Source organism: Equus asinus, chromosome 1 (genome assembly GCF_041296235.1).
Source record: "Equus asinus isolate D_3611 breed Donkey chromosome 1, EquAss-T2T_v2, whole genome shotgun sequence".
NCBI classification, from domain to species: Eukaryota; Metazoa; Chordata; class Mammalia; order Perissodactyla; family Equidae; genus Equus; species Equus asinus.
Window position 1 is genome coordinate 197849430 of NC_091790.1, and position 576716 is coordinate 198426145.

The 576716-nt window shown below is 36.4% G+C and overlaps 2 pseudogenes; one reads left to right on the forward strand and one right to left on the reverse strand.

Annotated features, from left to right (window-relative positions):
* Nucleotides 1-79446: 79446 nt before the first annotated feature.
* Nucleotides 79447-80103, reverse strand: LOC106841971 (peroxiredoxin-5, mitochondrial-like; annotated as a pseudogene).
* A 331121-nt stretch (nucleotides 80104-411224) lies between these two features.
* Nucleotides 411225-412981, forward strand: LOC139046187 (tigger transposable element-derived protein 1-like; annotated as a pseudogene).
* Nucleotides 412982-576716: the final 163735 nt, after the last annotated feature.

The following is a 576716-nucleotide window of genomic DNA, read 5'->3' on the forward strand; positions in this document are numbered from 1 at the left end:
GGCCCAGGAAAAGGCAGGGGAGGGTGGAGAAAGGAAAAATGCTTTAGCCAAATGAAAAGAATGGCACAATATTCAGAAGTGAAAATTACCTACGATGTTACTCCCTTACGTGCATACGAACGAAGACTGGAAGGTCTAAAATGAATAAACGGAGAAAGAAAATTAGCATGTTTAAAGTTCTGAGATCTTTTGCACATTGAAAACTCCATGTTAACTTGATTTAACCCAACACTTCTCAAATTTATTTCACTATAGCATCTTTATTGTTTTTAGTCAAATAACATTTAATATCCAATTGAAGAGCACGCTGCTGAAAATGCCGCTCTGGAAAGTAGACATTACATGATATTTCTCTATATGTCCAAATTCCAAGAAGAAATCCTCAAACTGTCAGGCGTTCAGTAATATTTCTTAACTTATAAACTTGCATATTCCTTTCAGCCTCAGACTGACTCCTAACCCTAAAGCAAGACACGGAACAGTTGTTCCCAGCAATAGCATTGCAGCTTTGGGGTTAAGAGCACAGCTTTAGCTACTTAACCTCTCTAAATTTTAGTCTCGGTCTCTGTAAAATGGGTATGATAGTACCTTGATTTAGTGTAGGTATTCAATAAAGTAATCTAGGTAATTCTCCTGACACAGGAAATTGTAAGTAAATAATAGCAATTATTATTAAGACATATATTTATTCTGTCTCCCTGGTTGTATTTTCAACAATTTCTTGGATGAGGCTTCAGGGAAAGTCACCGTCAGTAACTCCCTCTCTATGGCATCCATTTTAATGGTCAGGTTTACATTAAAGAGAATAAATTGAATAGCTGGGTTGGGAATCCCACTGTGATGGGATAATTAACAGTATTTTATTGATAACAATCTGTGGCAGAGACTGCTATTTACTGTCTAATATCTGTTATCCTCTTATCTGTAGTAAAATAATTCCAATCCTATTCTAGGTGGCAATGCACCCAGCTAAATGACCACACTGCCCAACTTCTCTTGCAGTATGTTGGCCTGGTAACTAAGTACAACTGTTGTGAGTGACTTTCTTAAGGCCACCTAAAGAGAGTGGGTTCATCTGGGAGAAACACTTCTCTTGCTTCCCCTCCTTATCTTTCTGGGTAACAGAAATGCTTATGCAATTGTGGACCTCCAATGATCATAGTATAACTATGAGATAATCTCACAAATAAAAGCCACCTGCTAGAATGATGTAACAGGATGGTTCAAGCACCCTGTGTTCTTTATTACAATAGAGCTGCTATACCAGCTCTGAGATGCCTATCTCTGGATATCTTTTACATGGGAGAGAAATAATCTATATTATCTGGGCCATTTGTATCTTGGGGTTCCTATCATATGCAAAACATACCTAACTAAACTGATATATTACCACTTCCTTAGGTCCTACAGTTTAAAGTCTTGTCAGAAATGAGAAAGAAAGTTAAAGAAATGGTATTTAAATTTGTCAGACATTTTCTGAGAAGAGTAAAATAAATTAAAAAAATTATGATATCAACCCAAACAACTCATGGCACAATTTTGATAAAATTTATGCCAAGGTTGTCAGTGTAGCAGGATCTGGATTAATTTTGTCACAAAATTCCCTAGAAATGTTTAATTTCAGATCAAGGCTCTCAAGGTAACTGCAAAGGTAAAGCAGCATAGATTAATACATAGGCAACTGTTTAGGCTTCAAGGATCGATATCATAACGTTACCTAAAGCTCCCAGGTCCACAGGAATCAGAAAGGGAAATTGAAAAGGATACAAGAAGGAATGTGGGAACCTGAGGGAAATCCTCAGATCAAGATGTCAGAGTAGGAAGATACTGAGCTACAACTACATATAGAGCAACTAGTGCTGAGAATGATCTGAAGACTAGCAGAACATATTTTCCATAACTAAGGACATAAAGAAAAAGCCACAGTGAGATGAATAGGAGAGGTGGAGACACTGTCTAGTCAGGGCCCCCACCCCCTGTGCAGTAACCTACAAGTATGAGGGATGTTACAACCATGGAGGTCCTCCTGGACAAGTGAGGGGTGCAAGGCCTACATCAGGCTTCCCAGCCCAGGGGACCTGCACTGGGAAGATGAGTCCCCCTAATGTCTGGCTTTGAAAATAAGCAAGGCTTACATCCAGGAGAGCTAGAGGGCAATAGGAAACCAGGACTCCACTCTTAAATGGTGTGTGCCCAAGCCCACTAGCTCTGAGTCACAGCACAGAGCCAGCAGTTTGAAAAATGCCTGGGTTATAAGTGAAGGGATTCAGTGACTAAATTTAGGGGGTGTGCTGGAGGAGCGTGGATGTGTTGGAACTTTCTCCAGGGATGGATGCACTGATAGGCAACATGTTTTTTCTCTCCTTCTGCCCAGTTTGTCCAGCTCTGGTGGGAACCATTTTTGACACTCTCCGCCTATCTTGCTAGTACCACTCACCCTGCCCAGCATTCCCCTGTGGACCTGCCCCAGCTGACACCCTTTAAAGTGGCTCCTGTCCTGCCCCATCTGGTGGGCAGCCCTGGCCAGCACTGGAGCCCTTCCAAAGCAGCTCCAGTCCTGGGGTGACAGCCCCACATGCCAGAACACCTGTAGCAATTGCAGCCCAGGCACAACAGGAGGATACATGCAGCCTACACAGGGGACATACTTGAAGTGCCTCGCTCTGGTGACCAGGGAAGACTGTGATACCAGGCTCCACAGGACATGTTTTACATAAAGCCAGCCATTCAAGATGAGGAGATCTAACCATAGAAACAAATACAGAGAGTTAGGGAAATGAGGAGATAGAGGAATATGTTCCAAAGAAAAGAATAAGACAAAATCTCACAAAAAGAACTAAATGAAATGTAGATAAGCAATCTACCAGATAAAAAGTCCAAATTAAAGGTCAAAGATGCTCACTGAACTCAGAAGAAGAGTGAATGAACACAGTGTGAACTTCAACAAAGAGGTTGAAAATATAAAAAGAATCAGAGCTGAAGAATACAATAACTTAAATGAAAAATATCCAAGAGGGAATCAACAGCAGATTAGACGATGCAGAAGAATGGATCAGTGATCTAGAAGATAGAGTATTGAAAAGTACCCAATGTGAAGAAAAAAAAGAATAAAAAGAATGAAGATAGCTTAAGAGACCTCTGGGATAACATTTTAGCTGTTTTCATAAAGTATTTTTAAGTACTTTGATCTCCATGGAGAACAGGCTGGGAGTAACACCATAGTTTTGTCTTTGCCATTCCTGAGGGCCCGGAGTGACTTTCACCACTCAGTGTTAACCCAAGCACAAAAATCCTCTCTTCAAATGTGAGCCATTTAATTTGCAAAATCAAACAGCAGATCAATGATATATTCACACATGATATTTTTAAAAATCTACGTTGACCATTAAACAATCCTTAGGGCTTTATAGACTAAGAGGAAAAACAATCATTGAGATTGAAGTTTCTATAGAGACAAATTCGTATATGCAGAATTCTCCTGTGTAATACATATGCTCAGAGCAGGCAGGGGCAGCCCCATGGCCGAGTGGTTAAGTTCACGCGTTCTGCTTCAGGGACCCAGGGTTTTGCTGGTTCAGAGCCGGGGTGCGGACATGGCACCTCTCATCAGGCCATGCTGAGGCGGCGTCCCACATAGCACAAGCAGAGGCTCTCACGACTAGAATATACAACTATGTACTGGGGGGCTTTGGGGAGAAGAAGAAGGAAAATAAAAAAGATTGGCAACAGATGTGAGCTCAGGTGCCAATGTTTAACAACAACAACAAAAGAGCAGACAGCAGGAGGTTACAAAACTATCAACTGATAGAAATTTGAGAAACAAAACACCATTCACATAAACATATTTTCTGTAGCTAGACAAATTAGAAATCACTAAATGAGAAACATACCATACATTTTAAAAACAAAGTTTTTTCATAATTCCTTATTTTATTTCCAGACATATGGATTTCTATTTACTACTACAGTTTAGAGAAACTTGCCTCTGGCATTTTAATCAAATATAGGTCTTTTCTTTGATTATGAGCCCTGAATTATTACTTTCAATTCGTAGTGCCAGTTTCTTACCTTGTTCTATTTATTTCATGCAATATTCTTCAAGTCAGAATCTTCAAAAAAGATCTTCACATGAATCAATTACAATATATTTTCTAATTTCTTTGCCCAAATTAAAACACGTAACATGATTTTACATTTAATATTAGACGATATTATTTTACGTAATTTTCAGAGGGGCTATATGGTGTTTGGTGACTATGAGAAATCACTGACAGTTTTACTGCAATGAAAATCAATGAGGTTAGTCTTTTTTTTCAGTTTTATTGAGATACAATTATCATATAACATTGTGTAAGTTTAAGGTGTACAACATAGTGATTTGATAGATGCATATATTGTGAAATGATTGCTACAACAAACTTAGTTAACACATCCATCATCTCAAAACAATATTTTTTGTGTGGTGACAATATTTAAGATCTACTCTCTTGGTAACATTCAAACATAGAAGACAGTATTGTTAGCTATAGTCATCATTCTGTACCTTAGATCTCAGAACTTATTCACCTTATAACTGGCAGGTTGTACACTTTGACCAACGTCTCCCCATTTCCTCCACCCTCCAGTCCCTGGTGACACCAATCTATTCTTTGTTTCTACGAGTTCAGCTTTTTTAGATTCCAAATACAAGTGAGATTGCACAGTATTTGTCTTATTTTACTTAGCATAATGCCCTCAAGTTTCATGTGTTGTCACAAATGGCGGGATTTCCTTCCTATTTATGGCTGAATAATATTCCATTATATATACATGTAAAATCTTTATTTCTGTATCTATTCATCTGTCTATGTACACTTAGGTTGTTTCCAAGTCTTGGCTGTTGTAAATAATGCTGCAATGAACATAAGGTGCAAGTCTCTCTTTGAAATACTGATTTAATTCCTTTGGATATATATCCAGAAGTGGAGTTGCTGGATCATACGGCAGTTCTAGTTTTTAACGTTTTTTTTGTGTGTGTGAGGAAGATTGGCCCTGAGCTAACATCTGCTGCCAATCTTCCTCTTTTGCTTGAGGAACATTGTTGCTGAGCTAACATCTGTGACAATCTTCATTTTATGTAGGACACCACCCCAGCATGGCTTGACAAGTGGTGCTAGGTCCATGCCAGGGATCCAAACCTGTGAGCCTTGGGCCACTGAAGTGGAGCATGTGAACCCAACCACTATGCTACCAGGTAGGCCCCCTCTTGTTAACTTTTTAAAGAACATCCATACTGTTTCTCACAGTGGCTACATGAACTTGCATTTCTGCCAATGGTGCACAGAGGTTCCCTTTTCTCCATATCCTTGCCAGCACTGGTTATCTCTCATCTTTTTGATAATAGCCATTCTAACAGGTGTGAGGTGATATCTCATTGTGGTTCTGATTTGCATTCCCCTGATAGTTAGTGATGTTGAGCATGTACTTTTCGTGTACTTGTTGGCCATCTATACATCTTCTTTGGAAAAATGTCTATTCAGCTCTTTTGCCCATTTTTCAATTGAATTGTTTTTCTGACTAAAGTTGTATGAGTCTTACATATTACAGATATTAACCCCTTATCAGATATATGGTTTGCAAATATTTTCTCCTAGTCTATAGGTTGCCTTTTTATTTTGTTGACTGTTTCTTTTGCTTCACAGAAGCTTTTGAATATAATGTACTCCCACTTGGCAATTTTTTCCTTTTGCTGCTTATGCTTTTGGTTTCACATCCAAAAAAATCATCACTGGCTAATGTCAAGGAGCTTTTTCCCTATGTTTTCTTCCCTTTATACCCACTTTGTTGAGAGTCTTTTTTTTTAGTGATAAGTGGATGTTGAATTTCGTCAAATGCTTCTTCTACATCTACTGAGATGATGGTATGATTTTTATCCTTCAGTCAATGTGGTGTATCACATAGAATCATTTGTGGATGTTGAGCCATCCTTGCCTCACTAGAATAAATCCCACTTGATCCTTTTATTGTCCTACTGAATTCAGTTTGCTAATATTTTGTTGAGGATTTTTGCATCTATGTTCATCAGGGATATTGGTCTGTAATTTTATTTTGTTGTAGCGTCCTTGTCTGGTTTTGGTATCAGGTTAATTTTGGTCTCACAAAATGAGTTTGGAAGTGTTCTCTCCAGATCTATTTTTTGAAGAGTTGAGAAGGATTGGCATTAGTTCTCGAAATGTTTGGTAGAATTCACCAATGAAGCCATCTAGTTCTGGATCTTTCTTTCTTGGGAGGTTTTTGATTACTCATTCAATCTCCTTACTAGTAATCAGTTTGTTCAGATTTTCTATTTTTTCATAATTCAGTCTTGGTAGGTTGGTGTTTTTAGAAATTTAGCCATTTCTTTTAGGTTGTCCAGATTGCTGGTGTAAAATTTTTCATAGTAGTGTCTTATAATTCTTTGTGATTCTGTGGTAGCAGCTGTAATGTCTCCCCTTTCATTTCTGATTTGATTTACTGGCGTCTTCTGTTGTTTCTCTTGGTTAGTCCTGTAAATATTTGTCAATTTTGTTTATCTTTTCAAAGAGTCAACTCTTCATTTTACCTAGTATTCTATTTTCTTTTTAGTCTCTATTTCATTTATTTCTGCTCTGATCTTTGTTATTTTTTTCCTTCTCCTAACTTTGGGCTTAGTTTGTTCTTCTTTTTCCAGTTCCTTGAGGTGTAAAATTAGGTTGTTTATTTGAGATCATTTTGTTTTTCTTAATGAAGGCATATACTGATACGAACTTCCTTGTTAGAACTGCTTTTGCTGCATCTGGTAAGTTTTGGTATGTTGTATTTCCATTTTAGCTGGGTGTTTATACCTTATGCTTTGTCCTCTTTTTAAGGTTTTATCCTGACATAGGAAAAGCAAAGAATTTTCTTCCTATTTCTTTGACCTCTTTATCTCTCTTTTTCTTACCCCTAAGTCATTCCCCTTACCCAATATTCAGGGATTGGAAAGGCTTTCTTTCTTCCTGTGGAATGGAAACTTGCCATAAATCATATTATAAGTTTCTTGCTTATCTATTGTTTACTCTATGGTTAATTTCCCAAGCTTTGATTCTTGTGATATAAAGCCCCAGCCATGTGAATCCCAGAAAAATCTTTTCTATCCCTAAAGTCTGACTTTCTAGATTATTGTCTCTCTCTGAAATTAAAAGAATTCAACTAAAACTGTGCTGTGATTTAATGCATCTGGTAATTCAGCCCTCCCCTTTCCCTATATCAATCTCATATCCTAGTTTTAATGATGGAGTAGCCACATGGGGAGGGAAAAAATTTGAGTTATGGAGAAGGAAGAATATATCATGTTGTAATTCAGAACATTAGTCTATTATTATAGTGTGTTATCTATATCCACTTATATTTATATATTTTTGAGTTCACAAAACATATATGTGACTATTTACATACACTCTCATAAGTATTATGATACATTTCCAAAACAGTTTATCATGGAAGTTTTCCAAGTTATTAAATATGCATCATCAATTTTATTTATGACATAGAATTCTACTTCATGAATATATCATTATTTAACTCACCTCCTATTGAGTTCGTTAGGTTGTATTTAGCTTTTCATTGTGATTTTTATATTATGAACAATGTGGCAACCATTTTAGTTTACTTGTCTTTCTTCCCCACTTGACAGTCGGAGCACTGCGTTCTTGATGTATCTACTTTTATATTCTTAAAAAAGTTAAACTGTACCTAGTATATAGTAGGACTTCAACTTACACATGTTTAGTAAATGAATGAATGAATTCCCTAATCTCACATATCTTGTAAACTGTATCAAGAATATGTAACTGAACGCTTAGTGAGATAGAGATTGATTTAATGAGATAGGGGAATAATTAGAGTCTAATATATGATATATTAATTTGAATATAAAGAGTCTATCCATAACAAAAAACCAGTTTTGGTACCACTAGGTAGACAAATATTTTTTGGTTATATGAGCACATAAAACTTTATGAAAAAGAGAAGTTCTTGAGCGACTTAGCAAATGCCTACGTGATTTACCTGCATATGTTGTATTAAAAGTGGAAGCAAGTAGCAGAGTACCAGGTTAATCTCAAGAATGGAATGATTTACTATGGCTTGCAAATGCAAAATCAAGAATGGTCTTCACATTGACAGAGTTGATGTTCACCTGGGTGATATAATTTTAAGGACTTGGCAGTATCCCCTCTTAAAAATATCCCTCCAAGAGCTTATCACTGATGCCAGACATTCTACAGCTGTCAGTTAATCCCTTTAGGTTACTAAAATGATTGTTTCATTTTGAAATGCATATACTCTTGAGAAACCATTTTAATAACTGCAAGACATTTTAAATAAGAGACATAAGGATTATAGCTACGGAAAATACAGGAAAGAGTAGAAGAAAGGTCATTTGTATTTGAGAATAAAGAATCAATGGCAATACCGTATGCTAGCAATTCAATAGCTCTATGGAGAGACCATGGGTCTACGAGTTACTTCACTAAATGTGACCTTTGATGCTTACCTGTAGTACTAATTATTCACACATTTTAAAGCATTTGGATTACAAAAGAGAAGTACTTGATGGTCACTTACCAAGCCACAGCTCCAATCTTTCTCCTAAACTCTGTACCTGCATTTCCACAGGTCTTCAGGATACCCCTACTGGGATGTTGTGCAGATATGTCAAACTAAAATTTCCTTCTACAAACTTTGCATTTCAAATGTCTGCTACAATACTTTTCCCATAATACTTGCTGAGTAAATATTTCTTGAATAAATTAATGTAGAAATTTTATTTAAATTAATCTGCTTATACTATAGGTTATTATTTAATGCTATGTAGACCTGGTTAATCATAGATTGTCAAATCTAGAGAAGACCGTAGCAATCATCTAATTTAATCCACTCTTTTTATTTGTGAAGAAACCATGTCCTGGGAGGGGAAACAAATTTCACCAGATGGCAGAGGCAGGAATACAATTCAGGTTTTTTGATTCTAAATCACATACACTTCATGTCTTAATTCTACATGGTAATTTGGATCATTCACTGCCTAATTACTTTCTGGTTTAATCCTTCCTTTATCCCCAAAAGCATTATTCAGCTTCACAGTTAATTTATATCAATATCAACTTATTAATCCCTTTGCTGATTTTAGATTCAATTTATGGCATGGTGTTTTATTTTTTATATTATTTCCCTCCTTTTCAGAAGACTCACAACTGAAATTATTCAAAATATCCCTTATTTAACATGATACAATTTTGAATGCGATGTAGTCAACAATCTCCCTAGGAAATATGCTCAGTTTGAATGGTACTGATTTCATCTCAATGCACAGAAGTCCTTGTCACTTTGTAAAATATCTTGTGCAGTGGGAATCACTTTTTAAAAAGGTCAAAAATCTGTAGGGTTTAGTGAATCAATACCATCTATTCAGGGATGAACTAGTGCTCGCTACTCATGACAGAAGATGGACATATTTATAAAAGCAATAGAAGATGGCTTTAGGAGAGTGGTGACACATTTTAATTTCATGTAGAATTGGATGCAGACGTGCTACACTTGAACAGACGAAGAGATAAAATGTCAGCCGAACAATTTGGAGAGCAGGAAGCTTGAGGCCGATAGCAGTAGAGGGGAAAGTGTTACAAAGGAAAGCAGATTAAAAACTCCCTTCTGAATCCGTGACCACATCTTCTCTTGCAGCAATCTCAAGTTCTAAACATATGCTGGTGCTAAACTTTGTAAACGCTAAGGTGGGTCACTGGTGAACTGTGAAATATGTATTGACGAAATAGACAATCAAGTTAAAATGTAAATAATTTATAACTAGTTCCTGTTTAACTCTCTGAACTCGTATAAGAAGATGTGAGTTCTAGCAGTTTGTTTCATGGGGTATGTTTAAATATTTTTTATTAAAAAACAAAATCTTAAACAATAGACAACACGTTGGAAGTAAAATGTTTGTCTTTCTTTTGCAGTCTATTGCACACATTGACTGTTACTTTAAAACTCAAAACAAAACCAAACCTTGCTTTTAATTCTTCATATGGTTATAACCAACAGTAGTGTCTTCCTCAGAGCTTAATTCATTATTCCACATGGCATCCTACACCTTCAGCCCATTAGACAGGGAGGAAATAGAATAAGACTCAGAGGCCAATGTCAAAATTTAGGGGTAGTTATTCGTTTCTGGTTTAACATTTTTACGGGATTGCCTTCTCAAATCACCTGATATTTTCTGAATGTCTCCTCTGTGCACATGAATTAAACTTTGTTTAAAGGACTTAGGCTGACTCTCATCAGGAAATGAATGAACTGCATTTGTGCTACACAGGCAGTAAACTAGAATTATAGACTAAAATAGAACTCAATGAACTTTATTTTGATTATTTTAGAAACATAGCGGGGCCAGCCCTGTGGCCGAGTGGTTAAGTTCACACATTCCGCTTTGGTGGCCCAGGGATTCACCGGTTCAGATCCTGGGCATGGACACAGCACTGCTCATCAGGCCATGCTGAGGCAGCATCCCACATAGCACAACTAGAAGGACCTGCAACTAGAATATACAACTATGTACTGGGGGCTTTGGAGAGAAGAAGAAGGAAAAAAGAGAAGATTGGCAACAGATGTTAGCTCAGGGCCAGTCTTTAAAAAGAAAAAATGAATCATTGAACACATGCACTGACAAGACCTCTGTGGTTTGCATTCTTTTTATAATCTTTCAGATTAGTTGTCCAGCTTCTGCTTGGACACATTTAGTGAAGGTGAACTGAGGATTTCCTAAAGCAGGCCCTTCCCTCCTTTGACAATTTGCATTTTAGAAATTTCTTTTTTGTATGGAGCAGAAATTTCTTCTTTTACTTTTCAAATCATTGACCAATTAGCTGTCTAACTGGGAGTTTGTGTAATCCCTGAGGCACATCAGAGGTCCATTTTTTTCCCTGGGGCCGAAACGAAATACAACAAAAAGAAATCTTGGACTTCTAGGTTAGGAGATACATATATATTCAACATTATATAGTATAAATAATGTTAAGAGATGGCCAACAGATTTGACCAAACACAGCTTCCTTCCCCCAAAATATACAGGCAGTTTGGACATTAGAACATAATTTACAAATAAATATCTGCTCCATTAAAGGACAATAGAATTGACTCAATTCAAAGACAGCTGCCAAAGACCAGGGCACCATTCACGCTTCCTGGAGGGCTTTTGGTCTCTCTTCCTACACACAGTACCTGCCACCTCTTCACTGGCAGCCGGAGGAGTTACTCGCATGTCTACTGGGCAGCCCAGTGGAGCTCTCTCATCTCAGCCCATGCAGCTCTCCATGGTTGAGTCTCCTCCTGCATTTTTGTTCTTGAGCAGAAAAAATGGAATAATGGATGTTCAAATATGCCTGAGCATTACCCTACTTTTAGGATTAACCTCCCCTTCAGGTTTTTGGTCTTCTTCATTTTGCACTTTCTAATTGTCCCCTTCTCTATCCTGGGACAGTAGAGAAGCTCACAGCTTTGACTCAGCAGGAACAGGTCTGCAGGAGCTGGGCCAGCAGGCTGCAACCTCTGGAGCACAGGCAGGGAACAGGCGATTAGCAAGCGGTGGCCCTGGCTGCAGAGCGGTGGGGTTCCAGAGGCTCAGTAGGAACACCCGGGGCATGAGACAAGCATAGAAGGTGGAGGGGCTGCAGAGGGAATGGGAGCTCCCTCCTTCTGCAGTGCTGGTGCTGGCGGGAAGCCTTCAAGGGGCATGGGTTTCTGTGCAAAGGTGATGCGAGGCAGAGGCTTCAAGGTGGCCAAGGCAGCGCTCTGGGTGGGTGTCTCTGGCACAGCTCTGTTCTGTGTTCTCCTGGAAGACCCCAAGCGGCTGCCAGAGACCACAGGAGAGCTCCTTCCTCCTGCAGTGTCCCTCTGGTGCCTTTGGAACACTGTGCTCCCGCTAAAGGAGAAATGCTCCAAGAGATCCCATCATTTATCACAGAGCAGATACTGAACGGAACATTTCGAGCTGAGCCAATGATGTAATAACTGGCAGGGACGATGAGTCAGAAATGGATGCAAGTCGACCTCTGGCACAGTGCAGTGTGACCTTGTACCGAGTCAGTTCTTTCTGCGAGAGGCCTTGCCTCCCGCTGAAGCTAGGAGGTCAGTGCGAGGCCAGAATTGGACAAAGCGTGAGCAAGAGTGGAGGAAATCTGAGAGTTAGACAGAGAACAGAATACGAGAAAATGAGAGACATTTTGCTTTGTTGTTTGAATACGTCTTAGTGATAAAACTGTACCTTTCTTTGATTTTTTGAAACAACATCAACAAAATGCCTTAATCATAGTGGAAGGTCCATGGCAGTGTGGTGGTGACACATCTACCTCGAGGTTTAAATCTGACTTTGTGGATTAATCTGCGAATCAACTATAAGTGACAGTGTTACTATGAGAAAATAAGTTTTATGGTTAAAAATCATCAATTTGTAACCAGAATATATTCAGTTTTTAGGCTAGGGAATACCTTCAGTTATCAATTAAATATATGGTTGATAGGGTTCAAGTTTAAATCAAAGCTACCAGAACACATTAACAACGTAATAAATATCAAGCTGTTATTCATTAAGATTTGATTTGGGGAATGCCCTGCGCTGTTTTCCAGCGCTGCAGGTTCAAACAATAATATAATTGTAATGATTGATAGGGGCATCATTAAAACATCAGACTGACTTTTCTTCATGAAATAAAGGTTCCAAACTTCTCCATAAAGTGTTGTTATTATGCTGAATGGCTGCTGCCACCTTTTCAACAGTCTCAGCCCAAAATAATAAGAAAACAATCTTTCAAGAAGTAGTAAAACTATATGACAAGCAATAAAGAAAAATGTGCAAAATTCTAAGATGGCATCTTATTAAGAACAGATATTCAAGTTTAAAGCCTTAAAAAACCCCACCATATCAGCAGGAAGAAAAGAAACCATGAAGAGGCACAAATTAGGACTTATCAAACTAAATTTCAAATTCAATATAATGCTGACAGTACATAGATTCTCAAATCGTATAAAGGAATGGCGCCATGTGAATAGGGAATGTGATGTAGTGAGATGAAAAATATTTGTTCCTATGTGGAATCTTGGAGTTTTGTTACCTCTCTTCATTTCTAGATACGACAGAACACAATTTGCCCACAACTGATGGAACATTTCAAAAGACTTTCAAACCTCTAAATTCCAGGTACTTAAGTTTTAATTACTAGAAGAAATTGATTTATTCTTTTTAAAAATATTTTTATTTTGAAATTATATAAAGTCATCAGAAATTACAAGGACAGTACAGAGCGTTCCTGGTACCCTTCACCCGGTTTCCCCAACAGTTCCGTCTTACATAATTATAGTACAATAGCAAAACCAGGCATTTGAAATTGGTACACTGTGAGTGTGTAGTTTCATGTCATTTTATCTCATATGTAGATTCATGTAAACACAACCGCAATCAGAATGTAAAACTATTCCATCACGACAAAGATCTCCCTCTTACTATCCCTTTATAGTCACACCCGCCTCCCTGTCCCCACCATCCCTAGCCTCTGACAATTACCCATTATTTTTCATCTCTATAATTTTCTCATTTTGGGACTGTTATATAAATGGAATCATACAGTATATGACCTTTTTGGTGTGGCTTTTTTCACTCAGCATAATGTCCTTGAGATCCATCTATGTTGCATGTATCAGTAATTTGCTCATTTTTATTGCTGAGTAGAGACTTATTCTCGCTTTTGACTGATCTAGATTTTAGTTCCTGGCGTGGTCTTTCTTGCTCTAACGAGGCGTAGAAAAATTTATCTAGGTATCACTAACACATTGTAGGAGTACAGTAGCCAGCAGACATGAAACGCTAGGGGAAGTGGAGACGTGCTTCAAAATCTTTCAGACTTAGGAGGTATTTGGAGGATAAAAAGTCATACGTAAATATTTAAAACCAATCTTGGTTTGAAATTTAGAATTCAAGAAGTGTTAGGAGTGTTCTATATAATGTAAGTATAAAGAACAGGGTTAGATTAAGGGGTTTTTGATAACAATCAAAGATTAGTGAGGACTTTCCCTTAGAAATTACTTTTCAAAGAAAAACCCTTACCTAATGTGAACTGTATTCCTTACCAAGACATTTAATATTTGGAATTTTTAAAAAACATTTCTTTTCATAAATAATATGAATAAAAACATTAGTGGATAAACCTTGATTCTCCTCCAAAACATGCAATTTATAGTTGAGACATCAGGAATGATGCCAAGATCTACCACCTGATGGCAGTATGTCCTGACTGCGTACTTCAAGTGGGTGGGTTTTGAGGGTAGGGTAGGAGGGAGTGTGCAGCTCTGTGAAATCTAAATCTGCTGAACTTAAAGTTTGGAGTTGTTACATGCTTCACACTAGTTGGTTGTGGTTGGCTAGGTTGTTTCTATCTGTGAGTAGACAAAAGATGTTGGAGACAGTGTACTTTCATACAGAAAAATTTTTGAAAACTAGGCTAGCCTATAATAGCTATCTAAATTCCAAACTTTTATATACTGGTGTAATTGATTAATTAAAGCAGAACTAACAACATAGCTCTTTTATACAGCATCTCTTAACATATGTTTATGGCTCCATGCCAAAGTATAACGAAGTAAAAGAACTTCTAAAGAGTGCAAAAATAATACAGCTTTCCCTACCCCAACAGAATATTAAAGGTTTATTTTCTTTAGTGTGTGAAATAGATGGTTTCTGAAATGGAGGACATCAGTTATAACTGAAAATGGAGACACTATACGGAACAAAGTTCAATTAAGTGAACAGAGGTGTATATGATACAGATAATCTCTAGCATTATTCTCTTATTTTGCTCCTGGAATTTAATATCCAATGTTTTTTTTCTATTCTCCTTTTTTTTCTTCTATTCTCCTTAGAACAGGAGAATAAAAGAATCTTCTCTGGAAAATCTGAGCAATCCAAGAGGAAAGCTCTAAAGGTATGGACATCACTGGTTGTCCAATGAAATGATGTAGTCTGCTCACCCTACAATAAAGTTAATGCTTGAGAGGCTTAACCCATATACTCAATGAGTCGACTCTTAATTTCTTACTCTTCAATAAGAAGAGACAACTGAGAGTTGCCAGATAACTGAGAAAACCCTCTTACATATGTTAAAAAAAAAATAGAGATTCAATGAAGAGGGGAAAAAAGAAACTTAGAGGAAACGGAGACTATACAGAGAGGAGATGATGAAAAAATACCATCATGAATATCCTCAGAGAGCTAAAGAAGATACTACAATCACGAAACAAGAACAGATGCAGTTAAAAACGGTCATGCAGCAGACAACTTCTCCAAAGTAAAAATGTAATAGCAAAAAAGAATAACTCAACAGAAAGTTTCAGAAAATAAAATTAAAGAAATTTCCCGGAAAGCAGAATTAAGAAAAGAAAAGGAAAATAGGAAAAATAAATAGAGGACCAGCACAGAAGATATATTATCTGAATAACAGAAGTTTCAGAAAGAGATAACACAGAAAATGGAGGGAAAGAAGAATTATCCAGGCAACGATTTAAAGAAATTTCCAGAACTGAGACACGGGAGTTGTCAAACAATCAGGCCTAATGAGTGTCTAGAAAAATGGGCAAAATTTGGCCCTCACCAAGGCAGATTTTCAAGTCCTATCAGAACACTGGAAGCAAAGAAAATATCCTAAATCTTTCTTGAATTTTCTTGAATTTACTTGAGTAGACACTGTCTAACAAGTAGCCACTGCCAACATGTGGCAGTTGAGCACTTGACATGTACCTAGTCCAAATTGAGACAGGCTATCAATGCAGATTTTGCAGATTTAGAAGACTTAGATTTAAAAAAAAAGATTGTGGAATACATTATTAAAATGTTGCATATTATTACTTGTTAAATAGTAATATACATTCTGGATATATTTAATTAAATAAAATACTAAAATTAATTTAACTTTTTAAAAATGTTTTAAATGCAGCTACTAAATATTTAAAATTACATGTGTGGCTAACATTTGTGGATCACATTAAGTTTCTTTTCTTTTAATTGAAGGAATATTGGTTTAAGACATTATATAGATTTCAAGTGCACATTATTATTTGACTTTTTTCTACACTACATCGTGTTCACCGCCAAAAGTCCAGTTTCCATCTGTCACCATACAAATACATTAAATTTCTATTGCACTGTGCTATCCTAGAAAAACTAAAAATAAAAATCACAGGGCCAGCCCGGTGGTGCAGCGGTTGGGTTCATAGGTTCTGCTTCTCATCGGCCCGGGATTCCCCAGTTGGGATCCCGGGTGCGGGCATGGCACAGCTTGGCAAAAGCCATGCTGTGGCAGGCATCCCACATATAAAGTAGAGGAAGATGGGCATGGATGTTAGCTCAGGGCCAGACTTCCTCAGCAAAAAGAGGAGGATTGGCAGCAGTTAGCTCAGGGCTAATCTCCCTCGAAAAAAACAAATCACAAAGGATCAGGAATCGTATGAGTTCTCTGTCATGCTGGAAGCTAGAAAACAAAATTCTTAAGGAAAACAATTTTCTGTTTATAATTCTATACTCAGGCAAATTACCAATTCAGTATAAAAACAAGTAAAGATACTCTTAGAGATGGAAGTTCTCAAATATTTGCTTCCGATGCGTCCTGTCTTGGAAGATTCTGGAAAACATCCTCTACCAAAATAAGGAAGTAACCCAAGAACGGGGAAGGTACAGGATAGAAAAAATTAGGAGAGGAGGAAAAAGGGAATCTCTAGGAAAGAATGAAGGCTCAGCAAGCAACCAGTCCATGTGGAAATAGCTCAGATGATTCCAGGATATAATTCTTAAAGAAGATGAAATTAATAGACTACCTGATGCATTTGGTATTTATCGAGGGGAGACATAAGATTGCAGAAAGTTTAGGGTTGAATTAGCGATAATTACCTAGAAAATTAAACAATTATACAATTATTAACTTCAGGAAAAGCAAAGAGTTACAAACTCAATCAGTCATAGTTTACTGCATAGCTCGGTTGAGAATAGTGTTTACATAGTGCTATAAACATAAATATTGATCTATTTTATATTATGATATAACTATATTGGGAGGATAGGGAGATAAAGAAGAGGCAAGTACAAAAGGGTAGGAGAGAAAACGGAGCTTCGTCCTTATCTTCTGTAATGGGTATGTTTTTAAAAAAACTAAAATTGAATAATCAAGAATTAGTAAGCACGTTATTTAATGACATACAAGTGATTTTTTTAAATGTCAGCCTTAAAAGAAGGGTAGGAGAGGAGAGCATAGGGCAAAGGGGAATTGGTCAGGGAAATTACTATTTCATATGACAACATTATGGAAATATTTATCTTTAAAACATAGGCATATATAATTTTGATAAAAATAAAAACATATTTAAACAAAAAAAGTAGAATTGGGGTTATTTGAGGGTTATTTGTCCAAAGTCAACGTGTGGTTCTAATGACCCCTAGGCCTGAGAAGGCCCCGTGTGCCATTTGTCAAGAAGAACGGTGGCATGTATTTGAGACAGATTGTATCATAAATTAATGAGTCTACAATTTTGGCTGAAGGAAGGAATGAGTTGCCCTTTTAAAACTTGGGCTAGATGACCCTATGCATCTAGGTAGCTGGAACCACGCCAACTGTGGATAACAAGAAATGACCAGCCAACAATCAAAGCCCGAGGTTCAAAGAACTCTTTGATCAGTTCTTGGGTTGGGAATCTTCCCCAGCTGTTTTTTTTTCAGGTTTTCAAATAAAATTTTATAAAATTAGAAAGCATTGCAGCAACTCACTTCTATAAAACTGAAAGAATATGCATTTGTCTCAGTTGTTCAGAAATATTCATGCATCATAAAATCGTCTCTCTTTGTAATGTGACAATTTCTTGGTAAATAATAAATTGCGATTTCCTTTAAAGTTAATTATTTAGGAAACATGATTCTTTTCAGTGATTTTGGTACTGTCTTAAATAAGTTAGTTACTGTGAATACAAGCGGAAGTTCTCTCAGGTCATTAGGAAACATTTTAATACATTTTGTCTTTAGAGGAAAAAACCAAGTTGGTTTGAAGCATTAGGCCAAAGAACTAGATTGAATTCATGTGTGGGTCACTTTGCATCTCTTTCTATGCCCAGCCAGTTATTTCAGGGGGAATGAAAAGGAAGAGTATCAATGAATCAGCATACATGGCAATACTGTTCATGGATTGGGGATGTTCTATTAGGGTGTGTGTTCCTATGGAAATGAGAGTAACTCTGAGGTCATTGTTATGGTTTTGAAAGATCAGTTTTATTAATTCAGCAGAATTCTGTGCTTATGTATAAACTACTATTTGTAGGAACTGGCCCACGGAATGTTTGCAAAACTACTTTTTCTGCATTCCAGTAAAGCTGAAGTTTATTTTCGTTTGGGTCAATATTCTAGCACACTGAGGGCTTTTTTTTATTCATTACATTATAAGCTATTTAAAAAACGAAGGGATTATTACTAATACTTGAGCCTGGTGTCTTCCCAATGGGAAATTGCCAAGGGATTTCTTGTTAAGAAGCAGCACTGTTATTACAGATTCCTGTCCCCGTTTTATAAGCTCCTAATCTGTAGTATGTTTCCTGTCTATTCAGTGAAATTTCTACAAAGGAAACTCTGCCCTTACTACTACTTATCGGAAATTAAAAAATATATATATAACAAAATGTTAAGAGAAGAAAAGTTAAACAAATGAGAGTATTTTATTAACTTTTATATTCCCATAGTATAGCAGAGTTGAGATCTAACAAGAAAGTTAAACATTAAAGCTAAGATCTAAAATTTCAGATAAAATAGGTTAAATTCATAATAAAGGCTAAAGCCAAATTCTAAAAACATTAGTATAGAAGCAGTAAAAATTTTCAGCAAAATGATAAAAACCAATGAGATGGAAACCTTAAACTGTTATTCTAGATGAAAAGGATAAGGAAGGATAAGGAAGAATCAAGAGCTAAAAATACAAAAGTAATAAATGAGAAACTTAAAGGGAAAAAAGATTGTGAAAATATGTAAAATATAATAGAAATTAAATCAGTTGGGCATGCTACCTCCAAGATTATTCTTCAAAATGGAGTAATTCTACAAGGAATTGCAAAATAATCAGCCTTTTAAAAATGTCACAGTTCAGTAACAGAAGGGTGATTTGCTCACAGATGGTGTGAGTCACTGGATTGTGAATGCAGGTCACAGATGTCATGGTGTCCCAAGCCAATCTGTGCAGTCAAGGTTGGGGGATCCATGTGGAGCCACACAGAGAATAGGGGGGACATCCTGGAGGCTAGCTGGAAAGGCAGACTTTGTGATAATTCTTGATTGGTTTTATGTTTTAGTGGGTCATTAAATTCTGATTTTAATGCAAATATATATTCCAGTCCATTTCTTCATATATTATATCTGCATTCCATTTCTTAGTTGATACCATGGAAATAAAAATGAAAATAATGTAAAGAACATATCCAGAACATATTTGGGCTCACTCATGCCTGTTTTTCTATTTTTGTGCCCTTTTGGAGTTGTTCTCTAAACTCCAGAGGTATCACTAAGACAGAGGAAGTCAATTCCAGTCACCATGTTTAACAGTTTTCTACGGAATAAGCTGAGTTTGAAGATGAGAGATGCAGACTAAGAAAGCCACAGTGAGACAGACAGAGACGGGAGGTCTTGAAACAGAGCTGAGGGGTTAAAAAATCTTCCTTAGGGAAAAAACTTTGAGGTCAGCTTTGCTAACTGCAGCTATGCATATTCAACATAGTCAACTATTGTTCAAAACTAACCAGCCATTCTGTCCCTCCTTAGGAAGTGAGTGAGCTGTCTTTCCCAGAAATTCAAGGTCCAGATGTCAAGACTGTCTTCAAGGCCAAAAGCGGGCTGATGGGAAGGTGCCAACCAACAAGGCCACATGCTCCCCCTCCCCTACCTAAAACCCTGGATAAAAACCCTTACCTTTTTCCCTTCAAGAAGGTGGATCTGAGTTCCTACTCCCATCTACTCATCTGGCTGCCTTTCCATAATAGTAAACCTCTTTCCTTGCCACAAGCCTGGTGTTTCAGGGGTTTTTTTTCTTTATATGCCCTCTTGCGTGATGAGTAAACGAACCCTGTGTTTGGGTTCAGTAACGGTCTGACGGAGATGTGGAAAGAGAGAGAAGCAAAGAGAGAGGTGAAGTGTTAGGAGGCAAGAGACGAGGAAAGAGAGAACAATAAGATCTGGAGACAGAGTTGGGTCAAGATTTTATAACCAAGTTCTTTGGGTGCATCTGACGTGTGCGAGCTGAGACGTCTGTTGAAGCAGAAAGACCAGAGGCCTCCCAGGAGTTTTATGTCCTTACTTTCTTGCTCTGCGTTTTGTCCTTAGAGCCTTCTGGCCCTTAGCAGCAGTTACTTACAAAGACAGGGACTGAGATTTGTTGAGAAGGTGGCTGAGAGGGAGGGAAGAAGCCCTGGTTTCTCAATTCAAACCAACAAATGGATGAATTTTCTGGTGGTACGACCAGGGAGTTAGGATTTTTCAGTTCATTAACACAACTTGTTGTAAAGAAGTGACCAAAATCTAAATATTTAGTCTGTATATGGAAATTTTAAAAAAATCCCTAAAACAATTTTTTCTGAGAACAGTGAATAGGGAAACAACTATATAACCATCGTATCAGGACAGTTCTGTGTAATAGGCAATTAGTAGAAAGCAAACACATTTCAGGAAAATTATTTAAATAAGGCTGTATTGTACAGTATTGTCTATTTCAGAGAAGTTACGTTTTCTAAATGGGCGAACAAAATTGTGAAATCCATGCAGTTGGTGTTCAGCAGCTCTGATCTTTCCTTTCTGTAGAGTTCCCTTGTCCTCTTGGGGATATTTCATCCTCCTCCACTGTGTTATGGCACCCGGGGCCCTCAAGATCTCAGTCCTTTGCAATTCTGCCCTCCCTCCAAGCAGGGAATTCATTTACAGCAGTCATTTACACTTTTGTATCAGAGTTAAAAAAAAATCACTCTGAACTCTGTATTTTAAGACATATGTTTTTGTGAATAAAATATTTGCTTCTGTTAAAGAGCTTTCACTCACCTGTGAGCAGAGTCTTTCAGAAGATGGAGGGCGCTTCCATTTGCACCTAAAACCACCTCAAAGAGAGCTTGTTCTGGCAACCATGAAGGCTGCAATGGGACTTTTTATTTCCTGAAAATAAAAGAAACAAGGAAATATCAGAGAATACTTTAATATATATATAACATATGTATATATGCGTGTATATGTATATATATGCATATTACATATATGTGTGCCTATATACACACATAGGTACACATATACATGCAATGAATAGCTGATCTTGTAGAGGGTTTGTACAGAAGATTAACTTTAATAAGTTATTTAGTTTCTTTGGGTCATAGAAGTCTATCCCGGTGGTCTACAGAGGCAAGAGGCTTAGATGAGGAACTGTCTGATGTTCATTTGGCACCAGATTTTGAGTGGTGTGTTCAATGTCAGCATATACTCCTGTAGATTAAACTGCTGAGTGTATTCTCAAGTTTGAAATGTGTCTTAAATCTCATGGTAGCAAAATGGTGCTTTGAGGAAGGCACTCTTGAAGCACTCAGTGCTTGGGGAACAGATCTCAAGTCCTTGCTGTATTACACAAGAAGCACTAGACTCTTTCAACTGTTTCTTCTCCGCAGCCCTTCAATGACTTCAGAACCCCCGCCATTGCCTGAGAGACGCCACGAGCCCCCTCCTGCCTGCGCGCTTTGGGACATGAGTTGGTTGAAAGGCTTGGAGTGAGGCTGAGCTGAGAGCAAGCAGCTAGAGTGCTGTTTACCAAACAGGACAAACTGTGTACAGTGCCTATGAAAATAGATTTAAAAAGGGAATAACATTCAATCTGCAAATAAAAATAACATGGGAGGACATGGAATTAAGAGAATTTTATCATAAGTGCATATCTTCGTTATGCGGAAGTTCGCATGAAATATCTCTGCCTGGGGCATATTTGCTCAGTTATGCTCTTCTCCATCAACCCATGCACATATTAACTTGGCTTCTTATTATATCGATAAATCAGTGAATTGGGCATTTATCTAAGGCTTATTACAAGGCCAGCACCGTGCTAGAGACTGTGAGGGCATTTTAGAAAGTTAAATGACGCATTTCGTTGCTAAGGAAATTACAAGCCTGTTGGGAGAAGAAAGAGCCATTACTAGCCTCAGGTTAGATCTTATTCTGCATATCAACCTTTGAAAACTTTGTGACAATTCAGCTGCTCCTGAAAGTCTATTTACACAATTGTTCCTTGCCCCAAAGAGGATGGGAAAAGGTCTATGTGAATTTCCCAGGCCCTCTGATCATCTGAGTTGAAGATCCCTTGAAGAGCTGTGACTGACTTCCTCTCAAAGGTACTTTGCCCTCTGTCCACTAGGACATGTGGCTGTTTGCATCATGAGTGAAAAGAATTCCTGGGAAATGAATCTCCTTTACTTGCACACTTGGGATTCTTAAAAAGTGTTGCTGCAATTTTTGATCATTATTCTGTGTGGTACTTGATAAAGATCACATTTTAGCTACTTCTACCCAGTGCCCCAGGCTTCATCAGCCATAAGACAGCAGTTCTTCAAGTGTGGTTTGTAGAACACTGGGGGTCTCTGGGGCCCTTTTACGGGTTCCCCACGTGCATACTATTTTCATAATAATGTAAGGTGTTATTTGCTTTTCTCACTCTGCTATTTGCACCAGTGATGCACAAACCGGTGGACTGCAACACTGCTGTTGCCTTAGCCCTAATCAAAGCGGTGGCACCAACCTGTATTTGTCACCATTGTATTCTTCACCGCCAGGCACTCAGAGGAAAAAAAAAAGTCTTGATGAAATAGTTTAAGGGCTTAAGAATGTCCTGCTGAAAGTAAGTGTGTTCATTTTTGATCTGGTAAAAGTGTCCCTCTTTCACCATGGTTTGAAAACATAGTTATTTTCCATAAGATGTTATTTGTGTTAATATTTGCTGAGTACTTTCAATATTCTGTGTGATAAAATGGGATGTATAAAGTACTTCTTCTGCCCCTCAAAGCATGAAGATTATCTCCAGGAGAAGGACCTGTGAGACAAGTGACTCTGGTCACTTTTCCATAGAGTATCATTTTTACTTAAAAGAACAACTGATAGATAAACTACGGTTATTCAGACTTGGGTATTGGGAGCCATTTTTGAAAATGAATGAAGTCAGCCTGTCACCTTAAGGAAAACAATGGACAGAATTTGTTGCCAATGACAAAATTCAAGGTTTTAAGATACAATTAGAATTCAGGAAAGCGTTTAACTGCACTGTGAGCTTGACAGCTTCTCAATACTTAAAGGCCTTTCTGAGGAGATTGGAGTTGATAGTAATGAATGTGATCTTTTAATATTGTATAACGGAGCGTGTCAGTATTTGGAAGATGTTATAAAATCAAGCATGGGTGAAAAGATCCATTCAAAGTGCAGGATAGACAAATGGATTTTTAAGTAACTAAGTATGAAAAGTTCATTAATTCTGAATTAATAAAATTCAGATTCCACATTGCAACTAACGTTTAAAAAGCTACTACTTGTGGAATTTTGGTGTAGTATCAAAGAATTACCTGAAACCACCAGAATTACCTGAAAAGGCTATAAAAATACTTCTGACTTTTCCAATTACATATCTGTGTGAAGCAGGATATTCTTTACTTCAACTAAAACAACACACTGCAGCAGACGAAGACAGAAGAAGAGAGGGTGCATGTCAGGCCCTGCCAGGGGCTCCTTTTTCCTTAATGGCTCTTACTTTACAGCCCTGGGCTTGGCCACATCCTAAGTATATCCATTCCATTTATATTCTGGGAGACTGGGGAATGGACCACAGAATAGATCTGCAGACTCATTGACCCACTGTTACACCTTCTTGGGCCAGGGTTTCATTTCTCCTCTGGCCTCCATATGTCCCTACTTTAATGGGCAGCATGATGGCCTTTGCGATTCCCAGGTGTTGTGTCAGATCAGATGTTGTGTCCAATAACTCTCAAAATGTTTGAGTATTCCTCTTCCTCAGGTTACACTGGGGGATTGCCAAAGGCACCTATGGGGGAAGGATTGGCGGCAATATTGATGTTACATGGTTTACATACCTCTAGGAACATTACAGGGTCTTTGCTTAAAGGAACATTGCCTCCTCATGGATTAATGAGCTCTGGGTCTGGGAACTTGCTTAGACTTAGAAACAGAACGAGAGATCACAACTTTTCTGTGTGGTAGCTGCCGTTAACGTTCTGCTGAACAACTCTCAGTTTCTTCTTATACAAGGCAAATAATTGGCTTCTCATCTTTTTAATCCCTAGGAACACCATGGCCTGTTACCCTTGATCTTTGTGGATCAAGGTACCCTGGTTGCTGCTTAAGTCTTGCCGCCCATCACAGTAATTACATTCTTATCTTTGTTGGTTAAGGACTTCCAGCTAGTCTCTGGCATTCCAAAATCCTATTACTCCCTGGTACTAGAGATCTCAGTTTTAGGACAGCCATAATCAAACCATTAAAATGGACAGGCCATCTGTGCCTGTGCATTCTTTACTGTGTTAGTGAAGGACTTGTTCTCTGGGCCCTCCCTCGAAAAGTGGTCAGATGGCAGGTTCTCCAACCTTGCATAATAAATCCATTTGAACATTCCCAAATCCCCGAGTTATTCCTTGGTACTCTGCTAAGGCAATTCTACAACATTTCTTGTAGCTGATGTTACATCCTAACTTCAAGGAGCCATCTCAGAGACATATTTGGGGTGGCACTAAGCATCCTTGCCATGACATTGAACTCTGAATCATGAGAATTTCCCATGTCGATACATTATTGCCTATCCAGATTTCAGTCCTTCCTGGTCTGATATCCTCAAGAGCCACTGCCGCCCTGTTCCTCTGTTAGCTGCTAGTACATATTTAGCCATGTCTTACAATTTGGGGGGATGTCGGCTCTTTTCTCTTCGAGTAAGCACTATATCTCCTTGTGCAGGCTCTGCTAGGATCCAGCCCCAATTATTGGTCTGGAGGCAATGGGGTCCCACCTGGGGAGCTCTAGAGAAGGACAAGTATTATGCAGCGGGACATCTGCCTCAGCTGAGGTATTTTCAGCATCCAGACAAGGGACACTTCCTCTCCTAGCAATCGGGAGACAATTTTTTTGGCCTGAAGAATTCAGAGAACCCTAGGGGGTTCACGAATCTTAAGTTCGTTTACCCAAAGGCCTCATCTCAGGGACCTACTACTGCCCTCTCAGCTGTTGAGTTTCCGCACACAGTCTTCTTTGTAGCTCTGCTACCCCTACAATTATGTCCTGGACCTGATTTTCAGGATAGTCTGTCTCATGACTCCACAAGATAAAGGTTTCTTTTTACACCACCACTGAAGTTTTCTGACTTTCACAGCATGCCTTGAGTTGTAAGTAGACTAACTTTGGGCCTATCATTTTTTTCAATGCTTCTGAAGTCAACAAAAGTCAACAAAAGCAGCCAACTCTACACTCTTAAAATTACCTTTGCCCCATATTGCTCACTGTCACAGCTACTGCATTCACTTTCCACTCAGACCTCATCCCAATTCACCACCTGTAAGAATCTTAGTACTTAGTACTGGCTACCATGTGCCAGGGGTTGTCACCACGCAGTTACTACCATCTGACCAGGTCCAGAATTCCACCTCAAGGGTCTGCTTTCTAGGGCCAATTTGATGTGAGTTTTCTTAGGGTTTCTGTCAGAAAGCATAAACTAAGACAAGGGCTTGAAGGCGCATAATTTACCTTGGGGGAAGTGTTTTCAGGGAACTGGAGTGGGTGACTGGGAAGAGCAAGCTAGAGAAGTAGAGAAAGCCAACACAGAGTATGTTTTGTGTGTGTCACCGCTGTGGGAAACTGAGGCTAGACTATCCTGGGATTTTCTAAGGAGCTGTGTATAATGGGCTTCAAGATTTCCACTTGAGGGACAGAACACAGAATCAGTCACCCTCAGCCACTCCCATGGATTAGACTTGCCCACTCCTGGAGCCATTTACCAGGCTTCATAAGCAGCAGGGTTCCAGACTCAGGAATAAGTGAGAGTTCAGTGCAGTTGAGACAGTGCTGTCCAATTACCTATCTTGAGAATGGGGGCAGTATTAGTGGCTGGAGCACATGGTAGAAGGAGAGGATGTGTGATGGGCACAGTGAGCGTCCAACACATGATCTCAACCTCACCCATCTTTGGTTTCTCCTCCATTTCCGTTTCTTGAGACCATGGCCGCAAACTGGGCATTGCCTTCATCTGTAACTGCCTTACTCTGAAATATTTAGCTCCCATTTCCTACTCTCTGATTATTGCAAAGTATTTTTAACCAGGATTGCACAGTACCTCTTGATAATAAAAAGAGAGCTAATAAAAATTAACATATACAAGTTGGCATCAGAAGCTCTTTAGGAAACATATTTAGAGCTCCCTTGTGCTATTATTTCCAAAGCTATAATTTAGTGAGCCTGACTTTATTCATTCATCACATTTTTATTGTGAACCTAATATAAGCCAGGCACTATGCCAGGTACATGAGAGAACAAAGACAAATATAATAAAAAGCGAGAAGTAGGCATGGAAATAAACTATTTCAGAACAGTGAGAGAAGTTCTATTATATAAATATGCACCGTACTCTGGGATTAGAGAGGAAAGAGGAACAAATATTGGGTAAAAACGTAGAAAGAAGGTTTCATGAAGGACTTAAAGTTTGAGGTGGATTTCGAAGGATGAGTTGAGCCCGGGTAGATGGAGAAGTACCAACAACATTTGCAAAAGCACAGAACAAAGTGTGCCATGTTCATGATGGAGGGACTGAAGCAGCATTTTTGGGGTGATGTCTAGTGAGGGGACAAATATGACATTTAAAATAAGTATGGCAAGGGAGGTTAGAAATTGATTGTGACAGATCTTGTATAGCATATTAAGAAGTTCTTTTCTTGTCAGGAAATGACAGACTTAAACTTTAGCTTTATGATTGAGAGGAAGATAAATTGGAGAAGAGGGTTGGAGCTAGGAGCTTGGTTAGAAGGTTATTATAATAAGCCAAGTCAAGAAGACATATGAACTGCAGCAGGAGCAGTGGGAATGGAGGATGATGGATGGAATTCTGAGATACATATGAAACAGAATCAACAGAATGTGTCTAGTTAATTGACTCTGACTCTACCGGCTCTCTTTTACAAGGACTCTTATCCTGATGTTGCCCCATCTCAATAATTCAATACTAAAGTAGGGGAGAGGGAAGAGTCAAAGTTTCTATTCTGATGACTGGTAGCAGTGCCATTAACTAAGACAAAGATGACAAAGGGAAAGCCATATTTGGAAGTGAGGAGAAAAAATGAGTCTTACTGGGAGATGTTGAGGTACAAGGGAGGCAACCCATATGATGATGCCCAGTAAGGGACTACCCTTTCTTTCTGGAAAAGCCCATCTACTTCCACAATTTCAGTTACCACCTATATGATTAAGACCACATATTTACATATCCAGGACAAATTGACCTTTTTAGTTCAAAACAGTGTCTCATAAGCATCTCAGATTCATCAAATCCAAGAGTAAACTTATTTTCCCCCAGATCTTCTCTTCATCCAATGTTATTTATATTAGAAAATGGCATTACCATTCAAGAGTTCATCCATTTTGTAAATTTATTCACAACTTATAAAGTACCATTTTCCCCATTAGATATTCACTGGTTTAGGGGATTAGAATGTAGACATCTTTCGGGGGGGCGTTCTTCTGTTTGCCACACACAATAATATGCATTCCGTGCAGTGGGAGAATACATGTCAAAGCTTTGAGTTAGGAGCATGCTTGGGGCTCATGTGAGGAACCTGGGTGTCTCACGTCTAATCAATCACTGTCTTTTCAATTAAAACTTCTAAACATTTCTTGATTCTGTCAATTTCTCTCCATCTTCACTTCCAGAACCTCTGATCAAAACACAACAATCTTTTATATGGAATACTATAACCATCTCTGAAACTGTCTCTTGTATCCATTCTTGACTGTTATAATGTATTAACTTCAGAGAAGTAAGGATCTTTTCAAAATGCGAATCGAATCATGTCTACTCTCTATTTAAAGTTCTTATGTGAATTTCTGGTTGTTCTTAGGTTAATTGGCTGTCTATATGCAAATTTCTTTGCCTATTATCCTAAGAACCATTTAAGTTAACAAGGAGCATACAAAAAGTCCACTGCATAAACAACAGAACTGGCATTGGAGCCACTGATGCCACTGCCAGCCTGTGTGCATGGACAGCACAGGAGGATGAGTTGAACAACTGCAAATAGAAGACTGGGGAGCTGAGGACACAGACTGAGCACAGTCAAAATCACCGCAGAAAAGGCCCAACACTAAGTGTTCCACTACTAGGCACAGCTCTGGCAACACGGAAGGGCCTCAAAGTATGTGGACATGAATCACTGCTTCAGAAAAGCAGTGCTTCTAGAGGAGAAGGTAAACAGAAAGCGGGAGGCATGCTTTATAAACACGTAGTGGAGAGAGAAATTTAAGGAGGAAATCAAGCATACCACAGAAATATAGAGAACCACAAGACAAAGCCGCTCGCCCTACCACTAACCATGTTATCTAAGAAGGAAGCTGCACTTCTCTCTAGTAGAAGAGGGCACGTCTGAACAAGGTGTTCTGTCCAGAAAAGGAACTGGAACAAGAAAAAGCAGATCACTTCCATACAAAGTTACCGTGAGAAGAAAAGAGAAAATGAAAATCAAAACCGCTACAGCTGTTGAAAATTTCCCCCACACAACCCAACCACAAAGCAGAAGGAAACAGTAATGCAACTCTCTAAGCTGATTAAATAGCATTAAATAAGCATCTCATGATTTTTACTGTAACTAAATATAAGTGAGGAACCAACTATATAACTAATTAGGAAGGAAAAGCTCTTCCTTTTAGTCGAATGCCAAATAATGGATATATATTGAATGATGAAGTTAGAAAATTGCAGTTTTGCAATCATCATAGTTATAATTCAGGCAAGAATTTTCAACAGGTGCTAAAACTGGTGGGTGGAATTTTGATGAGGATCAGTCTTTTTGCACAGAATCAAGATATTGCTATATAGAGGTGTATTTATTACAAAAGGAAAAGTAGTAACATTGTGGTGGAGAAACCCAGTGGGTACTACTTTAACCTCGTGATCAAAGTGAACATCCCTAACAACGGTTATGTTGACATCACATGTATCCTCATGTGATGCAATGGGAGGAACACAGTATCAGTTATTCAGTACTCCAGCCCTAAATGCATAACCTGACTCTAATCATGAGGAAAGATTAGATAAACTCAAATTGAAGAAGTGTCCTCTAAAAATGTCAATGTTGTGGAAAAAATGAAAGATGAAGGAATTATTTTAGACTAAATGAGATTAAAAAGATGTGATAAATAAGTACAATGCATGATGCTTGGATCCTAGAGAGGAAAAAATAAGGCTACCTAGGACATTCTCGGATGTCAAGTGGTCCAGCAGGCTCTAAGCAACAGCACAGTGGCGGCCAGCGTCAAAAGGATCCCTCCTGCATCTGTCGAGTTGACTTGCCATGTTTTCAAGGATTGGGTAAGTAAGGAGACAGCAAGCACAAATGGATTCAAGCAGTTCATTATTTACACAGCATAAACAAGGTCATTATGGTGTCAGCTCCCTATGTCCCTCATCTCACATGATGACACCAACTGGAGGGGCCAGGTGGCATAAGCGGTGGGTCCCTGAGGAGCTAACTGTAAGCTAGAACTAAGTAGTTCTATAGACTCAGAGGCCTGTGCTGTCTTGTAAGGAGGGTGGGGAGTAGAAAGTCTTGTGTTGAAACTAGGAAAAGGGATGAGAGACAGCTTCACGGCAGCTCCTCCCAAAGCCGCGTATCGCCCCTCCATGCAGGAGGAATCTAGTATGTCTGCCAGGAGACAGGTCAGACTGTGGTCAAGCCTTTCCTACATGGACTATGTGGAGACACGCAAGACGTTAGCGTGCCATGTGGCAGAACTATTGCTTTGTGTTGCAGAGAGAATGATGCCCCGCCCCCTAATGATGTCTACTTCCTAATCCCAAAAGCTAGAAATATATTACTTACGTGGCTAAGAGATTTTTCAGATGTGATTAAGGTTACAGATCTTGATGGAGGGAGATTATCCTAGATTATCTGAGTAGGCTCAACCCCATCAACTGAGTCTTTAAAAGCAGACGACCTTCCTGTGGTTAGATAGAGATGACAATTCTCGACCCACCATTGCTGGCCTTGAGGATGAAGGAAGAGGGCCACAGGCCAATAGATGTGGTCTCTAGAATCTGGGAATGGCTGTCATCCTACAGCCAGCAAGGAAACAGGGATCAAGGAACTGAATTCTGCCAACAACCTAAATGAGTGAGGTAGGAATTCCGTCCTAGAATCTCCAGAAGAGAGCTCAGTCTGCCAATGCCCTGACTGTGGTTTAGTGTGATTCATACCTGATTTACAATCTACAGAACTGTAAGAAATAAATTTGTATTGGTTTAAGCCACTAATTTGGTAACTTGTTACAGCAGTGAGAAAAAATGAATTTAGCCCACAATGAGTTAACTGGCTAAATTGGAACATGGGTGGTGATATTGTAACACTTACTAGTCCCAGAATTTGAGCCTGTACTCTGGTTGTGCAAGATACTCCTTTTGTTCTTAGGAAATGGTCAGAGGTACTTAGGAAATTGGGAATGAAATATGCAACTTACACTCACATGGTTCAGGGGGAAAATGACAAATGTGACTAAATGTTAATAATTGGTGAAATATGAGTAAAGGGTACTGTGGGGGCCTGCACGTGGCCACCCCAAGATATGTCTCTTTGGCATGAGGATTATTTGGGGCTGGTTACTTTTAATAAACTACAGACAGGAAAGCAACTGAAAAGCAGAATTTACTTACCCTTTGTTAAGAGAGATTTACATTGTAAAGGAAATCTCCATCTGTAAAGGTGTCTTCCTCTCTGTACCAGGAAGAATTCGGGCAGATGACCTTATCTCTAGAGACTCTTAATCAATGCCAAAGGCAAGGAGTTAAATCTGCATTTGTTTACTGTACTTGTCTGGTAATCTCCCATGATCAACTCCCCCTCAACCCCCAACATCCTCCTTTACCTTTAGCTGAAGATGATATTTAAGGTGGTGGCTTCAGCCATTTTGGCAAGTTGCTTAGGTTGCCAGGGCCTTTCCCATGTATACATGTTATAAAGCTTTGTTTAATTTTCTCCTGTTATTCTGTCTCATGTGAATTTAATTAGTTCTCCAGCCAGAAGAACCTACAGCACGTAGAGGAAATGTCTTCCTCCCCTACAGTACCATTCTTCGACTTTTCTTTGCCTGAAGTCATTTCCAAATAAAAAGCTTTTGAAAAGTACTAAGTGACATCCCCCTTGTTCCTCCTATAGAAGGCTTAACATGACCTGCTAGCTCTGTGGGATGTGGCTCTGGCTACCTCTTCCTGGCATCTGCTTTCCTCTTCCCCTTTCTCACCATGGTCCCAGCTGTGCTGCTCCTCCTCAGAGCCTTCACGCAGGCTGATCTCCCTGCCGGGGACACTCTTTGCCCCTTCTTGTTTGATGGCAGTGATACCAAAGAAAGATAAAACAGAAAAGAATACAACAAAACACTTTCAACCATTAATGCACTATACAAGACAAAAATTAATAATACATTAAAAGACTGAATAAAATTTTAAGTGCATTTAAAAAATTTAAATTCCTGACTTAGGAATAAATAACGAATATGAGGAACAGCTATTTTCCCAACTAAAGATTTGCATTTTTCTATATAGAATGTTTATGGTGAAAGCTTACTTTAATGATAAAAACAGAGAAGTGATTTTAGGAGAATACTGAAGATATTTTCTGCAGCACCAGACTTTGGATAATGCCAGGTCCACTCTTGGAATGGAGTGGGCTCTCTTTGGAAGTGCCTCCTCAGGGCTGTTCTAGCCACAAGTTTACTGGGAAGAACAGTGTCATGCAATGTTGCATTTCATTGCGCACAACGTTATATTGCATTGCATTACATACAACATTACATTGCATTGCATACATTACACTGCACACATTACATTATGTTACCCAAAACATTACGTTACATACAGCATTGCAACCTAATGTTCATTACATTACAATATACCTTACATTATACAGATTGCATTACATGCAGTATAACATTACGTTATCTAAGGTCATACAACATTATACTCATTTATAAAATTCAAGATCTAGTCTCAACACTTTTTGGAGCTCTCCTGCCACATCCAAACTGGGATAACAGTGGCTCGTTTCCTGGTTATCCTTATTCACTGAATACTTACGAACTGCTTTTTGCCCAGGACAAACACTTGCTTTCTCATATGTCCAACTCACTGCATATGAAGGAATAAAGTGTTAAGGAAGCAAGGACATGTCCACATGTAATGACCAGATCAGAAGACAGGTGGAAATTACCAGAAAATGTTCAAAAGTTGTTTTAACATATTTAATATTTGCTTTTACTAATTTTATCCTGAATTTGTACAAGAGGTGGTGTGGCTCAGAGATGGTAAATAACAAGTGCCCCCGCCTCCTGCTCAACACCTTACTCCTGGACCATGCAATGAAGGCCAATGGAAATTCTTCAAACACGGTTGACTGGGCACTCCGTGGGTGAGGAACAGAGGACAGTGAATTACCAATGGACTCTGAGACAGCCATTCCCCTCCCTCCTGAAAGGAGAGAAGAAAATTGTTCGTTTGAGAAGATATGGAAGGGATCCTGAATTCTCACCCCAAAGTTGTTTAAATGTACATATGTCTTTCCAAGGGCCAGAGAAACGCTGGGTATCTCTGACTTTTATGATCTAGAGATATCTCCAAGGTCTGGATTCCACACCTTTTGAAATGTCAGTGCCTAGGGAGATAGTACCTGAGTCTCCCTCACATCTTGGGAGCTTAATTTAGGGACCTAATCCAGGCTATAAGAGAAGTTTCATTCTCCTTTCCAGTGATCTCAGAATAATTAACTAAACCAGTGGATACAGACCTAATTCTCATGGCTCGTGAAGACTCTATGGAGGGTATGCTTTTCCAGGAGCATTGAGAAATCCAGGGAAATGAGAAAGTAATAAAGAAGCAATGAAGTTAAAGGAAAGAGGCATGATGAAGGATTAGGATGATATGATATGCAGGCGATATGCAAAATCTTCGTGAAAAAATTTCTTTCAACTGAGAGTTGAAAAGTGACTATCATTTCAATAAGTACAATTAGGAGAGGGTGGTAAGTTCTTATAATTTATGAATAATAAAAGTTCTTATGTATAAATTATGAGTTGCCATTAATAATTTATAAGGGTTCCCAGAAACAATGCAACGTCTACATGTGGTCCATTATTGGTTATTCTATACTTGAATAAACCTTGCAAAAATAAGAATCTTTGCAGTAACACATTGTCAACCTTGTATATAAAAGAAACAAAAATAAAATGATCATTGAATTTGAATTTATTTGATAAAAAAAACTTAGGTGAAAACATTTAAAACTTTACTTGCCTATGATGTCTTTTCTTGGTCAGCTCATCAAAGTGACTCTTGTCTTTTATTTAGTTTTCCATTTGAGATCAGATTGAAGAAAGGTAGACTTTTTTTTTTTTTTTTTTTTTGGTGAGGAAGATTGGCCCTGACCTAACATCTGTTGCTAATCTTCTCTTTTTGCTTGAAGAAGATTGTTGCTGAGCTCTGTGCCAATCTTCCTCCATTTTGTATGTGGGATCCGGCCACAGCATGGCTTGATGAGCAGTGTGTATGTCCATGTCCGGAATCTGAACCCATGAACCCTGGTCCACTGAAGTGCCATGCATGAACTTAACTACTATGCTACCAGGCTGGCCTCTAGACAATTTTTTATTTTCCTAAATTAAGTAGCTGGAATGAGTTGTCTTCTAGGTAATTGTGCTTTTCTTTCCTCACTTCCCTATTCTTTTGGATTACAGAGGGAATGAGAATATTGCTCTGGACTTACTGTTGCAAAATACTCAGGAAGACAAAGCATAATGAGAAAAGACACGGGAGGATGGTCAGTACAAAATTAAGATTTATTTCTCCCTAGAAATAGGTGAAACTATATCATCACCTAATATTTAAGAAATTTCTAGTAATTAAGTAATTATTCAATGCAAAGGATAGTTATTATTTTAAACAGGTCAAAAGAACAAATTCCATTGCTAATAATAGAAACGGAGGTTGAACACAATTTGAAATTGAGCATATCATGGAAAATGAAATATATGTTCTTAAAGGTGACCAAACTTATGTGTTCTATGAAAGACATTTTTAACACAGTATCATGAAGTACTCAGTGAGAAATTAAAAATCAGAAACACCCAGACACAGCTAAACTTCGTTCATACATTTTCCTTTTTCACTCCCTAAATATTTTATATATATATGTGTGTGTGTATACATATATGTAATATATTATTTAATTCAGCAAAGTAGTAAGAGATGCAAAAACAGTTGTATTGAGAAAGAACTTCTAAATTTAGGTTTTTTGCTTTTTTTTAAGGAAGATTAGCCCTGAGCTAACTGCTGCCAATCCTCCTCTTTTTTGCTGAGGAAGACTGGCCCTGAGCTAACACCCGTGCCCATCTTCCTCTACTTTACACGTGGGATGCCTACCACAGTATGGCTTTTGCTAAGCAGTGCCATGTCCGCATGCGGGATCTGAACTGGTGAACCCTGGGCTGCTGAGAAGTGGAACGTGCGGACTTAACCACTGCGCCACTGGGCCGGCCCCTAAATTTAGTTTTAATATTTAGGTCAAAACTATTTAAAAATAAAATTAATAATTTTGATTAAGTAATCTTATTTTTTTGGGTACCCTATAGAAGAATACTTTCTTCAGCCCATCAAAATTCTACTATTTTGTCCAAAATATTACTTAATGTTCTTTTAAAAATGGAACTTACATTGCATTGTGCATATACTGAAATAACATTGCTCTATTTTTTTAGACAAGGTATCATTTACCCATAAGCAGAAAAACAAATTTGAATATGAGCTTAAATTTCCCTCTTATTATAAGGTGCTTTCTATAAATGGAAAGCTTAATGTATAAAAGTTACAAGGAACACCCAAAATTCATGGAGAAATGAACAGTAAACACAAACAAGTACTACAGGGTTTTGAATGTTGTCTTCTGCTCACTATAAACCTGTGTTGAGCTTATGTGAATTATTCATCCCACAATCCATTGATAAAATATCAGCCCTCCTCCACAGGTTGTTTTTAAAACCTGAATGGGGACACAGTGCAATGACTACATTTCCTCACTGCTATGTGGGCTTTAAAAAAACGCACTAACAGGAAGGTAGAAATTGCCTGCTAAAATCTTTCCCAAAGATTGTTTGGTTTTAAATTGTATTTAATGCTGAATTGAAACATATTCCACGTCCAGGGAAATCATTCTGGTGATGAAACCCCTCGATGCTTAAAAGAGTGTTGAAAAAATCCTGCCTGCCTTCTAGAATTAGACTGTATGAAGGTAATTGAGCCAAATGGCAGTTTTATTCCCCAGTGAAATTACTTCCACTGCATAGAGTACGAGGCATCTGAAGATTTATCTGACATCCCTGATACCTCAGCAGTGACACTGATATTGGATGACACATTTGGCATAAGGGAAGGATCATTTCTCTTTAGAATCCTCTATATTTGTTAATTAAATGATCATTGCTGGATGCATCCTCTTCATGAATATAAATTACCAGCCCAGCGAACGACTTATATTTGTATGGCATCTTTTATTATGAAGCATTTCCCGGGTGCAATGAACCCATTTTATACTGCCACTTGACAAATATAGGGATTGCTGCATCCAGCACTGCAAGATTGTCCTTAAATAACTGTTACATTCAGGCTGTAGTTCAGTAAATACCACAGCTCTTATCCTGACTTGTGGAGGTTAATTTTTTTCCCCTAACTAGGCACTTACTGACAGCAGAATTTTGCACACTCAAACTCTTTGGTTATGGGCTACAATAATTATCCATATTTCTGTCAACATCCTATTGACAATTACTGACATGTCATATGCTTAAATTTGACTATCGTTGATTTCTATTTCCTGTTTGGCACTATTATTGAAACAGTGTGATTTCTGAATAACGGGCTATGCTCCAATGACTAGTTTCTCATGGAATATAAGCTCCTAGAGGGCAGAGATTATTGTCTATTTTATTCCCTATGGATCTCAATGCCTCAGAGAGAGCCAGGCACATAGTAAATGCTCCAAAAATGCTTTTGACTGACTGAATCAATGGTATAAATACAGTAGTTCCACCTTATCCATGGTTTCGCTTTCTGAGCTTTCAGTTATCTGCGGTCAACCACTGTTGGAAAATATTAAATGGAAAATTCCAGAAATAAACAATTCATAAGCTTTAAATTGCCCACCGTTCTGAGTAGCATGATGAAATCTTGCGCGGTACCACTCTAACCTACACAGGACTGAGTCATCCTTTGTCCAGCAGATCCACACTGTATATGCTACCCACTTCTTAGTTACTTAGTAACCCTCTCGACTGTCAGATCAACTGTTGCAGTATTGCAGTGCTTGTGTTCGAGTAGTCCTTATTTTACTTGATAATAGCCCCAAAGTACAAGAGTAGTGATGCTGGTGATTCGGATATGCCAAAGAGAAACTAAAGTGCTCCTTTAAGTGAAAAGGTGAAAGTTCTGGACTTAATAAGGAAAGAAAAAAATCACATGCTGAGGTTGCTAAGATCTGTGGTGACTTTTATTACAGTATATTTTTACAATTGTTCTATTTTACTATTAGTTATTGTTGTTAATCTCTTAGTGTGCCTAATTTATAACAAACTTTATCATAGCTATGTATGTATAGGAAAAAGATAGAGTATATGAGGTTTGGTACAATTTGAGGTTTCAGGCATCTAGGGGGTGTTGGACCATATTCCCTGTGGATAAAGGGGGACTACTGTAAATAAAAGAGAATAAATATATATTTACAGTAATATCTTTTAATTAATTAATTAATTTTTTGGTGAGGAAGATTCACCCTGAGCTAACATACATTGCCTATCTTCCTCTTTTTGCTTGAGGAAGATCGTTGCCAAGCTAACATCTGTGCTAATCTTCTTCTACTTTGTATGTGGGATGCTGTCACAGCATGGCTTGATGAGCAGTGTGTAGGTCCGCATCCAGGATCCAAACCTGCAAACCCTGGGCCACTGAAGTAGAGCATGTTAACTTAACCACTGCACCACTGGGCCGGCCCCTACAGTAGTATCTTTTTTGAAATAATATAGAATAATGGACTAATTCCAAACTATAGATTAGAAACAATATGACACCTAACATGGAATAAATTTTACAGAACTACAAATAACTGGAAAAATATCTAATAACTTCCCACTTTAATGGACATTTGTCATGCTTTTTGCTACTCAGTTTCTTTTCAACACCTCTCTTATGTTGGGAACATTCTCATGAGAATGTTCAAGACTCTCATTTCTGATTTTCTACAATTCAAATCCTATATTCCCCTCATTTTAGCCTCTTTTTCAGATATATTATCAGAGTCATGTTTTATAGGGTATCCATATTATTCATTACACCATTGACCTTATACGTAATATTCTGAAGTTTTTATAATAGTCGACAGGTTTTGATATTATGTTCCTCCCTCTTTTTAAAAATTTTCTGCAAAAGTTTGTGTAAAACTTTTCCTTGAATGTTTGATAGAACATATTTTAGTTGTGGGTCCTTCTAGTTGTGCTATGTGGGATGCCGCCTCAGTGTGGCTTGATGAGAGGTGGTAGGTCTGTGCCCAGGATCCGAACCGGCGAAATGCTGGGCCACCGAAGCAGAGAGTGCGACAAACATTACCTACCAGATAATGTTTTTTTTTTAAAGCCATACATATCATGAAGAGGGAAAAATAGTCTTTTATATTTAACTGTTGGTGACAAATTCTCTTGGTTTTCTTTCACTGGAAAATGTCTTTACTTTGCCTTTATTTCTAAGGAATATTTTTGCTGAATATAGAATTCTAGGTTGAGAATGTTTTCCTTTTCGTTTCCTTTTTTTCTTTCACCATTTTAAAAATGTTATTCCACTGTCTTCTGGCCTCCATGATTTCTGATGCGCAATCCACAATAATTCATATTGCCCCTTCCTGTAATCCCCATGTGTAATGTGTTATTTACTTGCCGCTTTCAATATTTAAAAAATTTTAATTTCAGCTGTTTGATTATGATGTCTTTAGGCATTTTGATTTTATCCTGATTAGGATTCCCTAAGTTTTTTGAATCTGTGAATAAAAGGTTTTCACCAAATTGTGGAAGTTTTCATCCATTATTTCTTCACATTTTGGGGGATACTAATCTCTTCCCTTCTTTTTCTGGAACTCCAATTACATGGATATGAGACCAGTGATATTGTCCTACAGCTCCCTCAGACTTTGTCCATTTATTTTCTTAATATATTTCCTTTCACTTCTTCCAAGTGAATACTTTTTCTTGTTTTATCTTCATGTTTACTGCTTATCTTTCCTGACATGTTCACTTTGTTAATGGGTACATACAGTAAGCTTTCAATTTCAGATTTTTTATGTTCTAAAATTTCCATTTGGTTCTCTTTTATATTTTCTATTTTCAACTTTTCATTTCCCTTCTTTTTATGGTGCACATTTACAGTAGCTTTATAAAAGTTTTTGCCTGATAATTCTAACATTTTGATCATTATGGGATTGCCATGTGTAGATTGTCTTTTTCCTTGAGAATGGTCTACATTTTCCTGATTACTTGCATGTTGAGTAATTTCAGATTTTATATTGGATGTTTTTAATGTTTTGTTGTATAGGCTCTGGGTTTACTTATATTGTTCTGGATGATATTGCTTTAGCAGTCAATCAAACACAGGTTTTACAGTGAGTTCTGCCTCTCCTTCTGTGGGTAGTATTCAAACCTCAGGTAAGCTTTTACTTTTCTTGTTTGGGTCTGTCTCATACATGTGTATTTCAAGAGTTAGGCTGATCCTTGTGCAAGTTTATGTATAAAACTAGGTGATGTTCTTCTCTGGCTCTATCTCCCTAGCTATTTCCTCTTCTCTGTCTGGCACTAGGAGGCTTTCCCTGATTTCACTGATGAGAATGGTGGTGGGGTCCTATTGGTGTCCTAGCTGACTGAGCAGCACTTCCCACAGCTCTCCCCTGCCCTGGAGGGAAAGCCACTTAAGGGTAACACCCTAGAAAAATTCATCCCCAGGCAATTTGCTTCTCCAAGTTTTGACTCCCTTGAACAACCTGACTACTTTCCTTTCCTTTTCAGAGTTTTCAGGTAGTTCATTTTGGATTTTCTCTAGAATTTATAGCTGAAATCAGGAGAATAAATGGACCATAGGAGGCATACACCACTACAGCAAAAGCAAAATTTCTGTCTTGTCTCCTTAACTTCTGCCATATCTGTAGTTTGGTCTACTTTTTAACTAGAGATTTTATGTATTTCTGATATTTTCTTAATGAAACGTGTAAGCTGTTTGCTATTTTATTAACTGTTTAAAAGAACTAAGTTTGACCTTATTTCTCAATTGAATCTTTATGTTTTATTTCTTTAATTTCTGAGCTTATATTTATTATTTAATCTGTTATATCATTTTTTATTGGTTTTCCCTAAATTGTAAAAATGTCTAAAATGAGAAGTTTAGCTAATTAATTTTAAGCCCTGTTTATCTAAAAATACAAGTGTTTAAACTATAAAGTTCTCTTTTTTAACAAAGCAGCTTTGTCGAGGTAGAATTGGTATACAAAGAACTGCAAGTATTTAATGTGTACACTTTGATAGGTGTGGGCATATGCAGACACCGTGAGACCATCACCACAATCAAAGCGAAAGATACATCCAGTGCCTCCTGAGTTTCCTTGTGTCCCCTGCTCCTTTTTTGCTGTAGGGACACTTAACCAGAGATCTACCCTCTTAACGAATTTTGAAGTGCACAATACTGTATTAACTATAGACACTATGTATACAGCAGATCTTTAGAGCTTATTCATCCAGCACAAATGAAGCTTTAGACACAGTGAACCACAGCTCCCTATTTCCTCCATCCCCAGCCCCTGGAAACTGCTATTGTATTCTCTGCTTCTATGAGTATGACTATTTTATATACCTCATATAAGTGGAATCATGTAGTAAGTCCTTCTATAGAGTTCTCCTTAAACACCAGCTTCATCGTACTCTATGAAATATAAGGCAGAGTATTTAAAAATATTATTTAGCTGTACTTTTAAATTAAATTTATATTAATTTCGTGGTTTAATGAGTTATTTAGAAATATGTTTAGAAATTTTGAAATAGAAGTTTTATCTACTTTGTGTTTTCATTATTATTTCTAGTTTAATTACCTTGGGGCAAATAATTTGCCTTATGACTTAGTGTATAGCCAATTATTACAAATATCTTACTAACATGAAGTATGATATATAGGTGATGGAATATCTAATTGACCTTGATACTTATGAATTTGAAGTGGAAAAAGGAAATACAGTTATTTTATTTCTCAATAAATTTTCTGATTTTTATTTAGAAGTCCAGAGAAAGAGATAATTATAAATAACCCATTTTTAAACAAATAAGTAACAAGAAGGGAAAGAAATAGAAACAAAATTTGAGAGTGTTTGCCAAGGGTAAGAATACGGTGATGGGCTGTTGAAGCATAGTGTCTAACCTGTGTTAAGAGGAAGGTGAGATTGTGGTGAGAGGCAGGGAGAATGGCTTTAGAGATCTGAGAGTGAGAACAAAGAATCTGAAATCTAGGAAGTATTGATCAAAGAACTGGATGCTTAAATTGAGGTTTCAGAGGGGATGGACTTACTGTGATTGTGACATATACTGGGAACAGATGGGGTGGAGGAAAACATTATTGGAGGTGAGATGGGCAAGGATCTGAGAGAAGCGAGGGTGGATGGGTCATGTGAGTGCAAATATAAAACACCAAGAATGGTTACAAGAATTGGGGAGGAGAGAAAGACAAGAAACATGGAGAGAAAATCATCTTTAAATGACAGAAACTGACTAAAATACAGCACATGATGGTTATGTACTGAATTATGTTCCCCCAAAATTCATACATTGAAACCCTAGTCCCCAGTGTGACTGCAATTGGAGATAGGGCCTTTACTGAGGTAATTAAGTTTCAATGAGGTCATAGGGTGGGGCCCTAATTCATGACTGGCGTCCTTATGAGAAGAGGAAGAGATACCAGGGATGGTGCTCACAGAGAAAAGGCCATGTGAGGACGCAGTGAGAAGCTTCCATCTGCAAGTCAAGGAGAGCAGCCTCAGGAGAGTCAACCCTGCCAACACCTTGATCTTGGCCTTCCAGTCTCCAGAAAAATAAAAGTCTGTTGTTTAAACCACCCAGTCTGTGATATTTTGTTATGGCAGACTAACACAATGACAAAAACTATGAGACTTGTCAAGGGATGTAGCTAGGCGGCATGAACTTTAGAAGAGTTTAGATTTTGAAGGAAAAGGGAACACAAGAAGCAAATAGTGAGCAATGAGGGATTCAGCATCGCTTCTTTGTGAGTGATTTGGAATGTAAGAGAAACTGTTTCAATTTGAGTGTTGCAGTTGAAGCTGTGCTCACGAGGAAGAGTGAGGTTTCAATTCATGGAATTGGTGAAGTGACCATTTAGAGATGACTAGTATTCAATGGACTGTGTTAACGACAAATAGGGAGTTCCAAAGTGCGCAATGAATGGGGGCCATGCCTCTCTTGACATGCCTGCCTTTGTCTCTTATCTCCGCAGTTCTTGCACGCACCTCTGAACATCTGTAACGCTTTCAACTCCCAAACTCCAGTGGTTTTTACTTGCACAGCTCTCTACATACTGTGGGATCCATGTTTTCTATAATATTTTTCCAAGTAATATAATTAACATCTATTGGTCTCTGCGGCATTTTTCTTTTCCTCTCATTTTAATCATTAATTTTTTAAATAGTGTTGATCTATCATTTTGAACGTGTGTAAACATGTCACCAATTAAGATCTAAGAACACTGATTTCTGACTTCAAAACGTATTACAAACTTACAATAATCAAAACAATGTGGTACTGGCATCCAGCCAGACATATAGACCAATGGAACAGAATAGAGAGTCCAGAAATAAACCCACACGTATATCGTCAATGACCTTTGACAAGTGTGTCAAGACCAAATAATAGGGAAAGGATAGTCTCTTTAACAAATATTGTTGGGGAAACTGGATATCAACATGCAAAAGAATAAAATTAGACCCTTTTCTTACACTGTACACAAAAATCAACTCAAAATAGATTAAATACTTAAACATAAGACCTGAAACTATAAAATCTCTGAAAAAACAGAGGGGAAACTTCATAACATTGGTCTTGGTGATGATTTCTTGGATGTGTCACCAAAAGTACAGGCAACAAAAGCAAAAATAGACAAGAGAGACTAGATGAAATTAAAAAGCTTCTGCTTAGCAAGGAAATAATTGACAGAGTGAAAAGGCGATCGATGGAATGGGAGAAAATATTTGCAAGGCATATATCTGATAAAGGGCTAATATCCAAAATTGATAAGTAACTGCTACAACTCAATAGCAAAAATAAATAAATAGGCTGATTAAACAATGTTCAAAGGATCTGAATAAACATTTTTCCAAAGAAAACATACTAATGGCCAACAGGTAGATGCAAAAATGTTCAACGTCACTAATCATCAGGGAAATACAAATCAAAAACAGAATGAGATATCACCTCACACTTGTTAGGATGGTCATTACAAAAAAAAAAAAAAAACAGAAAATAAGTACTGGGGAGGATGTGGAGAAATTAGAGCCCGTGTGCACTGTTGGTGGTTGTCTAAAATGGCCCAGCCACTATTGAAAACAATATTGAGGTTACTAGAATGATTGAAAACAGAACTACCATTTGATCAAGCAATCTCACTTTGAGAATTTATCCAAAAGAATTGAAGTCAGAACTTCAAGAGATATTTGTATTCCCATGTTCATTGCAGCATTATTCACAATAGCCAAGAGGTGGAAACAACCTAGATATCCATCAACATATGAATGAGTAAAGAAAATGTAGTATATACATACAACAGAATATTATTTAGCCTTAAAAAACATGGGAATCCTGTCATATGGTACAAAAACATGGACGCCTTGGCTAAATGAAATAAGCCAGTCACAGAAAGACAAATAGTGCATCATCCCACTTGTATGAGGTACATAAAGTAGTTCAACCCATGGAAGCAGAAAGGAGAATGGTGGTTGCCACTGGTTGAGGGAGGGGGAATGGGGAGTTGCTCTTCAGTGGGTATAGAGTTTCAGGCATGCAAGATGAAAACGTTCTAGAGATCTGCTGCACAGCACTGTGCATATAAAACAATACTGTATACTTCAAAATTTAAGGGGGTAGCTTTCATGTTGTGTATCTTTTACCACAAAAAACAAGATCTAAGAAGACTGAAAAAATACCATCATTATGTTTTCTTTTTATTTTCATAGCATGTTGGATACATTTAGGCATACGTTAGGTGCTACATGGATACTACAGAGTTCTTGGAGTTTCTACAACACTTTTCAATGCTCCCACATTTTACTGAAGCAGACATAGTTCCAGAGAGGCAAAGAAATTTACTCTAAGTCCTACAGGTAACTCTCAAATGCTAGGATCTTCCTCCAAGCTCAGTACTTTTCTACTTTCTTCTTTCTTGAATTACTTTAAATGAGGCAATCTAATTTCCAGCTGGTAAAATTAACGCATTCTGGTGCCACTTTCACCATCAATTACTATCTTGAGAAGTGACAAAGAAAAATAGAAATTATGATTATAGGCTTATAGGAAAGCCCCAACGTGGGGAAAAAACCTACTTAAATTCAGAGAAAATAAATGATTTTGTATGTCTATTTGTGGGGGGAAGGGGGTTGGCAGAAAGAATTTGAATATAGGAAATTAAAATACATGAGTGAATTAGGAAGGTATTTTCCTTGGTTCCCTTAGGACAGGGAAAGCATACAAAGCACTCAAGTTAAACATTATGAAAAATTTCTGATTTTAAAGTTGCAGATAATTAAAACTTATTCAGATGGGAAAGTGTGTTAGATAGCAAAGATGACTTTAGTTTGCGTGAAGTATGACCAATAGACTAAAAAACTACCTCTGGATGGATGTGGAGTATATTCAGTACTGTCTGGCAGTAGTGAGGATGTCATCTGATATGTCACTCTGATTTTTTATGTTTTGAGAAGAACGATTCAATGGTTCCAAGTCCTTTCACTCTCATATTTTCACATTTGCATCCACAAATGTGAGGCTAAGGAATGGCAAACTTTTCCGGAAGGGAGGAAACATCCAGGCAATCTTTTAGATTGATTTATTTTTCATATATAAGAACAGTAATTCTTGTGAGGCTTATGTCTACAGTCCTTTTTGCATTAAGAAAATCTTTTTTTAAGGCTGAAATATATATATACACAAATAGAAAAAGAAATAAATATGTAAATATGTATAATACTGCCGTTTGTGACAACATGGATGAACTTGGAGGACATTATGCTAAGACAAGTAAGCCAGACGGAAAGAAAAATACTCATGTTCTCACTTATATATGGAATCTAAAAGAGTCAAATTCACAGAAGCAGAGGGTGGAACGGTGGTTACCGGGGGCAGGAAGGTGGGGGAATTGGGGGGTGTTGGTCAAAGGGCACAAAGTGGCAGTTGTACAGGATGACTACGCTGTAGAATCTAATGCACAGCGTGCTGACTACAGTTACTAACACTGTGTCGCATCCTGGAAATTTGCTAAGAGTAAATTTCAGGTGCTCTCACCACACGTGCACACACAAAAGTAACTCTATGAGGAGATGGATATGTTAATGAGCTTGACTATAGTACCACCGTAATCATTTCATTATGTATATGTATATTAAAACATTGTGCACCTTAACAATTTTTATTAAAAAATAAATGAATAATAGGAAAAAGTCTTCTTAGATTTACGTTGAGGAGAGCCCCCGGTGTTCTGAATACCATGAACACTGACGAAGCCTTAACCACATGTGAAGCGGCCGAGTCAGGAAGAGAAGAGATGTTGTTCTGACCCTACTTTTCTGCCCACTTTTGTTTAAACAGCAGAGTGAAACCAAATGTCTGGGAGAATAGAATTTCTAAACTCTATATCAGCTGCCTGAACTATTAGCCTTAATAATACCCTGGTAAGAGTCTCTTTGGCTTCATGTAGCTGCTGTGCCCTCAGTAATCTGAGCTGCCTGACAGCATCAGCTTGACTTAAGTGAACAGGTTAGCATTGGCCCTCAGGGGACAGAATGTCATTGAACATACGTGCAGTTGGCAAGGCATGTTATCCAGGAAACAAATAACCCCTAAGATGGAAAGTTTGTGGGAACCAGAGTTAAACAATAAGTAGAGAATAAAAATATCGGGATTCACTGAAATATTAAATGAATATTTTTATGTATGCCTATATATCTATATCAATATCTACATTTATTTAGGAGACAAGAAAGAAGAAAAATAGTTTTTCTCTTTTCCTCCTGATGACAGGAAAGTGGCCCAGATGTGCGCATTCATCTCTAATCTGAATGAAAGATGTGAATGTATTTTCAGGGCTAGAGCATATTTTCCTCAAAGAGCACTGCCTTATCATCATACATTTATACTGAAGAAAATGAATCAAACTTCCACTTAAAATTCAGTATATGTGGTAGAAATTATAGAATTGATGATCGTTCAGAATTTTCTACAAATTGTAAATCTCTCGTTGGAATTGGTACATGCTATTTCTGATCATTATAGCCACTTTCACTTCTCTCTTTTTTTAAAACAGGAAAAAGATTTGTGAAGACGTATTGGACTGAATTACTCATTCTGAAAACGTGTCTACTGGACAGACTTCCTCTATTACGAGCATATCTTCTATAAGGTTACATTATACGGTAGAGACAAAACTCCCACAAGCAAGAATTTCTGTGATCAAGAATGTGAATATTTTTTAGACCTGATTGTATAAAAATATTGTTTTTCATTTATTGACAGGTCACATGGTATTGCTGACAATTTTGGCAATGGTCCAAGTGATGAAGAATCTGCATTGATTTGCCATCTCAACATAGAGCTCAGCACATAATAGATGTGCAACATAAAGTTGAATGAGCAAAATTCCTTTAAAACATTTTTTTAAATTGAGGTAACATTGGCTTATAACATTACATAAATGTCAAGTGTACATCATTATATTTTGATTTCTGTGTAGACTACATCATGTTCACCACCCAAAGACTAATTTGCCATCTGTCACCATACACATGCACCCTATCACCCCATTTGCCCTTCTCCCTCCCCAAGTCCCCTCTGGTAATCACCAATCCAACCTCTGTATCTATGTATTTGTTATTGTTGTTGTCTTCCACATATGAGTGAAATCATACAGTGTTTGTCTTTCTTTGTCTGACTTATTTCACCTAGCATAATACCCTCAAGGTCCATCCATGGTGTTGCAAATGGCAAAATTTCATCTTTTTATGGCTGAGTAGTATTCTATTGTGTATATATATCACCTCTTCTTTATCCATGCATCCACTGATGGGCACTTAGGTTGTTTTCAAGTCTTGGCCACCGTGAACAATGCTGCAATGAACATAGGGTTGCAAATATCTTTCCACATTAGTGTTTTCCTGTTCTTTGGATAAATACCCAGCAGTGGAATAGCTGGATCATATGGTAGATCTATTCTTAGTTCTTTGAGGAACCTCCATACTATTTTCCATAGTGGCTGCACCAATTTACATTCCCACCAACAGTGTACAAGGGTTCCCTTTTCTCCACATCCTCTCCAACACTTGTTATTTCTTGTCTTGTTGATTATAGCCATTCTGACGGGTGTGAGGTGACATCTCATTATAGTTTTGATTTGCGTTTCTCTAATAATTAGTGATGTTGAACATCTTTTCATGTGCCTGTTGACCATCAGTAAATCTTCTTTGGAAAAAAGTCTGTTCAGATCCTTTGACCTTTTTTTTTGTTTTTGTTTTTGTTTTGTTGAGGAAGATTCACCCTGAGCTAACATCTGTTGCCAATCTTCCTCTTTTTGCTTGAGGAGATTCACCCAGAACTAACATCTGTACCTCTATTGTACTAACAATCTTTCTCCGTTCTGTCGGTGGGACTCCACCACAGCATGGCGACTGAAGAGTGGTGTAGGTCAGTGCCCGAGAACCTGGGCCACCAAAGTGGAGCATGCTGAACTTAACCACTAGGCCGTGGAGCCAGACCCCACCTTTACCCACTTTTTAATTGGGTTGTTTGTTTTTTTGTTGTTGAGTTGTATGAGTTCTTTATATATTTTGGATATTAACCCCTTATCAGATATACGGTTTGCAAATATCTTCAAATGAGCAATATTCTCATAAGGAAACATTTGTTTTCATTAGTGTTAAGTATACAAAAATGAAGCTACATAAATTGTAGAAAAAAATCTCCAAACCAAAAAGAAAACCCACAGTAATTCCCAGTCTTCCTTGCATCTAGAAGTGCTGTATGGTATGCTTCTGTCCAACAAGATGCAAGTGGAAGTTGCCTGAGTGGATTTGCAGGAAAATTTTACTGTTGGGTAAAATGCACACATATGAGCGGTACTGTGCCTTTCGCCCTTCGTCACGCCTTGGAGACCTGTGGTGCCAGAAGTTAGGCCAACATCTTGCGACTCTGAAGAAAATGCTGAATAATTTCAGACAGCCAGCTCTGTCATCCTTGAGCTGCTGAGCCAAAGTGAGAGGCCCACTAACTTCGGACGGTCTGAAATGTGAGAAACATAAACCTTAAATCTTAACAGAGCTGTTCTATCTAATTTATAGTTTAATGCATTTCTGATTGATACAGTGACACATGGAGTGAACAAAAGTTGCCAGTTCAGTGGAATACACTGAAAATATATCAAAGAGGGAAGAAATTTTTGATAAAGCAGTCTCTTGTAAAGACAGAAAAGGATAGAACTAAACAACAGTTTTTTTTTTTTTTTTTAAAGAAAAGAATGACTTAAAGGATAATGAAATAGACACTCCTGGCTCTTCGGGCTTCTTGGCTTCAGGTGTGTTAACTGTAAAATGAAAGCACCTAGACAAAATGACCTCCAGAGTTCCCTCTATTTCTGCAAGCCTATGATTATAATACTAGTTCTATTCTTTCTCTGAGTCTGGAAGTTGTATAAATGTAGGGACATTGATTCTTGGATGTGAAGAAGAGAGGCTGTGTGGCCTGAGTTTTCTCTCTCAATCAATGAAAGTAGGGTAGCGGAATCACTGAGAGCCGGTGGAGGTCGGATTGAAGCTGCACAGCGTGAATTATTCACGGGTGGGACTGTAGTGTTCTGGTCTTCCTCCAAAAGTGCTGTTCAAGGAAGATCAAAAGTGGAGGGGTGAGCTGCGTGGGGGATTCTTGACAAACTCGGATATAAAAAAAAAATCAAAGTGCAGGATGGAAGGGTATGTACACAACAAAATGAATAACAAGTATCAGAAACATCTACGAGTAGGGTCCAAAGTTCAAAAAAAGCTAGTTATTTGACATGAGAACAATGTCAAAAGGAAAAAAGTTTATTATTACATATTTTATAGTTCTTTTTAATGCATTAAGATGAATGAGGAAAGGGTAGGTAGCATAGTGTTTATAGATTTATTTCATTTATTTAACACAAGTATATATAGTGCTTAACAAAAGCCCTGCGCTGTTGACAAAAAGAATGTGAAAGTAATCGATTCTGGTTTTGCTTCTCTTTTCCCCAGCAAAGAAGATGATTTAAAAAAAAAAAAAGTTTAAATTCCACATCAATAAAAAGTAATCAACTATCAAGATTACACAAAATATACGGAGTGTATTTAATCACTTTTAATCGGTCCTTTTTCTAAGCCTAAGTCCATTATATAGAAGGAGATCGGGATTTTAAACGCGTGTTCTCAGAAACCCTTGTACGGTTACTTCCAGAAGACCTTCCTCTCCGGGGGGGGAGGATACCCTTTCAACCAGCGGAGTGGACTGTGGGTTCACAGATGAACTGTTAAGCTGTCTGCCCTACGTTCTTTGCTTGTCTCTTACAGACACAGCCGCCTTAGCTCAGCACTATACTGTATTCATAAAACAAACCCAAACTCCAAAACTTTTTGCAGGTATCATGTCATAGCTTCAGGAGACAATTTGTTTTTTTCTACCTAGGGCACAGGTGAAGCCTGACAAGGTTCCTTGTCTTTCTTTGTGAACACACACACACACTTGAACACACATGCACACGTGTATACACACACATGTTTCTACCCTACCCATTCCCTAAGTGTGCAGCCTTGGCAGACTCCCTGCTCTTTGTGGAGTGTGAGGTCAAAGGCCCTGCTTGTGCAGGGGCAATTGAGCCCTTTCATGAATGAAACTGTCAAACACGCCAAGGTTGCAAATGCTGTCATTGCCTCCATTACAATTCTGGTTTTCATTTTCCTCTTCTGTTCTAGTTTTTCAAGATGCCCCTTATTTTCTTGTATTGCATTTATAAAGATATTTGTAATATTTACTTCTCACATTTTTAGCAGTTTTGTATTAGAAGGACCTTTTTTTTTTCAGAACAACTGATTCCAACACACTGTTGAAAGTGGCAATCTCTAATACATTATTTAAAATTTTTTATTGAAGTGTAATATACATATTACGTACATGCAGAAAAGTGGGTATCATAAGTGTGCCACTGAATGCAAATCAGAAAATGAACTTAATCATGTGACATCAGCCAGGTCAATAAATGGAACAGTATAGCCCCCAGAAACCCATTTCATGCACCCTCACAACCACAACCATCTCCCTCTACTCAAAGATCACTAGAATATTGATTTCTAATATTATTATTTTTTTGCGTGATTTTGAATGTAATCATATGGGATGAATTATATTGTGCTTGGCTTTTTTGTTCAATATTAAGTTTACCAGAATTATTCGTTGTGTTCCATGTAGCTGTGTTCACTAATTTTCAGTGCTGTTGTTTCTATTGTATGAATTTACCATAATACATTTATCAATTTTACTGCTAATGGGCATTTGGGTTACTTTAAGTTTTATTACTATAAATAATGCTGCTATGATCATTGTTGTACAGGAACTTTGGATGCCTTTGTGAATATATTTCTGTTAGGAATTACCCAAGAAGAAATGTGAAAATATTAGGTCATAAGGTATTCAGTTTTTGTGTTAGAAGACAATGCCAAACAGATTTCCTAAATGTTTATACAAATTTACCCTGTGTGATCAGCAGTAAGAGTTCCTTTGACTACATTTTTGTCAACATTAGTGATTCAATTAAAATATTTTTTAGCTATTTTGTTGGATATTGATATCATGCTGCATTTATAATTTGCATTTCCCTGATGAATAAAGAAATTAAACAATTTTCATTAGTTTATTGGACTTTGTGTGTGTGTGTGAGGAGGATTGGCCCTGAGCTAACATCTACTGCTAATCTTCCTCCTTTTGCTTGAGGTCCATGCCCTGTATCCAAAATTGTGAACCCCGGGTTGCTGAAGCCGAGCGTGCAAACTTAACCACTACGCCCCTTATTCGACGTTTAAATATAGTCTTTTGTGAATGTCTAATTTAAACAGTTTGACTGTTCTTCATTGTTTTTTTTTTCTCTTACTTATTGATTTGTGTATACTTGAATAGGAACGTTTGTTGGTTGTATGTCTTGCAAATATCTTCTACCCAGTGGTTATTTTTGTATTTTCTATTTGATGACTTTTAATGAGCATACGCTTTTCTTATTAACATGGTCTGATTTATCTAACTTTTTCTTTACAGTTAGTGCTTTTTGGTTTCAGGACTTGCCCTATCCCTGTGGCATGATAATATCTTATCATTTAGATCCTAGAAGTTTTATTATTTTACCTTTTGTAATTACATATAAAATTGGCCTGGAATTGGTTTCCAAATATGGAAATTTCCTTCTTTTATAGTTTGCTAAAAGTTTGTTCTTGTTTTTGACATAAACGGATGTTGAAATTTAGCAAATGCTTTTTTTGTACCTATTGAGATGGTCATATTTTTTTCTCCTTTATTCTCATAATGGGCAAATTACATTGAGTTTTTCGAACATTAAAATACCGTTGTGTTCTTGGAGTCACTCCAACCCTGGTTACCATGTATTATTCTTACATTGGTGGATTTTGTTTGCCAGTATTTTGCTTAATATTTCTGTCTATTTTCATGCCAGTTTTGATATCCAGACTATGCTGAATTTTTAAAATACATTGAGAAGTATTCTCTCCTTTTTTGCTTGTGAGAGTTTGTGCAGGAGTTGAATTGCTTCTCCCTAAATGTTAGTAGAATTCAGTGATGAAACCTGAGTATTCTTTGCGGAAGTTTTGTAATTATGGAATCAATGTCTTGAATAGATGTTCAAGATTTTCTATTTATTTTTGTGTTAGTCTTCATAAATTACGTTTTCTCGAAATTTTCTCCTTTTATCTAAATTTTTAATTTATTGGCAATATTTAATATTGCAATATCCTGTATTTTTTAATGTCTGTAGACTATGTGGTGATGTTTATGTCTCTGATTTTTGTCATTTCTCTTTTTTCTTTAAAGTCTTACCAGAAGTTTATCAATTTTAAAATTCTTTTTGAAGGACCAACTTTTGCCTTTGTCGATGGACTCTACCGTAACATTTCTTTATGATTTCATTGATGCTTTCTCTTTATTATTTTCTTCTTTCTTTTGGGTGAACTTATCTATTGAAGATTTTATAATTCTTAAGATGGATGATTGTCGTTTTTGGTTATCAATCGCTGTGTAACATATTATTCCAAAACTTAGTGGCTTGAAAAAACAATGTATTGTTATTTCTTGTGGTTCTGTGCGTCGTTAGGGCTTAGCTGGGGTCTCCAGTGCCATTTTTCTTACAGATGGTACCTGGGCTAGGAGTCACTGGAAAGCTTGTCTGAGAAGGTCACCTAGGATCTCTTCTTTACTCAAATGTCTGGTGCTTTGTATTGGGGTGGCTGGAACAGTTAGGGGCTGGTTGGACATCGCCCTCTCTCCACATCATCTCTTCATTGTAAATAGTTTGGTCTTATTTGCAGCAGGGGAGGCTCAAGATAGCTGAACTTTTTAAAAAAAGTAGTTGGCTTGCCCTCGAGTGAGCAAGCTAAAAGAGATAGATGGAAGAGTTCTAAGAAAACACGGAGGAACAATCTAAGGGAGCAAGGTGCAAGCTATAAACCCTTGACCTGGGCTCAGAATTATGCAGATTCACTTCTGTAGCATTCTGCTGGTGAAAAGCCAGTCAAAGGGCCAGTCTAAATTCAAGGGAGGGGACCACACAGGATGTGAATACCAAGAGGCAGGCCTCATTGGGGGGGCCATCTCTAGAGTCTAGCTAACACATTTTGTTTATTACATTTTCTAGAATGTTTATTAAAAGGTATACATTTCTTTATAAGCACAGATTTTTCTGCTTTCTTCAAGTTTGATATATTGTATTTGCATAAGCTTTCAGTTAAAAATACTTTCTAATTTCCATTGTGGTTTCTGCTACAACTCAGGGCTTGTTTAGAAATGTGCTTGTTAACTTCTAAATATATGGAAATTCTGCAGTTGCTTATTTATTCTTGATTTCTAACCTATTTCTCTGTGACCAGAGAACACAATCTATGTAATTTAAATTCTTTGTTTAATATCCCAGAATTTGTTGATTATGATTAATGTTCCATGTGTATTTGAAAAGAACGTGTATTTGGCAACTTGCAAACAGATCACTATATGTAATTTACTTGAATTTTGTTAATCATGCTATTTAAATCCTTTATATCCTTACTGAAATGTTGTTTCATTGAAAAATCTCCCAATATGACTGTTGATTTAACCATTTTTCCTCTTAACTTCTGTCAAGTTTTTGTTTATAATTTCCGAGTCTTATTAGGTAATGCAAATTTAGGACTATTTTCTCTTCCTGTTAACTAAAACTTCTATCTCTAGGAAGCGTCCTCTTTATCTCCAGGAATGCCTTTTGCATCACCTCCAGAGATCTCGCCCTGGGATTGGTTCATCCAGGTGTAGGGAGTGACTCAATCCATCTTCCAATCATCTGCCTCAATTTCCCCACTGTGCCTGTTTTCCCCACTTATTCTTGCCCGATCTTACCTACACCTGCTGATCAAACTCTTCTCAGTTCTCTTTCTGACTTTTGAAGGTATTTTAAAAAGAAGCCCTTCCTTCATACTTCAAAAATTACATCATGATCATGTATTTTATGTTTAAGTGATTGGAAACATTTTTATTTGCCTCTCAATAGACTAAATATTCACTTTCAAATTCTGTTTAAATGAGTTTTCCCTTGATATGTGGAAAAGGTAATCTTCTACCTGTTCTCTTTCCAAATAACCATACATTTTGAATTAAAGTATTTCAAATTAAGCCTAAGGCTTCCAGAGGAATTAACTCCAGCTGAAACTGTAGACCAATGACCCACGATCTGAAACTGCAATGAACCATGTTTACTTGGTGAGTTAAGTATTAAACTCCATTATTGCTTTTCCACAACTAAATTATGAATGGAATTACTATCTAAAATGAAAAATAAAACCAAATAAAACTGAAGAAACCAAATCCTAATGAATTACTGAATACTCCTGAGGAAGATGAGCTGAAGTTGTGAAGTTGCAATAAGGCAGACGCTACACTCCCAGTCACCATTCCAGGGCACATCAGACCTTGAATACATTAGGGCCCTAGTCTATTTTTTAATATTCCTAATTGTGTGGTAGGAGATGCTTCTTTAATTTGAAATATGTTTCTATAGCATCTTGGAGAACTTTTTATATTTTGAGGATTTGTGAGCTCACATATTTCAAATAGGCAATTGTACACCTTTAGCTTTATTTTCCTCTCCTCACCATAAATATCAGACGCTATAATTAAAGCAAGGCATGAAACTGGAGTACGAAATAGATGGTGTGTCTCCCAAAAGTACAACTTTGAAACAAAAAAATCCCTGTAAAGCAACGGGAACGTGCTCTGTGATTATGTGCTCTGGGGCAGTAACACAGTGAGCATGATGGGGATTACAAATTTGCTTGCTCTGGCAGCAAGGATATGCCTATTAACAGAAACCAGCTGTTCGGAAAAAATGCTATGCCCAAAGTAGTGAAAGGATGTCTTAATTTAGCTCTGGGCCACGTTTATTACTGCTGAAAAAAATTACAGAAACTATCAACTCTATTCAATTAATAACATTCTTGTGGATTTATGCAACACAAAGGAAATATTAAGAATAGTTCATCCAGAGTAAATCAATCTCTATGGTTTAACAACTCCTTTCTTTCACCGCACGACGTCTTGAGGATCTTTGACTTTCTATTTTTCATCCAGGCCTATGCAAGGAGGGAATCTAGTCAACTTAGTAGAAAATGTTTGCTCTCTCCCTTTCAGAGTGACCAAAGACTGGTCAGGTCCCCTAGAACCCTCCCCGAGCTGTGAGAAGGGAGGACAACTGTATTTGGGATTAACTGAGCATCAAATCTCTCTACTTTTCTCACTCTATGACTTTTGTACAAATATCCAGTCTCTTCCTAAATTTGAGTGAAATTATGTTGCAACTTTAACATATGTTTAACTTTAACACGGTTTATAGAAATATTTAAATATGTAAAATGCTCAAAGACAGAAAAAGGTCTAGGGGCCGGCCCAGTGGCACAGCGGTTAAGTTTGGACGTTTTACTTCAGCGGCCAGGGTTCGCTGGTTCGGATCCGGGCGTGGACACGGCACTGCTTGGTAAGCCATGCTGTGGTAGGCATCCCAAATATAAAGTAGAGGAAGATGGGCATGGATGTTAGCTCAGGGCCAGTCTTCCTCAGCAAAGCAGAGGAAGATTGGCAACAGATGTTAGCTCAGGGCTAATCTTCCTCAACAACAAAAAAAAAGGACTGATTGGAATATGTAGGATCCAGAATATAAAAGTCTTATTTGAAGCTCTGAAACATCTTCATTTCCAAAGTAACCTCTATGAATTTGGCATCTATTATAACGTAAGGATTTTTTTTTTTTTGCTTGAGGAAGATTGGCCCTGAGCTAACATCGGTGCCAGTCTTCCTCTATTTTGTATGTGGGACACTGTCACAGAGTGCCTTGACGAGCAGTGTGTAGGTCCGCACCTGGGATCTGAAGCCACAAACCCCAGGCTGCTGAAGTGAACAAACTTAACCACCATGCCACTGGGCTGGCCTCAGTTATAATGTAAGGATTTTTATTAAGAACCTAATACCGGCCAGATGAAGTAGTTAAGTGCTGTTTATACAACGTTCGATGCTGTAGATTTCCTCTTGCAACTTGGTTGAGGCAAAACAATCAACAATTACAAACCTAAGTGAAGATACTCAGAGGATTATAAGAGTTCAGAGAAAGAACACTAAAAAGAGGTGATTGACTAAGGCTGGGTGTGGTGCGTGAGTGTATGTTTGTGTGTGCGTGTGCACATATGCGCCCTTCCACAGAAAGGAGATATTGAAATAAAGAATTGAAATGTTGATTGGACTTCTTCAACTTAATTTGGTGGATAATACAGAGAAAGGCATTCCACACAAAGGGATCAGCATGGTCGAGCTTCTGAGGAGCTAAATAGGTTGTGTAGCTCCTTCAAAGAGTGTGAAAGGACTGAGGTATAACTGAGGCCAGGAGGTGTGCAGAAGGCAAGTCAAGAAGGGATGTTTGAGCCATACTAAGAGGTTTGCACTTTATCCTAAAACATCGGGAAAACCTTGAAGGATTTTAAGCAAAGGAGCGGCATTAACTTCAAGTTAGAAATTTCAACCCTGCCACTCTCTTCGGATATCCCTCAGTTTGGGTGGTCAGAGCAGAGGTGAAGCTTTGACCTCGTAAGATCCTTGATGTCAAGGACTAATCTGTGAGACATGATTAAATATCCAGAACTGAGGAGATTTTCGGGAGTGCTGGATGCCTTTGGTAAATATATTTGTTTTGAATGGCTGAATAGATAAATGAAAGAACCTGCAGGTGTCTATGCAATCACCGCTCTTCTCCAGACTTAAGATAGAGGTTGAGCCATTGCCTGCCCTCGCCTACAATATTTGATTTACCCCATGCTTTGGTACTGTGCCTGAACAAGCTCTCAAATGTCTCAACTGTTTGTTTTTATCAATCACAAATTTGTTTTATTACAACAACCATTGAAATTCACCGTGCGTATGTCAGCGTGCTAGGTTCAAGAGTAACATAAAGACAACAACGCCAGGTCTTTATCATCCAGGAATTTATCATTGCACCTCTCTTCTCCTATAAACATAGTTTTCCTAAATCTTTTATCTTATTTTTTATAAATCAACGGAATTTTCATTGCATGAGGGTAATTCAGGAACTATCATCTTTATTCAATATTTCATTGTATCAATTTCCTAACCACTCAAGTGACTTGATATTATTTTATTCTCATAAGTGTTTGCCAAATTTCGATTTCAATTAAAGAAATATTTCCCCTTAAGTTTACTTTATAAACCAATCAATCATTTAAAACTTGGTCATATTCTGCTATCCGGAGCATATTGCTGCACACTTATTATCAGTTCCATTATTCGTACCGTATGAAAATTTGATTTTAATGGATGGCAATTGACAGTTCTGCAATTGCAGGGAGAAAATTCTATTTATTTTTGCTATTTTAATATAAACAGACTTGCTTTGCTTTATACGTGAAAAAGCTGAAGTTCTCCATAATCATAAATTCTGTTTTGGTCATTTGGATTTCTTTACCACATACAATTTTCTTAACAGCCCTATAGACTCAAGTTTGAAAGTGACAGATCTTTATAACGGTCGTTTGGAGAGATTCTTTGATATACTTTTTTGGTACTGCTTCTGCAGCTTAATTGTATTGGCTAAGAGAAAATATACTGTTAAATGCATAGCTAGGGAGGTTGTGAAAAAAACCCAATTAAAGGTTAGAACAAAGAGGTCCTTATAACCAATTGCTCTGAATCTCTTCCATTTTGGATGCATGAGGTCAAGCAGCATTTAAATCTGTAGTTTTAGATATACCTTAAAAGCTATTTTTAATGCACAATACTCAGAAAATTCAAAATTTCTACTTTCTAGGTTGAAACCAAAAATTGTCTTTATTTTAACATGACTAAACCATATATCATAAGATTACTGCCCCATTACTGTAAATTTTTGAATGTTGGATGCTTCAGTTTTGCCCATTTCAGTAATTTTTTTGCATTCATTTTCTTTTCAAGTAAGAGGGAGAAAAGAAACATTTAAATATGGAAGAAAATTATATGGTGCATTCATAGTTTTCACTTTCTGGGCCAATTTGAAGTGTTTTACAGCTATGCCATTAAATAAACATTAAATACACTTTACGAATTGAAAAAAAGAGAGTGTAAAACTTCGCATGCTTGGATGAGGTCCAGAAGGCTGTTTTCTGGGTGGTAGATCCTGATGGGCTTCTCATGAGGATAAAAAGAGGACCACAGCGTTTAAGAGTCTGGGGTCAGCCATCCTTCTTGCTCTGAGCTACAGCTTGGGGCATTTCCCTATTACTGAGTAGTCTTTTGATGACCCTGGAGAGAGTACTGGAGAGGCCTCTGGGATATTGAAGGGGAGCCTCTCCTTTTGCTAGGGCTAAATCCTGCACCTCTGGGGACTGCTTCTCTGTTCCAGAACAAGGACAGTAACAGTGACAGCAAAAGCAATTTACATTAATTAATGGTTATGTGCCAATCTCTGAGCTAACTGCTTTATAAGCATCACTTCCTTCAGTCAGCTAGGTGAAGTCGGTTTACTGTCCACATTTTAGAGATGAAGAAACTGGAGTTTACAGGAATTAGGCAAAAGTCACAAAAGGAGGATATGGTGGATTTAACCCACAGTCCACACCTTCAATCACTGCCTTCACAGTTTTTCTCCTGATCCCGCCTGTGCTCCACTAGACCCTGTTCCAGAAGCAGGCACAGGCTCTCCGTTCTTCTCCTCCTAAGGATCCAAAGTTCTCATGGTTTTTTCCACTTCTCCCTATCATAATCTGCTGGTGGGAATTCCACAATATGGTCATTAATTATCTCAGTGTTAAAGAGTGAGATGCCACTATTCTTCCAGAGGCAATCTGCACCCCCAACTCTTGGGCAGTTTCAGCACATCTACCTGAAGTCTTTGGGTGGATTTCATGTGAATATCTATAGAGGGTGCCATATTAACCCCACTTCCCTGATTTCGAAAGGTTTGGGGGCTTTTCAAAGTCTATCTGCATGTCCTCTCTCCGAAATTTCTGACGCAATTCTCCATCTAGGGAGGAATCCCATCATGGAGAATCACTACGTGGCCAGTTGCTCTTGCTACGTGCATCCCTCAGGTATATTACACCTAAACGAGGAAATGAAAACTGTTTTTAAAAAACTCCAGCACTTTTTCCCACCTGGAAATGTTTGAATACTGGACAAGTATTCTTAACTCAGTTGCATTAAGAAGATCAAGCAACAGATAATGACATACCACACTTTGCTCAAATAACCAGATAGCTTCCTTATATGTAATATAATTCCTGGACATCTTCAGCCTTTAAAATGATTGACTGACCCTCTCACTCACAGCCATTGCTAAATTTCCTGCAGGGGCTGGGATGGAAAACCTTCCCTGTGTTTACTTCTCTGCTTACACTTCCCCTGTGGAAGTCAAGCATTGTAAGTCCCTTTTGTGATGCAGGAAAATATAAAATCAGAAACATGATTCTTCCATTAAAAAAAGAACCAGCCTCAATTAAAGGGAAGTTTGGCAATTTCCTGGGGTGGGGGCAGTATTTGTATATTCAGTTTCTGTCTTATAAATCCCTTCTGTATGGCTTATAAGAAAGCTGACATTTTGACCTAGTAAACTAGACAAAAAAGCATTGGTTGGGTAACTAACTAATCATGTTTGAAGTAAATTTCTCAAACAAGCTTAAGCTTGACTATGCTCTGCCCTTGGGATGGTGATAATTTCTCTGCGTGTTTACCTGCCAGTCTGTGTAAAGAGGTAAGGGCACATCCGTTGTCACTTTCCTCAGGTGAAATGTAGCATCTTAAATGTGGTTTGGTATTTGTGTTGCAAGTGTGTGAACTACATTTCAGATAATTGAGGAGAGTCTTAGAACATGACAGTGGGGAAGTAGGGATAGCTTACAATTTGCATTCCTGGTTAAAAAACACAGAATCAGGGGCTGGCCCGTGGCCGAGTGGTTAAGTTCACATGCTCCGCTTCAGCGACCCGGGATTTCACTGGTTCAGATCCTGGGTGCGGACATGGCACCACTCATTGGGCCATGCTGAGGCAGCGTCCCACATGCCACAACTAGAAGGATCCACAACTAAAAATATACAACTATGTACTTGGGGGCTTTGGGGAGAAAAAAGAAAAATAAAATCTTTAAAAAAAAAACAACCAAAAACCCCCAGGGAATCAACTTAGATGAGCTATTATTTTTAATTACTACCCCACTCCATAGCCAAGCTCTTTATTTTGAATACATACAAAGACCTTAGTAAAATTTCCAATATTTGGAAGCAGCCCGACTTCCTGTCTCCTGGCTGCAGATGTTTAGAATAAGCTTGAAATGCTTCTGACAGATTCAAATCCAAATCGTAACATACAACTTTATTCATATTTTCCCACATACCTCCAAACTCCAAAAGCATTGCACTTTGTGAAAATGTATTAATTTCAATTTCCTCCTGATCCTAGGCTAAATATGTACACCTCCGCTTATGTGTGTAGCTCACTTATTCCCCAGGACAAGCTGTTCCCACAACCTACATGTAATCTTGGATTTGGATGCTTTGTTAAGGAGATCTAACCTCCTCAAGTGGATGAGACAGAAACAGAGTATTTTATTTATATACGGGCCTCCTTGATAACTTTCGAAATCGTGCTACACCAATAGCTAATTTTTTCAGCAGTGTGAAGGAAATAATGATAATGCTCACATCAAAGCCTGCTTTTGAGCCATTATGTACTAGGCACTCTGCTGAGAGTTTTCTGCTTATTGTGTCACTTGAGAGTTACAAAAACCTTTTGAGTAAGTATAATTGCAAGGTCTAATTGGCCAAATTATAGGCTCCTAAGAGTAGGAGGCGTATCTGTTTTGTAGACTGTCCCTTCTCCAGTGTCTGACACACACCTATGCTCCATTAATATTTACTTAATTATTTAATGACTGCTGTCACCCCTACTTTACACATGTGGAGACGGAGCATCTGAGAGGTTACGTAACTTACCCAGAATTACATCCTTTGTAAGCGCTGGGCCAGGATATCTGATGTGGAAACCCAGGCTCACATCAGTACATTCTACTGCTTTGTAGCACTAAGGGGTGGATGTAATTCTGCTCCTATGTTAAAAGGATATAAAGTCAGAAGAGTGGGGACTCTTAGGGGTTTGTAATTTTGAGGCACAAAAACTCCATCTCAAGTATATAAGCCGATGCACAGCCTTCTCTCATAGAAGATAGTCTATGCTCGTTCTCACAGGACATAAAACACCATATTCTGACAGGATTTGGCTAATAATAATGGCCTGAATTCAGTGGGAAATGGACTTATTCAGCCTGTGTCAAGGGGATCCATCTATGCTGTTGCTGAAATTGGCTAAATCAGAGTGGTGGCTCTTCTTTATTAATCATTCAAGATCTTTGCCATGGAAAGCTTAAAACTATCTGTAGGACAAAAATGTTTTCTCAACCCCCAGTTTCACAATGCCTCTTCCATCCCTCCCCCAGACCAAAGGGTAGCAACAAAGTGTAAAATTCTATTCCAATGGTTTAGTTTGTCAGCTCTATACTCACCTTCTGCTTCCTTAGATTGCACTCTTGTCTGTGAGAATTTGAACTCCTAATTGCCCCCGAGGCTCTCTCTGACATCCCCCTGGCACCCACCCATCTCCCATTACAGAGATAGCAACTGTCTTTCAAGGCTATGCCTTCTCCTTGTTCTGGTGAACACAAAAATATTCTGGGAAAAATGTCTTTTCAAAGTTGTGTGCTTTCAACTGAGATCTAGATTGATTCTGGACCAAAAGACTTTAAAATATGTCCTTATTTAGAATTCAGTATCAATGTGAGATTTTTGAAAGTGTCCATAAGGGATCTTGATCTGGTTATATTCTGACTAAAATATGCTTCATAAATTAGAGGGAGAATAAAAAGATGCAAGTGCACTTGTTTGTTTCAAATCCCACTGTTTTTAAAGGAGAACTACCTCCCTCACTTGTTTTGTTGTTAGATGGTTAAAATGTGGAAATATGCTGCTATGAATTAAGCACTTCTCCCAAAACATTAAAAATAGATGAAATACCTGTAAAGGCTTTCTCTAAAAGATGAAAGACCAACTCTTTGTTGAATCTAGGTGCTGATGTTACAAACTGGGTGGGTTCCATGGATACTGAAAAGACATGACCAGCAGAGAAACACAGGCACCAAATCTTCTGTTTCCAGCCATGCTGCAAAGGAACCCTCTCCAAATCTGTAACGGAAGAAGGAAAGGTTCTGTCTGGCACAGATGCTCTCTGCAGGATCCCCTTTCCACACACTCAGGGGGGTATCTTTTAAACTGTTTTCTTATGTAGGCTGACAGGCCTACATATATAGGTCTTCTTAGCATTTGAAATATTCATGCAATTCATCAATTGGTTGGCAAGGGTGGACCCCAAATCAGCCTTGTGTAAGTTTTGCTGTCTTGGTTCATTTTGTCCAAGACCTGGTGAAACTAAGACAAGCTAATCGTTAGGGTACCAGGCCTAGAGAATTTAGCAAATGGACAGTGTACAGTGGCGTATAGAAAGATAACAGAAGCTTGAGAATTCCTGGACATTCATCTTTTGTTAAAAATCACAACAATAACATATTAAGATATAAAAATTCATTCCGAAGCATTTACTTTCTATTTGAAATGAGTATTTTACAAAATTTTAGGCAAATGCCAAAGCAGCTTAGCATTAGACAGAGGTGAGGAATAAGTATAGATTAATTGAAAATCTTGGGTATGATAACTATTTACAGTCATGCATCACTTAACGGCAGGGATATATTCTGAGAAATGCAGCCTTAGGTGATTTCATCATGAGGACATCACAGAGTGCACTTCCACAAACCCAGATGGCATAGTCCACTACACTCTTAGGCTCTATGGTACTAATCTTTTGGGACCACCACATTATATGTGATCTGTTGTTGACAGAAGCATGGTCATGTGATGCTGCATAACTGCGTTTTTCTTTTTCTTTTCTTTTTGTTTTAATTACTCCACTTCCCAGGCTCTAAATCCACTTTAGGTATTTCTGGCCAAAGATAAAATAAAGTATGTAGAGAATATGGGACTTTTAAATTAATTTTCTCAGTGTTTGTGGTTGAATCTCTCTATTGCCCCCCCACATCCCTTTTTCCCATCTTCCTTTTAATAATAGAAACCCTGAAGTTTTATCTGCAAAAGTGACTGAATGGCTAGAGACAGCACCTGAGAAGATAGCAGCTACAAAATGGAAGAAATCTGGTCTCTGAATGATCCTGAATGACCTCATGGAGCACTAATTTTTATTCTCTTTTGTTATAGTATTTTATCATCTTAGCCTGTACCCTAACTGATACAACGTTGGAGTAACACTTATATAGGAAATCATTTTGTTATCCATCTTTGATTCTTAGATTTTAACTTATTTCAATTCAATTTTTAGAGAAGATGATGACTTCCGCTTCCAGCTAAGATGGAATAACAGAGAGTGGATTTACCATCCCTCTAAAACAACCAAGAAAACCAGACATAATACATAATACAATGGTTTCTGAGACAATGGACATCAGGCAATGAACAGTGATCCCCGAGGGGTGGGAAACAAATGAGATGAGCCCTATGATTGTCCTAGTTTGCTGCTTGAAGGAATTTCCAGGTCCCGGTGCTAGGAAGGGAAGCCCGGCAGAGCCAGCTGGGGTCCCTGAGTTGAAGAGAACTATCTAATAAGAGTCCAGGCAGATCAAGGTGACTAGAGTCTATAAGAGGGAGTACCAAAGAGGAGACGGAGAGAGACCCACACATTTGCAGAGGGTCCCCTTTGAGTATTCTAGATGAGTGTCATCAGCGTATTCATATAAGGAAACTACCTAAGGCCAAAGGAAGAGCCCTCCAAAAGGATTAGAGGTAGTGCCCCGTGCTCAGAGTCGAGGATAGTGCCCATTTCCAGGTAACTTTCTGATTCACAAGGTACTGGATAGAGTGCTCAGATGTATCTTCCTGCCTCAGTAGTAGGGTATTTTGCCCCTTGCCTATAAGCACTGCTCTTGTTTCACCTAACAAATCTTAAAAGCAATACCTGGAAGGATCAAACTGTTTCCAACTAACGGAACGGTGCCTCAGAACAAAGCTCAAGAATATTTACAGGAATGAAAAAATATTCAGCACCCAATAAGGGAAAATTCAGTCTGGAATCCATTCAAACAGGCAGAGAAGTATGAATAAGGAAAAGAATCCATTGAAACTGATCCAAATGTTAGAATTAGCAGAAAAGGGCATTAAAAGTTATTATAAATACATTCCATGTGTTGAAAAAGTTGAATAAGGACAGAGGATATTAAAAAGAACCCATATTTAGTCAATTGCTGAATAAATGAATACCTGAATTGGATAGAAGTCTAGAGATGGGAGGAAAAAAACCAGGCTGGATATTTATTCAGGGCAGCCAGAGGCAGATTGTGTGAGGGAGAAACCAGAATTTTAATGTAGGGGAAACCAAGATCTTAACCTGGAACAGAGATTCTCAACTTGAGGTCATGAGACCCTCAGTGGATTCTTCCCACATTCACAGACCCTCAAGTTCTCCACTTTCTTTATATCTATCTCTCTTTATATACTTAATTATGTAATTTCTATTTAGATGACAATAAAAAAAGTTAAAAGCATGCTCTTAATAATCTTGATGACCAAGCTATAATCAGGGAGTGCCATAACTTTGGTGTCGTTAGTGCATATGTGCCTGTGACCACTTTGTCCTCAAGTAGCCCTCTAAAGTAATAGCTTTAACAGCAGTGCAGCATTTCTCAACTGGGATCTGATATCATGTGTGCTTTCAGATGCATTTTGGGTATCTTCAAGTTCTCTGGTTCTAAGTGGTCTAGAATGTTGAGCATCAGTCTTGGTTGAATGAATGAGTTTATGAATTATGGGGAAAATACCACACATGTGCTAGAAATTTAACATTGTAAAATAATAACTTTTATTATGTTTGTGATGTTAACAGAATATTGTGAGTTTTGTACAGCTTGTTGAAAACATTCAAGGAAGCAATAATTTTTGTTTTCACAACTGAAATGGGAAAGTTCAGAAAGAAACCACAAGAACATACTGAGAATTCAGATTTTTCAGAGTAGAAGAGGATTATTCTAATTAGATTATTAGACTTGCAAAGTGACAGTTATTTCAGCTGTAGAAGAAAGCATAAATAAAAGATGCTCAAAGCATAAATGGGACAAAACAAAGTATGTCTCCTTAAGACAAAAAGGGGGAAACCATATCTGACTTAGATAGTTGAAAGACAGCAACTGAGTTTAGAGGAAGAAGATAGATAATTTATATCTTCTATCTTATTTCATATAATTTCCTTTTATACTAGGCAAGTATAGTGAATCAGAACATTTGCGGCCATTATTTTAACTGTCTTCCTTCTATAACAGCAGTGATCATATTGTCTAGATCATATATTATACTTTGGATCTTGGTTCTCTGTGTGTAGAGATACTTCCTCTTGATCTGACTTGCCTGTTAGCCTATTAACAGTCATTACTACCTCTTGATAGTTGATGAAATTGCACACACACAGCTAGCAAGAAGTAATCGGCATTTCTAGGACTTATATAGAAAACAAATTTATGAAATCACAGTGGATGACATAGAGCTTCAAATTAAGATGCCCGTGAATATAGTAATTCCGTGTTCAATACAGAGAAAATGTTGAGTTTTAGTGGATTTTTTTCTTTTGCACCATATGTCTATCATCTTTAAGTTATTCATATTTGGAGAAATTTCCCAGGATTATTACAGTATCCAATTATTAAAACTATGGGAGAAATGAGTCATTACAAATATTTGATTCCAATTTTCAATTTTTATTTTTGCATTCAAACTAACCTCAGTTCTTAGGTTATAAGGTTTTAGGGATTTCTGGCTATGTTTGCCTTTAAAAGAAGTCTAAATCTAATATTCATTTTGTCTTCTTTGCTCAGTGCCTAGTAATTTTACATAAGAACAGAACTGAACATTTTTACAGCTTTGTGATATTCACTACCTCTTAAAATTTAGTCGATTCAAATCTTTAAAGCCTATAAATTTACATTTCACATCAGCACATCAAAGTGCTCATTTCATCATCTTGTTTCTTAGAAAGAATTAGAATAACCACGGAAAATCACCATTGAGTACTACCTGCAGAACAGAATCCTATGGGATGAATAAATAGCTTCTGCCAAGATTGCAGGGCAAGAACTCCGCTAAAGAGATGGCTTCAGACACTGGGAGTCATTAAGCACGTTATTTTTTCTTCTGTAAGCATTAATCCATGACTTTAATCTGGCAAGTATTCTGGGACAGATAATAATCAGTTCTAGTTTATCTGTATACCTCGTGATTTGTATTATACTGTTGTACCAACATACAGATCCTTGAACTTACATGGTATTACCCTTGCTATGTCAATGATTGAGCTTCAAATAACCACACTCAGGCATATATATATATATACATATATATATATATATATATATGATATATGCCTCATATATATATGATATATGATATATGATATATGACATATGATATATAATATTGGCTCATTGCAGTGGATGCTTAAGAGCTGCCTTCTTTCCCAGGGGAAATCAAATAGCTGTGAATGGAGAGATGTATTTATCCAAGATAGACCCAGAGATATAGGTTGGAGAGAGGAAATTACTTGGAGAAGAGAAAAAGCTTTCAGTTCTCAATAAACAGGAGACCAAAAGAGAAAGCTTCTGGAATAGTCAGGTTAGTTCAGATGGGACTGAGAAAAAGAACAAGCAAGAACAAGGGCTAGCCCTTGGATGGTAGCAGCCAAGCCAGACAGCCCGCTCAGCCACCCCAACTTACTGACTTGAATATTAACATTTTTCTGGCCTATGATTTCCTTTAATTCATCTCTCCCCTATCTTTGCTTCCATTGAGCAGGTCTCTAATATTGTCTTTTCTTCCAGAATTTCCTGTCTTCCTGTAATCTTGTACTTATATCATACAAAGACAGTTTTTTTCTAGGTTACAACAGGATGACTACTGTTTCAGAGAGAAGTGCTCATAATGGTGTCTTACAGCTCTAATGAGCTTTTAACTTTTCCAAACAGTTTCATATCTATTAGTTATTAGCACATTTCAATCTGACAACAACCCAGGGGCTGTGTTGGACAGTTATTAGGATTTCCATTAGATAAATAAGGAAAAAACAGTTGAAAACTATGGTGGAAATGGAGGAGAGAGAGGTGAAAATGCAGCTGATAGCAAATGAGTTTAGCTACCTAATAAGGCAAGATATTAGATTTGTAAGGGAAAAAATATGAAAAAAGGAATGTTTTCATGTAGGTTTTTTTGGTACATGGATGAGGCTCTATTCAAATTTCTAGAGAATTTCTGCTCATTGATTTTATATGCTGTTGAGCTGTGTTCTTTTACGTATTTTCTGTGGCTATTTTTTGATCTTACATTCTCAAACAATACTGTAAGATTCCTGGTGGCATATCTACTTTTGGGACAACTTGAGGTAGGGTTCTGAGGTGGTTAAAAAGGTAGTAAATTAGTAACTTTAGCCTCATTTAGCCAATCAGAAAGTAATAAGAATAATTTTATTAAGACAATATACTTGAGTTATGTTGTCTTCCGTCATTCATCTCTGTGAATTTTGGGGAGAGATTGATTCATATTAATGACTTTATCTGTAAAATCATGTTTTGGACTATATGATTGCTAATACTTCTTCCTAGACCTAATGGTCTACCACACTCTCTAAAATTGTTCTCAGAATTGTGGTGGATTATATTTGTAGGAAAAGCAAGCAAGGTAAAACTATATAATTTGAATATCCTTTTTAAATTGAAATACAGTTATAATACACTATTAAAGAGGCTCTTGATACTCAATTTTTAAAGAAGCAACTTCAAAAACTTTAGCCAAATTCAGGTGATGAACTCATATATAATAAATGTCTATACATTCTAAAATTAAGTTAAGGCAAAGCAGTAACCAATTTCCCAAACTTAAATTATGTAAATACTTTTTACAGGAGTGTTTCTCTGTGTTGGAGAACAACTTCTTGATGGGGCCAAATAGGAATTCTAGGATCCAGAGATTCCTGGGTATAGAAATTTATTTGAGATGCTAGTTTGCTTTGAATAGTAAAAAACATGGTATTAGTTGATACAGGAATTTGCTTTAAAAAAAAATCGTTTTCTTTCCTAAACAATGCAAATTTGCTGCCAGTAGATGGTAGTAGATAGAGGACAGCTGATGTCTCAATAAAAGCCAAGAAATTGAGGTTTGCTATGAAAATACATTTCTCTTTAATAATATCATTGTATATTTATTTCATTCATTTAACAAGTATTCACTGAGTGATTAGTATATGATTAGAGCTGTGTTTGCTCCAGGGAACACTAAAAAAACACCAGGTAGAGTTACTACCCTTCTGAAGCATTTTGAAAGTAATTTAGAAGAGATGACTTACTTACTCCAAATAATTATTTAGCCAGATACAATACTATTTTGTTCAAAGGTATGATATAAGCAATAATTCAATTAGCGATCAATTATTGTTGGGAAAGCAAAAGAATGTTGTTTTGGAGAAAATGAAAGGAGCTTCAATTGACTTGAAAGAAATGGATAGATTGGGGCTAAGGATGAAAAATGGCAACTAAAATGTAGGAAGCATCATAAGCAAATGTTTGCAGCCTATAATGAGTGTGATGTGTGCAGGAGATAATGATACCAGAGCGAGAGGTGTGGAGATTTGTGTTCAGATATGCTGGGAAATAACGGTAGGTAAAGTAAGGCCAGACAATAGACAGCTTTGAATGACAGGGAATTTGGGTTGTATTTTCAAATAAAGGAGAGCAACTGGCAGCTGTTGAGAAGTTGAAACTAGTGTTTGAAGAAGATAGATATGAAAGCTGAATAATATATAGGTTGGGTGTGAGAGGAAAGGTAGTGTATTGTCAGGGAGATTTCCTTGGTTATAATTTTCATTCTAGAACTTGCTAGCTATATAATGTTGGATAATTCACTCAACTTTTCTGGGCTTCAACAGCATCATCTGTAAGGTTGGTAAGAAAGTGGGTGGGTCTTTATTAGATAATTTTTGGGGGGGGTTGCTTCCAGCTTAGCTGGATCAGGAAGACCAAATATATAATTATACTATTTATCCAAGTGTGAGTTAGTAATGAGCTGGAGAAATCAATGAATATACAGGAAAAAGGAGATGTAAGGGCCAGAGGGGGCCTTGTTTCTGAACTGGTTGATTATTAAACCATGATTGGAAGTGGGTTAGTTAGAGGGTTAGGTGTGAAATGATTAGAGGAGAAATCTTTATCTCACACGTTGACGACAATGTGATGTTAGAACATCCAATTCTCTGTGACTTAATGTAGACAGTAGATAGTATTTTGTAAGCATTCCAACAATAGTATTCCTTTAGTTTATATTCTTTTCTGTTCACTCTACTTGTCCTCATCCCAATATCCAATCTATTCCCCAATCTTATTACTTATCCTATATGATGCTTGTACTCACCTAGTTCTCTCCACCCCATTTTGCCTCTAGCTGCTTGGATTACTGCTGCAGACTTTGTGAGAAATTGGCCAAGAAACTAGCTATATTAGGGATTATAGAAGCAATCTAAGAAAATTAAGCTAGTTTAAGTCAAGTTGTCTTCCTAAAGTACAAATCCCTCCATCAATCCTCGTATGACGCAGCTCTTGCTTACTGCTATAGCCTCAGTTCTTACCGTTTTCTACTTTGCTCTCGGTATCTTAGAACTAAACTTCTTAGAACCTTCAGATGTGGGATACAGCTCTTTTGCCTTCATGCACATTGTCTCCTCTGCTCACCACTTCCCTCCTGCCCTACTTTACCTCCACACTTCATTAGGCTCATTCCCAGTTCAGTCTTAGACTTCATTGCCTATGGGAGCCTTCATTAAAGCTCTAAAGAATTGGCACACTTCCATGGGCTCCTGTCATCCCATAAGTCTCCTGTCACATTAAAACACTGTTGCAATTTTCTTCTTCCTGACTCACCTTTAGCCTCTAAGCTCTGTTAGGACAGGGACTGTGTCTGTCCTGTTACCCTTGTTCTGCTCTTGCTTATGCAGTATTTGGTATGTGATAAGCAATAGATACATATTTAATCAATAAATGAATGAATAACACGATAGGTACTATCCTTCTTGGTTTACATACATAATTTCATTAATCTTCATATAAAATTTTTGATGTATATGTCTTGTCCCCATTTCCAGATAAATAAACTTAGATTTAGAGAGAAATTAACTCACTAGACCTTTCAAATTCCAATATCCATGTACTTTTCAATACATTAAACTTCTACAGAAAGCAGTTGAAGATGGGAGACTGAATTTCAAATGAATGTTTGTGGTTGTAGTCATATATTAAGGTCTCTTTACTTTAGGGTTGGTAATTGAAAATTTAAGACAGCACCATTTCTTTATGGAAAAGGGAATGGAAAGATTGTAGGACAGGGCTGAGAAGTGTACCCCTGACAGTTTTCATTGAACTGTGGAACTCCGCATTCTTAAAGTCTCTTACACATATATGATAATTCCTTGTACACCTTTCATTTCCTATAAGGCTCCCCAGAATGGTATAGTCACTTTTCCATAGATCCTATCATTTTTACATCATGAACCAATTCTTGTTTATGGTCAGCATTAACTCCAGATGAGCATCTTCCTTACTATTGCTGCTACTTCTGAGAGACAATATTTTCTTTTAGTATCAGCAAGTTGAAATAACCACAATTTCTGTGTTTAGATGAATATATGTCTAATCTGTTTATGTTCTAGCTTCTTCTCTAAACTGACTCCATCACCTTTCATGGAGATAGTATATATGCTTCATTGGAGGGGTTGCTTTAAGAACTGTGGGTGGATCTTCCGTTTTCTATGTCCATCTTCCCTAAAGTCTTATCTTGTTTTCTATTATTATGCATTGATGTCCATGAACCACTTCTAATAGTGCTCCGAATTTAGACTTTCTGCATTATTTTTAAAACAAGAATTTTGAGCTCCATTGGCACTGTCTGACGGGCAGCAGTGCTGTCTTGTCAGTGTTGCCAATTTGCACATGATGTTTCTTCATTATTTGAATATTTTATTGCATTTGGTCTTATTCATTTACCAAAAAAATGAAGTGATAAATAGAAAAAGTGATAATCTTAGGTCTCATAAACTTCATAAAATTGAGACAAAGATTGAATTAATTGGCTATTAAAAAATGGTGAATTTTCAGCTCCAGTTGAGTACTCCGTTAACTGTGGGCTCAATTATAAGGGAAAAGAATAAAATTAAAGAACATGTACAAAATGCTGGAAATAGATTGCCAAGATTGAGTCTTGGAATTCTATTATAATTTAAAAATTACATGAGAATAGAGCCTACTTATAAGACCTAAAACGTTCACTTTATTTTTGCCATTTGAAATTTTTTCTTGTGTGAGGAAGATTCGACCTGAGCTAACATCTGTTGCTAATCCTCCTCTTTTTTTTCTGCTTGAGGAAGATTAGCCCTGATATAACCTTAGCCCTGAGCTAACATCTGCACCAATCTTCCTCTACTTTGTATGTGGGATGCCTTCACAGCATGGCTGACGACAGGAGTAGGTCCCCACTGGGGATCCAAACCTGCAAAGCCCAGGCCACCGAAGCAGAGTGTGCAGAACCCTAACCACTCAGCCATGGGCTGGCCCCTGCCATTTGAATTTTTGTAGGAAGAAATCATGATTGAAAGTAGAGGGCTGCCTCTGTTGAGTTACTCCTTTACCCCGTTCACCTGTCAGCCTTGGTCAGAGTTTTTGTAATTAGGAAGGAATTAATACTCCTTCTAGATCACACAAACATTACACTCAGTAAACATTTTCTGTTCCTACACATTAGATATACATATATCCAGTATTCTGCAATATTCTCTTTTTGCTTGTTCATTTCCATATCTGTTTAATCTGTTGGTGTGGGGAGTTGTTCGAAGTTAACAAAATTCCAGTAACAGAACACAACACAACAAAACATCTTCCATTACGGAAATTCACTTATTTATTAGATTTTTGTTGTCAGCATGTCCCGTTGACCCTCACTTGATTTTCCTGAGTATAGTCTTGGCTGATTCCATTTGGTCCAGTGTAGTCCAACTGTTCTTCCCTCCCTCACAAATATTTTCTTATAATTCACTAATTTATGGGAAACTGAAAGGAGTCTCTTTAGTCTTCTTGGTCTAAGTCACTCTGTATACATTTGCTAGAAAAATATTCCTCGAAATTTCTTACGTCATGGTGTTGATTTACTCAAAATACTCCAACTCATTCCAAATCTCCATATCTGGATTTTAATACATCCTGTCAATTCCCCCCTCCTCATTCCCATCCTCACAAGCCTCATTTTTCATTATTCTTTTACTTTGATTCATTAGTGAAGCCAAATTCATCTTCTTGGGTTCGATTCCCTCCTTTCTTATTTTAGATTTACGTAGGCAGGTTCTTCAAATATATGATACGGTGTCTATCCACATACTGCTCTTTTTGCGTTCAGAGGGAGTATAGGGAAAGAAAAGGGATTGAGAATGGAGACAGGCAGGGCCAAAGTGGAGGGGGAAGGAAAGGCAGAGGGCAGAGGAAGAGAGGGGACTGGGACGGAAAGGGGAGAGGCCAGGCTAGGCTTCTGCTGTTACGTGTGGTATCTTGGCATGAATTTGAAGCCATCTTCTCCTTCCAACGGAGACAACCCTAAGCTGGGTACACAGCTTCATGAGCAGAGCATGGACTAGACTTCCCCCAACCACACACACACACACAGACATACACACAAATACATGCCGCTTTAGCTATGCAGGGAACTTTTTTTGCAGGTACAATTCTGTGTAGCTGCCCAGTTTATACATCCTGATGCTCTAGAAAGCAGATTGGTCTTCATGGTGCTAATTTCCCCTCCCCTCGGTAATGAGCCCATATTGCCTTCCTGCAAACCTAGAATCCCTGGAATTCCTCCCTTTCTCTCTCCCTCCCTCTACATGTGCCTAGACCTTATTGGCTCATCAGCCCCCACGGCATTTGTTCCTTCCTGTCTAAGAACTGTCAGCTCACCGTTAAACGCTAAGGCAAGATGTCCCTTCTCACTGAACTCTGTCAAAACACCAACTTTCTTTTCAGATGTGCAGATTGAGTATGTTTCACTTAATACTGCTGGTGGTGAGGAGCTAAGGTAAGGCTTGAAGAATATTTAATCTTGTAATACTTGTATTACTTGTAATCTTGTAATGCTTGTAATACTGCTATGGATCAGCTAGAATTAAGCTGGTGGCTTTTCCTCCTTGTTTTAAACTCATATGTCATCCCACATTTGTATAATTGAATTATAATTAAATAAAAACACTAAAACTTATATAAGGGATAAGTTAGAAATCACAACACTCTTCTAAATCTGTATCATAGAGCTGCAATTATGTGATCATTGTAAAATTCTAAAGTACCAAAAGAAAAAAAAAAAAGAGAATGAATTTTCTTACCATAGGGAAAATATAGTGGTATGTATAACCAAAGTTCTTGCTCCCCTCGTGAATCTTAAGGATTGACTTCTCATAGAGAACAGACAGGGTCTATTAAGGGAGAAATCCAGTCCTGTGATGTCAGGCTCACACTGAGTTTCCTAAGTCTCAAGAGAACATTTTTTACTGTCAGAATATGAACAACTAATAACCCAAAAGATTTTCCTCTGACAGCCCCTGTAGCTTAAAAATCTTGTCAGAGATATATCTCTAGCGCATCAGGAAGTCCGCTCCCATGACGTGACCCATTCTCACACAGGCATTGCCAGGAAAAATTGTTTCACAGCTGCCATGACTATATCAGAGTGGTACATATTAGCATTTGTATCTTTCTACATACATTTAATTGTCTCCAGTTGCAAGAGTTGGAAAGGACAATGAAATTATTCAGTACTATGTCCTCCTATAATCTATTTGAGTTTATTAAGGGAATACATTAAGAAGACAATTCAGCTGGTAGACTTCGTCTTAACACAAAACACATTTGGCAAATGCTATTTTCTTTTTCTTCTATTCAGGTGCACAATGTGTATGGGTTTTCTGGAGGATAAATTTAGATATTGCCACGATGGGAAAGATACATAACATCTCTCATTTTCAGAAGGAAGAAATATTCTCCTCCTTGTCATACAGAAGAATTTTGACATTGATGCAAAGAAAAAAGAAACAAAGATAAAAGAGGGAAATAATCAAGACAGGAATATAAGCACCAGGCTTTTGGGAGGTGGAGTAGATAGAATATGGATCTTAATGACGGGACTCTAAATAAATATACAGGGAATCTGAGAGTTTTAATAATTTATGTAACAGCGGCAGTGACCTGACAGATGGAGCAAAGCCAGTGTGGAACTCAGTCAAAAAGAAACACAAGTTGGAAGAGAAGAGGTTGCTTTAGAAGAGCCTATTAAGGAAGAAGGGCAAGACTGAAAATTCTAACTCTAGTCACACACGGCTCTCAGAGGGTTACCTGTCCCTACCGAGATGTTATCACGATTTTTAAACTAAAGTCCCCACTGTGTATACCCACAACTCAGTTCCAGGCAAAGAATACCTGTGTATAGTTTATCCAGAATGATGTTTGCTTTCCTCAATAATTTCATTTTCTCCAGGGTCTTATTGAAGAACTCAATCTCTCTATATTCCATCAGAAATACTAGATCCAGGTACATTCAGTGACCAACTAAGTGACTCGAGTCTATCATTTTATGCTTATTTAAAACAGAAAAGTGACTTTGCATTTCTGCTTTGGCCACGATGGTGCTACAACCAATACCAAGCTTACTCTCCTGCTTCAAACAACTATAAAAATAATGAGGCAACTGTTCTCAGTCATTGAACCTTAGGCATCCCAGGACTGTGATCCTTGTAAAAGGAAACACCTCAGGTGAGTTTTCTACTGCTCTGTGACAAATTACCGTAAACTGATTGGCTTAAAACAACACCCAGGGCTTGAAGTCCTGGAGGTCAGAACCTTCAGTTCTGTAGGTTCTAAAGTCTGGCACGACTTAAGGTGCCACAAGGATGAACTCAATCTCAGTGAAGCTAAGTTCTTGTCTGGAGGCTCTTGGGGAGAAGCCACTTCAAGGCTTACTCTTTTTTTTTTTTTTTGCTTTTTCTCCCCAAATCCCCCCAGTACATAGTTGTGTATTTTAGTTGTGGGTCCTTCTAGTTGTGGCATGTGGGATGCCACCTCAGTGTGACCTGATGAGCAGTGCCACGTCCGCGCCCAGGATCCGAACTGGTGAAACCCTGGGCCACCAAAGCGGAGCACGGGAACTAATCACTCGGCCACGGGGCTGGCCCCTCCAAGCTTATTCTTTTTGCTGGCAGAACTCAGTCCTTGCTGTTGTAAGAAAGATTCTGGTTACCTTGCTGGCTGTGAACCAGGGACTGATCTCAACTCCTAGGGACCACCTGTATTCCTTGCCACATGGCCCCATTCATCTTCAAGTCAGCAAAGTCACATCAAATCCTTCCTGTGCTTTAGACCGTTGACTTCCCCTTCTGCTACCGTCTCGAGAAAATTCTCTGCTTTTAAAGGGCTCATATGGTTAGGCAGGCCACTTGGAATAATCTCCCATCTTACAGTCAACATGCCATATAACATAACCTAATCACAGGAGTAAAATCCATCATATTTAATCCTGGGGATCATGCAGGGTGTATACACCAGGGGGGTAGGAAATTGTGGGGCCAACTTAGAATTCTGCCTACGTCACACCCTTTGGTTCTTGAGCCTATATAGTCTTCCTATCAAAGATATAGCAGCACATAAAAGTAGTTGGTTTAAAGTGAACCTTGCATTATAGAGAATGGACCTCATCCTTGCAAAATAGGGTCTCCAAATGGACACTTCAGCTATGCCTTTAACAGGCTGTCTCATTGCTGTCAGGTTGGAAGCTTCTGGATGGTATAGTATGTAATACAGTAAAGGGAATCTTATGGTCATATGTCCACACCTGACATCCCCTTTATATAATGTAGGTTATAATGTTGGACTTTGGAGAGTGATGCTGCTGAGGCCCCGTGGACAGAAAAAGAAAATAAACCTATACCCTCAAATATGTGTCTATTCCAGTCAAAAAAATCGCTACTCCTTCCAGGGTGGCACGGGTCCAGTGTGTAGCAAACTTGCCACAAGAGGCTGGTTGGTTGCCTTGAGGGATGATGTCATATAAGGGACTTATTTCAGTAAGGTCTCTATTGCTGGCAATTTGGACATTGGATGGCAGGAGTAGCTAGATCAATCCTAATATGTGAGGACCCATGCTGTTGGAACATATGTGACCTCCATGCCAGCCTCCATGGATGCTTTCTTCATGTGTGTCTTAAAAGTGCCAGGACTTGGTTATCTGATAACAAAAGCTGGCTGATGGCACGTGGTTGAAGTCATTTGGTCCAGCTCATTTAAAAAAAATTTAAGAAATTAAGACTTTATTTTTTTGAGCATTTTAAGATGCATAGCAAAATTGAGAGGAAGGTACAGAAATTTTCCATATATCCCCTGCCCCCACACATACGTAGCCTACGCCATTATCAACACTCCCCACCAAAGTGGCACAATTGTTACAACTGATGAGGCTACACTGGCACACGATCACCACCCAAAGCTGATAGTTCACTTTAGGTTCACTGTTGGTGCTGGACATTCTATAGGTTTGGGCGTATGTATAATGACATGTATCCATCATTATAGTATCATACGGAGTATTTTCTTTTTGTTTTTTTTGAGGAAGATCAGCCCTGAGCTAACATCTGCTGCCAATCCTCCTCTTTTTGCTGAGGAAGACTGGCCCTGAGCTAACATCTGTGCCCATCTTCCTTTACTTTATATGTGGGATGCCTACCACAGCGTGGTTTGAAAGCAGTGCGTATGTCCGCACCCGGGATCCGAACCGGTGAACCCCAGGCCGCCGAAGTAGAATGTGTGCACTTAACCACTGTGCCACTGGGTCGGCCCCCAGAGTATTTTCAGTGTCCTAAAAATCATCTGTGTTCTGCCTATTTATCCCTCTCCCAACCTCATTTTTTAGTGCCTTTTCTTTGATTGATGCTCTATATTAGTCCTTAATATGGGATCTAAAGGTCTTCATCTTTCCTGCTCACTTGCATTCATATATTCACATGCTTCTACCTTCGACCTGCTTGTCCCTAATCTTTCAATACTCCTCCTTCCATGCTCCATTTGCCACTGACCATGAATAAATACACACGCGTGCGCGCACGCACACACACACACACACACACACCCCGTTGGGTTACTCCTCTTTCCACACAAAGTGAATGACCAGTTACAACAAGCTCTGCCAATTTGGAGTATTTCCCTTACCACTGTCTCTCAAGGCCCTCCTTGAGAAAGTGTACATTACATACCTGGATGATGCATCTGTGACCCAAACTCAAGTGTTCTTCCTAATTTTAAATCCCTTATTTTATACAGGAAAGAAAGAGGCACAGGGAGGTCATATGTCCAGGGTCACACCAGAGGGGCACTGGCAGAGCTGAGAGGAGAGCTGGAACCTCAGACTCATCAGTCTGATGATCTTTCCCTTCTATTGGCTGTGTTTGTTTGATAATGCCAAAGACGAATGAAAAAAAATCTCTCCTGATTAGCTTACATTATGGTTTAACACCAGTTATTGGCCTTTTGACCAGGAGGGAAGGTGGGGATAAATCCTGAGGAGAGTCCAAGTCAGCTTGGGAGGAGAGCTTTTGGCATCTTCTTTGACCAAGGGCTAGTGCTCGCTTCCCCTTTAAAAGAGAAGAGTGGTGAGGAGTGGACCGCGTTTGCAGAGGGTTTAGAGGGTTTAGGAGTGTCTGAAGATTCAAGACTTTGGAGTCACCAACTCTGATGTGCCCAGCCCATGTGTGGGAGTCCAGGGCTCCCAACCAGAACTCTGACCTTGCCGTGGCAGACCTGCCTTGTTTGGGAGTTGAACCTTCTGTGGAGCTCGGCTACTCTTACAATTAAGCCCTTGGCCTGGACCTCAGCTTTCTTTGTGCTTTAGCTGCAGAAGATGGGAACTTCATTATATGCTACCCAGGAGGTGTCTGGCCTTCACATTTTACTTTTAATTACTGACCAATCCACTCAGCTTTGTGTTATCCTTCTCAAAATCATCAATCATACTTAGCAATAGCCGCTTAGTTCCATTGCCCTTAGAGTTACTATTCTCTTTATATTTCTCAAATGTTGATAACATATCAGCTAATACATTTCTTTCCAACAGAATGCCATCCCAGTTCACCACTGGAGAAAGTTTTAAGTGCACTGCTATCTTGTACCTGGAGATATCTGTGTTCCAGCTATCACTGATGGAATCCTTATTGCCATCCAGGTGGTGGGTGACCCAGCTCCAAAATCTCATCTCAATGTCTGCTTTCATGGACCATGCTCGGCACAAACTATCACAGGTTGGGTTCCTCGGGAAGCAGACTCTGAAACAGAGACTACCATGCAGGGCATTTATTAGGGAGGGCTCATGAGATCCATGGCTAGGGAAGGGAAGGAAAGAAAGAAGAAACAGGCAGAAGGAGTATTTGAGTAGTAATGCGATTCCAGCGAAGGTCTCAGCTAGTTTCATGGGAGTTTTGCAGTTGGGATGGCTGTTTAGAGTTGTCCAGAGTTGGGACTACAGGAATGGGCCTTCAGAAGAAACATTCATGCCCTCCTCTTGATCAGGCACTGGGTGTGGGCATAGCCACAAAGAGGGCTTGATCTTGGATAGGGCAGCTTTACTGAGCTGAGGCAGTCTCTGAAGGGGCTGACAGGCAGCGCTACCAGCGGGTTAGAGAATGGGCCCTTCGTGCCTGAAGGAGGATCTGGGCAGTACATCATAACATCTAATATGCACCTATTTTAATAGAGAAAATTCAGTAGAAAAGCATGAAAATTATTTCCCCCTCAACTATAGTTTCCTATATGGCTGTTACCAAGATACCGCCATATACTTGGGAACAATAACTTCTAATTTCAGATTCAGTATAACAGAAGAAATTAATAAATTCAGTACTGCTTGTCTTTCATAACCAAATCTATTATAAAAGGCCAATATTATGATTACATGGAGGAAAGACAATCCAGCAACTCTGAAGCATTCATTTAGAAATAGTTCAGAACATCATATTTATCTATAACACTAATAAGCCAAAACCAGCTGCTTATAACAGCCAACACAGAAAGATGGAATAACTGTCTATAAGGATATAAGGACAAACTACCCAGGTTTTTTTAAACTTTACACAGATCTCCCAGCAGAAATTTCTCAAAGCTCAGTAGCTTTCCTTCCTAGATTCATCTGTGTCTTCCTTGCCACTTCCTTGGAGTTTTAAATCACCCTCATCCAACCACACGTGCAATCTGCTTCAGTTTTTGCACAACTCCAGGACTCAGACCACTTTCCTTACATAGATTTTTAATTCTACCTGGATCAGCCTTCTCAGGGAGTCAGCAGTTGTTGGCTGATTCCAACAGCTGCTGCTAAAAGCACACTCACAATGGATCCGACTTGTTCCACACCAGTTTAATTTGCTGTTCCTCACTGTGGCTACCCAGGATGGAAATGTCACAGACTGGTAGCTCACATTTGTTTACTAGAAATCTAAGTGTTTATATTCAGATTAACAGAATTATTTTAAGGCACCCATAGGTGACATTTGCTCGTCTTTCCTCCCACTGAGCCACTGTTGGGGCACTGAGTCCATTGTAACCAGAGCTAAAAAGTTGTTTCCTCTCTTTTTTTGAACCAGAAGTGTTTATTGCAGAAATTTGGCCAAGGTTCCGATTGGGTATCCGCAGGTGAGGTGGGGTAGGGGCCCTCTGCCCAGAGCTGGGCAGGTGAAATAGGAGAAGGGAGAAGGAGCATTTCTGGGCCGAGCCTCAGAGCAGGCAGAGGATGCTGGAGACCAGGCTGCAGGTGAGGCCTGTGCCATCCAGCTCCCCATTCAGGGACTTCACTCTGCCATCCTCTATCACCATGCAGAACCTCTTGAGCCATCAGTTCCCAAAGAGGGACACCAAGGAATCATCTAGTAACAAATCTGTCTCCTTCCCAAATGCCCCCGTGGGGTCAGCTGAGAGCCGAGCCCTGCCTTCTACGTTATGGGCTGGTCCCCACTCTTCAGTCACAAGGACATCATTGACACTCCTAACTGCCGCCACTTGGATCACCCAGGCCTTCAGAGCCCCAGCCTGCTGCACAGACCTCCGCAGGTGGGTCCAGAAACAGTTGGGGATAGAGGCTCCAGGGACCCCAAACAGCCCTCCCTTGTTGTCCTTGAACTCTACCAGGGTCACCTTGTTACCGGGCTCCCCTTCAAACGCCAACACTGATAGGGTGGCATCTCCCTCCTCAATCAGGGGCAGCGCTTTTGAAACCCCCGAACTCACCAAGCATGTGTTCTCTGACTCCTCCTCTGTCTCCCTCCTGCTCTGCCACTCTAGCCGCCTGGGGAGTAACTCACCTGCTGGGTTGCCCAGGATGCCCCAGTGCAGGTCCACCTGTTGCACGCGGGCCCCAGGCCACAACTGCCCCATCCCCTATTTCCTCTTTGGCAGTGATTTTTTTTAAATTAAAAATTTAAGTTTTAAATTTAAAGAAAGGGCTGTGGTGAAGAGATAAGGCAGTTTGCAGTTTGTGGATGTTTTGGATCTGTGATGGATAAAATCATATTTGCTTGGAGAACCAGTATTGGCAGTGACATGAGGATGCTCAGCCCAAAAGAACATACTGCCTGGTATTTATCATTTTACTGTTTGTTTCTTACACAGGTGAATGGTTTTTGCCAGTTCTCTAATGCTTGATTAGTTTGTAGCCAGAATGGGCAAGGAGCTCAATTAGGCATTTTCCAAAATCAAAGAATACTTCCTTCTTTTTCGTCAAGCCTAATTTTTAGTATTTTTTAAATAAAAAGGGCAGGGAATTCATAAAGTCAAGAGACTTAAAAACACGTCTTCCCCTTTATTTTCTGCACAAAACAATAACACACACGTTCACGCCATTCTCGACTGGCTTCAGTCCTCTCGAGAGCTTTTCAATGGACTATCTTTTCCATACGTCTATGCAGACTGGATTCCGAATGTTTTCGGGGTGAACACAGAGGATTTTTCCCATCACCAGGGATCTGCCTCAAGGAGGAGAGGTTTGTGGCTCCTCTGATTACAGCAACCATAGGCAGGGTGAGGGCCAAGCATTACTCCGGTACTCCATCAGAGGCGGGTGTGAGAGGGCCTGTCTGTTCTTCAGTAGCAAAAATCAACAACGTCATAGAAACTCTGCAAGTAAATGCTCTTGCAATAACGTGCAACCCTTATAAGGTAAATATGTATGCTTTTATGTGGCAAAAATATAGTAGCACAATTTAACTTTCTGAGAAAGGTGCACCCAGATCTTAGCGTCACTTAATTGAGAATAATGGTTAACAGTCTTAAACTTCTCTTTTCAGTCTTTTTCTTCAGATGAGAGCAAAATATTACTATATTTGTAGTAGGTGTATGGGGGATGTTTGGCCTATACTGTGGCATTTTATGAAGTATCTACTGAAACAGAAATTATGAAAAATCAAGTGGGGAGTATTGTGATTTTTTTGACAAAAGTTCAGCTTCAGAGGTCTTGATGGTATATGTCTACATCTAAAATCTCATAGGACTTTGCTAAAAGAAAATGTGCATATTTACTGTAAAAAATTCATGTTTATTTATGTATTCATATGGTGAAACCAAGAAAATAATTATCTTAAGTAAAGAATAAGAAAGACTTCATACGTAAGCACCATTTAGTTTGAATAAGGTTTTTTTGGCAGTCTCAAATAGTGGTATTATTGAATGCTGCAAAGTAGTAATTAAAATCTTTTTCTGTTCCTGAACTGGGCAGGAATTACAGCTGAAATAGCACACTCTTGAGAACAAAGGCACTATGTTCATTACGGCAGAGTTATAGGAGGGTCTCATTCTAGGAGGGCAACTCTCTGCAATCTCCCAGGGATGAGAGAAGGTTGGTAGCCTTGACCATGCGAGACATAGGAGGGGATATGAGGCAGCCTGCAGGAATCAGGTTTTTGGAGATTTTAGTGTTCATAAAGAGAGACTATCCCAAGATAGACACTGATATCTACCAAGAATAACCTGACAGTTATGAAGGTTCAAATATGCTTGGGTTAGTTACTGCAGCATTTTGCAGTACTATCTTTAGATTTGGCTTTATTATAAGATACATCTGACAGTGATATTGTGGCAAAGGAGGCCTCTAGCTTTCCCCTGCCTCTATTGAATGCATGACGCTTGCTGGGAACCAGGCACTAAAGATGGCTATTGACTGGGGTTGTTTGGCAGAAGGGGAGACTGACTCCTGTTTTCAGTGGGTTGGTTCATGAGCCGTGGGCTCAAAAACTTGTCACTACCAGAGGCGGTTAATTAGCACTGGGGAGCAATAACAAGAGTCAGCTGGACCTGAAGTTGGATCATGTGATAGAATCTCCACGGGCATAGGCTGACCTGGAGCTCTGGGCCAAGAGCACTCCCTGCTGTGCGGAGGCAGCTGGGATCACCAGATTTTATCCTTCTGCATGTGGAAAGACAGAAGTCCCTGCTCACTGTTTGTAACCAACCCACTTTTCTTACAACACTAATTTCAAATGCTAGTTATGGAATCCACTACTGCTACTCAGATGGTGATGGCTGAAGTTTGTAGATGCCACCTCTGAAGCTTGGACTCCTAATTAGGGTCCTTTATATAATAATTAACATACTGCCCCCCGTACTTCCCTTGACAGTACTTCAAATGGTAACTTCCCTAAATATAGACCAAAACTTCTCAACCTATTAACATTCTGGACTAAGTAATTCTTGGTTGTGTGTGGGAGGCTGTCCTGTGTACTGTAACATGTTTAGAAGCGTCTCCAGCCTCTGCTAACTGTATGTCAGGAGCACCACACCCAACTGTGAAAACCAACAGTGTCTCCAGACATTACCAAATGTCCCATGGGAACAAAATCTCTCGGTTGAGAACTACTGGTGTAGACAAAATCAAACGTGCCCACACATATAGTGCACTGTTTAAGGTGTTTTAAAATATTTACAGACACATTGAGGCTGGCCTGGTTGCATAGTGCTTAAGCTCACATGCTCCACTTTGGTGGCCCGGGGTTTGCCAGTTTAGATCCTGGGCACAGACCTATGCACCACTTATCAAGCCATGCTGAAGCAGCATCCCACATATAAAATGGAGGAAGATGGGTACACATGCTAGCTCAGGGCCAGTCTTCCTCAAAAAAAAAATTTACAGACACTACCACAAAACCAAAAGAAAACTAGAGCAAATATAGAAAAACTAAAAGAAAATATCCACAAGCAGTTGTATACAGAGGTGTCTGCTTTCCTTCTTTCTCCTCCCGACCTCACCTCCAGAAGGATTAGCTTAAGGAAGGTTTTGCAGGCCTGAGAAGAAAGTCACTCTTGATTACGGAGGCTGTTGGCATTTGGCCCTCCATTAAATTTCCAGCTGAAGTGAGTGTTCTCTTGGTCTTGCCCTGGTCCCAGGCTCTGCATAGACAACCAAAATGACCCTCTGCTTTCACACCTGAGTTTCCATTGGCTTTTACTCCTCTCAGCTTGTTTTATCTTTCTGCAGCACATCAGCACTTCTGTGGCTCTTAGCAAAGCCATCCAATACCACTTCCTCTGTATGTTTCTAGTGCTTGGCCCATCCCACCTGCTAATGGACTCTCTCCCAGTAGTCCACTATCCCAATCCAGCAGCAGTGAAAATGTTAACAGTTGGACCACTCCCCTGTACCAGGGGCTGACTGGCTCCATTATCCCAGTGCCAGCTTGGCAGTAAGGATTCCTCTCCCAAACTCCACCACGCTTTCTCAGATTATTTCCAATACCAACGATTGCAGGTTGGGTTTTCTGGAAGCAGATGCTGAAATAGGATTTGGGATAAAAGAAGATGTTTATTAGGGATGGGCAGTAATGAAAGGAAGGTGAAGGAGCAGAGTTGGGCAGTGCGGGAAGCTGAACTTTGATGAAGGCTTCACAAAGCCTCAGGAAGCCCAGTGTTGCATCTAGAGTGAGCATTACTCTAGAGTTGGGTCTCACTGGGCCTAAAGTGCTAGGACATTTTATTCGCGCCTTGCGGAGTCTTCTGATGTGGGTTGTCCTGGGAAGGGTACCACCTTGAGTGAGGTGGCTCTCTATAGCTTAGGTGGACCCTGAAGGGGTTAAGAGTTGAAGGTTGTCTATTTTTTTTGACAAATAAAAACTGTATGTATTTAAGGTGTACAACTTGATGTTTTGATATACATATACACTGTGAAATAATGACTACAATCAAGCCAGGTACATGTCTTCATTCACATAGACACTGTAGGGAAAGGCAGCTGCTGCACGCCATCTTTCCAGTTTCACTTCTCTGAATAAGAACGGGCCTTGGGCCTGGAATCCTTCCTTACGAGAGACAAAGAGCCCACACAGCCTTGCCTGGCTTATCACCTGTGGTGGGAATATCTTTCCCTGTCCCGGCCTCAAAGAATGCTCTTTTGCCTTTGATCGAAGCGTGTATATCATGTTGCATCTGGTCAACTCCTGTTATATCTGTCTCCTAGGGGAGGGGATGGGGTCGTTCTACGGCACCTTGAGAAGGATATGAGTAGGCAAGCTGCCCTGCACTGGCCTCCGGAGAGAGAGCTGTTGGCCCTGGGGGACCAGCGTTCACTATTGAGCTGATATTGCTCTGTCTCTTTATGTAAGACGTTGTTCCATCAGCGCTTGACTGCGTTGTGTTCTTGGTGACTCCAATACCAAGATGCAGTGGGCAGAGGTCTTTAGAGTCCTCCCTTAGGATTGATAATAGGTGCATGATTATCTACTCGACAGTTACTATTTTCTTTTTTTTTTTGTAGTGAGAAGTAAGATCTACCCTCTTAACAAATTTTAAGTATACAATAAAGTATTTTGTTAGCTACCATCTTATTGCTGTACATTAGGTCTCCAGAACTTATTCATCTAATAGCTGCAACTTTGTACACTTTGACCAAAATCTCCTCATTTCCCCCTCCCCCCAGGCCCTGGTAACCACCATTCTACTGTCTGCTTCTAAGTGTTTGCTTATTTCAGATTTAACATATAAGTGAGATCATGCGGTATTTGTCTTTCAGTGTCTGGCTTATTTTGCTTAGCACAATGTCCTCCAGGTTCATCCACATTGTCACAAATGGCAAGGTTTCCTTCTTTTCTAAGGCTGAATATTATTCCATTGTGTGTGTGTGTATATATAGATATAGATATACCTATATCTATATATACATACTACATTTTCTTTTTCCAGTCATTCATCGACATTTACGTTGCTTCCGTATCTCAGCTAGTGTGAATGATGTTGGAATGAACGTGCGAGCGCAGGTTCCTCTTCGAGATCCTGATTTCATTTCCTTTGGAAATACATCCGGAAGTGAAATCCTGGGTCATGTGGTAATTCTATTTTTCATTTCTTGAGGAACGTCCATGCTGTTTTTTGTAGTGGCTGCACCAATTTATATCCCCACCAACAGTGTCCAAGGGATCCCTTTTCTCCGCATCCTTGCCATTGTTATCTTTTGTCTGTTTGAAGATCATCTATTGACTGTGTTCTCTACATGTAGTCAGAAAGTTCTTCCTTGAAGGCGGTTCTGAGTGGGCATCCCCTGTTTACTACTTTACAACCTGTTCCTTTTTCACACCTGCAAAACCTGAGACCGAGTGAGCAGAGACAGAGCTCTACTCTCTGCTTTACTCTGTTTTCAGAATCTATAGCGGTAATCTTAAAACTGAAAGTAGGAGTGGATTAGGATAAAGGACGACGGTGGCCATGCAACAACATCCTGCAGGATTCTCTTAGCAGGTGCACTCTTACCTGTGAAAGTCTATTCCTTAATCCTCTTTCATCTGTGTCCTTGCCTTTCAAATCCTTTTTTCTATTTTTGGTTCTCTACCTTGTGAATCACATTTGGCTAACTGTCTTCATGCTTATAACCCACCTTCAGGTTTATTTTCTCTCTTAAGTAAAATCAGATTATGGCCATTGATTCTTTTGACACACCTTGTCCCAAATCAGTCATCTGCTTGGACCCACCCTTTCCCTGGTCAAGCTCACTTAATGGATCTCTAGTTGCCTTGATGGCTCTGTTCTGGTCCACAGATTCTGGTTTAGACACACCATGGCTCACTTTCTCCCCTGGGATGTGACATTTTCTCTCTTCCCCCCTCATATTCTAGAAATAAGTTTGGAAAAGAAAAGGATTAGATGAGCCCATCTTGCACATATGCTTTTTTATTTATCCTTTCCTGTCAGTAGTTCTTCATCTGGCATCCAGGAAATCATATACTATAACAGTCCTGTTAGAAGATTATTCTTAGCCCATGGGAAGGACTTTCCATTTCTGGGAATTGAGGAATTATGGAAGGTTAGTGTGAGGGAGTCTTCCTGGATTTTCCATACATTATTCGTAATAACTTACTATATAGACTTACAAGGTGGACTCTGATCATATTATCTAAATGAAAAATGGGAATACAATCAGCTGAGGGAATAGAATTCTGATAAATTAGTTTAGGGCTTCTCTCAGATTATTTTGTATTCTCTCTCAGGAGGAGAGCTTCTTTATACATTCCGGCTCAGATTTTATTTTTTAGACAATCTCAGGCTAAGAGAACAGTAGCAAGGACACTACACAAAACACTTCTTTTTATCTTAAACCGTTTGAGAGTAAGCTGCTGGCCTGATGACCCATGATTCCTAAAAATTTTAGAGTATTTTCCCTACAAAGCAGGAAGTTCTCCTGCATAACCACAAACAAACATCACCAGGGCAAAGCTATAAAGAAGGCACTACCACTGCCTCCTCAGACCACGTTCTCTTTTGCCAATTGCCCCTGTGATGTCCTTGATAACAAAAGGATTTATAACAACAGTTCAGGATCTGTTGTAACGTTCCTTTGGTCTCCTTCAGTCTGAAAGCATTCCTCAGCCTTTCCTTAATTTTCATAATCTGATACTTTTGAAGATTATAGGGGAATTCTTTGATAGAATTTACCTCAATTTTGGCTTTTCTGATACTCCCTTCTGGTTAGATTTAGGTTATGGAGTTTAGGGAAGGATATCACAGAAGTGATACTGTGCTGCTCTCCTATTAAGTAACATACAATTTTCTTTGGCTCATTACTGATTATAAATTTGGTCACTTGATCAGGGTGCTGTCTGCCAAGCTTCTCTGTAAAAATATTCTCCTTTGTAGTGAAAGAATAATTTGTGGGAAGCTCCTTTGAGACTATGCAAATATCCCATTTCTATCAAACTTTCAATTTATTTATTTCTATCAGTATAGATTCATAGTTTCTGATTTCAGGAAGGGGATATAATCCATTATTATATTTATTTCTATGTTCAAATTCCCAAATTTGTCCGCTGAGAGCCTCTTCCAGCAGGCTTCTGTGTAATTCTGGCATGTCTCCATCTTTTTTTAGTACTTCCTTACTTTCTGCCACAGCAAGATGTGTTTAAGGCTCATCTTATACTTTCCCAGCACCGGCTGTGGAATCAGCTGTTTCTCCAGGGAGACCTGGTTCCTTTAAGTGGAGAATGATATTCAGAAACCTCAATCCAGGCACTAGGTGTGTCATCGCTATTGGGGTGTTTCTGGGTAGGGCTAAGGAACATATGGATGAGCATGTATGTATGCATGCACATATCCATTTACATCTATATCTCAAAAAGTATGCACTCATAGAAATACCTTCAATTTTAACCTAACACCACGTGGTTTTTTGAGTTTTTTCTCTTTCCATATGTGTTGTCCTCTCTCTGATGGTGAGAAAGCTGTCTCCCATTATACCGAATATATTTACCTACGTGGTCAAAATCTCTCTGCCTCCTCCTCGCCACATATCCAGCCCTCCGCTGCTGCTGCCTTCCCCATATGAATGCCCTCTCCACCCTGTTTGGGCTCTGACCCCCTGTGCTAGGCTGTCTCTGCTGTCTCCTCTCACGGGCACACTCTCCACTGAACCTGTGCTCAGATACTCAGTGCTGGACCACAACTTACTCGTGTGCATGCTATTCTCACCCTTCTCAGGTCACCCCAGCAGTATGGGAACCCTCCTCGCCTGGCTTGGGCTCTGACATTCTGCACTGACCTACCCTCTAAGAGTGGACACTGTCTTACACTAATTGGGCTTCCAATTAGTACCATGCCAGGATGCCCCTCCTGTGACACTTGCTCATTCCTGTAGGCCTCTGATGTTCCCTCTGGTCACTGTGACTCCCTCTCCATGGCCTCCCCGACTCCTGCACTAATGCCTGTCTTGCTCGGCCCCATCAGATGGCTTTTATTTTAGAGAGAAAAGGGAAGGGAAGGAAAGAGAAAGTGGAAAAAGAGGAGTAGTTCAGTGTTTAATCTTGTTTTACTGTACCTCACACGGTTTCTGGTAATTAGTATCTAATCTGAGTCCTTAGGCTTAATCTTTTATAAATGTTCTTTCGCTGTAATTTGACTTGAATATATGATACAAATGTCTAAATATGCTTTATTTACATTCATTCACTCAAATTATGTGAAAATGGGAAAAACTATGTGAAATAGAGCTTATTAATAGTTAAGTATGAGAACATATTTTTTGCAAAGATTTTGATTTTCATATAACTCCTTTTTCAAATCACTGTTTGTGTATATATAAACGTGTATGTATTTTGGAATGGGTAATGAGAATACATAAACTCTAGAAAATCATCTGATGGATCACTGAGGAATATTATGGATTTTATTTCTGCAGTAAAAACTATCTAACACACGATCTTACAAATATTTACTAAAACACCTAAAACCAGAGCAGTTTACTTAGGAATTTTACAACACATATTTTGCAATGTTAGACTCTCTGCACACGAGAAATCTCTTTAACTGAACTATTTTGCATCTGTTCAACAATAACTTTCAAACCAGCTCCACCTAAATGTCTTTGGAAAATAATGGTTTCAGTATTTGGTTAATTTTTTTAAAAAGAGATCTATTGCTTAATAGCAAACTGGCAGTCATTAAATGTCAGCTTAACTTTAAATATCAGGACTTTTGTCTTCTATGAGGACAGGTAGGGGGCAGTTTTCATTTCTGCTCACATAGAAATCGATTCTGAGCAACCTCACTGAAGGTCTGGAAAGAGTTGGCGTGGTTGTAAAGCAGAGCAACAAAAAAGATTGACTGCAGATTTGCTCTCTAAGAACTCACTTCTTATTCCCCTCATTTTCAAATTAAACACCATTGAGCGTTGCCGTGCAGCCGTAAAATCCTGCTTTTCCGTCAGGAAGACTCTTGCTCACCAGGTTTTGTCAGGGGGGTACTCGATAAACCCTCACGAAAGCAGCCTTCTCTTGCTCTTCACACTATTTTTATGTCCCTCCTGGGAACTTGTCATCTTCAGAGCTAGACACAACCTCCTTGCCATCACTACCAACTTGGAGTCAAGACTCGTCTTGGAAACCCTAGTTATTCATAATTTCATCATGATTTTCTCCCACCTGTTTTCTAATCAATTAACAGCTCACATATTGCTCACAATAGTGATGGGTACCATGAGAGAGAGAAGGGGAAGAAGGCATGGTCTCTGCCCTGTGATTCACCATTTAATGAGAAAGAGAGCCAACACACATGCCTCAAGGGGGGCAATAAGAGAGCTGGTAGTAGTGTTATATTTTAGTTTGGGTGGATGTTTTTATGGCCAGGTACAATCATTGCAAGTTTTGAGGCAGGAATTGCAAATGAATGTTTACTTATCATATGTTAAATTTTTTTAAATGATAGAAAAAGCTAACAAACTGTTAAACAAGATAATTGTTTTCTTCATTGACAAAAAGTTTTTTATAATGATGGAATAAAAATATTTATGTAAAGCGTTGGTTTTCATATGATTGCAAGTTGACAAAATACCAATTTTAGGTATTATTAAGAGTGCCTGTGTGTTCTGTTGATATTCTGGTTAATTTTTAGATGATAATAAAACATACGTATAATTCGTAATCCAGTACATACTTATTTCATAAGACTTACCTTTATTTCCTTCATTGCAGCTAAACCACTAAAAAACTACTAAAATTCATAGTTAATATTTTCACATAATTTTTTTCTTGTTATAATAATGATTTAAAACACTAATAAATATAATTGGATTAGAGTACACTGAATGTGAAAACAGTTTTATTGGCGTATAAATCAATTTTTTCAAAAAGTTATTTTATCCTAAAATATTCAAAATTATTCAAAATGATCTGTTATAATAGATAACTATAAATTTTATAATTTATAATTAATAAGTAAAAATATCAACATTTAAGTAAAGCTAAAATTTTAAGTTATTTTTAAAAAATTGAATGAAATCTTATTAAATATTTTTAATTTTAGTGTGTAGTGTCCACCTAGTTGCCCACGTAAGGAATGTTTTATATTTCATATATTCTATATCTATAAAAATGTAATTTTTATAAGTAAACAAATTTAAGAATATGAACTTTTTACCATTACAAAAATCTTCTAGTCACCCTTGGTAATTGTTGCAAACGTCATGCTAAATTATGAATATTTCCATGACTACAAATTAGATCAGCAAGTGAAGCAAGGAAATGGACACTTGGCAGTCCTGGAGAATGATACACTGTTATGCTGAACCCCATTGCAAGAGTGGGAACTGAGAGTGAGGTTGACAAGTTAACTTGTCTTGTCTTTTAGCAGAGCACGTCTTGCTCCCGCGCTCTAAAGCAGTGTTCAAATTCAACGTTTGCAGCATCAAAAACCCAATCCTTTATGGTATTCACCAACAGTCAAATGCACCAGGGGGAATCAAGGTGGAGAAGAAGCTCTCTAGGTCCTGAGCAGAGTCGGTCACAAAAGCAGATGTGTCGGTTCTGAGTTTCCCTCTGCCTGTGCTGACCACCGGACTCCGAGTGATAGCGATATTCGTGTGTTCTTTGGTGAGTGGAGTATGTGCGTGTTTGTGTGTGTGCGTTACACGGGGCATCTGAAGCTCAAGGTCTTCTAGACAAGGACCTTTCTTGCCTGTCTCTCAGGTACTCTAGCATTTTAGGAACTGGAAACATCAATTAAATTAGAATAGAACTTTGTAGACAAGATGGGAAATGAACCTAGCCTTGGGGAATATATAGGATTTAGAGAGGAAAAGTGAAGAGGGAAAGAGCATTCTGGGCAGAGGTAACAACATAAATACCAGAGTGCATTTATTGTGACAAATCTCCTATCTAGGACCTGCCAGGCTAGGCAGGAGAAGTCTTGCTGTGGGAAAGAAATGGTGGGGGCTGGCCTGGTGGCGCAGTGGTTAAGTGCACACGTTCCACTTCTCGGCAGGCCCGGGGTTCACGGGTTTGGATCCCGGGTGTGGACATGGCACCGCTTGGCAAGCCATGCTGTGGTAGGCGTCCCACATATAGAGTGGAGGAAGATGGGCATGGATGTTAGCTCAGGGCCAGTCTTCCTCAGCAAAAAGAGGAGGATTGGCAGTAGTTAGCTCAGGGCTAATCTTCCTCAAAAAAAACAAAAAGAAAAGAAATGGCATAAGCTCATGAAAATGGAGACTATGGGAAAGATAAAGGAATTTGATTTTATGTGTTTGGTAATTTTATGTTTTAGGTAATTGGTTCATGTCCTGGCAGTGACATGCTAATAGTGGTATTTGGAGATGATAATAGCTGGATGTGAAAAGATATTGACAAAACAAAAAAATTGAAGAAGAGAGAACAGTTAGAAATCTGCTGCAATCAATCTAGGCGGGATTGATAAAGGCTAGGCGAGGATGGTAGCCATGGGGCTGGAGACCCTAGGATAAATCTTATGAATGTCACAGGAAGGGAATAAACAGGGCTAGATCTGTTTTTATTTTCTTCCAAATTCTATTATTAAAATTTAAAAAAAATATTAAAGTTCCTTTAATTGAAGGCCTACTAATTTCCATGTTTAAGTTGAGTGAACAGGAGATGCAGATGTGGGTGGAGAGGGAAGGGTGTAAATGTTGCTCAAAGCCAGGGACAATGGAAGAAACTTCTTTTCCACATCTCTCAATGGATTTCACATCATATATTTAAGCAGTTCCACAGCCTCACTTGTTTGGCAGCCTTCCTAAATCTTTTGTTTGTGTTGTCATGTCCTTCGTGTTATTTGGCCTTCAAGACAAAGCTAAAAGTTACAGAAACCAAATTTGAAGAGGATAATTTAATAGGGTTGGGAATAAATGATATTATAAACCATTTTCTTGGCCAAAGGATGGAAGGAGAAAATGCTTCATTATTAATGTAAAATGATTAGACTTAGCTCAGTTTGCTATCTTTCTAATTTGTAACAAGCAGGTCAAGTTCTCCCCAAAGGCCTAAGACAGGCTACATGGCATCTCATGCCCTTTGATGGAGTATAGCATTGGCATTATTTTAGGAATAGTAGAATATTCTGTCAGCAGTGTGTCCTTAGTCTCTTTCATGCCATCTAAAGAGATTTCCTTTTCAGAGGTCCAAGGATTTTGTCTGTCCTCGGCTGTGAATGAGCATCTGTTTAGAGAGCTGTATCTCAAAGTTAGTGAGCGACTCCTACTCATATGCTCCCCTCTCCCCAACCTTACATTGCCTTTATCATTCCATAAATTGGCTAGATGTAGCGGAAGATTTATTTAAATTTATATCTAACTTGAAATTTACATATCTGTATTCTTGATATTTGAGCTTCAAAAGATACACTTTGCTTTGAAGTAAAAGGTGTTTCAGAATTACTGTTTGAAATCTTGGAAGACTTCTAGGGCATTAAAATAAATAATATGAATATGAATACAAAGTAAATTATTTAGAGGTAAATTATATAGATTAGTTTTGTATAAGGTAAGAAAAGTGATGTTTTATATATACATGTATACACACACACAAGAATGTCATATATATTTTATATGTATATATTTTGTATATATAAGTGTATGTACATATTTATGTGTGTGTGTGTGTGTGTGTATACACACACAAACATACAAATACAAAACACTTTGGAAGGAAGTTATATAATTCTTAAGCAATGTTATTTTCATGCTGTTATTTTCAATAATACATTATCTCCTCCAGAGGAGCTCAAATCAAATCTACACATATTTCTTCAGTGCTTTATGTGCAATGGCTCTATGCTAGGCATTAGAACACTTTATACACCCTGATATAATACAGAAATAACTGGGGACATCTACATTATGTTAGACCTCTTCATATTTGGAGAATAATGGTTACCAGGCTCCTAGTCATGACTCTTGTGTGGCAAGCTTGTGTTGTGAACTCATGCTGATGGGTTGTTTATGATTGTTAAATAGATCATTTTTGATGAGGCAATTTTTAACGGATAAACAAAGTATAACTTACTGATTTCTCTGAGAGACAAAATTTCTTTTTGTCTTAGGAAGTCACTGGTGAAAATGCTAACAACATGGCTCAGTGAAAGGCTGCCCAGAGCTTAAGAAAGAGTAGAGCGTGGGATTCATTAAAAGCCAAGGCCAAAGGAGATGTCCTTTGCTAGCCCCAGGAGAGTAATAGAGATTAGCAGTGGGATCCAGGAATGATACAGAAGCTAAGAGAGGACTCGTTCTGATTTGGGAAGCAGATTAGAATTGGAAAGCAAAAGAGTTTTTACTCATAATTGGTGAAAAGGAGAAGATCCAGAATAGGCTGATTAATATTGCAGGGGATTCCTGTCAGGTCTGTGGGATCATATTAAAGGGGGTATAGCAGGTTCTCCTCTCTTGCTGTCTTCCTGGATCGTGGCTCATCCCCCTCATGCCCTTTCTGGACTGTGCTGGGTATGCAGGAGGCAGCCCCAGCAACTGTGGTTGTCCTATGAAACTTGTCCCCTTGACCATTGCTTGCTGACCCAGGTGTGGATTCTTGACCTAGAGTGGGTCAACCAGATTCTAGGAATTTCTAGGAATTTGGAGATTGGACATGAGCGACACAGGGACAGAAGTCATCTACTTTATGGTAGTGCCTTGAAAAGTACTCTTCAGTAGTCTTGGGCTCAAATACTAGCTTTTTTATAAACTGGGAAACAGTATGAGTCTCACTTTTCCTATTTATAAATGGCAATAACAATATCTCCCTTATAATTTTCTCATAAGGAAATGAAATTCAATGTATAGAAATGCTTAGCTGAACAACCGACAGTGGTAGGTGCTCCATGAATGTTAGCTTTCTTTCAATCTATTCTCTTACTTTAAGAGTACTGGTTCCAGAGGTTTCCGAAGTCACTCTGGCATTTCAGATCTTGGTTAGATTCTCTTAAAGCCAACAAGAAACTTTTTTTTTATAATAGAAGGAAAGTAAGATACTGCAACAAGTTGTAGCAGCTGCATCAACTTTATTTTGCAATCGAAGATGAGACTTGAAAGAAAGGAGAAATAACTATCCTGAAAGATGAAAAATGTGATAGCCTCTGTTTGCAGAGTGCTTTATAATAGCACAACAATTGAAAGAGCCAGGTAAGGTCTAGGGAGTCCTTTGTATCAGTCTAAGAATCCAGTGGGAAATAATCATTTCTTTAATTTATTTCACTTAAACATAAAAATTTAAGCATCATGCCCTAGACTTCTGGGCCTTGAGACTATATGCCTGGATTAATAAGCTGTTGCTCTGACTTCTTTTCCTAGTAATTCCTGAAAGTGGAGCCAGCAGCACCTAAGAAAAATGTCATGCCTCAATATTTTAATATTCATCTTCCTGCATTAGCAGAAGGAGAACCTCCATTGTGTGTAAACCATACAAACTCAAATATATGGCAATCCTTCTATCTTTCTAATGACAATATCATCCCCCAAAGTTTTTTTGTTAACATAAGCATTGAGGAGAGAGAAAACTTTGGTCTCTGAGGTATGGTCTTGGGAACTTTGCCCCACTCTTTTTTTGTGATTGGACATCAAAGCCTATGGCTGATATTCCAACAATGAATGCACATTCTTTAGGGGGTCTCAGGAAGCAACCCAACCCTATTTCCTGGCCTGAAGATCCCTCATTATATTGCTTCACAGAAGACTAGATGTTTCCCTTCTCAGGCTAGCCTGTAGACATATGAGCCATATGGGGTCAGGGTCCCTCTATTGGAGGGCTCTTCATAGACACCAGCTCTATCCATGCAGCCACATCTCCTGTAATGGGCGTTGGGGAGATCTTGTGGCAATGGGATTCTGTGCTCTCTCCTATTTATTCACTTGTATGTTGTCATCAATATATCTCATTGCTAAACCATGTGACATTAGCACTGTGGGTCTTCATGTACCTTGCATGACAAATACGTAAAGTTTTAGTCTTGCAGATGATATAGTCAAATGTCTACTTATATTTAACTTTTAAATTTAATTATACATATTTAAGGTGCACGAGATATGTTAATATAGAAGTGTTGTACTTTTACACTTCTATTTGTAAAATATTTTTAATCAAACTCTGCACACGCATTTTTATATTAATTCCTTTGCTGTCGCTAAAACAACGTTTTGAACCATCTGACAGTTTTTTTTATACCACTTTATCTTGCTGTCTAGTGTGAGATATTGCAATTTTTATATCTGTGTATGGTGCTGTCACTGGAAATTTTATCTCAAGTCCCAGCTTTAGAACATTTGGTTTTTTATTCATCCTGAGTGTGCATATAGGTGATCTCTACTGCTTTTTCAATAGATCTTGAAAAGGCTTGTTTAAAATGACAACTGCAGCAGGCACAGCTTGGCGGACACCAAAAATCTGCGCTCTGCCTTGCACTGTTTACAATTATCACTACAAAGTAGCTTCCTAGCCCAACATTTTCCAAGCTCCTCCCAACTAGGTGGTGCCAAGTGACAAGTTCTTGCCAATGAAATAGCAGCAGCAGCAACAGGCATCACTTCTGGGATGGAAGTCATGGAGGAAAGCTCCTTTACCACACTCTCTTCCCTAAGTTGTGGACTGGTCACCCAACTTTTTATGTATGTAAAGGCCGGATCACATTATTTTAGGCTTTTTTGGCCGTGTGGTCTCTGTTGCAAGCACTCAGTTCTGCAATTGTGTTACGAAAGTAGACTTAGCGTATCAACCAAAGGACGTGGCTGTGGGCTGTGCTTGGCTTTACTCCTGCTCCAGAGGATCGTGGAGGCACCAAATGGAAGGAATCTGGATAGCTGAGTCACGGCTGGAGGAAGGTCTCTGGCTATCTGGGAACTACTCCATTTGCTGTTAATCTAGCAACAACTGAACTTTCATTGTGTTAAACAATGACAATTTGGGGAATTGGGAAGGTTTTGTTGCAGAATCTAGCATTGCCTTAGCTAATAGAAAATCCAACATGATATTTGGAGGCATCCCCACAGAAATGATTAAAAATATGCATTATATTTATTTGCTAGCTTTAAAAAAGTCACGCACACACAGATTCTACCAGACAGCCGTTATAAGCATTCAAACTAGAAGGTTGTTTCAGGCTAATATGCTTTCTCCAAACAGTATTCTACTGTTCAAACAATGTAAATGGCAGTGTACTCTGTAATGTAATAGATTTTGTTAAAACTCAAATATAAGGTGACTCTTTTTCTGGGGAGTAATTTTAGGGAAAAAATTCACTCTACATTTCAGTAGATGTGGCTCATTGCTTTTGCAGTTTTTGGTACGAGGTTCTGGAAACTAAAGAATGTAATGTCAGGGAGACTTTTATCAAAGTCTGGGTGAAATTAAATCATTTCTCTTTCTCAATGAGAATCTGTGTTTCATACCGGAAAAAACATAAACTTTGAATTTGGATAGACTTTGGTTAAATATTGAGTCCATCTCTAGACATCTTATTTAAGCTCTCTTAGCTCAAGATTTTACCTGGAAGTGGGTAACCTAGCCTCGTGGAAATGTTTTGAATATTAAGTGAGATATTATGCACATAGTGCTTAGTTAATTTTGTTTTGTTTCAAAATAGACCCGTTCTCTTCTTCCCCACCTGAGCTAGGTAAGACCTTGCTATATGCTGCTGTAGTAAGGCTGACAGAATCTAATTTTTTAAAAAACCTGCCCATCAAAGACAACATTAATAAAATTATAAGATGAGCTACAAAATGAGAGAAAATATTTTCAAAATGAAGCAGTGAGCCACAGACAGACAAAATATTCATAGTCCATATATCTAGCAAAGCCTTGTATCCAGAATATAAAAATAACTCTTACAATGAATGCTAAGAGGACAAACAAAACAGTTAAAAATAGGCAGAGATTTGCACAGACACTTTACAACACAAGACAAAGAAAATGCCAACAAGCACAGGTAAAGGAGCTCAGTGAGATGCCACTAAACCCCCATGAAAATGGCTAAAATTAAAAAGACCGGAATCACCGGGTGTTGTTGAGGCCGTGGCACAGTGCATACATCACTGGTGAGAAGGTAAAATGCTATGTGCTCTGGAAACTTAGCAAGAACAAGGAGCAAACTACCCATACACGCAACAACACAAAGAAATCACACAGACGTGCAAAAAACCAGGAACGAAGGCGTTCAAATGTGTGATTTAATTATATGAAGTTCTAGAACAGGCAAAACTAATTTATGGACGTAGAAACTAGAACAGTGGTTTCCTCTGGTGGGAGGGACTGAGTAGAAAAGGACCAAGGAAACATTTTTGGGTAATGGAAATGCTCCATTTCTTGATTGTGTGTTGATTACATAAGTACATAAATTCATCAAGACTCACCAAACTGAACTTGTAAGATCTGTGTTTTTTGTGTAAGTAAATATTCCTCAATAAAAGGTATAATGAAAAAAGGAAAATAAGTCAATGAATTCTGTCTGCTCTCTATGACCACTAATTTAACACATAGAAGAGATACAATATTGTTCAGAATATCATTTTCAAGTTTGATTCATTTGTGCTGTCCTAGATTTGCTCTTTTTTTCCAAAATGCATCTCATTGCCCATTCTTTTGCTACATGGCTACTTTCATTCATGGTTAGATTAACTGATTCCTAATAAAATCTAAAAACTGTATCTTTTTACTTTAAATCACATTAATCTCCATTATTTAAAATACCATATTAAAATATATATTAAATATATATTCAATGTTTTCATTATTTGTTTTTTTAAAAAAATCTCCATTTTTGAAGTGAAAAGTTTCCCAAATTGTTTAAAAATATAGAATGCATTTTACAGTTTTCTCCACCACTGCCCGATATGTAATCAAATAAGGTTTACAGAAGGAAAGTAGCTAAAGTGAGTGTAGTTAGTGAAGACCTACAACTTCCAAATCAAAGTGTCACAGACAAGATGAAGATGACTGAGAAAGAATCCCTGCTTTTAATTATTTTGAATAATTTCATATTGTTTATTTCATATGGCCAGGCATAATACCTAAAATTCATTTTTTTTAAACCAAAATTTCCTGTTTCTTTGATGGTAATAGCAAACATATTACAGACTAGAACTAGGTATACCCTCATTTTCAGGATTTTACCCCATGGGCTTTTGAACAGCATCTTGGTGCCAGTGATATAGTCTTATCTGTAAACCATACCTCACGCATAGAAGACACTGGTAAATGCATATTGAATGAACGAAGGAGTAAATACTTCTTCCGTTTCCTTGGCATCCTAACCCTCCTGGCACCACACTCTTCTTGGGCAGCGTTGCTTGTGGCGAGGTGATGAGCTTCCTCAAACCACCATTTAGATACGAGGCAGTGTAGGGGGAACGTAGCTCATTCACTTTGTCTCTATCTTATCTGGTTTTCATGATTGCACACCCTCTGCGGATAAAGGAAAATCATAATTTTTCATCTAATTGGGTTTAAAACAGCCTGATGCAACAATTTAGAAAGTACCTTTAGAAAAGAGATTCAAAATATTTAATGATTAGTATAGGACAGACATCACCTAATCAGAGGGGACCCCGTGAAGTAACAGAAGAGATGTCCTCAAAAGCCAGTGCCACCAAAAGAGGGGAGGGGGTGAGCTGAACACCCTTCCTGTCTTGAGAGGGTTTTCAATGTCTTTGGGGAAAATAATTAGGCTCTCACTTTTCTGTCACCATCCGTCTCCTCTCCAAGATGGCATTTTCTACAAGGGCAGTATGGAGAGGGCTGGAGAAGTAAATAGACACCACTGACCACGTGCTGGCCCTTGAGGATGAAAATCCATTCCTTGGGTTTCTGGTGGTGTCTTGGGGTTGGGCTCATTTTTCTGGGATGCTTCAGGAGCTAGTGGTCTTCTGATGCCTCAGCACAACCTCGGCTTTCATTGCGTTGGGGAGTTTCTCCGAGATCTGGCTACGTTTCCTCTTTGGCTCAGGCCTGGGTGGTATGGCAAATCTCTACAAGAGCCCACCCTGGCACTCAGTCACACTTGCACATACTTCTGGTTTTAGCCTCATGTTATGGTAACAAAGGACAATTTGGTTTCCCTTCGCATAAACAAAAGTTGTCAGCAGGATCCTTTGATGGGTGGTCCAGAGTAGGTCGGGGAGCAATAGCTCTCAACATCCGTGTGTTTGGAGCTCTCTAAATGGATCAAACCAAAAGCTGTCTGCATTTAAATTTCCCACAACTTATCTGAATGTTTCTAAAGCCACTCTTTACTTAAGCCCGGGAGAAGAGGAATAAAGAGAAAATGGCAACCTTGTATGTGCCTTTTTCTGTCTTCCCTCTTTTGTTTCCCTTTCTTCATTTTCCTAGAACCAAATGTATCTGGTTTATCTTTTGCTTCCATTTTGCAATGTTCCTCTTCTTTCTAACTGCACCGTCAGAGTTAATCAATCTTGAAGAGAACTCTACAAATTGTTTTGCCTGGCCCAGCCTTGATATATTAAATGGCAGCTCATGGAATTTACAAAATACTTTCTTTAACCAAAAGCCACCTCCTAATTCTTTTCTTTTATTTACTCTGGCATGCTGTCTGTTACAATATGCCAGTGCTTCTTACTCCTTTTTTTCATTGTTCTTCCCCAAAGAGCCATTTTAGACATTTGTTTCCTAATCTGGGCTCCTTCCTAAAGCCAATCTCTCCACTTCTACCCTAGACCCCATCCTTCTCACCTACTCGTGGATATGGCATTTTCTGGTCTCTCCTCTCTTTCTTACATCACTCATTTTTCTGTTTACTGGAACATTCAAATCAAAGTATAAAGATGAGGTTAGGGGCTGACCCCACGGCCGAGTGGTTAAGTTCGCATGCTCTGCTTCGGCCGCCCAGGGTTTCTCCGGTTCGGATCCTGGGCGGAGACATGGCACCACTGGTCAGGCCATACTGAGGTGGCGTCTCACATGCCACAACTAGAAGGACCCTCCACTAAAATATACCACTATGTACTGGGGGTATTTGGGGAGAGAAAGCAGGCAAAGTAAAAAAAAAGATTGGCAGCAGTTGTTAGCTCAGGTGCCAATCTTTAAAAAAAAAACAAAAAAGATGAGGTTAATTTCCTATCTTTAAAAATCCTTCTTTTTATCCTATTTTCGCCCTGCCAGTGCCCCATTCCTTTGTTTGCTACAATTTTCAGCCAAAATTCTCCAAAGAGTTCCTTATTTTGTGTTTCTAATTCCTCCCTCCTCCGTTCTCTTGTAACTCACATTAGCCTTTGGCCCCACATCTTCACTCAAAATTCTTTTCCTTTTCACTGAAAAGGCCTCCAATTGCTTTCTCGTTGCTCAATTCCATTGTCAGTGATCAGTTCCTGTCTTACCTGACTTATCAACAGCATTTGACACAGTTAATTACTCCTCTTCCTTGGTTTTTTTTTTCCCCCACTTTGTTTCCAGGATACCACATTCTCTTGATTTTCCTTCCACGTCACTCGTTGTTCCTTCTCGGGTTTTCTTGTTGCATCTTCCCTTTCTCCCTGATCTCTTGAGACTGAAGTGCTTTAGAGTTCTCTTCTCTATATTCCTCCCTCCGGTAATCTCATTGCTTAAATGCCATCTATGTGACAGTAACTCTCTAAATTATATTTTCAACCTAGCCCTCTATAATTAACTCAGTACTTATATATCCAAACTCCAATATCTAAGCTTCATGTTTCTATTAGGTGAAATCCAGAACCTGCCATTCACAATCTCATGTGATAGCAACTCTATCCTACCAGTGGCTCAAGCCTAAATCTTGGCATCAGCCCATGATTCCTGTCTTTCTCTTATGCAAAATGTCCTATCTGCTAGGAAATTCTGTTGGCTTTTTCTCCAACATATGTACAGAATCCCCATTGCTTACACAATACATCCTATTCTCAATACACCATACAGAGTGATTATTTAAAATGTAAATCATGTTACTCCTTTATTAAATATCCTGCAAAAGCTCCACATTTCAGAGTAAACACTAAAATTCTTAGACTGGACTACAAACCCCTCTGGAACCTGGCCTCCTTCCCCTCCCCCCTCACTCAGCCTGCTCTGGCCACAATGGCCTCCTTGGGCATTCAACAAACCAAATACATTCTTCTTATGACGTCTGCTTTGGCTATTCCCTTTGCCTAAAAATTTCTTCTCCCACATAGTTATATGGAGAATTCCCTCACTTTCACATCTTTTTTCCTAAGTCACCTGCTGATTGAGGCCTTTCCCAACCACCCAACTTAAAATTGCAACCTACTCACCACTCAGTGCCCCCACCCTCCTAAAGCCCCCTTTCCCTATTCCTCATTTTTTCATGGCATTTTTTACCTTCTGACATACTATGGCAGAGACCCTTAGTGCTCATCAAATATCTATGCTCTATTCTGGATTTCCCAGCTTCTACTGCAATTAGTGTAGCAATGTATGACCAAATTTGACCAATTAAGCATAAGCAGAAGTACTGTGTGCCACTGTTTTAATTAAGGCATTCTTTGCCTCTTCTATTTTTCTCTTCTTTTGCCTTTTAGTACAGTGACTTCAGATGTCACTTTTCCAGATGCGGTAGCCACAAGATGGATAAGGGCACCCAGCACGTAACACACTGTGTGGTATGAGGGAAAATAAGCCTTTTTTGGTTAGCTGTTGAGATATTGGGGTCTTTATTTTATAACAGCTAGTATTAATTACTTATATTAATACAATTCTATAATATATTTAAGATGTTTATTTTTTATTGTCTTTCCTCCTCCACTAGAATGTAAAGACCATTATGATGAGCATGTTTGTCTCTATCATTCATTGATTTATCCTAAGCGCCTAGATCAGTGCCTGGCAAATAGTAGACACTCAATAAGTATTTGCAGAATGAATGAATGAGCTGGAAAAAATGTGATTTTTGCATTTGTCCTCCTCTGAGTAAGCTCTAAGAATCTTTTTTCCTCCTGGTTCATGTAGCTCTATTTCATGTAGTCATTTGATTAAGTGGGGTCTTCTGGAGGTAATTAGGGATATTTGAAATGGAACTTAGGGGATAAGGGGAATCACAGGTAATTTTAGCTTTCTTCATCTCTTTCCACCATGAAATGTAAAACACTGTCATCACACCCTAGGCAGAATTGTTTAGAATGGGCCACAGACCTTGCACTTGTGAACTAACTATAGGTAAACATCCAAGAGAATTTTATACTCCAAATTAGATGCTCTCTTGCAGCAAACCCCAATTCCCAACTTGCAGTATTGTACACCGAGGTGAAATCCGGATATATGTACGAAATTCTACCAGAACAGCAGCACGAGAGTTTATTGGAAGGTTTGCCCTGCAGTCACTGTGAACATGTTGGCTCCTGGCAAGGGGCACTACCTGCAGCCTCAGCTTCACTTCCAGCAGAGACACAGCTGCACCTTCCACATTTTGGCATCTGTCAGCTTCAACGGTGGGAAGTTGACTTGAGTTTGAGACTTTTTCTGAATGTAGGCTCTAGTGAACTTTTCAACTCTAAAGATTCAGGTCCTTATGGTGCCATTACAGAACAAAATGTCCCTATCTTTCTGCCTCCTTAACAATACGAACTATACAGTGAAAGAACATGTACTCTCATGACGATTATTAGTAGTGTTAAAGTCACCAGATTACGTCCAAGATGGAGTCATTCCTGCTAAGCCGCATATTAGCAAACCAAAACGTAATTAAGCTTCTATGCTGGCCTCTCCCAGAAGGAAGGCCTAGGTCAACCAATCAGCACTTGCCAGCTCAGCATGCTACCTGACCAGCTCCAAGGCCTCCCTTTGCTCCATATGAGGGAAGTAACCCTCTCTAACCAAGCAGCAAATGCCCAGTGTAACTTCCTTGTTCCTGCTCACTTTGGCCCACGAAAATCTCTTGTCTTGTACAGCTCTTTGGAGCTCCTTTCTATCTGCTAGTTTGGATGCTATCCAATTCATGAATTGCTGAATAAAACGGATAAGATCTTTAAAATTTGTTCAGTTGAATTTTATTCCTTCACAGTAGTAACAATACTTTTTTTTTTATATTTTTAATAATACATTACAAAGCATTTTCCCATATATTATCACTTTTGATTCTTGAACCAGGGCTTAGAACAGTCCCTGCAACATAGTAAGTGCATAAAAATATTTGTTGAAGAGATGAATAAATAAACAAATAAGAAGCTTTTAAAGATAAACCTTAAACATAAACTACAGTGGGAAAAAAAGACAACTTTTGCCTTTGGAGCTTTCGTTTCATTATCTGGAATCATTCTTAACATTTTCTTTCTTAATAGGTATATGCATGCCCCCCCATCTTATTTATTATTTATCAATAGGACATCTTTAATATCTTTAATACTAGTGACCCTGTAGGGGAGGAAGACATTTCTTCTACCTTCTCTGGGTTCGTCTGGCTGGAGAACGAATTAAATTCACATGAGACAGAATAGCAGGAGAAAATTAAACAAAGCTTTATGAGGACCATGGCCCAGGGCCTTTCTTCCTAAAGGAAGAAAGGGCACTGAAGAAGTGGGGTGCACAGAGTAGTTATATACCCCCAAACAGGATATTTCACATATCATTGAAATGTCCCTCCCACAATAGTCACAAGATTGCCCTGTCGGCACAGTGCTTGATGGATACAGAGGTAGTGGGTCTGCTATCTTGGTGGGCACAGCAGGAGGCAAGTCTATTGTCTTGAGCTGGGTGGTCACAGGTGAGCGCAGCAATCAGTTCCTAGCCTAAGGAAAGATGCTTAATCCTTAAGGAAATGCCAACATTGGGAGAGGGAGGGAAGTTGCACCTTTATCTCAAGGGCCTTTGTTCTTGGCATAGGGAATATCTAAAGCAGATACACAATGCATGCTCAATGTTGGTGGTCAGGCCCCTTTGGAAAGACAAGGTCAGGCCAAATTAGGTTTACACCAAATGGCTTCCTCATGTACTCCAACACATCCCACTGCTTGCCATCTTTACCAGTCAATGCACACATGGGAGAGGCCCAGGCAAGTTGAGCAACCTGCCAAAATGGCCAAAACTACCACCCCAAATATCATATCCCTAAAGACAAAGGAGGATGTTGGGGGTGGGGGGAGTCAGTTACAGGAGGTTACTGGACAAACACAATAAACAAATGCAGATTTAAGTCCTTGCCTTCCCCATTGATTAAGAGTTTCTAGAGATAAGGTCATCTCCCCTTCTTCCTGGTAGAGAGGGAGATATCTTTACAGATGGACAGTTCCTTTGCAATGTAAATGTCTCTTACAAAGGGTAAGTAAATTCTACTTCTCAGTTGCTTCCCTGTCTGCAAAGTAATGAGCCAAAATAATCATCATGCCAAAGAGACACATCTTGGGGTGGCCAATTCCAGGCCCCCACAACCCCTAAGAAAACGATTAGGAAGGATTATGGGCATGCTCAGTGGGTTAGACAGAACTTAAATTCATTTTTGCTGTTGTTATTGCTGCTGCTGTTTGTTCTGTTGAAAGACACAAGTCACTTTGGAGTAGAATTTCTTTGTTCTTGGAAAAGTCCCTTGAATGGCCCCTTTAGTATATGTAGATGTCAGAAAAGAACAACCGATTGCTGTCAAGGAGTGAGCGATGTTACCTCTTTGTTTTGACTTGAAATTTACTGCCCTTCTCAAGAGCCTGATGTATTTAAAGTTTCTCCTTTGGGACAGAGTAAGCCAATTTGCTCTTAAAAGGTGGAGAATTGAGCCCTCCAGTCTTCCTTTTTTGAGGTTCACTGCATTTAACCACTGAAGAATAGATATTTTGGCCTGAGGCTGATTCTGAGGAAAGTACACCAAGACCCTCGAGAGGGATCTCGCTGGGAAGGGAGAGAGCGGCCTTCTGCACTGGTTACCAGAAGCTCAGCAGGAGGGCTTCCCCTGTCGGGAGAGCAGGAGGCTCCTCCAGACCACGCCTCCTGGGATGGAGAGAGGACTTTGGAAACCAAGTGAACTTAAACTAAACTGGTGTAACCTTGGGAATGACAGGTGTAAGATACCAGCAAGAGCAGCCGTCTGACACGTGGGCATCTGAAACCCTGATCCTTCTTACTCCAGTTAACAGAGGCTAATACCAGATCTGACTGGAATGTTGGGCTGAGTCTGCAGAGGAAATATCATCACACGTGAACAGAGGGAACCTGTCCAGCAAAGTGCTTGTCAGAGTGTCCAAGTGAAGAAAGTGGCATTTCATTCACAGGCATGGGCTGTGGGGAAGTCTTTGCGCCTTCTGGGTTATAAATGTTCAGTGTAGAAGAATTTATTGGAGACTTGTTTCAATTGTCTCGTACCATTCACTAGTGAGCATATATATGAGGCAATATTATACAATAAATAAATGACAAGCAATAGGATATTTTGGAGTATATGGGGAAGCCGGTTGGGTTAAAACTAATTTGGCGTGACCTTGTTTTTCTAAAAGGCCTGATGTGAGCTGTTGAGCGTGCATTGTATATCTGCTTTAAATATTTACTATGTCCCAAAGGCAAGAATGATGCCCTTAAAGATAGCGACGTAACTTCCCCCATATCAGCATTTCTATAAGGATAAGCATCTTTCCTTAAACTAAGGATTAATTGTTGACTTATGCTTACCTTGTGACCACCCCCTTGTGACCACCTACCTGCTTTGTTCACTGAATTGCTATGCCAGCAAAGCAATCTCGTGATTATCACAAAAGGGACATTCCTGTCATATGTGATTTTTGCTCTTTGATGGCATATAACCACTCTGTACACCCCTCTTCTTTGGAGTGCTCCCTTCTTTGTGAAAGCACTCTCCTGGGCCATATGGTCCTCAGGGTTGGCTCATAATAAACGCATCCTAATTTTGGTTTATAGATTGGTTAGGGGTTATTTGTGTTGACATATATTAAAGAATTTAATAATAATAATTGTACTAAATAGTAAGGGAGAAAAAAATGGCTTGTTGTGGAATCTAAACTGGTGCGTGAATCAATCAGGGAAAGTTTTCCTGAAGAAGTAAGGTTATGGAATTGGTTTGGTAAAAAGACATGAAAACAGCATTCCGTGCCAAAGGTCCAGAGAGTTTAAGAAAAGTCACAGATTTCTGGAGTAGGAAGAGGAAGTCTGTGAGATACAGCTGAAGAGCAGTGTTAAGGGTTTTTGGCTGTATCCAAAGAGAAATGGAAAGCCAGGGGAGGAGTGACCCTGGTTAATGTACATTTTAAAGAAATATTATTTTCATTAAAAATATCATTTGGCTATTGTGGGGCAAGGAATTGTGTGTGTGTGTGTGGTGGTGGTGGTGGGTGGTAGCTAGGCAAACAGGGGATGAATGAGTCCAATCAGGGGTCATTACTAAAATCTAGGCAGCAATCCCTGGTAGCTTGAACCAATAAGGAGGCTGTTGGAGAGAAGTGAATGAGTTAGAAATAAATATCTAGAAAGAACAATCTTCAGGGATGAGTGATTTGATGGAGGCTCGGGAGAGATTTTTAAAATGAATGCCCCCAAATCCTTCTTCCCTGGTCCTACCTACATGGAGATTGAATATTAAAACCGAAAATGACATCATGGCTGGTGCAAATTTCTCTTTCACTCTAGACACGTCGATATAGCCCAGAGTAGGAAAGGGAGTTGCCTGTCTCCATGTAGCTGCTTAGTTAATGACGGAACTTAAACTGGAACCAGTCAGCTGTGTTTTGCACTACATTTCCTTGACTCAATGGAGTAGCACCTCCCCTTTCTTACATACTAATATTCACTTATGGATACTAAATAATTTTCTAAACATACAAGCAAAAAACATACTGGGATATTTTTCAACAATGAAGTCCTAGCATATTTTTTTTTCTTTCTTTCTCCTGAAACTCTTGGGTATTTACCTAAATGATAATTCAGCTGGCCACTAGACCATTAGTTTACAATATCCAGGTTAATGGTATAAATGGATTAAATGCTCCACTTGAAAGCCAGCCCTCAGATCTAAAATCTAAGATCTAAAGAAGTCATACTTTGTGTTCATGCAATTTGACAAAGATATCACATAAATTTTTGGTTGGATGTGATGGTGCCTAACCAGAGTTTAGTCTAACCGATCCCGTGTTCCATCATTTGGGAACATCTGCAGCATCGCATAAACTCAGATGTCATTACCACAAAAACTTTAGTATTTCCATCCTGCTATGCTGAATAAATGCCAAGAACTTTAGAACTCTTTTTTGTATAATTCAGCCTCAATACAATCTACTACAAGTTTAATCAAGGGAAACCAAGGGAAAAATGAAATAGATGTTGCTCTTCAAATGGCAGCATTTAGATAAAGGGCTGCATAAACATGGACATTTAATTTTATGGAAATTTAAATGAGTTTACTACTCATTGGATATAAGGTCTGTTAATTAAGGCGTGAGTGCCTTGTAAATCCTGGATGAGTGCATATTTGCCGCATCCAGTTGTGGCTGACAACAATCCTTTGTACAAAATGAAGAATAAATCTAAACCAATTAAGATACTGTATGTGTAATTATGAATATTGTAAATGAAACGAGGTGACTATGGATTGCGCATTTTAACATGTGTTGGAAGGACCTACGTTGCATTAATTCTTGGTAACTCTTTGCTGATTATTACACTCCACTGGATAATGTGCTACTAACTAATCATCTTTTGGACAGGTTAGTATAGCCCCCAGTAAAGAGGTATGATTTAAAATCGTATGTAGATATGGTCTCTATTCACAATCAGTGATGATGATTTTAGGGAGTATCTTCTTCAGTTTAGTGTGCAAGAGGGGCTTTGGGACACTGAAGTTATCAAGATGTAATCTTTGTATCAGAGAACTCAGAATCTTGTGGGGAGACAGACACAGAAATGAGTTATGATAACTGTTGCTATAATAAAAAAATACAGAAAGCACAAAGGGGGTAGCAATTCATTCTAATATGAGGGGTTATTTGGATTCTTGAGCTGGGTTTTCAAAGATAGAAGGCACATCTCAGATGGCGAAGGACATTTAAATCACTCCTAGTTTCCTAAACCACCTTTTAAGAAAAGTAAAAGAGCATTTCTCAAGAGGAAACCCAAACTTTCTAGGTAACCTTGATGCTGTTAAGAAAAATTATCTAGAATTTGAAAATAAGGCAAAAAGATAACTGCTTGTTTTCTCAATGTTGTAACAGAACATTCTCTTATTTAATTATTGTTTAATTCTTTTGGGAATGTACTTTGGTTTTGATTTACTATTTACTATTTATTAGGGTCAAGCCTATATGAAATGACATGTTGTTCACACGCAGACTTTATCCTGTAGAGATAAAGTCTGTCTGTAGAAAGATGACTCTGAAACTTACAGCTGTATTGCCTGGCAGGACATTAACCAGTTTGGCATGTAACTTAGCATATGTATTCAGCACTTTTCTTTTTTCCTATATACACTCAGTCTTTCAAATTCTGCTTTGAAACAGCTTTACCATCTTGCTGGTTTTCTCATTAATGAGTTCAATACATCCTTGACATGTCTTTATTCTGTATTTGAGGGATAGTTACATTTTTAAGTTATTGGAAATTATAGTTTGATAAAGTATACATTGGAGTTCGTAATTTTGAAACCATTTCCCCATCCCGCATAGGAGTTGATCCCATCCTACCAAGCAGAGAGGAGGAAGGCATTCCTCTTCTGTGTTTCCTCTTGCCCTCGTTTTATTCCCTTGGAACTCTGGAGAAGCCTCAGAGAAATGATGAGCCCCTCACTAGACTAGCCCTTCACTAGCACTAGCTCCGTGTGTTAGCTCTAGACATCAGAATGGAGAATTATTTAAAAGGCACATCTTTGTTGCTTAAGCTCTATTTTCCCACGAAATATCTGGATCTGAGGCAAAAACATGGACTTTGAGACTCACTTTAAGATATCTTTGTGGATTAAGGTTACAATCTACTTTTTGGGGGAAGGTAGATGGTACTTGAAAGCCTCTTCTGAACTGACAAAGAACAAAAGTGCTGTTCCGACCCTCTTGTCTGAGACCTAGAAACTTCCCAGGCCTTGTTTACTGCTGCATTTTGTTCATATGGAAACAAAAACACAACAAACAAACAAAATGCACTGATTGAATGTTTACCTTGGGCCTGCTCCATATTAAACATTGCATTATATAATTATATATGTATAATAGAATATATACACACACACACACACACACATATACATATATATATATATTTCATTTTATCCTCAAACATAGCTTATGAGGTCCACATCAGTTTTTGGAAATGATATACTCCCTGTCTTGAATTTTAGGGTGATGCTCTTCTTCATGCAGTAGCTTTTCAGGAGCAAATATCAGTGGTCTTATTTAAGACTGAGCCCTATGGGGTGGTTCACAGCCAGAACAATGAAGTGGCCTCAGATGTGACCTAGCCAGTCTGAAATCTAGATATAAGCATAACTGTTCTCATTTTTTAAAAATCCTGAGCAAGGAAAATCCAATATTTTAATGGGAAAACCTGCAAAAAATATTTATTACATGATTTAGTGTACATTTAAATTCTCCCCACTGCTACTTTCCTTTTTTTCTCACGGACTTCATTTTGCTATTCAAAGCAACAGTTTGCTCTGGGCACATTTTCCTGGCATTTGGGTTGATAACATACAGTATGCAAATTGGATATGAGAGCCGCTGTTACAAAAAAAAAAAAAGAAGCCAATCTAATTTTGGAATCTGATTTCTATTTGCAGTTACTTACCCATGTCACTGCTGCCCAACATGCATCCTTGGGCAAGATGCATGCTGCCCTGCAGAGCATCATAACACTTGGTTGTTAATTTTATCATCCACCGTAGCATCAGAGGAGGGCAGAGGCAGCCCACAAGCAGAAGGGAGCCAGCTGTGAAGCAGTTAAATGTTTGCCTTCCCCTGTGAATGGTAAGAAAAGTCTTTCTGAGGCAACTACAGTGACTTCAGAACTTGAATATTTATGCTACAGAGAAAATCAGCCATAAATTTACATTTTTAACAGCTAGAATATAGTAGCAGTGGAAGGGAAGAATGATAATTTTTAAAAAGGCATTGGGCAATAAAATCAATCCTTTCTGAAATCTGGCCCAACTTTAATAGATAATTATTGAAAATAGAGGTCCCTTTGCTCTTAATTAAACCAAATGTTATTCTTAATACAAGCTGTTCTTAAATCCATCTCTAATCAAATTTGTTCAGGGCTTAACGCTATTACCACAGCAACACCTTATTTATCTGACTGTCAGGGCGGAGCTGTTGCATAGAAGTGAATTCCACAGATAACTGAAGCATATAACCTTGACGCGCAGAAACAAAAAAAATCAACCATTTTGATGAAAACACTCCTAAAATGTATTCTATAACACCTGCTGTCTTAAACAGCGTATGTCAAATAATTAACACTTTTTCTTAATGTAGTCAATATTTCCCCAGAATTACCAGATGGGACCAGGAATCAGGCAGGGACTAAAAATAAAGTTATAGTATTGGCAATAAGTACTTTCCTTGACTCTCACCTGCATTTGTTAATGCAGGGTTTTTCTCCCCTAATGATTTCTGAAAGTACCTGAAGGCTGTGTCCTATGTTCCAAGGGAAAAGGCAATTCTTTTCAAATACTCCAGGTATCTTTTTCTGCTCTGATCTCTTGGGCGATGAGGACAGATACAGTCTCCTCAATTATGCCACTGCTGCTGGTCCTGCTATCGCAGGTGTCTATATCTGCCCCCCAGGCATTGTCATCTAAAACCCTCACAGTGTCCAGCTGAGGGGAGTTAAGATGTCACTAAAGTGACTGTTACCCTTTGATGCTTCATGCCCTTTGATGCTTCATGGTCAGCCACTGCTTCTGCCACCCATGAAGAAGTGAAGGCCATCATACCAGTTCCCCATGGGTGACAGGCTGACTCCGGTGCCACTTCCTATGATTTCTGCAAGCCCCTTTGGTGGCAGAGTCACATCTCTGAAGCTTCTCTTTAGAAGTGGGGAGGACATCTTCCCTCACTTTGAGTTATTTTGCTCCTAAGAACTAACAGAGATCATTTGTGGAAACAGGTCTCTCATTTCTTACACGCAGTCTCGTTGTTCCTTGAGAATACACAAGTTCATGGCTATGTGGCTAAAGGATAATATAAGTAACAGACACATGGGGTGCCCTAAATAATCTTTTCTCTAGGGTGCACTAAGATTGTTCTTTAAAATAGGTAATCTGTGTGTACCTCACCAACTCTTCTGATATGCCCACATATGGCTGAATCTCAGTGGGAACACAACTTAGGCTCAAATCACTACAGAAACACCTGAGAGTTGCTATTATTATGACAAATTAGCTTTTTACTGGGTAGCTAAATAGTAGTTAGATGCCTGCTTCCTTATTACCAGGCTGTCAACTCTAAGTGTGGCTGCCCCTTTTAGTCCTCCCACCACGAATTGCCTGTTTTCAATCTATTATGATTTGACAACACCAAGGTTGGTGGTACTTTACGTGAAACATGAGTCTATACATGGTACTTTAAATGAAACATGAGTCTATAAAGTAAAATGAAAGATCTTACTGCGGTAGCTTTCAACATTTTTGAAATCATACAATTTTTAGCAGCATATGCGAAGTAATCAAAAGTCTCCCAAAACAGTTTTAAAGATTAGGTTTAATTACGACACAAATAGTACTTCAGTATAATGTCTTATAAATTATCGACAATTATCTTTCTGTTATCCTGGACCCATTTAACACATTGTCATTGTATTGTTTTCTTTAGAACCGTTCATTTCCTTTACCTCATCCTCTTTTCATATTCTGGTGAACATGAGACCTTACTTTGAAACGTGTAGCTTTATATAGCTCTAATTCATGGCACAGGACCCACTCAGCTCCGCCTACCGTATGACAGAGATCTCTGAAGCTGTATGCTTAAGACCCAGTAAGACCAAAGTACGATTGATTACCTTGAAGAGAGCCACAGCAGTGTGCCGTAGCACACTGATTGAGAACCGTGCTGCTGCTTCTGCCAGGCTGCCATCCAGCTCGTTGGGTATAAACATTAATGTTGTGCTTCTGATCCCATGGTTTCTATTCCTCAGAGGCCTGATCTACATACGTTCACTTTCTATGCATGCTGAAGTGTTGCCTTACATTGTGCCTCTGGGTAGATAGTGCCTCTAGACTACGCGATATCTAAGGTCTCTTTCAACTCAAACCGTTCATGTTATTGAGTCAGAGACTGCCTGCTCCCATTAGATCTTCAGGACTGCTCCTGGATCTCTAATGTCATTTCCAGACCACGCATTTATAATAAACTTGCTCCCTCACCTTCTTTCTAATCTCTCCTCCACCTTTCCTCTACTCATTCTATTTATTCCCTTAGTAATAATTAACAATAGTAATACTTTCTTGGTCAAGAGAAGGAAAACCTGATAGCTTTCTTTTGAAGCCATGTTTATATAGATCAATCGTTTGATACACCAGGCTTCAGTATGGATCTTGGAAAAACTGAGAAAATGTAAGTAGAATTTAAAAATTCATTTTAACTATACACCCTCTGCATTCCCAAACATTCAAAAAAAGAACAACAGAAGATATACAATTTCTACATGTCTCTCAATATTTTCCCCCACAATGGGGAGGATTGTATGAATGACTTACTGGATGGCTATGGTTGCTGTGTTACTTTCCCTAGGCAGTTCTAACAAATGACCACGAATGGTGTGAATAAAAATGATAGAATATATTCTCTCCCAGTTCTGGAGGCTAGAAGTCTGAAATCAAGGTGTCAGCAGGGCTGTGCTCCTTCTGAAGGCTCTAGGCTTCCTTGCATCTTCCTGGCTTCTGGTGGCTGCTTGCAAGCCTTGGTGGTTCCTTTGCTTGTGGTTACATCACTCCAATCTCCGACTCTGTGGTCAGATGGCCTTCTTTGTGCATGTGTTTGTGTGTCTTCTGTGTCTTGGTCTCTTTCAATCTAGGCTGGCAGTGTTTCTGCTGATTTAAGATTCTCACAAACCTTGTCAGTTTTTCATGCAATTAACAGAGTGTAAGCCATCAGATGAGAGGACCATCACAAATCTTTCCTGGATAAGCCTGTTTTAATTTCTGGCTTCTGCTGAGATGGTTGATTGGATCTATTAGTCACAAGCTTTTTCTTTCCAACAAAACATTGTCTAGCTACCCTCTGTGAGACTGGGAATTCAATTTGTGTCATAATTGAGCCACTTATAGGATGAGTCTCTGGATCTGGTTTTCAGAAATCTGAGGTCCTCAGCTACAGGAGTAAAGAATTTCTTTCAGGACAGACTTAGAACATTTCAGGTCATTTATGTTGCAGTTGAACTGGGAACTGAAAGCCCTGACCTCGTCCTTTACTTTCCCCACTTCCTCCAGTGCAGCTAAGAGCAATAAGTCACTTCCATTATTATATTTATTAGTTTGACAAAAATGTTCTCAGGTCTCAAATACACGGTCACCCAGAACCTTACCTTTTACAGACATTCGATTAGTGTGTGCAGTGGTGATATTTTGCCTCTCTCCATCCACACGTCATGCCATGGACTCTCAGCACCCTCCTTTAACCTTGGAAATAGAATCATTAGTGCCTTTAAAAGTAGTTTAGCGAACCAATTTCAGAATCCCCAGAACCAATTCAGAAAACTAATCTTTAAGATTCTGTTCCTTTAGAACCACTCCCAGCACCAAAATCTGTATCAGTCAGGGTCCGCCAGAGAAACAGATACAGCAGGATATACGTATTAAGAGGTTTGCTTCAACGAATTTGCTCACACAATTGTAGAGGATGGCAAGTCTGAATATTGTGGGGCAGGCTGGCAGGCTGGAAAGTCTTGGGTAGGAATTGGTGGTGCAATCTCGAGCAGAATATTTTCTTTCTCAGGGAAATCTCAGTTTTTGCCTTTGTGTCCCTCCAACTGATTGGATGAGGCCCACACACACTATTGAGGATAATCTCCTTTACTTGAAGTCAACAGGGCGTATGTGTTAACCACAGCTAGGTTAGTGTTTGATTGAATACCTAGGTACTTTGGCCTGGCCAAGCAGACACATAAGACTACCCACAGTTGCAGAAGAGAGAGTAGAGGTGTTGAGAGAAGAAAGGGCCCCGTCCACAGCAGGCCGGGCCTCCTGCTGTACATATAGGGTGTCATTGCTGTTCCTCGTAGGGCACAGCATAAAAAGGTACTGTGACAGCAGAGCACAGAGGTTAGCAAACCCTGTTGGGAAGAAGGGAAAGAGCGGCTGTGAGCATACATTGACTCTTTTCTTATAAATCACTTGGAATCTTTTCATATAATGACATTGCAGAGGATTTATGAAAAGAACAAGGAAAACAACAACGCCTCCCCGCCCTGCCATGTGTAGTTTCTCTAGCAAGCATACATGTAATCCCAGTTAAAATGCCTGCCAACTTTCCACTGATGCACCTCTCACCAGAAATTTTCATTTAACAAGCCCTACAAATGCTCCTTTTTAAAGCTCTGTCGTGCTAACACAACTATTTTGATAGTGGCCCACATTCTATTGATTTCTTCCGAGGGACTATGGGTGATCATTAGAAGACCTTTAATGTGTTGGCTCCAGGCTTCCAAGGAAATTCTCCCCTTAGTTCCTATTCCACCCCGTAAATTTGTACAGCACATTTACCTTTCAAAGAGCTTCACACGTTTCGCTCTTGATTATCGCTCTTCCTCTCAAGACTCTGCTTCTCTGTGTTTCTCCCCCTCCATCATTGTGCCTCTTACCCTCCCTCTTGGCTTCCAGTTCTTCTTCTTCACCTCTCAGCACTGTCACTCTGCCTCCTCATCTCTTTCTCTTTCCCTCTCATCACTTTTTAAACTGACCACAATGAGTTTTTTTGCTTTTTAGTAAAATTGGTTTAGGTTTCTTGATATATGTCTTTAAAGTGCCTGAGTCAATGTTTTATGTTTTATTTTTATTTGAAAATTAATAATATTTTATTGATTTTTCTTGCTTCCGTCTGCTACCTTCTCTTGTTATCGTGTAATAGCTTTCTACTTTATCTTGACAAAAATCTATTTTCTCCTGATAACAGGAGAGAAAACCAGGGCTGCCTTATGCATTGGCAGAGTGGGCACAGGGCTGAGAGTCCATGACAATTTTAGAAGCCTGTGAAGATGGTTTCATGCCAGAGGAAAAAAAGTGAATGTAATCCAGCCTGGATTACATCCACCTTTACGCCAACACAGTGATAAAATAAAACATATATATATGCTCTCTATATAAATAAAGTAAATATATATATATATAAAACAGAGGAAGGGGCCCAGAAAAGCACAGGTGCTACAGCCCTTGGAAGGTATAATGCAACCTCAGACAAAACAAACAAAGTTTTGCAAACATACAGACAGGACTGTGTTGCTCTGCTCTGTAAAAACTCTTCTATGACTTCTTGTTGCATTTAGGATAAAGACCAAAATCCTTCCACGTAATAGAAGCTTTTTACCCTGCAATCTTATTTTATACCTTTCTCCCTCAAAACACTATTTTATTAAATTTATACTTTCAGTTTCTGGACAAACCTAACCTTTTCCACCTCAGGGCCCTCTCTGCCTGGAACATTGTCTGCCTGTTAGTTTTTTGTTCTTCTGTCCCTTCTTTTGGCTTCAGTATAAATGTTACTGACAGGGGACCCTTTCCTGTCACTTAATCTAAATTAGAGGCTTTTTTGTAATCTATGAACCATCATTTGAATGGTGTACTATTGATCAGTTAGCTATTTGCTAATTATTAACCTAAAATTCACTCTTCCCTTCCACTGTATGTTTTATGAAGGAAAGGGGGTTGTCCGTTTGGATCACCGCTGTAATCTCAGAATCTCAGAGCCTAGAACACTGGCCAGCATGAGCATTCAGACAATGTTTGTGGAACAAATTAGTAGCCTTGAATTGATTAAGTTCACTAATACATTTGAGATTTTTTTAAGGAAAACTAAACTATAATGTTTCATCATATTTAAATTTTTGTGCCATAACCTCTAATTCCCTTTATTTTTACTAACTCTATTTTTAGAAATGGTATTAAACACTATCCAACTGTGAGCTAAAAGTTTAACGGTGGAATTGAGAACTCAAGGACTTGGAAACTCAAAATACATAAAAGTACATTTTAAAATCATATTAATTTTAATTGATTTTCTACTATAATTGAATTATACCTTTTCAGAGAAAAAAAGTCATTAGAGGCCAGTAGGGTCAGTCCTCTGAAACACATTCTTCAAAGGCATCTTCGACTCTATTAAAGATTTTCCAAATAAAATCTCTTACATAAGACTTCTCCTTGGAATTTATCTTCCACTGAAAGTGGCCATAACTTCAGATAGAGGCTAATTTGACCAACCAAAGGACTGTGACTTAATCTGGCTGATCTGTGTCAGGTAAGCGAACTCAGGTCATTCCAGGTAAACCAAATGCCTTTTATTTGGTTTTGGTTTAATTACTTAAGCAAGCGTCTCTCTTTAGGAAAAGGGTGGAATCTATTTTGTCATCCGGATTCCTGTTGGTGACTCTGTGGCCTTTCTTGATGAAGGGTGGACTGGACTTGGCAGATCTAAACAAATCACACCTGTTGGAGCTCTGATTTTAAGCAAGGCATTAGTGAGTACATCATGAGGAAAAAGTCTCAGCTGCCTAAAGGCATCTTGGGCCTTCTTCCCGGCTCTTGAGACAAAGATTTTCTAGCATGGAAGCTGGAGGGAAAGCTAGGAAGCAACTCAGTTTGCAATACACCAGAGAAAACTCCAGTAAAAGAATGTGACAGTCTGACTACAGTGATCTGAGAGAGTGGCTATTATAGGTAAAAGAGAAACTATATCTGTGGTAAATAGGTTAATTTTTGGCAAAGAGACTCAGATCTAGTCAAGTTAATGAGGCTTTTCTTGAATTAAACCAAGATGGTGAGCTTTGCTAAAGTTTTGGAGGCTGTCAGAATTCTGCCAACAATAGACACTTGAAGTATTTGAAAGGGGAGAATGAGCATCTCTTGGATAATCAGTCACTGCTTTGGAGAGAAGAAAAATACTAAAGGGTTTTCCTTTGGTGTAAGCTATTAACTTGTTGGAACCATTTCAAAGGATGTTTCTTTGTCCTTTTTTTAAAATTTTATTTTATTGTGGTAAGAACATGTCACTTGAGATCTACCCTCTTAACACATTTTTAAGTATACAATACGTTATTGTTGACTATAGGTACAGTGTTGTACAGCAGATCTCCAGAGCTTATTCACATCTTGCTTTTGATCATTTCTATGACTTTTTAAAAAATTTATTTCTCTGTCCTTGAAGAGGAAGTTTTATTTCTAAAACAAAAGCCAGGATTAATCTCAGCCTTGTTGTACTAATACCAGGTGGTAAAGTCTGCTTTATTTATAGAAAAACACACACCAAATCGTACCATATGATGAAGTTAAGTGCTGGGGATCTGAAACTTTTAGGAATAAGGCCAAATAATAAATGCCATGATAGTTCTCAAGGGCCATTCTCAGGGATCATAAAGCCTAAAGCTGCAGAAAGAAGCAGTTTGTTCAAGGCTGACACAGATATAACACTTCTTTTGCAAGGAGTGAGCTGGGAGTTAGGGTATTTCTCTTCTCAAAAAGAGGTAGGTCACTGCAAGCATGCTGGTCTGGCTTTGATTTGCCTCTGGGACTCAAGGTTGAAGGCTTATTTCCTCTTTGGTTGTGGGGACTCCTGCGTATTTCTGCCCATGTTGGATTTACATGAGAAAATGGTTCCATCTCGTGTCAATTACTCATTAAGAATCTATTCAGCAACACAAAAATCCAACCAATTCAATTAATAATAATTCAAAAGACATTGATGTCATTTTTATTATGAAGATCTATGAAGAACTCAATAATGTAAATGACTTCACTTATTGCCTATTTTATCTACAAAGAATGTTATAATCATTAAGACCTTAGCAAATAGTATTTCTTAAATGCTAGACATATGCTAAGTATTCTCATCTTTGACAGAGTTTGAAAATAAACTATGCTTTTCTAGCATCTAATCTAAGGCGATATACATTACTGGCTTCCTTAAAAAAATGAATTAAATTCTTTCCCATATTGATTAGCTCTGTGGAATTAAGAAATTCATTGGGACTCAGTTTCCTCATCTGTGAAACAATAAAATGAGGAGTCAGAATGAGCATTCGATTATATTTTCTCTAAATTGTCTTCCAGCTCAATCAGACTATGATTCTTAGTAATCCATCTTCATTTCAACTGAAATTTTTCTCATCAATAAAACATTTAACTGCTCATTTTATAAATATAGCTTAAGCTTTTTGAGCTTTTTAATTTAAGCTGCTAAAAAAGCAATGAGAACCCAATTTGGTGAAAGTATTCAAATTTGACATATTGCCTTTATAAACATTAATAAAGAATCAAATCTTATGCAATTCCCCACTCTTCAATGATTACAGAATAAGAAAGTACTGTTACTGTTTTCCATGTGTGCTACTTTTCTCTTTCCAATTACTATATGACTCAGTAGCAAAAAAAAAAAAAACCCTTTGAAAGAATGTTAGCCACTTCCCCTTCTGTTTTATTCAAATAGCGGTAACTATTCATTCTAAAGGAAAGACCTGAAAAAATATCACCGATAGAACTTTAGCATTAGTGCTAAGAGTGGAATTTTACAGATACATCATTTCTATAAAATCCATTAGAGTAAAAAGCTATATTATTATTAAGCATAGATTATAATTAAGAAAATATGTACATGGCCCTTTAAATGATCCCATTATTGTAAAATGCCAGATCATCCTATGAGCTGCAGGAGTCTTAGTCTTTGTGGGTGGAGAAAAAAGAATGTGACAGTCTGACTACAGTGATCTGAGAGAGTGGCTATTATAGGTAAAAGAGAAACTATATCTGTGGTAAATAGGTTAATTTTTGGCAAAGAGACTCTTTCAGATCTAGTCAAGTTAATGAGGCTTTTCTTGAATTAAACCAAGATGGTGAGCTTTGCTAAAGTTTTGGAGGCTGTCAGAATTCTGCCAACAATAGACACTTGAAGTATTTGAAAGGGGAGAATGAGCATCTCTTGGATAATCAGTCACTGCTTTAAGAAATACTAAATGTCTAAATGAGCAGAATTAAGAACTTCAATATATATTTTAATGGCTAGGCAAATAGATAAAATATTTCTCTTATTTTTTTCTTAAGCTTTTAATGATATTGATCCAAAAAAAAGTGTGAAGAAGAGAAAAAAAAAACCCTAGCAACTGCTGCGACAATTATATAAAACCTAAGAGGAAAGAAGGGAGTAGGGGCCACATTTGGCCTGTGCTTCTATCTAAGGTTTCTCTTTCCCAAATTTGTCTCTTGCTGAGGGATCATGCCCGTAAACCTATGCTCACAGATCGTTGTGTAATAAAAGGCCAGGTACACGTCTGTTTCTAAGCAAAATTTTGAGTCAGTCTTAGCCTTGGGCTCCCATTTCAGCTTCCCTTTCCAAATTCAAGTAAAGTACCCACCCCCCAACTTCACATAAACCAGCCCCCCCGCAGTCACCCGGTTCCCCAACCTGGCATCTCACCAGGATCTGCTGGCCTGTCATCTGTATTTCATAATTAACAGATTGTACTCATATTGGTAAGAGATCAAAGGGAATTAAGCCTCCAAAATAGCTCATTCCTTTCACATCCTGTTATTTTCATCAACTATTTCAATGGTTCTTATACTTGTGTATTTTATAGTCCAGTAAAATTTCAACACCAATAACAAAAATGAGAATGTGAGGGAAGGGCAGTAAAATAGAGCTATCAGTTTGGTGATGTTGGATTGAGAGGAAGAGAATATGAACACACACACACGCACACACACGCATGTGCTATGAGCCAATCTATTTGTCCAGTGGTACAGAAATTAATGGATATGAGGCAGCTATACAGAGCAGGAGCAGAGGCAGCATGCTTTAGTCCAGCTTTTCCCTTGCCTTTTGTTTCTCCATAAGAGCATCTATATCCATCTCTATAGAGTATTTAATGATACTTGCCAAACTGGTAGAAACCAGAATTGCCCAAAGTGAGAAAGAGGCCCAATTCTTGCTTCACCTAAGCCTTATGTGGCATTTTTATCACCATTCAAGAAGCAGTTATACTAACCATCTATGCACTTCCATTAAGGAGATGTCTACTTCAGGTGTACTCATGTCCAGATTTTGAAGCAGCCCAATAGGAGTGAAGACCTGTACTCACAATGAGGAGAGAAGACAGCAGGACATGGTGCCCAGGTGTCTCAGCACACCTTGCTTAGCCTTCTCCAGAGAAGTTGATCACCTGTCCCAATTTTTGTTCTTTTTGCCAAGTAGCATAATCAAAATACAATGATAAAATAAAGTACTACCACCTCTTTGCACCAATATTTTTTTCAAATATACTTTAACATCTTTATAAAAAAGTCATAATCTCAAAAGGAAGCACTTTACCAATCTCTGAAGGCCAGAGAGAGCGATATTAGTGGATGGAGATGCTCCCATATTTTATTTGCAACTCATTGAGCTACATCAAAGGTATTTGTTAACAAACCAATTAGCCACCAGCTTTGATCTTACATCGGTAAGTTGGTTGCGCCGTGTCCTTTCCCTTGCAATATATTAACATGCACCAGGTGGCGGCAAGGAAGCATAAAACACTGGTAGCTTTCATCTGAAATGCAAATTCATAAATTTTTAAAAACAGCCTCTTATGTCTCAAAATTCAATTAATTCCATTATTGAGAAAAATAATCGCTGTAATAAAATCAAGTCTACAGAGCAAAAACCAAAAGCACCATAACCCTTTAAAACAAAGATTTGTGAAATTTTTTCATTTAACTTTTTTTGATATATTTTTCCCTACTCTCCACGTTCTCTCTTCAATGGATTTCTTTAATGAGTAATTCACCCAAAAGTTAGTTTTTGTTATGTTAAACCCGAATCACAACGTTTAACTCCCTTTAGTCTCTTGAGTCTCTCTGTCACTGTTTTTGTCTGCTTGTGTGTATTCCAACGTCCCTCTGTCGTTTTTGTTCCACCTTTCCCAGTACTTATCTGTGTGATGAAACATGGTTGGAACTCCTACTCCTCCCTCACTTATGGCTATCAATTCTTCAAAATGACACACTACAAGCTATTTACCACCCTAGCCCTCAGAGTGAGTTGTGTAACTGATGGATAAGGATCAATAGTTTATAGAGTGACCCTTCTCAGATGACATTTGCACTCAGGAACTGTAAGGCACTTTAGCAGTGCCAACAGAGGAGATTTGGGATTTAAAGACATTCTTGCTTAAACTGCAATAGATAGCAGTTCTCAGATGGATTATGAACATGATAAGGGAGAAGAAGATTAACTGCTGTGAAGCTTAGGGGCGTGTCTTAGTCAGCTGGGGCTGCCACGGCAAAATACCATGGATTGGGTGGCTTAAGCAACAGAAATTTAATCTTCATAGTTCTGGAGGCTGGAAGTCTGATATCAGGCTGCCAGCATGGTTGGGTCTGCTGAGAGCTCTCTTCCTGGCTTGCAGATGGCCAACTTCTCAAGCTCTGGTCTCTTCCTCCTCTTATTAGGGCACCAATTCCATCATGGGACATGTACCTTCATAATTTCACCTAAATCTAATTACCTCCCGGCCACCGAATATCATCACACTGGAGGTTAGGGCTTCAAACATGTGAATTTTGGGGGAGACACAAACATTCGGTCCACAACAGGGAGGATTATAGGGCAAGGAATTAAGGGGAACGTTAAAGGGGCTGCCTTTGCTCTAGTTATTTTGTGTCATTGGACCTTACCGGATACCTGGAGGATGGTGACTTTTATGTTGTATCAACTGGACTAGTTGTTCTCAGCCATCACCTGAAGAGATTAAAAATATCAATGACTCAGTTATATTCTTATATTCTGAATTAATAGTTCTAGAATGGGGTCAGGAAACTGTTCTCCTTCTCCAAGCTATGTCCAGGTCAAGTCAGAGTCGAGAACAGTGTTTTAACCAAGTCACGAAGGGACATCACTTCGATTCTGGTGTGTCTTCCTCAGTCACGGGAGGAATACTTGGGATGTAATCCGTACTTGGCTCACTGAGAAAATGAAGACAGAAATCCAATTTCTTTTCCATTGGCTTGCATTATCATTAAATAAACTTTTTAATGTATGAATTATTAATTTATGAATTTGTAATATGATTCTATGCTATTTTATCAGAGTTGTCAGAGAACCTTAGGAAACCAAGAATTTATTTGTAAAAGTGATAATATACAGATAGGGAAAACACAAGAATATGCAAAAGAATTTTCATATTTATTCACTATCAGAGAGCCTTAGACCTGGAGCAGACCATAAAGATCATGTCTGTCAGTGTTTTTCAGATCGTGGCTATGATCTAGTGGAGTGTTGTGAAATCAATTTAGAGAGTTGCAACCAGCGTTTTTTTTAAAGAAAGAAATAACATAGAATAGAAGTGACTGGAAGATAAAATATCAGAATGCATCGCACGCAATAATGGTAAGTATTTTACGGAAGTTTTGTGAAACTCGTTTGCCATAGAAAACCTCTTTTTTTACAGTGGGTGGTCATCAAAATGTTTGAAAACCACTAACCTAAGTCAGTTCTTTCTCTTTACAGATGGGAAAAAGGATCCTAGAGAAGCTAAGAAAATTGCTTACATTCACACAGCTGGTTTGTGGAAAAGACTGGATTAAAACCAGGATTCCTGAGCAGCCTCATTTTTGGATTTCCTTCTGGGGAGTATCAGGTCATATGAAACAGGAGACTCTGGAAAATACGGGAGGTAGGTGAGTAGAGGACATGAGGCACATTTGTGGGGGTGGCAGTGTTTGTATTTTAGTATATAAGGAGAGGCAAATAAATAGGATTCTTTTGTAGGTCATATTAAGTAAAAGAGTTCAAGTTTGAGAAGGTTTAAATATAGAAATGATATAATTCAAATCTATAATTATAATATAAGCATACTAAGTTCTGCTACTTTTTTGTAGTCATTTCACTATTTTCCACACCATTTTTTTGTTTTCCTTCATTCCATTCTACTCTTCTGTCAGAATCATAGGCCACCTATATGAAACAGAAATCATTGTTTTGGGAAGATAGTATTAGATTGTCTGGGAAGTGGGAGAATTCCCCCCACCGCTTTTCCTTAAGGTTCTTATGGCTGGTCAAATAATCAAAGAGGCAGGTTAGCAAGAGAAAATCAAACAAAATTTAATAGCATGTATACATGGGAGAAACGCAGGGTAAACTGAGTAACTCAGCCATCTGGCTGAGTCCACCCATTTAAGTACCCTCAGCTACAGACAAGGAGGACATAATGATCTGGGACTTCAAAGGGGAGAAAGACAATCTACATAGAGATGGAATGCAAAAGTTTGATAAGCAGGACTTTGATTAGAGTGGACTTAGCAAGGATCCCCCCAAGGGTACTAGATAGTTGTCTATGGTGATGGCCTGTCCTGGAGACAACCTTTATTTTAAATTTCTTTAAGCAGTTTGGGGGAAGGTCAGATGCTCTTTCTGAGTCTTTTGAGGCTTCATTGTCTTCAGTTCGAAATAGTCCCCATACCAGAGTGGCACACCTTGGAGCGGCCTGCCCTCAGCCACCTCAGGATTAAAGTACGGGAAGGATTAGGATAGCGAGAGCTCGGAGCCAGAAGAAATGATATGCAGCTGTTGGAATCCAACAGATAGGTGATGAAGTCTAAATTAAGTCAGTGACAATGATAATGGAGGTCAGAGAGGGTCCATGAGGACCATGCAGATATGCAATAGACTGGACTGGGGAAGAGACTGACTATAAGTGGTATTTCTCAAAGTAAATTGCCTCGTTTGCATCTTAATCACTTGGAATCTTTGTTAAAATTCATATTCTTTTTTTTTTTTAAAGATTTTATTTTTTCCTTTTTCTCCCCAAAGCCCCCCGGTACATAGTTGTGTATTCTTCGTTGTGGGTTCCTCTAGTTGTGGCATGTGGGACGCTGCCTCAGCGTGGTCTGACGAGCAGTGCCATGTCCGCGCCCAGGATTCGAACCGACGAAACACTGGGCCACCTGCAGCGGAGCACGCGAACTTAACCACTCGGCCACGGGGCCAGCCCCAAAATTCATATTCTTTTAATTTTTAATTCTAGTTATGGTAAAATATACATAACATAAAATTTACCATCTTAATCACTTTTTAAATGTATAGTTCAGTAGTTACCCATACTTGCAGTGTTGTGCAACCAATTTACAGAACTTTTCCAGCTTGTGGAACTGAAACTCTATACCATTAAACAACAATTCCTAATTTCCCCCTCCTCCCAGACCCCGGCAACCACCATTTTACTTTCTCTGTCTATGAATTTGACTACTCTAGATACCTCTAATAAATGGACTCATAGAGTTTTTGTCATTTCATGACTGGCTTATGTCACTTAGCATAATGTCCTCTAGATTAATCTTTATTGTAGTTTACATCAGAATTTCCTTCCTTTTTAAGTCTAAATAATATCCTCTTGCATGTATATACCACATTTTGTTTAGCCATTAATCTATGGATAGACGTTTAAGTTTCTTCCACCTTTTGGCTGTTGTGAATAATGCTGCTATGGACACAGGTGTACAAATGTCTCTTCGAGACCCTGCTTTCAATTCTTTTGGATACACACTCAGAATTGGAATTGCCGGATCATATTAAAATTCACATTCTTTGGTTCTACATTGATTGTACTGAAATGGGCAAGATCTAGGAATTTGCATTTTAACATATAGGCCCAGGTGATTATTATGTTCTGTAAAGTTTGAGAAGCGCTGGATTCAGATGTGAAAAAATTCAGGTGTCAATAATAACCAAAATATTTCTAATCTAATATTGTTAACATGCCTGTTAGTGAAGCACAGTTCCAAAAGATATGGGAGTGCCGGGAGGAGTACGTTTGCGAGATGGTTGTGATTGATCTGGGAAATGGATTTCCTTACTACTTAAGAGAAGCCCCAAATTGCCTCCTGACTTTTTAATTGTTTTTATTCATTTAATCACTTGACATTGAATGTTCCCTATATGCCTGGTACTCTATAAAGCTCTGCAAATGAAAAGGTGAATGGAGGATTATATTAGATGCATAAGTCAATTTGCTGTCACACCCAACTTCTCTTCTAGCGTAACAGTCAGTGTCTCCCTCAGCCTTTGGAAACCACAGGTCTGGTGACACATTCTCATTCCTCAAGCCACAACTGAATGGATCAGGACTGGACACCTGCCCTGAGGCTAGTCAATCAACTGACCAGATGCTCTCTCTCTAGAATTTGAAGAAGGAGACATCCTTCTTGTTCACTATCCTCCAGACACACTGAATTGCTCCCAGGTCCTTGACCATACTGAGCTCATTTCTACTTTAGGGCTTTTTCTTTAGCTTTTATTTCTCCCTGGAAAGTTCTGTTTCCTCTTCCCATGGCTAGCTCCTTCTTGTTCACTCTCATTGCCACCTTCTCAGAGATGCCTTCCCTGACTATCCCATCTGAAAATCACCTAGGCACTGCTACGACACCAGTCTGTGTTAATTCTCTCCTTGTTCTTTTCACTATTTATTATTATTCTTGTTTCTTTAATGTTTTCATTGTTAGTCTCACTCTACTAGAAATTAAGCCATGTGAAAACAAGACCTTGGCTCTCAAATTCACTTCAGTATCCTTGAAGCCTAGAACATTCCTCTGGGGGCATGATGGGATTTCGATAAATACTTAGAGAAGGAACAAATTGTTGCATAAAGATATAGTAACTCTAACCAGAAACTCTGCCCCTGGCTGCAGACTGGAAATTGACCCAAGTGTACTTATTCTAATTGAGCAGAGAATATCACTAGGATGACATTTCCTTCTTTACCAATAAGTGTGTACATCTCCAGTCTTTTCTGATGTCCATTATGCAAAGGAAGAAAATTTGCATTTTCATTGTTACATTCATTTTCATTGTCAGCCAGGATAGCAACAGCTTCAGACAGAAGACTCTAGAATGGAGATCTTCTCCAATATCTCCTTGGAGGAAAGGATGAATCACTTAACCTGGGGGCACTCCGGCTCTGCCTTCAGGTTAATCATACTGATCTTTCTGGCAGTGATCGTCCAGTTAACTAATCAATGTCTATAAAGCATTTGGATAACGAAGAAGGCTATAGAAATAATGATGATAATAATCTGTCTTTTGCTGACACATGGTATGAGCGAGGAAAAAAAGCAAAAAAAAAAAAATTATGCTATGGAGACTTTTATGCTTATGTGCAATTATTTTCCAGCCTTTCCATTGTGCAGCCTATCTTCTATTCTTTGGGACTTAGACCTTCAAATTGCTGCTTTCTCTAAGACAGCCATCCTAATATTATTTTCAAAAAAACCTATCTGCCAAGGTGGAGTAGTATTCTACTTTTCACTTACCTGCAAGTGGCAAATTGTCACCTTTTTATTACAGTGCTCTTTTGTGTCAGAGAAGACACAAAAAGTGCACTTAAAGTACTATAGACTGAAACCCTCCATGTGGGTGTCCTGTTCAGATTTAATTTGTCTAAAAGGCTGGGAATGTTGGCCCTCTGTTTCTATCTCTAAACAAAGAGCCCATTTACGAGGTGCCCGATTGCCTTCTCCCATCTTCTATGGTTACACTAAGATTGTAGAATGGCAAGAATTCTAACCACTTTCTGTCTCGTGTAGGGCTGCCATTAAAGAAATGGATTTAGTGTGGTTTAACCGTCACTTTCCTGTACTTTAAGTATCCTTTCCTACCACTTCCTTCATATTCCCATGTTCTCATTACTGTAGTATCCAAAAGAAAAATGCTGAATAAACTCAGTCAAAAGAACCTATGTTTTACATATGTCCCCTTCCATAAATGTAGAAAATTGTAGGGATAGAGAAGCATTTAACCTGAAGGAGCGGGACATTTATGGAGCATCTGTGAAAGGTTAGTATTTTAAGCATGGAAGTTCCCAGCATCTTGTGGATCACGTCATATAATATTACCTTATCTCACCAACATTGCCATGGTTTAAAGCCAGCCCTGTTTCAACTTCAATAATTGGGTCAAGGTTGAATTCAAGGCCATATTTCTCCTCTTTGATAATGCCATTTTTATTTCCTCCAGAAACTTACTTCATCAGAGGCAAGAAAGAATGTTCTACCTGACAGCACTTGCTGTGAGATTTCCCTTGCCCTTTGTTTCTAGGAGGGTTGTAAATTATGAAGTGTTACTGTTGGACTGAAGTTAGATTGCATAGAGGGAGTATCAAGAGAGTAAAGAGAATAAGACCTACAATGACAGGACGAGAAAAAATCAAATTTCTAATACGGCCAATTTGAAAAGACGCTAGTAAACCTGAAACTCTTGCTAGCTTCACAGAAGCTATAACTAAGAAACAATTTTCTCCGAGGTATTTTGTGTCCTTTAGAACAACCAGAAAGTCATGTAACTTTGTGCTTCTATTTAAAATGCTGAGAAAATAAAGTTTTGCACAAATGAAACTATGAAGCCGGTCAGAATACCATTGTGTTATAGAAATTCTAAGGAGTTGTTACTCAGAAAAGAGCAAAATATGCTTTTTAACGAATCAAAACTATCAGAGAGGAGCTCATCACAGCTGTTTGATATCTTCGATCACGCTGTGGCCAGGTTCCCTTTCATAATTAGAAGTGCAAAAAGAAAGCTCAGCCTTCCCAAATTGCAGAGAATGTTTCATATAACAATAAAGGGCTACTCCCATATATCCTCAGTCGACAGACAATAAAAGAGAAAATTGGTCCACTAAAAAATGATAGTAGGGCTTAGGAGACAGGATGGCGGGGGTAGATTTGTTAAACAGTTATTCTGACTCTAATCTTTCTAGAGGACAAAGAGGATGGAGAGAAGCTTTTTTTCTTCTACTTCTTCCCAAAGACCTCCCGTTGCAAAAAATCATATCTAGCAAAACCAAAACTAAACAGAAACAAATTCTGTGTTAATAATGTAGACATTCATGTAAGAAAAATAGGGAGGCAGTCAAAATTCAAAGTTAGGAAAAGAAGGTTGTCTTCATTCTATTCTTGGGGACTTTGCATGTGTTATTCTTCCTGCTCTCTCCCCCCCACGCCCACGTAGCTCACTCCCTTACCACCTCGAGTCTGGTCCAAATGTCCCCTCACCACAGAAGCTATCTGTATAAAATAGTACCATATACAGCAAGACATCTCCCCCTCCGCTATCATCTACTTTCCTCCTTATTCTATTTTATATCTCTTTATAGCATTTATCACCACCAGATGTATGAATTTAACTGGGTTTATTTTCTTCCTCCCTCTACTAGGATTTAAACTCCATAATGGTAAGCCCTTTGTCACTTTTTTTGACTGTTATACCCCCTAGAGCCCACCACAGGGTATGGTACCTTGTAGGGGTTTATGAAATTGTGGAATGGAGTAGATGATTTGTTGAAAAATCACTGATGCTGTGCAATACCAATCACTCTATTGTTTACTGAATTTAGTTTTAACTCTTTTCCTTGAGACTTAGGACATAAAGTAGTCTTCCACACAATTTCCCCAGCATTATTTCTGGTTTATTTCCTGGATTTATTCTACAATTAGCCAAGCAAGACTACTGTATTTATTGTTTCCAAATATACCTTTAATAAAGTGGGAAAAACACTGGTTTTAGATTTAGACATATTTCTAGCCTACTTCGGGGTAGTTGAGCCTTGTTTTCTCTACATATAACCGATCAAGGCAAGTTATATAAAACTGCCTAAAGAATAGCGATCTGTATATATTAACGATTTTCCATTAGGTGTTTCTGTTGACAATGCTTGGTCCAGAGTATGGTGTACTTCTTTTAACAGAATAGGAAGGTCTCCGGCCTCCAAAGAAGGTACTGCCACAGATAACCTGCGATTTCAACTATGTGTATAAGGGGATGGGAAATAAAGAGGAAGTCTCCTTCTACTGTGGCTCCATGTCACTGTAGACCTGATTCTTAATACTATCAGTCTTCTTGGCACTACTCTTCAGTGGTGGCTCATATCCTGTGGGCTACCTGGAGAGCCAGATCAAAAAGGCTGTTGGAGTGAACAACTCCCTTCAAATGTAAGGAGGGTGGCTTCACATATGTTATTCTCATATCCAAAGGGCTATTCATCATCGCTCAACACATTTGCCTATGAGCCCAGGACTTTTAAATACACTATTTTGAGGTTTGAGGCTCTACCACCACTGCTGCTACCAGCTTGATGGTGCTGCTGGAGTTTTTAGCTTGCTTCCACATGTCCAGGGGCAGCTCACCCTCCACAGGAGAATCACACCCTGAATCTTCTCCAGTCCCCAGGGTTCTCAAAGCCTGCTTGAATTCTGCTTTAGCATGATTTGACAGCGAGAATAGTCTCTGGCTTCTCCACCATGTCTCCCTCCTCCCCATGGCTCATAACAGCTAGCACAAAACAATGGCCGCCAGGATCTTACATTTTCCCCTGATTTTGTGGTTCACGTTTGTCCAGGTTCCGCTACGACAAGTAGAATTACAGAATCTGGAGAAAGAGCCGGTCACGTTAGAAAGATGATGAATTTGGTCTGGAAACATTGAACATTAAGACCTTTTGTTATTCTGTCCATTCTTCCAGAGAGATCTCGTCCAGCTTGGGATTCCACCTATCACAGTGATTACCCTGGGCTCTTGCTGTCGGCTGTACGAGCATTACCAGAGTAGGGCTGGCAAAGGGCCTTTTCTAATGCTCCTGATTGATTCTGATGCGCAGTCAGTGTTGAGAAACATTGTCCAATGTGAAGGTGATTCTCGCATTTCTCTCTCTGGGCCATCCTTCTTTACTGAGCTTCGGCACCCATTTAAAACTACTTGGGTGACTCCAGTTGAATAAAAATAAAGACAATGAAGAATATTATTAAATATCATTTACATACTGGGCCCTGCCTTATGAACTTTTATACATTAACTCATTTGCCATTCACAATAACCCTACGGGACAAGCACTGTTATAATCCCCCTCTGTTATGAAAAGTCTGCTTTCTTAACCACTGTTCTTGGCTGTCCCTACTTTCTGAATGATCCAGAGGTGCGACCAAAGTTAGCACATTCAGATCTCATTAATTTTTTTTTCTCTCGTAATATACTAAATGTCCTCCTCCTCTCATACCCTTTATCCTGGTAAATGGCACCAAGATCCGCACAGTGCTCCAGACCAGAATCCTAGGAGACATAACTGGCTCTTCTATTCTCTCACTGTTTTCATAACCAATTTGATGTTTTATTTATTCTATCTCCACAATCTCTCTTATAATTTTTTTTCCTTCTATCTCCACTGCTTTAACTGAGGCCATCGTTGCTCTTTTCCTGAGTCACTGCAGCATCCTTCAATCGCCTTCAGTTCCATTTACACATTGTTGTTGAGGAGTTATTTTCAAAATCCCAATCAGTCCTGTTACTCCCCTAGTTAATAAGTTTCAACTATTTCTCATAGCCTTCTGATAAAATCCAGACTCTTCAACTTTGTTCAAAATTGTTCTGGGTCTGCTGCTCCAGCCTTTTACCATTCCTCCTCCACAACCCTATTCCCACTCTCACCATCTGCATACACTCTCCTCTTCAGCTGTTAAATTGCTTGAAAGCTTGAACTGAACTTTATTCTCTTGCATGCTTCAGTAACTTTGCACATGCTACACTTTTCCTCATCCTATTGTCCATCTAAACTAAGCACTGGAAGCTGCTACCTTTTCTTCCCTCTGAGGTCGATGGACCTTCTATGTACTCTCCCAGGATTTTGCACATGCTCCTGCAGAAAGTCTATTACGTTACGTTGATGTCCTGTATTCGATTGTAAGCTTTGTGAAGACAGGTCCACTGCTGTGATCTTACCTGCATCAAGTAGGTAGGTTATATAGCACACACTTAATAAATGCTGAGTTGAACAAGTACATCTGTCTTAGGAGCCTATTGTATGCCAAGCATTCACATAGGGATTGTAAAAGGATGTGTGATTAGATCTTAGAAGAGCTTGCTTTCAGAGACACCAGTCTGAGTGATCAGTTGTGTAAAAAATGTGTATGTGAATAACCAGCAAAGTTATTGAGTGTAGGCATGTTTAATGATGATCTAAATAATTCTTGACGGTCAAGAATGTTTAATTAAAATTGTCTAAAATTTAAAATTCTCTCTACAGGGGTATCTGAGTTAAACTCACTTTTGAGTTTAACCAAATCTTATGGATTTTATTAACTCTGTATTATTATATTTTATAAAACAGGCAATGAGGACTCAATCGTGAGCTTGTTCCACTGTCCTGAACTCCTTATATGTAGAAACAAAGAAATGGTCTAACCTTTTCTGTGTAACTCAAGAAGCCACCAACCACATGGTGGCAGTTACAGGCATTACAGGAGTGCCGTTTAGGAGGTGATAATGGGCCACCGGGTAGGCTGCAGGAGGAGCAGGAGGGTTTGGCTTCCCCCACCAGTCGCAAGGGGATGCTGCAGGACGCACTCAGTAAGGGACTGAAGGAGCTCAATTGACTCTCTAAAATTTATTCGACAGAGAAGAAATACATGTGAAGTGTCTGATTTAGCTAACTTTATTTATTTAGCACAAATGTTGGCTACAAGGAATGTAAAGCAAATAAAGTCCATATAATTTTACCCTTTCAGTTTATATAAACCTTATAAGCTAAAGAGTAGTGATAGCATAGTATTTTTAGTTAATATATTATGATTAGTTTTGTCTATTTTAAGTATGCGTAATTATATTCCACTGATTTGCCTCCCTCGGCATATTCTTAATCAAATTACTTAAATAATGGCCTTGCTAAAATTTTGCAAAATGATCCTAGCTCCTGTACAGTGATCTAAAATAACTGTTTAAGAATCAGAAATAATGTCTGAAATTGGACATTGTCCCTAAGATTCATTTGCTTTGGGGTATATGTCAGCATTCAGAACATATGTTAGAATAATCACCTTCATGTAAATGCCCTTGTGTGGATGTCTTTCACACACCAAAAGCACCTATGTTTACGGAGATATTCCCCGAATTCATTTAAAGCCACCTGGCCGGGTTCTGGCTGTAAACCTTTTATACAGTGCTACAGACTTCTTTGTGAATTGTTAATACATGCGTTCTGCATTTCCAAGCCTTTCTGTTTTTTAAGACAAAATTTCTCTTCCTTGTGAGTCTTTTCAGAAAGCTCAACTACATTTCATTTCTAGTGCCGTTACGTCCTAAGTCACTTCTAAATAATCTTCTCATCTTTGAATATCACTCTGATCCTGTTGAAGTTAAATTTAAGACAGAAGTATATCTTCTAGGAACTAATTTCTGACGGATACTTGGATGGCAGGGAAACCATTTCTCCTGTGCCTAATAGAAGGAAGGAGACTGCACAGGAGTCATTTGCATACAGGTTGTGAGGATTTTTATAGTGCTTCACTATACATCCACAAATTCATATAAAATAAGCTGACTATCTGAAAATTTCCCAAGAAATATAGCATGTACCATTGGAGTTTGAAATCTGATTGAAGTCGTTAGGAAATGTTCTCACTGTGGCATTATGACTAAGCACGTGCGCCCCACACCCAGACAATGTGGCTTTGAATCCTGGGGACACTACTTACTGGCTATGTGATTGTTGGTTCATAAACTGGGGAGTTGCCCGGGTGAAATGTGAAACAAGGTCCTGTACAGGAAGCGCAAGGAAAAATGGAAGAAAGAGACAGATCACTCCAGTCTGGTAGGTTGCTGGTTTAATAAGCAAAGGGACTGATACATGAGGCTTGACTTGGGAAACTGAAAATTGAGTAGATCTCTGCATTTACCTGCCGGAATCTCAAAAATTTATCTGGAGGCCTTAACAGAGTTCAGGCACTGTTCATTCCAGAGGGGCTCAACAGCACCTTACTCTCTCAAATTATATCCTTGAAAATGGCTCCCACAGTGGGAGTGCACATTCCAAAGACAGAAGAGGGGCTGAGGGGCCTCTAATGGCCTGGGTCCAGCTCTCAGGTCAACCAAGGGTCACATCCTCTTGATGACCTCCTCCAACAGTGATTTTAGGCAGTTTAGCTCTCTGAGCATCAGTTTCTTGATCTGTAAAATGAGCACTATTCCATTTTACAGATTTTATAGATAACTGTCTTATTGGCTCATTCTGAGGATTAAATAAACTAATATTTATAAAGTACTTAGAAGAGCACCTAGCACATAGCTAACACTTTGTAAACATTTAAAATAGAAAACTAAAATCCTGTTCATTGTGGTTGCAGTTTATATGCTTGAAAGTACTTTCATGCATGTTCCTATGTAAATATTTTTCTGATGAGTTCCCTTTACTTAGAGTAGAAGGAAACTAAAACTTCAAAGAAGGGAAAGGGAGACTGTAAGAGTCCAGGGCTTTGTTTGCATTTGTGTTTTTGAACATCTGTTGCCAATCTTCCTCTTTTTGCCTGAAGAAGATTGTCTCTAAGCTAACATCTGTGCCAGTCTTCCTCTATTTTGTATGTGGGACACTGCCACAGCATGGCTTGATGAGCAGTGTGTAGGTCTGCACTTGGGATCCAAGCCTGCCAACCCTGGGCTGCTGAATCGAGCAGATGAACTTAACCATTGCGCCACCAGGCTGGCCCCTGTGTTTTCGAATTTTTGCAGTTACTTGATGTGAAGTAGATCAATGTGGGTAACAAATCATTGGCTTTGTATATATGAAGGAAATTGGGTGTTATAAGCTAACAGAAAGCAGAATTTTTGGTAGTTCTCGAATTTACCACAAACCTTAACTCACAGGACTTCTGTTTAGATTGTTTCTTTCAAGCAAACAGAGTTAGATCAAAATGTGCACTGTTTATTGTTTTAATCTGAGTAAAAGTAAAAGAGTGTTTCTGGTTGGGTTGGAGTGTGTCCATATTAAACTAACTAAAGAAAATTCAACCAATCAGCAGGGTGAGAATTCACTTAGATCATCTCACTGATTTTAGCCTGGAAGTAAATTTCAAATTTAGAGAAGAATATATTGTTTAAATGTTAATTCTACTTTTACAAAATGAATTCATGAACTTATTCTCACCTGGACCAAACCTCACTCTCTATTTGGAGTGGGGCTTTGTTCACAGGGCCCTGCTATACTATACAGAAAGCAAAGCTATCTGACTTTTAACTTCCCACAGTCGCACTCTCCAGAGACATTAATTGGATGTAGGAATTGAGAATGGGAAGATTTAAAGATGACTTCCATGCTTGCAGATTGAGAAATTGGGTGAATGATGGTGACATTTAATAAGAATAGGAAACATAGAGAAGAAGTGGAATATTGGGGAAATGTGATGAATTCTGCTTGTAGCACATCTGATTGAAGGTATCAAGCAGGCAGCTGAACAGAAGGGGTCAGGCTCTGGAGATATATGAGCTGGAGAGGTTAATTAGCAGTCATCAATGTATAGATGGCCCTCGAAACCATGTGTGTGGATAAGACTATCCAGGAGGACAGTCTTGTACAGACTGGCTAGAAATTAAAATCTAGAGCAGAGCCCCAAGGAATACAGACATTTAGGGAGCTACATGAGGAGCCAGAAAAAGGGACTTCAAAAGGAGTGGTTAGAGATGTGGTACAATATGGTGGAAATCAAAGAAGAGCAAAAGGATGAAGTGTTCAACATTGTCAAATACATTCCCACACTATTAAAAAAAAGAGAGAGAATACAATGCAGGATCTAAATGAAATATCTTCAAGTAAGAAAAACATAAGATAATCATTAAGTTAATCACAACTCCAAACACTTCTCATTTTCGAGACAGGCATGTTAAACTTCGCAGGAAAGAACAAGTGGTTTGATATCACTGAAGGGATTTCATGGATTTAGAGATTGTTGTAATTGAAGTTTTACAACAGTCTATTCCTTTTATCCATGGGAAGCTAAGGCCCAGGAAGGGGAAGTGATTTGCCTGAAGCTGCAGGAACGGTAAATGGAAGAGCAGGTCAAGAGTTAAGAATCCCTGACTCTCGATATTTGAAAAAAATCATTAAAGCAAAAATAAAACAGTTTATAATGAGGAGGATGCATTAACATTACTCAGACAGTAATGATGACATGGAGTGCATAAGAAAAATCAATTGCCTATAAAGAGAAGTAATAAGCAACTCACAATATCCCTGCAGACATGGGGAAAGGAATTTGTTACCTGTCTGAGAATGATTAAAGGATTGTAAGGTCTGTCTAGAGGTAGAATGATGACCTTATGTTCTCCTTTTGTCATGTTGAGAGGTCCCTGTCATAGAAAATCACAGTCATCTAAGCCTGTGCTGATCATGTTTCTGAGCGTTGTTCTAAGTATTGTTTGCATTCAAGGTATGATAAACAGATGTGAGTTTCAGGTATGATGAATTCCTGTATTTTAAGATGGGCACACTGACACACAAGATCATGAAGGAAATACAATCAACTAAATACATATTGAACGGTGATTGGTTGATCATTAGCATTATATCTGAGGAAAAATTTCATTTGGAGGGTGGTGAGTTTGAGAAGGATCATAGAAACTGCATGTTTAGATTTGTGAAATTGAAGAGGAATCTTACTCCTTTTCTAAAGCAACAAGAAATTTCAGTCATCTCAAAGTTCACAAAAAAATTTCCATCTCGCTATAAATCAGGAAGCATTGAAATTTTGAGGAAATGTCTTAAAAGGGTGTTCCCCAGTGTTTAATAGAATAGTGTGCTTGTGTGCACTTTTGCATGCCCCACTCTGTATGAACAGTACACGTTAAAAATCTTAAGACAATACTCTGAACTGATACAGCATTAACTATTAAAAGGTGGTCAGTAAATTTTTGGTAGTATACTCCAGGAGTAAAACTTTTAGCTGAGACCGGAAGGCTGGCCTCTAAGCACTGCATTTCTTAGCCTGATCTTCAGTTGGCTGCACTGTCTCCCAGTGAAAGGGGTTGGTTAATTTAAACCTAGATCCTACAGTCAAAAAGCTTGGGAGGCTGGAACTTCCTGGCATGGTATAAAAGAGAGCTCAACAAACTATGGCCCCCAGGCCAAATATGGTGTGTTACCTATCAATAAATTTTCACTGAAACACAGCCATAGCCATTCACCACTTGTCTATGGCTGCTTCATGCTACAATGGCAGAGTTGAGTAGTTGCAAAAGAGCGTATGGTGCACAAATATAAAATATTTACTATCTGGCCTTTGGAAGAAAAAGTTTGCTGACCTGGGCCATAAAGGAAGATATTCAAAAGTTTAGTAAGATAGGGATGTTTAAGTAAATCTTTTATGCGCAATCTGCTTAGCCACACTAAAAGAGCTATCACTATTTGTGTCTCACTTTACACGGGATGTTTTGCCATGTTTTAGAAGACTGAACTCTAGCAATTTGATTGATTTAACAGGCCCCTGACTTTTCATGGAGTTTGTCTATCACCTGCCAACATACCTGTGTCTTCCTATGTCTTACCAGCAGAATACTACTTTTCCAGGTCTAATTAGCATAATGCAATCTTGTTAAATACTAGCATGATGTTCTCTGGGATACAAGCAGGTCTCTGCAGACTATTCTATCACAGAGCTGAGGAGAATATAAACAACCCTGAGGCAAGACAGAAAGGGTGTCCTGCTAGATCTGCCAGATAAAGGTCATCTTCTTCTGATTGTGTTTATTAATTAGGATTGAGAAAAAACATTCACGAGCTCAATAGGTGCATAAATGCATACCAGGTGCAAGGGGCTCCAATGATTTGCACCAGTAATGACACCATATTCACAATGGGAGCTGTGATTGATATCACTCTCTGATTAAGTTTATGATAATCTACTGTCACCCTTCAAGATCCATTAAGCCCCTGTATTAGCCAGAGTTGAGTTATTCAGGAATACGATAGGAATTAACATGCTTGCATCTTTCAGGTCTTTACTCTTGGCATTAAGTTTTGAAATTCACCTAGAAATGCATATTAACCTATAAAAATTTATTCTGGGAGAAGCAGTTATCTTTGATCTTTTCTACTATAATAACTCTCTCTCTCACACACACACACACACACAAAACTATGGAGATTTTGACAGCTGTGAAGTGTGATTTTCCAAAGTAAAAGAAACTCAGAGCGGTCCCTTAGGTCCACTAGACTCATTGTAAGATGGACTACTGACAAGACTCCAGATATATCTGATTTCCACAATTCCTCACTCTGACCGATGGATCAGTGTGGGCATTTTGAGTCTCTGGAGACTAGTGTCAACTCAGAGCCAACAGCTTATAACTCTTCATGGAAGCAACATGCATTATATATGAGTGTCCTGTTGTGACCCATCCACCAATATTAACCCATTAAGGTTTTGAATGTGGTCTGGAGAAATGGAAAGCTCTGTGGCACCAGGTGCAGGCTGCCCCTCTCTTTCCTCCTCCCATTTTTAAACTCATGTTCTTTCTACTTTGTCAAAACATACTATCTTGTTGATCTGTAAAGAATTTTGGAGGATCCGTGCAGAAATTCCCATTTGCGTGGCGGCTATTTCCCTTGAGCTTTCAGAAGTCCTCCAACATACTTTTATGAGTCACTATTTCTAAAATATAATACTTCTTTGTTTAAAAAATATCAATTATTCCCTAAAGCATAAAACCATGTCCACAATCCTTGTCCTGGCATTCTGTGTTCTCCATGGCTTTTTAAAGAAACTTTTACTTCATCCAAAGAAGTCTACCAGAAAAAAACTGTGTATTTTCTAGTTTTGTTCTAGAATAACCTAATTACTGATATTGCTAAGCCCAGCCCATCTTGTGGTTAACTTCCCCTTCATATATTTAGTTCCTAGCCCTTACTATAGACCAGTGCAGTTTCCACATTTTCTATAAAGTCTTCTCTTAGTTTCTGGGCATAGGACAGTCTAAGCTGTTTGTGTATAATCCATCTATCATCAATTTATACACCCACACACAGTACAATATGTTTCTCTTTAACTCTGTTCCTCTCTGTATGTATGTGTGTGTAAACATAAATATGTGCCTAATTATTAGTATATGCTAGTATGCTTATTTTTTCTGAACCCAGGCTGTCTGCCTCCTGACCCCGTGCTTTAAACTGTGATGCATATTGTCTATCCATGTAATGTCACTACTCTCTCCAATGCCAGTGGCAAGCTTCAATAAATAAAAATGGCTCCCTTTCCTGTAAAACTTTGGCGTTATATCAGATTCCTTTATAGCTCTCCAGGAAGCCATTATAAATTAATTGTAGCACTCATGATAAAGTCTCTCTCCTATCCCTGATTGCTAAATTTTAAGCTCAAGAAGGACAGGGTGCCTGTCTTAAATCTCTTTTTATCCTTGTGCTTAGAATAATGCTTGCACATAATAGGTGCTTCATTTACATCTGTTATCAGGATGTTCATAATGATTTAAATTTGCTCAAAGCTCAAAGTTATAATACAATTCCACCAAGATTCTTCCTGCAAATTATCCTGCAAACAATTCTTTTCTGAGTTTTAGCTCTTATTACATTCTACAGAAATGCGTTACATACTGACTGCTGCACTTCTTCCTATCTGCCTTTTCTAACGCAGTATCCCAAAGTAGAAATCACAGCTTTCTGTTCTTTAATTAGCACCTTGTCCGGGAATCATAACACATTGTTTGATTTCTGTTAAAAGAGCAATGTTTTCAGAGTAGATAGTTGCACGTAATGAATCATTATCTTCTTTGTAAATTGAGAAGAGATGTATTTTACAACTAATGTCTAGTGTAAGAAAAATGTGTGTTGTTTGACCTTGCTAGCCATCATATGAGAGGTTAACTCTATAAAAATCACCAAGTCACACAATTTTTTTAATAAAAAGATTTCAGGACAAGTTTCCTTGTTCTGTAACTGGTCAGTACTCTGCCTTTTCCGATGAATGCTACATGAATGGTTTTCACCATTGGAGGGAAATAAGAGTTTCTTCTTTGAATCTGAACAAAAAGGAAGAATGTTAAGTCTCTTTAGGGAACAGATAACCCAAAAACATTTACCTAGTTTCAATAACATACCCAGTATTCATAAGTCATTAATTATCTGGTCAGAAAACATTTAAAATTTTGTTTAGTATTTTTTGTCCTACGTTATCTTTTGGCCAAAAAAGAAAAAAAAAGTGCAACTCATATTTATGATATACATATAAAAATTAATTGTCCTGTTTCAATTTATTAAATTGAAACCAAAAATAGTAGCTGTAGTATATCTGTGTTCCCTTAATTCAGGACTCACAGGTATTACCCAAGGATTTGAAATAACACCGTAAATTATACGGCACAGGAAGGTCACGAGACAAGTGACTAACACATATTCTCAGGAATGATCTTTATGGCATCTTTATGGCAATCTGAGTTTTTCAAATAAATAGGATTAGGTATAAGATCCATTTGTTGAAATTTATTCCACAAAGATTGTTGCATTTTGAATTTGGTTTTCCTCAGTAAGTTTATCTAGATAGACTCTGGGGAGCAAATATATTATCATAGGAAATAAAATGTAAGCATTATTTTTCCGGATAAATGAATTCTGTAAAAAACCACGATGACATTCTCTCCGTTGAATGGTCTATCCGAAACCAGAAAGGTCTCTGTTCTTTAGAGGTGGAAGAAACTTGAGAAGTTATTGAGCTCAACAAACATTATGCAGCTGCTTTTAAAAATAATGTGCCATGGAAGAGAAGACTCCTCATATCCTGAGAGAGAGCACTCCTCTTTGGAAATTGGTGTAGTTGTTACAAAGTTCTTTCATAGACAAAACCAAAACGTGCTTCTTTCTAATTTTCTTTCCCCTTCTTTTCCGAGGCAGCAGAAAGCAAGCCTACTCTCTTTGGCAAAATAGCCCTTAGTGAGTGTGCTCTGTCTTTTGTCAGCCTTCATTTCTTAAGATTAAATAATTCTAGTCCCTTCATTTATTTTTCCTAGAGTACAGCTACTAGAGTATTCTAGCTGCTGTAATCTGGTAATTGCTAATGTATGTGTCTTTTTTGAGGTTTGATTGACTGTGGTGTTTTTAATGGTTTTTAATGTGATGCTCAGAGCGAATACAGTATTGTAGATGTGGTCTGACCAGGTCTGAATAGAGCTCGGTATTCTGCCTTTTATTTATCTGGACATTGTGTTTCTATTAACTCGGCATAAATTTGACTCAGAAAATCTTGATAACAACATTATGCTGTTAGATTTCCCATAATTGTATAATCAGCCCAATGCCAACCCAACAACTTGACCAGTTACGCTAAATACTGCAATTCCTTTTTTTTGAAAGTAAATCTAGCAGTTCTCATAAAATCTATTAAATTTTATCTTGTACTGGACAATCAAAAACATTTTAATCACTTTCGTGGATTCAGTCTATAGCAGAGGATCTGGTACATATTGGCTGCTCAATAAATGTTTTTTGAATAAATATTGCTGTATTAGATATCTTTGAGTTTTCTTTTAATGTCGAATTTATTAGCAGTTTTACTGGAACTTTTATAGCAGATTTTATAAGTATGATTGCAGACCTCATTCAATTCACTGATATAAATATCATATAAGACAAGGTCAAGGATAGGGCTTAATGACCATCCATCAGGGACTCCTGAGGGTTTCAATTAAATTCCACAAGCATTTATCAGTGCTAAATATGTGGCAGGCCTGTGCAGGCATTAACAATATGTTGTCCTCAAAAAATACACGGGCTGGTTTGACACAGCCCTATTAATCAACACTTATTGGGTACAGTGATTCAACTAGCTGTTAATTCATCTATCTATACCATCATTTATATCTCATTTCACTTTATACTTATAAAGCTATTATTCCAGATACTTTGATGCATCAAGATAAACTATGCCTTCAGCATTTAGTTAATCTGCCAACATGAAAACGCTATCAAAGAAAGATATTAGGTTTGATTTTAATGATTTATTCATGATAAAACCACCTCCAGGAAGCTATATAGTTCAGCATTATAAAGCCCAGTGTTCTATCAGCTCCTCTAACGATTGTCCTCGTCATCTTGGAGAAGTTAGTTAAAATTTCTAACCTCAGCTCTCTCTCTCCTCACTTGTAAAGCATAGATACTAACAGAACATACTTTAGAGAATTGTTTGACGATTCAATAAGATAATCAACTATCTCAGATTCCTTGGGAAATAGATTCTGAGGCTCTGATATTTGCATATAGGAGGGTAATTGGAGAAGTTCCTGCGAATCAACACTTGTAGGAGATTGAAGGATTGGGCAGAGGGAGAAGTGAATGGCTCTGCAGTTGCAACAGTAGAGTCATTTGATTCCACCGGGAGCTCTATAGTTGAAATGTCTGTAGATGTCTCTACCAAGGAAGGGGGTGGGTCTTTGCACTACTGCCTGGACCAGTCACTGGATGCAAGTTAGCCCTCAGGAAGGAGGCATAGCCTGAGTGGGCAGCTTCTTTTAACAGAGGGCGATACCAGAGAGAGATTCAATTGTGAATTGTTGTCAACAGCCAACATTGCTGCCGTGACAGCCTGCACTACATGTACCAAGCTAATTATTACAATGCGTATTACACATTAACTGAATAATGCACGTTAGCTATTATTAATATCGAAATTATTCTTTATTTCTTAATTCATTTATCTACTCACTTAGATCTTCCATTCTGGAATTTTTCTTTGATCTTCCATTCAGAATTTTTTTAAGATACTCTATTAAATTCTTTGTTTCTCACTTTTCCTCTCTGAGAACATCAAGTTATCTGTTTTTTAAAAAGTTGTACTGATTTATAATTAACCTACAATAGATCGCACATGTTTGAAGTGTGCAATTTAATATTTCCTCCCACAACCACATCCACCTGTGAAACCATCTCTACAATCAAGATGGTGAACCGTCCCATCACTTCCAAAAGATTTCTTATGTTGATTTGTAAACTATTTATCCCTCCATCCTACCCCTCAAATAGCAACTGATCTGTTTTCTGTCACTATAGATTAGTTGTAATTTTCTAAAATTTTATATAAATGAAATAATCCAGTATGAACTATTTTTCATCGTGGTTCTTTCACTCAGTATGATTATTTTGAGGTTAATCTACATTACAGTGTATATCAATAGTTCATTTCTTTTTATCGCTGAATGATATTGCATTGTATGGATAGACTACAATTTGTCTATCTATTCACCTGCCCATAGGCATTTAGGTAGTTTCAAGTTTTTGGCTGTTATATATATAGCTGCTATGAACATTCAGGTGCAAGCTTTGTATGGCTATATGCTTTGATTTCTCTTGGGAAGATATCTAGGAGTAGAATGGTTTGGTTAGATGTGATTTGCAAATACTTTCTCCAAGTCTGTGTTTTGTCTTTTCATTCTATTAATAATGTCTCTTGAGAACAGAAATTCTTAAAACATTGTTGATGAACTCTTGTCAACTTGTTCCTTTATGGATCATGTTTTTGCCACCCCAAGGTCAAAAAGATTTTCTTCTATGTGTTTGATTAGACGTTATAAATTTTAGGTTTTATATTTAGGTCTATGATCCATTTTGAATTATTTTTTTATGTGGTATAAAGTATGGATCAAATTTCATTTTTTGGCACATAGATATCCAATTGTTCTGGTACCATTTGTTAAAAACATCACCTTTTTGGGGGCCAGCCTGGTGGCGCAGTGGTTAAGTTCACATGTTCTGCTTTGGCGGCCCAGGGTTTGCCAGTTTGGATCCTAGGTGCGAACCTATGCACCACACAGACGTTAGCTCAGGGCCAGTCATCCTCAGCAAAAAAAGAGGAGGATTGGGAACAGATGTTAGCTCAGGGCTAGTCTTCCTCAAAAAAAAAAAGAATCACCTTTTCTTGACAGAATTTGCCATTACACTTTTGTCGAAAAACAATTCATCATATATGTGTAGGACTATTTATAGACTGTTTAGTTACATGGATTGAATTTTTTTCTACAAAATAGTTTTAAAAACAGCTATGTCATCATTCACGTTACATATTTCTTCTTGAATGAGCTTTGATTCTGCATATCTCTCAAGGGATTTTTCATTTCATCTAAGATGTCGATTATTGGCACAAAATTGTTCAAAATTATCATTTTAATACCATTACTATATATAGAATCTGTGGTGATGTCACCTCTCTCAGTTTTTTTTTTTAAAGATTTTATTTTTTTCCTTTTTCTCCCCAAAGCCCCCCAGTACATAGTTGTATATTCTTCGTTGTGGGTCCTTCTAGTTGTGGCTTGTGGGACGCTGCCTCAGCGTGGTTTGATGAGCAGTGCCATGTCCACACCCAAGATTCGAAGCAACGAATCACTGGGCAGCCTGCAGCAGAAAGTGCGAATTTAACCACTCGGCCACGGGGCCAGCCCCACCTCTCTCAGTTTTGATATTGATAATATGTGTCTTCTCTCTCTTTTTCCTGATCATGGTGGCTATAATTTATCTACTTTATTGATCTTCTCAAAGTAACAGCTTTTAGCTTCATTGATTTTCTTTATCATTTTTCTGTTTTCTATTTCATTATTTTCTGTTCTGATCTTTATTTTATTTCTTATATATTCTTTAGGATAAATTACTCTTCTGGCTTTTTATTGAGTGAACTTAACCATTATGCCACTGGGCAGGCCCCAGTTCACTGTATCTTTAAAGTGAGAAATAGTGTTGACTTCTATCAAAAGGTCTTTCTGCATGTATTCAAACAATTTTATGTTTTTTTCCCTTTTTTATCTCATAAATATGGCACATTATGTTGCTTTAATTTTAAGTATTATTGAAATCTTATGTTTCTGGGAAAAACTCCATTTATGTGTGACAAACTATCTTTTTTTATATAGCTGGATTCCATTTGTCCATGTTTGTTATAAATAACTGCCACTAAGTTCATGAGGGTTATTACTCTGGAATTTTCTTCTAATGTTTTGGTTTTGATAACATGGTAATGTTAAACTCAAAAAAGTGATTTGAAGTGTATTTCCTCCAGTTCAAGTTTTTAGAAAGGTTTGTGTAAAATTGACGTTTTTCTTTCTTAAATGTTTGGCAGAAATTACCAACAAAGCCATCTTGGCCCAGACTTAAAGGTTTTTTTTCTTAGTGAGATAAAATTGACATATAACATTGTATTAGTTTTAGGTTATACATCATAGTGATTTGATTTATGTGTATATTGAGAAAGATTACCACACAAATTTAGTTAAAATCCTTTACCACACAGTTACAATTTCTTTTCCTGTGATGAGAACTTTTAAGATTTACTTTCTTAACAACTTTCAAATATGCAAGGTAGTATTTTATTAATTATAGTCGCCATGTTATACATTTCCAGGCCTTATTTTGCTTATAACTGGAAGTTTGTACCTTTTGACTACCTTCACCCATTTTACCCACCCTCATTCCCCGCCTCTAGCAGCCACCTGTTTTATATTTCGAGCAGATTTTCTGGAGAGAGCATATATTTGGGTTTAATCTGACAACAGGCCTCCTATGCTGTGTGCCCAAGGATTGTTCCCCTGCTTCTTTCTGCCTTAGTAGATTCCTGCATGTGTTAATCCATGCTCAGCTGAAGATTCGAGGGGAAACATGTACTGATTTGCAGTGCTCTCTCTGTGCATCTCGCTCCTCTCCGCCACTCAGCCTTGTGAAATCTCGTCACTTTGGCTTCTTGAAAGATCAAACTCTGTCTCCTCCACTCAAGGAGAATTCCAAATCTGTTTAGGTTCTCCTCCTTACACTGCAGCCTGGCATGATGATAACTTCGGAAATCCTGGCATCTCTCCCATTTCCCAAATTGTTTAAGAAGATAACTTATAGTTATTTTCTGTTTTTAAGTGTTATCAGACACTAGGTAGTACCTTCCGGTCTCTCTCTAATCTAGAACATAATAAACTTGAGACCCTATCCTATAGCCTAATGAATTCCAAAGACCTCTTCAATATTCATGAGGATTCTGGAAATTAGGTGGATTTGCAAGATCAACTGTGGCTCCAGTCTCTTGCTTCCCCATATTGACTTTCTTTGCTCCATATGATGACAACAGAGATGATAGAGATAAGCGATTCAAACTGTCCCTCAGTTTACACACACTCACACACACACACTCACTCAACTCTATGCAACATTTATTAGAATCGTAGACTAATTATTTGTGAGACATTGACAAATCACACTTTAACCATTCTTCCTAATGGATTTTTGGGCAACTCTGATGATAGAATTTTCATTGACCTCTCTCTACGAATATTCTAGCTTTTCACTATATTACTAGAATCTCTCTCTTTCTCCTTTTTTTTTTTTGTTCTTTATTGTCTTCCCTGTAGGATTGCTCTTCAAATTTGAAATCTATTTCTCTCTAAGACATAGAGCAATTGAATTATGTCTTGGTCCTACTCAGAAGCTTGAGCACCCCGAGGGATCCCTGTCTTTGTTCCCAGGGTAGACTCTCATCTCAGCTGCATGTAACAGAACTCCAAATCCAACATGTTTAGTTAGGAAGAGGGTATATTTTCTCATGTAACTAACTCTGGGAAAGACAAGGATATATCCCAGTGATAACTAGAAGCAGAGACTTGAATCCCTCAGTCTTTTCCCCAACTCTGCTCTCTGCTGTGCCTGCGTGATAGTTTAATTCTCTTACATTGATTTCCTCTAAGATGCTGGATCCATGACTAAATCAACTCACAGGTGCACATCTTCCAGTTCACCACAGTGATAAGCCAGTGCCTTCCTTAGGGCCAGTTAGTGATATCCCATGGAAGGGCTGTATTTGGCTTAATATTTGCTTACACTTGTGCTGCAGGAGAAACCATAAGATTGGTAGTCCCCTACTCTTGCATGGCTAGAATAGATATTTCCCAAAAGAAGGGGACATATGTTTCTCAGAAAATAAGTAGGAGGAGAATTGCCAGACAGGTAAAATATTAGGTGTGCATTCTAGTTCCACAGACTGTTTTTCAAACACATTTTTGCCCTACTTATTAATAACAACTTCATTTGTTGAATGCTTACTATGTGCTTTATATAAATAATCTCATTGAATGCTCACAACAAATAATTGATTTAGGTATTGTCCCCATCCTGGAGATGAGGCATCTGAAGTGTAGTGAGGTTGAGTAACTCATACAAGGACACATGCCTACTAAGTAGCTGAGATTTGAGACCCAAATCTCTTTGTCTCCACATCTCTCTGGGCCCATGATCTTAACGGTCATACCAGAGTGCTTCTAAGAGATTTTAGAAGTGCATTCTGTGTGCTATTATAATTATTCCTTCTACTTTCAATATATTTTTTCATAAATGGAGTGTATAGAGCTATTATGTAAAATCTATGTGTTTTCAAATTATGAAATAAGCATTGTATATTTATCCATGCTTCAATCATGAAGTGAGATTAACTTTCTGATTTCTTTTGTTTTATGAACTCTATAACTTGCACCACTCACATAGACATGCTTCTTAAATGCAAAAGGGAAAAGAAAAATAACTTTTATCACGGGCTTACTATTTCCAGATATTTTATATATAATATTTCTTCATCTACCTTGTGATAGGCAGACACGTTTTAAAAATGAGAAAACTGACTGAGAGAGCTTAATGTCAAGGAGTCGTTCATTCATCCATTCAATTAATCATTAAACATCAAACATTCATTGCATGCGGATCACACTGGGACTATTGTTGCAAAGACAAATAGCACAGGAGTCCCTGCTTGACCACTTCAGTGCAGTGTTAGAAGGACCATGCTAGGCCTGAAGAGATGCTCACAGTGCATGTGGAGGAGACTTACATCCAGGACGTGCCAGGCCTCCTGGGGGAGAGGCAGTTGCTGAGTTTATGAAGCCAGAAGGTCTCTGAGAAGATAGCCAGGAGGAGACGTTGGGTGGGGGTGGATCGAGGGCATCTGCAGGGCGTGTTTTAGGCAGAATGGAGGCACACGATGAAAGAAAAAGAGGACAGAAGGCAATGGGAAAGGTTTAACACCTGCAAATATTTAAATCCCTGTTACAACCAAATGACCCAGGATGGCAGGTCAAGGACTTTTACATCTGCCTGTCCTTTCCTCTTTGTGACCTGACTAGAATTGCGAAGGATGACGAACTTTCCCTATGAACTAGCAGCCCTAGAATTTCACTTTGTTCCCCTGGTTAGGAGCTTTTATGATGGAAAATAACTCTCCAAAACATACATTTCTTTCTTACTTACCTTGAGGGGATTTGTTTATAGCTCTGATCATTTTGCTCATTTACAGGAAGGGACCCTTTTATCTACTGTTTATAGTTTATACAACTCAGGATTTGTGATGTAAGATGCCAGAACAGGGGGTAAGAACACACAAGGACTTAAGGAGGTGTTTGGGGACCTGGATGTCAGGGGTGGCCAGGGCTGCTGAGAGTCGATAGGCTTTAGATCAGAAAGTGTAGAGAGCTCCCACAGCTGATACAAAGACTTGAAAGGTGCCCCTTTAAAAGGAAATCCGAAAGCTTCCCATCGTGCCTCTCTTGATCATGATAGTGTTTATTATGGAAAGTGGATTGTTATAGTGTTAGGGGTGCTGAATGACAAGAAGGAGAGGTTATTATGACTTTCATGCTCAACTGCAAAATGTTTGCAGAGATTTCCAACCCAGAAATGGACTTATTACCAATTAGTTTCCAGACGATAAATAAAATCTCCCAAATTATCATGAGCTAAATTAATCTTTGCCTTCATAATGTTATTCAGGGGCCAGGTAGGTGATGTGTAGTGGATGTTAAGAAGTACGGTTGACTGAAGGGAATGAGAGGTGAGGCCAGAATGATTACAGATAATCTGATTTGAAGGACCTTAGATGCATGTTGAAGAACCGGGGCTATCTTTTTTTTTTTAATTTTTTTAATTGTTTTAATTTTTTTTTTAAAGATTTTATTTTTTTCCTTTTTCTCCCCAAAGCCCCCCAGTACATAGTTGTATATTCTTCGTTGTGGGTCCTTCTAGTTGTGGTCTGTGGGACGCTGCCTCAGCGTGGTTTGACGAGCCAGTGCCATGTCCGCGCCCTGGATTCGAACCAAGGAAACACTGGGCCGCCCGCAGAGGAGCGCGCGAACTTAACCACTCGGCCACGGGGCCAGCCCCTGGGACAATCTTTTGAAGATAGGTGTATGGCATTGTAAGCAGAATGACAGTCATGTAGGAATTTGAGACCAATCAATCTAGTACAGTGGTTCCCAATCTTTGCTGCATATTATAATCACCTGGGGAATTTTAAAAACTCAAAATGCCAAGTCACACCTCATATCAGTTAAATCAGGATGTCTCGCGGTGGGAGACAGGCATCAGTGCTTTACTTATGGAAAAAAAGGGGTCATAAGCCTACTGTACTTCTGCCAATACCTTTGTGCATAACGTTTTAACTTGTATCCAAATCTAATTTGGAGAAACATTTACTGCCTCGGCTGAAGTTAGGGGTCCCAGGAGCAAGACTACGAGAGGACCTATGATGTGAATTCTCTTATGTATGAGGAGCATTCATGTTTTACAAAAAGAACTTGGAGCACTGAGTCCTTAAAAATATTTCTGTATGCTTAATCAGCCATCAATTACAAATACATATTTGCTCCCACTGAAAGTCCTGTAAGGGGTTTGTGTTATTTTTTTTTTAACCAAGATTTCTGGAACATTTCAATCTTTTCAATCGGGCTCAGGAATGCTATAAACATGAGCAGAAAAGTAGATGTTTATGGCTCACATACAGAATCCTGCAATACGTGTGATGCTCCGACAAGCTTTTCACAGTTTCAGAGGAGGTGGCCTGTGGTTTCTCTTAACTACTTTGTGGTTATCTCTCTCTGGAATGTTTTGATACTTTTGCAACAAAGTGGGAATTTATCTGATGTGTATGAGCTTCCTACACTTCTGAGACCAAGTTTGAAAAACGTACATCATTCAGGGAACCATTGACTTATTGAGGGTGCATTACCCCTTCTCAAGCCTTGTAGATTGAATCTTCCAGAAGATATATATAGTGGCCTACATGGGGTAAAGTATTTTCTTGGGTTTACTACTGTTTTGTAATCTTAGTGGCAGCTATTTTAGTATTTACCAGGATCTATTTTAAAATGGCTTCCAGTTTCCCAGGTTAGCTCCGTCCAACTCAAAGTGATTTTTTTCTCCGTTCTTATTTCACTTCATATGGACCTGCTTTACCTTGTAAAACAGCAGTAATTTTAAATGGCGGCTGTGGTGCTGCCTTGACCCAATGAGATAAGTCTCTAGATTTGTTCCATTTATTGTGCTTTTCTGTTTATTGAATTAGCTCTCATGGAGAAGAATCATGATATGTTGGAAGAGGGGTTTTTGGCAATAAAATTTGCTTTTATGAAATGCAAGCAGTTTTTTGAAAAGCCCCATTGCACTCATGTCAAGCCATTGAACACTGAAATCACTTCGTCTTTTTATCCATCCATCAAATATTTTTTAACTGCAATATACTTCCTGAGCTGCCTGGCTACTTTATTTGAAGTCACAGAAAGGTTTACAGGGACTTTAGTGGACATAGGACAGGTCAATAGGAGTACCAGCAAGCATTGATGTAGCTTCTAATAATTTTTAACCTTGAAAATACTGGGAGAATTTGTTTGGGATTTCCTATACCCACTAGCTCTTCCACGTCTCTCTCCCCTCCTCACCACTAAAACAACAATCACCTCTACCGTAGTCACAACCACCCCTTCTTTCCGGTGCTAACAGCCCTATTTATAGAAATGATCACTACGAGACCCCTATCCAATGCTTAGACCCCATCCCCAGATATTTTTATCTAATTAGGTGTTTTTTCAAAAGCTCTCCAGGTGTTTCTAAAGTTAGGCTAGGGTTGAGAACTACTTGGTTGGTTGTAAACAGTGATTGAGACACTGCAGCAAAACTGGAGAAGTTTCCAGGGCAACAATACATTGTCATTGTGTGCTTGTTGCTCTGTGAGTTGCATAACATCCTGGGCTCAGACATGAGTCCTTATCTTTGCACGTTTGCTTTTTGGCTCCCATAATTCAGAACATCTTCCTGGGCCTCAAACCATATCAGTTCAAATTCTGTATATCCCATCTCCTGTTAGGGGATTCTGGGTAAATTACTTACATTCCTTGAATTTCCATTTACTGATGGGCAAAGTTGGAACAACGAAACATGTGTCTCTGAGTGCTTGTGCTGTTTAGATAAATGAGATTAGTATATGAAATCCTTAGGACCATCCATGGAAGAAAAAGCACTCAATCAATGGTAGCCTGTGCTGTCAAGCAGAGGCAGCAGCAGCAGCTGCAGTGGCAATAATACCAGCCAGATGTGACTTTTCCTTCCTGCAAGACAAAATTTGGGGGGCTGGCCTGGTGGCACAGCGGTTAAGTGCATACATTCTGCTTCTCAGAGGGCCTGAGGTTTGCTGGTTCGGATCCCGGGTGTGGACATGGCACTGCTTGGCATGCCATGCTGTGGTAGGCATCCCACATGTATAGCAGAGGAAGATGGGCATGGATGTTAGCTCAGGGCCAGTCTTCCTCAGCAAAAAGAGGGGGATTGGCAGTAGTTAGCTCAGGGCTAATCTTCCTCAAAAACAAAAACAAAAAACAAACAAAAAAAGAGATAAAATTTGGACAAAGAATTAGTCTTTCCAAGTTAGGTGAGATGTTCAAGTATTTTTGTTACTCAGAAAAAGCATCAGAAAGTAAAATGTTCTACAGGGCGCCAATTTCAAGTTTCATTAAGCTCTGAAAAAGCAGAATTTCAAAGTTAAGGCTCTTCACAAACAAAAATCCAAAACAGTTTAATGCTCTTTCCTGTCTACAAATGGCAGAAATCTTAAATCATCTGCCAAGATGATTAATGGGGAGAGATCTGATCTCTGAAGTCATCAGAAATCATCAACAAGGCCATGTTTCATCCAGTGGATAGCGCTGGGTCCCATTTACTTCCAAGTGCTCCAGATTAAGATAAATGCTCTGGGCTCCCAGGAAGCATGTATTCTAGAAACGCAGTGCAAGATGCAGCACACGAGCGCAGTGTCAGGCAGTGAACCTCAGCAGGTAAGCTCCAGAAACTCTACCAGCTGCTGTTCAAACATGGCCTTCGCCACAAATTTAAGTGAAGGACAGAGTTATTTGGTTTATAGATTTGTATGTGTCTCCTGAAATTCAAATCCATTGCTGGAATTTATGACAATTTACTTATTCATCAAATCTGTACTATAATCCAGATTTATGAAAGAGATGCCTTACAGATAATTATTCACTTTATAAAAAAGATCTACCATATAAAATAGCATGCACTAAAGATCACTTTAAATGATGAGAAATAATACAGTGTAGAAAGGAAGAAACGTTGAACTCAGACCGACTCAACTTGAGTCAAAACTCTATCGTTTATTAGCAAATTACTTAATTTCTCTGAAACTCAGTTTTTCCAGTAATAAAAGGGAGCTTTTAATACCTGCTTAAAAAATGTGTTGACAAAATTAGTCATCAAGTACTATTTGTCAAGTGCCTAGCATAATTCCAAGAACATAGCAAATTCTCACTGTAGATTTGTTTCCATCGCCATTTTACCCTTATTTCTTTGTTTGCTACAAAGTGCAACTACCCCCCTCCCCCGCCCCTCTTTTTATTTCAAGACTTATTTGGAAATAACTTTAGTACATAATATTTTAGGAAAGAGGGATAGTCCATGCAACTAATGATAAATATAGTTGCAAGTAATAAGTGCTGCCAGAAGGCCATAATAATGGGATGAAGAAAGAGTGGGAGGAAAAATAAAGAAAACTGAGGACAGCCTGTGTGCTGTGCAGGTGTCCCACAGGATCTGATCTTTGTAGACTCTATTTTGATGCAATACCCATTAGTCCTTGTTTGCATGGGGCACCTGCCAGGGACACTAATGTCTGGGAGGGAGGTCTGGACGCTGTGGGGTCACATGAACATAGTGAGTTCATTAGTCTAAGTGGGCTGAGAGGGGCTGGTGCAGAGGTGTGAGATGCTCCAAAATCAAGGGAAGTGAAAGAGAAGGTGAGGTGGCATTGGCAGCTTCTGGACAATTTTTCCCAAGCCTCAATCCCACCATATATTGGTGGCCCTTTTACAGACAAAATCATTTTCTATAGATAGTTCCATACTGTCTCCTAATCTTTTATAATGATGGGTTATTGTTAGGGAGCAGAAACTTTTCTTAAAGAAAAATTTAGGTACCATGGAAACTGCACATGGCCATTACAATCAAGACAAAGAGTTGAGTAGTCTTCCCCTGAGCATAAAATGATTGAGGATTAGAGTATTATCAAATCTGGAAGACAGATTTAGCTTCTGCACGGCTTCACACAGGACCAAGCCTTTGGGGCAGGAAACAAAGGAATTTCAGTTAAAGTTTGGCTGCTGGCTCATGGGCATGGGATATTCAGATTTGTTTATGTGTCTGATATACTAGGTAGAAAATATGCATAAAATTTCAAAACACGTATAATTTTTAAAGTTAATATACATTGTCTGAAGTGAATTATATACTTAGGTCGCCGTCATGCCTATAAAGCATTGGGTCTTTATACCTTTAGTTAATTTGTCACCTCTCATTTGAAATTTGAGGGTGGGGGTCCCTTTGCATGTATTTCACAAGTTACAAGAATAGTAATCTTAATGAAAATAACAATGATAAAAACAATGAACATTTTTTGAGGGCTTACCAAGCATGAATCATTGGGTGAGTGTTTTATATACATGCTTTCATTTAATCCTCACAAAACTCTGTAAGATCAGTACTGTTACAATTCCAACTTTATGAATTCAAAAGAACACTTACAGGAATTAAGTCTAATTTCTGGCACGGTCAGGATTCAAATTCTAGTATGTTGATCTGCAGAGCCCAAGCTACAAATTCCCTATGAGATCCATCTTCTAGAGCGGGGGCTGGCAAATGTTTTCTGCAAAGGGCTAGATAGCAAATATTTTAGATTTTGTAAGGCACACGGTTTCTGTTGCAACTGTCCAAGGCTGCTGTGACAGCACAAATGCAGCCGTAGACAATGCATAACAGAATGAGTGTGGCTGTGTTTCAATAAAACTTTATTTACAAAAACACATAGAAGGCTGGCTTCGGCCCACAGGCCACAGTTTTCTGACACTTACTTGAGAGCAGCCCTGTCCCATAAAACCTTCCACAATGATGGATGTGTTCTATATCTGCCCTACCAAATATAGTAGCCATTAGCCATATGTGGCTAGTGAGCACTTGATATGGGGTAGTATGACCGAGAAACCAAATTTTTCATTTTAATACAATTTTAACTTAATTCATTTAAAAAGCCACATCTGCCTGGTGGCTACAGCATTGGACAGATTAGATTATAGATATTGGCACCTAAGCCAGTTGTAGGCATCATGGAATAGATTAGAAAGTATTAAACTGACACACTTTCTAAAATATAACTTCAAAGAACAAGTGGTCAGTTATAAAGCATACAAAGCAAAGAAAAAAATCAGAATAAAATAATTTAAATTGTTCAGAATTATCAAAAATCATTCTCAGATTAACGTAAAAATGTTTTTTTTCTTAATTTGTTCTTTCTCTCTGGGCATACAGACAGCAAGGGGAGTGCTCTCTGCTCTCTTTCCCTTGGAAGCTCAGCAGACTGGGGTTCAGTTCTGAGCTCCACAACCATCAGCTATGTGAATGTTGGGCAACTTATTTCTCCATCTGTGAAGCTAGGCTAATATTACTTCTATCTTTCTTTGAAAAGTTTTGAAAATTAATTAAACAATCTGTTTAAAATGCTCAAAACTTGGGTATGGGACATGGTAGGTGACTTATAAGTATTAGTTCATTTGCTCTTTTTCCTTGACCCTAAATTTCATGTTACAATCTTAACTTGATTTTACCCCATTGTAAACTATTGTCCTAACCAAATTCACAACCCGCAATTTCGTTGCTCTTATAGTTGCTGACACTTCTTTTAAGAAAAAGCTATTGACATTTATCTTTTTTCTTTTAATTTTTAACCCTCTAGGACATCAAATGTGTAAAAGCCAGCATTCAGAAATTAGTAATGGCAATAATAGAAAAATTCACATAACTTGTTTGCTCCTCATTTTTGCTGTTTAAATGATTTACAAAAACTGACAAATCTGCTAAAAATGGGTAAAGACGTTAGGTGCTGCTATTGTCTGAATTTTGTCTCTCCTAATTTCTTATGTTGAAGCCCCAATCCCCAAGGTGGTGGAGTTTGGAGGTGAGGGTATTTGGGAGGTAATTAAGTTCGGAAGAGGTCCTGAGGGTGGGGTCCCTGAGATGGAACAGTGTCCTTATAAGAAGAGGGAGACAGAGAGAGGCATCTCTGCCATGTGAGAAGGGTGACATCTGCAAGCCGGGAAAAGCTTTCTTACTGGCAACCAACGCTTCTGGCACCTTGACCTTGCACTTCCCAACCTCTGGAACTGTGAGGAATAAATGTTTAAGCCACCTCATCTATGGTGTATTGTTAGAGCTGCTTAGCAGCCCCAGCTGTACTACAGGTCCTCAAATGTCTGACTCTGTTTGAGAGTGCACGCTTAAGCCATTTCTCATGCCCACCTGTACCGTCATCAGAAAAGAACAAATTATGTATGATTGCAAACTAATTTGAGATCCTATAAAAGTTATCTTCATAAGCACCATGGCATCATTTACATGTCAGGGAAAATTGTGTCCACTTAAAATTAAATATTGACCAAACTGATTATAGGTGTTAAATAAGCTACTAAATGTAGCATCATAATATTTATGTGTATGGAAATATTTTGAAGGCACAGAGGAAACACATTTGCTATTTTCAAAGTAATGTTTCCATGCTCACCAGTTTTTCACTGCTCAGTATTTGGTCTCTGAAACATACTCCTTGAATTAATATTTACCTTAAATATATTCCTAGAGATTCACATGTCACAATACACACGGATCTAAAGGTGTTCCCATCACACATGATGTGAATATGTACATTTGCACCAGCTTTTCTGATTTGCTGTGCTAAAGACGATGCCAGTCATTCAACTGCTAATATTGAATTTATGTAATACAAAAGCTTCCATGAAGTTTTGAGGCTATGAAGAGGCAGCATCATTTCCCATAGACCTAGCCTCAACCTCCTCCTGCTGCTTTCATGAACATATTTCTCTGCATATTTAAAGTTTATAGCAGAGCGCAAGGTTCAGAGTTTCTTTTCATATTCAAACTTTATAGCAAAGCCACAACTACATATTAATGTAGCAGCTGTAATGTATTTCTAGTTAAGCTGTCATAAAGTCGAGGGCTTTTCACATCATCACTTTTGAAGGTCGGCGCCGCAGAGAAAAAAGCCATTTGTACTATATCGCCACGCTGGTTTGTAATATACATGGTAATAAATATCACAATATATTTCATTTTTATATGTTTTTGATGAAGAGGTAAAAGTGCATCTTCTACAGTTGCTTTTCAGAAATTGCTCATCTGTTTGGAACTAGGGTGAAAGAGAGTGAAGCTAAACATTATTTATCGAGACGTTACCACTCTTCACTCACACCACAGCTGAAATGAGAAGAGGATGCCAATGATATTTCATTCACAGTATTGATTTCCAGAGCCTGCCCTATGAAAGTACTGCATGTGTATTCAAGATAAATGTGAGAAAATGGAGATATTCTGACAAGCACGGTTTCCTTTGTTTTTTATTTTTATCATTCTGGTAATTTATATCCTTTTGAAATGTAATTGGAAATGTCTTTCAGATGTCACTTCCCTGGTTTCATGTGGTGCCTGCTATTTGTGAGTGCATTAGAAATGTGTAAATGCTCATGGATATTAGTGTGTATATATATATACACATAAGCATATTTGTGTGTGAGTATATATAGTATGTACGGTTTACATAAGTATAGTTTCTTATGGTAATAAAAGATTTCGAAGAACAATGCTGATGCGTTTCCTTATGAAGGATGACCTGGGAGAGGCGTAAACATGCATTTCCTCCCTCACTCTCTCAGTTCTGCTCCCATTTGGTTTTCCTCTTTCAATAGGTGGTTGACTGCACTCATCCCTCTGCTGTGAGCTAAGCTAATTTTCTTCCTTTGTTCCTTTTAAGTTCTGCTCCTGACAGCTTTTTATGCAAAGTCACCCCTGATATCCTGCTTTATACTTCATTGCTGTGAACATCTCCTAGGACGAGAAGAACGATCTTCTTCAGAAACAAGCCAGCGATGAACATGCAAATCCAATCAGAGCTCCAGGAGCGCAAGAAGGAGGGGAGGGAGGGACATTCGGGGCTTTTGTGTGCTTCACTCCTTCTCCGAGCCAAATCAAACCGGTCCCAAAGCCCCGCTTCCTCTGCTCTCCTCTTATACCCCAAAGTCTGAAGGTCTCAATGAGCAGGAACCTTAGCTAGGTCTGGGAACGGAGGCAGCCATTCTGATCTCTTCCCTCTTTCCCTTCTGACTTCTCAATTCCCAAATCCGGTGCCAGCATAAGAAATAGCTCACATTTCTTATTTCTAAGTTTTAAGGGTTTCTTTCTTTTATTAAGAATGATCAACAGTGAGCAGCAAGGGTCGTACCTTAAAAACAGTACCAAGATGTCCAAACATACTTACAGATAGTTTCAACAGTTATCAAAACATTGTCTCAGAACGGAAATGAGTATTGCCTACAGATTAAGGCATGTCACCACTGATTGCAGCAACTTCTGTGGGAGCTTGGAATATTCATTTAGGTTTTGTTTAGCACAATCCATTCATGCATCACTTTGGATAAATACTAATACAAAAACAAGGGGGAAATAAAAGATACCACTATACTTCCTACCTACAATTTTAGAAATAATGTGATGTTTTCAACTAAGTACAAGAAGTTCATCACATAAGAATATATACTTTTAATAATAGGATTTCAGAAATATAGAATTGAATTACATATTTCTGGTTTGTGAAATGAGAGTTTCAGTGAAATTTGTCTATGCTTATGTATATATACATATGTGTGTAAGCATTTATGTGTTGAGAAAGAATATGTAATGGATATACCCTCACCTTTACCATACATAAGCTTTATAATTGTTATTTTCAAAGGTGGAATTCTCATTGTTATTTCTGAGTGCATCATCAGGAAGATGCACAATGAATACAACTAAGCTCAGTTTCTGAAGAGCAAGGCAGGACCTACTCCAGAGGTGAAAATTAATGGAATGGAAAATCACATCTCTTTCAGTTCATTGATGTGATTAGCTTTGTGATGTATGTAGTTGTTCAATATAATTTTGAACACTGAGATTACATATAGTAGAATTCTGTTTTTAGAAAAGCATTAAAAATGCACTTCAGAAAAAGCTCCAGAGGCAATCCACAAGAGATAATCCGCCTGCTGAATTAGTACAGATCGTCTCTTTCTTTATCAGATGAATACACAGTTGGACAGCTAAAACGGATGCCACAAGAACAGCCAGAGATTCTTCAGAAACTTCCCTACAAGTCGTTAGCTGATTGATTAGTTGATTAGTACTTAGAACAGTAGTTAGTTGATTGATTAGTTGATTAGTATTGTCTGTTCAACCATCACTGATATGTTTCAATTACAGTGTCTTCCTTATGCTATGATCAGAAGGCATGATTTAGCCACATACTAAACAAAACAAAGTGAATCAAAACAAAAACCCTAGGGGTTTTAGTTTAGTGCAGCCTGGATAGGGGTCAGTTAGGGTCCTCCCTCCCTCACAATGCAATGTAATGACACTGGGCTCTTCTGGTAGACTTATAAATAGGCTGGTATCACCCAGTTCACACTTCTACCTATTGCTGTAGCTAGAACTTCCAGTACTAAGTTGAATAGAAGTAGAGAGAGTAGGCACCCTTGTTTTGCTCCTATATCCTTTTTTTTATAAATTTTATTTTTCCTTTTTCTCCCCAAAGCCCTCAGGTACATAGTTGTGTATTTTTAGTTGTGGGTCCTTCTAATTGTGGCATGTGGGATGCCACCTCAGCACGGCTTGATGAGTGGTACCATGTCCACACCCAGGATTCAAACCAGCAATAACCCTGGGCCACAGAAGAGGAGCGCAGGAACTTAACCACTAGGCCATGGGGCCGGCCCCACTCCTATTTCTAAGCAGAAAGCATTTACTCTCTTGCTATTACATATGATGTAAACTGTAGGCTTTCCATAGGTCCCCTTTTTCAATTTGAGGAAGTTCCTTCTGTTCCTACTTTGCAGAGAGTTTTTATCATGATGATTGTGAAATTTTGTCCAATTTTTCTTTCATCTATTATGGTGGTTGATAATTTTTAATTTTAATATCACAATATGGTGAATCATGTTGATTGTTCAAATGTTAAACTAATTTTGCATTCTAGACGTAAATCCTAATTGGTCGTGATGTTGATTTTATTTTTTAGAACGTATTTCTGGATTTAACTTGCTAAAATATTTAAAGGATTTTTGTGACCATTTTCATTATAGATAGTAGCCTGAAATTTTCTTTAGTGTTTTTTGTTTGGTTTGGATATGAGGTTAATTCCGTCCTCATAAAATGAATTGGGAAGTGATTCGTCCTATTTCAGTTCCTGGATAAGTTTGTGTGGAATTGGAATTATTTCTTTCATAAATGTTTGGTAGAATTCAACAGTGAAGCCCTTTGAGCTTAGAATTTTCTTTGTGGGAAGACTTTTAACTACAAGTTCATTTAAAACAATAAATATTGTGCTATTCAGGTTACCTATTTCATCTCAAGTGAGCTTTGGTAGCCTGTGTCTTTCAATGAATTTGTTTATTTCATCAAAGTTTTCCAATTTATTAGCATAAAGTTGTGCATGATATTTATTATCTTTTTAATATCTATACAGTCTGAAATGATGTCCCCACTTTTGTTTGTGATGTTAGAATAACACATTAGTTCCTTCTTCTTTTTTTTCCAGGTACGACTTACTAGAAGATTCTCAATTTTTTTTTTTAAAGATTTTATTTTTTCCTTTTTCTCCCCAAAGCCCCCCGGTACATAGTTGTGTATTCTTCGTTGTGGGTCCTTCTAGTTGTGGCATGTGGGACGCTGCCTCAGCGTGGTTTGATGAGCAGTGCCATGTCTGCGCCCAGGATTCGAACCAACGAAACACTGGGCCACCTGCAGTGGAGCGCGCGAACTTAACCACTCGGCCACGGGGCCAGCCCCTAGAAGATTCTCAATTTTAATGATTTTTTTCTTCAAAGAAACAATTTTAGGTTTCGTTGATTTTTCCTTATAGCTTTTCTATTTTTTATTTCTTTGATTTCTATCCCTATATTTTGTATTTCCTTTCTTCTGCTTGCTTTGGTTTTAATATGCTTTTGGTTTCTTAGTTCCTAGGGTAGGAGCTTAGGTGATTGATTTGAGATCTTTCCTATTTTTGTGGTAAGCATTTATTGCTATGATTTTTCCCTGTGCGCACTCTTTAATTGCATCCAACAAATTTTACTGTATTGCGGTTTCTTTTTTTTTCAGTTCAAGATATATTCTAATTTTCTTGGATTTCTGCTTTAATCCATCTGTAATTTAGAAACACACTTATTTTCCTCGTATTTGAGGATTGTTCCTATATCTTTCTGTCATTGATTTCCAGTTTCATTTCATTGTGAGTGAAGAACATCCTTTGTTTTCAATCTTGAATTTATTGAGACTAGTTTTATGACCCAGTATATACTCTACTTTGGTGAATGTTTTGAAAGCCATGTGTGCTGGTATTTTTGAGTAGAGTTAGCCAAAAATACCGATTGGGTTAAGTTGGTTGATAGAGTTGCTCAGGTCTTTTATATTCTTACTGATTACTTCTCTACTCTTGTTAGTTACTGAGAAAAGAGTGTTGAAATCTCCAACTGAAATTGTTGACTTGTCTATTTCTCTTTTCGGCTTCCCCAGTTATTTTTGGGTCATTTATTTTGAAGTTACGTTTTTTGGATACACATACATTTGTGATTTTTATCTCCTCATGATGAAGCGATCTCTTTATCATTATGAAATTTCCTTCTTTATCCCTAGTAATATTCCTTTTAAAAATCTACTTTATCTTATGTTGATTTTGTCATGTTCTTTTACTTTTGTCTTCCCTATGTGGTTGTATTTAAATTTCTTATTTCTTGTAGACAACAGATAGTTTTTAACTTTTTAAATCTATCAAATTCTCTGATTTTTTATTCATTTCTGATTTTTATTTCAATGTTTAGAAAATTTATATTTAATGTTAATTTATTCAATTATACAGTTTGATTTAAAACTACAAGCATATTATTTATTTATATATGCCCCAGATAATCTTTATTCCAATTTTTCTCTTCTCTTGTCTTCTCTTGTGTTGTTTTTCTGATTTCATTTTATTTCCACTTTATGTCTTATTAGTTATACTTCATTGTTTTCTTTTATTATAGTGGTTTCTTTAGAAGTTGTAGTATCATCTTTAACTTATGAGTCTACCTCCGAATAACATTGTATCACTTCACAGTAGCTTAAGAAACCTACACAAAACTACTGCCATTTCCTCCCTCCCATCTTTTATGCTATTATTGTCATACATTTTACTTCTAAATGTGCTAAAATGCCCACTATATATTGTGATAATTTTTGCTTTAATTGCAATGATTTTATGATTTGCTTATAACTTTTTGAAGTTGGTCTACTTTTCCTTTTCTGAAGTCACACCAGATAGCCTCTCAGTAACTGGCTTTATAGTCACTGGTCAGTAAGTATCCAGAGATCCAATTTTCTCCAATCTGTTCCATTTATTTCCAATTTCTAATTTCTTTTTTGATATTAAACCATCACTCAGATAATTGAATCTCTGGCTTGACCACTATCTACATAGACATTTGTTTCAATATATGCCCTTTGTTCTTCTGAAGGTTACTCTAGAATCACTTTTTTCCTACATATTTCATAAATGTTTCCTTAGTTATAACATAGTTAATTTCATATGATTATAATTATAATTTTATAACATGGTTAATTTTATTATATTTTGCATAAGTTTAATTATAAACTAAGGCATAATCAAACAATGTCTACACATTTTTTCTAAACTGTCACAACACCTAGCTTGACCTATTAGATTAAGTTGTTGAAATGTTTTAACAATTACCATTTTTGAGCAGTTTTGTTTTTGTTGTTATAAGAGCATAACCAGAATGTTCACATAATTGAATTAGAACTAAAATACTAATGCACTGCTATCAGGTAAGGATGATGCAATAGATATTTTTAGGAATTTAATGCTTGAGTATAAATTTATACGATTTTAGCTCTATGAAAAGTGAATTAGTTTCTCCAAAAGCGCTGAGCACATTGATTTGAAAATTTGTGCCTTATCCACCAGCAGCTGCAGTAAAACACTTCATTGTATAAAAGTCAAGAAAAACATTACCTGAAACTATGTTTAAATTAGGTAATTTTTCATTCAAACGATAGCCTGACCATAAAAATCCAGGGGTCACATTTACAATAGGACTCTAGATCAGGATTTAGTTCAAATAAAAATCGTAGTTATATCTGGGCATCTTGCTCAAACTGCCCATGATTAATGTAAGCCTCTTTTATTTTTGATAGTTAATATTTTTAAGGAAAATTTTTTTCAGGGCATCCTGAGATAGTATGGCAGCAGGAATATCAACATTTCATGGAATATAATACAAAGATTAATTCTCTGACATCTGAATCTGATTCTCCTAGGGACATGAAAATCACGTAGGGATGGCTGTATATTTTCAGGTTCATAAAATTGCTATAAGGGGCCATAAATTGGCTCCGTGAAGTTTACTTTGCTCCCAGGAGAAACCAGGAAGAGCAACATGACTAGAACTATGTTGTGTGTGGTAGAAAGAATTAATGCAGTAAGGACAAATTTCACTGTAAGTCCGTATTTAGCTGTAGCAAAGAGTACAGTGCATGAACAGGAATTAGCCATTCATGGTGACTCAAAATATGACTATTAGTCCCTCCAAAGATAACTAGCACCTAAGAAGCAATTAAAAATGTAAAGGAAGAGTAGTATTTACATAAAAATGTAAATATAATATTTGAAAATCTTTAGGGACCAAGATGGAGGAGAAAACCCCTCCCACCTGCTCTCCTTGCTTGTATTTGACTCATTCCTCATGAGGATATTTTTCTTCCTCTGGGGACCTAACGTCGGTAGGCGGGACCCAAGGGATAGCATTTCTGGCCTTTTCATGCTCTAATAAATAGGAAGGACAGAGAATGCAGTAATTTTTCCCTAAAGGGATGATTGAATTTTGTTATTGTTAAGACAACTGTAGGTGTGGTTCAATTTACGTGCCATCGTGGGAGGTTCCTTTGATGCTCTCAAAAGCTGTCAGATTTCCTTTATATTTTATTCTATGGTTCAGAAATATGTAATTATTCAGGCTTCTCTTTAAACTAAATACAGTTTGAGGATATAGTTCCTAAAACATATCTCTTTTTCGATTTCCTGCAAAAACTCTTTGAAGGGACTCATTCTGCCACAAATTATGCGCATTCCCTTTGTCTGACTTTAAAGGTCTCTGTGTTGTGTTATTTCCATTTCTCCAGTCTTATTTTTAACTACTTTCCTTTCTGTGTCCCATGTTCCAGCAAAGGTGAATCATTTTCACTGTGCTTCTCTCTCTGAAGCCATTCTTTTTTTGTATTTCTGCCTTTAAACTCCTCTCTGCTCTGTTCAGAGTCCTTCGTGGAGTCCTTCCTAATATCTCCAAGCATGAGGCAAAGGGGAAAATTCTGGCCCATCATTCTTCAAGGCACAATTTTGTGACATTCTATTATAATCCTGATTTCATTCTAATAGAAACTCTGTTTTTCTATCTACCACGGTGTTTAACACAGTATGAACTCAACAAATATATTTTGAGTGAATGCTAAATAAATTGGCAATTAAAATAACATGAACAATCATAGCCTTCGGACTACATGGGCAGAAAGTATTCTTACAGTTTCTCAGTTGCTTTTTGAACTAGTATTAAAATTTGTCTTCAATGCAAACCATGATATCATAAAACCTAGACAAAAATATAAGTGTTATGGCTCATTTCTGAAAGGCAATTGTCTAAGGTCATTTGGATGGCTGTACAAAAGACCGTAGACTCGGTAGCTTATAAACAGCAAAATGTCTCATAGTTCTGGAGGCTGGAAATCTGAGATCAAGGTTCCAGCATGGTCACATTCTGGTGAGGGTCCTCTTGTTGGTTCCTGGCCTGTGCCTTCTTGCTGTGTCTTCATGTGGTGGAAGGGGTGAGGGAGCTCCCTGAGTTCTCTCTTTTAGGGCACCGATACCATTTATAAAGGCTCTGCCTTCGTGAGTTAATCACTTGTCAAAGGCCCCACCTCCTACTACCGTCATCTTTAGGGGTTAGGATTTTAACGTATGAATTTCGAGGGGACACAAACATTCAGACCATAGTAGGGATAAACATTTAAACACAAATGCAATCACAACAACCTGAAGAAAAAAGCATATTTATTTGCATGTATGAAAAATTTCAAAAAGTATTTGTTGAAATGTCGCAAGCAAAATAAAGAAAACAAAAACAGATAGGAAATATCAGCAATAACTATGAGATAATATCTTGACTTAGGAGATGCAGTTTTCTCCTGAAACTATCACTGTGGCCGTGGGCAGGGGATGCATGCTGATTGGGTACCACCCCGGGGCTTGAATGGACATCTGCTGTCCCAGAAACACATGGATTTTAGGAAATAGAAAGGGATGCTGAAAGTGAAATCAATAATTTCCCACCACAGTGGGACAGTGGGACTGTGATTGCTTTTTATTATCTTTTTTGTTATGTACAGATTTCCAGATTTTTTATAATAATCATGAATTATTACTTTTATGATCAGAAAAAGAGTTCCGTGGGTATGTATTACTTTTAAGAAATAAAATGAATTTTCCTGTATGTGAAGTGGCTGCAAGAACCTCTGCAGGAAGGGGACAGTCATTCTCTTAGCCACAATAGAGACCAAAACAATGTGGCCTCAAGGACACCCAGCTGAAGGCTATTAATTGAGCTGGGGGGCTGACAGTCTCCAATACCTGTCCTGAAGTGTCACAGTTATTCCTGCCATTCTCGCTAAGTAGTTTTCAGGAAGACTATTTCTCAGAGAGAAACACTTTACAACAGAAGATGCAGATGAACCACAAGCTAAAATATGGGGATCTATGTGGCGTTTGTGTGAAAGAAACGACTTCAACTAAGTAGAGATGTGGAGAGTCCTCACTCACATCGTTTGGAAAGGACTTTATCTTGCAAAGAACTTATGGAACTTTTTGTATCATTAGTCGTGTGTGAGTGTGTGTGTGTGTGTGTGTGTGTGTGTGTAGGCATGCATGCGCAAACCACTTGACCTCTGGGGCCTTAATTTATTCATTCATACAAAGAGTTGTGTTAGACAGGTCTTTCGGGTAGGTCTTCCTCAGCTGTCAAATTTCTAAAATTCTAAATCATCTGTATCGGGTCTCTTTCTTCTCCTCTTAGCTTCTCCTGTAATGAATAGTGAGTAGACACAAGAGAAGAAATGATTTTGGAAAAACTGTTGATAATGCTTACTAGGTACTACAATCCATGTTGAATGCATCCTTCCTTGAACTTGTCACTGAGTCAATAGTAAAAATCATTATGAGAGATTCTAACTTTTGGTTTTCCAGTCTTTGAGCCCACAAGCCTCTGAATAAAATAAACATGTTTTAGAGAAAAGGCAAAAGTTACTTTTTCTAGACAAAATTCAGGCAACTCTTTAAATATTGCTCTCTCTCGTCTGCATTCTGACCTTGTTTCAGGCTAACCGGATGGTGTTGTCACCATTTTCATTAGAATGCCTGTGACTGCAACCCATGACCTCAGAGCAACCGATTGCTCTGGGAAAGGCTTTTATGAGCATTTTTGCCCAAATCTTAGTATTTGGGTAGCAGTAATATATAGTTTTTTGTTTAATTTTCATTTTTTAATATAGGTATAGTTATACCTACTCAAGTGTTATATGGCAGCATAATTTTAAAAATTTAATCACCCTGATACACTGGGAATCATAATTAAGCACCATTATCTTAAAGCAGCTTTATAATTTTTTCAGGCTATTTAAAGAAAAGTAGTAACAAGTTTAAGAAAATGGCACTAACTCCAGAATTATCTTGAATAGTAAATTTGATTCTCTTTAACTATTGATGTGTGGAAAAGACATATCTTTGATAAAGGATTGTCAACTTTTTCATTTTCTTTATTTAAGGCAGCATTTCTCAAACTTCAGTGTTTTTAAAATAATCACCTTCAGAATATTTGCCATAATCTCATCCTATTATTATTTTAATATTTTTAAAAGATTCTTTTTTTAACTTACTTGATGAACTTTATTGTTTCCATGAATAAAAAACTACTTGCTTGCAATATATAAGGTAAGCATAAAAATACATATGTAACCAAAAGTCAAGCATACTATTGAGATATATATATATATATATATTTTTTTTTTTTTTGGTGAGGAAGACTGTTCCTGAGCTAACATTTATGACAATTTTCCTCTATTTTTTGTATGTGGGATGCTGCCACAGCATGGTTTGATGAGCAGTGTGCAGGTCTGTGCCCAGGATCTGAACCTGTGAACCCCGGGCTGCTGAAGTGGAGCGTGTTAACCCAACCACTACACCACTGGGCTGGCCCCCCCATTGACTTTTAAAAATTAAGAATTAAAACGAAGTGGTAATGTGTGTAATTAATTTACAAAATTTCTGAGCTGCTAATTAGTTCTTCAATGAAAGCACTGCAGAAAAATAGGGTTTGTGAGTCACTAATAATTACACACTATTTTCACTTCTTTTGACACGAAAATGAGGTTAAAGGTTAATTTTGCACTGTTATCTTTAAATTTTTAACATCAACCAGCATATATATGTGGTAGGAAAACATGAAAGTTATTTAACCATTCCTCTAAACTAAAATTAATTCATAAGCAATCATAATGATATAAGTCGTTTTTGTCCAACAAACTTTTATTTCAAGAAGCCATCTGAAAGGCTATTCTGGATCTGTTCTTCAGAACATGTGGTATTTAATAACTCCCAGTTTTGTAAGCCTCAATTCATAATGTTTAGGCTATTTGCAATAATATTTTCTGATAAGTCAAAGGCTAGGTAATTCAAACAATTATATTTGTTGATTAGAATGAATGAATGAATATATTTGTTGATTAGAATCACTGAATGAGTGAAGTGAGAGGATCTGTAACCAGGTTGCTGTCAGTTTTTCTGTTTTTGAGCTGGGCACGTTCTCACAGCCTACCAGGTTAGTACTCTTATTCATAGGGTGTCATTGAATCCCAGAGAGGCGACGTGACAGATGTGGGCTCACACAGCTGCGAGCCTCAGCCAGGACCAGGACACAATTCTAGTAGACTCCTGAGCCTCTCTTACAGCGCCTCAGCGCGGCCACATCTGAGGAAGCCGAAATGGACTCAAGGACTTCAGCCTTGACTCCATCTTCTCAAAGACTTGGCGGTGGGTTCCAGCAGTGCCTAGCGGCAGCTCACCTTCTGCACACTGGGGTTGCTCCTTCTCTCCCTGGTCATCAAATCCCAGCCCCGATCTGGAAACTAAGGTAGGACTGTGGGCAGGAAACTATCGCAAGTTTATGAATATGCATGTGTGCGCGCGCCCATGCGTGCACACGCACGGTGAGTCAGATTGTCACACAGAGAAACAACAGCAGCCTCTGGATTTTCTTCCCATATCACTTGTCCCTTCCCTTCCTTCTATCCATTGTTCCCCTCACTGCCTTTTCAACTAGTTTGGCCCTGCCTTTCCAGTCAGGGCTCCCTCTTTCTCCCAATCCCTTTGCATATCACCTGTTGTCAAGACAGCTAGCTCACTACCAGTAGTACTTACACCATACTTCAGCAAACAGCCATCATTTAAAAAATTCAATGTCTAATGAGCTTTTGAATATTAAAAAGAAACTGGTTTGTAAATTTGTGATTGACAATATTTATTGTATCTATCTTCATTCTTTTTATTATGCAATTTTGACCATTTTCTTTTTAAAGACATTACTTTCATTCACAAGGGAACTATAGAAAGGCTGGCATTACATTATCTCATGACTTGTTAACAGCTATGGAGGTAAAATAAATTAGTAGATGAAGGGAAAAAGAGAAGACTGGGATTCATGGTCAGCGTGGGGATTGGGGCTATGCCAAGTTTTATCCATCTCTCTGCTGACCCAGTTCTTCGCTAATAGGAACAATAAGGAGTGTGCTTTATTTATGAGCCTGAAGGGCCAGGGTCAGATCAGTTCAGCAGTATTTTAAAACATCACTTTTCAACTTATGGATTCTCTCTCATACATCATGAGTCCTTCTCACTCAACCATTTCATCCTCATCAGCATATGCACATGTTCTGGAAACATCCATCTTAAAATGAATAAAACAAAACCAACCCAAATTAAAAACAAAACCTCAAATGTCCTTTGAATCCACATAACCTCCAGCTAACCACATATTTCTTCCCTCTTTTATGGAAAAAAATCTCTTAAAATTATGATCTATCTTCATTGCCTCCCAATCCTCCCCGTTTCCCTCTTAAGTCTATTTCAATTTGACTTCCACCCCAACTGCTCCAATATTCTTGAAAAAGTCATCACATAGCCATGTTGCCTAAGACTATGGGAAATTTTCTTTCTTTTAACTTCTCAGTAATATTCAGTCCAGTCCACCATTCTTTCTTTCTTTCGACACTTTCATTGGTTTTTGTGACACCACACTCTCTTGGTTCCTAATGTCTGGTTGGCTGCTCATTCTCAGTCTTTTTTCTTGGCCATTCTTCTATCAGAACCTTAAAATTTGGAATGCTTCAGGAACCAGTCATAGTCCCTCTTTTCTTCTTTAACTACTTGGCTTCTTAGATGATAACTTGTCTCATGGCCTTAAATACCTTCTATTGCTGATAATTTACGTCTATTCGTTCCTCCCTTATATTCATCTGTCATTATGGAGCTTTATTAGATAGTCTTGTAAAGTTTAACTTGTAACACATATGGAACCACCCCCATGACAAACTGTTGCTTTCCAAATTTCCTGTAATCTCAGTAAAAATGGCTCTTCCATTGACCAGCATCCAATTCATTAGCAAGTCCAAGTCTTCACACCTCTAAAATATTTCTAGATCCATCCACTTGTCTCCTCACTAGCACTACCTCCATCTGAGTCCACTAACATCATGTCTCAGCTGGAAAACTGAAATTAGTCTCAAATCTTGTCTTCCTGCCTCTACTCTTGCTCCTCTCCAACCCATTCTTCACACATCAGCCAGAGTGATCGTATGCAACAGTGAAAGAATGTGTGTTACTCCCTATTTTTATACCTATTCATTGGCTTCCCATTCTCTTAGGAAAAATCCAAACATTTGCAATGTTTCTAAGTCCCTTAATGATCCATATACTTCTCCCTTTCCATCTCATACCATTCTCACTCTCCAATCACCTCCAGATACCCTGTTCTCCTTTCTGATCCTTCAGCACACAAAGCCATTTCATATGTAGGGACTTTGCACTTTCTGTCCCTTCTGTGTGGATCCTCTTCCCTCAGCTCATGTCATGGTTGGCTCTTATTCATCATGTTGCTCTTGGAATGGATATTGTTTTCTGAGTGATTCCTTTACTGATGTCCACAAAGTTGACCTCTCCCACCACTCCCTACAACATCTTGTTCTTTATTTCCCTTGTAGCCCTTATCAAAATATGAAAATGTGTTACTTAGATATTTGTTTATTATTTATCTTGCTGTTAGCATTTGTGATCAAGATAGGCAGAGACCTCATCTCTATAATGCCTGAAAAACAGTAGGCATTAATTATTTACTGAAACCTGAAACATAGGAACTTACAGTTGATTTGGGGAAATCAAGACACATGAAAACTTGAGTATTATCTCAAGAGAAACATCAAGTATATTACAAAGTAGTACCTAATTAAATTCTATATGATATAGAGCTAAAAAGTTCTATTAAGAATTTTAGGGACCGGCCCAGTGGCACAGTGGTTAAGTTTGCACGTTCTGCTTCAGCGGCCCAGGGTTTGCCTGTTTGGATCCCGGGTAAGGACATGGCAACATTTGGCAAGCCATGCTGTGGTAGGCGTCTCACATACAAAGTGGAGGAAAGCGGGCATGGATGCTAGCTCAGGGCAGTCTTCCTCAGCAAAAAGAGGAGGAATGACAGCAGATGTTAGCTCAAGGCTGATCTTCCTCAAAAAAAAAAAAAGGAATTTTAAAAGGTAGAAAATATTTATAAGAGGAAAAAGTAGAGATATTAAGTAGAAGGAGATAAAGAAAGCTACATTTTTCAGAAGGGAAATGATGCAAGGTATGAAGATATGAATTAAGTAAAGTTTGTCCTGATGCACAAGTCAGAGATGATAGGGCTGCAGACTTAGATATAGGTTATATTTTTGAGAGCTTTAAACGCTAGGCTGGGAAACTTAGACTTATGAGGTGAATAATAAATTAGTGAAATATGGGGCAAAGAAGCTGCAGTTGGTGTAATAATAAATAAGTATAATTTAATGAAGGGATTAATTATGAATGAAAAAGGAAGAGATGATGTGGGAGGAATGATTGGGAAACTATTATACTGGTCTACATAAGAGTCAAGGAGAAACACAGTGGCAGCTGAGTACGGACAGGGAAAGGAAGCAATGTGTGTAGAAGCCATTTCAAGGAGTAACAGAAAAATTGTTGATCGGATATGAATTGAACAAGGATTAGAATGAGTGAAAGATTACAGGGAGCTTATTGTTGCCATCAGGAAAAAAGACAAAGTTGAATCTGGGTCAAAAAAACACATACATATATATACTTCAAGAGAAAAAAGTATTTTTTTCACAGATAACGTGATTGTGTACCTTAAACACATGTAAGGTCAGTATGTAAGAATCAATTTAAAAATATATACCAGCAAGCAGCAATAGGAAATAAAATTTAAAAATTATTTCTTTAATAACAGCAACTACAACATCAAAAAGCTAGGAAAAAATTGAATGAAAGCTATGTAAAACTTTGACACAGAAACCTAGAAAAAATTATTGAAGAGGAATTAAATAAATGAAGTGATCTTGTATAGTCATAGATTGTTATATTGTAAAGACCTCAATTCTCTCCAAAATAATGTATAGATTTGATATAATCTCAATAAAAATCAATTTCTTGGAATTGGTAAGCTAATTCTAAAATTCATCTGCAAAGGCAAAGAACCAAGAACAGGCAAGGTGATCTTGAAGAAGATGAAGAAAGTTGGGGAACTCACACCACAAGATATTAAGCTTCATTATAAAGCTAGAGTAATTAAAATAATGTGGATAATCATATAAAGATAAACTGACTAATGTAATGAAATGGAAAGTTCAAACACACAACACATAAACACACATACATTAATGACAACTGCTGCTAAATTTGATATGTAACTGTATATTACTTTTCTATATTTAGATTTATATTTGCAGATGTATTATAGGACTCTAAATTTCATAAAGGAAATTTCTTTAGCTCCAAAGATAGATGTGTTATGCACGTAGTATATAATCAATATAAATTTTGCTATGTTAAAGAAAGTTAAGTTTCATTCTGTTGTTCAACAAATATTTATCAATGCTATTATGCACTGAGCACTCTTCTAGATGGTCGTGATAGGTTAATTGTGTCAACAGCTTCCCTTTTACAACCCTTCTGTATCCACAGCCTTTGATAGTACACTGACTCTGGACCTGGCCAATGTGAGTTGATTGGGCCAATTAAATGCCCCCAATGTTGTGGTTAATAGAGGCTTTTAAAAATGCTTGCACATTTCTGTTCACTTTTACAGAACCCTGCAACTACCATGAGAACAAACCCAGGCTAACCTGCTCTAGGGCTGTAAGAGATAGAGAGAGGAGGCAAGTCACCCCCGCTAAGGCTGTCCTAAACCAGCCAGTTGGCCAAAGACTCATGAATGAACCTGGCCAGGACCAGCCAAACCTAGCACAGATCTGCTAGGGGATCTGCCTATAGACCCACGGACGTGTGAGAAATAATAAATGACTGTTGTTGAAAACCACTGAGCTTTAGTGTGGTTTGTTAATCAACAATAGCTCACTGACATAATGAAGGAGTTACAGCATTAAACAAAACGCACAGAAATCCTGCCTTCGTGGTCACTATTTTCGAGTAATAAATATACTTTACGTCAGAGGGTGATAAATGCACGGAAGAAATGAAGGAGTATAAGATGGATAGGGACATTTGCTTCAACACAGTTAAATTAGGTGTAGCCAATAAATAATATTTTCTGTTTAAATAACCAAGGAAAAAATAAAATGTTTTCACAATTGCATCTTTTCAAAGATAAATTTTTACTTCAGAACAGTTTTAGATTTACAGAAAAAAATGTGAAGATATTACAGAGTTCCCATATATCCCATACCCAGTTTCACCTATGTTAACATCTTACATTAGTATGGTACATATATTACAATTAAGGAATCATTATTGATAAATCATTGTTAAGTCCATACTTTATTCATATTTCCTTCATTTCCCACAATGTCCTTTATTTGTTCTGGCATTTCATCCAGGCTATCATATTACATTTAATAGTCATGCTTCCTTAGGGTTCTTTCTGCTCTGACAGTTTCTCAGATTTTCCTTGTTTTTGATGACTTAGACAATTTTGAGGGGTATTCGTCAGGTATCTTGTGCAATGTCACACAATTTAGATTTATCTAATGTTTTCCTCATGGTTATACTGAGATTATGTGTTCTTAGGAGGAAGACCAAGAGGTAAAGTGCATTTTAATCACATCATACCAAGGGTTCATACTATCAACATGACATCACTGTGGATGTTGACCTTGATCAACATCAATTAGTTGTTTGACATGTTCCTCCACTTTTTCCATGCTGCAATTTTGGAAGGAAGTTACTATGAACAGCTCAGAATTAAAAAGTGGGAAGTTACGGTCAACCTCATTGAGGGAAGAGTATTTATATAAATTATTTAGAATTCTTCTGAATGGGAAATTTGTCACTTCTCCCCCGTTTATTATTTTCTATGTCAGTACAGACTCATAGACATTTATTTTAGATTTTGGTTATAACCAAATACTACTTTATTTATTTTGTCACTCAAATTGTTCCAACTTTGACAATTGGGAGCTCTTTCAGTTGGTTCCTATGTCCCTTTGACATACCTCAGTGTGTGTGTGTGTGTCTGTACTTGGGCATTTCCTGCCTTTCTACAAGTTGCTCCAGAATCATCTTGTGTATTTCCTGCCATCATTCTCGAATGAGACATTTTGCCAAGGAGTGGAATCCTGGTTCCTTCTACTGGAGAACAGTATTAGAAAGTAAGATCTAGGGGCTGGCCCCGTGGCCGAGTGGTTAAGTTCGCGCGCTCCGCAGCAGGCGGCCCAGTGTTTCGTTGGTTCGAATCCTGGGCGCGGACATGGCACTGCTCATCGGACCACGCTGAGGCGGCGTCCCACATGCCACAGCTAGAAGAACCCACAACGAAGAATACACAACTATGTACCGGGGGGGCTTTGGGGAGAAAAAGGAAAAAATAAAATCTTTAAAAAAAAAAAAAAAAAAGAAAGTAAGATCTAAGTGCTAGGTGTGCTCATTGCTACTAGCATGTTGTTGCTTCCAGGTCCTCTCAACTGATGAGCAAAGATTTATATACGTGCACACAATAGCCTTTTCAGGAACTAAATGATTGTCTATATTTTTATTACTATAGTTAATACATATGTATGTAAAAAATTGTTTGTTGTTTCCCTATAAAGATATAACCTCTGTAGGTTTGTTGTTCTGATTCCGAGTAACTGGAAAGATATTTTATACCTTCCAAAAACAATCCTTAAAATTGTATGTTTAGAAAAAAATATTTCTTCCCCATGTATCATCTTTATTAGTTCTTGGTTACTGTTTTATTGCCTGGTAATGGTATTTAAGATACAGTTGGGGTCCCTAATACTGGAATAAAGTTCACCAATTCCCTGATTTAAAGATCACATGCACTTTTGATTAAAACCTAAAAAAACCCTGCTAAAGTAGCCATTTACAGTAAGTAAGTAAGCTCATACAATGGCATTTTTTATATAGTCACTTTTAGAGAGAAATCAAGGAGGACTCAGAAAATTTGTGGAATACAAATATATACATGTATGTTTTAAATACTGTTGAATAATTTAAAAATAACAATATACTAAAAACTCTATTTGGCATATCAACCATGAGATGTTCTACCTAGGTGATTGTCTATGATAACGGAAATCACTACAAGCATCAAAATATTGTGGCTCAAAACGGTAGCTTTTCTTTCTGTCTGGAATATATTTAAAATATCTTTTGATTCTTCAAGAAAAGTCTGCACTAAACTTAATTTTTCCATTTTTGTCTCAAGTTCATAATTATTACGTGCATGAATGCTTTTCCCACGTGCAAAATATTGATAAATTTAGAGATGCTAAGTTGCATAATTCATTTTTTGCCCCTATTAAATTGCCTCAGCATGTCATGCTCTTTGAGTTAAAATGCCTATTTTCATGATTATGAAATATTTTAGGTACACAAAAATCTATAGAGTAATGTATTAAACATTTGCAGCTATCACAGAAATTACGAAGAAAAGAGTCGTTACAGGGGGCCGGCCCGGTGGCGCAGCGGTTAAGTGGGCACATTCCCCTTTGGCGGCCCGGGGTTCTCCAGTTCAAATCCTGGGTGTGGACGTGGCACAACTTGACAAGCCATGCTTTGGTAGGTGTCCCACATATAAAGTAGAGGAAGAAGGGCACAGATGTTAGCTCAAGGCCAGCCTTTCTCAGCAAAAAGAGGAGGATTGGCAGCAGATGTTAGCTCAGGGCTAATCTTCCTCAAAAACAAAAAAAGTTGTTACAGATATACATGGCACCTCCTGTTTTCCCTTTCCCTCTAGATATAACCACTACCATGAATTTGTGTTTATCACTCTTTTCATGCTCTTATATTTTTACGATATGTGTGGGGAGCCATAATCACTATATGGTGAAGTGTCGCGTATCTTTTTACTTTAATAAATATATGAAATCACCTTGTATATATCACTCAGCAACTTACCTTTTTTGTTCCAAATCATGTTTTCAAGGCTTGTGAATGTTTCCCCACCTAACTGTACATCATCAGGGCTTGGTAAACTACAGCCTGCCGGCTAAAAACGTACCACTGTCTGTTTTTGTAAATACAGTCATATCAGAACATTAGCCATGGAACGTAGCCTGGTGTTCACATCATCTATGCTGCTTTTATGCTATAACAGCAGAGCTGAATGGTTGCAACAGAAACTCTATGGACTAAAAGCCTAAAATATTTACTATCTATCTGGTCTTTTACAGCAGAAGTTTGCTGACTCCTGCTCTAGATCACTCATCTTTTTTGCTATATAATATTCCAGTATATGAATATAATCTAATTATGAACTTCATTTAGTTTTCCTCCTCCTGCCAGGTAATTATACTTTTTCCAGTGTAAATGTTTCCAGCTTTTTTGTTTTTCCATACATTTCCTGACTTTGTTTCACAGGTTGTCTAGTCAGATGATTCTAATCTTATATGGGATGGGAAATTATACAACTAGGCTTGTTGACACTGGGTGTAAAACATGAGTAAGAGAATATTGAACGGGAATTTTGGAATTTCACCTAAACATAACATGTATTAGTTTAGGCATGTATTACAGCATGGACGTCTTGTTTTTCTCTTCATTTCCATTCCTCACCTATATTCCTGATCACAAAGGTTTCTTTAGCGGCAGTGGGGTGTTCCTGTATTTATGTGCAACGAAATATGGCAGAGGTTATGGACAATGTAAACCTGAAGAAATATAGGTTGATCCCTCAGCACATAACCCATTGCTCTTAGTGAAATCTCAACTCTGCTTTAGGAAAAATACAAAGGTATGACCTTCAAAAGAAACCAATGAAATACTCACTGAGACAGATGGCCAACAAAAACACTTCGTGAAATGAACTACAGATTGATGATGAAATTGGAAAGAGAGGAGTTAATGCTGAAAACATCCTTCAACTGTTCTTTAAGGGATCAAGGGAATGAAATACACCTGCCTGCTGGTAAACATGCATTGCAAGACATTTCCATCTATCATCTCGAATTCTGAAAGGCAGGAGCACTTTTCTGATTTCGAATCTTGAATTTCCTTAATGAGTTCTCTGCTAGAATATCACAAGCTGTTCTATTAAATCAGTTTCAGGAGACTTAAGCAGCATTTGTATTAAAATGATTATATATCTATCATTTAGGTGGAAGACAAAATGAGACTGGCTTAAGGAGAATGCAATGTGGCATCCCCACACCTGAATTGATTCTATTTTTCAACTTTCTCCTCACAGAAGTGTTTCTTAATATAGGCTGAAGCCATTCATTTAAGCTTGACTTATTCATGCTCAAAAAGTGATTGATTTAGACAGCCAATGAAATGCTGAACTCCCTATTGCCGTTACTTGACATACCTGCACTATAGATACTGATGGTTTAAAGCAGCAAGATTGACTATCTGGAGCATCAGCCAGAATGCCAAAGTGGATCAGTGGCAACCACGTTGACTCTTACATGCAGTTATAACCATAAAAGTGATTGGGTAAAAATGGTATTATGGGAGTCCATTTATCCCTCACAGGGCCTTCTATAGGGGACTTGTTAACTTTTCAAGCCGCAAGCGCATGTAGTTTTCTTACCAAGAAGTTGGCCAAAGTTATGCTGTTGTTAGCATCCTGAGGTATCCTTTAAATATCATAACCAGACACGAGGAGTTAGGAAATAATCAAGCACAGATGAGGATGTTAGAAGAGGCAGAAGTTGATTTTTCAAACCTGTACTCCTCAAACATCATTTCTAGGGATCAAAAATGTTTTTCTACTTTTAATCAAAGGGAGAACAACCTTATCCACACAACAAATCCTAAGATGTGAATGAAATGGTGTTATCTTTATAAGAAAAATTAACCCTTGTTTTAACAGGAATTTTAACTATGGCGATCAATCTAAGGCAACCTTTAACTCCTGAAAAGGAAATTTTAAAAAGCTGTTTGCTTTGCTTCCTTCAGGACTTCCATAAGGAAGTTTAGATCTCAGACAAACACTTTAGAGCTGTGGAGGAATTCTCATCAGTTCCTTCATTCATTCCTTTCTTCTGATATTGACCCTGATATCCGTTTCCCCACATTAAACCCAGCATATATGGGGTTAAAACTAAAACACTTAGTCCCTGCTTACTCTCTGGCTTCCTGGCTCCAGAATCCACTATCCTCCATGGAGACAGACACCATCAAGGACAAGCACCTGGATTATCTCCTCCCACAAAGAGATACAGGTTGGTGGGAAAGCTGCTGACCAGCAAGGTCATGAGCTCCCTTCCCTTCTCTAGCAAGTGTCTCAAGGCCAAAGACAGGCTGGTGGGAAAGCTCCGACCAGCAAGGCCATATGCTCCCCCTCCCCTATCTAAAACCCCAAATAAAAACCCTTCCTTTTAGCTTTTCGGGGAGTTTGGAATTTCAGCATTAGCTGCCCTCTCTCCTTGCTCAGCGCTGTGCAAAAATAAAATTCCGACTTTCTTCCACCACACCCAGTGTCAGAGATTGGCTTGCTGTGCAACGGGTGAGCGAACTCACTTCAGGTTCGGTAACACTTCCTCCTTTCTTTCAGATTTATTACAATATTTATTGGATATCAATAAATAGGCCCTAGGCCCTAGAAGGGTGATAGTCATATGCAGTGTGATTGTATATATGAATATAATATATATATTATCCAACATCTGTTCTGACTGGTTTATTCATGTGTTTTATCAGTGACCAAATAGTCTATCACCACTGATGCTAGACATATTAATCAATGATATATTCAACATACATAGTTGCTGCCCTCATGGAGTTTGTGCCTTGCGATGTCCCCAGGGACTTAAATTTAAATAAATCATCCAGGGGATTATTTTAAGGACTGCAAACAGTTTTAAATCATAATTTGAGAAGCCAACTGAGAAGCTAAGCAGCACATGCTTCTCATCTTGCTTGTCTTGAATCTATTAGGACCCCTTTTGTGTCTTCAGAAGTGTGTGCAAAATTGTTATTCTCAGCATCACAAATTCTGGTAGACACTAAGGAGACCCACAAATATCGTGTGCTCTCTGTTCTACAGACTTTAGAAGTATTTGGGAGGAGAGGACACCAAAAGGTGAATAAAATACAACAACTTGCCAGTAAGAATGTTTCTTATCTAGAATGGTATACAACTGGGGAAGTTTAGTTATAATTATAACTAAATATAATTATAGCAGTTATAATTCTAAGTCCCAACTTATATATCTGAAAGATAGGGTTAATAGTATTACCAACCTCCATATAGGTTTTGAGTATTAAATAAGATACTTCATGCAAAATGCTTGTCATAGTGCCTGTCCAGTTATAAGTACTCAATGAAAGTTACGTATTACTAGTCTGCTACTACCACCTCCACTGCTCTTACTGTCTAGCAAATTTAATTGAAGACTATCTTCAAACAGATAGTTTAATGCAGACCTGAGGAAGCCAAGAATAACCCAGATATCCACTTTCCACTTTTGTGTGCTGGTTGATTGTTTTCCACCCTAAGTCAATCAGGCAATTCTCATTTCTATAAGATATTGAGTTAAACCAGGCATCTTGTAATTTTTATAATTTTGAGTGATGGTTTCATAAGATTAACAGAAAGAATCTTGTCCCATAGCACACAAAATTTCACTAAAAAAATCTAAATAAATATTTTTATTTCCAAAACTCCTTACTTCTTACTCTGTCACTAATCATTCTTTGTCTTCTTACGCCACATAGGGTCCACATTGTGGGTTTCCTCCTCTACTTCTGTGCAGAACAATCTTGCTCAAACTTGAATATCACACTCATCTAAATTTTCTATCAACAAGCAACCTTACAATCAGCAGAATGCCCTCAGCTTAGAAGGAACTTCTTTTGCTGTTGACTGTGGTTTATTCAAGTATTACATCAAATAGAAATGATATTTTCTCTATGATAATTTCTTAGCCAAGAAGATATGTAGTTTTCTCCACATCATTTTACCAAATAGGAGAAATTTGAAAAGCAGTTAATCAGTGGTGGTGAATGCCATATAGGAGTTTTTGAACTGAGAAAATGCCATTAAATTCAGTGATTAGATAGCTGATCTTTGATGGAATAATTTCAGCATGATCCTGGAGGCTGAAAAATCAGATTCTGATATTCCTTCAGCAAAAAATTGTGTCTTTACTGCTTCCAAATCTATGTGATTATATTGCAATTTTAGAGCCAAAAAGAAAATGGTTAAGAAATGAACAGATGGTAATTAAATGGAGACAGGAGCCAAAATTATTCTCTCAAAAAGTTTGTTAGTGAAAAAAAAAAGTGGTGGGCCGAAGATTGCACAGTATCAAAGAATAGTTTTTTTAAAGGAAAAATGAGTAGAAATGATGAGATTGAAGATGAGAAAGAAAGTGATGAAATGGAAAGCAAAAATGAAAAAACTTTGGAAAGAGTTCTTGTATTGGTCTAGGAGGGAAAATCATAAGAAAGGGTAAATGTGTTGAGTGTTGGAGAGGATACAAACAGGAGTTATGGAGAAGTATTGAGGTGGCAAGAGAGCTGAGAGAAGTTGGCATCAAGTTTTCTACATTTTTCAGAACTCTGAGTGAGTGGGGAAAACTTTTTTAAAATCTGACATGAAGAATAAAAGCTAATATGAGGGAAATTGTATCGGATGCTTTTGGTGCCCCATCCAGATCCCCTTTACTGGTAGTGTACCCAACCCTGGCTGCTGTGAATATTGGCTAAGTACTCACAGCTGCATGCTTCTCTGGAGTGTGACCCCCTCCTCACTGCAGACCTCAGCCGTGCATTGACACAGAGGTACAAAAGACTGACTGCCTTGCCTCAAGGTGCCACCAGCTCTGTGGGTGCAATTCAGGATCCAGAGCTTTGCTGTGGAGCAGAATAGCTTCCAGGGGAACTCCATTCTTACCTGGATTTTCTCTCCTGCCCCATCCCGCTTCCTTATGGCTTATTCCTGAGGGCGTTAAAGTTAGTAAATCACTGGAACGAGAATCCCCATCACAGGGTCAGCCTTAGGGGCAGGGATGGATAGAAGAATCAGGCGACTGCAAAGATGGTGTGACTGAAGGTAGGCAGGGGTAATTTGTGGAAAAGTTTGTCAGAGAATTGTGGTGGTTGTTGCATTATTGTTTGTTTCATCTTACTTTTCAGGCTGTCCTCAGTCAGAAATGGGAGCAGTAAAAGCAGCTGGTAGGTTGACAGAGTAAAATGAAAAGCAATTAATTGTTCAGGAGAGGATAACTTTGAGAAATCTGACCAGGAGATCTAGGGTGGGAGGGAATCTGTAAAATCCAGAGGTGGAGCTGTTAGCTAAGAAGGCTAAAATGAGAAAGCTGAAACGCTTCTCTCACATCGGTTACATTTGCTCTTTGCTTTTCCTAGAGATTCTCTGCAGTTCCTCAAGACTCTGTGACCCTGAACCTCCAATAATCCTGTACACCCCAGAGAAGCAAGTCATGCCTTTGGGATATAACAGTCTCATTGTCTTCAGCAAATTTATAGACAGTCTTTACTCCAGGAAAGATGAAGTTATGTGCATGAAGCCTGATGTTGTCAATATATTTGAAAACATCTGACAGTTAACTAGACCAGGTACCAGAACACAAGAAAATGTAGGTCTTACTTTTATTATTTTATCTATTATATTAAAGTTTTGATGATTGGACTAATATGATTCTTCCATTGGGTTGAGTTTCTTAGACTTCCAATGGATTCCACCCAAAGCAAGCATAGACTATTTAAAAATATATCCTCCCTACCCTCTCATCTCTCAAGTCAGGGCTGTTTTTGGAAAACAAAAAAAGGTTATGGCTTCATTGGGGATTAATGGTACTTTTGAAATTGTTTTTTTGGTCAAAATAAAGTCAATATTCTCATATCTCAATATCTAACAAAGATGATTTTCCTCTGATTGTTAAGAACACTTATGCATAAGATAATAGACTGCAGCATGGAATTTTTGAAACCATATTAGAACAGGACTCTGGATAAAGGATTTTACTCACAGTTCTGTCATCAACTAGCCAAGAGGGGAAGCAATTCCTTGATTGTCCAAAGTCTTAGTTTCATTTGAGCAATAAAGAAATGTTGGCCCCTCCTAGAACTTATAATTAACTTATTGAATATTTAGTAACTGCTTATTCTGTATGAGTACTTGAGCAGTGGTGCAAATTCCGTGCTTGAAATCTTTGCCCTCAAGAAGCTCACTGTTCAGAAAGATGCTCTGCATGTGGGAAGGGAGTCAAACCCAGGACTTGAATTTTCTGAAGAGACCTGTGGAAGGACTTTGAGGAAGTACAGGCTGTGTTAGGCATATGAGATGAGAGAGAAATGAGCATAGAAACAGTAGCAGGAGGAGAACTACGAATTCTACCTCAGCGGAAGTCCTGAAACATATTCCTCAAAACTGCAAGTTCATCTTAAAATGTAATGTGCACTGGATTCAGATTAATAAATCCAGATGTCATCAAAAGGCTACATAAGATTTTATAATCTGATGCATTGCTATCAGCTTTTATTCGTTACCATCAAGTAGGCTTACGTCTTTCTTTCAGTTCCAAGGACGTTGTCATAACTGTTGAGCATTGGCTATCAACCTGCTACACTGAGTGTAAGTAAAATATAGAGAAGATGTTTACTTTTCATTGAATTACGTTTATCATTGTGATTTTTTTAATGATTTACCTAAAACTTACAAGTATTTGTTTTAAAAGACAGTGTAGTCTTTTTTTATGCATTTCTGAAGGGGCACATTTTCCTTATGGCCTTTAGGAAAAATCTTCATTGTTACTCAAGGGTTGGGTCATATTGTTTGGTAGAATTTTTTTATAAATAGGAACTCTGTTCCTAAAATGGTATCTTAAGATACTGAGAAATAGAATAAAAAGTTAAACATTTGGAGACAAAAAAGGAAGTGACTCAGAAAGGTTTTTTCTTGACATGTGGTCACACCTAGGAATTCAAAAGAAAACTGCTTGGGAAATAGTGAGACGTGAAATTGTGTCCTTCGACTTATGTGGTTGAACGAATGTCAATATTGTATGATATTTTAAGAAAATTTCAAAAAGGCAGGACTTATATCTTCCCATGTCTTGAATATGATATGGGTTTCGGTGAGAATAAAAAGTAAGGTTTATTCAAATTATACCAGGTAGACTGAGGCAAAGAGAGAAGAAAACTGTCTTCCTCTATGTGTTTTGAGCCAACTGGGGAAGACAAAGTGTCAAGTAATAAATGCCATGTTTTGTGGTGTATACCACTAACAACACAGGAGCGCAGGAAGAAGACATCATGGGACCACAACAGACCGGAGGCCTCAAGAAGGAAGTTCACTATCTTAGGGTTGTTAAAGAACATGACTCGGTTGGATGATATGGAAAATCCTGGCAGATAAAGCAGATAAATATGCTGCTATGAGGATAGTAAATAGTGGTATAAACACAGAAAGGCTTTACCTTCTAAAGGTTAACAATAGCTGTCACCACTTATCCCTTAATGTGTGCTGTGAAGAATGTTATTCTGTTATCCATTTTAATCTTCATAATAGGCTTATTATTAATCCCACTTTTCAGATGGAGAAACAGTTTCAGAACGTGTTTAAATTAAGTTGTTCTAGGTCACTCTGCTGAGAAATGATGAAGCCAGCTTTGGATTCTAAATCTGTCTGGCTCCAATCCTATTGATTTTGTATTCTGGGGCTTCTCTTTGAAGCTTCTTAAGCAGAGTAGAACTATGATATATTGATAGTTGAGAAAGATTACTTTTTTAGTGGTGTGGGTGGTGAATTAGACAAGAAAAACAGATGAAAGATAAGGCTGTCAAGTAGAGGATTTTGGTTGCAATTCCAACATTTCCATTTAATTCCTTCTTGTAGTTTCCATCTCTTGCTGAAACTACCTACCTAATCTTGCCCATAGTCTATCTTTCCCATTAGAGCCTTTAACATATTAATCCTGTCAAATAATTACAACTTCTGTGTCATATCTGAATCTCGTTCTGATGATGGCTTTATGTCTTCAGACTGTATTTTCTTGCCTTTTTGCTTGCTTTGGAATTTTTTGTTTGACATGTATAGGGAAGTAGATACTGAGGAGAGTAGGCCTTTAGTGTGACAATTTATGTCAATCAAGTTGGGAGTTGTGCTATTTTTGAAGTATGTTGTTGCTGTGAGCATCAAAGCTGCAAATTTCTCTAGTGACTTTCTCCCCTTTTGGCTTTTGATCTCTTTGTGCAGCTCTCCCAGGTGTCCTGGAGCCTTGCTAGCATGGCGGCCAGGTGTTCTGATTAAATCTCTGGCTCTGGAGTGCACATGGGGCCTGTATCTTGGGGGCATGACCTTCACAGGTGTTCCTGTCCTTCTCCAGGGATAAAGGTTTTGCCGTCTGCCCACTCTGTCCTTCCCGGGTGGAATGGGCGTCCTTCAATGTTCTCAGTCTATGTCTCTGAGATGCTCTCCCATGGAGATGAAGGCTTCTTTCATTCCCCTCAGGTGAGACAGGGAGATGGGGGCTGGGCAGGGTTCCCTTCTCCAGCTGAGTTTTCCATATGCCCTCAGGGGGTATCCTCTCCCCTGCAGATTAAGCCTTTTGCTCCATAGGGAAGAATGGTCTGGATGGATTTTACAGTGGCTACGTTTCATCATCCCCCGCTAGAACCACAAAGGGGACCTTCTCCAGTTTCTCCCCAAACTTTCCCATGAGAGGAAAAGACGGGAACCTCCCCATGACTTCAGCAACCAGGAATTTCACACTTTTACTCCAGCCCAGCAGTTCCTCAGATCTCCTAGTTTAATGTTCCTAACAACTTACATGATATTCAACAGCAGCTTCCTTGACAGGTAAGTGAACGTTTGGCTCCTGCTTCTCTGCAAATGTCTCTCTCTCTTCAGGACAGCCATTGGTCCTGTGACAAGTGGGTTCTCGAAGTCGTTAATTTCCTGCATGTCCCTCATGTTTTCTTGTAAGGATGGGAACCTTTTCTTTTTAGCTCACTGCATGTCTAAGTTGACATTGAAGTCCTACATCCATTTATAGTAAACCTAGTTGAGCCTTCCTGGATTTCTTTTAGGCAACCTGTAGTTGGGTATTATCTTTTTAACCCAGTCTGAAAATCTGCCTTTTAATTTGAGTATTTGGACTATCAACGTATGTGACGATTATCGATAACATTAGGTTTAAGTATCCACCTTCATTGTTTTCTCTTTGTCACATCTGTCCTTTGTTCCCTTTGTCCTCCTTTTCTGTCTTCTTTTGAATTCTTCTGGATCAACTATGTGTTTGTAATAATTCTATTTTATCTTCTTCATTTGCTTATTAAATATAATTCTTGGTTTTGTTATTTTAGTGGTTGTATTGGAGTACATATTCCGTCACTTTAATTGATCATAGTCTACCATCAAATGATTTTATAGCAATTATAGCACTTCATATATAAGAACCTTCCAGTGCTATACATCAATTTTTTTCCTCCTGGCCTTTTGGCTGTGTTGTCATAGTTTTTACTTCTCCACAGGTTGTAACTCCAGCAATTTATTATTACTTTTCTTTCAAAGAGGTTTAAATAATACTAAAAAAATCTTGGATATTTATCCATATTATTATCAATTCTTGTGTTCTTCATTCCTTTGTTCTATTTGGCATCCTTTCCCTTCTGGTTGATGAACTTCTTTCTCACATCTGTCACTTTTTGAGTCAGCTGCTGCTGAATTCTTTTAGCCTTTGATAGTCTTAAAAAGACACTATTTCACCTCATTTTTGAGAGCCATGCTGCTGGGTATTGGAGTCTAGGTTAACATTTTTGTTTTCTTTTAGTATTTTAAAGATGCTGTTTGATTGTCCTTTTTCTTGCATTGCTAAGGAATGAAGAAATTTTCTGTCATCTTTATTTTTTTGTTCTGTATATAACATATCTTTTTTATACCTGTTTTTAAGATTTTCTCTTTATCACTGGTTATAAACAATTTGATTACAAAGTGTCTTGGTGTTCTTTTCCCGAAGTTTCTTATGCTTGGGGTTCATTGAGCTTTTTAAATTTGTGAATTTATAATTTTCATGAAATTTGGAAAATTTTTGACCATTATTTGTTCAAATATTTTTCTGTTCTCCCTTCACAATCTTCTCCTTTGAACATTCCAATTATACATATATTACACCATTTAAAGGTGCCCCACAGCTTCCTGATACTCTGTTTATTATTTATTTTTGGTCTTTTTTCTTCTCTGTGTTTTTTATTTTGGATAGTTTCTATTTCCCTATCTTTGGGTTCTTGAATTCATTTTCCTGCAGTGTCTAATATTCTGTTAATCCCATTCAGTGTATTTTTTTGTCTCACACGTGATTTTCATCTCTAGAAGTTTGATTTGCATCATTTTATATCTTTCCTGTCTCTTCTTAACTTTTTGAATTCATGAAATATAGTTAAATCACTATTTTAATATCCTTGTCTGCTAATTCTAACATCTGTGTCAGTTTGGGACTAGATTCAGTCAATTGATTTTTCTCCTAATTATTTGTCCTATGTTCTTGCGTCTTTTCATGTCTGTATATATTTTTTTATTGGAAAATAGTTGACATACAATATTAGTTGCAGGTGGACAACATAATTATTTGACACTTACATACATCATGAAATGATCACCAAAATAAGTCTAGTAACCATCTGTCACCTTATGAAGTTATTACAATATTATTGACTATATCCTCTATGCTGTACATTACATCTCAGTGACTTATTTATTTTATAACTGGAAGTTTGTACCTCTTAATCCCCTGTACCTATTTTGCCCAATCCCCCAACTTCTCCCATTTGGCAACTAATGGTTTATTCTCTGTGCCTATGAGTCTGTTTCTGTTTTATTTCATTTGTCCATTTTTTTGTCTTTTAGATTCCATGTATAAATGAAATCATGCAGTATTTGTCTTTCTCTGACTTATTTCGCTTAGCTTAATACCCTCTAGTTCCCTCCATGTTGTCACAAATGGCAAGATTTCATTCTTTTTTTGGCTAATATTCCATTATATATATACATACATACATACATACATACACCACATCTTTTTTATCCATTCATCTATCTATGGACACTTAGGTTGCTTCCATGTCTTGGCTCTTGTAAATAATACTGCAATGAACATAGGCGTGAATAACGTGTCTGTAAACTTTTGATTAGATGCCAGACTTTTCCTGTTAGATGTGTGCTATGTTTATATTCCTGTAAAGAGTCATGTCCTTTGTTCCGGGTTGCAGTTAGGTTACTTGGAATTAATTTGATCCTTCCTTTAAAGGGTGATAGGCTTTGTCTTGATCAACAGCTAAGTTACTTATGATTTAGTTTGTTCCTTTCTAGGCTTATTTTTAAGCCTAGGTAGGGCAAATCTAGAATGTCCTTTACTCTAGTGATAGTTTTACTGGAGTGCTAGGATGTGGCTCATTTGGTGTCCCAGCGAAGATGATCTTGAAGGACCAGTGAGGACTCTCCACTCCAGGTGGCTGCAACTTAAGCAATATTTGATTCTGTGTGAGCTCTGGGAACTCTTCAATGCGCAGGTCCACAGTCGTTTTTTGCCTGACCTCATGGAGTTTCAATCTTCACATCTTATTAGTCAGCAAAGACTTAGGGACCTCTAGGAGATTTTTAGGGGTCTTTGTATGACGTCTGCCTTATAACTGCTAGCCACTTCTAACACTTTGAATTCAATACTGCACGGTCCAGAATGTGCCTCCGTGTGTAAAGTAGGACTCACCTCTTTTGTTTTCCTTCCTACAGAAATCACAGTTTTGTGCTGTTTTTTCCCTAAAGTCTGAAAACAGTAGTTTATATATTTTGTTCCATTTTTTGTTTGTGAATGGCAGTAGAGCAAATCTGGTGTGTATTACTCCGTTATAGCCAGACGTGTAACTAAAAACAAACAAACAAATAAAAAACAGTCTTCAATATTATACTTCTCCAAAGCAAAATTTAAAAATTGTATAGAAATTCCAAGATACATACATTTATTTCTTTATGGATAGTTGTATTCTATGTTTTTCTAATCTTTACTGTTTTACCAGTAATTGATATTTAAAAAAGAAAAACTCTAGCCTTCTCAATTATTTTTCTAATATAGACACATGAAGTTAAAAATTCATTTTTAGGTCATCTCATACATTTTGATATGTTATAATTTCATTATCATTAAGTTCAAAATGTTTCTTATTTCCTTTGAAATTTCTGTATTGACTCATGGCTTATTTAGGGATTTTCTAGGTCTCTTATTATTATTGATTTCTAACACAGCACTCTTTTTATCAGAAAACAAAATTTGTGTGATCTTAATCATTTTAAATTGATTCAGGTGTGTGTTTTGGCCCAGCATATGATCTATCCCAGAAAATATGGAACAATAGAGAAAAACATGCATTCTGTGGTTGTTGAGTATGGTGTTCTACAAGTGTCAGTTAGGTCAGGTTCGTTAATAACATTGTTCAAACTGTCTATATGCTTCCTGATATTTTTTCTATTCTATCAATTTTTGAGACAGGTGAGTTAAATCTCCAATTATAAATGTGAATTTCTTATATTTCCCTTTAGTTTCTGTAAATTTTTGCTTCATGCATTTGGGAGTTTTGTTACTAGGCTACTTGATTCTTTTATAATTATAAGATATCCCTCTTTAACTCTGGTGTTATTGCTCATCTCAAAGGCTATTTTTCTGACTTTAATATAGACACACGGGCTTTCATATGCCTCGTATTTGCATGGTGTCTTTCTCCACTATCTTGTACTTAAAGTTATAGAATGTTAGAAAGTTTCTTTCAGTCTCACGTTTCATTCTCGAACCCAGGGAGGCCCTGCGTGCCTGCCCCTCAAGTGAGGAAGGGGCTCTCTTCTGCTCTTTCCCAGCGGCAGACGGTAGTTGTAGAGTCTAGAGTGTGGGAGGGTTTCTCTTAACTTCCTGCTTCCCTCTCAGACCTAGGCGGGCCCTCTGTTCCGGGACTTTCATAGTGTCTCTCTCAGCACTTCTGCTGCATCCCCAGGGGTAAATGTTAGCTGCCTCATATGCAGTGGAGGCCAGGATGTGAGAGTGTTTTCCTTAGATTTCCTGGTCTGCCCTGAGACAGGCAGGCCTAGCACACGTGTGTCTGAGAGGAGCTACTCAGTTTTTATTGTCTTCACTAGTCTTTCTCATGAGCACTCAAGAAGGGCCCAAGGAAAAGAATTGGCACAGGGTGCAGACTTCCCTCTGTTGGGGCTCCCAGGACTTGTAAACCTCCAGGCTTTTAAACTGGCTTTAGAAATGTGTTAGGGGCCAGCCCGGTGGCATAGTGGTTAAGTTCTTGTGCCTTGTTTTGGTGGCCTAGGGATTTGCAGTTCAGATCCCAGACACAGACCTAGCACCAATCATCAAGCCACAATGTGGTGGCATCCCACATAAAATAGAGGAAGATTGGCACAGACGTTAGCTCAGGGCCAATCTTCCTCACACACACTCACACACACACAATGTGTTAAAAGTTCAGCTCCTTTCTTTTTACTTATTTCTCTGGTGGCTTCTTCCTCCTTTGCTGGCTCTGCCAAAAAGGAAATAGTTGTATGTCCCATTTTTCCTAGAGGGGCTGTCACTTTTCTGATTTTATTTCATTTGTTTACTTTGTGACATCAGCTATGTGATGGGCTTAAAATAATCAAGATTTTGTAAGTTATCCAGCTTGTTCTTGTCAAAGTGAGAAAGATTTTCTTCTGTGAATTTCTACATCTCAAATGGGAACAGAAGTCCCTTAATCACTTATCCGTCATTAACCTATCATCTTGTCAATCTCTGCTATATAAGCCTCTGTTTTGAGATTGTTTCTCTCATTATGTCTCCCCAAATCACAAGGAAGACCAGTGATTTATTCATCTGTTTATCAATTCAAATAATTGTATTGAGTGCTGGAGCTCTACAGATGCAATGCTGATCAAGACAAATGAATAGGGAATTCCAATCCATATTAAGCACTGTAATTGAGAAATCCCTGGGTACTATTAGAATAATCTAGAACTTGATGGGAACATGTAACCCCAAACTTTATACATCAGATGTGACTTTATGGAGAAAATCACATGTAAACTATTATTAAGTAGGAATTACTTAGTGAAGAGGGAGTGGGTACAGTGTCCCAACATATCTAAAACCGCTGCTCAAGTATAGAAGTGAGACAAAATATGGCTATTTCCAGAAAGAAATGAAACATGGTTGGAGTAAAGAACATTTGAAAAAGGAGAAGAGCAAAGGACATCAAAAGATGGAGCTAACTGTAATCACAGCCAAATCATGAGAGGACAATTAAGCCAAATTTTAAACGTTTGCGTTTTAGCAACAAAAACTGTCTTTGAATTTGGCAATAGCAGTTTATGAGCCCATTTCTTCTTGCCAGATGCTTTTCTTCCCTATTGCTTATCCTGGATCTGATATGAATCCCCAGTGACTTTTAGTTCCGAATGGGGAACACTTTAAACTGAGAAAACAGATCAGAGCCCTCCAAGCTGAGAAAAGAGTGTGTGGGCAACAGTTAACGTTTTTCGAATGACCCCTCAGTATAGTGACCCTGAAAGGATTGAATACCTGATGGGCATGCTGTAAGATTAAACCGGCAAAATATGTTAGAGAAAGCTTACAGAGGGACTTTTCTAAAATTGTGGTAAAAAACTCATAAATTAAATTTACCCTATTAATGATTTTTAAGTATACAGTACAGTAATGTTAAGTATATTCACATTGCTTTGAAACAGATCTCCAGAATTTTTTTGTTTTGCAAATCTGAAACTTTATACCCATTAAACAACAACTCTCCTTTTCCCCTCCCCCAGCCCCTGGTAACCCCCATTCTATTTCTGTTTCTATGAATTCTATTTCTATTTCTGTTTCTATGTTAGAGTCCTCACATAATTAGAATTACACAGTATTTTTCATTTTGTAACTGGCTTACTTCACTTAGCATAATGTCCTCAATTTCATCCATGTTGTAGCATGTGACAAAATTTCCTTCCTTTTTTTAAGGCTGAATAATATTCCATTGTATTTATATGCCACATTTTGTTTGTTCATTTATCTGTCAATAGACATTTGTGCTGCTTCCACTTCTTGGCTTTTATGAATAGTGCTGCTGTGAACATGAGTGTACAAATATCCCTTCTAGACTTTGCTTTCAAGTCTTTTGGATATGTAACCATAAACAGGATTGCTAGATGATATGGTAATTCTATTTTTAATTTTTTGAGAATGCTTCATTCTGTTTTCTGTATTGGCTGCGCCATTTTGCAATCTCATCAACAATTTCTCTATATTTTTGTCAACACTTGTCATTTTCTCTCTTTTTTTTGATAGTAGATATCCACATAAGTGTGAGATGATGTATCATTGTGACTTCGATTTATATTTCTCTGACGATTAGTGATATTGAACATCCTATCGTATGATTGTTGGCCATTTATATATCATCTTTGAAGAAATGTCTATTCAAGTCTTTTGTGCATTTTTTAAATCAGGTTATTTGATGTTTTTTGTTGTTGATGTGTTAGAGTTCTTTATGTATTCCAAATATTAATCTTGTATTAGACATGTGATTTGCAAATATTTTCTCCCATTCCGTAGGTTACCTTTCCTCTTTTGTTGATTGTGTCCTTTGATGCACAAAAGTTTTAAAATTTGATTTAGTCCTATTTGCCTATTTTTGCTTTTTGTTGTTGGTGCTTTTGTTGTTGTGTCTACAAAAGCATTGCCAAGTACAGTGTCATGAAGATTCCCCCTATGTTTTCTTCTAGAAGTTTTATAATTTTAGATGTTAAATTAGTTTCTTAATCCATTTTGAGTTAGTTTTTGTATATAGTGTAAGATAAGGGTCCAACTTCATTTTTTTTTTTGGCATGTAGATATCCAGTGTGGGGACCTGGAATTGGCCACCCCAAGATATGTCTCTTTGGCATCAGGATTATTTGAGGCTGATTGCTTTTGATAAACTGGGACAGGCAAGGAGGCTCTGAGGAATGGAACTTGCCCTTCCTTAGGACACATTTACATTTGTAAGGTAAATCTCTATCTGTAAAAGGTGCCTCCCTCTCTGTACCAGGAAGAAGAAAGGCGATGACCTACTCTCCAAAAACTCTTAATCAGTACCAAAGGCAATGACTTAAAATCTGCATTTTATTGTGCTAGTCTGGTAACCTCCTGTAACTGACTTCCCTCCCACTCCCAACTTTGGCATTCCTTAAGGATTAAGCATCTTTCCTTAGGCTAGGAACTGATTGCCGAGCTCACCTGTGACCGCCCAGCTCCAGACAATCCACTTGCCTCCTGCTACCGCCCACCGAGATAGCAGACCATTACCTGCTGTGTCCATCAAGCACTGTGCCAACAGGGCAATCTTGTGACTATTGTGGGAGGGACATTTCAATCACATGTGAAACACCCCGTTTGGGGGCTATATAACCACTCTGTGCACTCCACTTCTTCGGTGCCCTTTCTTCCTTCGGGAAGAAAGGCCCCGGGCCATGGTTCCTCATAAAGCTTTGTTTAATTTTCTCTTGCTATTCTGTCTCATGTGAATTTAATTCGTTCTCCAGCTAGACGAACCCCCATTTGGGGAGAGGAAATGTCCTCCTCCCCTACACCAGTAACACTGTTTGTTAAAGAGACTGTCCTTTACCAATTGAATAGTCTTAGCATCATCATCAAAGATTATTTGACCATTTACATAAAGGTTTATTTCTGTACTCTCTATTCGATTCCTTTGCTCTACTGGTCTGTCTTTATATTGGTACCACACCATTTTGATTACTGTAGCTTTCTAATATGTTTTGAAATGAGGAAGTGTTAATTCTTCAACTATATTCTTTTCTTACTCAAAATTGTTTTTGCTTTGGGGTTCCTTGAGAATCCACATGAATTTTAGGATAAATTTTTCAATTTCTTCAAAAAATGCCATTGGGAATTTGATAAAGATTGTGTTGAATCTGTAGATTGCTTTGAGTAGTATGGTTATCTTAACAACATTAAGTTCTTTCAGTCCATGAACTCCAAATATCTCCTATATATGTTGTTTCTTCTTTTAATTTCTTTCATTAATGTTTTGTAGTTTTTAGTAGCTAAGTCTTTTAACTCCTTGTTTAGGTTTATTCGTAAGTATTTTATTTATGTTGACACTATTTTGAATGAGTTGTTTTCTTATTTTCTTTTTTGGATTGTTCGATGTTAGGGTATAGAAATGCAACTGACTTTGTCTGTTGACTTTGTATCCCATAACTTTGCTAAATGTGTTTATTAGTTCTAATAGTTTTTCTGTGGACTCTAGGGTTTTCTACACATAAGGTCATCTATGAATAGAGACCATTTTACTTCTCCTTTTCCAGTTAGATGCCTTTTATTTCTTTTTCTTGCCTAATTGTTCTGATGAGGACTTCTATTATTATGTTAAATAGAGATGAGAGTGGGCATTCTTGCCTTGTTCCAAATCTACAGAGTTTATACTATATCACCATTGAGCACGGTGTTAGCTGTGGGCTTTTCATATATGGCCTTTATTATGTTAGGTAGTTTGCTTCTATTCCTAGTATGTTGAGTGTTTTTATCATGAAAAGGTGTTGAATCTTATCAAATCCTTTCTCTGTGTCAGTTGAGAGAATCACGTGGTTTTTGTCCCTCATTTTTGCTAATGTGGCATATTATACTGATTGAGTTTTGTATGTTGAACATCTTTGCATGTCAGCATAAATCCCACTTAGTCATAGTGTCTAATCCTTTTACTGTGCTGTTGAATTCAGTTTGCTAGCATTTTGTTGAGGATTTTTGCATTAACATTCATCAGGAATATTGGTCTGTAGTTTTCTTGTACTATCTTTGTTTGGCTTTGTTATGAAGGTGATGCTGTCCTCATAGAATGAGGTTAGAAGTGTTCCCTCCTCTTCATTTATTTATTTTTTTTGGAAAAGTTTTAAGAGGACTTATGTTATTTCTTCTTTAAATGTTTGGTAGGATTCTCCAGTGAAGCCATCTGGTCCTGGGCTTTTTGTTGTTGTTGTTGGGAGGTTTTTGATTACTGATTCAATCTACTTGCTATTGGTCTATTTAGATTTTCTATTTCTTCATGATTCAGTCTTGGTAGGTTGTGTTTCTAGGCATGTATCTGTTTCTTCTAGGTTATACAAATTTTGGCATACAATTGTTCATAGTATTCTTTTATAATCCTTTTTATTTCTGTGGCACCAATTGTAGTGTTCTCTTTTGTTTCAGATTTTAGTTATTTGAGCCTTCTTTATTTTTTTCTTACTTAATCCAGCTAAAGATTTGTCAGTTTTGTCAATCTTTAGAAAAAAAGTCTTAGTTTTTTATAGGTTTTTTTTGATTTTTTTCTGTTCTCTATTTTATTTATTTTTTCTCTAATCTTTATTATTTCCTTCCTTCAGCTAATTTGGGTTAAGTTTGTTCTATTTTTCTAGTTTCTTGAGGTATAAAGTTAGGTTGTTGATATGAGATCTTTCTCTTTTTTTTTTAATGTATGTGTTTACAGCTATCACTTCCCGCTTATCACTGCTTTTGCTGCATTCCATCAGTTTTGGTATGTTGTAGTTTCATTTTCACTTACCTTAAGGTATTTTCTAATTTCCCTTGTGACTTCTGCTTTGATGCATTTACTGTTTAATAGTGTGTCATTTAATTTCCACATACTTGTGAGTTTTCTAGTTTTCCTTGAGCTATTGATTTCTAGTTTCACTCCAGTGTGATCAGAAAACATGCTTTGTATGATTGCATACTTCTTGAATTTGTTAAGGCTTGTTTTGTGACTTAACATGTGGTCTATCCTTGAGAATGTTCCATATGCGCTTGAGAAGAATGCATATTCTGCTGTCTTGAGTGGAATGTTGTGTCAATGACTTTTAGTTTCAATTGATTTATAGTGTTGAAGTCCTCATTTTCCTTATTGATCTTTTGTTTGGTTGTTCTACCCATCTTTGCCAGTGGGATATTAAAGTCTCCTACTATTATTTTGTTGGTGTTTATTTATCCCTTCAATTCTGTCAAAGTTTGCTTCATTTATTCACAAGCACTGAGGTTTGGTGCCTAAATATTTATAATTGTCATATCTTGGTGATTGGCCCATTTATCACAGGTACCAAATAATATCTTCCTTTGTCTCTTGTAGCAGTTTTTTATATGTCTATTTTGTCTGATGTTAGTATTGCTTCTCCTGCTCTTCTTTGGTTATCATTTGCATGGAGTATCATTTTCTATCCTTTCATCTTAGCCTATGTGTGTACTTAGATCTAAAGTTAGTCTCTTATAGACAGCACATAGTTGGATCCTGTTTTTTATCCATTCAGCCAATCTATATTTTTGATTGAGGATTTTAATCCATATACATTTAAAGTAATTACTGAAAGGGAGGACCTTACTATTGCCATTTTGTTGTTTTCTGTGTGTCTTGTATCTTATTTGTACCTACTTCCTTCTCTTACTGCCTTCCTTTGTGTTTTGTTGATTTTTGACAGTAATGTGCTTTACTTCCCTTCTCATTTCCTTTTGTGAATATTCTGTATTTTCCTTGTGATTATCCCTGCAATTATAGAAAACATTATAAAGTTTTAGCACCTAGTTTAAACTGATAACAACTTAACTTCAACTGCATGCAAAAACTCTACTTACAGCTTCACTTCCACCACTTTATGTTATTGATTCACAAATTACATCTTTATATTTTATACCCATTAACATAGATTTATGTTATTTTAAAGTGTTTTTGTCATTTAAAATCTATGCCCCAAAATTGTAATAGTACAGGTTACTGTATTTGTCCATTTATTTTCCTTTACTGGAAAAACATATTTTTGTGTGGTTTTTGTTTTGCTGTCTACCCTCCTTTCATTACAACTTGAAGGACTCTTTTTGCATTTCTGATAGAGCAGATCTAGTGGTAATGAACTTCCTCAGTTTTTGTTTATCTGGGAAAGTCTTAATTTCTCCTTCATTTATGAAGAGAAGTTTTACCAGATACAGTATCCTTAGTAGAAAGTTTTTTTTCTTTCAGTACTTTGAATATATCATCCTACTCACCTATGGTCCACAAAGTGAAGCAAAAAAAATCTGCTGAAAAATCCACTGATAATCTTAAGGAAGCTCCTTTGCATGTAATGAATACCTTTTGTTTTGTTGGTTTCAAGATTTTCTCTTTGTCTTTGACTTTAGACAGTTTGATTATAATGTGTCTCAGTGTGATTTTTGATTTGATGTATTCTAGTTAGAGTTTCTTGAATCTATATGTCCATTTCTTTCTTCAGATTTGAGAAGTTTTCTGCCCTTATTTCTTCAAATAATTTCTCCTTTCTCTCTCTCTACTCCTTCTAGAATTCTCATAATGTATGTATTGATCCCTTTGATACAATCCCATCAGTCCCTTAGTTACTCCTCACTTTTCTTTATTCTTTTTTGTTTTTGCTCTTCTGACCCATGATTTAAAATGACTTGTCTTCAAGTTTTCTATTCTTTCTTCTGCCTGATCAAGTCTGATGTTGAACCTATTTGATGAATTTTTCAGTTCAGTTGTCTTTTTTGTTTTTGAGGAAGATTAGCCCTGAGCTAACTACTGCCAGTCCTCCTCTTTTTTTGCTGAGGAAGCCTGGCCCTGAGATAACATCCATGCCCATCTTCCCCGGCTTTATATGTGGGATGCCTACCATAGCATGGTGTGCCAAGTGGTGTCATGTCCACACCCGGGATCTGAACCGGTTGAACCCTGGGCCACTGAGAAGCAGAACATGCACACTTAACCACTGTGCCACAAGCTGGCCCCTCAGTTGTCTTTTTCAGCTCCAGAATTCCTGTTTGGTTCCTTTTCATAGAGTCTAGCTCTTTGTTGATATTCTCATTTTGTTCATGCATTGTTTTTCTGATTCATTTAGTCATCTGTCTGTGGTCTCTTTTATCTCATTGAGCATTTTTATGACAGTTTAAATTCTACATCAGGCAGCTCAAGATTTGTGTTTCTTTGGGCTTGGTTTCTAGAGTTTTATTTTATTCCTTTGACTGGACTATGTTTCCCTGTTTGTTTTTTCAAATGCCTAAATCAATCCCAGCCAAAAAAGTTACAAGGCATAGAAACAAACAGCTCTTCCAGTCTTTTCATAGAGGCTTCCTGCGGGGGAAGGCCTTTGCCAATCAGCGTGCTGGAGGTTCTAGGATCTCTCAAACCTTGTCTGATCTATTGCTCCCCCTGGTGTACGCTTATGGAACTGTACTCTAACATACTGCTCACCTCTGTTTTCAGCGGCTTCCAAACTCTAGTGCTGAGCCATTAGTGCTCGGAGTCAGATGGAACAGAAACCATTCCCTTGGGCAGCCCCTGGACAAACCTGAATGATGGATGCAGTTGTCCACTCTTTTGTTTCTTTTCTGAAGGAAGAGCCCCACTGTGTAGGATTTCCTCTTGGTTGCTCCATGCTATACCATATAGGTGAAGGGGCATGAAGGGTATGTGAATGCTACAAATTTTCTTACCCCTTTCATTGGAATCCCTTCTTGGTTTTACAATAGCCAGGGTACTGTAGCTTCTCAACGGATCTCTAGAGTTTTCACAGAGGTATTCTGGTCCATATATTGTTGTTAACTTGCTGTCTCTGCAGGGGAAGGATAGCTGGTGGCTTCCTCATCCACCATCTTGCTGATCTCCCCAGAAGACTTTTATGCCTTGGTAACAAGTTGAATCTTGTTCCTGTGAAAATAAAGGCTAGGAGAAGGTCCTATAGAATGAAGTAAAAGGAGTCAATCATAATTGAAAAATGATAATTTCTAGCTCAATACTCAATTTTCGGATGAGAACATGAAGGAAGTTAAATGACTTGTCCAAGATGACTAGTAGCAGAGGCAGGTGTGCAAATCCAATATTCTTGTTTTTCTTTAATCACTTGTATAGCAATCTAAATAATACGTTGTATACAGTGATTGTGATAAATAGTCAATAAAGTTTAAGAAAACTTTGAAGTTTTCATTACTTATTCAAAACATGCCATTAATTATAATTATCATATGTTCAAATTAGAAACAGTATCTTATATGATTCGCATCTCTAGAAATCCATCTGTTTATTGAATCTTTTCAACAATTGTAGATATTAGACTTTCCAGTTTAAAAATGCATCTCATACTTTATTTTAATGACTTCTCTAAGACATTTGGGACTTCCTCATATTGATATGTTTAATATTCCTTACTGTTCATTACTGATAACTGAAAGGCATAGAGCTGGAATTCTAAGATGCAGAATTATCATCAAATGATTAGAACTCCAGAAAAATTTTTAAAAAAGCTTTTATGTAGGCAGGAATACTGAAAATCTTTTATAGAATAGTCACATTAAGCACCAAAGTAATGAAGTAGAGTAAGCAGAAGCTTCCAAGGGCAAGACAGGAAAACAGAATTTGAAAAATCCTAACAATAAAATGTTTAAAAAATTATATGCTATATTAATAGTTGATAAATAATAAGGCTCATCTAAGTCTTGGAAAGGTAATATGCATACAAGAAAATGGTAGCACATATATTAGGGATTTTGTTGAATACAAAGTTTCAAATGTATGGTCCTGTTCAGCATGGCAGAGACAGTAGAGAAGGGAGGTCTACATTCATGAGCATCTTCAGGGAAGATGGAGCAGGTGAAACTCAAGTGAGGTCATGAAAGATGGTTTTATTTAGATACCAAGAAGGAAAGAGTGCTGGCCATTCCAGATGCACAGAGTGAAGTGTTAAACATACCAAGTAAAAATAGTTATTGCTCTCATGAATGATGACAAGAACTCGAGCCTAATTTGATTGGAGTGCTGGGAGGATATAAATATGGAGATGTAAGGTGAGCCAGTAGAAAATGTTAAGCCTAAATGGGAGAACTGGAAATTTCTTCAAATTTTTGGAAGGGCTTAGACCATTATATTTGAAGAAATGTCCATAGAACGTGGCTAATCAATTAAGATTTGTTGACACACACGCATACGTAAATATACACACACAATTAAAACAAGATGTATAATGTGGGGCACGGGGGTAGTAGGGAGTTGGCTAGTATAAAAGGTTGAGAATAAAGCCCAGTAATATTAAGTAATCAAATAAGAATAGTTGAAGCCTACTCACATAGTTTATGAAAATACTCAGATTTAGTTTTGTTATATTTGTAGGCTAGGTAGCTCTTGTAGTGAATAAGAAATAGCATGATGTGAATCTGAATTAGGATTTTGGAAATAGGGGCTCAGAAGCTTGGATGGATATGAAAATCAATCTATTAATTATGGAATGTGCATATGTAATCATAACAGCAGTACTCCACTTTTAATATACAAGATTTCAATGATTTTATGTGTTGAAGTCTTTTATAAGTTTTCAAAACTAAAATATCATTATGAATGACTATATTCTAAAAAATGTAAAGTATAGGCATTTATTGGTGATGTTATATCTATCTAAATATTACAAATGTTTATCTTTAATAAATATTAAGAAATAACATTTCTAGCTACATTAGAAATGTTTAGTTCCATCTATACTTACACATACTCTAGCTGGCTGTCAATAAAAATTATCTTTTATATGTTCTAGCTTATCTATTTCTCACTATTTGTTTTATTATATACTTAATAGCAGTTCACTTAGATATAGTTTGGTATGATTTGGGAAATATGATTAAAAACAAACACCCTCCCAACCCAGAAGATTTCACCACAAAGGTAGAAGGGAAAGAAAACAATTTTTATTATTGAATAAGTGTTATACCAAAACGTGACCCACATCATAAGCAATTCACTGAAAAGATTGAAAAATTAGGAAGAACTCTTACACTTTTATTTAGCCAGACAGATCCACCCACTGTATGCATTTTCTGAAGCTAAGTGAAACTAGTCCTCAAGTAAGAGGACTTGTCATCACCATTTACTCATTGTAAATTTATTTGGTAATTGGTGTGACCATCTGTATTAGTTAATTGGCTTTATCTATAGGAAAAATAAGCTTTTCATGTCTTTAACAGGAAGATGGTTTTATGATTTGGAGAGAGGCAGCTGAATTAGGCTCCAGGTCTCCCATGGGAACCGGGAGATAGGGCACTATCTTCCTTGAAGATTACATTTCAAAGAGATGGTTCCCAGGCACTTGAGAAAGGCAGTCTTAGGTTGTGAAGCTGGTAAGAGGCTTATTTAGCTTTTAAACAGATTTGCATACATTTCAAAGAGAAAGAGGAAGAACTTACAAAATTTCCAAAGTAAGCACTCTGAAAAGGATGGGGAGAGAAGCGTCTCTTCCCTTAGTTTTAACATGGAGAAGGAAGCCTCTTATTTTTAAATTTTTATTTACCTTTTCACTACCTAGAAGTTAAAATTTTGTCTCACAACAATTTTATAGGTAGTTTCAAGTGAATACCCCCCAAAATGTCATAATCTTATACCAAAACATTAGTTATAAAATAGAATAAAAACCATATGCTGTACGTATGAGTAAGGCTGCTGATTTCAAAGTCATCTAACAGTCAGCCTAAATTGCTTCACAGTGGGGTCTTATCATTCAAGTGAAAGGAATATATTTAAAATAGAATGGAAAAAGGTATTACTTGTACTTATGAAGACATTTTCACCTAGCATCCATCAACGTTATCTACATTCTTGTCAAAATACATATTTTAAGGCCAAAGGAAGTTCTAATTTTTGGTAAAAGCAGATGGGGTTACTTGGATCAACTCTCCCACTAAAAACAATAAAAATTGCTGGAAGAAATGAGTTTTCAAAAAAGCATCTTATAAACCAATGAGGAGTCAGAAAGACAACAGGGAACTCTAAGACAAATATATATTTTTTATTTTTATTGAGGTCACATTGGTTTATAACATATAAATTTCAGGTGTAGGTCATTATATTTCAACTTCTATATAGACTACATCGTGTTCACCACCAAAAGTCTAGCTGCCATCTGTCACTGTACACATGTCCCCCTTTACCCCTTTCACCTCCTTTCATCCCCTTCCCCCTGGTAACCACCAATCTGTTCTCCATATCTGTGTGTTTGTTTGTTTGTGGATCTTCCACATATAAGTGAACTCATACAGTAATTGTTTTTCTCTGACTTATTTCGCTTAGCCTAATACCCTCAAGGTCCATCCATATTGTTGCAGATGGCAAGATATCTTCCTTTTTACGGCTAAGTAGTATTCCATTGTACGTATATACCACATCTTTATCCATTTGTCTGTTGATAGGCACTCAGGTTGCTTCCAAGTCTTGGTTACTGTGAATAATCCAAGACCAAATATTTAAATGAAAACCTGAAAACCTGTTAGCAGAGATATAAACACTAAATGTATTTTTGCCTTGGGGGCACTTTCTGATAAAGTTCTCTTGGCTTTGATTTGATAGGATTACACAGCAAGAGACACAGATGTTAAGGCTCAGGACTTGAGCAAAGTCTAGAATCCTGTAGAATTCCCTTTCCCAATAAAGTGGGGGCCTCAAAGACCTATGTCCTTTGGTTAACAGTACACTAGATTTACTCCTACTCTTTTCCAACTCCATCCTGAATCCCCAGGGACTTCAGAGAAGTCCGGCATGGCTCCAAGCAGGGCAGGAGAACAAACTGGAAAGGGGGAAATGAGGATTTATGACCAAGGACCTGCCTTTGCCTGGATTTTCTCTGTGAGTATGCTTAGTCTGGGGTGACCAAGGAATCTCAAGACATGAACTTTATCTGAGGGGATTCCTGACTTGTAGTAACTCTATGCACCCAGCAGAGGCACATGTAAATTGTTTCTGAAAGCGGTCTCATGCATCCTAGACCCAGTGAATGCTCACCAATAATTTTTCAAATCCAATGACTCTTAAATTTTAAAAATTAACTAGTTGCACTTAGAAACAAGGCATCATGAGCATACACTAGCCGAACCAAACAAATTGCCAAACCTCTGACATAAGTTTTTCAATAACAATGCTTACTCTGTTTAAAAATATAATATCAAACATCAAATCACCTGCAGGTAATATCTTATAAGTGCAAAACAGTAGGTTTGAAAAATAAGTGGAATTTCTTTAAATGAATATCAAGATAACCCAACTTTAAAACTTAATGGTGTATGTGGTAAGAGATTGAACACAACAGAAGAGACAACAGGAAGAAAGATAAAAACAAAAACAAAAAATCTAGATTCAGCACACAGAGACAAAAAGATGGAAAATTCAGAAGAGAGAGCAAGAGACAGAAAAGAAATGCTACACAAAATTTGTTTCCCAGACCAGCAACAGTAGCAATCATCTGAGTGCTTAAAATATGAATTCCTGCTTCTTGATTTTGGGCTCACCCTGTGTATTGTTTTGGCCAAAGAGATGCTGAGACAATAGATATAAGCAGGGATACAAAACATACTTTTACAGCAGACCTTGCCTTCTTGTACCCGTGACATGAGGGGAACATGCATGAAACATGCTTCTAAAATGGCAGTCCCAAGCCAGCAGCAGCAGTATTACTCAGAAACTTATTGGAAATTCAAATTCTCTGGCCTCTACCTCAGACCTACCGAGTCAGGAACTCTGGGGGAATCTCCATGGATATATACTTCATCTCTATGAGGTCATCACAGGGAAATTCATAGCTGTGGAAACAATTCAATCTACTCTATAAAAATAATGAGAAGTTGAAAGTAAAGACTGTAAAGAGATATACTGGGTGAATATTCATACAAGAAAAGCTTGCGTAGCTACATTCATAAAGGACAAAAACAGATTTTAGGTCATGAATCTAGAGATTAAAAGTTCAATTCACTTGGAACACAGATCAATTCTAAGTATGTGTTCTTTAATAATAGAGCCTTAAGTTTACAAGAATCTGGGTGTAGAAGTGTTTGATAGGAAACAGAATATGATATTTCTGCAAAGTTATGAAACATGACACACAATTTATCATGTATCCACTCATTTATTCATCAATCATTCCATAGACACTATGTGCCAAGCATCATCCTAAATGGTAGAGAGAACATAAAGATGAACATATGATTTCTATCAATAAGAAACTCATTGTGGGGCTGACCAAGTGACGTAGTGGTTAAGTTTGAGCACTCTGCTTCGGTGGCCTGGATTTCACAGATTTGGATCCAGGTGCGGACCTACACACCACTCATCAAGCCATGCTGTGGTGGCGACCCACATACAAAGTAGAGGAAGATTGGCACAGATGTTAGCTTGGGGCCAATCTTCATCACAAAAGAAAAGAAAAAAGAAAAAATCTCAATGTTACATGAGTTTAATTTTTTTTTGCTTCTGGTAAAATTTAAAAAAAAATCTTGAGCCCAGCATGGTGGCATATTGGTTAAGTTTGCATGCTCTGCTTTGGCAACCCAGGGTTTGCTTGTTCGGATCCCAGCTGTGGACCTAGCACCACTCATCAAGCCATGCTGTGGTAGCATCCCACATAAAATAGAGGAATATTGGCACAGATGTTAGCTCAGGGCCAATCTTCCTCACAGACACACACACAAAAATAATCTTAATATTTTGAAAGTCAGATTACTGCCTCTTTCCACCTCCCATAATCCCTGACAACTCTGAGAGAAAGTAGTGGCACATACTTGATGAATGTCATGGTTTTAGAGGAAAGTGGCACATTTCAGTGTGGGTATGGATATGTGAATTTAGTGAAGAAGTTGCCTAAAAGGGAATGGAATACTGTAGGAACAGTTCCCTGTGAGAAGTTGCTAAGCCTACCTGACTCCAGATGTGACCATTTCTATCTTTTGAATGGTTTGAAGAGAGTCCTAAGAGATGGTTTAGAACATAGCATACAAACCTGATGGCCTCTCTCCAATGTTACTGCAAGAAGTAGAGAAGCAGGGTCCCCACCCTGAAAAACAGAAATACAGTGAAGCAACAGACCTGTGTAGCCCTACCTGATACTTCTCCTCACAAGCACTGGCAACAATGGAGTCCTGGCAAGCAACGCTCCACAGTGGTGAGGTGCTTATCTCCAGATGATACCCACTGCTCGCAGGGAGCTACCCTGCCTGGTTTCTTACAGTGTGTGTACGTGTGTGTGTGTGTGTGTGTGTGTGTGTGTGTGTGTTTATATAAGTGATACATTCACATTGTTCAAAAATCAAGACAACATAAAAAAGATACATACTGTTCCCATTTACCCTGTGCCTTACTCCTAAAGTGTTATTTATTAGTTTCTTTTCTGCAACTATAAGCAACTAAAAATATGTATTATTAGCACTCTCATTTTTTTACACAAAAGGTTGCATACCACATACACAGCTCTGTTCCTTGTGTTCTTCTTTCATATGCATTTTAAAGATCTTTCTCTAACTGGACGTAGATTTCTCATTCTTTTTTGTAGCTCCATGGTATTTCATTGTGTTAGCATACTATTATTTTATTGTGTCCTATCGATGGCCATTTGTTCCTAACATTTGGCTCTCATAAACAATTCTGCAATGAAAAAACCTGTAAGGTATAACAGATAGATTTCCTTAAAAGTAATTGCAAGGCATCAAAAGAAATCTCAACTTAGGTAAGGAGAGACTTTATTCAAAATGATTACTGTAGTAAGGGGAGAGAGATATTACAAAAGGGAGAATGATTCAACCAAAAGAGAGGCAAGCATCTCAAAGATCAGGCAGAAAAGGGTTACTGGTTTATGGAGAGAGGTGAATAAGACCTAGGAAGAGCTGGGTATCAGGAAGCAGGGTGGGTGAGAAAACAGTGGAGGTTTTCCCTGAAGTCAGGGGTTGTCATACATCACTGGTCCCAGCCTTTCTTCACATAGTAACACATTGTTTGCAAGTAGCTGTAGCTTTACTGCATCCTTTCCTGCCTGGATGCCTTTGTCTTGCCTAATTGCTCTGGCCAGAAACTCCAGGGCAGGGTCAAGCAGAGTTGAGGAGAGCAAACACGCTTGTCTTGTGCCTGATCTTAAGGGGAAGCACCCAGTCTTTCATCATGAATTTCCATCTCTTTGTCGATATTCACTATCTGATGCACTATTATACCTTTCTTTACTTCTTTAGTTCTTTAATCATTGTTTCCTTTAGTCTTTGACCACATTTATAATGGCTCCTTTGAAGTTTTTGTCTGTTAATTCCAACATCTGATCACTCTCCCAGGCATTTTCTGTTGCCTGAGTGTCTTTTACTTCTTTTCTTTCCAGCCAATGCGTCATACTTTCCTGTTTCTTTGCGTGTTTAATAATTATCTTTCGGAAACTGGACCCTCTCCTCCAGGCTCATTATTGTTCTTTGCTGGTTTCCTTGTTCAGTGACTGACTGGCTGATTGGAGTCAGGTCGACTTGCCCCTGCAATGTCAAGCCTCTGGTGTTGCTCCTCAGGCATGCAGCCGTGGTGGTGACCATGTTTTAATTGATTTTCTGGAATAAATATTTTGACATTTGCTGTACGTCCTTAGGATCACTCCCAGAGACTTTAAACGATGGTGGTTTTTTTTAAAAAAAATAATTTTTACCAGTTTCGCTGGGGAATGGATCTGTAGGGCTCCTCACACTGTCAGCCAGCCCCCTGTATTCTTACAAATTTAATTTTTATATTTAAGTCTTTGTTCTATTTGGACTTTTTCTTCATGTAAGTTGAGAACTATAAAACTAACTTCTTCACCAGATGGCTCCTCAGTATCCTAACTCTTATTATTGACTAGTCCATGGTAGGCGAGGAAGACATTTCCTTTACCCTCTCTGGGTTCTTCTGGCCGGAGAACAAATTAAATTCACATGAGACAGAATAACAGGAGAAAATTAAACAAAGCTTTATAACGTGTATACATGGAAGAGGCTCAGGCAACATGGGCAACTCACCAAAATGGCTGAAGCCCCCACCTTAAATATCATCTTCAGCTAATGACAAAGGAGGATTTTGGGGGTGGAGGGGGAGTTGATCATGGGAGATTACCACACAAGTACAGTAAACAAATGCAGATTTAAGTCCTTGCCTTTGGCATTGATTAAGAGTTCTAGAGATAAGGTCATCTGCCCCAATTCTTCCTGGTACAGAGAGGGAGACACCTTTACAGATGGAGATTTCCTTTACAGTGTAAATGTCTCTTAACAAAGGGTAAGTCAATTCTACTCCTCAGAGCCTCCTTCCTGTCTGCAGTTTTTAAAAGTAACCAGCCTAAAATAATCCTCATGCCAAAGAGATGTATCTTGGGGCTGCCAATTCCCATCCCCCACACCATCTTTATCCAACTGATCAGAAATTCCCTCTTCATCATTTGTTAAATTCTCATGTATATATTTGGGCCTATTTCTGGATTTTTAAATTCTCCTCCATTTGTCAGTAAGTATAGTGACATGCCAGTATTTTACCTTTTAAAGTTTTGAGACTTAATAATATGTTTAATATCTGATGTGGCTGGTTCCTGTCATCATTATTACATTTTTTAATTTACTGACTAATTTCACTTTTTAATTTTTCCCTATAAAGTTTAGAATGAACTTTCCTATCTCTATAAAAATAAGATGTATATTAGTAATTTTATTAATTTTGAGTTAAATTGATAAATTAACTTGGCAGTAATGATATGGTATTGGCTTCCTGTCTAACAAAATTGTATGGTTTCCATTTGTTCAAGTGTTCTTTTGAAGTTTTAGTAATGTTTAAAAAATTTCCTCATATATGATTTACATATTGTTTTTTCCTAGATATTTTATGCTTTTGGTTGCTACAATAAACAGTCTTTTCTCCCTTTGTGTCTTCTTGTTTTAAACTTTCCTTACTGTATTGTTTTTTGGTAATAATTTTTTGATACATTCTTGCTTTTGCCAGATTATAGTCATCTCCTGAAACTAGAAATTTCTACTTAATTTTTTATTTCTAACTATATTGACTCATACCTACAGTATAATGTTAAAAAGTATAAGTAATAGTGAGAATTTTTTATATTTTTTCCTATTTTTGATGGAAATACCTCTAGTATGTTATCTATACATATATAATATATATAATTACAATTATATATAAAATTATATGTAAATATAGAAATAATTTTAAGGTTCTCAGTTTTTGCTGTATCACTGAATGATTTCTATGTAGAATGGGTTTTCAGTTTTGTCAAATACCTTTTCAGCATCTGTGAAAATAGTCAGTAATTTTTGTGTTAGCTCTATTAACAAGCAGAATAATATGTTTGCCTTTCTTAATATCGACTCATCCTTGCAGTCTGGGAATAAACTCTGAATATTCATGATTTTATTTTTTAACGTGATATTGATTTTTGTTTAGAAAGTTTTTTTTAGTATTTTTCATCAATATTTATAATACTTATGATTAGTTTCTCACCTTTTGTGTGTTTGAGGATCCTCAAACTTTAATAATTATAAAACAACAAAACCAAACACACATCCACACCCATTCCTGGTTAAAAAATAATTCAAAAATTTGAGGTATTAGTAAGGGCACAGAGATGGAACAGAGTGACTCCCTTTTACCTTAATAGTTATCATTATTTTGGAAGGGGTTATGCAAAGAGAGGCTTAGAGCCGACTCTGGGGTAGGTGGCAAGGAGGTGAATAGGAATTTGAAACTTGTAGGTTAGAAGAAGAGAAGAAAAAAGGAGAGAGGGCCGTGACAATAAATGTATGAACGCCTGGCCTGAAGGAATTTTGAGTGAGTCTTTCTGTGATAACTTGTAAGAACTAAGGTACCTGGCACAGTTTTAAAATTCATCTCATTCCCTCCGCTGCGGTGTGTTGCACTCCCTCCTCCGTGATGCGTAAGCTTTCTTTATCTGCTGACACAACAGCCTTGCATTAGTTATGTGAAAAACTAGAGGCAGCGACGTGGAGAGAGGCGCAGCAGCCTCCACTGGGCCCACGTTGGTGGGAGTATCACCTTACAGAATTCCAGGGCAAGACCAGGCACGAAGTGGAACCCAAGACCGACCGTCACACTTCGGAGTCAGGAGCAGGTGTGCGAATTAGTTTAGGAATGGGTGTGAAACAGACCATCTCATCCTGAAATGCCATAGGAAGGTGACACGTGAAAGGTGAAGAGGCAAAAAGGTAGCAGTAGATAATCAAGTCTTCCCTTGAATAGCATTTAAAATCGGAATGTCGCATTCATATGCATAATTTCATTTGAACTTTATAGGGATTGGTGTGTTAGGTAGAGTAAGCCATATTATTATTTTATTTTCCAGGTGAATAACATTATATTGTGTGAGGTATGTTCCCAGCCCAAGGTCACACAGCCGGTGAGAGGTGGAATCGCGTTTACATCTAGGTCTTCTGAATATCTTCTGTTGATTTTTCATAATAATTTGGACATGTATCAATCACGTGTGCCTAAGGTAACTCTTCTGCAATCACCTTTGCCTCTAAGCTGAAGTGGGACACGTTTGGCAGTATTCAGCTGTCATTAAATTGATGTAATTCTTTGAGACCTTCCTAGTGGTTACTGAGCAGTGCCAGCTGAACACCTAAATTAATAAGTGGGATTGATCCACAAGGAAGAAGTTGAATCTTGATTTACTAAAGCTCTGATTACACTTAAGATGCCATTTCTGTGCAAATTTAATGCCCTTCAAGGAATTTTCAACTGCAATCAAAATATGTGTGTATGCTTTCTTGCTTTGAAAAATGATGACGGTGCTAAAAGTAATTCAGTAAAGATCTCTGATCATTGCCAGTCTGACAGATATGGATCAAAGTAAACTTCTTTTAGAGAAAGTGAGTTGCTCAATGATTCAGTAAGCTGAACTTTAAAATGTGCTTCTAGTAGTCTGTGAATATAATGCTATGCATGGATGACATCTTAGATTTCCACCTGGCCACTTGGCAAAGATTAATGACCGATGTCGTAGGCATGAAAGAAAAATCGTACTGATTCGGGATAAATGCACAGCACCCTGTGTAGTTTCCCTAAATAGCACTTAAGTAATTTTTTCTCCTTGTGTAAAGTTATGTTTAATCTTACCGATGAGTGAGAGCATATTCTAGACTCTCAAGGAGCTTTGTCGAAAATCTAATGTGCTCTGTTATGTTATACTTTTGTCTCAGTAAGCCCCGCCCCCCTTTTAAACAAGAGTTATCCTTTTGCATTCCAAAATGTTTAACTTTCTACAATAGGACATATTTAACAAATGTACTCGACATATTGTTCACAAACTCCAGAGTGCAAACTTTAAACTTTCTGATTTTGGAAGAATAAATGTACTCTAAAACTTTTGAGGCATTTGAGGAGACTAAGTGCCATCCTCTGAAATGCACCAGTCTTTTTAGTAGTATACTCTTACAAATTATATAAAGTTTAAGCTGAATAGGCAAATTACTTTTACAGAATCTGACCCTCAATTGCTAACTCTAGCAGACTTGCCACAGTTAAAATATTTTGTCCTAATTTTACATATTGCACTATAATGGGCATTAGCCAGTGATGTAGCTAGTTTGAATGATGCAAACTAATGCTGCCTGTGAAAATACCTGAAGCATTCGTAAGGTTTACAAAAAGTAGAATCTACAACAATATGCATTCCTAAATTTCTGTTTAGGACCAAATTAAACTATTGCATGCTAATGAGTTTTACACAAAAGAAGACCAGATGGCTGAAATAATATTTTCATTCTATGCTAAGAAATGAAGAGATTTTAAGCTAGCTCGCCTTATTTAATTTTGAATTAACTTTTCTTAATAAAGGAACTTTTACTCCAATTAAAGAAACTCTGTATTATAGTTGATTTACTTCACTCCAATTGTTGCTAATTATAATGAAATATTTTTAAATTAAATAACAGCTGGAAAACAAATATAATTGCTCATTTTCATAATTCTCTTTTTTCTCTTATATTCTTAATGAGAAATTTGCAATCTATGATGTTTATATGCAAATTAACAGTAAGGATCTTGATGGAAGGAACTCTCACTTTTTAAAAGTTTCTTGTAATGCTTATGAAGCTTAGAAATATTTTTTTGCATTTGGGTTCGTTGAATGCTGTGAAATGGACAAACTGGTGAAAGGTGGTACCCAGAGTCATATAGATCTCTGTATGCTAAAGTATAGAAACGAATCTGCCTTTGAAACACAGTTCTTTTTCCTAATGCTGCTCCACGGGAGTTTTCTCCAAGTTTTGCTGAGCTAGGGACTGCTGCATGGTTTCTTACAGATTTCCTACGGTATCCATGGAACTGGGTTCTACTTGATTGGACCCTGATAATTCTCCTTGTTCTTGCCAGCTTTCTTTTCCCAGAGCAAGACCTTGGTGTTCTATCCCAGCCAGTATCTGGGGTCCCATTTCAAATGTGGTAAATTGCCTGGAAATCTAGCATCTCACTTTTCTGATATTATTTTAAGGAGTAGGACTGATTACAGACTCTTAACAATATATTCCAAATGAAGATAGACTTTCTGAATATGGCCAACAACTTGGATTTTTATTTTAATTTTGTTTAAGATCCATGATGCAAGGTTGGAAGCACAGAGCCCCTCACTGAAAGGGCTCCCTTTGGCTATCTCGGATACCATCTCCTTCACTGGGTGTGGCAGCAAGTTGGTACCCGCACCAGAATTCCTAATCCTAGACAGGGAGCAGTTGTGGTGGGCTGACTTACAGCTGTCAGAGAAAAGTGAGTCCACCATAGGATGCGCTATGGTGCTGTGGATGTCAATATTCAATATTTAAATAGATACATAGAGAAGAACCAGTAAGTTATCTAATGGGAATTTGTTGTCAGAGTTTTCCTTCATCTCATTACCTTTGGTCTTGTTCCAAATAGGAACAAGAAATTACAAAGGAAGGATGAAAAGCCTTTTCTACTTCATTAACATTGATGCCGATCAGGAGTATGTCACCTGTGAAAAAATGCCATCAACAGCATCACAACTACGACCTCCAACAACAGCTCACACTTGCCTAGCGCTAACTATGTATCAGGCACAGTTCTAACTGCTTTAAATATATTGACTCATTTTGTCTTGAGAAAAATGTGTTATTTAGGTACTACTATCAGCCCTATTTTATAGATGAGGAGGTGAGGTACAGTATGGGGCGTATTTTGTGTGGTCACATGACTAGTAAGTAGTGGAGAAGGCTTTTGGACACAGGCAGTGTATAACCAAGGATCTGTGCAGTTAGCAATACACTACACTGCTTCGGGGTAAATTCGCTTTAGATTTAGTCTACTGGGATTTTGCAATCTTTATTCTCAGCTATGAGATGATCATTCCACAGGAAAGCATACACTTGCACCTGAGCCAGCAAATGATAGAATGTCTAGCAGGTAGCAAGGAAGAAGATTTTATTGATATTACTTATCACTGTGTGATGGAAGTAAGAAAGCATCAAAAGTTGTTACACAAATCACCTTTAATTGAAGTGAAAGCCTCTGATTGAGCACCAGCCTTGTTTGGGCTTTGAGGCCCAAATTTAGCAACAGATGGCGATAAACTCTTGATACACTCAGAATAATTACGTTGAGCAAACTTATGCCGAGTAAACTATAGATATACACTCTACCATTGATACATGAAAAATAATTATGGCAAGTAAAAGAAGCCAAAGAAGTGAGCATATTGCTTGATTCATTCATATACATTAAATTCATATAAAATTTTAGAAAAGGCAAATTAATCTAGCGACAAATAGCAAGTCAGTATTTACCAGGTGACGGGAGACTAGGAGATGGGGAGAGGTTGTAGGAAAAGGGTTATTACGAAGGGGCCCAAGGAAACTTTTTGGAGTGATGTGTGTTATCATGGATGCATATGTCAAACTCATAGAACTGTACAATTTGAATATATACAATTTATTGTCTATCAATTATGCCTGAATAAGTCTGTAAAAAAATTAAGATAAAAAAAAGAAGGGACATTGAAAGCATTGGCCACCATGATGCAGTTTACTCTGACCCACCTGGCCTCCTCTGCCAGAATCCCATAAAACTGATTCCTTGTGAGTCAGGGAAGCTAGAGTAGGTGGGGGAAATCTCATGGGATAGTCTCTCCCAGGGGGTGGCTTTCTATACTACTTGAAGTGCTTTAATAGTTTTTAGGAATAAAGTAGGGAAGGATGGGGAGAACACTCTGCTGTGCTTTGATTTCTGGTTTCAAGCTTGTATTTATGGCTCTTATGACCAGCTCCGTTCATGATCCATAACCCCTTCAAACAGTCCACTCCTTTATGTGACAATTCTAGCTGGATGCATTCTGGTGGATTACTCCTGATACCAAGGATGGGGACACAGTGTGTATACAGTATAAATGGGCCAGTACAACACAGTCCATTGCTTCTTAATGCCCTATGTCTAGCTCTAATAGGTACTTAGCAGTAAAGCCTCTGAAAATGATTTGCATCATATCATTTTTGCTTATTGCACAAGAGTAGCTTACTGCATTTATTTTGTATACTTGTGATCTAGCTCAGGTAGACAGATTTTTCAGCTTTTAAACATAAGGACGAGAGCATCTTAATTTTATTAGTGTTGCTAATGCTGTTAACAGCTGTCCTGACAATAGCTTTTATGAGAACAAATGCTTTCTGACAAAAATTTCCTTATTAGCATACTCCTGAGAAACTCTACATCAGATCAAACTGAACCAAATTTGTCTCCTGCTTGATACAGTATCTCCTCTGCAGCCCTATTTAGATGTCTGGATCTCTCAGGACAGTCTCTTGTTTTATCAGAAAGTATCCTGCTAAAGCAATCTTAGTCAAAACTTCCAAACAACTAGATTATCACCTAGTTGTCCTTAATGCATGCAAAAATACAGCCCATAGGAAAGTGACAATGTCCTGTATGTCAGGAAAGTGACAAATGCAACCTTTGCCTCTATTATCTTTTGTCATTCTCTCCAAGGCAGAAAACTAGACCGGGTATTTTTCCTTACCGCTGCTTTGTATTGCTCTTTATTGTTTCCTTGACTTCATGGCACATCAAATGATGCATCACCGAAAAAATGGAAAGCCCAGGCATTTTTTTCAGCAGATATAAGAAAACGAAAGTTTTGTTCTTGTCTATATTTCTTCTAATTCTGGTAAACATAAAAAGCACCTCATTGACTTGACTGTGTAGCATTTCTTTTTACCCTGTGTATTTTCAGCTGTCCCTGAATTCTTTGTTTTCCTTCCTTTAGTTGTGGAAGTTACTAGCAGTGTTATTTCTGAAATATTGTTCATGATTCATTTTTCAAACCTGTTAAGAAAAGTCATGTCAACTCATGCACTTTATGCATTAGGAAAAGGGATTTCAAGATGAGATAGTCATAAAGTACTTGCCAATAAATATTCTCTTACTACAAAATCAATTTATCAAATGTAAAGAATTGCTTTAAGTACATAAATAAAAATAGCCCCTAAATGAGCAGTCCTAAACTTCCAATATAGTATAAATTAACGTTAAGACCCAGAAACAATGAAGGGATGAGTATAATACAGCAAAAAAAGTGCAAATATCTTAAAACTAATAGGAATACAAAAACTAAAGAAGTAGAAAAATTAACGTATTATGAAAAGGCAGACTTTAAAGGTAGAGCATTCCAGAGAGATCTGTAGTGAGGACTAGCGGGAGATCATTAAAAAACCAGATGAATGTAATGTTTTTAAGGTTTGCAATAGGAAGTCACCACAGAATAATGAGTCACAGTCTCTTGGTACTTCTCTCTCTCTCTGAGTTTGAGGAAAGTACTTTTGCAACTGGAATCAATTTTTTAACACGCAGAAATCTCATTGGAGCAATGTTTACTATTCAAAAGTATTCCATACGAAATGGGACTTTCTTGGCTTCTTCCAATGTGATTTCAACGAGGAAGAAGTGACAGGCTTTTACTAGGAAACCTTATGCATGTTAAACTATCCCAATGCATATAGCCCAAGTATAGCTAGTGTATTTAGCATAAAGTGGATCCTAGTAAATTATAGCCTTATAATGGGAAAGAATACAAAATAACCTTAAAATTTCAAGTGTCTTAACATGAAAGTAGCAGTTTAGAAGGACGTACACCCTGGATTATGTGTTTTTTAACTGTCTCTTGATCTAACAATCCCAAAAAGAAGGCAACCACATAATAAACCTTGTAGGACAAATAACTAGAAGGAATTCTGAGCTGACAGTTAATTTATTAAAAGTTCTGTTCTGTGTTATAGGATATAAATGACAACAGTACACCCACACACTAATTCCTGACTTTATAATTTATTATTTGTATTGTAACATACTCACGTCCTTGCTGTAAATATCCTGCGAAGTAATGATCTTTTGAAGGAGAGTGTTGTCTTTTTAGACCTGGGTGAACAGAATCATTTTGTTAGAACATAACCATTGTTGTTTGTAAACGTGATTCTATTTCTTTTAAGAAGTTTATTGCTTCTATTTACATCTCTTTTGCAATTTTTTTCACCTCAGGAAATCTTGTCCTCAACATAGCCTAAAGTAACTCAGTTTTAAGTATTCAAAGTCTTAAACCCTAATGGCAAAATACTTGGAACCTTTTGGAAATCACTTTGAATAAATATTCACATTTTCCTAACACTTAATGGTTATTGATGTTAAAGTACCATGCCATTAATAAAAGATCATAAATAAAAGCACTCAAAGAAGGAAGGAGAAACAAAATTGGAAAAGGGTCTTAGTCAGATGAATTATTGAGTAAACATAATATCTTCTTAAAATACAGCAGAATTTCCAGTGACAAATCAGATTTTATTTCCCTTGTTAAGATTGCTGAAATGTGTTAAAGATGCACTTTGTCAAAACATTTAGGAGCAGAGGAAAGAACTAGGCCTGTGCAATTTTGACATTTAATAATTTGAGTCTATTACCAGGGTCTCATGCCCTCCCCTCCCACCTCCATGCACCTTGGACCTTGGTCACCTCTCTAATCTCATCTAATAATTCTCTTTCTCTTTTTCTTTCATAGAGTAAATAAGTACAAGCTATAATCTCTACTATCATTTAAGGCTATTGAAATAGTCTTAAAACATTGGACACATTACAGAAGCTTGCTCAGTATATCTAAGGAGCCAGAAATAGACGTCTTCTCCATCAATGTCCACTTTATTTGAACAGAATTCAGTGTCTTCAGAATGTGAGTGGGAACATGATGGATTGGATGTGGGATGAGGGGATACGGAACAGGGTCTTTGCTGTATTTGTTTTACAGTTTCAAGGGAAAATGGGACATTTTCTGGACATCCTTTGAGAGCTAGGGAGCCCAGAAATCAAACTTATGTTACAGGTATTATTACTATTTGGAGATAATTAAGAATAATTAATCATTAATATTTCTCCTATTCTTTTCCTTTTGTAACAAACAGTGTTAGAACTCTGAGGTAGTTTCGATATGAGTACCCACGGGCGTGGATCACTCTGAGGAAGCATTCCAACAGCACAAGTCGCTGCACGTAGCCAGGAGTCAACGGGCAAGCCCGGTCGTCACTAACTATTCTGAAGCAGCAACAGTAAAAACCTCAACAATAACATCAGTTTTTTCTCTTCTTTCTTCGCATCGCTATTCTTTATCTTGCCCTATTTTTCCTTTGCTTCCTTTCTCTTCTTTATCTCTCTGCTCTTTCTCCTCTTTCACTTCACATGACTCTCCATTCTTTCTCGTTTACAGCACTGCTTACTTTGTTGTCTGTTTCCTCAACACCTTTCTTCTAAACTCTCTGCAGTCTACTTTTGTTCTCATGTGCTCCACTATAACTGTTCACTGTCTCAAATATTTAATGAGCACCTACTGTGTGATAGGCACTGTGCCAGAGGCTACATACAGCAATGAACAAGACAAAGTCTTTGAACTAAGAGAGGTTATAACCTAGCTTCTTCTTAGGTTTCCAACTGCTTGATGCAACAGTCTTTTCTTACCCAAGCCATCCTTCTTGTCCTCTGCTTCTTTTGACTATTTTGTTCAATCTCTTTTTAAAGATTTTATTTTCTCCCCAAAGCCCCCCGGTACATAGTTGTATATTCTTCGTTGTGGGTCCTTCTAGTTGTGGCATGTGGGACGCTGCCTCAGCCTGGTTTGATGAGCAGTGCCATGTCCGCGCCCAGGATTTGAACCAACGAAACCCTGCGCCACCTGCAGCAGAGCGCGCAAACTTAACCACTCTGCCATGGGGCCAGCCCCTCAATCTCTTTTTAAAACCCTCGTTTTCTTTCACTTCAATTGCATCCTATTAAGTAATTCTCAGATAACTCTCACTTTGACATGAGACCTGTGTAGCTGACCTCATTGCTTGATAATTGCAAGTTTTCTTCTTATGACTACTCTGCCCTTTGCCCTTCCTCTGTCTTTTCTCTGAAGGAGAATTAATTATTGTGTTTAGGCTGATGACTCACAGATCTACAACACTCATCTTTAGTTTTCTATTTCCAGTATATTATTGGTTCTCAAAATATATTCCCCATTTGTTTTTGAAACAAACTTTCTAATAATTTTGCTAGCTTTACCTTTCCTGAAATAATCTCAGTTCTAGTTTTCTGGGTGTTTCAATGTCATCACTATTCTCTCTAACATAGAACTTAAAATTGCATTTATAATTGGCTTGCATTCTCTATAGCTCAATGATTCTCAACCTTTCTCCTTGCCCCTTTTTATGAAACATTCTCTCCTCAAATTGAAAATAACTAATACATGCAAAATAAAATCTATCTATGGCCTAGCTCTCATCATCCAAGATAATTTTGACTTCTATTTATGTACTTTGAATTAAAAAACCATAAACTTTTCAATTACTGTAAAATTATTCCATAAAATTTAATACGCTTCTTAAAAGGCATACACACAAACATACATAAAATGTTAATAGATTTTACACACCTACACGTGGAGAAAGACTTTTCCTCACTTCACACCTTCCCTGAATTTCAAAATGTCCCAGCCAAGAATCACTATTTCACCTAATTAATTTGTTTTTGACTGACTACTCAATGCTTTTATTCATTCTTTTAAAAACATTAATATAATGTACATGAGTGCTAGAAATGAAGTTACTGCGCTATAAATCCATACTGAGGATAGATAGATTGTGAACATGGACAAGTTTTTGTCTCCTTTTCATTTATACGTGTTTCTAATACATAAGATATTTTACCTATATTCATATACAGCTTTTTTGAAAAAAATGAAATTTTTACTTTACATGAGGGTTGGATTTACATAAAAAATTGTGAAGATAGTACAAAGAGTTCCCATGTACTACACATCCAGTTTCCCCTAGTACTAACATCCTACATTGGTATAGTAAACTTGTTACAATGCGTGAACTATTACTGGTAAATTATTGTTAAATAAAGTCCATACTTTATTAAGATTTCTTTAATTTCTCTGAGCTCTTTTTTGTGTCCCATGGATCACTTCCAGGATACTATGTTACATTTTGTGATCATTTCTCCTAAGGCTCTTCTTGGTTTTGACAGTTTCTCAGATTTTCCTTGTTTTTGACGACCTTGGCAGTTTTGAGGAGCACTGGTCAGATATTTTGTACAATTTCTCTCAATTTGGAATCGTCTGATGTTTTTCTCATGACTATACCGGGAAAAAGACCACAGAAGTAAAGTGTTGTTTTAACCACATCAAGAACACATGCAATAGCATGACTTCTCACTGTTGATGTTGACCTTGATCACGTGTCAGGTTTTTCAGTCGTAAAGTTACTCTTTCTCCCTGCCCATACTGTAGTTTTTGGAAAGAAGCCACTGTGAGCAGCCCATACCTAAAGACAGAGGATTATGTACGTAAATTATTTGGAATTTTCCTGCACATGAGATTTTCCTACTCTTCCCCGTTTGCTTCTTTGTTTAATCATTTACTTATATTAGTGTGGACTCCTAGGTATTTATTTTATATTTTGGTAATAATCCAATGCTACTTTATTTTCTTGCTCAAGTTACTCTAGCTTTGGCCATTAGGATCTCTCAGTTGTTTCCTGTGTCCCTCAACACGTCCCATCGTTGTGAGGGTTTTTGGTTACTGTTTTCATTTGTTTGATTGTTTGTTTGTTTTATTATTGTCTTACTTCCTGCCACCATAATGCTCCAGGCTTATCTTATATATTTTTTGCTTCAGTTCTGGAATTAGCTATTTCTTCAAGGTGACTAATTTCTTTAGAAACCAAGATCTGGGTGTAATCAATCATTTTCGAAATATCTGTTGGATGTTTTTTCCTTCCTGGTCAGTATTAGTGCCACCACCATAGGCTGTGGTCCAACATACAACATTTGTTACCTTTTATATTTTTCTTGTTAAAAGCTGCTAGAACAATATGTCCCAGATACTTTGAAAATTTTCCACAGAGTACTTACATAGATATAATAATATATCTTGCCTTTTTGACCAGTGCTAAACTCTTCAACATTCATTCAAGAACTTGCATCAGTTGGTCCTACTGTACTTACTGAACATTATTTCCTCTCATTCTAAACATCCCAAGTGCTCTCTGATCAGGCTGATCTTTGTTTGCAGACTCTCACAAATGCCATATCCATTCATGCTTCTGTGTTTTTTTGTTTGTGCAATTTCCCAAGTCTTATTTTCTCACTTTTACATATAATTCCAGAGTCATTTCTATATATTCATTTCTGGATTTTGAGTAACTTGAATGTACTTAGACATCACCATTTTATAGGTATAAAAGATGTCATGTTAACCTGTGTGCCCAACTATAAGTGAGTCAATTTATACTCCTACATGCAGAGTGACAGCTCCACTTTTCGAGTATTATCCCTCCCCTCTAGAATCTCAAGAAGTCTTCTGGGCTAGGACAGAACTTATTAACACAGTCAACTTCTTGGCCTTCTTACTACAAAGTGTTTCAGCCTCTGCTCAGGACTTCTGCCAAGCACTGCCCTGTGAAATGGATAGTAAAGCACCTCACTGCTCCAGAAACGTATCCTAGACAAGTTGTGTGGATTTGGACAACTGGCCTCAGAGGAGATTGGTCATTTATTGGGATCAGCAAACTTGCCTGGAATGTGGGTACAAACGGAGGCCATCCACTATATATATAAGTATTCAAAATTTCAATAAGGTTAGCAAACTGTTTTTCTTGTCTTGACAAATATCTTTCACAATGGCCTAGAAGGCCCTGTTTGGATTTAAAATTCTCACCATCTTCTGACATATAAGAATAGGGTCCCAGCCCAGGCTCTTCCCTGCAGCTCACCTGTCTTTTCTCCCTGCCCTTGCTCTGCCCCACACTGTGAGAGCCCTTGTGCACACATGTGCACACAAAGCCCACACGCCCAAGCTCTTTTCACACCTCTGCCAACTGCAACTTCTTGGACCTAGGGATTCATACATCTGTGACACAGACCTCTCTCGAGATAATGGACCTTGGGAAGAAGTCTGAACTTCTCCTCTGGGCATGTTTAGGATATTTGGGCAGTGATTTCTGGTTCCCAGGAATCTGAATTATAGTCTAGAACGGGACGGGGAAACTTGAAGCAGGCACATCACTTCGATTTACAAACTCTTTATTTTGTTTGTTGGAAGGGGTATAGCCAGCAGAGGGAGGGTTCATGCCAAAGTCAGGCCACCCAAATTTTGAGGATCAGGGCTGGGACCTTCCTTCCCGGGTTTGAGGATGAATTGGCATTTAGGGCTTATTAAGAATTTCTGCTTTGCAAATAAATTGAGAAATCTATTTTTTTCTTCATCTAGAATAAGAATTCAATGGAGGGCCTTAGATTGGGTAGAATTGTTTAAAAGATAAAAAGGCCAGTTTGTTTTCATTTCTGAAAGGCCTCTAGAAACTTTGTGCCCATCACCAAAAATCAAAAGACCTGTGGTGCGATTAGTCAAAGCCAAGCACCACTGAAATTATGGAGTAAGATTGGACACGGGTGGAAACTAAATTTCTCAAGGCTTGGGGACAGAAATCCTTCAAGAAGGGTGTAGAAAATTCAATATTAATATAAAATAGCATGAGGTTCAAAGCAGAGCTTTTAGGACTACTTTAAAAAAAAATCTTCATTACTATTTGGTCTAGATTCACAGAAAAATCGATACGGCCAGAGAATTGAAAAGAGCAAAGAAAGTCAGGACTAGAGGTGGTATTGGGGTCACATTCAGAAAGATCAGGAAATGGCCTGGGAGAGACTGAGATTCTCAGCAGACCTCACAACAAAGCCCATAGAAGTCATTTCATATTAGAATTCGTTCGGAGAGAATGAGGAAAGAAATTGGTAGTTGTCGAAGGGAATATGAGTCTCTAAGAAACTCTGCCAACCGTCAAATCTGTTACTAGACTTCTGATACAAATTTAGAAATCTTCCCTATAATTGTTCACTCATTTCTATTTTATTTTAATTTCTTAGTAGAGTTCCTATATCAGCCAAAGTTCTTTGTTGAAAGCGACAAAATTTGACTCTGGAAAATTTTAACATAAACTTAATTCACTGAAAGGATATTTTTCTAGCTTGTAGAAATGATGAGAAGGTTGAAGAACTGGGTCCAAAGTGGGTAGGAATTAAGCAAGGTCAGGGAATCTACACTAGCCACGTGGGAGAAACACTTCTCCCTGTCTCAGATACTTGCTCCAGATTCCGTCCCAGGGGAGGATAGCATTATTGGCTGATCTGAGGTCCCCTGCCAACATCCTAACAACCAGAGCGGCAAGAAAACACAAGTTTTAGACATTTTAACTTCTTTAGAATGAGATGCATCTTGCTTCCCACAAGATTCATATATTCAGAAGCTGTGTAATTAATAATGACCACCATTGCTTTGAAAAGAATACATCTGTTTGGCGTACTGAGGAGAAAGAATAAAGTTATAGGATATGTCTTTACTTGGGCACACATAGATATCAGAGTTTCTGAAAGTAAGAGTACAGTCTTGTCAGAGTGTCTGGCAACAAGAAATTCAGGAGACAATAGGGGAAATTGCAGTTAGTGAGGTAAAACCTTAGAGTGGATATATTGCCATGATTGCTTTTCTCTTTCCAAGGTATGCAGTAAAGGATTAACTCACCAGGCCTGGGTTGCCCAAACTTTGCACATTCCAAAGTTCTTCAGCGCTGGCCTTTGACTGGCTCCAGGTTATCCTGGGAGATAACCTCTGAGCCATTGCAATGTCCTGCCTGGTAAGAATGTCTTTGTATATCTGAGACCTTGGGCCACACTGGATAGATTATACTACCAATGTGATGTATGGTAAAGGCCTATTTTTGTTTGTATGCCTGGGGCTTTGAGCCATGCTATATCAATTTGACCTCTGGAGAGGCTCAAGTCTGAGTAGCTGAGTTCAGTTACACAGGAACTACATGCTCAGGTGACTAACTCCCAAATAAAATCACTGGACGCCAAGGTTCGGGTGAACTTCCCTGGCTGGCAACACATTGCACATGTTGTCACATGTCACTGGGAGAATTGAGTACTGACTTTGTGACTCTGCTGGGAGAGGATGACTGGAAGCTCATGCCTGGTTTCCTCTGGACTCTGCCCTATGCACCTTTTTCCTTTGCTGATTTTAATCTCATGTTCTTACTGTAATAAACGGTAACCCATGAGTGTGACAGCTCTTCTGGGACCTGTAAATCCTTCCCAGGAATCATTAAACCTGAGGGTGGTCATGTGTACCTCCGACACAGAGGGAAAACAGGATTTCCATAAAAACAGAATCCGTTCTCTCTACACATCAAGCTTTTTCTCAGGTACTACTATCACAATGCATTGCCTACTATTATGTTCTGTTTTTATTTAAGGATAAATATATAGACATCAGATAGAAAGCAGAAAACAATAAAATGGAGGATTAATACCTGACCGAATGCCTCCAAGAACATTGTCTAATAGTAGGAGAAGCGAGATAAATAAGAAACAAATGAGAGAACTGGAAATTCACATTGTTCATAAAAAGCAAAGCAGCAATACAATACTTTACATCATTTCTTTCTTAGAATACAATTTGTTGTGCACAATTTTTGCATAAATTGTTTTTGTTAACTCCCCCTTTTGTTATCTTCCGTATATGTCCCTTTATTTCTTTAGGAGTTCGAATTGGCAAAATGTAAGTTACAGTGACAAAACAAACATGATAAATTTCTGTTGCCCTGTGAAATTTGTTCAGTGTGGAGTTCTTTCCCTGTTTAGAATCCTAACGTTATGCTCAAGCAGTCCCTTCCATCTATCAGATAGCATGCTGCCATCTGTAGAAGTGCCACTGTACTAAGATTTATGTGTTACTATTTAAGGAATTTAGGTTTGGCAACTTCATGCTGTTCATTTGGCCAAACAATAATATGCTAATTAACCTGCTTGACCTAAATTATCCAGCACTCGAGGATGTGTGGCCAACCCAATTGCTCAATTGGCTGAGCATTCCTGACCCTAGAGTTTTGCATATAAGGAGCTTTACCTCATAAAACAAATGGTTATTGGACTGCTCCACTTCGTCATCTGAAAGGGAATTAATTATCTTCAGTTTACTAAAGGAAATTTATATTTCATTTGGTTTGTTATGATTACACCAATATTTTACAATTAATGTGCATCGGCAGGGAGAAAAAAATTACTTTCTTTCCCAGAACAATCTGTATTTTTTAGTTGGTTGAAACACTGATAGGGAAGTGCAGACTTTCATAGTTATGTTAGTTGAGCTTAGGATGTGGAATTCAAGATCCGTATGTGGGTTTCAGAGCACATGAATGCACAGAAGCTATATGCAAAGTTTCATATGCATATATTTGAAGTATTTATCTGGAAAAGTTTCTCTTAAGATTCTCAAAATGGCTTCTTGCCCCCAAAATAAAATTTAAAAACAATCATTAGCTATTCAAGACTAACGATCTTATTTTTAAATAACTTCTTTCTGTGGGCCCATATCTCTGGTTTCCTTATGGTTATTTATCATATCGTGCTGAAAATTTATTGCAATACATCTCACCACCCCCAATCTGCTCCTCAGCAGAACTCAAATAAACGAAAGTCTCCAATAATCAGAAACAAATTAAAACAGTATAGATACTGGTGTAAATTATTGCAAGGAAGCTCTTAAAGGGTTAAATTTTTTAGCACAGTTCAAAACCATGCTAAAATTGCTCAGATCCCCAGACTAAAATCCCTTGATATCTTGATAATGGAAGAACAGGGAAAGAACTTAGAAAAAGGAAAACATTCAGCAGGGAGAAGAAAAATTAAGAGAAAAGAAAGAGAAAGGGAAATGGCAAGTGGAATAGAATGTTGAAAAATTTACTTGGGGCTTTAAAAAATGTGTAAATACTGCATGTGTATGATCGATAGAAGTAACCAAAAAGCTGGGTGTATTGTTCTGTAGATCAGAGCTTCTCACACTTTACAGGGCACAGAAACGATCTGGGGCTCTTGTTAAAATGCAGATTCTGGCTCAGTAGTTCTGAGTTGAAGCCTTCTATTCTGCATTTCTAACAAATTTCCAGGTGATACAATGACGTCTACAGACCATACTTTAATTGGTAAGGCTGGAAACTAAGATCAAAGTCTACCTACCAACAGAATTCCGTAATCTCTGTAAGGTAAAATCAAAGCTGAGACACTTCTGAAAAGTTGTGCTAATAGCAAAAGAAAAGTATGTCTGTGCCTGGCTTGAAAAGCAGCAAGAAGTTGAGTAGAAGAATGCTAATGATGTCTGGTCAAGGCTAACAAGCGTCACATGAAGGATGCTTGCTGCGTTCCCTAGTACAGTGTCAGGTAAAGACGATGAACATCTCTAATCTGGGCGATTGAATTCGTGCATGTGAAAAATATTTACATATTTCCAATAAAATAATCAGGTAAATGTACATATCGTCGGCCTAATGCTTATTTAAAAAGCATTGCTATAATAGTAATAATAAGTAATAGAAAAAAGCAACTTACTAAGCAGTGTAGGTGGCTTCAATGTTCTGTCCCATCTTCCCAGTAATTCTGCTCCTTTTTCATGTAACTGTTTTTATTAGTTTATATTCATACACAGATTCTTATTCAAATATAAACAGAGAAATATGCATTTTTATTACTTTCTCATAAAAGTTTTTATACTATACATACTCTTACAGACCTTGCTCTCTTCATGTGTGCCATACCATGTGCATCTTTGTATATCAGTATGAGATCGGATGTTTTTTTCTTTTTCACAGTAGGATAGAGCAATGGCTTATTTAACCAGTCTCTTATTGATAGACTTTAGGGTTTTTTCCTACAATTAATAACAGCATCATACTCAAGATATTTTGTACATATGCAAGTATACTGTAAGAAAACTCCCTGTTAGTGGCGTTGTTGAGTCAAAAAGTGTAGCTATTTATAATTCTGATAAATGCTGCCAAATTGCTCCCCATTGAAGTTGGTAGCCATGTAACTGATGGCCTATTTCCCCATAGCTTCACCAACGGAGATATTTACACTTTTTTTGTTTTTTACTAAACTGAAATGTGAAGAAAAGTTAAATCTGTGTAGTTTAAATTAGCATTTCTTTTCCCATAATAATGTAACCATTCTTTAATAGCATCTCCTACCTTTAGCCCTGGCCTACAACAAACAGATATTTAACGACGGTTGTGCCCTAATCACTAGGACATTTCTTATCACTATGGTGAATGGAACATCCTCTGGGTTCTCTGGTGGGTTTTCTGACTTTAAAATTCCCAATTCTCTGAGCCTTTTGATCTCTTCTTCTATCATTTACCATGGAAGTTCTGGATTTCTACTCTTAGAAGTTTGAACCATTGTTTTTTGCAAGTTTTTCTGTGGATACTAAGATGAATATTAACACTCTATTTCCATGATGCTTGCCAGGGCGTTTAATCCTTTATCATGGGAGAGTGCTCCCATTTTAATAAACTCCAGCTTTGTATCCCGTCTTCCTTATTCCAGAACCTAAAAGATCCAGTCCCTATACATTCTCCCAGTTCCTGCTGTGATGTTAGCTAGGTCTTACATGCACTTTGAGGTATAGTCTCTGTCCTTTCTTAGCAGATCCAGCCATTCCCTGGCCAGATTATGTTGTGCTTTGACCCTAGCGATTGGTTTGATAGCCAGGAAGAGAGAGAGGAGTGGATCTTGAAGGTATATATGTTGTCTTGCAGTGCAGACGACTCTGCAGTATCTACAAGGGAGAATGGATACTTGTTTCTAACAGGGAGAAGTGACCTTCTTATTAGGCCCAGAGTGTTCAGGAGAATCTGAGATGTAAGATATTTGAATTCCTTGACCCAGATATCCCATCCAATGTCTTTGCATCTCATTCCTTCCACATCAGAGACCTGATGTTCACATGGCAATGGTGCCGGTTTTGAGAACTCAATCTTCTGTGGAGCTCTGTTACTTTTACAATAGAATCCTCTTCTTAATCTTCAGCTCTTCTGGCCCCTAAGCTGTGGGAGATCAGACTCTTTCTATGCTGAAAGGACTCCCTCTAGCTTTTACACTTTGACACATTTTTTTTTTACATAGGTGATTCGTACCCTTCAGCCCTATGTTATCTTCTACCAAGGCACTGATGGGCCCTAGCAACTGTTACCCTATTCCATTGTCCTTATAATTTCCATTTCCTTTGTGTTCTTGAACATTGAGCTATTGCACCCACCAGTGGATGAACATCTTTTCATGTGCCTATTGGCCATCTGTATATCTTCTTTGGAGAAAAGTTTGTTCATGTCCCCTGCCCACTTTTTGACTGGGTTGTTTGACTTTTTGTTGTTGAGTTGTGTGAGTTCTTTATATATTATGGAGATTAGCCCTTTGTCAGATATATGACTTACAAATATTTTTTCCCAATTAATCGGTTGTGTTTTTGTTTCAATCCTGTTTTCCCTTGCCTTGAAGAAGCTCTTTAGTCTGTGGAAATCCCATTTGTTTATTCTTTCTATTGTTTCCCTTGTCTGAGAAGACATGGTGTCCGAAAATATCCTTTTGATAATGATGTCAAAGAGTGTACTGTCTATATTTTCTTCTAGAAGACTTATGGTTTCAGGTCTTACCTTTACATCTTTGATCCATTTTGAGTTTATTTTTGTGAATGGTGAAAAAGAATGGTCAATTTTCATTCTTTTACATGTGGCTTTCCAGTTTTCCCAGCACTATTTGTTACAAAGACTTTCTTTTCTCCATTGCATGCCCTCAGCTCCTTTGGTCGAAGATTAGCTGTCCGTAGATGTGTGGTTTTATTTCTGGGCTTTCAATTCTGTTCCATTGAACTGTGCACCTGTTTTTGTACCAGTACCATGCTGTTTTGATTACTGTAGCTTTGGAGTATGTTTTGAAGTCAGGGATTGTGATGCCTCCAGCTTTGTTTTTTTTTCTCAGGATTGCTTAGCAGTTCAGGGTCTTTTGTTGCCCCATATGAATTTTAGGATTCTTTGTTCTATTTCTGTAAAGAATGTCATTAGGATTCTGATTGGGATTGCACTGAATCTGTAGATTGCTTTAGGTAGTATGGACATTTTAACTATGTTTGTGCTTCCAATCCATGTACATGGAATGTCTTTCCATCTCTTTGTTGTCACCCATTTCTTTCAGGTAAACCTTGCAGTTTTCATTGTATAGGTCTTTCACTTCCTTAGTTAAATTCATCCTGGGGTATTTTATTCTTTTTGTTGCGATTGTGAATGGTATTGTGTTCTTGAGTTCTTTTTCTGTTAGTTTGTTATTAGAGCATAGAAATGCTACTGATTTATGTAAGTTGATTTTATACCCTGCAACTTTGCTGTAGTTGTTGATTATTTCTAAAAGTTTTCCAAAGGATTCTTTGGGGTTTTCTATACATAAGATCATGTCCTCTGCAAACAGTGAGTTTCACTTCTTCTCTCCCTATTTGGATTCCTTTTATTCCTTTCTCTTGCCTAATTGCTCTGGCCAAAACCTCCAGTACTATGTTGAATAAGAGTAGTGATAGAGGGCATCCTTGTCTTGTTCCTGTTTTCAGGGGGCTGGTGCTCAGTTTTTGCCCTTTGAGTATGTTGGCTGTGGGTTTGTCATATATGGCCTTTATTATGTTGAGGTAATTTCCATCGATCTCCACTTGTTCAGAGTTTTTATCATAAATGGCTGTTGGATCTTGTCAAATGTTTTCTCTGCATCTATTGAGATGATCATGTGGTTTTTATTCCTCAATTTGTTGGTGTGGTGTATCATGTTGATTGATTTGCAGATGTTGAACCATCCCTGTGTCCCTGGTATGAATCCCACTTGATCATGATGTATGATCCTTTTGATGAATTGCTGAATTCGGGTTGCCAAAATTTTGTTGAGAATTTTTGCATCTATGTTCATCAGCGATATTGGTCTGTAGCTCTCCTTTTTTGTGCTGTCCTTGTCAGGCTTTGGTATCAGCGTGATGTTGGCCTCATAGAACATGTTAGAAAGTGTTCCATCCTCCCTAACTTTTTGGAATAGCTTGAAAAGTATAAGTATTAAATCTTCTCTGAAACTGGTAGACTTCCCCAGGAAAGCCATCTGGTCCTGGGGTTTTATTCTTTGGGATGCTTTTGATTGCTGTTTCAATCTCTTTCCTTGTGATGGGTCTGTTCAGACTGTCTCCTTCTTCTTGACTTAGCTTTGGGAGATTGTAAGAGTCTAAGAATTTATCCATTTCCTCTAGGTTATCCATTTTGTTGGCATATAGTTTTTCGTAGTATTCTCTTACAATCCGTCATATTTCTGTGGAATCTGTTGTTATTTCTCCTCTTTCATTTCTGATTTTGTTTATTTGAGCTTTCTCTCTTTTTTTCTTTGTAAGTCTGGCTAGGGGTTTGTCAATTTTATTTATCTTCTCAAAAAACCAGCTCTTTGTTTCATTGATCCTTTCTACTGCCTTTTTTTGTTTCAATAGCATTTATTTCTGCTCTGATTTTTATTATTTCTCTCCTTCTGCTGACTAGGGGCTTTGTTCTTTCTCTAATGCAGTTAGGTGTAATTTGAGATTTCTTATTTGGGATTTTTATTTTTTGTTAAGGTGTGCCTGTATTGCAATGAATTTCCCTCTTAATACAGCCTTTGCTGTATCCCATATGAGTTGGTATGGCATGTTATCATTTTCATTTGTCTCCAGATATTTTTTGATTTCTTCTTTAATTTCTTCAATGATCCATTGCTTGTTCAATAGTCTACTGTTTAGTCTCCACATCTTTGTGCCTTTCTCAGCTTTTTTCTTACAACTAATTTCTAGCTTTATAACATTATGATCAGAGAAGATGCTTGTTATTATTTCAATTTTTTTTTAATTTATAGAGGCTTGCCTTGTTTCCCAACATATGGTCTATCTTTGAGAATTTTCCGTGAGCACTTGAGAAGAATGTGTATTCTGCTGCTTTTGAATGTAGTGTTCTATATATATCTATTAAGTCCAACTGTTTTAGCTTTTCATTTAATTCCAATGTTTCCTTGTTGATTTTCTGTCTGGATGATCTGTCCAGTGATGTGAGTGGGGTGTTGAAGTCCCCTACTATTATTGTGTTATTTTTTATATCTTATTTTAGGTTTGTTAATAGTTGCTTTATGAACTTTGGTGCTCCTGTGTTGGGTGCATAGATATTTATAAGCATTATTTCTTGATGTAGTTTTCCTTTGATCATTATATATTGACCCTCTATGTCTCTCTTTATCTGCCTTATCTTGAAATCAAGTTTGTCTGATATAAGCATTGTGACATGTGCTTTCTTTTGTTTGCGTTAGCTTGGAGTATCATCTTTCAGCCCTTCACTCTGAGCCTGTATTTGTCATTGGAACTGAGGTGTTTTTCCTGGAGGCAACAAATTGTTGGATCTTGTTCTTTGATCCATCTTGCCACTCTGTGTCTCTGTATGGGAGAGTTCAATCCATTTACATCGAGGGTGATTATTGATGAATGAGGGCTTAATGCTGTCATTCTGTCACTCATTTTCTGGTTTTCCTTCATTTCCTTTGTTTCTCGTTCTGTGTATTTTGGCCTACTCATTGACTTCTGCAGTTTCTTATGCTGGCTTTCTTAGCTTTTTTCTTATTTATTTTTTGTGTTTCTGTTCTGTTTTCTAGTTTAGTGGCTACCCTGAAGTTTGTATTCAGAATCTTGTGCAGAACATAGTCCGTTTTCTGGTGGCCTCTTATTTCCTTAGCCTAAACTGATTCAGTCCCTTTCCTCCTCCCTTCCTAAGTTATTATTTTCATTTCTTATTCCAACTTGTGTTGTGAGTTTGTGGTTAAAGTGACAAGATTATCTGTGCTTTTGGTGTTTTCCTTCCCTTTATCCTAGTGGTACAGTTGAACATTTGCTATCCTATTCTGATTCTATCTGTTTGTCTCCTTACTCTGTGTTTTGTGACCCCTTTCTCCCTTTTTTTTCTTTTTTCAGATATGAGGGCCTTCTTGAGGATTTCTTGTAGGTGGATCTCATGGCTACAAAGTCCCTTACCTTCTGTTTGTCTGGGAAAGATTTAATTTCTCCCTCATATCTGAAGGATATTTTTGCTGGATAGAGTATTCTTGCCTGAAGATTTTTATCTTTTAAAGTTTTGAATATGTCATTCCATTATCTCCTAGCTTGTAAGGTTTCTGCAGAGAAATCTGCCGAAAGTCTGATAGGGTTTCCTTTGTAAGTTATTTCCTTCTGCCTTGCTGCCCTGAGTATTCTTTCTTTGTCATCCATTTTTGCCAGTTTTACTACTGTATGGCTTGCAGTAGGTCTTTTTACATTGACAAATCTAGGAGATCTGAAAGCTTCCTCCACACGCATTTCTCTCTCATTCCCTAGATTTGGGAAGTTCTCTGCTATTATTTCTTTGAGCACGCTTTCTGCTCCATTCTTCTTTTCTTCACCTTCATGGATACCGATAATTCTTATGTTGCATTTCCTCATCGAGTCAGCTATTTCTCGGAGATTTTCTTCATTTACTTTTAGTCTTAGTTCTCTCTCTTCCTCTGTCTGGAGCCATTCAACCTGTCTATCTTCGATTATGCTAATTTTCTCCTCTATGGTGTCTACATGGGCATTCAGGGAATCTGTATTTTGTTTTATCTGATCTATTGTATTTTTCATCTCTAGTATTTTTGATAGATTCTTCTTTATAGTTTCAATCTCTGTTGTGAAGTAACTCCAGAACTCCTTGACTTGTTTCTCTATATTTTCCTTTACCTCATTGAGTTTTCCGACAATAGCTATTCTGAATTCACTGTTGTTTAATTTACTTATTTCCAAGACCTCAGGACATAGTTCTGTGTTTTTATTGTTTTCCTTCCGCTCTGGAGTTTTTATGAATTGTTTGATGCTAGAATGATTTTTTCGCATAGTGATATTATTTGGTTGCAGTTACAGCCTGTTGCCACTAGATGGGGGTCGAGAGACGCGTATTCTGAGCCCTCCACCTTCAGCGGAGATGGCCCGGCACAGAGCGGGTTGTGGGGGCTACTTTCTCTTGCACACAGACCCAGTTTCCCGATCAGTTCTCACTGTCTGGTCGCCTGGGGTCTTGGCTTGATGAGGCCACCCCACACGAAAGCTTTTGCCTGTTAGAGGGCTTCCCTCTGGGCTGCAGGAGCACTAGGGAGTCCTGGGTGATTCTGCTGATGTGTGACCCCTCCCCCACTCCTTCCCTCACAGAGCCTCCTGTGGCAGTGATCCCAGTCTTTAGGGTAGGGAGCAAAGTTCTGTCTTACCTGTTCCAGCTCCTCCAAGGCTGGCTCCAGCCTCTCTGCCCTCTGTCATTTGGCTGCTGTGGGTCTCCGAGTATTACTGTGCTATTAGGATATTTTTTGTTAGAATATGGTTGTTCCTTTTTGTTGTATTTTGGAGAGGGGGAGTCCTGGGCAAGCTCACTCCATCATGACACTGACATCACTCATTTCCTTTGTTTTTTTTTTTATGAAGGCTTCATTACATAGGCGTGATTGATTAAATCATTGACCATTGGTGATTAATTCAAACTTCAGCCCCTCTCTCCTCCCTGGAAATTGAGGGAGGGGACTGAAAGCTCCAACCTCCTATTTATGGTGGGTTCCCCTGGCTCCCAGCCTCCATCCTTAGGTGCTTTCCAAGAGTCACCTCATTAACATAGATTCAGTTGTGGTGGAAAGGGGCTTGTTATAAATAACAAGACACCCGTTTCACCTTTATGACTCTAAAGTTATTTCAGGAACTGAGGACAAGAGACCAAGTATTATGAGAAAAGGCACTTCCATTGCTCTTATTACTCAGGAAATTCTAAGGGTTTTGGGAGCTGTGAGCCAGGGACCTTAGATGAGACCAAATTTATATGAGAAATATATTTTGGTCATTGGAATGACCAACCATATAATTCTAAAAATCACAATATCACAAGAGATAAATGCAAAGATCCTTTAATTGAGGTAGAGACAGCAATTCCTGTCCACTGGCTCCTGTGAAAGATGTCAAGAGTGGAGCCATATTAAAATAGAGACACAGGAGCCATTTCAGAGGAATTGCCTTGCATGTCTTGTTCTCTTTATCTTCCAAGCTGGACCAAACCACCAACATTCCAAGAAGTCAATAAGGACAAGAATATTCTGTCTGTAAGGACTGACAAAGTCGGACTTTGTTGATTACTGAATCTCAACTAATAAATGAAATGCAAACCTCACCTTACCTCATCTAGCCCTAATGAACTCATCTCCAATACAACTCACTTCATTCTACCTTTTTCCCATAAAAACTCTAAGCCCCTCTTCTGTAATCAAGACACTATTTGGATTTCCACATGAATCTGTGCTCCCCAAATTGCAATTCTTTGATGCCAAATAAATACTTTGCCTCTTAAACTGGTTTCTATTTTTGTAGGTTGAATCCTCCCTCCAATATTTTCTTCTGGTAAAATACACACACTGCATGCAAAACATCGTCCCCCAAATTAGGGCTTCACAAATCCCTGTTTGCACTAAAATACGAGATAATATTTAAGATTCTTTTCTAATTTCCAGATTAGATAATAAAAAAAGTTGTTAAATATATCTGTGACATGCTCAACTCACAGAGTTTCATTAATTTTGAGTAGAATACTCATTTACTCTTTGATGATGTCAAAATACATTTTATATTTTATTTAATTTCTTATGAAATGAAATATTTATATTCTTTCCTCATAATTAATTAAAAAACTTAAAAAGATTGACAGTAAAAGTTTTTCATTGCTGCTTTTACAAGTTGCATGATAAATCTAATTTGATTAGTCGATTATTAAAAATTTGAAGAAGGCTTATTTGGAACTCACGATTTTAACAATGAGTATTTGTTCTAAATAGAAAGGAAATATCTGCATAGTAGGTCTATTATATTTAATAAAAGAACTATAATAATAATAATAGAGTTACAGAATAGATTACATTCAAATTTAACAGTCTAATTAATGTCTATGTTGTATATGTGTTTAACCAAAACAAAAAAGAAAGTCACTGTTCATCATAATGTACAGGTATTCATATTTTATGTCTTTTTCTTTTCTTACATCAGAGGAAACAGGATAATCTTCACATCTTAGAGCTTAGGTCAGGCCCTAGGCAGGAAAGCAAAATTATTTGAATAAATAACAGGTGTCAGCAAATGTCACCATGGAAACACAGGAACAAATGTTTTTATAGAAAGTCTAAGCCTCCCTATTTATATTTATGATGATATGAATTTTTGTTATCATATATAACAAAAATCAGAGGTAGGCCGTGATGGAAGAGTTGGCTCTACAAATGCATCCCAAATATGACCTGAGGAATATCTATCCATCTGACCAGCTAACTCTCTTTCCAAGCATGCGCTTAACTAAGATTTAGTGATTCCTGTTTTGCTGGGCACTATTCTATTTCCTAGAGATACAATAGTAAATAAGAGAGATTAAAAACTCTAAGCCCAGAAACCTTTGATATCCATGGGAATAATTTAAAACTAAACTAAAATAAAATTATATAATTTCACATGGGGCTAAGATCTCAGAATTAATGTGACAATTTTGGATATGCTAAATGTGCACTAAGTCCTTTTATCTTTCTCTTTCTTCCCAGCACCTCCCAACCTATTTATCCTAATTACCTACTTAAATACCTACCTACTTTTAAAAATCAGGGCTGTTTGTGAAAATATCATTTTCTTTCCTGGGTCACACATACCCCTAATGCTGTATGTTAAGATTTCTTCACCTTATTTTCTAAAATAGTGTTTCCTTTTTGGTTCATTTTTAACTAGAATGTGTAACTTTACTCGTCTGAGATAGGCAGGGGTGTGGAGATCCCAGGGATGATGAAGAGTAATATTTACCCCCAACACTGGATCTAGGACAGTTCTTGGAGAAACAGCAAATAATATTAAAAAGCAGCCTCCACTGCAATCCTTATTACTATGTTTAAAGTGCAGATTTGCAGAGGTCTTAGAGGAATATGCATGGATTAAGTATAACAACGGAGAATACTTTCAATAGAAAGTTGGAATATCTTAGAATTTATTTATATTATTCTCTAATAATATATTATTATCCTTATTTTAAAAGTTAGAGAACTGAAACTCAGGGAGATTGCATAATTTGCCCAAGGCAACATTGCTAAAAGTTGGAAGAGTTAGTACCCAAACTCATGATTGCAACTCCCCATCTTTTTCACCATGGTATCTCCCTAGCTTGGTGTCACAGAATGAAGAAAAGGGATCTTTTCTTATACATCATCGCCTCCATCTGTGGTCTCTGTCTAGCTTATGAAACCCTTATTCATATACAAACAAAGTGAGGTAAGGATCTAATGACAAACCAGACTAAAAACTCTTCTTGAGGTTATAATCTAAACGGAAAACATAACATCATACAACTTTTCTTTCCTTGTGAAGCAGGGCCTGTTTTAACCAGATATGTTGTGACAAGTGAACTAATGGCCATTGACCAGTTCAAATCCTATGCTGGGTGTTAATAACTGTAGAGCATTTTATTGTAAGCCACATATATACATTGAGTCATATTTTACTTACATATTTTGCAAGGATATTTCCATGGTTAACTGAATCTAGATGATTGAAAGAATGGATGAATTCTCTTAATAACTCAGATTGTTTGACTATCATAAAGAAATCAAATAGAGATTGTCAAAAAGTTACCTTTCATTTGTATCTAGTGTATACCCAGTAATTACTAAACAGTGACAAAGCATTTCTTCTGTGTTTCCTTAGACAGAAGAAAATAAACCCGTAACAGAACCTTCTACTGGGAATCAACCTTTAAGTACTTATCACTAAGTAGAGTATGCTTAGAAGGAAAAAAAAGTAAGAAAAAAGAAATAGCTTATTTATGTTGAAATATGTCTTTGCCTGACTAATTTCTGAAGGCCTGTTCAAAGTAAAATATTAGAATATTCTCTTTCCTCTGTTTCTCTGTCTCTCACTCACACACACAAACGCATACACACACACAAACACACACGAACACACAAATAAAAACTGCTTTGCTATAGTATAAGCCACTTAACATGTACCCCAAAGGCCTAAATTCTTATTTTAATTTTGTAGGTTCGCCCTTGGGCCTTGAGGCTTTACCTCGGTGACGTATAAGAACCTCCTAGGTCTACAAGTGTTACTTTTCAAATAGCAGATAACATATTTTTCTCCAGCATCATGCATCAAATTTCCAAGGGGAATAATATTTTAAGTAATTCCCAACAGCATCATTTACTGGCACTCTATAATCCTTCTGTATTACTGGAGACAAATCATTTCCAGGCGTGTCTAATAAGAGAGAGTTACCCATCCATAATGGCTACAAAGTCTATTGATATCTTGACATTTTATCTTCATTACTTACAAATATGCCTCCGCTAACTGAGCAAGGCCACCTCTGACCACAAAGGTTAACTTGTTTTTCTCAGAATAGAGTTAATGTAGCCTGTGAGCCCATGATTCATATCTGTTAAGGGCAGAGATGGAGAGGGTCTGACCACCAACTAACTGTAATGAGAGAGGCAACTATCCCGTCAAGGCCACAGTTCGATGCTCACTTTTGGAGGCAGTGAAGGACTCCTAATCTGATAATGTAATTGTGGGAGGAAATATTTTCCTGACTCCCTTCTTTCATGTCAGTTGACACATCTGGGGTTCTCAAGCCATAGGAAGCACTCTAAGAAATAATTTTTCAAAATCTTTAGAGAATTAAGAATCTAAAACATATCGACGTATATTTATTATAATAGCCATGAACATTTAATAATATATTTTATATGTCTAAAAACCCAGCTATTTATATTTATTTATATATAATATAAATATCTATATTTATATCTTTTTGGTGAATTTGTATCTTTTTGGTGATTGACTCTCCATGCCTTTACTGATTGTGTGATTTTTCACATCGTTCACTAAACTTGTATCTCAATGTCTTTTTTCCTATTTCTAAAAACGAAAGCCATCCTTATAGGTAAGAATTTATTAACATGAGGACACCAAAGATCTTAAGGCAGCTGTCACTGTTCCACATTTTTTTAAGTAAGAAATACCAATGTCATTGGAATGGATGTATTGTTTACTAAGGAAGTTACTTTAAGGGAGTAATTCGAACAATTTCTAAACTCTTTTGAAGGATTTTTGACCATGTTACCATCGTTGTGTCTTAGCTTGATTCATCCCGAGTGAGTAAGGTAATTAGCCTTTCTTTAAAAAGTTGCTTCACTTCCGGGGCTGGCCCCGTGGCCGAGTGGTTAAGTTCGCGCGCTCCGCTGCAGGCGGCCCAGTGTTTCGTTGGTTCGAATCCTGGGCGCGGACATGGCACTGCTCATCAGACCACGCTGAGGCAGCGTCCCACATGCCACAACTAGAAGAACCCACAACGAAAAATACACAACTATGTACCGGGGGGGCTTTGAGGAGAAAAAGGAAAAAATAAAAAAAATCTTCAAAAAAAAAAAAAGTGTAAGAGAAGTCTTTAAAAAAAAAAAAAAAGTTGCTTCACTTCCATGGACATTTGCTCGGGTGATAATAAAGGGATAACTCAGAAGTATGCCTTCCTAATGTTAGTAATTGCTTGTTCTTTTCATGACTAACTTTTTGTTCTTGAATTTTTAATCTGGTTTTCCAGTCTTATTTTTTGATATTTGAAATGATGAATGCCAGGAAAAAATGGCCAAATGACCATAAGCATAATTTGGAAAATCCCTAAATTGCTTTTAAATTAGCATCTTTTGGACTGCAGCTCTGATTCAGCGTGCAGTAGGCAGGGAGAGCTGGCCTGCTCGCATCCTGGTGTGGCAGGTCTCTCCTTATAGGGAGTGAGCCACTCTGGAAACACAGCTCTAGGTGAATGGTCAGAGTATGCAGAAATCAGTGTTGCATCCTGAGGAAGAAGAAAAATACTTTTTCTTGAAACTAGTAAGTTCCCATGAATATCCTTGACTTTGCATATGATGCAGATTGGAATCCTAGTCATTACTGGTTTTTTTCCTTCTTATTGAATCGAATGTTCATATATATGGTTTTATAGGATACTTTCCAAACTTCAAAAATCGTCCAACTCATTTAGATTACTTTTTCTGTAGCTTAAATTTAAATATTCTTCATTTCTTTGTGAGGAAAACTAGTGTTAAAAAATTTCCATTTCTTTACATGTAATATATAAACTCATTTGAGATAAACTCAAAGACAAAAGATTTTGCCGTATGCCGTAACTGATTCAAAGGTTGTCGGATTTAGTATAATGGGTTATGTGAAAATAGAAGCCTATTTTCATTGTTTAGCTTTTTACATATACATATCCTGTCTTCTCAACAAAATTTAAATTCTGGAGGGCAGGGCTGTGACTGATCTTAATGTATCTGCAGGAAGTCTGTTTGATACTGAGTAAACACATGTTGACGGTTGTGTTAGAAGCTGTTGCTGTCCTGCCCAGATCCCCTAGGCTAGGTTGAGGCACCCAATATCAGCTGCTGCAGATGTTTGCTGCTAATGGGTCTCAGCGGCAGCCATCTCTGGAGGGTTGCCTTGGGTTGTTGGGAGTTGCGTTGCCCATGATCCCCCGGAGGTTATGCGCTCCCACTCTAAGGATGTATCAATTTAGCAAGGGCTTCCACTCTGAGGATGTAGCAATTTAGCCTCCTTGCTTCGGACAGTACAACTATGTTGCAACTCATGCTCCCGAGCTCCCTGTGGGATCAGGCTGATCTTAAATCCTCCTAAAACCACGTTCTTCCTAGCTTCATCCCCAGACTACGCTGCTTTTCTCATTCACTTACAGACTTCTTTTGAGTCTAACTTTAAGCCATTATTAACTCTGTATTCTCCAGCACAAATGAGTAATTCTTGAAAACAGATTTAAAGAGGGAAGGCAGGAGCACGAGGACACACAGCGTCTAGTGATGGAAGCATGGGTTTAAGGGTCGACAAAGGGTAAAATCAGGACATAGGGTTTTTAGCCTTTTTGTGGTTAATGTTATTTTTGCATTTGCTTTTGTCTGTGTAACCCTCTTGTCTCTTACTGTATAATAATAACAGTTAGGATATAAGTGGAATGAATTTATGCTTATTGTTCTCAGTGGTGGCCATATAAAAAATCTGGGTGTTTTTTTTTTGTTGGTTAGAACCCAGTATGGTAAAGTGCTGGTCGTTTTCCTGAGAGAGCCTTTCTCTGCTTTTTCCCAGAAGATGCTGCCTGAGCAGGCTGCAGTTGTCTGGATACAGCAGATTGTGCATTTCAAGGAGGCCACTTGCAAAGCTACATTAACTCCTTAAAGCCTTCAGGGTATTATTTAGGATAATTTAGGGCTAGTCTAGAGCCTCGAATGAGTTTACACAACTTCCAAACAAGCTACCTGAACGGGAGAGCATCTGACGCCTGGGAAGAACCTGGGGGAGTACGTGCAGGTGGCAGGATCCGCTGCAGGGAGGCTCAGGTTGCACTTTCTGAGCACTGAGTAATTGCGGCTGGCTTCATTTCCAATACGCTCCCTCCTTTATGCGTGGAAGGGTATTTTACTGAATGATAATCTATGAGTCTGAAGGAATTAATGGAGTTACCATTTATTTAGAAGTAGATGAGACACTGGCATAGTCTGGATCTGTGATCTGAAAAGGGAGATTAATTATTGCTAGTCTTTTAACAAAATGCAGTGGATTCTGCATCTTAATACATAGCGTCTCTAGCAGTTTGCCGGCGTTGCCATAATAAAGCATCACAAGCAGGGGGGCTTAAACAACAGAAATTTGCTGTCTCACAGTTCGGGAGACTAGAAGCCTGAAATCAAGGTGTCAGCAGGGTTAATTCCTCTCGAGGGCTGTGAGGAAAATCTATTCCATGCCTCTCCACTCACTTCTGCTCTTCGGCTGGCAGTCTTTGGTGGTCCTTGGCCTGTAGAAGCATCACCCCTACCTTTGTCTTCATGTTCACCTGCTGGTGTTCCTGTGAATATCTGTTTCCAAACTTCTCCTTTTTATGACAGCAGCCATATTGGATTAGAACCTACCCTAATTATTTCCTTTTAACTTGATTACCTTTGTAAAGACTCTTTCTTGAAATAAGGTCACATTCTGATTACTGGAGGTTAGGACTTCCACAGATGAATTTTGAGGGGACACAATTCAACCTAGAACAGCTTTATTAGAAAATGTTTTCGTGTTGGTGGACACTATGTTTTGAAGTCATAAGAGTTCAAAGAAATGCAGTGCTTAAGGATACATCTGACATAACACATGACAGACTAGTACACTGAAAAACCATATGTTGGTAAGAGAAATTAAAGAGAGAGTTATTTCATAGTATTAGGACAGATGACTTAATGTAGCTAAAATGTCACTCTCCCCAAAATTGATATATTGATTTAATGCAATTCCAATTTTAAAGAAATCACAGTAAAAATCCCAACATGTTCTCTTGTAGAAATTGATAAGCTGATTCTAAAATTCATATAGAAGTGCAAAGGAGCTAGAATAGTCAAATCAAATTTGAAACAAATAATAAAGTTGGAGGATTTATATTAGAAATTATACAATCAAACAATTCAGTAAAATAGCAGAATATGAAATTACCACACCAAAATCAAGCACCTTTGTATTCACAATTAAGAGTCAGAAGCTATAAAGGAAGGTACCATTCCATTTACAATAACCACAAAAAGTAAAACTGGTACTTTACTTAGAGTATATTTGATAACAAACAGGCAAAACTAAAGCAAAATAGATAACACAAAATAATAAAAAGCAAAACGAAGCCTTTAAAATACTAACAAAAGACACCATGTAATTCTGTAGTTAAATGAACTGACAATTTCACCCCAGGTTTATACCTAACAGAAGTACCTTGAAAAGAATGTTCATAGCAGCATTATTTGTAATATCTCCTAAATATAAACCACCCAAATATATAATAACAACACAATAGAGAAATAAATTGTGGTTTTCATCCAAGGCTATTACGCAGCATTGAAAGTGAATGAAATATAGTTAGCTGGCCCATGTATCCATCTCAGAAGTAAAAGACTGAGTAAGCAAAAAAGAGAAGCAAAGGCTTCATAATTCTTTTTGCGTATGTGGTTCAAAAGAATCAGACAAAATTAAAACAAATCACTATTTTTAGGGATGCATGTTTAGCTGATGAACTGTAAACAAATTAAGAAAATAAATACCGTCCAAGTCAGGATAGAGAATAATTCTATGGGGGTCTGAGGGGTTAGTCGTTGTGAGAAGGTGTGAGGGTGGTGACCAATGTTCTATTTCTTTATTTGGATGATGATAACTTAGATATAATATTTGTGATTAAATCACCGAGCCGTATTTTTGTTTTATGTTCTTTTTAATATATGCATTGTTTTGAAATAAAAATACAAAAATAAATTTCAATAAAAATATTACTATAGTCTTCTTCTATCACAGCAGGTCATCTTCTGCACTCCCTGAATTGTGACAACTTGCTTTAATGATGCATGGATTAGACAACAGACAACGGTAACCAAATTTGTATAGAGATATGTATTTTATCAAGATGATTCTATTTAAAACAAATGCAATCTGTCTTCATGATAATGGTCTTTTATTGCATCATTTAACCTTTCTTCTCTATAATAGAGAATTCCACTTCTTCCTAGAAATAAGTGAAGTCTTAGCAGAATGTATGATATTAGGAAATAATTGAAGTGAAGTGAATGTCTTTTAAAACAGCATTGATTTTTATTTTAATATATGAGAAGAATAAAAAGTATATGTACCATTTAAACACATTTGAAATTTAGGTATTTATGTTCAGGTGATAAAGAATTAAGTTTCTCTTACTCCTCACTATTAGCACATTATTATTATCTATCCATGCAAGGTCCCTGGTTTATTTTGCTTTATTCTATTTTATGTATTGCTATTTACCCTCAGCCCTCAACTTAATTCCTATCCTGTTTTTTTTTTTTACATCCAAAGAGTGATATCTCATTATTATTCTTATTATTCACAATGTATGCAAGACGTAGATGTTAAGATAAAGAAAATCATTTCTAGCGTTACATGTGAGTGTGTGATGTGTACATCCATGTCTATACACACAACAATGCAAAGTCTTCTAATATTTTCCTCTTTTTCTCTTCTTTCTTGGACTTTATATAGCCTGGGCTATGAGTTTCCTGTATGATGATTTTCCAGTCAAATGTAGGGATTTGGGCCCTTTGACAGTGAGCACAATACAGTGGAAAGAATTCTTACTTGAGCATCAGAGAGCTGGGTTCTAATTCTGGATAAGCCGGTAATCTGCTCTGAGAATTTGGTCAAAGCAGTTCCCGATTTTGGACCTGTTTCCTCATTCATCTTGTAAACTGAGTGCTTTAAAAAATCTGTACCACAATAGTTTCCAGATGTTAGGATTTCAAAAAGAATTAAGATCAAGAAAAAATGTAGACCAGAACAGGATTGCCAGTTTGTGAAATTTTGTGAAGTGAAAATATTTTTCAAAAAAGTATGCCCTATGCTGGAGGTCAAATCGACATCTTCAATTCCAACACTATTCGCCTTCATTCGGCCGTTCAGCAGCCTAGGCAACACTTACAGCTCTGAGCTCTACAGGCTGCTAACACATGACCTGCCCAAACTAAATTCACTCTCTTCACCTGTGAGGTGGCTCCTCCTCCTGTATCACTGTTTGATTAATAATGTCACCATTCTGCCACTCCAGTTTGAAATGTTGAAGTCTTTGGGTTTTATTCTCTTCTACCATCTGTTGAAAACATCAACCAGTCATAAAATCCCCTTACAATGAAATAAAATATAGCCCTCAAGTGGCCTCACTGTCGCTGCCTCAGCCTTCCCCCTGAATGTTTTTCAGCTCCGTTACTGCAGCAAATTCCCAGTTGTTTCTGCTACTCTCACTTATTCCTCCTCACATGCATTTTCTGAGCTGTCATCTTTTGGAAGATGGGATATGATCATGTCACTCATATGCCTAAGTTTTCCACTAACTAATCAGTAAGAATTAATATCCAAACTCTGCAGTTTGATGAATTAGACATTTCAAAGGATTTTCTTAATTTACCTTTCAAGTTTCAATCCCCAGTTTACTAACGGGCACCATATACCTTTCCCCTAGCAAATGTTTTTCCTATTTTCTGAACGTTTCATAACGGATGAACTCTTCCCATCCCGTGTGCTGTTTATTCTTCTGGGAAGATCTTTTTCTTTTTCTTTGCCTGCTAAATTCAATGAACCCAGACAACCATTACCTCACTCAATAAACCTTCACAGCCTCTCCAGGATTAGTCATTCCCTTTTTTATTCCTTACCTGCACCTTGCTCTGGGATATTCTGAGGGAAAGAACAATATTCTAGTCATCACTGTATCCCAGGAGCCTTGCATCATGCCTATAAAATCAGATGGATTAAAAAAAATACATGTATGCAAAATAATCATTGAACTATTGAATGGCTTTGCCTTTCATATCTAAAAGAGTGGGACTGAATATTAAGTGGAATAAGATCAGTTCAATAGTTATTGGAGAAGGTTGCATCCTCTGCACTCAGCATAGTGCCTGTCATATAGTAAATGCTCAATAAATATTTTTTTAACAAATGAATTACTAAATGCATGAATCCTGTGAACATGACAGAATAGGGAAAGACTTAGTGAAAATGGACTTAGAGGGCTCTGAGAGTCCCTTTACCCTCAAATCCCACAACCACTGGCCAGATGGAAAGGCTTACCCTGCAAAACTAGGATACTGCCGAATTCAAATCTCGGCAGCGTGTTCTAATGTTGCATATTCTTGGGATCTTCAGTTGGAAAAATTATGAATCAGAGGCTTTCCACATAGTGCAATTGATTTATTTATCAATTCATGCTATTTTTTTTCCTTATCATGGATATGAATAGATCATTTCCACTGATGGAGCCTGCTGAAGGTAACACTGTTCCCAATAGGCTACATGAGAGGAAACTTCCTATATGGGGATAGTTGGATATAGGCATGGGGTCCAAAACTTCCTAACAGAGGCAGGCATATCACATATGTGGGGACCATGAGCATCTTTCCAAAGATGCCAAAGTGATTCTTATGCATAATAAAGATTAAGCATCAGAGTCTAAGGGACTAAGGTGAGAAATATGTCCCTAGGGCTGAGGTAAGCCCCAAAGAATGCATTTTCCTCTAACAAGTTTTAGAGTTTATTTTCTCCAATCCTTGAGAGGTCTAAGCAGAGTCAACGAATGACAGCATAGCTTTGAAAATATTTAACTGGAGTAAATAGAGTAACAAAATGTCTCTCATATTGTTTATCAGAAAACTTCTGCTAAATTAATTATCCTTTAAGTTCTGGAGCCCCCATACCTACCCAAAATGAGAAATTTATGTGGGATTAATAGTTTGCTACAGATTTTTCTTAGGGAAAAACAAACAAAACACACACAAATGGCAAGTTTATGCATAAACCCTGTACAATATCATTGGTGCCTTTTTGCACAGTTTATAAACACCTAACATGTAGTTAACAAGTAGTTTGTCAATAATCATTGATGTAAGTATGAGCAGGGAAGAAACTAAATATACAAAAGCATTTAAAAATCCTCAAATCTATTGTATTTTCTTTTGAAGAAATATACGGAATTAGTCTCAGCCAATAAAAAGCGAATTAGAGGGGCTGGCCCTACGGCCGAGTGGTTAAGTTCACGCGCTCCACTGCAGGCGGCCCATTGTTTCGTTGGTTGGGTCCTGGGCGCAGACATGGCACTGCTCATCAAGCCACGCTGAGGCAGCGTTCCACATGCCACAGCTGGAAGGGCCAACAGCGAAGAATGTACAACTATATACCGGGGGGCTTTGGGGAGAAAAAGGAAAAAATAAAATCTTAAAAAAAAAAAGCGAATTAGAATGTCATCAGAAAGAAATCACTTTTTTGTTTGTCACCTACTTAAAGGTAGGATAATATAGTACAGTTTTAACCTAAGATATGAACCTCACTTAAAAATTTACTTTCCAAAAAAATTTCTTTAGAAACTTTGAGAATTGGTTTCAGTAGTTTTCACGCCAGATCTGAACTAACTGAGCCATCTGTGAACTGGCCCTTACTTGAAAAAACACTCACAAGCTCCCAGGAAGTGGGCAGAACTTTTTGTCATGACTTAGGTGGAAACAGAGATGGCATACCATTTCCAAACTAATTACTTTGATCAAGACTTTAATTTACCGACTTTGACCAATTTTAATAAATTCTTCATTATTCTGTCTCCTTGAGTCAGTCTTTCCAGAAACTCAAATTGAAGAGAACTAAATGAAAATTTGTTTTTTTCAAGGGGCTGGATTTTTTGTTTGAAAATTTATGAAGGTTTATAAGTGAAATGGAAGTTGTTTACTCCAGTGGAGAGTTTTGCAAGACATTGCATAAGATACTTCAATTCGCAAACGGGACTAAGCTTCTTCAATGTCATCCTCTGTGCTAAATGCTGTGGATAATACCTGGATTTTTAACAGTTTTCATTTTTGCAAATGGGAAAACTACATCCAGAGAAATTTATGTCCAAGTCTATAAAGGAAGCTGTAGGACTCTGAGGCAGGATCAGGTCTCAAAATTGTTTCCTGACTCCCAGTTCTGTTTTGCACACCTTTGGATATCATATTTTGGTGAACTTTCTCATCATTTCTGTACCAGAATCCCTTGACAACTGTTAAATTTCCGTCATCAAATCTTCATCAGAGTAATAGAAGAATCAGGTTTGGATGCAGCATTATAAGTCATCGTTTCTATACCAGAATCCCCTGACAACTGTTAAATTTCCATCATCAAATCTTCACCAGAGAGTAATAGAAGAATCAGGATTAGATGCAATATTGTAGGTCATTTGTTTCAAACACGCCTTCTCTGAACTAAGCTAAATAAGAGGCTGTGTTACTTTCTGAATCTCAAATAAAAAGAAACCAAAAGGAAAAACGCTACATTATCTCTTGAATGACTTATCTGTGGCAGATATTTCCAAAGTATGAGTTTTTTATAACCTTTTCCCAAGAGCTATTTTCACAGGGAGAGCGGGAGAGAAGATGAGGATACTGGGAAAGATATCATTAGAGGTAAGAACGCATGGAAAGTATTGAAAATAAAATTTAATCAACATACATTTCCAACATAATTTTTTTGTAAAGTCATTTCTAATACTAACTCTAGAGGATTTTTTTAAAACCACTTCTTCCCTATTAACACACTGACTAAAATTAGATCACATTCTACAAAATTTTTTGAAAATTCTATAGTGCTTTTGAAGTGGCAAAGACTTCTCTGTGTAAAGCAGAATTAAGAATTGTCTTGTGTGGTTAGTAATAATAATATACAACTGCCCTACCCTATAAACACTCATTCTGCCCAGCTATTCATAACTGGATTTGAAATGCACCTGGAGACCATCTCAATGTCTAGATGAAAAGTTATATAGATCTTTAGAGACTGATACAGATTCTATAATATTCAGTCAAAAACGTAAATAAAGAGGGAAAAACACAACAAAATATATGGAAAGTCATGCTGGCATTTAAAATGTTTTATTGGCAAGAATCCATTCCTAAACTGTATATTTAATAAAGTGGGCAATTGTGAATACAGCACTAGATTTGGAAGAGAGAATTCAGCTGTGAAATTACAAAAAAAAAAAAATCACATAATTTAGTGCTCATTCCCCCACTCCCCACAAAATACCTTCTAAATAAGTAGAACATGTATAACCATCCCTACTTTATAAAAGGGGAAAGGCAATTTTAGAGTGATTTATTAAATTATTTGTGAAAGTTGCTATAACAAGTAAAAAGCAAGCCATGGACAAAACACTGCTGGTCAGAATCAAATTAGGTTTTGTATTTAGATATTCTGATTCTAAAGCTGATGCTCCTTTGCAATGACATGAAAACGAAGGTGTTAAAAGATGCTTGGGAAGATGAAGTAACAGGGACCAGACTAACCTTCCACCTGAAACAGTATAAAACCAGACAAAATATACAAAACAATGATTTTCAGACATTAGACATCACACAGGGCAGAAGAGTGATCACTGAGAGAAGAGAAATAAATGAGGTGAGCTGTCTGATTGCCCCAGCTCACTAGAGCCTGATCGACTGCAGAGTTGAGGAAGAGAAGAGAGATCAAAGTGATTAAAATTCGAAAAGCAGAGTACCAGATAAGAAAGAGAGAAGAACAGAGAGAGAGAGAGGAAAGAGAGCAAGAAGGAGAGAGAGCAGTGTGTGGGGATGGCTCTGACTATCTGCAAAGGTTCTCTTTCAAGTCTATAGCTGAGTACTGATCAATGCATGTGAGACAACTCTCTGAGGCAGAGAAAGGATCACAGGAAAGGATTAGAGGAAAGTTTACAGAGGTCACAAAGGGTGGGAACAGTTCTTGTTCCCACCATCCAGAGGGATGGCAATTTTGTAATTGAAAGACATTGGGTGAAGTATGCAGAAGCACAGTGTCTCAGTAGTGGAGCAAAATTAGCTTTCGATTAAAGTTACATGTGGTACCACCTAAAAAAGTATAAAATCAAGCTTTGAAAGGATCAACCTGTTTCCAAATAATGCTACTACATGCCAGAATAAAAAATCAAGAATATTTACAGAATATAAAGATGTACAAGATCCAAAAAGGTAAAATTCACGTTTGACATCTGATCCAAGGTTGCTAGCCATGCAAAGAAGCAGGAAAATATCCATAATGAGGAGAAAAAAAAATCAATCAATAGAAATAGACCTATAAAAGATACAGATGATAGAATTAACAGATAAGCATATTAAAACAGTTATTATACTTATATGGCATATGTGTAAGAAAGATTATTCACATTAAGTAGAGATATGAAGGGTATAATAAGATCCAAATCAAGCTTCAAGAGATGAAATCTACAATGTCAGAGATGATAAGTACTCTGGGTGGAAATAAGAACAGGTTAGATACTGCAGACAAAAAGAACAGTGAACTTTATCTCAGGAATAGCAACAAATTATCAATATCAGGAATGAGAGAGGAGACATTAACACAGAGCTTACAGAGTTTAAAAGGACAATAAAAGAATATTAGGAACAACTTTGTGCAAATATATGACAACTTAATGAAGCATAAAAATTCCTTGAAAGACACAAATTACCAAAACTCCCTCAAAAATAGATAACTGAATAGTGCTTTTTCTAGGAAACAAACTGAATTTGTAAACAAAGAAAATTCCAGACCCAGGTGGTAACTTCTATCAACCATTTAAAGATGAAATACTGCCTCTAATATATTAGCAAACAACCTCATTAGAACGTGGGCAAAAAATGACACTCTGATAATCAGAGGCTGTGAAGCTTTTCTCTTGGGATAGTATAGAATGCATTCTTTCATTGGGAAGCAATTTGGGATAAATACCATTATTCAAAGATTCGCTTTATGTATCCAGTTAGAGTGGGCAACAAGAGAGAGTCTTGAGTGGAATTTGGAGGATGGAATTAAGGCAGCAGCCACTTTGTAGCTCATACCTGCTTTAACTTATCTGCTGGCTTGTATCATTGGTATGGAGCAGCTACCTGTACTGTAAATACTCTACCTTTCCTTCGATATTCTTCCAGCTGTTTCAACTCCTGGTCCAGAGGTGTGTTCACTTCCACGATGACAAGCACCAGCTTCCCCTACGGGACTCCTCTGCCCTCAAGATCAGAGGCAGCAAGAACTGCCCCAGGTTTCAATCATCCTCATGGATTCTAGCTCATGTTGTGGTTCCAGGTTGTCCTTGCTCTCCTCTACTTATACCCATCTTCCCTTCCCAAATGCCTTCCTTGTGGATTTAAAGTCCCAGCACTAGACTCTACATTTACACGTGAGTGTGAATTAGACAGATAGATAGATGATAGATATAGATATAAATATAGATTTTAAAGCTTCAGCCACTTTGAAGGACGTTTCATTTTCATCTTGGGTTCTTGATCTCGTTTCTTGAGAGTCGAAATTTTAAGTATATATTCACAATGCCACCATCCATGGAAGCCTGCCTTAATCATTTCGAAGCTCACTCGTGAGAGATAGGCTGTGTCATACCGATAGAGACCCCGAGCACTGTATTGAACAAAGTAGATTTGAGCATGGCAGGCTGAGGGAAAGACATTGCTGTTCTATTTAAAACCAATGCTTTTTATTATCTCCCAGTCACAAATACATGTGACGCTTCAGTGGATTTGTGGTCCTCAGTGAGTCGTTGACTTTAATCACTTCACAACACAAGGCAAAAATGTTCATGAGAAAGGGTAATTTTTTACTTATAAATTTCAATTTCTTCTTTATTCCCTGTGGAAGGCCTCAGAATTAGCTCTTACTCTCTTTGTGATTTTTGTCAGCAGAAAGTATTTTTCCTGTTGTTTTGCAGACTTTAGAATTTAACCTAGTGTGAACACAATGAAACCAGCTTCCACCAGTTCTGCCCCTGTCCCATGCAGATCACCATGCAGATGAAGGAAGAAACCGTGCCATTCATTCAATTTGCGTTTCCGACCACCCATCCTATTCTAGGGCTCAGCCTTCCTAGATGTGGGTAAAGCACAATACCTAGGAGCCATTGAGTGAACCCAGGAGTTTACAGGGCAGTGTTTGTTTTTGACCTCATTCTCTTCCTCCACCCCATGGGGAAATCTTAGGAAGGAGAAAGCTGGTGTAGACACAGAAGTGAACCCACAAATTAGGAGTCTGTTTGTTGTAAACCCAGCTAAAGTTAACTTAAGTAAAAAAAAAAATTGAATGTTTTTCCTCGTGAGGAGTATGTCAGTATTTGAGTATGCGTGTGTGTATGCAGGTGTAGTGAAAATGGAGCTTTTCTTCCAGGAGAACAGTCGACTCTGAGGACCTCACTCACCTCTCCACCGTCTCGTGCATATCTTGAAAGATCTCAGCCGTCAGTACTGCTGTACCAACGTGAGGCCACCAAAGAGAACTGAAACCCGCAGGAGGAATTTCATTATGAATCGAGACCAGAGAAAGGCTGAGCTGTTTGTCATCAATTTGGATAGACTCCGATACAGCTGGAGTTTACCTTGACTAATTATATTCCTTTCTGTCTTGTTTTATTAAAGAGAGGTGCAAAAGAAGCCCGTGTGGAAATGTCGGCATTATTTGTTAGCCAATTTTGATGGTAATCTTGGTAATATCAATAATTTCAGGAGGAAACTGTTACTACTAGATTCATTTTTTTCCTTTTAGGACATTTGAACTTTGTTACAAATTGTCTCCATCTGGTAGAATGAAATATACAAAGGTGGGATCAGGAGGGATAGACTCAAATTTCAGATTTTCTGCTTGATTTAAATATGTCCGTTACTATTATTCTTTCTAATCCTCTGTTTTTTGGCTGTGAATTGAGACTGTTTTAGATGTCTCGAAGTTATTCCATACCTAAAAACTAATTATTATTTCTTCCTAATACGGATATGTAAAATATTACCCATTTTTAGTTACATTATTTATCATACCATTAACATAACAACCCAATTTAATGCTCTCAATGAACTAACTCTGCCATGTTAGCTTTCAGATGGCTCAAGACCCAAAACTATTTTGCCAACTCTCAAAACTTTTATCTTCTTTCTCATACTTATCAATGTTATAACAATGAGACATGGCTGGGAGAGATTGGTAGCCTGAAGAAGTACGAAAGAGGGAGATGGGTTGTATTTTCAATTTTATGAAAATTCTTATTTTCCACTAGCTATATACTTTTTATGCTTGGCCTAATTTCGTTTTGCCTGTGGGCTACTTTTCATGGGTTTTACAATCTCTTCATAAAACACAACCTATCCCATTATCACATTACATACCTCCATAGGCATGTAATATTTTGCTCAATTTAGAGGTGGGAATATAAAGGCAAGAACAGTTTTCAAGGTTTTGAACTTTTCATTAAAATGCGATTTATTGGGTTTTGCTCCCAGTTACATATTAACCAACATGCATGATAAAACATTTGAAGTCTTTTTATCTACTGATTTCTAGAAATCTCTTATACAGGTAAGGATTATTTGAGAAAAATGAACTATTTTAACGTGTCATTTTAATTTTGTTTTCATTTCTATAAATGACACACATGAATTGATATTTACTATACTAATGTATCAAGGTAAAAAATTCAGTCACACTCTACTCAGCTGTGCGAAGAGAGTTTAGATTCTTTGTTCCAATAATTGAACCTCCTCCCTACCAGATGGCAAAGAAACTTCTATTTACTGATATCTCAGTGTTTCCTGGGTTAATGAGCTTCTTTTCAGTCTAAGTAGTCAGTCTACTTAAATTGTAACTCCCTATCAGAATCGGTTTTATGCAATAGCCTTTGTATCAATAATTCTCTTTAGGTGAAGAATCTTTGGAGTTTCATCCCTTTCACTGGTACACCTCAGGATCATGGCTGAGTGAGCAAGTGGACCTATATCTGGATGGAGAGAAGGGACCCTTGGTTGCTATATTGTCCTTTGGATTCTGGGTGATGGTAGAGTTGAGTTCCTTGCAGCTGGAAACTGAAGGCCAATTCCTCATTGGTTGTTGGGCAAGAGCCTCTCTCTCAGTTCCCCAAGGTCACCCACATTCCTTCTCACTTGGCTCCCTCCACCTTGAAACACCAACAGTATGCCAAGCTCTTCGCATACTTCCAGTCTCTCTGATGATTTCTTCTGTTCTGGTACCGAAAGGAGAAAACTCTGCTTTTAAGGGCTTTTATGTGATTAGGTCAGGCTCACCTGAATAATCTTCTTATCTTCAGTCAATTAACTTGGGACTTTAGTTATATTTTCAAGATGCCTTCAAAGCATCACCTAGATTAGTGTTTGAAAAGCCAGGGGACTGGGATCTTGGGAGGGCCATCCTTAGAATTCTGCATACTGCAGTCTGCCTCCTGGTCCCCAAAGGTTGCAGTCTGTCCCAAAAGCAAAATACATTTACTCCATTCCGTGGTACCCGAAAGTCTCATTTCATTACATCACTTTAAAGTCAAAAATCTCATTTATATCTCATCAGTTCAAAATTCTAAAATCCCGTCATCTAAATCAGGTATAAACGAGTCTATCTTCCTTTCTGGACACTCTGAGGAAGAATCTACTTCCAAGATCATTCAGGTTTTTGGCAAAATTCGGTTCTTTCTTCTTCAGAATGTGCTGAACTTAACCACTACACCAGAGGCCAGCCCCTACCTTTTTCTTTCTTCTTCTTATGATCTGCTCAGTCTGGCAAAACAGGCTTTATACTTGTTCCCCCTACTTTATTATGACTTTCCTTAATGTAGAGCCCTGAGATAACATTTGCCAAATTTGGTTCTCGACTTGTTGTCATAGGACAATTTAGATTGTAGGATTATAGAGTTCAAATATAACTGTGCGCTCACTCTCTTCTAATATTGCTGAGGGACTCTAATGCTTCTCTCTAAAATACACAGTAAGTGTACAAGAGATAAATGGAGATGGAGGTGATTGAATAAATATTAAAATTGGGGAGAAATTACTCATTGTGACTACTAAGTTTGAATTTGGATCACTGATTCTACAGTGAATAGAGACTCCTTTAAATTTTGATCCTAGCATTGTAGACATGTGATAAGTGCTGCCTAGGTCTGGTGTCCAGGACAGCCAATAAAACTGGAGAAATATCAGAGTGAACATGCAGATTAAAATAAATTGTTGATGTGATATTCATTTAACAAATGCTTATTGAGTACCTAAGATATGTCAATATCTGCTCTTTGTCACTGTTCTAGTGAACAGAATGCATGTGTACACAAAGCTGATACAAAGTCCCTGTACTCAACTATATAAGTAAATTATACAGAATGTTAGAAGATAAATGCTACTTACAAAAGATAGAGAAAAATTAAAAAGATCAGAAATGTTGATCCTTGGATAGAGAAATTCATTTTAAATAAGTTTATGGAAGAAGATCTCACTAAGAATGTACCATTTGAGCCAAGACTTGAAGAATGAAAGGGAGGTTACCATATGGATATCGAGAAAAAGAGAATTTCAGGCAGAGGGAATAGGGAGGGCAAAGGCCCTAAGGTAAGACTATGTTTGTAGTGTTCTGGGAATAGCAAAGGAGCTGTGGAGCTGGAGCGGAGGGAGTGAGGGGCAGAGTGAGAGGAAACAAGGTCAGAGGGGTGAATGGGGTGGGGGAGAAGTCAGGTAAGGTTATATGGTTCCTGTGAGGATTTCAGATTTTCCTCTGAAAGAAATGAGGAGAAATTTGAAAACTTTGGCTAGTTTTGACATAACAACACAGCTCACATTTTAAAACAATCATTCTAATTGCTTTATTGAGAGTACTTGTGTGGGGCAAGGATAGAAGTCAGGACCTAGTTAGGAGGCTACTGAAACTATCCTAACTAGAGGAGATGGTGGTTTACAAGAGGGGGTTAGAAGTGGAAATGTGAATAGTGGGCAAATTGTTGATGTTTATGAAGATATAGCCAACAGAACTTTTTGAAGGATTGGCTGTAGGTCTAAGAGAAAGAAAGGATGCAAGTATAAATCTAAATTTTTTGGCTTGAGCATTTAGAAAGATAGAGTTGTCAACTAAGATAAAGAATGGAGGTAAACAGTTTTGGGAGACATCAGAAGTTTAGTTTGGATTATGTTAAGCTGGAAATATTTACGGGATATCCAAGTGGAAAGGTTTATTAAATACATATCCAAGTAGAATTTTGTATTAGATATCCACATACAAATGTTTACTAGATACCCGCATAGAAACTTGAATATGTGAGTCTTATATCAAGAGAGAAGAATGGGCTGGAGATAAAATTTGGGAGTTATTGGCATAAAGATAGCATTTGGATCCAAGAGACTATAGAACCACCAACAGAGTGAGTGCAGATGGAGTCGAGGATCAAGGACTAAATCCTGGAACACTACAATTTAAGAGGTTGGGTAGAAAAGAGGAATAAGAAAAGGAGACTTGATAAGAAGAGGACAGTGTGGTAAAAGGATATCAAGAAGGGGCAGTGTTCTTAAAATCAAGGGAAAAGAGTATATTAAGGAGAAGGAAGTGGTCAAGGAGGGGGGTGATCAGTATCAAATATTTCTGATGGTCAAGCAAGATGAGGACTGAGACTTGACTGTTGGATTGAAGAAACTAAATATTTTTGGTGATTTTGACAAAATTAGTTTCATTCAAGTGTGGGATGATAGCTTGCACGAAGCGTGACACGAACTGGACAGAGAGGAACTGGATTAAATGAGTTGGCAGCTCTTTGATGAGCAACAACAGGAGCTGTGGCTGATGAGGAAGTGGGAGAGAAGGAGATTTTCCTTTTTTAATGATAGGAAAACACGGCATGTTTCTGTGCTGATTAGAATAATCATATGGGAGGAAAAAATTGATTATATAGGAGAGACCATTGCTATGGCAAAATACTTGAGTCGGTGTGAGGAAATACAATCTAATAATCAAGTGAAGGAAATGGCTGCATTTATTCATCTGTGATAAGAAATGGGAAGGCAAAGCGCATGGGCATAGATCCTGTAGGTAGGTGTGGTGGTAACGGCTGCAGCTGTCCCAGTGAAGTAAGATGCAAGGTCATGCTCTGAGAATGAAGATGAGGGAAGAAGTGGAAAAGAATTTGAATGTAATTGAAGAGAAATCACGTGAATATATGTAGGATTTTTATTATCATTTCATATTATATAAACTATACTGAAATGCTTGTCCATCTACTCTTGTTTACCTTATTCTTGTCATCTGTTAGTAGAACTTTGAGCCAATACACTTGTCTTCCAAGTTTTCCATTAGTGCCCTTGTGTGCTAGAGCAGCGTTCTATCAGCTCCAGAGACATGCTCCGTGTTACGTATTGGCTTTTATGCTGTGACTTTCATAACCTATTTTTTCTTAATGACTTTTAGTCACTTGTATTCATTTTTATCTCTAATACAGTTTTTCCTTTGGATGTCAGAACAGTTTGAAACTTAGTTCTCAAGTTTTACATAGAGAGGAACCAAATCTATCAATGGCAGATTAATCAGTAGATTTACTCCAGCCGCAGATTAACACTGCGTGATGAACAGGAAGGAAGAATTTTGGTATCACAGGTAATGCTGTATGAAAATTAGCCAAGTCGTTAAATCCAATTTCTGTAGCACAAAATAGGAATTAGTACATTCAAATAAATACTGGAATAAAAAGGCAAGTTGTTCTAACACAAGCTAATTCCTAAGAACCGTTATTCGGGGAAGTAACTGGTTAGGCATTTAGACAACACACAGAAATGTTCTCTCTCTTTAGTCTCATTAAGAGAAGACATTAATAAATAGAATTTTGCGGATACCCTCATGCCTTATTCTCATACTTTCCTCACAACATAGACATTAAACCTAAAACTTATATTATAATTTTATTGGTGAACTCAAAAGCTGTTGTTCAAACACCACAGAAATAGTTCAAACTTAGCAATACCATTTGAGTGGGAGAGCAAATCCCTGTATGACTCTGGCGTTATGTGTTAAGGAAACTGCATACTATATAAAAGCTTAAGAAACATATAACATTGACTGGAGGAAACTGAATTCCCTCCTCAGACATGAAAATGTATTTTGTTATTACAAACAAGAAGTAAATTTCTATGCTATATCATTCTTTGCTATGATGTATTTCCTTGAATCCCCAATTCACCCACATGAAGAAATGTATCAACTCCAATACCCTATCTGTAATTTATACTTTGGCAGCTACATGTTGTTTTCCTCCCGCCTCCCCTCCCCCGCCCCACCTTTTTCTCAGAATTGCTGTTGCTCTTAGGCGCATAGTATAGGTTAGTGCTGAAGGAAAGCCGGAGATAAGTAAAGCACAAATATATGTCCAATACAATTATAGACTCAGAGGGGCTTAGATATCTACATCAAGTAAAGAGAAAAAAATACTATTTCTAGAAGGTGGGTCTAAGTTTAAGCCTTATCAATTTAAGTACTTTAAAGATGCTATTCACATAGCAAAAAACAAACAAAAAAAGTCCATGACACAGCAAATAATATGTACATATGATAGGCAATATTTTTCTGGGTTGTATATGAGGTGGCAATTAATAAAGCCTAGAGGCAAGATGTGTAGGCTAAATAATGCAGTTAGAAATGTTTAAGCAGTTTTGGATTTTCCTGAAAATATTCATTCTTTTAGTAACTATTGAGCACCTGCTGATCAAATTGCTATTAGAAATGTTTCCTTGGGCATGGCATTTGGGTGATTCCCTGCCATGTTTGTTAGCCAAGGTTTCGGATGATTAAGCTACGATGATCTAAGTCAAGCTTTTGAAATTGTTTCTGTACAGGTTGAATAATAGTATGGACAACAAGTTTCTCAACAGAAAATGTATATTTTAAGTATAAAGTAAAAAAAATTTCACACTATATTTAAAGAAAATAAATTCTACTGATGTTGACTTATAGATTTCTTCTTCTTGTTCCCTTGTTTTCCATGAAAACTTTATATATATCTATAAATTTTACATTGTAATTGTTTGTGTACCTATCTTTTTTACTAGGCTAAGATGTTCTTGAGGGCAGACACAAGGTTTATTGATCTCGATATCTTCACTTGGCACACTTGTATTCTTCAGCATGTTATGCAGGGGCTACACTCTATGTCAAAGACTGACCAGGGGGCAGTAAACACCTGGGATAGATCCAGAGATCTGACAAGGCTTTGAAAACTGAATGCATGTTGGAATCACAACCTATAATAGGCAGGTTGGAACTTAAGGGCTGAACTTAACGAAGATAATTAAATACCTAAACAAAAATACGATCATTCTCCGTAAGATTTAAGTAAGACACAGTCTTCACATAATATCAAAAATGCCCAAAATGAAATAAAAAGTTACTCATCATACAACAAAACCTTGAAAATCTCAACTGACATAGAAAAGATAATTAGCACATGCCAACACCAAGATGACACAGATATTGAAATTATCTGATATAGACATTAAAACTATTGTAAAAACACTTGAATACAGTATTTTGTGTAGCCTGTATGGTGTTAACATTTTTATAAATACATTTAAGTACTTAAAACACTAAAACTATAAGCTCCCTTCTGACCTAATAACCAGCTAGAATCACACATTTACACGACTGACTTGGTAGCTGTAGTAATCAGATTTTGTACCATTTGAATTAAGCCAGAATTTCTTAGTTGTGGGCTCTTCAAACCCTTATGGGACATTTAGGAAACGTGCAAGAGTGCTTTGGTGTTAATAGCTGATGGGGATTTTACTTGCATTAGATCAGAGGCTGGGAATGCTAGATATTCTGCAATTTGGCAATGCTCCTATATGGCAAAGACTTGACTCTTTCAAACATCTCTACAGTTATGGCTTCATAGGTGAAAAAGTTACTTGTGTTTGCCTGAGGTGAAAACTTAACTCATTAAAAATGAACATAAGAAATACTTTATGTATTGTATGTATGGAAATTTGTAGAAATAAAAATGTTGTCTAAATTGAGAATGGATTGTAATTGGTTTTGCTCAGCATATTACCAAAAGTTGATTGCCATTATGGTATCATGAAACCTATGACACATCAGTTCATGGATTTTAAGTCTCCAAAACAACATGCATATAGCACACTATTCTTGTAGCTGTTGCCTTAAGGATGATTACACATAAGTGGAAGCATCTGACTATTTCAATATGTGTTTAATGTCTTGTGTTTAAGCACTAACACAATATACATATTTAAATACAAATAAATTTCACCTTTTTACTATAAGGGCACCACCCTGAATTCATTTATAAGTGTAGATATTTTTAAAAAATAATCTGTGAGTTCATTTAAGAATAATAACCAGAGTATTATAAAAATATTTTTATATTAAAGGGTATTTTAGTTCTAAATAGATTATGAATCATAACATAAATCTTCTGACATACATTTATTTCAGTTTATTTCCCAGGTGTCTGGTAGTCTGGGGAGATGGTTTTGAGGGTGGGTTGGAGGTCAGCCTAAAATATATTCAAAAAAACTCTTAATTTGCCCACAGGGTAGTGGATCTAGGAATTTAAAAGCACTGAGATTTAACCTCATTTTCTATGAAAAGGGAGAGAAGAATAATCTTTTTACTAGAAGATCTATCACTAAAAGCAAACACATAAATAAACAAAAAAAATAAAGCCCCAATTCATTTCTCAGGAACTCACCGCAGTGCTATTACACTAAGGTCGAGGCTGTGGATATCACAGATCAATCATGTTCATAAGTCAAATAGCAACTATGTAATAATTTCCATACAAGTGGGATATAAAATTGGTAAAATACAACATGCTGTTCAGATAAAAACTCTAAATAAAACAAAAACAACCTCAACCCAAACCTCACACCTTATACAAAAATGACCAAGTTCCTCTCACCACTTTTTTAATCAGAAAGTTGCTAAGAGACTAGATATTAAATGTTCTGACACACAAAAAAAGATAATTATGTGATGTGATGGAGGTGTTAGCTAATGCTATGGTGGGAATCATATTGCAATATATAAATGTATCAAATAAACATGTACACCTTAAACTTACACAATGTTATATGTCAGTTATATCTTAGTTTAAAAATTAAATAAAAATTAACTCAAATGGACCATGAACTTAAACGTAAAACATAAAACTGTATAACTTTTAGGAAAAAATAACATAGGAAAAAATTTGGGGGCTTCAGAACTTGAAAATGAGCTCTTAGAGTTGACATCAAAAGCATGATCCTTTAAAGGAAAATTGATAAATTGGATTTCATCACAATTAAAAACTTTTGCTCTATGAGTCTCTGTTAAAAGGATGAAAAGAAAAGCTACCAACTGGGAAAAAATATTTGCAAGTCTCATATTCAACAAAGGACTATCATCTAGAATAATAAAATACTCTCAAAACTGAGTAGTTAAAATTTGGACAACCTCATTAGAAAATAGGCAAAAGATATGAAGAGACATTTCACCATAAAGGATTTACAGATGGCATATAAACACATGAAAGATGTTCAACATCATTAACCATTAGGAAAATGAGATTTAAAACTACAATGAGGCACTGCTACATATTCACTGGAATGGCTAGAATAAAAATCAGCAATGACGCCAAACGCTGGCAAGGATGCTGAGTGGCTGGATCACTCACACATTGCTGGTGTGGATTCTAGTCATTATGGAAAACAGCCACATTTCCAGCCATGCTAGAACACAGTTTGGCAGATTCCTATACCGCTAAATAATTATTCAAGACTGAGACTAAGAGGAGACAAGAGAGGCTCTCACCTCAGGTGCATGATTTAAGGGAGGGTGCTAAAATAATGCAGTAATCTAACATTTTAATGCAATGTTTTGAAGAATCAAAATTAATGTTAAAAAATCTATAATGAAAAAATTTTTAAATTTTAAAGGAATACAGGATTATACGATCCAGCAATTGGACTCCTGGGCATTTATCCCAGAGAAATGAAAACTTATGTTCACATAAAACCTGTACATGAATGTTCATAGTAGCTATAGCCCCAAACTGGAAACAACTCAAATGTCTTTCAAAGGGTGAATGGTTAGACATACTGTGGTACATCCATACAAAGAAACACTACTCAGCAATAAAAAGGAGCAAACCACAGATGCCCAGTACAACCTGGATGGATCTCAAGGGCGTTACACTGAGTGAAAAAAAGTCGACCACAAAAGTTATATATAGGCCAGCTCCTCAAGGCCAAATTCTCAAGGCTACATTTGAGGAAATTCAGTAACATAGGAGGTGGCCTGTTTTTAACCTGCCATATATTTGTCAGATTTGTAATATTGAATCAGAGAGTCTAGTCAGATAGTAATATTTGTATATATTACTAGTGTGTTGGCCTCCCCTCTGGTTATTAGAGTGTTAGTAGAGCTATGTTGAAATTTACTCCTTCAAAAGCCTCTTTACTATTGAAATTTGAGTGCATGAGGATATTTGAATACAAAATCATTGAAACAAAATTAAAGTAATCAGTTGCCTTCAAAAATAAACGTTACACATTGTAAGAATCTATTTACATAACATTCTTGAAGTAACAAATTTATAGAGATGGAGAGCGGTTCAGTGGTTGCTGGGGACAAGGGGAGGGGAGTTCTTTGGTGATGGAGCACTTCTAGATTTTTGCTTTGGTGACAGTGACACAAGCGTATACATGTGATAAAATTATATAGACACAAATGATTGAATGTAAAAACTGGTGACATTTGAATAAGATCTATGGGTTCCAGTATTGAATCAATGCCAAGTTCCTGGTTCCTAGTAACTATCGTGCTATAGTTACATAAGTTGTTAACATTGGGGGAAGCTGGAAAAACATTACACAGGAGTCTGAATTATGTTTTCAACTTCCAGTGAATGTACAATTATTTAAAATGAAAAGTTTTTTAAAAAAAATGAACAGAAGGATAGTTTCTTAAATGGTAAAACTATCTCAGTATAGTGCTACCTAATGAGGGTCCTATTCAATATACTTCCAGAAGAGCTATTCAGCTCATAAATATGCTCTGTATTCCTTTGGATGGTGTGTTTATTTTCTTTTACTGTGCTGTGTCTTTTCAGAGTTGCAATAAAGTGCTCTTCTACATCTGGATGAATGTGCTAAATTAACGAGATTTTGGGTCGGAGCAAAGCTCTGCTCACAGCGTGCCTCAGCTTCTTGGAAGGCGCTGTGGGTCAGGCCTAGGAGAGGCTGACCAGCTATTCAGTGTGATGGTGAGGGGTGAGTTACCAACACAGGGAATAAAGAGGCAACTCAAAATCTGAAGTATGACCAATTATATGATAAAATACCAAATTGCTTACAGAATGACGGAAATGTTCGGATTGCAAGCTGAGCATTGGCGTCATTAAGACATACCAAAAGATTTGAAGAAAAGTTAAAGCAGCTTAGCTTCTTTAGTTAATATTACGGAGGCTGCAGACATAAGTCTTTTCCTCTTATGCTTTAGTAGCATGTTAAAGCTACTTTCCTTCACTGTTACAGTTATTCATAATTTAGTTCATACTTTGCAAGAAAGACATCTTCAAGCAAAGTTCATTGTCTTCAATATGAATTTTATAAAGCAGTGTTAACATCATTAGAATTATATCCAGTATAAAATTTCTCAAAAAACAGCAGAATACATTTACAAAAGTAGGGGCAATTACAATTCTTTGAAAGGTTATTACAAAGATAAATGTATTTTATACATAATTGTATAGTTTTCCCTCAGATTACAAAAGTTTTACCAATGACATCTTGTTACTCTAGCTTTCAGATGGTGGGAATTAGAAAGGACACCAATTACAAAACTTCTGTGTCATTTAGAAGAGAACAAAGTGATCAAGCCATGATCTCCTTTTAGGGCCAAGATATGAGAATTCCAGGGCCAGCTTTGCCAGGATCAGAACTGGTAATATTGAGATCTGTCACATTAGTTTTTTGGCTCCCTCCAAAAACTGATAGCCCTTAAATATTTAACATTTTAGTTGGGCGCATAGACAAATTCATTTTTTATTGTTAAAAGTTATAAGCCTGTTCAAATAAGGAATGTATTACTATAAATTTTCCAAAGAATTCTTTGAGAGGCATTTATATATATAGATATATAAATACATATAAAATTCACTTCTCTTCACTTGTCTCCAGTAAAACCCACTACACCATGCTTTCTTTTTTTCTCAGAATATCAGCTGCTTGTGAATGACTATCGTAAGTGACTGTCATTTGGCTGGTGTACCCTGTGGTTCGAACCTCTAAATGTTATTCAGTTTGCACTTTTTCAGTTGTGTAAGGTGTCTTACATGGAAAGCTTAACTGACATCCCACTTCCAACATATTCCACCAAAGTAGAATTTCGTACTGGGAAGCTACCACTAATTTAATCCTTAATTTTGTTCTGCTTTCTGCCTTTAATTGTTGTTTTTCTTTCGTCCATATTTACCCATGAAATTAATTGTCCACTGGGCAGGAAGTAGACAGGAAGAGCAATGGCATGAACCTGGCCAAGCTGTTTTTGAAAGATCATCACTAACTTTGGATACCCTAGAGGAGAGTTGTGGTAAGACCCCAAGAAGTAAACACCTGAGAGAGTGCATAAAGCTGTGTAGATGGCTACCTAGTTGGACACATGACTAAGCCAAGTTGTTGTTATTTCTAGACGTCTGAAAGTTCAGAATTGTATTGTGACAAAGTGGCAGTGTGCATAATTCTCAAGAACCAGTAGGCAGTCTTGCCTAGCCAGTTACTAAGGATGCTATAGTTCCCCAGGGGAGACACGACCCTTGCTCCTGAGGCATTCCATCTTTAACTCAGAAATAAAAAAAATAATGACAAAGTAGAAAATGTGTGTAATACAGACACTGTCTCATTCAACGTATATGTTCTGAACCATTCCATTTTCACTTGAAGACCACCATTCTTAGCACTCAGGTAAGATTCGCTCAGAGCTTAAGTTCACCAGAACACCTGAAGTAGTATAATTAGAAAAGTTTTGAGAAGCACCACTGGTTGTCACCTGAATTTCACTGTGAATGATGACAAGAAACTAATGCAAGCAGTAAAGACAAGACTGCCCGGGGGATCATAATTTAGCCAACTGAGAGTTTCAACTACCTCCTTACTATTTTAAGTGTTTAATGGCCCCTAATCTTGAGTCACGGAGGGCTACGAGGAGCACTAATTGACAATTCAGCAAATGCCTCTCCCAACTCATATACCTGTAGGATTAGAGAAAGCAAGGAAAGCTAAGGAGTGATTCTTCTAAGACTTTCTGAGAAAAATCCTATAATGGCACTTCATCTTATTTTGGCTTGAGAGCATAGTGTGGCTAGAAGCAAGGAGAAGAAAATGTCTTGCAGACATCTTGGATGACTAAGTCAATAGTAATGGAAGAAATTAAATATGTATACAGATATGCTTTTACTCTGTTTAAGTAGTCGTCTATCTTTTTTAGAATTAAAACAATAGGCAGTCCCATGTTTTAAAAGTTAATAGCATATACTTTTAACAGTCTTCAAAACTTTTCCTAATAAAATTTTTTTTTCTTTTGTGGAGGTGCCGGGCATCTGCTAAGCAATTGCAAAATTTTTAGTGATCCCTAAACATATTTTACATAAGCAAAATGTTTTTCCTTTAGGGGAGAAATTATAATTAAAATCAATTTTATTCCTGCACTCTCCTTGGGCCTATAATATTTTAGTTGTTCTTCCTTTTTATTAGAAAACCTGACTTTTTATCAGCTAAAAAAATTGGAGCATAGAAATATTTTACACGATATTTGAATTGCTAATTAAGTGTGGGATTTATTTTAGGGTTGTAGTTTCTGAAACAGTGGAAATAACAGCTGTGATGGTTCATGTTGTGCAGTTCAGACTCCATTCTCAGCAAAATGCGTAGAGTATAAAATAGCCCGTCTCTAATATGGGACACTTGGATCCATGATAGAGTTCTCTCTATGCTGAGACAAATTCACTGATGTTCTCATTCTGCTGTTAATAACAAAACACTTCCCACTTCCTCTGTCTTCCTCTCCCTCTATCTTTCCCTCATCTCTCTCTCTCTCCCACTCTCTCCCCGACTCCTTCTCTCTCTCTCCTATGTAACGGATTCTTTCGTGGAAAGAGCAGTTGGATATCCTTAAGTATTTGATCTACTTTAACCCCATAGAAACTGATTGTAAAAACCGAGAGTGATTTTGTGGGGTAGCTATAAAACAGTTTCGTAATATTATCTATTTTTTAAAATGTCTATTTTTTTAGGAAACATCTGAAAAACCCTAAAGCTTTCTTACATTTACATGAAAACAAGCAATAAGTAGGACAAAGTATAGAATCTGCAAAAGATATTCATTTGCTTCTATTTTGGCCACTATGTGTACATGGGAGTTCCTTAAACTCTGTAAGTCTTACTTTGGCCTTGTCTGCAAAATAGGAATAATAATAACTACAATGAAGAAGATTTTCTAAAGATTAAATAAGATAGTGCATATGGATGTCATTTTTTAAAGCTTTATTGTGTTGTAAGTTACATGGGATAAACTTCATCTGTTTTAAGTTCACGATTCAATGATTGTATATTTACAGAGCTGTACAAACATCATCATACTTTTATTTATTTTAGATTAAGTGATTGCTGTGGTTGTCAGAATTCTGACATGGCGCTGCAAGATTCCTGGCCCTTGATCAAACATTAATCTAGGTACAGCTGGAACGTCCCGAATCAGCTGACCTTAAGATATGGAAATTATGTGAGTAGCCTGGACCTAATCACAATTCCATTAAAAGCAAAGAGCTTTCTTTGGCTGGATACTGAAGAAGTTAGGTTTGGAGCATGAAAAGGATTTGATGAGAGAGTTTCTCCGTTTTGAGATGGAGTGGGCTCTGAGGCAAGGCTGACAGTGGCCCCCAGGAAGTGAGAGAGGTCCAAGCCAGTTGCCAGCAAGAAAACAGGAGCTTCAGTACTTGAAATAAAGAATTCCAGTACTTTTGAAGAAGACATATTGTAGGCCAGCAGAGGTTTTGGAAATGAAGTAGCAGAGGGAAGGTAGTCAATAAAGGGTGTTTAATCCGGCTGCCACAAGGCGGCACCAGGAGTTTAATTCTTTAGGGACACCCGGGAATAGGGCAAAAGCCAGAATCAAGTCTCAGGACTATCCCGCTCAACAGGAGAGAAGGCTGAGGTGATTGTACACCAGCTCCAATGAGCCACTGACTGAGGGCCGTTCCCTAAAGGTGTAATAGCTGGGCCCCTCGGGTCTGCTCTACCCATGAACAAGGTAGCTTTCCAGGGTTTTGAAAAAGCACTATTCAGAGAAATTCAAATACTGGCAATGAGAAGTCATAAGGAGCACAGTGGGGTTGTTGAGTGGTAGGTGTTGACGATTTCTACTATATCTTTATTAAATTTTTCATTAAAAAAATTACTTTAGTAAACCATGCTCTATGGCTGGGAGGAATTACTTTCTTCTTCCACTTATAACTTCTTCCTTGTGAGGTGTTCCCATTACATTGTTTCATAGGTTGGGTTTGTGAAAGCCCTGCTTGGACGTTTGACTAAAAGAAAATCTTGCCTGACTATCCAAATTCTAATGCATGTTTACCAGATTATTTGCCTGAATGATTTATTCCATCATCTAGTATACTCGTTTGTATCTCCAGCATTTACATTCCTTTCTGATAGTTCTTGCTCCATTTCTCTCAAAATTATAGGCTTACCAGTTACTAGATCAACCCAGAATTCTTCTATCTGCTTGAATTTTTGATGTTACTTAATATAAATCCATGACTTGCCATGTTCTATTTTTTCCCTTCATGTACTTTCTCTGTCCTCTGACTAGCCTTGAATTGACTTCACCTCCAGCACTAGAGGAAACGGCTACAGGAAGGATCTGTGCCTACCCATCTGCCAGTAGTCACGCGTGGTGGTTGTGGTTTGAGACGTGGAGCAGAATCTGACCAATAGTTTCTTCTACACATGCAACTAGTTGAATCTCAAAGGTGAAAACACAGAGTAGGAATTTTATTCACTGTCTAAAATAACTATTAAAAGATCCCATTCAATTTGCATACATATGATAGAGGAATATTTAAAAGAAATAATAACAGACTACTCTATTGGAAATAAGCAGTTTACCTAACAAACAAAATTCACATTATGTGATATTCTAAAAACAAATGAGCTCTTTGCTTCCACAGCTAGAGAGGGAGAGAGAGTTTGAAAGAGATAGCCCTAGCATAAGTGTACATAGAGATATCAACAGGCATACTTACTGTAGCATCCTTTGCAATAGTGAGAATAGTGAAAATTGGAAACAATTTAAATCGACATGTATGTGGATAATTAAATTTTAGAATCTTAACCAATGGAAAATTTTAAAGGAATTGAACAGAATGTGTACTGGTCACAACAAGCCTCAGTCTCTAAAAAGCAGTACTTGAATGCAAAGAGCATGTGCACAGTGAACCTTGACAACCTCCTGCCGGGGCTCTCCGTCCGTCATGCTCACCAAATTCTTGCCGTCACTTTGGATTCTTGGACTCATCGCTCATGGCCTGCCTCAGCTTTGCATTTCCATGACTCGTCTCTAGGAGACTTGTCCGAGTTACTCAAATGCCTCTCTCTAGCACTTTATTCAGATCTTTGCTCATCAGCCTAAATGTTTTAGCATCTCTCCAACACCTTCTTCTTTACCCCTTCTTATTTTAACAGCAGTTATCGCTTCCTGAGAGTAGATAGTAAGTTTATTTGTTTTGTTCCTCAACTAGAATGCGAAGTCCAAAAGACTACGAACTTTGTATTGTGTTTCACTGTAAATTCAATTCCTAGATTATTATTTGCCAAACAGAAGGTGCCAACAAATGTGAATTGGTTAACTAAATGAATGAATACCTATATTATTATATTACTTATTAAAAAATTAAAAGATCAATTTTATGTGTAAATACATATGTACTAATAACTAATAATAACTGTGTATGAGACTGAAAATTGAATTCTTCATGGCCGAGAATGAGACAAATGACATAAGGGAGGAGTCAACTCCTTAAATAATGTTTTATTAATTTTAAAAATCTGAAGCAAGTTTGTCAAATGTCACAATTAGGTAGAGCAGAAGGATTGGTACTCGGCTGTTTGTTTTATTAGTCTGTATATTTTAGGAGGTTTGGAATATTTTGAAAAGAAAACAATTAAACAAATAAAGCAATTGAAGAGAATCAGAGATTGCCTATGGTAAAGAGCTGACATATTTTTTCCTCTTCTTGCTTTAAATTAACCTTTTTACTGCCTTGCTGATGAAAGAGTACATTTAGCTTTATGGGAAAGTGAGCCATAATGAAGATATGGAAATAAAAGAAAGGAAAGTGCTTACATAAAATTAAACTGTTGACCTTAAAGCACCAGTAAAGTGAATTCTCTGGCAGTGGCATTTTCTATTTTAAAGTGGAAGTCGCTACCTAGATGGAGAAATAAAATGGAGAAAAATATTGAAAACTTTCACACCTTCCATCAAAATTGGGAGGGCTAGTTTGTAAATTCTGGTGATGATTAATTAAATATAGAATACAGGTCATTGTATTAAATTTTAATCAAGACAGACGAAGGGGCTGGCCCCATGGCCTCATGGGTAAGTTTGGCGCACTCAGCTTTGGCAGCCCAGGTTCTGTTCCTGTGCATGGTCCTACACCACTCATCAGCAGCCATGCTATAGCAGCGACCCACATATAAAATAGAGGAAGATTGGCATAGATGTTAGCTCAGGGTGAATCTTCCTCAACAACAATGATAAAAAAGACAGCAAGAAAATGGCACATTATGGGTATGTGGTTAGGCATGGCTCAAATATCACTTAGAAAATTGTTTTAGGAGTGGAATAGAAAAAGATTTTTCCTGATTAAATGTCTGTGTTTGCATTTCTTTTTTTTAAGCAGTGTCACAAGCTAACAAGAAGGTAAAAAAAAAAGTGTGCGCAACGTCTCTTGGAAATTAGAAGCTAAGGCAAAGCTAACATTCTCGTACTTTGGAGGTGCAATCCCAGGACTCCATGACTGAGGGAAGGAGAGAAAACAATTATAAGCAAATACAATTTGGTGGGTTACCAAGATACACGGCCTTGTAAGAAACAGAAGTAACTGCTCAGCCATGTGGAATGTTTCCAGAGACGAGGGAAGAATTCACATCAGACACTTTCCATATGCTGGTGTGCATTGGTCAAAACTTACGCAAAAGATACTCACTCCTTTGTACTCCTGGATTTTGTTACCTGGTCTCGGGGCAGCTGCTGGGGAAGCCAGAGCGTCTGCAGGATCCCACTTGCACGGTGCTGCTCCTGGTGCTCCTACTGCAGCACGTTTGATGGAATTCTGTAGAAGTGTCATCTCCACAACCTGGAGAGGCTACGACAGCCTGGGCTATTAGAGGATGAGGAGACAGAAGATAGCAGTGGTCAGGGCTTTGAGCAAGTGTGCGAGGCTGGGGGGCAGGCGGACCAAGAGCGTCTAGAGGCACAAAAACTGTGATGTAAGGTGTAGGAATTTAAAGAGACTTTTGAGAAAAAAAATTTTAACGAGCAGAATTTACCTTAGCTTAAGACTGAATATGTGGTCATTCCCCTGCATAAGCAGAACGTTGTTTTGGATAAATTCAGATATTGGAAAATGAGAAAGAAAATGAGAGGTAATATTAATCTCTGAAATCGAAAACCTGAAGCCAAAAAAAGAAAAAAATCTGAGGAGAATTCTTTAGTGACGAAGGTGTGGGTTGGGCTGGGATTCCTGACTTGTGACAGTCAATGTCCGGCTGGATTTCTGCAGGGCTATTTGTAAGAGTCTCGCAAATTACACTTACTTTCAGTGATGCGAGGTCAGGAAGGTTTTGTTTCTCATCGAATGAATTTTTCTTTTCACGGATAGAATCTAGAAATGCTTGTGTGAGGATGCCCAAAGTCTGTGTCTTTAGGCCCTCCTGGTACCACTTCTAGAGTTTCTTGCGTGAACATCCAGACACCTATTAAGAGACTTCACTAAAATAAACTGACTGAGCTAAAAGCTTAATGTGGGTGTTGGCATTTTGTCTTCGGCAGGCTGCCTGAGATCTACTTTGGATAGATTTTTCTCCAAGGATTCAACAGTAATATTCTTTAATAGGGTTAAAATCACGTATTTCAGAAATAATTAGAAGAGTACATAGGGTAGTTTAAATGCTGAAAGCAGAAGGGCTGAGTACAAAGGCTCGGAACTCCTAGTACCTCCTCACTCTGGGACTTTGTGCAAATTTCCCTGTCTGTTAACTGTTGCGAGGGGAGAATCATACTTAACTCATAGGTTTACTGTGAAAATTAAATGAATGTTTCATCTATAATGACATATATGAGTGCCCACGATATGAGTTGATTCTGTATTTTACACAATTCTTCCCACAAACTCTTAGTGCTTTGGAGTAATCTTGACCAATTTTAATCTCTCATATCACATTACATTTCCTAGAAGCATAAAATAACAAGGCAGGAAGGGACTTTCTGGTAAATTAGTTCATCTGTTATTTTACTCAAAAATTTCCTGTTTCCTATATTAGAATGTCTTTGGTGATGAGTGGTCATCTAGTCTCTGAGTATTTCTCGTGGCAGTGAACTCACCACCTTGCATGGCTGTTTGTTTCACTATTGGACAAACTTCCTCCAATTCTGCTGATGGAACTAATGTTATGTCTCTAATGGGAATTATATTGTAATTTCCAGGGAATGGCAGTTAGCCACATTACATTGAATCTGATTTGTTCCTGGCCACTTCCAGCTGACATATGAAAAATAAAATTTTCTTGATCGTAATTATAAAGAGAAAGAATAAAAGTAGTAATAATTTATATTTTAGTTTCTTATTCTATATCACTAATATTTAAAGATTTTTAATCCCTGGAGTTGAGAATAGGGCTCCACAATTGCATTATGAGTTGTAATTTGCAGACATCCTACAAAATTTGGGAAATTGTTCTCCAATCAACACCACCACCACCACCATCAGTAACAATAAGACCTGCCATACTGAACCGTAGTCACAAAAGGAAACTTTTTACGGGCTTGTCTTATTACCTGAAAAGTCCAGAATATATTGCCTTGATTGGTTCCATCTGGTATCTACAATAGGAAGATAAAATGAGCATCGCTTTCTTCCAGGTGTCAAATGGAATTAGGCAAAATAACTTGGAGGAATGCCTTTCTTCAGGTAACCACATTTTTCAGCTTGCATTACCTATTCTCTATGGAAATGGGTGGTCTATTTTTCTTCTCATAGAGGGAAAGCACTGACAGCGCATTGTACTGAAGGTTACCTTATTAATGATCACTATGAGGGTTGGAGAGAAAGAAAAGGGAAACTTGCACATATAAATGTAATACATGTGCTGCCCTTTCAATCATCAGCAGGTACAGAATCTCTGTCCAGAGGCTTGAAACGTGTAATTGATTTTGACAGGAATTAAAATGCAACAATAGCATAACTGCAGCAAATGCTTCAACTTTTTTGTGTTTTATCACAAAGCCTTTCATCTGATTATGTATCTTAAGAAATATAGCACTTACAGAGGAAAAAAAAACCATGCTGAATGCTGAAAGCAGCTATTAAATCTTCCTGAGCATTCAGATTAATGCAAAGTGAAATAAAAACATGAATACTAATTTTTGGACTGCGTGGTTGATAATAAGCGACCTGCCTATTCACAAACAACAACTTCTAGATCCATGCTTTAAACCACGCGCATTTTATTTATTATAATTTTGGTAGATGTGGAGGGGAAGGATAAATATTATATCCATAATTATTTTCCTTTTGTATGAAGAATTATTTTTTAAAGGATTAATGTCATTGAATGGAGCTTCCAAAGCATAAGTCGAGGAAACCTTATGGATAATGATAGCACCATTCTCTTCCCAACGTCTCCCTCTACTAGTCCTGTGAAAGCAGTGGGGGCCTCAACTCCAAGCCTCTATATTCCTTTGGAAAACTAAAGAGACGTGATGGTCTCTGCCTCGCTTCTATCCCTGAGCTTTTGACATCAGATCACTTCATGTATGTTAAAGTACTTTGATGTTGATAATGAATCTCCATAATATGAAGAATTGTTTTGATATTAAATGAAATTTGTGTCGTTGACTATTTAACTTGAAGCAGCTAGATGTTTGGAATGTTATAACAAGAAGTATTATTAAAAGTTAAATATTTTTAAATGAGATTTTTTTCACCTCCTGGATTAATGTTGCGTTGCTGTAAGTAGACAAAATGAGTACATTTCTAAATATTTAAATACCCAGTTAAGTATATTAAAATATAATACATCCACATTTTGGGGGTCGACTCCTCTGTGATATCCAGTAACTTCTTCTATCAACCACGTTTTCTATATTGTATCTTAAAATAATTTATCAGCATGTTTAATTCAATTAAATTACTAGAAAGTCTATAACAACTGCTCAAAATATTGCAAATTATCCTAGATATATGTAACTTACTTAATTCTTATGTCAATCTTATGAAGTACAATACATTTTTTGTAGATGAGATGGTTTGTAGATGAAAATAGTGTGGTTTATATCTTCATTCCAGACAAGAAAGGAAACAGTATATTACATACGATTTATAAGGAGAAAATTTAATTTCCACTTTAAATAAAGGGCATAGTATTGTATATACTGCTTGGTTTTCTCAGATAAAATGCACTATGTAATCATAAAAGTGTTTGAAAAATAAGGTAACATAGTTAAGTTTTTTAAAAGGAGTCAGGATAACTAAATATGATTCAACAATGCTAAAGCATGAACACAATTTCCTATATAAATGTGAATATATGCTACGAGTATCTTTTATATAGTAAACTTAGACAAAACAGTTGTGATTAAAGATGTTAAAAATAAAAAGTGTAAATCTGAATATGCCAATGCAAAAATCGTAGTATCCTCTGAGTATTTCTAAAGGAAGGAAGTTCATAAGGAAATACAAATCCAGTAGTTACAGATAAATTCTGAAGGGCATAATACATAAAATACTTTATCTCCCTCAGTTCTCTCAAAGATCATCTCCTTTCATTTCCTCCCCCCCCCATACTTCTATATGTCGAATATGGGCATGACTATTAGTTTATAAGAAGTTTAATACCAAGACCAAAAACACAAAGATTTCAAAAAGTCCTAACCAGAAAATTATTAGAGAAGTTTTGTTGCAAGTTGGCTAGGATTTCTTCTATAACACTATTTTCACTGAATTCTTTTTGGCCTCTTTGAGGCCAGTGACGGAGCAGTCATCAAATATGGTGGCAGCTTTTACATAAAAATATTTATTTTGTGTGTAATGTGTATAACACTGCCTGTCAGAACTTGAATCTGTTCATATCTTAAATTTGGGGGAGATTTTAATTGTTAACTTTGAGAGAATATTAATATAACTTGATGAGAATAGATTAACTACTTTTATAAATAGAAAATAATACTAATAATAATCATATAAGAGGGAACCCCAGCTTCCAGTATTGATTTACCTCTTTGCTAGCAAATATAGCACAGTTTTAAATTCCTTATTCATGTGACTTTTTCAGGTAAGAAGCTCAAAGTTTTCTGGTATTATTTAACTGAAGTAAACATTTTTATATACTTTCCAGAAACTTTGCCTTTTAGACAGTTTATAAGTAGACTATACCCACTTATAGCCCAGAAAAAAAAGTATGAAGCCTTCTTTGTTGCCTACTTGTGAAGCCCACATGAGTACTCCAGGGAATTTTAGCCAAGCTAATGCTCAATCCCTTTAAGAGGGCTGTCGTCACAAAAAGACTGCCTCCCAAGAGAATTCCAGAGACTGAAGGCATACTAAAGGACTTCTGTTAGTGTCCAATGTCTTGAAGGTAGAGCTGTGAAACAGAAATCAGGAAGAGGTAAGTTGGTTTAGCTGGATGGTCAATCAGAATGGCAGAGTAGAACAGAATCTAGGATGGACGCAGCAACATAGGAAATGGAAGGGACAGAGGAAAGATCAAGGTCTGGGTATGAGGAAGTGTGGTGATAATTACGATAATGTAATAATTGATAATACATATTAATTTTACCCAGGTTTGGAAATTTACTTCTTCGTCTGCTCCTGAAACGGCTGCTCCATCTCTTCTCTCTTTGTTCATAGACACAGAGAGGAAGTCGCAATTTGAGGGCAATGTTCTATCAGCTCTGATCCCAGTTATTAGGCCCTTGGCAGGTTCAGATTTACTCAATTCAGTACCACTTTAGGCCTAATAGTTGGCATTCACCTTAGCCTGGTGATTTAACTACGTAATTCACAATCTGGTGATAAAGAGCTTGATTTCCGCACTCGGTGAGATCAGCCTGAGTAGATAGGCGCTCTTAGAATTCTTAATCCTAAAATGCTTTGCAACCCATAATCCTATGTTTGACCACTTACTGACCATTTCTTCACTCCTTTTTGCTTCATATTACTGAATTATATGAATTACCTTGGCTTATTGCTTTGCAAATATTTTCAATTTATTATAAGCTGTGGTTCCTTTTTCCTGGGTACATTATAAATTCTTTGAAAACAAAGACGATTTCTTCTTTCTTGAATGTCACCAAACAGATTCTAGTAAAGTTTGCTGCCTATGAAACACTAAATCAATACTTTGTATTTTTGTTAAATGAATTGTCATTACTTGGGGTTTCTAAATTAATCATATTTAAATTTGAAATTTATCAGTGATACGATTTTCCTTTTAATTAAAATTCCTTAAATTACTATATTGAATAAGCAGTTAATCAATTCTGTGGCTCTGCTATACGATATATATATGTATAACGTGGGAATTATTTAAATTCTGAATATTGATCTCTGGGTGTATTATGCTATTAGAACTTGTTCGATAATTCTGAGGGAGTTCAGAACATTCAGGAGTGTGTTTTATGATTGACTGTCTACATTGTATTCCACACTTGCTTTCAAATATATCGAACTGAATCTTGCAGTTTGGACCGTCTTTGATCATTACTTACTTTTGACATTGTACTAAGTCTTTTCTCAGGCCTAGCAGAGGGAGTGCCATGCTGACTACTGCCGCAACAGCTATTTCTTTTCCTGCTCCTGAAATATTGATGATCGTGGAACTTAGCGTTGTGTTCAGCCTCCAACTGCCATCACTGCCTCCTCCAACTGAAGCTTAATGGGCAAAGGACTTATTGACCAGCGGGAAGGGCGTGTGTAATGACCCCATGACAATGTTTAGGTTTCTAAGAAATTATATTACAAAAGGTGTATTAATACCTTTCTGGAAAATTTTCCCAGAAAGATGTCCCAGATAACTTTTTTCCTGTGGAAAAGATGTGGATGCGCAGTCATAAAAACAAGCTTTGCTCAAACAAATCAAAAATGATTTAAATGGAAACAAGAAAAATTTAAACCGAAACTGGTAACTTTATTCAAATGCTGATAAATTTTAGAAGAGAGAGAAGAACCTAAGAAAGACGGTGACTAATGTAGCATAGCGTGGCTGCCGATGCTGAAATGCTGCTCAGTCAGGATCAAGCCAGTCGTGATAGATGGAGTAGTATATTAAGTTGAGCAAGTATTGGAAAAAGTGCTTGAAGAAGGCAAATTTAGTTTAATCAACTGTTATCCACCCCCTCCCCCACGCTTTGAGTTATACTCTTGGAACTTTAATGGATATTTTTTGAGTTAAAAAAAAAAATCTCTCTTGAGTTGCTCAGTACCTCAAAGAATCTACTATTTATTCATGTTTACTTTGCTTAAAGAATTTACTGTTTATTCATGTTTACTTTACTTAGAAAATGATCCTATGCACATAAAGACAAAACACTCAGTTATAAAATGCAGTGTTATAAAAAAATAACCATTTTTTAATATTATTTAAACCATATAAAATGCTGAACAGACACACATATGCTCTTTTTCTTTATGTTCCTATTTTCAGATTTACTTTGCACAACATGACCTCGTTAAGGTGGGTTTTCAAGATACCTATCTATTTTGTTTTTGAGACCATTCTGTTTTGATAATTATCTGTGATTCATATGTTTACTTATACACTGCGAAACATGCAGAACAATTTAAAACAAAGGAAATGCCTTTCTGAGAGCTTTTCTTTATTCTGAAGACACTTTGTAAGCCTTTTAACAAGCTTAGTATCGAAGAGGAATTGATCAGTTAGGAAATAATTTTAGGGGACAATATAGAGGCCACTGAAGAATATGCAATAGAGTTTGGAATGTTGAATTTTATGAGCAAGGTACATAAGTGCCATTATAGAAGCTAATTCGGTACAATAGATGTCATAAAAGCATATTGGCATTAATCTCCTGAAGTGAATTTTACTAGAACACCTTGATAAGGTGCACGGAAGCAAGAAACAGGAAAACGTGCATCAATTTCCTTGGATTAACATCTCCGGGAGAGAACAGAGACTGTCTTACTTTCATTTGATGGCCACTTCTAACAATACAGTTGTAAAAAATTTAGAAATTTAAAGAGATGTTTGCTAATCTCAATCTCATTAATCTATTAAATTGTTGGATCTTAACATTGAAAGAAATCTTGTTTTTTTTCAAAGCACAGATTTCTTCCTTCTAGCCAATGGAGAAATCTCTTTCATCGTATCTTTAATAAATGGGCAGTTGGCAGCTCTTTAATGACTGCCAGAGCTAGGTGTTCAGTGCACAGTGGTCAAGACACACACCTCATTTTGAGTGAGTCATTTTAAAATTTAAATCTCGTCTTCGTTGTTTCAACCTTTCTGAATCCCTCTGTTCTTACCAGTAAACATTCCTAAAAATTTCATAGAGTACTGAGGGGGAAAGAAATCCCATATATAAAGGGATTAAGTTAGCAGTACACTGATTTTTTTTTAAATTTCAGTTAAAATTGTCTTTTGACAAAAAAAACTAATCGAAAGACTGAATTTCTATAAATTCCACTCATTTGTTCAAATCTTCTTGTATTACAAGAACTGGTCTGCTCTATTTCCTTCATGACCCCTTTTAAATATTAAAAGGCAGCATAAAACTTTGTTTTATTGTCTCTAGACCAAATAAACAATACCCTCTCCAAAAAACAACCAAAACCCTTTCTCAAGCATTGCTCAAGGACGCAGTATTCAGATCCTCCTCCACATGCATTTATAATGTTCAGAACACCTTTAAATAGTCAATTTCTTACCTTACCTCAGAGAGGAGGAAGAGTAGATGAATAATTTTGACCTTCAGTGCTCCTGAGGAATCATTTTGGAGAAATAACAAATAGCGTGGAGTGTGAGTGTGAAAAGTGTGACTGAGAGATTGCCCAAAAGTTATTTGGGAACTAAGTTGAAACAGGTCTTGAAAACCGGGCTAATTGATTTAAGTAGTTTGAAATTTGCTTTAAAGAAAATGGGGGAATATTGATGGCTCTTTTTAAAGGTGGGAATGATGTATCTGGATCTGTGCTTTTTGGATCGGTCACTCTGATAGGATAGAGTGAAGGTGTAGGTTGCAGGAGGTGCAGTGACAAAGAGCTCAGAAGTTTCTGCTATAGTCCAGATAAGAATGGTGGGGCCTGAACAAGAGCAATGACAGTGAGCAAGGAGGAGGCAGAATCAAGAGAATTCTAAGAGGTGGAAGAAGAAGCAGGGAGACTTGATGATATTCTTATCTGAGCAGGTGAACAAACAGAAATTCTGATCACAGTTGGAGCTCAGGAGAGGAGTAGGTTGGGTAAGTGAGAAGATGGTGATAACTCCATTTAGTGTTTGAAATGCATACAGAACATCTTATCAGGAAAGTCTTTATCAAATGTCTGTTGAAGTAATGAAACAGTACGTCTCTGTTATTTTCACTAATTCACTTGAAAATGTTTGTTTCAGCTTATACTCCACTTGAGGAAAAAATATCTCCTAGCATTTATAATATATTCTGGAGTTCCGGAAAGATCTCAGAGGAGTAGAATATTTATGGAGCAAGAGCAGTCTCCAAGGGTCAGTTTCCTTGTCCTAATCCCTCCTAGAAGCATTTGGTTCTCAGAGAAACAGAAAAAATACATATGGTAAAAAAGTTAAACACCATGTCATTAATTATTTCTATATGACTGAATCAATAATATCATTTTCTGTGTGTCTTTGTGATCAAAATGAATTATCAACATTTCAGTAATAGTTTTCAAAGCACATTGCTTATATATTCCATATATAATCCTTAGGAAGTCTTACAAAAACCAAAACAAGGCCTGGAAACATCATTATTTGTTAAAGAAAATTCAAAAATAGATGCACAGGAGGTTAGATACTTTTTCCAAGGGTAAGTACTTTTTCCAGATCACTGAAAATCTATATAGTTAATAGCAAAACTTGAACATAAGCCTGGGTCTCCAGATTAAATCTAGTGAATGGTCTTCTGAACTTTACAAGGCAATGTGTAAATGTCTGCCACAAGAATCTGTAAGATTCCTATATTACCATGATCACTGCAGATGGCAATGTGAGGAGTGAGAAGACCACTGTGGTGCCCAGCAGCTAGGCAGAGGGCATTCCGATGGAACAACCACAGGAGAAAAACAATGCAACAGCATTGGTGAGACCGATAACTTCCTGGTAAACGGTACAGTGACAGTTCCAGAGACTCATAGAAAGCAAAAAGTAGAAATAGGTTTTAGAAAAAGACTGATTATGTGGATTTTAATAAGTCAGTTATGCATTTGCCTTGAATGTTAAGTATAAGAACACCGTGAAGAGGAAGATGGATAGTTATATTTTAACTGTATTTAGTCAGAATTGACAACTGATAATCCGATTTACAATGCAGATATAATTATAGGACAACACATAGGATCCAAGGTCCTAATCTATAGAGAAGAAAAGAGAGATTAAAAATAAGGCACGCTGGGTAAAAGAAAAGACGAATAGATCAATGGACCAGAATAGAGCGCCCAGAACTAGACACATATACATATAGCCAACTGATATTTGACAAAGGAGCAAAAGTAATGTAATGGAGAAAAGACAATCTTATTAAAATATGGTCCTGGAACAAGTGGACATTCACAAGCGAGCAAAAAAAGAAAAAAAGTTAATCTGGGCACAGACCTTACAACTTAATAAAAATTAACCCAAAATGGATCATATACCTAAATATGGAAGAAAAAACTATAAAACTCTCAGAAGATAACATAGGAGAACAATCTGGATGATCTTGGTTTTGGCAATGACTTTTTGCATACAACGCCGAAGGCACAATCCATATTTAGGTGATGGTTTATGCCCATTCTGACTCGAGGATGGATGACTTGAAGACCAGCTGGCCTCCTGTCCCTTAATTCCTTGACAGTGTGTAAGCCACTCCAAACTGTGGCAAAATCTGAGGTACCAGGAATCAGAGCAAAGCTCCTCCCACAAGCAACCTCAAAGACTAAGATTAACGTCATCACTAACCCAGTAGGATAGTGGCTCAAAGTTAAGTGGAAAAGATAAAACATAAACTTAAATTTCCATCACACCCTAGTCTGTTAACTGAGAGGCATATCTGCTATGTCACCAACTGGCTAATGACCTCGGAATCAACTAGAGAAATTTAGAGAAGCTATTTTTTGGATAAATTTTTTTTTTACAAAACATTGTATGTTAACTGTAGAATAACCATGGAAAATCATAGTGAAAAATTAATTTAAGCTCAGACAGATGTTATCAGTAATTATATCTATAGATTTGGGGTGCTAAAAGCTTGTTCAGGGTAAGACCAAGGACATAAGCATGGAAGAATGAGAATGAATGAAGAAACCACCTCTGCTAACTTAAACAGAGAGGGAGGGTGGCTACACAGTCAACAAAGAAAATCAAATTAGGATAATGTGAGAAAAGAATGGACTCTGTGCGGAGATTTTAAGTAACATTTTCCTCTCAACATGTTTCTTACACTTTAAAAAACATCTTGATATTGCAATACTCAGAAATTCTTCTTTGAAAAATATTTTTATTTTTTGTGCAATTTCTTTGTTTAAAAGTAACATATCAGTGGCCTTTCCACTTGAATGCCTACTTAAAAGGTGATATGATAAAAGATGAAAGCACTTGAATGACCTTCACTCCAGGACGGTGTTCAATGTTTTACCAGGTTACTACCTAATGTTAGTTACAGTTCTCTACTGTAGACAAGAACAAAAGCCAGCTTTATTCAGATCTCTTAGATAAAAGATTTGTCAGACAATAAAATGTTGAGTTGTCTTTTTGATTAAAGAGGTGGTAGAAAAGAAGAGTAGAATAAAAGTCAGAAGTTGGTTTGTTTAACCTCTAAAAATATAAGTTCTGAGCAAATGAGTATCCTGATTACAAACAACACTGCTGTCATTGATCATATTTTGAATTATAGTAGATAATCTTTCAGAGTTTCATGTTCTACGTGTATGTTGTATGAGTTTGTGTACCTACTGTGCACACGCACGCACACGCTCCATTCTTTTGGAGTAAGAATAAATTACGCACAAAGGTGAGAGAAGTCCTTGCAGAATAATTCTCTATAATGATTCCCCTCAGAAAGGCAAGTGATTCTAACAGACCAAAAAAATTACATGCAAAACAGCAAGGAAAGGAGCTTTTTAATGGCATTTAAATTGTAATTATAAATAGAAAATCAATTTCTAAAGTGATCCAGTGGGTTTTGAATGTATTTATTCACTCTCAGTGACTTTTATATTGAATGTTCTCAGTTTATAAATCAAAAGATCATTTTTAGCTGCCAGTGTTGTAAATTCCACCTGCAATCTATTAATCAAGCTATGTTCCTTTTCTCTGACATCATCAGGAGTAATAAAGATTCTGCAATGGAACTTAGTTGAGAGTGTCATAGTTGATGTACGAAACGAACAGAATCCGGCCTGCTCTTTCATAACTGCGTTGGCTCAGCAGGAAGTAATGGTGTTCAAAACTTGCTTTCTCTTACTGAGGTAAGTAGGTACTGGGCCAAGACACCTAGGGAGAAAAAAACTGTTGAGTGAAGCTCTGCAAAATTCACCATCTGGCATCAGCCATCCTTACTGTTTGTTTCAGTTCATGTGGCTCCCTATTCATTAAATTGTATTTTGTTTCATTAAAACACAAGTACAGATGGAAAGGCTGATAGGCAAAACAAAATCACAGGATTTCCTTCCCGTGTGGAGATTCATAATTCCTTATAATGGTTTGTCTCCTCTCTGTTGTAATTGAATAATCAACCAGCACAAAATGTTCATTACATGGCTCAAGAGAACAACCCAACCCAGACTCCAGTGAAATGTCTACCCTTGAAAAGGAAATAATGTATTCTAAAAGAAAGGCAAGTAAAATGTGTATAGTACCAAAATAGAATCACAGAATATTTTTACAGAATGTCCAATCAAGCTTGTCATTACAGATGTGAGGAAAATAATCCTATTACATACCTCAACTTCAAAAGCTATTGTAAAAGAAAAAGTACCTGAATCTGAAGTTTCTGAGCTTTTTTTCCAGTATTAATTTTTCCACATTTTGTAGTCAAGTAAACCTGAATTTCAATCCTGGCTGTACCATATATTGACTTTGTGACTTTGGGCAATTTTTTTTTTTCCCAGTCAATTTCCTCATGTCTCAAGTGAAAATATCAACAGATAATTCATAAGATTGTGTTGAGGATTACATGAGACTACTTATTCACAGTACCAAGAATAATTTCTAAGACATTTTACGTGCTAAATAACAGGTACTATAATTAGTACGCATCATCACTGTGATGCTTAATTTTATGTGTCAACTCGTCTAGGCTGTGGTGCCAGTTCTTTGGTCAAACCCTAGTGTAGATGTTGCTGAGAAGGTATTTTGTAGAAGTGATTAACTTTTACAATTGATTTTAAATAAAGGAGATTACCCTAAGAGCAACAACTGAGATTTCCAGAAAAGGCAATGCTGCCTCAAGTCTGTAACATAGAAGCTCAATTTCTATTCCAGTAGCTAACTGCCTGCCCTATGGATTTTGGACTTGCCAGCTCCCACAATCACGTGAGACAATTCTTTCTTTCTGTCTATCTGTCTGTCTGTCTGTCTATCTATCTATCAGTCACCTATTCTTCTGTTTCTCTGGAGAACTCTAACTGATACAATCACTAAAGGAACTGATAGAAGAATGAAGCAAATGACCCCTCACCCATCAATGCATTTTATTATTCTGCAAACAGTATCTAACCCTATATTCTGCAGTTAAATAGTTGGAGCTAAGCTTCCCTGACATATTTAAATGTAGTCATCTTATCCTTGTGTTGATGTGTAAAATATTAGAGTTGTATCAGACATTGACTCTCTTAATCCAAGCTCTTCATCTGCAGAACAAGAAAGAGGTTTAGCAATGTCACTACACCCTTTAGAGGAAGACAGACCAGAATTCAGGTCTCGAAACTGATTATGTAGTATGCTCACACTTCTCAAGCATACATTTTGATACTTGGATTATTATCTTAATAACTTGACATGGCAGTTTGAGTGTGTGTCCTGTGGGGGATACAGCCTCTTTATATTTTAAAAAATGGGATAAAATATTTTAATATCTTTTAAATATTGGCATTATTTTGATCTCAAATGATAATCAACGATAATTTTAGATAAGAATAATTTAATGAATAATAGGCAACTGCATTAGATACTGTTGTCATATCTAAGTATCCCACATGACTCCATTATTGTCTTTCCTGAGAAAAATGCTGCCTCACTAATTTTATTTGTGGATATTGACATTTATGCCAGTAAAGAGTCATCCTTATACCATATTCATCTTTTAAAATCTTATGGTCACTTCTTTCACTTATGCTCGTGGACTTATTGGAAAAGAAAACAGAGCATATTTAGAAGCTGGAAATATTTAGAAATTGCATAAGAAGCTCAAATTTTTGTGAGATAATAATATTCAGAAAGAAATGGGCTATGTTAAATTTATTAATATTTAAAAACCTGTATTCCACGAATAAGAAGCAGAGAATTGCCTCGTCCATGGTCAGAAACCTTCTTGAGGCTGCCCACACTTATCCACAGAATGAGGCAGGTGTTCTCTTTCCCTATGGGTTAGTGTTAGAGAGGCCTAGTGGAGAGTCAGAACTTTCACTACCACCCCAGCCTGATGTTAAGGCCACTGCCCCCTCCTCCTCAATCGTGCCATGTGGTGTCAGTGGAGGCCAGCTGGGGAACCTGGACTTCTACCTTCCCCTGACAGTAAGGAGTTGATGTGACCCCTCCTCCTATAGGAGCAGTGTCAGTAGAAGCCAGATAAAAATGGAAGGTTTAAATAAGCTTCAGAGTCTCAAAGCATGACACACAAAATGTCCAGATATCAGTTTAAAATCACTCATCATACCAAGAACCAAGGACATCTCAGCTTGAATAGAAAAAAGACAGTCTATAGATGTCAACACTGAGATGACAGAGATATTAAAATTACCTCACAAAGAATTTAAAGTAGACATTACAAGATGCTTCAGTGAGCAATTACAAACATGCTTTAAATAAATGAAAAAATGGAAAGTCTTGGCAAATAAATAGAAAATCACAGCAAACAAAGGAGAAGATATAAAAATAACCATATGAAAATTTTATAACCAAAAAACACAATAACTCAGATAAAACAACTCAATGGATGACTCAGAAGCAGAATGGAAGGGACAAAAGAAAAAATAGCACAATAGAAATTACCCATTCTGAGCCGCAGAGAAAATAGAATGAAAAAAAACCCCAAAACAACCAATCCTCTGGGATCTGTGGGAATATACAAAATTTCTCACATTTATTTTATCAGAGTCTGAAAGGAGAGCAGAAAAAGTGTGGGGTTGAAAAGATACTTGAAGAAACAATGGCTGAAAATTTCTCAAATTTATCAAAAGAAATAAGCTTAGATATTCAAGAAGCTCAGTTAATCCCAAATAGGCTAAACTCAAAAAAATCCACACCAAGACACATCATAGTCAAACTTCCGAAAAATAAAAACAAAGAAAATAATTTAGAATATATAAAGAACTCTCAAAACTCGCCAGGAAACAAAACAAAAAATCCAATTAGAAAAATGGACAGAAACATGAAGAGACATCACCAAACTCTCGAAAGCGGCAAGAGAGAATTGATACTTTACCTATAAGAGGAAAATAACTGGAATTGCTGATGATTTTTCATCATAAACTAGAGATGTCAGATGGAGGTGGTACACCATTTTCTTCAGCTGCTACCTGGGCACTTCAAAGTGCTAAGGGAATATCAGGCAAGGAAACAGTCACTACTTGGCAGGTGTTATTGACCCTGATTATTAGGAGATGCTTGAGTTACCGTTGGATAGTGGGGATAGGAAAGATTATGATTGGTGTCCAAGCAATCCCCTCGGGTGAATTTTGCTTTTCTAATGCTCAGTTTTGATGGTAAATGTATAGGTCAGCATCTTCTGCCTGGGAAGGGCTTGGTGATGAGGGGTTCAATAACCTTCAAGGTTCAGGTGTAGGTCACACTCCCAGGTAGGATGCCACTACCAATAGAGGCATAGCTGAGGGTAAGGGGCATGTATCTACAATGGTGTAGTTTAGAACAGATGTGTTTATGCTTGCTTGTTAGGGTATAAGGGGAATCATAGACATTAGGATGAAGAAGGGAATGGAAGAGCGGGATGATTGATTTCCATGGTTTAAGGCGAGGCTAGATTTTTGTTTTTGTAATGATGATTGTTTGCTGTTTTTCTCCTGCTATGTTATGATAGTATTAGGTTGAAAGAACAGATCCTATACTGAATAATGGGAAAGAAATAGTTCTGCTGGTAAAGTTGAAGGGAGCAAAGCAAGATGATCAACAAAGATCACCACAGAAGAGAGTAGTGACTGGAAGTAGAGAGAAGGCTGTGGTGTATAGAGGAAATAGGTACATCTCCTTGCCAGGTGACTGTGAATTGTGGCCATTTGCTAATTACCTTTGCTCCTGGGAATTGTTGGTGAATGGGGGAGGTCTTGGTGAAAAAATACACACTCACAATTTATTCTCTGGAATTTTTTTATTCAGACAGTAGAAAAGTTCAACTATTCAATTATTTTAGAGACTTGAGATCTGATTAAATTATGGCCAGATTCTCTAACAAATGACAATTAGTGAAACTAATGAATTAGTGTAAAAAAGAAAAGGAAGACGGAGGGAAGAAAGACAAGGAAAGACAGAAGAAGAAAAAGGAAGAGAGAAAATGGAAAAATAAAAAAAGAGAGGAAAGGAGAGATAAAAAGAGGAAGAAACTGAGAGAATGGTGAAAAGAAAGACAAAGAAATTGAAAAAAAAGGAAGAGTCTTTTCTATAAAAAGAGGCTGAGATGGTGAGTATTTTTTAACCTTGGGCCCTTAGAGATCTATTTTCATGAACTTTTAACACTTGATTTGAATAATCAGAGAATGGTATAATCCTGTTACAGGTCATTTCATAAAGTTCTCGGAAGTAAATACTGTGGCTAAAATACTGGGTTACAGGGGTTGAGAAAGTCTGCTTTATTTATTCTTATCCCCATTAGTCTTCAGGTTTAAGAGGGTAGATTATGCCGTGTCAATAATTTTAAAGCCTTTCCAAAAAGAAAGGGAAGTTAATACAAAGTGAACTGAGTAAATACTTCTACAGAATTTTCTGTAAAGTTAATGGATATGTCTTATTTTTTAACAATGAGCCCCTGACATGAAATTTTCAGAGTTATGGAAAGTAGTTGAGGGAAGAGTTCCTGGTGGGTCTAATCATTGCCTAATTGGAATCTGCAAGCAAATTGAGCCAAAAATAACATGACGTGCAGATGAGGGTCAGAAGGCCAAGCTTATATGCCAAACACAATTTCACTAACAGTGGGCCATCCCATGGGAATGAGAAGAAACTATAATATGTCCATGTACAAACTGGGTGGAGAGAGGTCAGAAAGGGTGGATATTCTATTGCAGACTGCCCTCAGAAACCATGATCCTCCCTGGCCAGCTGGTATTTCCTCCTGGCTTTCATAAGGAGGCAAAAGTTAGCTGGAACATTTTCAGGCAGTGGGCAGGGGGATCCAAAAGTCAGGTTTTGTTTGTTTGTTTGATTTTTGTCAGGAAGATGGGCCCTGAGCTAACATCTGTTGCCAATCTTCCTCTTTTTGCTTGAGGAAGATTGCTCCGAGTTAACATCCGTGCCAATCTTGCTCTATTTTGTATGTGGGTCGCCTCCACAGCATGGCTTAATGAGTGGCATAGGTCCACACCTGGGATCCGAACCTACAAACCCCGGGCCACTGAAGCAGAGCACGTGAACTTAACCACTATGCAACCGGGCCGGCCCCACAAAAGGCAATTTTGAAGGTGAAAATGAATGCCATCTGGGAGGGAACAAGAAGCTGAAGGCTTCCTTTGGGAGAAGTAAGAGAAAGACAGCTAATTAGTCAAGAAAGTGTTAAGGCTGTGGTAAGGATAAGGAGCTTGGAATTGATCTAATAAGTCCTCAGAGACTGTTGTTAGGAGGAAATGAGATATGTGAGAGCACGTTGTAAATGGGAAGACTATGCTAATGTGAGGCATTGGTACTATTATGCTCATTCACTACAGGTTCCTGAGCAGGGGAGTGACATGATAAAAGCTCTGCTTTAGAAGCTGAGTGTGGGAGTGATGTGCAGAACGGCTTGTAAAGTCAGGGAGAGTGAAGGTAAGGGGATCTTCAGGATTCCACTGACACCAGCTTGACTGAGAGTTTGAAAGTATTTCTTGAAAAGTGAAAGTGTTCCTCCTTTCTCTCCTCTCGCTGCCGACATGGCCGGAGGAAAGCCTTCTTTTGGCCTGAAGAGCCAGCTCACAATCAGATCCTGCTTCAGCCTAAAGGTCCACTAAGAAAGAATTGTGAGGGATGCTTAACCACGACAAAGACTGGTGATCGTGTAGCTTCTACTTCCGCTTCTTCCCTGTTTAGCTCAATATATTTCTCTCTTCCTCCTTCATGTGAAATACGTCACAGTGGAAATAGAAATCCCTTTGTGGTTCTAGGAAAGGAAATTGCATTAAAGCCAAGCATTGGCCTCTGACATTGGCTTCCTCGTGGCTTGGGGGTTTCTGAATACACACCTTATACCACTAGTGCAATACTAGGGTTAGCTGAGTAACTTGTTCCTACTTCCTCAAACACTAAGCTTCCAAATTAGTTCTCTTGTGTGCCTTGTGATAAAGTTTAATACCTCATTATCAAAAAATAAAATAAAATAAAACATGAAGAAACACACATTTTTAAACAAGATAAACCCTTAGGGAGGGAAAAAGACCTGAGATATGTAGAAAGGAGATAACAGTGCTTAGAACAAAGGATCAAGATGGATAATATGAAAGTTTAATTCACAAGAAGAATGATGTGTCTTACAAGTTGAATGATGAGCTGCCAGCAATGAAATTAGAAATCAATATGCTATATAAAAATTAGTCAGTGTAAGACCAATAGCAAAATACAGTAATCATTTTTAGAGATGGGATTTAGAGAATACAAACAGAGGTGCTTGGATCAAATTGAAAGCTGCCATACATTTGTCAAGGAAAAAATACCAAAGACTGTAAAAATATCATAGCCTTCTCTTCTTCTTCCTTTTTTATTTTGGCCTAAATAAGCAAAAAGCCCCCAAATAGTCAACCCTTATAAGTGAGCCAGGAGAAAACCACACTAAGAGCAGCATTTGGTCATAAAAAATACTATTTCTACACATCATTTGTTATCGACATCATTGGGATAAGAATCTATTTGCTCCTGTCTTGGAATGCTAGAGTCTGGTTATTGGGATTACTTACCATGCTTAACTGGAAAACCTGGAAGAGTGGCTGAGGACATCTGAGTCTTTCAATGCAGACACTCTGACCTCAGGCAAAGCTTGTGCATGCGTGCGAGCACACACACACACACACACACACAAAAACCCAACTACTCAATCTGTCCTCACTCAAGGAAAGTATGAAAAAGGCGTCATTTTATAGGCGTCCTCACTTCATAATGTCCATAGCAAAGTGCTCATAACTTATAATGTTATATTTATTGATGACTTAGCAAAAATAGGTAGGAAATCCTAAGATTCCCTACCCTAACCATAGGGGTGTTGTAAGGCTAGGGAACTGAATATCTCTTTTACAGGAAGCAAAAATGTGTGCAAGATCAAAGGGAAGAGAAAGATAAAGGAAATTAATTAATCACTTTATAGTAAAGAAAAGACTGTCTGCAAGAGTGTAAAACATGAATGTGCTTAAGAATAGATGGCTTAGAATTTATAGATCTTAAGAGTGAAGAGTTGTTTTGTTTTTTTAGCGTTCTTGTGTCTTTGTCTTGGATTCACTTGGCAATGCGGTTTGGGCAGAAGAAATGATGAGACTAAGGCATAGGAATGAGATCTTGTTGCACAGGAAGCTGGATCTGTCTCATCCTGGCAGGAAAGACCCTCTAAGAGGAAGTAAATGTCTCCAGCTCGAGGTGGCAACTCCTTTTGCTAATTATTTATGTATGTTACAATAGCAATTTGAATGTAAAGCTCGAATTTAATATATACAAGTGCAATGACTGGTTAAAGAGTATGAAGAAAAGGGATTAATAATATGTAAATGACTTTTCTACCTACTTGAGCAGTATTAGTCAAGCTTTTCCAGAGAAATAGAACCAGCAGAGAGAGAGAGAGAAGGAGATTTATTATAGGAATTGGCTCGTGTGGTTATGGAGGCCAAGAAGGTCCGTGACATCTGCAAGATGGAGAACCAGAAAAGCCAGTCACGCAATTCAGTCTGAGAATCAGGGTGCTGATGGTATAAGTCTTGGCCTGAGTCCAAAAGCCTGAGAACCAGGAAAATTGATGTCTGAGGCCAGGAAAAGATGGATGTCTCAGTTCAAGTAGAAAAAGTGAATTTGACCTTCCTCTACCTTTTTCTTTTATTCAGGCCGTATCAGGATTAAATGATGCCCACCCACATTGCTGAGGCAATCTTCTTAGTCTACTGATTCAAACACTAATCTCTTTCGGAGACACCCTCACAGACATACCCCAAAATACTGTTTTACCAGTTATTTGGGCACCTTAGTCCTGTCAAGTTGACAAATAAAATTAATAATTACAAGTTCACCCCTACCCATCTCCTTAAACTGTACTTAATCTCCAAGTAAACACAATAACAAGGTCATAATTCCATCTGTAACGATACATCTATCTTGCTTACAACTGAAAATGCACTAATCTCTTCCCCAGAAGAGGAGATAAAGTCCTTGAGAGATGTTTATTCTTCTCCTGATATCTTATAACTTAAATATTATGATATAAAATTAACAGCACTCAAATGCTGATATAGAGTCAATACGTCTTTTGTTACATTAGAAGTGAATAAGAGAGGAAAGACAAAGATATTTGTACACAAACATATTCACTACAAAATAAGGAGGAAATACGACAATTATAATCTTCATTTCTATAACTGATCACATGGTCATAGTTGGTATTCATAACTACGTTCTTCTGCTACCCGTTTTCTGTAGTCCCTTTGCCTTCAGCAAGCATTTTGGTTGATTTTGGTTCTTTACCTGACAGAGCAACTCAAACCTTCATTCCTGAACGGTCTGTTCCATTAGTAGTTCTGCCTGGACTGGGTTGCAATGTTTTCCGTTGACATTAATCACAGGGCAGGGTCATGCTAAGAGATGCCCTAATGGATCTCCTATATTCCAGACATACTCTTCCCTACCTCCACTGTAGAACAGTAGCCCCACTTCCCCTTGGTAGTAACCATCAATCACCCTAGCGAATAACGCAATTCCTTTCTTTTCCTGTTGATTCAGAGGTGTGAGGGACCAAAGAGGCCAGACAGCAGTCTTAACTTCCCGTTCAATGGAATCATTGTTGTGTCTTCTGGTGGAAGCATTCCTGTCTCTGAAACTAAGATCTCTAGGCCAGCAGAGTATAAATTCATGGGACCAGGAAGCAAAAATTTGCTAGTGGCTCACTAGGGATAATAGTGAGTGGTGCCGCTCCCATTTTCACCCCTGACTCCTGGACCTGAGAATCGTGGCTATAGGAGAAACAGCACCGTATGTTGAGCGCTAATTCAGAGCATATACAGCTTTCTGGAGACCTTGCTCCAGCTCGGGGATGTACCTACATAGCTATATTGTGACCTAGCTGGCTTTGTAATTGAGTCTTCAGAAGGCCATTCCACCATTCTATCAAGCTGGCTTCTTCAGGATGGCGGGGAACCTTGTAAAACCAGTGATTTCCATGAGCATGAGCCCATTGCTCCACTTCTTTTGCTGTGAAATGGGTTCCTTGATCAGAAGCAATGCTATGTGGCATACTATGAGGGTGGAGAAGGCATTCTGTAAGTCTATGGATATTAGTTTGGCAGAAGTATTGCATGCACGGAAGGTAAATCCATATCCAATGTGTCTATCCCAGTAAGGACAAAATACTGCCCTTCCCATGATGGAAGCAGTCCCATGTAATCAACCTGCCACCAGGTGGCTGGCTGATCATGCTGGGGAATGGTGCCATATCACAGACTCAGTGTTGGTCTCTGCTTCTGCAGAGTGGGCACTCAGCAGTGGCTGTTGTCAGGTTGCCTTGGTGGGTGGAAGTCCCTGTTGCTGAGCCCATGTATAGTCTCTATCCCTGCCACCATGGCCACTTTGTTCATGAGTTCATTGGACAATGACAGGGGTGGCTTGGGAAAAAGGCTGACTTGTATCCAAAGAATGGGTCATCCCATCCACGTAATTATTAAAACCATCCTCTGCTGAGGTCACCTTTCAGTGAGCATTCAGTTGGGACACAATTTCTTTTTTGCCCATTTAGACAGGTCTGTCTATATACCTCTTCCTCAAATTTCTTTGTTATGTTTTTCATTCATCTTCCTTCCATGTCCCTGATCCTCCAGACAAACCATTGGCCATAGCCCATCACTATAGATATTTATAAGTACAGATACGAATGTGCAAAAGTATACATTTGTTAATTAAACAAATACTTATTAATTACATGCTAATAATTATCCAGAAGGATGCTGATAAAGATGAAAACAGATTGATACAGTGTGTGATTCGGGGTATGACTTTGTTTTTGGTTGGTATCAGGAGAAGAGGCAGCACATATAGATATTCGAGTAACTTGACTGAAATTAGGTTTAGCTAACTACTAATGTGATGGTTCTTTTGTTCTTATTCTAAAGAAATCAATATTATTTGATTCCAGTAATAAAATAAACATAACACACCACGATTTTATGTTAGAACTTTCCATTTGTTAAAAAAAACACATTGTGGCATCTGCCATGTCCATTCACCTAGGGAAGTACCCTTGTCTCTGAAACTTAGTTCCTGAATTAAAGCACTTGAGACTCCATATTCCTAGCAGCTATGACAAATTTCAAAAACGAGAAAAAGGAAAAATTCCAGCTATCTTATCCAAAACAGATAAAACATTTTGAAATTAAATTACTGGAATGAATCAATAAAACTAGTCTCAATAATTTGCTAAGGTTTTTTGGAATTTGAGTGACATTAACTCACTAAAATGATGGAATTATTTAATTCCATGGGTTATTAAATTTAGAAGAATATTTCAAAAAACAGTTAAGTTCTCACTCCCTTATTTCAATTGAGAAATCTTATTTAGAGAAGCCACAAACATCCTGCACATTTTTGAACTGCATCTAGAGTTGAAATGGACATTAATTAGCTTTACAAATTTGATTGAAAAAGAGAATTTGAAAGAGACACAAATTTGCGACATAAACTACCTTTAATTTATAAATTAAAATTTTATATTTGGCAAGGTCCAACTATGCTCCTTCAAAGGCAGAACTCCCCTATTCTCTTAGGTGGAGTCTTACCATTTGTACTTATTTTATCTGGGCCAATGATACTGACTGTTTATTTAGTCTTAAAAAGTTTGTTGAAGTTCTAGGGGTTTACATAACAGTAGTTTTGGTAAAGGGGATCAGTCATCGTGAAACCAAGTAGAGAAAGAGGAGTGAAAAATAAAATTTAAGAAGATAGGATTTGGGATAGACAATTTTGCATTAAAATCCCTGCTCCCCTTTGGGACTTTGAGAAAGAAAGTTAACATCTACATGCCTCAGTTTTCTCAGCTGCAAAATGGGAATAATCATATTAACCTCATACATTTATTCTGAGTACTAAATGGGAGAATATAAAACAGTCAGTACTTGGAATATTTGGCTGCTCAATAAATGATAGTTATTTTTATTATAATAGTAAATACGTTGGACCTTAAGCCAAAATTCCAAAATCATTTTCTGGGAGTCACTCAGGTTATAGAGTGTAGTGACCAAAGTTGAAAAATTTATACTTTGTACAGGGTAGTGAGTGTCTGTGCAAAGACTTTAGATAGCTAGCATGATGATATTAGAGTTATGGATGATCTATTTGATAACAGCAGCATTATTAATCCATCTTTCTAGTCTTGGAACAGCCTCCTGCACTGTGAGCATTTTTGGAGGAGGAGATGCCTGGGGCAGACTTCTCTAGAGATCATGAAAGAAATGCAATCAACCCCTTGTTTTCCAGTCACTGAAACCCAGCTATCCTATTTATGGATGTTTTAAAACAGCTAAAGTCACTGCAGTGTAACTGCCAGGATTGGATTCTGAGTATCATATCTTGGGTAAGCTTGGTAAAATGAGTTTATTCTTTTCCCATTCAAGAAAATAGAGTCACCTATAGGCAAAGTGTCAAAGTGAACTATTTACCGTCTTGTTCTTTTGCTCCTTACCTTTCCACCTACATGAATATCTAGCCATGACATAGATACATTTTTCTAAATGAAGCAGAGGAGATAAGAAATAACTTTTGGAAAAGTCTAGAAATTAAACACCAGCCGCGATGAACTTTCTTTCAGCTTCACAGTGTCTGTATTCCCCAAGTACCCTACAAAGAGCATCTACAAGCAGCACTTCTGTCTGCCCCAGAAATGCAAGCACATGCAAGATGAGAGAGGAAATGAGCTCTATTGTGGGCTCAGTGAATTCACTTACCTATTTTTAACTGGAAACAAGCATAGATGAAACAAAAAGAGATTGAGAGTCAGTTAGATTCAGGAAGCAAACATTTTTGTGAATATTTAATGCTCTCCTTCTTAAGGAAAGCATCTAAGGTCTTAAGGAAAAGTTCTTCAGGAATATTGTGGCCAAGAAATTCGGAAATCCATTCTATTTTATTTCATTGGGTAGTTGCTGCTAACATTCAGCTGACACATTGGTTCTATCCAATCATTTAGGCAGCATCTCTCTGTGGCAAGTAGAGTTAGATTTTAGATGACAGTCAGTCTGGCCCCACAGGTTAAAACTGAGTTGGTGAAACTCAGTTTATTGTTGTCCTGCCAGTGTTTTTCTAAAATGGCAAGTAATTGATCTCTGCATTAGAAATATATTTTAGAAGGCCCTAATGTAACTACTGATGAGCAGAGGAGCAACAATAAAATGATGTTTTCGTGAAATGTGTGACATCAAACACTTTATATCTATTTTGAGTTTCAGGATGGAATAATAGGTTTTTCTTAAATTGTATGATGATTGGATAAGAAAATTTATAGAGAGTAGAACAAGCATTTGAAGAACTGGATGAGAAAATGATAAAAATGCATAGATGATGACAGTGGAGAAAGAAAAGAATTGTGTGTTTTTTGAGGGTAAAGTAGGGGTTCAAGACTTTGTGTGTGATTTCAAAAATCAATGTAGAAAATAACGGAGACATAAATAGAATAAACGTATATGTGGTGGATCTTTGAGAATTTACTTTTCTCTCATTCAAAACATTATCTTAACTCAAAATAAATTTGACTATTTCTCCTGTATTCAAAATAAATTAAACTTCTTGAAAAAAAGATGATGCTAATCTATGACAAAGAAGATCTAAATGGTTAGTGGAACTTAGTCACTGGTCTGCTTGATCCACAATGTCACAGAGCACAAGATTGAATAGTTTTCACTGTCTTTCAGATACATGCTATTTTAGAACAAACCTGAGTTTCCTGAGAAAGTCTCCCTCAAATTAATACATCTCATCTACTTCAGCTGTTGTTGTGGGCCATACTAATCAGTAACTAAAGAGCCGAGGTTGAGTCTTTACCACAGGGAGGTCAGTTTTGAAGATTCTGAAGACAGTTGAAGGGAATATCTCTTTATTTTAAGAGCAATATCCAGGCCTTTGCTTAGGGGTAGGTCAGCAAACCATTCTTTAGTCCAGGAGTTTATTAGAAAATGCAATTTAAAAATAACATCGCCGTGGGCTTGCCAAAAGGTAACTAATTGTAAATTCCTTTTCATTCATTGGAGGGGATGGTGGAGGATGGAAAACAAATCCAGTGTGTTAGAACTGGAAAGCACATACTCTGAGCTTGGCCTCAGGACATTATGGACCCTGTGTAATGAGAAAGAAAACAAAGTCACTCCATATTTTCTCTGGATAACAGCCTACATCTCTAAAACTTAGAAGGATTTTCTTGCATAGTATATATTAAATATATCCCAACTTTAGGTTTCTGAAATGGCAACAAAAGTGCCCTCCAGCAGAGAAGATGACAAAGCTAACTTTAACCCACATTATAAGGAACAATATAACTGTATAAATACATAAATGTATAACAATTTTTAAGTACAGTATTTATTATCATTTGCATATTATGTTTAAGACTAGATTTGGCCAGTGCTTTGTGGTTTAAAATGACAACTCTTTTATATTTGAACAACTTATAAGTGGAGCCTTAAATAAGAAGGATATAATTGAGGCTAGAAGAGCCTATGAGAAACGACATGCAGAGGTAAAGATATGGACAGACTATCTCCCTCTGAAATCTGTGCGCACAACATCATGGATTAGAACCTCACCTTGATACTTTCTGTGATTTAAGTTACAGCTTAATTTTTTTAGTTTCTCTGGAGCAATGCTATAAAGGGCTAGCTCATCATCCTATCTATTACTTTATCCCAGAACATGGCTACAACAAAAAGAATTATAACTCCGATGACTGGTTGCCTACTTGATTATAAAATGAATGCATGAAAAGTAGCCTAAGGAAGAATATTTATTAGATCAATTAATATTGTAGAGGAGTTTTGTTCCTGGGTTAATCATTGGTATGAACTCTTAGCTTGTAGTTAAGGTTTGCGGCTAGTCATAAAAATGTCTTAGAAAGGACACCTGTGTTCTTCATTCTCTGGTGAGGACTTTAACTCAGATTTATCCAATTTGGTAGCTGCAGATTTCTCAAATACCACATTTCCAAAGGAATTCTAGGAAGAGTGTTGAGTTTCTTTTGAAGGGTGTTTCACTCATTTTGATTAGAACTTTTTGATAGGTGAGGAAAACACAAGAAAACCTAGGTACTCTATAAGTTTTATTGATCATAGCTGTTTTTAATGAAAAATAATATAAATTTCAATTTAATATAAATGCAGCCTAGATATTTATTGCTCACTCTAACTCTTCTCTTTTTTCCAGAGTGTCACCTTTGCTAACCCATGGTGTGGGTCTTGCTATCTAGTTTGGGTATATTGTCTCTGTCTGTGTAGACTCCTGTCTACAGGATTGTGGGTCTCTGTACTGATGGCCACAGTACTGGTAACTTGTGTTCTAACCCACTCAGTGACCCTGCCCCTTCTCTTCTGGAGGGCTGCAAAGAATATAAGTTATCCGTGGGGCAGACATCCTTTCTCTCCTCTCTTTGTCTTGACAACCTGTCAGTCAAAAGGTTAGTGCAACGTTGCAAGTGACTTAAAATTTTAAAGTGACAGATATTATCAGTCTTACTAAGTGTTTTCAGCCCGGGATGGTCACATGTTATTGGGCTATGGACTCAATTTTGTGTACTGCAATGTTTTTAAAAAATTAAAAATAAGAGAATAGAAAATACTAGAGTTCATTATACAGAGCAAGGTAAGTACTGTTTTGGACGTTTTTGTTTTGTTCGTATGTATAAAGTATATTTCTTACCGTGGGTTTGTGCTGGATTAAAGTGTTCCCTCAAAATTCACGCCCCCCACCCTGAACCTGTGAATGTGACCTTATTTGGAAATAAAGTTCCTGCACATGTAATGAAGGTAAGATGATGTCATATTGGGTTAGGGTGGCTCCTAAATCCTATATGACTGGTGTCCTTATAAGAAGAGGGAGATGAGGACCCAGACACACAGGGAAGAAGGCCATGGAGGCAGAGATAGAAACGATGCAGCTGCCAGCCAAGGAACGCCAAGGATTGCTGGCAATCACCACAACCAATCTTGGCACCTTGATTTCAGACTTTTAGTGAGAGAATAAATTTCTGTTGCTTTAAGCCACGCAGTTTGTAGTACTTCTTTAGGGCAGCCACAGAAAACTAATACAGGCTTGTTAACGAAAGTTTAAAATCTCTGGACTTGCTAACTTGGACTTTTCTTATAGTGCACAAGGAAGGCACCTGATGTTTTAAAGTATTCATAAAAGAGGGACTCGTGGAGGCTCCCTCCTGTTTTTTCCTACCTTTCTTGCTTTTAGGTGCGGGCTTTGCATCACATAAATCCCCTCTTAAATCCTTCTGCACTACAACCCCATGCCCTCCCACATGGAAGAGGGACCATGCTGCAGTTACAGCCTAAGGAAGATTCTCTCTCTTCCATAGGAGGAGATCTTACTCCTTAATTATTTCCAGAGTTTTCCACTTTCCAGTAGTGGCCTAGACTTCAGTCAAGTGTGCACTGATTAATATTTGTCTTCTCCCTAATTTGCTGGGCTTCAGTCAGACGAGAAATGGTGAATAAGCGTCCTTCAATTCTAGTTCAACTATCCCAATGGAGAGAGCTGTAGACTCACTGTTTGTTTTACTAACCGATATTTTAAGTAAGAACACATACCCGAGATAAGTATTATTTGTTTCTCAAAGTCAACACACTCTAAACTAATGGAAAGAGAAGAATTTTTCCCTAGTAATAAAGAAGTGGGACTGACCATAGAGTAATTGTTTCCTTTTTTCTCCAGCTCATCTGCAGGTTTGGGGACATCACATTAAACATCATGGATTTTGATGACTGCCCTCTCTGCTTCCAGGGGAATGGTATGATCTTGGATTTATATATATATATATATATATACACTTTTTTTTTTTTTCCTTTTCATAATGGCTCTGATAGAAGCTTGGAGGAGTGAGACAAGCTACTTATCCTTTGCCACAAAATAAAAATAGAATCCTGTTAAAATTCTAGCTGAACCCAATTCAGTGAAACCTACTCATCTCTGGGGGCAGTGTGTAAAGCACCCTCATAAGTTAGCAAATACCTGAGAGAGAAATATTTAACTAATTTTATAATGAATTAATCCTGCTTTTGTTCAGGGGAGAAAAGGGACAGTAAAATACTTGTAACTTAAAAATCTAGGTAAATATTCCAAATGTTATGCATTATAAGTTGTTTTGAATTGAAACTTGAAAAGCACAGCTATTTTTGAAGACTTCTTAATAATATGATAATTCAATATGGGAATATAATAGATACTTCAAATCTGAAGAGAATAGGTGGAGTGAAAAAACCAAAATAGTTACTTCCTATTTTATAAAAAGAATAGTCTTACCTTTCATTCTATTTATATTTATTTAAAAAAATACCGGCTACCTACCATGTGCCAGGCCCTCTGTCAGTCCTGAAGAAACAATTGTGAAGGAGGCAGATGAGGTTTACCGATCTCCTGGAATACGTGGTTGATAAATGAATCCTTTTCATGTTTTAACATTACAATCTACTGAATTTTAAAGTAGAAGTAAAGAGCTTTGAGGCTGAGAGATGTTTATATTTTATTCAGAGATACTCATATTTTAACTCTGGCACAATCTGAGGTTTCTGTGGAATTCGGCATCCTCAATAAATGATACTGAGAGGTGCAAAATTGATATGATTGTGTTGCTTGGATCAATATCAGGACTCATAACCATTCTGATCAGATATGTCCTTTTGACTGGTTGAAGCATTATGAAGGAAATACTTAAGTACTTGGTGATTATAAAAATTTGAAACAATTCAGAAGATTATGGAGTAAATACACAAAGTTCACTTCATTCACAAGTGAATTTCTATCTTTCCTAATTCTTTTTTCTTTCCCAAAGATCTTTCATGAAATCATTAATAGTTCTAGCTTGATCTTTTATGATTGTTGCAGAGTACTCCAAAATAGAAATGTAGCTTGACATATTTAAACATACATTTAGGTTGTTTAAAATTTGACAATAACAGGGCCAGCCTGATGGCGCAGCGGTTAAGTGCACAGGTTCCACTTTGGCGGCCTGGAGGGGTTTGCCAGTTCGGATCCTGGGTGTGGACACGGCACCGCTTGGCAAGCCATGCTGTGGTAGGCGTCCCACATATAAAGTAGAGGAAGATGGGCATGGATGTTAGCTCAGGGCCAGTCTTCCTCCATAAAAAGAGGAAGACTGGCAAATGTTAGCTCAGGGCTAATCTTTCTCAAAAAAATAAATAAATAAAATAAAATTTGACAATATGATAAATAATTCTACAGTAATATGAACTATACTGTAATGAGCACCCTTGTATTTATATCTTTGTACACAAATGCTTAGAATATTACTTGGCTATATTCCTGTAAGTGGGATTATTGAGTGAGAGTCAGTAGATTTAAAACTCTGATGGGTGGTGATAAAATGCTCTCCAAAATGCCCTTCAACTTAGAGAGTGACCAACAATGTGTGAAGATGCTTATTTTCTCACAACCAAACACTGAATATTATTAAATGCTTTTAATTTTTGCCATTCTAATGAGTAATGAATAATTGATCATTATTCCTTAATTTATGTTTCTCTGATTATCAATAAGGTTTAATTTCATTTTAATGGATAATTATTATTCAGATACTAAGTGGCCATTGTATTTTTTCTCCGTGCCAGAAACATATATTCAATTAAATATATTTTATTTTTTTAGTTGATGCAATTCATTATGTATTATAAATGTTAAAATTTTGTTTTAAATATTGCAAATATTTTCTTTTAGTCAATTCTGTATCTTTTAACTGTATTTATGATCTTTTATCCTAGTCATATATTTTTAACATAGAAATTTTTCACATATTGCTTTTTGGCATTAGGATTTTTTGTCTTTATTTAGTGGTCCTCATATTTTTTTTAGTATGGTGGGAGTGGCCAGTATTCCCCTCTGCATTTATTGTGTAGTTAGCTGTTTCACATATTTAAAATGCCATGGACATCATATATACAAATTTCCAAATGTGCACAATTTACTTGTACTGACTTTTACATTTTTCTAATTTATTTGTCTATCTCTGCATCAATGATATATTGTTTTAATTCTGGTATTTTTCTAGTATTTTTGTTGTTTGCTCGATCAAAACTTTTGTTTTTGTTCTTCTTATTCGAAATTTTCTTAGGTATTTTTGCACATTTATTTTTCTATAGGAATCTTAGAGTGAGCTTGTCACTTCTCCAAAAGGCTGTTGGTAATGAATTCAAGGAGTAGATTAATGTGGGAAAATGAATATCCAAGTGTTTCCATTTATTAAACATTCCTTGTGAGTTTCAATAATTTGTTTTCTCATATGAAACTTCAAAGACTTCATTGGATTTTTTCTTGAGAATTTTATAATTCTACCTTGAAACAGGTTTTTTTGGTTCATTTTTGGGTTTTTGGTATGTAGGTTGGGTGCTGAAACTCTATTCGTTTTTCTGTATTTATCTTGCCCTTTTGTTGACTGCATTGTAATAGTATTCTTGTTCTGCATAGATATTGGATTCTCTGGTGTGAAAATTTATCATAGTTCTCCTTTCCCAGCTTCTTAATCCCAGTGATTGCAGAGAGAAGGAGATTTAATTTTTAAAAATCATCTTTATTAAGAATAAGTTTAGATTATAAAATGCAGCTTGAACCTGAGGCCAGAATCAAGCTCGTCAATCTTTCGCCCGGAATGAGAACAGTTTTAGAGCTAAATGCCCCTCCTGAAAAAAACGAAAAAGCTATGTTTGGAGAGCTCTTGTCTTGATGGGCATTGGAATAGGAAGTGGAGGCAAAAAACATACTTTGCTTGAGAGGAGGCACAATGTGTTGGCTTGGGTGATGGCAAGAGGTGTAGCACAGGTTTGAGTTTCTTATTTTTTCCTAATTTTTGGGAGAGGCGAAATGGGGAAGAATTAGAGATGGGATAGGTATAAGAGACTTTGGGGCCTTCACGTGATAATGTGGAAATGTTCTGAAATAACCAGAATCACACCGTGCCAAGCCTTCCATGCTTGACATCATTGCCTCCACTCCCTCCTTCCTTAATGCCTTTCCGCCCTTGTTTGAAGAAAGACACTGTTAGTGCCTTGTCAGAGGAGTTTACCTTTCAAGAGGAAGTTAATTTTCCTCATGTCCCTTCCCTGTCACTCCACATTATCTCCAGACTTATAATTAGAATCCAATTCCAGTATGTGTAGGAAACCAATTACAAAGTCAAACATAAAGGGAGAAAGCTTACACAACAAACGACCTCAGGACTTTGCTCATTTTCCTTTTCCTTCTTTCCCCTTTCCTCCATTATTGTATACAGGATTTGTATGTGAAAGTTAATTACAAATTTTGGTCTATAGATTGCTGGTTATTGAAACAGAATTGCAACAGAAGCAGAGGGAAAAGAGACATCATTCAGAGATTCTTAACTTGGAACTGAATTAGTTAAGAGAGAAGAATATATAACGCATAACTGCTTTAAGTTAATTAGGAGCTTTTAAATTTTGTATTACCAAAAAGAACATATGTGGATATTAGAATAGTACCTGGAATATAGTAGGTACTCAAACGACATTTGTTGAATGAATAAATACATGCTGTGCAGCCCTTGAGATGAATTGCAAAGTAATTTGAATTTTAATGTTTTTGGCATATTAGCACCCAAAACTCCTTCTTCTTTGATGATAATTACCCATCTCAGTGAGAGGTGGTGCATGCCTCTAAACTCTTGCATTTTTTTCTTCAAAATCTACTTTTTCATCAATAAAATTTGCTCATTTGAAGTGATTTCTTGTTTTCAATTTCTTTTATTTCTGCTCTAATTGTTATTATTTCTTTTCTTGTGCTTACTTTGGGTTTAATTTGCTCTTCTTTTTCTAGTTTCCAAAGATACAAGCTCAGATTATTGATTTTAAATATTTTTTAATATGTGCATTTAATGCTATAAATTTCCCTCTAAGCACTGCTTTCACTGCATCCACAAATTTTGATAAATTGTGTTTTTACTTTCACCTAGTTTAGAATATTTTAAAATTTCCCTTGAGATCTTTTTCTTTTTCTTTTTTGATTTTTAGTTTATCCATTTTGGTCTGAGAGCAGATATTGTATGATTTCTATTCTTTTAATTGGCCAAGGTGTGTTTTATCGCCCAGAATGCGGTCTATCTTGGTGAATGTTCCATGTGACCTTGAGAAGAATGTGGGTTTTGCTGTGGTTGGATGAAGTAGTCTATAGATCTCTATTATATCCAGTTGATGGATAGTGCTGTTGAGTTCAACTATGTCCTTATTGATTTTCTGCCTGCTTATTGATTTCTGAGAGAACAGAGTTGAAGTCTCTGACTACAATAGTGGATTCATCTATTTCTCCTTGCAGTTCTATCAGTTTTTGTATCACATAGTTTGATGCTCTGTTGATAGGTGCATACATGTTAAGAATTATGTCTTCTTGGAGAATTGACCCCTTTATAATTATGTAATGTCCCCCTTTATCCCTGATAACTTTCCTTAATTTGAAGTATGCTCTGTTTGTAATTAATATAGCTACTCCCTCTCCCCTCTTTTTTTTTTTTGGTGAGGAAGATTGGCCCTTAGCTAACATCTGCTGCCAATCTTCCTCTTTTTGCTTGAGGAAGACTGTCCCTGAGCTAACATCTGTGCCAATCTCCCTCTACTTTGTATGCGGGATGCGTCCACAGCATGGCATGATGAGCGGTATGTACGTCCATGCCCAGGATCTGAACCTGTGAACCCCACGCTGTTGAATCGGAGTACACGAACTTAACCACTACAACACTGGCCTGGCCCCTTCCCTTTATTTTGATTAGTGTTAGCATGGTAAATTTTTCTCCGTCTCTTTACTTTTAACCTATATGTGTCTTTATATTGAAAATGGGTCTCTAGTAGACAACATATAGTTGAGTTGTGTTAAAAAAGATCCATGTTAACAATCTTCATCTTTTAATTGGTGCATTTAGACTATTGACATTCAAATTTATTATTTACGTAGTTGGATTAATATCTACCATATTCTTTACCTTTTTCTATTTGTTGCCCATGTTCTATGTTTCCATTGTTATCTTCCACTCTTTTTCTGCTTTTGTGATTTTAATTGAGCATTTTATTTGATTTCATTTTCTCTTCTTTCCTAGCATATCTGCTATACTTCTTTATTTAATATTTTTGGTTGCCCTAGAGTTTGCAATATACATTTATGACTAATCCAAGTCCACTCTCAAATAGCACTCTCCCACTTCACGGCAGGTATGAATACTTTATAAAAACAAAATAATCCCTAATTCCTTCCACCTGTCCCTTCCTGGATCTGTAGTTTGGTGTCTGACATTAATCTGGGGAAATTCTCAGTCACTATTGTTTCAAGTATTTCTTCTGTTCCTTTCTTTTTTCTCCTAATGGGTATTCCCATTGTGTGTGTGTTACAGCTTTTGTAATTGTCCTACAGTTCTTAGGTATTCTGTTCCTTTTTTTAGTCTTTGTTCTCTTTGCTTTTAGTTTAGTTTAGTTTAGATTCTATTGACATACCCTCTAGCTCAAAGATTCTTTCCTCAGCCATGTCTGGTATACTAATAAGCCTATCAAAGACAGTCTTCATTTCTCTCATAGTGTTTTTTATCTCTAGCATTTCATTTATTTTTCTGTTAGGATTTTCATCTCTCTGCTTACACTGCCCATCTATTCTCATATGCTGTCTACTTTAACTGTTAGAGCCTCTAGCCTATTAATCATAGTTGTTTTCAGTTCCAAGCCTGATGATTCCTCCATTCCTGCCATCTCTGGTTCTGACTCTTGCTCTGTCTCTTCATAGCATGTTTTCTGCCTTTTGGTATGCGTTGTAATTTTTTCCTGAAAATCAGACATGGTGTAGCGGGTAAAAGGAACTGCTGTAAATGGGCCTTTAGTGATGTGGTAGTGAAGTGGAGGGGAAGAAGAAGCATTTTCAACTTCTGTGATTAGATCCCAATCCTTTAGTAAGGCTATGCCTCACAAGGGTTTCTCATTTTCTTTCTGTCCCCTTAGGTGGGTCAGGATGGCTACAGCGGGCTGAGTTGGGTATTTCCCTTCCTCGGGTCAGTTAGGCTCTGATAACACCCAGCAGGTTAGACTCTAGTTGAATAGTTACCACTGAGAGCTGGCCTTGTTGAGAACAGAGCACTCTGGAGTATTTCAAAATGGTACCTTTCTCCTCTCTCTGCTGGAAGCCTGAGGGAATTTTTCTTTGATATTTGTTGTGGGAATATGGTTGAGCATCTGGGAGTAAATCTCACAATATTGTGGGGGCCCCCATGCCTGGGTGCCTCTGGAATTTTTAACTCTCAGAGTTGTTTGCAAAGAGTCTCCAGCAACTCCTCGATTACAGTTCAGGTTTTCCTACCCAACACTGGTTGCTGCCAGAGTTTCAGCCTGTGGGTCTCTGCTTCGGGAAGTCTCTAATCCCTGTTTCTGTGTATCTCCAGTCTTGGGGGCAGTGGTTTGCTCTGTGTCCTCCCTCTGTTATGGAGCCAGGAAGAGTGGTTGCTTTTTCAATCTGTTCAGCTTTTTGCATCTTAGGGCAGAGTGGCAACTTCCAAGCTCCTTACATGTGAAACCTATAAAAGGATGTCCTTTATCTGCTTTTTATTCTCTTTCTGTAAAACTACCTTAGGCTGGTCCAGTCTGCTGGGATTTCTACCTCTATATTTTTATAGGTCATTTGCTTTCACATGCTGCCTTGGGACATTTTTCACATTGTTACGTTGAATGGGAATTTTCCCTATATATTAGGGTTTTTAGAATGTTTAATTTTTTTTTCCTGCGGAGGACTTGCCTTGAGCTAACATCTGTTGCCAATCTTCCTCTTTTTGCATGTGAGCTGCCATGACAGCATGGCCACTGACAGATGAGTGGTTTAGGTTCTCTCCTGGGAATCAAACCTGGGCCGCTGAAGTGGAGCATGCTGAACTTAACCACTAGGCCACCAGGGGGGCTGGCCCATAGAATGTTTAATTTTTGACTCCCGAAATATTTTTTAAGTTCATTCAAAAACAGAGCATCTATTGTTTATAATCCTCTGTACCATTCACAGCAACTATAAGTGAGCCATCAATAAAGATTAGAAGGCTAATTCTCAAAGTTTTCCTTTGGAATCTATCTCTACCTGCTTCCAGGAACAGCTTATGCCACGTATTTGTCACTCAATTCAACATTTGTTGTTTTGGCCAGGGTAGCATCTTGGCCCCATTCTTTCCTGTTTGGATTCAATCAGGCCTGCATATTACAGATATGTATATAACCTAAGCATGATCAGTTAACATATTTTATTTCCCAGACTAGGGCAAAAGTAGTTTAGGATTGTATACGTAACCTACTTGGTTTCTGATACTATTGTCTTTTCTGAAACTCTTGCAGTAGAGGTACTGAGAAAGACGTTCATATAACCCGAAGGTATAAGATCGGGAAGGTGTGTGTCTTGTCACCAACCCCCTTTATCCCCATATGGAGACAACCTCACTGAGAGATGGAGGAGTGGTATCTGATGATAGCATCTGAGCCTCTACATTCAGCACCTTAATTATATGAAGCAATACAATTTCTTTGTTGATAAAATAATTTTAAGTGAGTTTCAATTATTTGTATTTAACAAAACTCTGTCAGTACATCTCCTCTCTTTCTTATGTCTTTAACCACATTTTTCTAGTGGTTTATTTCCAAAACATGCACTTATTTTTGAGCACCTCTCAATATACAACAAGCCATCAAAAGCCCTCTCTGGACTTCCTGGGCCTCTCTTTTCTTCCCCTTGTCGTTAAAGCTTCTTGAAAGCATATTCAGAGCTCACAATACATCCTCCACTCCCCATTCACAGTAGTGCCGATTTGGCTTCTGTCTCTTCCACTCCTTTGAAAGTGCTATTGCTAAAATCACTAATGGTTTCACATGGGTAAGTCCATTGATTATTTTTCTGGCTTTACATTATTTATCGTTTCTGCTACATTTGGCATGGGATAGTCTCTCATTCATATACCCAGCTTTCCCCTTATTTCCTCAGATACTCTTTTCTTCTGATTTTGTTCTCAATTATTTACTGCTTTATCTTACTTTCACGGACTCCTCTGCCCAACTCTGACATTTTCAAAGGTTTGTTCTCAAACCTTTAATCTCTTGCTCTATTTATATAGTTGCCTCATTTAGACCCATGGTTTAATATATAGCTACTTGAAAAATATTTGAAAATGGAGAATTCTAGTTTCTAGTAATAGTGGGCTAGGTAATCAGACCAACCATCCCATTGAAAACCAATGAAATTGCCAAAAAATAAAAGTAAAAATCACTTTCTGTAAAGTATCAAATGCATGACAAGATTATAAATAATACCCAGATAAAATATGAAACAAAAGCAAAACAGGCATGCAGAGAGGTAAGGAGAACACAAGAAATGCTATGACATTCAGGACAGTAAACTTTTATTCAATGGCTTTATCCAGCACAAGATGCATAAACCAAGGCAAAGAGCAATACAAGGTAGGATTCTTTTTTTTTTTTTTTTTTGTGAGGAAGATTGGGCCTGAGCTAACATCTGTTGCCAATCTTCCTCTGTTTTTCCTGGAGGAAGATAGTCGCTGAGCTAACATCTGTGCCAATCTTCCTTTATTTTATGTGGGATGCCATCATGGCAGGGCTTGATGAGCAGTGCTAGGTCTGTGCCCTGGATCTGAACCAGCGAACCCAGTGCCACTGGAGCGGAGCATGCGACCTTAACTACTATGCCACCAGGCCAGCACCAGTGGGATTCGAATAGAGACATTTTCCACTGGAACCTGGGAACTCAGAGGGTCGAACCAGAAGTAGTTAGCGCTGTGTGAATTTGCAGCTGTAGTTTACATTGTCTGGGTTCAGGAAAAGACTCTATTTTTCAGAGGGGTGCTGGAGTATTAATTAGGCCTTGAAGCCCTTCTGTTGAGCCTGTTTAACTGAGCTTGTCCCTTTGCTGGGTTACCTACTGAGGACTGAGATTACCTGAGACCATCAAATAGACAAAGGATGTGTCCCTCTCTTGACTAGAGTTACACAAAGCAAGTTTTAATTTAAAGGAGATAATATATATGGAAATCCAATAATGATTTTGAATTTTTCACAATATTCAATAAGTAAGTAAATTTTAAATAAAATTGAAGCAACAATAATTTTAACCTTAATTAGTCGTATCAGTTTGAAAGTTTTGAGTCATTGTTCACTAGGACACATTTTTGTCCTTTTGAAACGATTGTTTAATTAGACTTGTTTAGTTGAAAAATCACTAACTTACCTTAAAAAATCAAAAGGATTAGTCATAATGTTACCAGGACCTGAACAAGAACTCTTTAGAGACTAGCCACTTTCCCCATTTGTCTGCCTAATCCTGCTTTCTCTGCTGACTAGCTTCTTACACCTGACTTCTTTTAAATTCAGCTTCTGAAGGATTTGGCTGTGGTTCCATGGAGCCCTCCAGTGTGCCTCCCACCCGGCAGATAAATCCCTTTCTACAGGGGTGTGCATGCATCGTTATACATACATACACTTGCCTAGACTCCATCCACTTGCCGAGGGTTGCACAGCTAAAAGGTAAAGCAGAAGAGAAGCGTACTCTAAGTCATCTGGCTCCAAATTTCATGCTCTTTCCTGTTGTGCCTTCTATGAAACATTTATTAAATATATAAAATGCTACAGATAGTAAATAGAAACAAAAGAACATTTCAGGAATAATTACAAAAGAAGAAATATAATCAGGAAAAATATTTGAGTGGGCATGCATCGTACTTCATTAGTAACAAAAAAAGAGAATTAAGATAATGTTTCTTAACACAGTTAAGTGGCAGCATATGGTTCTCAAAATTATATAAATTGTTTGCTGGAATCTAAAGCACTTTATAAAAATTGGAAATTTGTTGTTAAGTATCTTCCTATTGGTTGGTATTTTGTTTCTGGGCATCAACCATAAAGGAAGACTAACACCACATTTTCCATTCAAATTTGTTAATTACTGATTAATTATAAAACATGCCTTCCCAGACTTGATGACTACCTTCCTGAGGTTAAAATTATTTATACTTCAGCGACTTGAGATCATATGGAAAATGGGAAGACTGGGAACCCATGGAAAACATAAACAATAAAAGTACTTTCTCTTTTTTTTCATTGAAGTATAATTGACATACAAAATCCTTTCAGTTTCAAGTGTACATCATAGTGATTTTATATTTATATATATTACAAAATGATTACCACAATGAGTCTAGTTACCATCTGTCGCCATACAAAGTTTTTACAATATTATTGATTATATTCCCTATGGTGTACACTGCATTCCCATGACATTTATGTTATAACTGGAAGTTTGCACCTCTTAACCCCCTTCACCTATTTCATCTGTCCCCCAACCTTTCCACCAGTTTGTTTCCCCTATCTGCAAGTCTGTTTCCATCTTGTTTATTTATTTAGTTTTTCAGATTCCACATATAACTGAAATCATACTGTATTTGTCTTTCTCTGCCTGCCTTATTTCACTTAGCATAATGCCCTCTAGGACTAAAAGCACTTCCTTTTTATTCTTAACACTACAGCAAATAAGTAAATAGAATGCAAAATTAATCGCATGCATCATAATTTAGGAATTAAATCCAACATTTTCCAATTAGTGTGCTTTGCTACCTATGGCTGTTTTTATTTAATGGAGGTAATAGGTGTATGAAGAAGTACGTTTATGCCTGGTCCTTCTGGTTGAATTAGAAGAGAAACATTTTGTATTTTGCCTGCACATCTCCCTCTCATAGACCTATGACTCGGGCAATGTGAGCTGGCAGTTTGAGATAATGTGTGCGCTTCAAATCTTTTCCTGGAATCCAGATTTAAGGTCTTACTTTGTACAACATATAATTTTTTCCAGAATATCTTAATCTTTTCTTGTTTCACAAACACCCTTGAGAATTTGAGAAGCCCTTAGTCTTTTGTACACCAATCTATTGACTTCCATGGATGATGAATAGTCCTTGCATGAACTTATATACGGGGGAATGTATAAGTGGATGAAATAATTGTGTACTAACTGGACATGGCATCCAAAGAACCATTGTTCTGCTTAGTGATGGTCTAAGTTGGGCTGACTCACATGTGGATCGTCCCAAATATGGAAATCCTGTACTGGTTCTAATTTATTGATTACGTCTGCCAGGATAAGACAGGTTATGCAGCAGGGAAAAAAAAGCCAATTTTTCTTCCCTTAAAGACTGCTGTAGGCCTGGTGTCCTGCATGTGTAAACCCTTCCTTCAAAGCTACCTTGACTTTATTGCTATACTATGAGAACATGTTCTAATAGCTAGTAAGGTGAGGTAGGAAAAGAGGATCACATTCTGGCTCTTAAATATTTCTGCACAGAAATAACAAATGCCCCTTCTCATATTTCACCGGCCAGAGCAAGACACTTGGCCATGTCCAACTTCAAGAAGTTCAACTCTCGCCCTTAGGTTTAATAACACAACTGCTCAAGTACAGGTTATGAGAAATCTGACTGATTGAACAGCCGTTCATGGGAGAGAAAAGAAAACAAGACAAAAACTTAGTGGTTTGCTTAAACATAAGTTCAATACAGATCAACATGCCTATTTAAAAAAAAATACCTTAGGCAGTTGGCTGCTACACAAAAGTGAATTGTGAATATCAGCATAACATTTTTAAATCAATAGATAACTATGAAGCTTGAGAAATATAATAAGGGTCTAGTGACCATGTGACATAGTAGTAGGTTAAAATAAAACCGAACCAAGGCAAAAATCCAAAAATATTTGATCTAGAGATAATCAAATTTGGAGAAGACATTTCTTACCAAAAATGTGGAATAAAAATTTAACTTATCTGGAGTAGCACAATATAGCTAAACTAGGATCAATGAATGGAAATTAAATTAGTCCAAAATAAAGAAGAGGCATCCAACAAAAGGATGAGGCATCTTGAAAAAGAAGTTTTCTGTTCCAGTGTGTTCAAGCCGGGGCTCGGTGACTGTATGTCAAGGAGACTGTAGAAGGAATCCTTACCCCAGATGACTTGGTGAACCTTGAAAGTTTCTTTTAGCTCTAAATTCTGTGATGTGATCCTATATCATCATTTTATTCTCAGGGCCATATTATTTTCAACTGTATATTCTTGAGTGAATTGTTTCATTTAACTTAAAACATTTCATCCTGACAATGTCTTTTAGAATACAATCTTTTCCCTTAACTCAGTTTATGATTGTTAGTATTTCTTTAGCGTAAGTTCTCTCTACCCTTCCTTTCATTTCCTCTCAATCCTCTGCCTCCCTGGACCATCTGTCATTTCTCTTTTCCAAAGGAAAACACATTTTCATTTTATGGATATAAAGACTTGGAGTATAACTGGACTATTGAAAGTGAAAGAGACAGATATTGTTTAATAGCTGTTTCTATACGAGAAAAAGGGCTCGGTTACTCTCCATGTCCCTATAGATGTTTCTTTCACTTAACTGACTTGATATTGTATATATATTTCATCTGAGGCAAAATTAGAAAGACCAGGAGACAGAGCAGAAATGGTACTGCTGCCAATTCATCTTCACTAGTACTTTTTTCATTGAGCCTGTCAGATGCTACAGGAGCAAGAGACGAAGCTCCAGTGTGACAAATAGGCCCCATGATTATTTTCAACAAGTCACAAAAAAGTAGGACAAAATATCTTAATGTTTTCCTCTTTCCCTTCATCTTTCATTCAACCAAGATTTGCTGTCATTTATAAAGGTCACTGGGCCTGTAAGGAGTCAGGCAGAGAAAAAGTTTGGTCCATTCCTCAAAGTAGACTTTTAAATAGTGGCTCTATTGAAATACTGTAAAATAAGAGGTTGGCACTCGAATGCGTCTGAGTCTTTCGGGGGAATAGATTTTATTAGGCCACCCACAGTCTTTTATCTACTTGGGGTTATTGTGAGCATCAGATAATATAGCATTTTCATGTGGAAATGATGGGAATGTTAAAAGCACATTTTTTTCCTTGTTTCTCTCTGGAAATAGTAGATTGGTTTTGGACATGAAGTCCTAAAGAAAAAAAAGTTTCCGTGGGATACTCTTTGGCATTTAATATATATACTGATTTATTTAATAACTTTTTTTCTCCTCTTGAGAGGCATTTTGAAGTAATAGACGCCTCAAACTGTAAATGTGACTACAGCTAGCATGAATAAAAGATAGACCAAAATGAATATCTATAGCCACTTAGCCACAGTCACTTTGGTCTTGGAAATGGCCATTGTACCTGAAGGATTTATACTAATTGAAGAACTTTTAGAGCATGTATTGGATATGGTATCTCAAATTTACTCCTGAGATAAGCCAGGACTGTACTTTTACTAGGAAACTTTTCACCATAAATCTTTATGCAGCAGTGCTAAAAGGAAATAGCTAATGACTGTTTATTGAATGCCTACTCTGTGAAAGACACTATGGTGGGTGTGGCAGGGGGGTGAGAAGACTATTCCAGGGACTTCTAGCCATTAATTTTATATTAGTCATCATTTTACTTGATGCAGCAGCAATTCTGTATGTTTCTTTCTTAGAAAAAACTTTCAGTTGGCTTCCGGTACAGCTCTCTGTATACCCCTGTACTTCACTAGCTTCTCTTTCTCGGTCTCCTCTACTGGTTCTTCCTCTAAGCATTGGAGTTCTCAAAGCACCAGTTCTGGGATCTTGTTCTCTTTGACTATCAGCCCTTTGGTGATCTCATTTGCATGTTGACGACTCCCAGATTCTCTCCAGCCAAGACATCTGCCCTCAACTCTACTCCTACAACAACCTGACTAGGTTGTCTTCATTCCCACTTAGACATAGAAGAGGAACATCCAAGTTGAAATTTTCCAAATAGAATTTGTGGTTTTCCCCTACATAAATGCCTTCTTTCAGTCTTCCTATGTCTTTAAACTGGGTCTTTGTTCTACTAGTTTCTCAAGCGAAAAGCTGAAAATCATCTTTGAGACTTCTCTTTCTTTACCCCCTACTCTAATCTACCCTGTCAGAAAATTCTATCAACTCTGCCTTCAAATTACATTGAAAACCCGAGCACTGATTCCTCTCTCTAGCACTACCGTTAGTTTAGGTCCTTGTCTGTTCCTGCCTGGTCATGTGCATGGCCCAATTCCTCATGTTCTTTAGGTTTCGGCTCAGATGTTCCTCATCCACCTAACTGCCTGTGTGTTGTTGCTGTTTTTATACGTAGAGCTTAATTAATACTGTCTGGTTTTTATTTTGTTATTGTTAATATAGGCTCCATGAGGGTAGGACATTGTCTCTTTCATTCTTTACTCTATTTTCAGCACACAAAGTAGGCCTTAAAAATATCTGTTGAAGGAATAAGTGAATGATTTAAAGAGAGGGTTATAACTTGCTGCAATGCACTGATCCGTGTATTGGGAAGAAGACTGGACTTTTGATAGTGTGTTCCTTGATATGGGTGTGCCTCCTGAATGTTGCATGTGTGCAGAGGAAGAAACAGGCATTCTTAGAATGGACATGAGGAAAGAGTGAGTGAAGTCACTGGGACAGAGAGCGAGGATGTTCGAGGAAAGTGGATGGACAAACCACAGTAGTGTATTAAGGAGAGGAAATTAACGCCAGAAATGTGGGTTGGGGCCAAATCATGGATAGCCTTAAAGATAAAGAATATAAATGTTATCATCTCAAAAGGCCTTAGGAAAACTTTTAAACAGACGGCATTATGAAAGTCTGATCGTAAGCTGTTTAATCTGGGTAGATCAGAGAGAATAAGTCTGCCTTCTGTGAAACAAGACAGCAAGCTAGGTCATAGTTGAGTGAGAAGTAGAAAGATATTAATCTGTGTATTGGTAGAGTGAATAAAAACAGTGCAAGAGGCATTACAAATCAACAACTGAGTGTTTATCTAATAGGTTTTATCTAACTATTACTTACAACAAAACTTCAAACACCTGGACTTGGGAATATGGCAGTAAAATTAACAGATGATGGGAATTGTGTGGACAGTGGGACTCTAATGAGAGCTCTAGTTTTACATGTTTTGAACTTTGGATAATTATAGCAATTAAGAATATCAAGTTGGCAGTTACTAGTAAAATTCTGGCCCCTGAGTCAGAATTAATAGGGCTCAGATTTCTAATAGGAATAATACTTTAAATATTGAGGGTAAACAAATACTCTAATAGAAGGCTTATATATCATAACAAAGATTTGAATCCTGAGGCCCTGGGTTTAGAATGTTAAATCTGTGGGGGTAATTGAACACAAAAAGGGAATGAGAAAGAAAGAGTGGTCAGCAGAGACTCAGAAAAGAGAAGATGACGATTTCTGTAATGACACAAAAATTTGGAAAGAAGGATATTCAGGAAAGGAATAAAGAATGCTACCAATGGTTAACCATTAGCAAAGAATAAAGTCTTTTCCAAAAGTATTTATATCTTATGTCTATAGGATCATTGCCAATGTTCTATTTTTCTATTTTCAATGTTAGAGGAAGTTGGATTAATACATGATCATAAAAAGTGAATAGGTCATGACAAACAAATGCAGTGGATATGATAAAATTTGATAGAGAAAGTTATCAGAAAAAAAGGACAGAACTAATTTGAGTTAAAGATACTTATCCAAAATTTGGAAATGGAAAAAGCATAGATGACTTTTTAATTTAATCTTGAGCATTGCCTAACAAACCCAACTATAGGTCAACCCACCTATAGGTCATCTGAGCATAGAAAAATGTAAATTTATGTGACTTGCTATTTACTGTTGATTATACATATTTTCTTGTAATATTCTTTGACAAGGCATATTATTGATACTTTTCAGCTCTGTAAAATTAGATATAAATTTATAAATAACTGATAAAATACAGTTATTTTCTTTATTGTTCAATAGAATAGATAAACCCCCAAATTATGCTTTTCTGCCCTGTGACATTTACCAGTTTTGTATCTAACATAGCTATCTTATTTCAACATTCCTTTTTTACCCACTGTGTATAAAATCTAGCTTTTCTAAATTTCCTTTTGAATTGTCTTTTCCTGTTACACTGTCATTAAGAGTTAAATAAAAGTTTGCTGCATCTTCACCATCTATTTGTATGAGACTTATGTTTTAAAAATTTGAAAATTATACTTTGACAGTGACAAGTTTTTTATTTTTATTTCATTCCTTTTTTGTAAGATGGGGACCACCTTTGCACATTGAAATATGAGGGTAAAAAGCCAGAAGATAGCAAGAAGTTCTGTATGGAAGTGAGATTGTCATGCCTTCTAGTTGTTAGCGAGAATGTGAGTTGTGTTCTCTTATCAGGTATTAGAAGTAGACGGTCCAGAAGAAGTTAGCCCAGAAAAAAGTGTTCTGTGGTTTAAAATTTTTGAGGAAAATAAGCAATTTAAGCAAGTCCAGGGGAGTCCAATCTGCAGTTCAGGGTTCAGAAAGAAAAGGTAGATTAGGGGCTTGCTAAATGGTGCAGGCATTGATAAAAAAGAATATAACACTTTAAAGTTCTTCATATCCCCCATCTCCTGGCTTTTTAGTCTTCTTTGTCAGTCTTTATTTCAGAATACTTCACAGAGAAAAATCAGGAAGAAAGCTGAAAGATAATGGAGTAAGGTCTTAGAAGAACCTAGAGGAGATAAGATCAAAATTGTAGTGTGAAGGTTCTTTCTCTGTGGCAAAGATCTTCATTAAGGGAGTAAGTCAGTAGGTCATATGCTGGGCTTCAGTTTCCTCACCTATCAAATACGGCATTAACATTACTATACTACCTTTTCCACTGTAAATTCAAGTTATTATCCTAACATGGGCGTCGGAACATATGCATGCTCATTTTTTTGACTCAAGAAATGTATGTGGTATATGTATTATTTTACACACTTTAAGAACAATAACATAGAAAAGATTGTCCCCAGAATCTCAGAAATCTATACTTACAGATGAGAGAGTTTATGCATGAATGGCTTTATCAGTAAATTAATAGGCCTTGAGCCTCTCTACTCAGGCAAAGATTGGAGGCTGGAGCTCTGTGAATAAAATCTGTCAGTGTTTCTATGTTTAACATGCTCTTCTGTTATCTAGACTGATAGGAAGCAGTGCTGGCAAGTAATAGGCACTCAGTACATACCAGTTGAGTGAATGATTGCCCAAAGGAACAAACGGATGAATAAAGATAGGAGCAAATATTTACTGTGTACCCTATATTCCTAGTTGAGGAAACATAAAATAGGTAGACAAGAAAGCGAGAAAAGAATTACAGATTATGGTAAGTGCTATGAAGAAATAAATAAGTTGATGAATTAGAATAATTGGAGAAGACATTACCCCCCTTGCAACTCTTCCCTTCCACCCCAAACACACACACCAACTATAACACATATATACAGATGATCAGAAAGCCAAGGAGCTGGGCTCTTATGACTCCTACTCCAGTCTATTATTGACTTAGGGCCTCGGAGGTGGGGGCAACAGATAGAATCTTCCAGACATTTCCAGGTGTCTTAGCCTGCAGACAGAGAAGCTCCTGTAGCCCAAGAGAATTCTTTAGAAGAAGAATGGCACCTGCTTTGGAGGCAAAAGCAGGCTGAAATCAGGAAGAGAAACACAGAAATGGTAAAGGGATCCAAGGGAACCTGGGGCGACAGTCTCCATCAAAATGGGCAAACTTGTCTACAAATATCCTTTATTGTCGGTTACATCTAAGAGAATCCTGCTAACTTTGTGAGATATTTCTGAGTCATTTTGACTGCCAAAGCTGTCCTTGGAATTTGATCTCCAATGTAGGATTTCAAAAATTGATCCAAATATTTAATCTGATCATGAAATGAAAATGATGTTTTCCTCTGCCGATTGAAGTTAAACTTCATTATTGCTCTTCTGCATTGCAAAGCAAAATTGGCCAAAGGCTAGAGGTGGCCTTTTCCAAGATGTTTCATGTACTAGTTATAAATATTTTGTGGGATTTTGTAGACCTCTGTGTTATCTTCAATGTTTTTGCTTTACTTTACTTTTTGGTTTTCGTTATAAAATGCATAACCCTTAAAATTTAGATAGTACTGGGTAAAATTTATGTTACTAAAAGACATTTTAGTCTTAAGACATAAGCTAGCATTTGGGTATATTTACCTTTCTGAAGGTACGGGTGTTTTAACTTAAATTGGTATAATTATACTTAAAGGAAATTATAAATCTGTTGGCCAATGTTGCCTTAAGCAAAGGCCTTCCAAAGGCGTTTCTTGAGTCTAATTACAAGGTAATTTAATGATGTTTTAAAAATAATTAAAAATTGTTTAGATTTTAATCCTCATCCAATGGCAATGTGAAGGATTTATTATATGTTGGGTAAGTTGCTAAAAATCTCTGAGTCATAGTTTCCACATCTATTGTGATAATAACAGCAACAACTTCATGAGATTATTGCGAGCATTAACTAGGTAAAGAACTTATTACAGTGCTTGAAAACATGTGAAATACTTCCTAAATGGTACTTATATCATTAGGAACAGCGTCAGCAGCAGCAGGAACGGTAGCAATAATGACGACAGTAATACTAATGGTAGCAGAAGTAATGTAGTAGTAGTAGTACTAGCAATAGTGACTGATAATATGAGTTTAAAGTCTTTCTACACCTGCGTGCCCCTCATGTTGAGACAGTTGTGATTTGTTGCTATTTACGTTGCACTTTACCCACCCCCATATCTTCTGACGTATCTCTTCCTCTAATTCTGCTTCTTTTCTTTTTTTCATAACACTCACCACCTCTAACATAAAATTTACTAATTTTTCCTACCTGTTGCTTACTCTTGTCTACCTCCATTCCACCTGAGAATGAGGAATGGATCTTTGTTTTGCCAGCCAAAGCCTGCATAGTGCAGGCAATGAGAAACTCTACTTCTTCTCTTTCTTTTTTTTTTTTACCTAGTTTCTTTTTTTGAGGAAGATTAGCCCTGGGCTAACATCTGCTGTCAATCCTCCTCCTCTTGCTGATGAAGACTGGCCCTGAGCTAACATCCATGCCCCCCTTCCTCTACTTTATACGTGGGACACCTACCACAGCATGGCTTGCCAAGCAGTGCCATGTCCACACCTGGGATCCAAACTGGTGAACCCCGGGCCATCAAAGCAGAACATGCAAACTTAACGGCTGCACCACCGGGCTGGCCCTGAAACTCCGCTTTTTGGCACTATAGGTGAAGGAATGAGAATCATCTGACAGATTCCTGTTGAATTCAGGGTGTATTTTTGATGGTCCTATAGGAGATGAAACAAGTTTCTTTTAAATTTTTAATTTTGACTTTCTAATTTTGACTTATATTTCAGGTGTCTTATGGATACATCTCCAAAAATGTTTTTCTCTAGGAGGGATTAGGAGACATATTGTGGGGTCTTCAGATATGAAGATGTTTTTGCTGCTTTTGCATGGTCACTAGTGGACAAAAAACAAGTTGGGTGTAAAATTATTGGGTTACCAAGTTTTCCCTAAAAATCTCTAAGTATTTGCTGTATTGTCATCTGGAATTTAGTTTTGCCGAAGAGTCTAAGTCTAGTCTATTTTTTTTTTTTAAAGATTGGCACTTGAGCTAACAGCTGTTGCCAATCTTCTTTTTGTTTTTTTCTTCTTCTCCCCAAAGCCCCCCAGTACGTAGTTATATATTCCAGTTGTAGGTCCTTCTGGTTGTGCCATGTGGGACGCCGCCTCAGCATGGCCTGATGAGCAGTGCTAGGTCCATGCCTGGGATCCAAACCGGCGAAACCCTGGGCCACCAAAGCGGAGCACATGAACTTAACCACTCAGCCACAGGGACAGCCCCTAAAACTAGTCTTAATTTTCCTCCTTTTAAGTGGTCTGTTTATCCTGCTTTTACTTTTTTTTTTTTTTTGAGGAAGATTAGCCCTGAGCTAACTACTGCTAATCCTCCTCTTTTTGCTGAGGAAGACCAGCCTGCCCTGAGCTAACATCGTGCCCATCTTCCTCTTCTTGCATTTACTTTTACAATTCAAACACATTCAGTGGCTTCCAATGAGTGCTTTAATGCTTCCGTTGTGTTTTATTAATTGTTTCATTTATTTTTTCCTCAAATACATCAATAAATCATGAGTTGTAATTATGTTATCTCTATACCATGTTTATCACCTTTAAAAAATATTTTAATCACTTTCCATTTTTTCATTTCCCTGTGCATTCAATGGTGGCTTTTAAACTTTGTTCTTCATGGTTTTAGCAAATATTTGAGTATTAATTTAGCCCCTTACTTCTCTAATCCTGCCTTAAATTCTAATTTCTTTGCTGTCTCTGTATCTTTTCTTATTGCCTCTATCTCAAAGTCATTGATGTTGCCATTTTTTCTCTTGTTTTGTAAATGTTCTCCATTTTCTCCTCTTATATTCTACTGAGAATGGCCAATAATTTCCTAGAAATTCATCTGGACTTGGTAGTAAATCACATATATATTATTTAATATATAAATTATATATAATATATACTATATATAAAATAAAATATATATAAATTTATAAATATATATTCTTTAGATTTAAGGCATTTAGATTTAAGATATATAAAACTTATTCTGTTTCTTTTGTTTTATTATTTTGTTTAGAAAGTCACTTATGTAGTTTATGTTTGTCTATCTATTGATCAGGATAGATCTGTATAGAAAGACGTTTGCCCGTAAGTCAACCATACACATTCCTCTGACTTGCTGTTTCTTCGTTAGAGATTTTTAGCTACATGCTGGGTAAATGTGCATAGCTATTACTCCCATTCTCAGACAGTGGCAGGCTTTGGTTGACTGGGGCTGAAAAAGAATCTCTTCTTACCACCACTTCTTAGCTTTCTGGTACCCCAAAAACATGGACAACATTAAAACTTTTCTGCAGCATGCATTGCCGCCAGGGAACTTTCCCCTCTCTGACACTCTTACTGTGCTTTATACATGTAGGGATTAAACCTGCAAGCATGCACCAAAATACAGGTGCTCATTTCCTCTGAGACAGATTGTGTGTGTTTGTGTTTGGGTGGGTGGTAGTGGCGGTGTTAGTCTCTTTGTGGATGTTGATAAATAATTACCATTATCAGAAGTTGAAAATAAGGAAATAGCATTTAGGCTGCCTTGAACAACACCACCACTACAGTAGATGGAGATATGCTCAATTTTCTGATGGGAAGAAAAACCTCAAGTTTATAAAGCAGGATGAATACTAGGCAGAGGAACAACATATATTCCTTTCTTTTATCACGTGAATCTAGCCTATGTTCATCAGCAGTTATATTTCCCAAGTTTGTTACAATAGTCCATATTTCAGAGAAAAGCTTACATATTTGAAACGCAGTGACTACATTTTTAGTGGTATTATAGACTTTCACCTTTCTTTGCCTTTATGTTTATTTTAGTGGGAAGTTGTGAAAATTGCATGAAGCTGATATTTCCAAATCAATTCTAAATCAGAGGCTAATTTTTTTTCTCTTATAATGTGATTCAAAAGATTCATGGAAAACTAGCAACTATTTGAAGGTTAGAAACAGACTGAAAAAGAGACTAGGAAAAATCAGATAAATATTTTACTGCTTTTTTTCTATATAAGCTCCTTTACCTTTTTAAAAATTGTAAACATAAGATATGCTTATTGTAAATGTAAGACATAAAGGTGTATGTACAATAAAACATTAAAGGCTTCTTACCCACTTCTGCAAGACTATTCTACCAAACTAACTATATGTATACTTTTAAATTTTCTGACAAAAGCCAGAGATTCCATGTGTATAATATTGTGCCCTAACAGTTACTGAATACCAAAAAAAAAAAAAGGTATAAGGGCCTATTTAAAGAATTATAACCATAGATAGACATGAAGAAGACATCTAGAAGAATTGTGGGATAAACTAAAATGTGAATATAGAATGAAGAGGAACATACAGATGTCTTACAATTCCTCACTCATTCCGCCTCAGAGCTCTCCACTGGGTAGCTGAGGCTTCTGAGACTGGATGGCAGTTCCACTTCTCCCTCTGTCCAACCCGGCTTCTTTCCCTTCCCTCCCAGAGGCGTTGGTTTCAAGAACATCACCTAATAAACTTTCTGCACGTTAATCTCCTTCTCAGGGATGTTACTGGGAAGCCCAATCTTTGGCACCATCCTCCTCCCAAATTTGATTGCTCAGAGTCAATACTTACCCTTCTACCTATATTTAAACTTATAAGCAACGGTATCAATAGCACATTTCCACTAAAGATAACCCAACTATCTTTCATACAAAAAAATACACTTTCTTAACCCAAAAAGGGGAAAACAAAACTCCCATCTGTTCATGTATTCATCTTGTAATGACATGCATTATTCTCTTATTCACAATATGCTTTGTTATCCTGTAGCTGAAAGATATAATTACATGTTTAACCACCTTCACACTTGAGGTAAATTAGTAAGGGAGGAGGGGAAAACTACAATGGATGATGATATATATGCATAACTTCTATAGTTTTTATTTTGGCAAGTGCTCACAAAACCGTAGTTGACAGTTATCACTTCTCTCTTCTACTGTTTAATTAATGTTCTTTTTGCTCTCCATCAGCACCACCACACGCAATATTATTATTTTTGAATGGATGGAATGACCCTGAACCAACATTCCTTCAGGATCAAATCTTCTGGTTGTTCTATCTGATTATGATAATACTTTATTAACCTTTATTATTGCATATGGAAGTACTATGAGGAATGTAAGGAATTCCCTTATGTTCCAGCAGTGTACTCTCTTGTCCCTGCTATGAAGAAAACACCATATTTCTATGATATTAAGAAACAATTACCCAGCTAATATAAGTATTAGCCAGCTTTTGTTATGGCATCAAACAACCCTCAAAATTCCATGACATACAACAGTAAATATCTGCATCTTCTGCTTGTGCGAGTCAGCTGCAGTTCATAAACATTAGCTTGAATCAACTTGGGGGGGCTTTGCTCCACATGCCTTCCCATCCTAAAACTCAGGCTGATGGGATACTCCCTGATCTTCCCGTGGAGGAAGGAGGAAGTTGGCCCGAGCCAATCCAGTCATTCTCATTCAAGCTTCTACTCAGTTGTGGCAGATATCCCATCCATGTACATCGCATGGGCAAAGCAGGTCATACAGCCAAAGCTCACATTAATGAGTTTTGTAACAGGAGGTTTGCAAGTTCTCACTGTTTTTGTTTCACTGAAAGGCAGTTTTCCTACAAAACATGAACTACTTTTCTTTATAGTAGTGAATTCTGCCAATTCATAATTATTATCGGTTCAATCAATTCATAAATAGTATCATTTCTATAGCCTTGGGTCTATTCTCTGTCACCTAATTTTATCTTCCCACCTTCCTTCTCATTGTTCCTTCTTTTTTTCCTTCCTTCTTTCCTTCTCCTGTGTTCCCTACTGTGTGTGTTGTTTTTCATCTCTTTATTTTACTCTTCTGTATTGATTTGAAATGGAGAAATGCTAGTTAACAGTTAAGTGGCCAAAGTTCACTTCATAATGTGTCCCCAAACCCATGACCTCATCAACGGAGCCAGATGATATCCCTGGGTCCACAGCAGGTTATTGGTTCATAATATCTCAGGGAGAACCATTTCGATTTTATTCAGTCACATTAGTTACTTACTCATTGTGCCTAATAACTGTATGGCACAATGATAATCATCCTTACCAGCAAATGTGATAGTAAATGTGTAAGTTGTATTCATTTGCGATACTAATTTTGGCTTACAAAAACCCACTGTAACAGATTTTCAATCGTCTCTGGAGAGAGGAGTGCGTGAAGGATGGGATCCAGTGTTGTTAATTGAGTTCAGTGAGTCTCAAATTGGCTGCCCACTGGAATTATTTGATTGGTGAGTTTCTGACAAGAAACCAAGTTCAGTTCCTTCTTTTTTCTCTCTTCAAGCCCAGTCTGTCTTCCGAGATGGTGTACTTTGGTTTGTGATCCACCACTGGTTAAGGGACCAGCCTCACAGAATTTTGTTTTCTCTCCTGGTGAGCAGGTCCATCGGATGCAGGTGTGAATTATTTGGTGCCGTTGATTTCCATCCATTTCTTGACTCCTCCGTATATCTTTTAACTAAATCCAAACTTGGGGATCAAAGAGAAGCTTTTTTATTTAATCCCATACAACTCCAACGATGGTTATTATACAGTCACTGGAAATACATAATACTGGACATTAATATTACTATTACCTCTTTGAGGCACCGACATTTTTGAAGTTCCTTTTCCTCTTTGCTCAGTTTTATTTTACCCTAGTCCACTCCTTATTTTCCTGATGATTTTCTTCTTCTTTTTTAGATTTACAAAAACGATTATATATGTGTAATCCACAAGTTCTAGTTTTTGTATACTGACAAAAATAGAAATAATATATGTAAACTTAAAGTGTTAAAATGTAAATTGCTAATCATCCCAACAGACTGGAGAAGTTTAATCCTAGAACAGGGAGAGGGTAGTCTAATCTTGCCCCCCTTTGTACTCTGCGTTAAGAGGGTTAAGGGGCTCATCTTTCCCATCGCAGGTGATGGAAAGTTATAATCCTCAGGACAATGAAATTGTAAACTCCACCAGTGACTGTCAATAATTGAAAGTGTTCCAGAAGTTACAGCATCTGCCTATCCTGTTTTAAGGAGATCTGCTCCCCAGTGAGAAAGTGAGTTTTCATATGGTATATTTGAGGGCAACAATGTAATACAAATAGTCTTGAAAAGACTTTATATTTATACTCCTTGCAGTCGAGGTAGTTTAATAAATAAATTCGATTAGTATTAAATATATTATTTGTGCCCTTATGACTTTCTTTAGACAAGACATACAACTATGTGAGAATAAAACTCACCTACTACTTTAATTTGGACTTATAAAGTACTAATAGAAGTCAAAGAAAATAAAATTAAAGTAGAAAACCAGGAGAAATAACTGACGATGGAAAGTAAACAGTATGCATCTTGCACAGTGTTTTCCTAAACAGGAGGTCAAAACGGAGCATAGTCCTTTTAAAAATAGTTTGAATTGGGGCTGGCCCCGTGGCTGAGTGGTTAAGTTCGCGCGCTCTGCTGCAGGCGGCCCAGTGTTTTGTTGGTTCGAATCCTGGGCACGGACATGGCACTGCTCATCAAGCCACGCTGAGGCAGCGTCCCACATGCCACAACTAGAAGGACCCACAACGAAGAATATACAACTATGTACTGGGGGCTTTGGGGAGAAAAAGGAAAAAATAAAATCTTTAAAAAAAAAAGTTTGAATTAAGGGTTTATGCCCACAATGTATATTTATACTCATTTTATTTTGTAAAAAAAGAAATGCATATTCATACCAAATTAGGAGGTGAAGCCTAGAAGTCAGAAATTTAAATGACTCTTCTCATTGGAAACTCCCTCAGGCCATGATGATTGATTACTCCTAATTTCCTTTTGTGAGAAAATGTCAGGCAGAGATTCTTAACAGAGTTTGAGCTTTAAGTGTTTTGACGGATCAGTCACTAAAGTTGGAATAGAACGTTTAGAGTTTGCTATACAAAAACATTTTAAAGCCAGCTAATTTTTATCAAACACTTTGGAAAATATTACAATAAAAGTTATTCATTGAAAACTTTAGTGACTGAAGCTTCAGTGTATATCGATGCTGTCAATTAATTGGTTTTGTGACTTTGCAGGGAAAATAACAGAGAAGTGAAAACTCTGTAAATATATGACTAATTATTTCCAATATCACAACATGAAGAGCTGTTGCAACACTAAGTGCTAATTGGAGAAATACTAACAGGCTGTTAAAAAAATTTGCATTTTCCAAGCTTTATGGGAAATTGTTTTGCATAAAAACAACTAAAATTGTATATTTTTTCACAGAAATAAGACAAAATGAAAGTTTTAAATGGTTGCTCGTTATTCAATTTAAAAACATTTTAAAAGAATTCTGGCTTTAAGGACTGATTTTTCCCCCTATTTAATAGTTTTATTTTTACCTTCAGTACAAATCAGTTCGTTAATCTTTCATTTGAAGCTAGCTCCTTAGACCTGTGCTCCAGTGCTGGCTCCGAGTAACTTTGTCAAATCACTTAAATTTTCTTCGCCTCTACTTCTGGCCTCTTCCACCCTCACTGCCTACCTCCTATCACTGCCACTGTACCTACAAACTAAGCCGTTTGTGGAAAGTTGAGTTGCCTTCTGCTGTTTATGTGCTGACGTTACTGATATTTCTAAAAGTTGTGTTTACCCATTGGACCCTAAGAATCTTAAAATGCGGCCTTTGTAAAAGATTTCAATATTAGGCTTCCTGTCAGTTTTGACAGCAGGTGATCATCATCATCATCATATTGGTTAAAAAACAAAATTCACCTGAGTACATTTTAAAGATCTTCTTAGCTTCATTCAACGATTCATAAATTGGGCAGCATCCAGTCTAGTAGATGGAAAGGAGCTGGGAAGAGCTGCACAAGGCAAGAGATTTTATCAGCAGAAGGGAGCAGGAACAAGGAAGTTATATCAGGCAAAAACAGCCAGTTGGTTATCGCAGGGCGACTTTCCCTACAGGGAATCGTAGGGGTCTATTCGGCAGGTTGCCTAATAATGCTGATCAGGCACTTCTGGATTGACTGGTTTAGATTCTATTTCTGGGTCAAAACTGTAAGTAAGTTAAGTCTTGGTTAAGTGAGGTGGGCTTAGCACAAGTGACTCCATTTTGAGCCTGTTGTCTTGTTTTTAACTTCTTCATCACCAGCATTATCATCCTTGTAATTTATTGAGCTCCAACTATATGGCAAACACTTTTAAAAACACTTTATATATATTATTTAATTTAATCCTTAAAACACCGTAGGGAGGGTCATCCTCATTTTACATGTGAATGGAGATATAAAGGAATATTATTTCCTAATCTCTCACATCTAGTATTTAGGTGAAGGCTGAATTTAGATCTGGCCCTCTATTCCAGAGTACAGACTCTTGCCCAGGAACCACTAATATAGTGGGCATTATGCTGTAATTTCATGGCATTTAGAAATAATTTTTAATGTAAATTCTGAATTAACAGAAAAAAGTGAAAATATTATCCAAACATTTAATTCCATAGTTTACCAGTGAATAAATAACCAAATCTTCGCTAATATTTGCCAAATTAGATTTTTCAATATTTAGTCTTCTAAAAGCAGACATTTTACAAAATGACATGCATTCCAAAATAGTTTCCTATTTATAAATTATAGAAACAAAACAATAAAAATAATCAAATAACAAAATGTTACCATACATGTATTAGTTTTCTGTTTCTGCTGTAACAAACTACCACAAACTTAAAAAGTATATATTATCTTAAAGTTTTGGAGTTCTATTGCCTAAAACCAAGGTGTGGGCAGGGCTGCAGTTCTTCCGGAGGCTTCATGGAAGTATCCATTTCCTTGTCTTTTCCAGCTTGAAGAGGCCATGCGTGTTCTTTGACTTCTTCCATCTCCTAGCCAACAGCATAGCATCTTCTATCCTCTCTCACCTTCCACCTCTCTCCTATAAAGATGCTGGTAATTATATCAATTATATCGGGCATGTTTATCTTGAGATTGGGGTAATCCATTTATCTCAAGATAATTAATCACATCTGCAAAGTTATTTTAAATTTAAGGTAACATGTTCATAGGTTCCGGGGATTAGGAGGCAGACATTTTGGGGGACCATTAACCAGGCCCCCACAATAGCTTGATATGAATGATCCTTCAGATGTTTATGATGTTGATGATTATTTTTGCCTAAATCCTTGTCCACATACCAGATAACAAGATAACTATATTTGCACACACCGTGGTTAAAAAGGGAATAAAGAAATAGGCATAATATAGAAAATAAGAATCATGATGTACTTTTCTTTTCTCCCTATTACTTTATCAACTCTGAAAAAGAAATCTGACTAAAATGTTTACATAATTCCATATTTAGATTTAATTTTGAATTAAGTTGGGAGTGTACTTGAAATAAGACAGTCCATGCCAAATACTTTAATAAGTTTTCTCTTTCAATTAGGGTTTTATAAACTTCTCAGAAGTACTTTTTCCCAAGAAACATATTAATGAGTTATTATCAATTATTCTAATACATATTAATATACATTTAACATTCAGAGTCTTTTTGTGAGGGGAGGGGACAGAATGCTGTGTGATAATCTGGGAGAGAAATAAATAATATTAACGGCATTAAAGTCTTCTGAAAATAATAAAATATTTTCTGTACTTAGCCAACATGTGCAATAAAAAGACAAAAACAAGTTTTCTCCTTGCTTTTACTCCAAAAAGATCAGGAGAATATTTTTCTAGTAGTTTAGACTGCTCATAAGTACCGTGTTGTTTTTGTGAGAACAAGCTTTGTCACTGTTTCATAGAGAATATTGTTGTCTTAGGTTTTAACAACACCACTGAGTGGTTGCGAATGCAAATCAAATAAGCTACTTCAAAACCTTTAAAAACTCCAAATCTTCTTCTTTGCTTGAGAAAAGGAAGCTGGCTTTCAAAGCTTTCAAAATGGTACTTTTCACTGACACTGAGACTTAAAAACCCTACATTGTAAAGTTAGAACGGTGTAAAAAGAATGCATGAATCTTATCACAGCTTCAGCAAATGACAGTTCTCTTATATGTTGTCTATTTGAGACTAGGTTTCTCTACTTCCATTATATTTAAAAATAATTTTCTTTGGAGATAAGTTTATTCTCACAATAAGTCTGCAACTGGAGCTTTTAAGCACATTTTTAAAATGCTCTTATTTCTGAATGGAATGCAGTGTTTTTTCTAGAAATAAACCATTTGGATTTCTCTTAATCTCTTTTTTTCAAGAAATTTTAAAAAATATATTTGTGTTTGCATCAGTGGTAATAAAAACCAAAGTTCTTTCAAACTGTGATTACTTCTAACAATTAAAGAGCAATTTCTTCAACAAAGTAAAATTTTCTCAAGATTTGAGTCTATATCCAATGCCTGCTTAATTGAAAAAGGCAAAGAAAATGTCAATTATTATCTCAGCCGTCCAGGATCCCGAGTATGAAATCTAAGCTAATAAAGTTCCGGCTTAGTCTTCTGTGCTACAAGCGTTATTTTAACATTTCATAATGAAATATATACAAAAGAAAAGTAAAAATGGTTCTTTGTTGACAGTAACACTAACGTTATTTTCTTTTTAAATTCTTCTCACCTAGTCAAATTTCAACAGTATTTCTCACTTTATACATTAGGGAAAAAAAGGCTCAGTGTCTAAGCTTGCAGAATAAGTGACAGAGCTGGTATTCAAATGATCCTTTTGATTGAAACTATATTTTAATCACTCTGTGGTGTCACAAGCAAAAGATTTGTCAGACGTGACTCCTGCCCTTCAAGAAACAAACAGAACACAAAGAAAACAAAATGTCTAACGAGGTAAGATTTTACGTCATCTGGTGCAATGATAGTTGGATAAGTAATCAGAACTCTAGGAGTTTAGAGAAGAGGAACCTTGGAATATAGTGAATGAGAAGTGAAGGGGAGATTCTTGTGATGTTCTTGAGATGGTCTCTAGATACGATAGTCACGGAAGATGGTGGAAAGCATTATAGAAAAAGGAAATAGCTGAAACAAAATAACATCTGTTATTGTTTACAGGTTAACCAAAGCACTCATCTAACTCTAGAGGCTATTCATTGAATTAACTCTAGAAAGGAAAAATGGGCTCAGGTGTGGTCAGAGTTGGAATATACAAATAGACAATGGCCAGACCATTTATTACAATAGAATTCTGACCCACAATCTGTAGCAACCAGCTTTGGAAGTCAAACCACAGCCTCTACAGCAAAAGCCCAAAATGGCCAGAACTTGATCAATAACTGCCAGCTACCTTAATTTGTGTCTCTGCTTCTAACTTAGGGCTGACTAGAGATGGCCAAATATGCTCCCGTAACCAATCACATAGGATGCCCTGCTTCTGGGTAGCCTGCTCCCAGCTTCCCTATGCCAACAACCTCCAATCAGGGCATACCTGAAGCTTCACATTGTCCACTGTAAAGCTTTCTCACTCCTCCGCCTGCCTTTGAGTTTCTGTCAAACTCGAGCGATGAAGGCTGACTCTCTTGCTATAGGAAGCGCTGAATAAATAGATGCTACCTGTTCTCATTTGTATGGTCTTTGTTTATTTCCACACCAGCTGCACTGGGTTGAAGGCAGTAGAGAGGTATAGGCATATTTTTTAAATACAGTGACCTGCAAGATTGCATTGTAAAAAGACTAAATGCAGGGAGAGTGTGTGAAGTTCAGACTTTAGTGAAGACTGATGAGCAGTCAAGAAGTTATTGCACAGTTTAGGTATGAGATGAAAGTCTGTGAGTAGGGTAAACAAATGGAAATAAAATAGAAAAAATAGAATCATCAACACTTCATTCATTCTTCTCTCTCCGAATATTTACTGTGCCTTTATTTGGCCACTTAACTAGATCTTCTGGGTAAATTTTCTTTCCATAAAAGATATATTTTCTATAATAATATCCTCAAAACAGTGCTGTCTTATTTCTCCAGCTTTTATTCCTGTTACATAGTTGGTTAGTGGAGGACAATTTTTGGTCCTTCTTTCTCAATTAGGTGCGTAAAAGCTATGTGATATCCAGGACACAGAGGATTTATCTGCTTTTTTTCTTTCCTTCTCTAGTGAAACCAGCTAGAGGTAGAAACTTGTGAAAGAATATTTGCTCTACAGACTGTTGGGGAAATAGAGTTTGAAACAAAATCTCCTCCAAACTCACAAAACCTGTCTACAAGGGTGGAACAGAAAGAAAACAATTTTATTACTGAATAAGTATTAAACTAGAATGGGTGCACATGACGTGCATTTCACTAAGAGATTGGTTTTCCACTTGGTTTTCTTTGACATCCTGAGATGGATAATGGGTGCCTGGTTCCTGCCGATTAGAGATGGGATTTCAGACTCCCAACTAGTCCTCTGCTAACTCCGCCTGGCTGGCAGGAGGACAGATACCTTGTTCTTGCTCCCTATATAGCCCCTACTGACAAGATGGTGACAGGGTATGGCTAGTTACCACTGGATGGTGGTGAGATTTCCACCTTCCCATTCAGCAACTCTAATGCTATCAGGGAGGGGTAGATATCCCTTGTTACTGCAAGGTGGGGTGGAAGTCCAGGATGCCTGCATGGCCTCCACTGACACCATGGTGGTGGGGGGTCATTACTGCTGGGCAGGGAGGAAACTCTCAGCTCCTTACTCAGTCTTCCCTGGTACCACAGCAGTGGGGTCAAGGGAGTGGGGGTACCTTGCCACAGCCAGGCAAGGCTGCATGCTTAGTGTTCCTATTAGGCCTTGGATGACTGGTGGGTGGTGGGACTGCGGCTTTTTCCATATTGTTTGCTGGGGTAGAGTTGTTATTGTCCACAAGTTTTTTGGTTTTGGTTTTTTTGTCCTACTAGGTTGTCCTCCTTTCCCTGTCCTTTGTCTAGAAATAGAAGGCTTTTCTGGGGCCTTTTTGGTTTCCTCCATTGGCATTTCTGGGTTGCTGACTTCTCTAATGCCCAGTCTGGGATATGGGAGGCAAAAAGAAAACCCAGCGAACTCACCAGCATATCATTATTCAGGTGTGAAGCCCTTAGCCAGTCTGCCTTTTTCTTTCCACTTTTTCAGAGTTTTCTTATGTTCATTTTACCTGTTGTCCAGGGTTTTTAGCTGAACTTAACAGGAATAGGGGGAAGAATGTCTACTCCATCTTGGTCTGGATTTTACTTTAAATATTAAAAACGTACTTTATTTATATGGTCCCATACCCAAATCCCAAATGTCTTATTTATTTGGGGAATATCTTCAGATGTCTAGGTTGATGATTAGGTGTGTCATTTCCTTAGAAGGACTGTGTGGGATTCCTCTGAAGGATGAAGTGTTCTCTACAGTCAGGACACTGGTAGTTATAAGAATAGAAACTAGAACTGAATGAACAGACTTCAGGTGGAAACATCCTCTCTTGGTTCTGATCACAACTAAGAAGTCAAGATATCTGAGAAACAACTCTGGGATATCAAAAGTGGAGTGATACTGTCCACAAGAAAAAATGTCTTTAAACAAACTTTGGGAGTTATAGCTAACTTAAGACAATGTATCCAAACTCGGGAACATGGTATTGTGCTATCTGGTCCATGTATGCCAGGCCAGTGAATGGTTGTTCCACAATGAAGGTAAATGTCTGCAGTGTTGCAGAAGTTAAGGAATTGTAAGACAGAACTGCGCAAACTGTGAGATGCACTGATAAAGAGGATCCTGGAAATTTCTCCGGCTAATAACAAGTGGAGAAAAAATTATGGATCTAGTGTTTGTGTTGTTTTTGGAAATGTGTACTGAGCAGCAAATATTATTGAAAATTATCTCCCTTCACTGAGTGTGAGTGGCAGATGTTGACTTGTTCACAGGAGAGGGAAGCTGGAGAGGAGTTAAGGTGTCTTAAAGTCTCCTTGATAAAAAGAGAATAAAGTTGGAAATTTGTCTGGGTTACATGGAAATCTCTCGATAGCAATATTGGTGTTTCCCAGAGCACAGAGAAGAGAGTGATAGAATGGTGTATTTAGCAGAACAGAGAGGAAAGGTCAGGGGAGGAAAATGGATCACTAAGGGATATGAAGAGCAAGAACCACATGACGGTAATTGTGGGTGAAGGATAGCGCCTCCGCTCTGTCTCACAGCCCCTGTGAATCACCTCCAAACACACTAGTTTATTTTTGTACTTCTCACATGTGTGTAATCTTTGTTGGACATAGAATGATATACTCCTAGGGTAGAATGAGAAATTGGAATATTATATATCTGAAGATGTAGTCAACAAACATGCTTTAAAGCAAATGTAATAATTGATTTGTTCTCTTTTATACCCATTTTCAGCAGTGTATTTCTCTTTGTAATGATAATTTCCTTTTGAATATTTCTAGTTTTATTGCATCTTCACTCAGGATTGTAAATACTTCATTTTTTGCAAAATCATTGAGGTTAAGTTGAATATTATGAGATATTTTGGATTCTTCCCCATTTTGTCTGTCTCCTCTGAATGTGTTTTTCTTTTTATCCACTTTCGCTCAGTATCAGACTCCCTGTCATTTATCATGCTACATTTACTGTGAACTGAATTCCACCAGCCAGTTCTTGATGACTCCTTCTACCTGCAAGACAATGCAATAAATCAGAAGGAAAGCACTCTTATTAAATATGTATATTTTCTATGGAATTTTGGAAAACCATAAATTAAATTTTTTTTTATGTTTTAAAATTCTGGGCACAGCAGTTCCATTCCCAGATAAAATGGAATCAGTACACTCCACCCTGTCTCTCCTGCTGAATGCACAATAAAACCCTCCCATCTGCGTGGAGCAGCTGGCTGAGGTGCAGGTCCACCACACAGGTCCACCACACTGGCTGTGAGCTTACCATTGCTTTTTCTCCAGCATACTCTGGCCGGGACTCAAGCCCACCCAAAACCAGGAAGTTGGTGTTGGCAGGACAGAGAGAGTTCCAAGAGAAGCTATTTAGTTCTGGCTCAAGGAAAGAGGTCTCCTAAACCCCAGAGAAAGTGGGAAAATCCTCCCTGTTTTTTTCTCCTTTCACATACACACCAGTCCTGAGGTAGTCCTGGCATGGGGATTGTGGTGGTAGCAACAGTTGCAGCAGAAGGGACCCACAGTCACCTAAAATTCTGAGGGAGGGGAATCTTCCATTCTGATCAGAGAAGCTGGGGTCTGGAGAGGCTGGGCCAAACTTCCATTATTTTGTTGTCTCTCTGCTTGGCCTTAGATGTGGGAGCATTTTCAGGAAGTGCACAGTGGAGTGAGCAAATAAAGCCACAGCTTTCGGGCCAGAGGACAAAAAATGAGTCTCAGGGAATTGGAATGCATTTGGGATATCGCTGAGAGGGAAGAGCTCAGGAAGGCAACCAAATAAGTAGTTTATGAATTTCTGGGAATTCCTCTAAGCTATTCAAAAATGTGCCAAAGACTTGGGAACTGACCTGATACATCGGTCACTGCCCAGGCCCAGACCGTGCACTGGGTGTGTGCAGAACATATCTAACAGCACTGCCAAAGCTTGAAAACGTACCTGAATTTGAAACTACAACCTAAAGAAAGTTGGCTGCCACTCGGAGCCCTAACTCAACCAAGTTGATAGCCTGCTAAAACAACAACAAAAAAGTCAGCATTCTCTTGAGATTGAAACAACACCCAGAGTTTCAAAACATAATATTCAAAATGTTCAGGATACAACCCCAAATAACTCATCATATGCAGAACTAGGAAAAGCTTGAATCACAAAAAAGGCAATCAACAGACACTGATACTAAGAGGACACGGGTGTTGGAATTATCTAGCATATTTTTAAAAAAACAAACGTGAAAATGTTCCAGGAAGTAAGTACAAACACACTTGAGATCAATGGAAAGGGGAAAAGTCTTAGCAATGATTTAAATAACATGAGGAAAATCCAAATAGACACTTCACAACTGAAAAATACAGTAATCAAATGAAACAGTTTCTCACTGAATTGACTCAATAGCGGAAAGGAGATGACAGCAAAGACGCAGTGAACTTGTAGATGCATCAGGGGAAATTATCTGCTATGAAAAACAGCCTCATTGACCAAATACCAGACTGTCATGTCATTGAAATCCCAGGGGAGAAGGTGAGAAATATAATTTTTATATAATTCATATATAGGTGAAACATGAATTATGAATTCATATATGTTAATCCAAATATTATATATATATGAATTATATATATGAAAAAATATGGCTGAAAATCTCCCAAATGTGGTGAAAGACATAAACTTTACACATTCAAAAAACTCAGCAAACTGCCAACAACTCAAATTCATGCCCACACACATTACAACAAAATAATAAAAACTAAAGCAAAAAAATTCTTGAACAAATGATACTTTTGAAGAAAGGAAGAAAGAAATGAACAAATAAAAATGATACTTATAAAGAATAATTAGAATTGTTGACGATTTCTCATCTGACACTATCAAAGCAAGAGGAAAGTAAAACATCTTTTTTAAAACAATGGAAAAAAAATTTTAACCCAGAATACTATATCAAGTGAAAATATCCTTCAGAAATGAAGGTAAAATAGAGCTTAAAACAAAATGAGAGAATTCATAGTCAACATACGTGCTCTAAGAGGATTGCTAGAGAAAGTTATTCAGCCAAAGGGAAATGATACCAGATGAAAACTTTGAATATCAAAATAAAGATGCAATACAAAATATCGTTTTGTATTTCTACTGTAAGAAATCACCACAAACGTTGTGGTTTTAAACAATACAAATGTATTACCTCAGAGTTTCTGAACTATGACACATAGTTCCATGTCAGAAATCTGGCACAACATGGCTTGATTTCTGCTCAGTTTCAACAGCCTTTAATCAAGCTATGCGTTGTGGTTGTGGCTTTAATCTTGGATTTGAGTCCTTCTCTTCCAGGCTCACTGGATGTTGACAAAGCTCATTCCTTCTCAGGCTTTCCATGTGGACCTCTATATCTTCAAGTCAACAGGGTGTTGAGTTCTTCTTGTGCTTCAAATCTTGCTGAATTCATTTTCTGCCACCAGTCAGAGAAAGATTTCTGTTTTTCAAGATTTACGTGATTACATCGGGCCCATGTGGATACTCTCCCTCTTAAAAGCTTATTACTAACCTTAATTACATCTGCAAAATCCCTTTGCCACATGGTATAACATATACATAGGAGTAACACTGGGGCATAGAGGTTAAGAAGGCTGAAAGTTTGCTCACCACAGTGGGTAAATAGACTAAACTATTCTCCTTTTGATCTACTCAAAATAAATTTCAGAGCCGAAACCAGACTATAGACAAAGATCAGTGCCTCCTTTTTATAGCAACCTTTCTTTTTTTCCTCACTGAAAATGACCACCTCCTGAACTTTCTTAGGCTACTCACCTAGTATTGATAGGATTCCTCCATCGCTTAATTGCAGTCGTGAAATTATGTAAAGGCTACCAATGAAGGTGTTTCTTCTTGTGGTAACTAGCAGAAAACCAAATCTAAAATGTGATACTGAAGAGGAACATTTAATTCAACCAGCAATAATTTAGAAGGTAGATTATTTCAGGGTTAAATAATTCAGTGATTTAACTACATCAAGAAACCAGGGTCTATCTTTCTTCCCTTCAATGATCATAATGTGATAATTGTTGATGACAATTGTTTTATATATTTGTAGGAGTTTTTTTGCTCTTTTTCTTACTAGAATATAAACTTCTTGAGGAAAGAGACTATGTCCATCTTTCTCATCTTTGAATTTATAGTGCCTAGTATAATAATATGCGTTAAATAGATACTGGCGGAATGAACGAATGAACTTCTTAATGTTCCCTTTAATTTTGACAAATAGAAACAGAATTTCTGTATATGTAGGTTTCCTTCCTTTGATTTTAAAGACTAAGATGCTTATAATCAATGTAAAAAATTTATTTTGCAGTTTCTTCTGTGGCTTGTTTATATGTAAAAGATTTATAATTCTCAGATCTTGGTCCTAGTTAGCTGTTTGTAAGTTTCAGATTCTCCAAAATAATCGTAACTTGCATTCATGCCTCTTAGTAATTTCTCAATGCTAGTCCTTCTGTTACTGAACCTGAAGTGAGTTCGCTCACCCTTTGCGCAGCAAGCCAATCTCTGACACCGGGTGTGGTGGAAGAAAGTAGGAATTTTATTTTTGCACAGCGCTGAGCAAGGAGAGAGGGCAGCTAACGCTGAAATCCCAAACTCCCCAAAAAGCTACAAGGAAGGGTTTTTATTTGGGATTTTAGGTAGGGGAGGGGGAGCATATGGCCTTGCTGGTTGGAGCTTTCCCACCAGCCTGTCTTTGACTTTGAGACACTTGCAGAGAGGAGGGAGCCCATGACCTTGCTGGTCAGCAGCTTTCCCACCAGCTTGTATCTCTTTGTGGGGAGATGATCCAGGTGCTTGTCCTTGACAGTGTCTGTCTCCATGGAACATAGTGGATTCTGGAGCCAGGAAGCCAGAGAGTAAGCAGGGAATGAGTGTTTTGGTTTTAACCCCATATATGCTGGGTTTAATGTGGGGAAACTGATATCAGGGTCGGTATCACTTGTGTCATAACTAAAACAAAACAGAGATAAATGTATACAGATGTGTAGATTACTGAGGGGACAAACAAACATGAGTACTGAACAATAGGTATTAAAGCAGGGGTGATCCTGTAAAGAAGAATCAATTAACTTTAACTAAAAGAAGTTGTGAAAGGCTTCTGGGAGGAGGTGATATCTGAGCTAAGTTTAAAGGGATAAAGTGGGGAAATGATACATATAAAAGGGAGCATTTACTGTGTGAAAACATGGAGGCCTGACACATTCTTGTAAATGTATCTACTTGAATCTGACTCAAACATTGGCTTCTAGGCAAGAGATGACAAGATTTTAGGAAGGTTTAGATTTGATTTTAAATTAATAGATGTAACAAATAATTTTCCTATAAAAAGCTCCCTATTTTTCTCTTCCACAATGCCATTCTCTTCTTAACCTTTCCAGATATTTTCATTCTCATGTCTATTTTTATACTATAAATATGTGTATGTTTACTGTATATGAGTATATAGTATACATAAAAAATATATATGTATATATTTAAAGCATTGTTTTGCACATCTTTAAATTGTACATCATCTATATTTATTTTACTTTTTATTTTATTTCAGTATTCATATTTATTGATCTTAAATACATTTGTTTATTTACTTTTACTGCTCTATACTATATCATTAAATGAATATATTACAGTTTACTTCTTTAATATAATATGGATGAAATTTTAATGTTGTTTCCAATTTTATTCTTTTAAAAACTGTGCTTCTATGCTTATGTTTTCTTGTGCACATGAGCAGGAATTTCTTGAGAAAATATGTGGGCATGGAATGACTGAGACCCAGGATATGCACATGTTCAAATATCCTAGACATTAACAATTTTGTTTCCCAAATGTGTTGTTGCAATTTCTATGGCCACTTACAGCTGCTGTTTTCTTCATATTCTTGCCAACAACTGATATTTTCAGAGTTTCAAAATTGTAAGAATCAGCTAAGTATGAAATAGTACATCATTGTTTTTTTTTAATTGCACTTTACATGCACTTGCCTGGTTATCAACTGGGGACGAGTAATTTGATTAGGAAGAATTTAATATATAAATCTTTTATCTAGGGAAACTGAAATTAACTAATAAATGTTTAGAGAGGAATTTGCTGTGGAGTGGCTATTCGCCCTTGGACTATGGGGGAAAGTTAATAAGAAAGGAACCTGGGAACTCAGAGGAGGAAGAACAGAAAACTGAGATTCAGACCCCTGAGGAGAGGACATGGTTGCCACAAGCACATACTGCCCAGGGCTGGGGTGACAAAGAAATTGGCCATCACTAGGCCGTGAGAGATAGAGCTGCTGCCAATGTTGTGAGGATAAAACGACTGGAAGGTTTCAGCTGCTGAGCTGTGAGAGCCAAGAGCATCTGTCAGTGTGGTAACAAAGAAACTTGTGGAGTGGGACACTCACTGAACTGCAAAATCAGTCTGCCACCATGGTAATCTTGCTGGGACCTTGGCACACCTACTCACTCAAAGTCACATGGAAAAATAGAATACTCTAAAAAAAAAAAAGGGCTGTTCTTCATCTTCCAGTTTGGCAGTGTCCTAGAGTTCTGTTTTGGTCCAGCTGGCAAACAGATAACATAGTTTGTAAAGTCCAGTTTCTGCACCACAAAGCACAAGACAGAAGGGTGGGTTTGAAGCTGAAAGGAAATGAACTATAACTCGCACAGTCCACCCCTTTGATTACTCAGCATCCACACATTCCATCCTATATGAATACCTACTTCTCTATAACAACAAAACAACTCTGTTTCCACCTAACAAGTTACATCTCTTCTTTATAGATGTGATGATTTCACCCGTTCCCCAAAAGGAAGAAGCATGGTTTCAAAAATTATACTCATGGCCATCTCAAATTATAGACTCCACGAATATTCTCTTACTTGCACACTGAATTGTAGAGTTAGCCACCAACAAACTTGTATAAGATAATAAAGGAAAAAAGGAGAGAGAGAGAAGAAAATGGTTAATATATTCAAATAAACATAGACATATTATAAGCAAGGAGAAAGTGTGTAAAGCTTCTAGTCTCCTTGTGTCTGTAATTGATCCAAGGCCATATTGGATATTTGTCACTGCCTTCTTCTACTGTTCTTGTAATGTGTCCTAATGTATCCTTTGCCTTAAAATGAAAACTCATCTGGTCAGGGTTCTTTACCTAGTGGATAACCCAAACCTTCATTCCTGAAGAGCCCAAATCCTCAATGGTCCTGCCTGTTTTGGCTACTGTAGATTTCTGTGACAATTTATCAATGGGAAGGAAATATTAAGAGCCACCTAGAGAGTCCTCTTGGGTCTAGACATGGTCCTCCTTGTCCCCAGTGTTAGCAGCAATTCAATTTTCTCTAGGTCTTTGGGATCAGTTCCTCCACAAGTAAAATAACCCCTATTTTCCAGCTGGTTTTTTGGAAAAAGGAGCCAGAATGTCCAAGTAAGAGTTTTATCTTATAGTAGAATGAAACCATTGCTGCATCCCCTGGTGAAAGCTTTTTCCTCTTGGTAATTAAAATCTCTAAACCAGCGGAGTTCAAAGTTGCTAGAACTGGAAGTAAAAAATGTTAAGTAAAATGGTAACAGAAACCACCTCCACTTCCATCCCTTGATTCTTTACTTTGTGTATTTTTGCTAGAGGGAAGACAGCACCTTAAAATGGCCTCTGAGATGAAGCATATACTTCATCCCATAAGACATCTGTCTTATCCCATCTTTTTTAGGATCTTGACTCTTAACTGGCAGCATAACACTGCTTTCACTAAGCCATTCCATCTTTCCATTGTGATGGGGATTTCTGTGTGATAGGGTATGTGGTAAGGCCATTTAATTACATAAGCAAGAGGCCATAGCCCTTTCTTTGCATTGAAATGAATTCCTTCAACAGAAGAAATGCTGTCAATCCATGGCATCATCTCTGGACATATTCTGAGATATGAATTTTCCTTTCTTGCCTGTAATGTTCTGTCAATCCCACCATCCATGGGGTCGTGGAAAGCCTTATTCACCATCATGTTACCTTTGAAGTTTCATGACCATGTAATTAACTGCTACTATGGCCGCTTTGTTCATTATCTCATTGAGCACTCACTGGAAAGCACTGGCATAGCTTGAATAAGAGGCTGATGACATGCACAAAACATGTCACATTGCCCACTGTAGGAGACGTTCTTGGGTGAACATTAAAATAGGATATGAATGTCTTCACTGTCTGCTCATTCTGAGCAGCTCATCAACAAATTTCTTCCTTAGACTTCCTCGTCACCAATTCTCTAATCCTGATCCTTCGGATCTGTTACCATCACCCAAAACAATAGCAACCACATAGGAATAAGTTAAAATTCATATTTCTGACCATCATCATTCCAGAAAAAGTGACTACAAAAGTACCACTTGAAGTTCTGCCCACTGAGAGGATTTTCCTTCCTTTTAGCCTTTCTGGGCTACCGCTTGAGTGGGGAAGTAATGCCACACTGTCCACTTTCAAATGATACGAGCCTATCTTGCAGAACCAAGAATTTAGAAAATCAGAGGAAAGGGTCCCTCAATGCTGAGATTCACATCTCTGAGGGGAGCGAAACCATGAATGCTTTCGCTGTTACTCTGAGAATGAGCGTGGCCACTCTCAGCCACCAGAGCCAAGTCATTGCCAATATGTGAAGACATTGGTCAGAAGGATGCCAGTGACTAAACTGCAGTGAATGGTGCCAGTGTCTCTAACAGCATTGCTGCAAAATAAAGAAATCCTACATAAGAACATGGAGTCCCTCTTCCTCCATCTTTACAGAGTCCCTCCGGCACCTTGATCAGCTTGCAAACGAGAAATATAGTTTGCAGGATCATGTTTCATTGTCAGTAAGCAGGGCAAAGATGGTCAGTTTAGAGCTGAGAAGCTATAAATTAATAACTCAATAATAAATTAATAACCTGGATTATTAGTTAAAATAGCTTCATGATATTTTTTATTGGTTTGTCAGGTTGTTTCTTCTGTTTACTAACTTTTCCCATCATCTACTTTTTTTTCCTTTTTCTTATTTATTTTTATCTCGCTGAAAACATCTTAGTTCTTCGTCTGTTACTTGGTTTGGGAATATTTTCTCCCAGTTTGTGTCTTGTTTCCTCACAATTTGTATGTATTTTCACGTTTTCTTATTCTTTCTTTATCTTCGTAAAATTGTAGATACGAATTCTTCATCTATAATAGAGTTCGCAAAAGTCTTCTCTCAGTCTCCGGCTTGCCTTCTTGTTCAATGCAATATTTTGATTCATAGACATCTGAAATTTAATGTAGAATGACATTAATTTTTGTGTTTTTTAGCGTTTTATTTTAGAGTAATTTTAGATTTATAGAAATTTTCAAAGATAGTACAGAAAGTTCCAGTATAATGCTCACCCAATTTCTTCCATTGTTAACATCTTATTACCCTGGTGCATTTGTCAAAATTAAGAAATTGACTTTGGTATATTACTATTAACTAAACTCCAGGCTTTATTTGGATTTCATCCATTAATATCCTCATTCTGTTCCAGGATCCAATTCAGAGTACCACATTGCATTTAATTTCCACGTGTCTCCAGTGTCTTCTGGTCTGTGGCGCTTAGTTTTTCTTTTTTTCCTTTTTTTTATAATTTTGATGATCTTGAGGAGTATTGGCCAGGTGTCTTGTGAAATGTCTCCCAATCTAGGTTTGTCTGATGTCTATCAGAATTAATCTGGGTTTAGGAAATAATATCACAGAAGTGAAACGTTCTCTTCACTTCATATCAGAGTGTACATGATATCCATATGACATTATTGGTGACATTAATTTTCATTATTTGATTAAGACAATTTTATCCAGGTTTCTCCAGTGTAATATTACAATTTTTCCCCTTTCCCTACTCTGTTCTTTAGAAATCGTCAGTAAGTCTAGCTCAACCACAAGAGCGGGGAAGGGCCAGGAACTAAATTCCACCTTTTGGAGGGGAAATATTGGTATACATTATTTGGAATTCTTCTGTAAGGAAGCTATGCATCTTTCCATTTATTTATTTGTTTGTTTGTGTATTCAGTCATTAGTCATTGTTTACATCATGTGAATTTAGGGATATTTGGTTTATAATCCTATGGTACCTTATTTATTTCGATTATAAAGTTGTTTCAGCTTTGGACATTGGGAGCTTTTTAAGGTTGGTTCCTCTGTTCCTTTGAAATATTCCTGTTTATTTTTGGTTTTTTGGAGGCTTTTTTTTTTTTCACTTTCTAGTACAATAAGATGCTTGAGGCTCATCTTGTATTTTCCCTGCCCCAGCCCTAGAATAAGACATTTCTCTAAGGATTCCCATTCTTTCTATTTGAGAATAGTATTTAGAAACTAATTTCTGGGCTCTGGGAATGCTCATTGCTATTGGTGTGTCATTGCTTCTAGGCCCGTCCTGTACTCAGAGCTAGGTAATATATATATGTATACTGATCTTTATCTATAATTGTTTATCTACCTATCTCTTGAATTACCGTCTATCTATATTTCTCTCTATCTACACACATGCACAGACACACCCATAAACATATTGGTGGGTGTGTATGCAATTGAATAAATCCATTCTTTCTTTCTCTAATTATTACTGATGTTTCTTTTTTTATATATCCAACTCTCATGCTCTCATATATATGTTGAGCTATTTTTGTGCTTGCTCTTAATGTCCAATTATCTATTTAATTTTCCATATGCTGTTCCACAGTCTTAATTATTACCTCTGTATAAAACTCAAATATATAACAACTAAAATCACCACATTTTATTATTATTCTAAGTTTTGAAAAGGTCTTCCTGGACTTTTTGTTTTGGGGAGAATTTAAAAATGATACTAATGCTTCCCTCTTCTCTAATTCTCCTGTGTTGGCCTAAGTGGGGTGGTATAAATATTGGTGGAGGATATCCAGGTCACATTCTCTATGCAAGGCTTGCAGTCAATGATGTTGTAGCTGTCTTTGAATCTCCAAAGGAAAGCCTACATGAAGTAGCTTAAGGAAACTCTATAGAGAAATGTAGTCCTTCTATCTAAGTGTCCACCTCTCTCACACTAGTGTTCAGTATTTATCCCAGGGGTTTCAGTGAGACACAATGTTGTTTTCTTACTTACCTGGTTGTAGCAATTTCTGGAGCCAACTGAGAAATTCAAGAGGCACTTTAAAAAAAATCACTTTAACTAAAATTAGATTTACCACCATATCTTTATTTTGCAAAAACATGAGAAAATATCTTTTCTGTTTTTGTTTCTTCATTGATAAAAGCCCTTTGTCTTGTTTGTACTCCAATAATTATTGCAGTGCCTGATAATTTAAGTAAATAAAATTTGATATTGTACACGTTTTTTGAATATTGTGTGCTATATACTTTGCAAAGTGTTTTGGATACAAGGGTGAATGGGAATAATGTGACACCTCTTATTTGATCAAAGAAAATATTAGTAGATGAATTATGAAAATCCGTCCAGCATCAGACCTACAAGCATCAGCTTATGTTCACTAGTCTTCCCTCACCCCTAATCAGAACTAGAAATTTATTACATGGTGCCATGGATTCCAACTCTAATTTATGCTTATGTGTTTAATGCATTATCCCCTACCCTAACCCCAAGAAATTGTAAGCTTATTGTACACAAAGCAATGATTTAGTCATCTTTTCCTTTTACTAGGCACAGCACAGGACTCAAGTATTCAACGATTGCTGAACTATTCAATTAATGTAAAGCAAGTAGCAAGATAGAGTAGGGAAAAACAGTCAGGATCCAGAAGTGGTAGGTCTTAATATTAATGCTACTATCAACTCATTCTTAGATTTTTGATTAACTCACATAACATCTCTGAGGCTAAGTTAACATATCCATAAATAAACTAAACTATCTCTGAGAACATACCCCTAACCTTCTGTTACCAGTGTTTGGCTAGCTTTGGTATTGTTTTCTCACCCTTGAAGAAACCTGGATAAAGGCACCAAAGTCATATTGATTTTATAGGTAAAATGAATTAGGAGAGATAGTCAATAAGATAAATATAAGCAACATTAAAAATGATTTAATTAGTAATTTTTTCCAGCTTTATTGAAGCATAATTAACAAAATTGTATATACTTAAAGTGTACAATGTGATAATTTGATATATGTATACACTGTGAAATAATTACCACGATCAACACATCTATTAACACACCAATTAACACATCCATTACTCACATAGTTTAACATATTTTCATGTGGTAAGAATGCTTATAATTTACTTTTTTAGCAAATTTCAAGCGTATAATACAGTATTATTAACTATAGTCACCGTGCTGTAAAAACAAAAAGATAAAAGGTATTAATGATAAATGTATCATTTCATACACATATAAAAAATGCATTTTACAAACATGGGGTCTGGAATAGATTATGATTATCAGAATTTCATGTTATAAAGAATATGTAATTACAACTGACTGCAGATCTTTGTAACTTAGGAATTTGGCTTTCCATCTGAAAGTATCTTTTAGCCTCTACAATGAGCGAGGCACTGTGCAAGATGTTGAAGTTCAAGAGTAGAAATCTGACATCCAAAAATGGAAAAGATACACTTATGTCGAAGTTCTTCTTTCGTTTTTTTTTGGATGGAAGGTGTGTATTTATGCATATTGACAAACTAAAATATGCTCATTGGAGGGCATATTTTTTAATATAAAACGAGCAAATGAAGCATGGTAAAGAGAAAGGCAAAATTTAAGTGGGTACTGGGTATTTTTAAACAATGTATCAAATAGTGAGGATAATTTGGTGTAGTAATATTCTAGTAAGAAAACTGTACCGTGTATACATCTTCAGGAAGTCATTTCAGCTGTTGAGGATACAAAATGGAAAATAATGTGTAATGAAATTTCTCTTAATTAAATGTTTCAAGCAGGGTCTTAGCAGCCATCTTCTGTGAAAGGCTGAATTGTTGGTTAAATTTAATTAGGTTCTCTTAAGTCCTTTTTATATATAAGACTCAATGATTATAGAGGATCATCAATTTTCATTCTGTCTACTTAACTGACATTACGTGTTGCTTCATATATGAAAATCTCATTACAAATATATCCTCTGGGGCAAAGAGTAAACATGGCAGTATAATATCTTTATGCATAAAGTACCCTTAATGTAGAGAGCCACTTACTAAAATTAAAAGAGAGGAAATTGCTAATTTTGTCTCTGAAGGACATAAATATAAACAGATACATAGGCACACACACACAAACACACATATCACTAAAAAACTTTAGGAGACTCTCTTCTTTCTGTATTAACTGGAGCTATACTACCATGACTATACTTAAAGAATACTTAAAGAATAGTGATATTAAGGATGCCTTGGAAAGATATAACTTATTTTTATGAGAGTACACATAAAAGCAGTGTCATCATATTACATATTCTTGGATTCTATATCGATCACACTCTGTCATCCTGAATAGGATTAACATGTTCACAAACTTTTATTAAAAATATTTTAACTTGCCAGCCAAAGCACTATAGCCTGTATATTCTTACAAGATATTTGGTTATCTTTATTTCCTTTAAGAAACTTTAAGTTCTACAAAAATATTAAAAAGAACTCTAAGATAGCCGTTGTTGATAGAAAAAAAAATAGAACAAGATAAATGGGAGTTTAGGAATACAATCAGATACATATAAGGAACACAAGACAAGAATAATCTGGACTGTCAGAAAGCCAAGATATTGCCTTTTTGTTTCTCCTTGAGGATGAATACATTATCAAGGATTAGTAACGCTATAGAAATTAGATCCTAGGGAAAATGTCACTATCTCTTTGACAATAACTACCTTTCAGAGCTAAACAATGGGAAATCTGGATTCTGTGTATATATTCAAATGAGCCATGGTGTGATATCACATCGTTTGTTTTCTTTTTTTGTGACTTGGTAAATTGGCTCGGCCTGCAGAAAGTGACTTTTGTTTTTAATATAAAGAGATATTCCATTGTGTTCATAAAACAGAATAAACATTTCCCTTGTTTTGTTGGTGTCGCACATCTCCTGATGGAAATCTATTTTTAGCAATAATTCCTATTTACCTAAAAATCAACCAGAAGAGCTATGATTACTGTCCTCCAAACCCTTCACATAATTGACTAACAGAATACCACACCAGGTGGTTTTGTATGTCTTTAAGTATCAGCATGATATCTGCATTATGTTTCCATTAAAAATGTTTAACATCCAATAATAATATATTTTCTATAAAATAATCTATTTGAAAAGAAAGATCAGGGGAAAGAAAAACCTTAAACACAACAAATTGCAAGTCAAAATATGGTTCCATAATCAATTGCTCATAATTATGAAATCTAAAAATTTTAAAAACTAAAAAGTTTCCATAAATTCTGTACAAATCTATTTGGAGGCAAAACCTGAATGTGAAGAAATGTGACACTATAAGTTTATTAACTTTATTCACTGATGTGAGTATTCAAAGGTTTTTCTGCAGAAATATTGAAGTACGCGATAACAGGATATAGTAAGGAGGTTCTGCAAGGAGAGTATATGGTGTACAGACTGTATTACCTTTTCAAATCTGAAAAACTCCAAATAGACTCATAAAACTCTCAGGGCTTCAAATAAGGGATTGTTGGCTTGTATCACAACTGTTCACTGACAGCGTGTGAAAACCATCATGGGGAATCTTGATAAGGCGTACTTACTGGGAGAAATATTAGTCTGAGTGGTACATAATCCAAAGACTAGAATAATATGACCAAAAATTCTAGTGTGCATTTATGAGTGAGAAGAGGGCTTGAAATGGAGTGCTTCAAATGACATGATGAGGACTTTCCTTAAGGGATCTGTAGCTAACAGGTATTCTGATGGGTGTTTAGTTTCACAGGTTTTAGTTAAGGGAAGAGTTAAGATATGAAATCTGTCTGTGTTAGCCTTCTCCTTTCAGTCTCTTTCGAGAAAATGGACTGTTTTTCATAAGAAGATAAGGAATGGTCTTGGATCTGAAGTCCAAAGACAAGCTTTGGTGCTTCTGAATCCTCTGAGCTTCACAAATCTAAATGTACATACTTCAAAGCAGAGAAAAAGTAAGAGATAGTGAGCGGGACTACGTCACCATCGAGGAGAAATAGAAAGACTTGACAAACCTGCAACAAATGAGACTGAACAGTAGTCAAAATCTCCTGACAAAGAAAAGCCCAGGATGAGATGGCTTCACTGCTGAATTCTACCAAACACTAAAGGAAAAATTAACAGCAGTCCTTCTTAAACGCTTCCAAAAAATAAGAGGGAACACTTCCAAACTCATTTCATGAGGCAAGCATCACTCTGATACCAAAGCCAGATAAAAACATTGTAAGTAAAGAAATCTACGAGCCAATATCCCTGAAGAAGACAGATGTAAAAATCCTCAACAAAATACTAGCAAACTGAATTCAACAACATATTAAAAGCATTATACACTACGACCAAATGGGATTTATCCCTGGGACGCAAGGATGATTCAATATACACAAATCAATCAATGTGATACAACACATTGACAAAACAAAAGACAGAACCATTTACAATCTCAACAGGTGTAGAAAAAGCATTTGATAAATTTTAATATTCATTCATAATAAAAAACTCTCAACAAAATAGTTACGGAAAGAACTTACCACAACACAATAAAGACTATGTATGAAAACCCCACAGCTAACATCATAATTAATGGAGAAAAAGTTAAAGCTTGTCCTGTAAGATTCATTACAAGGCAAGGATGTGCACTCTCATCACTTCTATTCAACATAAACTGGAAGTTCTAGCCAAAGCAATTAAACTAGAACAAGATAAAAAGACATTCAAATTGGAAAGGAAGAAGTAAAATTATGTCTATTTGCAGATGACATGATTATATCTCTAGAAAACTCTAAACTCAAGAAAAATACTATTAGAACTAATAAATGAATTCAGTAAAGTTGCAGGACACAATATTAACATTAAAAAATCAGTGGCATTTCTATACACAAACAATGAACTGTCTGAAAAGGAAATTAAGAAAAAAATCTTATTTACAATAGCAACAAAAAGAATAATATACTTAGGGATAAATTTAACCATGGATGTAAAAGATCTATACATTGCAAACTATAAAACATTGAGGAAAGAAATTGAAGAAGACACAGATAAGTGGAAAGACATCTTGTGTTTATGGACTAGAAGAATTAATATTATTAAAATATCCATAGTACCCGAAGTGGTCTACAGATTCAATGCAATCTCTATCAAAATTCCAATGGCATTCTTTACAGAAATAGACAAAACAACTCTAAAATTCATATGGAACCACAAAAACCCTGTATAGCCAAAAAATCTGGAGCAGAAAAGCAAAGAGTAGGTATCACATTTCCTGATTTAAAAATATTTTACAAAGTTATAGTAATCAAAACAGTATGGTCCCGGCATAAAAACAGACATATAGACCGATGGAACAAAATAGAGATCCCAGAAATAAATTCACACATTTACCATCAACTGATCTTCAACAAGAGTTCCAAGAACACACAATGGGGAAAGGGTGGAGCAGAGGAGTGAGTCTGGACCCTTATTTCACGCCATATACAAAAATCAACTCAAAATAGATTAAAGACTTAAATGTGAATCCTGAAACCATAAAACTATCACAAGAAAATACAGTGAAAAAGCTTCTTGACTTTATCTGGGCAATAATTTTTTTGAACATGACACCAAAAGTACAGTCAACAAAAGCAAAAATAGACAGATGGAATTGTATCAAACTAAAAAGTTTCTGCAGAACAAAGGAAATAATCAACAAAGTGAAAAAGCAACCTACAGAATAGGAGAATATCACATATCTGATAAGTCGTTAATTTCCAAAATATGTAAGGAACTCATACAACTTAATAGCAAAAACCAAAATAACGTTATTAAAAACATGAGCTGAGGACCTGACTAGACAATTCTCAAAGGAAGGCAAACAAATAGCTAATAAGTATATGTAAAGGTACTCAACATCACTAATCATCAGGGAAATGCAAATCAAACCACGAGATATCACTTCACATCTATTAGGATAGTTTTTACCAAAAAGACAAGAGAGAAGTGTGGACAAGGAAGTGGAGAACAGGGAAGACTTGTACACTGTTGGTGAGAATGTACATTGGTACAGCCATTTTGGAAAACAGTGTGGAGGTTCCTTAAAAAATTAAAAATAAAACTATCATATGATCCAGCAATCCCACTTCTGGGTGTATATCTTGAAGAGATATCTGCAGCCCATGTTCTTTCCAGCATTATTCACAATAGATATTGAAACAACCTAAGTGTCTATTGATGGAAAAATAGATAAAGAAAAGTACATACATACATACGTTAAAGAAAGTGTGTTTATATATAGACACACAGTGGAATATTTATTATTAAGCCTTAAAAAAGGAAAGAAATTCTGCCATTTGTGACAACATGGATGAACCTGGAAGATATTATACTAAGTGGAATAAGGCAGACAGAAGGACAAATAATGCATGATCTCACTAATATGAGGAATCTAAAATAGTTGAATTCATAGAAGCACAGGCTAGATTGGTGGTTAACAGGGGCTGAAGGCGAGCAAAATGGGATGATATTCGTCAAAGGGTACAAAGTTTCAATTATTCAGGATAGGAAAAATCTGGAGATCTTATATGTATCATGGTGACTATAGTTAACATTGTATACTTAAAATTTGCTAAGCGAGTAGATCTTAAGTGTTCTCACCACACATAGACAAACATGGTAACTACGTGAGGTGATGGGTATGTTAATTAGTTTGATTGTGGTGATCATTTCACAATGTCAATGTATATGACAACATCAAGTTGTATATGTTAAACATGTACAATGTTCACTTGTCAATTATATCTCAGTGAAGCCAAAAAAAAGTATAGCTACTCTGTTTTAGATTTATACCAAATGTCAACATTTTATGATGTTTTTCTTTTTCTGTATCATAATCTGTATCATATTCTCTATAATATTGCTGGAAAATTTTTCCTTTTATTTTTGGTGAGGAAGATTGGCTCTGAGCCAACACCTGTTGCCAATCTTCATTTTTTTTTTCCCTTCCCAAAGCCCCAGACATAGTTGTATATCCTAGTTGTAAGTCATTCTAGTTCTTCTATCTGGGACACCACCACAGCATGGCTTGATGAGCAATGCATAGGTCTGTGCCCAGGATCCAAACTGGGGAACGTTGGGCCACCAAAGCAGAGAGCGTGAACTTAACCACTAGTCCATGAGGCCAGCTCTCACATTTTTCCTTTCTCATTGAGTGCTATTCTGCATGTTTTATTCAGTTGAAATTTATTTTTTAAATTTATTTTATTATGGTAAGAACACAACATGAGATCTACCCTCTTAAATTTATTTTTATTCATTTTTTATTTTTTTTTAAAGATTTTATTTTTTTCCTTTTGTTCCCCAAAGCCCTCTGGTACATAGTTGTATATTTTTTGTTGTGGGTCCTTCTAGTTGTGGCATGTGGGACACTGCCTCAGCGTGGCTTGATGAGCAGCGCCATGTCCGCACCCAGGATTCGAACCAACGAAACACTGGGCTGCCTGCAGTGGAGCATGTGAACTTAACCACTTGGCCACGGGGCTAGCCCCTACCATCTTAAATTTTTAAATGTGTGATGCAAAATTGTTAACTATAGGCACTGTGTTTTACAGCAGATCTCTAGGATGAAATTTATTAAATAAGAATTTATTTTTAACAATTTTTTTTAATGTAGTAATAATGCAGCTCAAAGTTTGTTCATTCAGTTGAGGCTATGAATTGACTATCTTTTGACTTTTACAAATGAGCAAAAATAGCATCCTTTCATAGATTTCATATGTTCAAAATGTTGGATAATTTCAAGTTTTCTTCAGAACATTGCACACAATATAAGAAAAATAACTCATTCTAGACATATAGGAGAGGCCATCTTCTTGTTTATGTAATTAGTTTCTCATTGAAAAGGAGACAAAACTTTCATACCCAAATCTGCTCTATACTGTCACCCTGTGTTTCATCTCCTTTGGGATCCTTCACTGATTACTGCTGCCTCAATCACACTGGTACCCAGGAGCCTGCTCATTCTTTTTTTAAAGTCTAACCTTGGGGTTGACACAATCTCCTACATTAGTTCTGTTAGGACAAGTGAGACTGGAAAATGTACGTTTCAGGGTATTTAAATACTCAGGAAGAATAGGAAGAAAAAGAAGATGGGAGAAATGTTTAACCATATAGCTAAGTATTACTGCTGTGCCGTCTCAGCACGGACATCTCCCTTCTTCAATCTCTGCAGGCACACGTTGTTACTCTTACCTGGGTGGTTTCATATGATTGACAGCCTCTTTGCTTGGCCTCTTGGCTTTTCAGTTTCCAGCCTGACTCTCAGAGAAAGGCCAAGCTTTCTTCTTCTCTTGTGAGATTCCCTTCCTAGCCATCTGGGGCCTTATCTGCAAAGTCTCCTTGTCCCCCTGCCATTGACTAAAGGCCAATGATATCATTTCTGATATATACAGTTTGCATAGCATTCCTGCCTCTAGTCTCAGAACTCCTTCATATCGCCACACTCTGCTACCTCAGCTGTTCCATAGCTCCACATTGGAGCACCCACTGTCCCTCTGCTCGGAAAGTCCTTCACCTCTGGTCCCCTTTGCCAAGCCCTTCTCACCCATTCTTCAGTATCAGTTTATTTTCCATCTTCGGAGACACCCTTTCATGGTCTAGGTAATGGTTACTTTTCTTTCCATTCTTTGTGTCCCCAACATAACTTGAACACATCTCTCATAGATTACACACACAGGCCAGTGACATAATCTTCCTGCATTTCAGTTTTCCTCAGAGATAAAATGTGGATGCTAAGAAAATCCATCTTACCGGGTTGTTTCAAAGACTGAATGAGTAGAAGTCACATACAGTGTTTCTACTGTGTGTGTATATAGTGTTCAATAAATGCTAGTATTAGTTTAATTATTGTAATTATTGCGCTTTATCTTACCTTTAGAGAAAAATCCATTAAAACAAAAGGTAAACACATATATATGCATATCTGACACACACAGGGATAAATTTAGTAGCCCTAAACAAGGAAAGATTATGTTACTCTCTACCTATGAAATTGGAAATTTTAAAAAATACACAACTAAGATAAATGCAAGGACGTTAAAAGAAATTCTTATTCTTTACCAGTTTAAGTACTAAAGTTTTTGTTGTGTGTGTTTTGTGAAATACCAATTATTAATGATGTGTAAAAGTTTTGTTTACTTTTTTTTCTTTTAAAATTTTAGTGCCTGGGTGCTTTTTTGATCTACCTTTTGGGTATGTAAATACTGTATGTTTCCATAATGGTAATAGAGAATTCATCTATAAAAGCTTTCGGCTCCCCTCCTCCCCCATCGTCCAAGGAATCAAGGTCTACAGAGTTCTCCACGCTTAAAGGTATTGAGACAGCAGAACATGCATATTGTGTGTAAGGCTGCAGTACCAAGGGCCCTCCTCCTCTTCCTTTCAAAACAAAGGTGCTGAAGGGATGGAGGGCGATTTGAGCACAGGCACCAACAGGGAAAATGACCTGGGGGAGAGAGATGCCACGTCACCACGTGTGCACCTGTAGCGAAGCACACCCCAGAAAAAGTCCATGTTGTCACCAAAGGTTGTGTTTGATCATTGTTTTCCCAGCTCCTTCTCAAAGTAGAGGAGCCCTGTGTGACACAGCATCGCCCTCGGCCTGGGAGCTGCCCAGGTGGTAGATATCCCATCACTTAGGGGAAGGTTTTCTCCGGGACCAGGAGATGAAGCTGGCATGGACTAGGCTGGGGCACTTATTGCGGGAAATGTTAGAAAATTCTTTCCTGAGTTGGAAGGAGGAATTGGGCAGGGCTCAGGCTCAGATAACTGTATATTTTGTTTTTGTTTTTTTTCAAAAGCTTCATTGAGGTATAAGTGATATGCAAAACTGCACATATTTAATGCATACAATTTGATGCGTTTGGACATGTGCATACACCCGTGAAACCATCATCACCGTCAAGGTCATAGACATACCCATTACTTCCAAAAGTTTCCTTGTGTCCCTTTGTTTTTCGTTTGCTTTGTCGTAAGACACTTAACATGAGATTCACCCTTTCACCAAATTTTTAAGCATGAGATACAGTATTGTTAACTACAGGCCCTGTATCTGTACTCCCATGTTTATTGCAGCATTATTCACAATTGCCAGAATATGGAAACAACCTAAATGTCCATCAACTGATTAATGGATAAAGAAAATGTGATATATGTGTACCATGGAATATTATTCAGCTTTAAAAAGGAAGAAAATCCCTCCATATGTGACAATATGGATGAACCTTAAGGACATTATGCTAAGTGAAATAAGCCAATTAAAGAAAGACAAATACTGCCTAATAACACTGATATGAGCTTTCTAAAATAGTCACTCTCCTAGAAGCAGAGATTGGAATGGTGGTTTCCAGGGGCTGCAGGAGGAAAAAATGTGAAGCTGTTGTTCAATGGCTATGAAGTTTCACTTATGCAAGACAACTGTCATCTTTTCATATCTTCTGGACTGTGCTCTTAGACAAGTGGTTTTCTGATATATCTCTTAAAATTAATATATGCAAGAGTCTTAAGTTCTCATAGCAGGAAGACAAAATTAAGTGAAGCAGTATAATAACCATCTTTACTTCATATTTTTAAACAAAACTTCATTTGACTCAATCCAGACAAGGTTTTTGTTTATGGTGTTTCTATCATCTTATTCAAGATGCCGGTTATAATAAAGCTGCATTCGGTGGGAAGAGGTTTACTGACAATTTCCTGAAGCCAGATTTCCTTCATTAATGAATATTCTATTTCATAAGAAGGTTAGAACGTGGCGGCTACTCGGAAGTTCAGGTCAAAACACGTCCACTCAGCGCCCAGAGATCAGGACACGTAAAGCAAGTCCTAATGTGCTGAACTTGCACCAGCCAGATGTAAGCTATTAGGCACAATTAGTGATTCAGATTCCAAGGAGCTGCTTTCCGTGCCGATGGCAAAAATGGAAGATATTAATTGCACTGCTAAGAGTTTCAGCCTCTTCAGCTGAATGAGATGTTTTGTGATTTCCCCAGGAGCATGAGGCTCGAAGCTGAAATATATTTCATGAGAGATTGACAAATAGGGCCACTTTTTAAAATGCATTTTAGATTCTGGAATGTAAAATGAGAATAAATAATAAAGGGCTTTATTTTCTCTCCCTAATACGAGTAAATTATTTTCAAAGGATTATCTTCTTTTTTTAACATTTCCGGTATTTTTGCAAAAAACGCATTTGTTTTCCTCTATTTTGCTTACTTATGGAGATACATAATGATATATTATCTATGAGTTTTTAATTAACCAATAATGAGCTATAACATGGATTTTCATATCTGTAGATATGAAAAACAGGTCAATATTTTTGTTTATATGTTATTAATTGTGGTATTTGTTATTGTGTGCCGCCCCCTCCAAAGATGTCCACACAGTGATCAGTGGAACCTGTGAAGGTGTTGCATTATATGGCAAATGGGCCTTTGCATATATAAGTAAGGTTATGGACCTTTAGATAGAACATTATCCTGAATTATCTGGGTGGGCAAAATCTAACCACATGAGCTCTTTAAAGCACAGAATTTTCTCTGGCTGGAGGTAGAAGAGAAATGTGGTGGAAGAAGTCAGAGAGATTTCCAGAGTGATAAGGGTTTGCAAACACCAATGCTGGCTTTGAGACGTAGGAGTCCATGTGCAAGGACCACAGCACGGCCTCTAGGAAGTGAGCACGGTCCCTACATAATAGCTAGCAAGGAAATTCGATTCTGCGAACAGCATGCTTGGGCTTGGAAGCAGGTTTTTCCCAGAGCCTCTGGGTACCAGCCCAGTGGTGGATGCTTTGATTTCCTGTGACCTGTGCAACCTGGAGTGGAGAAACCAGCTCAACCAACCCAGACCTCCGGGCCATGGACTGGTGAGATAATAAATGTATGTTGTTTTAAGGTGCTACATTAGCGGTAATTTGTTATATCAGCCATACAAAACTAAAACACTAATTTATATCATGCCTACTTTCAAAAATGATTTGAGGTGAATTTTAATATAACCAGAAGCGCTAATATGTATAAGGAAATGTTATAATAATTTAAGATTAATAAATTATTTAACATCTATAAAGTAAGGATTAATTTATTTAACACAGAGCCAGCAATAAATCCAGCTAACTGGAAACATACCAGTTTTTCAGAAGAAGTATACTTTTTCCTAATTTGCAATTCTAAAAGGATATTTTCATTAATTTTAATTATTGAATTAATTTTAATATAGTTGTCAAAGAGCAGCATAACAGGCTTTTCCTGTTTGTAGAATATACGGGGAATTCATGAACTGGCTTCTTCTTATAGAGTTTCTCAGTAAATTTAAAGAATGACAACCAAAACTTCAGAGAAGCTTAAATGTGTATTAATGAACGTGCTCTACCGGTGACTCAGAAAAGGACAAACTGATAATGGAGAAATTGATATCAAGTGGTTTTATCCAGTTTCCTAGATAAAATGAAAAAATTTAATAATAAAACTAACAAAAATAATGATAGTGAAATGGGGAAACAGACATAAGATTGCCATTTTTAGTGAAATAAGATGGTAAAAACAATTTTCATGAACAAAAAGAGAAAGTGCATTCTAGCACGAAGATTAGGACTTTGAGGGCCGGCCCCGTGGCTGAGTGGTTAAGTTCACATGCTCCCCTTTGGTGGCCCAGGGTTTTGCTGTTCTGTCGGATCCTGGGCATGGACCTGGTACTGCTCACCAAGCCATGCTGAGGCGGTGTCCCACATAGCACAGCCAGAAGGACCTACAACTAGAATTACAATCATGTACTAGGGGGCTGTGGGGAGAAGAAGAAAGAAAAAGATTGGCAACAGATGTTAGCTCAGGGCCAATCTTGAAAAAAAAAAGATCAGTACTTTGATTTTTATAATTTTAAAATATTTAAATGTATAATTTTACTTTATTTGTTTGACTATGTAATACAAGCACATGATCAAAAATTAATATTGCCTAAAAGGTATAAATGGCAAAGTCTACTCCCACGCCAGTAGCCATCCACTTTACTCTCCCTTTCCTTAACAGACACCTTCTTCCCTGTGTTTTAATGCAGACTGAGGCAAATATCACTATGCTATATGTTGTTTTTTGCCTTTCCCTTCTTTCACGAAAGGCAGAATGCCATGTACATTCTATACTTTGCCTTATTTTGTTATCATTTAATTTTTTCATACGAGTACAAAAGTGGCTTTTTCAGATTCTTTAAATAGCTGCATATTATTCCATTGTGTGGACGTACCTTAGTCACGGACATGAGATATTTCTAATCTTTTGTCATTATAATCAAAGCTGCAATGACTACTCTGTATATATATGTTTGTTTGTACTCACACTGGTGTATCTGAAAGATAAAGCCCCAACACTGGGGCTCCTGGGTCAAAAGCTAATAGGATCTGTACCTTTGATAGCAGCTTCTCCAATTCCTTCCCTCAGACTTTATGAAGAAGTCATGCACATCTGCCAGCATTGTATTAGAGCATCTGGCATACCATATGCAGATATGACCAAACGTTCACAGTTTGCCTCAGATTTGTGAGAAACAGTATCTCAGTTTGGTTTAAATTTCCGTTTATCTTTATTGTAAGTGAAGTTGATCATCTTTTCATATACTAAAGAGCCATGTATTTTATATTTATTCACAGTATAAAAATAAATTTCTCTATAAATATAAATTTATATAAATATAGACTCTTCCACAGGGTGGGTATGTAGTGATACGTCATTGTGGTTCTAAGCAGCATTTTGTCATGATTACTAACATTAAGCCCATTTCTTTATACGCTCAGTGACCGTTTAGAAACCCTCTGGTAAGAAGTGCCTGTTCAGGTGTTTCACCCATTTCTCTGGGAGCTTGCCTGTCTTCTCTCCCTGATTCTAAGTGGTGCAAATGCAAAGCCCTTGTCAGATTTAAGCAAGATAGGCTGGCCTGTCTCAGCCTGTACAGCTTAAGAGATGTCTCCACATCCTGCCCTTCCTCTCTTATGGTGTGTAAACATTCAGGAAGGTAGTCCTGGAGGCTTCTAGCACTGTGGGGCATACCCTAGAGACTTTGCCAGGTTGTAACCATTTAGTCCTCTCAGGAAAATCAGATCAGTTTTATTATCTTTTGGATCAGAACAATTACCTACACAAATGATTACAGATCTAATTCTCAAGATATGGGAAGAGATTTCAGTGACTAGGGCTTTTGGCAGGAACACTGAAACATCCAGGGATATTTTATTTCCCTAGAAATTCAAACATAAATTCTAAAAGTTTGTCTGTGGAATCGTAGATTTTCTAGGAATTCAGTTATGCCATTTGTGAATAATTTCTGTTTTAATCCTTCCAATCCTTATGTCTTTGATTTCTCTTACTTGCCTTATTGTGACTTGTATTTAAAGTACAATCTTGAAGAAAAGTGGTGATAGTCAGCAAACTTTTCTCGATCACAGATGGAAAATTTTCTGAGGATTTGGCACTTTTCTGCATCAATTTGAGAAAATCTCCTTACGTTGCTAGTTTGTCACAATTTTTTGGCCATTAATGGGTGTTAAAGTTTATACAACTTTTTGCATCTATTTAGGTGATCATTTTCTTTTTCTTGTTTTTTTTTTTTTTAATTAATGTAATCAGTGCTTTCAATTGATTTTCAAATATTAAACCAGTCTTGCATTACTGGAGTAGAACCCATTGGATTAGATGTATTGGACCTGCTGTATTTCCCAAATTTAGTATAATAATGCATTTGAGGGGGTCGTTGCATCTGTATTTATGAGTGAGATTGGTCTGTATGGTTTTTTCTTTTATCTCTGTCAGGTTTTGGTGTTAGGAAAGTACTGGCCTTCTGAAACACCTTGGAATTGGTCCCTGTTTTCTACATTATAGAAGAATTTGTTATTAATTTAGTGTTAATAATTAATAATTAGTGTTATTAATTTATTAAATATGTGTAAGAATTCACTGGTTAAAGTCATATAAAACTTTCTCTGTGGGAAAATATTGAAAAGAGATTCAACTTTTCTGGTAGGAATAGGACAATTCAGTTTTGGAAAGCAATGTTTTTCTAAAAATTTGGACATTTCATGCAATTTTTCAAGTAACTTGGCATAAAGTTGCTCTTAATATCCTCCTATTAACTATTTGATATCTAGGAATAGTAATGATATCCTCAATTTCATTTCTGACCTTGATAAATTATATTTTCCCTTCTTTCTTGCTATAAAAACTTCCAATATTAATTGAGTTTTTAAGAGTCAACTCAGCTTTGTTTTTTGTCTTTCGTTATCTTGGTTTTCTTTTTCATTTTTGTCTGCTCTTATGTTTATCATTTTTCCTTCTAATTGTGGGATTATTTTTTTTTGTTTTTTTCCCCTGTATTCTTGAAACAGATGACTGCTTTTTAACTTTTTTATTTCTTTTCTAACAGAATCTATTTGTGATATGTGATCTATTTGAAGTGATTTATTTCCTTCCTGTCCTAGTTTTAGCAGTGATTTATTTTTCTATTTGTCCAACATCTTTCATGTTTCTTTTATTCTCATTCCTTGCTTTATTTTACACTAATCAATGTTTTATTATATTATTTTTCTCCCCTACTAGGTATATATTGTATATTTCATATATCCTTTTAGAGGCTTCCTAGAGATTAGGGCGTCCATCTTTGGCTTCTTATAATCTAATATAAATTACTAATTTGGGGACAACTTTTGCTCCTTCCCAACAACACTAGGACTTAGAAGACTCTACTCCATTTCCTTTTTTTCCGGAGTATTTGTGCATTTTTTAGTGTTCTATTTTGTGTCCGCTACCAGATTTTAACTCTACTTCATTTAAATATTTCTCTAGGGTTAAAAGAAATATCTTTAATAATTTATCACAGTCTAACTTCAAATTATATTATATCACTTTATACAAGATGTTAAACTCTTACAATAATATTCTCATGTTTCCCACCTCCTGTCCTTTATGCTGGTTTTGTTGTACACGTATATTCTCCATATGCTGTAATTATTATATTGTTAAAATTTTTGCTGTAGTCAATTATCTTTTTGAAGAAAATTTATAAACAGCAAAAGTCATTTATTTTTATTCACATATTTATCTTATCTATTGCTCTTCATTCCTTTGTGTAGATCCAAGTTTCTCTCCAACACCATTTTTCTAACTGCAGATCTGCTACTGATAAATTCTTTTAGTTTTGTTTGTCTTAAAAAGTCTTCCTTTGCACTTATTTTTCAAGGGTATTTTTCCTAGATGGAATTCTGATCTAACAGTTTTTTTCTCTTTCGATATTATAAAATTATTGTTCCATTGTTTTCTCGATTGCTTTTTTCCTGAAGAGTAGTCTGAGGTTTTTCTTTTCTTTTTTCCCTCAGTTAAAATGATTCTTCCCCCCACCCCTGGTTGCCATTTAGATGTCCTCTTTATCACCAGTTTCCCTAATTTTCTTAGTATGAAACCTCAGTATGTTTTTCTTGTGCTTAGATATCCCTATTTTTCTTGAATCTATGGGATTATAATTCTAATTAAAATTGGAAATATTTTGGCCATTATTTCAGAAAAAATTTCTTCTCTCCCCTTCTTATTTTGGGATTCCAATTTTAATTTTGTTACATTAGCTAACATTTTCCTACAGGTAATTGGGTCTCTGCTTTTTTTTTTTTATTTTGATGTCTTTTCCTCTCTCAGTCCCTCGATTTGCATATATACAATGACATATCTTCAAATTCACTCAATTTTCCCTCATTGCTTCATGATCTGTTAAGACCATTCAGTGATTTTTTCATTTGTGTTCATGTGTTTTTCTTTTTAAAGATTGGCACCTGAGCTAACAACAGTTGCCAATCTTCTTTTTTTTTTCCTGCTTTTTCTCCCCAAATCCCCCCAGTACGTAGTTGTATATTTTAGTTGCATGTCCTTCTAGTTGTGGGATGTGGGACGCTGCCTCAGCATGGCCTGATGAGTGGTGCCATGTCCTTGCCCAGGATCCGAACTGGCGAAACCCTGGGCCCCAGAAGCAGAGCGTACAAACTTAACCACCCAGCCACAGGGCCAGCCCCTTATTCATGTATTTTTAAGCTGTAGACTTTCCATTGTATCATTTCATAAGGAGCTCATCTCTTTTATCGCTATGTTCATATTTTTGTTTAACTTAATGCTCTTTGTAATAGCTGTTTTGAAGTCCTTGTTTGCTAATTGCATTATCCCCATCATTTCTAGGTCTGTTTTGTTGACTGATTCTCTACTTCATGAGACATATTTTCCTGCTTCTTCACATATTTTGTAATTTTTATTGGATGCCAGACATTATGAAATTATATCATTGAGTATTCATACTTTGTTGTTGAGTTGGAAAAACTCTCCTGTATTTCTCCTTAACTCTCCTCACACAACTAACACACTTCACTTCTGCTTGCCAAATGAGTGTGATTTTATGTCACCTGTCAAGCAATTCTCCAACACCAGCTGAATGTCCAATTCTGACACCATTTTCCTGGAGATAGCATCAGACCCCACAGGTTAAGGGCTCAGTCCCACAAAACTGCCCCATCCCCGACTCCACTTGCCATTGCAAATCCCAAGTTGTCACCTGTACTTCCGACAGACTGGCCATAAATCAGGGTTCTCATGACCCCCTCCTTGGGTTCAATAATTTGCTAGAATGGCTCACAGAACTCAGAGAAATGCTTAATTACATGTACCAGTTTATTATATAGTAAAGGATATGATAAAGTTTATAGGTGAACAGTTATATAAAAAGATACACAAGGTGAGGTCTGGAAGGGTCCCAAGTACAGGAGCTCCTGTTTCTGGGGAGTTGGGATGCACCATCCTCCTGGCATGTAGATGTGTTCACCACCCCAAAAGCTCTCCGAACCTTGTGCTTTGGGGATTTTTATGAAGACTTCATCACATAGGTATGATTGATTATTAACTCGATCTCCAGCCCCTCTCCCTTTTCTAGAGGATGTGGCTGAAAGGTACAAGCTTCTAATCATGACTTGGTCCTCCTGGTGATCATCCCCCATCTTGAAACTATCTAGGAGCCCATCAAGAGTCATCTCATTAGAAAAAAAGACACTTCTATCACCCAGGAAATTCCAAGGTATTCAGGAACTCTCTGTCAGGAACTGGGGTCAAAGATCAAATATTAGAACAAAAGATGTTCCTAGCGCTCTTACTACTTAGAAAATTAAGAGGGTTTTAGGAGCTCTGTGCCAGGAACCGAGGGCAGAGACAAACATACATGTATGATTTCTATGATTTCATAGTTATCTTCCTTAAGAGCACAGAATTCAAATTGACTGGCAGTTAAACTACTAGTGGATCAGTTTTACAATTTCCAGGCTTTTTATTAGTTTTGTTTTTAAAGTTTGTCATGATGGGTCTAAAGTCACCTTTATTTTAGGGCTTATTTAGCCAGGATACTGTCAAATTAAAAAAAAAATGAAAAACTTTTCAAAAAGACTAATGCAATAGGGAGAGCCCTCTAACCTCAGGATCTGTAGGCATTGCAAAAGAAAAAAGAAAAAGAATTTTCTTTTATAAGAAGGATTGTACTAGTTTCCTAGGGCAGCCATAAAAAAAAATTACTACAAACTTGTTTGCTTCAAACAACAGCAATTTATTCAGTTCTAGAGACCAGAGGTCTAAAGTCTAGGTGTCAGCAGGGCTGTGCTCCCTCTGAAGGCTCTAGGAGAGACTCCTTCCTTTTCTCCTCCAGCTTCTGGTGTTTGCATTGCTCCAATCTCTGCCTTTGTCTTCACATGGCCCTCTCCTCGTCTCTCTGTCTTCTCCTCTCTATCTCTTACAAGGACACTTGTCATTAGATTTAGGGCCCAACTGCATAATCCAGGATGAACTCTTCTCAAGATCCTTAGGTTAATTACACCTGCAAAGACCCCTTTTCCAAATAAGGCAACCCTTAAAGGTACTGGGGGGTTAAGACATAGACATATCTTTTTGACGGCCACCATTCGATCCACTACAAGGGATTAACAAAGTTAGCAGGAACTTTGTGGCAGTGTGGCAAGCAAGTACGGTTGAGTAGACAGCATGGTTGGAGCAGGTCTATAGGAAATGTTCTTCTCTGTGGTTGGCCAATTTCCAGAATGATCTGATAAGGCGGAATGTTCTCCATCTTAGTACTTGCTTAAGTTTGAGAGTGAACCAAAGTTCAGGGACCTGTAGGGAGGAGAGAAATCTCACTAAAGTTAGGTCTGGTCAAGTCAACATGTAAGTTCTGGGCAATTGTGAGCAATTGGTGACTGCTAAAATATAACTTCTAAGTCTCTAACTGAGTGCTGTGTGTGTTCAGTTAGGTCTCTGCAATTTGACTGGTAAGAGCTCAGCGAGGTCATGGTTTCGTGTGAGTTCTGGGAATTATTTTATTTTTTACCTCTCCCTGGTAATTTGTTCCCTGGCATCTTTTGCCCTAAATATCTATAGCTTATTAAACAGCACACTCAGGGGGAGGCTTCTATAGATTTCTGAATCTCTTTTTCTGCATAGCTCCTTTCTTCACAATAATCAATTCTAGCCACTTCAGCCTCCCTGAACTCTATGATCAGGCCGCTCGAGTCAGCCAGAACATCATGCCTGCTTGTTTTCCCTTTTCCTGTGCTGCAGTCCAAAAAGTGCCTCTAGGTAGAAATCCAATAATCATAAACCTCTCCTCATTTATTTCTTTTATATTATGGGTCAAAATCCTGCAATGCCTCTTGTCCAATGTCTTAAAGCAGTTTTTCCAATTGTTGAATTGTTTACAGCGGGCTGGCAAGTCCTGTAGCGATTCTCCCATCATGGCAGAAGGGGAGGGCCCCCAGCAGGGTAATTTTTAATTGTGGCTTTCCACAGTCTCTTATCTGAAGTCATTTTTACTTCCTTATTACCCAGGACTTCGTTCATACCGTTGCTTTTTCCAAGGATTAAAAATAACAAATAGACTCATTTAAAAAATTTATCTACACCTTTCAGAAGCCTTGGCAAACACGTGACTCTTGACCCTGTGGCAGCGGAATTCTTTCACTGCCATCATGATTAAAGTCTTCCACTGCGTTCGCTACCGGGTAGAACACGCAGGGCCTTCGGTTCAATAAGACTGTAAGGGCAAATGTCAGACTGTAAACAGCAGGGAAGAATGAAATGTGAAAGCAATGGAAGCATTATATATTGACTATTGCTTTTATAAAATATTTTACAAAAATGAAGGAAAGTGGTGCATTTTGATAAGATATCTGAAATAACAGGATTGAAGAAACAATTGCTTTTGTTTGAGGTAAGAAGACGTATATATGCTTTTAGACTGAGAGAATAAATTATTTGGAAGAAAGATTGAGGATGGAGAGGAAAATATTTGACAGAGAAGAACCCGGCAGAATTAGAAAAAAGGTGGAATTAAGGGAATAGGGGTGATGGGTGAAATTCTCTTAGAAAGGAATAGGGATATTGTTTTATCTACCTCAAGAGAAAGAAACACAGAAAAAGAAATATTTGTTATTGAGATCTTATGTGTCAGGCAGTAGGCATGCTAGTTCATTCAATGCTCATGGGACACACTAAGTAAACATGATTATTCCTATTTCAAAAATGAGAAATTGAGATTTGAGAGTTTAAATAACTGGTACATTTCCCATCAGGAGCCATTGTAAGCCTTTTACAGCAAAGATATATTCAGGTCATTTTTCTACTCGACTCCTCCAATGATTTTCCATCCTGCACAGTATCAAAACCAATGTGCTCTGGGTTACAAGGCCCACAAGATATGATCTGGCTTCCACACATTGGCCTGAACTCACTTCCTCCCTCATTTCCATGGCGCACTCTGCTGTGGCCACTTGGGCCTTCCTTCTCTCTCTTCTCCAACTCCCAGAGCTCATTCCCATTCCAAAGCCTCTGCACTTACTATTCCCTCTAGCAGGTATCACCATTAGCTTTCTTAATCTGTTACCTCAATCACACTTCTGCTCAAATACTGTCTCTTCGAAGAGGTTCTTTCTGCCTATTTTATTGAAAATTGTACTTCTATCATATTTTCTCACGATATTCCACTTTTTATATCTATCTAGGTGCCCATGTAAGGGAAGTGCTTGATTTTTGTCGCATCCACTAGCATGTATATTACACAGGAAAGTCACATGGTTTGGTTTGTTCACTATTTTAGCTCCAGAGTCTAGATGAGTGTCTGGCACATAATAGCTGCTCAATAAAAACTTAGTGGCTGAATAAAGAAATGAAAGAGACATACAGCTAACAAATAACCAGAACCTAAACTCCAAAACTCCTTCTTTTTCTTCTGGCCAAATAAAGGAAGGTAAGGATTCTCACATCATGTGGTCTTTAAGTTTTAAGTAGACAGCAAAGTCAGGAATAGCATTTTCCTCATGGGAGCAGTAGAAGGCACATCCTGACATCCTGACTTTTTTTGCTGTGATAGTCTTAATAAAGCTAAGCTTAACTGAATGTTTCACATAGTATGCCCCTTAAAATGGTAATTCATAGATACTTAAGGAAAGATTGGCTTTGAGGGCTGGAAAAAATAAATGTAGAGCAGAATTCAGTCTTCTGAATACAGAAGCTGTATTCCAAATTTATATTAGCAAAAAAAAAAACCACTTTAGAATTGAATTGAAAAGCAATCAGAGTTTTTGTTTCAATGAACTGATTTTTCAGTTTGGTTAACTTGTGGCTCTCTGAAGGCTATTTGGTTTGCTTCATTTTTTCAGATGTTTGTTTACACAGGAAGATACTGCTTTGGAGCATAATGTATTTTCCTAGATAATGTTTACTACGTTATTTGAGGATTTACAGAGGACGGGTCAGGGCTGATGAACAGAGGAGCTAGACTAGATGATACATCTGAGGAAATCAATAAGCGCATTAAAAACTCACCTTTAGAAACTAAGCAAATTCGTTGAACACCTTACTGCTTAGTTTACATTACAGCTTTTATATTATGAAGTTTACCTTGTGGCACTTCATGGTTTTAATAATCTTTTCTACTTTAGAAAAGAAGAAAGAATTTGCTTAGCATATGAAATATAATTGTTTTATTTCTCCTGTACTTGGATTTTTTTTGAATTTGGCTATTATTGATTATGGTAGATAAACATTGAGTCACAAAGCAGGTTATATGCGAGCACAGTAATTTTTCATCCTGTTTATTGAGGGCAGGATTGAAATTGAAATGCCATACACCATTATGAGGAACCAGTAGTTTATGCATGAGGGCTGCCTAGAGTAGTTTGCTGGAATTAATGTCATGGAAACTCTTACAAAAGCAAATGAAACTCTGAGGTTATTTGTAACTTTTCTACCTGTGGTTATCCTATATCCATTTTAAAATACTTATTCTTAAATAATAATATTTAAAATACTGATTTTAAAAATTTAAATTTAATAATCATAAAGATGGTAATTTTAGGTTAATGAGAATTCCTGTTATTTCATTAATTTAGCAAGAGAAACTAAAGTCAATGCTCTTTCTATTGACTTCTTGACTTCATAAAAAGCCACAATCTTATAGCCATATAGTTAGCATTAATCATGAAAAGTTAAATAAATCAGAAATGGACTGAGGTCAATGTGATTTGATGTGAATTTTCTTTTGAAGTTTTAAAGAGTTCTTGATTTTACTGAAAAAGCTAATAATGCATCGAGATATATATAGTAAGATCAAACTAAAGGAGAAAAATATTGCATCTAAATAATCTTCTTGCTTCAAGTAAATGACTATACACATTTGAGGAAGAGAAAAGAGGATATATGTTAATTAATATTATGCTAAAAAGGAATCTTAGGTGTTTAATTACATCTGAGAAGGGAAAAAAAGTTAAAATTGAAATACAAATTCTGGTTTTCGTTTGTTCAGGTCAAATTTAGTTTCTTCACTACTAGTAGTATTTTATTACGTACACACTTGAAAAATTTCTGAAACACAAAAATATTTAGTTCTTGATCTTTTGATGAATTGATTTTGACATTATATAGATGGCTGATAAAAGTTATATTAATCAGATTGCAAAAGATAAGTTACACATATATGCTCTACCAATAAATCTTGGGATAAGAGTGAGGAGACTGGGTTAGAACCCCCTTTTCAAAAAGTCTCTGATTCACTTTTCAAGAGCTTGGGTAAAGTACTAAACGTCTCTGCATTGGTTACCTCATTTGAAAAATGCTACAATAATATTTTTCATTTCAATGAGATTTCTGAAAGAATCAAATGAACTTTTTCAAAAAATATGAATGAATGATGAATCTTGGAAGGAAGGCATAGTTATAAAAATGCTGATTGCATGTGTGGCTATGGAGATACTGTTGCAACTCCAGAAGATAGACCCGTGGTAGAAATTACTGAGAATATGGTGGAAGGAGAACTTCCAGAACAAAGATTAAGATGTGTCTATTATGCATAGCAGAAAATATGAACTTAAAAGGAAAAAAAAGGAGAGAAAGTTGAATCGGGATGAAGGAAAGGAAGGAAAAAGAAATGAGGAGAATTGTGAACAAATAAAAGAAAGAAGATTGTTGTTTTATAGATTATTGACTAAGGAAGGATTGGAAAGTAGGAAAAAAAATTGGCAATGTTTATGAGCATCCAAGAATCCGGGGGCTGGCCCCATGGCCCACTGGTTAAGTTTGTACGCTCAGCTTCAGCGGCTCAGGGTTTCGCCAGTTCGGATCCTGGGTGTGGACATGACACTGCTCATCAAGCCATGCTTAGGTGGCATCCCACATAGCACCACCAGAGGCACTCACAACCAGAATATACAACTATGTACTGGGGGGCTTTGGGGAGAAGAAGAAGGGAAAAAAAAGGAAGATTGGCAACAGTTGTTAGCTCAGGTGCCAGTCTTTAAAAGAATAATAATAATAACCAACCTGCTTTTAAAAAACAAAAGAAAAGAATCTGGGACAAATTTTCTGAAAGAACTATGAGAGTGTCTATCATCATAATAAACTGAAAAGAACCAAAGGGAAATGTTTGTATTAACTATGATCCCCTGAAAGAAAAATTATTTCTATATTGCAAGCAGATATAGTCATATTAAATTGAGTCAAGACAATATTTAAATCACTTAAAAGTTTTTATATATTTTGAGTTACTATCTCCTTATCTTAGCTAGAATGGATTGATGTTTTCAAGAGGTTTCAATCATAGACATATGCTCATTTATACAGATTTTTTAAACCCAAATATAGTTAATCACTTATTTCAAATAGTTCAGCGCAAGCGTGATTTCTGCAGATGTTAAGTTCTTTTAGCGTTAGTCATGTCTTTTTTATATGCCAACACAGTAGGAATTTAGATAGTTAAGCGGACCTATGGACGCTAAGAAAATCAGGGTTGTAGAGTGATAAAGATGGTATCAGGAGAAAAAGAGTAAAACCAAAAAGTTGTGTGATGCAGTAGAAAATGGGAGAAACAAGAAATAATCAATTGTTTTTTTGTCCTGGCTCTTGCCTGTGTTACCTACTGTTTTGGGTAAACATCTTTCTTTTTTTCCTCTCCTCCCAAAGCCTCAGTACATAGCTGATATTCTAGTTGTGAGTTCTTCTAGTCCTTCTATGTGAGCAGCCTCCACAGCACAGCAACTGACAGATGGGTGGTGTGGTTCCACAACCAGGAAACAAACCTGGGCCGATAAAGCAGTGAGAGTGCCAAACTTTAACCACTAAGCCGTGAGGGCTGACTCTGGGTAAACATCTTAATCTCACTGAATCTCAGTCTTCCCATAAGTAAAATGGGATAGTGCTTTATGTGCCCTTTACAGGCAAAACTCAGATGATGTGTTTGAAAGTACTTTGTCATCTGTGAAACCCCGCATGCATGTAAGATGACATAACTTTTCTTGAAGGAACTTTGGGCTACTTCTATTTAGAGGCAGTATTTAAAAATTGTGTTCATCTCTTTAGCATGAAATAGTTGCTATAGATAACATGAAGTGCCCTGAAAAAAAGTGATATCCCGATATTCTAGAAATTCCAGAGAAAAGACAGAAGAGTTTATGATTTGAAATGGAGATTATACACGGGAAAGGGAATTTTGGCAAGTGAAGGATGGAATTAACCACCTCCAGGTACAATTCACATAAACAGAGAAGGATCATAGCTCACTGGGGACAAAGATATGCTATAAATGTGACTCAAGATATCGTGTAAGTGTAAATGTGCAGTCAGGAAAAGTGTTCCAGTGTGTAGGACAAGGGCATGGCTGTGCTTTCAGTAAAAGAGAATTTTGTGTGACCTCTATTAGGAAGGAGGAAGGTCATACATAAGCAAACTATTCAAAAGCTTATTATAATCATCATTTCTCTAAATAGGACTGATACAATGGATTTCAGTTCTTGAAGACCCTGTTTTAATGTACATTGGCTGATATTAACTGTTTAAACCGGGGGGAACTTTCAAAGGGTTCCATTTGGCAAACCAAATTGTAACTGCCAAAGATAATTTAATTTTAATTTATGACTCATCTGGTCTTAGCATCCACGTCCACTATGGGATACTTCAGGGCAATGAGTGCTATGACTATGGGGAATTTAGGCAAGACAATAGTCTGATGGTTAAGGTAAGTCATATCAATTTTTTCTCTATTTTACACTTGATAAGATTATAGGCAGTACCTTGTTTAAATTTAGTGGGATCCCCAATTATATCTGTAATTTGAATCTCAATATTGATGAAGGCCATCAAGATTGGCCAATTGGTCTATTTCAGCAGATGTTATAGTTAATTCAGAACATATGTTGCAGAGGTGCAAAAGGCAAACAGTTCTTTTTATCTTTTGTTGTGTAACTTCCAGTAAATTTTGGATATCTGAGTGAAACTGAATTGTGGACTTCTATTTTAGCTTCTTAAGTTTTTTTTTGTTTCTTTCTTCTGTATCTAAATTTCCTTTTTTTAATCTTCTTTCCTCTCTCTCTTTTGTGGTTACTAGATACGCTTTGCAGGAGAGGAGTTTCTCTAACGGGCTCATGTTTATATATTTTTTCCTCCAGAGAGCTTCAAATAAGTATCATCAGGGTTAGGGACCTGATGGCAAGGGTAGAATTAATCCTTTGGGTGTTTTTCCCTGTGACCCTGAGGATCAGGATCTTCATTTCAACAGAGGCACAGACAGCATCAGCAGCCACAAGGATATTTTGTAGGGTCTTAATGAGTCATGTGATTCTAGGAGTGTCACACTCAACAACTCAAATCTTCAAATTGTAATTGCTCTTCAAATTGTGGCTGTTCTTCCTCTACATGAACAACTACCTGAGGGGCCCTGATATTGCACAGGGTACAGTCTTTCCCCTGAGCATCTACAGAATGAGGGCCAATGCCTAACTGAAACACACAATCAGTTACACAGTAAGAGGCCTTCCCCTGAGCCTAGCATTAGTCACAGCTTATGCCCAGATTGAGGCACATGACTCATTTGCAGACACACCGATAGATCTAAGCCAAAGCATGACCCAGGTTCACTTTTAGGAGAGTCTCATTCCCATACTCTTATCCCTAAATGACAATTAGCTATCAAAACTTACAACTTAGGTCAATCAGATGTATAGCATAGGCTCGTAGAAATTAAGAAATGCAGCGCAAAGCAGCACAGCTCAAAGCTCAAGCCAGCTATCAGGTAGCAGCTCAAAGTGCATGCTTTTCACTAATCAAAAGAGTCAGTTTGCAAGTCAACGTAAAAGGAGAAAGGCCTGGTGGTGTTGGTCACTGTGTAGACTATCCTGTGCACAGCAGCACTTGTTGTGACCACTCTGAAGGATCAGGATGGCCCCCCACCCAAAATTTGGTTTGGACATCAAGACTCCTGATACCACACATACACTAAGAGGGTATGAAAGGGTTTACTAACTTCCATAATGAGACTTTCTGGGGAGAGCAGGGCGTGTCTCCCAGGCTGTTCCAAAAATGGCTTGAGAGAGCAAAGACAGAGATTGGCTTGGGTTTTTATTGTGGGTGGTGACGAGTTTGGCCTAAGAGTCTCTTTACATAGGCTGGAGTTTGTGTCCTTTGACTCTCCCACTGGCACCACAGGAATGAGCACTCAAGCTTACTTAATGGCTTGCAAAGATGTAGAGCAGAAGGAGAAGAAGAAAGAGTGAGGCTAAAAGCTGTCAGCAAACACCGAAAATGGAGTCAGACTCTATTCTACCTCCACATTGATTTTGAGATTTTATGCATTCACAGTCAAACATCTATTAAGTTGTTGGTAAATATCTGAAAACTATTTGTATGAAAAGGCAGTATCTAAAATCGGCAAAATTTCTTTTGAAAGAACAAAATTAGAGGGCTGACATTACCTGATTTCAAGACCTAATATACAGTAATCAAGACAGTATGGTGTTGGTTTGTAAGGCTAGAGATAAGTCAATAGAACAAAATAGATTTTCTGGAAATAGACTCACACTTGTATGATCAACAAATATATGATCAAAATGCCAATGTAATTAAGAAAATATGGCTTTTTCAGCAAATGGTGCTGGAACAACTGGGTATGTACATGGGAAAAAAATGAACTTCACCTGTACCTAACATCATCCACAAGAATTAATTGAATATGAATCATAAGTCTAATCATAAGAGCTAAAATTTTTACATTTCTAAAAGAACACTTCGGAGAAATGCTTGTGACACCGAGTTAGGTAAAAGTTTCATATACGGGAATAATAAATGTATGAACTCTAAACAGAAAAACATTGTTAAGTAGATTTTGTAAAAATTAAAGAACTTTATTCCTCAAAAGACACCTTTAAGAAATAGAAATGTAAGCCACAGAAAATATTTTCAAAAAAATGTATCAAAAAAAGGCTTCCATCAAATATGTTTAAATAAATCTTACAAATTGCTAATGGATGATTTAATTATAACTGGACAAATGGTTTGAAGAGACACTTTGTGGAAGACATATAAATGACCCATAAGCACATAAAAAGATGCTTAAAAACACTAGTTATTAGAGAATTACAAAATAAACCACAATGAGATAACACTATACACCCAAAAGAATTGCTAAAATGAAAAAGACTGAAAATAAGTTTTGGCAAGGCTATGGAGTAACCAGAACTCATCCAATGCTAGTGGAAATGCTGTCACGGCCACATTGGAAAACAGGACAGCAATATCTTTATAGTGAAACATAGACTTATGATACCGATCAGTAACCCCACTCTGATCTTTTCCATAAGAAGAATGTGAAAATATTGGTCCACTCAAAGATTTCTGTTTAAATATTCACAGTAGCATTATTTGTAAAAAAGAAAAAAAACTAGAAACAACGTCATTAATTAGTGAAAGGGTAAGCAAATTGTGGCATATCGCCACTACGGAATATTCCTCAGTAAGAAAAGAGAAAATATGAATATTCACAAGAGTATAAATCTCTAAACATTGTGATAAATGAAAATAATCACACAAAAGACTACATCCTGTGTGATTCATTCCATATGAACTTCTAGAAAAAAATTAAAGGGACGAAAAGCAGATTGGTGGTTGCCTCGGGCTGGAGGTTGCAAGAGGAGACAATCTATAAAGGGCCAAGAGAAAGCTTTGTAGGACAATGGAATTCTTTTCTATCATTTTTTGTGGTGAGCATTAAGCAGCAGTACACAATTACCAAAATTCCTCAAACTGTATGCTTCACCAGAATGGATGAATACAAGTTAATCAATTAAAACAATATGATATAGAGTCAGGTTTGAATTTTACCTTTGTGGCTTTAAGCAAGTTATATAACTTTTCTGATTTTTCTGTATAAAATGGAGAAAATAATACCTGCTTCGCATGGTTGTTGTCATGATTACTGTAATATATACATAGCACTTAGAGCTGCTCAGGTCACACGCTTTATTATATAAGGGAAAATGAGAGTGATTATTTTTATTAGGAGCAGAAAGACAACTTGAGTCAGAGAAAAAAACATTAAATTGTTTTGCATATAAAATTATTTGGCCATAAAAATCCAAAGAATTTTCATATTCATGAATTAAATATGAAGATTGTTTAAATGCTCTTTACAGTGTAATTGTTTTAAAAAGCTTGAATTCTACCGGGAGTTTTTTTAAACCAAGGCATTTGATGATTACATACAAGTTCACGGAGTAATTAAACTCTAAGTTTTTTGGTTGGTTTGTTTTACAAAGGTAAAACTGAGCGCTATACAGCAGAAAGGCTAACAAGAGGGCACAAAAATGGCGAGGAAGTTAATTGAGCGTTGTATCCCATGGAAGCGCCATCTCTTAGACGCCGATAGTGGAGTTTCTGTTTCTTTATTTGGGGGAGGGGGTAGAGTGGTGGTACTGTTTGTTAGATTATTTTACGCAGGATCTTATAACTCCAGTTCCAGAAAAAAAGTGCCTAAAAATGTCACGTGGAAAAAATTTATCTTTGGCTAGGTGTATCTAAATCTAAACTATCAGTATCCTGCAGAAAAGAGGAAATCAATTGTCGAGACAGAAAAATAGTGACAAAGTAAGTGAGGGACGGAAGAGAGAATAAAGAGAGAGAGATTATAAATTTTAAAACATTATAAAATGTGCTCAAGTACTTGTTCTGTTATTAGTGGTACCTGTTTCACTAGCAACCTTAGTGATAAATAAATCTTGATACAGCTGATTATTTAAATGGGCCTTATTACTTGGTATATGTGAGCCACATTCATAATATTGTCTGAGAGTTCAGAGGAAGTCTCCAGAAAATTTCTTAGGATTACTGATTGTAGTGGAAGAAGCCTCTCTCTTTTTAGACGATAGAGCAAAAAGTGGTGTTTGAATATTAATACGACTATCCCAAATTTCCCTCAGCCATGCCTTTGATAGGAAATTTTTGTCAATGCGGTTTTCCTTCGCAGGTGCTGGAGCAAGCTGCTCAGTGCCTGGGAAGTTTTTCTCTCCCCAGTACCAGACTTCAGCCTTCATTTCTCCTTTTTCATTCTGCTTTCCCACTACTCTTTCTCTGGCTGCCCCATTAATTTTGAGTTTTTTTCTTAATTTTTAAAATAAAGCTACTCTTTCTTTGTTCTACCTTTTTTTCTATATCATACTGTAGAATGAGGAGAAAGAGTGGAAGTTATGGGTAAAGAGAATTTATTTTTCATGGAAAATTCATCCAATTTGGTGTTTGGCAAAATTAAAATTATCTCACTTCAGAAACGTGTTCTTCTACTTTGTAGGAAATAGTATCGGCTCAGGTCAGTGTTTGTTTTGAACAGTATGTTTTCCACTATTCATACAGTAATTTGATGAAACTCAGTATTCAATGAATAAATGCCAATTAAAAAACTAACTGCTGTTTCTCATCAAAGCAGTGGGAAATTATAAAATTCGATGCTGGCAAGGGTGAAATGAGATTTGCTCACTCACCTGTGGCTGTTAGACATAAGGCCTAGGATATAGATCATACTATTAATCCCAATATATAGATGCAAAATGTATGACTATATTCTTTTCCTGTTTTTCCTACAATTTAAGGTCATCTTTCACATTTTTTGCCAGTCTGATCAAAGCATGAAATATAATTTATTTTATTTTACATTCCCCTCAGTATTGCATTTAAACATATTTTCCTTGTTTATTATTCATTTGGATTTTCTCTTCTACAAATTGCTTATTCATATATTCTGTCAACTTTCTCTTGCTTTGTCTTTTTTAATGAAGTAGTAAGAGTTCTTCTTATACTGTGTGATTTTCCTTTTTTCTTTTGTGGTCAATTTTATTAGAAACATTTCTTTTCCAGAATGTCATTTACTATGACCTCATTTATTGTGTGATTTGTCTTCTGCCAAATTGTTGTCCCGTAAAACACAAAGAGCTGTGCTTCCTGCAATTTCCTGGGCTACTGCTATTTAAGATATGTTAACAACTGGGTCTGAGCTCCAATCAGTGCAAAATATAAGCTCACCACATACATAAAGAGGTCCAGAGAAGGAGCAAGCAAAGTGACCACAACAGGCTCACAAGGAAACTGGGTTCTGGAGGACACATATAATGTCCTTTAAAAATTAAGTTTGAGGGATCAGCCCTGAGGTGTAGTGGTTACGTTCGGCACATTCCGCTTCAGTGGCCCAGGTTTGTGAGTTCAGATCCTGGCTGTGGATCTACACCACTTCTCACCATGTTGTGGTGGTGACCCACATATAAAATGGAGGAAGATTGGCACAGATGTTAGCTCAGTGCTAATCTTCTTCAGCAAGAAATCCACAGAAAAACAAAACCAGTTAATGAAAATACATACAAGCAAACAAATACATTTCATATATGTATATACACACATGCGTATACATATGTACACATGCATATAACACTTAAGGATAATCATATATGGTACAGACTTGAATTTCTGGAATAAAAAATACTCTTTAATTTTCAAATGTAGCACCTTAAAGTTTGAGCAGAAATATCTTTACATACTGAGCAAAAATTGCCAAAAGATGGAAATCCTATGCATAGGTCCAGGAGATTTACACATACAAATGAAAACACATATCTTGCTAATTTAAATATTCATGTGGGGAGAGAGAAGGGAATAAAACATGTTTTTTTTTTTATTTTTTATTTTTTTTTAAAGATTTTATTTTTTCCTTTTTCTCCCCAAAGCCCCCCAGTACATAGTTGTGTATTCTTCGTTGTGGGTTCTTCTAGTTGTGGCACGTGGGACGCCGCCTCAGTGTGGTCTGATGAGCAGTGCATGTCCGCGCCCAGGATTCGAACCAACGAAACACTGGGCCGCCTGCAGTGGAGCGCGTGAACTTAACCACTCGGCCACGGGGCCAGCCCCAAAACATGTTTTTTTGTGTGTATGAGGTATGTTTTTCTTCATCAGACGTGTAGTAATTTGGTGAAACACAGTATTCAACAAATAAATGACAATTTTTTTCTCATCAATTGTTTCTCATCAAAGGAATGGGAAATTGTCAAATTCAGTGCTGGAAGGGTGAAATGCGATTTGCTCACTCATTTGATGCCGTTAGATACAGATGTATAGACGAGAGAAAGAAATTCTATATATATGTAGTCTGTACATTTGTGTCTCTAGAATTTTGTAGCAAATTAATAATTATTACTTAATGAAAGGAATACACTGAAATTTAAATGATAAAAAGCACCAGGAAAAGCCAGGTGAACTCACACTCAAATGCAACCTACCTGAAAATGAATAGGTGAGCCCAATAATGATAAACTGATCTAGAGCATAGAAACACTGTTTCCAGGTGAGCATTTATTTGTACTCTCTCCAGATGTGTATGTGACTGAGAATTTTTCTTTAACTTTGACAACAGCTGGTGTGAGGCACTTTTGCTTTTTGCCAAATGAGAAGGTTTGTAATATATCCTTGTAGTTAGGATTTGAATTTCTGATTAATGAAAAGTTAAATACATTATCATATGGCTATTGATCAATGCATTCCTTTTCTTGGTGGATGGAGTGCTTGTTTCAAGCATTTTGTTCATTTTTACGTTGGCTTTGTTTTGTCTTTTCCTTTTGGAAAGACAAAATTGCTCCATGTCTGTGGCTTGTCTTTTTACTTTCTTCATGATGTATACAAAGTTTTGTAACGTTGATATCCTGTTAAGTTTATCAGTATTTCTCTTTATGATTAGTGCTTTTCGTGTTTCATTTAAGCAAATTTCTACCCTAAAGTCACAAAGATATTCTCCTACATTTTCCTTTAAAATTCTATAGTTTTGTATTTCACCTTTCATTTTTTAATACATCTAGAATTGATCTTGTGTTTTATATGAGACGATGGTCCAAAATCAGTTCCTTCCTCCTTCCTCCCTCCCTGCCTCCCTCCCTCCCTCCCTCCCTCCGTTCTTATTTTGCTATCTGGATACCCAACCTCCTCATTTGTTGATGATTTACCTTTCCTCCTCTGATGTGCAATCCTAGCTCTGTCTTAAATCATGAGGCCACACGTACGCATTTATCAAAGTCCTTGCAGTAGGCTGATATCACACAGTAATTTGAACAGAGAAAGTTTAACAGAAAGAACCAATAACAGGCTTCTTAATAAAGCATTTAAGGATCCCAATGTCTTTCCTACATATCAAAAAATTACCTCTGTCACCTGTTTGTTCCACTGCCTACTTCCTTATCTTTCGTCTCTCCTACTCCACTAATCCTTCCTGATTTTCCCATCAGGGACCTCAGAGAAAGAGTCAACACTTACCCCCTTGGTTTCTGCTCCTGATCCTGTACTCCCATCAACTGTTTTCAGGCTTAAGTCACTCTCCTGACAGTGGGGCCACACTGACTGGTGCCACTGATGACCTTACTATGTCCCAGCTCCAATGGATTCTTTCAGGGCTCATTTTCTTTTCATATCCACATTATTTGACAATATTGACAATAATTTTTTCTTGAATACTGCTTATTCCTCTGGCCTTTATGGATTGATTTCATCTGGCCCCCATTCTACTCTTCTGAGTCTGTCTTTACAGTACTTTTGTAGGCCATTTGCTCTGCCTACTCTGAAAGTTGTGGTCTTCAAATTCTCTTTTCATTTTAATTTTTTTCTTGTTCTCCATATATATTCAAACTGAGAAATCATATTTAATACCACAAAATTTTGTTATAAAAATCTGAAAGGTTAACCTTGCCACCTGTTATCATTTGTATCGAGCTCATGTGAGATTGCCTTTATCCCACATCCAATCACAACCAGTCGACCACTAAGTTTTCTTGATTCTGTTTCCAAAATATTTTACCTGTGGCTTTCCTCTCCTTTCATACACCATACCCACAGTATCACCACTGTAAAATTGCTTCCTGTCAGATGCCCTTCCTTTAGCTATTTCTCTTTATTCTATGTTGTAGTCATCTTTTTATTTCATTTTTTAATTTTTAAAATTCTTTTTGTGAGGAAGATTGGCCCTGAGCTAACAACTGTTGCCAATCCTCCTCTTTTTGCTTGAGGAAGATTGTTGCTAACATCTGTGCCAATCTTCCTCTATTTTATGTGGGATGCCCCCACAGTGTGGCTTGACGAGCAGTGCTAGGTCCGCACCCAAGATCCAGGCCTGTGAACCCTGGGCCGCCAAAGCAGAGCATGCAAATTTGACCACTACACCACCTGGCCAGCCCCTGTAGTAATCTTTTTAAAATGTAAATATGATTGCCTTATCCCTGTGCTTAAAAACCTTCTATATGTGTCTATATCAGCTACAGAACATATCTATAGTATGATACGCATTTAATACACTTCACAATTTGGTCCTACCCTAGAATTCTAGACTATATTTGTGTGTGTTTATGTAAACATAAATAAAATACCCTCAACACACATGACCATTAATGCAATTTTGTTGGTGTTAAGAATCCTGCTGTGATAGATTCACAGAATCATAGAAGTTTATAGTCATAGAACATTAGGCCAAATATAATCCAGACAAAAACGCTAATGCTCAGAGGTGTAACTTGAGTTGTCTAGTGTATAGAATTTGTTATTTACAGAAGAGGAACAAAAACCTTGGTCTAATTCCTTTCACTCTATTAGTCTCTTACTTGGCAATGCAAATATATCCTACAAGTCTATAAGACCATGGTAGTATTGTATAGGTACCTATACTGTAGGCAACAGAAACACACACTGGTTATGTTGATCCACCTGTTGCTGCATGACAACTGACAACTCTTTGTTTCATACATCTGGCTTCCACCTAGATTCCATCCAGGAATATCTGTAGTCAAAAATCTTCATGGATAGCAGATTATTTTTCTTTTCTTTTTATTGACTTTTAGTGGAAAATGAAGTGCTTATATAATTGCAATTTCATACTGTGGCACAGGATATTGACCAACATTAATATTTTAAGTAAGGACTAATCATAGATAAATTCATGCTAATTATAAATGTTTTAATGTTAAAACAGAACTAGAGTGAGGAAAAAAGAGAGAACTGTTCTTTCTTCTTTCTCACCATTCTCTTCCAGGTAAAGACATTCTCTCTTCAAGACGGAATCACCATAAATGTTCATATATTTTCAAATGTTTGTATTTTTGTTCCCTGTTTACTAGCTTTGGATTATTTGGTTGTCTTAACGTGAAAAACTAAAATTTGTGTTAAGTCTTCTGGACATAAAAAACATTAGATACCTGACTTCATCATCCTTTGGTTGTAACAATGGGAGGAAGCATAACAAAGATTTTCTTGTAATTTTGTGAATGTTTTCATATTTGAATCAGGTGTGGACAGTGCCATCTCCTTATTTCCTCAGCACAATGAATGGTATATAGCCCAAACAATTTCCTAGTCTTACTTGAAACCATGTAATACCATTTTAAAACTTACCCACGGCTAATAGGTTGTGGGGCATGTTCTGACATCAGAGGTAATCTACTCATTTAAACGACTTTATTTATTTATTTATTGAGGTCACATTAGTTTATAACATTATATAAATTTCAAACGTGCATTATTATACTTAGTTTTACTGAACCCCATAGTATTTCTTTAAGCATTTCACAAAAATAACTTCCTTTTTCCTCCCTAGTTGCTTATTACAGAGTTAGATATCAGAATCATTGTACTTTGGAGACTGGAATGTACCATGAAATTTGCTTAGCAAAGCTTCGGGTGTTAAAGAGTTCATTCTTTTGAATCAGTTAATAACTGATGGGCATAGGCCTCAATGTGCTATTTTCCTTGTATGCATTATGCATTTTAGAATTCTTTGCTCTTCAATTTAGCTTTCTAAATTAACTCATATCATAGCCATTATTGAGGGAGATGACCACCTGCCATCACCATATGTTGGCTTTAATTATAAATATTTCCATTTGAAAGTCACAAAACTTTACCCAGTCCTCTATTCTATACAAGTTCAAACAAGGAGGACCAAAATTTCATGAAACATTTTTAAACAGCTAATATCTTATTACGGATTTTCACATCAAAAAAGAAAAAAGGAAGGCGATCTGTGAAAAAAGTAATGTCAGAAACCTAACAGATGGCTCATAGTAAGAGATTTGTTAATCTAGTTACATGAGACTTCAAAAATCTTTGACAACTAATAACGCATAATAATTTTCTCTTTTGAATCCTGCTCATCACAGTAGCTCTAATATAGAATTTCATTTTTGTTTGCTTGGTTTGGGGGTAATTCTTTTCCTACTTCCTCATTCCTTCCTCCTTCTCTCCCTTCTTTCCTTCTTGCTTTGCATGTTACATCTAGCAACAAACACCATTAACGAAACGTAAGCTTTAGACAAAATTTCTAAGCAAAACTTTGTGGCTAGCACTCAACTTTCTGGTTCTCTATCAGCATGTCTCATTTTCCTTCTGGTTTATTCTACAGCAAGCATTCATTATGCTCTTTTTCTATTTCAGATACTTTATAGTTGCTGCAGATGCAAAGTATGTTAGGACACGATCCTTTCATGGACCTCTCACTGTACGGCTGGGACAGACATGACAACATATGACGTGTCCAAAGAGGGGTACAAATAAGCTATTTGGTTATCACTAGTGTGAAGCACTTACCTGCCAGGAAATATCAAGAAATTATCTTTGGTGTTGATAAGGTATGGGCCACAACTTGAAAGATGCTTAAGAATTTACTAGGAAGAGCCATCCTGGTGGAGGCGGGTGGTACAGGAAGAAATGTGAATTTCCTAATACGGACGCTTATTCCCCTGGGTAACTCACCTCTGCCCCATTTTGTAGGAAATCATTATGGGTTTTTTTCTCAACCTAAATCTTAGCTAAGAAGTCCTTCTTAACCTGCCTCAAGGGTATTTTTATTTACAAGATCTTGCTTTGAAAACTAAAAGTCTTCTTATAAAAGAAAAATAGTTTCAAAGGTAGTAGAAAACGTTTTTAAGAATTTATTAAGGGCTAATCTCTATCTTATTTGAACTCCTAACACATATACAATGGCTATCATATAATAGACCTATGAATATAATTTTTAGGGATGTTGACATGCTATTTATTAATACTATGATACTTATTAATATAATGTCTTTTAATAGTTCTAATTGTCTCATAGAGTCTGAGGGATTTTCAAAGGCAGGAATATTATAACATATGTTTTCTAAAATTTATCCATGGCATCTAATACCATCTAGACACAGAATCTGAAAACTGCAATTTAACACATTTTCTCTGCCCCTCTTTCTCTCTCCCAATAACATATGTACAAGCACATACATAAACATACAATCCTGAATGGCACTTGAGTATCCATGGAATTATTCTGGTAGAAATTGAAACAGGCAAAAGGGGGAAGGGATATATATTCCAGGAAATGTTCACTGAATTTTTATCTAATTTTCAGGGATAATGGTCACTCTTTGATTCTGAAGTATAAGTGTATCATCCATTTTTCAGTTTTGCTCGTGACATGGAAGTGCTCTTTCCTTCCTTGTCTTTGCCACCATTTCTTTTTTTGCTGTGAGAGAAGCCAAGTAGTCTGAAGCTATGCTCGTGCACAAAGCATTTTAAAATAGCCTTCATTTATGAGCAATCATCTATGAAGGACTAACATTTAAGGAACCTTGCTGTGTCCTTTTTTGAGATTACAGCTTCTACACAAGTGACAAATATATTTAGATGGAGCATGAAGTGTTCTCTGTACAGTTTTCGATTTGTATGGTTAGCACTCATATCTTTTAGCATAAAATGCCCAATGGGGAAATGTTGAAGAATACTAATAACTACTAACAAATAACTAAAATAGATGTTGTCCCAGAAGTGCAACAGCGGGCTGTACTTCTAGGGAATAAAAATTTGGGTGGATGATTTATGATTCCTTTCTGAGGAAATATTGTTAATAGTTTTTCTGATTGTACATTTCTCTTAATCACTCAAAAAATTCAGAGAGATGAGACAGGAGACAGAGAGAAAGAAAGAGAGATTTCCAATAGTTTATCTTATGTCTACTCCTTCTAGGTGAATACGGTGTATGAAAAATCTCAAAAGAAAAATTTATGGTAATGCATCAATAATTCCCTATTTTATATATTTCTTACAGCCAAAGCCCCATTGATCCAGTCCACTTTGATAAAAAGAACATTATATAAATAATTCCTAATTAAGAGGGTGACAAATGTAGAATTATATATAAAGTAGGACCAAACTACATCTGTTATTCTCATTTGAGAAAGAATATAAGAAGATATCACTGTATTTGAGTTCTCTCCATATTATAAATAAATGAGCAACATTTTAAATAAGCAGAAATAAAAATGGAGACTTTCTCTGCTAGAAGAAAATGTCTTGTTTAAAGGTCTGCTTGGGGCCGGCCCAGTGGCGCAGCAGTTAAGTGCGCACGTTCTGCTTCCGCTGCACAGGGTTCGCTGGTTCGGATCCCGGGTGTGGACATGGCACTGCAGTTAGCTCAGGGCTAATCTTCCTCAAGAAAAAAAAATAAAATAAAGGTCTGCTATATGGCATTTGTTAAAACTTTAGACCAATGCCAAAGCTAGAAATAATGATGTTTGCCTTAAGCATAACAGGTGAGATTTCTGAGCACTGAGCTTGGAGCAAGAGAAAAGATGAATGTTTAGTGTTAAATAGATACTTAGAAATCATCTTGTAACTCATTTCCCAGGTGATGATACTGAAGCCCAGGGAGATGCAGTGACGAGCGAGACTTAGAAACAGTCCCAGAAATCCAGAATCCAGATTTCCTCATTCTGAGGAATACAGTGTCCTTTCTTTCTATATTCAAATTGATAAATTGAAGTCGAGTAGATATTTCAAAGTATAGATATTTTTCTATCTTTGTAAATGTATTATTAGAAAAGCCTCCTTTTCTAAAACAATTGAAAGTAGATTAAATGCTAAATTTAATGCACCCTCCCAAAGTTCACCAAAAATAAGCTTCTGATATAGCTTTTGTTTTTTTATCAGTGTCATTAGAGCAAAACATATATAGCAGAAAATTTCCCATTTTAACCACTTTTAGGTGTACAGTTTTGAGGTATTATGTACATTCACATTGTTATGCAACCATTACCATAATCTCCAGAAATCTGTTATCTTCCCTAACTGAATCTTTGCAACCATAACACCAGCTCCCGTCTCCACCTCCTCCCAGCCTGTGGCAATGATAGCTCTTTCTATCTCTGTGAATTTGACTACTCTAGGTGCTTTGTATAAGTGGAATCATACAATACTTGTCCTTTTGTGACTGCCCTATTTCACTTAACATAATGTCCTCAAGATTCATTCATGTTGTAGTCCATATTTGTTTTTAATAACAGAAATGCCCATTTTCTTTTTCTTCCATCTTTACTGAGGTATAACTGACAAATAAAAATTGTTTATATTTAAGGTATGCAACTTGATGTTTTGATGTATGTGTACATTGTGAAATAATCACCACGATCAAGGTAAGTAACAAATCCATCACTTCTCGCATAGTTATCGTTTTCATTTTTTTATGTTTTTTTCTTTTTTTTGTGGCAAGAACACTTAAGATCTATCCTCTTAGCAAATTTCAAGTATATAATCAGCATTGTTAACTATAGTCACATTGCTGTGCATTATCTCTCCTGAATTTATTCATCTTGCATAATGGAAACTTTGTACCCTTGACCAACGTCTCCTCATGTCCTCCTCCCCTCAGGCCCTGGGAATCACTATTTTACTCTCTGCTTCTACGATTTTATTTTAGATTCAACATACAAGTGAGATCATGCAGTATTTATTTGTCTTTCTATATTTGACATTTCACTTAGCATAATGTCCTACGGGTTTATCCTTGTTGTAAATGGCAGGATTTCCTTCTTTTTCAAGACTGAATAATATTCCATTATATATATGTGTGTGTGTGTGTGTGTATAAATATATGTATATGTATATATATGTAGATCTCATATTTTCTTCATTTATTTGTGCATTAACAGACTTTTAGTTTGTTTCCATATCTTGGCTGTTGAGATAAAGTTGCAATATGGGTGTGCAGATATTTCTTTGAGATCCTGATTTCATTTTCCTTAGATATTTACCCAGAAGTGGAATAGGTGGATCATAAGACAGTTCTATTTTAGCTTTTTGAGGAACCTCCATACTCTTTTCCATAATGGCTCTACTGAGTTATGTTCCCACCAAAAGCATCAAGGTTTCTCTCTTCTCCACATCCTTGCCAATGCTTGCTATCTTATGTCTTTTTGAGAAGAGCCATTTTAACAGGTGTGAGGTGTTAGCTAATTGCGATTTTGATTTGTATTTCTCTGATGATTAGTGATGCCGAGCACCTTTTTGTATACTTTTTCACCATCTGTATATCTTCTTTTGAGAAATATCTATTAAGGTTGTCCATTCTTTTCAATTGAGTTATTTGGGGGTTTTTGACTATTGAATTATATGAGTTCTTTATATATTTTCGATATTAACCCCTTATCAGATAGATGGTTTGCAACTGCTTTTTCCCATTCCATACATTGTCTTTTCACTCTGTTGATGGTTTCCCTTTCTCTGCAGAAGCTTTTTAGTTTGATGCAATCCCACTTGTCTATTCTTTCTTTTGTTGCCTTTACCTTTGGTGTCATATTCAGAAAAGATTTGCCCAGACCAACGTCAAGAAAACTTTTCTCTACATTGTTTTCTAGTAATTTTAAGGTCCCAGTTCTTACCTTTAAATATTTAATCCATTTTGTGTTGATTTTTTATATATGGTGTAAAATACGGGTCCAATTTCATTCTTCTGCATGTGGATATTCAGCTTTCCCAGGACCGCTTATTGAAGAGACTATTCTTTTAATTTTGCACTAATTATCTGAGAGTTTATGACATGTAGAAGCTAACAAACTAGTTTTAAAATTACAAGGATGTTGTTAGAAGACACCAGAATCCTGGGTTAGAGATAAATGAATTTCTTACTCAGGGCACGATAAGCAACATGAGCATGATGTTTGCATCAGCCCTTGTCTCTCAAGTTCCATAAATCCAATGTGAAGGTGCCAGAGATACTGTACTCACAGTGAGTACATGTCACAGCTGAGGAGCCCTGAGCTAGGAAATCCAAACCTTTTTCTCTGATGGCCGGCGAGCAAATATGTTCGTTGTCCCAGAAAGAGCCATTACTGGGCTGTAAGTAAGGCTATCTGTTTTTTCTGAGAGATCTCAGTTTTCCAAGGTTGTTCACTATACAAGCATCCTTGAGAAGATAGTCTGGAAACAAAGGGCAGTCAGTGCTTTACTCACAAGACGTGCAGCAATGCAATAGACACAGAAACTGTGACCCAGTAACTCTATCATTTACTTTTTCCTCATTCACTAATAGAATCCTTCATTTACGCATTCATCCTTCTACTCTTTGTACTATTCAGTGAACACTCCATCTCTGCCAGAGACTGGCCTGTTCTCCCATAGCTCTCTATTTCAACCAAACAGAATAGATCTTTCTACTTTAAATCAATCAATCAGACAATCAATCAATCCGTGGACTTTTCTAACACAATGAATGTCTTTTCTGATGTTCTTCTTTCAACTTAGAAAATCCTCGTTTTTTCTAAGTCAAATCCTCTGCTTCTCTCAAGAAACAAATAAAATACCATATTCTTTCCTCATTCTTTTTTGATGCCTATGACTGGAACTAAACATCTACTTTTGTTGAGCTCATAGAACAATTGAGCCTATATTTTTATAACCCTTTTCGAATTCTTGCTTTCTTTGACATTTGTCAGAGTTATTTGTGTTTAGTTCTAACTCCCTATCTTGGAGTGTTAATTCCAAGGGAAGAGTGCCTGCTCAGTCCTCACTTTTTTCATACCCTGCGGTGCCTTTGCAGTCTGTTGCTCATAGTTGGAAACCACATATTAATTAAAATTGCTATCTTTAGAATTTGGTCTGTGCTGCAGCTGCGCTTTTATCTTATATGCAAAATGACAGTGATTAACAAGTAGTTACACAATTTAACCTGTTTTTTTTCAATGTATTGGTATTTCCATAGAAAAAAAATACATCATATATATCATCATATAGCTATATGGTGATATATGCTTTATTCACTCTTTCTAAGCCTACATTATTGTGCCAGTTGAGATGGAATTTAGTAATTCAGAAACCAAATTCTACCTTCTACCCGTTTATTGGTTACAGTTGGAAAACAGGTACATTGCCTTAAAAAAAGCCCAAACATGTCAGAAATGGGGCTCAGGAATAAAAAGACTAAAAGTAGAATAACTAGAGATACCAAGTATTGTCAAGAATATTGAGCAGCTGAAACTCATCTATTGTGGGAGAGAGTCTAAATTGATACAATCACTTAAAAAAAAATTGTTTCACAATATCTATCAAGGCTAAGCAAGCATATATTCTGACCCAGCAATTACTCTCCTGGGTATATAGCCCCCTAAAACAAATACTTATTCCCATCAAAAAGCATGTACAAGAATGTCCATAGCAGGATTATTCATAATAACAAAATAATGGAAATGATTCAAATGTACATCAACATAATATTTGTATGGCATATTCATACAAAGAAATACTACATAGAAATTAAAATAAATGTATCTCTGCTACACATAACAGTATGGATGGATCTGATAACACAAAATGTTGAATGAAGATAGATTTTACCTTTGTGGCGTGTTGACCATGTGCGAGGGGGAGGGAACCTGTTGTCATGCCATAAATTTTCTATATTTTGATATGTAGTAGTTTACACTTACGTTTGTATACTTGTATATGCATACACATATACAGTGTGCGTATATTTTGTGTGTGTACATAAGGTTGTGTGTATATAGTATGCCTACATACACAGTCACACAAATATATCAAACTGCAAAGTTCAGATTTTTAAGATTTTAACAGTTTTTCATATGTAAATAATTCCTTAAATTTTTGGAGGAAAAGGAAGAGGAAATGAAACTATGTTAGTGGTAAAATGAACAAGGTCTTAGTTCTAGGACCTAGAAACTGAAAGTTCTATGGGCGTAGATAATATTTTTGATATGTTAGTCAGGATAAGAGGTGGGGCAGTTGGGAAAGCACTGAGTGAGTTATGATTTACGTTATAAAGAGTAGAGAGCTACTTAAGGAAGAACAGAATATATCCTAAGTCTAGGGATGAAGAAAGATATAAGGAAAAGAAAATTAAAACTTATTTTTGTGCAGTTTAGGGAAATAGATGTGCATGTTGAAAAAAAATCCAGTAAAAATGGAGTTCTCATACTAATACCTGAGTTTAGAGTAAAACCTGAACTCTCATTTGGAAAAATGCAAGCCAAAACATAAAGGGCTAATACCTTCAATAATTGGAAAGATAATGAAAGTCAACCTAAATTCTTTTATGGAATAAAATTACGAAGAATTAGGAAAAGAAGACATTTTCAGAAAAACAACAGTGCAGTTTACCATTAATTGTTAATTAAAGAAAATTAAAGAGAATACACTATGTAAGAAATATGATCTTGAATGGAAAATCAGAGATACAAGAAGCAATGGAGAGCAAAGAAATTGATAAGCATGTGGAAAATCTAAACAAATATGGATGAATTTGGTTACATAAAATAATTATGTTTAAATGATCATGTTGATAAATGCAGACACAAAAATAATTTGGAAGTAGGGATGACTGTGATAAAGGTTAAAGCATTCTAAATTTCTTGTGTTCTTCAGGAGGAGGGTAAAATATTGATTAATTTTGCACTTCATCATTTGTAAATGTGCATATTAAACTTAACTAAAATAACCACATAATAATAGATTGAATTCCAATGGGAATGTGGGACTTAATAAAAAGAAAAGTAATCTCATCCTAATAAATGGTAAATTGAAGTAAGATGAGAAACAGAAAAAATAGGGCAAATAGAAACATAAAACCTGGGAGAAATATCTCTAAATATATTACCAATCACAATAAATTTAAATAGATAAAAAGTCTCCCATGAAAAGATATGTCTGGGGCCAGCCGGGTGACGTAGTGGTTAGCTTTGCACACTCCACTTCGGCAGCCTGGGGTTCAGATCCTTGGTGTGGACTTAGCATCCTTGTAAAGACATGCTGGGCAGCATCCCATATAAAGTAGAGGAAGATTGGCACAGATGTTAGCTCAGGGCCAATCTATCTCACACAAAAAATAAAGAAATAAAAATAAAATAAAATAAAAGACATTTATTCAAGCTAGTTTAATAAAACACACAAACTTCTAAGCAACTCAGGAATCAAAGATGGAACACAATTGTCAATGGAAAATATTTAGAAATAAATTTATATAAACTAGTTTTTATTAAACCCTAGAGACGAAACTAAAACATATTATACAGGAAAATAGTTAGCATTAATACTTACCCTTAAAATGGTTCATAATTAATGAGGTGAGTTTTCATATTAAAATATTAAGGGATCAGATAGGAGAAACCTTAATAAAACAGAAGAAAGAAATAAAAATAATAACAGAAAGGAATGAAGTATAAAACATACATAAAACCAAAGACTAACCAAGAGTTATGCTAGTACTTTGAAAAGATTAATAAAAGAGACAAAAATATTAATAAATATTAATAAATCAAAAAGAGAAAGGAAATAGTGACATTTTATTCTATAAAAGGACGTTATAGCTACCAATGTTGAAGAAATGGGAAAGGCAAAAACAATTACAATTTATGCGAATAAATGTAAGAACTCCATGAACAAAAAATTTTTTAAAAGCCTAGCAAAATAAAACTTACCAAAACTGACTATAGATGAAATAGAAAACCTAAAGTCTATAGCCATCAATGAAATTAATTCATTATTTTAGAAATGTAACCTCTAGGAAATCATAAGGCTCAGAAATGTTATTTCTATCAGTCATTCTTATTAGTTAGAATTCAAATATTAATGAACCCTTTCATATAGTAGAAAAAAGGGGACCATTTTCTAATTCATGTTTAAAAGCTAACATAACCTTGATATAAAATCCAAATAGGGACGGTACAATAAAGGAGCAAAATACATTAATCCAGCTCAGGGTAAGGTTACAAACACCTAAACCAAAACTAACTAAACTTAATCAAGTAACATATAAAAAAGTAAGTACATCATGACTACTTTGGATTGGCACTAGTTAATACTAGAAAATCAATTAATGTAATCAACCACGTTAAGTGACTAGGAGAAAAGGCCACATGATCATCCTAAAATAGATACAGTGTTCCATAAATTCGAAATGAATTTAAAAGTTAAAAAGTTGGCAATTTAAGAATTCAAGGGAAGTTTTTTAACTTGATAAAAGGAATCTATAAAAAACTGTAGCAAACACGATATCTCCTTTTGATCAGAAAGAAGACAAATATGCCCAATAATCCAACTTCTATCAGCATTGTAGCAGCTTACAGAAGAAGACTACAATAATGACATAAGTACAAGAAAATATGATACAATAAAATATGGTTTGGGAGAGAAGATTCAAACTAATTATATGCAGTTAAAATAATTATGGAAAAATGCAAACATTGAAATTGCTTTTAGAATTAATAAAACTTTTGTCAAGATTGCTAGATAAAATATCAATATTCCAAAAATTGCATTTCTTTGCAGAAGGAAAAAAAATTCAGCTAGAAACTAATATGAAAGATACTATTCAAAATAACAGTAGAGTATTTAAAATATCCATCATTGACCAAAACATCGTTATGCAGAGCATAACTATATTCAATATCGTAAGGATATTAATTCTCTGCAAGCTCATTTATAGATTTAATGCATTTTATTTGATGTCTCAACAGTTTTATTTGTGTTTTTGAGTGTGACAGGGGGAGGGGGGCTGGAAATTGACAGGTTGATTCCCAGATATATGTAGAAAAGCAAAGAGTCAAGTATACAAACAACTCGTAGAATCAAAACAAAACTTTGGGATTTTCTCTTAAAGACGTCAAAACTTTGAAGAGGTACTAGTAAATAAGACACTGAGATATTGTTGGGGAATTGATAAATAGAGCGTTGAAACACATTTGAGAGCAGGGAAATAGATCACACAATGAGAGTCCAGAAATAACTGATGACAGAGCTGGCTGACATGGCCAATCAATGAGGCAATAGTGGGCTTTTCAATAGATGGTTCTGGATCAAGCAATAGTTATAGGTACATACACGCACATATGGTATCAGGTTCAATATGTATAACTGAGCCTTGCATCATTCACAAAAATTCAATTTCAGGCAAATTAAATACTAAAATATGAAAGACAAATCTAAATTACTGTTATAAAACAAATAGGTATATTAACTCATTTAGTCCTTAACCACAGTATTATTTATAACCTTTGCTATTCAAAATTTACAGATGAGCAATTTACAACTGAGAGACTATCTAGCTCAAAGTCGTGCAGCAGTTAAGTACTGGAACCAGAATTTGAACCTGTGTAGTTTGAATGTAGAGTCCATTTTGTTAGCTACTATTGCTAAAATGCATCTTTTTGATATCTGGGTAGATAAGGATTTCTTAAGCAGATTCAAAACATTCAGAAATATTTTGATAAATTTGGCTACATTGAAATAAAATAAGAACATATCTCAAATAAAAAGGAAGGCTGTAGCCAGGAAGAATACATTTCCAATAATTTTGTGAAATTATTATCCAGGGAAATTAAAGATTCTATGCATCCATACCAAAAAAAGATGAACACTTCAACAGAAAAATTGGCACAAGGACTCAATGGATATTTTATAGAAGAAAAAAAATGAGAACTTCAAAATTAAATCACTATGAAGTATTCTTATCAGTTTACAAAAATTATAAAATTCTGACAGTACCAAATGTGGCGATGATATGATATAAAGTCTTTCATCCCCCAGTCATAGGAGGCTAAGTTAGATCGATCGTTTTAGCTACCAATTTGGCATTACCTAAAAGAACTTAACATATCCATTGATTACGGCCCAATAATACCACTGTTAGGTGTGAGCTGCCCTCTCCAATAGAATCAAATGCAAGCCACATATGTAACTTTAACTTTTCTGGTAATAACATTATAAAAGAAAAAGAAACAGGTGAAATTAATCTTAAACATTTTATTTAACTCAATATTTACAGAAGATTATCATTTCAATATGCAATCAATATAAAGACAATAAACAAGATATTTCACATTTGTCTTTGAAATCCAGTGTGCAACTGACACATAGCACATCTCAATACAGACTAGCCACATTTCAAATGCTCGGTAGCCACACGTGGTTAGTGGCTATCATATTGGATAGCACAGCTCTAGAGAAGACTGTCTCAAGCTTTAGTGTGCGCTCCACGGAGATCTTGATCAATGGCAGATTCTAAATTGGGGGTCTGGGTGAGGCCTGGTCTTCTGCATTTCCAGTGAACTCCAGGTGATGCTAATGTTCCTCATACTTCAGTCACAGTTGACTAGCAAGTTCGTGGAAGACAGACTAGGACACATGTTACAAGAATGTTCAAATTAGTATGCTCATATTAACAAGAAAATAGTGGAAACAATTGAAATATCCATCAATAGAAGAAAGAATAGTCAGTATTACACAGTGAAATTCAATTTCACAGACAAAATAACCTTTAGTTGCAAGCATAGATGCAACTCAGAATATAATCTTGGCTAAGACACGTAAAAGTAATCAATATATTATTTAGAAATATTTTCACTCACAATATAGTTAAAAGTAAAATCAAGGAAATTAATATGTCTATAGGAAATTTGTATGTCCATATTCATAGCAGCATTATTCACAATAGGCAAAAAGTAGAAGCAATCCAGATATCCATCAACAGATGAATGGATAAACAAAATGTGGTATATACATACAGTGGAATATCATTCAGGGAATTCTCACACATCCTGTAACATTGAGGAACCTTGAGGACATTAGGGTAAGTGATCTAAGCACACACAAAAGGACAAATACTGTTTGGTCCCACTTGTATGAGGTTCCTAGAGTAGTCAGATTCATACAGACAGAAAGTGGAATGGTGGTGACCAGGGCCTGGGGAGAGGGAGAAGTGGGGAGTCAGTGAGTGGGTAGAGTTCCAGTTTGACAAGATGAAAAGAGTTCTGTAGCTTGGTTGCACAACAACGTGAGCGAATTTAACACTATTGAACAGTACTCAATTGGTTAAGTGAGTAAATTTTATGTTTTGTGTGGCTTATCACAATTAAAAATAAAATTAAAAATCCAGGAAATTATTAATACTAAATTCAGAATAGTGGTTACCTTGGGGAGGAGGTGTTCTAGAAGTAAAGATAATTTTCTAATCATCTATGAACGTCATTATTCATTAAACTGTACAAATATATCATGTGAAATATTACAATTTATAAAAAAGGTTGAAGATAGGAGTTGGAAATAAGAAAATATGTCTGTTTCTCTTTAATTCCCTCCAGGTAACTTTTGACTACTTTCTTGAGATCTTCACATTGCTTCTGTAACAGAGCTATACCATACTGAAGAGAGCTTCGAAGTCAGATATACCTGGGTCAGTTTACCCCATTTCCCAGCCATGCTATCGGGGAAAGTTACTTAACCTTTCGGTACCTCAATTTTGTCAATTGTGACATGAGAAAAATAATGCGTACCCTTAGGTTGATTTAATAGCGCTTATGTAGGACTGACAAGTGCTTGTGCAGCAAAGATCTCAATCATCTGTATTGCTTGTATTTCTTTCCATTTATTCCCACGGAACATTATGTTTATTAGTATTTGATATTCTTGTAATATCCAGCATTCTCTTTCCCTCACATACTTTCTGGTCTCCTGTCCTAACTGGGATATGCTCCGCCTACTTGTTAAGCAGTAGTTGAGTGATCTTAGTGCCTGTGGCTAGTAATGGCTCCAGATGATTCTTAGTTCAGGGCTACTGGCTACCTTGATCTAGACTGAAGAGTTTAAGACTCACTGGCTGGAGATACTACTGCTACTACTACTACTAAAAACAACAATGAGAGCACGAATGCTCAATGCACTGGGGAGGGATGATGACGTGTGAGGCAAATCTCCAAGCTCATCCTCTCATCTCTCAAAGGCACATGGTTGATCCTCCTGTGGTGGTTAGATTGTCATGGTGTTGAGAGGCTGGTGAGTTGTGGGGAATGTTGAAAGTTACTGCAATATGGAGAGAGGCTTAACCTACGCAAGTTTTTGTGGAATCATGCTTCCTTCGGGAAGTAAGTGTTTGAGATTTTACATTTTCTACTCACAGAAGCTGGAATCTTAGGACAATAAAGTCACCTAAGTTTCTGCAAGACAGGCCATACGTGTTCACTATATTTCCCAAACAACTCTACAGAGTTCATGACTACTAAAGAAATCTGGATGATAAGAACCGCCTCTCAGTGTTGTATTGAGAACTAGGTAAGATAATGCATGTGAAGACAGTTAACATCAAGCTGTCTTGCAGTAGGTACTCATCTCACATTAAGTTACAAAATGAAATCTAATTATCTCAACCTAATATATGATCTATGGGAAACAGAATATTGAGCTATTAGTAAAAAATCCTTTTTCCCCACCTTTTTAACCCTCACAAAACCTCATGATATGGCCAGACTTTGTTTGTGTCTGGAGAGGGAAGAAACTCCAGGTAGTGGCTAAATGGCTCAGGAAAGTCATTATAAAAATAGGAAAAGTCAAAGCATCTAATTACATAAGCTTTAGTGATCTTGCAGTTCTATGAAGTGGCGAAAACTACACAGGTGCAATGTGCATCCTGATGAGCTGAAATAGTGCATTTGATCAAGCAAAAATAAAAAAAAAAACTTTTCATCATGAAAGGAGATAAAGCCAACAAACTTTGGATTTCTTGGAATCTTTATATTCTGTAGCCCATAGAGATGGTTTCCAACTAGTGATAATTTGACTACGAAATTCCACCCACCAGTCACCCTCCTCTACTTAGAATTGTAGAAGAAGCAGTGTAATGTAATTGCTAAGCGATCAGCATCTAGAGAAAGACTCTCCATGCAATTTGAGTCCTGCTCTATGCTCCAGTAGCATTTGATGGGGAAAGCCACTTCACTTCTCTGATCTTTAGTCCCTCATCTATAAAATAGTAAAAATGATGAGTACCTTCTGCATAGGGCAGTAGTGAGGACAAAAAGACAGTCCAAGCAAAGCCTACAGCGTGTGCTCTATAAATTTCCCTGTTCCTATCATCCAGCGTGCAGAAGTATTCTGCCAACGCTAGGAAGAGCTCTTCGAATTAGAGCTGAAATCTTGTAGTTCCCATAACTTCTTCTTCCAGTCACTGCGGGTGAGGTTATTAATCTATTTCCATTGATTGACAGTTGCACAGTCGTCACTTATTTGATTTATAATTTGGACCAAGTTATTGAATTTATAATTTGGACAGAGCTCTAAATGCGTTTTTGATTTATGTGTGTCCCCCATGCAGTTGCAACAAATCATTGTTGCTTGAGCAACATTTACTGTAAGACACACACATTTAGCAGTTGGATTTTAAAGGGCAAAGACATTTATATTTCTTCATGTAAATGTAGGGAATCGATACTGCAAATAAGGAAGCAATGTGATCAAGTGAGGAAAGCCACACCAGTTAATCAGTAGAAATACCCAAATTCTGATTATAATTTTGTCTCTGGCTGGACTGCCTTACAGACTTTCAGAATTATCCCAGAACATGGTGAAAATCTAGGTCAGCATTTTCACTTGGCACCAAGAGTGCTCATGTGCTCAACACTATAAAGTAGTTAGTGGCTAACTTGGAAATTTAACCAATTCTCCTGATTCTTGTGTAGGAATCTTTCCACTATATCACCCAGTTTTTCCATGACTCAGTTTCTTTCTACGGAAAAATATAAGCATTGTCATATAAGCCCTGTTTATCAATTGAAAATTTGTTTTAATACATGAGATAATACACTTGGAAGTTCTTTGCAACGTAAAAGTGCTTCACAAATTCCTATCTAGACCCAAACCTTGGTTCCTAAGCTAAGGGGAGATCATAAAGGGTGGAGTCAAGTGCAATCATTTATCCAGGGGCTACTATTAGCAGAGGGGCTCCAACATCCACCTATTTTCAGTTTTAATCCTCACAAAATCCCATTTCTCATTTTCAGCTGATGAGACTGAGGCTTAGAGAGGTGAAGGGAATTGTCAAGCTGGGACTTCAAACCCCCAGTGCCTGCACTGTGTCACCGCTGCACCGCCACTGGACACACTCCAATAGGGTCTCCTGGACTCCTTAAGGGGAGACTGCGAGTTGAATATTTTCTGGCAAAACAAAAACACCTGCCTCTTTAAAATTCGACCCTAATTGTAAAACAGTTTACTTCTCACTGCAGTACTAGGTATCATATTAATCTTTCGTTCTGACCTCATTCTGGCAAGTCGTTTTGGAGAGAGGAATAAATAATGTTCCCGTAAATTGATTTATATGAACTCTAGAGATATAGTACTAGCAAGAAATACCAGGCCACGTCTTGGCCTCCGTCAGCAGATCAAAGATGTCTGTGTCCTATTATTTGTCTTCATATCAAGTTCAGAATGATTACTGAAATGCTCACTTTCCTAATAACACACCTTCAATCAAGTCTCCTGCACTTTGACCTCTGCTGATCTGGTCTCAAATACAATGCAATGACTTCTCCCAACAGCCAGGAAACAACCAGTTGTAGGAATCTGAACTTGAAGTGGAGGGTCAGGCTGGAACTGAGAAGATGAGCAATCAGAACAAGGAGGTTATACTTGTAGACTTCCAAGTACTAAAATGAACTCTGCAAAAATACTCTATTGTAGAGCCTCACGGGGCCCTGCCCCTTTCACTTCGAGCGCAGGATTAAAGCCTGATGATTTTTCACTTTGAAACTCCCCTTTGATTGTTACAAAATGCAGCTTTCATCCAACACAGCAGATACCCAAAGCTGAGGATATGGTTGTGCCTATATCTTCCCACACTATTTCAATCATTTCCTTCAGTGGAAATTGGTACACTTTATATCACGAGGTCATTATCACCTCCCATTCAATTCAAAACATATTTATTGAATGCCTGCTATTTGGTTAACACTCAACAAAAAAAAGAACATATTCATTGACTTAAAAAATATTCATATTTCATTGAGGGACAAAGAAGTAACTTTGCTTAAAAAAGAAATGCAGCATATGCCCATATGTTAAAGTAACTGTTACAAATAACTTCAATATAAGGGTCATTGCAAAGAGGATGAAATAGTATAGGAAAGCATCCAAGAGATGAAATGTGTATGGGAGCTTGACGGGGTAATCAGATGAAGAGAAAGAAGATCTCTAAGACATGGCAGTAGCATAGCCAATGTGAAGGAGGTATGCAATGCACAGGTTTATTCTGAAGGCATTTGGAGTGAGGTATTAATTTGGGGAATAAGGGGGCCAGCAGCTGAATAGAAACATGCACACAGTGAAGAAGGAGCATAACAGTTAAGAAATTTGAACTTTATCATGACCGGACTAGAGAGCAATGGAAGACTGTAGAGCAGATACTAAGGAGAAGGTAAAAAGGTTTCAGATGGCACGCGCAAATGTGTCCGATGAGAACGACTTGTGAGAAGCCAGAGGCAGGAAGTGTCTGCACCAAAGATGACAGCACAATTGAAGGGACTAAGCAAAGGAGTAAGAGGAAGAAAATGAGGGAAAGAGGAAGGAAGAAAAATACAAAGCAGACGTCTTTGGGGAAGCCTGATGGAGTTTCAGTAGTAATTTCCTCATAGAGTTGCCAGATTCAGCAAATAAAAATACAGGAGGCCAGTGAAACTTAAATTCAAAATAAATTATTAATATGTTTTTAATACAGATATGACCTGTAGATGCATAATTATACTAAAAGTTAATCATTTTTTATTTGAAATTCAAATTTAACTGAGAACCCAGTATTTTATCTGGCAACATTATCTGGGGGAATTTATGTACCAATATTTACCTTACATTACAGAAACACTCAAAGAACAATTGGTGTGGCACTACAGAAAAATATAAATTCATAACATTTATCTAATGTCAGAAGTATAGAACGTGTTTAAGTAAGAAATAACGGATACAAAATATTACTGCATTTTGAGACTAAACTTATTAAGGAAGTTGTAGCACTAATTTAGGTTGAGCTTTCATAAAAACACACATTTGACCAACAGTTCTGAGAAAAAATGTGGCAATTGTAGAGTTTTAAGGGAGAATACGCAATTACTTAGAACTTATAGTTTCAAAATTGTAACAAAACATATTTTAGTGTTTTGAAGAGAATATAAACTAGAACGAGTAGCATATTTGCATGAATTGCTATAGCATAATGATGCCAATTTGACTGTACTTCAGCGCTGGTCGAGAAAGGAAGTAAAAATAATTTGTTCTACACTTTTCCGTTTTTTGGAAAGGGAATTATGATTAAATGTAGGTATTTGGGAAATAAGTACTTGAAACTCCCTTAAAGACTAAGACTACAGTAAAACATCTAAGAAGCTCAAGAATTTATGTCAAAAGTTCAAAAGTGGTCATACAAACAAACGAAAGCATTGAACAACATTTGATCAAAAACAATGTGGAAAGAAAAATGACATATAGAAAAGATTACATAGATTTTGTATAGCTTATATAAAAAATTGAGAGGAAAACCAATAAAATACAACATCCAGAAGCTGTAGAATAGGGAGAGTGGTTGGTGTTAGAGTGTGTGATTGACATGGTGAGGTTGCCTTACAAGGACTTGAAAGTCAATGACAAAAATTTGGTTGTACTTGTAAAATGTCAACCTCTGCACTTCATTTTCCACCTTCAGCATAACCAAATTCTACTCACTCAGAGCACTGTCTTCTCATTGTGCAGACTTTCTAGATGGATCTTACCACCCTTAATTTCTTCCTCCTTAAAAAACCCTTATAAGCTATTTCACCCATTTTTTTCTCATAATGAACCACAGCTATAGATGCTTCATTTGTTACACGTCTTCTTTCACCTTCATGAGAACAGAGATATTGATTTTCTTTTTGTATGTAGTTCTAAACACATAACAGGTGCTCCATAAACACTCAATCGATTAAACAGAAAGATGTAAAAAAAAAAATCATAAAACCTTAAATAGGAATCATGTTTTGATTGAGGGTCTAAATACAAAGCACATTTGTCTGCTAGCGTGAAACATGGAGGCTGATTAGGCAGCATATTGTCCATCCAGGCTTCCCATCGTACAAAGAGAACTGTGTGTTCAGGAAGAAGAGTCCCACCCGGGGGAGAGCAATGCAAAATGGACTGCTTGAGATGTCATTCCTTCTTGTCTATTTGTCAAGGCAGTTTTTAAAAATTCAGAATGACTGCCATATACGACTTTCAAATGAAGGACATTTTCATTTTGATCATTGTCAATTATTTAATAGTCATGTCTTTCGTAGAAGGAAACAATATACCAGTCGTAGCAGTCAGACTCTACATGAAATAAAATGTGTTACCTGGAAGAACCCAGTCATTCCCTTCTATTGCTAATCTTCAGAATCATCTGAGGACAGATAAAAATTACAGATTTCTAAGATCTGCTGATCACAATGGGTGTTTTTTAAAAAAATCTCATCATACCTGGATGAATGTTGAAATTTCCCTAATCTCATTTTAGTCTCAATGTGCAGTATTTATTATTTTTATACATTTTTTTTTTACTTAACTCTATATTCCTGATATTAGATAAATATCATTAGGTCTTGGATAGGATCCAGAAATCTAAAATTAAAACCAAAAAATCTCCAGGTGATTTTGTTGATCAACCATATTTGGGAATCACAAATCTATTGCCATAATTTCTTATTTAAAGAAATCGAGGCCTCAGAAGGTTAAAAGAGGTCTCTGGGTGTCACAAAGATTTTTCTTGTTGAAACTGAGAGTAGAGGCTCAGATCTGCAATTTCAGTGTCCTGGAGCTTTTGTCTACAGTTGTGCTGTGGTCATTTCCTCTGATGAATAAATCCTGTCCATTTGACAACCAAGCTCGCTTTTACATAAGCATGCCTGGGACTTAATTTGAGGAAAACCATGGCAGTCTGCCCCCTGGAAGCAATATTTTTGAAAACAGAGAAATTCAAAATACTGCTGGAAATCAAGCATCAAAGAGAGTCATTTAAGGGTGAGATGAATATTAACTTCTTCCAGTCATTTTATATGAAAGAAATGGGCAATATCTTTTTGTCACAGTGTGCGATTGAAATCCTGTACTTCCAAATAGAGTTCACTTTTTAAAGCTAAAAGTGCTTCTATTAAACTAGAATATATATTTTTAAGTAACCCCTTGATTAATCCCAGAATGTAATAGCACCCTACCATTTAAAAAACAAAATCCAAAAAATGTTGTCCCCACAACTCAACTCCATAATATGCTATGCATATCACTCTCATTTCACAGATAAGGACACATAGATAAGTGAGCAGTAGATCCAAGGGTAAAATTTACTTATTGCTACACTTAAATCCTTCTTTGTTCTTTAAAAAAAGTAGGAAAACTCATAATGTATATGTTTATTCTGAAAAGTCTAAAGAATGTACATGCAAAAAAAAAAACAAATCCACTTTAGGGGCCGGCCCCAGGGCCGAGTGGTGAAGTTCCTGTGCCCTGCTTCAGCAGCCCAGGGTTTTGCCAGTTCAGATCCTGGGCACGGACATGGCACTGCTCATCAAGCCATGCGGAGTCGGCGTCCCGCATGCCACAACTAGTAGGACCCACAACTAAAATATACAACTATGTACTGGGGGGATTTGGGGAGAAAAAGCAGGAAAAAAAAAAAAAAGAAGATTGGTAACAGTTGTTAGCTCAGGTGCCAATCTTTAAAAAAAAAAAAATCCACTTTGGGTGGAAAGTATTTGACTAAAAACTGCACTAAGGATTTTGTCTGGCTAAAGCTGCTGCTCAAAATACACCACTGAAAGAGATAGGTGAGACCAGCTTGAGTTCCTCTGTATGTTCTGTACCAGATCAAACAGAGCAAAAACAAACAGACCAGAAAATAACAACAAAAAAGCAAACAAAAGGGAAGAAAAAAGCCTTCGTAATTTTCACATAGGAACATGTAAACAGACGTTTCACTATATTTTCTTAATTGCTCAGGGCTCAGAAATCCCAAGGGAGAGAATTTGATTGCATCCAAAATAGGGTTTCAGACACAGAGAAAATAACTGAAGAACCTGAGGTAGGGAATAATTCATGGGAATCTGTTTCAAGAAGGGCAATTGTTTCCCTTAGGCAAAAATCTCCACAAAGAAGGAAGGAGCTCTGCATAGTGGACAACCTTAGAGACAAGGACTAAACAGTGGAGAGAACAATGCTTCTGAGGATTGTAGCAATCGTCCCTGATCATACCTCACATCTCTCACCACCATCATCCACATCCCAGCTCCTGGAAAGGAGAGAGTATGGTAAAAAAAAAAACATCAAAAAATTCTTTCTCTAAGTTACACTCCCTTTAAAGAGGTGGGCAGGAGAAAGGAATTTCCCTTGAAATTAGAGAGAAAGGAACACAGAAGACGAGAAGACAAATTGATGAAGAATTGCTGACTACAGAAGCCAAATCTGGGAAGTGCTCGCTCACATGCAGACTGAAGACCTGAGCTGTGACTAGCGCCACCTAGAGGCAGGGATACCAGTGAGGAAGAGAGCTAAGTGATTGGAGCTACAGTTAAATATAATCATATATGTTAGTCACCCTGCCTTCACGTTTGCAAAGAAATAAGATGAGATGGTTACCCGGCCGATGGAGGTTACTGATGTAGCAGGCCTAGAGCTCTGTGGTGGAGCTGCCAGATAAAAAGACAGAACACCCTGTTAAATTTGAATTTTAGATAAACATTCCTTTTTTGGTCTATGTATGTCCCAGGTAATATTTAGGACATTCTTATATTACTATATTTGTTGTTGGGGCCGGCCCTGTGGCGTAGTGGTTAAGTTGGGTGTGCTCCGCTTTGGAGGCCCAGGTTCATGAGTTTGGATCCCAGATGCGGACCTACTCCACTTGTCAGTCACGCTGTGGCAGCAACCCACACACAAAGTAGAGGAAAATTGGAACAGATCTTAGCTCAGGACTAATCTTCCTCAAGCAAAAAAGAGGAAGATTGGCAACGGATGTTAGCTTAGGTTGAATCTTCCTCAGAGGAAAAAAATATATATATATATATTTGTTGTTTATATAAAGTTAAAATTAAAATAAGTGGATTGCATTTTTATTTGATAATCTGGTGATCCTAACCTAGGTTCATAACAAGAGTCAAGCTTGATTGGAGTTGAGTTGTTAAATTGACGCTTCCAGGATAGTGCATAAAGGATCTTTTGGAAAACAGACAGTATATTCAAGTGAATCGTGAAAACTCTATTTCATCTAGTCATGTCAGACAGTAGTGGGTATAAATAGGGCTGCCTTAAGAATAATCATCCTTGTTTCTGTGGCTTATGTCTTTTAATGCTAATGACAAACTTCCAGGTTTATGAAGAACAATCCTCCTTCATTAGCATCTTCCCACATACACCATACTATAGTTGGCTGGTACTTTGAGTTTTCTCTCACCTGATGCCTTGATAATCTTCTTCATCTGCTCTCAATATCACTTAATTTTCATGGGTGCTAGTACTAAGGTACACATAGACATAAGATAGATAACTCCGATAAAACTTTCAAGGTGCCAGAGTAATACTGAGTTCCCTAGAGGCTCCAATGCACCAAAACAGTGCTGTGCTTTGCCCAAGGAAGGAGAAATTTTTCTTCCAATTCAGATTCACACGTTGTCACATGGCCATAAAAGCAGCCCTATTTATGCCTTACAATTGACAAAGCAATTCACAAAGACTTTGTTCTACTTCAAACCCTCAACCTTCTCTCCAAAGTTGCCAGGCACAAGCTGTGATGCCAATCCCTTAGGTGGACGCCATGGTGACTTTACAACTTGCCCAATCCACACACGCTCCTTTAGGCTTTTTTCACACACATCCCCAACTCTCTCTCAGCCCTCATGAAAATCACTTCACTAAAATTGCTCCACTAAGTTTGGGAGCAGCTCATTTTAAAGCTGGGAACACTTTTATAAACAGATAAAAATTTCAAGCAATTTCTAACCAGTTGCTATACTCTTGAATATTCAACAACAAAAGATTAACATTCTTTAACATGCTGAATTTATATGAGCGCCAGCTGAAGCGATAGTCTCTCAAGGGTCACAGCTGCCTAATACTATTTTCTGAAGTTGGAAGGTGTCCTGGTCACCTCAGATTTTATATATGGACATAGTTCATTCCAGGTCAATCGTTCACTCACCAAATGTTTAATGAGGTCTTTGATATGAAAGGCACTACCAGAAAAATCAAAGATACATGTAGCAGAATAATGTATTTGGAATTTTTTAATAAAGCTCTCGTCCTGGTCCACTTCGCCTGCCCTACCTTAGCCGAAGTGACTCGGTCATTATGCTTTCATTGCCTCAGGGGAGAGAGAGGATTTCATGACAGCGGAGAAATAAGGGAGACTCTTCTTGCCGTTAAAGTTCTAAAATCTGATCACACAGGGAATGGAGAGGGATACACATATATCTTAGGAGTGTTTGAAGGTGGCAAAACCAAGTAGGGGTAGATAGCTTCCCTCCCTCCCCAGCGCCCATCCCCCAAATATTTTCTAGGTTAGACGTGTATGTTAAGCAAAAAAAGGATAAAATATGGTAGAGGCGTTGTTGGGTCCCAAAAAAGAAGATCTGGCAAAAAAAAAAAAAAAAACTTTAATAAATTAATTCCTGGTTAAAATTCCTCCTGCTACTTTCTTATGACTATGATGATCATAAAATGTGTCATCTAAATTTTGAGTAACAGAGGACTTTAATGAGATGTGATGTCAGGACAACGGGATTAAATTCCTGTCCAAGGGACACCCAGACCTCTGGGCAGTCTACTTATGACCCTCTCTTGTCTTAAAATCCTTACCTCTGATGTGACTGGATCAAAAAATTTAAGAGGGTAAATTCCTTTATTTTAAAAGAATTTCTTCAGTTTTTGACCTGCCTTTCATATCTTGGTCCCTCTGTTCTTAATATGGTTTTATTTCCTAGTGAAACATTTTGAGAGAACGAGAGATTAAATATAGCTTATCTAAGGAAGAATGGTGAACATGGGGAAAATTTAGAAAACCTCGACACTTGAGGAAGAGTAGAGAACAGGAGAGGTTTCAATAAAGAGAATAAAAGGGGAAAGTGTTGGGCAGAACAACCTTTCATATCTAAAATTCTTTTATTTTTGTGGCAAAATATCAAGATTCATAGTGCTCATCAAATCTGTGAGCAACTAAAATTAAAATTGGGAATACAACAAAACTGCTAATCGACTATGGATGGTAAGTATAGCTTAAGCATATAAATATTTTGCATTATTAAATTGCTCATCATTAAACTGCTAAATAAGTGTGTCACAAGTGAACTTCTATTACTTGTGATACTCCAAACTCTTCTCCTTATCCAGAATCTGTCTAGGAGTCAAGAGATTATCATATTCTCAGTGAACTTTTCTTTGTACTTTTCATATCATTAGAAATTACCAAAAATTCCCACTAGCAGATATTAAGGCATTTATCTGAAATTGTTCAAGTAATAAATGACATGTCATTGTTAACACAGAAGAGGTTTTGAAATCCATCTTCTTGATGAATGTTAAGTTAATCAAATTGCTTATCCTCATATGAATCTAAGATCAATCCTCTAGACACTCTCCTCCTGCAATGAGAGGAGGATAACTCTGAATGTATGGCCCCAGGGAAGAATGTGCCTGGCAATAAAATATAGTAGAGAGGAATGAGGGCAGGAATAAAGGACACCCTTACCACAGTCAACGACAGTTATCTCACCTTGGGAAAGTCACTTGTGGCATTTGGGTGGTTGATGTGTCTTTGGCATACCAAAATGAAGACTTGCCCTCATTACATACTTCCTTAAAATCCTTTAAAGGCTCTTGGATAAGGTCAAGTGAATAACAGATAAAATTAAACTCTTTAGTGAAATTTTCCTCTCTAGGTTTGTTTTATAACAATTTCTTTCTTCTGATATCCTCTACAGTCTACCTATTTACATTTTAATCTTTATTTCACACTACTCTCTTACAGGTGTTCTACCTTTTTGCCATGACTTGGCAGTTCTGAAATTTCCCATAAGCCCGAGGTCACTTAGAAGAAAAGTCATATTCCATAGGATAAAGAATTGCTAGTGAATGAGGTAGAGTCAAAGGAGGGAAATCATTATTTCCTTACCATTTAGCTTCAAGAGCCAATGCTGGCAGATTGTATCTGCTAATAGAGGCTCAAAACCATCTGCAGTGAAATCTGTTCCACTAGCTGGCAACGCAGTAAATCAGGAGTAATTTTTTTATTAGTTATGATCTTTAAAAGATAAACCAGAAGTGAAGTCAGTGCCTAGATATTTAATTAATGATTTGATTAACTCATTGTGTAAGAATCCATATACACATCCTAGTAGGAACTTCACAAGTAAGAGAAGCTTCCTAATGCAGATGCTCATAGAGGACAATGATTAAAGGCTGTCTCCTGCCAGTGGATTGCAACTGCTTAAAAACACATTACTAAAAGTATTAAGTTAATGATAACTACTTTTCATATTGTCTTAAAATCATGATTCCTGGGTTTTTAAAAACATTTTCTAGATACACTTAGCAGATGTGAATTCAATAATGGACAGAAAAAAGCATTTAAAGCTGGATGAAGTTACAAAGATAGTCTGCTTCCAGACTATCCCTCCCACTATAAATGGTGAGAAAATAAAAACAAAGATGTGTGTCCAATGTGTGTCCATATGTATGTATATACACAAATATACATATAAATATATCAGCTGTTTCTCAGCACTAGATAGAAGCCAATGCAAGAACTTTATCCTTGAGAGAATGACATGCACAAGGGAAATCCCACCTTCAATGCTGTTCTCTCTCTGGGGACAAATTTCTCACCAGTGTGCAGTAAAGTGGAGTCCAAACAAATCATGTGGTCCTGCTGAGTGGAGAAGACAAAAGTCAGAGTATGCGGCAGATGAGGCAGCTGTAATCTACGAACAAGAACAGTGTGGAAGAGAGAAGTCCAAAGAAGTCAAGACAAATGTCCCCCAAGGTACTTGGCTAAGGACTGAGCTGTCTATACACAGAATCAGACACTATAGCCTTACCAGCAGTTGGCAGCTAGGAGGTTGAGATTGAAGTATAGTTGCTAGAGGCTGAGATGTGCTGGGGACATTGGGGTTCTGATATATCCCTCATCAATGAAAATACCGTTGAGGCCATGCTTTAGGAGTTATGGAGTACATCCTCCTTCTAGAATAAGACTTCTATAGACCGACCCTAAAACAGTATGAAACTAGGCCTTGATGGTATCTACATGGGATAGAGAGTTTTGGGACTTATTCTTGCTAATTTAAAGAGGTCTGAGAAACACATTGGGCTTTCTCTAGGTGCAGAATCCATAAAATCAAGCTTATTCAAGTTCAAGGTGATCAGCCAGTAATTAAACTGCCCAGTAAAATAAAAATCAGTGCTTTTAGAGGATAAAACAGAATCTAGAACCACCACAATTTATAATCCACAATATCCAATATAAAATTTAAAAAAATTATTAGTCAAAGAAACATGAAAATGTGTTGTTCCATGCTGAAAAAAAGTCGATAGACACCAAGCTAGCGATGGCACAAATGTTGGATTTATCAAATTACATCTATTATAAAATATTCAAATAATTATATAAATATATTAAAGGAAAATACGGTCTTAATGAATGAATAGACCATCTGCAAAGAACAATGGGAAACCATAAAGGAGAACCAACTGGAAATTCTTGATCTTAAAATTATAATAATTGAAATAAAAAACTAACTAGATGGTCAATATATATTAGATTATAACCAAAAGTATAAAATAAATATTTATGACACGATACTGAAAATATTTTTGAGAAAATAAAACCCTAAATTCATTTGCTGAACATCTGAATATTATATAATAGAGAGTATCAGAGTTTGAGTCTTTTTCTATCAGAGAAGATTTGAGAATTCATGTAGTAGGGTGGGGATTATTGATAGCACTGGGCATCCTAATATTAGATTAATTATGGGGCATGGAATGTTATGGTATAAATACATCTTATGATATATTTTAAAGCTGTTAGTTATAAATGTTAGTAGGAGCAAAGTAACTGAGGATATATTTTAAAAGTAGTTGTGGGGAAAGAGGATTAGGTTATTGTACTCATGATCATATAGTGAAGGATTATCAAGGCAGGTGAAGAGTGCTTATTGCACAATTTTGTCAAAACCATGTCGTTGAGAACTGAGAAGCACTGGCTTTGTGTGGCATTGAGATAGTCTCCAGAGAAGTGCTCCAAACTTGTTTTCCTATATTCTATACAAAGATACTTCACAAAAATGATTTAACCTTTCTTTGTCATTCTCTCTTTTCTATTATACTTATCAATTTACCACATACACTTGTCAAAGAAACGCAAGAATTCAGTGGTTCCAGATGAGATCAGTTTGACGTTTATATTTCCCAGTATTCAAAGAAAGCTCATAATACCTTTAAGTGTTTCACTGAGGCAGCAATTCCCTATTACAGGTGTGAATTGCTCATTACCTGGATGGATTTGCAGGGAAGGGCAAGCAACATTCAGAAACCTTCTCAGTGGCATATTTCCCGCCCCCCAACTGTGCAACCTAGGGTTAAAGAATTTTTTGGTTCTATTTCTCTGTGGATATATAACTGGAAGTTGGAACAGGTTCGGTACTAATCTTAACATTTAAAAAGACGTTAATTTTCCAGAGGTTTCCATTAATCAGTTTTCCAACTGATTGAGTGGCTGGATGCATACCTCCTGGTACTCACCCTGAAAGTTGATCCACTCACATTATAAAAGAAAAAAATATAGTGTCTTGCTAATCATCTGATTTAATATTGCGTCACCCAGAAAGGATTCAATCGTTCTGGGAAGCAGGCTGCAATCCAATCTTTATTCCATTTACAATAAGCAAATTCAATTCCCCACATCTCCGCTTTAAAGGAAATTTACTCTTCGATGAAGCTGACAATCTTGTAGTTTGACGTTTGCATTTTGTCTCCAGCGGACTAAGGATGATGAATCAATATGGATTTCTATTAAACTAAACAAAATATGTATATTTCATCAGGAAGAAAACATTTTCAATTCATTCAATGACAACATAGAAAAAGATATGGTTCCAATGTTAAGTATCTCATACTTAGCAAAATTAACAAAATCAATAAAATTTTACAATCCCCATCATTAGGACGTGAATTCTTTATGATATATTTTATACCTAGAAAATCTTATTATGAATTAAGCAGATAAATAGTAAAAACACATACATTTTTCCTATTTAATTATTCGTAACTCAATTGAAGCTTCTAATATCTTTGCTGTAAAGCAAAGGGGTAATGCTTAGAATTAACATCAATGTAGTAAGATTACTTTTGGTAATGTTACTGCTATTTTTAACCTAAGATTCAGTAATAAAATAATCTTTGGCTCAATCATTATAAAGTGTGGATAAATATTTAAGCGTTAGTTCTGGCATTAAAATCATGATATGAATTATAATATCAATTCAGTTTCTTCCCAGCTTAGTTACATAATCTCTCTGAACCTCAATTTTCTTCATTTGGAAAATGGAAAGCTTACTTTAAAGAATTTTGCCAATGTTAAATGAAAAATATGTGTGTATTTTGTGTTTGTGTGTGTGAGTGTGTTTATGTGCATAAATCATATTGCATGCTCAATTGTGATGTCTTATAAATATTTCATCTGAAATATTTTCTTTCTGTTTCCATTTTTAATTATTTGCATTTCGAATTATCTCTTTTTGGTAATTTGATGAATATAACAGTTACATCATTTTTAGTTGTCCTAAGCCCCAATTTTGAAAGCTCTTGAATGATGATACTTAAAAGAGCAATTCTTCTCTCACAATTAAAATATCTCATTTTGATTTAATTTAGAGCTTTATAGTTCACAGTGTATCTTTACACACTGTAATCATTGAGGCCCCCAGTAAGTCTGGAATATTAACATCATTGGGATAAATATCTTCATTTCACATGTTAAAAAGAACTGAACATTTGGAGAATACACCAATTTGACTACAGTTAGAAAAGAGTAAGTGATGGATCTGAGAATAGAGACTGTATCTTTTCAACATAACTTTGAAGTTTTTTGGAAAGGCATTAGGCAAACATGTGGAGACAGTACTAATTGCAACCCTCTGTCGATTCTCTCCTTCCTGTTATTAGTAGCATCTCCGGGCACGTAGACACTCGATCAGGGTCTATATTTCCCAGCCTCCCTTCCAATACCAGACACTCACAATATGACTAAGGCCAGGGAAATGAAATGTGATTAGATTGATGTGAACAACTTCTGAATCATGCTGCCAACAGCATGATTTCTTTTTCACTTTTCTTTTCTTTTTTTTCCTACTTATTATCTTTGTTTATGGTAGAAACCCAAGAGCATATTTCTAAATGCTGAAAGTTTTCCGAGGGAAAGTAGAAGAGCCATCATAAAAGTATATAGCATTGTGGTGGTATTATTTGGTGCAAAGGCTTTGCTTTAGGATTTGAAAAGAGTGAAAGCTTACCATGTCTCACTCTCATATCAATTAACTCAGCAACACTGGAAAGGAATTGACTCAACAGTAAGATTTTGCTGGAAAGAGCATGAGGCTTTTATTAAAAACCAAATATGGAGGTGAAAAGTTGACTTTCAGATAAAGAATATGAAGAAACAGATTTGTATCATTTCTCAAATAGCCTTTTAACTCTGCATGAAGTAGACTATAGAGAGAGCTAAAAATCTCTTCAGGAAGCAGCTTTGAACCTGTTCATGTGCCAAAATCCGTGGTTTTATATTTTGATTATTCTTTACTGGGCCTATGCCCCCTCTAGAGATCCAAAGAGGAAAAAATTCCTTTGAGTGCTAGATAAGGTTAGGTTTAAATTCTACCTTCTATCTTTACCAACTCTAAAACACTGACAAAACTACTTAACCGCTTCAAGTCTTACCTACCTAGAGTGTAAAATAAATATGAAATATTACCTGATTAGGCATTGTGAGTTTTCAATAAACTAAAAAGTATCAGAAATAATAATTGTCACTCTTTGAGAGCAAGGTATATGCATTTTTATATCTATACCATAAACGTCCCAACTCTGTCTAATATTAGTATAATGTAAGTCACATGAATAAGTTACAATTTCTATTAGCCACATTAAAAAATTTAAAAAGCAAAATTCATATAATAACATTTTCTGTAACCCAATTTATTCAAAGAGCATTTCAAAATGTAATCAATATGAAAATTATTAATGAGATATTTCATGTTCTTTTTTTCTATATATACCAAGTTTGTGTAATCTGTTATGTATGTTACACTTACGGCACATCTCCATCTGGACCAGCCACATCTTAAGTGTTCAATAGTTGCATGTGACTAATGGCTTCTGTATTGGACAGTATAAGTATATATGCTTTAACATATAGTAGTTATTCAAGACATATTTTCAATGAATAATAACCCAAGTTACAGATGAACTAGAGGATAATGAGATCAAAGATATCTCTTAACAATCCTTTATTACACATAAAATGATACATAATTAGTAGAATAAAACAATCCAGTGTGTAATTATTGATAATGTATAAGTGCTTTATTATTTCGAACACGATCTTAATCAAAATGGATTTTGATGTATACATTATTAACTATATATAAATAAAATGTCATTCTATTAGATCATAAATGGGAGGACCAGCTCTTGAGTGAACTAATGAGATAATTTTCCTGAGCCTCACAGGTAACTGTAAAATGGAGTCTTCAATAAGTTCCCAGGCTATTTCTATTTTGCTGTTAATTTTCATGCTTTCTTTTGCCGATTTTTATTCATTTACAGTGGGGACATATTGATGACAATACAAATTTAGAATTCTATTTACACATTTTGGAATTCTCTTAGATCAATTCAGAATATTCCTGAGCATAAGGTGCAACTTTAAAGCATAGTTTAACTGCAAGGAAATGAAAGATTTCTTCCATCAGACACCTACAAAATTGCTACTCCTGGCTCTAAACAATTCCAGATCAAATACAAAATGAATATTAAAAAGTTTCACTGGAAATATCTATTCTCCCTGAGGTGTAAATCATAACATAAATTTCTTCAAATTTTTGGAAAATTATATTTATTTTATCATATTCTGGAGCTTTAATAAATTAATTAAAACAAAAACACAAGTAAGATCATGTTCTAATTATTTGTGAGCTACTTTAAGAGGGACTCAAAAGTCTAAATTAATCAATGGAAAAAAATTAGAACCACTATGAAATATAAAAGTAAAATATGTTTGCTATATACCATCAAAAACAATTTAGAAAATATAAGAAAGACATTCTATTAACAAAAATTAGTGGCAAAATATAAGTATCTAGGAATAACGTTATGGAATCTTCACAAATAAAACCAAGAACCAAAAAAAATATGAAATGTATATTTAGTAAGAGGAGATTCAACATTCTGCTCTGAGATGGTACACTGAATACTGCAAAGATTTCAATTATTTTTGAATTACTTTAAATATTTACTTAATTTCTTTCAAAATGACTTACAAAATAATAGAGGTTTCTGAAGTCCCTCATGAAAATAACCAAGAATATATGCAAAAATTTAAAGGGAGAAATTAATCTACCACATATTGAAAAAATTCTAAAGCTGTAATAATTAAATAGTGTTATATTTGTACCAGAATACCAAAAGACATTCCAAAATTTGCATAGTCCAGAGTGTATACAAGCTATCTTAGGGAAGGATGATATTACTTCTCAGTAGGGAAAGGAAGAAATATTCCATAGCTAATGCTAGAATGGAAATACAATGTTTTTCAGATTATTTTTAGCTTCTGAGCCTATCTTTGAAGAGCCCTTAGGTCAAAGTTTAATATGTGAGAGTAGAGATTTCAGTGGAGCACCAGGAGGCCTACCAGTTTCTCTTTTTCCTCTTTTGTTCCCACCAGAAGGTACTCAGAAAAACACCTATGTGTTAGAAAAGCACAGTAAAATATTTTCTGGGCAAGCTATTTGAGAAAGCATTGGTCACTAAATTACTAACAGCCATGGCACAAGCAGAGGCTGGAAACATGCTTGCTATTTTATGTCATTGCATTTTACCAAGAGAAAAACATGCCTCAGAGAACTGAAATGACACCTCTGTGCTTAGATTGCCACATTCCAAAAACACACCAATGGGAACAAAATTATATCAAGTACATTTTCCTGCATCTTTCAATGAAATTATGATTTTCTTGTTTTTTAATCCATTAATCAGATGAAATACCTTGATTCTATCTACCCTGTGTTTCTGTAACACACTCCACTTGGTGATTGTATGTATATTCACTAGATTCCATTTGCTAGTATTTACTTCATGAGTTTTTCATCTATACCTGTGAGAGATTGGTTGGTCATTTTCTACTTTTCTATTTCCCCTGTCACATGTTAGTATTGTACGGGAGAAAGACATTTCCTCTACCCTCTCTAGGTTCGTCTCACTGGAGAACGAATTAAATTCACATGAGACAGAATAGCAAGAGAAAATTAAACAAAGCTTTATCTAAAATTTGAGGACCATGGCGTGGGGCCTTTCTTCCCAAAGGAAGAAAGGGCACCGAAGAAGTTGGGTGCACAGAGGGGTTATATACCCCCAAACAGAATGTTTCACATAGGATTGAAATGTCCGTTTTACAATAGTCACGAGACTGCTCTGTCAGCACAGAGATTGATGGAAACAGCAGATAGGTCTGCTGTCTGGGTGAACACAGCAGGGTGGTAGGTCTGTTGTCTGGAGCTGGGTGGTTACAGGTGAGCTGGGTGGTCAAAGGTGAGTGCAGAAATCAGTTCCTAGCCCAAGGAAAGGTGCTTATCCTTAAGGAAATGCCAATGAGTGGGGAAGTTGCACCTTTGTCTTAAGGCCATTTGTTCTTGCCATAGTAATGTTTTAAGGCAGATGTACAGCGAGTGCTCAATGGCCACAGTCAGGCCCTTTTGGAAAAAACAAAGTCAGGCAGAATTAGGTTTACACCAAATAGCTTCCTCATGTACTCCAATATATCCTATTGCTTGCCATTTCTATTTGTCAATGTATACATGAGAGAGGCACAGGCAAGCCGAGCAACTCGCCAAAATGGCCGAAACCACCATCCCAACCATCATATCCAGCTAAAGGAGGATGTTGAGGGTGGGGGGAGTCAGTTACAGGAGGTTACCAGACAAGCACAATAAACAAATGCAGATTTAAGTCCTTGCCTTCCCCATTGATTAAGAGTTTCTAGAGATAAGGTCATCTCCCCTTCTTCCTGGTACAGAGAGGGAGATATCTTTACAGATGGAGATTTCCTTTACAATGTAAATGTCTCTTACAAAGGGTAAGTAAATTCTACTTTTCAGTTGCTTTGCTGTCTGCAAAGTAACCAGCCCCCAATAATCATCATGCCAAAAAGACATATCTTGGGGTGGCCAATTCCAGGCCCCCACAGTATACAGATTATTCCTTCTCATAAAACAAGTTGGAAAGGGTTAATCCTTTTTTTTCTCTCTCTCTTAGAGTCTGTTGAATATACCTATTATTTCTTCCTTAAATGTTTGGAAGAAATCACTGATGAAACTCATGGGTCTTAACATTTCCTTGTGGAAAGTTTTGTAATAACATTTTCAGATTCTATAGTAGACGCCAGAGTATTTATATTTTCTATTTCTCCTTTTAATAACTTCAGGAAGTTGGATTTTAATTAAGGATTTTTTCCATCAGATTCAAATTGTCGATTTTTTGTATAAAGTTATTCATAATATTTTGTTATTATTGCTTTAATGTTTGTGAAACCTGTAGTGATAGTCTCTTTTGTATTTTTAGTATTGATACTTTTTTGTTTCCTCTTTTTCCCTATCAGTCTTGCTAGGAATTAATTAATTTTTAAAATATTTTCAAAGAAATAGTTTTTAGTTTCTATGTTTTTATTTATAACTCCATTGACTTCTATTTTATATTTACTATATTCGACCCTTTCCTTTATTCAAATTTTGTCTCTTTCATTCTAGCCTCTTTGGTTAGAAGCTTAAATCATCGATGTTTTTGGCCTTTTTTCTTGTCTAATACATGCATTTAAGGCTATACATTTCTCTCTAAACATTGCATTATCTCCTACAAGAGTTGATATGTCATATCTTAATTACAATTTAGTTCAAATTATTTTCTAATTTTTTTATTTCATCTTTCACCAAACTTGTTATTTATTTAGAACTCTCTTATTCAAATTCCAGACTTCTGAGATTTTTCCAGTTATCTTAAAATTATTAAGTACTTGTTACATTCCCTTGTGATCAGGGACATATTTACTCTCAGTGATTTCAACTATTTGAAATTTATTGCATCTTTCTTTATATCCAACATACTGAAGTCAGCAAATTTTCAAAATGATATTAGGTCTGAATAGAGATGGTTTTACTTCTCTAATCTAAGTGGCATTTGTTTTTCTTGCCTGGCTACTCTGGCTAGAACTCTCAGCACTGTGATGAATGAGAATGGTAAGAACAGTCACCTTTTTTTTTGTTTGTGTCTGATTTTAGGAGGAAAATACTTAGTCTTATACCATTAAATATGACGTTAGTTGATGTTTTTTCATAGATGAGGTTTACTGGGTTAAAGAAGTTCTCTTCTATTCCTAGTTTGCATGTGTGTGTGTTTTTATGAAAGGATATTAGATGTCAAATGCTTCAAATAGATGAGAATCTATTGGGATGATTGTGTTGCTTCTGTCTTTATCCTATTAATGTGATCTATTACATTAATTGATTTTCAGATGTTGAACAACCTTGCATTCTTGAAATAAACCTACTTGATCATGGGGTAAAATCCTTTTTATATGTTGCTGAATTTAGTTAGCCCTGAACTAGTAAATCTCTCGGCCTCTGCTGAAGGGCTATGTGTATGTGTGTTGGGACACATTTCATTGCAGTTTACAACTGCCTTAGCCTTCACTTCCTGTTTCTACTGAGCCTCAAGATGATCCAGAAATGAGAGATTAGGACCTTCTAAGGTCTTTTCTGGGTATGTTCACAGCTCTGCATATGCACGTGTCTTTCTAGACAACCAGAAATAGGTGACAAATTTTCAAAGCCTCTATGAACATCTTATTCCCTAGATTTTCCTTTTAACTTTTCTGGTCGGCCTCCTGTTTGGACACCTTAGGCAGCTGCAGTGCTGAACAATTGTTGCTGATCGTTTTTGACAAATATCCTGGGGATAGTGCTGTTTGCCTCCAATGACCTCTGAGTCAGGTTAAATAAAGACAAACACTGAGAAGAGACTTTTTCCAGGGAGCAGCCAGACAGGTCAAATAGTAACAATTCTCTATGGATGGGACTTTGAGGAAACTCAAATTACCTATTTGTTAGACTGTATGACCAATGGTCTAAATCACTTATACTCTGTTTTGTCTTTTCCTTTTTGCTTTCTATGCCTCAGCATGGCCATGTTTTATCAATATATCATCCACTTCAACAATTCTGTGTCATGCTTTAAACAGTCTGCTATTAAAACCATCCACTGAGTTGCTAATTTCAGATATTTCATTTTTCAGTTCTAGAATATTTATTTGGTAATTACTATTATTATTATTTAGATTGCATTAGCTGGTGAAAATGTTCATCCTTTCCTCTCAGTTGACCATCTTTTTCTCTATTTTTAACATATTAATCATAATTATTGTAAGTTCCTCATCTACTAACATCAGTATTTGATCATCTTTTTCCATTATCTATTTTACTCTCTAGGTTGTTTATCAGATAGCCATACTATTCATATGTTTATTTGGTTTCTTAAATCTTTATTAATATAGAATTTGTATGTCATAAAATTCACCCTTCTCTTAGTTTTTAATCATTTGGAAGACACTATGTATAAAAGAAGAGTAGAGGCTGAAAATGGTGAAATATTCATTACCAGAGAGGATTCCTTTTTCCCTCAGTTAGGTTTTGGGACTGGTCACCTCCATCCAATATAGGATTAAGCTCATTGAGTGCAGGGTGGATGTTTCAGAAAATTCAGCTACTTTTGGTTAACCACCATTACACCACAATTCTGTAGTCCTTCAGGACTTTTAATTGAGCATCTTATGGGTCTTTGTCTATACTGAATGCCTATGAGGGCTCAGTTCTTCCTGAGATTTTTTTTTAACGTTTTCTCTTTAGCTTTTGCCCAGCGATACTTCAAAATTTGACAAGTGTCTTGAGGGGCAATTGCCTCTTTGGTTTTGAGGGCTCTTCCATCCTCTGACTTTATCACACCAGCACACACCAACATCCAAATCTCTGTGGTTTCTCTGTAGTACAGCAGCTACCTTCTGCCACTGGACTTGCAACCTCCATCTGAGCCCTGAGTCAGTGCTCCTACATAATATTAGCTGTAGATTCTCAACGTAAATTCACCACTCATTCCAGCACCTTCATCTCTGGGCTGTTTTGCTTCTGCTTCAATCCTATTTATTTTTGACAGTGGTAGGTCTTAAACTCCTAAGCAGTGAAAGTCTATGAGAGATTTCATTTTCCTTTTCAGGGCTTTCCTCTTAACTCCTTAGACTAGCATTCCGTCCAATAATTCAGCCAAGGTTGTGCAGGGGAAACCGGGATTATATATCAGTCATCAAAAATCTTCATATTTTTTTCATTCCAGTCCCTCACATCAATTCAAAGGTTTACTTGTTTCCTGTTCTCTAGCAACAGTCCGCTGTCTGATCCTAAGCCTATGCCCTAAATCAGAAAGTGCATTCATTCTAAAAGCAGCTGCTTATCCACCAGCTCACAGCTGAATGGTTCTCCTCTCTATGGAATTTTAGTTCATCTAGTCTTCTCAGCTCCCACAGATCTCTGATGTCTCTAAAAGTATAATCTGTAATTTGTCTGTTTCTTGCTATTATCAGTATAAAAAAAACCCAAAAGACTTCCAAAGAAAACACTGCACAGCACACAGAAGAAATGCAAATAGCATACTCAAATGAAAAAAAATAATGTCTCAGTATAAAATAGGAAATGCAAATAAATCAATAAGATAGCATCCTTCATCTGTTAAACTAGCAAAGCAAAATAAGGAGGAAGGAATGTTTCCTGCTTTTATGTGAAAATCTGTAAAAATTTTTCAGAAATAATAAAGCAGTATATTTTAAGAGGCTAAATATGTTCATATTCTTTAAGTCAGTTATTAGCTCTCTAAAATTCTTGGGAAGTAATCTGATAAGTATATAGATATTTCTTTACAAGGATTATCATTATATAGTTATTTACAATAGAGAAAAATTGACAAGAATCTCAATGTACAAAAATAGGGTGTTTAAATTATGCACATTTATAAAGGGATTATTCTACTGCTAAAATGGTGTTTTCAAGGTACTTGTAATGTCATGGAAAAATTCTTGTTGCATAATGTCTATTTTAAAACAGGTTGCCTAATTATCTTTATAGTAATTTCAGTAACAAAATGAAATAGCAGCTTATATCTAAAATTGAGCTTTCTATAGAAAATAGTGAGCTGTAAACATGCTAATATATTAACAGTGTTTGCTTCTTCATCATGAGATTATGGATTATTCTTTATACTTTTTCTCTTATTTTCAAGTTTTCTTCCATAAGTATGCATTGCTCTTGAAATTAGAAAAACAGTAAGGAATCACATTAAAATAATTTGGAAGATTTTGATATAAATACTCAAATTTAGGATGTGTATAAACGGCCAATTATATACACTTAGGTATAATACATTTTATAGAGATGTTAGGGCTGAAAAAATATGCAACTGACAGAGAAATCAGCAGATATATTTTTTATGTAGCTTTTCATTTCTATAAGTTAAACTTAACTATGAAACGTTCCTTTCAAAGAAGCCATCTACTCTGTTATAGTATTTTTTAAAAAGAGGAAAACCTGATGCTGCTCTGGTTATGAACCTTGAATGGTACCCCCTGAGTTCCCTGCTCACTGCTTCAGATAGTTCCTGAGGAACCTCCCAGGCAAGTCTAGCACCTGCGGGGATGCAGTGAAGAACACTGGTTTAGAGTAACACCTTGATAGGGAGAAGTTTAGTAAATGTTTCTTTGATTTATGATCCAGCTCTACTAGTTTGACTATTCTGATTCTATCAGGTAATAGTGTATGAAGGTAGTAAAAAACCTGAAACCTACAGGTTACATTTAGACAGTTAATAAAACAAATATTTCCAACATAATGACTCAGAGCATGTTCTATTTTATAATGGAATTATAACTTAAAATTACTTCTAAATATTCACGAATACAGATTTTTTAATGGCGTTTAAATTTATGATGGTAATTAAAAAAAGTAATTTAAGCCCTAAAATATAAACTTGTCTGCAATGTTATCCAATGCAGATAATAAAAGTAGGCACTACCCTTCACTGAAAGATTACCCAGTGCCAAGTGCTGTGCTAAACACTTTATGTATGATTTTTCCACATCATGAACATAAATAGTATGAAATAGATGCAAGTGACCATTTACTATTAACCCATTTTATAAGAGAGAACGTTGACTTTCAGAGAAATAAAGTAAATAACAAGTAATAAATGACCAAATCAGAATTTGGCTCTAAATAGTCTAATAGAAAAGATTGCGTTCTCAACACTATGCTTTCTGCCTCCCCCAAAATGTAAAAGTACAGATTTTTCCCGTTTTTCAGAGACAAGTTTTTTTTTATGTAAAAAAAAATCATTTGCCTTATTTTTTTACTGCCTGTTTTCACTGGGATTTTAGCACGAAACAGATGATATACTTAAATTAGAATAATTCAAGGAGAGCTTAAAAAGGAGACTATTTCTAAAGTGTGGGCAGAATGTAGGGAAACCTCAGGAGATAGTGCAAAATCACAGGGTCAACAAGGGCAGCTGTCGTTACCACCCTGAGACCTGAAGGGAGGTGGGGAGGAAGTTGCTGGTTACCCAAACCCATGCATGAGGAGAGACTGATGGAAATCGGGTCAGTTTGAGAAGGGCTGGGACCTTCAATCCAGAGACACACCATATTGAAACAACCCTACGAAGAAGGAGCCAGGGATTGATTATCCTGACTTCCTGTTCAGGCTTCCCATTGGCTGAGCACAAACTGAATCCAGGAGCCAAAAGGATCCACTGATGGAGCCCAATAAAGGTAGAGAAAGGTGAAGAGCAGTTCTGCAGGGACAGACAGAAGGTACTAGCTCGCACTCATGCAACACAAATGAAAATAATTCTAACATAGGACCTTCTAATTTTCGCAATATATTACAAATTTTAAATGCATCAAAATAAATTTTATATTCTACTTTTTTCAATAAACACTTTAATTACTTAAAGTGTTGATATTTCTTAGTTACTTTTAATGGTTTATTTTATTCCAAGAAAACTTTTATGTTCAAATAAAGTTAGCCTTATATAGAAATCATAATTGAGAAGATAACTTGGTGAATATTTAATGAATCCTATGCAAAATTAGTCTAATTTACTTAATCTTATGCAAAAATCACAGTGAATATTTTAGCACAAAAGTTTTTACTGTGCTGGCAATGTTTGTGATGTGAAAGAAAGAATTATCAAGCATATTTTAATTATTCACATTTTGAGTGCTGTAGCACAGAGGTCAATACTAACCACTAAATGAGGTGTACATTCAATAATAATGTTAAAATGTTACATCCATAACAAAAAATCCAAAAAATTTATTTAGTGATTAGTCTGTGCAGGACACTGTGCTAAAACCCTTTTCATTCATCATCTCAATGTTCCCACTTTAAATCCTATGAGATGAATTGTACTATTAGTCTTATTTTAAAATAAGAAAATGGAGACTTAGAGAGACTTTATAACTTAATCACACGTCACTTATTTATTCATTCATTCATGTCTTCACTATTCAAAATATATTTATTGTGATACTAAACCATGAGCCACTTGAAGGCAAGGACTATATCTTCCATTTCCTTCTATCTGTAGTGCTTGGTATATTGGAATGAATGACATTTTCCATCAAAGAATGGCCCACACTTTTCTGAGGCAAAGAACTGGATTATTTCTGAAAGTATAGGATTCTTAGGGTCTGCCAAAGCTTGGTGCACTTTGAGAAGTTTCTTGAGGTTTCTGGAGAAGCTCAGTATTTGCCACCTGGTGGAGATTAATGGAAAGAACTCAGATGGAATTCTTCCAAGATTTCATTCTGAGCTTTGGTCAAGTTCCTTGATTGGAGTCCTCCTCCTTGTGAAGGCACCCAAGATCTCACGAGGCAATGTTTCTTTCTGGCAACAATTTGTTTTAACACAGACCTATAATCTATTTACTTTATGAGAAATGAAACTGGACAAAAACATACAAAAACTGGACAATGAAACACAAAAACACGAGTATAGGCAGAGCTCGTTTTATTGTGCTTTGCTTTACTGTCCTTCATAGATATTACATTCTTTGCAAATTGAAGGTTTGTGGCAACCGTGTGTCAAGCAATCTATTGGCACCACTCTTCCAGCAGCATTTGTTCACTTTGTGTCTCTGTGTCATGTTTTGGTACTTCTTGCAATACTTCAAACTTTTTCATTATTGTTGTATTTGTTACAGTGATCTGTGATCAGTGATCTTTGATGTTACTATTGAAATTGTTTTGGGGTGCCACAAACCACGCCCATATCAGACAGAAACTTAATCGATAAATGTTGGGTGTGTTCTGACTTCTCTACCAACCAGCCGTTTCCTGTCTCTCTCCATCTCCTTGAGCCCCTTATTCCCTGAGACACAACAATATTGAAATTAGGCCAATTAATAACCCTACAATGGCCTCTAAGTGTTCAAGTGGAAGGAAGAGTTGCACATCTCTCACTTTAAATCAAAATCTAGATATTATTAAGCTGAGTGAGGAAGGCATGTTGAAAGCCAAGGTAGGCCAAAAGCTAGGCCTCTTGTGCCAAACAGTTGACCAAATTATGAATGCAAAGGAAAAGCTTTTGAAGAAAATTAAAAGTGCTATTGCCACGAACACAAGAATGATAATAAAGTGAAAAAATCTTATTGCTGATATGCAGAAAGTTCTAGTGGTCCAGGTAGAAGATCTAACGAGCCACAACACTCCCTTAAGCCAAAGCCTAATCCAGAGCAAAGCCCTAACTCTCTTCAATTCTATGAAGGCTGAGAGAGGTGAGGAAGCTGCAGAAGAAAAGTTTGAAGCCAGCAGAGGTTGGTTCATGAGGTTTAAGGAAAGAAGCCCTCTCCATAGCATAACAGTGCAAAGTGAAGCCTGCAGCAAGTTATACAGAAGATCTAGCTCACGTAATTAATGAAGGTTGCTACACTAAACAACAGATTTTCAACGTAGATGAAACAGCCTTATTTTGGAAGAAGATGCCATCTAGGACTTTCATACCTAGAGAGGAGAAGTCAGTGTGTGGCCTCAAAGCTTCAAAGGACAGGCTTTCTGGTTAGAGGCTAACGCAGCTGGTGACGTTAAGTTAAAGCCAATGCTTATTTACCATTCCAAAAATCCTAACACCTTTAAGGATTATGCTAAATGTACTCTCTCTGTTCCCTAGAAATGGAACAACAAAGCCTTGATGACAGCATAACTGTATGCAACACAGTTTACTGAATATTTTAAGCCCACTGTTCAGACATACTGCTCAGAAAAAAGGATTCCTTTCAAAATATTACTGTTCATGACAAGGCACCTGGTCACCCAAGGGCTCTGATGGAGATGTACAACAAGATTTATGTTGTTTTCATGCCTGATAATACAACATTCATTCTGCAGTCTATGGATCAAGGAGTGATTTCAAGTTTCAAGTCTTATTATTTAAGAACTACATTTCATAAGGCTATAGCTGCCATAGATAGTGATTCCTCTGATGGATCTGGGCAAAGTCAATTGAAAACCTTCTGGAAAGGATTTGCCATCATAGATGCCATGAAGAACATTCCTGATTCAAAGGAAGAGGTCAAAATATCAACATTAACAGGAGTTTGGAAGAAGCTGATTCCAACCCTCGTGGATGACTTTGAGGGGTTCAAGACTTGAGTGGAGGAAGTAATTGCAGATGTGTTAGAAATAGCAAGAGAACTAGCATTAGAAGTGGAGCCTGAAGAGGTGAATGAACTGCTGTAATCTCATGATGAAACTTTAATAGATGAGACATTGCTACTTATGGGTGAGCAAAGAAAGTGGTTTCTTGAGATGGAGCCTACTCCTGCCGAAGACGCTGTGAAGATTGTTGAAATGACAGCAAAGGATTTAGAATGTTACGTAAACTTAGTTGATAAAGCAGTGGAAAGGTTTGAGAAGATTGACTCCAATTTTGAAAGAAGTTCTACTGTGAATAAAATGCTATGAAACAGCATTTTATGCTACAGAGAAACTATTCATGAAAGGAACAGCCAATTGATGTGACAAATTTCACTGTTGTCTTATATTAAGAAATTGCCACAGCCACTCCAACCTTCAGCAACCACCACCCTAACCAGTCAGCAGCCATTAAGACTGAGGAAAGATCCTCCACCAGCAAAAAGATTATGACTCGCTGAAGGCTCAGATGATGGTTAGCATTTTTTGGTAATAAAGTGCTTTGTAATTAAGGTATGTACCTTGTTTTTTTAGACATAATGCTATTGCACACTTAATAGACTACAGTATAGTGTAAACATAACTTTTATATGCACCGGGGAACCAAAAACTTTGATTTGTGTGACTCACTTTATTGCAATATTGACTTTATTGCAGTGGTCTAGAACTAAACAGACAATGTCTCCAAGGTGTGCCAGTATAAGGACAGACTGAAAGAATCACTGGATCTGGCCCTCAGTACGTGAACTTGCTCCTGCCGTAAGAGTTGTTTCCACAGGGCATTCAGTCATGGAACAGTTGCCATTTTAGGAAGTAAGGTGGAAGATCAGAGAACTCCTTCCTTTTGTCTGCTCCTAATCAGCACCTTAGGTAATTGTGAATAAGATCCTCCAGAAAGGTCAGTTAGTTCCTATTCTCTTAGAGATTTCAAGAACTTAATGAATGGTGAGAACATCACCAGCATAAGCAGTGTATTTTCAGCCGAAGGCCATTTTTTAATCACAGGCTTAATACCCACTGAATCCAGGATACAGTCAGCATGGAATTAATTTAATCCTTGTAAAATGGCTAAACTCAGAGTGGTCAAAAGGGAAAAAAAAATAACTAACACTTTTATGGTACTTATGATAGGTCACACTTTGTCTAAGCACTCAGCATTTGCTAATTTACTTCATCTTCAAAGCATGAAGTTGGGTATTACCATTTTCTCCTTTAACAACTGATGAACCTGAACACAGAAAGACTGAAGAATTTGTCTAAGATTAAGCATTTAGTAAGCAATGGGACTGAGTGGGATTCAAACCCAGGCAGTCTAGAATCTTAGTCTATGCTTTTACCACAATGTTATATCACTTCTCAAATATATTTAGCTCCAGATAAGACCACTGAGTCCCAGTGAAGAAACATGTTTTGGTGTGTCCTTTCTTATATAAGACTGGAGCTTGCCAGTAGGAAGTAGTATCTGAGGAAATCTTCTGGCATATAAATTAACCAGCGAGTAATTTACCTACAGAAATCACAAAATGACCAATGGCCAAATCCCAAGTTTCACAAAAACTTGAATTAAAATGCTTTCCTTAACCTTTCAGAAATCTCACTTAAATTTCCACATAGCCAGTTTTTCTGGACCTGTATCCTTACCAGACTGACAGCACTATGTTGGTGTCCAGTAGCTGCTGCTCCTTTTAGGTCAGATTGTGCTCCTGTATTTATTATAGCTCTTCATAGCTCCTACCATAACTGGCTGCATGAAGTTGGGCCCTCTGATCCACTGCTTCATGCTCTCATTCTTCCTAAATTGTACAAGCTGAGGGTTGGAAAGGGCCTACTCTAAGGGATACTTCTATGTTTTTGAAGACTGATGTTTATACAATATTGGTAACTCAAGGAAAATAATATAAAATTGTAGAAACAAAAGTAGTGTGAAAGTGAAATTTATTTATTTAAATTATAGTAATATAATTTTTAAATGTGTTTATTTAAATTAGGGAATAATGACAAAGTATTATTAGTTATAATATTAAATTACACAAATGTCACAAAATCCAGAATGTGTATTTATAGTAAATTAAGATATGACATGGTTTTATAATATTTCCTCCAAAAATCTGGCTCCCTAGTCTTTGATTGCCTCTTTGTATGATAATAATTTTTATATTATTATTTTCTATACAGAGAATATAACAATAATTAACAAAGTCATAGTGAGCCTATATACTTATATCTCACTAAAACCAAACCAAACTAAATGCATCCCCAGCTCAATTGACACTCAGTAATATCCCCAAAATTGCCATAGCCACTTCTACATCATCACACACAACAGGAAATGTGGTAGAGGGGAAGCTGAAATAGAAAAAGACAGTGGTCTTAACCAAAGGTAGTTAAAATTCCTCATTTTTGCTAAGTCTCCAAAACTCTAAGTGTTTCAGTCATCTTGGGCTGCCATAACAAAACCCCACAGACTGGGTTGCTTAAACAACAGATACTCATTTTCCAACGGTTCTGGAGGCTGGAAGTCTGAGATCAGAATGCCAGCATAGTGGACTCTTATAAGAACTCTCTTCCTGACTTGGAACTGGCCACCATCTCACTGCGTCCTCACATGGCAGAAAAAGAAAGACGGAGAGAGAGAGGGAGAGAGAGAGAGAGACAGCACTCTGTGGTGTCTTTTCTTATCAAAACACTAATACTGTAAGATCAGGGCCCTACTTTTATGAACTTATTTAACCTAGTTATCTCCTCTCAGGCTCTATCTCTAAATACAGTCATATTAGGGGTTAGGGCTTCAAGATATGAACTTTTGGGGGACACAATTAAGTCTGCAGAAATATGACTATGTGAGTACATCTCTAAGGTTACTCTCAGGACCTTGGACGGAGCCTGTGCAAGTGAGGATCCTGAAGCTTAAAATTTCTACCTCTCCATATATGTCCCAGCAAAAGCCTTCAAGGAAGATATGTGGGGTGAGAAGGAAGGGTCAGGGTATTCCTTCTGAAAAGTACCTTGGTATTTTTAGATAGCTGCCACCACAGAGAGTCAGGGCTGGAAACCTGAGTGGCTCAGCAAGCTTTAGCAATTTTTCACTTCTGTCCATTTTTGCTACTATACTGTTTTCTATCATGTGTAGCAGGAGAAAAAGAGAATGTCTTGTCTCTCCTTATTGTGGCAGAAATTGCAAAGAAGGCAGATGGAGGTAATGCACTCTCTTTCACAGCAAGTCTTGGGGGATATACAGAGTAGAAACGTGGGAGATAAAGTCAACCTGGCAGTCTTGAAGATGCATGAAAAAAAGAAAAGTCTCTAGGTGAGGTAAATAAATGAGCCACTTGGTTCTGAAACTTATCTGGAAATTGGCTCTAATGGGCTCTGCCTCAATGAAACATGGTCACACATAGATTTAATTTCTATTAATGAAAATGAAAGAAGAAGGTTATTGGCCCAGAATAGACTGTAATAGACTTTTCTCTCTCCTTCCTTTAAGAGAATTACCTCCACCCATTTTCTAGTGACTTGCAGCCCCTGACTGTGGAAACTATGGTAACGAGCCATGGAGATGCTGTGGTGTTTGTTATAATTAAAGTGGGGCTAAGGTGAAGATAAGAGGATGGCAAACCTCCTCCAGTTCCAAAGAACTGTGCCTCTGTGAATGAGTTTTCAGAAAACAGAATAGATGTGGAGGCTGAGAAATGGGTTGGAGGAAGCAGGAGGTCCATGCTCATCAGGGAGTTTCTTAGTAAGAATAAAGTTTAAACTTTTTGAAGGACATGAAGTAGTTAGCCAAAGACAAAAGTGAGGACAACATCCCAGCAGAAAGATAAGGACAGAAAAGGGAGAAAAGAGCAAAGTAGGATGAAATCTGAAAAGCATACAGAATAGTTGCGTTTAGGTTATGTGTGGTATTGAGTATCCTTGTAAAGGGATTTGGACTGCAGTCAGCATCCCTGGAGAGTCAATTAAGCCCTTTAAGCAGAAGTAAGAAAGTCAGATTTACAATTTAAAATGGATGATGTCATAGGCAACAGAAGTTGTCCAGAATATTTGTTGAATTGCTGAAAAGATATAGTGAGAAACTATTATCTGCCAACTGCTCACCAGTGAATTGTTTCACAAAGGGTTTTAAAGTGATGTCAAAAACTGTGGAGGCCTGGAGTTTTACTTTACTTAAAGCTAATAAACTGTTTCTGTTTCATGGATAAAAGCCAAAGACTTGAGACTACTGGGTCAGAAAGAAGGGACTTTATTCCTCACACCAAAAGCTCTCTCTAGAGCTTCACTTTTGTGCATGTTTCCATGTCCCTAAGTTCCAAGTGGGGAGAGGGGTGATGTGGAAGGGCCTCAACGGTTTCCTGTAAACATGACGAACTGAGGAACAAGAGAGGAACACGAAGCTTGGAGGATTTTATAGAAAGCAGAAGCAAGCCTGCTTTTTGTCCAGGAGGCAGTGTTACTGCATACCTTAAGGTTTCCCTCTGCAAACACAGTCCTGGGAAGCAGCCTCGGTAGAGATTTCATAGCCTCATATTCTTGGCAGACCAAGCAAGAACACACAGGAATGCTCAGGGCCCGTGGAGAATTTTCCCTCCCAATAAGTCATTGCATCCTTAGAGATACAGATCATGTGTTTCAATTTCAATTTTTTATTTAAAACATGATAAAATATTTGGACATTTTTGCCCTTAATAGGGAGCAACACAAAAACTTAGAGTTCCATCATTTGGCAGATTAGTTATCACTCAGTGGAGTGCCATTGGCTATTATGGTTTCTTTGATGTTTATAAAGTTTATTTTTTCCAGTCAATTATTGTTTGATATAAATCTATAACGTACCATTGGTGACAGATGTTAAAATATAACAACTTAGCTAGGAGTATAAACCAACCAAATTCCCTTTAATATATTCATCATAAATACAAATTGTATTCTGCTGATCAAAGGTTTTATATAGCACATCAGAATGACCCTGGAGTTAAAAACAAAAGGTTAAAAATAAAAAAAGCAAGGATCACATTTGGTGTCTTTTCTTCATTAATGGAGAACAAATACTATTCACATTTTAAATGTGTTATTTTCATAGATGTAATTTCAAATACCTTGAGACCTTCACTCGTCTTGCCATTTAGGAATAAAACATAATAACGTAAAAACAAGCCAATTTATTTTTTAAGCAAAATCCAAGATTCAAAATTTAAGTAACCGAAGCTTTTATCTTCCTTGATTTGATAACCTAACCTAAGGTTGGCTTAAACATATATATTTTATTATAAATTGAGAGGCCAAAATATTCGTGGAATAATGCCATTTTAATAGTTTACAATTGTCAACAAAAATGTTTTATATTAGGTGACATCGGCAACATGGTGGAGTGAGCCCTTCCCTTTGTCTCACCCCCTTTTGAACTACAACTAAATGGACATTCATTGATGAATGGAGGAAGCACACACAGCACAACAGGACACCTGAGAAACACATGCAGCTATACCTCTGAGGGCAGAATGACTGGCCCTCCAGGAAGTGCTGGAGATAGGTGAGCACCCCCTGCCCTCCCCTGGTAGCCCTGTGCATGTGCATGAATGCTTTCCAGCCTGGTGCAAGTACACTGAAGGTGGGAATGTGCCCTGGGGTGACTGTAGGAAGAGGTGGTGGCAGCTCCTAGCCTGCTTGTGATCACTTTCTCAGGGTGGGGAGGAGCCCACCATGCCCCAGAAGTCCCAAAGAGTGGCCCTAGCTCCATCCTGGAGAGAAAACCCCACCCACCAAGCACAGTGGCCTGGGGAACACAAGCAGAGATGGCAGCAGATCTTTACACTGGGGAAAGCTCATTCCAGGCCTGTGTGAACACCTATAGTACTGCTGAACCCTGGGAGAGGGAATGTGCCCTGAGGTGATTGTAGGAAGAGGCAGTGGCAGCCCTTAGTCCACTTATGATCACTTTCCTAGTGAGGGGAGGAAGCTCACAATGCACCTGAGGCCCCAAGGAGCGGCCCTAGCTCAGTCCTGTTGAGGAAGCCCAGCTTAGCAAGCACAGTCCACACAAGTGCCTGAACACTCCCCAGGCTAGTGCAAGTGTCCATAATACCCCCACAGCTTCCAGTAGACAAGATAGGACCAGAAACTTGGCTCCTGCTTCCCTCTAGTGGCAACAGGAGGAATCTGCAACCTAGTACTACCACAAACACCCCAAGAAAAGATTAACTCATCAAACACCATGAGAAACTGCAATGACAAATCAGACCAGAAGGAAAATGACAATCCTCCAGAAACCAACCTTGAAGGCACATAAATTGATTACCTAAGTGACAGAGAATTCAAAAAATTGTCATAAAGAAATTCAACAATTTACAAAAGAACACAGGAAGACAGTTCAATGAGTTCAGAAATAAAATGAATCTCTTCACCAAAGAGATCGAAACTATACAAAACAATCAAGCAGAAGTTCTGGATATGAAAAACTCAATTAATGAAATAAAAAATAATCTAGAATCCTTAAGAAATACAGCTGATGTTATGGAGGAAATAATTGGTAATTTAGAGGATAGAAATATAGAAATTCTACAGGTGGAGGAGGAGACAGAACTAAGATTTTTAAAAAATGAAGGAATTTGGGCCCAGGCTGGTAGTGCAGTGGTAAAGTTCGCACGTTCCACTTCAACAGCCTGGTGTTTGCCGGTTCAAGTCCCGGGTGTGGACATGGCAACACTTGTCAAGCCACGCTCTGGCAGGCATCCCACATATAAAGTAGAGGAAGATGGGCATGGATGTTAGCACATGGCCAATGTTCCTCAGCAAAAAGAGGAGAATTGGCAGCAGATGTTAGCTCAGGGCTAATCTTCCTCAAAAAAAAAAAAGAAATGAAGGAATTCTTTGAGAAATACCTGTCTCAATTAGGAAAAGTGACAAGGATTATAGATACTCCAGAGGGAGAAAGAAGCAGAGAGCTTATTTAAAGAAATAATAGTGGAGAACTTCCCAAACCTGCGGAAGGATCCAGATTTAAAAATACATGAAGCTAAAAGCATGCCTAATTACACCAACACTTTAGTTGTTTAGACCCTCTCTGGCCTGCCTGGTGGTGTAGCAGTTAGGTTTGTGCACTCTGCTTTGGTGGGCCAGGGTTCTCTGGTTTGGATCCCAGGCATGGACTTACACTCCGCTTATTAATCCATGCTGTGGCAGGCATCCCACACATAAAGTAGAGGAAGATGGGCACAGATGTTAGCTTAGGGCCAATTTTCCTCAGCCAAAAATAAAGAGGAGGATTGGTGGTAGATCTTAGCTCAGGGCTAATCTTCCTCAAAAAAATAAATAGATAAAATAAATAAATAAATAAAAGACCCTGTCCAAGGTATATAATAATAAAAATGGCAAAAGTCAATGACAAAGAAAAAATATTAAGGGCAGTAGGGCAGAAGAAAATAACCTCCAAAGGAAATCCTGTCTGGCTTTCATCAGACTTCTCAGTAGAAACCCTACAGGCTAGGAGAGAATGGAATGCTATATTAAAAATACTGAAAGATGAAAACTAACAATGGTAAAACCCAGGACTTTCTCTCCTTATTGAGAATTCCTAGTATTGGCCTTAAACCTTTGCATTAGAACATCAAAAGACCAACTATAAAAATTTAGAAACTTTTACCTTTTTGGATAGTCTATTTTCAAAAAAATGAAGGCAGAATTTACCATACTTTGAAATCATGTTTTTTTTTTCTCAATCCAACTCCATCTCACTTTTGATAATTATGCCTTTTTCCACATCCTGACATTAGATTATTTATGAATCTCAGTATCTGAGGTTGTTAGCATTTGTTCTTTTATTTCACCATAATGGGAAAACAGAAATATTTCTTTAGGGGAAGTTAGAACTGTGGCATTCTATCCAGTAGCTTAAAACTAATTTTTAATTAGTTAAGATAATAAATGTATCCCAATTCAAGAAGCAGGTCTTTCTAGAGTTTTAATTTCTTAATTTAATGTTTCCAATACTTCTAAAACAAAAAAGAGACGTTAAGTATTTTGATCTCAGAAGGTTTAAACACTTAATAACTAACCTTTATGAAACATAGTGTTCTTATTTTCTTAGTTTTCTCCGTGAAAATATGCTCCATATAGAGAAGTTAATAAAGACAAATGGATTGTTTACTGAACAAAAACACAAAGCACTAACCATAGAGTACTATAATTAAATTACCAAGCAAATAAGAATATTGAAATGCCAACTAGAATTCCAAATTATTTGTCCTTTATATGAATTTCTGACTTGTTAAGTTCACTATATAGTTTCATGGTTAATAGCCATTGCATACTTTTCTGCAAATTTTGTGGAACTGAAGTCCAGAATCAGATAAGAAAAATGAAACAGCAAAAATAAATAAAAATACACAACTTGCAGGTGAATTAGAAGCTTTCTTTTGTTAAGGATTTATTTATTAATGAAATAAAGTAGAAAACCAATTAAAATTTGACAAAAAATTCCAGGAATGGGAGCAGGCATATTTAGAAAAAACTTTCAAATTAAGTATTTTTCTTTTAATAGCCTATCTTTTAAAAAAATTTTGGCTTAACTATTTTTTGTCTCCCTTAATTAGTCTCCTTTGTCTCCTTCTCCATAAAATGCTTGGGAAAACATCCTTTTGTCTTTCCATTTATGTAATTACAAAATTCCTGGTCCAAACCTATTGTATTCATTAGGATATTTATTTACATATTTATTACACTAAAATAATGATTGCTACTTTCTTGCGGACTTTGAATAATTGGCCTATAAGAGAACTGTACATAAACTATAGAGAAGTTGTCTTAAAGTTATATAGGCTATGAGAGTTCTTTACCATAAACCTATATGCGTAAGTAACAGTGAGAGTACAATATAGTCTAACAGTGATTCTTGGGATTTATCACTTTTCAATCTTGAAAAAAGTCCCTATAAAAACTTCTTCTTATGACCAAGATACAGTAGTAGCATCTGAATTTACATTCCCAGCTCAAATAACTAAAAATCTGGACACAAAATATAAAATACTTTTCAAGTCACTGGAGATTTTTCAATTAAGAACAACATTCCCTAAAAGATGGTAAACAAACAAGGTGAGCTCTATGATTGCTACATTATGCTGTCTAGAGAGAAGTTCCAGGCTGCATCACAGTGAAGTAAAAACTCAGCTAGCAGACGGTACTCTCACGGAGTTGAGGAGAGGAAGTTGAGAGTCTGGGTAGGACAAGAGGCTGGATTCACACGGCAGAATCCTGAGAGGAGAAAGCTGCACATAAAAAGCAATTTGGAGATGTTCAGAGGTTCCTCCATGAGTCTTCAGCTGAGTACCGATCAGTTTTTATGATGAGAAAACTACCTGAGGTCAAGGAAACAATGATCTAAAATAAAAAAGGAAACAACCCTCAGAGCTCACACAGAGCTAAGGATAGCTCCTATTCCCACAGACAGAATGGAAAAGCTTGTAATTCACAGGTCATTGGGTAGACTACTCAAAAGGGATTGTCCCCAGTAATGGAGAAAAATTAGACCTAAAGTTGGTCCTAGTTCTGCTAAAAAGTCTTAAAAGCAAGACAGGAAAATATCACGCTATTTTCAGGTAACTGTGTCCAATAACAAAACTCAACACTATTTATAGGAATGCAAAGATATACAAACACAACAAGATGTCCATTCAAAGATTACCAGGAATGCAATAAAGCAGGAAAATACAATCCATGATGAGGAGAAAAGTCAATTTATTACTCAAAATTAATCCAAAAATCACAGATTGTAGAATTAATAAAATTACATTAAAACAGTTATTAAACCATATTCTATATGTACAAGAAGCTAGAGGAAAAGAGAGATCATGTTAATTAAAACATGGAAATATAAAAAAGATGCAAATATAACTCTAAAGATGAAAGCTACAGTGTCTGATATGCAATGCACTGGCTGGAATTAATCACAAATTAGACATTGCAGAATAAAAGGTCGATGAACTTGAAGACATAACCATAGAAACCATCCAAAATAAATTGAAGAGAAAGAGGAATCAAATAAATAAATAAACTGTGCATTATTGAATAGTAGGACAAGTTCAAGCACCTTATTATAAATGTAATTAGAGTTCCAGAAGGAGAGAGGGAAATGGGAGAAGAAAGATAGAAATACATTAAGAAAACTAAAGGTTAAAATGGTCAAAATCTGTGGAAAACCAAACCTAGAGATCCAAGAAGCTAAATGAAGCTCAAACACAATGACATGACAAAAATTATTGAAAGGCAGATCATAGTTAATTTGCTTAAAACCAGTGATAAAAGAACATCTCAAAAAGTAGAGGAAAAGCAAACAGTACATACATAGGAACAAAGCTGAAAATAAGAGTAGACTTCTCAAAGGGTATAAGTAAGCCAGAAGTTACTGGAGCAGTATCTTTAAGGCACCAGAAGCAAAATAAAACAAAGCAATTAGTATAGAGTTATATGTCTGATATAAATATCTTCAAAACAAAGGTGAAATTACATTTTCATGCATTCGATGGCTAAGAGAATTAATCACTTACAAAACTGAAATACAAGAAATGTTAAAGGAAAATTTTCAAGTAGAAGTAAAATGACACCAAATTTTACTTTAGATATATACAATGGAATGAAGAGTATCAAGATGATGACTATATGACTAAATATAAAACGTTTTTCTTATGTAAAAATCCCCAAATGATAGTTAACTGTTTAAATGAAACACAATAATACTGTATTCAGGACTTTATAACATATATATGACAATAATGACCAATGGCTAATAGTGAAAAATGAAAGCAATCTATGGAAAGGTTCTAACACCATGCATGATGTGGTATGATATTTGAAAGTAGACTGTGGCAAGTTAAAACGCATAGTACAAATATAAGCAAACACTAAAACAAACAAAAAGAGTTGTAGCTAATAAGTCAACAAAAGAGAAAAGATAGAATCATAAAATACGCTAAATTAATATAAAAGAATGCATTACAATAGACAAAGTGAAACAAGAACAAATAGAAAACAAATAGCAAGTGGTAGATTTATAACCAACCATTGCAATTATCATATTGAGTGATATAAACTATTTAATTAATAGGCAGTGATTGTCAAAAAGGAGAAAAAAGCAAGACCCAATTATATTCTGCTTACAAAATGCCTACTATAAATATTAGATGCCATGAACTTAATTAATTAAAAGACAAAAACAACCAACTCTCATTCAAGAAGAAATATATTACCTGACTAGCCCTATTTCAGTTATTTGTGGTTCAAATCCTTTCTACAAAGAAAGGTACAGGCCAACACGATTTCACTTTAGTAAATTAAATCCAACAATACATAAGAGGTATAATAATCCAGGCCCTGAATCATAAAGATGAACATAATATGGATCATAGAGCTAAATATAAAGCCTAAACTTCTAGAAGAAAGTAGAAGAGAAAACATTTTTGACCTAGCATTAAGCTAAGATTTCTTAGAAGAATAATAAATATGTAAAACAAATGGATTTTATAAAAAGTAAAAACTACTGGTCTTTGAAAGTCCATGTAAACAGATCCAAAGATAAGACACAACTGGAAGAAATTACCAAATATCTGATGAAGAACTCATATTCTAAATATGTAAAGAAATGTCAAACCTTAATGATAAGAAAACCAGCAACTCAATTAGAAATGGGCAAAATATTTGAGTAGAAATATTTTTCTGTTCACTACGGAAGAAATATAAGTTGCAAATAAGCATTTGAAGTGTTATACAACATCATCAATTATAAAAAAATTGCAAATTAAAACCACAATCTGATACTACTCCAGATTTTTTAGACTGCCTAAAATTAAAAATCTAACCAAACAAATCATTGGCAAGATTTTGGAACATTTGTAAATCTCCTTTACTACCGGTAAGAGTGTAAAATAGTAAGCAGATTTTGGAAAATAGCTTGGCTTTTCCCTAAAAAGTTAAATATACATGTATCGTACTGCCAGCCGTTTCACTTCTAGGCATGTGTCCGTGCAAAGACTTGCATGCAGAGGCAAGTACAAGGCATGTGTAGGTAGTGGAGAAATCAAAGGAAATATCCTAAGGAGATGATGTCCTTACTTACCACCTGCAGATCTCAATGCAGGGTGAAGACAGCTGTAGGCTTTCCAAAGCTTGTGTAAGATAATACACATGAAAAATGTGAGAAATTAAATCAAATGCAGTAGGTTAAAGAAGAATATTTACAAGCATATTATATATAAGAAAATGACATCTCAAAATATATATTAAAAATAAAGGTCTAGAACTCTTGAGAAGAAAACCAACAAAACTAAAAGAAATTGGTAAAGGATATCAATACATTTACATTAATTTTTTTAAAAATTCAAAACATACCATAAATATACATATACTATATGGAAATATGTTCAATTTCAGCATTAATTAAGAAAATATAAAAGTACCAACAGGATGGCCTAAATAATGTTTCTATTAATAATAGTTATTAAAAGTGGTAATGCCTAGGGCCAGCCCAGTGATGTAGTGCTTAAATTCATGCACTCCACTTCAGCAGCTTGGGGTTCGTGGATTCAAACCCTGGGCACGGACCTACACACCACTCATCAAGCCATGCTGTGGTGGCATCCCACATACAAAATAGAGGAAGATTGGAACAGATGTTAACTCAGGGCCAATCTTCCTCACACAGAAAAAATGTGGTAACAACTACTTCTGTAGCAGATGCAAGGAAAGTGGCTTGCTCTTGAGCTCTCATGAAAATATTTATTGCTTTTCATTCTTTTGGGAAAGCAGCCTAGAAAATATCTGCTAAAATTTAAAACACATATAGACATTGAAATAAAAGACAAAAATGTTATTGCAGCATCTCATATACGCAAAATATTTGGAAATAAACTGTACTGATTATTATATAAAATATATGAAAAATAAAGAAAGATTTATAGCACTAGTTGGAGAGACTTCTTGGATACTATTACGTGAGCAGAGTGCAATGCAGAGAAATGTACATAATGTGCCATATTTGTTATGCAAAAATGGCAGAAATCCATTTTGTGTGTGCTTATGTATATCAGTAATGATATTATGAACATAGAGAAAAGTACACACAAGGTTGTTAACATGAGTTACATGGTAGGTAGAGGGAAAAAGAGATGAGAGGGATGTAAATAAAAATAGTACCAAAATGCTGTAAAAATAAGAATGTCCATTTTCCAATTAAAAAATAACTCTAGGGTATGACATATATGAAAATATGTCGGTGGATGGAGGGCCAGGGTATATCTAGAAGGAGATGTAAAAGAACATAAAAATATCAGTGGTGCTTCTTTCAGGAAATTGAGGACTTTATTTCCTTACTTAGGTTTTTGTGTACTGCTTAATATTTTGACAATAATTTTGTACTTAAGTATTAAGTATTTAAGTATAAGAAACTATAGTGGAAAGTACAGGAGATTTTTTAAAAATTACATTTGGTGGAAAATGTATTAAAGAGGTCTTTTTTTTAAATCCAAGGCAGAATGGAATGCTATTTAAACCAGCATTTCAAAAATGTAACAATGTAAGAATTTATTCACTCACATAACTAAAAAGCCCAGCAGTAGCCCTGGGTTTTGGCACTGTTGATACCAGCACCCAAGCAGTGTCATCAGGAATGTGTTTTCTACATCTTTCTGCATTACTTTCCTTTGTGTTGGATTTATTTTCAGGCAAGGTCTACTGAAGGTTGACAAGATGGCCATAAAAAGTTCTAGGCTTATATCCAACTAGACGAGGGCTTCAGTGAATGAATAATTTCTTCTCTTTATCCAATGTAACAGCAAAAGTCCCTGGGTTGACTCTCCCTTGCTCTTACGTGGCCTGGGTCATTTGCTCCAATTCTGTGAGTCTTGAAATGCAATTCACTCATTGGCCAACTCTGCTACTCGTATGAGTCCTTGGAGTCAGAGTTTGTCTCACCTGATTCATATAGTGTCAGGCTGATTTCCCTCACAAACATAGAGATGCCAGTATCAGATGCACAGGAGATGGGCAATAGACTAAAGGGCAAGAGAAGTCTACTACATTATGTCCTTCCTAAATGAGACAGAAAATTAAAAGGTATAAAGAAAAAGATAGATATGACCATCCAGTATATATACCTTATCTACATGAAATTCATTATAAGCATAGTCAAAAGATAAGAAACAGATTGAAAAATACATATATTGCAATAGGATGTTTAATATTTATATATAGTCTCTATGTCTCACAAAACAAAAGAAGATAGAAAAAATAAAGGACAAAAGCAGGAATTCTCAGTAAAAAAGTGCTAATGGCCAAAAAGCTTATGAAATATTATTCTCAATAGTAATCAGTAATACAAATAAATATGATCATAAGATTTTAATTTTCATTAATTATATTATGGAATTAGAAATGAAGTGTACTAAAATTGATATTCTCATGCACAGTTGATGGAAGTATAAATTGACAGAACTTTTTTGTCTGGTACAGCTTTTAAGGTTGACAAGTTGACAGTAATCTGTCAAATCTGAAAATGCACATACTTATGTCTACCCTACAAAAATATTCACAAATACACACAAATGTATATTTATAAGAATGTCATTACACCTTTTGTAATAGGAAAAAATAGGAAATTAAATATCTATTGTTTGGATAATGCATATTTTGAAACATATGCAAGTCCATAAAAGTATGAAATAGCTCTGTATGAACAGAAACGTATAGCTCACTATACAGCAATATATGATTTTATTGAAAGTAATTCTATATGTACATGCAAATACGCATTATCCCTAATTAATTACCCCCAGCTCTGTGTGTGTGCATGTGTGTGTATAGAAGGATGGGCATAAACTGTTGATAGATGTTACTGCTGTGGGAGAGCAGAGCACGGAGAGGGAAGAGAGAAATATATTTCTGTGTTGCTAGAGGTTTTGTGACTATATCTTAGAATTTTTCAATTTATGGTTAGTGGGGAGAAAGTACTGCAAATGCTGGAATAAATGAAGAAATGAATATGTCATATTAGTAGAAATTACAAAAACAATCTTTCTGAAGCCTGTTGTTCCTACCTTCATTTCATCAGCAAGCATTATTTATTTTCTGCTCTTTCATGCTGACCCCATCTCCCCTTCTCCACCCCTAAGCCTCCCGGCGCTGGGAATATACATGGCGATGGCAACGCCAGCAGAAGCAGATCTAGACGGGGCCATCAATACACAGTCTCTATGGAGATGTATCTCACCCCTGGCAATTTATTTCCTATGATCAACATAACATTAAGAATTTATTGGCTGATTATTTCTTATGTATTCTGAAATCTTTAGGATTTTCTTGATGGTTGAAGGAGCTACGCCTAAAACACAACACACTTCCTCCTGAAGCTTACTTGCCTGGAGTTTTTTCCATTTTAAGGTAAGTTAACTTTTTTAACGTCTTTCTTTTCTTTTTATTGTTGAAAATAGCAGAACAATTCACTATTAATCAATAGATGGTCACCAGAAAGTGGACTAATTCTTGCTGAGTTTTCTCGTTGGGGTTGCTCAGCGCCCCTGGAGCTGAGCCCATGCGGGCTGGCACACTGGTGCTCCAGAGCGGGCTGGGGCTGCCTGTGGGCCAAGGTCAGCACTAAGGCAGGCCAGCGCTGCCTGGATCAGCACAGAACAACGATGCTCTGCACAGCCCTGCCAGAGAGCTAATTAATTTGAACGTGCCTATTAATGTGATATGGAGAAGTGACTCTTTATTTTAAATAAATTACGTTTGTTAAAAACTCGCTTTTCTCAATCATGTTTTATTTCATTCTGAAGCCAAAAGATTTTTCTGGTGAGACTATATCACTAAAAGTGGAATATAGACAAAGGCAACATTATTTTATTTACCAAAAGGGGTTTTTGCATGAACTTTAACGGAAATACTCAGCACAAAAAGTATTTTGCATCTATAACTCTGAGATATTTGGCTTGCTATTGAATTTCTTTTTTTATACTCTAGCACACGTTCAGAGTTATTGAATTTGATTGTTTAAAAAATACTATCAGCTTGATAATTCTCTTTGTTACCTTGAGGTCATCCTTGTTTTTCTGTGTTGTCTTCGTATTGTGCTTGCTTTTATTTGAGTAAAATAATTTTTAAAACTCATGTTGCTGATACTGTGATGAAATGAATGTTTAGTCTAAACGTGCCTTAAGGGAAGTTCTTGGTATCCAAAATTTGGAGTATTTCAGACTTCGGATGAAGAAAACTAAGTTCCTTAATTTAACTTTAATGTATTATTTAAGGACTGCAATAAACCCTGATGTATTTTTTTCTCTCGAGATAAAAACAAAAATCATCATTTAATATTTAATACAATTTAATGCAATTGCTCAATTTACAATTGAGGTTACAAGTATTCATTTTCCTGTTCTTGGTACATAAACCTCTTTATTGCATAGAATAGCTGTGAAGAAACTTTTTTTTCCACTATTAACCATAATAAGAAATATCAGAACTTTCCATCAAAATTATTTCTTACATAAAGATCTTTTTTTACATTTCTTCACACAAAAACAAACACGTAAATTTGCTAGCATTTTTACCTCACATATTTTAAGTTTATTTCTATGTTGGAAAACCATGCTTTTTAAGCTTTTGAAGTTATAGGAGGGAATAAGTAATTGTATAGAAGAAAATACCAGAAAAGCTATACTTGGCTTTTATAAAGTCTTGATAGGTTTCCACAGAGTTCATTACGCGATAACTTATCACATGACTGAGAAAAAGGGAAAATTTTGTCCTATTTTTGGAACTAGCATATAAATTTAAAAAAACAGACCAGAATACATAAGCACTATTTGGAGAGAGAGACCTAAACAGTGGTGTGTCATCTTCCCCAAGATGTATGGAAAGAGGGAGCATGGGGAAATGCTTTAGTGGACCCATACTTTTCCAAGTGCTGCAGTGCAGGGCAAGAGAGAGTGCTCTCTCTCATAGAAAAAAGCAAGGGGTAATGAGCCCGAGTGAATAGGCTGGGACCGAATTCTAAACAACGCTTAGAGGATAATGGACTCTGAACTATCAAGAAAGACCCAGGAAAGGCATCACCGAAATAGAAGTCTGGGCAAGAAAGCCTTTTAAATAATAAAGAACAATAAGGATTATGTTAGAATTCTTGCATTTGAATAAGATTTATTATTCAGTGAGGTAGTAGGGAACTTTAGCAGCTTAAGTTTGGGTAATGAGTAAGGGGAGTAATTAATTAACAGTATACAGACTTATAACAATTAGATTTATTATTAGGGTATTCCGTATACTCCTGTTGTTCCTCTTCTATCTATCAATCTATCTATTTTTCCATCCATCCATCCATCTCTACCTGTATATCTTATGCTTATTGAATATATAAAATATATCACATAAGTTCAGAAAACAATTTTTTAAGTGTTCAATATTCCACTCATTAATTTGGAGGAATGTATTTTAGAGTCTAAATCATATTTCACATATATTAGTGCCTGGACATTCTTAACCCCATGAGATATTTCTATACAAATAAGAAAACATAACATCAAAAATTCCCAGAGATCTTTTGAAATAATTACAGGGAACTCTGATAATTTCCCTGAAATAGGACTGTACTTTCTTTTCATGTTTTATTTTCTTCTTATTAAGAATTGTATAGTTAGACAACAATTCGGTGTCCCTCAACTTTATCAGTCAGCTTTACAATATTTCTTTTCTTTATTCACTCATTCAATGAGTCATTTATTCAAAGACACTGATTGTGCAGCTGAGACTGTGAGAGGTGGTGGAGAAACAGACATCAATACAGCTCAGTTCTTTCCTTGTTTCAAAGATTTTAACACAGGGAAAAATGTTTTTTACTGATTTAAATGTACTAATATAAATAATGTAAAAATCATCAAAATCATGGTAAAGTATAATGTTTCATAGATTGGAATAAGACTGCTGAAGTTCAGATCTCAGTTCTCGCACTTTCCAGTAGGGTGGTCTTAAATGAGTCACTTAATTTCTCTCTCCCTAAATGACCTTATCTTTAGAAGAGGTGGATGATAACAGCTGCCTCAAAGGATAAGTGAGAGTATCAGATGAGTTAATTCATGTTAAGTGCCTAGAAGTGCCTGGCATATAGTGAGAACTTGATAAATATCACCTATACATCATTCATGTGATATACTACTAGTCTCTAATAGTTGTTACATCACTTCTTAGTCTAATTTACAATATACATTATGTATATCATATTATGTATATACGTATATTGATAAGCATCTCAATGTTTAAGTAGTATATATGTAGTCTGATGAAAAGCATGTATTCACATCTATGTGATGTCTCCCAAAGCTAGTAGACTCCTGTATAAAGCAAACTACCTGGGGTCTCCATAGGCAGTTTTGGAGGCGGGATAAGAGGCTGGATTGCAATGAACTATATCCATTAGCTCAGTTTGCTTTATTTCAGGAATTATATTAACTTACTATGGTAATAGTTTATTGCATCTCAATCAAAACATCTGATTAATATTTGTGTTTATGATTAATATAAATGAAGAAAAAATATGTATTAAAATAGAGTCTGCAGTCTAAATCTTTCAAAATATCAGGTATGTGAGTAGAAAAAATATTAAATGTGGGTACTGTGTTTTGAAAACCAGTGAGCTTATCTTTTCCTTTTCTTGAAGTTGCCAAGAAACAGGAAAGAAGTGGAAATCATTGGCGATCTGAATCTCTTTCAAGTAAAGCCTTAGGAGAGTATATTGGGCAAAATGACCTGTTATTCATTAATATTTATACAATTGCTTTATCATTTCAAGTTTATTAAATTTAAATTCCAGGTTTGCCATTTACCTAATTCAAACCATCTCCTGGCTGAATTATTTAAATAGTCTCTGTTAACTGGTCTCCCAGCTTCCACCAGTGACTTCCACGGTCCATTCTCCATAGGGAAGTAATAGTGATTTCTTCTCACTATTCCAGTAGAATGATATCAAACCCTCCCATTACCTCCTACTGCACGTAGGATAATAGGTAGAGCCCTGAAAATGTTCACCTGATGTGTGAGTTATTTGTGACTACTGTAACAAATTACCACAAACAGGGTGCTTAAAACAACAGAAATTTGTTCTCTCACAGTTCTGGAGTCCAGAAGTCCAAAATCAAGGTGTTGGCAGGGTCATGCTCCCTCCACAAGATCTAGAGGAAAATCTGTTCCTTGCCTCTTCAGATTTCTTGCGGCTTCCAGCACTTCTTGGTTTGTGGCCACGTCCCTCTAACTATCAAGGCCATTATCATCAAATCTCTCTCTGGTCCATCTTCACTTTGCCTTCTCTGCATCTCTGATCTCCCTCAGCTTCTCTCTTATAAGGACACTTGTGATGGCATTCAGGGCCCACCCAGATAATCCAGTTTAAGCTCCTCATCTCGAGATCCTTAATTTAATTACCTCTGCAAAGACTTTATTATGTAAAGTAACTTTCAGAGGTTCTATGGATTAAGACTTGTTATCTTTGAGAGCCGCCATTCAACTCACTACACCAGTTCTGCCTCCAACTCCAGCCTCATTCTATGTATTCTCTCACTGTCATAGCCACACTGGATATCTTTCAATATCTTTGAAAATGCTAACTTTTCTCTCACCTCAATGGCCGCATTGATACAATTCAGTCACCATGGGGTATTCTTTCAAGCACTCTGCGGGCTAAGCCTACTCCTTCCTAGGACACATGCAAAATGCCACATTCTTGTAGATGCTGGCTGCTATCTCACAGTTTGAGTAGATCCTGTTATGCTCCTTCACCGTCTCCTGCTATTATCGTTCACATAGGTTTATGACACTGTTTAACTATGCAATCATTTGTGTTAGTATTTGCAGAATTTCTGTCTTCTCCCCAACACTATATGCTTTGTGAGGACAGAAAAGATATGTTTTGCTCACCTGTTGGCCTAGTATCATTCACAGAGCAAGAAGCTCAATAAATATACATTTTCAATTTGAACATAATCGTTATAACAATTATGCATTTATTTAACAAATATACATGGAGGCCATATTATGTGCCAGATAGCGTTCTAATAAATAAAGATACTTTTTTTCATTTAATAAGGGGCATGCTACTTAATTTACATTAACTTTTTATATAATATAAAACATTTTTCCCCAGTAATTTTATTGAGCTCATAATGGTTTATAATATTGTGTAATTTCAGGTGTACATTATTACATTGTTGGTTATTAATTTCTTTTTTTTTTTTTTGAGGAAGATTAGCCCTGAGCTAACTGCTGCCAATCCTCCTCTTTTTGCTGAGGAAGACTGGTGCTGAGCTAACATCCGTGCCCATCTTCCTCAACTTTATATGTGGGACGCCCACCACAGCATGGCTTGCCAAGCGGTGCCATGTCCGCACCCAGGATCCGAACCGGCGAACCCTGGGCCACCAAAGCGGAACGTGTGCACTTAACCGGCCCATGGTTATCAATTTCTGAATAGACTTCATTGTGCTTTCAACCAGTAGTCTAATTTTTGTTCATCACCATACTTATGTCCCCTTTTACCCCTTTTGCCCATCCTCCAACTCCCTTCCATTCTAGTAACCACTAGTGTGATCTCTTTATCCATTTATTTATCTTCCACATACCAGTGAAATCATGCAGTATTTGTCTTTCTCTGTCTGGCTTATTTCACTTAACATTATACCATCTAGGTCCATAGATGTTCTTGCAAGTGGTTCGATTTTGTCTTTCTTGTGGCTGAGTAGTATTCCATTGTAAATACATACCGCATCTTCTTTATCCGTTCATCTGTAGATGGGCACTTGGGTTGCTTCCGCATTTGGCTGTTGTACATAATGCTGCAATGAACATGGGTGTGCATAAATCTCTTTGGATCATTGATTTCAAGTTCTTTGGGTAAACACCCAGTAGTAGGATAGCCGGATCATATGGTATTTCTATTTTTAATTTTTTGAGAAATCATCATACTGTTTTCCATAGTGGCTACACCAGTTTGCATTCCCACCAGCACTGTATGAGTGTTCGTTCTTCTCCACATCCTCTCCAATATTTGTTGTTTTTTGTCTTGGTAACTATAGCCATTCTGACCGGTGTAAGGTGATATCTCATTGTAGTTTTGATTTGTATTTCCCTAGTAATTAGTGATGTTGAACATCTTTTCATGTGCCCGTTGGCCATCTGTATATCTTCTTTGGAAAATGTCTGTTCATATCCTCTGCCCATGTTTTGATTGTGTTATTTATTTTTTTGTTGTTGAGTTGTATGTGTTCTTTATATATTTTGAAGATCAACCTCTTGTTGGATAAATGATTTGCAAATATTTTCTCCCAGTTGGTAGGTTGTCTTTTCATTTTGTTCATGGTTTCCCCTGCTTTTCAGAAGCTTTTTAGTCCAATGTAGTCCTATTTGTTAACTTTTTCTTTTGTTTCTTTTGCTTGAGTAGACATGGTATTTGAAAATATGCTGCTAAGACCGATGTCAAATAATGTACTGCCTATATTTACTTCTAGGTGTTTTATGGTTTCAGGTCTTACATTCAGGTCTTTAATCCATTTTGAGTTAATTTGTGTGTATGGTGCAAGATAATGGTCTACTTTCATTCTTTTGCATGTGGCTATCCAATTTTCCCACCACCATTTATTGAAGGCACTTTTCTTTCTCCATTGTATGTTCATGGCTCCTTTGTTGAAGATTAACTGTCGATAGATGTGTGGTTTTATTTCTGGGCTTTCAAATCTGTTCCATCGATCTGTGTCTGTTTTTGTGCCAATATCATGCTGTTTTGATTACTATAGCTTTGCAGTATAATTTGAAGTCAGGGATTGTGATGCCACCAGCTTTATTCTTTTTTCTCAGGATTGCTTTGGTTATTCAGGGTCTTTTGTAGTTCTGTACAAATTTTTGGATTCTTTGTTCTATTTCTGTGAAGAATGTCATTGGGATTCTGATGGGATTGCATGGAATCTGTAGATTGCTTTAGGTAGCATGGACATTTTAACTATGTTTACTCTTCTGACCTGTAAGAATGGAATATCTTTCCATTTCTTTATATCTTCTTCAATTTCTTTCAATAATGTCCTATAGTTTTCAGTGTACAGATCTTTCACCTCTTTGGTTAAGTTTATTCCTAGATATTTTTTTCTTTTTGTTGCGATTGTGTATGGGAATGTATACTTGATTTCTCTTTCTGCTAGTTCATTGTTCGTGTATAGAAATGCAACTGATTTTTTTAAGATTGATTTTGAACCCTGCGACTTTGCTGTAGTTGATTATTTCTAATAGTTTTTTGATGAACTCTTTAGGGTTTTCTATATATAGAATCATGTCATCTGCAAACAGTGAGAGTTTCACTTCTTCCTTTCCAATTTGGATTTTTAAAATTTCTTTTTCTTGCTTAATTGCTCTGGCCAAAACCTCCAGTACGTTGCTGAGTAAGGGTGGCAAAAGTAGACACCTTTGTCTTGTTCCTGTTCTCAGACAGATGGCTTTCATATTTTTACCATTAAGTATGATTGTTGGCTATTGGTTTGTTATCTATGGCCTTTATTATATTGAGGTACTTTCCTTCTATAACCATTTTCTTGAGAGTTTTTATCATAAATGGATGTTGGATCTTCTCACATGCTTTCTCTGTGTGTATTGAGATGATCATGTGGTTTTTGTTCCTCATTTTGTTAATGTGGTGTACCACATTGATAGACTTGTGGATGTTGAACCATCCCTGTGTCCCTGAAATAAATCCCAGTCGAGAATGGTGTATGACCTTTTTAATATATTGCTGTAGTTGGTTTCCCAATATTTTGTTGAGGGCTTTTGCATCTACATTCATTGGTGATATTGACCTGTAATTTTCCTTCTTTGTGTTGTCCTTGTCTGGTTTTGGTATCAGGGTAATGTTGGCCTCATACAATGAGTTAAGAAGCATTCCATCTTCCTCAATTTTTTGGAATGGTTTGAGAAGGATAGGTATTAAATCTTTGAGTGTCTGGTAGAATTCTCAAGAAAAACCGTCTGGTCCTGGACTTCTGTTTTTTTGGAGGTTTTTGATTATTTTATTAATCTCTTTACTTGTGATTGGTCTATTCAGATTCTCTATTTTTTTTTTGATTCCACTTTTGGGAGGTTGTATGAGTCTAAGGATTTATCCATTTCTTCTAGGTTATCCAATTTGTGGGCATATAGTTTTTTCATAGTATTCTCTTATAATTCTTTATATTTCTGCAGTATCTGTTGCAATTTCTCCTCTATTTATTTGAGCCTTCACTATTTTTTTGTGTGAGTCTGGCTACGGGTTTGTCAACTTTTCTGACTATACTCAGCAGCCATAGAGGAGAGGAGGGGAGTGGCTTTTGGAGCCTGATTATGTAGGCTTGAATCCTGACTCTTCCACTAAGTTTATAGCACTAGTCAAATTGCTTACTTTCTGTACCTTAGGATCTTCAGTTATAAATGGGAATCAAAAATAAATCATAAAATTATTTTGAGGTTTAAATAAGATAAGGGATGTAAACTGCTTAGCACAATGTTTGACATATAAATCCTCAAAAAATGGTAAGTAAATATTAGCTATTACATTAATAGTAATTATTATTATTATTATTATCAGCCATACGGAGTTATACTTACTAATGGAAGTGTTTCATAATACTTAGAAGTGTTGGGACAGAAAAATAGTTGAGAATTTCAGTTATCAGTAAGAAAATTGGGCATCCATTCTCCACAGCCCACCAGAGGATGAATAGTGAAAGAGGCAAAGCATGGATTGTTCTCACCTTTTATTTCCCTTGTCCTATAGCACCCCAATTTTTGTACCTTCATGAAATGATAGTCTTTATCAGATTAAAGAAGTTCTCCTTTACTCCTATTTTGCTGAGAGTTTTATCATGAATGGATGTTGGATTTTGTGGAATGCTTCTTCTGCATGAATTGATCTGATTGTATGAAATTTTCCTGTTAGCCTCTTGCTGTGATGGATTAACTTAATTGATCTTTGAATATTAAAACAGTCCTGCATACCTGAAGTAAATCTCACTTGGTTGTACAATTATTTTACGCATTGTTGGATTTCATTTGCTAATATTTTGTTGAGGAATTATGTATGTATGTTGGTGAAAGATATTGCTCTTTAATTTCCTTTCTTGTAAGATCTTTATCTGGTTATGTCTTTAGGATAATGCTGGCTTCATAGAACTGGTTTAGAAAGTATTCCATCTGCTTCTATCTTCAGGATGAGATTGTGGAGGATTGGCATCATTTCTTCATTAAATGTTTGACAGAATTTGAAAGTGAAATCACCTGGGCCTATTGCTTTCTATTTTGAAAGGTTAGTAATTATTGATTCCATTGTGACCTGAGAACATATTTCATATGATTTATGTTATTTTAAATTACAGTTTGTTTTATGGCCAGAATGTGATCTGTTCTATTCAATAGTCCATGTCAGCTTTATAAAAATGTGTATTCTGCTATTGTAGGATAGAAGATTCTTTAAATGTCAATTAGAGCAATTTGATCGATAATGCTTTTCAGGTCAAGATTATCCTTACTGGTTTTCTACCTGCTTGGTATGTCACTTACTGAAGAAGAGATGCTAAAATATGCAATTATAATAGTGGATTGGTCTGTATCTCCTTTCAGTTCTGTTTTTATTTTTGTATTTTGATGTTCTGTTGTTAGGTGCATAGTGGTTTAGGGTTTTCTTGGAGAATTGACCCTTTTATTATTATTTTATGGCTTTCCTTACCTCTGATAACTATAATTCTTTGAAATTTTGCCTGGAAATAATGTAGCTACCAGCCTTCTACTTATTAGTGTTATCACGGTATATTTTTCTCCACCCCTTTACTTTCAAATTATGTGAGTCCTTATATTTCAAGTCTATTACTTGTAGACTCTTCCAGTTTTAATAGTGTTTCATATGCAATATTTTACTTAAGGAAACTCATTTAACTGAGGTAAATATGAACACAAGAAATTTCTATATGAATTGACAAAAGAGAATTGAGCCTATGTTTGGTGAAGCATTAGGTCGATTACTGTGGGAATCCTTTGTGACAGTCAATCTTGAAAAAATAATATTCTCAACCGAAAATTTGTTTTGACTATTTCAGCCATGCAATCCTCTTCATTTAACTGAGAATTCAAAATTATAAGGTTATCTCCTTTTCCCAATATTAATCTCACTATTATTGTTGATGGGGGGTTGGTGAGCCGAGGAATCAGAAGAAAGATTTCTTGGACTCTCAAGATCTGGCAGTAGTGCTCTTTTATTCAGAGAATAGTGTGGAATAGCATGAGGACAGGACCCATGGGCAGTAAAGAGCTGCTGCTGGCATGGGGACAGGATCCATGGGCAGTTAAGAGCTGCTGCAGGCATGGGGACAGGACCCATGGGCAGTTAAGAGCTGTTGTATGGGGACAGGACCTATGGGCAGTAAGAGCTGCTGCAAACATGTGTTGAGGGTAGGGCTAAATTTAAGGCACACAAGACAAAGGAAAGATTATGTAAAAAAGTCATTAAAATGGTATCAGTGCAGGTGGGGTCTGGTTATTGGGTGGTCCTATAACTTTAGATAAGAATCAGACCAAATTAAGTCAGGATGTCCTATGCCTCCCAGAGGATGTTGGTGGAGGGGGGAGTCAGCTACATGAGGTTACCAGACAAGCACAATAAACAAGACTTAAGTCCTTGCCATCCCCATTAAGAATTTCTAGAGATAAGGTCATACCCCCTTCCTCCTGGTGCAGAGAGGGAGACACCTTTACAGATGGAGATTGCCTTTACAATGTAAATGTTTCTTAACAAACGGTAAGTAAATTCTACTCCTCAGAGCCTCCTTCCCATCTGCAGTTTTTTTAAAACTAACTAGCCTAAAATAATCCTCATCGTCACCCTACTTTATTATTATCTATATTAACATTTTGACGCTTCGAATACTCAGTTCTGCAACCCTACTTTGTAATTTTGAATTGTTATGCTTCCTCTTTGTTAATTTAACAACTCAATAGCTTTCCTTAACATTTTTGTGAGTTTATGAGCTTGTTAATTGGCTGCTTAAGAATGTTACTCTAAGGATTATTCATGCAAATTTGTTAGTACAAAAAATAATTCAAATTATTAAAACTATGAAATTTGATCAAGAAGCACCTAATTTTTATATATGACCAATTTTAATGAGTTTAACAATCATAATCATACTTCTACAAACTTACCATAGAAAGTACCATTGTAATTGTGCTTTTATAAGAAATTACATTTTCTCTCAGGTACAGGAAAAAAGTGGAATTTTTACTTTAATTTTCTTCTTATTAATCTTCCTAGATAATTCTATTTTTCCACGTTAATTTATAATTATCTTTTATGTTCCACCAAACTTTTCCATCCTTTTGATCTGAGCAAAGATCCTCTGATGCAAAGTACCTCTATGATCAATTAGAGATTGTGAGAGTTAGTTCCTATTGAGATCAAGTAAAGATATGTTTGTGAATGAAATTTTCATATGTGAGCTACATACATGTCTTATAGAAACCATTAGGGAAGGGAAACTCTTTGTGATCTTGTTCTATATTCTTTTTTGTCTTAGTTAAAATGGTAGTGTTCATCCAGATGAAAGTTAAAAAAAATTCCACATGTTCTACAGACGTTACTAACCCATTATAGCAATCCCAATGATCATGATACTTTTCAACATGGCTCTCCATTACCAAATAGTTGATGTCAGTATGGGAGAGGAGACCTTTGTGACCTCCAGAATTTTTATCTAAACAGAGAATTTATTGACTCTCTAATTAAAAAGGCATAATAATGTTGTAAGCGTAGGCATCTTTGTGTTTGTCCTTCAAAACGATGTTTTGCAGTTATTTCTGAATTTTTAAAATCTGTACTCTAATTCAGAATACTTTGAAAATAATTTGAATTTTTTTCATAAATTATATTGTTTTCCTTTTTTATTGTGATATAATTGACATATAACATTATATTAGTTTCAGGTGTACAACATAATTATTTGATATTTGTATATATTGTAAAATGATTACCACAGTAGGTCTAGTTAACATCTGTTACCACACATAGTTACAATTATTTTTCTTGTGATGAGAACCTTTAGGACGTACTGTCTTAGCAACTTTGAAATATAGATTACAGTATTATTAAATATAGTCACTTTGCTGTACATTACATCTCATGACTTGTTTATTTTATAACTGAAAGTTCATACTTTTTGAGCCCCTTCACTGATTTCCCCCAACTCTGGCAAGCACCAATCTGTTCTCTATGGGTTCGTTTCTCACTTATTTCACTTAGCATTATGGGCTCAAGGTCCATCCATATTGTCATGAATGACAAGATTTTCTTACTTTTGTGTGACCAAATAATATTCAATTGTATATATATGCCACATTTTCTTTATCCATTATCCATTGATGGACACTTAGGCTGCTTCCATGTCTTGGGTATTGTAAATAATGTTGCTATGAGCATGGGAGTGCAGATATCTTTCTGAGTTAGTGTTTTTGTTTTCTTCAGATAAATACCCAGAAGTAGAATTGCTGGATCGTATAGTAGTTCTTTTTTTAATTTTTGAGGAACCTCCACACTGTTTTTCATAGTGGCTTTACCAATTTGCATTCTCACCAATAGTTCACAAGGGTTTTCTTCTCTTCACATTATCTCCAACACTTGTCTTTTTGTTAACAGCCATTCTTACAGGTGTGTGATGATATCTCGTTGTTTTGATTTTCATTTCCTTAGGATTAGTGATGTTGAGCACCTTTTCATACACTTGTTGACCATCTGCATGTCTTCCTTGGAAAAATATATTCAGATACCTTGCCCATTTTTAAATGAGATGGTTTGTTTTCTCACTACTGAGTTGTGTGAGTCCTTAATATATTTTGGATATTAATCTCTTTCAGACATATGATTTGAAAATATTCTCTTTCATTCTAGAAGCTGCCTTTTCATTTTGTTAATGGTTTCCTTTGCTGTTTAGAAACCTTTTAGTTTGATATGGTCCCACTTGTTTATTTTTGCTTTTGTCACCTTTGCCTTCGGTATCACATCCAAAAAAATCACTGCTAAGATCAATGTCAAGGAGCTTACTTCTTTGCTTTCTTCTAGGAGTTTTATGGTCTCAGGTCTTACTTTCAGGTGTTTAATCTATTTTGAGTTAATTTTTGTTTATGGTGTAAGATAGTAGTCGAGTTTCATTCTTTTGCAAGAGACTGTCCTGTTTTCCCAGCACCATTTATCAAAGAGACTGTCCTTTCTACATTGTATAGCCTTGGCTCCTTTCTTGTAAATTAACTAACTGTATATTCATGGGTTTGTTTCTGGGCTTTCTATTCTGTTTCATTGATCGGTGTGTCCATTTTTATACCAATATCATAGTGTTTTTGATAACTATAGCTTTGAAATATAGTTTGAAAGCTGAAGCCCCCAGCTTTGTTCTTCTTTCTTAAGATTGATTTGGCTATTCAGGGTCTTTTGCGTTCCATTCAAATTTTATGAATGTTCTATCTCTGTGAAAAATGTCATTGGACTTTTCATAGAGATTGCATTAAATCTGTAGATTGCTTTGGGTAGTACGGACACTTTACCGCTATTAATTCTTCCAATTTATGAATGCAGAATATCTTCCCATTTATTTGTGTCTTCTTCAATTTATTTCATTAATGTCTTCTATTTTTCAGTGTACAGGTCTTTTTCCTCCTTGGTTAAATTTATTCCTACGTATTGTGTTCTTTTGGATGCAATAATTATAAATGGGATTGTTTTAATTTCTCTTTCTGATCGTTTGTTATTAGTATATAGAAATGTAACAATTTTTTAATGTTGCTTTTGTATCCTGCAACTTTGCTGAATTCATTTGTTAGTTCTAAAAGTTTGTGATAGGAAATTTTAGGATTTTCTGTATATAATATTATGTCATCTGTAAATAGTGATAGTTTTACTTTTTTCCTTTCTGATTTGGATACTTTTTATTTCTTTTTCTTTCCTAATTGCTCTGGCTAGGACTTCCAATATTATGTTGAATAAAAGTGGTAAGAGTGGGTATCTTTGTCTTGTTCCTGATCTTAAAGGAAAACTTTAGCTTTTGACCATTGAGTATGATGTTAGCTGTGGGCTTATCATATATGGCCTTTATTATGTTGAGATACTTTCTCGCTATACTCACTTTGTTGAGAATTTTTATTATAAACAGATGTTGAGTTTTGTCAAATACATTTTCTGCACCTATTAATTTTGTCCTTCACTTTTTGTTAATGTCATGTATCACATTGATTGATTTGTGGATGTAGAACCAACCTTACATCCCTGGAATAAATTTCACTTATTCATGGTGTATGATCCTTTTAATGTATCATTGAATTGACTTGCTAATATTTTGTTGATGATGTTTTCATTGTGTTCATCAGGAATATTGGCCTGTGATATTCTTTTTTGTGGCATCATTGTCTAGTTTTTGTATCAGGATAATGCTAGACACATAAGATGAATTTGGAAGGGTTCCTCCGTCTTCAATTTTTTGTGAGAGATTGAGAAGGATTGGTATTAATGTTAAACTTTTGGTAGAATTCACCAGTGAAGCTATCTGATCCCGAGCTTCTGTTTGTTGGCAGGTTTTTGACTACTGATTCAATCTCCTTACTAATAATCTCTTTCTTCTGATTTTCTATTCCTTCATGATTCACTCTTGGTAGTTTGTATGTTTCTAGGAATATATACATTTCTTCTAGGTTATCCAATTTGCTGGTGAATAATCGTTAACAGCAGTCTCTAATAATACTTTGTTTTTCTGTGATATCAGCTGTAACATCTCCTGTTTTATTTCTGATTTTATTTGAGTCCTATCTTTTCTGTCTTTGTAAGTCTCACTAAAGGTTTGTCAAGTTTGTTTATCTTTTCAAAAAGTCAGCTCTTAGTTTCATTCATCTTTTCTATCATCTTTTTAGTCTCTATTTCATTTATTTCTGCTTTGACATTCTTATTTCCTTCCTTCAACTAACTTTGGGCTTGGTTTGTTCTTCATTTTCTAGTTCTTTGAAGCATAAAGTTGTTACCTATTTGAGATTTTTCTTGTGTTTGAGGTAGGCATATATTACCATGAACTTCCCTCTTAGAACTGCTTTTGCTGCATCCTGTAAGTTTTGTTATGTTGTATTTCCATTTTCATTTGCCTCAAGGTGTTTTTTTGATTTTTCTTTTGATTTCCTCTTTGACCCATTGGTTCTTCAGTAGCATATTGTTTAATGTCCAAATATTTCTAAATTTTTTAGTTTTCTTATGTAACCGATTTCTAGTTTCATGCCACTGTGGTCAGAAAAGACGCTTGATATGATTTCAATATTCTTAAATTTATTGAGACTTGTTTTGTAGCCTAGCGTGATCTATCCTGGAAAATATTCCATGTGTACTTGAGAAGAAGGTGTATTCTGCTGCTTTTGGATGGAATGTTCTGTATATATCTGTTAAGTTCCTCTGGTCCAACACGTCATTTAAGGCCAATGTTTCCGTATTGATTTTCTGTCTGGTAATCTATCCATTGATGAAAGTGAGTTATTAAAGTCCCCTACTATTATTGTATTGCTGTCTGTTTCTCCCTATAGGTCTGTTAATATTTGCTTTATATATTTAGGTGTTCCTATTTTGAGTGCATAAATATTTACAAATGTTATATCCTCTTGTTGGATTGGCTCCTTTGTCATTATATAATGACCTTCTTTGTCTCTCATTACAGTGTTTGTCTTAAGTTCTATTGTGTCTGATATCTTATAACTACTCCAGTTTTCTTTTGGTTTCCATTGCGTGGAGTATCTTTTTCCATCTCTTTACTTTTAGCCCGTGTGTGTCCTTACATCTGAAATTTGTCTCTTGTAGACAGCATCTAGATGGGTATTTTTATTTATTTATTTATTATTCTTTTTTTTTTTTGAGGAAGATTAGCCCTGAGCTAACATCTGCCACCAATCCTCCTCTTTTTGCTGAGGAAGACTGGCCCTGAACTAACATCTGTGCCCATCTTCCTCTATTTCATGGGGGACACCTACCACAGCATAACTTGGCAAGCAGTGCATAGGTACACACCCAGGATCTGAACCAGTGAACCCTGGGCTACCAAAGTGGAATGTGCACACCCAACTTCAGCACCACCACGCTGGCCCCTTTTTTTATATATTTTTTTTATCATTTCTTTTGATTAGGCAATTTAGTCCAGTTAAATGTAAAGTAGTGGATAGGTATGTATTTGTTGCCATTTTTTTCATTATTTTCTGGCTGTTTTGTAGTTCCTCCATTCCTTTCTTCTTCTCTTCCTTTGTGATATGATGATTTTCTGTAGTGGTATGCTTAGTTTCCTTTCTATTTACCTTTTGTGTATCTGTTAATGGTTTTTACTTCATGGTTCTTGTTGGGCTTACATAAAACAACTTTTATTTATAACAGTCTATTTTAATTCATAAAAAGCTAAGTTTGAATGCATTCTAAAGATCTATATTTTTACTCCCCACATGTTTTATGTTTTTGATATCCCAGTTTACATAATTTTATCTTGTGTATCCATTAACACGTTATTATAGTTATAGTTATTTTTACTACTTTTGTCTTTTAACCTTCATACTAGCTTTATAAGTGATCAATCCACCACCTTTGAAACATTAAATTATTTTGAATTTTACCATATATTTACTTTCATCAGTGAGATTTACACTTTCATACGTTTTCCGGTTACTAATTAGCACCCTTTTGTGTCAGCTTAATGAAGTCCCTCTAACATTTCTTCTGAGGTCAGTCTAGTGGTGATGAACTCCTTTAGCTTTTACTTATCTGGAACACTCTTTATCTCTCCTCCAATTCTGAAGATCAACTTTGCTGGAGTCAGTCTTTTTGACTGACAGTTTTTTGTTTCATCACTTTGAATATATCATTCCACTTCCTTCTGGCCTGCAAAGTTTCTGCTGGAAAGTCTGATGATAGTCATTTGGCGCTTCCCTTGCGCGTAGCAAGTTATTTTTCTATTGCTGCTTTTAAGATTTTCCCCTTGTCTTTAACTTTTGACACTTTAATTATAATATGTCTTGGGGTGGATCTCTTTGGGTTAATCTCATTGGAAACTTTCTGAGTTTCCAGATCTGGATGTGTTTCCTTCCACAGGTTAGGGAAGATTTCGGCCTTTATTTTTGCAAATAAATTTCTTCCCCTTCCCCTCTCTCTTTTCCTTCTGGGATACATATAATGCAAATGTCGGTCCACTTCACGTTGCCCCAAATGTCCCTTAAACTATCTTCACCCTCTTTTGTTCTTTTCTCTTTTTTGCTGTTCTGATTGGGTGAATGCCACTGCCCTGTCTTAGAGTTCACTGATCCTTTCTTTTGCTTCTCTAGTCTGTATTGTATTATTCAGTTCAATGTATCTTCAGGTCTGTGACTTCTATTTGGTACTTTCTTATATATTCTGTCTCTGTTAAAATTCTCGTTTTATTTATACATTCTTCTCCCAAGCATCTTTATGATCATTATTGTGAATCCTTTATCAGGTAAATCACTTATCTTCTTTCCATTAAGGGTTTTTCTGAGATTTTATTTTGTTATTTTGTTTGGGACATATTCCTCTGTTTCTTCATCTTCTTTGACTCTCTGTGTTGGTTTCTATGCATTAGATAAAACAGCCACCTCTCTCAGTCTCGAAGGAATGGTAGAGATTTACCTTATTGCTCATCCCTGCCCTAGCTCTTTGAAGTTGTCTCTCAATCCTTTGGGATTGTCCAAGCAGCCTATTTTATTTTTATTCACTCACAGTAGTTGGGGTGTGCCAAGACCTGTCAGTGAACCAAAGAGAAGAATCTCAGTCCTCAGGCTGATTATAAGCTGCTGCCTGAGGGTCTGGCTTCCAAAGTATGCAATTATACCTCTTTCAGGGGAAGACTGGGATGTGGGTGTTTCTGTCTGCTCCCTCTGCACTGAGCCCTTGGGTGATAGCCAGTTAAGAACTGTTTCTTTTTTTGTCACTTCCCCATGAACATACATGCCACTGGTCACCAAAACCACACTATCAAAGGATGCATCCCATGAATGGCAGACACAAAAGCTGGGGTACTTGACATGTGTACAAGCTCCTCGCCAGGAGATACCAGTGCTCTGGAGCATGGCAGAGAGAAGGCATGAAGATAGCACCTGCCCTCTGAGGTCTCTGGAGAGGTTTATAGTTGGTCCTTAGATTTGAGTTAATCTGAGGCCTGTCTCTCAATCACAGCTTGAAGATAAACTAACAGGCCTCTTTCATAGGAAGACTGGCTCCTGGGTCTGTTGCCTCTCTGCTGTGTCCTGTGGTTGGTAGCTGGTTAAGAACACTTTCTCCATTTGTTACAGTCTTGTGGGTCCCATGAGCCTAAGCCCTGCTGGCTACCAGAGCCAGGCAATCTAGAGGTGTCCCTTGGGCAGCAGCCACAAAAATTGGGGTGCCAGATGAGAGGACAACGGCCTTTCTGAGAGACAGTAGTGACCTGGGGCAAGGCAGAGACAGAACACAAAGATGGCACACCCTGGCCTCCATCTTTGGAGAGCATTTAAGTAAACCCTTAGATGTTCATTAAATTAGATGCCTGCCCCTCAAGCTGAGGCTTAATATAAGCAAATAAGCTTCTTTCACAGAAATCCTGGGTGCTTTTCAGTCAACTGCCTCCGTGCTGGGCCTTGGGGTGGGTGAGTCCGTGTGCATGAGCCCTTTAAGAACTATTTCTCAGGTCACTGCAGTCTTGTGCGTTTCCTGGATGCAAGTCCCACTGGTTTTCAAAGGTAAATGTTTTGGGGGCTCATCTCTCAGGTGTGGGTCTCAAAAGTTGTCGTGCCAGACTTTTCTCTTCAAACTCTTCTCTCCTCAGTGAGAAGCTTGAGGTTTTGAGTTCCCTCCTGATTGTGGGTCACCACGCCAGGTTTTGGGTTTATGGTGATATTGTGACTCAGCCTGTCCTACTCACTTCTATGTGTGTTTTTTCTCATTCACCCAATGTGTAGGAGTTGCTCAGTTAGTTTTTTGTTTTTTTCAGAGGAAATATTTTCATACATAGCTATAGATTCTGCGTATCCATAGGAAGAGGTGAATTCAGGATTCTCTTAAGTTATTGTCAGAACCCCTTAATGAATTTCACTGCAGTAAAATGCTCCAAATTCAAATGCCTGAAACATGTATTTGATGGTTACAATGTATTGGCCATTTTAGTAAATTGTGAGATTTTAAAGATGAAATAAGCATAGGATTTACCCTCACTGTTTTCAGAGTTTCCAAATTAGAGCAACCTGAAAGATGAAAAAGTGAACTGGAACAGAACGAGAGCAGGGATCCCGGAAAGTAGGCTGCTATAAAACAAAACATCCCGAAGTAGAGAATGAGCCTTATCCAGTTCTATGATTCTTGTGTCCAGCTTACTGCCAAAAGCAGTGGTAGATGGTGACTGGGAGCACAGGTCAGAGAGTTCAAATCTCAGTTGCTCTAGTCACTAGCTTTATTGACCTTGGGCAAGTTACGTAACTTTTATAAGGCACACCTGTAATTGCAAAGATTTAAAAGGACTTTGTATACCTTGCCTTGCTCTGCATCTATTATTGTTCCTCTCTCATTTCTCTTTTAATAACCTAACTCATATTCCACTGGCCTTACTGAAATGATGTAAACAAGTTATTATGGCACAGAAGCTCACTGGCAGCCTGTGAGAAATTCACACCCTCAGGCCTATCATGAAACCAGTGCAAGTGAATGCCCATCCATGTACTCCTGGACAAGTCTCCAGGTCCTTAAATTACAACTTCTTTTCTAGTCCTGCCAGTGGCTATCTTTAATGGAGTGTCCCCTCAGCAAATTGATACTTTATTAACATACCTATTTTCCTATCGGTGATCTCTTCCAATGCCCTCATTCTGACCTGTGGAGGGGATTTTTTTGTTTAACATAATTATTCATAGTACGGCTGAGTTCAGGCTATAACTTTTAGAAAGCTTTGCTTATGTTTATGTTGGGGAAGTTCAGAATGGAGATCAATAGAAACCTGCTATTAGAAATAGTTGCTCTTAGGGTCCATAGGTCCAAATATGATATCAGAGTTCCACTATTAGCCTTCTGCAAATATCTTCACAATTTCTATTTCAGGCCCAATAATAACCAGGCTCCTAAACATGGAGACAAAACTTCCCTGTCTCATTCCACCACTCACTTCATTCTCTGACCCTTAGTAATTAATATTCGACATGCGATTTTGTCTCAGTGGATACTCCAACTCTTTCCCCGAGAATACCCTTCCTGCCACTATGTCCCATAGAATGCATTTCCAATAGTGTCAGAGTACATTTCTGAAAGCTGAGTTAACAAGTCTTAAATTGTCCTCCATGTTAGTCCCAGGTAATCAAGTTCAGGAAGTATCAAACCAACATCAGATTTTGTTTTCCAGTGTTTCAATACTTCCATTAATATAAGATTTTTAAAAAAGCCCTATTTTCACATGTCTCTTCATTGGCCTGAGGGATGCACAAATGTTTGGACAATACACACACAAACTTCCATAAAGCAAACAAACACTTTGGGGATTTAACAAATATTTAAAGGGAATTCCTTAAATTTGCAATAATGTTTTATGCTAAATACAGTCACATACAAAATTATCAGACAGAACTAGTAACAGATGACTCTGAAGAATATGCCCCTGAAATACTTCTCTGCATTTATTTCTTTCCAAGAACCATAGCAGGCACCATACTTTACATGTACAAGTAAAAGTTACAATAAAGAGATATTTCTTATACATAGATGCTCTTGGCTACCAAAATTAAATTTAAGTCATTACCCTAAAAAATGGGAACCATTCACAACCCCTTAGTGGAATTTCACTGTGCTTAAGTAGAGTTTAATGTTCAGTTCTCTTCAGCACAGTATCGTGTTATACATGTATTGATTTCTGTTCCCAATATTTTCTTTTGCTTCTGAATGTTGCTGTTTTCTGATCTCCAGTTTCTTACCTAATTCCTTTCATATATAATCACTTATCACTTAATATGAAGTATATTCTTCAAATGAAATCACACTGTAATTAAAGTATGACATCTGGAAACTTGAGGAGAAACGTTAATTATAGAGCAACAAGGAAAAAGGAAGGTATAAAACAAAGCACTTAGCAGATACCACCTGTCTACCACCTGCCTGATATTTTAATACTTTCTACTTTTATGTTTATAGACCCTCAAACTACACATCTAATTTAGTGAAGTTGTATTCAGCAAGCATGCGCTCATCACTTACTAAGCATGAAGTGCTGTGAAATGGGTTGTACTTACACAAATGACAGAGATGTAGAGTTCACCAAAAATGATATCATAGTTTAAAAGGAGAGATATGATTATAGACAAGTAGATACATATAATTATATACTCAAACATCAGCAGAAAGTACAAGCCATATATAGAGCAGCATGTACAAAGGACTGTAGCATAGCAAGGTAAACAAATTAACATCTGTGAATGTTCACAGTCTTTCATTTTCCTCTGTGTCAGTTCAATATTTCACCTTTTTCCACTCTCTAAAGAGAAAATAAATTTTCTCTTTAGATTTGTGGTGGATTCTCAAGAGGAAAACTGTTAGAATAAAATAATGTATAAATTCTCAAGGAGGATGTCTGTCATGAGAGGTGAAATACCTGAGCAATTTCCATGATTCTGCATATGATGTAGAAGACAAAGATTGTGATGGGAGCAAAATATTAGGGTGAACGTGTTTCAAGTGAGAAAAAACAAACAAAATGCCATTTTGAAGTAGGAACGTCAGAAGCCCCAGGAATTCCAGAATTTAAGATGTCAGATATATGTAAGAGTGCCTGTGTGTAAACAGTGTTAAGTGTTTGAAAGATATGAGTAAGGCTTAGCTTCCTCTTTGATCCTTGAGCTTTAGAATATGATACCATCATGGGATTTGACCCTTATGTGTCAGGAACTTCAAGGTATTGCAGAAGCACGAGTGGGCTTTCTGTGACTTGGAAATATACATAGTTAAGCATGACAAACATATACATTAGAAGGATGTGAGTGTAGGGATGGCAGGAGTGGTGAGAAGTAGAGAGGAGGGAGAGATCATGAAATGCTTGAATATGTAAGATGGTGGTAAAGCACAGGAGCGAAACAGAAATATCTAAGACTCCACTGAGTGCATTGCCATGGATCTTCAAAGTCTGTGGGAAGTGCCACAGAATGGTGAGAGATATATGGAGACAGAGAGCAAGGAAAATTCCCTGGTGATCCAAAACCAGATAACTAGGCTATAAAATAGAAGAATTCACCAAGCTTTGCACAGCTGGCACCTGAGCTGTAAAGCAAAAAGAAATCTCTAGAGTCTTACTGGTTCTAAGATCTTAAGCCCCACTAAGGAAATATCATGATTCCTGACTTCAAAATATTTACATTGAGTGGTCAAATGAAACTCACTAAACCTTCAACAAAACTGAAACCCAAATTACTGCAGATTAACTTTACTCATCTCTCTGCCTAGAGTTGTGACATGGCAATGCCTATATGCCTTTTCCTGAGGATAAATATTACTTAAGTCCTTATTATTTCTCTCAATGGCAAGCAGTTAGAAAAATTTATAAGTCATGCTAAGAAGAGAGAAAATGTCACACATGATCAAGGGAAAAAGCAGTCAATAAAAGCAGACTCACAAATTATATAGATGAAACTTTAAAATAACTATGATAAGTATTAAACATATTAAACATGAGTTAACAGGTGGTAAATTTTATCAGAGATAAATACATGCCCTCCCAAAAAAAACAACTAAATGAAAATGCCAGTTTAAAAACAATAGTTTAAAAAATATAAACCATTACGTTACTCACAACACTAAACATTAAGTGTATTATTCAGTTGATTTAGACCGCATATGCTCCCCCCAAATTCATGTATTGAAATCCTACCCCCAAATGTTAGGAGGTGGGCCTTTGGGATGAAATTAGGTCATGAAGGAGGAGCCCTCATGAATAGTAGTAGTGCCCATATGAAAGAGACCCTAAAGAGCTCCATTGCCCCTTTTTTCATGTGAAGACAGAGTGAAAAAATGGCCATCTATGAACCAGAAAGTGGGCTCTCACAGGACACTGAATCTGCCAATCACCTTGATTTGGACTTTGCAGCCTCCAGAACTGTGAGAAATAAATGTTTGTTGGTTAAGCCACCTAGTCTATGTTATGGTTATAGCAACCCACACAGACTAAGACACCAGGGTTCTTAAAGAAATAGAAACAAAAGAACACACACACATCCTTTTGGCGTATATTTGACATATATATTCTAAGAAATTGACTCACATGATTGTGGAAGTTCACAGTTCTGAAGATCTTCAGTCGGCAAGCTGGAGACCTGGAAGAACCAATACGAAAGTTCCAGTCTGAAAAAAGGTAGGCTAAAGACCCATGAAGAGTTAATATTTCAGTTAGAGCTAACGTTTCAGCTCAAGTCTGAAGGCAGGAAAAAATATATACTTGATATATAACACTGTGTAAATTTGAGGTGGTCAACACATTGATTTGATACATATATATACTGTAATATGATTGCTGTTGTAGTAATGGTTAGCTCCTTTATCACATCACCTAATTATCATTTCTTTTTTGTAGTGGGAATAAGTAAGATCTAGTCTCTTAGCAAGTTTGATGATTATAATACAATATTGTTATCCATATCACTGGACTGTGCCTTAGATGCCCAGGACATATCTACTTGTACTTGTACTTGTAGCTAGTTTGTACCCTTGAACAACATCTCTCCTGTTCCTCCACCCCCAGTCCCTAGCAACAACCATTTTACTCTGTTTTTCTGAGTTTTTCTGAGTTTTTCTTTTTTAGATTCCATATATAAGTGATATCATAAGTTTATGTCTGACATCTCAGCATAATTTCCTCAAGATCCATCTGTGTCATCACAAATGGCAGGATTTCCTTCTTTCTCGTGGCTGAATAATATTCCATTCTACGTATACACTACATCTTCTTCATCCATTTATCCATTGATGGACACTTAGGTTGTTTCCATAAAATTGATATTTACAGAACATTACACCCAACAACTGCAGAATACAAAAACATTTCAAGTACACATGGAATGTTAATCAATATAATCCACTTGCTGGGCCAGAAGACAAATCTCTCTACTTTCCAAAGTATTGAAATCATACGTAACATTTTCTAACAACAATATTAAATTATAAATCAATAAGAATAAGATATCTATAAAATCGTAAAATATTTGGAAATTAAACAACACACTGCTAAATAACACAAGGATCAAAGAAACAATCATAAAGGAGAATAGAAATATTACAAGCTTGCTGAAAATGAAAACACAGCATAATGAAATGTGTAGTTGCAGCTACAGCAGGGTTTAGAAGGAAATGCATTGCAGTACGAGTCTACATAGAAAAGTTAACATCAAAGATCTATGCTTTCACTCCAGAAGATAGAAAAAGAAGGGTAAGTTAAACAAATAATCACAACAAATAAGGGAATAAAGTAATAAAATAGAAAACAGATAATCAAGAAAAAAATGTCAAATGTTGGTCTTTGAGATTTTAATACAATTTATAAACTTTAGTAAGACTAATTGGAATAAAAAAACAGAGATACAGAATTTACCAATGTATTGAATTAAAGACAGGTATTACCATAAGTCCAACAGTCATTAAAAGAAATGTAAGAAAGCATTTTGATGAGCTTACTAGCAATAAGTATACCAACTTGAATGAAAGACTACCTGGAAAAAATAAAACTGGACAAAATTGAAATAGGAAAGTGAATGGAAAATTTGAATATACTTACATCTATTTAGGGCTGAGATTTTAATTAAAAATCTTCCCACTAATAAAATTCCAGACCCAGAAGGCTTCCATGGTGAGTTCTATCAATGATTAAAGGAAGAAATTTTGCCAGTTTCACACAAACGTTTTCATAAAACAGAAGAGGCCAGAACCCTTTTGAAGTCGTTTTGCATGTCCAATTATTACCCTAGTACTAATGCCTGATAAAGATAGTATAAGAAAAGAAAATTAGAAACTGATCATCTTTGTGAACACAGGTGCAAGAATCCTTTGCAAGTTAGCAAATCAAACTCAGCATCTTACAAATGCTATATATAAAACCCAGTGTATTTGTCCCTGTAATGCAAAGTTGGTTCAGCAATTGAAAATTAGTAAGATAATGTAGAAATATCATTATCATTGTAATACATGAAGCATTTGAAAAATTCCATATAAATCATAATAAAAAATCTTAGTGAATAAGGAATAGAAGGGCATTTCCTTCATCTATTATAGAGTATCTATGAAAAAACCTATGTCTAACATTGAACTTACTGGTAAAATATTACATTTTTTCCTCTAAGACAGAGACGAAGGTAAGTATATACACTTTTGGTGCTTCTACTCCCCATTGTGCTAGAAATCCTAGCCAGAGACAATAAGATATGAAAAAGACAAAAGACAAGCGCTGTAATGGAAGAAGTCAGACTCTCATTATTGGAAGATGATGCGATTGTATATGTAGAACCCTATGTAATCTCTATATAAACACTATTATTGGTTGAATTATGTCCCTTATTAATTCATATGTTGAAATATCAACCCCTAGTACCACAGAGTGTGAATTTACTTGGAAATAAGGTCATTGCAGATGTAATTAGTTAAGATGAGGTCACACTGGAGACAGGTAAACCCCTAATCCTATATGACTGGTGTTCTTAAAAAAAAGGAAATTTGGACATAGGCACGCATACAGAGAGAACATCACGTGAAGTTGGAGTTACACTGCCACAAACCAAGGAACTTCCAGAAGCTAGGGGGAGGACCTGGAACAGATCCTTCCCAAATACCTTCAGAGGGAGCGTGACCCTGCCAACACCTTGATCTTGCACTTCTCACCTCCAGAACTGTGAGACGATACATTTTTGCCCTTATAAGCCACTCAGTTTGTAATACTTTGTTATGGCAGCCCTAGCAAACTAAGGCAAACATAGCTCCTAGAAGTCGTAAGTAAATTGAGGTTGTGAGAAACAAGTCAATATAAACAATTTTAAGTGTATTTCTATATGTTAACAACAAATAATTGGAAAATAAAAATTAAAATATCATTTATAATATCAAAAAAATCAATTACCTGTGAATAAATCAAACAAAAGATGTAGAACTATATGTGAAACCAACAAAGCCTTCTTGAGATAATTTAAGAAGACCAACATAAGTGGAGTTATGCACCATGTACAAATTTTGCAGGAATGGACACAATATTGTTAAGATAATCATTTTCTCTAAATTGATATATAAATTCACTGTCATTCCAATCAAAATCTCAGCAGGTTTTTGAAGAAATTGTCAGGCTGATTCTAAAATTTACATGAAAATGCAAAGGATTTCAAATAGCTAACATGATATTTTAAGAGAGCATCAAAGATGTAGGACCGACATTATATTGTGCCAAGATTTTCCATAAAGCTACAATAATTGAGACAAAGTGGAATGAATGAGAAGATAGAAAAATACCCAGAAGAGATTTCAGAAATAGATTCATTTCAGCTAAAACAAACAAAACCCCACTCGGTTGCTATATCCTTGGCTTAAATCAATGAATCCCAAAACATGCTCTATAGAACATAACTCTGTAGGATGCAAATACATCCTAACAAGATTTTTAAAAATTCTGTGAGTAGCGGCCCGGCCCTGTGGCTGAGTGATTAAGTTTGCACTCTCCACTTCTGCGGCATAGGGTTTCGCCAGTTTCAATCCTGGGCACGGACACGGCACTGCTCATCAAGCCTCGATGGGGTGGCGTCCCACGTGGCACACCAGAGGGACCTACAACTAGAATATACAACTATGTATGGAGGGGCTTTGGGAAGAAGAAGAAGAAGAAAGTAGAAAGATTGGCAACAGATATTAGCTTAGGTGCCAATCTTTAAAAAATAATAAAAATCTGGGAGCAAGTAGCTTTGGGAGACTTGGATAAAACAAAAAGTAGCAATGTAGGTTTCCTTACTGCAGGAGTTCATAAGGGTTTTAATATGCAAATGTACAATTAAAACCTCTAAAGAATGTGCGGTTTCCTAAATTTATTCGGCTTTGAAAACTGTGCATGTCGGCATATCCCATGGGGAAGTATTTCAAGGAAAGCACTTTGAGGAACAATGGAGTAGACTTGTCAAATATATAGAGTTGAGGAAAGGAAAGTCTCTTCAATAAATGGTGCTGGGAAAACTGGATCTCCACATGCAAAAGAAGGAAATTGGACCCTTATCTTACTATACCCCAAAATCAATTCAAAGTAGATTAAAGGTTTAAATGTAAGACTTAAAACTGTAAAACTCCTAGACTAAAGGGTAAGGAAAAGCTTCTTGACATTAGCCTTGGCAACGGTTTTTTTGGCTATGACACCAAAAGCTCAGGCAACAAATAAAAAATAAAGTGGGTCTACATCAAACTGAAAAGCTTCTGCAGAGCAAAAGAAATAATCAACAATCAAATGTAAAGGCAATTTATGGATTGGGAGGAAACATGTGCAAAATATATCTGATAACAGGTTAATATCCAAAGCACATAAAGAGCCCATACAGTTCCACAGCTACAATCAAACAACGTGATTAAAAAAATGTGCAAAGGACCTGAATAGACATTTTTCCAAAGAGGACACAGATGGCCAACAGGTTTATGAAAAGGAGATTAACATCACTAATCATCAGGGAAACGCAACTCAAAACTACGTGAAGTGTCCCTTCACACCTGTTAGGATGGCTATGATCAAAAAATAAAATAAAAATTGTCAGTAAAAAATAACATAAATTAAAAACATCAATGAAAACAAAAAATAAAATAAAAAGCATATTCGACAAGTGTTTGTGAAGATGTGGAGAAATCGAAACACTGCACACCGTTGATGGGAATATAAATTGCTACAGCCATTATAGAAAACAGCATAGCAGTTCCTCAGAAAACTAAAAATAGAACACGGTATAATGTAGCAATCCCACGCTAGGTATATATCCACAAGAACTGAAATCAGTACCTCAAAGAGATATCTGCCCTCCTATGTTTATTGCAGCACTATTCACAGTAGCCAAGATATATAAACAGCCTGTCTGGCAAGCATGACTGGATAAAGAAAAGTTGGCATACACACACACACACACACACACACACACATGCACACAATGACATATCATTCAGCCTGAAAAAAAGTCTTGCTATTTGAAGCAATATGGATGAACTCGGAAGTCATTATGCTAAGTAGAATAAGCCACACATAGAAAAAAACCCTGCATGGTCTCATTTGTATTTGGAATCTAAAAAAGTCAAATACCTAGAAGTAGAGAGTGGAATGGTGGTTACCAGGGCCGGGGATGTGGGAGAAATGGGAAGATGGTTAAAGACTACACAGTTGCAGTTATGTAGGGTGAATAAGTCTAGAGATCTAATGGACATCACGACGATAATAGTGAATAAGACTGTACTGAAACCTGGAAATGTGCTAAGGGAAAGAATTTTCATTCAGGTGCTCTCATCACACACACACAAAGTAACTAAGTGAGGAGACATATTAATTAGTTTGACTGTAGTAATGATTTCACTATGTACATGTATATCAAATCATGTTGTACACTTTGAATATATGCATTTTTATTTAAAACGTATACGTAGCTAAACTCAGAAAATTTCAAAATGATCCATAAAAAGTAAGCTACTCTTCATTAGTACACATATTATAATGACAGATTTTAAATCCTGACTCAAATTACATTGAAGAATCTTTCCAAATAATCATTAAGGGAAAAAACTATGACACAGGTGAAAATTTTATATTATAGATACTATGTCTAAAAAGTATAATTTCCTATCCTTTCTTATTACTGCAGGTCAAATATTAAAACAAAATAGAACTGTTCATAGTGTTGATGTTTGGTGTTAGAGGAGGCAAAAAATCAACCACTGTCTTACACGTGCTAACAATGTTAGAAATGGCTTTTTAATTAGTGTGATAATGGCTTGTCTATCTATGCTACTATAATTCATTGAAATGTTATTTAAATCATGTATTGTTTTGAATTATTGTTTAAGAGTAGTGACTAGCTTATATCATATTTGATTAAAGAAAAACTGTTTAACATAATTTAAATAAAACGCCCTTAACCAAGTGTGTTCACCTGGTAGATGCAAAATCACATTTAGTCAGAATCTCAACCAATTACACAAAAGTATTCATTCAGATGATTCAAAAGAAATATTACTGAAAGCTCTATATTTAATAACCTCATATATTCATGCCCCAGGAGTGATAAAGTTATTACAAGTATTTCAGTATCTCAGCTAGTAAACATTTTTTACCCTTTTAGGAATTTCAGAGTTTTAAAAACTAGAAGTATACGTTTATGAACATTTCCAAACATGTCTTAAACATTCCCCACTCATGTGCACTATTTGGAAAGGTTCAAGAAGGCCAGTGTAAGAATTAATCAGGAACTGAGGCCTGTTTTTTGGGTGACTGAAATGTTCTGAAATTATATTGTGGTGATGATGGCACAGCTCTGTAAATATGCTAAAACACCTTTGAACTGTATACTGAAAATGGATGATTTTTATGGTGTGTATAGATTATAGTTCATAAAGCTGTTTTATAAAATATACCAGTCAGGAAACCTTTGGGAATACATGTGCTCTTAAGATGCTTTTAAGAATGCTAGAAAAAAGCCTAAACAGTCAAAAATGAGGAGAATCAGTTTGGGCATTAAAATATTATTGCTAGTATTGGCATTCACAATATTTCCCCTGTCAATTGTCTTGTTGTTTCAAATGTTCTTGTTATTGTTGCTACTGGCATTTATGTTGGTGTTGGTGACCGTGGTGGTGCTGCCAGAGAGCTGCTGAGAAACAAGCACTGAGTCCCATATCTCATGGTGAATAAAATCAAACCGCTGGTAGGTACTGAACACTATTGCAGAGGGATCAATCAATATGGACACCTGTGCATATGGGAAGTTCTCCCTTTTCGATAAGATTTAATTGACTTTTCTGTATTTATTATTTACATAACACAGCATAATAGCAGAAACTGTCAGTCTAAAATTGTCCCTGCCATCTACACATTATATTATTTCATCCATACTTCTTTATTAACATTAAGGTACTTCTAATTTATGTTTGTTTACACACTTATCTTATTTCCTCCATGATGTATGAGCTCATTCAGGGCAAACGAATACACTCTGTTCATCTTTATAACATTTAAAGAGCCTAGAAAATTTTTCAAATAAAACAGACAATCATTAAACATATGTTGAATTAATTTAAGCAACTCTTTATAAAGAAAACATATGGACCATTTCTGCTACAACATGCTTATACTTTTAAACAATAAAACAACAAAAATGCCCAAGTAAATTCTCAATACTCACTATTTAGATATGATTATTATTAAAGTATTTGTTTGAGATATAAATGATGATTTGATTAGTATTTACTACGGTTTGGTTTTCAATTTTGGAGTACTAAATATTTACAAAACCAATTTCCTCATTTTCCCAAATTATTAAAAAATTTAACTTGTCCTTGGGACATCTTATAGTCCTTCAGAAAGGACTTTAATTTAAAATAATATTACACTAACGCTAAAAATAGTACTACAAATTTTAAAGTAATTCATCCTAAGTCAACTGTCTTCTGAATTTAAATGATGAGGAAAATTATTTGCCTGTTCCAATTCTAGTAACATGTTATATTATGTGTGACATCTAACAGTTTATGTTAATTCAATAATTTTGATTTGCATACATCAAATTGATTTTTGAAATGCTTGAATGCCAGAAAAAATCATGTCAGCAAACAGCAAATAATCTTTCTGATTTACTATTATTATAAATTATATTTTGAATATAGATTTCTATATATTTTAGATATCTCAAGGAAAGGATTTCATTGCTAATATATCTAATTTTATAAAATGTTTTTTAAAAATTATAAATATCACATGAAAATAATATATTTTTTCATATCAGGACACTGCAGTTTAAATCAGACAGAGATGAAAAAGTAAGAAGACCATAAAAACAAATACAAATGCCTAGTCTGTGAGGGTTAACACTACCTATTTTATGAAGAAGAAAACATACAGTGTTCTACACAAAATACAGTATTCTGGAGGTATCTAAAATAAGTTTATGAAAACATTTTGTAGAAGAGTCTGTATAATAATTGGCATAATTTAGATATTTTGCAATATGTTTGCATGAAGAGTTAAGTAGTTTCAGTAATTTACCTGTCACCCAATATATCACAAACGTTGTATACTGTATTTCCTAAACTTCAAATTAAATACCAAACCAAATTATAGTCCCAATTAGTGTTTTCACAACCAAATAGATTTTCAACTTCTGGCTCTTAAACACATTTTACATATTAATAATGCCATTATTACCTTTAGATTTAATAAATTGATATTAGTTCCTCACCCATGGCTGTGAACATCACTAAGAAGAAAATCAGATTCCGTTGTGGCACTGAAATAATACACATCGACGGATGTTATTAAATTGTAGACATTGTAATAAAAGCAAAATAATCTTGACATAATTATTACAATTTCATCTGGGTAATCTAATGGAGTTGCTGGAAAGACTTACATTCCACTAAACTTTTCATCTTTTATCCTGCATTAATATCCCATTAGGTAATTCTTTAATTGCTTTTAAATACTTACGGGTTAATTCAGTTTAATAGCACTTGATGTGAAGTTTCCAGGTTGGATTTTTATATCTGCATTTGACAAGAAATCACACTTTCATATACTACTAAAAGTGGTTGAATATATTTGGTTTATTTAAACATTTAAAAATTATGATTAACCCAAATGATATGTTGAAATATAGTTAAAAATAAAATTATTTTACAGTTATGTTTAAAAAGAGTAAATCACTAAATGAAAACTTTGTTAAAGCTTAAATGATTAAAATAGTTAATCCTTCTTTACTTTGCAGTTCTCAGCATTAACAGCAAAATCTATTTTGCTCCAGCATCAGGATTTTAAAAAAAGAAGTTGTCCAAGATATAAAAATGAATTAATTCCTATAAATACAGACCTAGAGCATAGGACACTGAGATATAGAAAGGGAAACAGTCCTTGTTTATCCATGACGGAGCTGATGTGCTCAATTTTCTGAGAAAGAAAGCACAAAGGCCCTTATTGTCGATAACACACATTTCATTCATGGATCAAATTTATGTCTCTTTTCATATAATGGCAAGTTGGGCCTGAAAATTTAAGTAGGAATCACGTATCTCTTTCCCTTAGGGATACAGCCAAATGAGGGAAAGAACGGGGAAAATGCTCTAAGTTCTTTCTGGATCTCAGTTTGTTCCTTCTTATCTATTCACTAAGGAAAGCAACCCAAAGAAAGTGATATTTCTATCTTCAAATGACCCCCAGGAAACATAGCTTCTCCATGCATAGTCCTGTTCACCTTTCCTAGGTTGAACATTATTTTATTCCTGAAGCCAAAAAGTTTCACCTAACCTTTGTGTGTAGCTAGAAGTTTTTCAGTATTATTTTTCTTTTTTTCTCTTTCATTGTTTTTCTCTCTAATCTTTACTAGTTCTTTTTTACTTAATTTGCACTTATTTTGCTTTTCTTTTTCTATTTGCCTAAGGTGGAAGCTGAGATGATATATTTAAGATCTTTCTCCTCTTATAATATAGGCATTTGGTGGTAAATTTTCCCCTAAATACTGCTATTAGAGTATCACGCAAATTTTCCTATATAATTTTTCATTTTTATTCAGTTTACAGTATGTTCGAATCTCTCTTTTGATTTCCGCTTTAACCTATGCGGTTTTTTGGAAGTGTGTCATGAATTTTCTAAGGATGTGGAGATTTTCCGAAGAAGTTTTTGTTCTTGATTTCCAGTGTAATTCCATTAAGGTCAGAGGACAAATTTCCTTACAAATTTAATCTTTTTAAGTTTATTGAGATTCGTCGTATGTTCTATCATGGTCAATGTTTTGTGTGCACTTGAAAAGGATTTATATTTTATTAGTTTTGGGTGGAATATTTTATAAATGTCACTTAGGTAAAGTTGGTTGGTAGCATTGCTCAAATTTTCAGCATCCATATTGTCCACTGGTTCAATCGATTATTGAGAGAGGTATTGAAATTTCTCACTATAATTGTTGATTTGCCTATTTCTCCTTACAGTTTTATCAGCTTGTCTTCCATATTTTTGAGAAACTCTTATTAAGTACATAAACATTTAGGACTGTTATGTACTCTTAATTAATTACCCCTTTATAATTAGGAAATGACCTCTATCCCTGGCTACATTCCTTGCTCTGAAACCTTCTTTATCTGGCATTAACAAATCTACTCCAGCTTTTGTGATTAGTATTAGCATGTTCCATTTTTTTTCATTCTTTTACTTTTAAGGAATTGTGTCTTTATGTTGGAAATGTATGTTTTTATAGGTAGTTTATAGCTGGGTCTTGCTTTTTTATTCAGTTTTACCATCTCTCCCTATTACTTGGGCTGTTTAGACCATTAAATTTTATTTTTGATATGGTTAACATTAAATCTGTCATCTTATTATTAATTTTATGTTTGTCCCATTTAGTCTTTGTTACCCTTTTCTTGCGTTTTTCTGCCAGCTTTTCCATTTACTGAATCATTTTTATGAATTTCTTTTATCTGCTTTGGTTTCTTAACATCTATAACTCTGATTTGTTATGTTAGTGGATGCCTTTTGGTTTACATTATACATCTTTAACTTATTTCAATCTACCTCTAAGGTGTGTTATAACATTTCCCATATAGTATAAAAATCTTATAGGTGTATACTTCCATTTATCCCCTCTTTTGCTATGTATTATTGTAGTAATATAGTTTATTTTTTAAATTTGTTTTAAACTCCGTACTACATTATTATATTTTACATTGCTGTTATGTTATTATTCACATGTGATAAAACCCATATTTTTACTGTTCTTAGTAAATTATCCATTAATATTTCAATTAAAAATTTATATACTTACTCATGTCATTACTATTTCTATTGCTCTTAAAATCCTCTTCTAGAGCCATTTTTCCATCAAGTTTCATTTTTCTTTTGTCTGAAGTTCTTTGCATTTCTTTTCTTTTCTTTCTTTTTTTTTTTTGGTGAGGAGGATTGTCCCTGAGCTAACATCTGTTCCTCTATTTTGTATGTGGGATGCTGCCACAGCATGGCTTGATGAGCAGTGTATAGGTCCACACCCAGGATCCAAACCCATGAACCCCCGGCCAGCAAAGAGGAGAGCACAGACTTAACAACTATGTCACTGGGCTGGCCCTTGTTTCCATTTCTTATAGTGTGAGTCTCACGGTGATGACTTCTTTCAACTCCTATATGTATGATAAAAGTCTGTATGGGACCAGCCCAGTGGTGCAGCAGTTAAGTGTGCATGTTCTGCTTCGGCAGCCTGGGGTTCACTGGTTCAGATCCCAGATGCAGACATGGTAGCATTTGGCATACCATGCTGTGGTATTTGTCCCACATATAAAATAGAGAAAGATGGGCAGGATGTTAGCTCTGGGCCAGTCTTCCTTAGTGAAAAGAGGAGGATTGGCAGAAGTTAGCTCAGGGCTAATCTTCCTTAAAAAAAAAAAAGTCTTTAATATTTATTTTCAAAAGATATTTTTGCTGGGTATTGCATTCTACATTGACACCTTCTTTTTCTTTCAGTTGTGTAAATATGCTGCTCTATTCTCTTCTCACATTGTTGCCAACAAGAAATCTACTGCTATCCTTATATTTATTCCTCTATACTTAACTTTCTCTGGCTTTTTTTTAAGATTTTCTGTATCACTGATTTTGAGTAGTTTGATTTTGATGCACAATGCTGCAGATTTTTCAGGTGTCTTTTGCTTAGGTTTTGTTGACTGTTGGATCTGTGGTTATACAGCTCATCAGATTTGGAAATTGTTTGGCCATTATTTCATCGATCATTTCTGCATCCTCTTTTCTTATACGTGGACTCCACTTACACATATTAGGTTACATAAATTTGTCACAATATCCACTGTTCATTTTTCTTAATTCTCTTTCCTCTCTGTGTTTAATTTTAGAAACTTTTTGTTGGAACATCTTCAGGTTCACTAATGTTTTCTTCTACAGTGGCTAATCTGCCATTAATGTAGTATCCAGTTTTTTTTAAATCTCACATATCATAGTTGTCATTTTTAAAAGTTAATTTGGGTCATTGTTTCTACCTTCAATTTTTCTCTACTTAACTTTTTTGAATATATTGAATTCAGTCACAAAAACTTTTATTAGGTTCTTGTCTGTCAATACTAAAATATATTTTAGTTCTGAGTCTGTTTCCATTGGTTTGGAATAGTTAGTAATTTTGCATGGTTAGTAATTATCATTAGATGCAGACATCATGAATTTTATTTTTGTTGATGCTGGATGTTTTTGGAATTCTACAAACATTCTTGAGATTTGTTTGAGATTCAGTCAAGTTAGTTGGAAATAGCTCAAGATCCTTTGGATCTTGTTTTGAAGGTTTATTAGGCAATTCCAGAGCAGTGTTCAGCCTAAGGGAAGTTACTCTCCATTCACTCAGCCAGGAGCCTTTTTTATATTCTACCCAATTCTCTCTTAATCTTGAGGCTTTCTATTTTGGCTGTTGGCAATTTACAACATTTCTGGCCCCACGTGAATTCCAGGCACTCTATATCACTAAGAACATCTAATATCTCTAGCCTCAAGTAGTTTCTTTTTATTCATGTGCTAATCTGTGTTCTGCATATCTCCAGCATGCTGTCTCTGTGCAGTTCTCCTCATTCTGGTACCATGTACTGGGAGTTTTAGCCACTTTGCTCTAGCTGTTCTCTCAGCTTCATTTCTTCAACTCTGGGACACAACTGGCCTTTGCCTGGGTTCTCTCTGTTTGTCACAACCTAGAAATTCTTTTAAGGTAGTACATTTACGTAAGCATAGGATTCACCTTATTTATTTACTTCTCATGGATTGCTGTTCTTCATTGCCTGATACCTATTGTCTTTAAAACCATAGTTCCATTAATTTGGTTCATCTTTTGGTTATTTCAGGCAGTAAGGTAAATCTAGTCCCTATTTTCTCCTTACTGGAAACATCATTACTAGTGCATTTTTTAAAACTTTTTTCCTTAACAAATATTTATTCCTAAAAAGACTCAGAATATTTAAATATGATTAATAAGAGCATCTTTTATCTCAAAATATACTTTAACCACTAGAATATGACAGTTCAAAATAATGACTTTGAGAAAAGAAAGCATTTCACATTTTGAATTTATTTTGAATTTATTTTTAATATTTAGACCAACCATGACAAAATATATGATAGCTGAGTAAATTCAACTTACTCCTAAAAAAGTATCATAGGGTTATACATGGATTTTATTTTATTTTATTGACTAGGGTAAAAATAGACATGAGAATATAATCCTTTGGTGAAAGTAAAGTCATTACAAAAATGAAGTTCCCTTAATAATATATGACTAAATTTAACTATTTTTATCTTACTTTATGAAAAACCTTTAATATTTAACTTGTTTCTTTTTAATGTTGTTTCAAAGTAAATAGGTTATATACAACTGACATAAAACTAAAGTATTTTTAAAGCTGAAATGGACACTCTATCCTATAAATTTTAATGATATAGCATTTTTTAATACCTATCATTCTTAGTTTGACACTTATTTGTTTTTTACAGAATGGGAATAAAGTATGAATGGGAAAGTCCTTGTCCCTTCCTGATATGAAGTACTTATCTCCATTTATAATATAAGGGCATGGCAAGTGCTGGTATCTTTTGAGTAGTGATGACACAAAGAAAGATTGTGAAACAGGGAACAGTAGGCTCGAACTGCCTTTCCTCACCTCTTGCCACTACCACTTCTTACTACCTGCTATTTTTGCTCTTTCCTCTTTGAGTATCATGTGCCCTGATTATAGTCAGATCTTCCTTTACTTACACTGCTGAGTCAAAGCGTGGTCACCAAATAACCACTTAAAATTCCATTGAGAATCATGTTTTGCAGAAAGGAACCTTAGGCCAAAGTAATAATACTGAATCAGTAAAATTAGAGAAAATTGACAAAGATGGAAGACATTGCTTTTAGTTGCATATTTTCTTGTATATATTCATGTAAAATATTACATATGATTCAATATTATATTACATGGGATGGAAAAAAATATGATTCATATGATTACTTCTGTTACATCTTAAGGTTTTGTCAAATTATTTACAACAATTATAATAAAATATCCTGCACTCTTATTCATTATTGATCCAAGCTTATACAGTAATTTTAATGAATCATTTTATAAAGATTTTGATAATCCCTATTTACCTAGAGATTATCTGGGGGACAGCAATTCCTGTTCTAGAGCTCACCACACATTTTTCTTGGCTTGGTATCACTAAATTCCATCTGTCTCTTGTAAAACATTGTTAGCAAATCAGAATCTAAATAAGAAATTTGAAGTTACCCTAAAGCAGGCATCTCCTTTGAATATCAATATACTAAACATGTAACCTAGACTCTGTCTCACTTTGAATTTTCCTTGTGAAAGTTTTATTTAAAAATCTATATTAATATGATATAGGTAAAATAAATGAGATGCTTTCCATATTTAGTCAAGGCTTCTCCATCACCTTTCATGAAACCCAATAAAATTTATGAAAAACGATACAGAGATTATTAAATATCTCTAAGCACTCATGAATGTGTTCTCATCCTTGCATTAACTGTCTCAGATACAGACCTCCAGCTATAATGAAGAATATTTCTTTGCTTTATTCTTTTTTAATATGTAGATGGGAAATTTCGAGAAGACAATTAATCTTGAAAGACACATAGTGGTTCTTTTAGAATTGATATTGAAATGATACATTTATTTCTTAACAGCTGTTTAAAAAAGACATACCTTTAGGAACAATGGCATAGTCTAATCTCATTTAAGACAAATTTCAGATTCTGTTATTTCAAATATTATGTTCATCACAGTTTTCTATAATTCAAATGATAAAATATGCCCTGGAGGAAAACTGAGTTTCCCAGTCAAATAAGACAGACTGGGCTTTTGAAACACACTGTTATGTTAATGTTTTTCAGATAAATTTACTATGAAAATGATTCATTTTCTTTGGAATTAAGGAGCTATACTGCAGTTCCATTTGTCTTCCTGGATAATATTCTCTTCCTCTTCCTTTGCAGCCTCAGTCCCCAGGCTATATAAAGACATTAACTAATAAATTTTTACTTGGTAACTCTAAAAACTTCTGAAATGGTGCAAACTAAATTCATGTTACCAGTGAAAGTCCAAGATGCATACATACATATGGATCTATTTTTTTCTAAGCTATAGATAATACTTCCTCAACCATCTAAACCAAACATGGTAAACATCAGCTGGATGGCTTGATTTATCAAAATCTGGGGGAGATGGCTAAAGTAAGCTTTCATTACATTTTACCTACTCCTCTCCCAAGTTGAGATAGATATTCATAATTGGACCATATTAAAAGGTGTACTCCTGACATAAGCTTCTCATTCTATGACAGTACTCTCAGAGCTGAAAATGCAGTTGACATAGTGTTTATGGAGAAAATTGAAGAGCAGCTCCTTTTGTAGTTAGATCTTGAGTGGAGGAATAGTATCTCTGACAGTAAAAGCAAGACTCAGTGGTGGACAATAATTTAGCTACAACTTACAACCTAGATTCACACATTTTTGTATTTTTAATTTTTGGTGAGGATGATTGGCCCTGAGCTAACATCCATTGTCAATCTTCCTCTTTTTGCTTGAGGAAGATTGCCACTAAGCTAACATCTGTCTGTGCCAATCTTTCTGTTTTGTATGTGGGACACCACCACAGCATGGCAGTGATGAGCATGATGATCAGTGCGTAGATCCACCCCTGTGAATTCTGGGCCACTGAAAAAAAAACCTCATGAGCTTAACCACTATGCCACTGGGCTGGCCTCTTTATATTTTTACTGATGCTAACAGTGAAGAGAAAATAGATTTGTACAATCTTCTCTACAATCAACCCAAATTTATAGACTTCTTTTACATTGAGAGGCAGTGTCTTACACCAAAATGTAATTTTCATAAACATTTCTTTCTCAAGAAAACAATTACATCTCTGTGTATAATTTCTGTCTCTATGGTCATTTCTATCTGATTGCTGTATCCATCCTGAAACTTAATTCATTCTAAAATTAAGTTGGTTACAAATCTTCCATCCAACCCTATGAGCTCTTACTCCCCACCCTCCCTAGCAAACAAGACTTGCTTCTGTGTTTTACTTAGTGGCATCATTCTCCTAGTGTCTAAAGTGAAAATCAAAAATAAATTTTTACTTTTCCCTTCACCTTATCTCTGTGTAAATTGACCAATGTGTTTTCAAATTCTCTAGAAATCAATAAGAAAAGGACAATGGGAAAACCCACAAATATGTAGAAACTAACACACATTTGAACAGCCATTGGGTCAAAAAGAAAATCAAAGGGAAATTAGAAAATATGTCAAGACAAATGAAAATACAACATAACAAAACTTATGTGAAATAGTAAAAGCAGAACTAAGAGGGAAATTTATAGTGACTAACACCTACATTAAAAAAGAAGAAAAAACTCAACCTAATTTTACACCTTGAGACATTAGAAAAAGAAGAAAAAACAAAGCCCAAAGTTAGCAGAAGGAAGGAAACAGTAAAGATTAGAGAAGAATAAATGAAATAGAGAATGTAAAAACAACAGAAAAATTGGCAAAACTAAGAGATGGTTTTTTTCAACAAAGTTGACAAACCCTTATCTACACTAACCAAGAAAAAAGAGAAAAGACTCAAATAAGTAAAATAAAACATGAAAGAGGACATTACAACTGATCTTACAGGAATAAAAAAGATCATATGGGACTATTATGAACAATTATACACCAATAAATTGGAAAACCTGGAAGAAATGGATAAATTCCTAGAAGATACCACCTACCAAGACTGAATCAAGAAGAAATAGAAAACCTGAACAGATCAATAACAAATAAGGAGATGAATAGGTCACAAAATGCCTCCCCAAAAATGAAAACCCAGGACAAGATGGTTTCACAGGTGGATTCTACCAAATGTTTATACCAATCCTGCTTAAACTTCCAAAGAAAATAAAAGAGAAAGGAACATTTCCAAACTCATTTTATGAGGCCAGCATCACCTTGACAAAGATGTCACAAACTACAGGCCAATATCCTAATGAACATGGACGTAATAATCCTCAAGAAAATATTAACAACCAAAATTCAACAGCACATTTAAAAGATCATGCATCATTATCAAGTGCAAGAATGGTTCAACATATACAAATCAATAAATGTGATATAACATATAATAGAATGAAGGATAAGAGCACATGATCATCTTAATAGACGAAGAAAAAGCATTTGATAGAATTCAACACCTTTTCATGACAAAAACTCTCAACAAGTTAGGTATAGAAGAAACTTACCTCAACACAATGAAGGGCATATATGAAAATCCCACAACTAACATCATAATGGTGAAAAACAGAAATCATTTTCTCTAAGATCTGGAATAAGGCAAGAATGCTCACTTTTGCCACTTTTTTCAACATAGTACTAGAAGTCCTAACCAGAGCAATTAGACAAGAAAAAGAAATAAAAAGCATCAAGATCTTTTCCTCAAAATTTCTTATATTTGCCCCTCCCTTTGTATTACAACTGCACTGACATAATTCAGGATCTTAATACCTTATACCCAGAATACTGCAAGGTCTCTACACTGGTACTCCCATTGCCAAATCCTCAATTCCTAGGGTCTCCTTTCCAAGATTAGACTTCTAAAATTCTAATGGAATTCATTTTCTGATTTAAAAAATAAAGACACAGTCATAGTACCAATATGATGTTTCAGAATAGAGGCCATGAGATTGTGCCTTGCAGTAATGGTATATAATAATATCTCCTGAGTTCTTCCATTTGTCTGCCAATTTGTAACATAAGCCTTATAATATGAGCAAAAAACCAGACCAAATCAAATCAAATTCATTGCCATTAACTGAACACATCTTGCATATACCTGTCTCCTTCCCAATGCCAGATATAATGTAAATATACAATGTTTGTAGATGTAACAATGTAGCATTATGAAAAAAAAGTTCAGAGAAAAAAATACAGTGTTTATAATCTTCCAATATTCTAGCTTGGTTTTGTGCCCTTAAGTATAAATTTGAAGACTCTGAACTTAATATGTGGGCTGTCAGCTTAAATAATCTAAAGGAGAAATTGTTACAAATACTATGTATGTTGCATTCAGATTTTAAAACTGAATTGCAAATGGGATAACCACATTCCTTTGAACATCTTTGAAATGTACATACATCTGGCAATTTGCACTTCTTTATTAAATTCCATAATTCAACTTGCTGCAATTTTTTCATGCTACAAGATTCTTTTAAGATAAAAATAGACATTAAAGACTTAAGTAGAAGGCATATTTTGAAATAAATTTCAGTATCTCTAAATTCCTGAATATATTCCCATATTAATGCTGTTGTTGAATATAAATATTCAGTTCATATTCATAAATTCTATAATAATTTTGCTCATTAAATACTGTTCAGTTTAAATTATATTATCTGTGTCAATGAAAATAGCCATTAGAATCCAGATTTTTGATGTTGTAAATATAAATTACATAATAAATATTTATTGTAAGTGACATTCACACTGATCTAATCTTTACATAGTTTATTACATATAAAGAAAAATTGTCATAAGCAAAATATTCTTTGTATTTAAAACATAGTATACTATTCATATATTAAGAAATTTATAAAACAATCCTCCTTATATTTCCCTTTTCTTTTAATTTTCTATTTGTGATATTTTAATAAAATAACAGGAAATGCTGGCATTTAAATACATTGTGACAAATGTATCATTCCCTACATTACAGTATTAAAACATAAAATACCTATCCTTAAATTTATATTTTATTTTCTCCCTTTTTCCACTGACACATTTGTTAACTGTAATATTTGAACAATGTACTAATAACACTCTTTGAGATGAACTGTTCATAAGACCTTTTTAACATTGTAACAATCTCCAAGGCTAGCAGTATACTGAAGGAAACAATGAATAAAGAAAATAAAATGAAAAGCCTACCACACAGTCATGTTTCCTAGTTTGAAGGCATAAACTCATAATCTATATTAAATACAGGTATAACCCTAAGAATGTCACACACACACAAACACACAAGTGCACAATTATATACTATATTAAATCAGATACAGAGCCAGGTATATGGGCTGAGACTTATGTTATATATTGTCTGCAATGTGAAATTGTTGTTTTAAAAACAGAACTGACAGATCGTGGGGACCTTGTATCATATCTGTGGTGCAAATTCTGCTCCAGATTCTCTGCTCAGTTGCAGCTGCTTTCTGTCTCTGTGAATTTGATTACTCTAAATACCTCGTAGAAATGGAATCACACAGTTTGCATCTTTTTGTGACTGGCTTATTTCACTCAGCATAATGTCCCCAAGGTGGATCCACGTTTTAGCATGTGTCAGAACGTCCTTTGTTTCTAAAGCTGACTAATGTTCCGTTGTATGTATAATATCATGTTTTGTTCATCCATTCATCCATTGATGGACACTCGGGTTGCTTTCATTTTTGCCTATTGCGAATAATGTTGCTATGATTATTGGCATACTGTGCTTAAGGAAAGTATCTTTTTAGTTAATTCTACACCATTGCCACAAAGATGAATAAATGAATGAGTTGTGGTAGGAGATGTATAGTTGACAATCACCATCCAAACTTGCCTAAATCCCAACCGATCTTATGAAAAAATTGATCAATTGTGAATTTTATTGTTACAGATTATTTATGGAATTTTTTCTCTGTTTGAAATTTGGAGAGTTGGAAAGTGTTTAGTATTGCATGGACTTCTAATTTTAGAGTCAAGGAGAAGCACGAAAAAAGGAAAAATAATGTATGTGTATTTGATCACAATTAATGTAATTCAACAAATAAGTCTACTTCTTTTTTACTTTTAAAGTATTGCTTTGTATTTGATTCTAGTTTGAAAATGTGCTGTATATGATATTTCCCCAGTGGTATAACAAGATAAACCTTGCTGTAGTGCAAAAAAATGAGCAGGAAAAGAGCACTATCCTGGCAGTGACAGGCACTGTTATCTTTTAAAATATGTTAATTTTAATGTGTAAAATTGGTTTCATTAAAAAAGCTTAATCTTGAGTTGTTTCATTGTTTCAGGAAATTCCATTAAAAAATAACAGTAGTGCCAATATAAAAAGCAAAATCTAATCTAAAACTTACTGCAGGGCATTTTCTTTTAAAGCCATATCTGTGTTTGTTACTTGTCATAAAATAAAACATGGAAAGTGGCCTCCATGTAGCGGAATACTAAAGTATGCTTATCAGGAAATTAATAGATTGCAACAGATATACTGTTTTATTGAATTTGCAAATATGCACTTCAACAGAACGCCAAAAAAGTTTCATGAGGGTAAAGTCAACACCAACCCATCCTTATTCATAGTGATTATATTCTGGGAGCTCATAAAGTGTAACATATCAGTCACATATATAACAAAAATAATGTAGGATTAGGCAGGGAATCCTAGTTACTTGCCTACCATATATTCTTAATTTAGTTTTTTTCTTTAGAAAACTAAATAGATGTGTACATGTCCTAGGTTATAAAGTTGTGTTTCCAAACAGAAACTTTTGGATTCTGCTTCCAAGAAATCTCCTTAAGAGGGCTGACTCTGCTGGGTCCTTTTTTTTATGCTTATCTCTCCTTCCTTCTTGCTTCTGAGACCATGGATTGATGACTACAGCTGCGATGGCTGTCTTATGAAAATGAGTCAGTCCTTGAGTTTGGAAACTTGTCACAAAGATCACAGAACAGATAGAGACTAGAGTCCTGAAGACTCTAAAGACTCCGTGAAAATCATTGTATCAACCCTGGTCTGCCTATGTCTGGAATCCTTTCACGCAAAAGAAACTGGAAATATCCACTTTCTTTGACTAACTATTATTTTTTATGTTGTTACTATTTTCGATGTTATAGAGAGATACGTTTAATCCTAACTGATATAAAGTTTGGTACCTGGAAGTGTGTATTGTAATTAAGAGATCAGCCATGGAATTGACTGCATGGAGAAGTTGAGTCAAAAACTAAGCATTCAGATATTGCAAGCTACAAAGTTGATGATTCCTGTTACATGACAGCAAAATATTTGTTTAAACTGTTCAAATTATTGGAAGGAAGATAACATGCCAAGCCAGGTTGTAATAATACAATCTTTTACTCTTCTACTGTTATAGAAAGAAATAAAAGTACAGCACAAGCTCAGTCTTCTTTGTTACTTTCAGTTGATTAACTGAAGTTAGCTCTGGGAGGAAAGTGAGCAGCAATCAAAGAACTAAGGCTTGAGGATTCTATCTGACAATAGCTTGCAGTCTAATTTCACTGAGTCCATCCATTGATTTGGAATCTAGCTGTGATGAAAAAGATGAATTCTGCCCTATTCCAACCTGGTGGATCTAGCAGCTCTGGCTCTTAAGAGGCAGCATTAGGAGGAGATTACACTGTGGCCAAACCCTTTCTAACACCTTCCTTAATTGTTTTCTTGCTATACAACAGGAGGCAGCACACGGATGAAGGTAGGAATAAGATACGGCATTCCGACCTGAGCTTATTATTTCAGGTGAATTCAAAATAGTCAATGTTATTTTAATGAATAGGAGAAGGAAATAACACAAAATTCAATAAGTGAAAAGTGAGAGTTTTCACGCCTACCGTCTGGATGAGAACGTTAGCTATGATTTTTTATACATGAAATTGATTGGAAGATATACCAGATAATGGCTACTATTTCTAAGTACTGTTATAGCCAATTGGACAGCCTTAATTTCCTTAAAGAGAGTCCAAGCTTTCCTGAACCGACACCGGAAGAGGTGTGCAGCTCCCAGAAAGGGTATCCTCACCCCATCTCTGCTCAACACAGTTGTGGAGGATAACAAAGGAGAACTTCCCAGAGAGCAAGCCACACCGTGTGTGTGTGTGTGTGTGTGTGTGTGTGTGTGTGTGAGAGAGAGAGAGAGAGAGACAGAGAGAGAGAGAGATAAATATATAGGGAAGGAGAGAGGGAGGGATGGAGAGAGACAAAGACAGAGAGCGACAGAGACAGAGGGAATGTGGAGGATGAAATGTAGTATCTAATTTACTTCATTAACTATTACAAAAAACCTATGAAATAATTGACAATATTATCCTCTTTTTCACAATTAGGTAATGGACCTTAGAGAAGTTAAATAATTAACCCAAAGTAAAAGTGCATATAAGTGGAAGAGCTGGTGCTGGCTAACTGCACAAACTATGTGTTTATGTATACGAATTAAACTGAAAGAAATAACAGCAGTAAATAATTCTAAGCGGTGAGATTATAGGTGGTTTTTAAAAAATATCACAGACTTTTCTTTAATTCCATAGTGAGTATGCATTTACTTTAATTATTTGCAGGGAAAGCAATTTAAAAGTTATTCTAGTCAAACTTATATGTGCACAATATTCCACGGTATGACTGTGCCGCTATTTTTGGTCATTAATATTGCATCTAATTTCTTGCTCTTGCAAGCTAAGACTACCACACATATCTGGGAATATATATATATATATACACATATATATGTGGAACGACTGAATAAAAATATGTCTACATACTTAAGTTTACTGGATAGTGTCATAGATTTTCAAGGAGCACAATTGTTCCACATTAACTATCACTTTTCTTAGACTTATACCAGTTTGGTAGGGTTAAGTCAGTATCTCTTTGTTTTTAAATTTGAATTTATGTGGTAACAACTGAGAGTATTTCTTAACAGATTTATTTTTTATGCATTATTTCTGTTCTGCTAATCATCCATTTTAATTCTGACAACATTTTTGCGTGTTCTAAAGAAAATTCTACTGACTCATTATTGCTTTTAGTGGGAAAAAGTATTTAGAACCCACTTTCTAGAGTGCTAATTATGCTCCCTGACTCCTTGCTCTTCCATTATTTTAGGACTCTCAGTGGACTGAAAAAAAATTGTTTCTAACGTTAACACAATTATTCATTCTTATGTAATTTATAAACATTAACATAAATGTTACAACTAGCAATAACACTTTATGAAATTTAAGGTGTCTTTGGAGTACTTTTCGTCATTGGAGTATATCTCATTGAAGATGTACAATCAAAGTACCATGTTCTAAACCATTTGAAATGCTTTTTTTCTCTATTTGATATTATTACATCCAGTTCATTTGTTTCCATTTCATTCAGTTTAATTTATAATTGTTTTTCCTTTGATTTAATGTTATTTTATTGAAAATCTAAAGTATTTACAGACTTAAAAATTAGTTATAAAAAATATATTGAGGGGCAGGCCCAGTGGCACAGCGGTTAAGTTTGCACTTCCGCTTCCTCGGCCCAGGGTTCGCCGGTTCGGATCCCAGGTGCAGACACGGCACCGCTTGGCACACCATGCTGTGGCAGGCATCCCACATATAAAGTAGAGGAAGATGGGCACAGATGTTAGCTCGGGGCCAGTCTTCCTCAGCAAGAAGAGGAGGATTGACAGCAGAAGCTCAGGGCTAGTCTTCTTCTTCTTCAAAAAAGCATATGTATATATTGAGATGGAATGCATCCGTTCGTGTTATATCTATTTCTTCCCCTCTCTCCCACCTTTAATAAGTTACAGTTTCATTGGTTACTGCCTTAGTCTCTCACTATCTTGCTTTCTAAATATGGATATGAATTCAAAGGCAAATATGAAAATAAATGTACTTTTCCCACTTTTTCTTACAAATTCTTTTATTGATATATAACTTGTCTTTCATTTTTCGTGAAAGGTCCCCCATGTTTGTCATTTGTTTTTTCCTATGTTTATGATGTTCTATGTAGTTGAATTTACTGAATTTTTTAATAGCTTCTGGTTTTTAAGTTGCAGCTAAAAAACGTATTCCTACATGACAGTTATAAAAGAATTTACCTGTTTTCTGTTAGTGCATTTAGGTATATGATATACTTGGAATTTATCATGTTTTATGGTGTGAAATATGAATTCAATTGTGTATTTTTGCACATAGTTATCCAGCTATGTGCGCTATTTATTAAAATGTCCATCTAATTCCACCAATGTAATAAGTTGATTTCTTATTAAAGAAGTCATATGTTCACAAACCTCAGAATGAGATTGCATCTTTTGTAGGTGGATACTAAACCTAGATTTCAAGAAAGAATTTGAATGTTTTGAAAAAAGAAGTTTATTTCATGCCTACAAACTTTATAGCTTAATACAATCCATAAAGGCCAAGGGATTCTGAGAATTATATTTCTGATCATGTGATTGTGAACGATTCTGTAAGAAAAGGAAACATGACATCTTCAATGAAAAACGACTGCTCTGATATGCAAATTAATTTTAGAAAAAGAGAAGATAAAAACAATTGCATTCAGTCATGTGCCTAGCAAGAAATACAATAGGAACAGGAGATTCCTTTTACTTGAAACAAATGGTTTAGGAACAACAAAAAAGGTTTATTGGAAAGGAGGCAGTACAACCACACTACTGTGCACTGCCTTCGTGGAGTCTGACGGGCATAACTAACACAGTAAAGAGGGAATTGCGGGTCCTGATAGATGAGAAAGTAGGAACAAAATCATCTGACCACTTTAAATTACATAAAAGTCCCAGGCCAAGGGATTTACCTTCTTCATAATGTTAAAGTAATTTGCATGTATGCTATCACAGAGGACATTGCAGAAGTGATTTCAAATACTAGCATTAAGGAAGACAACATTTGAGAGATAATTAAGCCCTGAAGAAGGGCTTACCCTGCGTCTACATGTATAGGTAATCTAGCTCGTATTTATATAAGGAGTTAAGACAGGCAAGAACTCATTCCGTCTCCTCACTTGTGGAAGCTACGTAATTAAGATAGGTTTGCTATGCATGAATAAGTCTGCATCGATTTTTTAATTTCCATAATATGAAAATGAATTACTTTCTTTTAGAAGAATAAACTTCTAAAAATGGGCTATCCAGGGTGCCAAACCGTAGATAATGAAACATTAAAATTGAAAAGTACAATGAGGCTAGAAAATTGATTCATTAAAGAGCTTACAACTTTCATCAAATTACAAAATGAGGAAATAATTCCTGTATATGGGTCAGTAATTTGACAATGATTTAATGAAGAAAGCCTACAAAACTCAATAATATTCAATATTTTATTATCTAAAATAAAATAATATGCTTCACAACATAATTTAACTGAGGGCTTAAAGAGAAAAACACAACAAATAAAGAGAGAGCAATCATAAGCTTACAAAACTCAGAGGGGTGGACTTCCAGATTCCAGACAAAGTAATTCCTATTTCTAATCTGAATGTGTGTTAGTGGAAGGAAGAAGATTTTTTCTTTAGAAATGTAGAGCAAAGAGCCACTTCAGATAACGTCGGAGTGAAAAAGGTATCCATCAGTAATTTTAGTTTTAATGGAAGATTGAGAAATTTCACCTGATAAATCCATAAGCTCCCTATCTCTGCTAGGGCCCCTCTTCTCAACCTCTCTTTCAGAATGTTGGCTATGAAGACAGGCAAAATATCCTCACGTCCTCCTGGTATCTTCCCAGCCTTCTGGCAGTCCTCTTCCTCGTTCTCAATTTCCAGTAAGATCTCAAAACTATGAATAAGAGAAAATTGACTTCTGTAAAAAGTTTCTTTTTGGAAAATTAAGAAAATGAAGCATGTCATCTGTACCAGACTGTATTACAAGTGTTCAGATGTGATAAGATATGAGAGCACTTCGTAACCTTTAACGTGATAGAACACTGTGTACAAATAGAAGATTTGATTACGGAGGGACCGAGGGAGGAAGGGAGAGACAGAGAAACAAAACTTTTCTTCGTCTATGGACAAAATGAGTTTCCCTAGCTATGAGAAACTCATATAAATAACCAGTAGTCTTTCTCCAGTATATTTTTATGTATAGATATCTTGTTTTCTTATTATAGTCTCTCTCATGTCTCAAGGAAATAATTTTCCTGGGTTTTCTAATATATTTTATTATTTCTCAGTTTGTTTATATTTTTTTAAATGTTTAAATTTTTGGTGAGGAAGATTGGCCCTGGGCTAACATCTGCACCCATCTTCCTCTATTTTATATGTGGGATTCCTGCCACAGCATGGATTGTTAGGCAGTGTGTAGGTCACTGCGCAGGATCTGAACCTGTGAACCCCAGGCCACAGAAGTGGAGCACGTGAACTTAACTGCTGTGTCACCAGGCTGGCCCCTCAGTTGGTTTATTTTAATGCTTTAAACAATAAGAACACTTAACACTGAATATCTGTGTGTGTGTACAGTTTTTGCTAAAGGCATGAAGTGTTTCCATCCTTATTTTTCTCTGTAGTTTGCAATTCTAGTTTGATTTTCTTATTGAGTAGTTATTAGGAGAAACTGTGGTTTCTAAGAAGTTGGTTAATGTTTCCATGACTTTTTTTTTTAATTTTTATTTTTTTCGGGTGTACATCATATTTCAAATTCTGTATACATTACATCATGTTCACCACCTGAACACTAATTGTAGTGCATCCCCTCACATGTGACCCTAATCACCCCTTTTGCCCTCCCCCCCCTTCCCCAATGGTAACCACCAGTCCAATCTCCAATGCTATGTGTTTTTTTTTTTTGTCGTTTTTATCTTCTACTTATGAGTGAGATCATATGGTATTTGACTTATTTCACTTAGCATAATACCCTCAAGGTCCATCCATGTTGTCACAAATGGCCAGATTTCATCATTTCTTATGGCTGAGTAGTAGTCCATCGTGTATAAATACCACATCTTCTTTATCCATTCATCCCTTGATGGGCACCTAGGTTGCTTCCATGTCTTGGCTATTGTGTATAATGCCGCAGTGAACATAGAGGTGCAAGTATCTTTATGCCTTTGTGTTTTCAAGTTCTTTGGATAAATACCCAGCAGTGGAATAGCTGGATCATATGGTAGATCTATCCTTAGTATTCTGAGGATACTCCATACTGCTTTCCATAGTGGCTGCACCAGTTTGCGCTGCCACCAGCAGTGAACAAGGGTTCCCTTCTCTCCACACCCTATCCAACATTTGTTGTCTCCTGTCTTGTTAATTATAGCCATTCTGACAGGAGTGAGGTCATACCTCATTGTAGTTTTGATTTGTGTTTTCCTGATAGCTAATGATGTTGAGCATCTTTTCATATGCCTGTTGGCCATCTGTATATCTTCTTTGGAGAAATCTCTGTTCAGATCCTTTGCCCATTTTTTAATTGGATTGTTGGTCTTTTTGTTGTTGAGCTGTATGAGTTCTTTGTATATTTTGGATATTAACCCCTTATCTGATATGTGGTTTGCAAAGATCTTCTCCCAATTGTTAGGCTGTCTTTTCATTTTGTTGATGGTTTCCTTTGCTGTGCAGAAGCTTTTTAGCTTGATGTAGTCCCATTTGTTCATTTTTTCTTTTGTTTCCCTTGCCCAGTCAGACATGGGACTTGAAAATATGCTGCTCAGACCAGTGTCATAGAGTGTACTGCCTATGTTTTCTTCTAGAAGTCTCATGGTTTCGGGTCTTACATTCAAGTCTTTAATCCATGACTATTTTATTAATTTCTAATCCCATTATATTTTAATGATTGAATTTCTGCTTTTTGCAATTAAATAAATTTTTTTATGTATTTCTAAAATTTCTAAAATTTTCTAAATGCTTGAGTACAAGATTTGTTTGCTGTAGTGAAGCATTAATAAAATTAACGAACATGAAAAAACTATATTAACCACAGTATTGAAATAATTTAAAGTTCTTATGTCTACTTTGGAAGGTTGTGTATGAAGATTTATAAAAGTGTGTTTTTCTTATTCATTATTTATTTTTGTATTATGTAATTTATGTACTTTATCATTGACAATTTTACCTTCTTTATAAACCCAACTTTTAATTAACAACCTATTTGTCTATGAAGTAATTTTTTAAACAATTATTTGATAATAATATACCCTTCTCTCCTTATTTTTGTTTTTGTTTGCCCAATATTAACTTTCTGTGACACTTTGTTTAAGATAGTCTTTTATACACAACAACATATGTTTTCTTCTATGACATGAGTTATCCATTTTGGCCGTTTTATAGGGAAATTCTGTCTACTTACATTGAATTATATAACAGATTTGTTTGTATTAACTCAGTTATATTTTGTATCCTTTCAGTTTTTGATACTTTCTTACTACTTCTTATTTTTAGTAATATGGAAAAATTTTATTTTTTGTTTTCTCTAGTGTTTTGGAAAAATATTGTTATAAACTTCATTAATTTTTATGGATAACATTTTAAAATACATTTGAATCTTTGTATCATTTTTTATTACCTATTTCCAGAATTAAATATTTCTTGATATGATATATCAATGTGATATAATCATTTTCTGATTTAAGATGAGGATAATGTCTGCTTATTATTTCCTGTACTCCTATTCCACCTCCTAATTTTTATCTTTGTTTTTGAAATATATAATAGTGTTTTATTTTTTATTTATTTTTTATTTGAGGAAGATTAGCCCTGAGCTAACATCTGCTGCCAATCCTCCTCTTTTTGCTGAGGAAGACTGGCCCTGAGCTGATATCCATGCCCATCTTCCTCTGCCTTAAATATTTGGGACAGAATGGCTTGCCAAGAGGTGCTGTGTCCGCATCCAGAATCCGAACTGGTGAACCCCGGGCCGCTGAAGCAGAACGTGCGCACTTAACTGCTGCGCCACCAGGCCAGCCCCTATAATAGTGTTTTATATTTACTATTATTTTAACTTTACTCTTGTACAATATCTTATATTCTAATAATTTAATACCTTTCAATTTTGTTGAATATTTTCAATTATTTAGACTTGATTTTGCAGAGTTTTACTACTTAACTTTGTATTTTTAAATGCTACAATTTACTTTTTTCTGGATTTAGAAGTTTATATAAATAGAACCATACAATATATATTCTTTTATTCCCAATTCATTTTGCTTTAAATTTCATTCTTAAAAATGTGTCCATGTTGTGTACAGTTGTAATTCATACTCATTGTATAGTATTCCATTTTGTGATTATGATACTATTCATTTTTCTATTCCTGTGTCAATGAACCTTTAGGTTGTTTCTTGATTTTGACTATTATGCATAATATCACTATGAACATTTTTGTATGTTTCTTTGATTTTGGGCTTATGACTAAAAATAAGGTGGCCGAGTTAAAAGGAATATTTATCTTCAAGTTTAGAAAATTTCGGAAAAGTTTTCCAAAGTGGTTGTACCAATTTTTGTTTCTATCAACAGTATGTGAGAATTCTATTGTTCCATATTTTTTTAATAACTTCATTGAGCATCTATTCATATTTTTTTGTTATTTAAATATCTTCTTTGAATCATATGCTCAAGTATCTCTTAACTTTATGAAGCTATTAATGATAGGCTTGGATTAATGTCTATATCTTCTTCATTTTCTGTGTGTTCCTTCAAGTTCTATTTCTTTTTTCTTGACTCTCTTGGATTAATTGAATATTTTTATGAATCCATTTTATCCCCAATATTGTCTCATTAATGTATACCTCTTTAAAAAATTAATTATTGCCTAGGGGTTTATAATACACCTTTAAAAATTTTCATGATGTACCTTAAAATAACAACCTACTGCTTCCCATGCTGGGTAAGTCTTTGTTACAGGTGTTTTCCTTCCTGTCAGAACCCTTAATGATGTCACTCTATCATTTTCTGACACATATAGTTTCTAATTAGATCTAATACTTAAATGAAGCAAGTTCACTGGCTACAAGGTTAGTATTCAAAAAATAATCATATTTCTATGTATTAGCAAAAAACAATTGGAAATTACAAATTTTAAATGTCCATATACAATAGCAACCAAAAAAATCAGAAAAACACACACATATATGGTCAGTTAATCTATGACAAAGGAGCTAAGAGTATACAATGGGGAAAGGACAGTTTCTTCAATAAACGATGCTGGGAAAACTGGACAGCTGCATACAAAAGAATGAAACTGGACCACTATCTTACATAATACATAAAAATTACCTTAACGTGGACTAAAGAATGAACGTAAGCCAGAAACCATAAAACTCCTAGAAGAAAACATAGGTGGTAAGCTCCTTGTCATTGTTCTTGGCAATAAGTTTTTGGATTTGACACCAAAAGCAAAGGCCACAAAAGAGAAAATAAACAAGTGGGATTACACCAAACTAAAAAACTTCTGCACAGCAAAGGAAACCATCAATAAAATGAAAAGGCAACCTACCAAATGGGAGAAAATATTTGCAAACCATGTATCTGATAAGGGGTTAATATCCAAAATACATAAAGAATTCATACAACTCATATAGCAAAAAAACTCCAAAAAATCCAATTAAAAAATGGGCAGAGACCTGAATAGATATTTTTCTGAAGAATAAAGATGGCCAATAGTTACATGAAAAGGTATTCAACATCACTAATCATCAGGGAAATGCAAATCAAAACGACAATGAGATATCCCCTCATGCCTGTTAGAATGGCTGTTATCAAAAAAGACAAGAAACAACAAGTGTTGGCAAGGATGTGGAGAAAAGGGAACCACTGGACACTATAGGTGGGAATATAAATTGGTGCAGACACTATGGAAACGGCATGGAGATTACTCACAATTAAAAATAGAACTACCATGTGATCAAGCAATCATACTTCTGGGCATACACCCTAAAGGAATCAATATCTCAAAGGGGTATCTGCACTCCTGTGTTCATTGCAGTATTATTTACAACAGCCAAGATATGTCATCAATCTGAGTGTCCACTGATTGATGAATGAATAAGGAAAATACAACATATATATAATAGAACATTATTCAGCCTTAAAAAAGAAGAAATCTTGCCATTTGTGACAACATGCATGGACTTTGAGGGCATTATTCTAAGTGAAATAAGTCAGAAATAGAAAGACAAATACTGTACGATCTCACTTAATGTGTGGAATCTAAAAAACAAACAAACAAAAACAACACAGAAAAATGAACTCATAGATGCAGAGAACAGATTGGTGGTTTCCAGGGGTGGAGGGTAGAGAGAGGGCAAAAATGGGTGAAGGGAGTCAAAAGGTACAAACTTCTAGCTGCAAAATAAATAAGTTATGGGGATGTAATGTACAGCATAATGACTATAGTGAATAATACAGTATTGTATATTTGAAAGTTGCTAGGAGTTTAGGTCTTAAAAGTTCTTAGGAAAAGAAAACAACTTGTAACTTGTGAGGTGATAGATGTTAACTAAACTTACTGTGGTACCGATTTCACAATATATACAAATATCAAATTATTATGTTGTACAATGAAACTAATATAAGGTTACATGTCAATTATATCTCAAGAAAAAATCAGATAAAACATACACAAAAAAACAAATTTGATGTAATTTTAACAAAATATGTTTGCTGCTAACAAGATCTATTTGCTAAAAACAATAAAATAGTGATGACAAAAATGAAAGTAAACTTAAAAAAAGAATATATTCTAGTTTCATGAATTAGAAGAATCAGTTTATAGGATGACAATTTTCCTCAAATTAATCTATAGATTCAATATAGTCCCAATCAAAATCCCGACAAGAATTTGTAATTATTGGTTTTCTTTTTTTGTAGAATCACAAATGGATTCTAAAATTTCTATAGAAAGCAATGGAACTAGAATAACAAAACAATTTTTTACAAGAAGCACAAAGTTAGAGAACACACAGTTCATGATTTCATGATTTCCTATAAATTACAGTGATCAGATAATGTGGTATTTGTGAAATTATAGACACAGAGATCAATGAAATAGAATAGAAAGTCCAGAAATAAACTGGTATACATATAGTCAATTGATTTTTTACAAACTTCTAAAGTAATTAAAAGGAGAGTCATCAAAAAATGATGCTTTAGCATTTGGATATCAATATGCAAAATAATGATTCTTACAAAAATGAACTAAAAATGTATGAAAGACCTAAATATACAACTAAAAATATTTCAATTTCTAGAAGAAAAATTCAGGAAAAAATTATTTGGTTTAGGCAAAGATGTCTTAGATATGACAAAAGGCATGATGCTTAGAAAACGTTAATAAGGTGGACATCATAAAAATTTTAAATTTCCGCTCTTCTGAAAATGTAAATACATTTAAGTAAATGAAAAAAAAAACAAGACAGACTGAAAGACAAAATATATATTATTAAACCATTATTTCTTGATTTTTGTTCCAAATACTATCCCCACTTGCATCCTTAGAAATGATATATATAAACACATGTAAATACACCTAATTCTTCTGTTGCTGAAGGGCTTACATGTCAAAAATTTTTTTGAATTAATCCTAAACAACTGATACATATTGCTGAAGGAAATATGCATGAAAAAAATAAATGAGTATAGTCTTAATTATGTAATCTTTAAACTATAACAATGCATTTTTATTTATTACAGTGTCTTAAATGTGTCCACATTTTTAACATGTACGTATCATTTTTATATCATGATTTATATCTAGTGTGGCTGCTTGGAAACATTTTGTTTCACTTATTTCAGGTTTATTGGCTTTCTTTTTGAGAAGGCTAGTTTGTTGCATGAATGATTTCTGGATAAATGAAACATTCTCATCTTTGAATAGGTTGTGGTTAGCAGTTTCTGTTGAAATCACCTGAGTCGGATTTCTGAAGCAAGTGATTTCATAGAAGCAATAAAATCAAATATGGTGATAATCAAAATACTTATCTCAGAATGATTAGAGATATATCTTCTTTTGCCACTTATATTTTAACTTTATCATGTGGTCTTCTCATTGACAATATAATAATTTAGAAGTAATCTGCACAAGCTTTCATGAATCATGTTGTTAGTTATGGTAAAAAGGCATTTAGTTAATTTCTAGGGTAAATTCTAGATCATCATAAAAGCTTGGAAGGGGACCATTTGTATATTTAATTAATAAACTGTAACACGCACACTATTGTTTCCATTCAAAATGAGCACTGTTACTGATCATTGCTCAGTGTGAAATTCCTGCCAAGTGGAATCACAAGGAAATCATCAGGATGAAAAATGAGGATAAAGAAATATCAGCAGTGCTTTAGAAAGAATTCAGTGGAAATAATAACAGTAATAACAGATTAGGACCAGATATATTTCCACGTGGTTCTTATAAATTGCTTACTGAAAATAATCAAACTCGTGTATAAACTGATTCTAAAATGACAAAAATCCATAGATAATCAGACACATATTTAAATACCTTCATATGATTTAACTAAACTTACCTTACTGAAGCCATTAAATGCCACATAGTTTATTAGATATTTTGACTTACTGGTGCATGTCACTTTCAGGTAATAAGTCCCAACAGGTCAGGAAATAGGCTATCTGGTTACTTTTATTATATTTTTGGTTTAACAAGTAGCCTAGCACAGCAACTTATGAGACTATGATATGAGGATATGTTTGTTATTCATTTTAACTTACATTGATTGACTGGCCCATGTGTGTTAGACACTGTGTGCATCTTAATGATTATGTTAATATATGCTCTCAACTGAATTTGGGCAGTCTCTGCCTGAAAATTCATCATTTTTAATCAATGAACTTCATCTGATTCCTTCCCACTTCTAGGACATTATGTAATCTACTATTTCCTCCCAGATCTTCATAGTCTTCTCTATATGGCTCAATTCTCCTACTGTAAAATATACTTAAGTTTCACCACCAATAGCTACGTATTTATCTTTCAGAATTTTTCATGGAAACACACACACACATTCATTCCTCATTCCTTCATTTAACAAATATTTATTGAGCATGTAATTCATTTCATGAGCTATCTTGGTGCTTGAGGTACATCATAAATAAAATAGACAAAAATCTTTGCCTAATGCAGCTGACATTCTATTTGATGGAAAGACACAATACATTACATATAATAAATAATTAAATCATATAGAACATTAATAGGTAATAAGTGCTTTAAAGAAACAAAAGAGGGTAAGGAGTATACAAATATACAGTCATGCATGATATAATGACATTTCAATCAATGGCGGACCACATGTACGATAGTGATCCTATCAGATTAGTACCATATAGCCTAGGTGTGTAGTAGGCTATACCATCTGGGTTTATGAAAGCACACGCTATGATGTTCGCACAGTGATGAAATGACCTAACCATGCATTTCTCAGAACATATTCTATCAGTAAGTGACACATGACTGTATGTGAATGGGGTGGAGGTGCTTTGCAATTTTAACTAGGGTCATCAGTGCAGCCTCCATAAAGAAAGTGACATTTGTAAAACTACTTGAAGGAGGTGAGAGAGGTAGCCATTAAGATAGTTGGGTAAAAAACAGTGCCAGAAGAAAGAATTCTGTGGCCAGGGCAGAGCAGGTAAGGGGGATGAGTATGAGAGAGGAGTTCAGAGAGATGATAGAGGCCCTTATCTGGTGGAGATTTGCAGGCTATTGTATGGTTTTTGGATTTTCTGAGTGAGATGAAAATCCAGTGAAGAATTCTGTGCAGAAGAATAACATGATCAGACATGTTTTCAGAGGATATCTGTAGGTACTATGGAAACAGACTAGAGAGAAGCAGGTGTGGAAGCATGGAGACTAGCTTGGATGTTCTTGTGCTAATGTAGGCAGGCGATATGGTGGCTTGGACCAGAATGGTAATGGGAGTTGTACAAGTCTGGATATATTTTTAGGCAGGGAAGACATCATTGGATGTGGTGGATAAGAGAAAAAGAATAAGAATGTCTCTCAAGTTTTTGGTTTCAGCAGTTGGAAGGATTAATGGCCAAAAACTGTAAAGAGGGGAGAGGTGGAGTGATTTTGATACTTGGAGAAATTCAGGAGTTCAATTTTAGATGTATTAAGATTAAAGTGCTTACCTCCAAGTGGAGATATCATATAAGCAGTTGGCTATATGAGTCTAGGGTTCAAGAAAGGAGTCTGGGTGTTGGCAGTAACTTCTGATGGCATTCAAAGCCAAGGACTTGATAAGCCAACAAGGAATGTGAATGTAGACAGAGATTAGGGGAAGGCCATGGACAAAGAACTGGAATACTTCCACAGTAAGTGATCATGAAAAAGAGGACTAAGCAAAGAAAAGTTTACTTACTACAGTTTCTATTAGTTTGGGTTTCCCCAGAAAGAGGATTCAGGTATAAATAGCTTATTTGTAAGATAAGGAGACACTGGCGGTGGAGTGGGGTAATAATACAGAGAAGGAAGACAGAGTAATCAATAAGTACATGTTATTAAGTTACTTGCCATAATGGATGACAGGAGCTTAATTTCATAGGTAAATCTTGAAATCATGGTAAAATACTTGGCTTAGAATTATCCCATTAGTGGCCAATCTAAACTGCACTTTGATTACTAAGCAGTGAAAAAAAGTAAATTCACATTTGCTGACTTAATGATGAAGGAAAAATTATCAAGACTAGAAACAATCTTAAAAGCTACTAGATAACTAAAAATTGTCTACACAGGGATAATTGTTACAATAATCTTAGACTTATTTTCAGTGAATAAAGATACCAGAAGACAATCGAGTATCTTCAAAGTATTTTCAAAGAAAAGTATCTCTCTACTAGGAATTTTATATCCAGCAAAATTATCATACAAGACTGTGGGCAAAATAAAGACGTTTTCAAACTGAGAAAGAATTCTACGTGTAAACACCTACTAAAAATAATTGAAATGAAATACTGTCGGCTTAAAAAAAGACCCAGAAGAATATACAGAGTGTTCAAAATGATGATGAGCACAGTAAAAAATTAAAGAGGTAGTAAAGTTTTAAAAACTAATTCATTAATATTGAAAAAGATGGTAAAATAAACACTATAAATTACTACAATCCTAATAAGACTGGAGATGTATCTACTGCATTGATCAAGCAGGGAGACGTCTATGCCATCATGGAGGAAGAAACAAATGTCTGCTTTTCATATCTATCTTGCTCTTTTTAATTTATTTTAAATATGTTCTTAATTTTGAAGAAAAATAATACAGTTTCTAGATTTCAGATGTTTCTTAAAGCACCTTTGATTTTCTTTTCTATGTTACAATTTCAGCTATAATTTAAAATGTTTTAAAAGTAATTTTATCAGTATTTTATGGACATTTTTCTAGGAGAAATTAAAATAATATCTAGAATACAATATTATAAAAGCTTAAATCTTTTATTTTTTCCCCAACCCTGAGCACTCAGTATTATTTATTAATTTTTGACAGTCACTGATAATTTAGACGTATCACTATGTTTGACAACTTCTTTGTTCATTAATGCTTCTAGTTTCCCTGTCTTTTCTGGGCTTAATTTCCTTTTAACTGGAGAATATTTTTAGTACTTTTTAAATTATGCTCTGGGAACTACACCATCTCCGTATTTGTTCATCTAAATATTTTCTTTATTTGCCGCAAGTGTAAAATTGTTGGTAGGAAATTATTTTTTACTGCACTTTGAACATATTATTTCATGAAATTTTGGCATATTTTATTAACAATTAGAAGTTTATAATTAATCCAACTTTATTTTCTTCAGTGTAGTGAGTCTTTTCTCTGTGATAGCTGTTCAGAAGTTGTCTTTGATGTTCTGTTTTACTAAGATTCTTTTCCACTGGTAAATTTCTTATTAGCCTTGCTCAGGACTCAATATGTTTCTTCAATCTAAGTCTATTTTTTTTTTAGAATTTTATAATATATATATCAATTTCTCTTTAAATATTGATTTTTCCCCTTATCTATTTACTTCTTCTTTAACTCCTATTGTTTTATTCCTTTTTTCTGTCTATTTCTCTTAAGACACTTTGATTTCATATATTTTTATTTTTGTGCTGCATTTTGCTGATTTCCTCAGAAAATTATCATTTCTATTCATAGTTGTGCCTAATTAAATCTTGGTCAAATTCATTGAGTTTTTTTTCTGTAATAAATATATTTTTTATTTTAGAAGGTCTGTTTTGAAATTTTTAAAAAATTGTTTTCATTCTGTAGGTTGCCTTTTCAATTTATCACTTCCTTTGCTATGCAGAAGCTCTTTAGTTTAATGCAATCCCACTTATTTATTTTAAGGTTTTTTGCCTATGCTTTTGATGCCTTATCCAAAAAAATCACTGCCAAGACTAATGTCAAAAATCTTTTCCTCTAAGTTTTCTTCTAGAAATTTTACAGTTTCAGATCTTATGTTTAAGTCTTTGATCTGTTTCGAGTTAAATTTTGTGAGTGGTGTAAAATAGGAGAACTGTTTCATTTTTTTGCATGTAGATATCCAGTTTTCCCACCATCTTTTATTGAAGAGACTGTCCTTTCCCCATTGTGTATTCCTAGTACACTTGTCAAAAATTAGTTGACCTTATATGTATGAGTTTATATCTAGGCTCTCTAATCTGGTCTACATGCCTGTTTGTATCTGACAAGTGGTTAACACATAAAATATATAAAGAATGCATACAACTCAATAGCAAAAAAGCAAATAGTACAATTAGAAATTGGAAAAGGACCTGAATAAAGGACCTTATTTTTCCAAAGAAGATATACAAGTGACCAATAGGCCCATGAAAAGGTGTTCAACATTAGTCATCAGGGAAATGCAAATCAAAACCACAATGAGATATCACCTCACATCTGTTAGGATAGCTATCATCAAAAAAGAGAACTCTTATACACTGTTGGTAGGAATGTAAAATGGTACAGTCATTATGGAAAACAGTATGGCAATTCCTCAAAAAATTAAAAATCAAACTCCCATATGATTCAGTAATCTAATTCCTGAGTATATATTCAAAGGAATGGAAATCAGTATCTGGAAGAGATGTCTGCACACCCCTGTTCCTTGCAGTGGTATTCACAATAGCCAAGATATGGAAACAACCTAAAGGTCCTTTCATGAATGAATAGATAAAGAAACTGTGTTATATATATACAATGGAATATTATTCAGCCATAAAAAAGAAGGAAATACTCCTATTTGCAACAACATGAATGAACCTGAAGGGCCTTATGCTAAGTGAAATAAGCCAGAAAGAGAAAGACAAAGACAAAGACTATATGGTATCACTTATATGTAGAACCTTAAAAAAAATAGCTGATTTCATAGAAACAGAATAGAATGGTGGTTACCAGTGTCTAGGGGGAGGGGAAAGTAGGGTGTTTTAGTCAAAGGACACAAATTTTTCAGTTATGAGAAGAATAGGTTCTGAGGATCTAATGTGTAGCATAGTCACTATAGTTAACAATACGATATGGTATACTTGAAAATTATTGAGAGCAGATCTTAAGCATTCTCATCACAAAAAAGAAAAACAAAGAATTACCTATGTTAACTGTGTGAGATGATGGATATCTTAATTCTTTTGATCTTGGTAATCATTCTACAATATGTATATGTATATCAAATCACTTTAAATGTGTATAATTATATTGTCAATTATTCCTCAATAAAGTTAAAAAACAAAGTAAAAAGTTGTTTTGTATTCAACCATATTGCCCTTATGTTTCCTCTGCTTTTTCTTCTCTTCTTCAATAAACATCATGATTTCAGCATGTGATGATACGTAATGTGTAACGTTCTCTTTCCTATTGTATGGCTAATTCTGCTATGTCTATCTTTCTTCCCACTAACATGAATTTCCACAGTTTCTTAAGTCTTTCCGATAGAAACCATGATAACCAACACTCCAGAGTTATATCTTCATGATTTATTGGAACAAGAAGGTTGAATGGAATTTTTTAGAGTCATTTCTAAAAATCCGAGGTGAAACTTATATGACCCAGCTTGTAGGAGACACCCAGTCCTGGCGCAAGCATCATTGGAAAGGGATCTGATAAGTTATAGAAGTGGCTACTCATTTCCTTATCAAACAGATAAGAGGAACAGTATATCATCTAATAGGTGTTTTTGTCAAAGCACAAATATTAGAAATTTTAGTGCAATTTTGGATGAAAATGAGTAGGGTGATTGGAGGGATGAGAGTATATAAAGACCATTCGGAATTAGACTGTGAGAAATAAGTTCAAGGTAGATTCCTGTTGTTTTTCACTGTAAAGCTAAGTGGTTTTATAACAGTATACGTGTAATTGAGGGACATTATAGGTTTGTGAGCAAGAAGAACAATCTGAGGAGACACAAAGTCTAGATTCAGGGCACATTCTAGCTTTACTTGTCTCAAAGTTTAACAATGTCTTCCTTGACCCGGGTTCTTCTCATGTCTCAGATCTGTCATCTGAAGTAAGGCAGTTTTTTCCTCAGGATATTTTCCCTAAATGTTACAGGATAGCTGCAGAGGTTCAAGGCTTTATATCCAGACATTCAACCATCCAGAGCAAAGGAAACCATCTCATTAATTCATTTCCATCATATCAGACTTCATTCTCTGTGCTATTTGTCCAGAGCTTTGTACGTGTCATTGAATGAGTTTTAACTTGAGAAAAAAATTATATTGATATATCACCTACTAAACCAAAGCATTATAGAAATATTAGAAAAGAGTGTAGTAATATATCAATCAAAAGTAGACACACAAGATGACAAATAAATCGTTGAGTTTAATCTTTTGTGAGTGTGATAAAAACTGGAGAATACATTTGCTTCAGCCAATGCCTGCATTGCTGCCACTTAATCATCAAAACATTTGTCTTAAAATGTAGTTAAATACAGAGGATTAGCAGAGAGAAAAAAATGGTGAAAATTGGGAAATCCCGAAAACAAATAAGTCACGGATGGCAGTGATTATGCTGATGACAAGTCTGCTTTTTGTACACTCTGTTCTTGCTCCTTTGAATATTTTTATGATATATGTAGGAGGCTGATTCGCCAAAGTAATTAATCATGTAATGACTACACTTGTGTGTTCAATTATAGTCTTCATGGTTGATTACTCTTTGTAATAAATACCATTGCTAGCTCTTTTTTATGTCTTTTGCCCTGGGCAAGAAGGCCAGGACATAAATGGAAAAGACAAATATAACCAATGTGCAGATGAAATACTTTTTCTAAAGCAGGTTGTAAGGGCATATTAATTTTCAGTGTCAGAAATATTAGTTTGTTTAGTGAAGCTAAAAGCATATAAACATTCACTAAATGTAGAACTTCATTGCGATATCATGAGCTCTTCCCCACCACATTACAATTTTATTAATATAAATAATTTTTAAATGATTTTTTAAAAGCCTCTTCACTTTTTCTCAAATGGTAGAGAAAAAATTTCATGCATCCCCACAAAAATGCTTTCAATGTTTAAAGCCAAAAATCATTCATAAAGGCAACATCACTTTTCTTAGAATAACCTCTCATGAAAACATCTCATTGGACTTATAAAAGTACATATATGACTCTTAAAAATATTGAGATTATAATTTGTCCTAATTCTGAGAAGGCAGTCCAAGCCCTTCCTTGTATAGGGGGCACTTTTTCTTCATTTGGATGGAGTTCATGTTTTAGAGTAACAAGGCACATATAACACATAAAAACAAAAAATATATTTTAAGAAATGGCAATGAGAATTTTGGAGGAAAATAAATCAAGTGATGTCTAGGCAGTATGTAAGCTTGCAATTTTAAATAAGGTATTAAGAGAATGCTTCACTGAGGAAGTTATATTTCAGTAAACCTCTTATTAGTAGGGTTTCTGCCTTGTTATAGGACCTTGATTGATAGAGCGTTGGTGCCAACAGTGGTCCTAGGAGACCCTCCCTCAATTTCAGAACTTTTAGATTGGTTTAGTCATCGTCTTGCTGCACATCTTGCTTGTGGAAAATGGGATATGAAAATGGTGTACACCAGCATCACAATAAATCAAGTTGTTACCTGTGGTTGATAGTGATATATGACAAACGAAGCAAGTTCCTTGGGAGCTCAGATCATTAAATTATCAGCTCAAATCATGAGCTCAGAACCAGATAGCTTCCAAGATAGGACTAAAATAATCTCTCATTTCCTGCAGCCTCAGAGCCAAGATTTTGGACTATCAAACATAAAATTTCACTGTGCTCCTTACAGAATAATAATGCTGATTTAATTTATTATCTCGCTCAGTTTCTCATAGGAAAGTTAGGACTTTGATTGGGAAGGATAGGGACCTTGACACTTAAAGTAAAGTGTGGCTCCATTAAAAGTGAGACTCTTGTGTACCCAGTTACTCTGAGCCAGTGGAAGTAGCTGTCAATCTGTGTCTGAGGAGATTCACCTTTCTTTGCTGAAAACTTTGTTAACTTCACCTGTGGCATATGTCTTGTAAGGAGATACTTATTTCCCTCAAGTCCACAACCACTACCCCATAGCTAAGGTGAAATGTCAGTATGATCCAAAGGACCAGGTACATACTATCACCCAGGAGGAAATAATTTACACACAAAAAAAATTTACAAGATTTTCAAGTATATGTCAACAGAAATCATGGGAATAGCAGTAAGTGAATTCTAAGTGTGTCAGACAGAGGAGGATAGAATAAAACACTGGGACATGGACTTGCTAGAGATTCTGGATTTAATGTGTCAGCTCACGCAGCTGAAAGTAGCTCCAGCAGCTACTTCTTTGGTTGACTGAAACTTGGACTTAAAGATAGCACATATTTAATGAGGTTGAATGATAGACCTTCCCAAGCACGACATGGAGGAAAGAGTCAAACAACTTCAGGAGACAAGAAGATTGGAATGTATTTAATTTCTGTAACCCTCACACCAACCCTCAACTACATCTCACAATAATGTCCAGAAGACACTCCCTTCACTAAGCTGACAAGGTACGCACTAATGAAGGGAGCAACTACATCCTTGAAAAATTTTGTGGTTATTTTCCTTTATGGGTTAGATATGAACATGGGGGATGCTGCAACTGAAATGAGCTCCCTGATTTCATTTGGGCTGATTGGATCACACAGTAGCAGAGGCCAAATGGCAGCACTTAACCACCAAACAAGAGGGGTTCATTTACCATAAAAGAACAGTAGGGTCATACCATTAATCAGAATATTTTCCCTCTGGGATCTCTGGAGCTGGCTAATTGATCATATTGTCCCCATGAATGAAACAGATGATCAACATATTACAATATTGCTTGATTTATGTAACAAAATCATCAACCACAACTACGTTCATTTACCAAATCTCCACAAAAGTTGCCAAAATAGAGAATCATGACATCTTACCCAACTTCCAGACCTAACTCACCTAAAAAAGCCCAAAATCCCTTGATTAAAATGAAAGCCAGAGGGTTATCAACTTACTTCTAAAAATCTTTCTGGGTCTTCTAGTTTCAGCTATGACATCTAAAAAAGCTTAGAAATTATCATCTATGCTTCTTAAAACAATAAAAAACAGCTGAAGAAATGAAAATCAACAACATTTCATAGACCCATCAGAGAACTGATGTCACAGGACAAACTGTTAACTCAAAATTTGAAGGGACAGGCAAATATAGAGAATCACAGCTGATATCAGCTTACTTGGAGCAGAAGCTTCTGGAGCCAAAAATGGTAGGGACACTTAAGTGGCAATTTTGACAAACTGGTAGAGGTTGGATGGAGACTGGCTTTATAATGAGAAACTACTTGGAACCTAGTCTTACTGAGGTCCTGGCACATTCATGGGTTTTTATCTCCAGAAACCCCACCAGAAACCTTACAGGAAAGGAGAGAATGGGATGATATATTCAAAGTGCTGAACTAATAAACTACCAACCAAGAATACTATATCCAGCAAACTTGTCCTTCATAAATTATGAAGAGATAAAGACCTTTCCAGATAAACAAAAGGTGATGAGGGAATTCATTATCATTAGACTTGCCTTACAGAAAATGCCAGAAGTTGTTCAAGCTGAAATGAAAAGTCATTAATTAATAACACAAAATTTATAAAATATACAATACACTGGTAAACGTGAGTATATAGTCCAATTCAGACTATTCTAATACTATGATATGGTAGTGTATTAACTAATTAACTCTAGCATAAACATCGAAGGATGAAAGTATAAAAATATAGCTACAGCAATTTGTTAATGAATACACAGTAAAAAGATAGGTAAATTTTGTCATCAAAACAAAAAAGGAAGGTTAAAAAAGATAAAGCTTTGCATGCAATTGAAATTACCAGCAAAAATAGACAGTTATATTTCTAAGACATTTTACATAAGCCTCATAGTGCCCACAAAGCAAAAATCTACAGTAGATACACAGAAAATAAAGTGAAAGTAATCAAAGCATACCACTATGGAAAATCATCAATTCATAAAAGAAAACACCAAGAGAGGAAGAAAGGAACCTGGGAATGACAAAAACAGCCAGAAAACAATTAATAAGATGGCATCAGGAAGTCCTTACCTATCGATATTTACTCTAAATGAAAATGGATTGAACTCTCCAATAAAATTGCATGGAGTGGCTGAATGGATTTAAAAAAGGACTAACTCTATGCTGCCTACAGGAGACTAATATCAGCTTCAAGGACACACATAAACTAAAAATGAAGGAATGGAAAAAGATATTCCATGCAAGTGGAAATAAAAAGAGAGCAGGGAGAGTTATATCAGAAAAATTGACTTTAAATCAAAAGCTCTGACAAGAGATAAAGAAAAGCATTATATAGTGAGAAAGAGGTCAATTCATCAATAGGATATAACAATTATAAATATAAATTTATGTCCAACATCAAAGCATCCAAATATATTAAGCAAATACTAACAGATCTGAAGGGAAAAATAGACAACAATACAATAATAGCAGGAGACTTCAATACCCCACTTTCACTAATGGCCAGATTATACAGGCAGAAAATCAATAAGAAAACATTGGACTTGAACAATACTTTGGACCAAATGGACCCAACAGACATATGCATAATATTATATCCAACAGCAGAATATACATTCTTATGAATTACACTTGGAGCATTCTACAGGATAGAGCATATGATTTGCCACAAATCAAGCGTTAGAAAATTGAAGAGATTGAAATCATACCTAGTATCTTTTCCCACCACAAAGGTATAAACCTAGAAATCAATAACAGGAGGAACTCTAGAAAATCCACAAATATGTGGAGATTAAACAACATGCCAATGGGTCAAAGAAAAAGTTGAAAGAGAAATTTTTTAAAAAATGCCTTGGGGGCTAGCCTGGTGGCATGGTCATTGGTTTGCATGTTCCACTTTGGCAGCCTGCAGTTCATGGGTTGAGATCCTGGGCGTGGACCTATGCACCACTCATCAAGCCATGCTGTAGTGGTGTTCCACAGACAAAATAGAGGAAGATTGGTACAGATTTTAGCTCAGGGACAATCTTCATCACCAAAAAAAAAAAAAAATAAATCTTGAGACAAATGAAAATGGAAATACACCATACCAAAATTTATGGCATGTGGAAAAAGGAGTTCTAAGAGGGAAGTTCACAGTGATAAATGTCTACATCAAGAAACAAGACAGATCTAAAATAAAAAACCTAACTTTACACCTCAAGGAACTTGGAAAAGAATAACAATCTAAGCCCAGGGTTAGCAGAAGGAAGAAAATAACAAAGATCAGAGCAGAAATAAATGAATTGGAGACCAGAAAAGCAATAGAAAAGATGAACAAAACTAAGAGCTGGTTTTGTTTGAAAAGATAAGCAAAATTGACTAATAACTCCATAGACTAACTATGAAAATGAGAGAATACTCAAATAAAATAAGAAATGAAAGAAGAGACATTACAACTGATACCACAGAAATACACAGGATCATAGGAGACTACTATGAACAGCTATACACTAACAAATTGGATAACTTAGAGAAATGGATAAATTCCTAGAAACATACAACCTACCGAGAAAGGGACACAAGAAATATTTGAAGTATTAATGGCTGACATCTTTCCAAAATTAGTTAAAGATGTCAAACCATAGATCCAGGAAACTCATAGAACACTAATTAGGATAAATACCAACAATTTTGCATCTAGGCATATCATATTTCAACTGCAGAAAATCAAAGTCAATGAGAAAATCTTGAAAGGTGGCAGAGAAAAAAACACACCTTACCAATAATGGAAAAAGTATAAGAATTACATTGGACTGCAAATCAGAAACCAGGCAAAAAAAGAAAAGCGGGTGAAATATTTAAAGTGTTGAAAGAAATGAAAGCACTGAGGTAGAATTCTATATCCAGCAAAACTACCCTTCAAAAGTAAGAGAAATCAGGGGCTGGCCTGGTGGTGCAGCAAAGTTTGCATGTTCCACTTCTTGGTGGCCCAGGGTTCACCAGATCGGATCCCGGGTGTGGACATGGCACTGCATAGCATGCCATGCTGTGGTAGGTGTGCCACATGTAAAATAGAGGAAGATGGGCACGAATGTTAGCTCAGCTAGGCTTCACCTAGTTAACTCCTATTAATCCTTCAGATCTCAGGTCCACCACCACTTTCTCAGGGAAATCTAATCTAACTGCCTCAAATCCTTCTGATAAAAGCTCTCATTAAATTGTACTACTTTCTTTCAGCAGATAGAGTTTTGATTGCTTCACAAATACAGACATGCAAGGCAGAAAAAAGTGCAGAAGATAAAGAAACAAATAACAAGTGAAATGAAATAACTACAGTAACAAACATGGTAGTTATTAATCTAAATATATAAATAATCACTTTAAATGTGGATGCCCTAAATTCATTAATTCAAAGATGGAGACTGTCAGAGTGTATTAGTAAAAGCAAGACCCAACTCTATGTTGCTTATAATAAACTCAATCAGTAAGGATATAGCTGTTTACTTCAGCTATGTCCTTATGGTGGATACCATCAATCTATTGATCTATTGTAAACACCATGAATTGGTTTGACCTGTTGAGTGTTTTCATCCACTCAATATCATTGACATTTGCACCAAAAAAAATGAAAGAAAAACTTAGTTATAAATTTACCAAAATATGTACAGAAACTATGCATGGAAAGCTATAAAACTTTGATTAAAAACATTTTAAAAATCTAAACAAATGAAAGGATATTCCATGTTCATGGATAGGAATGTGAATACTTTCAAACTTGATTCATAAATTCACTGCAGGTCAATCAAAATCCCAGCAAACTATTTTGTGTTATTGACAAATTGAAATCAAAATTTGTGTGGATTGGCAAGTCATCCAGAAAAATCAGTATCATACTGAATATGAACAGTCAGAGAACTGATACCACCCAACCATGAGACTTCTTATGAAACTTCAAAAGTTGACAAGATGTGGTATTGGTGAAAGAGTAGGCACACAGATCAACAGAACAGAGTGAAGAACCCAGATTTAAACCCACACAATTCTAGTCAACTGATCTTTGATCAAAAGTCAAAGGCAATTCAGTAGAGAAAGACTAGTTTTTGCAACAAACAGTGCTGGAACAATTGGACATACGTACACAAAAACTTCCTATAAAAATTGTCAAAATGTATCATGGACCTAAACGTAAAATAAAAAAACTATAAACTTCCAGAAGAAAACATATGATAAAATTTAGGTGGCCGTGTCTTTCACAACGAGTTTTTACATACAATACCTAACTCACATTCCATGAAGAAAAAATTGGTAAGTTGGACTTAGTAAAATTAAAACCTTCTGCTCCATCAAAGACTCTTTTAAGAGAACGAAAATACAAGTCACACCTTGAGAAAATGGTTGCAAAATACATCTGATAAAGAACATGTATCCAAAATTTACAAAGAGCTCTTAAAACTCGATAAGAACATAACCCATTTAAAAATGGGCAAATGATCTGAACAGACACCCCACCAGGGAAGACATATAGGTGGCAAATAAACATATGAAAAGATGAACAATATTATTTGTCATTAAAGATTTGAAAATTAAAATAACAATGAGATACCACAACAAAACTACCAGAATGGCTAAAATCCAGAGAACTGATAGCACTAAATGCTGGTGAAGATACAGAACAGCAACACTTATTCCTTACTGGTGGGAATTCAAAATGGTACAACCACTTTCAAAGACACTGGCAGTTACTCACAACTAAATGTAATGTGTTATCTTGCATGGGGTCATGGAACAGAAAAGGGGCATTGGTAAAAGCTAAGGAAACCTGAATAGATATGGACTTCAGTTCATAATAATGTATCAGTATTGGTTCCTTAATTGTAAGAAAAGGAACCACATTAATTAATATGTTAAAAAAAGGGAAAACTGCAGGGGGAGAGGAAGGGTGTGTGGAACTGTATGTACAATCTGTTTAATTTTTCTACAAATATGAAACTATTCCAGAATAGTCTATTCAAAACAAAAAGGGAAGCTAGGTCCATTTGAGGGAAGACCCTGCCGCATCACCACGGTATAGAACATAAATCTTTCTCTAAACCTTCCCCTTAAGGGACTTCAGACAATTTACCAGAATGACTGTGCACTGGGGAGAAAGAAACACTGAGACTTTTGAAAGACTAGTAGACACTGGCTCTAAACTGACACTAATTCCTGACCACCAAAAATGTCACTGTAGCTCATTAGGCAAAGTGTCAGGTGATAGACGGAGTCTTAGTCTGAGTTAACTCACAGTGGGGCCACGTAGTGATCCATCTTGTGTTTACTTCCTGAATATATAGTTGAGACAGATGTATTTCACAATTTTCAGGATTTCCATATTGGCTGTCTATCCCATGGAGAAATGGCCAATATAATAGGAATGCTTAGGTGAAAGCCCCTGGGATTTCCTCGTCCAGCAGTATAGTAAACCAGAAGCACATCTCATTCTTGCAGAATTGCAGAAATTAGTGCCACCATCAGGAGATCTTAGAATATGTGCAATGATTTGGGTGAAGTGGCCTATAGGTGATATTCTACAAGAGAATTTTAAGATGCTGGTGTTCAACGGACAGTAAGTATTATGGAAGATAGAAACTGTGCTAAAATGTTCTAACTGGAAACTGCATGGGTTTAGAGATGCCATACCAGAGCGGGGGGAAATGTAGCATAAAGTTATAAACTGCAAAGCGTGACAGGAGAGGTTTTTCAGGGATTAAGTAGCATTTAGCTGAGTGCACATTTGGAAAGGCTATAACACGTAAAAGGATCATAATGTGTTTGTCTTTTATAGGTGTTGTCTGCTAAGCCTGCCCTTTATCTGGTTTTAATTGCCTATGCTAATTGGAAACTTTCAGAATTGCATGAACTCTCTTTCATAGTAAAGATTAAGCAGTGTCTTAGTCCATTCAGGCTGCTAAAACAGAACACCATAGACTGGGTGGCTTATAACCAACAGAAATTGATTCCTTTCAGTTCAGGAGGCTAAGTCCAAGATCAAGGCCCTGGAAGGTTCAGTGTCTGGTGAGAGCCTGTTTCCTGTTTCCTAGATAGTCATTTTTTTTTCACATGACCGAAGAGACAAGGTTGCTCTCTGAGGTCTCTTTCACAAGGCCAGCAGTCCCATTCCTAATCACCTCCCACAGGTCCCACCTCCAAATACCCTCACATTGTGGATTAGGTTTCAACATCTGAATTTGGGGGAGGGGGGCAGAAATATTCAGTCTACAGCAAGCAGCACAGAATTCCAAACGACAAAAAGAATACTACTTTGATTAAGGAAATGACTGAATGGGAGTTTTGATTCCTATGATCTGTATTTGGCATTCTTGTGTGACTACTACACAAGGCAGACAGTTCCTGGAGTTTTCAAGCAGGCTATCAAGGATGAAACAAGGTGGGTCCTACAACTGTTGTCAGGTATGATAAAGACTATACGGGAACTGCAATAGGCCAAAGAGGGAGGTTGGGATGCCATTATAGACCAGCTGATGACTTTTTTCCCATTCGCATTCATTTAGAAAATGAATGTTTAAGAAAAAAAATGGGAGAAAATATTTTTTAAACCTGTATCTGACAAAAATTTTATACAAAATATATAAAGAACAATTATAACTCAATAATAAAAGAAAAGCAAACCAATAAAAAGTGGGAAATGCATTTGAAGAGACACCTCATAAATGGATATATATAAATGTGCATGGAAATGTTCTCGCTATTTTGTTGTTAAGGAAACACAAATTAAAACGCCAATGAAAGACTACTCCATACCAAATAAAATGGTTATAATTAAAACAATCACTATTAAACATTGAAGAAGATATGAAGCAATTGGAAAGCTCAAATATTGCTGGCAGAATTCCAAAATCACGCTCACAGTGAAGAGATGGAGAATAGCATTATAGCTGGAAAAACATGGGCAGACAATTTGAAAAATAAGTGAACATATAAATAAATGACTGATGAAAAGACTTTTTCTTGTTTAACTTCACAAACTAAAAACCCAAACAAATAAATAAACAAATAAAGCCAAAGGTAATCTCTACCTTTCACGTGCCATATTATTGAGATTTTTTTAAGCACAAAAGGTCAAATGGTACAACATTTCTGAACAAATGTTAAACAATATAAATCAAATTTATTAACTATATTCAAAATGTGAGCAAATGACTTTACTTCTGGGAATCTATTCTATCATCTTGCTGTATTTGATAAAGATATTTGCTGAATAAAGATTTATGCACAAAAGTGATCATAGCATTATTTATATGGTGGAAAATAGAACAGATAAAATATCCAATAAAAAGAAAACGCTAAATAAATTATCGTGTATCCAACTGACAGAATAATGTGCACCAGTTAAATGACTTCAAATAACCATTTTAACAGCATATTAAAATGTTTATGGTATGGTAATAAGTGGGGAGAGCATAAAATAAAATTGATACTGAGTTCTTATTTAACCTCATATATTTTCTGAAACAAAGTTTGCCATAAATGAATTTTTAATAAAAAAATTTGAGGCATGAGCTCAACTGGATGAAATATGTACAAAAAAAGACTGTATGAAAACATATGGCGACCACTTGAAATTATCATGTTTATTTTCATTTTTATCTTCATCCATTTTACTTTTTTCTAAAAGTTGCCAAACACCATAAGTAAATTATATCATTCGACCTGAAAACTATGACTCAGTATTTAGCGACAATTTATTAAAGTCAGTAAATAAGGAATTTTTGCATCATTAGGACGTTTTTAGTGCAAAAACTAATTCTATCAGGATATTTAAGAAAAAAATCATTCTAAGAAATTTAATAATAATTAAGTACAATAAAATGATACATATAATAATAATGATAGCATTAACTCTCATTCATACCCACTATTTTTACTTACACCAATTTTGTCTGAGCCTTGTTAAAAACTGTAAAGGGGGGCTGGCCCCGTGGCCGAGTGGTTAAGTTTGCGCGCTCCGCTGCAGGCGGCCCAGTGTTTCGTCGGTTCGAATCCTGGCGCGGACATGGCACTGCTCGTCAGACCACGCTGAGGCAGCGTCCCACATGCCACAACTAGAGGAACCCACAACGAAGAATACACAACTATGTACTGGGGGGCTTTGGGGAGAAAAAGGAAAAAATAAAATCTTTAAAAAAAAAAAAAAAAAAAAACTGTAAAGGGCATGAGCTTTCACCTGACATGTAAGCTACAAAGAAAGGCTTCAATAGTTTCATAGATGCTAGCAAATGACATGATACTCATGGGTCAGAGACCAAAGAGTTTATTGTTCACATTTGCGTTGTTTCTCCTTGGGATACAGAGCAGCCCAGGTGGATGCTACTTATGCAATGGGTTTTCATTATAGCTGAGGAAGCCCAAGCTTAGGAAACTCCAACTTTTCATAGTGGATTGCAAGAAAATCTGCTCAACATTTACTTTGGAAGGAGATAATATCTTCACTACACTGGGCAGTACACAAACCTGCCCTCTGCTCCAAAGAAAAATGCTCTCTCTATCTTCCAGAGATAGTGTTATAAAAACTCCCTTGAAAAGATGATCTAGAACAAAAAAAAAAAAAACAGGCCAATGCCTCTGCTCACAAGACATGTACAAACGTGCGAGATCCATTAACTGTCTCCCAACAAGCCTCAGGTTCCTGAGCTATCAAATTCCTTTAAAATTTTGTGATATTATTCATAGCCTGAATCAAGTAAGACAATGAAAGAGTCTTAAAAATGTCACAGTGATATGTAAAAGTAAATTCAATTTTTAGACTTCTGGTTGTTTTAAAAAAAAGGAATCAGCAACTTTAAGTAGTATGCTCTCCCAGTCAATGACAAGGTGAATTTAAACAATATCTAGGTAGTTTTAAAATAGGTCTAGGAAAGTTGGTTTTATATAAATCACCATTGCAGTAGTAACACTTGATAAACTATGCTATTATAAGGGAAAAAATCCAAGAGATAAAAATATTGTAAAAGTTGCTTCTAAGAGGAACTCTATTTAATATTGTATTACCATGTTTTGTAGATTTGTTGTGAATATTTTCCACAATTCTATTTCTTATACACCTTAAAAAAATGTGCATTTAATAATGTAAGCACATGCACTTCTATACCAACAGAACCTAAAGCAAAGAACACAAGAAGATCATGAGTAACTCTGTTCAACAAGCTTTATTGTTCCAATACACGTATCCTATATTCCACAGAAGTGCTTTTCCAAACAGAGAAGATGTTTTATGCTCACACTACCTTTTAATACTCCTCCCCTAAGGCATCCACTCACCCCTCCCACCACGAATATAAAGAAAAAACCCAAATTCCTCTAAACAGAAATGTCACTGTTATAGCGAAAACATATCCAAGATACTATTCCATTATCAATATCCAGAATTTGGGGGAAAAATAAAGCTTTTGTATGAAAGCACAGGGATCAAGGAAAGTTTAAATTGCAGTCCTACAAAGTTGAAACAAAATAAAAAATATAATAAACTGGGACAATGATGTTTACTTATTTATTTTAGTTTGTAAGAGAGGGATATAGAATCTTCAGAGTGTTCTTACAGTCATTTTTTCCTCTGTTAGCAATGAATTCTTACACAAATTCAGAAAAAGATTGAAAGTGTGTGAAATATTCCAAGAAAAAAATTTCTTGTAAGAGTTTCATCAGTGAAAAAATGGATTGGTATCTGGAATATCCATTAAAAGAAAAAGGATGAGAACTAAGCTGGCCAGACAGATGGCCCTGCTCTTTCCTTTGGAGAAAGAAATTTTGATTATAAGAAGTATTGTGACATGACAAAAGAAATATTATGGCTCGGACAAAATCTGGTAGAAAAATCACTAATTATTTGATGTAATCAATAGATTGTGAAAGAGAGAGAATCAATTTAATATTAAATTTGATAAAAATCCTAACTTGTGAAAGAGAGAATATGCTGACGATTACCTGAGCTTGCATTAGAAGCAGAGATATATTGTTACTATTACATACATTTTTTTTTAAAGCCTTTTATGTCTAGATTCTTTTACGCAATTACACAGGAGTAGTAGTATGCAATCATGAAAACTACTTCTGATGTGATTTTATAAGTACGTGGCCGCACTTCACACAAGGTAGTGAAGAGAAAAGAGCCTAATGCAGTCAACTCTCCAAGAATTTAAATAATATTAGAGCAGTCATAATTGAGCCAGCTTAAAACAAACAGAAAAATGACAGCAGGGAAATAACCAATACCTACCCTCTTTCTTGCCCACACCTATCCAAATCCTATAACTACTCCAAGGGGAAGACTACAAGCCATCTGCTGCCTGAGTCTTCTCTGATTACTACATGTGGAAGGGATCCCTTTCTTCTTGGCTGCTCATGGCTGTTTCTATCCCTTGTTTCCGTCACTGCTTTCGACTTTGATTTTCACATTTGTGAATAAAGTGTTCTTCACAACAGACCATAGACTAGAAATTCCTGTAGCGCAGGGCCCATTGGCCATAACCCACTGAGCCACCCAAGAATTGGTTGTTCAACTGCCCCACACACACATACCTGGAGCAACTGTAGGACAGAGCAAAGGAATTGGTAATATTACGAGAGTCCCAAAAGACATTTTTACAAATAATGAAAAATAGGACCATTGTCCCCACACACAGGAAGTGAGTGAGTAGATAAATAAGTTGAAGTCAAAGTTAAAAAATAATTATAACTGATTAATTAGGACTTTTCTGAGTTTGTTCATAAATAATACAAGATTATTTAGTAGATTAGAAAGAGAAGCAAAATTTCTGATAGGCTGATAGAACCTCAGGAAGGCAGAGGCAAATTTACTATTTACATATAGTATATATTTACATAATTATAATTAATTAATCATATATTTAACACATTGAAATATATAATACATAATAGATATATATTATATATCTAATATAAATACCTTCTAATGCAAGCAAGGAAAATGTCTCTTCCTCTGGTTTCTAAGTATACTTTTATAAGCCTGCATTTGATACTGCTTACACTGCATTGCAATTTGTTCATATTCAGTCTCTTCTGTATATATTTAAGTTTTTCTAGAAAGTAAGGTGTAGCCAAAGACACTGCCTTAGAAATTAGTTGTATGTTTAAAACCAGTCTCTGGCCTTCAGTTAATGCTGAACAGTTGCTTAACTTCTGTGAGAATTAACTACTTCAATTATAAAATTTAAAAATTTGAACATTATACCTATTTCCCAGGTTTGCTGAGACATATAAAAGGTGTATAGCACATGATTTCTCACTTAGTAGGTGCTTACAAACAAAATATCATTAAAAAAGCAATAGAAATATATGATACTTAAGCATAAAATTGCAAATTAGGGTAATCCCTTTATGGAAAATTATAAAATGTAAAACACCAACAAGGCCCTAAATAAATGAAAAGACTGCATATTCCTAAATAGAAAATTCAATATCATAAATATATCAACTCACAATTGACATTGAACTCAATAATTTCACTAAAAATTTCAAAAGGGATTTTGTTGATCTTCACAAAGTAATGGTAAAATTTAATTGCAAGTTCAAGTAAAAGAAAATAGCTAAGAAACTCCTGAAAGAGGAGGAGAAAAGCAGGAGGAGGATAAAATTTCTTGCTTTGCCATACTATATGTCAAGAATTTTTAGAAAGCCATGGTAATTACTCTGTGACATTGATGCAGGGAAAGACATCAGAACAGTAGAGACCACTGAAGCATACTCATGCCTAATAAGTGGAAACTTGATCATTGATCCAGCTACCACTGCAGACCAGTGGTACCTAGTCAATATATGATGATACCTCAATTGGCAGTAAATATAGAAAATAAAAATCAATAAATCCCTATCTCACACCATATACCAATCACCTTCAACCTGGCATATGTAAAAACTAGGAGCTTAAGTACTGCTCAAGTCTTATGCAAACACAAATAGTTTGAAGAAAAAAATTCTAGATCTTTAACTTCAATATCTATTCTTTCTTAAAATATGCCCTTCCTGGGAATACACCTGAGGTGAAAGTATCATTTATGGTTTCCTCTTTTTTCGTCCTTTCTCACTTTTACCTTTCTCCAGGTTTGCAAATGAGGGCCATACTTCTCACTCATCCAGAATTATCCTGTGATATAAAACTGCCAAAATACCTGATAGAGGGAGAAATCAAAATGCTGCCATCAATGGAACAACACACCATAACCTTGCCATAAGGCTGTCTTATTTCCTTTCTCTTATGCATATTTTTCTAAGGAAAAAGCCTAGCATGAGGAATGTAACATTTTGCCCTATATCAAAACTTTCTTCACCAGATTTATTCCAAGTGGAGTACAGGAGTGATAAGCTTCCAAATTATTCCAAAGTTATTGTCAAATACTTAATGCATCACTCCTGGGTGGAAATCAGTGGGACAAATTGGGGCAGGAGGAGGGAGAGAATGAATGAGAATTTACGAAATGCCGATGGTTTAGCCCTTTATTTTATCCAGACTACAAAATCATACTAAGGATTTATCTTAGAGTTGGAATTTAGAAGTCCAATGATTACCAAAAGGAAGCTTATTAACACATTTATGTTACTTTCTAACAGAAAGTAAATCTCATTTGGCTGATATGTTTGACAAGGATTGACTTTGCCAATTAGGTTATATCACCATCATTTCCCATAAACTAAACGAGTTAAACTATGGCTTCACGATTTTCATTCCAATATATGTAAAACATGAGATAGGATAAAAGTATTATTTAAAATACATATTGTACTGACAAAGGTATATTGAAATTAATTCTATTTTAATGTGATGGTGACACATTTTTAGTATATCAGGTTAAACAGTTTGGCTTTACGTTGGGAAAGAAATAAAAGGAATAATTAATAGTTTTTTGAAAAGTCTTAGTAAAACCTTTTAGGTATAATTCCTAGAAACTGGGTATGTGATTGATCTTCATGACTAGGTAACAAATCTTTTTGAAAGTTAGGCCATTTCCAGTTCCTTGCTATCAATAAAACTGGAAGAAGAAGTAATCAAATTGTCAGCTGATGTAACATTAAAAACAGGTTTAACAGGAAACCACTATGTTATTTGGAATCTAATTTGAAAAGCATTTAGAGAACTCAGTAACAATGCTATTACATAGCTCCTCTCATTTATATCTCTCCATTTAAATGCACAATTTTTTTTGTTATTTACATCTGTAGTAAAGAATACTAGGAAAAGTTCTCATTCTAGCCATAATAAATAATCATTCAGGTGTATATGAACTAATTTTGAAAGAAAAAGCCTTGTCCCTTTCCAAAGGTATAATAATTTTAACATTTTTACTTATCTTTAATGATTGTTCAGATAAATATCAAAATGTATGTTGTTCTGATCACTTTCGTAATCACACATCACATTAAGTCAAATGTAATGAAAAGATCCTGAAAAAATTTTAACTTGTAGAAAGTTTCGGAAACACAAAAATTCTCAAAATATTATTTCAAATCATATTCAAATTTTTGTTGCAGTAATATATAATAAGTGATTAAAATGATTTAAATCATAAAACATGATTTATTTATTTATTATGGAAAGTTCAAAATCAAGGGAAATCTGAAAACTGCATTTTTTAGTCTTACATTTATATGTGTTTATACCATAATGAAAAGCAAGGAGAAATGTCATGGGGAAAGAGCATGGACAATGTTCTATTTAAAACTGTGTTGAATGACATTATCAAGATGGTGACATAGGTCATTTCTGACTTCAGTCCCTCTCACAAGTAGACCAACTAGTAACTATTAATAGACACAACACCAGAGTGAACATCCTAGAACATGGGGGTGAGGCTGAAGCAACCACCTGGACCACAGAGACCGAGAAGGACCACATTAAAAGGAGGAAATTTGGACACAGAGACGCGCACAGATGAGAGACAATGTGAAGAGACTCATGGAGCAGTTGGCCAGCTATAAGCCAAGGAGAGAGGCCTGGAATAAATGGTTCCCTCACAGCTCTCCGACGGAACCAGCACTCCTGATACCCTCATCTCAGAATTCTGGCCTCCAGAACTGTGAGAGAATAAATCTCTGTTGTGTAAGTCAACAAACAAACAAACAAACAAACAATAACAAAAAAAACCCTGTGGATTGTGTAAATGAGTTTTTATATTATTGTTAATCTCTCCAATATCTGTATATGTTAGACATATTATTTTATTGAATATTTTAAATCAATATTTTAAACCAATTCAATTACTTTTATTGAATACTTTAAACCAAGTATATAAAGAAAGAGAAAATAAAATTAAGATAAAATATTCTTCCGGCATGGGTTCAAGGAAGTCCTATGTCAGCATTTAGAGTTAAGCTAAAAGAGCAGAACCATTCTGAACCTGCAGGACACACGGCAATGATTTCCTTGTGAGGCACAAGGAGACCCGCAAGCAAATTAAATTGGCCTCCAAAGGCCAAGGTAAAATTTCCAACTCCTCACTCCTTCATTTGTATAGACTATGTGTAAGTGGATAACCTTCTTACCTAGCATATAAGAAGTTATTCAAAACAAGAAATAACTCTAGACGTCTTTACTGGAGGACAAGCATCAGATCCTATTATCTCCATGGGCTCACATTAAATCACAAATCTGTGTATGTAATTGGAGATAAATATTTTGATTCTTCATGTTACTATTTTTCAAACTATGTCTAGCTGCCCCCTATAAACATCTTGAAATACTTTGTAAATTCTAAATGTAATTTTGCCCCTTCTTTATTTAAGCCTGGATCAAATTTCCAGAATATGTGTTCTTGGATGTCTACTTGAAGAAGTACAAATTTATATCTGGACTTTACACAAATAAAAATGCTTTCCCACAAAGTCCATAAAAATCCTTAATGACAAAATGTATTAAATACGTGTAGATAAACCCGACAGTGTTTCTGTGGATGTAAGGTAAAAGGTAGCTGTTATGACCATTCTTCACCTTTTGAAAAGCTCCTTAGAAGTTTATTTCAAATACCTGTAATCCTTTCTAACTGCTTGAGCATTGGCTCAGAGATAGTTCTCTTCTCTTCAAACAACTCTAGCATTGATTTTGAAATAAAAGCTTCCCTATGGGATTCAGAAGGGTTTACAGTGACTCAGTGTGAAGCAATAAGCTTGAACTTTTAGGAATTTGTTTTATAACCTTGAGGTGTCTTAGACATACACGCTTGTAACCCTGGTTGATGGACCCTGTTGACACTGAAGCACTCAATTTGTTTTATCTTTTTTCTTTAGGTGACCAAGCTGATTCACCCTGAGAAACAAGTTTATTTGATTTAGTTGGATCCTATTATGCCTCTTCTTACAGGTCAACACACATAAACAAATACCTTTTAAATAATTGTGCCCTGAATTTCAGACAATTCCTCTTGGCCTCAATTGCTTTAACAATTTGAGCATATATGAAATAATTATCCAACAATTGTCAAGAACCATATTAACACTAAATTCATTGAGGACTGTGCAACTATGAAAAGTTTTTAAATGTTTGCTTAAATCAATACGTTTTATATTTAAATCATTTTTATATTATTTGTGCCCAGCTAAAGATAAATTCCTAAAAAGTATTAAAGATTAGAAAAAAAAACACACAGTAAAGAGAAAAGGAAGATTGCCCTCTATCATGGTCTTCACTTAATGCACAATTTTATAAAAGAAAAAAGTGGTCATTTATAAAAGTATCATTCGCTAGTGTTATGATGTTAAATAAAAATTCAGTAAAAATCCATATTTTTTCTATACCAACTAATATCAGTTAGAAAACATAGTAAAAAGAGATCTCTATCACAATAGTATAAAAAGTAATACCTAAGAAAAGTTAAAAAGCAATGTGAAGAATGATACGAATAAAAAGAAGATTTGAATAATTGGAGAAACATGATGATAAAATATTAGCTGTCTATAAGTACAACTGGCAAAACTTTGATCTATAAGAATAGCAAATGAGGGGCCGGCTCCGTGGCCAAGTGGTGAAGTTCGAGCGTTCCACTGCACTGGCCCAGGGTTCAGATCCTGGGTGTGGACATGGCACTGCTCGTCAGGCCACGTTGAGGTGGCATCCCACATCCCACAACTAGAAGGACATGCAACTAGGATATACAACTGCGTACAGGGGGGGTTTGGGGAGATAAAGCAGAAAAAAAGAAAAAAAAGGAAGATTGGCAACAGTTGTTAGCCCAGGTGCCAATCTTTAAAAACAAACAAACAAAAAAGAATAACAAATGAGTAACACCAAAAAAGAAACAAATCCTGTAAAGAGATGTAAAACATACACAGGCTATAAATTTCAGAAAAAATACACTTAAAGACATAATATTATTCAGGATAAAGAAGATTGCCAAATATTATTCAGCATAAAGAAAACTTCCAAATAATGATAAAAGGTCTCAGTTATGTGGAGGATATAATTATTTCTAACTTACATGAAATAATCAAAAATGCTTCACAATATATATAACAAAAATGGATGCAAATACTTTGAGAAATTGTCAGATTCACCATCACACTGAGAGATTTCAACATCAATTTCCATAATTATAATTATATGCTAAACATACAAAAAGATACTAAAGATATGTAAGACCTGAACAACACAATTAACAGGCTTTATCTAGGGGCTATATACAGAGCTAATTTCAGCTGGCATCTCTGGCTACAGTGTACGTGCCCTCAGCCGTTCCTATTGATGGAACATACGTTCTGATTGGTTGGACCAACACAGCCTAGATTTTCAAATATTTTGCATATCGCTTCTTAGCAATATGTAGGACCTTGTACCCAATATGCAAAGATCCTAGGTTTATATAACGAATATATGGAATATCTAAAGAATTATCACATATATTAGCCATTGAGTAAATCTCAACACATTTCACATCATCAACTCATCAGCATTGGCAGACCATGTTCTCTTAATCAAATGCAATCAAATTCTAAATGAATTTGAAAAAAATATTGAAGGATAACTGTAAAATAAAAACAAACTTCTAAATACTTCATAAATTCAAAAATAAATCATAAGTGAAATTTTAATTAAAGAGAACTTTGAGTAAATGTGATAATTACTGACAATGGGGAAAACATTTGCGAAGGGAACACATAGCAGCACTAACCAACACAGTCTTTGGAGATGAGAATTTTCTTATAAATATTACTTAAAGAGACTCCCAAAGAATGAGTGGAAATTGTTCAGGAAAGAAGCGGAGCATAAGTAAGACAAATGGTGCAGAACATACAGCAAGATGATTGCTTTTTTCTTATTTCTTTGTGTTTCTTGCTTTTTGATCATCCAGAGACAATTATTTTATTGGAGAAGATTAGATTTTTTAGGGTTGGAATACAAAGGAGTCCTTTTTTTTTTTTTCAGCTTTGAAATTCTAAAAGAGGCTAGCGGGGCTCAATTAAAAAGAAACTGTTTTAAAAACCAGATTTTTAGATTACAAGTTCCAGGCAGCTGAAAGTTAAAATGGGTTCTTTATTTTAAAAGCCTAGCTCAAATGGCAAAATCCAATGCTCAGAAGATTGAGCTTATGTTTTTTTCTATAAATCATGACTCAGTGAAAGACACACATACGTATATTACCAAATTATCCAGAAGATGCCTGTGGTCTGGTCAAGGAGGACCTAACAACCAGATGTCATGTCGAATAGCACAGACAAGACAACAATAACCTACGCCCATTCTCAATGGACAGACACAGCAAACCACAGCACAGCAGAGGCTGGGGCAGGCAACAAACTAGAGAATAAATAGATCAAGTACACTAGAGAGGCCACAACTGGCCTTCGTGACAACTCAGGACTCTACTCTCCCTTCAAGTGCCACAAATTATAAACATGTCCCCTGCAGCTCATAGAGCGGGATAAAAGGAAAGGCTATTAAGAGGGGACAATATCCCTGATAGTAAGTTTTAATCTTAAATTGTCTAAGCTTAAATGCAGCATTGAGAAATTATGCTTAAGAGACTGTTTTAGCTTGAATGGCACAGTTTCCTTAAGAGACCAGATCATATATTTTCCTCTATTGTGTGGAAATGAGAGTTCAGGAGCAAGTTGATTGCAATTATAGAAAGAACAATAAGAAAATTGTGCTTCTACACATCAAAGTAGTAGCATACAAATTTAAAACACATGGCTCATGCAAAAAGTTGAGAAAACTTTACATGGCTTATGTAAAAACTTGTGGAAACTGGCTATTTCTGTTTAACTGAACGTGGAATTTGGTTAATAAATGGGGAGAGAAGAGCTTAGATTGGCCAACCAGAGAAAATCATAAAAGACATATGTTATGCTGTAGAGAATAGATTTTTTTGGGGGGATAATGTAGAGTTATTGAGGATTTTAAATAGTGGATAACCACATTATTTCTTGTCGATTTCACTGAGAAATAATTCACATACGGCCAAATTCATTCTTTTTAGTGTACAGTTTTATGAGTTTGGCAAATGGATGGAGTCAGATACACCACCCCAAACATAATCTAGAACAGCCCCGTCACCCAAGAACTCCCTGACACCCTTCCCCACCCCAGGTCTTAGTGCCCATTGATCCGTTTTCTATCACTGTAATTTTGCCTTTTCCAAAATGCTGTATTAATGGACTCATACTCTACGTAGCCTTTTTAATCAGGCCGCTTTGACTCAGAATAACACATTTGAGATTCATCCAGGCTGTTGGGTATATCACTAGCCTGTTCCTTTTTTTGCTGAGTAATAATCAATTGTATTGATAGACCACAGATTGCTTATCCATTCACCAGCTGAAAGGCTCTAGCTTGTTTTCGGTTGTTGTGATATAATGGATATAACTATAAAAATATGTGTGAACATAAATATTCATGTCCCTTGATTAGATTAGATAAGATTGGGATTGCTGGATCATATGTCAATTATTTGTTTACCCTTCCTAGCAACTGCCAAATATTTCCCCAAGTGGCTATGCCCTTTTTCATTCACACCAGCAACATGTATGAGAGTTCCAGTTGCCTTATATCCATGCTATTTGCATGTATTCTTGAGTTTAGGTATTCTAATAAGTATGTTGAGGTATTTTATTGTGGTTTTAATGTGCGTTTGCCCAATGACTAATGATATCGAGCATCTATTTGTTTTTCCTCCCATATATAGTGTGGATGTTATAAACATTATCAGTATAGGTGCTATTACATGCCATCCATATATCTTTTTGGTGAAGCGTCTCCACATTTTTGGCATATTTTATTGGGCTGTTTGCTTTTCTTGTTATTATTTTTTAGAGAATCTTATATATTCTGGATGCAAATCCTTTTTCATATTTGTCCTTAGCAAGAATTTTCTACCAGTCTGTGACTTGCCTTTTCAGATCAGATATGTGTGTTTGAAAGATAAGCCTGGCTTCAATTTTTAGAATTCACTAGAATGGACAAGATTGGAGACAGGAAGACTACATAGTAGCATTTAATTAGATAAACTAAACAGAATATAATAATATTAAATAGAGAGAATCAACAGAAGCTGGTAATTTGGACTGCTGGGGAGATGGAGAAGAAGGAATGAAAATATGAACTAGGATTCTTCCCAAAGCAAATGGGATTAAAATTTATTAATATAATAAACATATTCTGAGAAAAGAGGCATTTTTCCCGTTTGTTTATTCCATTTTATTTTCATTTTAAAAATGTGAGATATTATATGAGCATTTGTTTACTAGTGTCTAACTTTATATTTTCTATGATGTTTGATTTGGTCAGATTTTGACATGTACCATGGTTATTATCCCCTTCCAGGATGTGAAAACTCTCTAGTCAATAAAATGTCGGTTTCTTGATAGCCGGTCTTACTTGTGCATTTCATCTCAGCGGTCCAGTTTGTAGAAAAGCACTTAGCATATAGGAGGTCCTTTGTGATTAAGGCAAATATGAATCTGCGATTAATGTCAGATGTTGTTGTGTTCCCATACTGTTGACCCTCGCCTGCGCCATATTCTGGTATCTGCTTAGGCCCGGCTAATTCCATGTACATCTCCCATCTTGTTTCATCAGCTTGACCTGAACTTACATAATCCTTGTTCTTCTTTCTTTCCAGTGCTCCTGGATCCATATAGTGTCCCACACTAACACCATATCGCAGCTCCTAAAATTTGACTTTACTGATATTAAATACAAATATAAATGTCTGAGATGAACTTTTAACAGTTTCTGAAGTTGTTAATTACTTCTCCCAAGACAAACTGTATCCTTGTCTAAATTAACTCACTTTGAACAGGATGCAAAGGTTAAAAAAACATAAAGAAAATTGGATACTCCCAAAACTGCCTCATGTGTTGCCATGTGTTTCTGTTTTATCAGAAAAAACAGTCATCACATTTCATTCATCTCAAAAGAGCTAATGTTCCAAGAAAACTGTAATAAGAATTATGACCTAACTTTCAAGGATTGTATATATTTTAAAGAATTGGTTGAAATCTATTTATGATCTTTTTTACATCATATCATCAGACAGGGCATACTCTTTATTTGAATGAAACAAGTTTTGAAAGTTGTAAACAAATAGATTTAAAACAGTTTTGAAGTCACAAAAAATTGCCTGAAAACACATTAAAATTTTATTTTAACTCAAGAACAATCAAGTGTTTACAGAATTTTTCTTAAATTCTAATCTTTTAAATTATTTTTTGACATATTTGTTCAAAATATAGACTATAATATTCAAGAAGACATGCCAAAATCAAGTTAGCCAAGGCAACTGAAGGGAGATTAGAAACATAAACATACTTAATAAACCGCACAGATTAAAACAAATATGAACATCTTAGAATCAATGGACAATCACATTTTACACTGTGTAGTCTAGTGTCCGCAGCCTAATCCATACTTGTAAATATTATTGACACATTTAACATTAAAAGAAAGAAGAAAACACATAAATATTCCGTTGGATTATCCCACTATTTAAACTCAATGTGTTTGATAAATGTTTCCCATTAAAACTGTAAAATTATGTTTATTCAGCTTTCCCGTCAAAATAAATGTTGTTCTCAAAGCTACAGGTTCAGTGAAGCTTAGAGAAATCAAACAGAATCCTGTCTGCTTCATAAATTATGAGCAAAAACTGTGAGGCAATGGAAACCGTATCTAATTCTGGAATGATTCATGGCGGTAATGTGAAATGTCCATACAAACAGAAGTTGAAAAAGTGTAGTTTTATTTTTATAAACTAGGTGGGCCCTCTTGATGTAAGGATAATGGAAAATAAATGAAAAATTATTCCATATTTCTTCCAGCCAAACTAGGCATGACAAGGAAATTGTAAAGATGAATGCAAGAGTATAATGGTACATCTATCTTTATGCCCAATTATATGCATCATTTTATAGGAGGAAAACTGAAACTAACGTGTATTGACACTGTCAAAGTCATGAGTGGAACTATCTTTAATCACTTGGAAAAACCCTTTCACATAATCTCCTCTGGTACTTTCCAAGTGCATCTGCATTACATTGGTAATCTTTTTAGTTCATAAACATATAATGACTTTTATCCTCAATATTCTAGAATACACTGTAAGTAACATAAATGGTAGACTTATTTGTTTTATTTTCTGATGTATTACCCAACTCTAGAACTGTGTCTGATGCATAGAATTTGCTAAATAATCATGTGATGAGTGAATGAGTGAATTTTATCTTCGATTGAGGAAAGATAATTTCCCTTTTTTTATTACACATCATGGGAATATCATTAATTCATTTAATATGCTAAGATAAACTTTCCAGCATTTGTTACACTTGTATCAAAAAGACAAAACTCAGTTATCAGGCAATGAAAATTTCCATTACCACCTGGCACAGCAAGAATACAAACCCCAAAGTATATTCACTTATGGGGTTATTCATGTGCATATCCATAACACATATATAGTTATGGAAGTACGAAGGTTTTTTTTAACTTTTAATAAAACTGCTCCAAAGTTTCACAAGATTATGATTGTCTTTGATATACTTAACAAGTGAAAATAAGGATGAATTGAAGCTGAATTTGTTCCCAGTATTAAATCCTACTAAAAAAGCTAGTATAAATTACAGAAAAAAAGAAAGATAACTTCATGAATAATTGATGTACTTTTTAATACAAGCAATACATATTTGAACAAATAACTAGAAAATAGCATTTCATGGGCAAGAATGGATGAACAACTAAAATTCAGAATTTGTGCAGATTAATTAATTTGTGCCCACTGATTAATTTACATAGATTAATTTGTGCTAAGTAACTTATTTGGGAGAAGAAATGTAAGAAAGGGCTCCATGGAGAAGGTGGAGCCTTAGCAAAATTGTAAAGATGAAGAGGAAGATGAAAACACAATGAGGTATTGTTAAGTTTGGAAAATTAGATATTATGCAATATTGCCAGGAAGTAAGATTAAAGATCGAAGCAGTGAGAAATTGCCCTGGAGTCTGGACAGTGTAAGATGATGTATAAAGTTATATAACAATGTTCTTTGTGTTATACCTACAACTATGTGGTAAGATGATGTATAAAGTTATATAACAATGTTCTTTGTGTTATACCTACAACTATGTGGTAAGCTGAATATTCAAGTTAAAGTAAAAGTTTAAAAATGAGAGAAGGAATTAGAAATAGTGAGTATAGATACTTATTCAACAAGTTTCAATCAGTATATAAAAATTAGAACAATCATATTTAGGCGGTGGTAAGAAGAAGGTCATTCATGATGTGTTGGAGACTAGGTAGAGATGCTTGAGAGATCTCAGGAGAGACTTCTGGATTGAAATATATACATTTTGAAGTTATGAGAATACAGTAATTAGAAATATGGAGTGCATGAGATTAATTTTAGCGATGACTGAAGACAAAGGGCATTAGTGCATTGATACGTGAACAGGAAGGCAGTGGAAGAGAGAGAGTTCCGGGTCTGAGCCATGCTACTGGTTTTGAGTCCTGGCTTCACTATTTCCTAAATGTGTGATCCATGACAAGTTACATATCCTGTCTTTACTTCAGTTTTTGCATCAGTAAAATGGGGATAATAATAACTAGTTTGGATTTTTGTGAAGATTGGTTAATACATACAAAACCTTAGGGTACTATAACCGGCATAATGCACGCCCTCAGTGTTAGCTTTATTATTGTTGTTTGTCTTACAATTTTCATGACTAACAAAAATCCTCTTCTTGCAGTTAGCGAATCAATTTTAAAATACACTTTGTAGTCAAACAATATCAGAACGTTTTGTAAGATTAAATTGGTTATATTTTCATGTCTACTCATCTGCAACTCCTTAGAGAAATCAAGCATTATTTCTCTGTTCAGAATATAGCCAGTAGGTTTTGTTTGCTTAAATTGAAAATGAGTAAGCACATGGTGATATCAAAGGATTTTTTTCCTCACTATCTCAGTAGACTTCTGCTCAATGAAAAAACTGCTTCTTCATTTTGGAATCTGAGAAGTCATAAGAATATTTGTATCTTCAAGTAAGCACAAGTAGATGATAATCTCCAGAGGTATTTCGCTAGCTCATCAGAAACAGTCCTAATATAACAATATAGCAATATAACAATAGAGACAATTTAGAGGAGTGCAAATTTAATTTGAAGGAGCAAGAGCTGAGGATTATAATAGTACATATCATACAGATATGGCGATTCATTTTTTGTTCTGTTTGTGCTGGCTCAATTTTTTTTCTTTTGATGAGGAATATTGGCCTTGAGCTAATACCTGTTGCCAATCTTCCTCTTTATGCTTGAGGAAGATTGTTGCTGAGCTATCATCTGTGCCAATCTTCCTCTATTTTGTATGCGGGATGCCGCCACAGCATGGCTTGATGAGTGGTGTATAGCTCTGTGCCTGGAATCTGAACCTGTGAACCCTGGGCCCCCAAAGTAAAGAGTGAACTTAACCACTATGCCACCAGGCCAGCCCTGTGCTGGCTTAATTGTTTAAATATATACGTATTTTACCACAGAAGTGGTAAAATATCCACTTTTATGTATCAGCCATATTTCCTAAATTTATCAGTACTATTTGAAATTGTAACCAGCATTCATTTAAAGTGTACATGAAAACTTTATTTGAATAAGGACAAATGTCAGAATTATTGCATCCTCTTCCATATTTCAAAATTAATATTAGTATAAAGTGAATATTCATATTTCAGTTTCTTTTCATATAACATTAACTATTATAACATGCTAAATCAATATAATCTTTTAATATATTTTAACCTAACTTGGAAATTAATTGATTATAGTTAATGGCAATTAATATAGTTCTGATTTTAAAAGAGAAACCTAAAAAAATATTCCTCAGTTTTCTACATAGATCTCATACAAAATGAAGTTGGATTTCAAAAAAATGCTTTTAAATACATATGTACTAATGTAAGCTTTTAAAATTTTTTCCCAAGAATGTCTTGGAACTTTGGAATTCTCCTTCCAGCAAAGATGTAGCAACAAAAACCAAATTGACCTTTCTGCCTAAAAACAACAATAAAACCACACAAAAACATATGAAAAAGTGGTTTTCAAGACGCTGGGCATCACACAATGAATGCCATTAATCCCTAAAAGATGGGAAACAAATGAGGTGAACTCTATTATTGCCCCAGCTCACTGATTCTAGACTATTTCCAACCTGGAGGTAGAAAAGAAGGGAGAGGCAAACAAAACAAAAAAAAATGGAAGAAATAGTGATCAAAATGTTTTCGAAATTGATGCAAACTACAACCTCACAGATCTAAAAACATTATTGAACTCTAAACCAAGAAACATAAAGAAAACAACAACAAGACGCATTGTAACCAAATTTCTCAAAACTAGAGAAAATCTTGAAAGTGGCCAGAGAAAATAGGCATGTTACTTACACAGAACAAACACAAGAATAATAGCAGATTTCTCATTGGAAACAATGCAAGAGAGAAGAGAGAGCACACTAAAAATCTTTAAAGTACTGAAAGAAAGAAAAAGGTCAACATATAATTCTATGTCCAGAAAACATACATATATTTCATAAATGAAAGCAGAAATATATTCAGATATACAAAGGTTGAAAGAATTCATCACTAGCAGACCCGCACTGCAAGCATCTTTAAAAGAAGTCCTTCAGGCAGAAGAAAAATGATACCAGATGGAAATACGAATCTTCACAGAAGAATGGAAATCACTGGAAATGGTACTTATATGGTTAGATTATGTTCTAATTTTTTACATTTCCTTTAAATATGACCTTATAAGCAAATATTATAACCGTATAATGTGTGTTCTACAAAATATAATGTATGAAAACAATTACACAGTAATTGGGAAGATAGAAATGGAATGGTGTGTTTGGTATGAAGTAGAACCCAAAGTTTTTCTTTCTATGTGGATATATCTTTGCAGAAGCATCGTTTATTGAAAAGACCACCCACTGAATTACTTTGGGTACTTTGTCTAAAATCGATTATATATTAATATAGAAATAAATATATAATTACATATATATGTATTTATATGTTCTTTAATATATGTAATTATATAATATAATTATATCATAATTATATATATATGGGTCTATATTTGGAATGACTATCCTGTTCTACATTGATCATATCTTGATTATTGAGACTTATGATAAATCCTCAAATCAGATAGCAAGCTCTCTAACTTTATTTTTCTCTTTCAAAATTGTTTTGTCAATTTTAGTTCTCTCAATAACCATATACATTTTAGAATTAAGTTCCACACTTTTACAAAAAAAACTATGATTTTTTTTTTTTTTGAGGAAGATTAGCCCTGAGCTAACTACTGCCAATCTTCTTCTTTTTGCCGAGGAAGACTGGCCCTGAGCTAACATCCATGCCCATCTTCCTCTACTTTATATGTGGGATGCCTACCACAGCATGGCTTTTTGCCAAGCGGTGCTAAGTCCGCACGCACCTGGGATCCGAACCGGTGAACCCCAGGTGGCCGAGAAACGGTACAGGCGAACTTAACCGCTGCGCCACCGGGCCAACCCCTGTTGTGATTTCGATTGGGAATGTGATAACATCTATCGATCAATTTGGGGAGAACTGGCATCTTAGCAAGATTGTCTTCCAATCAATACTTTATCCACTCTAATTTCTCTCACTAAAGCTTAGTTGTTTTTAGTGTGGTGATTTTGAACATTTTTAATTAAATTTATTTCTACTTTATGTTCTTGATACTGTTGTAAATTATATTATTTGTTAATTTTATTTTCATATTGCTTGATGCTAATTTACATCAAAAATTATTCTTGTATATTTACATTGTAAGCTGTGAATTTGCTAAATTCACTCATTTCTTCTAGCAACAATTTTTTCTCTAAATCCCTTAGGATTTTTTTTATATAGTGAACCCTATATCATGTTAGTAAAGCCAGTTTTACTTCTTTTTCAAAATGTAATCTTTTTACATTTTTTTTGGCCCCTATCACACTGTCTAGAATTTTCAGTACAATTTTGAGTAGAAGTATATTGGTGGATATTCTTGCCTCGTTTTTAACATTAGTTGGAAATCACTCAAGCTTTTACTCAAGCTTATTAAACACGTTTACTGTAGGTTTTCACAGGTGCACCTATCTGGCTGAGGAGATTTTCATTTTCTTCTAATATCTTGATCATCTTTATGAATGGGTATCGAATTTTGTCAAAATGTTTTTTCTGCATCTAGTGTTAAATCCGTATAATTTTCCTTTTATTCTATCAATTGGGTGAATTGATTTATTTTCAAATATTGATCCAATCTAGTATTCTTGGCATCATAATCCCAATTGGTCATGACACGTTATCCTTTTTATATATTGCTGGATTTGTTTTGCTAATATTTTGTTGAGGAATTTCACTTTTATAGTCTCTGATTTTCTTGTAATTGTCAGATTTCCGTATCAGGGTTATTCTGGTTTTTGAAAATGGTTTGGCAACTGTTTCCTCTTCTTTCTTCAAGAGTTTCCATAGGTTTGGTATTAATTTTTTATTGAATGTTTGACACAATTTGCCAGTAAAAATATACGAGCCTACAGTTGCAGCATTTACTATTCCATACGAACTTTTCCACACGTATATGGAAATATATGGGATTGAGGAAGTCTTACCTAAGCGTCAAACCTAAGCAGCGTGCACCAACTCGGCCTCTTCCTAGAGAACAAATTCCTCGTGTAGCTGTTAGTAAAATTCCACTTTGTTTTCCAATCTGCTTTTCTTCCTTTTGTGCATCTCTGGGATTTGGGTATTTTCTATTTTTCTATTTGGTGGAACCCAGCTCATCTTACTAGCACACCTTCTGACATATTGAAGCCCACTGCAGTTCAAGAGGGCATATGCACAGGGACTAACCTTTGGATTAAGAACCGCATGGGAATTCTGATGCTCTCACTGGAGCTGCCTCAGCTGGCACTGCCCAGCCCAGTACATGTTAGTAAAGAGGTTCTCTTTGGGTTTGATAGGCTTGTTCAGGATCTCCACCTGAATTGGCAGGGGTCTTCCCTTTGCCAGGGTCTGAGATTGTTTTCCTGGGACTACCTTATTCCCCGTTGGTAGCCTTAGATCAGAAAAACAATGTTACTTATTAGAAGCATTGTCCCTGATGGAGAGAGTAATATCGTACTGAAAAAAATCTTAAGAACAAGTAGGGCTTTTATACACATGCTCTCTACAAAGAGCTTCTGCCACCAAGTGGCTCTAGGCTTGTTCCTGCTCTCAGCTGCAGTGGCAAGGTTACTATGTATCCTGGCTTACTGAAGTTCTGTTCTAGTAGGAAATGGGGAGATGAAAGAAATATTTTTCAATATACTTATTTGAATATTGAAATTTTACCAAGGCTTGGAGAAATGTAAGCCTGAGAAATGAAAATTTTGTGGAGCTACATAGTAGCAGAATTCATTGTTTCTGCTTGGTCATGGCTTCTGAAGGCACAAACGTAGATGGGGTAACCAAATAGATTATCATTCAAACTGGAGCAATTCTGAGAGTGGAAAGGGGGCCATTCGTAATTACTTGGAACAAGATGTGTAAACCAGACTGCCCTGGAAAACTGGGCTATGTGGTCTGAAGACCTCTAATGATCTGAAGAGCAGGGTGGATAAAGACATCTTGGGTTTCTTTAAGGTTTGGAAAATTCTGATGTAGCAGAATTACCATTGGTGCCTGAGTTCTCACGGTTGAGTTTAAATTCAGATATCACAGATTCTGTGTAACCAGCACTGACTTGCTTCTGTCCCACTAAGGCTGAAACTAAGCAGATTGTAACTTCCTTCCTCTTAGGCTCTCAGTTATTCTCCTTCCCTCAAATAAATTTATGTTTCTGTTATGGTGAATAACTAAAAGTGGCAATGTGGGAGTTTCATTTTTGCTTACACAGTGTTTAATGTTTTCTCTGAAACAGTGTTTTTCTAGACTTTATGGGCCTAGAAAACCAATACTAACTTTTTATTTATTTTTATTTATGTGTTAGGGCATTGGAAAACCTAAAAGTGTGTTCATGTCAGAACATAGACGCATTGATCACATCCTTTTACTTGACTTGTACCAGAAAATATATACACATAGCCCCGTGGTTCCTAACACATGCTACATTCATTTCATTCACTTATTCTGTTATTGATTCAACTGGTATTGAATATCTACTGTGTGCCAGGCAGCTTCTAGGTGCTTGTGTATACTAGTGAACAAACCAGCTCCTTTTCTCATGGAACTAGCATTCTAGGGGCAGAAAAATGTTTGTCTTTGTACTGAGGCCTGAACCTCAGAAGCTTTCATTAGTGTTAAAACATTGACCCAAATGATAAAATAACTAAATTAACTAGATTTATTTAATTTTCTGAATACATAATAAATCACAGCATTCATATTTCAAAAGGTAAAAGATATATTTATTTCAATTATTCCAAAATCAAGGACTTTTGTTTATTTCCTGAAATAGTCCAAAATTTGTTTTATGAATATCGAAAGAAATATAGATATATAATTCTTACTTTCCTCTTTATACATAAAAGTCATTGTAGTATAGCTATTTCTCCGTCCACTATTTCTTGTTCATAAAAATTTATATTGGACGATTTTTCTCTATCGGGAGGAGAGCTTCCTCGTTCTTTTTTAGGGGATCAGTATAGTATTCCATTGTATGGATGCAGCAGAATTAAATTAACCAGCACCTACGGACTGCATTTAGTTTATTTCCAGTCTTATGCTCTTATAAACAATGCTGCAATGAATGACATAGCTCATGTTGTTTTGTATATACGTAAGTATATCCATAGGATAATTTCATAGAATCTTTGCATTCATAATTTTGCCACATTCCCAAGCTGTCATCCACATGGGTTTTGTATGAATTTACACATAGTTTCCAACATAATTTATGAGAGTGCCTATTATTCATGGCTCAACACCTCGGTATGATCAAACTTTTAGATTATTTTCAAAATGATAGGTTTAAAATATATTTTACACCTCTGCATAAGTTTAATTTTCACTTCTCTCATTATGAGGAAATTGGACATTTGCACATTTGTATGTGTTGAAGAACCACTTGCGGTTTCCATTCTGTACCTATATTGTCCATATTCTTTGGTCAATTTTTATTGGGGTTTGGATCTTTTTCTTTTTATATATTAGGGAGATTATACCCATGAGTTGCAAATATTTATTTCCAAGTGTATTATTGAGTTTTATATGTATTTTTTTAATTAACCACTCAAAAGTATGTCTTTTAAATTTAGGTAACATTTATTATCTATTAGTTTCTGGATCTTGATTCAGTTGTAAAGGCCTTCTTCACTCCAAGGTTTAAATTTTCACACACTTTGAATTAGTTTTATGATTTCATTTCTGCATTTAAATATTTAATCCAGAAAGATTTTTTTAAATTGTTGCTGTTTGCAGATGATATGACTTTGTATATAGAAAATCCAAAAGCCTTAACTTGGCTTTTTCTTTTTTGAAAATATTTTTTGTTTTGAAAATATATTTTATTTCTCTATTTTCTCTTATTTTGAAAACATTTTTTAAAGTATTCTCTGTAATATTTAAACTGGTGATATATAGTCCATATACTAAATTACATATTGATTTTTCACATAAAGTACTTTCCCCAGATAGCTGTCCCTTAGATGGCCAAGATACACCAGACTTTTCATACTCTCGAAAAGCTGCCACCATTCTCCAGCATTGACCAAAGCCTGCTTTGCAGAGGAAAGGACAGAAGATTGATGTCATTGATCGAATCAAATTTTGGTTCTGCTCTTTTATAAATACATAAACAAGGGCAGTTTGCTTAATTGCTCTAAGCTGCAGTTTCCTAAGGTATTAACTGGAAAAGCAAATACATTATTATTGTCATTGTCTCATTAGCATTATCTTATTTCATCTCTTTGAGTCTGGCTTCAATTATTCAAGTTTGTGTTTGCATTTTTTTAAATTTTCTTTTGTTTTTCTTTATAAAATCCTAGGACAGACCTTTTACAGAAAGTGCTTTCACAAGAACTGACAAACGATGTCTAAACGGAAAGTTCACAGCTACAACATCTGTCTTTGTTTGTATTTCTTTGAGCTAAGCAAGAGGATTCAGCCACCCAGAGGGTTGTTTGCCTAGTCAGCAGGACAGCCGGAGCAAAGGCAGAGAGAGGAACACAAGGTGTGAGGGAAGAAAGGAGACGCGTGCAAAGATTGTCAATCACCAGGAAAGCAAAACTGGAGAACGAGAACCTAGAGAGAAGAGATGACTGAAGCAACATGACAACATGAACAAATGTGACACGGGTAGGAGTCTACAGCACTTTGAGTATGTACACCGAGGGACTTTAGGACTATTGAGAAGTCAGTGGAATTGCACTTTTTTTGTTTTCTTTAAAATCTTCTAATGTCACAACACACACATACACACACTTATGCTGTCCTGCCCTTCTTTTTCTTTTCTCTATCTACTTTTTAACTTAGCTGTTTAGTTGCATTTTATGCATCCTTGTAAGCTGCTGTCCTTTCAACAAAAAACTAGCAATTATTTAACTTTTAAAAGTCTTGGAGTATATTACACACGAGTAAACTAATGATCACAGATAGAGGAAATCTGCTAAAAACAAGTGGAAGAATGTAAAATATAATCTAATTCACATTGCTCATGGAGGAATAAAAAGTCATTTCTTTGGAACTTGATAGGTAGGTAAATGTAGGTTTTAGAATTCTTTAAATGTTTATTTTTTCCATTTATCCCAGGAATTGGCCAGGTTACTTTAAGACAAGGTAATGGATCTTATTCCAATTTCCCTTAAACATAGCACATGGATAATGATGATTCAATATTTGACACATTTTTTGATGAAGTAGCAGAATAATAACTAGTGGCATCAACTGTCTGTTGAGAAAAATAATCCATAACCAATCTATAAATCAAAATTGGGGTGAGTTTATTATAAGCCAGATCTAAGGACTAGCTTAGACCTGGGCCTTCCTTCTCCAAGGAAAGAAGGGCACCAAAGAAGTGAGGTGTACGGAGTGGTCATATACCATCTTGGAACAAAGAGACTCTATCACATATGATAGGAATGTCCCTTTTACAACGGTCATGAGATTGCTTAGCCAGCATAGCACAGCTATTCACACAGCAGGTAGCAGGTCTGCTATCTTGATGGATACAGCAGGTAGCAAGTCTGTTGTCTCAAGCTGGGTGATCGCAGGGTGGGCACAATAATCAATTCCTAGCCTAGGGAGAGATGCTTATCCTTAAAGAAATGCTAACATGGGGGAAGTTGTATCTTTATCTTAAGGCCATTTATTCTTATCTTTGGAACATAGCAAATGCTTAAAGCAGACATACAATGCATGCTCAATGGCCACATTAGGCCCTTTAGGTAAAACAAGTTCAGGCCAAATTAGTTTTACACCAAATGGTTTCCTCATATACCCCAATATATCCTATTGCTTGCCGTTTATTTATCATGTCTGTCCTTCTTAGTTTTCCACTCTAACACCAGGGCAAGTAGCTGCTTTTCTAATGATTGTGATTGGCAGAGGATATTGGCACCTTGTGGACCACGGTTTTATCACCATTAGGCTCCCGTCTTTGGTTGTTTGGGCAAAGGCGGAAGCCCGGGAGTTCAGTGGCAGCTCCCTAAATACGTTATAAAATCAGCAGGCTATGGAACCACGGCACTCTCCCAAGACAGGAGTCAATTCATGTTTGACATTTCTCCTACCTTTCACTGATCCCTTTGCACCAAGATTAACATGAGGGATGTGGTTTTATGTTTATATCGGCTTGCTTACACTTAAGATCAAACCATTACAAATAGCTGCCTAATTCTCATTAATTCAACCATTTTAATTTGCTAACTGAGACAATACTTAACTAATCCTTGGATTAGTGATGTTCAATACAACATGCTTATTGTTTGCTAACCAGAATTTTCGTTACATAGCAGAAAACTGACATTTGCACTTGTTCCTTTTCTCCCTCCGGTACCAGAACATTCGTTGGCAACTTAGTGAAATATCTTTCAGAATTCAAGGAGAAATAAAGACTTTCAGGCAGACAAAAACTGAGAGAATTAATTGCCAGTAGATTTGCACTGAAAGAAACGTTAAGATCTTCAGGCAGATGTATTATAGTACTTGACAGAAACAAGGATCTACAGAAAAATATGGAAATTAACCATAAATGGCAGAAAAAGAAACAAAGAACAAAGAGAAAATAATAGGAAGCAGCTATCAAGGTGGTATTTTAATCCAAACTTATTAATAATAACATAAAATATAAACAATCCGTTAGTACCAATTAAAATACAGAGATTGTCAAGTGAGATGAAAAAGAAAGACTCAACTTTAAGCTGTCTACAAAAAACCCACTACAGAAATAAAGGCATAAGTTGGTTAAAAGAAAACTGATAGAAAAGACAACATGCAAACACTAATTTTTTTAAAAAAGGAATTAAAACTGTTATGTTAATTTCAGGCAAAGTAGACTTCAGAAAAAGGAATTTATTAGGACTGAGAAAGGATGTTATACAATGATAAAGGGGTCAGCTCTCTAAGAAACATTAAAAACTCTAAATATGTACAGACTAGTCACAGAGCTTCAAAATATTAGTAGCAAAATCTGAAAGATGAAGTAGACCTGGCCACAATTACGGCACGAGACATCAACACCTCTCTCTCTCGGTAGCTGATAGAATATATACACAGAAAAATCTCTCCACCAATGAAGATTTCCTACTTTCATTTACTCAAACATAAAATCTCATGTCACCTTTAATTTCTGCCTTTCCAACATCTCCACTCTATGCAACATTTATATATTAAATGAACCAGTTCTTACTTATTGGAGGGATAGGTGTAATCTCTAAGAATCATGTAAAGTTGGAATGACAATGCTACTCATAATCTGCTAAAGATAAACAACCAACAGATACATTAGTTAGCAATTATTTTTAAAAAATGCTTTAATTTGAAAAAAATAAACCCCATGTTTCTTTCAATCTATTTCATCAAAATCATCATGTAGAGAGTAATGCCTATGAAAATATTACTAAGTCTGTCTCATGGAACAATTGTTGATATAGGAAGAAAACTTCACAGAATCTACACTAACACTAAAATTTAAAGAGTTGTCTCTATTCCAAGTCACTTGAAACTACTCTACTGACATTAGCAAGGAGTTCAAATACGATATGTAACTCCACCTCAGCTGTCCGTAATAGCGTGCAAGAAAAACACACCGTCACTTTATTTTTCTTAAATGTATACACCATAAGGAACAGAAGCAAAATATCAGATTAAGCTGTTTTTATTTAAACGGTTCACTGATGACTTCTTATTTTAAGGATTTTGTTTGCTTTTTTCTTTTTTCCTTTTGGAAACAAACTACCAACATAGTACTTTTATCATGACAATATGATTTCTGCTTCGAAACAAAGTGATGGGTAAAGGGAAGAGATCTCTCTGAACTTATTAGTACCTAAAATATTCTAAAGAAAATCTTGTGAAATCAAATTTAAAGAAAAGAAAGACCTAACAATATGCTAGAGATCTATTTTATATGTAAGAAGAATAGTTTACTTCTGAAAACAGAAATATAGAGTGGTTAAAGAACGGGAGAGTTCATAAGATCCAAATCTATTGGACACTTAGGACAATTTGTCACACTCGTTTAGGTATGTGTCAAAATCTGTCCTTTTTCATGTTTAAGCTCTTAAAGTCCAGGATTCTCTTATTTGTGTATTTCCTGGTTCTGGAACAATATCTGGCATATAATAAATACTTAAGTAATATCTGTTGAATGCTTGTGCATATAATCAAATGAATGCAGTGAACTGTTGCTTGGAAACAGAGGCATTGTGAGACAGAATACAGGATCTTGGAGTAGGAGGTAGGTATCAATGGCCTCAATTTCATTACAAAATGGAGGAGTTGGCATTTATGATCTTTATATCTCTAAAATTTTATGTCTATATGTTTTTCCTCTGTATACATATTTAGATATGTACTTGGTCATTTTAGCTTACAAATTGAAAAAGAAACCCAATGAAATAACTTTTAAGTTACAATATAAATACATAAAAATCAATGTATGCAATAAAAGTACTCGATATTTTCACATTTATAACATAAATTCTGTTTTACATTAAAATTAAATTGAATTTTATTCCATTCAATAAACTCTTCTCTTTTACCCAGAAGAGAGTGCTAGCTATAAAATAACTTACTTTCACCTACATCTGTGAAGATATCTAGTTTTATGAGTAAAATAATCATAGTGCTATTTAAACAATATTATTTCCATAGATAGAGTGAAACTAACATTTAAACTTAATGATATAATTTTATATCATATTAGAAAGGTTTACATTTCACATTACGGCAATTACCAAGATATGACTCTCAATCTCTATTATATAACATTTAGATCCATGAGATTACTTAAAATAATAGGCTGCAGTTCTCTTGCCTTAAATTTTGCATTATAAAGTTTATCTCACGTATTATATTTTTAACTACCAGTGCCATATATCTTATCTGAGCCTCAAAAGATGTTATGCATGCAGTACCAGATTCATGTTCATAAAAGAAGTAGAGAATGTTCAGAGACCATTTTTTATACTTATATGTCTGTTTGAGTGACTGCTAAAGATAAAGAAGGCTGAGGTAGAATCATGTTGTGTTGTGTTGTGTTGAGAATCTGTTGTGTTGCCCTGAACCAGTCTGGTAAAGTGTGGATATCTAGTGACTTAAGTCAACAGAAAGGTTTCCTTGGAGTAACAAAATGTTTGTTTTTTTCATACCTAAATATTAATACACTCAGTTGCTTTAGGAGCAGTTTCAAAGACATTGTGCCCCTTTGGAGAAATATGAACATGGGTCCAGTATTATAATATTCCAGTCTTTTTGTCTTATATTTTCTAGCCCTCCTTCAACTGAAATTGTCCAATGTCCATTTAAATTTTGAAATTTTTGGCTAAACATCATACTGAATGCAACTCTTTTGTCAAGTTTAGTTAAGTGCTTATCTTTCGTTATTTTAAAACTATCATTTCAATTGGTAGTGGTAGTTTCCAAAATACAACAGCAACTTATTCATTTAGGAATCACTTAAAATGATTAATAATGCCATTATGTAAATAACTTTCTTATAAAAAGGGACTTTATTTCTAACAATAATAATAACACATCCTATGAGTAGGCACTTTTCTAAGTACTTTATTTTTTATAATCTAATCTTCATAAAACCCTATGAGGTATGTATGTTATCAGCTCCATTTTACCTATGAGGAAATTGAGGCATGGAGAAGTTAAATTACTTGTGTTAGATCATCCAGCTGTGGCCCCATAATCCATCCTTTTATTGAAATATAAGATATGAAACGTTGACAACCAAATAGAGTTTTCTTCTAATACTTAAACATTTCCCCAAGTTGTATTTTATGGGTCATCACGATCTTACAATCACCTTTTATTTCTCAGTTGGAACTATACTTGTCTATCTATGACAAGATTTTTGTTAGGCCTGTGTGATGGCTGATTTTGTGTGTCAACTTAGCTAGGCTATGGTGCCCAGTTGTTTGGTCAAATACTAGTCTAGATGTGGCTATGAAAGTATTTTGTAGATGTGATTAACATTTATAATCCAGTTGACATTTTTTCCCTCTGCTCCTTTGAGATGTAAATCTTCTCTCAGCCTCTTGCCAGTTTTACCACCCAGGAATATCTTTCTCAAGGACCCGGGAACCAACCCTTACAAATGAAATCATCAAGAAAGATAGTACCCCTGTCTCCCAGTCTCTGTGGGAAGGTAGGAGCCTATAAGCACCAAGGAGCAAGTACAGATGACCTAATCATATTGACTAGTGCCTTCCATTCCTTTTCCGTTAGCTTACCCCAGAGCTTAAAAACCTTCTTGCCTCTGGTTTTAGTGGAGTTCAGTTGAATCTCTCTCCTCTATTGCAATAGTCTTAAATAAACTCTTCCTTGCCTGTTTAATTCTGCCCAGTGCAATTTTTCTTTGGCATCACATAGAAATGAATAAAACATGTGTCCTATCCCCAAAGAATTCAAGGTCTGATTAGGAAGACAAATTAAAACTTTGAAAATTGTAAAAAATGCTATAAAAGAAAAACAAAGGAAGCTATGAGAGGATGTAACAAGGAAATAAATTTAGATGAGAGGGGGATCAAGGAAGAGCTCACTGAGGAGTGATATTTAAGCTGGGACAAATGTTCTTGCCAGAGGGACAAATACACGTAATGGCCCTTGGATCAGACATTCAGCATGGGATATGTTAGTCCCTGTTTCCATATCAAGTCCTGTTATATTTGTGTATGTCCCTTTCTCTTTCTTTGTTTTTTTTTAATCCTTTTGCAGATCCCAACAAGAAATGGGCAAAGAATCATACAATGACAGATTTCCCAACAATCACCCACATATTGTTTAGATTCATTTTCTGCATGGCATATTGGGTTTTTAGTATATATATGACAAATTATATTAATCAAAACAATAAGAATTTATTGTTTAATTAAATTGGATTATAAAATATTTAAAGAATACAGAGAGGTACAAGCAGAAACATAACATTTTGCCGTATATACGTATATATAATTTTTAATATTCTATCCCATTTCTCCCATTTTCAGCAATCCCCAATCTATGCTCTGTATCTATGACAGCTGATTCTGTATCGATGTATTGGTTGGCTGTAAGTAAGAGGATTATCCTTCATAATGTGAGTAGGCCTCATCCAATTAGCTGAAGGCCCCTGCGATCAAAATATGGAGGTATCCAGGAGATAAAGGAATTCTCCCTCAAGACTGTAACTTTGAAATTCTTCCTGAGTTTCCAGCCTGCTGGCCTACCCTACCGATTTTGGATTTGTAGTCCCCACAATCATCTAAGCTAATTGCTTAAAATCTCCTTCTCTCTCTCTCTGGAAAACCCTAACGGACACAGCCTGGAAGCTTTTCTTGCACATATGCATGATAAATCTTAAATCATCCTTGAGTAAATATTGAATCACTTCTAGAGTTAAAGCTCATGAAGATGTACTGAGGATATTATCAAATATTTACTTAGAAATTCTATAAATAAAATATCAAAATGAAACATTTTTAAATATTGAATTTAGTTTTACCATCATAATAACTTTACATGGCTAGAAACATTGTCTCATTAAATATTGAAAGTAGTGATTACAGTAGGAAAATTAATTGTGAAATCTATTTTCTTTGATACAGGTTCATTTGAGTGACTTTATTTTTTTGCTCATATTTACATTCTCTGCATGTGATTCTTCATAAAAGTGATGAGAAAAGGAAGCAATTATCAGCACCCAATTTACTGGACTCCAGTCCTTTTTCTGTCTCCTCATTCTTCCTTTGGTCTTGTTATGATCATCTCTGTGAGATAAGCTTGACTTATATTCACTTCCTGGCTTGGTTATCTTTTCCCTTTATATAAATAGCATTTTCATAAGAGTTGAAGGTTTTATTACAGAAAAAAAATCTAGGATGGAAAAGATAAGCTTAGCAGACTATATTGGCCCTTTGATATAGTTTTACTAGGTCTGCAGACTCTGACTGTTTAAATGAATGGAGTTCCCCCTCACAGGTAGTGTTCCAAATTTTCATGCCCTCATTTTTTTTTTCCCCCCAAGGAAGATTAGCCCTGAGCTAACTGCTGCCAATCCTCCTCTTTTTGCTGAGGAGGACTGGCCCTGAGCTAACATCCCTGCCCATCTTCCTCTGCTTTATATGTGGGACGCTTACCACAGCATGGCTTGCCAAGCGGTGCCATGTCCACACCTGGGATCCGAACTGGCAAACCCTGGGCTGCCAAAGCAGAACATGCACACTTAACCGCTGAGCCACCGGGCCGGCCTCTCATGCCCTCATTTTCTATTCTGTTTCTGATCATGAAGGGAGATTTTAAATCTAACAAAGAAAAAATAAATTCCTTATTAATAATGTGAGTGTAGTCAGTGTGCATTAATTACAGAGGACACTGGCATTAGTGTTCTCACAAAGATTGGTATTCTCTATTTTTCATAATTGAGCTATTCCAAAACTCATTCAAGCAAAGGTACTATTATAACCATACATGGTAATGTAGGTATTTTAGGCCATTACATTTGTGTTGTAGATAAGTAGAAAAAACACCCAGCTTAGACATATTGTCATTCTCCTAAGAATAGCCAGCATCTTTTAAATTAAATTATTGGCCCATGATTTTGGATAATTGTTGCATATGAAAAATTAAAAAAAAATGTCTTGAGATATTACAAGGATGTAGCAGTAAAAGTTTATCCAGGAAAACACGTTTATCTATGTGTTACTAAAAAGCGTTTTAAGAAAAATTAAGTTCTTACATGACTGTTAGAAAAGATGAAAGAGAAAAGGTCAAGAGAGGGGCTTTTGAAGATCTGGGTAGTTGCTGCCCGAATCAGACATGCACATGTAGATCTTGGACTGAAGCAAGGAGTGCAGGTAGAAAAGGGGGAGCTCGTGGGGAAATCGGCAAAGCTGTCCACAGAGACAGACTGGAGCTGGGGGATAGGTTCGAGAAGCTGCTGAGTTTGCTACATGGGAATTTGTGAAGTAAACATCAAAATTGAAAAAGTGATGAAGCCTCTAGGTTTAAGACTCACGACCTTCCAACCATTGTTACTTGTTTCACTTCTACCTTCTGAAGCTCGAGCAAATTCCCATCATTGGAAATCTCTAACCAAGAACTGCATAGGGAGGAGCACACAGGCAGGGGTGGAAGAGGTGGTCATAGTTCAAACTTGACTGCAGAGAGCCCACTACAAAGAATCTAGCTCTCTTTTTGGTATACTGCAATAATTCTAGGAATGCCAAAGTAATGAAATGTCTGAGACAAATCTGAAACCTGGATAATTACACCAAAAAGACTTCGGAGTAAGACTGATTAGTAAATCACAATTAAAGTCACTATGGGGGAGTTTTTTACAGAAAGAATTTAATGAAGCAGAAAGCAAGAGAAGCAGATATGAGAAACCAAGTTGTCGTGGAGAGAAAGGAAGAAGATGGCAAATGGTCCCTAGTGGGTCTTGATTGGAAATTGTGCTCTTGGACCAGACTTATTTTGTTAGACCCTTGTAACACATTTCTCTCCTTGTTTTATCTAGTAAATGTGGATTTTTGGTGCTTTCAACAAAAAGTATGTTGACTAAGGAAATTTCCCAGCTAAAATATGTTAATTTTCTATTATGCAGTTAACATCGCTGTTCTTTGTAGAATGAACTAATAAATCAACATAGACTGTAGATGCACAGACTGTAAAAAGAGAATATATGGATTAAAATTCCATTTCTGCCACTTATTAGTGGTATGACCCAGGGAGAGTTACCTTATCGATCTATGCCTCAGGTTCTCATTTATCAATTGGGAATACTAGTATTGGAAAGTACTAAGAGGATCAAATGACTTACTATTTGTGTAGTTCGTAGGAGAGTTCCTGGTAAGTTGTAAGTATATGTGAGTGTTTTTTGAGCTGATAACAATAGACTTAGAGATGGGCTATAAACTCATTTTTAAAAAATTCTGTCTCTGAAGATATCAGAGACCAGGATCCTTATCACAAGTATTCCAGAAAAGTCAATCAAAAGAGTAGTGAATAGTGGGAGACCTCATACCCAATATCTGTAATTCTCCTTTGCCATATTGAGATTTCTTTCAAATCTGATGCGTACGTCATTTAGAAACAGGCCATTAGAAGAGAATTTGGCCAATAAGTTTTCTCCCTTCCTTTACTCTGCATGGACTACCAGTTCTATATGTTATCAAAACAACAGAATTGATCTCAACACTGGAGATCTGAGTACTGAAAAGATATTAGAGATAGTGATATAGATTATATGGACTGATGAGTTCCACAATAGATCATTCTTTTCTAATGTTATTTCTCATGAAGCTCTAGGTTCTAACTAGATAATAATGACATCGTGGACTCTTAAGCATGTACTGATTAATAACAAAATTTAGTAGTGTACATGCTATGATAAAACTATGAACAGTTAATGTATTTATTATTATGTTCTTAATACAATGCACATGTTCATGTTCAATAAATGGTACAATTAATAATAAGATCTTACAGGGGCCAACCCCATGGCATAGTGGTTGAGTTCAGCATGCTCTGCCTTGGTGGCCTGGGTTCACGGGTTCAGATCCCAGGCATGGACCTACACCATTATAACTGTGCTGTGGTAGCAACCCACATAGAAAGTGGAGGAAGATTGGCACAGATGTTAGCTCAGGGCTAATCTTCCTGAAGCAAAACAAGAGGAAGACTGGCAGCAGATGATAGCTTTGGGCTAATCTTCCTCAGTGAAAAACAAAACAAACAAAAAATAAGATCTTACATTTTTACTAGGATATCAAAGCTTTTCTGAAAATTCTAGTTTTTGAATGTTTTATTTAGGATTCTTGGTTGTTTTCAGTGGAAGATCTATCCAGGTACCTATCTCACATATTAATTGGAACTGGAATAACTTATTTTCTTTCTTTCTTTTCTCCTTCCTTCCTTTTCTTTTTCATTTTGATCCATAAGATTGTCAAACAGATGCACTCAAATTTTCCAAATTAGTTGTGAATCTATTAATGTATTTTAATAAAATCAACACTTTTTGCTTTGTATAGGTTGATTCCATTTTGTTAGTTGAATTGCTTGTAAGTTCATGACTGATATATCATTTTTTGTAGATTGAACATTTTCCATTGTGATCTTTTTACTTTATTACTATTCTTCACTTTAGATCTCATATTATGATATCAGCATTGCTATCTTGGCTTTCTTTTTATTTATTAATCATGAAAATTTCAAAATTTTAATTCTGATCGTTTTTTATCTATTTTTAAAAATTTCACCCTTGCAAAGATCATAAAATTAATTTTTTCTCCATTAGAAATCTAATCTGAGAATTTCTCATGTTCTCTGGGCTGGTTTATAGTCACTGTCCCAGACTGCATGGGGCGGGTGCTGCTACCTCTGCACTGCCAGCAAAATGCCAGCACCAAGGAGAATAGCAAGGGGTTTCAACTGGCTAAAATCAAGGGTTCTGCGGAGCTGCTTTCCTCCTGGAGCCTGCAGGGAAGAATTGATTTTCTTGCCTATTCCAGCTTCTGGAGGCTGACCACATTCCTTGGCTCATACCCTCTTCTGTATTCAAAACCAGCAGTCTGGAAGAGTCTTTCTTACATCACATCACTCTGATGCTGTTTCTTGCCTTCCTCTTCCACTTATAAGGATCCTTGTGATTACGTTGGGCCTGTCTGGATAATCCAGGATAAGCTCGCATCTCAAGGTCAGCTGATTAGCAAACTCAATTCCATTTGCAACCTTAATTTCCTCTTGTTGTTATATAATATGTTCATAGTTTCCGGGGATTAGGACATGGACATCTTTGGGGAACCATTATGCCTACTGTAGCATTCAACAAAGTTTGTTCTGGAAGTGGTATGGAAGATGGACCAGGAGAGTTCAAGACTCCAGGTTAGAAGGATTTGGCCATATCTTGGTGACATAAGATGAGAGGTCAAATTAAGTTAGTGGAAGGTAGAATAAAAATGGAGAGGATGAGTGATGACATCATTGTTGGACATAATGGTACAGGGGAAATAAAAGAGCCCACAGCCTTCATGTAATGCAAAAGTGTATCAATGATGAATGACAGTATTTCCATTTCCATTAAGAGTAAGTGTAAAAGCTATCAAATAGAGTTTATATTTCTGTAAAATTGCCTATTTTGTATTAGTCAAACTGCAAATCAAAACTGCAATGCGATAGAGACTTTATGTAATTTATCAAATCTTAGCAAGTAGAAAGAGGTAACCATGATTCTTCAAATTTTTCTTCTGTCTTTCCTTATGTTCTATAACATTCTGTTCATGACTTTGAAATAAAGTAACAATTTATTGGAGAAACAAATATTGTTTACTTCTTTATACATTTTTACTCTAAACTCTGCTCTTGAGAAAAATTGATAATAACTTTAATTGGTTCCTAGAGTGGGCATAATAGCCTATATGCTTTGCATCTCCAAAACAATAGCGCAAACTACCTATAAAACTGTTATAGAAATAAAATATTTGCCACTGATACAAGAAGGCACAAATGTATATATTCTCAAAATAGTGAGATAAAGTAATTTAGTTCATGTTAAGGAAAGTAGGAAATAATCTAACCTGTTGCTGGCTCTTATCAGCCATCTAAGAGGAAGACTGATTAGGTGATGCCTACTTCTAGTCAGCTTATGATCAGTTAAAAGGGGGGTATAAAAGTCATTTTTATGGTCAAAAAATTGCCAGTTGTAGTGTTCCTAAATATTTTAAAGTGACTAAAAATGACTATGATGCTGGCACAAAGTAGATGCTCAACAAATATTTATTGAATAAATGAACAAATTATAGCAAAGCAAAAAATCTATTTCTCAAAAAATTTTAAAGCTCCAGAAGCATGTATTGATAACTCCTAAAATACTGTGTATTAATGGTTGTGAAAATTGAAATTTGGCTAGGGCACGCTGGCCACTGGACTACATTTGCCACACTGTCCTTAAATTTTCTCCTTACTGCCATTCTTGACCCTCTTAAATCCACACAGATGTCACATCATTATTGATAAAATCAAAATATAATAACACTCCTACATAAAACCCTTTGTGGCTCCCCATTTCACTGAGAACAAAATTCCCTGCCCATGGTCCCTAGGGCTCAGCATGGTTGGCATCTGCTTAGATAGCTGAGCTCAGAACCTGCCTGGAACATGCTGTCCCCACATTTTTGCCCCATCATCTGTGGACTAAGGCTTTCCCTGACCATCTCATCTACAGTAATTCCCTTTCCTATCTTATCAAGGCGTCCCCTCATTTCATAACATTCATGGATCTTAAATCTATCTATGTTTATTTTAGTTCCTTTCTTATTTTTGTTTTATTGCCTTCTTCCTCCACTAAAATTTAAGTAGCATAGCAGCAAATTGTGTCTGTTTGTTTGTGTTCATTGCTCTATCTCCATCCAGGTAAGCCTCAGCAAATACTTGTGTGATTTAATGCGTAGATTACCTTTAAGTGCAATATATGTAATCTTATTTACAAGCACTGATTCATATTGTCTGATGAGTTTAGAACAGATATCACTCCATACATCCACCTCCCTTAATATATTACATCAATGAGACCATTTGTTCAGGCAAGAAATATTTAAATCATGTTTTTACTCATTTTATTCCCTCTTTTCACAGCATCTTAACCTTCAGCAAATTCTGTTGGCTTTGTCTTCAAAATACACCCAGAATATGACCAGATTCCCCTTTCACCTCCAGCAACTTAATCCACAAAGCCATCATCTCTTGTCTAGGCTCTCATAAAGGAAAAAAAGATAAAGAGTTCAATTTTCACCATGTTAAGTTTGAGAGGCCACTCCTGTAGACTTATCATGTAGGTAGAGAGTTATGCAAGTATGGTTTATGAGATGTTTATAAAAGGTTTAGTGGAGAATATGGTGAGATATAAAATTGGCAGTTTTCAGCATACACATGGTGTTAAAGCCATGAGTCTCGATATAATCACTTGGAGAGTTCACTTAGGTTGAACGGAATGCTACTAAACCCTTAGAGTTTGAAAAGAGGAGGAGGTCCCAGAAAAAGAGATTGAGAAGTCAGAGTCAGCGAGATTTGTGGAACATCAACAAAATGTGTTCACTTAGAACCAAAATTAGCAAGAGTTTCAAGGAGGGACTAATGAACTATATTACCTGGCACTGTCAGACCAATTAAGATGAGAGCTGAGAATTGAACATTGGATTTAACAACTCTGATAAAAATAATTTCAGTTTAGTGATTGGAGTCAAAGCTTGAGTAGAGAGAATTCAAGAGAACACTAGAAGGGGGCCGGCTCCGTGCCCGAGTGGTTAAGTTCGCGCGCTCCGCTGCGGCAGCCCAGGGTTTGGATCCTGGGTGCGGACATGGCACCGCTCGTCAGGCCACGTTGAGGCGGCGTCCCACATCCCACAACTAGAAGGACCTGCAACCAAGATATACAACTGTGTACGGGGGGGGGTTTGGGGAGATAAAGCAGAAAAAAAAGAAAAAAAGATTGGCAACAGTTGTTAGCCCAGGTGCCAATCTTTAAAAAAAAAAAAAAAAAAAAAAAAAAGAGAACACTAGAGCTTATTCATCTTGCATAACCGAACTCTACACCAATTGAAGAGCAACTCCCCATTCTCCACTTCCTCAGCCACCACCATTCTATCTCTTCATGATCTTGACTTCAATCCTTTTGAATATATGCCCTGAACAAGTTCTAGAGATCTGTTGTACAAAATAGCGTCTAGAGTTCACAATATTATATTTGCACTTAAAACACTGTTGAGAGTAGCGGCCAGCCCAGTGGCGCAGTGGTTAAGTGTTCACATTCTGCTTTGGCGGCCCGGAGAGTAGAACTCCTGCTAAGTTTTCCTACCACAAAAACCAAAAAAGCAAACGAAAACAAAGGGACATAAGGAAACTTTTGGAGGTGATGAATATGTCTATTACCTTGATTGTGGTGATGGTTCCACGGATATATGCACACATCCAAACTCATCGAACCGTATACATTAAATATGTGTAGTTTTTTGTTTATCAATTATATCTCAATAAAGCTGGGGGGAAAAAGAGAACATTAGAGGAGAAAAATCTTAACAGGTTATATAGAAAAGTCTTTTAAGCACCTTTGCCATAAATGGGGTCAGAGACATGGGGTGTCTGCTGCAGGGGCAAGAGAGGTCAACCATACATGACAACATATTTGCATATCTGTAGAAACCACTCAGCAGGGGGGAAATACATGATAGCAGTGAAGAAAGAAGAGATAAATTTAAGACCAAATATTTGAGTAGGTGGAAAGAGATGGAATATAATCCACAAACCATATGATTCTTGTTCTTAGGAGCACAGAAAGTCTACCCATTGCTAGGGATGAAGGCAGACTACAGTAGAGTTGTACACAGCGTTATAGATATCAGGGTGGAGCATGTAACAGTTTTATTCTGCTTTCTCTATTTTCACAATGAACTGAGAGTGGTTTCAACTAGCTTTGGAGTAAGGAGTGAGGCATTTGGAGTTTTAGTCTCTGGCCTTTTTAATTTTTTAGATGTAGAAGCATAGTTAGTTGACCATAGAACATTCATTCCCATTCTTTGTAAGTTCCTTATAGGGTTGTGAACACCAAACTCATCAGACAAAATTAATCAATACTTGTAAATAAGATTTTTTTATGCGGAACTTATATTGAAATGTAAGATTTTTGTCTGAACATTCAAAAATGCAGTTGCTAGGGATAGCGTGATGTCTCATTTTCTTTTTTAGTATGGCAATCAGCTAATTTTATCATTCAGCCTCTGTTCCGCTTTCAATGGAAAAATAAAAACATTTTGCTAGTTTGTTTTGTTTTAAAAACTCTTTGAAAGTATAGGTGCTTGGTCATCTAGCAATTGACGTATGTCTTCACTCCACACACACACGATATATATATATTTAAAATTTTAGGTAAGTAAATTTATTCTTAATAACTATCCTTCAAGAGTAAATTCATTTCAAGAGATTAAACTTATCTTGCATATTATTAAATCAGAACTAGAATTTAAGTGACTGATAATCAGGAAATAATTGTTCAGTCTTATCAAGAAAACTTCTCAGTTGGGACTGGCCCGGTGATGCAGTGGTTAAGTTCAAATGTTCCAGTTTAGCAGCCTGGGGTTTGCCAGTTCGGATCCTGGATACTGACCTATGCATGGCTTGGCAAGCCATGCTGTGACAGGGGTCCCACATATAAAGTAGAGGAAGATGGGCAGGGATGTTAGCTAAGGGCCAGTCTTCCTCAGCAAGAAAGAGGAGGATTGGCAGCAGATGTTAGCTCAGGACTAATCTTCCTCAAAAAAAAAAAAAAAAAACCTTCCAAGTTTAGTAACTTATGATTAGTATTCATCCATGTATTTTCCTTCCTCCTCTAGGCGGGAGGAGGAGCTGGGTCAGAGCTGCTGTCTTGTGAGGCTTTTCTATAACATAGTTACAGTTGGATGTCCAAGTTCTTTATTTTCTTGATGATCTTAATCTTGTTATCAATATTCAATTAAAGGCACTACTTTTTTTTTTTTAAAGATTTTATTTTTTCCTTTTTCTCCCCAAAGCCCCCCAGTACATAGTTGTATATTTCTCATTGTGGGTTCCTCTAGTTGTGGTATGTGGGATGCCGCCCCAGCGTGGTCTGATGAGCAGTGCCATGTCCGCACCCAGGATTCGAACCAACGAAACACTGGGCTGCCTGCAGCGGAGCGCGCGAACTTAACCACTCGGCCACGGGGCCAGCCCCAAAGGCACTACTTTTTTAACTGAGCACTTACTAAAAGTAAGACACAGTGCCAGGTGCTGACTATGCAAATAACTATACAAGCTCATGGGTAATTGTCATATATTCATGTTTAAACACTAAGTATAATTTGTAGTACACTCATATTTTAAATGTGTAAAAACTGGACTCAAACTAATGATGTCTACCCTATTCTAGAATTGGAAACTACTAAACAAAGGGATAATATGACACTCTCATTGGTAATAATCATATTCATAATTCTAAACTGTATTAAAATAGGATAATTTAAACAAAATGTATGCCTTATTATTTTTAAAGTAAGCATCAATTCACTTAATTGTTTTTCCTAATGGACTGGGCTTTTTTCGTCCTCCTCCTGTAGGTGGGAAAATGAGCTGGATTAGACCTGGTCTCTTGTGAGGTTTTTCTTCAATATTATCATGGCCAGGAGTCCTGGCTATTTACATTCCTTATGATCTGTTTCATTTTTTCATGAAGAACTGCTTAAAATTGTATTTTATACCAAATAGGAAGAGATGTTTTGAAATAGATTCTGTTACACAGATGTCCTGCTAGTATTTCCTTATCCTTATTCTGGAAATCAGCAGCCAGAAACTGAGATGAAACAATTAGTTTGCATCCACCAATCAACTAAAATTTACACTGAATATTAGGAGAACAGAGAGAGGCCAAAGAGACACACTAAGTTTTAGAAATGTTGGCAGAGTGAGAAAGGTAAGGGTAGAAACTCCAGAAACACTTAGGCCTTGGTTAGAATTCACTTCAGAAGGCCTTTTGATCAGCACACCCAGCAGGGTGTCCTCTGTAAGAACTAATTAATATTTCTTGTTGACGATTATTACAATTTTGTTGGGAACTTTTATATCAACGAATTACGTTTAACATTATTGCAAACAGAATAAAGATTATATGAGATAATTTTAGATTTTTTAAAAAATTCGACTCACTCTGACCCCCTTCTGTCATCACCATCATCAAAATGAGAAGGAGTACTATATTAGGTCTAAACAGGATTCAGATTTATCACCTTTGTTGCTTTATCTTCTCTTTATGGTAACAGGGCATTATAATGTGGAAGATGTCTTCATTGTTATCTTCCCCAGTTGACTAATCAAGTAATAATTCTATAATTCCCTCATCTATTCAGTCCACGTGTGCCTCATGCATTTAAGACCCTAAAGTTGAACAGCTCTTGCTTTTTCTGTGTATTACAGTTAAAGCAAGCTCTTAAACAAAAGTTTCATATTGCTCTCTCAGTTATGATCCTCACATCTCTAGGAGGGACAAAAATTTCCTTTCTCACAGTCCAAAACAAGTTGATAAAGTTCAATTAACCAGTAATGCCATTAATCCTAATTTATGATTCATAGTAGTGATTTTTAATAATTTAGCAACAGAAAAAAATTCTGTTATTAGATAGAACAGTGATATCAAGAAGGTTTATACCATCATTCAATAATTGAGCTAAACAAATGTTAGTAAATTCCCGCTGTTGTATAAAAAGCAATCTGAAGGCAGCCTGAGTGACGCTGCGATTCTTCTCCCTTAGGAACAGAACTCTTTTCATAAAGAGGACTCTATGTTAGTTAACACAAGTTAGTGTTAACATTGATAGTGCGGCAGATTGTGAAAACAGCCATAATTCCACACCGCCCCTCAGACTATGCTCCTTTGTGTTGTGATTTTGCAATTTTTTCCATCAAGAAATGGAGTTTATTCTCCCTGCTTTGAATCTGGTCTGGCCTTGTGATTTCCTTTTCCAAGAGAATGGTGATAGACAAAACAGTGTACAAGTTCCAAACCTAGACTTCAGGACAGCTGGCTCCGTTCCTTTCCTTCTCTTGGGATCCTACTCAGCTGCAATGCAAACAAGCCTGGACTAGCTTTCTGGAGGTTGAGCAACCATGTGGAAGAGAGACAAGCCATCCATCTGAAGCCATTCCAGTCTAGCCTGGCTTTAGCTGGCCTGGCAAATGACTACAAATACACGAGGAAGCCCAGTCAACATCAGTTGAGCCTAACTAACCAGATCAGCAGAACTGCCCAGTTGACTCATGGGCTCATAAGCAATAATAAATTATTGTTTTAAGCTAGTAAGTTTTGTGGTGCTTGTTAAAGAGCAAAAGCTAATGGATTCAGGTGGAAACCCCCCAAAAGGGAGAAATTATTAGAATCTTACTGAGATACATCAGGAAAACTACAGGAATGTCAGTGATGCATGCCTCTTAGGAACTACTAGAACCAGGGACCAGACATTATTAGTACTCTTTTTTTGCATATGGTTTCATTGTTCTCTCTCACTCCACCTGGCGGAAAGACTATACCGGCTAGAAAGTAAACATTAGCATTCTTCCATTTGTGTACTGGTCAACTAAGGCTAGAGGTACACCGCACTAAAGGACTGCTATTTGGGAATACTACAGAGAGGCAATTGCCAGAAAACAAGGTTTAAGAAAGACAGCCATCATCACAACTAATAGTAGCAAAATCTTGTTCAGGCTGTGAGGACCTGCGGTTTCAGTCACAGATAGTGCATTATCCATTGATACTCATCCTTCCTACTATATGGACCTCCTCAGCAGTTCCTGATGTATTCTGATGCACCATCCTCTGATGTGAATCTTTCTGTGTATCCAAACTTCCCCTTTCATCTAGTTTTATACTTTAATACCCTTGGAACTCCCTGCTGACTTTGGCAGAATAAAGTTTCTCATATCACATATGATATTCTTTCATGGTAGCAATATCTAGAAAGTCGAAGGATCCCTTTTTAATATTCAAGAGTCTAGAATCTCTGGGACTCAAGGAAATAGAATTATCTTCTATGTGCAAGGTAGCCAGACTAAGTGAGCATAAATATACTTTGAATGCCATGTCAATTTCTGTCCTGGCTGCATCACCACATGATGAATTTTCATCACGCGTGTGTTTATAAAACTCATGGAAATCCAGGAAAAAATAATGACATTTGTTTTAAGTCTAAGACCTGGATCACTGACTACATTTTTGTTGTAAATGAATCACTGATTTAGCTTGCAGAGCTATGACGTAAAAAGTATGCTAAAAAAGGTTTTTAGGGACCAGCCTGGTGGCATAGTGGTTGAATTCATTCCCTCTGCTTCAGCAGCCTGGGGTTCACTGGTTTGGATCCTGCACACAGACCCATACACTGCTCATCAAGCCACGCTGTGGCAGCATCCCATACAGAAGAACTAGAACCACTTAAGAACTAGGATATACAACTGTGTACTGGGGCTTCGGGGAGAAAACAAACAAAGAGGAAGATTGGCAACAGATAGTAACTCAGGGCCAATCTTCCTCACACACACACACACACACAAATGTTTTGAAAAAATCCATTTGCTACGCAAAACCAAGCAAGAATTAGTAAGATTTACTTATTTATTTATTTATTTTGGCTGTAAAATGCTACATCTAGCCTGAGCGTATAAATCCACAAAATAAATAGACACAATATTATTTAATATTGCTTTCTTCTTTGTGAATACTTTCTGTTTATGTCTGTTAATAGTTTGCTTATAAAGAAACCACTGAATTACACATCAAAACATATATCTTTCTAGTAACTGTGGGCAAAAAACAAATGCACTTTTTAAAACTAATGGAATTTCTAATGAAAGTTATTTCACTAATGAGCCCTGGTTAATTTTATCAAGAAATAGCACTTAGAAACAAATGTCTGGGAACTAGATGTGCTCACAATTGCTGGGTGTTACTGCTTCTAGCCTTCTTAGCAAATAGAGCTAGGAAACATAGCTTTGTACACACAAGACCCCCATATTTTTCTATCTGTATCTATGTCTATACACACAGTAAACACCATGAGTTCCTACTGATAACTCCAATTCCAATTCAACGCCACAGGCTTCATTTTAGTTTCCCCCCTTTCCTTATTTGTAATGTTTTTCTCTGAGACGGGATCTCAATATTCAAAATACAGTAAATTTGTTCAGACCTAGGCTATCAAAAGATAGATACATATGTAGCTTTGTTAGATATTGTCAAATTCCCCTCAAAGAGACTTTCTCAACAAGGACTTCATTTCTCCTGCATTTATGAAAGCTGCTTTTTCTGGGTATAGACTTCTTAGTCGAACCTTTTTCTCCCCAGGAATTTTAAGATGTAACTCCATTGTCTTTTGGCGTCCCTGGCTTCTGATAAGAAAAGAAGCCAGTTGTAATTCTAATTTCTGTTCTTCTCTAGGTAATGTTTTTCTTATGTCTGACTTCAAAATTTTCCTTTTTTTTTCAGCTTTATTGGGTGTATAATTGACAAATAGAAATTGTATGTATTTTAGGTGTGTGACCTGATGTTTTGATGTATGTATCCATTGTGCAATGATCACCACATTCAAGCTAGCTATTTCCATCATTTCACATAGCTAACTTTTTTATGGTGAGAACACTTTAAGATGTACCTTCTTAGCAAATTGCAACTATGCAATATAGTATTGTTACCTACAGTCACCATACTGTACATTAGATCTTCAGAGCCTATTCATCTTGCATAACTGAAACTTTGTACCATTAAATCAACATCTCTCCATTTCCTTCACCTCCCTGATCCCTGGCAACCACCAACCTCCTCTGTGCTTCTATGAGTTCGACTATTTTAAATTCCACATATAAGTGAGATTATACAGTATTTGTCTTTCTGTGTCTGGCTTATTTCACTTAGCATGATGTCCTCCGGGTTCATGTAGGATTCCAATTACAGCCATGTTAGAATGTCTGACATTATCTAATAGCTTTTGGATGTTCTGGGGTTGTGTTGTTGTGTCTACTAATTCTTTTTTCATTTTGTGTTTCAGTTCAGATAATTTCTATTAACCTCTCTCCAATACACTGATTTTTCCCTAGGTTGTTTCAAGTCTATTGATGAGCCTGTCAAAGCCATTCTTCGTCTCTCTACCTGTTGTTATTATTAGCATTTCCGTTGACTCTTTCTTGGGCTTTCCATCTCACTCCTAAAATTTATAGAGGCTGTCCATCTTTTACACTAGACCCCTTTGCATATAAAGTAGTGTTATTTTAACATCTTTATCTGATAGATTTAACATCTGGTTCTTTCTTTGACTATACATTTATTGCTCTGTCTCTTGAGAGTGAGTTGCTTATTTTCTCATTTTTTTGTGTTTGTCTCATAATTTTTCATTACATTCTGGCCATCATGTTAAGAGACTGAGTTATATAAGCATTTGTGCCTGAAAGTGGACATACCTCCTTCTGTAATACATTTTCCGTTTCTGTTTTTGAATCAAACTCTTCCAGAGTTGTGCTGGTTTTGACATTTGTTGTTGATTTGGTGCATCTCTATGTATTCACTTTAAATCTGTCCTGCATCACCTGTGATCAAGGTAGAGGCTTGGTTGCCGTAGGGATTTTCCTCAATGCTGCTGCTCTGTGTTCAACTTTCAACCTTCCCTCTTCACTGATGCCTCCAAGGGAGGCTCAGGTATTCGCATTCTCCCCAGGGCAGATTGCTGCTGCTTATTACTCAGTGTTTGTTACCACGCCAGTGGAGTCCGGTGGGCTTTCTGTTGTTCCAGTCTAGTGGGTCTTTGGCATTCCCTGCATGCCTCTGTCTCAGGGATGTGGCTTCCTTGGTGAAAAGACTCTTCCTTTCATGGAAGCCAAACTCTGCCTTTTTGGCGGTTCTTGTCGGGGAGAGGTTTCTTATCTTTCCTTCAGAAGGAGGGAATCGTTAAGCTTACTCCTATAGGATTCTCAGTTCAGGATCATTTCCTGCCCTTCTGCCTATGCCAAAGATTTTTTGTGTTTTGTTTGGTTTTGTCGTTAGTTCCTTTCCCCTAGCCACACAGGGTCTTCACATGTGCTCACGGAGATTACTGCCCTTCTCCAGCGGCTTACAGTTTTTGTTCTGTAGAGAATCATTGTCCTTCTGAGCCATTTTGCCTTTCCAATGGCAGCAACTTTTGTCCTCCAGGTCTGTACCATTGCGGGAGGCTTTCTTTAGTCTCTGCCTTACCTCTAATCATTCTAAGTATCCAGTAGAGTCTATGAAGAAAAGCCTGCAAATGTGTCCTAACCTGCTTTGCGTCTGAGGCTCACAGAGGTAGTATATTCTCTCCCTTGCCCACACTCAACCTTTAGTGCATTTTTAAGTATTGTAGTTAAATTATTTTCATCCTCTTGTGTGGTGCTTGGTGTTCTTTTGGCTCATGCTCTGCCAAGGTGATCCAGTCTTACTGTTCCATTTCTCCTTGGAGGAGCTAGTCTTTTCAAAGATTTCACGCTATGTGTTTGCCCTGCAACCTCAGCTCTTGTCTGAAAGTTTGAAAAATATTGATGATTTTGTAGTTTATCCAGCTTTGTCTTGTTTTGAGGATAGCAGTGACTGGTCTTACCTGCTTTCCACTTTTTTAGTGGAAGTAGAAGCCAGAAAAACAATTTTGAGACTTATTCCACCTAGTTGCTTAGAGGACTCCAATAGGATTGAGCCCCTGTTGTCTACAGCGTTATTCCCACCCCTCAATGCCCCCTTGATTGGCTTTTCCCACTTTCCTGTCTTACTCTACCTAGTCCTCACACCTGCCTGGGATTGCCTCCTGAATAAAACTACCATCACCAAAGTCTTTTTTTTTATATTTTATTCCAGGGAACTCAAAATAAGACAATATGTTTCACCACATTTTAAAACTTAGTTGTCTTCAGAGAGTTGAAGTCATTCACAGCACTGGAAAATAAATGTACTCATTAAAAAATCTAATATTTTTGTTGCATTTAATTGTTCTATCTCTTTTCTCCTCTCTCTCTAAAGAGGGAGGGAAATAGAAACAAAAGACTTTTTGTGGGGCATAATGTATTATCTCTGCATGTGATTGCCACTATTTAAGTAAAGAATCTAGCCTTTCTTCCCTGAAAAAATTGTCTATGTTCTTGAGAATTCTAGTATGTTTTTTAAAACAATGTTAGTGAAAGTGACTTGGCTTGCTATCAGGAATAAAGCAACAAGCTATCTTTCTAACACTGTTCTAAAATTATTTGTTGTTCACAGTGCCCTACCCTCTATGCTCCTGAACCTATCTACTATTTCTTATAAATTCTCTCATCAATTGTATTTTCCTTTGTTTAAAATTATACGTATATAAAGACCTTTTAGAATAGCTGTTTCTGGATTAAATAGGGATTTCATTAAAGTACAATGCACACACTTTAAAAACATCCCATTCCACCACATTCACTTTGAAATAGCTGGATCAGAAAAAGGCTAAGTGCTAAGAAAAAGAAATACAATGCTTCCTATAAATTTTTTGGATTTTGGGAGCAAGTGAGTAAATTTGAGTTTGGGCATTGCATTTTTAGGCAAGGGGCTCAAAGCTCAACACTTTATCTGAAGTTCTATGGTCTTGAAAATATAATCACATTTTGTGCTAAAAGAACTGCTCAGAATGTTTTAAATGCATTTCGGCTTGAGATAGATGTGAAAAGGTCCAGGAATAGATTCTGTTTGGGCTTTAGTATTCTATTCTTAAAGTTAGATAAAAATAAAGAATGGGAAACAAATAAAAATCACTTTTCAAACTTCCAAAAAGATACTTGGGTAAATTACCTCCTTTATCTTATCACTTTTATTTCAATCTAAGATTCATTTAGAATGAATGTTTCAAGATTCAGAAAATGTCCCTCTGATTTTTAGTATAAAATAGTGTATGACTATAACAATTCGGTAAAAATCTGACCAACTTATGGCTGCACCTTTCATCTGGATTCTACCTAAAATCATTATATGATTTCAGTATGCTTATTTATAAGAGGATTAAGGACAGTATTTGGTTTTATTTTGCTGGGTTTAGTTTATAAAGCAAATCAAACAACTTTTAAGCAGAAGAATATTTTGTTGCTCATATAATCAAGCATTTCCATGCTATAACCAAATACATTCAAAGTCACGGGGGAATTGGCAGTTGTTAACTCTGTGGGGGCTGGCGGGGAGGGGGGTCTCACTCCCTTTGTTTTTCAACTCTCTGTGATTTAAAAAATCAACAAATTTCTTGATTTTCAGAAAAAATCAACTCTTTTGGTACCACAAACCCTGTCTATTCGGATCACCTTTTTAGAGCATAAAAATGTTTCTCTGTCATGTGACAAAGGTATATGATAGAGCTTTAAAAAGAAAAGTCACAAAGAGAAGGCTTAGAAAGGCCCTGAAAATCTTAAACATGTTTTTTCAAGGAAGTAAAGGGAGCTAATTAATAAATATATTTTATATTTTTTAAAAACATGGCTTTATTATTATTTTTCATCCTAGTGTAAATTCTGTTTCAGGTAATTTAAATATAGGATCCAATCATATGTTAATCTTCCCATGAAGCTAATAATGAAATCTAAATTGACACTAAGCATTCTGCTGCTGATTAAGGGAAGTTAATATCACAATAGAAACACAAAAATAAATGGCAAAAACAATTTTGGATATTTATCACCCTCTACGAAAGTTACTCTTCATCTGAAAACAGATTTTACAATGTGATTTACTGTCTCATAAAAATGGAATATAAATTATGTTCATATTATAAATATAAATTTCTAATCTTAGAATAATAGAGATTTAATTTTGCATTCATTATCCATACAAAATCGTTCTACTAATTTTAACTATTTTAATAATGACTTTTGCATAGAAAACAAAGAAAGATAGTGTTAACTAATAATGGTGATGATACTGCACAAAGAAATAGAGGAAAATGTATAGAGAAACAAATTTAAATGGTTACTTGAAAATTTCTGTGTTGCTTACATATATGCACCAAAAAATGAATGAGTCAAAGAGAATTTACCTTAATCTTAGAAAAGTGCTCTGTTACATTCTGAAAATCATTTTCTGCAATTGAGCAAGGTCGTGCTCCCATAGACTACTTATAAAGGTCAATTTATATGAAAAAAATTAACCTTGGGTAGTACAAAAAAGGGGTTTGATTTAGAATTAGCTAAAAATAAAACCAAATGGTATATCCAATTCTGGATCTTTTCTGTCAATAAGTAAAGAAATGTTTTTGTACCACTTCTCTGTTTCACAGCAAGGGAATGCTTTAACAGGAAAGAGAAAATTTGCTGAACCCAAGAATCAAGCACTGAAAGATTTTATATATAAACACAAACACACATGGGGACACTCAGAGACCACACACAAAATATTATCTTGGGATTTGGGTATTAAACCAATTTTCTAATTGCATTATTAAGATCAACTTTAGCATAATAACTAAAATAGATATTTTTTAAGGTTATGCAACAAAAAATAGGTATATTTAATATTTTTTTCCAATAGTAACATGTGCCCCTTCATAGCACTTATCATATCTATAATTTTAAATCAGTTTTTGTGACTATTTGCCTAATGTCTCTTTATCCATAAAATCATTGATGATATGGGTCATATTCATTTTTGCCCATCATTATAGGCTGAGTGTGTGCAAGTGCCTAGAACATGACAGACACTTAGTAGATATCTATTGAAAAAATGTGAATGTTTCAAGAAATGAAAGGATGTATTCTTGAATGTGTCACAGTTTTCCAAACAGTGATAGAAATATAAACAGTTTTACCTGGTATGAGATCTGTACTGAGCTCTAGGTTAAAATTCCAGATGTTCAATGGATATTTCTATTGGAATATCTCACAACTCAAAACCAATGAACCAAATAAAGCCTTTGGATTATGTTTAGGACTAAAGAAAAATGAGAAATTATCTTTCTGTTTATACAGTGTAAAACTAAATATTGCTACCCAACAAATAGGCATTTTTATAAGTATTGGGTACTTTGCCCTTTAAGGAAGTCTTAGGACACTCACCGCTGACAGTGTCTCAATATTGCATAGTGGTTATGAGCAGGCTTTGAAGTCTGGTCCTGCCCAATGTTCCAGGGAAGTTGTTTAAGCCCTCGCTGCTTCAACTGTAAAATAAGTAGGTGATACACCTAACATATATATCTATTTCGAGGGATAAGTATTACTTGTAAACCTCTTAAATGAATGCCTGGCATGTATCAAAGTGTTTAACAAAGGTTAGATTTCATAACTTTAATGACAATTTAAAGTTACATTATTTGTCTCTTGTATAGATATAAACAGTTTCAAAAGGCAAAATTTATTTTAATAAATAAGGAAAGGACAAGAAAACAGTCAAGTTAATCAACAGCCGAATAATTCATTTAATCACCATTCAACATATATATTGTATTTACCTTGTGCTTAGGGCAGCTTAATATTCAGTGACCAAAACACAAAGATCCTCACAGAATAAAATTTGAATTCTAGAAGATGAGGCAGACAAAGGCCAATAAACATAATTAACGAGATAGTTAAGTTGTACATCAGAAGGTGTCAAGTACTATGAAGAAAAAAAGAAATTAGAGTAAGGCATGATGGTTCAGTATGGGGGAGGAGGTAGGCTACAATTTTTTAAAAAATAGTGTCAAAATCTTCAAGGAGGTTCATCTGAGCAAAGGCTTCTAGGTGGTAAGGGTGTTAGCCGAGTGGGCATCTGGGAGAACATGCCAAGTACAGGGAAAAGCCAGTGCACAGGCCCTGTGGTGAGAGTAAGCACGACCCATCAGGGAATATGGAGAAGGCCCATGTGGCGGCAGTTGGGTGAGTGAAGGGGATCATGTAGGGCCTTCTCTGACATTTTTAATCTTCTGATATCTTTTCCTTAGTTGTCAGGACATGGACAAAAATGCATTTTAGTGTAAAGGAATCAAAGCTATATATTGTCTTGAAAATTATTATTTAATATTCGATTTTGTTTGTATGTCCCATACAAGTTTGAAAACATTTACCATTGTTTTAAAAGAACGTGTTTCTGATGTTTTTTCCTAAACAATTAGGAGATAGTATGATTTTCCTTCACACTACCATGTCTTAATTTAAATATCTAAAAACAAACTTAAGTTCTCTCCCAAACCACGGTTGTTTCGGAGTTTCCAACTTGGTCATGGCTTCATATTTCTCCCTGATCACATAAGAAAAGAGCAGCAGAGTTGTCTTTCGATCTTCTGTCTCTCTAATTCCTCTTATCTATTTAATCATCAAGGCTTGCTTGTCTTTTCTCTAAATACAGTCTTTCCACTCCCATTTCTAATTCTTTGACTCAAGTTCGTTTCCCATATATTATAACAGCCTTCATCTGGCCTCCCAGCTTCTAGTTCCTAATCTGTTTTTTATCTTTCACATTGATTGTGGTAGTTCCTCCATCAAACCTTTCCAGCAGGATAAGTCGATGGTGGATGGGGTTACAAATGCTCTTGAATCTCATCCTCCATCAGCCCCTCCTTGTCTGTCCCGTATTAATTGGGTAGCAATTTAGCCCTGGCTCCAAGTGGGGCTAATTATACATTAACAGGCACCAGCATGGTACTTTTAATGGCCTCTCAACATTGTTAAGCCAAAATGCTGACTTCTAGTCCTGACTGAAGGAGCAGCAAAAGTAATGTGAAATCTGATTTCTGACCTTATTTAAGAGATGAGATTGTAAAGGTGAGGATACTCTCGGGATGGGAAGTTTGCAGGATGAATGGAGGTAGGCAGTGAAGACTGATGCAATACCCTAAAAGGTGACAAGATCACCTTCCAGGGAAACCAAGGAAAAGGAAAGTGCCCAGGTGCTTCAGAGGAAAAGACAACGTCTTTTTCCAGCAAAGCTTGATTGCGTTTGTTTGCAGTGATTTTACGAATAAAATACATAAAACATCCCATTATTAGAAATTTCAGAGAGATAAAAATATCAATTCTATGAAAAGGAAAGTCAAGGATAGAAAAGGCGTAGTTGTATCATCACCATATTCCAATTAAACTTAACTAAACTTGGATTAAATGTCTAAAGAAAAAATAGGAATGAAGTAAAGAATATAGCTTAGACACAGACAGATTTATTTTCTATTCATATAAAAGAGAAATAAGGTTAAAACAAGTGGTTGACTTTTCTTCACACGACATTTTTTTGCCCCAAATATTCACCCATTCAGTCTTCTAGGATTTAACACATGATTTATAACCCTCTAATGTGTGCTATACAATTACAGCTACAAAGCTGAATGACTTGGTGAGCTAGTGTTATGTCACAGGAGACAAGGCTGAGCCACATGGCCTAGAGTTGAGACTTAGCTCAATGAAATTTTAGGTAAACAAGTCATTTTATCTGTATAGTTTTCACTGATTTTACATTTGAAATGATTGTTAACATTGATTTCTCTATAGAAAGAGGCCTTGACAACAAAGAAAGAAGTAGAAGAAAAGGAATATATATATATATACATATATATATATACACACATATATATATCCTTCAACTGAAAAGCCACGTAATTCAATTGGAAAGTAAACACAGCTCACTTATTTCAATTATTTCTATTAAATCAAGAATTTGTGGATACACAGTCAGGGCAATTCTCCCGAGGTCACTCTTGCATGCAATGTTCACTTTATGTGAAATCAAAACAATAATTTATGGAGCTCCAGAAGGCATGCAAGTCCATTACAAAAATCCACTTGGCTGCATCTTAGAACTAAAAAGGAGAAAAGACTAAAGCTTTCTGCAGAAGCTTCATTTCTGAGAATCCAAAATGCACACATACACCTGTTCCATTCTTTCCCTTTCGATCAGTGTGGTCAGAGTTGAGTTACTACCTTGAATTCAGTGTGACATGTGTATTCACTGAAAGTGATCTAAGTTTCTTCAACAGAAGTTAAGGCTGTAGTATATATCTTTTACTTCTTTGCTAATTATGAAGTTAAAAACATTAAAAATAGACATGTAAATATGGAAGTTTTTAAAAATTAGGGTACAAATCATATGCAAGAATATTGTATTATATGTCTGACTATATCACAAAATTAAAATATGAATTTTGAAAAGATTATTTTAAATGATTTTCAGGAACGTACGGGCTGAGCCTCTCTTTTTCTCTCTCAGCTCCCTTAGGAGAAGATTCAAATGGAGGCATAGAAGAAATCTAAAATAATACACGAAAAAATGCTCAATCTCAAGCGTAAGAAGAGAAATGCAATTTTTCAAAAAAAGGGATACACTGTTTCATGTCATCATACTGACAAAAACTAAAGGCTGTTGATGTAAAACATTAGTCTGGATATCAAACAGGAAATTTTGTACAATATTTTGGAGACTAAATTGCTGTAATCAGTTTGGAATATAATTTGGGAATATTGAATAATGCTGAAGATGCTGACTCCCCATTAGTCAACAATCTTATTTCTAGGTTTCTCCCAAGAGAAACTTTCAAATATGCTCATGTGGAGAAACGCAGAAGGTGTCTACCGCAGCTTTACTTCTGCTACTGAAAAATTGTAGACTGCTAAAATTGTGGTCTTCCAGCAGAATGTGTAATATTGGGGTGATATAAAGGTACAGGTACTAGAAACTATTGAAGTTAAATAAAGCCCAATTCCTAAATTTTCAAATACGTTATTTTCTTTCATTACGTGGAATTTCTTTTCCCATTTCCCTTTTAGCTACAACTCTTCTAACATCAAACCAAACATACATGCACATACACAAATACATACACACACCTCACCAATTGTGAATTTCTCATTTTTATGACAAATAAAAATACCTCTAAAAAACCAAATAAATATAATTTTAAAATGTATTCTGAGGAACCCCTCCTCTAACGATTAGTCAAGACACAACAGATTCATAGGGCTTCTTTCTTTCCCTGATTATTCCACAAAGGATTAAGCAGGCATTGTATATGGGTTATACTGGTCTTTATTTGGATGATCTGAATTAGAAATATTGTAGACTGTGGTCTGTGAGAGTAATGGCAATTTTGGTTTAATAATTCAAATATTGTGAACAAAATATTGTTATTGAGACAGAATCTTATTATAGGAAGCCAAGGAGAGCTTTGGAATGAAATTTTGAAAAATAAAAAGACTTTTAAAAATATAATTAAGTCAAGTAATTATTTATACTCATCCTTAAAGTATTTTATTAGCGGGCCACCAAATTTTTCTAGTTATCCTAAATAAAATTCAGAGTTAAAAATTAACATTTTTTTCCATGGAGTATTCTTTGTTAAGGTAGTTAAGATCTATTTTATGAGAATTTCTGTTCCTGGACAGGATGGAGTAGATGTGTTTCTCCCTATGCCTCCTGGTAACTAAAGCTAAAATCCCTGGAGATACATATATTTTTTTCCTCTGGATTTATATAACTTTTAAATATAAAACAAACATAAAAAGAATTTTAATGGTGGAGAGAAGAAGGCAGAAATGCTAGGGATCTTGAGCCCTGAAAAATGATATGTGATGATTTCTCTGGGCTTTCGTTATGACATGTATAAACCAGACTCTGTGATGGAGAAGTCAGAAATATAGAAAAGCCAAAAAGCACAGATGAAACCAGCGCCCCCTGGTATCACTTGAGCCATGTGGAGAACCAGGACTCTCCCCTAGCAGTACAAAGGCACCCTTTGTCTTCCCAGCTGGGGTGATGTCAAGGAGGCTGAGTGAAAAGCTGGGACTTTCCTCACCTTCCGGCAGTAATGATCCAAACTCACACATGTCAGTGGAGGCAATGTCAGGAGTAGTAAAAAAAGAACCCCTGTTTTCGTAACCAGGGTTGTCTCCAGAGAAGCGTAGAGGGGTCTGAACTCTTACTCCTGCCCACCAGTAATCATGGCCCTCTTCCCCCCAATCCAGAGTATCAGTGGAGGCTAAGTGGAGAACCTAGACTTCCATTCACATCTGAAAGTAAGAGACAGCTTCTTCCTTCTTGAAATAATTTTTTTAAAAATTAGAATGTCTCATAAAAGAAATAGAAAACCTTAGTAAAGAAATAGAAGATATAAAGAAGAGCCATATGGAAAATTAAGAACATAAAAATACAATAAAAAAAATTTAAAAGCCAAATGGGTGGATTCAACAGTAGAATGAATTGGACAGAGGAAAGAATCATTAAACTGGAAGATAGAACAAGAGAAATTACCAATCTGAACAACAGAGAGAAAATACACTGAAAAACAAAATGAATGGAGTCTAGGAACGCGAGGGACTACAACAAAAGATCTAAACTCCTAGAAGGAGAGGAGAAAGAGAATGGGGCTCAAAAGGTACTTCAACAAAATAATGACTGAAAACTTCCTAAATTTGGCAAAGGACGTAAGCTACAGATTTAAGAAGCTGAGCAAATACCAAAAAGGATAAACCATGGCAAGACACATCATAATTAAACTTCTGAAAAATTAAAGACAAAAAAACAAATCTTGAGGGGCTGGCCCAGTGGTGTAGCAGTTAAGTTCGCACACTCCACTTCAGTGGCCTGGGATTTGCTGGTTCAGATCCTGGGCACAGACCTATGCATCACTTATAAAGCCATGCTGTGGCAGGTATCCTACATATAAAATAGAGAAAGATGGGCACAGATGTTCTCTCAGGGCGAATTTTCCTCAGCAAAAAGAGGAGGACTGGCAGTGGATCTTAGCTCAGAGCTAATCTTCCTCAAAAAAACCCAAGAACTAAAAAACAAAAACCTTGAAAGCTGTCAGAGGAAAATAACACCTTACCTACAGGGGAAAATCAATTCTAATGACAATAGATTTATTATTAGAAAAAAGAAGTGAAGGACAGAAAGAAGAGGGACAGTATTTTCAAATTATGAACAAAACTATCAACTCAGAATTCTATATTTAGTGAAAATATCCTTTAGAAATGAAGAGGAAATCAGTATATTATTAGATGGAGGAAAACCAAGAGAATTTGTCACCACTATATGTAATCTAAGAGAAGGGCTAATGAAAATTCTCTAAACAGAAAGGAAATGATAAAAAGAATCTTGGGACATCAAAAAGGAAGAAAGAATACGGAGAATGTGGTAAATAAACATCAATAAATGCAATAGACTTTCTAACTCTTCTTGATCTTTGAAAATTATACTTTATATATATTTATATAGAGAGACAGAGAATGAGAGTGAGTGAGAGAGAGAGAGAGAGTCATCTTTTTGGACCCATGAAGGACTGGTTCCAGGACACTTTACAAATATCAAAATCTGTGGATGCTCAAGTCTGTCACTTGGCCTTCCACAGCCATGGGTTCAACCGACTGCAGATTGTAAACATAGTACATGATCTGCAGTTGGTTGAATTCACAGATGAGGAGCTCACAGATACAGACGGCTGACTCTGTGTGTGTGTGTGTGTATATATGTAAAACCTGGAGCAACTACTAAAAAAGCTATATAAAGAGATACACTCAAAAACAGTATTGATAAATAAAAATAGAATTCTAAATTTGTCTGAGGAACCCACAGGAAGGAAGGAATAAGAAAACAGAGATGCAAAAAAACAGAACAAACAAAAAATGAAATGGTAGACTTAAGTCCTAAAATTATCAATAGTTATATTAAATATAGATGGTCTAAATGAACAGGGTAACAGACAGAGAACGGCAGAGTGGTTAATAACAAGACTCCACTAAATGTTGTCTATTTAAGAATCTCACTTCAAATGAAATGATACGGGGAGGATGAAAGTACAAATATGGAAAAAGATCATGAAAATATCAATCAGAAAGAAAGAGGAATGGCTACATTAGTGTCACATAAAGTAGACTTCAGAGCAAAGAAAATTATCAGAGACAGAAAGGGACATTAGATAATGATAAAAGGATCAATTCTCCAAGAAGATATAGCAATCCTAAATGGTTATGCATCAAATAAAAGTGCTGCAAAATATGTGAAACAATAATTGATAAACAAAAAGAGAAACAGGAAAATCCACAATTATAGCTGGGGACTTCAACACTCCTCTCTCAGAAATTGCTAGAACTAGAGAGAAATTCAGTAAGGATATGGAAGAACTCAGCAGTACCATCAACTAACAAGATATAATCAATATTATAGAAAGCTCCACCCAACAACATCAGAATACACATTCTTTTCAAGTTCCTATGCAACAAGTACCAAAATATATCATATCCTGGCTGATTAAACAAACCTCAACACATCTAGAATAATTGAAATCATTCAGAGTATGTTCAACTACAACGGAATCAGACTAGAAATCAATAAGAGAAAGATAACAGGATAATCCCCAAACACCTGGAAATTAAACAACACACTTCTAAATAACACATTGGTCAAAGAGAATGTCTCAGGGGAAATTTAAAACAATGAATTGAAGTGGGTGAAAATGAAAATACAACCTATCAAAATACATAGGACACAACTAAAGTGATGCAGTGAGGGAAATTTATAGCACTGACTGCTTATATATTTTTTAAAGTCTCTCAATAACAATCTAAACTGTCATCTGAAGAACCAAATAAAAGAAGAGCAAAATAAACTAATAAACAAGCAGAAGGAATGGAATAATAAAAAGCCTAACTCAATGAAATTGAAAACCAAAATATAATAGAGAAAAAAATCAATGAAATGAAGAGCTGGTTCTTTGTAAAGGTCAATAAAATTAGCAAACCTCTAACAAGACTGACAGAACAAAAGAGAAGACATAAATTAGTAATATCAAGAATGAAACAGGGGATATCACCACAGACCCTACAGATATCAGAAGCATAATAAGGGAAAAATTCAATCTTATATCCATAAATTTGACAACTTACATAAAATGAGCTAATTCCTAAAAAAAGAATACAAACTATATCAAGTCATTCAATATGAAATAGATATTTTGAACAGCTCTATAACTATTTAAAAAATTGAGTTGATAATTTTAAAACTCCTGAAAAAGAAACTTCCAGGTCCAAATATATTCCATGGAGAATTTTACCAATATGTTTAAAGAAGAATTCACACCAATTCTGCACAATCTTTTCTAAATAACAGAATTGAGAACACCTCCCCACTCATTTTATGAGGGAATATTGCCTTGATACCAAAAGCAGTCAAGTAAAGTACAAAAAAGAAAACAACAGACCAATAACCTTCCTGAATATAGATGCAAAATTCTTTAATAAAATATTATCAAATAGATTTCAGCAATATATTTCAGCAATCTATAAAAATAATTATGTACAATATCAAGTGAGGTTCATTCCAGGGATACAAAGATGGTTCAATAGTTGAAAACCAATCATTGTAATCCACCTACTCCATTATCAGGGTAAAGAAGAAAAAATAAAGATCATGTTAATCGATGCAGAAAAAGTATTTGACAATATTCAATACCTATTCATGACAAAAAAAAAACCCTCGGAAAATGAGAACAGTGAAGCATTTCCTGAACTTGATAAAGAATTCTACAATAAACCTGTAGTTAACATCATACTTAATGGTGAAAGACTAAATGCCAGTGCTATAAGGAAAGAAAAGGCAAATAGATCAGAAAGGAAGAAATAAAACTGTGCCTATTTGCAGATAATGTGCTTGTGTAGAAAATCCCAAGAAAACTACAAAAAAATCTCCTGAAATGATAAATGAGTTAAGCAAGTTCATAAGATATCATATCAACCTTTAAAAATCTATTATATTTCTATAATTAGCAAATAACATTTATAATCATTCAAAAAATGAAATCTAAAAAAATTTCATAGAACTTTTATACTGAAAACTATAGAATGTTTATGAAAGAAATCAAAGAAGATATAAATATTGGAGACATATCTTACTCATATATTTGAGACTCAATACAGTAAAGATGTTAATTTTCCCTAAATTGACATGCATGAATAAAGCAAGTTCTATCAAAATTCTACCAAGGTTTTTTTTATAAGTATCGCCAAGATTAGTCTAAAATTTACGTGGAAAGGCAAAGGAATTAGAATATTTAAAACAATTTTAAAGAAGAATAAAATGGAAAGAATCAGTCTACCCAACTTCAAGACTTATTATATAACTACATTTATCAAGACCATCTGGTCATTATGGAGGGATAGACACATAGATCAAAGAAACAGATCAAAGAGGCCAGAAATAGACTCATATAAGTGCAGCCAACTGATGTTTGACAAACACCAAAGGCAAATCAAAGGAGGAACAATAGTCTTGTTAACAAATGGTTCTGAAGTAATAGAATATCCATAGACAAATAGAAAAAGGACTTTTTTCTTAAATCTTACATCTTATACAATAACACAAAATGGATCGTAAATTTAATATAAAACTCTTAGAACAAAATATGGAGGAATATCTTCAGAACATAGGTCTCTATTAGTTTCCTGTGACTGCTGTTGTGAATTACCACACACTAGGTGGCTGCAAACAATGCAGATTTACCCTCTTACAATTCCAGAGGCCAGGTGTCTCAAATCAGTTTCAATGAGCTGAAGTTAAAGTGTTGACAGAGCTGGTCCTTCTGGAGGCTCTGAGGAGATTGTTTCCTTGCCTTTTCTAACTTCTAGAGGTCACCCCATTCCTTGGTTCATGACCCTTTCCTCGCATTACTCCCACCTCCCGCTCCTGTGGTCACACATCCTACTTTGATTAAATCTTTGCCTAACTCTTATATGGACGCTTGTGATTACATTTAGGACCCGGTATAAACTCCCTGTCTCAAGATATTTAACTTAATCGCATCTGTTATGAACATTCCTGTGCACATATTTGTTAGAATATGCTATCAGTTCTTTTGGGTACATACCCAAGTGGAATTGCTGGATCCTATGGTAATTCTATGTTTAACTTTCTGAAGAACCACCAAACTGTTTCCCACAGTGGTTGCTTCAGTTTACATTCCCTCCAACAATGTATGAGGGTTCAAATTTCCCCACTTCCTCACCAACACGTGTTATTTTTCATATTTTTTACTATCGTCATCCTAGTGGATATAAAGTGCTATCTTGTTGGGGTTTTTATTTGCATTTCCCTAATGACTAATGGTGTTGAGCATCTTTTTGGATGTTTCTTTGTCCTTTATATATCTTTGGAGAAACATCTTTTCAAGTTCTTTGTCTATGTTTAGCTGAGTTGATTGTCTTTTTGTTGAGTTGTAAGATAAACACACAATGGAATATTGTTTAGCTATAAAAGGGACTGAAGTACTGATAAGTGCTACAACATGGATGGACCTCAAAAACTTTCTGCCAAGTAAAACAAGTCAGACACAAAGGGTCACATAGCACAGGATTCCATTTATATGAAATATCCAGAAGAGGTAAATCCATGGAGACAGAAAGCAGTTTGGTGGTTACGAGGGGCTGGAGGGATGGGAGAATGGGAAGTGACTGCGTGATGGGTATGGGCTCTTCTTTTGGGGTCATGAAAATGTTTTGGCGTTTGATAAAGGTTGTAGTTGCACAATGTTGTGAATGTACAAATTGTCACTGAATTGTACACTTTACAATGGTTCATTTTATGTGAAACAAATTTCACCTCAATTTTAAAAAGTAAGAATAATTAATAGTAGCTAACCTTAGGAGGAGGTATGGGCTGGAAGGGAGAATAAGAAGGGCTTTTGGTGTGTTAGTGAGTACTCTGGGGTATTAGTGAGTACTCTGGTGTGTTAGTGAGTACTCTGGGGTGTTAGTGAGTACTCTGTTTCTTGGCTTGGGGACTGGTTTTCAGAAGCGTCAATTTGTGAAATGCTTCAAGCTATATACTAATGATATGTGCACTTTTCTATATAAATGTTATGCTTTAATTAAAAGTTCATAAAAAATAAAATATTCCAAAGTAGGTATGACCATTTCCATTCTTAAAAGTTTTGAAATAGCATGGTATAGCATCTTACTACCAGTAAAAGTAGCACAGGTACCCTTGAGCTGTGAAATTCTGATAATTCCCAAACTCCTTCCATTGCATCGTGCTCTAGTGCTCAAAACAGATTCCTATGGCTACATTGTCATTTAGAAATTTTATAATGAGCACTTTTCTCAGGCTGAGACTCAAAACCTAAACGAGTTTTTATTTTTGCAGTTTTCAAATTACTAAGTTTTGCTTATGAAAAATAGTGTATTAACAAAGACAAGTCCAAGCGTGCGTGGACACCAAATATTGTGGATGTTAAAAGGAACAACAGAATACCAATTGATCCAAAGACAATTTAAAATAAACTAGAAGATTGATTGATGTATTTAATTTGCTAATTGATATTTTATCCATTGTTTCAACAAAGCTAGAGAATGTTAAATTTCTTTCTATAATGAATTATTACCTTGCCTCAAATGCTTTAAAAATTCGTTTTGGTACTTTAATTATTCTATTATTTTTATTTGACATTTAGGGAACAGAATTGAACACTTTAGCTAATTAAAAGTCTAAACGCAAAAAATATCTCCAGAAAAATACTCTACTCCTCTATTAATTGAGCTACTTTCTCCTTAATATAGTAGTTTAGAAGAGAACGCTATTGTATTAGCAGAATCCTTTTTGTTTTCTTTGTGTTGATTCCCACAACCCCATCTTAGTTCATAATTTCTCCTTTTCCCCCGAGGCTGCTCAGCAAAAAGTAAGGAAAGCTGACAACTTTCTTGAAATATTTTTATTAAATCCATCTTTTTCCATGGCATCTGTCACATATCTACCAGAAGGAATGGAATTGCAACTCCCTTGAAAGGCTCTACTTTAAACCAGCATCTTATGTGGTGATGAATAGAGTGCACCCCAAGAGAAATGATGATTACATAGTCTCTAATTTCTGTCCCCATACAATCATCACGTGGGACACACATAAACACATACACACAGTTATATGTATTCACATGTGTCTGTGACTGCAGCATCTATCATCTGGGTTTTTTTTTTTTAACATCTTGTACTTTTCATATGGTATAGATGGTCTTGTGAAATGCTACAGTGTTCTTGACTATGTAGGAATGTTCTTACTTGTGTTACCCACAAATACTAGGCTTGAGGTAAAGACGTAGAGGACTAGCAGGTGGATTTTCAGCTATTGAATATCATGTGTACAAGATGATAAATAATTCACATGTAAGACTAAAAATGTTTTAGTAGTATAGCAATGAGATTGTTCAGACAGATCAATTTCACCAAGAATTATAATAAAAACTGCTCATCAGGGGCCGGCCCAGTGATGTAGTTGTTGGATTCATGAACTCCACTTCAGTGGCCTGGGATTCTCTGATTTGGATCCCAGATGCAGACCTATGCACCGCTTATCAAGCCACGATGTGGAAGGCATCCCACATATAAAGTAGAGGAAGATGGGCACAGATGTTAGCTCAGGGCCAGTCTTCCTCAGCAAAAAGAGGAGGATTGGCAGCAGATATTAGCTCAGGGCCAATCTTCCTCACAAAAACAAAAACAAAAACAAAAAAAAAACAAACAAAAAACCCTGCTCGTCACATATGCAAGTGTCTGTAACAATTTGGATTCTCAAGAACCTAACAATCTAAGTTCCTGAAGACAGAGTTGGTTTTTCTCTTCTATTCAACAGCATATTCCAAGAGTTTGGAACAATGCCTGGAACATAGTAAGGACTTAATAGTATTTGCTTGATGAACAAAGGAATACACACAGAGTTAAAGCAAGTATGAAGTGAAAATTGCTTTTGTCATTAAATTGTATGTATACCTATATTATACTCCTCTTACACAGAAAGAAAAATAAATACACAAAACATAACATTAAAGGGAATGCTAAACAATGCTGACTCGTAATTAGTATTTAATTATATGATTGAGTGACTGTAAAAATACCACTTGTCTTTAATGCCTATTGGTCTCTTTATCAACTCTTGAAACAGTATCAGACGTCTTTAAAACTCAGTAAGTAGATTCTGCAGTGGTAGGATGCAACCATACAAACCAGTCTTATCTTTCATTCACTTAAGGACACACAAATATGCCTGGCTTCTTGAGTCTGAGAGATACAAACTGAAGTGGCAGTTTATATCATCTGTTCATATGACCAATGGAATTTAGAGAGGTAAAAGAAGAAGGATCAAGAACAAAGAAACCAAATTACATTTGAGTTAAAGAAAACTATACATTTTTAATGTTAAATCACATGAAGCTTTAACTAAATCCTAAGACTATAAGAAAAAATAGATGTGTTTCATTTGATTCTTTTATTTAATCTTCAGATCCCTCAGCTGAATGATTCTCATAGATACTGAATTTTATTCATGGAAAACATATACACATGAAATTCAGTACCCACAAATGGCTCACTCCATCATTCAGCTATATTAACTGAAGATAATACTAAGAACAGTATTACCCACAGTAGATTTAAGATCAATTCAATTTAATAAAAGTGTTATTTAACTTTAAACATTTTCCTTAATAGTTTAAATAGTTGATATGGTTCATCGTTGCTAGAGGTTACAATATTGTGGAAAAAAAAATGGATACAAAATAAATACTTGACATAGCTCATCCCTATAAGAAGTTATAATATTTTTGAAAAAATTACATATTAGGTACTTTTAAAATTAGGGAATAAGGCAAAAATACAGCAAGAAAGTGCTAAATTGAATATAACAAAATGCTAAAAGAAACATATAAATAATAACTCTTAAGAATAGCTAGGAATAAGATAAATAAATGCTACCTGGTGTTTTAGGAGGAAGCCTCTTGAAGGAGGTGGAAAACTGTAAGGAGTATTAAAGTTGAAAAATTGAGACAGAGTCGTAAATTCTACATGCCAACAATAGAGAAAATAAGTATTCTTAGCTGGGAGAAACCATCTCTCCTGGAGCCCACATTTTTGAAACTCTGTGAAAAGTATCAAGTTTCTAGCACTCCCTGGTATGACTCTGTACCGTGTTAGAGAATTCAGAATATAGGAAGATAGAAAGAGAACAGTGGTAATATTACTGGCTCTTAGTTAATATCAGCCTCGAATTTGTTCCCCTACAGTGAACCTGGCATGTATGGGGTTAAAACTAAAAACTTGCATTCCCAGTTCCCTGTGTCTTTAGTTACACTCACATGTAGATGTTTCTTTCTTTAACCTCTAACTCCCTGAGCTTTACAACCAAATAGAAGTTACAAATCCTTGAAGTCCAGATTGGTTAGGGGGGCAGGCCAGCCCGGGGGTGGCACGTTCAGGTTTGGCTGCCCGGGGTTCGCTGGTTTGGATCCCGGGTGCGGACATAGCACTGCTTAGCACACCAGGCTGTGGTAGACGTCCCACATATAAAGTAGAGGAAGATGGGCACGACGTTAGCTCAGGGCCAGTCTTCCTAAAAAAAAAAAAAAAGAAAAAAAAGTCCAGATGGCCTCAAACTGGGCTCCCACTAAAGTTGTAGCTAATTCCAGGAACTTGAACTTCTTTTACAGAGAAACTAATGTCCAAAGAATATCAAGAAATGGAAGCCTCCCAGGCCGAACTCCTAGGCTTCCTGACGTCAGTCTACCTTCCACCATGAAGATAAACAGCCAAGGACACTCATCTGAGAAATGCTTTGTCTCCTCTACTGGAAGCAGCCCCAGACACAGGCCGACGGGAAAATGCTGACCAAGAAATCCATGATCCACCTCCCCTACCTAAAATCCCAAATAAAAACCTCTATCTGTTTCTTAATGAAAAGCAAGCAACTTTTGAGGCACTGGCCCTTTGCTTTGCTCCCTCTGCCTGGGAAAGTAAAGCTTTCCTTTTTCTCCCAAGACTCTGTTCTTATTATGCCGATTGGCATCTGGATCAAAGGCCAAACTTTCAGTAACAGTAATATTTGTAGGACATAACCCCATATCTGAGCAGGGATTCTCTTCAACTCCCTCAAAATAAAAGAAATGGAGAGCTTTACATTAGCAATGTTTTCATAAAGATATATGTGCACCTTACATACCATGTGTATTTGAAGATCTCTGAAAATGCTATCTCTAAAGGCCAAATTATGGAGCACAGTCATCTAAAGGAGGGCAAGCAGCAACTACAATAGTTAACATCTTGTATATAATTCAATTATAATACAGTAGAAGTAGCTATTGATTTATCTGCGTAATTTCTGAATTTGGGTTCTTGTGATTAAAACAAGGATCATTAAATTCAAATATGCCAGTGTAGTTAAAACATAGATCTATAGCTACAGTTGTTACTGAGCAAAAGTATGGCAAACCTATGAGTAAAATTTTTTGAAGCTTTTTAATTTTAATAATCAGAGTATTTAACAAGTTTTCTTCCCTGCAAATGGTCCTTGGTCATTCCTGAAACATACTAATGAAATTGTCTATTTTTCCACTGATATTAAGATATAAACTTGTTTTCCTCAAAAGAGCAGTTGCTCAAAAAAAGCAACAAAAAACATTAAAGGTAATTTTTAACAATGGTCACCCATTATCTCACCATCATAGCGGTCATGGTTTGATATGAAATTGTGTAGTCAGTCAGCATGTATGTGATTTGCTTTGAAGAATTTTATTCTCTTTTCTACTTTTCTTACACAAAGCATTTCAAAGATGCTTAACAGGATCCGTAGTAATCACTCTAACTACGAAGTTTTAGCCCAATTTATTTTAATAGGTGAAATGCAGCACCATTTGGTTTTAACTTTATGTCTCTGTCTCCTTTGTCTCTGATTTGTAATATGATTCTATACTGTATTTAAAAAATTCCCTTTGCACACGTCTGGTTTCCTGGGAAGTGGACGCTGAGATGGAGACAGGAGTATAAAAGGTTGATTGGGGAGTTACAGTGTGAAAGGACAGGGGACGCAGCAGGATTGGCAACAGAACCATCAGACCATGATGAAGACCTGCCAAAATCTCTCTTAGCCCAAAGGAGAGTTCCAGAGTAAATACTGCACAATACTCCCTAGTCCCACATTGAATGCAAGTGGCTAGGACCTTTTACAACAGCCTTGATCGGACACTGGCTGTAACTCACCCTAGAAAAGCAAATCTTCATCCCCCCATCTCCCCATCCCCCGCCTTTTTCAGTTACCAGCGTTGTCCCCCGCCCCCCGCCTTGTTCAGTTACCAGCAATGCCATAAGCAAAGTGAGATCTCTGCTTGTGACAGCTGAGGCAAAACCTAAAGTAGTTAACAGCTGGAGGCCGTCAGCTACCCCTCCCTTCTCACAGCTGGCTTAATATAAATACACAATATTTCCATAAATTTTAATAATATTTTATTTGTAAACAAAAAAGCCATCCATAAAATACATATTTCAATAACATCAGTAAAAAATCTTCTCCCTTTTCATAATTCAAAATAGCTCATCCTTCATTCTAGTTCCTACACTCATCCTCTGAAAAATGACTTTTGCATTATTTCTTTAAAAATGCAACTACTTTAGATTAATGTGAAAAAGGAAGATGTGAAAGACTCAGAAAAAAATTATCTAGCATACTCAAAAGAAAAGAAAAGATAATTTGAGCACTGCCATTAATTGTAGAAAAGATGTGAAACTATTTTTAAGATTAATTACATTAATCAGCAGGGAAGAAAATGTGATCAAAGTTGACATGTATGAGAGTGATGGTTGTAATGGAGTTTTCAATTATTCCTGTTGGGAATGCCATCCCAAACTGGCACAATCTTTTCAAGTCAGCTCAAGAGTTGAACAATATCTTCAAAGGTAAGCATGTTGTTAACACTGGCTCTTGCTGTTATCTGTGAATGGGCAATAATATCCTCTATACAAATAGGCCTTGGAAATTAAATGTCTTTCATTGAAAACACACAGGTCTGTCACAATGCCATGCTTTTTATGAGAAACACCGCTAACTAAATGAAATGGATTCTCCTTCTCACCCAACCACCACAATTATGCCAATAAACTAGTAGAGATATGCTAAATTTAATCTGATAAAGTATCATAGTAACTACTAACAAAGGAATTAATTTACTTATAAGGGAGTAGAGGGAATATTCTGTGTTTTGGACATTGACATGTTAAATACTGTCTTGAAACAATTTAAGAAATAAAATATGTGAAAATGCCTGTGGGAATAAACATTATACAGTAGACTTCAAAGGGAAATTTCTTGCTGTGTGTCACAGTTAGACGCAAAATAACTATTCAAAACTTCCTTCATGAATCCTATTTAGGGAAAATTGAAGAATAGAAGAGGCAGTAATACAAGGTGTCAATATACAGTAGAATTTGAGGAAGTTTGGAAAGCAAATATTTTTATATAAATAGAGGTCTATGGACTGCAAATCAATTATCTCTAGGCATCATGCAGGCCAAGTAAAAGAATGCTAGCTCTGTCACTAAACTTGCTGTTTTTCATTGCTCTGTATGTATATTTTTGTGCCAAAATCACACCATAAATTAGGGATGCTTTAGAGTAGGTCTTGATATCTGGTAAAGTAAACTCTCTTCAAGATTACGCATATCCATTCATATCCATTTCCATATGAATTTTGGAATTTGTTTTTCAATTTCCAAAAATACTGCTTAGATTTTGATTGAAATTTTATTGAATTTATGGATGACTGGGAAGAACTGATATTGTTACATTTTGTAGATTTTCAATCCATAAACATAGCATACCTCATGTAGATCATATTTCTTTCTTCAATATGTAGTTTTAGACTTGTGCTTTGTAAATTTATTTTAAGATTTATTCCTTAGCATTTGAATTTTCATATTACTCTAAATGGTACCACCACAGACTGGAAGAAAACTATTTGCAACACATACAACTAATAAAGATTATATTTTATGGACTATATAAAGAACTCCTGTAAATCAACAAGAAAAAAGTAACTGAGCCAACTGGAAAAATGGGCAAGATATTAGAACAAGTAATGTTTAAAAGGACATTCACATGGCCAATAAGTACATGAAAAGGTATTCAACCTCACTAGTCTTAATATAAATTAAAGTTAAAACCGTAAGTGGATACCACTATACATTTGCCAGGATAGCTAAGGCCAAAAAGACACAAAACAGCATATTTTTGCAAGGATATAGAATAATATAGATCCTTTTGCAAGGATCAAATACACTGCTGGTCAGAATGTAAGTTTGTACAACTACTTCGAAGAATTTCTTGGCATAATATACTAAGTTGAACGTATACATGCGGTTATTAGCATCCTATTTCCATTAGCAAGGAACCCAGCATGACAGTCAAGCCCACAAACACTGTTAAGCTAATTCCCAAATACAATCTTTTAGGATTTATCTCCTGGGACTTTCCCCATACCTATCCTGTATCTGTTAGAATCCAGTTAGGACACATAAACCACACAGTAATTTGAACATGAAGACATTTCACATAAAAAAGTATTAATTATGAACAGAGGAACACCTACTAAGGGAGAATAAAATAGAATAGTATAGGATAGCCTAAGGCTGAGAGAGCATAGGCAAGGAAGAAACAAACCAAGAAAGAGGCTCCCTCCCCAAGGCTGAGATCCAAGCCTTCTTGGAGAGGATGTCCTCACAGCCCATGGATGCTGGAGAAAGTTACTGAGTTGCCAGGGCACTTAGTCCACAGCTGTGGCGCCAAGGCTGGCAAGTAGGAAACCTGCCTGATGGTGAAGATGATACCTCGGTTGTCCCCTGCTAGAGCTGGCCCACAGCTAGCAGAGAAAGCCTGATGAGCAGGAAGCTTCCTGCCAGTCTACTGGTGGGCTGAGGCTGGTGATCAGGGAACCAAGGGACAGGACTGGCAAGCACACTTGCTGCAGGACAAGCATGCCTTTGATGTGCACACTGCTCGCCAGTGCACAGCCAGAGCATGAAAGAGAAAAGCAAGGAAGAACCAGGAGGTTCCCTTGTCGTAAAGGATCCCTCTAGCATCCTTTACTGACCAAGCTGAATATCTCAACTGACCAAAAAGAAACATTCACTGAGTCTAGCTCCAGTATCACTAAGTCAGGCAAATAAGGGTGGATTGGGAGCTGAGAGGCAAGAAATTAATACTTGGCACAAGAGAGAATTAGGTTACTTACAGTAAGAATTTCAGAAATAAACTAATATAATTAGGAGAACTAAGAAAACACGTATAGATGTAGATTTTGAGAGGCCCAGTCTGCTGACAATCACACAGGACATGTTCTATAACATCTTGGGGATTGATTGACGCATCTTAACAGCACTGCTAAAACAGCATAAAAAGAAAGGCTCAGAGAAATGGCGAGATTCCAGTAAAAGACAACGAAACAGAAGTCAGGGAGCAATAAAGTTTTAAACAAAAGGGGCAGAAAAAGTGTCAAAAACTCTAAAGACAGCAAGGACAATTAGGACTGAGGAAATGCTTCTGGTTTTGGACAGAAATAAATCACTGATGTCTCCTAAGAGATTATTTGAGGATTGGCTGTGAATTCTGGCCAGATTTCAAATGATTAAGAAGCAAATGATGGGAGGCTATCCACAGTGAAAAGTGGGAGATGACATCGAATTGGCATTTAGCGTGCACCTCTTAGATCATATGCTGCACAGGCGCTGTATGTACGATATAGCTTTTATATATATTCTATAGATTTTCTTCAGATCCTATTATAAGAGCTATTATTATTCCCATTTTACAGTTGAGAAAACTGAGAGTAGAGCAATTAAGGAAATTGCCAAGGATTTTAAAGTTTACAGGTTTAAAGTTTAAGCCTACATTGGCTGAATGCTTGCCAGAGGGGATAAATGAATCAAATGAAAGGAAGGCTTATTTTCAACGGAGTACGCTGTGAATATTTGGATTTGCAAGGAATGGATTTCATGGAAAAAATAACCAGCAAGTTTCTAAGAGATGAAATGCATATTCTTATGACAAAAATATTAGTAGTCTAGGGCTGGCCCCGTGGCCGAGTGGTTGAGTTCGCGCCCTCCGCTGCAGGCGGCCCAGTGTTTCGTTAGTTCGAATCCTGGGCGCGGACATGGCACTGCTCATCAGACCACGCTGAGGCAGCGTCCCACATGCCACAACTAGAAGAACCCACAACGAAGAATACACAACTATGTACCGGGGGGCTTTGGGGAGAAAAAGGAAAAAAATAAAATCTTTAAAAAATATATATATATATTAGTAGTCTAAATAGTAAAAGATGAATCGAGAGTTTGTGGCAGACGATACAACAAAGAGAAAATAGCAAATGTTTGTTAAAATCAAGGACTTTGGTGTCCACTGAGTGTATATTGGTCTGTCTCTTACTCTCTGTATAATCTTAGGCAAATTACTTTACCATCTGTGTCTCAGTTTCCCCGTCTATAGAAATAATAACGTTACTTAATTTAGTTATTATGAAGATTAAATTAATATACAAAAAGCATTTAGAACAGTGACTTGCACATAGGAAGCGCTATATATATTAGCTATTGTTATAACATGGAGATACCCCAAGGACATATCAAATATTATTTTAATTTTTGCAAAGTTAATACAGTGAAGCTATTTTAAGAATACATTCAAATAGACAAGTTATAATTGTTTATTATAAATGAGTGAATTAGGGAAGAGAAAAGTCATGATATCTTTAGCATAAAGAATAAACAGGAAGCTTTAACTTCTAAGTATATTCTAGTCTTTTAGTATGCTCACCAATAAATTAAAACACAGTACAAAATTCAGTTTCTTCCTCAATACTACTCTGGCCTTCATTCAAAGCTGGGTTAGCACGCTTCTCCTTTGACATTTACCAAAACTGCCTTATCTGGGGCTGGCCCCGTGGCCAAGTGGTTAGGTTCACGCGCTCCGCGGCAGGCAGCCCAGTGTTTCATTGGTTCAAATCCTGGGTGCGGACATGGCACTGCTCATCAAACCACGCTGAGGCGTTGTCCCACATGCCACAACTAGAAGGACCCACAACAAAGAATATACAACTATGTACCGGGGGACTTTGGGGAGAAAAAGGAAAAAAAATAAAAATCTTAAGAAAAAAGACAAAAACTGCCTTATCTTAGTTAGCTATTGCTGCATAGCAAATGGTCCCCAAATCCAACAGTAATAAACACACATTTATTATTTGGTGGGTCAGGAATCAGGGAGAAGCTTAGTTGAACGCTCTGGTTCTGGGTCATTTACATTTGGTGATGCTAGATTTAGCAGATAAAATATAGGATGATCAATTCAATTTTTATTTCAGATAAACAACAATTTTTAGTCTATGCCCCAAATATTGTATACTTACACACAAAAAAATTTCATTATTTATCGGAATTTCAAATTTAACTGAGCATCCTTTTACGTGGCAACTATATAACACTTCAACCACCTCCAGGTTCAACAGGAAAGGTACTGTGCTCTAGATCACTCACAAGATTGTTACTAGGGTATAATTCCTAGTGGAGTGTTGGATGGAGGCCTTAGTTCCTCGTGAGGTGTTGGCCAGAGGCCTCTTTCAGTTCCTTGCCATGTAGACCTCTCCAGAGAGCATCTCACAACACAGCAGCTGGCTTTTATCAGAGCAAGCAAGCAAGCATGAGAGAGGTCCAGGAAGAGACAGAGTACCAGCAAAACGAAAATCAGTCTTTTGTAACCTAATCAAGTGGCACTCCATCACTTTTGCAGGATTCTATTGGCTAAAAGCAATTAACTAGGTCCATCCCACATTCAAGACAAGGGGATTACACAAGTCATGGACACCACGAGGTGGGGAATCATTGGGGCCATGTTAGAAGCTGCCTATCACATCATTGATCATCTCTCTCTCTCAATCCATCCTTTTCTTTCCACATCTCCTATTTTATCCCCAACTGTCTATATTGCTCCAGTCACCGATATAGGCTCTATATATTGACCTAAAGTTGGAAGCATTTCAGTATCATTTCTTTTTGCCTGTAATGATCCTATTGACTTCAAAGTTAGTTTATCAAAGTAGTTCTATAACGGGAAAATTTGGGCTATCAACTGTTTTTGTCATATCAGCTGGAAAAAGCCAATTTAGAAAGCTATTATAAAATGAATGAGTAAAATTTGAAATTCAAAGACAGGGGTTATGAATTCAATAATTTATGAAAGGAACTCCTTTGATTTATATTTCATTTCTGTTATATTATCTAATGTCAGTCTTTGGTTTTATCACACCACTTAATTCAAACTCTACCTTGATTCAAATATATAACATTTCTCCATAAGAGGAAGAATAAGTTTTAGCTTTGAAAATAAAAATCACTAACCAGAAGTAAACCTAAATGAAACAAATATATTTTGCATAGGTTCTCTCTCTCATTCTCTCCCCCACCTCCCTTCCTCTTGGAAACCTCCTCATGTTAAAGTGCCAATATATTGAATCTCGCTGGTGCAAAAATCTTAATTCTAGTACCCTCCCTAAAAAGTGAACTATGTATTGCAGAAAACCCTGTTTGATATCAGAGCTGTGGTTCAGTAAGATTCTCTGTCTCCTCATTCCTTTCCCCTATTCATCTTTTTCCTCATGCCAGCATACGCATTTCAGTGATTTCATCTTTACCTTGCCTTGCAGTCATGTAATTTCAATAATTTCTATCTAATTCCTTCAAGGCTAATATTGATTGTGCACTAGCTAATTTTTACATGGCATAAATGTGGGAAGGATAGCAAAAAATAAAAATCCAATACAGATTAAAATAAGATGACATTTAACAGGGACATGAATATAAATGTCAAGTGCAAGATGGTAAAACAGGACTTACCATGGAAAACAAAATGTAGGGAATCCAGTTCACTGTATATTAAATATGAGTCAAAATATTATTGAAATGATAAACATCAAGGTGAGACTACTTTAAAGATTGTAATGTATATAAGAAGAGAAATAATAGTTACTCTTTTTGGACTGGTTATATTATATTTTAGATTGTTTGTTTAGGCTTACAGGCCATACCTGTTAGGAGCTGTTGGCAAATACAGAAGATTTAGAAGAAGAGAATGAGTTAAGTGAGGTTGTATGAAATGACATAATTAAAAAATAGCTGAAGAAATGGGAAATATTTATCTTGAAAAAAGAAGATTTGAAGAAAACAAGAGAGCTCTAAAAATACTTAAATCTTTTTTAACATGAGGAAAAGAGTAATGTATTCTAGGTTGGTCCAGAAGATAAAATTAGATTCAATGCATGCAAGTTACAGAAAAACAAATATAGCTAAGTATAAGAATGAAAGAGGTCCTTAAAATTAGGACTGAAAATCTGTGAGAAAACATTTACTATGAGTTGTTTCCATCCATTGATGTGTTATTAAAAGTTTAGATGGTCGTTTGTTTAGAGGCAATTTTCAAAAACATTGGGAAATGACTAGATAGCCCTTTAAGAGCATTTCAACTGGAATGTACTCTGATACCATGACCTCATATTGAAAACTTAAGTTTACCTAACACCTCCTATCTTCTAAGTTTTCTAGTCCTCTGAGACTGTGATGTGTGTTCTTTTCCATTCATTGTGCCTTCATTTTTCTTCATTTTCTTGGCACCACCACCGTTTTCTCCCTTCATCAGTTTTTTCCCAATATTCATGTGCTTCTCTACTCAGCCTGGGCGAGATGATCAGAAACATCGACTCTGTTCTCACTAACTATGCTAGAATAGTTTCTCTTTTAATTTTACTATGTTTTCTGCTTTCTGGTACCAATTACCTGTCCTGAACACTGATGAAAAAAATGGAGGTAAGAATAATTGACAGAATTTGTGAAAAGAATACTGGGAGATTTTCAAAGACCACATGTTTTCCCTCCATGCTATGGAATGCAAACCATGTCTCAGACAAAGATGAGCCAACAAAAACATCTTTTATTAAGATATTTTTACCCCAAAATAAAAATAACTTTCTAAGTAACTTTGTACAAAGTCTAACCGCTTCCACGTGACACTGGCGCCTCTCCCATCAGCGGTGGACGATAGGTAGAAGGAGCCTGATTGCACGAGGCAGCTTCACGCCACCAGCTGTGCCTCTGTGCTCCAAAGTGTGGGGTCCACTCTGGTCTGTACTCCATTTAGGCCACAACCACACTTTTTCTAGAACCATGCCAAATCTTAAAACTTCTACGTATATTTACTGGACAGAGAAAAATAATAGACATATACAAATTTCACAAAAATTTACATATTTTACAAAAAATGCACATTTTACAAAAGCCTAAAAATGGGCCAATGTGTGTTTGTTCCTTAGCTTCATTGGTTTGTTTGTTTGTTTGTTTTGAGGAAGATTAGCTCTGAGCTAACATCCGCTGCCAATCCTCCTCTTTTTGCTGAGGAAGACTGGCCCTGAGCTAAAATCCGTGCCCATCTTCCTCTACTTTATATGTGGGACGCCTACCACAGCATGGCTTGGCAAGTGGTGCCATGTCCGCACTCGGGATCCGAAATGGCGAACCCCAGGCCACCCAAGCAGAACATGCAAACTTAACCGCTGTGCCACCGGGCTGGCCCCTGGTTTGTTTTTTAATCACCAGAAGTTTTCTATAATTCACATTAAAAAAAAAAGTGACATGCCACTGTGTGATAATTTGAAACTGTTCTATCATTAAAGACTCCCTGGCAGTAAATAAGAAAGGCAAACTATTTTACAATTTCTGGCCCTATACAGTCTATTACCAAGATTTCTTTGACCACAGACTTTTAAATGATTGAAGGCTTTTATCTTTTCTGCGTCAGCCTTGGCCGTCCTTAGTCCCCGGTAAATCTACTTGCTCCTGTTTCTTACCTGTTATGGGCTACTGAGCTCTGAAAAATGTGCTATTGTAACGATATCTAAAGGCTTAAACCACTCCAACATGTTTTTACACTAATTAATCTGTAACTTTTCTGTCCGCTCTCAGTGAATATTAGTTTGCATACACCGCAGTGTTACTGCCTTCTTGTTAATTTTGCATTGCTGTCACTCATGTCAGCTCCGTTTCTTCTCTTCCTATCAATCCCACTCACTCACAATTACCTTAAGAAAATAAGGGTGTATTCTAATAAAATGGCCTGCAGCTGCTCTGCGTTCCTCAGCATGCGTATCTACATCTCTATCCTTTCCTCATTAGCCCTCTGTCTAAGGAAACCACTTTTGCTTTCATTTTTGGTCCTTTAGACTTCAAGGATTTTCTGTGCATTCTTCTGTGATTCTATTTTATCGTCACTGTCACTGAATTTTAAAAACAGGTCAAGTCTTGCTCATATTCAAATAGACCTCCTCTTGGTGTCACTCATTTTCTCCATCATTCTTCTCTCCCACCCAGGAACTGGATAGGAAAATGTGTATTTTTTGACTCCTCTTTAGTGTAATAGTATAAGGAACACAGTCTATCATTGTTTAATTGCCCGCTTCAGTTGCAACTTTACCACATTCTATGTGTTCCTAATTACTTTAATTCACCAACATGCCCTTTTCTCTTTTGTAAATGGAAATAATAATAGTATTATGAGGAGTAAATCAATTAATACATGGAGGAATCTTAAAACACTTGGAACATATTAGGGCTAAGGGTATGTTAGCCATCACTAACTTTACTAGTAATTTTTTAAAAAACGGATTTTTATTAAATCTTCTAACAGACATTGATATGTGTAACTGTAAATATTGTTTCTTTCTAAAATCTAAATTCCAGGCAGAAATGAAGACAATGAAAATTTTGTTGTTTTTTATCGTAGTTACTTTGCCCTTAGAAAATTATAATACCTGTGATATAAAAGAAATATATCAATTAAAAAAATTCTATTTTGAGGATCTACAGAGTAATGAATATTATTTGAAGATTGTTGAAAAATTTCCAGATATGAACTAGGATCAAAATATCAGAGTTGGCTCACTTTCTACGCCTCTATCTCTTCATAGCTTTAATGTTTTTCTAGGTCCCAATAAATAATCTGAGCTATAATGTGATTTCATGTTCAGGAACATCCACTTAATTTATCTGGTATTTTATATAATTATATTTTATATTAAGCAATAAAAATTTTATAAGATCTAGCTGAGTACCTAAAACTTGAAAAAAAAAAAGTCTAGGTCACTGGAGAAAAAGAGAACCTCAACTCAAGTCAAATCCTTTAAAATCTGTAATTAAACCTCTTGGCCAATAATTTTTAAAACATGCACATTTAAGACTCAACACTCAAAAACCAAGAAAGAAAAACCAGGTAATTATTGTAAGAATTTATTTTTCAGTTATTGCTGATTAACCTATGCAAATTCCACACATAGTAATACGCACAAACAACAATTTCCATCTATTTCCGAATTTTGTGGGATCAGAATTTAGTAAAAAGAGGCTGTTTACAAAGAGTAAATAAAAACTTTGCTTTAATAATTATACTCCAGATAAGAGAAGTATATAGCTGGGAAAATTCAGAGAAAGCAGACAGTGGCAAGCCTAAATTGTGTTTAATATTACACAATGAAGTAAAGCATTTTTTCATAATGTCTAAAGTAAAAATCCAAAAATTAAATATATGTATATGCATATGGAGGCATATATGGGTATCCGCTTATTTTCTCACAAGTCACTCATAGAATACAACACCTAAATTATACTTTTATATTTATTTTAAAATGCACCATGAATTAAGAAATACATATAACTTAAAATTATTAGTTGAAATAATAATTAAATGAATATGCATATTTTCATATTATTTACATTCAGTTTTAGTAATTTTACAAGACATTTTAATCTTTGAAATTTAGGTAGTTTAGCCATACTTTACAAAAATTTTTCCACGTAATTGTATTTTCTTGTTGATCTTATCCCTAACTTTATATTTCTTACCCAATACAATTTTTGGGGGAACACTGGTTTGAATGATACTGGATTTTTTAAAATTTGCACATATACATATTATTATTTCTTAGTATTTCAATTAGATGTTATTTGATAGCCATTTTTTAAGCTTATCCACCATGTTCTTTCTCCTCATTTTGTCTTATATTTTTTGCTTCACATTTCCTTTGGAAATTTTCTTTTTCTTCTTGAAGTACTTTTCTGGGGAATTTTAATTAGTAAGGTTCTAAATGTAAAACTCTCTAAGTTTTGTTGCATACATTATTTAAGAATATCATTATTTCACACT